Raw genomic sequence first — 576,716 nt, forward strand, 5'->3', positions numbered from 1 at the left:
AAAGGTTTTGGTAATGGGTGGTTGTGACGGTAGCACAACATTGTGAATGTAATTAATGGCACTGAAATATATATTTGAATGTAGTTAAAATGGAAATTTTAGGTTATGTTTCTATTACTAGAATAAAAATGTAAAAAGACCCAAACACCATAAGAGTATATAATGCAAACAGTGAATCTTAATGTAAACTATGAACCATAGTTAATAGTACAATTATAATAATATTCTTTCATCAATTGTAACAAATACAAAGCATTAATAATGGGGTCATATGGGAATTCTGTACTTTCTGCATGATTTTTCTGTAAACCTACAATTCCTCTAATAAAAAAATTATATATAAAAAGGGAATTAGGTAAATCTGTAAGTGCTGATAAATCTCTAAAAATATTCAGTGAAAAAATTAAATTTCAACACAGCATAATACTATATTGTATGATCCCTTTTATGTATTAGGAATGTCTAGAATACCTAAGAGACTGTTAACTGTGGATTCTTTGGAGAAAGCGTAATGAGAATTGTAGGGGGATGGAGGAAGAAGAGTTTCGCTTTTTCATTCTATATCTTTGTATGTTATTTGAATTTTTACTCTGTGAATATGTTGCTTTTATTTTAAATAAATGATTATTTAAGACAAAGAAAGCAGAAAAAAACAGCAACTGTCATCACCAAGGAAGAGGGAAAGTACCATTGCAGTGCTTCAGGAGACATCTGAAATCTTATCCCTGTCCAGCCTGGCATCGGTGTGCAAAGGTCCACCCAGGGGGTTGACACCGGGAATCTCCGTTCGGAGATGCCCTCCGTGACAAATGACGGGAAAATCTGGGTACTAAGGGGGTCCATCCTGGAAGAAGCAGGGCCATGCCAAGAGCAGGCACTCAAAGAAGGGTCTAACAAATCTGGAGTGGGCAAGGGCTAGGAAGGTTGCCAATGACATTCGTTCAGTATATCTTTATTACAACACCACTGTGTGAAAGGCTCTGTGCTGCATGTGGGAAATACAGTGATAAACTCTCCAAGAGCCTTCCTTTCTGAAACTTGTGCTCCAGGAGGTCCCAGCCCAGAGAGCTGCAGGTTCCAGTCCTCCCGGAGAACTGTAGCGCTAAGCAGGAGCCGGGTCTGATGCAGACACTGGTCACGTGTCCTGGGGGGTGCCGGCAGTTTTAAGGGCCCACAGGGAGACACACAGGACTCTCTCCAGGTACAAGGTCTGAGGCAGGAGATGCGTTCCAGCACCTCCCTGGTGGCGGGGATGGAGCCTCGGCAAACAGTCAAATTGGTTTTCATTGATTCAGAGAGGAAATGGAGTGTAGCCTGCAGAGAGGCTGAAAGGCAAACGATCCGACAGGGTTGGGGGCAGCCGGTGTGGACTCAGAGTCCCGACCCGCGGTGCTGCCCAGCCGGCTCGCCACGTGGTCAGCAATCAGTGGAAAGAGCCACAGGCACAGCCAGTCCCTTTGCGCCGGCTTCTCCGCTGATTCGCACAACCCCCACCCCCGGTCCCTCACAGGGGCCGTCCCTTAGATGTGATGACTGAATTCTGCCGCTTCTGGTTTGACCCCTGGCTTCCTGTTAGGTTTAAACTCGTACTGAAACTTCAGGCTTTCGGCCATTTGGGGTCACATTCCCACCCTGAATATGCTTGGCTCCAGGCCTTCTTGTCCTTACCTGGCCCGTATCCCTCGTCAAAGCCACATCAGCAACCTTTAAGAGAGACCTGATCATTTTGCCATGAACCCTCAGCTCCAGGGGCAAGCCTGTTGCTATGGCAACGTGGATGATCTAGCAGCCACACGCCTGTCACTCTGCTGCGGGACTACCAGGGCTCAGCGAGGGGAGCAGCAGCTTCCTTTGGGAGATAACAGCCCTTGTGGGCTAATTATCAGAGGAGAGGGCAAAATACCTCCTTCACCCTTTCCTGGCAGGTCCTGTGGCCCACAGTCTCTTCCTCTCCCTGGGGAAGGGAGATTTGGAGGGAACCCCGAGAAATTGCCATGTTTCATTATGCAGCTTTGAACCTGCATGTTAATACCCTAGAGAGGCGAAAGGGATGACATTTCTCTTTTTTTCTCTAAATGAGGATGTGGAAAGATGATGGTCCCATTTGTGCAACCTGGTAGTCCCTCTGGGAAGATGATGCAGGTTTCTTCCCTCAAAGAGAGCTGGAAACCCAATCCATTATGCCTCTCATTTCTGTTTGCATAGTCCAGGTCCAAAGCATAATCACTAAACCCCACATACACCCAAAAGGCCACTTGCTCCTCTTCAGAACTATCATTTTCATGAGCTTTGAACATCCTTCTTTCCCAACCTTCCACCCCTCCTCTCCTTCTCATTCTCTTCCACTCTGACCTCTTAAATCGTTGCTCTGTAACTGGCAAGTTTCTTCTCTAGGGTTCTCTGATCTCCTACTTCCTGCTTTGCTGAAGTTCCCTAAAGGCACTAGTTCTTTAGCTCTCTCATGTGGTAGCTATTTATCTTCTTTTATCCCTTGTATTCAAAGTCAGCAAGGAAAGTTTATGTCTCTTTTGGAACATATTTAATTACAAACATATAGAAAAGTCAACTAATACTGGCTTGGTTAAGTAGGATTCATCTTTCCTCATTTTATTCAAAATCTGGACAATGATGGCTATTGGTATTGATTCAGTTACTAGTCAAATTCAGGACTCACATCCCTGTGATTATCTTTGTCTTTACCTCATATTTACAACCTCTTTGACACAATGTGGCTGCTGCAGTCAACCATCATGTCTGAATTCCAGGTAGGAAGAAGAGAGATGCTAAGGGGTGATGCCAACACTAGGAAAGCAAAATATTCTCAGAATCCCTAGAGAATTTTAGCTTATATATTATTGACTGGAAGTGTGTCACAGAATCATCAGACACAAAAGAATCCAGGAAGATGAGTATACTTAGCCAGCATGCTATACTTCAGAACAAAATCAGGATCTTGTTAGTAAGGAAGAAAAGGGGTAAAATATCAGTCAGAGAACAGGCAAAGTCTGCCAGAAAATTCTTGCTCTTCCACCATTATACCTTCACTTTTGTTGAAACCCTCCTCTTTTGTACTCAAGCCCTTTAGCTATTGTGCTCCACCCCCCATTGTTGCTGTCATCTCCTGGGGACCCTATTGTTCATTATGTTGGCAATTGGCCTCAAGCCATTGTTTGCCCCTACAGCCAAGGCTTGCGTCAGTTTTGGTTACTGCAACAGCACAGCAACTCAGGTGCTTGCCTTCCTTCCATCGTCAGTGATTTCTACTCCACTTCAGCTACCAACTCCTGTAGAAATTCTCTGAACATTGTCACCACCTAAAATGCAACTCCTCCAAAATTACTAATTCAAGCACTACTCTGCTTGACCACAACCTTCTCCTTTTCCGTGTTTCTAATTCAACCACCTCTTCTCATTGGCATTGTTTGTCCTCCACTAAATCTCAATCCATCAACCCCCTCTTTCTTTACTTATATCCAGCATGGATTTCATGGACTGCTTTTCCATATTCCCTTCTAGTGCCTGCATTTCTCTTCTCCCAGTTTGATTCTCCCAGACTCCTTTGTCCCTCAATTGCTTCTCTTTGTCTAAGTGCTATACCTGGATGAACCCAGCTATTTCTCTGTGCCTGCATCCAAGCAGCTGAGTATTACCCAATGGGGCAGAATGATTCCACTGTAAGTTCAAGGTCATTAAACTCAAACAAGCCCTTGTGCTGTGCAAAAAACTTTCTAAAGTTCTCTAATCTCTCATTTTCCCATTTTCCACAGCGACTGTCTCAATCCTTTTCTCCTTTCCTCAAGCTTCCAACCTACCCTTTTTTTCCTGTCTGAGCAAATGATCGCCTTCCACTACATATATTAGAGAGAAAATAGGAGCTCATATAGGATTCTCAACCTGAACCTGCGTTACAGTTTCTCTCCAATTCTAATAGCAGAGCAGTCCCACCTCCCATCCAAGGGGAATCCCCTCCTACTTTCCAGGAATATTAAATTATCTATTATTTCTTCTCTGCCTCTTGCATATTCCTTCTTTTTCTCTCACCTGAATCCTTGCCCATTTTATTTACATATCCTCCCTTCTCTCATCTTCATCCACTTCCAGCTACTACCTGATCTCTCTTCTCACCTTCACATGTCAATTTCTATAGAGAACTGTATAAAATTGCCATCTGCATTTTTTTATCTCCCAACCTCCACCCACAGCATTCTGGCTTGCAGTCAACCATAACATATCAGCTACTGCTGGACTTGTGAATCACTCTCATGCTATAACCTTCAACACTTTTTAGTATTAATCTTACTTGACCATTTCCTACTTTTTGAAAGTCTTCCCCTGATTTAATTCCGTTTTCTTCTGCCTTTGCTTTTATGTCTCTGACTCTTCCTTCTCGATCGTCTGTGCAAACCCATCCATTTCTACTTGGTCAGTTAATTATTTCTCTCTAAATGTACATGAAACTCAAGTTTATATTTTTTAGTCCAGACTTTTCTGAGTTCCTGGCCTAAGTCTCTTTCTGTTGATTTATTTCCCTCTCTCCTTTGTCGTTTGCACTCACCGTCTGCTTGTCTTCTTTTTTAGGACGCACCAGGAACCAAGCCTGGGACCATCCATGTGGGAAGAAAGCACCCAATTGCTTGAGCTACCTCCACTCCCTGCTTGTTGTGTCTTTCATTGTGTTTCCTCATTGCGTCTCCTCATTGCATCATCTCCTTGCATCAGCTTGCTGTCTTGCTCATCTTCTTTAGGAGACACCAAGAACCAAACCTGGGACTTCCCATGTGGTAGCCCAACTCCTTGAACCACATCCCACATATTTTCCCACATATTTTCTGGTATAGCTAAAAGTCACCTGTATTCATTCTTAATTGCTGTGATAAGTTATCCCCAAACTTGGCCCTTAAAACTACAAATATTCTTCTCATAGTTTCTGTGGATGGTGAATACAGGTCTGGGTTGCTGGATTCACTGGCCCAGAGTCTCTCATGAGGCTGCAGTCCAGGTGCTGGCCAGGACTGCATTTACCTCAAGGTTCAGGAGGGGAGGATCTGCTTCAAAGCCCCCTCCTGTAGCTCTTGGCCTCAGGTTCTTGCTGACTGTTGCTCAGAGACATCAATTCTTTGCCCCGTGGGCTTCTCACAACATGGCAGCTGGCTTCCCCCAGAGTGAGGGTCTGAGAGAGTGAGAGAGCAAGAAAGAGAGAAGTCATGATATCTTTGTAACCCAATCTCCAAGGTGACAGCCCATCACTTTGCCTTATTCTGTGAATTAGAAGCAAAACACTTGGCCCAGCCGTACATGAGGGAAAGGGATTGCATGGGGGTGTGCATACCCAGAAGCAGGGATCATTGGGAGTTATTTTAAAGGCCACCTACCCTATCACCTCCCATTTATCATGTCCAAAATTAAACCCTGCTCTACTCACCCCACTGGCCCCAGAACCAGAACCATGGCTCTTCTCCAGATAGCTCCACCTCAGTGACTGACACCCCTGTTAATCCTGTTGGGCAACCCAGAAGCCTAGGAGTCATTCTGGCACCTCTACATTTCACCCCCCAGGTCCAATCATCACTAAAGTCTGTTGCCTTATCTCTCACATATCACTCGAATCTGTTCAGTTATATCTTTATCACTACCACTCTCACCCTGATAGAAACAACCACCATTTCCTGCTTGGACTTGCCATTATCTACCGCCTGGTCCTCCTCTATCCACCCTGACCATGTTCCCTCCAATCTATGCTCTACACTGCAGACAAAGTAACCTCTTCATCATGTATTTTGGATTGTGACATCCTCTGCTTGAAACTATGAAATAGCTTCCCTTTTCCTATTGGATCAATGCAAAACTTGTTAATAACCCACGGCATTCTACACATCTGACCCTTACTTGCTCCCTAGCCTCATCCCATGCTGGGCTTCCTTTCACTCTCTTTTCTCCAGGCACCATGGCCTGTTAACAGGCACTTCAGTCCTGTTAGCCACAGAATCTTTATTTATGCAGTTCCTGTTTAGAATATTTTTCCCTCCGCCATTGTACCTCATTGATTCCTATTCATTTTTTAGATCTCAGGTGAGCATTGCTTTAGTGGGAAATCTCCAAATAAGAACCTGGTAAACTCATGTCCTTCTCCTTTGTCACAATTGTAATTTTACATTCATTTGTGTAACTATTTGATTATATTTCCTAATATTCTGCAAGTGCTAGCAACTCAGGGTCAGATCATTATTGTATCCCTAGCATTTAATGTACTGGTGCATATTAGGTGCTCAAAAACATTGGTTAAACAAATGAATGGAGTTTCTTGACCACAACTCTGCCCAAATGCATGCAGCCAAGGTCTACTGGGTTAGCTGGTAGAGGTCATTGGCCAAAATGGGATCAGACTCCCCTGCTTACCCAGGAGTTCACGATACACCCAAGGCTCCAGAGCCAATCCAGGAAGGCCTCACTACAGATTTAAGGGATGAACTGACCCTGGCCACTGGTCCTAGTGGCCAAGTTTACTAAAGTGACTTTCTATCCAGTTGGAGTCAAAGCATCGCAAGCTACCAGGCCACATCTTCTCACTTTCTGGATCTGGCTGTGTGTGGATTCTCCTGAATGGGCTACTGGGGTTTCTTGGGGAGGGGGACATCTGCTCCCTGCTTTCATTATTAGAAGGGAGCAATAATGGTTCCACTGTGGCCCATCTGAATTTCCTTATTCCATTATTTCATTCCCTGGAAATACCACAGCCTGCCAGCAATGCAGAAGGCTAGCTTTGCCCATCAGTCCTCTCCCAAGTTCCTTGTAAAAGAGAAGAGTGGGGAATCAGACTCTGCCAGGACTATGATGGTTTCCGTGTACTACAGATGTGTGCATGTATCTGACTCCTGCTCCTTCACACCTACTGATTTGCCCTGGAGTGAGTCAGAACTTCCCAATTCTCCATCTTTGGGGCACCTGCAGTCTCATTCAAGTACCAGAGGAAGTGGAGTTGGAAATGACCTCTCAGCCAGACTGGTTTAAGCAGCTCCACTTTTGACAAATGCCCGTGCAAGTGTTCTGGCCATTCACAAATGGAATCCTGTGCAACTTTAAGGAAGAAGAGGTAAAAGCATCCCTGGGTGATGTCCCAACTGACTTCCCAAGCTCAGCCGAGACCAGCCCCTATCCCTTCAGCACATAATGAAAAACCTTGATGGCCATTCTGAGGAATTTAGACTTTACATGTAAAGCAGCAGAGATTTAGCAAAGGGTCATGTGGTATAAAAGGAGGCTTTTTTGATATTTTAATCTGATAGTCTTGTGCAGCAGACTTTAATAAGAGAAGTGACTCTGGCAGGGAAACCAGTTGGGGTATAAGGATAATCCAGAGGAAGAACTGTTGAGTGCATGGACTGAAGGTGTGTACCTGAGGCATTATTGAGGACTGAATCAATCCAAGAGATTTGGGCAAGAAAGAATGACTAGGACTCTAGTTAAAAATGATTCTACGTAGAAAGGTTGGGAGAAATGTCCTTGTTGCTCATGTTTATTACAACCACTTCCCCTTCACCTGGGCTGACAGCACCCCAGTTCCTCCAGGCTCCCTTGCTGGTTTGACTCACTCTCTATCTTGATCTGCAACACTCTGAGACATAGTTATATATTCACTTTGCAGCTCTAAGTACTACAACTGTGGCAAAAAGAAGCTTCCCCTTCTCTCTTGATCCTTGGAACCTCAGCCACCAGGTCCAGTTCTGCTAATAGGAAACAGGGACTACTTGCAGATGAATAGTGAAGACATGAAGTTTGATTTGGGGCATCTTGAGTTTGAAGAGGCAGAGGGAGTCCTCTTGAGCAGCAGGAACTGGAGGCTGTGGAACCTGTGAGCAACCTAGACTAGAACAGAAGCTGAGAGTTGAGACTGGCAGAATGTGTCAGTTAGCCAAAGGCGTGCTGATGCAAAGTTCCAGGAATCTGTTGGCTTTTATAAAGGGTATTTATTTGTGGTAAAAGCTTATAGTTACAAGGCCGAAGGAGTCCAACTTAAGGTACCATAAAACATACTTTGGGGAAGTGGATGTGGCTCAACTGATGGAGCATCTGCCTACCACAGGGGAGGTCCAGGGTTCAAACCCAGGGCCTCCTGACCCATGTGGCGAGCTGGCCCATGCGCAGTGCTGCTGCGTGCAAGGAGTGCCATGCCATGCAGGGGTGTCCCCCACTTAGCGAAGCCCCATATGCAAGCAGTGTACCCTGCAAGGAGAACCGCCCCACACAAAAAAAGCACAGCCTGCTCAGGAGTGGCACTGCACACACAGAGAGCTGATGCAGCAAGATGACACAACAAAAAAGAGACACAGATTCCCATGCTGCCAAGAATGCAAGCAGACACGGAGGAACATGCAGTGAATGGACATAAGAGAGCAGACAACGGGGGAGAGAAATAAAAAAAATAAATCTTTAAAAAAACATACTTTTTCACCAAAGTCTATTTCCACATGCTAAAGCAAGGTGGTAGACGATCTCTGTTTGGTCTTTCCTTCTTCCTCTAAAGGCTCCGGGGGCCCAACTTCCTCCGGTCTCAACTGTAGGCTGGTGAAGGGCTCATCTCTCTTTCCTGGGCTTTAGCTGTTTGAGCCTTCTCCTTTCTGTCACATGATAGGACTGAAATGACCAAGTTCTCTTCTCTTCCGTGTGTGTCTTCTTCTGAGTCTTCTTTAGCGTGTGCCTGTTTATATCAGCCCAACAAGGGGGCAGGACTTAACCTGAATTATACCTTACTGGTTGAATCAAAGCCCTAATCTTAACATAATTTAATCAAAGACATCTCAGCTGAATCCAATGCAATCAAAGGGCATCAGGGCCAGAGGAACAGACCAGTTTACAAACTTAATCCTTCCCTTTTTTGGAGTTCATAAATAATCTCAAACTGCCACACAGAGCACGAGTGGGCAGAGAAGGAGAAGAGCTGAGGACCAAGTTCAAGTACAATGAGAATAAGCAGAAAGGATTCTTGAACCACTACTTTTATCAAATCATGTGTAATCAATTCTATATTAGTCAAGCCCAGGTTATCCTGTTTGAAGACTTTTGGAATTCTGCTTATTTTTTCTTCCATCTTCTTACTGACCATTTTAACGGATTAACAGGGACTCGGTCAGAGGGTAAGCAGGAGAAATGAAGGAAGATGAAAATCAAATTGGTAAACTTTACTATTTGTTAACTGTCCTGGGGAAAAAAAACAGTGATGAGAATGTTGGACAATGGCTTAATGATACTTATAAAAAATAGTACTATATAAAGGATCCATGCAATTGATTCGTGTACTCCTATTCTCCAAATGCTGACAGCATAGAGTTGGCAGCAATTATTTGTTATTGCTTAGAATTTAAATTTTCCTTTTATCCAACATTATTTACCTTTCATATGCCCAACAGGTGGGAGAAAAAGAGTTTATGCTTATATTAAATTTGATCCTGTTACACTGAGTTCATCATTTCAGTCTGTCAAGATATTTTGTGTAATATCTAGATTCTGCCATCTAATATATTTTCTGTGCTTTCTTACTCTGAGTGACCATGGTGAGTATATAAGAAAGTAAAAGGAGGATGTACCTGGAATTGGGGGGGAAGAAAAGATCTTGACAGCCAAAGTATTTCGTAATTAATAAGATTATAACATTAACTTTCGTCAGATGTAATCCATTCCAAGTGATGAGCTATAACTTCCTTGCTAGTGAAGACTGGATCCTGGAGTAGAAAACACAAGAAAACTGTAACCTAATCAATTGTAGTATAACTGAAAATTAATCTTCCCTCTCTTTCTCCTCTTTTTCTTAACAGGAAAATCTGAAGCCTGGCCTCCATGCTACAGGCATCTCACTCTCATTTGCTGTAGGGGCCAGGCAGGTGAGCCCCCCTCTGGAGGAGCTGACCGGGTGGGGCTCTGACAGCTCACCACACTGGAAGGGGCAGGTGCTCCTCCGTTGCAATGCACCTGTCTTATTAGGGAATGTGGACTCAGGCTGGGCAGTTTCTTTTTTTTTTTCTAGAGAGTTCCAGGAATGACTGTACAAGTCCAAAACAAAACAAAATGAAACAAAACAAAAGCATTTTTGTAGACCACCAGTTTGGGACCTCTGGCATGAGGTAAATAATAAAGGAATTGGACAGCAGTAGCTTGTCCATGTATCCATCAATGGAAACAATGGACCAAGGTGTGGCACCGGTCCCATTCCTGTCACGAGGGAGGTGAGTTCTACTGTGGGGGAAGCCTGAGTGAAAATTCCCAGAGATTATCCAATTCCTTTTTCTTTAATTTTATGCTCACCATGCAAACTGCTGCTTACTAATTTGACATAACAAACTTTAAAACTAGCAAGGGAGTGATCTGAATAACAGTATATACCTTTCTAAGTCCCTGGGAAGATGTATTCCTGTGTATCAGTAAATCAGCATTCTGATTGTCTCCAAACTCTTGGGTTTGTTTAGCATTTGTCTGCCTTGTAGAGCTTGAATAGGATAAGATTCTGGAGCTTAAAAGTTGAGTATGTGACCCTTATCTACAGTGACTTTACTTGTGTGGCCCTTGTAAATGTGACAGACACCGTTTTGCTGGTGAATGAGATTAGAGCTTGTCTTGTCATTGGTTCAGCTTAATAATTCAAAATCCTATTCTCTGATCCTTTGATTTCAAGTCCCCAGCCTTTTCTTTCTGTGTCTTTTCTCCCCTGATGCCCCCATCTATCTAGGAACTAAGTGCCTTTGGGTACTCTCTGTCTTTCCAGAGCTGTCTTTAGTTTTTGTGTGCATTTTTGTTTTCTCTTTCTCTTGTTTTATTTCTTTCATTATTTTTTATTCTTTTATATGGAAACCCACCTGCTTCCTTTGAGCTGTGCTGACAAATATGGTAGCCACTGGCCACCTGTGACTACTGAACACTTGAAATGTGGCTAGTCTGAATTGAGGTGTGCTGTAATGATAACGCCCACACCAGATTTCAAAGACTTAGTATTTAAAAAGTATGTAAAATATTGAAATAATAATATTTTGGTCATATTCGGTTAAATACATGTATTATTAAAATTAATTTTGCTTCTTCCTCCCTCCCTCCCTTCCTTTTTTCCAGCAAGCCATATAGCCTATGGGCTAGGAGGTGACCATCCCTTCCCAAGAATAAACAAAGTGGAGTAGATAAGGGCTTTTACTGGCTGTAGGCCCAGGCACCACCAACCAATACTTCCACTCTTCCAAGACCTCCTAGCCCACTTCCCCCTGGCCATTTGGCCCCAGGCTGTACTTGGTTTCCCTGCCTACTGATATGCTGTATAAATTCATAGTCACCACCCTCCAGGGGCGGTTGAAGGCTATTCTCCCTCTGTTGGGAGAGCTTCCCCATAAACTTTCTGCCTCCACTCATCAGTCTCTCCATCCCACATTTTCTCTAACACTTTCTCTCTTTTTTTTTTTAGGTACTGGGGATTGAACACCGGGACCTCATACATGGGAAGGAGACACTCAACCACTGAGCTGCACCACTCCCTATTTATTTCTTTTGACTCTTTAAATGTGACTAAAAGAAAATTTAAAATTATGTATTTGACTAGTCATATAATTCTACTGGATAGTGCTGCTTTAAAGTATTAATGTTAGTACTGTATTCTTTACATCTCCATAAGTTTAGCATAAAGACTATATTGAAACCCAATTTGAAAAAATTAAATGAAAAAAGAGAAAACAAACAAAAAAACCCCAATTTGGATGGAAAGTCCTGAAATTAATCCTCCATTTCTCTTTTCTATGTATTGACTCACCTTCCCATCTCATTTTCAATTCTCCTTTTCTTTAATTGGCCAAAGGAAGAGGGGAAATTTTCTTTTTTTGATCCAAAAATAGGCACAAGACAAATATGTTTAAATGTAATGGGGACTTAAGAAAAACAGAAAGCTAGCAAGATTGCCTGTAGGCAATCTGTTACCAGAACAGACACCTGGACAAGCCCCAATCCCGTGGGGAAAACCAGCCAACTTTAATTGCTTCACCTATACGCAGTACTTTGAGAATTGTTTCTTTCCACTTGAGCAGAAGTATGTCACTATGTTGGGAGTTCTGCTTCTCTCAAACCAAACCTGTCTCCTGAGGCTCACCTTTAACACAGGTACCACGCTGACAACAATGATGTACAAAGGTTGAGTTAGAGGGATGATTTCAAGCTGACTTCACCATTTGCTAACTCAATGGCCTTGGGCCAGTTGCCTCACCTCTTGGGTTTCATTTGCTAATCTATAAAATGGGGATAACAGAACAATAGTTCCTGGAAGAACTCCACCCTGCCTCTCAGGTAGTAGCCATTCTCCACTCTCATTTTTAAAATTGGTTTAGCAAATCTGACTGTGTCTCTGCCTTTTGCCAAAGGCACTTGTCCATGAATGCAAGCCTTGTGAGAGGAGAGACCTGGGAGCTTGACATTTGTCCTCTGCATTCATTTGTGTGACCTGAAGGGACTGATCTCTGATCCAGGCTGGAGGACTTTCAAAGGAACCCTGGTTTGCAGGGTGCTTTCATGGTGGGCAAGGAGAGATGGCTGGTCAGGAAATGTCTGCACTAGAATATGTGCAGGCAGAGGATAACTGAGTTTCCTGCAGAGCAAAGGCAGGGAGAGAAAGCCACCCACGAGCAGTTTTAAGGGAACTTTGCCCAAGATCACAAAAGGGGTCCCTACTGTGAGGAACTCCTTGCAGAACTCTGAACACCAGAGCCTTTAAGAGGGAGACATAGCAGTTTCGAGGAGTCCTTGGATATGACCCAAGAAAAGGAGTCAGCTTTTAACCCCTTTTCCTGTCAACCCACAAAAGCAGGCCTGGGGAACCAGTTCCATACTTAGAGGATAAAACCTCATATATATTTCAATCCTTTCCCTCACCAGCCATACTAAACGTCCTTAGTTCCCAGAGCTCAACTCTTCTTGCTAGGCTACGAACCAGCCTGGGACCTGTCTGGGGAGTCTCTGACCTTCCCTGAGTAATTCCTTTGCCATGCAATCTGTCCCCAGGACTGGTGGTTCATTAGCTGGGTAGAGGTAAGATACCCTTTATAGGAAGAGTTGCCAATGGGACTTTCCTATTCAAGAAGAACTTGTGTCTGTTTGCTGTATTAACCACACCATGATAGAAAATTCAAGTGTACCATGAAACACGGTGGCCTCCAGGTAAAGGCCACCCTTCTAAGTTGGCCTCAGTCAGCTTCAAAACTAATTTTGGAATGGAAGGAGGAGAGAGGAGCAAGAGGGCAAGGTGGGGACACGGGAACAAGACTATTCTGTGTGACATCTTTAAATGCTTGGCAATAAATGATGAGGTGTTAAGGGTACAGGATGAAAGTTGTGAAGGGCATGAAAAGAACCAAAGGCTCCCTCGGGCTTAGGAAGTTTGGGCTGGGCTTCATATGGGAGTGAAGGCTCCGAACATTGTCAGAAGTAGGAGGTGGGCACCTAAAGAGGTAAGGCCTGTGATTTCCATATTTGGAAATAGAAGTGAGTGCTAACTGGGGCAAGGGTGAGGGAGAAAGAGTTAGTTGGGTAGGTAGCGGTAGATTGTAAAGAACTCGGATGCCAGGGTGAGGGAGCCAAATGCCTGTGGGAAGTCCATGTAGTGAAAGAATGATTTTGGGGGAAATTTCTCAAATTAATTAAAGTGTGTTCTGAGGACCCCACAACTTCCTACTTGTCTCTATTCTGGTAACAAGAACCACTGTTAGCAGATCTGAGGCCCATACACAATCAATTCTTTGAGAGAATTCAGATGTTTTCGGGGCAATGAGGGATAGGTTGAGCAACAAGGTATCTTCAAAAAATAGCCATCGGCGGTGGACTTGGCCCAGTGGTTAGGGCGTCCGTCTACCACATGCGAGGTCCGCGGTTCAAACCCCGGGCTTCCTTGACCCGTGTGGAGCTGGCCCATGCGCAGTGCTGATGCACACAAGGAGTGCCCTGCCATGCAGGGGTGTCCTGGCGAAGGGGAGCCCCATGAGCAAGGAGTGCGCCCTGTAAGGAGAGCCGCCCAGCGCGAAAGAAAGTGCAGCCTGCCCAGGAATGGTGCTGCACACACGGAGAGCTGACACAGCAAGATGACACAACAAAAAGAAACACAGATTCCCATGCGGACAAAGAAGACGCAGCAAATAGACACAGAGAACAGACAACCGTGGTGGTGGTGGTGGGGGCGGAGGGGAGAGAAATAAATAAATAAATAAATCTTTAAAAAAAATAGCCGTCATTTAATCTTGCAGAACTGTTAAAAAGGTTGTTTGTAAATCTTTGGAAATAAATAGAAATGGTTAAATCATATCATGGTGTTGTGACTAGCAGTATGGTTATGGCAGTGGTTGAAAAGGAAAGTTTAAGGTATATTACTAGAAGGAAAGCTGAAAACCTTAACATGGGACTGTATGACTGTTTTTACAAAATTAAATACAAATATACTAGAGAGAAGGAAACAGAATAGCAGCTATGTATGGCAGGGGAAACAGAAAGATTGAGAGGAGATGAGTTTTGTTTTTTTTAAACTTTAGAATAATGAAAAGTGCTCTGGGAGTGATTGGGGTGACAAATGCACAAACACGTGATTCCACCAAATCCACTGATTGTACTCTTTGGATGGATTTATGCTTTATCAATATGTATCAATAAAACTGAAAAAAAAATAGCCCTCATGATTACCATTACATATATGACATAATAACAGCATGGACACAGACTCTGTCATACGGCATCTTAGGATTCATGCCTCTGAATGAGTTACAATCACAACTGATAGGGTGACAAAGCAGATATTGGGATATAATATGTTCTTACCCACAAATCCCTCTACAAGTAAAGAGTGTCAAGACTTGGTAGGACTGGGACCTTTTCCTCCCAAGTTCTGGTGAACATGGAACCACTCTGAAGGGGATTGCCAATAAATAGCTTGATCTACCCACCCATTCCCTTGGCAGAAATCCACTTTCCCTATTCTGTTTTAATGCCTTGTGTGACAGGGAGTTATGCAGAACACTGTTTTAGTGCAAACACCTTTTCCCCAGCTTATGGCTCACAGACGAAGAGCATATATAATGTTGCAAGGGTGGCAGAGCTTCAAGAGTTGTAGAAGGTTAAAGGGAGAAGGTGGTAGTGCTTTAAGGTAGAAGGGGATTTTGAACGCAGGTATTTCAGTTACTAATATGTTTTATCCTATCGTAATGCACTACTTTCGACCTCTCTTTTTTTGAAATGAGGTTATGTAAAATATTAAGCACAGGTTTTATGCACTTAAAGAAAAGTAAAAGGGCAAGATTGTATAGAGAGACTTAAGACAAAGAAGGGGAGGGCCCTGGGGAAATGAGCTGTAACCAAGATTTAGGTTCCCAAACGGCAGATTTGAATGGGGCTAGTGACACAAAGAGCAAGTGACGAGTTTGGGAAACCTCTCAGGGATGTAGGGGAAAGTCATTCACAGGTGGGCTTGTCAGTGTGCTGGGGGGTTGGGGAGACAGGGTGGGAAACCTTTGATAACCGTTGCAGCTGGATAATGAGGACCTGTGGGTTCATGAAACTATTCCTTCAACTTCTTGGTATGTTTGATAATTTTCCTAATAAAGTTACATAATACAACTGTCCTTTCTCTCAACCAAGAGAGCTAGAGTCAGAGATGCCTATGTGCTAAGGGCCACCAACCATGAAGGCACACCCAAGGTATTAGAGGAAGAGAAGCCTCTGGGGCAGGGTGGTCAGGAAATGCCTCTTGGTGGGAGGTAATTCTGTTATCCAAAAGTCTTTGTCAGTTGAGTTGGGAAGCCCCAAACTTGGCTTTGGCCTCAGGCATGGGTTGGATGTGTAAGGCTCCAGGGCAGGAGTGAGGAACTAGCTGCTACAGCATTGCCATCTCCTTATCTACTTCCTTCCCTTCCCCTTGGTTTGAAGTCAGTAGAGGAAAGTAGATAATTCAGTCTAACCGACACTTTCTGAGCACCTACTATGTGTCGGGTGCTGCACAAATCAGTTAAGATTTTGCCTGGACCGTTTATTTGTACAGAGGAGTGAAATCGGAATCCGAGAAAGTACTCAAGTTTTGGGGAACGCGACACAGTCCTGCAACGGTGCGTCAGGAAATTCCGCGGAGAATAAATAGATAAGGAACTTGGGAGCCGGCAAAGGTAAATTCGAATCCCGACTAGCTTCGTAGCTTTGAGCAAGTTACTATCTCCTCGAGCTGGCTCAATCGCTCCATCTATAAAACGGGTACAGTAAAGCCTGGTAAGTTGGGAAGTTCAGAGATCTAGAGGGTCAAGATCCCGGCACCAAGCGAGGGCTCCGTACATGGCAGCCATCATTTTTTCTCGGCCAAGTGCGGGTGCATCCTCCGGGGCACGCCTCCCGCGGGCTCCCCGGGGACAGGCCGGGCCCGCCCCCGCGGCTCCGGCCTCTCGAAGCGCGCGGCAGGTGGCCCAGCATCCTGGCGCCCCCGCCCCAAAGCCAGCGGGGAGCGCGGGTGGGCTGGACGCCCGAGGTCTGTGCCCTGGAGGCTCCGCCGCCTCTCCGGCTACGCGCCCGGCGCAGGTGAGGTTTCCGGCGGCCGCGCCACGGAGACGGCGACCTTTAGTAGAGAGGGCCAAGCAGAAAGCGCAGCCTGCGGCCGGGAGTCGGTACCGGGGCCCCCCTCTCCTTGGCCCAGCTCCACCCCGGGGCCATCCCGGGCGCCCGGGCCCGCGGGCGGCGCGCTCTGCGGCTGCGAAAACCCGGAGAGGCGGATCCGCGCGCGCTCCCCGCGCCGGCAGCCAACTCCTCCGCGGTCCGGCAGCCGAGCTGGGCATGCTCAGTGCGGCCGCCGCGCCGCCGTCCGCCAACTAGGAAGCTCGCGCTCCCGGGCTGTGGGGGCGAGAACGCCGGCGGCCGGGAGCCGGCGTCGTCCGCCGCCCCCCGCCAGCGGCAAACTTCGCCGCGTCCCCAGCGCTCGCCTGGGCTAGACCGATACCTAAACCAATAACAGGAACCCCAAATCCCTAATCCCAACCCGAACCATGGAGGCTGCGGCCGCCGGGGTGCCCCCGCCGCCGGCCCCTGCCCGCTAGCCAGTGACCAACAGGTAAACTGTTGGGGGGTGGGGGGCAGGAGGGCCGCGGCCGGGGGGCGGGCGGCGGGCTGGAGGAGCCCGAGCAGCCCGCAGGCCGTCTCTCCCGGGCTGCGCTCGCAGCCATTCCTGCCAACGCGCCCCTAGAGGAGCAGCAAAGGGTTAAGGCGGCCCCGCGCCACCGAGAGCGCGGCCCCCTCCGGCCGCCGCGGCCGCGGAGACCACCAGCAGCGCGCCTCGGCGCCTGCCCGGAGCCGCCGAGGGGACCTGAGTGGCGGATGCGCCACGCAAGCCCGGAGGGAGTCTAGGAGGCGCCGGCCGCTTCTCGGCCGCCGGCATCCCTACCTCCTCACCCGCTCCCGGCCTCTCTCCGCACCCGCCAGGTCCGCGCCCAGGTGGCGGGGTCTGCGGGGCGCGCGGCGGGGGGGGAAGGGTCCTCGCGGAGGCCGAGGGGCGGGGGCGGGCCGCTCGCCGCCGCCTCCCGGGGGAGAGGACCACCCTCGCTCCGGGCGAGCACTTGAGCCTCCCGCCTGGTCGCCCAGAAAAGTTTTTTTTCCTTCCCCTTGCCCCTCCCCCACCCCCACCCCGCGCCCAGCTGGCGTGGGTTTGGGTCCATTGGTGAAAAAAGTCACACGTTCCCATCAGCTGCTCCTCCCCCTGGGGACGGCGGGGACGGGAGGGGGCGAGAGGCGGGCGCCTGCGGAGGACCCAGGCAGACCTGCCAGGAGCGCCGCCGCCTCCGCCCGAGCGGTGCGACCCGGGGCTCGAGCGCAGCCAGGTGCCCGCCGGAGGCTGCCCCCATCAGTGCGTGTCTGCGTGTCGGGCAGCGGCAGCATCCAACCTGCTTTATTCCTGCCTGCAGCGCCACAGCGAGCGAACGAGCGAGGAGGGGGAAGAGAGGGAGTCTGTCTGCAAAGTGCTGCTCCCTGGTGCTCAGAGGCGGCTGCTCCAGCTCCAACTCTCATTCATTTCGCCGGTTAACATGAGAGATCATGGCCGCCTTCGGGCTTCTCAGCTATGAGCAGAGACCGCTGAAACGCCCCCGGCTCGGGCCGCCAGACGTCTACCCCCAGGACCCCAAGCAGAAGGAGGTGAGGACGCTGGCGGCCTCCCCGGCACCCGGGGCCGCGCTCCGCAGCGCTGACACGGGGCCAAGTTGGCCCCGCGGGCATCACCAGCGCTGCGGGGGAGGGGTCGCGGAGGGGAGCTGGAGGCGGGGGCCGGGCTGGGGGCGCTGGGGTCCCCCGGCGGCGGAGACCCCGCGGCTGTCAGACCTTGCGCTCCGCTGGGGCGCTCGCTCTCGGGGTGTCGGGTCGCTTCCCGGTTATCGGGCCTTGCCCAGCGCCGTGGGGCGCTTCGCCGGGGTTTTCCTTGCTGAAACCCTCCTCCTCGCTCTCCCCGGCTTCTCCCGGCTTTATTGCCCCCCCGCCGCTTCAGTAAATCCTCGTAAACTTTTTGAAAAATGTTGGAATGCAGTGCATCCGACACCGAGGTCTTGCGTTTTGCGCCAGTTGAGAGGGAAGTGGAGGGGGCGGGGGGGCACCCTTTCCTGTCTCAAATTTTCCTGATTGGAATAGAAGTCGTTTTTATCGAGGCGATAAATAATTTAGCCTTCTGAATGTACTTCTGTACCCCCCATCCCCTTTGAAAATCAATGTTAAGGAGAAACACCGATTTTCGTCCCTAGAGGCGATTGGTTTAATTGCTGGAGGCTGTTTTGTATATGTAAAAGCAGAAGGGGTTACCTTGGAAGGGAATACGTCCCAGGATTGCCTATTTCTTTGAATGAAATTAATTGGAGAACCTTGACTCTTGCACTGAGCTTGGATGGCTAGGGTAACCATGGCATTTCGTAGCCATGTATGTGTTTGTCAGGAGTTAACAAGTAATTATGTAACAACTCTCCAGTTATAATGATTATCCTTGGCTACACAATTTGCCGAGGGACTTGCCTTTTTTTTTTTTTTTTAATGATCACCTGCTACCCAGCTGCACTCTCAGAGTTTGCTGGCTGCAGCCCACCTATTCTCTGTTTTATTCATCCGAATAGAAGCTGACCACATTTCAGAACTTATCTTTTTGGAACTCTAAAAACCTCTATTAAAAGTTGACAGGCCCACTGTATCACTGAAAGGGCTTTGCAAATAATGCCAGAGGTCCTTAAAGACTTCCTTTTGATAAATCTATTTTGATATTAGAGGAAGAATGCTTGTTTTGGTTAAACTTTTATTAATAATGTGTCTGCAAAATAAGGAGAGAGAACTCCTTTTAGAGGTTTAGCACATTAAATATGTTTGAGCATCAGGAGAAGAATGCAGAGTGAAGCTGGAAAGGTCTTACAGGTGTTCCCAGCGGAGGCTTAACATGGGGACAGGTGAGTTTGAGGTTCTGCGCATTTCTCCCCCACACATTTCTCTTCCGCTACCAGGACCAAAATAATGTTGATTTTTAAGGACCAAGAGTCAAGAGTAAAGAAGAGTTCCCAAGAGTACTCTATTATCAAAGAGTAATAACTTAAGAATCCTTGTCAGGAACTTCTTAGAGGTTTGGTGGGAATGGGAGTATTTGTTGCCTGATCTTTATCATCTTGTAATTAATGTCTTGCCACATCTTTCCGGAGGTCATCATCACTTGTCATCTCCCCAGTTGTGGGATGGGGGCCTGGGATGCCTGCATAGCACTTCATTATTCAGTGTGACAGTCATTCAGATTTGGGGCCTTGCGATTCTTAATTTTGAATTTCAGGGTCTTATGACATTTAATAGCTTTTTAAAACCGGAAATGACCTTAGAGGCTACTTTCTAAAACTTCCTTTTTTTTTAAAAAAGTATATTTTTTAAAGATTTATTTTTTATTTATTTCTCTCCCCTTCCCCGCCCCCCCCCCCCCAGTTGTCTGCTTTCTGTGTTCATTCGTTCTGTGTTCTTCGGTGTCCGCTTGTATTCTTGTCAGCAGTGTGGGGAATCCGTGTCTCTCTCGTTGCGTTATCTTGCTGTGTCAGCTCTCCGTGTGTGCGGCGCCACTCCTGGGCAGGCTGTGCTTTTTTCACGCTGGGTGGCTCTGCTTATGTGGTGTACTCTTTGTGTTTGGGGCCTCCCCTACACGGGGGACATCCCTGCATGGCAGGGCACTCCTTGCGCGCATTAGCGCTATGCTTGGGCCAGCTACATGGCACGGGAGCCCTGGGCCTCCCATGTGGTAGTAGGAAGATGCTCTGTTGAGCCAAATCCGCTTCCCTGAAAACTTCCTTTTTGACAAAGGGAAACTGAGACTGGCCCAGGAAAGCTTAGATGATGTAATCAAGGTGTATGATGGATAAGCAGAAGAGTTGGGCCACTGAGCCAGTATTTATGTCAAAAGCCAGTGCTTCACTGAGGATGGTTTAGGCTAAATTATGTTGATCTGATGTTGCTTCCTTTTCGCTAAGGTAACCAATGCTTTATCTCTTTAGAGCAGAGACAGAGTTGTATGTGGCTGTAGCCTAATTTGGGTACGCTATGGAACAGGTGCTTGGCTGTTCTTGGTGGTAGTTTAATGAACATAGTGTTTCCCAAGCCTTAGTTATTTATGTTCCCTCTCAAGATTTCTATTTAATTGCTATACCATCTATTTTCTTTTCTTTAAATTAACTTTTAAAAAACTTTATCTTCCCTTGGCCAGGGATATACAGGAAATCGTTAAGTTAATGCTAAATGTATGTGTGTGGGTATAAAACATAATTTATGTCAAATTAGGTAAACTATATATTTCATTTTATTTATGTATTTTACATTATATACATATATACACAGACATTTATATGATTACATGTATTAAAATGAGACCACAACTATTAACACTTTAAAAAGTTCATTGGTCCATCAGAGAGGTCTCCCACGCTGTGGGAAATGCTGATTTAATGGAGTAAGTATGGGCTCCCAACTCGGATTTGGATTGTGGTTCATCTTCTTGGCAATTGTGTGGTATTGAATAAGTTGCTTAACTTCTTGGAGTCTTCTCTCTAGTAAACTAGCATATTTATGCTTTTAAGAAAAAATAGTTCTAAATGCATTACAATTTGTGTGAGAAAACCACTTCTCCTGGTAGAAGCTGTTCTTTTCTCTAGATGTAATTTTTATTGTTGTTGTTAACCAGTGATGATAATGTTCTAGAAAGTAGTTCCCAGGGGATCTGGTGGAACCCTTGTGTGAGAATCCTGGTAGAGAAGTATGGCCGTGGGGGAAACTGGGAACTTTTTCTTGCTTGATCTATTGATTCCCTTTGTTGAGTCCCCACAGGACTTTATCATACATTATGTTCTAATCATTTGCCCTCCAGGAACAGAGACCATCCTCAAGCCCTCAAAATGGGGAGTTATCCTTGACCCCTCTCTCGTATACCCTGTAATTCATTCAGTAGCAAATCTTGTCTGGTCAAATTCCATAATTTATTTCCAGTTCATCTGCTGCTCCCCACCTTCACCATTGCTCGTGGTTTCTTTTATGCTTCCTTGCTTTGACCTTGATCTTCCTCAGGGCTCTTATACATGCTCGTCTGACTGCTTGGACACTTGTCTGCATGCCCACTCTCACCCGGACATTCCACCTTACTGTTCTCACCTTAGCGTATGTTTAGTAGAGGGTAGGGTCTAGGGCCAGTTTGCACTGTTTTAAATGTTCCTTATTCTCCTTGTTTCTCAATTTCTTCTGTTATAGAGTAGGATGATAACTTTACCTACTCCATGGGGTCTTGGGAGATTGCACGGCAAATGCATGTAAAGCACTGTATAATAAGCATGGATTCAAAATGTAAACATTTGCTGGTATGAGTTACTATCAGGCCTGGCTGTTCTCCACTATTCATTTCGCAGCCCAATGACCTACTCAGAGAGGCCGTTCAGCTGTAAGTATGTAACTTATAATTATATATTTATTTGCATGTGGCTGGCTCTCCCACTAATGGGTCAGCTTGATGACGGCAGGGATGAGGTCTGTTTTAGGCATTGCTGAAGTACCTGGCACCTGGTTCCTGGAATGCTGAGGGCACAAGTATTTTTTAGAATGTGTGAATGAAAATGGAAATGAATGAATAAAATATACAGGAACTCCAATGCTGGGGAAAGTCTAGGTTAAGGCAGATAGGATCCCCGACACAGTCCTGTTTCCCATCGTTTAATTCTTAGCTCAGAGACTCCCTTGCAGGGAAGTCTTTGCTTGGAACCCATCTTCCCTCATCCATGCTAGTTCATTACCCTATGTCCCTTAAGTTTTGTAGAGATTGTGACCATCAGAAATTTGATTTTGTGGATGTTTATTCTCTTCTGCATGGCCTTCCATAGGAGAATGTAAGCTGCAGGCTTTGTGAGAGCAGGGCTTGTCCTTCGGGTTCATAGCTGTGAACTGCCTTGTGCCTGTATTAGAGTGGGTGGTCAATGAAGAATTCTTGAAGAACTAATAAAATGCAAAAAAAACCTCTTGACGGCAGTTTATTGATAACATTTAACTGTCCCCTTGCCTATTTTATTTTGGTAACTTCTGTTTTCTGGTTAGCATTTACAACTTTGAAAACACTGTTAAGTGCTTGCTTTAGAGGCTACTCAGGAGGTGGTGTTGGGGAGGTGAGAATTTGTTTGTTTGTAAGCCACTAGAGAAAAGATGTTGGTAACATTGCCTGGGAAGAGAGCACAGGCTGACCAGTTGCCCTGGGATCAGAAGTCTGAGATGGCTCAGAAACATCTGATTCCAGAAAGTCCTCCCCTGCGGTTAACTAGCCAGCCCACCACCCTGCATGCCTGTCCCTAATTCCCAGACTCTTAGGGATGAGTGAGTGGGGGAAGCAGTGAGTCAGAGGTTCTCTTCTGTCCTGCTGCTCACAGAAGTGCTGCTGGCCAGACTTTGTGGCCTGGGAGAAGAAACACAAATGGTTGTCATTTTTCAGGTTCTGCCAACACTTGCCGCAAAATCTTCAAAGATGCTTGTTAAAAATGCAGATACTGTGCCCTGCCTTCATCCCAGACTCAATGAGTCAGAATTTCTGAGGAAAAGGCTCAGGGATTTGCTTCCTAGGTGATTCCTGAACACGCTAAGTTTGAGAACCACTGCTTTAGTTTGGCTCCTGTGGAGAATGTTATAAGCTGGACTTCCTTTACTCTTTCCTGTTCCCTTCTATGTGAAGTATTAGACTTCTTTGGACAGACGTACTATTTGAAAAATTAGAACCTCTTGGAATTGGAAATAGTACCCCCCAGAAGTTTTATTTTTTATTTTTTTATTTTTAAAACCATGGCATTTATTGCACAGCTAATCAGGGAAATCCTTAAGATGAACTGGATGCTGCAACAGCTGCCCTCTTGGGTTGAGGTGTAGTTCCTTCACGGAAGTCGTGCCTGCATCTGCGGTATACAATCGTTAGGTGCCTCATTCGACCTGTACCAGTGGTATTTCATCTCTTAGCCTTGGCACTCCAGTTATACTTTCTCTGGCGCTTGGCAGGGTAGCCACATTTGCCACAGGTCGACTTCTGAAGGTTGTAGGCCTTAGAGCCGCGGCGGCCATGCCAGGTGTGCGTCTTATTGCGTCACTTTCCAAACGATGACGTTCCCTTCGTCATCTTGTTTTCCCCCCAAGAAGTTTAAGAAGTGTCTGGTACCTTTGTGTCTGGAGAGAGTGGGGGTGGAAAACAGCAATGGATGGAGTGTCTTTAATTTTTCTTTCCTTTCTCTTCTCTCCAAGCAATGAATTGTGTTTTTATAATACCGAAAGCCTCTTATTAGTTTAATTATTGAGTAACTGTCACATAATATCTGGGTCTTTGCTACAGTGGCTAAAATAAATAGAGCAAATGTGACAGAGCTTTGCTGCTTTTCACCATGAAGTTCTTTCTGTTCTAGTGACTATGGTTCTCAGCATAGACTTGTTTTCTGTCAGCTGTACATAGTTTATAGCAGAATAGAGCACCATGCCTTGGTCTTGAAATAGCCCCAGCTCCTGCCTCTATAGACTTGGTTCAAGCTGGGCTGCAGCTCTTGGTTTGTCCCAAGAGGCCATTCTTTGAACTTGTTTTGGATTGCAGGGTTTTATGTTAAAAAAAGCTGTTAATTTTGGGTGTAATGTGTCAGATATTTCACTCAGGTCTGCAGCTAAGGAGATAAACCGCAACCTCTTAGGAAGTTGCAGGACCATGAGGTGAGGTCTTGGATAAGCACCCAGTAGGAATGAATGAGGCTGAATGAAAGAGCGCTAGGATTTTAGTTGAACCAGTTAGCAATGCTCCTGTGGATGTGTGCACATGTGTGCGTGCCCATGTGTGTGAAAACAAACTGGATTAAAGGGAACAAGGAAACCCCAAGAACTGTGAAATATCTCTTTTGAAGCTCTCTTTTAAAGAGTTCCTGAACCATGGTGGTGTTTTTGTTATTTGTTTATTTACCACCCGTCCCAGCGGTTTGTGCTTGCTGTCTGCTCTCTGTGTTGTCTACTCTCTGTCTGCTTATCATTTTTAGGAGGCACCAGGAACTGAACCTGGGACCTCTCGTGTGAGAGGGAGTCACCCAGTCTCTTGAGCCATATCCATTCCCTGTTTGTTGTGCTATCTTGCCATGCCAGCCTGCTGTCTTGTTCATCTTCTTTAGGAGGCACCGGCAACCGAACCTGGAACCTCCCATGTGGGAGGCAGGTGCCCAACTGCTGGAGCCACTTCTGCTCCCCTGAACTATAGTTTTGAGACTTCTTGATAGGTTAAGCAGGAATTAGAGAAGATGACGGATCCACAAGTGGAGTGAACATGTTTAAGGTTAAAACTTCAAGTGCGTGAGCACCGTTGGAAAAAAGCTGGTTGTCTTAGCCTGGAGAAAAGCTGATCTCAGGGTCTGAGTGGGGAAAGCTATGCAGAGGGAAGAAATACAAAGAAAATGTAAAGAGGGGGCATCTCCCTCCTACACATTCTTCCCTGCAAAGGGAAAATCGAAACAAGTGGACTTTAAATTGTCTTCAGATAATTTCTTAAGCTGGATGATGGTGAGGAGGGAGTTCATTGTGCTATTCTATTTTTCAGTCTTGAAAAATTTACATAATAAAAAATGTCATTAACTTACAAAGTAGTATCATTTCCACTTGTAAAACCTGTATGTCTTTATAATCTGGAAGGATTAGCACTCACACACAAACCATTATTATCTCAGGATAGTGGGAGTAGTGGTGATTTTTAGTTTCTTCTTAGTGCTAATCTATATTCTAAACTGTAACAGTAAATGAACACTACTTTCATCATTGAAGGAAAAAACTTAAAGAACAATTCCTAGCTAGTTTTGCTTGGCTATTCAGAAATGGTCTAAACCAAGCTAGAGCTCATTTAGCTGATGGTTAGGCAAGTGTGGGTCGGGTGTGTAGCTACAGGCACTTAGGCACCGGCAGTGGGTTTGAGGTTAGGACTGTTAGGTGAGCGTTTAGCTGTGGAACAAAGAAATAGGGAAATACCACAAATCACGGCCTTTTAAACATGTTTTAATTTTGGAAAGCTGGTTATACACTTACTAGCATATCACTGGGTATAGTTGTGTGTGGCAGACAGTTTGTTGGCTATGTAATCATTCTTTTTTTTTTTTTTTTTAAAAGATATATTTATTTTATCTTTCCCTACCCTGTCCTTGTTTGCATGTACTGTATCTGTTCTTCTTCTTTGTTTCTTTAGGAGGCACCGGGAACCGAACCCGGGACCTCTGATGTGGGAGGGAGGGGTCTAATTGCTTAAGCCACCTCTGCTCCTCTTTTGTCAGGCCTCTCGCTATGTTTTTCCTTTTGTCTTTTTGTGTCATCTTGTTGTGTCAGCGCACCACACCTGTCTGTTGCACCAGCTCACCATCCTGCCCATCCTCTTTTAGGTGAGATAGGGAACCTCTGCTCCCCGTTTTGTTGTGTCTCTCATTTTGTTTTTCTTCTCGTGTCTCTTGTTGTGTCAGCTCATTGTTCCTGCCCGTCGCACCAGCTTGCTGTCTTCTTTAGGAGGCATCGGGAAGTGAACCATGGACCTCGCGTGTGGTAGGCGGGAGCCCAATTGCTTGAGCCGCATCCACTTCCTGTCACCATCATTCTTATTTCTTCTTTTTCTTATCTGCTTTTGACTTGAAAAAAAAAAAAAGTGCCAGATCCTCTCTTTCTTGGCTTCCCTTGTAACTTGGAGTGAGCATATGACTTAGTTCTGGCCAGAGAGTTAATGATTTAATGAAAATCTACTACAGGACTTCAGGGGAAGAAGTTTTTTTTCTCTGACGAAAGTACAGGCACAAGAGGCGAGTGTCCTGTCTTAATGCCCTGACTGATTCTTCGTTTCCTGTCTTTGGAAGGGTAATAAGAAGATACAATAGTTGGACCTGGGCAGCTATCATGTGACCATGAGGCAAAAAGCCTGTGGATGAAAAGCCAACCCAAGAGGAGTTGAGGGGCTTTATGGAATTGTTAAACCACTGAACTGCTCTTGGGAACAATTCAGTTTCTCTGAACTTCTTGTTAAATAAACAGTAGATATCCACATGATTTAAGTCACTGTTGGGCCAGTTTTCAATTTCTTATAGCAGAAAACATTCTAATCTTGTCATAGTAGTTTCTGTTTATATTTGGCACCCTCAGATAATCACAGCAAGAGTGCCCTTTTCCCCTTCCCTGAGAATACATTTTCCCAGAACTTTTCTGCTTTCTAGCTTAATGAAGAGTAGAACGCAAGAGACAGAGAATACCTACAACTTGTCCATTAGGCAGTAAATTCTGACAGGTGCTTATCAGGCACTGAGGGGAAACTGAAAAGTATACTTCTTACTTTTGTTCCATTTTTGATGGAAAGAGTTTTTGTGGGAAGGGAGGGAGAACCCTGTTCTGTTTTGCCTCGAAAGGGAGATTCTGTAGGTTTATTCTATTTTTTTTGGGTAAAATCACACACTTTTAGAGCTAGAAGGGAACTTAAAGATGGGTTGTTCTAGCTTTCTTATTAATTCAAGGGGAAATTGAGGCCCAGAGAGGTTCAAGTACTGGCTGAGGCAGATCTGGATCAAGCACTTTGTGCCCTGATTTGCTCTTGCAGCTTCACTTGGCCACCCTTCTGTAAACAGCCTCCCCTCCTGTAAACACTCTCATGTTGCCCTGGCAATGAGAATTACTCTGCATTTTAGGATGTCAAGAGTCTCTGTGTGAGCTTGGGACTGTTTCGATCACCACTTGATTCTTTCAGAGCGCGCCAGCGTCTTGAGGGGAGTCTCTGGGCAAAGGGAAGACTACTCTGGAAGCGCATGTCCTCCCCTGTGTGTGTGTGTGTTTTTGGTGAGAGGTTCTCAGCCCTACACCTGGCCTCTGGGATAGCACTGGCATTGGTATTTGTGGGTTTTGTGTGCCCGGGATCGTGCCTACCTAGTTTTGTTTTCTCGATTGAGATACTTCCTTGTTTACGGATTGCTGTCTTGAGAGAGACACAAACACAGGAGCTGTACCCATTGCCCAGTTCTAGGGAGCAACACGTACATGGCATTCTATAAAAATGGAACCTCCTTAGTTATTTGATGCTGTGGCCCCATAAGGAGGAGAAAAATTTAGTTTCTGGGTTTTCTTTTTCCATGTTTTGAGGGCAGCATTATACAATACGAACAAATTTGCCAAACAAATTCAGTCATTCGACAGCTCTTGGGCACGTTGCAGGCTCTTGGCCAGCTGTGGCTTCATGAAGCAGACCCAAGAATTTTATTTTCTGTGGCATCCCCGGGTCTGAGCACGGTGGCTGACTCACACCCAATACACAAAACTAAATGTAAGAACGAACAAATGCTGAGAGTGTTAGATCGTGTCCTGGGGCTCTGACGCCTTCAGTCTGGAGCAGTGGTTCTAACTTGGGGTAGTTCTCCCTATGCCCCCAGGGACTTTGGCAATGGGGAGGCATTTTTGGTAGCCACAGCTAGGAGGGGTGGGTGCTGCTGTTGGCCTCTAGTGGGTTGAGGCCAGGGCATAGGACCACCACGGCCAAGAATTGTCTAGAGCCAGATGTTAATATCTCTGAGCTTGAGAAAGCCCCATCTAGAGGGAGTCACAGACCTTAAATGAGGACTTATAATTCTTCTAAAGGAATGTACAAAGTGCTGTGGAAACAAGAGGGAGTGGCTTTTTTTTGGGACCAGACCTAATAGAAGAGAATTTTAGAGTTTGGGACTTACGAGAGGTATAGGAATGGATGGGGCTGAGGGTGTGGAAGGAAATTACATTTCAGGGAGGGGGAGCAGAATGTGTGAAGGGCCACAGGTGAGACCGAATGAAGGGCTGCCCTGCTCTGTGAGGTGTGGTGTGGGGAGGAGCTAGGGTGGAATGTAAAGAAAGTAGGTGTCAAGGTGTTGGGGGCATTTGTTTACTGTGTTGATCCTTACGATGGAGGCAATGAACCATTCAAGTGTTTTAAGTGAGAGAATGAGATTTAGGATGACCAGGGAGTGCAGTGCAAGAGGGTTACTCAGAGACACCAAGACTGGCCACCCTGTTGGAAGCTCATTAACGTTTCAGGCCAGGGGAGAGGGATATCTTATTTTCCTGTAGCCCATAAGCAGGGTGGCTTAAAACAATAGACGTTTGTTCTCTTACAGCTCTAGGGGCTCAAACTCTCTGGAGGACCTGCAGGACCTGGGGGTAAAATTCTGGTACCTCTGGGTGTCCCTGGCTTCCTTGGCTCTTGGCCTCGACCTTCCAGCTTCAGCCCTGTCTTCACATTGACTTCTCCTTAGTAGGGCACTTGCCATTGGGTTTGGGCCCACCAGGATAATCTACAATGATCTCATCTCAAGAGTCTTAACTTAATTACCACAAGGACCTTTTTCTCCAATGAAACATTTGCAGGTCTCAGGGGTTTGGTATGGACATCTTCTGGGGGCTGTGATTTCAGCCTTCTACAGGGGTGGGTGGAGTTGGGAAGAAGGAGGAGGAGGGAAGGATGGAAGAGAGGTATTTGGATGGCAGAAGGGACAAAGTGGATGTGTGAGGGAAGAAACTGATGAATACAAGATTACACGCTTGTTTCTAGCTGAGGCCGGTGGTTCCCAAGCTTTTTGGTTTCAGTATCCCTGTACGGTTTTGACAATACTAAGGATCCTAAAGCAGTTTTGTTTAAGTGGGCTGTATCTCTCAGTATTTGCTGTGTTAAAAAGTTAAAACTGGGAAATTTTAGAAATATGTATTAAGTAAAAAAAAATTACTCATTTATGTTAATTTTTTATGAAAAAAATTTCACAAAAAATATTAGTGAGGAGTGGCATTGTTTTGTAGATTTATAAATCTCTTGAATGACTGAATTCTTTTTTTTTCTAGGAGGTACCAGGGATTGAACCCGGGACCTTGTACACAGGAAGCAGATGCTCAACCACTGAGCTACTCCTGCTCCCCATGTCTGAATTCTTATATCTACTTAATTTTTTTTTTTTTTCCTTTTTTTTTTTAAACAGGATCTGTCTTACACTTTTGGAGACTAGAAGTCTAAAGTATCGGCAGGCTGTTCTTTTTCCCAAGTCGTGGTGTTCTGCCAGTGGCTTGCTGGCAGCCTCCTCCACATGCCAGATTGTTGCCTTTTTGCCTCCTCCTTTGGCTTCTATGACCGTGTCCACATTTCCTTTGCTTATAATGACTTCAGTCATATTGGTCACAGCCCACCCTGATTCGGTTTGGCCTCGTCTTAATATGCTCTTCAAAGATCCCATTTACAAATGAGTTCACACTTGTAGGAACGGGGTGAGGGCTTGAAAATTTTTTTCAGAATGTTTGTGGGGGGCATGATCCAATCCACAAGAGCGGCCAAACAACCCTGTTATGTCTGAGTATTCAATTCCCAAAGAACAAGGCCAGCCATTAGAGGAGCTCGTTTAAAAGGAGCTTCGTGGCCTCATCTGCACAGTCTAATTCAAAGGGAAGGAGAATGGGTCTGTGGGGTGTCCAGAAGCCTGCATGTTTAAAAAAGCAGCCCTTGCGGCTATTGGTTTTGGTGTATTTGGTCCAAATTCTGGGTCTAGAATGCAGGTTAGCAAATGGCCTTGGTCCCTCTACTTTTTAATCCTCCCGGATTATGTGGAACTGTGGGAATCTTCTGGGACTATTTTGGGTTAAATAGGATCTGGCTGAGCTTGCACACAGGGGAGGGATGGAAACAGGCTAACGTGTTTGGAGATGAGAAAGAGTCCAATGACCTCACTTGTGCCAAATACATTTGCATTTCCTCCTTATTGATTTCCTTTGACCTCAGTGTTACTTTCTTGTTTAAAATTTTAATTATTCATTTTTTTATTAGAGAAGTTGTGGGTTTATAGAACAATCATGCATAAAATACAGGATTCCCATATACTACTCAATCATCAACACCTTGCCTTGGTTTTGCACATTTGTTACAATTGATGAATGCACATTTTTACAATTGTACTATTAATTATAGTCCATGGTTTAACTTAGGGTTCACTGCTTGTGTTGTGCAGTACCATATACAACCTAAATTTTTCCCTTTTAACAATGTTCAAATATATAATGTAGTGCTGTTAATTATTTTCACGGTGTTGCACTACCATCACCTCTATCATTCCCAAAACATTTCCATCATCCCAAATAGGAACGCTGTACACTTTAAGACTTAACATCCCATTCCCTATCACTACCCTGTCCACTAGTCACCTATATTTTAGATTCTGACTTTGAGTTGGCTTGCTTGTTTGGATTGTTTCAAAACAGTGAGATTATGCAACATTTGTCCTTTTGTTTCTGGCTTATTTCACTCAACATGATGTCTTCAAGGTTCATCCATATTCTCACATTCCTTTCTATGACTGAACAATATTCTGTTGCATGTATATACCACATTTTGTTTATCCATTCATCAATTGCTGAACACTTGGGGTTGCTTCCATCTTTCGGTAAACGTGGTTAATGCTGCTATGAACATCAGTGTGCAGGTATCTGCTTGAGTCCTGCTTTCAGTTCTTTTGGGTATATACCTAGTAGTTGGATCGCTGGGTCATATGGTAGCTCTATATCCAGCTTTCTGAGGAAGTGCCAAACTCTCTCCCACACTATTTTACATTGTCACCAACAATGACTGAATGTTCCTGTTCCTCTGCATTCTCTCTAACACTTGTTCTCCCTTTTTTCTTTAAATAGCAGGCATTCTTTTTTTGGTTAAGGATTTATTTATTATCCACCCCCGCCCCCCCATGTCTGCTCTCCTAGTCCACTCGCTGTGTGTTCTTCTGTGTCTGGTTGCACCCTTGGCGGCGCGGGAAATTGTCTCTTTTTTGTTGTGTCATCTTGCTGCGTCAGCTCTCCATGTGTGTGGCTCCACTCCTGGGCAGGCTGAGCTTTTTTCATGCAGGGTGGCTCTCCTTGCAGGGCTCATGGAGGTGCCCCCATGTGGCACAGCACTCTGTGCGTGGCAGCTCTAGCAGACATTCTAATGGGTGTGAAATGGTACCTAATTGTAGTTCTGATTTTCATTTCCCTGATCACTAATGATGTTGAGCATCTTTTTATGTGCTTTTGGGCCATTTGCATATCTTCTTTGGAGGAATGTCTGTTCATACCTTTTGCCCATTTAAAATTTTGTCTTTTTGTTGCTAAGTTAAGAATTTCTTTATATATTCTGTAAATTAAACCCTTGTCGGATATGTGGCTTTCAAATATTTTCTCCCATTGTGTAGGTTATCGTTTTTACTTTCATGATAAAGTTCTTTGAGGCACAGAAGTTTTTACTTTTGATGAGGTTCCGTTTATCTATTTTTTCTTTTTGTTGCTTGTGCTTTGGGTGTAAATTCTAAAAAACTAATACATAACACAAGATCCTGAAGATGCCACCCTATGTTTCTTCTAGGGGTTTTATAGTTCTAGACTTTCGTATTTTAGGTCTTTGATTCATTTTGAGTTGATTTTTATGTATAGTGTGAGGTGGGGGGGTCCTCCTTTTTTTTTTTTTTTCCAAACAGAGATACAGTTTTGCCAGTACCATTTGTTGAAGAGATTATTTTTTCCCAATTGAGTGATCTTTGCCTCTTTGTCAAAAGTAAGTTGGCCATAAACTTGATGGTTGATTTCTGAGCTCTCAGTTTGATTCCATTGGTCTGTATGTCTATTCTTGTGCCAGTACCATATTATTTTTTTTTAAGATTTATTTTATTTATTTCTTCCCACCTCCTCATTGTTTATACTTGCTATATCTGTTCATCTTCTTTTGTTTCTTTAGGAAGCACCAGAAACTGAACCCAGGGCCACCAATGTGGGAGGGAGATGCCTGATTGCTTAAGTCACCTCTGTTCCCTGCTTTGTTGTGTGTCTCATTATTTAATTCCTGCGTCTCTTGTTGCATCTGATTGTGTCAGCTCACTGTCTTGCCCCTCTTCTCTAGGAGACACTGGGAACTTCTGCTCCCTGCTTTTGTTCTGTCTCTCATTATGTTTTTCTTGTGTCAGCTTGCCACGCTTACCCGTTGCTCCAGCTAGCTCGCTGTCTTCTTTAGGAGGCACCTGGAACCGAACCACTGACCTCCCATGTGGTAGGCAGGAGCCTACTTGCTTGAGCCACATCTGATTCACCATGCTGTTTTGATTACTGTGGCTTTATAATAAGCTTTAGGATTGAGAAGCTTGAATCCTCCAACTTGTTTCTACTTTTTCAAGGTGGCTTTGGATATTTGGGTATTCTAATCCTTCCATATAAATTTCATGATTGGCATTTCCATTTCTGCAAAGAAGGTTTTTAGGATTTTCATTGGGATTGTGTTGAATCTGTAAATCTCTTTGGGCAGAATTGACATCTTAACAATGTTTAGTCTTCTAATCCATGAATGTCTTGCATATATTTAGGCCTTTGATTTCTTTTAACAATTTGTTTTGCATTTTTCTGCATATGAATCCTTTACATATTGGCTAGATTTATTCCTAAATATTTGATTCTTTTAGTTACTATTGTAAATGGAATTTTTTTCTTGATTTTTTTTCTTCCAGTTGTTTATTACTAGTTTGTAGAAACACTTGATTTTTGGGTGTTGCTCTTATACTCCACTGTGCTTAATTCATTTATTAGCTCTAGGAGCTTTGTCATGGAGTATTCAGGATTTTTTTGTGTATAGGATCATGTCACTTACACTCATATATACTCTTTTTTTTTTTTTTAAGGATTTATTTTTTATTTTTATCTATTTCTCTCCTCTTCCCCCCCCCCCCAGTTGTCTGCTCTCTGTGTTCATTCACTGTGTGTTCTTCTGTGTCTGCTTGTATTCTTGTCAGCAGCACCCGGAATCTGTGTCTTTTTGTCATGTCATTTTGCTGTGTCAGCTCTCCATTGTGTGGCGCTATTCTTGGGCAGGCTGGACTTTCTTTTGTGCTGGGTGGCTCTCCTTATGGGGCGCACTCCTTGCGCGTGGGGCTCCTCTATGTGGGGGACCCCTGCGTGGCAGGGCACTCCTTGCATGCATAAGCACTGCGCGTGGGCCAGCTCACCACACGGGTCAGGAGACCCAGGGTTTGAACATTGGACCTCCCATGTGGTAGGCAGACGCTCTATCAGTTGAGCCAAGTCCACTTCTCCATGTATACTTCTGTATTGAATCTCTTGTGATATGTTGTTTTGGTTGAAGAGTATGAAGAAAATATGACCCCTACAATAATTGATAGTTCTTGGGAACCCTCAGGGGTCTTAGACTTGGCTTATACAGTTGGGTAGGTAGATGTGGTGATTCCATAATTAACCTGCCAGAGGGATCAAAATTTTTTGTTTACTTTTTTTTTTGCAAGGGTGGAAAAGGTAGAGAAGGGGAAGGGGATGATGAGTTCATAAGTTCATATCTGATTTTTTTTTTAAGATTTATTCCACCCTCCCCCCCATCTGTTCTCTGTCTTTCACTGTGTGTTCTTCTGTGTGTACTTGTCTTCTCTTTAGGCAGCACTGGGAACCAATCCTGGGATCTTCTGGAGGGGGAGAAAGCTGCTCAATCTCTTATGCCACCTCAGCTCCCTGGTCTGCTGTGTCTCTTGTCTCTTCTCTATGTCTTTTTGTTGCATCATCTTGTTGTGCCAGCTCTCCTCTTGGGCCAGCTCTCTGCTCTGGCAAGCTCGCCACACACCAGCTTATCTTCACCAGGAGACCCCAGGAATCTAACCTGGGGAGCCCCATTGCTTGAGACACATTGGCTTCCCTAATTATTTTCAGTTTGATCCTGTGGGGGAAACCAGGTTGAAATATGTACTATTTCTATGTGGAAGCTAGAAATCTGTTTGGGTATGATGGTCTTCATAGTTATTGACTCATGGCTGTGATTACCCATGAGAGTGTGCAAAGAGTAGGAGGCTGACCCTAAGAATGGAATTTTCCAAGGCTGGACATCCTGGACAGCCAGGAACTCTGTTGACAAGTCAAGAACTCTGAGGAGGGTGTGGGTGATCAGCAGCCCAAAGCGAGAGTTAGCATCAGGGGACACTCCAGCTACATTGACCTCTTACGTTCTCCAAATCTGCTGAGTGATTTCTCACCTCAGGGCCTTTGCACATGTGATTCTTGCTGCCTGGTTGCCTTATTCTCTATCACTGCAAAATGATTGTTCTAAAGTATTCAGCCCAGTTTATGTTTGATTTTTTAAAGAATTATCGGCTCTTTTCCCATTCCACTTCCTATCCTCAAGTAATGTAAGTTCCATGAGGCAGATCATGCATCTTTCATCCCTCGCTGAAAATCAGAGGCAAGCAGATTGCTGAACTTGGTTGGAGTTCAGTAAGTGTTTGTTGACTGGATCTGATAACTGGGCAGTCACTATTAGCAAATGTTCACCGCACGGTACTGTCAAGAAGTGTAAGACTTGGCTCCTACCCTCGAGGAACTTGGGGTGGAGGGATGATTTTCCTGTGTACCAGGGCAGGAAAGTCATTAAAAGGTTTAGTGGGGTGGTTGGAACAGATGTTGGAGGGGTTAGTCCTGTTCAGGGACTAGATGTCTTCAGAATGGTGGGTGTTTCTTAGGTGGCATGGGGGCATGAGGAGAGCCTTCTGGAAGGGGAGGGTCTCAGCAAATCACAGGAGTGGGGAGAGGAACATGATTTTAGAGGAATTGCAAATAATTTAATAAAGCACGTGTGTTTTGAACTATAAGTTGGAGAGACTTGAACTTGCTTATAGTTTTGGGGGACAGTTGAGGGAGTAAGAGATGATCTGCTGAAGCAAGGCTGAATTTGCCTTGGGGCCGGGGGTTGATAGTTTTGACTGTGCTGTAGCTCACCTCTCTGAGAAAGGAGGGGAAGCAGAACTTACACGGAGCTCCCCCTTACCTTGAATTTTCTACAGGCATTTCCAGAGACAGTTGGAATGTGCATAGTTTTTCCTCTGCAAAAATACACTCTCTTTCAACCCACATCCAATGTGCCGCAGCCCAGCCCAGCCCAGCCACCTTGTTTGTTTCATTTTGATTTGGTAGAATTTGCTGCTTTCCTTTGCCAGCCATTTCATTCATGGATTAATCTAACTCAGTTGTGGCGATTAGGACTCTAACACATTGGCAGAAGTGAAGAACTAATAAAATGTATTTTGTCTGAAGTGTCTCTGGAATTTCTTGTGAGAATGCTAGTTTAGTTAAAGGTATGGAGGCTCTTTCAAACCTGTGTGCAAGACAATAATAAATAATTTGTCTTTCTAGTGAGTTCTGTGAAGAGGGTTAATATTGGCGTTGCTTAGGTTTTTCTTTTTTCTTTTTCTTTTTCTTTTTTTAGCTTTACATAGTGCTGTGTTAGATGTTTTGGAAAATATTTTTAGAATTAGAGCTGTTTTTATTCTTTACTTGGTTTTGATTAAATGTCATTTCTCTCTTGAAAAAAAAGATTATGAATTGGAGACACTGTATTTCTACTATTTACATGAAATCTGTTTTTAGGTCATTAATTAATCAAAATGTTTTTGAAGTTATATTTTAATTTACTTAGTACTTGATATGTGCCTCCACACTGTGCTAAGTGATATGGGAGTATAGAAAAAATAGAAATGTGCTATCTGTCCCCTCTGGAACAGTGCTTCTCAAAATATCTGTGGTAAAGTACCCGTTCTTTTTAAAGTTAATTTTCAATCTGTTGCAGACTGATATAAATATATGATTAAAATGAATTACCAGAAAATAAAATGCTGCTTGAATATAATATCAAATTGCTATGAAAGTTTGCAAATGCTTACTCCCTGCTTTTTTGGTATGTTTCTCATGGACCAGCAGTGCTCTATGGGCCAAATTTGGGAAGTGTTACTCTAGAAGGTAACATTTAGTTCACTGACCCATGTAAAACAAAATGACATGTTAGTTTTATTTATTGATTTTAAAATTTAGGAAGAACATAACATTGAGTAAATTATATAAAGTGTTACATTATAATAGCCTGTATTTGAGGTTTTGCATGTGGTGGTTATTCTAAGTGCTTTACATGTTGAATTTTATGCCAGCTTCGTGACACCGGAGGTGGGTACTATTATAACCTGCATTTTACAGATGAGGAAACTGAGGTACAAGAGTTCGGTAACTAGGCTAAGGCCATTCGGCCATTCAGCTGTGTAACGATGGAGCTGGACTTCTGAGACCGTGCTGTAATCATTCTGCTCTATATATAGTTAGGCTAAAAATGCTGTGTGAGTTCAGAAAGAGAGGGTTGGGTTACTTGGAGATTTCCCTGGAGGACGTGGGGTCTGAGATGAAGGATCTGAGGGAGTAGGGACATGCTGCCCATTCTCACAAGAAAAGGGGGAGGGGTGGCTTGAGCATCCTGCAGGGGGCGGGGAACTGCAATCCACAGAGGAGAAATGGCAGTGTGTATCCTCTGGAGCCCTGGCAGTTTGGGGCGTGAGGAGGGGGTGATGAGCATGATGCTGCTGTCAGATTTGTCTCACTTGCTCATGCCTAATAAATCCAGTGGGGGAGAGAGTGAAGTGAGGGAGACTGCAAGGGAGGTGGCTGGAGTAACTAAAGCATAAACTGAAAAGCGCTCAACTCATGAGGGCTTTAAATAGGGCTGGGGAAGAATTGGCAGTGGGTGACACATTGGTCCAAGACAGTGGAGAGAAGAGGATTGTGAAACATGGTTAGTTCTTGGCCCGTTGTTCATACTGGATGGTAGGTACTCTTGCTGGAGGACCTCAACGTGACTGTGCTTTAGTGATGTGACAGGTATTTAGAATTATTTAGAATTCCTTGACTGCTGAATTGGAATGAATATTCAGGCTACCGTTCATCCCCTCCTTTTACTTTTAAAAAAAATCCAGGGCCTCCCCCAGATTGAGAGAAACTGGGGCACTTCCAGTTTTAATTGAACAAAGTTCTAGACAGGGTTAAAAAAACCGGCATATTTAAAATGCTTAGATTTGACAAATTAATTACTTTAACACATGTGCACACGCATACACATGTAAAATAATGCAATATAATTCTACCTTTAGCATCCTAAATCAAGAACAGTCATATATGATTTGATGCAAACGTCAATAGCATACATATGCAATGTTCCTATATCCCTACTTCTCCCCACCTTTTTGTTGTACTTGTTACAACTTATATCTTTTTACATGATATAACTCAAAACCATAACCATAGCCTTATCATTACTTTTTAAGAAAAGATTTATTTATTTATTTCTTCCTACCCCCTCCTCGTTGTTTTGCTTTCTGTGTCCATTCGTTGTGTGCTCATCTTCTTTTTAGGAGGCACCAGGATCTGAACCTGGGACCTTCTGTGTGGTAGGTGGGTGCCCAGTTGCTTGAGCCACATCTGCTTTCCTGTAATTACTTCTTTTTTTCTTACATTTGGTTTATTTTCCCCCCAACCTACCCTATTATTATTTTTATTTTTTTATCGTTTATATATGGACATACGTAAACAGTAAATGTATAGTAAAAATTGTGAACTTACAAAGCAAACATGCATAGCATCGTGTGGGGGTCCCATACATCAACCTGCCACAAACACCTTGCATTGTTGGGAGACATTTGTTACAAGTGATGAAAGAATATTGTCAAAATCTTACTACTAACTATAGTCCTTACCTTACGTTTGGCATATTTTCCCTCCAACACACCCTATTATATTATTTTTAAAATATTTTTATGACAGAAGTTGTAAACTATAAAACAATCACGCACATGTGCAGAACTCCATACCACACTCCTCCTCCTACACACCACACCATGGTGGAACATTTGCGACAGATTATGAGATAATATCAGACTATTACCAGTTCCGTAGTGTACATTGGGCACACTTTTTTCCATACTCCTTCGGTGTCAACGCAGTACGTCTTTGGCACAGATGAAAGAATATTATGTTACTGTAAGCCACAGTCCATAGCTCACTCCAGTTGTATTTTCCACATTCCTGCCACCCTGCGATAGTGATGTACATCTGTACTAGGTCACAAAGGACACTCTTGCATCTGTACCTTCAACTACAATTCTCAGCCACCTCTGGGTTTACTGTGTTATTCAGTCCCTAGATTATTCTCTAGCTTTCTTTCAGTTGGCATTTATATCCCTAGACTACCCTTTTCAGCCACATTCTGATTTATAAACCAGCTGTTACTCACCATAATGTGTTACCATCAACTCTGTACATTTCCAAACTTTTATAATAAAGTTAATTAAAACTTCTACATATATTAAACATCAGTAGTTCATTTCAGTCCTCCTCTTATCTCCTTTAAGAATGCAGCACCTACCACCAGGACTTGGAGATATTTTCCTACATTTTTTTCCTAGAAACTTTATGGTTCTTTTATATTTAGGTTTTTGATCCATTTTGAGTTAATTTTTATGTAAAATGTGAGAAAGGGGTCCACTTTCCTTCTTTTGGCTGTGGATATCCAGTTCTCTCAGCACCATTTGTTGAATGGATTATTCTGCCCAAGGTATGTGGGTTTGACAGGCTTGTCAAAAATCACTTGACCATAGACATAAGGGTGTGTTTCTAAACTATCAATTCAGTTCCCCTGATCTATATGTCTGTCTTTATGCCAGTACCATGCTGTTCTTACTGCTGTGTCTAGGTAATATGACAAAGTCCAGAAATGTGTCTTCCAAATTTGCTTTTCCTTTTTTTAAAAGATTTATTTATTTATTTATTTCTCTCCTCTCCCCCCCACCCCAGTTGTCTATTCTCTGTGTCTATTTGCTGCGTCATCATTGTCCGCTTCTGTTGTTGTCAGCGGCATGGGAATCTGTGTTTCTTTTTGTTGCGTCATCTTGTTGTGTCAGCTCTCTGTGTGTGCGACGCCATTCCTAGGCAGGCTGCACTTTCTTTGGCGCTGGGCGGCTCTCCTTACGGGGCGCACTCCTTGCGTGTGGGGCTCCCCTACGTGGGGGACACCCCTTCGTGGCAGCGGACTCCTTGCGCGCATCAGCACTGCACATGGACCAGCTCCACACGGGTCAAGGAGGGTTTGAACCACAGACCTCCTATGTGGCAGACAGACGCCCTAACCACTGGGCCAAGTCCGCCGCCCTGCTTTTCCTTTTTAAGATGTTTCTGGCTATTTGGGACCCCTTAGCCTTCTATATAAATTTGATAATGTTTTCCATTTATTTAAAAAATGCTGGTGGAATTTTTACTGTGATTGCATTGAATCTGTATATCAATTAGCATAGAATTGACATTTTAATGATATTTATCCTTACAATCTGTGAGCATGGAATGTTCTTCCAATTATTTAGGTCTTTTTTGATTTAACAATGCATTGTAGTTTTTTGCATACAAGTGCTTTACATCGTTGGTTAAATTTATTCCTAAATATTTTATTCTTTTAGTCACTATTGTAAATGGATTTTTTTTTCCCCCAGGCTTCCTCCTCAGGTTGCACATTATTAGTATCTTTTAAAGTCTATTTCATCTGATAAAAGTATAGCTACTCCATTTTTTTTGGTTTGTTTTGGTTACTGTAGTGTGTGGAATATCTTCTTTCAGCCTTTCACTTTCAGTCTATTGGTATCCTTGGGTCTAAGATGAGTCTCTTGCAGACAGCATATGGGGGCTCACATTTTCTTATTCATTCTGCCAATCTTTGTCTTTTGATTTTGGGAAGTTTAAACCATTAACATTAAGGGTGGAAGTGGACTTGGCCCAATGGATAGGACATCCGCTTACTACATGGGAGGTCCAAGGTTCAAACCCTGGGCCTCTTTGGCGGGTGTGGAGCTGGCCCATGCGCAGTGCTGATGTGCGTGAGGAGTGCCGTGCCATGCAGGGGTGTCCTCCGCGTAGGGGAGCCCCACGTCCAAGGAGTATGCCCCATAAGGAGAGCCACCCAGTGCAAAAGAAAGTGCAGCCTGCCCAGGAATGGCGTTGCACACACAAGAGAGCTGGTGCAGCAAGATGATGCAGCGAAAAGAAACACAGATTCTTGGTGTTAAGGATAGAAGTGGTCACAGAAGAACACAGTGAATGAACACAGAGAGCAGACAACTGGGGAGCAGGGGAAGGGGAGAAAAATGAATAAAAAAAAAATAAATCTTTAAAAAAAAACAACAAAACAAAACAGTAAGGGTAATTACTGTTATTACTGTTATTACTTTTAGTATTGGCAGATCTTTCACCTGTTTTGACCTTTGGGTTTTATCTGTCATATTTTGTTTACACCACTCTTCTGACAGTTTTAGTTACTTTTACTGATAAAATCTTCATTTCTAGACTCCTTTCCAAGCTTCTCTCTTCTGTCTTTTCAGACTATAGCACACCCTTTAATATTTCCTGCCAAGCTGGTCTCTTGGTTACAAACTCTCAGTTTCTGTTTATCTATGAATATTCCGAACTTGCCATCAGTTTTTTTGAAAGACATTCTTGCTGATTATATGATTCTTGGCTGGAAGTTTTTCTCTTGCAATTTTTTCCCCTTCCCCTCCCCCTGCTGTTTTTTGCCATCTGTGTCCATTCGCTGTGTGATGTTCTGTATCTTTCTCTCTTTTTCTTTCCTTCTCATTTTTCTCCTCTAGGATTCACCAGGATTAGATCCTGGGGACCTCTGGTGTGTAGAGAGGTCCCCTGTCCCTTGTGCCACCTCAGTGCCTGGTTTCTGTTGCACCTTGCCTTGACTCTCCCCTTCATCTCTCTTTTGTTGCATCATCATCTTGCTGCGTGACTCACTTGTGCGGGCACTGGCTCACCACTTGGGTGCTCGTGCGGGCAATGGCTTGCCACATGGGCATGCCATTTTTTTTTTTTTAAACCAGGAGGCCCCAGGGATTGAACCCATATCCCTTGAGCCACATCCACTTCCCTTACAGTATATTAAATATATGCTGTCTTTTTGCTTCCTTGGTTTCTGATGAGAAATCTGTACTCAGTCTTACTAGGTATCCCTTAAATATGTTATGCATTGCTTTTCTCTTGCTGCTGTCACAATTCTCTCTTTGTTTTTGGCATTTGACCTTCTGATTAGTATGTATCTTGGAATTGGTCTGTTCAGATTTATTTGGATTGGGAGTATGTTGTGCTTCTTGGACATGCATATTCTCTACCATTATTTCTTCAAGTATTCCTTCTGCCCCTTTTCCCTTCTCTTCTCCTTCTGGGAACCCATGACACATATGTTTGCATGTCTCTTGCTGCTGTTTAGTTCCCTGAGACCCTGTTCAACTTTACTTTTCCATTCTTTCCTTCGTCTGTTCTTTTGTATGTTTGCTTTTGGAGGCCATGTTTTCAAGCTCACCAATCCTTTCTTTTGCTTCCTCAGATCTGCTTTTGTATAATTCCAATGTATTTTTGTTTTTTTTTAAATTTATATCTCCCCTCTCCCTCCATTGCCTGCTCTTTGTGTCCATTCGCTGTATGTTCCTCTGTATCTGCTTGTATTCTCATTAGGCGGGTCTGGGAACCAATTCTGGGACCTTCCGGAGTGGGAGAAAGGTGATCGTTCTCTTGCGTTGCCTCAACTCCCTGATCTGCTGCATCTCTTATTCTCTCTCCTCTGTGTCTCTTTTTGTTGCATTATTGTGCTGCGCCAGCTCTCCTGCATGGGGCAGTACTCTGCGTAGGCCAGTTCTTTGTGTGGGCCAGCTTGCCAAACAGGCCGGCATGCCTTCACCAGGAGACCCTGGGTATTGAACCTGGACCTCCTGTATTGTAGATGGGAACCCAATTGTTTGAGCCACATCCGTTTCTTCCAGTGTATTTTTAATTTCATTTATTGTGCCTTTCACTCCCGTAAGACCTGCTATTTTTCTATCTGTGCTTTCAAATTTTTCTTTGTGCTCATCCACTGTCTTCTTAATATCTCTTTAGCCATCTCATTGAATTTATTAAGGAGATTTGTTTGAACATCTATGATTTGTTGTCTCAACTTCTTTATATATTCTGGAGGCTTATCTTGTTTCTTTAACTGGGCCAGTCTCTCTCTCTCGGTGTGAATTGTAATTTTTTGTTGATGTCTTGGCATCTGGCTTACTGGATGTATTCATTCTGGGTGTAGTTTTTCTCTTTAGTTTAGCACTTTCTTGCCCTTTCTCCCTTGCTGGTTGTATAGTAGGAGCCAAGAATGTAGTTGGTGCTGTAAGCTGTGGAGGCTCAAGTGACCCATATTTCCCAAGGGACTGATGAAGCTTCTCCCACCTTTCTCTTTTGCTAGGGCTAGGGACAGAGCCACAGCCCTGTGTAATAACCCAAGTTGTGCAGGTCTAGACTAGTTGCCCAGAGAGACTGATGAAGTTTCACGCCCCTTCTTCTGCCTGGGGCTTGGATGGAGCTCCAGGTGTGGGCAGCAGTATATGCCGTGCAGGTCCAGAATGACCACAGTTGCCCCAGTAGACTTCCAGCTCTTCAGTCTGTGCCGGCTGAATGTACCTGTAGTTACCTGGACACGCTGGTGTAGGGTCCGCTAGCTTCCTTCGTGCTAGAGGTAGGGCTGAAGCCTAGGCTGGGGCTGCAGTCCGATCTGGGTGAAAGCAGCTGGTCCCTACCATCATTATGATTTTCATTCAGCTTGACTTACCCTCATGCTGGGGGCAGGGTCAAAATGGCAGCCACCGGCCTCTTTCTGACTTGGACAATTCCAAACTTTAGATGGTTCTGAGGGTTATTTACTAATCGATAGCTGAAGTCGGTGGCTTTCTCTTCCTACCCTGTCTTTGGAAAATGGAGCTTTCGACTCCAGCCACAGAATAGCTCCTGAGGTGGCTTGGGCCGCCAGAGTAGGATAATCACCAGCCTCTGTGGCGTGACCTATATTTTCTGGGAGAGGCTGGTGCAAGAGCCTCAGTTTCCTCCCTGCTGAAGGCAGGGCTGGGGCTTAGGTTAGAGCTGCAATCCAGTGTGGTTGGAAAGAAGCCTGTCTCTACCGGGAACGTGCTTTTCAGTTCACCCCGCTTACCCATGTGCCAGGCGTGGAGTTAAGATGGCAGCTGCCGGCCTCTTTCTGACTTGGGCAGGTTCAAACTTTAGCTGTTCTTAGAATTTATACTTTAGCCCACCCAATTTACTAATCAGTAGTTGTAGTTGGTGCCCAACTGTCTCTTCCTCCCCTGTTTTTTGGGAAATGGAGCTTCCAATTCCAGCCTCAGAATAGCTCTTGGGGGATGGGCACTGGCCTCCATGGCTTGCAGTGCTCTATGCACAAATTTTCTCTGCATGTGGACAGTCTCCTCCTTCCCTTCTTTTAAGGATTTTGCAGGATGCTCTTCTAGTGTCCTGGAGCCCCCAAACAGGTGCTTTAGATAGGTCTGGGTGATTACTAACTCCCCTGTGGCAGGAGGTGACTCTAGGAGTTACCATTACTTTTTTCTTTTTTCATTTTTAAAAAATTTATTGAAATATATCATCCACACAAAAATATACGTAAACAGTAAATGTACAGTAGCAGTTGTGAACTTACAAAACAAACATATATAACATCATACAGGACTCTCTTAATTCACCCTACCACCTTACACTGTTGTTAAATTTTTTTTTTTTTTTTAAAGATTTATTTATTTATTTGATTCCCCCCCTCCCCTGGTTGTCTGTTCTTGGTGTCTATTTGCTGCGTCTTGTTTCTTTGTCCGCTTCTGTTGTCGTCAGCGGCACGGGAAGTGTGGGCGGCGCCATTCCTGGGCAGGCTGCTCTTTCTTTTCACGCTGGGCAGCTTTCCTCACGGGCGCACTCCTTGCGCGTGGGGCTCCCGCACGCGGGGTACACCCCTGCGTGGCACGGCACTCCTTGCGTGCATCAGCACTGCGCATGGCCAGCTCCACACGGATCAAGGAGGCCCGGGGTTTGAACCGCGGACCTCCCATATGGTAGACGGATGCCCTAACCACTAGGCCAAAGTCCGTTTCCCGTGTTGTTAATTTTTTTAACTAATGATTAAAGAGCATTGTCAAAATATTACTACCAACCAAAGTATTTTCCCCCAACCCTCCCTAGTATTATTATCTTTATGTCATTTATATATGAACATAGATAAACAATTAAGTGTATAGTAAAAGTAGTGATCTTACAAAGCAAACATACATGACATCATATAGGGGTCCCATACATCAACCCTCCACCAACGCCTTGCATTGTAGTGAGATGTTTGTTACAAATTATGAAAGAATATTGTCAAAATCTTACTACCAATTATAGTCCTTATCTTACATTTGGTGTGTTTTTCCCCCAACACACCTTATTATTTTTTAAATATATTTTTTATTACAGAAGTTGTAAACTTTAAAACAATCAAACTCATTTAACAGAAAATAAAGGAAAAAAAAGAAAAAAATAAAAAAAAACAAAACAATCATGCTCATATGCAGAATTCCCAAGCAACACCCCTCTATCAACATACCATATTGTGGTGGAACTTTTGTTACAGATAAGATAAAATTATCTGATTGTTTCCATGCCCATAGTATACATTTGGCTCACATTTTCCATACTGCCCCATTAACAACACAGTAGTCTTTAGCATAGAGGCAAGAATATTATCTTATTACTGCTAATCACAGTCCGTAGGTCATTCCAGTTGTATTTTTCCCATGCCTTCCCAACACCCTGCAGGAGTGATATACATTTGCTCTCGCTTACAAAGGACACTCTTGCATCTATACCATCAACCAAAATTCTCATCCACCTCTTGGTTTACTGTGCTATTCAGTTCCTAGATTATTCTCTAGTATTCTGGCAATTGGCATTTACATCCCTAGGCTACCATTTTCAGCCACATCCCTATTTATAAACTAGCTATTACTATTTTTACCATCCATTCTATACATTTCTACACTGTTACAGTAAAGCTAAGTAAAACTTCTAAATACATTAAACATCTAGTCCATCTCAATCCTTCTCTTATTTCCATTAAGAATCCACCACCTACCACCAGGTCTTGAAGATATTTTCCTACAGTTTCTTCTAGAAGTTTCATGGTTCTTTTATTTTTAGGTTTTTGGTCCATTTTGAGTTAATTTTTGGATAAGATGTGAGATAGAGGTCCTTTATCCCTCCTTTGGCTATAGATGTACAGTTCTTTCAGCACCATTTTACTGTTGGACTGTTCTGCCCGAGCTGTGTGGGTTTGACAGGCTGGTCAAAAATCACTTGACCATACATGTGAGGGTCTCTTTCTGAGCCATCAGTTTGGTTCCATTGGTCTATGTATCTGTCTTTATGCCAGTAAATGCTGTTTTTACCACTATAGCTTGGTAGTATGATTTAAAGTCTGGAGATGAGGGTTCACTTTTCCTTTTATGATGCTTCTGACTATTCAGGACCCTTTACCCTTCCAAATAAATTTACTAATTGTGTTTTCAATTTTTTTCTTTTTTTAATGCTGCTAGAATTTTTGTAAGAGTTGCATTGAATCTGTATATCGATTTGAAGTAGAATTGACATCTTAATGATATTTAGTCTTCCAATCCATGAGCATAGAATGTTCTTCCAGGTATTTAGGACTTTTTTGATTTCTTTTAACATTGGGTTGCAGTTTTTGAAATACAAATGCTTTACATCGTCGGTTAAGTTTATTCCCGACTACTTGAGTTTTATCTGTCATGTTTTATTTTCACCACTTTCTTGACACTTTTAGTTACTTTTATTGACCTTCATTTCTAGACTCCCTTCCAGGCCTCTCTCTCCTCTTTTCTTTTCAGGCTCTAGAACACCCTTTCGTATTTACTGAAAATCTGGTCTCTTGCTTAGAAATTCTCTTAGTTTCTGTTTATCTGTGAATATTCTAATCTTACCCTCATTTTTGAAAGCCAATCTTGCTGGATATAAAATCTTGGCTGAAAGTTTTTCTCTCGTATCTTAAATATATCAGGCCACTCTTCTTGCTTCCATGGTTTCTGGAGAAACCAGCACTTAATCTTATTTGGTATCCCTTATATATTATGCAGTGCTTTTCTTTTGCTGTTTTCAGAATTCTTTTTGTCTTTGGCGTTTGACATTCTGATGAGTATATGTCTCAGAGTTACTCTATTTGGATTTTTCTGGATGGGAGTATGTTGTTCTTCTTGGACATGGATATTTATGCCCTTCAATAGGGTTGGGAGATTTTCTACCATTATTTCTTTAAATATTCCTTCTGTCCCTTTTCCCTTCTGTTCTCTTTCTGGGATACCCATGACGTGTATGTTTGCACATCTCTGGCTGTCGTTTAGTTCCCTGAGACCTTGTTTAATTTTTTCCATTCTTCATTTGTTCTTTTGTATGTTCACTTTCAGAGGCCATTTTTTCAAGCTCAGCAATCCTTTCTTCTGCCTCTTCAAATCTGCTATTATATGATTCCAATGTTTTTAAAAAATTTCATTTATTGTACCTTTCATTCCCATAAGATCTCTTTTTCTATGCATGCTTTCGAATTTTTTCTTTGTGCTCATCCAGTGTCATTTTAATATCCTTAATCTCTTTAGCCATCTGATTGAATTTATTAAGGAGATTTGTTTGAACATCTGTGATTAGTTGTCTCAACTCCTTTATGTCATCTGGAGGCTTATCTTGTTCCTTTAACTGGTCCATATCTTCCTGTTTCTTGGTGTGGATTGTAATTTTTGGTTGGTGTCTTGGCATCTGGATTACTAGAGTATTTATTTTGGGTGCAGTTTTTCTGTTTAGGGCTTCCTGCCCTTTCTCCCTAGCTGATTGTACAGTAGGAGCCAATGATGTAATTGGTGCTATAATCTGTGGAGGCTCAAGCTGCCCTCATTGCCCCAGGGATGGATGAAGCTTCTCCCAACTTTTTCCTTTCCCAGAGGTAGGGACAGAGTCACGGTTGTGTGGAAAAATCCAAGTTGTGCTTGCCTAGACTGTAGTTGCCCAGAGAGACTGATGAAGCTTCACGCCCCTTACACCCCTTCCTGGGGCATGGATGGAGCTGCAGGTGTAACCAGCAATCTATTCAGTGCAGGTCCAAGATGACCGCAGTTGCCCCAGTAGACTTTTAATTATTCAGTTTGTGCCAGCCAAAGGTACCCTCAGTTACGTGGGTAGACTGGTGCTGAGCTAGCCAGCCTCCTCTCTGCCAGAGGTGGGACTGAAACCTAGGCTAGGGCTGCAGGCTGATCTGGGTGAAAGAAACGGGTTCCCACCATCTCTGTGATATTTGGTCAGCCCGGCTTCCCCTCAGGCTGGGGGTGGGGTCATAGTGGCAGCCATAGGCCTTTTTCCGACTTGGACAAATTCACACCCCAGTTGTTCCTAGGGTTATTCCTTTGCTATCCAAGTTTACCAATTAGTAGCTGAAATTGTCTCCTCCTCCCCTGTTTTTGGGAAATGGAGCTTCCAATTCTGGTCACAGAACAGTTTCTGGGGTGGCTTGCACCACCAGAGTGGGGCAATCATCGGCCTCCATGGCTTGGCCGGCAATTTCCAGAGAGGCCGGTGCAGGTCCCTGCAGCTTCCTCCATGTCAGAGGTGGCACTGGGCCCTGGGCTAGAGCTGCCATCTGACCTGGATGGGAAGAAGCCGGTCCCCACCAGCACTGGGATTTTCAGTCCGCCCCGCCTCCCCTGTGCCAGGTGCGGAGTTAAGATGGCGGCCCCCAGCCTCTTTCTGACTTGAACAGGCTCAAACTTTAGCTGTTCTCAGAATTATACTTTAACCTGCTGAATTTACTCATCAGTACCTGAAGTTGGTACCCAACCATTTCCTTCTCCATTTTGGGAAGTGGAGCTTTCAATTCTAGCCGCGGAACAGATCCTGAGGCAGCTTGTGCTCCAGTGGAGGATGGGCACCGGCCTCCAGGGCGTGGAGCACTCTACTCACTAGTCTTCTCTGTAGGTGGGCAGCCTCCTCCTTCCACTCCTTCAAGAATGTTGCAGGATGCCCTTCTGGCCTCCTGAAGCCCCTAAACAGGTGCTTCAGCTAGCTCCAGAGAGCTCTGGGTGTTTACTAACTGCCCTGTAGCAGGAGCTGACTCTAGGAGCTCCTTACTCTGTTGCGGTCTTGCTGTAATCCTTACCATTACCTTTTTTTTTTTTTTTTTTAAGATTTTTAATTATTTATTCCCCCTCCCCCAGTTGTCTACTCTCTGTGTCCATTCGCCGTGTGTTCTTCTGTGACCACTTCTATCCTTATCAGTGGCACTGGGAAGCTGTGTTTCTTTTTATTGCATCATCTTGTGTCAGCTCTCCGTGTGTGTGGTGCCATTCTTGGACAGGTTGCACTTTCTTTCGCACTGTGCGGCTCTCCTTATGGGGCGCACTTCTTGCATGGGCGGGGGGGCACCCCTGCATGGCATGGCACTCCTTGTGCTCATAAGCACTGCGCGTGGGCCAGCTCATCACGGGTTAGGAGGCCTGGGGTTTGAACCGCAGACCTCCCATGTGGTAGGCAGACGCCCTATCCATTGGGCCAAGTCCACTTCCCATCATTATTTTTTAATGTGCTTGCTTTTTAGAACCTGTAAGAAGTAAAAAGTGGAATTATGTACTAAAAAATACAATACTTACAGCAGTTATAATTTCCGATATGATTACCTTTATTTGAGGTCTTTATTCCTCTTTGATCATCTGTCTGCTGTCTTTTCCTTCCTGTCTGAAGGACTAACTCCCTTGTTTTTAGGGCAAGTCTAGTAGTTACGAACTCCCTTAGCTTTTATCTGGAAATGTCTTAATGTCCCTTATTTTTGAAAGATAGTCTCACAGAATATAAAATTCTTGGCTATCATTTGTTTTTCTTTCAGCCCTTTAAATATTTTTCTTAATTCCTTATCACCAAGAAGAAATTGGCACTTTAATCTTATTGAAATTAAATAACACGTTGGTTTCCTCTTGCAGTTTTCAGAATTCTCTCCTTGTCCTTGACATTCAACAGTTTGACTTTGTATGTCTGTGCATGACTCTCTTCATGTTTGTTTTGTTTGGTGTTTGTTGGACTTCTTGAATGTACATATTCATGTCTTCCATTAAATTTGTAAAGTTTTATGACATTTTCAAAAATTTTCTTTCTTTCCCTTTCTCTGTTCTCCTTTCAGGATCCCATAATGAATATATTGATATGCTTGATGTATCTCCCACAGGTCTCTTAGGCTCTGTTTGCATTTTTAAATTCTATTTTTCTTTCTAGTCCTCAGCTTGAATCATTTCTATTGTCTTTTCTGAATCATTTCACTAATTCTTCTGCCAGCTCTAATCTGCTGTTAAAATCCACTAGGGAATTTTTGATTTCAGTTACTATGATTTTTTTTTTAACTCCAATATTTGTTTGGTACATTTAAAAAATTTCTCTTAATTGAGATTCTCAAGTTGTTTATTATTTTATTGATATCTTTCAGTTCTTTCTCCATGTTCTTTTTTATTTCCTTGAGTATATTTGATATAGCCTGTGCATTAAATCAAAATTATTTCCAAGAGTACCTAGTCTCCAAGATGGCCAAATAAGTAATATAGGCCCTACAGTCTTTGAATGTTCAGAAGGGATGTGAGACTGAGTGTGTATTCAGGGCTGCCTCCAGACGATGTGGAAGATATGCTAATCCAAACTGGCTTGGATGTGGAGAATATGTAACTCACCTGGAGGAAATAACCTATCTGATACTAAGATCAAACACTGAAGAACCTAACCAAAGGTCTGTTTACCATCATTGTTAGTCTTCCTAATCCTATATCCTCTGTATAAAAGGGTCTGGAAAAGGCTGTTCGGGGCTCGGTTTTCATTAGGACAACAGTCCGCCGAGCCTGACCGGGTCGAAATAAACCAACTTCCTTCTCGGTATTCTCGTGTCCTGGCCTTCGATACCGTGCACACCCGATTTCTCTACTACATATTGAGGATCATTTTTTTGAAGTCTTTGTCCAATATGTCCAGAGTCTGGTTTTCTTTGTTTATGGTTTCTAGATTTCATCTTCTTTCTTTTGATGGGCTCTCATTTCCTGTTTCTTGGTCTTGTGATCTTTTGTTATATACTGTGTACATTAATATTTTAAAATGTTAAATCTGCAATTTAGCACCTGAGCTGTCTGTTCCTTAAGATTATATCCATCTAATGATATGAGAGAGATTGCCTTGAGTGCCAGGAGCTAACAAAAACCAACCAGTGCAAAAAACACCTTTCCCAATCTGCGTATTGGCTCTAAGGCCTGACTGCTGCTCTCCTTCAGAGTTTAGCCCTCCCATCAAGGTCAGCCTGAGGTGAAAAGGAAGTGCAAAGTCCCCTCAGTCTTTTCTGGACTTGTCTCTTATCCTGGGCTTGTGTTTGCTTCTGGCATTAGGAATTACCATACTTAACAAAAGTTGGAATGCTACTCCGTATGAAATAGACTTTCTCCCCTCCTGGGTGCTCTATTGTGTAACTCAATGCCGATAACTCTTTGCCCCAGGCTGCTTGACTTGTTTTTTACACTGCTTTAGCTGTCTGCAAGCTGTTTATGCCTACAGTGCACCTCCTGGGAGGAGGGTGAGCTGGGCAGGAGTTTTCCTGGTTCAGTCCTTTAGCCTACCACCCCATAGACTGGCACCAACATGCAGGTGCCCCGGGTCTGCACATAGGAGATAGTCTGCTCCTAGAACAGGGCCAGGAACTACCACTAGGAGTGCAGGCTGGCTCTACACTGTGACAGGGAGGGGTGCTGGAGGGGCTACGAAGAGCCCCATGAACTTTTACTGTTTTTAAAGCTGCGTTTTCTTAGCACATGTGTAGTTACTGCAACTCTGTAACTGTCTTCCAAAGTTATGAGAAAGATGGCTTTGTCCATTTTTGCTAGTTGTTAAAAGAGTCTGTGGGGGAACAGCACCCTGGAGTGCCTTATGCCCCTGTCTTGGTTCACCAGTCCATCCTGTCACCTTTAACTGGCATTAATTGCTTCACTTGAAGGTCTTTCAGTACCAGTCATATTTTGGTTGTCATATAGAAAGAGCTGGTATAGCTGTGGTTTGTACCACATGCCCCATATTTTCAATCTTAATCCCTTTTATAATAATTGCCCTGCTGTGGGTGATTTGCTAGAATTGCCTGGAAAGTTTGCTAAAGTTGGTTGAAGGGGTAGAAAGGAGCAAGCCTTCCGAAAATAAAAGAGTGGAGACTGAGAGGTGTTATTAACAGAAGTTAACTGTTCAGACAACATTTTATGAGGCTGACAGGGTTGGGGATGGGGAATTTGTTTCCTTGTCTTAAAATGGTAGGTTTTTTTTTTGCCTGTTTTGGAGCAACTGACCTATAACAAATGAACAAAAACACCACCACCAACAACAAAAAGAGAAGCTCCAAATCTCTTTTCCACTTTTCCAAGCAGAAAGGATGTTCTGCAGCTTTACTGCATTCACGCACTTCATCCCTTTCAGTGAACAAGTTTTCATTTTTTATGTATTTGCAGTACGATACACAGATTTGGTGGAAATTCATTCTTCAGGCTCTTACATGAGGTTCCAAACATTCGATCAGCAGTTTAAGGATGGAGATTGAAGGCAAAATGAAAGGAAGCATGTTATGGGATAAGTGTGAGTCAGGTAAACGGGATAGTTAACTCCAGAGGACAGAGGCCATGGCTTGTGCTTGTTTTCTCTGCCCTCTGGTCACCTAGCACAGTGGGAGGCATATTAAGTACTGACTACATGAAAAATAAGATTTCTAGGAAGAGTTTATATTAAATAGGATTGCAGTGCAAGATTTACATGGGACTATGACCTACATAGCAGTGGAGGTGGCTAAGAGAAAACTGTGTTTGGAGGCTACTTTAAATATGATTTTGGACAGGATAAACTAAGTCCTGGATACCCCATGTCCCTTTTCTTACTTTATGATTATGCAAATCTGAAAGTTTAAGCACTTTTCTCTGGCAGTTTTCCTAAAATTTTTCTGAGTGCCACATCCAGGTGTTTGATATCAGAGAGTGGTATGCATTTAAATGTGATTTGAATATGAATTAATGGGATACAATTATTTAGGTAAGAGTGGAATAAATGCTAAGTATATTTAGACATAATTTGAATCAAAGGCTTTCCTACTTTAAAGTGGGAGAGGAGGAATGGCTTGTCTCACTAGGGCACTTACAGCTAGGATGAGGAAGGTCGTCATTGGAAATTGGTACCTGGGAGGACAGGGTTTGTTTAACATGGCTTCTGTGGTGGACATTTCCATGAGATTCATTGAGTGGTCATGAGTATCCAGTCATGTGCAAGGTGCTTGCCTGTGTGCTGGCTAGACAGAAGATCAGAGTTTATAATCGTGATGATTATCCCAACTTTCCCTCCCCCCCACCCTGGTTGTCTGTTCTCTTTGTCTGTTTGCTGCATCTTCTTTGTCCGCTTCTGTTGTTGTCAGCGGCATGGGAATCTGTGTTTTGTTTTGTTGTGTCATCTTGTTGTGTCAGCTCTCTGTGTGTGAGGCACCATTCCTGGGCAGGATGCATTTTCTTTCATGCTGGATGGCTGTCCTTTTGGGGCGCACTCCTTGCGTGTGGGACTCCCCTACACGGGGGACACCCCTGCGTGGCATGGCACTCCTTGCGTGCATCAGCACTGTGCATGTACCAGCTGCACATGGGTCAAGGAGGCCTGGGGTTTGAACTGTGGACCTCCCATGTGGTAGACGGTTGCCCTAACCACTGTGCCAAGTTCTCGCCCCAACTTTTAATTATTATTTAAAATGTACTAGTTATGCTGAGTGCCTCACATGCAATTCTCACTTATTCTCTTTTGTTTTTTATTTTATCTTAATTTTCAGTTATTCTTTACAAATAAGTGAGATACTGCGGGGTTATCTCTAATTCACAGAAAAGGAAAGTGGCAAGGTTCTAAAACTTGCTTCAAGCAAGGAAGCCAAGATTCCAGTTTAGGTTTGTTGGAAGTACAAACCTCAGAGATCTCATGGTCGTGGAGAACGCATTGGACCTATTGGCCTGATTCTTACATGGCCACTGACCCATCCCTTTCACTTCTCCCACCTCTCAGCCTCAGTTTCCCATCCTGTAAAGTGGGGATCCAGCCTGCCTAAGTCACTTGGCTCTTAAGAGGCTCACGGGAAGATGGGTGTGGCCAGGGAGGGTTATTATTATTACTATGATTCCCCCCCCCCCTTCTAGGTACAGGTGTAATGATAGTTGTTGCTATTTTGTGCTGAGCTCATATCCTTTTGGTTTCATCTCAGGCCTCCAGTTAGTGATCGACGACCAGCAGGTGTGGTTTGGATAGGGGTGAATATTAATAGCAGTGTACATGTCGGTAGCTGTAAAGAGCTGGGTTTCAGATGTGGCTTTGATGCAAATGTGAGCCTGGTGGTGGAGATGTCTGGGGGAGAAAGGGGAAGACTGCTTTTCTGGGGGGTCCTGCTCCCCTGAGTCAGTCTGGCCCCCTCCCTGGCCCCGTCAGGAAGCTGGTATCAGTGCTTCCTCTTGTAAGTATTTTGGCAGCAATTTTTTTTTTTTTTTTTTTTTTTAACTTCTCAAACAGCTGTGAAGTAACATGTCAAGTCGAGGTAATCCAAATAGAAATCAGTCCTGTTGCTGGTATGGAAGTAGGGGAGGGGTGCCCGTGTCTGCAGAGCCCAGTGAGGCTGCGTTTTCTCAGCTGTTGTAGACCGGGCAGTGAGGTTCCTGTTGCTACTGCCACATGGCTTGGATCCTCATTTTGGGGGGCACTCTTGCTGTGAGGGACAGAACAGATCCCTTAAAGACTCCATCCCCAGGTCCCCCTCTGCATGTCCCGGGCTGGCCAGGTACTGGACATTGCCTGCTGGGTTCTGGGCCAGGAGGTCATGCCTTTCTGTTTCCTCAGGGACCTCAGGCTGTCCACCATCTCCCTGTTGTCCTGTATCTTCAGCTACTTCCTCCACTGGATTGTTTCTGGTGCCATGAATAAGCGTGTAAGGATGGCACATCTTGGATCTCCCTCCATCCTGTGACCGCGTCACCCACTTCCCACTCCCCCTTCCCTCCTCTTTCTTCAAACTTTTCCAGAAGCATCCTGTGCACTCACTGTCTCCCTTACCTCACACTGCCTCCTCTGCTCATCCCAGCCTGGCTTCTGCCCTTGCCATTCCACTGAGACACATCTCACTAAGGCCCCGTTACCAGCAGCACTCGATCCTCTTGCTCCTGCCTTTCATGAAATAATTTCTTTCTCAGCTTCTGAGGTATAGCACTCCCGGTTTCTTTCCCTCCGTGGCCTGTCTCTGTTGTCTTCGTAGGCTTTTCCTCCTCTACCTGGTCATTAAATCCATGTTGGATTTTCCCTGGAGTGTGTCCCAGGCCCATGTGTCTTCTCACTTTATCTTCTCTGTAGGTGATCTCAGCCACCCTTGGTGGCTTCAAATACTACCTATATGCAGATGACTCACAACCTTTCATCTTCAGCCTCTTCTCTGCACTCTAGAACTGAATATCCAAGTGCCTGTGAGAAACTTTTCGCATTGTTTGTCTGACACCTCAAGCTTAAGATCTTTAAAATTGAATTTGTGACCTGTCCCCTTCCCCCACCTTCCAAAAAAAGAAAAAATCCAGCACTGCTGTTCCCTGTCTCAGGAGATATTGCCATCTCAGAAGCTACGGGGGCCTCCTTGACAGCTTCATGTCATCATTCCATCCAACACATCACCGTAAGTCCTGCTGAATTTCCCTCCTAAATATAAATAACTTTTGAATCTCCTCTTCCCTCCGTCTCTAGCCACCTTGGTCCAAGATACCACCATCTGACACCTGGACCCTTATGAGAACCTGCCAACTGGTCCCGGTTCCCTTCCATTTAGTCGGACTCCAACCAGCTGTCCATACTGCAGCCCTATTCAAGTAGGATGATGTCACCCCTTCCTGCTGCCCTTAAAACCCTTTAGTGGTCTTACGATAAAGACAGAAGCCTTTTGTTTGGTCCACAAGACCCTGCAGTCTGTCCCCTCACCCGTGTTCAGTCTCTTCTCATCTGTCCCTCCTCCTGTTCCAGCTATGGTGGCCGTTTTTGCTTCATTTTCATAACTATGCAGACTTTATATTAATACATGCTTTTCCTGTCTCTCCTCTTGTTAGGCCTATAGAGGTTGATGATTGTTATACTTTCCTCGTAAACCAACCCTTTTATCATTGAGAAATGTCCTTCTTTATCTCTGATGATGTACTTTTTCTGGAAGTTGACTTGATCCAATATTAAAATAGCTACTCCTACACACTTTTGATGATTGGTTGTATGCCATATATCTTTTCCCATCACTTTCAACTTTTCTGAGTCTTTGTATTTAAAGTGGAGCATATGTTTGAGTTTTGCTTTTTAATCCATTCTGACAATCCCTGTCTTTTAATTGGAGTATTTAGCCCATCAACATTTGATTAACATTTTATGTAATTTTTGATATGGTTGTGTTTAAGTTTATCAGTTTACATTTGTTTTCTCTGTGCTTCTTTTCTGTTTTCCTTTGGATTACAAGACTTTTTTTTCTTTACAATTTTAATTTTAATTTTACCTATTGGGATTTTAGTACCTTTTTGCATTATTTTAATGGTTGCTGTAGAAGTTTCAATATACATCCTTAATTCTTCACAGTTTCCTTAGAGTTATTATTGTACCATTTGTATTAGTCTGCCAAAGGGGTGCTGATGCAAAATACCAGAAATTGGTTGGTTTTTATAAAGGGTATTTGGGGTAGGAGCTTACAGATACCAGGCCATAAAGCATAAGTTACTTCCCTCACCAAAGTCTATTAGGAGCAAGATGGCTGCTGACTTCTGCGAGGGTTCAGGCTTCCTGAGTTCCTACGTTCCTGGGGCTTGCTTTTCTCTGGGTTCAAGGTTCCTTTTTTCCTGGGGCTGGCTTCTCTTTTCTCTGTGTGCTGACTTCTCAGGGCTCCAGCTTAAACCTTCAGCATCAAACTCCAACATCCGAAAAATCCTCACCTCTGTTCTTTGCCATGCCTTTTATCTGTGAGTCCCCACCCTAATCATAACTCAGTCATGCCAGGTACAGATGAGATTACAAGCATAATCCAGTATTTCTTTTTGGAATTCATCACTTATATCAAATGGCTACATTTCTCTTAAAATGTCAGAAACTTGACTTAAGGATCCTCCTCTTAACTTTAACTCCTACTTCTCAGTCAGAGCTCAGCTCCGTGGACACTCCTTTAGGGACTTTTTGCCTGACCTCTCAGGCTAGGTTAAGCCCAAATTATGTATGCTTAAAGTAGGAGGCTCTTCTCTTTGGGGGCATTTTTCATAATTGCAGTTTGCTCACTACAGATTCCTAGCACTTAGCACGGTGTTCTGTGCTTAGTTATTTGTTGAATGAATGAATGTAGGGTGGCCTGAGTGTGGCTTGAAAAGACTTCATGATAATGCTCTTCAGGTGTTGAGAATGGCATAATGGAAGGCTGAGAGGTTGAAAAGATAATGTGTTTGAGATGGCATTTAATAGTCATGTAGAAATGACAATATGAAAATAAAAGATAGCTGTAAAAATGGTAGCTCTCTTTATAGGGCAGTTTACATGGGCCAAGCACTGTGCTAAACTCTGCACATTCTCTCTCATGTAGCCTCAGCCCACTGACTTACTCTTGTCTCATTTCAAATGAAGTGATTTAGGTACAGAGCAGGCAGTTAACCTTGGCTGCAGAGCTGGTGAGAGCTTTGCATTCAAACTCGGATCCATATGATTCTAGTACTTAGAATGGGAACAAGGCTGGAAAACAGAGCTTGACTGTCCAAGGCTTTGAATGCCAGTCCAGAGCAACTGTATTTTGACTAGGGGTCAGAGTGGGTGGAAAGAAGACTAGAGGTGTTTTTGGGGTATCTGTACAGTGCTGTACAACATGCTTCCATTCTTTACCTCTTCCTGGGAAAAAAAAAAGTGGTAAGCCTTCTGAGGTTTTGAATAGGGGGGGAGTACAGACAAAAGCCTTGTTTCTGGAAGATTTCGTCTGCGACCAGTGAGCAGGCTGGATTGGAGGCAGAAGTCTGGACAGAGGAAGGGACGTGTGGGGGGAAGTGGTCAGGGCCCTCTGTGACAGTTGCTGCAGTTTTGAGGGTGGCTGTGGTATTATAAAGGAAGGGATAAATGTGAGATGTGTTTTGAGGGAAGTATGGATAGAACTGGTTAATGAAGAGGTATGAGGAGTGAAAGATTATTCCTTTACAATATGGGTCATTTTTATCTGCTAACTGGAAGCACTGCCTAATGACCATTAAATACATCCATGATGGGGTTTATTATAGCCCATTTTCTCAAACTGGGGTCTACAGACATCATCTGGGATCTGAGAGACTGCTTTTGGGGGAAATGATAGACAAGGATAGGAAAAAATAGTTCTGTGATTGGTATTTTTCAGTTTTGTTTGTTAGAATTGGGTAAGACCCTAGCTAACACAGCCTGCCTGACTAGTGCATAGAAGAAATATTTTTCTACCTCTGTGGTAGTATCATCCCTGGTGGACATTTCTGTCCAATTTATTGAACTGCCATTGGGTTAGTCTGTTAGATGGGAGTGACTGAGAAAATTGGGAGTTTCTACACATAGCCTTTGTATTAGATGTTGAGGCTGTAGGCTCTTACAATTACCTGGAGGGAGGCAGTTAAGTGTGTGTATGTACCTATGTGTGTGCTGTCATGTGGTTATTATCTGCTTTTGAGATGGTCATAGAAAATTGTGCTAAACTGTTTTTTTTTGTGTGTGTGTGAGGGAGAAAGGGCTTAAGCACTTTCCAAACTAGGACCAAAATGTTTTCACTTTCCCGATGAAACATTTTATTGGAATTAGAAGATTGCTTTGAAAGCGATCCAAAAAATAAGGTCATTCCCTGAGGTTCGAGGTAAATGCATGAGATTTATGAACGCATTTTGGAGTTTACCCAAAGTATAAAAGGTCTGATTTTTGTATCAGTATGGAATATGAAAATGCAGAGTTAACCTTCCATATTAACTTGAACCATTTTCCAGGCTTTTGCTTCTGTTTGTCTCTTAGAATTGTTTCTAAGACGTGTTATTTTATGACAAGAAGTGTGAGTCCTCCTTTTCCCTTCATGTTCAGGGAACTTTGGGACCAGTTCTGTTGTAAACCTGTTGAAGTCCATGTGCAGCTGCCTGCCTCAGGCCCCAGGGTGAGGACAGAGCATGTGATTCATATTCCCGGCTGGTATTGTCTTTTTGGATGAGTATGTATTATGTCTCGCACATGAACGTACCACTGTTCTGCCTTGGGTTCTGTTAATGATGAACAAATACATCTAAGGCTATCACTGAATTCATTGTCATCCCCCTGCCAAGCCCCTAGAGTTAAAAAATACTTTATAGTGAGAGCTTTTTTGACCTTTAAAAAGGAGTCCCTTTTACTGGGAAAAGTTGAAAACTGCAGAGCCAAGGCCTGGGAATGAGACCCTGTGATGGTTTGGGTGTGCCCTCAAGTTTTTGGGGTCTTCATTGTCTCAGCTTTGCAGAGTAGCGGTAGTGAGGAGCGACTGATGGTTCTCTCAGAAGAATTGTTGACTAGGTATTCTGGACAAGTTTAATCTCTGTGGAGGAAAGGCATTATAAGAATTTTGGTGGTTGTCACCCTCTTTTATTTTGAAAAAGCTTTTAAAAAGTTTCAAGGCTAGCAAAGGGAAGCTCTTTGTGTCCCTTATAAATTCTGGCTTGGGGAGTTTAGAGGCATGCTGTTCCAAAATCTGGACTCTCTCCTTTCTGTTTTTGTCTGATTAGACTTGGCAAAGGTCTTTAGAGCACGGTGTGATAAAAGTTTGTTATTTGAGTTCATGAAACACATATTACCTCCTGTTCTGAATCTCTTCAAGCTGCCTAATGCCGTTAGGTATCCATGTTCCAGCTCAGTTTCCCACGCTGGGGTCTTTAGAATCCTCATGTTGGAGAGAATGCTTTTCCTTTAAAAGGGTCTGTGGCACATTGCTGGAGTTTGATGAACCCTGTCTAAGCAACAGTAATAATACTCTCTGGAATTGGGTTCTTATTCTTAACTCATTGTATGAATTCTTGCCATTTAACTTTCACCCTTTGCAGAAACTTTCAGGAAATAAACCATCAGGGTGCATCGTTTGGTTGTAGTGCTTTGGGTTTTTAATTTGGTTGAGTTAGTTCCTCTAGGAAGCGGCTCTAAAGTTTCGTACCAGCAAATTTAAAATAGAGTGACTTCCAAGGTTCTGTTTTGACTGTTTGCTTCCTGATGTAATTATTGTTTTATTCATTGAGGGTCTATGGGAAATTAGAGTGAAAGGGAAACTTTATATACTAGTTTCCTTCCTGGATCCGTGTGTGTGTGTGTGTGTGTGTGTGTGTATGGTTTTGTATTTGTAGTTTATAGCGTTTATAGTGGGGGGAGAGGGTGTAGCAGAGAATTACCACACTTTCCTTCATGGGACCTCCTGCTTCTGAGCTAAGATGGGACATTCCAGCTTAGCGGGTCAGCACTGAGGATGGACATGGAAGCTCTGGTTCTCTACAAAGCCAGAAACCCTAAATCTTTATGCCAGTGGTTTTCAAACTGTGATCCCAGGATCACTATTAACTGGGAATTTATTAGAAATTCAGAATCTTGGGCACCACCCCAGACCTACTGAATTAGATACTCTGGGATTGGGGCCACAAGCTGTGCTTTAACAAGCCCTCCAGGGGTTCCCGATGCTTGCAAAAGTTTGAGAACTGCTGCCTAAGTTCAGGGCCCTTTTAATTTCTGAAGCAGAGCTTTTTATGTCTCTTTGAGTGCTGCCCAAGCTTCAAGTTATCACTGTCCTGAACTGGAAATAGGACATGAATAATATTATAACAGTGATATTAATTGCCAGTCATTTTCATATGATGTGATGGTGAGGACCATGGACTTTTCAGAATCTGGGTTTGTGTTCTTTACCACCATGTGACCTTGGGCAAGTTAATTAACCTCCCTTGATTTTCAAAGTGTAAATGGAGATTTTGTAAAAATGATTAGCATTCCTGTATTTTGGAGTGGAGACAAAGAAACAGCTTCAGAGGTTGGCTAGAGTTGCCCTTAAATGGAGCTGGAGTTCAGATTCATCCTGATTGCAGACTCTGGGCTCTTAGCCACTGAGCTCCTCTGTCTCCTCTGTACATTTCTATTTCCATCCTTGCACATATGTCAGCTCCATGTCCACTTGTAACCACGTAGGACCGCCTGCATTAAGTTGGATTCGAAACATCCTCACCACGGGGCAGGACTCTGACTTGTGCCTCACAGTGTGAAGCTCAGTGTTTTTTAAACCTGGGGCCTTCAAAGCCCCTTTGAGAATCAGGGCTCTCAAAGGTAAAAGCTGTCACTCTAGGTCTGTGGTTCTCAGTAGGAGTGCTGCGATCTTTGGAGGCAGTCGTTTGTTGTCCAGACGATCGGGATGCCGTCACCATTTAGTGGGTGAATTCAGGTGTGCTAGATCTCTTCCAGGTGCAGACTGACAGTTGGCCTCAGTGAAGAATTGTCCTGTGTCCCACTGGATTTTTCAGTGTGCCGCTGAAACTTCAGCATTTATTTTTTTCCCCTCTAGCTCTTGTGAATGTGTTTTATATATGTGCTGAAATAAAATTTTATGGGTGATTTTAATATACATTGCATATACACTGGGTTTCTGAGGAATATAACTGTTGAGTCTTAATATATTGGGAGATTTTATTTTGCTAGTTTGAAACTTTACCAACAGATTTTTACCATTTCAGAAAATGCATGTCATGCTGTTCCTGATATTTGAAATGGCAGTACAACACACCTGTATTAGTGTCATTTTGTAGTTACTGTCCTATGGTGATTCTAAGAAAAGGAACAAACATTTTATAACTTCTTTATGTCTCCTAAGGGTCCATTTCTTGAAGTTTAATGTGCCCATGAGAATCATCTTGGGCTTAGTTAAAATTCACTTTTTGATTGAAGGAGGAGGGGCTGAGATACTGAATTTCTAACATGCTTCCAGGTGATGCCAATCCCAGTGGTCCCTGGACCATACTTTTAAGTAGCAAGGGTCTAATATAGTATGCTTGAATATTTAATTTTTTTTTAAAATTTTGAAGTATGTTCAAACTTAGGACAGTTGCAAAAATAATACAGACCCCATACAGAGAACGCAACATAACTCTGTCCCTACCCCCCATATAACCAGATCCACCAATTTTAACTTTCTGCCACATCTGCCATATCATTCTGTCTACCTATCTGTCTACTTATGAATCCATTTTCTGAACACTTGAGTGTAGGTCATATGCCTCATGCTCCTTAAACACTTAATACTGACATGTACATTTCCTAAGAACAAGGATATTCTCTTACTTAACCACCTTTAAGTGCAATTATCAAGTTTCAAGCAATTTAACATTGATACAAAGTTTAAAATCTGTATCCCTATTTTTTCTTATGTTCTAATAATGTCACCCTGAGCCTTTTTTCCTCCCTTGCTTTATTCCATCCCGGATGATGTGTTGCATTTAATTTTCATTGTCACTTCAGTTGCTTTTTTTTTTTTTTAATTGTGAAAACATATATATAGTATATACTTTGCCCATCTCGATTACTTCCAGGCAGGCATACCATTCAATTAGATTAATCATACTTACAGTATTGCAGATTGTTCACCACCTTCTGTTACTAAAACTTGGGGAAACAGCTGGACTCATTTTCCATTAACTCCCCATTCCCCTTGCTCCGTGTTTCCAGCAGCCTGTACTCAAATTTCTGTCTCAGTGTACTTGCATATTCTCTGAAGTTTTCTTTGTAGTTATTGCCGGCTTAAGTTTAGCGTCCTAATCCATAACAACCTCCTTTTCTTTATACTAACTTAACTTCAACAGTGCAGTGTTCCTATACCCCTCTGTACCCCCCGCTTTTATGTAGTTTTTTTTGTCATAAATTACATGTCTTTACATTATGAGACCCAAACTGCTGATGCATCATTACATTTTATCCATTTGCCATTTAGATCCTGTAGGCAGTAAAAAATGGAGTTACAAACCAAAAATCCAGTGGTACTGGGATTTATATTTACCTGCTGTTACCCTCACTGATGATCTTTATTTCTTCATGAGACTCTTACCTCCTATTGTCCTTTCTTTCAACATGCAGAACCCTCTTTAACATCTGTTATAGAACCAGACTAGTGGTGGTGGACTGCTTCCGCTCTTGTTTATCTGGGAATGCTTTAATTTTCCTTCATTTTTGAAAGACAGTTTTGCTGGATAGAGAATTCTTGGGTGGCATTTTTTTTTTCTTTCAGTTCTTTAAATATGACATCCCATTCCCTTCTTGCTTTGATGGCTTCTTTTTTAAAAACTTTATTCTGCTCCCTGCCCTGCCCGCTGCCTGCGCGCATTCTCTGCTCTCTGTCCATTTGATATTTGTTCTTTTTTTTTTTTTTTAAAGATATATTTATTTATTTCTCTCTTCCCACCCCACCCCGGTTGTCTGTTCTCTGTGTCTATTTGCTGCATCTTCTTTGTCCACGTCTGTTGTTGTCAGTGGCATGGGAATCTGTGTTTTGTTTTGCTGAGTCATCATGTTGTGTCAGCTCTCCATGTGGGCGGCGCCATTCCTGGGCAGGCTGCACTTTCTTTCGTGCTGGGAGGCTCTCCTTATGGGGCGCACTCCTTGCGCGTGGGGCTCCCCTACTCGGGGGACACCCCTGTGTGGCACGGCATTCCTTGCGCGCATCAGCACTGTGCATGGGCCAGCTGCACACGGGTCAAGGAGGCCCGGGATTTGAACCGCAGACCTCCCATGTGGTAGACGGATGCCCTAACCACTGGGCCAAGTCCGCCGCCCTGCTATGTGTTCTTCTGTGTCTCCTTGTCTTCTCTTTAGGAGGCACCTGGAACCGATCCTGGCACCTCCGATATGGGAGAGAGGCACTCAGTCACTTGAGCCACCTCAGCTCCCTGGTCTGCTGCGTTTCTCATTGTCTCTCCTCTTTTGTTGCATCATCTTGCTGTGTCAGCTCTCTGTGGCACAGGTCATCAGCTCTCCACGGCGCGGGCTAGCTTGCCTTCACCAGGAGGCCCCAGGAATTGAACCCAGGGCTTCCCCTGTGGTAGACAGGAACCCAGTCACTTGAGCCCCATCCGCTTCCCTCGGTGGCTTCTGATGGCACTTACTCTTACTGAGGCTCCCTTGTACATGACATGTTGCTTTCTATTTTGTGGCTTTCAGAATTCTTTCCATATTTGGAATTAGACAATTTCCAATTATGCCATGTTGCGGGTCTGTTTGGGTTTATCCTGTTTGGGGTTTGTTGAGTGTTTTGGATGTGTATATTCATGTCTCTTGTTAATTTTGGGAAGTTTTCTGCCATTATTTCCTTATATATTCTTTCTGCCCCTTTCTTTTCCCTATGGGATTCTCACAGTGAGTAATTGGTAGTCTTGATTGTGTTCCACAGGTTTCTCAGGCTCTGTTCACTTTTCATTCTTTATTCTGTGCCTATGACTCAATGATTTCAATAGTCTCATCTTCAAGTTTACTGATTCTTTCTTCTGCTACTTCTAATCTGCTTTTAATCTCTTTAGGGAATTAAAAATTTCTGTTACTGTTGCCTTCAGCTCTGCTTCCTTTCATAATTTCCGTCTCTTTATTGATATTCTATTTGTGTTAATCTGTCATTTTCCTGATTTTTTTGTCCATGTTTTCCTTTAGTTCTTTGAGCATGTTTAGTACCAATTTTTTTTTTTTTAAAGGAAGTACCGGGGGTTGAACCTGGGAAGCAGGCATTCAACTCTGAGCTACATCCACTCCTAGTACCATTTTTTAAAAGTCTTTGTCTGGTATCTCCCAGGTCAGGTCATCCTTGTTGATGGTTTCTAATACTTTAATTTTCTCCTATACTTGGGCCATTGCTTTCTGTTGCACTTTCTGTTTTGTAATATTTGTTGAAACATGGATATTTTGATACTTTAATGTTATTGCTGAAATATAGACTCTAGCATCTGTTCCTTACCCTTTTATCAAGCTAGTGTTATGATAGAGTTTCCTTGAATGCCAAGAGCTAACAAAACACAAGAAGATAAAAAAACAGGCAACTTTTCCAGTCTTTGTGTGGTAATAGTTCCAGGCCAAAACCATAGGAATTCACTAGGAATTCCCCATTTACAAAGGTTCCCGCTTCCCCAGGAAGCAGTTTTCTCAGAATCCTAGGCAGTGCGCTGTATCTTCTACAGCCAGCAGTCCCTCATCCCAGTCTCAGGACTTGACTGCCTCCTGTAGCATTCTGTAGGACAGCTCTCCAAGCTGCTTTCTGCAAATTCTGGGGCAGTGACTCCCTCAGGCCACTCATTGGACAGGTTGATCCAGACAGTCCTGCTCCCAGAATGTACACTGGGACCACTCTGTGTCTCTGGAACCAGGATCAGGAAACTGCACTGGGAACAAGGGCAGGCGGAGGGGCCATCCAGGGCACCATAGATCCTACCACTTTTCAGAAACTTTTTTTCTCGATTTGGCACTTCCCCTCTTCTGCCATCCTTTCACTGTTTCCTGGAGCCCAAAGAAAGATGATTCTACCAGTTCCTGCTGGTTGTTGTTAAAAGCTTCTGTGGTGACAGAGCCCTGAAGTGTCTTGCTTTGCTATTGTGATCATGACTGGGCCAACCCTGAGCATTAATTTTTGAAGTAATTTGATTACAACTTACTTTCCTTTTATTATTTTTAAAATTTTAGAATGTGGGCATTGTATTGGTCTTTAGAAAAAAAATACTGGCACAGGTAAGTTACCTATGAATTTCATTTCAGACCAGGAAAAAGGGTTTTAGGAAATACTTGTTTTAAAGATGATGCATTGGTTTGGGTAAGTACTCCCACTCTGGGTGAAACTAAATGGAGCTAATCATAAATGCCGATGAAATTACAGAACCCGGAGTCCTAGAATAGTTACTTAGCGTACGCTCATGGCAATTGTTCAAAACAGGCTTTCTTTCATTATTCTTGTAGCAAATATTTATTGACTTATCTGCTGTGTACCAGTGGGTGAAACAAAGATCCCTCGTCTCGTGGACCTTACCTTCTACTGGGGGAGCCAGACACTACATATAATAAATGAAACTATTTGGTGTTTTAGGTGATGATTGTACTGTATTATTAGAGAAGGAGTACTCTTGTTGAAGGGAATGCGGTGGGCAGTTCCAAGTTTAAATAGAATTATCAGATTTCTCATTGGGAACATGAAATTTGGGAAAAGGCTTAAAGCAGTCAGGGAGTTGACGGTGGGGACACCAAAGGAAAGAACAGTCTAGGCAATGGGAACAGACAGGGCAAATGCCCTGAGGCTAGAAAACTTGGAGCCGGCCTGGCTGTGGATCCTCAAGGAGACCAGTGTGGGTGGGGTAGAGTGAGTAAGGGGACTGGTCAGGATGAGATCAGAGTGGTAATGGCCAGATCACATAGAGACTTATAGGCTGTCGTAGGGTCTTTGGTCAGCACTCTGAGTAAAATGGGGAGTTATTGCAGGTTATTTTATTATTAAATTGGGGAGTTATTGCAGGAGTGATATTATCTCACGTTAGTCTTAAAAGGCTCCCTCTGGCTCCTGTGTTGAAAATGGCCTTCAGGGGAGGGGGGTAAGGGTAGAAACCAAGAGACCAGGTAGGGCCTTTGCCTATGTATCTGAGCCTGAGATGGTGCCCAGATCTGGTGAGAGCAGTGTGGTGGGACGTGATCAGATTCTGGATGTATTTTCTTCAAACTTAGAATGCACGATTAAAAAAGAATGATCAGAGCTCAATACTCCCAGCAATACCTATGTGAATTCTACTTTGAGGGAATTCTGACATGTAGTGGGTAAACATGTAACCATGGTTATGTTTTCTTTTTCTTCTGGGAATTCTGTGTTTGTGTGCGTGACGGACATGTCTCACCGGGCCGATGGTTAGCAGTCAAATACAGCTTAGCCACTAACAGAGTTGGTGTTTGTTTGAGAATAGAAAGCAAAGGAACCCTAAATGAAACGAACTGCTCCTAAAAACCTCACACATTTCCTCTTGATTAAACCAGAATGTATTTTTAGTAAAAACATACACTGTTACTCAATTAATGTTTCTTATAATACGCTGATGGTAACTCAAAGAAAGAAATTCAATTTTCTCTTCTGATTCCGTTCATGAGCCCATCCATGCCCCTACATTATTAGGCTGAGACTACAGAAATTTCATTAGTATGCTCTCTTCATTTAAGTTGCCTAAAACCTTTCTGACTTAAAATATACATTATATAGTTTTGTCCTAGATTTTCAAATAATTCAAATAATTAATTTGAAAATTGGAGAGCAGTTTGAGATGTCTTCTGATATGCATGTCATGATATCAGTGACCTTGCGAGCTTGGAGGAAGCTTGATTACTATAGAGCTAAATTTCTTAAAACAGAATCCTCTGAAAGCCCGCCAAACAGTGGCCAGCCAATGTATAAGTACAAGTACACACAATTAAGTTAAGTTACATGGCACATCTCCAGGAGACCTTGGTTCTCAGCCAGGGTGAACTTTTAAGACTTTGGACAGGTGCTTGCAAGTCATAAACTATTTTGCTCTAACACTTCCTGATGAATCATAGCAGTGATTTTGATCAATCGATATCCCTCCCGCCCGCCCCCATTTTAAACTTAAAGCAATCATTGATGAAGAAGAAGCATATGTTCTCATTCTAGTGCTTTGGCTACCATTATCCCAACTGCCACTAAACCTGTTCCTTGGCTTGGAGGAGAAGTAGTAGCGTCCTATACTCAAACCTCTTCCTCTTATTCTTTCATGTTTCTATGTTAGGATTTAGTACCATAACTCACTATAATCTGGGTAGGGCAGGTTTTTTTTTGTGTTTTAGTCATGGGCTATTTTTGGTATGTTGTGACCTTGGGGAAAAAAGTTTTCTAATATCTGTCCTGTAGATCTTTTTAAGGAGAGTAGAAATTGTAGCTACATGTTTTTAGATCAGATTTTCTTGTGGCATTTGTTCTCTGGTGGTGTGTCATCTTGAAGTTTCTCTTCCTAGTGTAGAACTTAGAAGAGAGGCTTTCAGTGCTAGCTCTATCCAGTGACTGTCCTGGCACAATTAGCCTGTTGAGCCTCACTATTCTCATCTCTAAGATAGGCATGGAGATACGTGCCCACCATCTATCTCAGAGCTGTAAAGATCAAGTGAGCCAAAATGTATGAAAGAACTTTGCAGGCTTTAAACTGTCCTTCATTTGTAGGTCAGAGTGTTTTGTGGCTTTAATGGTGAAACTTGTGCCTAGGAACTGTTCTTTTTTTTTTTTTTTTTAAGATTTATTTTATTTATTTCTCTCCCCATCTCCCCCTTGGTGGTCTGCTCTCTGTGTCCATTTGCTGTGTGTTCTGCGTCCGCTTACATTGTCAGGCAGCACCGTGAAACTGTGTCTCTTTCTCGTTGCGTCATCTCTCCATGTGTGCAGTGCCACTCCTCGGCGGGCTGCACTTTCTTTGTGTAGGGCGGCTCTCCTTGTGGGGCGCGCTCCTTGTGTGTGGGGCTTCCCTACGTGGGGGCGCCCTGCATGGCCAAGGCACTCCTTGCACATGGCAGCACTGCATGTGGGCCAGCTCACCACACGGGTCAGGAGGCCCTGGGTATCGAACCCTGGACCCTCCATATGGTAGGTGGATGCTCTATCAGTTGAGCCACATCCGCTTCCAGGAACTGTTCATTTCTGTCTTTAACTCAATATGGAGACTTGGGTAATTTGATTGACACAGTTTTCTTGAACATAATATAGGGATATTATATATTAGTGCTGGTGAGGTGGGGGGTGTCTGGAAAGGGCTCTAGAAGCCATTCTAGCTTAAAAATTCTATTATTTTATGTGTCTGTGGGGAAATTTTTTTTTCTTTTCCTAACTTAGTTGAAAATTTTCAAACTTACAGAAAGGATAAGAGTAGTATAATAGACATCCCTATACCCTACACCTAGAGTCGTCAACAGTTGTTAACATTTTACCACCTTTACTTTCTCTTTATATATACACTTTACCCCTAAATACCTCAGGAAGTAGCATTTAAGAATAAGGATGTTCTATTATATAACCAAAATGTAATTATCAATCCAAATAAAATTAATAATTTATAATGTCACCTGGTATTAATCTACATTTGTATTTCTCCAAATGTTCCTCAAATGCATTTTATTGTTACTTCCCTCCAACCCCCCAATATGGCATCCAGTGAAGTTTCTTGGATGGTATTTCATGGTTATGTTTCTGTAATATCTTTGAATCTAAGACAGTCTTGTCCTTCACCCACTTCTGCCTGCTTGACCTCTTGAAGAACCCATACCAGTTGTCTTGTAGAATGTCTTGCATCATTCTGTGTTTGTTCGTTTCTTCATGGAGTTGTTTAAACTTGTTCTTCTAGTCCCTATGTTTCCAGTAAACTAGAAGTTACCTCTACAGACCTGAATATATTGGATTTTAAATTTCCATTTCTGGTTTCTTTGACTTGGTGTGCTGTCAACAATTCTCTTCTATAGAGTATAGCAAAATTAGACATTCTCGGGCTGCAATAGGTTGGATTAGGTTGAAGCTTTTATATCTTTCTGGTTGATCAATATCTTCTCTTGAACAGGATGAACTTACTGCTGTGAATGTAAAGCAAGGCTTTAACAATCAGCCGGCCTTCACTGGAGATGAACATGGTTCAGCCAGAAATATTGTAATTAATCCATCAAAGGTAACACTAATTGTATTTTTCCTAAAGTTTCTGAAAAAGTGTGTGTATGTGACACCCTTGATAGATATTTAACATTGATAAATTAGCATTTAAATCACAGAGTATATCCACAATAACCCAGATATCCTGCAGAGCTGTCCTACCCCCAGTAGTCAATCAGGGGTCATGCATTGTATTTGGTTGACATGTCTCTTCAGTCTTTCTTAATCTAGAAGGTTATCATTTCCCTCCCCAGCCTCCAGCACTGTTTTGTTTTTGTTTTGTTTTTCTTCCCCATGACACCCATTTTAGAGTGTAGGTCAGGTATTTGTCTTACATTCTAGTCATATATTCTAAATTTGTTTCATTGTTTTCTCATGATAGGCTTCGTGTTACACATTTTTGGTAAGAAGACTACATGAGTGATATATTGTCATTCCTCTTGCATCATATCAGGAGGCATGCAAAGCCAGTTTTTCCTGTTACTGGTTATCCTAAGTTTGATCACTTGATGAAGGTGGTATCTGCCATCTCTCTGCATTGTAAAAGTAACTTTTCCTTTTAGAAATCTCTACAAGGTGATACTTTGACAGCATATGGACAGCCTATTTGCCAATAAAATGTCATGATTTTTTTGCATCAATTAATGATTCTTGCTGAATGGTTTATTTTATTGATGGTTACAAAATTGTCATCCTCATCAGTTATTAGTTGGCATTTCTTTGTAAAAGTTTTCCTGTCCACCACCATTTTTAGTATCTTTTTAAGATTCATTGTTTTCTAATCTCTTATCTTCATTTCTCTTTTTGATGCTCAGATTATCCCATATTTGACTAGTGGAGGCCCTTTAACCTGGTGTCTGGGTGCTTTTGACATGTCCGGGTTGTATCAGTATCGTCTTACTTTTTTTGGCACATTAAGATATTCCAGGTTTATCTTGTCCTTTCCATACTGCAACCTGGATCTCGATGTGAGGCATACTCACTGCTGGTGGGGTACCACTGCTTCCAGGTCTTTCAGTGGACAGATATGAGAAACATACGTAGATATTTTTATCTATATTTTAAAATTTATATTTTACCACCACTTCTAACCCAATACCACAGGGTTCTTCCTTACCTTTTCCCATTCCATCTTTGTATCTTTCCTTCTCCCAGAGTGAGAACCCTGGTTCTCAGTAATATTAACAAATTTACTCATTTGCCTTCTCTCACAATACACATTAAATGGTTTCAGAATAAGTTATACCAGTGCCACTCCAACAACAAAAGTTCTTTATAAAATTTACGATTTTCTAACATACTTTTTTCCTTAGACTAAATCCCACTAAGGATGTGTTCAGAAATTTCTTGATTGAAATATCTTTTTCCTTGTGGTTATGTTAGTATTTAAGTGTATCAGAGGATTATTTGCTTTTGTTTGTAGTGTTTTAGGGTTTGATTTTTTTCATTCTTTTTATTTTTTGAATATTAAAATATTTTTAATCATTTTCAATGAAAAACATCCTACATACAAATAAAAAGATATCAAACAGAAGAATTTCCACACTTCCTTCTCTGTGGAGATTATCATAGTTTAAATGATTGTGTATCCTCCCAGGTCTTTTTCTATGTGTGTAAATGTACACGCGGACACTTATATAACTGACACTTTGTTACACTGTCAACTGAAATATTTAAACTGAAAGAAAATGGAGTGTTTTTTTTTCCAGATTGTCCCATCTATCCAATACAGTGTTTTCAATTTAGTCTGTTTCCAATCTTTATATGCCTTTCTTTTTAAAAACATTACAACCAAAACTATGTGATTTTGTGGTTTTTTTTTTTTAACAAGGTCTCATTATTTTGTAAACACTACCCCTTGTGGCTGAAGTATTCATTTATGTCATAATTCATAGATAATATTCCATCATTTATATGCTATAATTGAAACTTCAAGTATAGAACAGTTAGTATGTTGCCATTTTCTTGTGGTTATTTGTAAAGATGTCATATTTGAACATACAGCTTTTGTTTTTTAATATCAATTCTCAGAATTATGTTAGTCAATGGTGTGAATGCTTTATATCTCTAGATACCAGTTGCCAAATTGTTTTCAGAGTTGTATCGAGTTTTATGTCAATTTAAGTAACTGAATAAATGAAAATAGCATTCATTGCAATTTTTGCTGTTACCACCCTTCCTATGAGATTTACTCAAGGATTAAAAGCCTTCTGGGGGCGGATTTGACCTTATAAATGTGGAGTGTATGAACTATGGTGTAGTTCTTAAACAATATTTCATTTTCTTTTCAAAAGAATTATTTTCAAAATAGTTTAGAACTGATGGAAACAAGTTTGAAATTAAACCTTATCTCTTGGTATACCAAGAGTGTATATGTTGTATATGGTGTATATGTTGGTATATACCTTATGGATGGTAATTTGGCAATACTTATTAAAATTGCAGAAACATACATCTTGTGATTCAACGGTTCAGATTTAGGAAATTTGTCCAAAAGTTGTAACTGCATATGTGTGAAATAACAAATGTGAAAGGCAGTTCTTTTAACATGATTTGTAAAAACAAAACATTAGAACAAACTCTAAATGCCCATTAATAAGGACCTGATGAAGTAAAATGCAGCATCCATACCGTACATTATTATGTGTTTATAAAAATGAATAAGGTCACCATCCATGTGCTGATATGAAAAGCTCTCAGACATTTGCTAAGTGTGCATAATGAGCTATATACAAGAAAACGAGAGAAATAAGATGTTTGTGTTTGCCCATGTGTAGTCATAGATATAGTGGAATGACCCACAAGGAACTAATTGGAGTGGTTACCTGGAAGTAGGCATTGAGGACTCGGGAATAAGCATTTTTACCTTTTTATATACTTTTTGATTTTGAAAAAATATGAATGTATATCTGTTACAATAAAATTTCAAGTTATGATTTTTTTTTTTTTTTTTTTTTCAATTTCTGAGCCCTAAGAGGTGATTTTCCTTTTTTGCTTTCTCAGGAATTTTGAGTTTGTTTACAGTATGCATGTGTTCATGAGATTTGTTAGCAGAAATTAAAATGTAATTGCAATGTCACCATGTTCCTTTGCTGTTATTCAGTACATACAAGAAAGTATAATTATAAAACATTTTTTTCTTTTTTAGAAAAATGTTCATACCTTTTAAAAATTATGATTAAAAAGGTCATAAAGAATTGAAATTAGATACTTTTAAAAATAAAACAACGTGTAGAGGTAGGTGTTTTGTGCCCTTGTTTCAAAGACCAACTATCAGTTGAGAAATGTAATATTAAACATTTGGCTGTCATTGACTGCTTGATTCCTAACATTCCGGTTTTGCTTAAATTTTTGCACTTTATTCCCTGTTTGTTTGGACATTCTAGAAATGTTTGCTTTAAAAAAAACACAATGAAGTTTGAAAAAAAAAATCAGACTCCTTTTCTTTTTCTAATTACTGTAATTTTGATTACCCCCTGTAAGACTAAGACTCCAAAAAAAGATTATTTTTATTTTTAATATCATACACAAATCACAAGAATCAAGGAATGCCAGTTCTCATTTTTAAAAAAGTTGTACCAGATTTTTACCCAAGTAGATAAACTTGGCTATTGCTTACAGCTGTGTTCCAGCTTCTAGGCCAGTTGCCTATTGACTTGTGAGGGTACTAAGTTGATGATTCTTCCGGTTTGACAGGGTGGGTATTTTATTTTAATCATGGTTGCCACTGTTTGCTGAGCTTGTTTGGGGGTTTTTATTAGAAATTACTTACTGCTTCAGATTATTAGAGAATTCCCAGGGGATGACATGTGATGCTTGCTTAGGATTCATTAAAATTCCAGCAGGTTTTCTATAGATTCCCTTAACTTTTAGATATCATTTTATTCTCACCCTTTCTTTCCCTTCCTTCCTGTCTTTCTCTCCCTCCCTTTACCATCTTTTACCTTGGTTGATATAAAATGTTACAGTAATTCACAGAAGCTGTCTGCCCCTTTGCTTCATTCAGAGCATGTAATACTGGCTTTCTCCCGAAATACTTGTGCTTACGAACTTGGCAAACAATCAAAAATGTCGAATATCTAATTTAATTGAACCTTTTGTAATTTTCCATTTAAATAAACTAAATTTCTCTAGACTCTATTTAAAAGCACTTAGTAAATACAGAATTTCCTTTCCAAAAATATGTGCTATTATGATGAACAAGACAAAGAACAGTTATTGTGTGATTACTACCTTTTCTGCTCTTGTATGCAACACCTCTTAGGCAAATATTCTCTCCGTATGGGTGTGCAATATGAAAAGGAGTAAGTGCAGCTGAGGATTAAAGCAGACCTCATTCTCTTGAAATTTATTCAGGATGTAATTAATATCATAATCAGAGATTTCCAAACGCTCTTCTTTTTTCCTTGAACTATTTTTTTTAAATGTTTATTTTATTTTTTTATTATCTTTTTTTTAAAGATAGGTCACACAAAATGAACTTCTTGTTAATAGTGGAACAAAGGTAATTGTGAATTTTTGCATTTGTGTTAATATAAGGAAAATCACAACTCTTGGTTTCAGGGACTTAAATTGTCCTTTATTTTGTGATGGGCTATATGATATTTTCAATTAAAATAATAAAGACAAAATGTTAATATGCATTACTAAGATATTTGTTTATGAGTCTTTAAGCGTTTTCTTTTTCTTTTCTTTTTCCTCTTGTTTCCACAGATTGGAGCTTATTTTAGTAGTATTTTAGCTGAGAAACTAAAGCTTAACACTTTCCAGGACACCGGAAAGAAGAAACCACAAGTTAATGCTAAAGATAATTATTGGCTGGTTACTGCTCGATCCCAGAGTGCAATTCATAGTTGGTTCTCTGACTTAGCAGGAAATAAACCACTTGCTATTTTGGCAAAAAAGGTATTAAGTGTTTCTTATGTTGTATTAAAATATGATCTTATAAAAGTGAACATGTTTGGGAGAATGTACAGGTATATATTTCTCTTCCCCAATCCTCTCCGAAACCCAGCGTAGATATGCTGCACCAGATGTGTGCTGCATATATGCTTGTTTTCCCCTTTATTTTGGTTGCACATGGTGGTTAAGATTAAACCTAAACAATATACACAGGAAGCAGTTTGTATGGATGTTAGGTAGACAAAATGTTTAAATCAAGAACAGGCAATGAGATTTCCTTTTTTTCCTATTATGTTATCAGTTTTCTTAGGTTAGGAAGTCTAAGATGTGTTAAAGAGATCCTTGCTTTGAGGTTATTTCCCTGTCTTTAAAAGTAACCATCTTCATGCTTCATGATAATTCTTCCTACTAAATGAGATAAAGATTGTGATTCTGTATGTGCTTGGTCTTTGAAAAGTTTTAGAACAATATGGGAAAGCTTATAGATAGATTAGAGCATTTTTGGTAGGAAGGCTGTTTAATAATCTATACCTTTAATCATTTTCCTGAAATGAGAAATAATACACAGGTTCTCAACAGTTTTATAGTCCAAACTAAATAAAATGTACTTTGAGTTTTATGTAACAAGCTGGAAACCTCCCTCTTTGGTTTTGAGCTCTGACTTCTTGCATACCTTTCAAATAATCACATAGGTCTTTTCTTCTCTCCCCTGAAGCGCCCCGTAGCTTTAGGGATGCCCATCTTCTTATTCCTTTTATTTAGTTTTCAGTAACCAGCATGGCACAGGACCAGCTTTAGGGGAAAGCTCCTTTGTATATTTGCTTGTTTTCTAAATCAGCTCTTTGAAAATTGTGCCTGTAACTTCCTTTGGCTTTATCTAGCCTTATGTCATAGCATTGTGTTATGCTGGTTAAAAACACCAGAAATCCTTAAAAAAGCACAAAAGCATAACCACCTCTTACCACTCAGTGTCACTGTCTCAGCACAGGCTGGATTGTTTAGCATTTCTTTTCCAGTGGTGAATATTTACTTTGTGGTCCCTCTGTGGTCTAGGAATTGTATCTGAAGGCCATATAAGTCAAAGGGCACACGTCAATATTTTATGGCTTTCTATTAACAGTACATCTCCTCCGTGTTCAATTCCCATGTAGCCAGCCTGATATCTTTCTCTGTTTTCCTTTTTAATAAGTCTTTAGAATGCATTTTTGGATGTTTCCTGAAAGTGAATACTGGTGAGGAATTGATGCCCTTACTTTAGGGATGTAGTGGTCTCTCTCCTTTAGGAGGGAGATGAATTGTAGTGTGGTGTATTAGCCATTGTTCTTCTTTCTTTATTAGGAGCTGCCTCTGGCCAAGTCAGGTGTTCCTCAGGTAAGCCCTGCCATTCATTCTTTGCAAAGGTAAAGTTGTTTTCTTTATACAAACATTGAAGTATTCATTTCTTGGGCATTTCAGTGTTCCTTTCCTCCACCCAGCGTATCATCCTTTTGAGATGGCAAAAGGTCTTTTCACTGTTGGGTAAAGGATTACAATCTCTGCATGTTATTTATATTAAAAAAAAATCTTTCTTTAATTTCTTGTGTTCTTCTGTGACATCTCACAGGGCAGAAAACCTTGATTTTCCAGTTAAGATCCCAGGTCATCTTCCAGCTCTGATCTAAAGTATAAAATATTTTCTGGTATGGGGTGGATTAGGTTTCTTTACCTGGTTTTCTGTTAAAATAGAGCTCCACACTGCCCCAAGTATTTAGCCACAGAGAGGTCAACAATGGCCCATCAAGAGCCTTTTAATTTAATCATGGTGATAGCTGGGATTTGGAAAAGGAGACTTCTTGTTTCTGGGGATATCCTCCTAGCTCTTGAACAGTTCACTAGTCGGACGTGTTATCTTTAGGTAACTTTGATTACAGTGGTCTATGGGATTTCCATTTGCCTCTAGCCCAGCTTAGCAAACAGAGGATGCTGGTGGTAATTTGTATCCAAGGAGGAAGGATTCAAAGCGGAAGGAGGGCAACCCTTTTGTGGATGGAAAATCAATACATGATAGTTGTCTTAATTTTCTCCTGGTACTTAGGTGCAGCTCTAGCTTGATTTAGAAACCAAACACTGCTAAGTGATTGTGTAGGTTACGTGTTGAATTCAGATGGTGTCTTCAGTGAAAATGCAGTCTATCACTGTAAGGAAGTTATACTTTGTTTAGTATAACTAATTCCTCCCGGAATTGGCCAAAATGACAGATTTAGCAAAACCATCAATATATGCCTTCTTCCTTAATTAAATAACTTCCTTCACAATATGTTGTTCTTCTGAATTCTTAAGCCCTTTATTTTAGTAACCAGTTCTCTTAGGGTCAGTGAGATAGAGGTTTGCTTTGTGCTGTTAGTGTAAGACTTGTGACTTGGTTTGTTTGCTGTTTCATCTGAACTTTTCATACTTTTTCCTCTTCTCAGTTGCTGTTCAGAAGAATTACTTTAGGCATCTATTACTGATGATTCTTTGGAGACACTAACTTTACTTTGCGTTTGCCTATTTTTTACTTCTATATCTCGTAACCTTTTAGTATATTTGTATGAGAGACAACCTGACTTTGACAGCTAAAGATTAACCCACTGATATCATACTAATTGTTCTAGTGAAAAGCAGTAGCTCAGGTCTTGTAACTAAATATTTAAACCTGTGCTTCTCCTGCTGTGGCTTAAACAATAGTCATTAAGCCCAGAGCCTTATGCTGCATGAAGGTTGTGCCTTGTAGGCGAAATTTTCATGCAAGTTTCTTGTTAAAATGTTATCACCAAGGTCTGCAGTCAGAGGAAGCCTTACAGCTTTGCCTAATGACTTTCATCTTCCTTTTAGTTATGTTTATGCAATGTAGTTGCCTCTATCCTGGGGTCTTTGCTTTAAAGTCAGCACCCAAGGCAGGAGCTGTACATGACTCGAAAGTCCTTAAATTGCTCTTAAAATACAGTATATGGATACATATCAAGGTCGAACCTAGGCAGCTTTTCCTTTGGCATTGGAACAGCTTGATGGTTCTTTGATAAGGACTAGATGAAATAGTTTGCTCTTAGAGACCTTGTTAAAAAAATGCTTACCTTTTAATTCTAGGATCATACTCTATACCAAGTGCATGGATAGTAAAATTTGCAACATGATGCAAAATTCTCTGTATAAATAAGGATATGACCAACTAAGAGAAAAATTATATTCTGTGAATCCATTGGCTGGTTTGAAGCCTAGGTTTTCAACCAAAATGTTATTTGGCCAAGCAAGTGCTTGGGGCAGAGAGACCAGGCTTCTTGATGTCAGTGGTTGTGGCCTCCCGGTCCTCGAGGCAGGGGGTCAAGCCCACAGCTTATAAGCACTTTGATTGACATGGAGAAATCCTTGAGCCTGGCTGTCAAAAAATGATAGCTTTAATTTTGATTCATTTACAACCACCCTGTGAGGTGGACCAACTTGTTATCACAGCTCAAGACCTGGGAGTGTTGCACTGATTAAACAGACTAGGGCCAGCATGGAGCACAGAGGTGCTTATCCCTGGTACAGGTGTGTCCCTATCTGTCAGTCTCACTGCTCGCGTCCTGACACAGCCCAGCCAATGCACTCTTTGTTACTGTTTCTCTCTCTCTCTCCATAAATGGAGTAGATTGCATAGGTGAACGCACTATTCCTAGGATTATTTATGAGGGGTTCTAGGAGAATGAATTAACTCTTTCAAACTATTCAGTGGTACATTGGGATACTAATTTGCTAAATAGTACCTTTGTGGTCTAGAAGAAATAATTAACTGCCTCAAGTGCCTACTTTCAATGAGTGAATTAATTACCCAGCTATTTCTAGCTCAGTGTTTATTAGGCAGATTCACTGATCCATCATTTTAGCCTCTGTTTAAATTTTGGGCTAAAGGCGCTTTTAGAAGCTTTCTGGAAATTTATTCTTGTGAAGTGCTACAGTCAGAAAGCTTTATGCAGAAAGGTGTTCCCTGATAAAATGTAGAGTGGGGATAGTTTCTCAATTGATCTTCCCCCTCTAATTTTGAGAAACTCTGGAGAACAGTCATAAAATTATTTCTCCCTACTTTGTTGATAAGATGAGTAACTTTCAGCATCTGAATTTGATAATAATTGGTTTTTATAAATAAGAAAACACAATAGATGAAGTTCCTTTACCAATGTGCTAAACATAGAAACCTTGCTTAAAATGTTCTCTCTCTCTATTTAAGTGAATGTATTATTTGAAAATCTTGTCTGTGGTATACTTTCTTATAGCAAGCAGACAATGTGTTTGCTTACATTCTCTTTCCTTTGCTTCCCCTTTCTTTAGGTTCGTCTAGTGATGAACACAGTTTATGATTGTAATGAGTATGTTATTTCTTTTTAGGTTCCCATCCTTAGTAAAAAAGAGGATGTTTTTGCATATTTAGCTAAATATTCAGTGCCAATGGTTCGAGCAACGTGGCTGATCAAGATGACTTGTGCCTATTATTCTGCTATTTCTGAAGCTAAAATTAAGAAACGTCAGGCTACTGATCCCAATTTGGGTAAGTGAGGCAGAATAATGTATTTTACATTTCATTACTAATTCTGCAAGTCATTGTTGCCTGCTTCTTCTATTCACAACCCAGCCTCGTGAGTACCGAGGAGGCCCATGGTTAGCCCAAGAGTCCCATGAGGGTGGACTGGGGAACTTACCTTTGTTTACCCAGTCCCAAGAGCCTGCCTCCTCCAGGATAGCTCCTCCATCTGGGCACTTTCCACCTCTGCAGCTGTTAAAACGCTGGCTTAAGCCACCAGCCCCTCTCGCCCGGATGGAGTGGCAGCCTCCAAACTGATCTCCCCACTTTTCCTTTGGCTCCTTACATTCTAGTTTCCACACCACAGCCTGGGTGATCTTTAAGGCTAAATCAGGTCATATCCCGATGCCGTGTCGCTCTTTATAGCTTTACAATAATTTCTTATTACACTCAGAATAAAAGTCCAGCCCCCTTACTGTGGTCACCTGGACCATCTGTGCCTCATCCCTTCTCCCGACTGTGTCCCAGCCACTCCTGCCTTTCTTCCCTCCCTCGTAATAGGTCAACTCGCCCCCTCCTCAGTGCTTCCGCACATCTCCTCTTCAGTGATGCTTTGGCTCAGATATCCTTTTCTCAGAGGCTTTTCTCCAACCACCTGGCTAAACAGCCCCGCCTCTTCCCCTCTCCTCCCAGCCACGTTCTCTTGGGTTGTTACTTTATTCACAGGCACTTTTCACCATCTGAAATTATTTTTTAACAATATGTTTGTGTCCGTTACTTTCCCGATGTCTATACATTCACCCACATATGCTAAAATACAAGGGGCTTTGCCGTATCCACTACCAAATCCCCAGTGCCCGGGATGGTGTGGCCCACGGTGGGACTTTGTTGAATGAACTGAAGGAAACTATTTTTAGTCAGTCTTCACTTCCGTTGGTGACTAGGCAGTGACTGCTTGAGATAGGTAGGGCTTAAACGTGCTTTATAAGAGAAATGAGGCTAAATTAGGATTATAAGTAAAGATGGCTGTTTAAAGGTTAGATGCAGGTAATCTCTGTGGAATGGATTTTATGAGGTAGAACCCAACTACAAAGCTCTGGGGAGCAGGGATGGAAAGTACCAGTGTCTTCTGATTCCAGGCAGTACATGGTGAGCTCGGGGGTAAAGTGGGTGGGAAGAGAGGGGGCTCCTGATGCTGATGACGGGGAGGGGGCAGGCCAGCCTAAGCATGACAGCTTAAAAAAAAGTGTTCTGAATTCTGTGGCTGCCACCTTGAATTCAACATTATCTCATGAGCCTTCAAACAAAGCCAAAATGAACTGTATTAAAAAAAAATGTTCATAAATGCCATCCCAAAACTCACTCCTCCCTCAGACTTCCTTTTCTTAATAAATGTTATATCTGTCTACCAGGTGGGTAAAGCCAGAAAACATTTTGTCATCCTGGACTTTTATCTTTCTTTCAAAAGTCCACATTCAGCCCTTCAGCGGTCCTGTCAGCGTTACGTTCAGAACATAACACAAATCTGACAGCTTCTTCCTACTTGCACTGCGGCTACGCAGCGCAGCGTGTGCTGTCGCAGTGGACCCTTTCTGATCCTGTTCACACAGGTGTGTTCCTCAGCTAACACCTGCGATCTCCACACTTTCTGACCTCAGGGCCTTGACCTGGGAAGCTGTTCCCTCTCGGCCCCCTAAGACACCCCGGGGCCTGCCCCCTCCCTCAGCTGCATTCTACCGAGACGGCACTTCTCAGAAAAGCCTTCCTGGCCACTCCAGCCAAAGTATCATTTCCCGCCGCTCTGTCTGCTTTTGCTGCTATATTTTACTTCATACTCTTCATACCACTGAATGTCATATTTTAATTTATTGATCATCTATTTCTATACACTCCCAGCTTCAATGGATGCTTTGTGAGAAACTTAGATTTGTTCATTGCTGGATCTCTGTTTAGGAAAGCACTTGGCACACTGTACGTGTTCAGTCATTTTTAAAATAAATCAGTCAGTAATTGGGCCTAAATATTTATGTGGGGTGTGTGTGTGTATGTGTGTGTGTGTGTGAGAGAGAGAGAGACATATATATATTTCCCCAATTTGTAATCCTAGAAACTTAAAAAACCATCAGTTATAGTGGGGAGACTCCTCCTCATCCATTCCTTATGTTCTCTTTGTACTTCCTTTTGCAACTTGTTCTTGTGAAACTTTTCCTTGGTGTTCACTTTAATCTGTTTTTAATTTTTTAAATTATTTATTTCTCTCCCCTTCCCCGCCCCACCCCTCCTGTTGTTCTCTGTGTCCATTTGCTGTGTGTTCTTCTGGGTCCGCTTGCATTCTTGTCAGTGGCATGGGAATCTGTGTCTCTCTTTGTTGCGTCATCTTGCTGCATCAGCTCTCTGTGTGTGCGGCACCATTCCTGGGCAGGCTGCACTTTCCTTTGCGCTGGGCGGCTCTCCTTACAGAGCGCACTCCTTGCGCGTGGGGCTCCCCTACATGGGGGACACCCCTCCGTGGCACTGCACTCCTTGTGCGCATCAGCACTGCACATGGGCCAGCTCCACATGGGTCAGGAGGCCTTGGGTTTGAACCTTGAACCTCCCATGTGGTAGGTGGATGCCTTATCCGTTGGGCCAAATCCACTTCCCTAATTTGATTTTAACTCTTACAAAAATGTCAAAAAGGATAATCAGGGAAGCAGATATGGATCAAGTAGTTGGGTGCGTACCTATCACATGGGAGGTCCCAGGTTCGGTTCCCAGTCCCTCCTAAAGAGGACAAGCAAGACAGCAAGTTGACACGACAGGCTAGTGGGGCGGGCTGATGCAACAATATGATGCAATGAGATGGCGCAACAAAGAAACACAGGGAGAAAACACAATGAGAGAGACAACAAGCAGGAAGTGGAGGTGGCTCAAGTGATTGGGTGCCTCCCTCCTACATGGGAGATCCTGGATTTGGTTCCCTGTGCCTCCTATAAAGAAACCAAACAGAATGGACAACAAGCTCGAACACTTAGGGTTTGTGTTTGTGGGGTAGAAATAAATAAATAAAATAAATCTTTAAAAAAAAAAAGGATTATCATACAGGAATGATTCTGCTAACTGAAGCTTAGAAAATGTCCAGTTTTTGGACAAATCAAAAGTCTGATAAACCCTCATCATTTGCAAAGAGTATGTACTGAGAGGTTTCAGAAATCCCAAATATAAATGTATCGTCGGGCCCATGTCTGATTTCCCCTACCAAATGGAGAGAAGTATAGCTCCCATTTCTGACTAAGAACATCATGGATGACAACTTGAATTTCAGTATTTTTACTGTTAGCTTCCTTACCGGGGTGACCAGATGGTTGTGGGGTTACTTCCCCATACCCCCAATTTTTATTTGCACAGTTGCCATGGGTGGTTGATTGGCATCAACTTCCTACATAGAAAACATGACTCTATTTTTTGGCTTAGTTTATTTAGGTGGTATTGTAGTTCATAAATCTTTATGGTTTTTCATATGTATTTAAAGCAGCAAATATTTAATCCATGAAGACCAGGTACCTAATATACTTTTCTCACGACAGGGTATATAAGTTGGGATTTAAGAAAAAATGCTTTAGGCTGAAAGTGAAAATAATTTAAAAATACAGTGAATTTTAGGAGCTTTCCCTTGCATTTTCGTCTGGCATTTTTGTATGAGCTTTGTTTGTCCCCAGCTCTGCCACTAAGTGGCTTTATGCAAAGTCCTTAGCTTCTCCCTACGCCAGTCTTCTCATCTGATCCAGTCCAGGGTCTGGGTTGCCTTTCGCGTTCATGTTTTAGTTGTCATCTTTAATCTGGAATGGTTCTTTAGCCTTTCTTTGTCTTTCTTGGCATTGATAGTTTTGAAGTGGAGAGGCCAGTTACTTTAAAGATGTCCCTTAATTTGGATTTGTCTAATTCCTATGACTAGATTAAGGTTATGTACTTTGGGTAGGAATATCATGGAAGCGATGCTGTGCATGTCTCAGAACACCATATCCTATCGTTTCCGTATTGGTGGTGATAACTTTGATCATTTGCTTAAGGTGGTACCTACCAGATTTCTCCACTGTTACTGTTTTCCTCTTTGAAATTAATATAATTTAGGGAGAGGCACTTTTGGGCTATGTCTAGTTCTCTTTATAATCCTAGGTGTTTCTTTTAAGGCATATATAGCATTACATTTAAAATGAAATGACCAAAGGTTGCATCTGATACCTCTTATTCCTTGCTTAGTCTTCAGCTCTTTCTTTAGCTTCTTTATGAAAATTATACAGTACTTTTGTAAACGTTTGGCTGTGTAGATGTAGCCATAATATGTCTAGTTTCACACCCCAAGCAAGCGATACAGCTAGGCAAGTAAACATATATGTATGGAATTGGGTTAAATCACATACACTTCAGAAGATTAGCTTGCAGTAATAGGTTCTGTATTGCTGGCTTTGCTAGTGAAAAATATCATTCAGCATGTTTGGGGCAAGATTGACTATCGTGTGTCACCCTTTTCTGGTGCTGGTTTTATGACTTCTCTTGTCTGGATGATCGTTGTTAGGATTTGTAAAGTGTTTTCAGTAGACATGGCTTTTATTCCTTTGTAATAGAAACATATGTTTTATTTTCAGTTCCCACATTCTGTGTTGGAACAGAGCTATAAAGTACTGCTATTTGATTTTATTGAGAGGAGGTTTTGTAAAAGTTAAGTGGGCTAATAACAGCAAGGAAGCAGGACCTGTTGTGTAAATTCTTTAAACATAGCAGCGCAGAGATCCTCACTATCGTTATGCAGAGAGTTACCGATCTAAAACGTAGGTGAAATGGGTTGCAGCCCTGGGGATCTTGCAGCCAGCAAAGACTTATCCAATAAAGTGTGTATCTACAAGGGAAAGGAATGGAGCCTTGGTCTGTTGATGAGCTTTCACGTATGATTTTAAGGAGGGCAATGAAATATTTTAATTGGGCAAATCCAGGCATCAAGCCAGAGATTTGAAATAGAGGTGAATTAGGGAAGCTTGAAGAAGAGATTGGAATTCTTAGTCGTTACAGGACATGGAATAAAAAATAAGGAGGTTCTAGGTGGGCCACGATGTTTAGAATAAAATAGTGTTGCAGGGTTGAGGGAAAGTACACCAGAAATAACACGTATTTGGTTTCAGATATTTTTAGAGTTGAACTAAGTTTCGTTTTTTAAGAGAACAAGCATGTTTAGCTGTCTTAAATGTTTTGAGCTCACCAGAGAAAAGCATTTTAAAGAGGCTAGCTAATACTTAAAGTAAAACTCGCAGTGAGTTATATAATGAAGGAGAAAGCCTTTGAACAGATTAGGAATTATGACTTTATAGTAAATAAGACAGAACTCTGCATACTTTTTGTAGGAATTTCCCATGTGAGGAATCTTATTGTTGCTGGACCAACTAAGTAACTCTAGTACTTACTGCCATTATCGATGTAGCCATAGCAGCGAGCATTTCTTGAGAGCTTGCATTGGAATCCCAGGCACTGCAGGAAGCAGCCTCCTGGTGTTCACTGCAGTCCTAGGTTGAAACGGCTCTTCTGATGTGCACCGTGTGAACGATCTCGGTCACTTGGAGCTTTTCAGCCTAAGGGATGCCTTATCCCCTTGCTCGTGGACCCCGGGCACTGTTTTGGCTTGCGGTGTGAAACCCATCGTCCTCTAACCAGGTCCGTTGGCTGCACTGCTGGGTCCAGGGCCTGGCTCTGTACAGGGTCACTGTGGTGTGCAGTGACTCGCCCTTTCATTGCTGCGTTCTAGGTGTGTTTCGTAGAGTTGTATCGTTTATTGTTCAGGTCCTCTGTGAGGGAAGCTTTATTCCCATTTCACAGATAAGGAAACTGAGACACATGGACACACAAAGCCCCACAGTAAAAGTGCCTGGACTATGCTCTGAAGCCTTTGTTGGACACTCACCTGGCCGGTGGGGACAGGGAGGGGAGAATGCAGCCACTGCCCTCTAGGTGTCCACACTTTGGGGTGGGCGCATGTCTCCACACAATACAAACATTTGAGAAGGAAGGAAGAGCTAATACTGAGGTGGGTAAAATGTGGAGGAAGTCCCGAGGAATCAGACACTGAGGGAACTTGGGAGTCCAGGAAGAGTCACAAAGGAAGTGACTTTTGAGTGTAGTTTTGAAGAAGAGACATTTCCCAGGAGGACAGAGTGGAGGGGAGGTGGAGTGAGGGAGGGCTTTTCAGACACAAGGATTGTGCCTGTGGGGAACGTGGCCGGAGAATTGTTTGGCTTGTTTTTGGAACTGCCACGGCTTTATTTCAGCCTGGGCATTGGTTACCAGTGGGGAAATGCTGCAGGGTATGTGAAGGCTTCTCTGCCAAAGGAGGAGGATTCTTGGGCTCCATACCACTACTAAATAAAAAGCAATTATTAGTAATTACATTCATAGTATGTAATTGATAACTATGTAAATAAGTAATATTATATTGTTGTTATTATTTTTTAACGATTTATTTTATTTTTATTTCTCTCCCCTTCCCCCCCGCCCCAGCTGTCTGTTCTCTGTGTCTATTTGCTGTGTGTTCTTCTTTGTCTGCTTCTGTTGTTGTCAGCGGCACAGGAATCTGTGTTTCCCTGTTGCATCATCTTGCTGTGTCATCTCTCCGTGTGTGCGGTGCTCTTCCTGGGCAGGCTGCACTTTCTTTCATGCTGGGCGGCTCTCCTTACGGGGTGCACTCCTTGCGCGTGGGGCTCTCCTATGCAGGGACACCCCTGCGTGGCAGGGCACTCCTTGAGCACATCAGCACTGCACGTGGGCCAGCTCCACACGGGTCAAGGAGGCCCGGGGTTTGAACCGCAGACCTCCCATATGGTAGGCGGACGCTTTATCCGCTGGGCCAAGTCCGCTTCCCTGTTATTATTTTTGTTACACTCTCCTCAGTTTATAAGCGTCGCTGGAGGGAAGGTGCTGGTAGGGTAGGGTGCAGGCTGTAGGCCTCGGTGTATGTGAGTGCCGTTAGAGAACTCAGAACTCTTGTTCCCATGGGTGCTGTGGGGAGCAGGTAGAACAAAGCAAAGTCTGGGGTGCTCAAAAAATAGGAGGAAGGGGAACCAGCTGAACAAGATGAACAGCTCTAATTCTAGTTAGAAATCATTGGGTGTTCAGTATGATCACAAGAGAGAAGATGTATCATGGGCATGAGGTGTTTTTTTGGGGGAACATACATATTAGAAGAAGCTTAAAATGCTTTGTGGTTAAACTGCTCAGGGAACTATTCTGTTTACTCCCAGTTGTTTCCTCTGTACTATCTGAGGTTTTGTGGGGTTGGGGGTTTGGGTCAGACGAGAGACTTTTTTTGGTTGACTGTACCCTTGGAACCACAATTCTTATTGCCTGCACAAATACAAAGAAGAAACAGCTACCCTTCTTCCACAGTGGATAATTAATTTGTGACATACTTACTGAGCCATTTAGACTGAAGAAATAAGCCCTGTTAAAAACATAATTGACAGTCTGGTTTCTTATCTAAGCCAACCAGCTTACAGTTTGGTCCTTGAAGACTTTGTATCCCAACTTTTTTTGATTCTAGGGATAAGTTTTTAGCTTTAGGTCAGAATTGCCTCCACATTTTGTATTTCATTTTTTGTCCTTTTTTCCATTTATTTATTAATTTTTTAAATCATCTTGTGAGGAAAGAGAAATCACACGAAATGTTACATTAACATCGTGTTTCTTTTCAAAAAATTAAAAATTTATTTCTTTTTCCAACTTATTTGCATTCGCTGTCTGCTCTCTGTGTCTCCTTGCCTCCCCCCCCCCCCTCCCCAGTTGTCTGCTCTCTGTGTCCATTTGCTGTGTGTTCTTCTGTGACCGCTTCTATCCTTAGCAGCAGCCCCGGGAATCTGTGTGTCTCTCTCTTTTTTTTTTTAAAGATTTATTTATTTATTCCCCCCCCCCCCCGCCCCCCGTTTGTCTGTTCTCTGTGTCTACTTGCTGTGTCTTGTTTCTTTGTCTGCTTCTGTTGTCGTCAGCGGCACGGGAATCTGTTTCTTTTTGTTGCGTCTCTTGTTGTGTCAGCTCTCCGTGTGTGCGACGCCATTCCTGGGCAGCCTGCACTTTCTTTCGCGCTGGGTGGCTCTCCTTATGGGGCGCACTCCTTGCACGTGGGGCTCCCCTACCAGGGGGACACTCCTGTGTGGCACGGCACTCCTTGAGCGCATCAGCACTGCGCGTGGGCCAGCTCCACACGGGTCACGGAGACCCGGGGTTTGAACCGCGGACCTCTCATTTGGTAGGCAGACACCCTATCCATTGGGCCAAGTCCGTTTCCCTCTGTGTCTCTTTTTTGTTGCATCATCTTGCTGTGTCAACTTCCATGTGTGCAGCGCCATTCTTGGGCAGGCAGCATTTTCTTTCACGCTGGGCAGCTCTCTTTATGGGGTGCATGCCTTGCATGTGGGGCACCCCTGTGCGGGGGACACCCCTGTGTGGCACGGCACTCCTTGCCCTCATCAGCACTACGCATGGGCCAGCTCCACAGGGGTCAAGGAGACCTGGCGTTTGAACTGCGGACCTCCCATGTGGTAGGTAGATGCCCTATCCATTGGGCCAAGTCCGCTTCCCTTAGGGGTCATTTTGACCCGAACCTAGGACCTCGCATGTGTGTGGGAGATGCCCAATCACTTGAGCTACACTGCCCCCTGCTTGTTGTGTCTCTTATTGCTTCTTCGTTGTGTCTCCTTGTTGTATCATCTTGTTTTGTCAGCTGGCTGTGCTGGCCAGTTTCGTCAGCTCGTTAAGTTGCTGCTCGTCTTCTTTAGGAGGCACTGGGAACTGAACCTGGGATCTCCATGTGGTAGGTGGGCACCTACCTGCTTGAGCCACATCTGCTTCCCTTGAGTGTTTCTTATATCTCACATGTCATAAAGGAAATATCTGCACTACTTACTATGAAAATAACCCTGAGGATTGGACAGAATTGCTTGTATAAGCTTAATTTAAACTCATGCTTTGCTTTGGCATCAAAATAGGTTCTCACTCATTTGGTATCTCTGGGTGACTGGTGAAAAGCATTCTCCAGTAAAAGGAATGTGTTGAGGAAGACTCTGGCGCCTGCAGCTATCCTTTTCCATCAATCTTTCCTCTAAGAGTTTTAGCATCCATTGAACCTAAATAAGTTATTTTATTGGGAATGGCAAGATGTGGTGTTTTGTTCACAAAAAAAAGGGAAGGGGGGCTTCTCCTATACCTGTGATAGATCATAGTTCCTTCTAAAAAGGAAGGGTAAGAGCTAAATTCTTTTCCTTTGCTTATCAGTTTTTAGAGTAAGGATTGTTGTAATTATACCTCAGTGGTGAAAAAATGAGATTGTCTTTTTTTTTTTAATTTATTTTTGGTAACTGTTATGAGTTCATGGATTATTATTTATTTAGTATTTTATAATCAGGTCCACTCATTGTTCTTTTTGATGTTAGAATTGTCACACTGTTGGCCAGTGGGAGACTCTTCAACTCTCTTGTATCCTTCTGATATGAAACCTTTTGTCTTAGAGCCCCTCCTTGCTTTCTGGCACAGAAAGGTATCCCAGGCTCGCCTTGTAGTTCCCTTGCCTTTGCCATTTCTCTCAGGACTCCTGGTTCTTTCTAGTGGGGAATGGTATTTAGTAATCATTGCTCCTGGAATGCCATGACTTCTAGGCCTTGGTAGTGGATATGTATGTATGTATGTATGTATGTATGTATGTATGTATATATACATACGTACATATGTATGAGTTTATATTCATGCTTCCAATTTATCATTAACATTTTTCATTTAACATTTAATGTTACATTAATAGTTTTTTAATTACTATCTTTGATTTCATGTTCTAATTTTTGTTATGTGAAAAGTTAAATTATTTCTTATCATACAAATATGTTTACTTATTTGCTTTATCTTGCTACAAACATGTAATAGTTTCAGAATTACAGTTCAATACTGCAGCTGGCATTAAAACTATGAAATTCATTTTCCGTAGGTCTTTTTAACTTTGGAATACATTTATCCTACCTAACTTAAAATAATTATTTTTTCTCTGTGGTTAGGTTTCTTGTTTGAGTTTCTTTCCCATTTTTTTTTTTCCAAATTCTACTCAATTTATTCATTTTTTTAAAAGATATTACATTAAAAAAAAAATATGAGGTCCCCATACGCCCCCACCACCCCCACCCCACCACTCCCCCACAGTAACACTCTCCCCCATCATCATGTCACACCCATTGCATCTGGTAAGAGTACATATCCGGGCATCGCTGCACCCCGTGTCCCGTGTCCCACACCATAGCCCACACTTTCCCACGTTCCATCCAGTGGGCCATGGGAGGACATACAACATCCGGCAGTTGTCCCTGGGGCACCACCCAGGACAACTCCAAGTCCTGAGAATGCCTCTACATCTCTTCTCTTCCTCCCATTCCCCGCACCCAGCAGCCACCATGGCCACTTTTTCCACATCAATGCCACATTTTCTTGATTATTAACCACAATAGTTCATGAATAGGATATCATTAAGTCCACTCTGATCCTTACTGTATTCCTCCTTCCTGTGGACCTTGACTTGGTTGAGTCCATTCCACATCTATGTCGAGAGGGGGTTTAGATTCCTCATGGTTATTGGATGCAATCCTCCTGCTTTCAGTTGTAGGCACTCTAGGCTCCATGGTGTGGTGGTTGACATTCTTCAACTCCATGTTAGCTGAGTGGGGTAAGTCCAATAAATCAGAGTGTAGGAGCTGAAGTCTGTTGAGGCTCAGGGCCTGGCTATCATATTGTCAGTCCAGAGATTCAAATCCCCTAGATATATCTTAAGCCCCAGCACCAACTACAATTCCAGTACAGTAGCATCAAAGTCTTGTGAAAAGAGATCCCGTCTGAGTCCAGCTCCATCACACAGAAACATCAGCACCAAAGAAGGGCCAACTGGCATGGCAGTGAACCCCATCTGTCATGGCCGTAGAACCTGTGGGTCTCTTTAGCCCTCAAAAGGACCAATATCTGAGGTTGTATCTATTTCTTTCCCATTTTGGGATATTTTTCCCTCTTGATTCACTTTTATGTTTTGAATATGTAAAACTGTGACAAGTTTTGCTTCTCTCTCTCTCTCTCCTTTCACACCATTTCCTTCACCTCAATCTATGTTATCATTTTTTATTGGTTTCTAATTTAGTGTTTCTTTTTTTGTGTTTATAAACATAAAAGAATACATATACCTTCTTAATTCTCCTTTCATCTGACTGCATATACATATATACTGTTTAGTAACTTGCCTTTTCCACTTAATCTGTCCTGGAGATTACTCCTTATTACATGAAGATATTCTTCATTACTTTTTATGGCCGCTTAGTTCCCCATTGTTTGAATCTATCATAGTTTATTCAGCCAGTCCCTTATGCAGACACTTGCATTGTTTCCAGTCTTTTGCTATTATTAGTACTATTACAATAAGTGACATTTTAATAAATTATGTATGTGATGTTTTGTATGGGGGGGTATATTTTCAGGGTAGATTACTGGAGTGGGGTTGCATGGCCAAAGGATACATGCTTTTTTTAAATTAAATGCCTTTTTTAAAAATTAAAATGCATTCTTTTAAATTAAAATTTTTAGATTTACAGAGAAATTGAGAAGATAGTGCAGAGAGGTCCCATATATAGCCTCCCACCTCCCACATATACTCTTTTCCCCATTGTTAAATCTTGCATTAATTTAATATTAATTTGTTACTAAAGTATGGTACATTTGTTAGAATTAATAAACTGATACTGATGCATTATTATTAACTAAAGTTGATGGTTTATTCATATTTTATTGATTTTTTAACTTAATGTCCTTTTTCTGTTTTAGGATCTTGCCCAGGATACCACATTACATGTAGCTGTCATGTCTTCTTAGGCTTCTCTTTGGCTGTGGTGTTTTCTCTGCTTGTTTTTGATGACCTTGGCAGCTTTGAGGTGTACTGGTTAGGTATATTGTCAGATGCCCATCTGTTGGAATTTGTCTGATGTTTTTTGCAGTGATATGACTGGAGTTATTGGTTGTTGAAAGGAAGCCACAATGTTAAACTACCAGGCTCATCATTATCCTGTCAAGGTGATGGATGACTGGATGTTGACCTTGATCACCTGGCTGAAGTAGTGTTTGTCACACATCTCCACAGTAAAGTTACTCTTTCCCCTTCCTTTTCACGTGCTCTACTCTTTGGAAGGAAGTCATCATGTGCAACCCACACTTGAGCAGGTGTGGGGAGTTAGGTATACTTCCATTTCCTTAAGGGTGGTATATATATATATAAATTATTTGGAATTCTTCTGTATGGGAGATTTGTTTCTTCTCATTTATTTACTTATCTTTTCATTTATTTGTATCAATATGGGTTCATGGTTATTTTATACTGTGGGCTATAATCCAATGCTACTTTATTTTATAGATTTTATGGCTCAAGTTGTTCCATCTTTGCCACTTTGCCATTGGGAGCTCTTGCAGTTGGCTTCTGACATACCCTCATCTTTCTGGTCTCTCTTTTTTTTATTGTTTTATTTTTTGTGAGCACTACCTGACTTTCTGGTACTACAGGGTTCATCTTGTGTATTTGCTGTCCCAGTCCTACAATCAGTCATTTCTCATTTCTCCAAGGAGTCCTGCTTCCCTTTTTTTTTTCTTTAAAAAAAGTATTTATTTATTTATCCCCCCCCCATCTCGGTTGTCTGTTCTCTGTGTCTATTTGCCGTGTCGTCTTTGTCCGCTTCTGTTGTCAGCGGCACGGGAATCTGTGTTTCTTTTTGTTGCGTCATCTTGTTGTGTCAGCTCTCCGTGTGTGCGACGCCATTCCTGGGCAGGCTGCACTTTCTTTCGCCCTGGGTGGCTGTCCTTACGGGGCGCACTCCTTGCGCGTGGGGCTCCCCTACGCAGGGGACACCCTTGTGTGGCAGGGCACTCCTTGTGCGCATCGGCACTGCGCATGGGCCAGCTCCACACGGGTCAAGGAGGCAAGGAACTGCAGACCTCCCATGTGGTAGACGGACACCCTAGCCTCTGGGCCAAGTCCATTTCCATTGCTTCACTTTTTTTGAAGAATGGTGTTAGAAACCAGGATCTGGGCAGTACGTGTGCTTGTGTCGTTGCTTATAGGCTCTATCAGTTGACAGAGGAAGGAAATGTGTGTGTGTGTAGTAATCTGTGTATATATACCTATCTATAGGTATTTCTTTATGTAACCATGTGTCTCTGTATTGAGCTAAACATGAATTCCTAATGATGCATTTTTAATTTTGTTTAATATTGCCAAATTTTCCTCCAGAGAATAAATGTGGACTATTCTTAACTCAAAATTTTAAGGGAAAGTTGGAATGACAGAAAGATAAAAAATATGTAAGTAAGGTCTTAGTGAAAGGTGGAAGAGTGTTCAATTTCACTTTCCATAGTAGAAAGCCAATAGGTAATGCTTAGAATTAAAGTTAAGAAGTAGGATGGTAGGCATATTATTTAGAGATAAAGAGGTAAATAAACAAAATGCAGGAAAGAGTTGAAAATAATTATATTTGGAGAATGGGAAATGAGGAGTTTGTGGACAGTGGGCTACAGTTTTTCACAATAAACCATGTGGAACGGTTTGACCCATTAAGCCATGTATGTAAGGGTAGCTTTGATATAAACAAAAAGTATATGAAGCATAATCCAGTCCAAAATTAATACTCTCTGTTTTTGTTGCTGTTTTCTTTTCTGGAAGATATCTTGCTATAAAAATATGCCTTACGAAGAAAGATTTGAAAAAAGTACAAGGAATACCATTTTGCCCCCATAGCATTACAATTTAGTTATCCTTAGATAATATTACAAAAGTTTACTTTTCACTAAACTGAGTACTTTCCTCTGGGAACCTTAACAAAAATGAAGTAGATAGTCTTTGTAAAAATTGGAAAACTTTTAATGTTTTTATAGGGGTTTAGGTGTTCAATTAATTATTGAATATATACATTTTCCTTATTTGCAGAGACTTTAAAAAATTCTAAACAAGTTTAATATGCTCCAGTGTAAACTGTCCAATTGTTGCCTTATGAAAATGTATTTCAGCTTTCCCAAAATAAAAATACTACAGCCTGTTGATGTTAGAATGCTGGTGTGTGGTTGGTTGTATGTGTTTCTGATTAATTTTTTTTGTTTGTGAAATCAAAATGTCTGCTCTTGATTGTTTTTGAATTTGTTAGAGAAATACATTGAAGGGAATTATTGTATTTCACTTGAACAAGAAGTGATTTAGTTTTAAAAAAGTTTAAGATTCTCTTCTATGCTAAGCATTATGTAGATGCTGTGAAGGATTTTTAACCAAATGAAGGCCTTTAAGGGTCTCTTTTTTTTTTGGAAACAAGATACACATGTAAAACAGAGAAATGCATGCATTATTATATAATTAATACAATTGAGTGTAATGATAGAATAATGAGTGAATGGGAAAACTTAAGGAAGGCATTCTAAAGGAGTTAAGCCTTAAATCTCGCCTTTAATATAAGTAAAAATTGGGAACTCTTGTTTTGTATCATTGAGAAGTAGTTCTTTAATTAGTTAATTGTCTTTTTCCCTGGTGTACTCTGAGCAAATGATGTCTTTTAACAAGTTAGCTAGCTAGGTTTGCAGTTCTGCTGGGTGTACTGTGTTGACTGCAGTCTTCATGACTGTCATTTCTTGTCTTGAGGGTTTGGGTGAATTATCTAGTTCTGCGTTTTCTGTTAAGACCCCTTTTTGCTCAACTTGTACTCCGATTCTAGTCAGAGAAAGATAGATAAATGTTGACCTTTGCTTGAATTCGTCATCTTCCATAATAAATGTTCATTGGATTGCTGATTAAATTATTAATATTGTAGTTCTTTATTCGTCTTGGATATTTGACAGACTAGTTTTGTGTTATTCCCATTTGGGCCAATCCTTACAAAAAAACCCCCTGAGGTAGCTGAGTATCTCCAGCTTTCAAGTTTGGATGAGAAAATCCAGAGGGTCTAAGACAGCATGACCAGAGTCCCTCAGAAAGTGGGAGAATAGGGAGTTCCATCCTGGACTTCTGTTTCTGTCCTGTTTGCTTTGTGGAACATCCAGGCTGCTCATACTAAATGAGGATCAACTGTGAGGCCACGATGGGAGGAGCGGAGTTGGAGTTGAAGAATGTGTCAGAAAGCTCAGTGTTGAATGAGTTTTTGTGTTGCATCTTGCAGTTCTATTTTATCTTAAAAGCGTACCAGGAGAACTTTAAGAAAGAAAGAAAAGCTGCTCACATGACTTAAAATATTCTTTGAATAGATAATACATCGCCACAGTCCAAAACACAAAAGGTTTAGAGTGTATAGTCAAGTCTCCTTTCTGCCACACTGTCCTCCATCCCATGCCAGAAGCAATAATTTGTTGCCATTTTCTTGTATATCTTATGAGACACATATTTATGTATGTGTATTTTCTTTTTAAGAAAAAATTGTTGCTTGTTCCACACAATGCATATAGTAGCCTTGTTCTTTTGAATCGCCGCTAAGCTACTAACCTTTTAATAACTTATTTATAAAAGCCAAATCTTTTCTTTTTGCAATTTGCACTGGAATGTTAATTCCATGATGAATAGAAAGCTTTTTTTAATTAAAAAAAAAGTGCTTTAAGTTTCAGAATCATTTTTAGACAATGTTTATAATCTTCCAAGTGAAATCCCCAGCGTAAAGGAGTTCTAAAGCCAGATTCAATCTTCTATTATTTGGGAGTCAGGTTATGTACAATATATTGATGGGATTGAAAACACATTAAAGTAAGGGTCATTAAATTATCAGTTGTGTGTCTTTGTGTGAGGAACACAGGTGAAGTAATATTTCATCAAATCAGTCTATCACACATCACTTTTAGTCTTTGGTCCCAGAGTAGTAAAACTTGGTGAGCTCCAGGGGAGAGGTTGAGATGGTGATGGGTGTGGCTGGTCCGTGTAATGTGGGAGCATTTTTGTTGTGTTTTAGAGCTTTTTGGTCTGTAGTTATTTTACACCGTTACCTGCCAATGTGATGTCTATAGTATTTGATGTCCATGTCCTAATGAAAGACTCTTTACTATTACAGCTTGTTCATAGGTACAGACTTTATAATAACTACATTTCGGACCTAAGCAGTGAAGAGCTGCTTTTACTGTTGAAATATTACTCACTCCACAACTCGTTAGGAAATTTAAATTCCAATGTAAAGTGAAAGAAGAAAATTGAGTTTATTTTTGTTCCACAAATGATTGGGTTTTTTCCCCACCTACTCCATAGCAGAAGCTTAGGAGAGTTGCAAGGGTGATGGAATGTCCACACACTAATGTAAGCAGCCCTAAGGCCTTCAGCGGGGAGCTGTCAGCACTGTTTCTTTCAACAATGCCTTTTCTCCTCCTCTCACCCAGATCCTCAGGAGATATTCCTGAGTCTTCTCTTCCCATGTAGCACATGGTGCCCCCTTGGCCTGGCTTTCACGGCACACAGAGGTGTCTTCGCTGCACAGGGAAGCAAAGCTAGTTGCCAAGTGTGTTGTCTTGCTAAAGATGTCTTGCCGTGGCCTTCCTCTCTTGGGGCTGATGGTGGTTTGGAGGTCTTTGTACCCTGGAAATACATGTTCTTAACCTTATTCCATTCCTGTGAGTGTCTTAACCTTATTCCTGGAGTTCTTTATATATGGAATGAAATTCAGGCAAATGAGAGAAAGCCACAGAGGGAGCAGCCAGAAACTGAAAGCAGTGGAACCTTGAAAGGAGGAGAGGCTGCTCTGTGCACTACCACGTGACAGAAAAGCTAAGGGTCGAGGCTTGCCGGCGGGCAGCCCCAGAATGCCAGTTTTCAGGAAGAAATCATCACCTTGGATGATGCCTTGATTTGGCCTTTTTTTTTTTTTTTTTAAACTAACCTCAAGGCTGTGAGCAAATAAATTGCCATTGTTTAAGCCAAAGCATTACATGGTATTTGCCTGAGCAGCCAAGAAAACTACAACAGGGCTGTGAAACCTGTGGCTTGGTCTCAGACATAGAAGGCTGTGGGGACATGTCTTAAGGGGTTAATTCAATGAACCAATTTAATATTGTAAAAATCACACCCCTGTTATTCTGAGATAGGAACATCTCACCATGGCCAAGATGGTTGTTCACTTAAGGTATATACAGAAATCTGAAAAGATTTGAGAAGCTACACTCTTGATACTTGCAGCCTTAATTTTAAGCAGATCACTATCTCATGCCCATGAGAAGGAGTTGAGCCTGTCGGGGCAGATGTTCAGTATGTGTGCCTGACTTAGGAGGAAACCCCCAAAGCTGAACTTGTGGAGAGAAGCTGGTGGTGTGATTGATGTGTTGAATAAGAAATTCTTGTTCTAGGGGCTAAAATTGGGTTCTGTGGTTGACACTGCCTTGGCTTGAGATGCATGTATGGGGTTGATAGTGAAAAAGGACAAGTGGAAAAAATCCCCAATGCAAGAGTTAACATATTTACATTAGAATGGAAACTAGAATTGGAGACCTGACATTGAGAGGGGAAAATTAAGAAAAGTGTCAACTGCTTTTCTGTTCAAGGAGGTATCAGATACTGCACAGCACCGTAAAGGTACAGTTAGGAGTCTGTACGCAGTTTTTGTGCACAAGTCTCTTCTGTTCATATCAGGGCCTCCCTTGTCAACCCTTCTTTCCCCTTTTGTTTCCCTGTATCTGAGGCCTCTGCCACCTGTTTCCTCGGTTGGCCACTCCAGTCTCTTTTTAGCTTGTCTTCTTGAAGCCCAAACTATCTGTCACACAGCTTCCCAATTAATTATATATTGCCTTGTAACGGCCCTTATCATTTTGGGAGTATTGTCCCTCCTTCCTCAGCTGTATTACTTGTTCCTTGGGGTGGAGTGCTCATTGCTCACAGCAGCTAGAAGAACCATCACCTCTCTCTTCAGGCTTTCTTCCCTGGACCACCCCACTCCCCTTGAACTTCATAGAGGAAGAGATGGAATCAGGCGGTGTCTCCCTCAGCTCCATGGCTCGCTTCCCACCCACAACATACACACATACAAACCTCTCAGCTGCCAGTCCTTAGCTGTCATCCTCTAGTCATGGCTAGAGGGGTCCTATTTTCATCTCAGGTTAATTCCTCTCTGTGAGAGTTTGAAGCTGGGTGGATCCCAGAAAGTCATTTCCTTAGGACTAATCCATTCCTGTGCGCCTTTGGCTAGCTTGGATTCAGTTGGGGCCTTTGATTGGGTTGCTGTAGGGAGGCATGACCCAGGATGGGTCTTGGTCCTCTTGTTGGCATCCTTTATAAACAGCGGACTGAAGGCAGAGGCACACAGGAAAGAGCTTCCGAGACTGAAGGAGAGGTCCTGGAGGTCCTGGAGGCTGTAGGCTGGAATCGGCAGAGCACAGGGACAGAGGAGGCCCTGGAGAGGCAGGGAGGGGCCTGGAGGAGAGGAGAGAGACGAGCCCTATTCCTGATCGCCCACAGCTGAGCTCAGAGAGAAAGCATCTCTAGATGATGCCATGATGTGCCTGATTGCCCACAGATGACCTTCAGTGACACAGCATTTCTCATGATGGCTAGATTTGGACATTTTCACAGCCTCAGAACTGTAAGCTTTTAACCTAATAAATCCTCCTTTTAAAAGCCAACCCATTTCTGCTATATTGCTCCTAGCAGCTTTTAGCAAACCAAGGCACTCTCCTCCTGTCCGGTCCTATAAAGCTGTGAGTTCGGTTTTCTTCTGGGTACTTAACCTGTGCTGGTCATAGTCCTAAGAATGTTACATCTCAGTTGAGTCTTAAAATCACCCTGTCAGCTAAGTATACTTATTAGCCCTATTTTGCAGAAAAGTAACCAAGGCACCAGAGGTGGGGTGACTTTCCTGAGGCCCCAGAACTGGCAGGTGGCTGAGCCAGGGTAGGCAACTGGCCATGTGACTCCAGAACTTTGCTGGTCACCACCATTAAGTGAATGAACTCATGCAGAAGGCTTAGAAGAGGGCCAGGCACTCACTGCATGAACAAGCAGTATCGTTACCCAGCAGAATAAACCCGTCTATCACTGGGAATGTCTGCAGAGTACTTGTCTTCTCATAAAGGCAAGTGTCATGGTCATAAACGGTCAAACTCTTCATATCCTGCCTTCACCCTGCCTCTTCTAAGTCTCAAACCTGTATATCCACCTGCCCCTTGACATGTTTTCCCCATGATTACCTCTGACATCTCTCAGATTCAGCATGTTAAAACTGAACTCAGAACTGGGAAGCCTGAATACCATCTGTGGGTTACGTCAACGGCAATATCCTGGTGTGATATTGTACTGTAGTATTGTAGATGTCATTCTTGGAACACACTGGGTAAAGGATACATGAGATCTCTGTGTAATTTCTTACAACTGCATGCGAGTCTATAATTATCTCCAAAATAAAAAGTTTAATTAAAACGAAAAGTTAACGAAACAGCAAGCCAACCTTGACTGAGCCCCTTCGCCGCCTCACCCTCCCCAGCTTGCCTTCTCTATTCTCTATCTCATCTCGCCTGGCACTGTGATCGACTCTGCCACCCCCCTCAGAAATCTAGAAGTCACCTTACCCTCCATCTGTCACCCCAACGTTAGGTTGGCTACTATTTTACCTCAGAAAGATGTTTCGCCTGCGTGTTCTTCGTTCCCATCTCCCCCAGCTCCCCAGTGGCCTTGGTTCCTCCTCTCAACTTCCTGAGCTTCCCTACAGCTTCCTGAGACTCTTAATTTGGGTGTTGGAGCTTATCACTCCCTTGCTTAACTTCCTTCAGTGGCTTTAAAACTTTTTTTAAATTTTTATTTATTTATTGTCTTTTCTTAAAAAAATATAAATAGATCACACAAAATGTTACGTTTAAAAACATAAGAGGTTCCCATAAACCCCCCCCCCCCCGCCATCAACAACCCCTTTTATCAATGTGAGGCACATTCAGTGCATTTGGAGAATACACCATGGAGCACTTCCCCGCTGCATGGACTGTAGTTTACATTATAGTTCACACTCGCCACTCAGTCCATCCAGTGGGTTATGGCAGCATATACAACGTCCTGCATCTGTTCCTGCAGTATTGTTAAGGACAACTCTAAGTCCCGAAAATGCCCCATATCCCACCTCTTCCTCCCTCTCCCTACCCTCAGCAACTCTGTGGCCACCGTCTCCATATCGATGATACAAGTTCTTCCATTGCTGGAGTCACAGCAGTTCTATAGTAGAATTCCAGCAAGTCCACTCCAGTCCATATTCCTCCATCTTGTGGACCCTGGGATGGCAATGCCCACTCCACCTCTAGATCAAGAGGGCCCTTTCAGTGGCTTTTAATAACTTGTGATAAAAGACGAGATGCCATAGCTTTTGGTTACCTGATTCAGAGTCATCTGCCTGCCTGTACACTAAATTCAGGTTTCTGGACTCCAGGTTAGACCTGTGAATTTGCAACATCTGGAGTCAGAGCTAAATATATATGCTTAACCAGCGCCCTCTGGTGATTGTTTTGTGCACCTGCGCTTGAGAACCTCTGGCCCTGGCGATCTTTGCTTCCCTTGTGAGTCTTGTCTTTCCCTTCTGTTTGTATTGCCTGGAACGGCACACGCCACTGTTACGGGTCAGTGTCCTCCCTCAAGAATTGGCTAAAATGCTTCCTTGCTTCCTCTCCTGTGTCTCTGACCTCACTGCCATCACCATCTGTGTCCATGTGTGTTTCCCTGACTTGGGGGTGAATTGCTTCAACTATTTTCTCATCATATTTGTAATCCCATACTCCAGTAGAGTTACTGACCTTGTACTACAGTAGGCATTTAGGTTTTTATTTTGCTTTGAGTTGTCACCTGGATCTCCAAACAACAGTGCTTAGTGTCATTACATAATAAATAAAACCGGAGAGAAATGGCCACCTAAAAATAGCATAGTAAAATTACTCATTCAGACAAAAACAGATATTTAGTATTTTCTGCCAAACGCCAAGCTCTCCAGGTAACTGTGTTAGAAAAAAACCTTTTAAAAGCATAAACATGTTTCAGCAGTGTATCATACTACTTAGCATGTCACTGTGTGCTGACAGCCTGTCCGTTCTTTTCCCCTCTTCTCTTCTCTTCTCTCTTTTTTCTCTCTGTTCCTGTTCTCCAGCCAGAGGATTGAGATAACTAAATTGATCATTCAGCAGAACACGACATTCTGGCTGTTGGTCTGACACGTTTCCCTCTCAGATTCTCATGGCACTGAGGCAGCAGTTTTCACTCAGGCTATTCTTTATCCAGGCTGCCAGTCAGCATGCTGGTTTCCCCTTTTCATTCCCCAAGTGAACAGTGGCTGAACAGGGGATTTCAAGGTGTCTGTGAATCATTTTATAGGATACAACAGATCAGTGTCTGAAAGCCTTTTATTATTGGAAATTTCAAACACACATAAACATAGAAGAGTATCATGAAGCCCTCTTTGTCTTCACCCCAACTTTATACTTGAACTCAGCCATGCTTGTTTCTATCCCATGTTCCCCTGCAATTATTTGATTTCATGGTGGATTGATTTTTGTAGTATGAAATAGCCTTTTCTTTTAACTAGTGAAATGGAGGTAATATCTTACTGGTAGCAAAGTGTTTCAAGGAAACATTAAAATATATATATATCTAACAGCTTTATTGAGATACGATTTACCTTTTTAAGTATACAATTCAGTGGTTTGAATGATATGTTCAAGGAGTGGTGAAACCATCACCACACTTTCAGAACATTTTTGTCACCCCTTTAGAAGTCACCCCCTATTCCTTCTCAATCTCTCGTCTATCCCTAAGCAACAACTAATCTACTTCCTGTCTCTGTAGATTTGCCTGTTCTGGGATTTCATGTAAATGGAATCATACAATACGTGGTCATCGGTGACTGGGTCCTTTGAGTTAGCTCATCATTGACGCAGCATGTGTCAGCACTTAATTCCTTTTTATGGCTGAATAATGTTTCATTGTATGGATAGACACATTTTATTTATCCATCAGTTCATGGACATTTAGGTCATTTCCACCTTTTGGCTATTATGAATAACATTGCCATGAGCATTTGTGTGCAAGTGTTGTGTGGACATACCAACAGTGAAATTGTTGGGTCATATGATAACTATGTTTAATATTTTGAGGAGTTACCAGACTGTTTCCCAAAGTGGCAGCACTGTTTTACATTCCCTCCAGTAATGTGTGAAAATTCCAGTTTCTCCACAGCCTTACCACAGCCTGTTGTTGTCTTTTTGATTATAGGCATCCTTGTGGGTATTAAGTGGTATTTCATTGTGGTTTTGGTTTGTACCTCACTGATGGCTACTGATGTTGACCATCTTTTCATGTGCTATTGTCTCTTCATATATCTTTTTTTGGAGACGTGTCTATTTGGATTCTTTGCCCATTTTTAATTGAGTTGTTTGACTTTTTTTTTTTTTCCCTTTTAGTCGAGATTGAACCTGGGACCTCATACATGAGAAGCAGGTGCTCAGCCACTTAGAGCTACACCTGCTCCCCTATTATTGAATTTTAATAGTTAATTAATGTTCTTGATCCAAGCCTTGTATCAGAAATATGATTTTCTCCTGTTCTGTGGGTTGTCTTTTAATTTTTTTGATACCTTTGATCAAGAAAGTATTTTAACAATGGAAGATGTGAGGGAAGTGGTGGAAAATGTTTCAATTTTTATGGAGTGTTCTGAAATGGACTGCGCATCAGCTTATGTGTATTGAATTTTCTCTTTTCCCATTCAATTTGTGCCAAAGTCAGGCTGGTTAAATCCTCTAAGTCCTGCAGTTTTGAGAAGCAGACTGTTTCTACTGTGGAGAGGCAAGAACTTTTCATTGTAGCACTGTAGCCTAAGGAGGCATTATCTATGCAAATAGGTTTCTCTATTGAGGAGTCTGTCATTTTTGAGTTAAAGTGCTGCGTCAAGTGGACCCACCTTCAAGATTCCTTTCTTAGTCTCTGTATAAGGAAAGGATGTAGCCAGGAAAATGAGCCTTCACAAAAATTACAGGTATTATGTATGCATATGTTCATATTTACATGGAAGCTTATTAAAACATTGCAAGTTTGATTTTTGCATGGGCCATTCACAGCATATTAACAGGTACTTGTAGATAAATTAGTTATACAAAAATTTAAAAAATAGTTATAATTTAGAGAGAACGTTTTAGAGAAGGAACTTGACATTTCTTTATTGCAGTGTTTGAAACCTAGGCATGCAATGACTGAGTTTCAACTATAGAAGAAAGCAGTTTGCTTGAAGATTTGAGGCAGAAATAATTGGGCAGGAACTTGATTTGGTAGTTATTTTGGGAGGAACTCATGGTGTGTTGATTTAAGAAATACTTCTACATTGACTGTGTGTAAAGCATGGTTTTATGGGAATAAAACATAAGGAGAAAATCCCTATTTCTGTCGTTGGGGGCCAGTACAGAAAGGAGAGAGAGATCCTAGGTAGTGGGGTGGTATCCAGAGACTAGAGAAGGCTACATATTAGATGTGACATTTGAATTGGGCTCAGAAAAATTTCCGTAGGTGAATACAGGTGAATGGGAAGGCCTTCTAGATAAAGAAGCAGAAGCACAAGTGTCAGAAAGAGAACAGATTGATCTAGCAGATAGGCAAGTCAGTAATGGTAGTTAGTATTTAAAATTATTTCTTTTCCTAGCTAATGAGTTTGGCTTTAATTCATTGAGGACTGCTGATCCATTGAAAGTTTTTGAACTATAAACTAATAACTGATTGAGTTCATAACTATTTATCCAGAGCCAACGTTTGTTCATTGACAGGTTCTAGCTTTTAGTTTCCTCTAAAATTTTTTCACCTTGGTAATGATTGGTGATAGCTACCACTTAATTGATCAATTTCTGTGCTCAGTGATGAATGCTTATAGTAACTCTGAGGTGTTTGCATATGTATGTTATCAATCCCTGTTTTACAGTTGAAGAAATTGAGGCTTACCAGAGGCTAAATACCTTGCACTAGGTCACACAGCTAATGAGTCATAGAGGTGTGATTTGGACACAAGGCTGACTTAATCCAAAGCCTGTTCTCCTACTCACCTTCTTCATTGAGCCTTGCTGCAATTGTTATGCCCTGTGTTTGTCCTGAGGGGGTTAGTCCTCTTCTGCTAGCTCCCAACTCTATTATTAATACTTTAGGTATTCTAGGCTTGAGAGGATCTTCCTCAAGTTCACTTGGCCCATTTCAACTCTCACCCATTACGTGTTTATTAGTTTTTTCCCCTATTTTTCTCTTTTTTTTTCCATTTAAAAAATTTATTGAAGTGTATCACTTATCATCCATAGACATACATAAATAGTAAGTGTATAGTAAAAGTTGTGAACTTCCAAAGCAAACATGCATAACATCATACAGGGCTCCCATTCATCAACCCATCACCAACACCTTACATTGTTACTTGACATTTTTTACAAATTATGAAAGAATATCGTATAATTTTACTAACTATAGTCCATATCTTACTTTTGGTGTATTTCCTCACCCCTCTCCCCCCAACCCACCCTGTTAATATTTTTTAAAATATATTTTTATTATAGAAGTTGTGAACTTATAAAACAATCATGCACATATGTAGAATTCCCATAGAACATGCCTTCACCACCACAAGACACTGTGGTGGAATATTGTTTACAGATTATGAGATAGTATCATCAGACTTATCACTAGCCATGGTCTGTAGTGTAGATTTGGCACACTTTTTCACTACTACCCCATCATCAACACAGTACATCTTTGGCATAGATGCACGAATATTACAGCATTGCTATTAACCACAGTCCATAGGTCATTCCAGTTGTAGTTTTCCCATGCTTCTCCACATTCCCACCACCCTGCACTAGTGATGTACATCTGCTGTAGCTCACAGAAGGACACTTTCACATCTCTGCCATCAGCCACTATTCTCATCCTCCTCTGAGTTCACTGTGTTATTCAGTCCCTAGATTATTCTCTAGCTTTATTTCAGTTGACATTTACATCCCTAGACTACCTTTTCCATTATAAACCAGTTGTTACTATAATGTGTTATCATCAGCTCTATACATTTCCACACTTTAAAGTTAATTAAAGGTCTACATACTTTGAGCATCAGTAGTCCTTCCCAGCCCTCCTCTTACTGCTTTTAAGAATCCACTACCTACCACCAGGTGTTGAAGATATTTTTCTACATTTTCTTCTAGAAGCTTTATGGTTCTTGCTTTTATATTTAGGCCTTTGATCCGTTTTGAATTAATTTTTGTATAAGGTGTGAGAGAGGGATCCTCTTTCTTTCTTTTGGCTATGGATATCTAGTTCTCCCAGCGCCATTTGTTGAATGGACTATTCTGGCGCAAGCTGGGTGGGTTTGACAAGCTGTCGAAAATCACTTGACCGTAGATATAAGGGTCTGTTTCTGAACCATTGCTTCGTTCCATTAGTCTCTGTGTCTGTCTTTGTGCCAGTACCATGCTGTTTTTACCACTGTAGCTAAGTAATTTCAACTCTGGAAGTGAGAGCCTTCTAACTTCACTTTTCCTTTTTAAGATGTTTCTGGCTATCTGGGATCCCTTACCTTCCAAATAAATTTGATAATTGTGTTTTTCATTTGTTTAAAAAATGCTGGTGGAAAATTTTTTTATCAGAATTTCATTGAATCTGTATATCACTTTAGGTAGAATTGGTGTCTTAATGATATTTCGTCTTCCAATCCATGAGCATTAAATGTTCTTCCAATTATTTAGGTATTTTTAATTTCTTTTGACAGTGCATTGTAGTTTTCTGAATACAAGTGCTTTACATCCTTGGTTAAATTTATTCCTAAATATTTGATTTTTTGAGTGCTATTGTAAGTGGAATTTTTTTTCCTGACTTTCTCCTCAGATTGTGCATTACCTAGTGTCTTTTTAATTTTTTTTTTTTTTTTTAGCAAATCTATTATTTATTCTTTAAATTCCTTTGGCACAAACCAATCTTCCATCACTCAATCTTCCATGATGCTCATTTATAGAATCACCCAAATTTCCTTTGATATTTGAATCTTCATGTATTACTTAGAGTTTAGAATCACATAATTTTTGCATCAGTGTCCAAATAAATACTATTATAAATTAAAGACTCCTTAAACCAACACCTAAAGCCACACTGCTACTTGTTTCTCCGACCATACTGTTTCTCTGAGGGATAAACTGATATACAAACATAAGCCAACCAGAAATCCACCTGTGATAGTTCTGCCTACCAGCGGATCTCAGGTTGGTGGCTCCTGGGCAAACTCTGATGGATGCAATGCATCCTCCAGGGTCATTGGGGAAGGGTATGGGAAGGATGCTTTCTTCTCAAGCAGGCATTTGTGGTGATCAAATCTCATGTGATTGGATACTCTAATCAAGTAAACTAGTGTCTTTTAAAGTCCCTTTCATCTGATATAAGTATAGCTGCCCTGGCATTTTTTTTTTTTTTTTTTGTTACTGCATACAGGAAATAATTTTGTCCAGCCTTTCATTTCAGTCTGTTGGTACCCATGGGTCTAAGGTGAATTTCTTGCAGACAGCGTATAGATGGCTCATATTTTCTTATCCATTCTGCCCATCTGTGTCTTTATTTTTTCTCCCCCCTCCCACATACCCTGCTGTTTTTGCTGTCTGTGTCCATATGCTGTGTGATCTTCTGTGTCTCTTTCTCTTTTGTCTTCTCTTCTCGTGTTCTCCTCTAGAATTCACCAGGATTTGATCCTGGGGACCTCCGATGTGGAGTGAGTTTCCCTATCACTTGTATACCTCATTTCCTGGTGTCTGTTGTGTTTCACCCTGACTCTCCCTTTCATCTCTCTTTTTTGTTGTTGTGTGTCATCATCTTGCGGCATGGCTCCTGCCTGGGCCCTGGCTTGCCATGCGTGCAGGTCTTTACCAGGAGGCTCCAGGGATCAAACCTGGGCCTTCCCATATGGTAGACAGAAACCCAGTTGCTTGAGCCACATCCACTTCCCCAGTCTGTGTCCATTGATTGAGAATTTAATCCATTAACATTCAGTGTTATTACTGTAAAAGCCATTCTTATTTCACCCATTTTGACCTCAGGGTTTTATCTATCATATTTTATTTTTAGTTACTTTTACTGATATAATCTGCATTTCTATACTCTCTTCCATGCCTTTCTCTCATGTCTTTTCTTTTTATACTGTAGCATACACTTTAGTATTTCCTACAAAGCTGATCTCTTTGCTATAAACTCTGTTTCTGTTTATCTGTGAATATTCTAAACTCACTCTCATTTTTGAAAGACAGTCTTGCCAGATTATAATATTCTGGGGTGGAAGCTTTTCTCTTGCAGTATCTTAAATATTAAATTGTCTCCATAGTTTTGGATGAGAAATGAGCACTTATTCTTATTGGGTATCCCTTATATGTTATGCATTGCTTTTCTCTTGCTACCCTCAGAATTCTCTCATTGTCTTTGGGATTTGACATTCTGGCTAGTATGTGTCTTGGAGTTGGTCTGTTAGGATTTATTCAGGTGGTAGAACATTGTGCTTCTTGTACACAGATATCTATGTCCTTCAATACGGTTGAGAAATTTTCTACCATTATTTCTTCAAATATTCCTTCTGCACCTTTTCCCTTCTCTTCTCCTTCTAGGAAACCCATGACATATATATTTGCATGGCTCTTGCTGTCTTGCTGACACCTGTTCAATTTTTTTCCGTTCTTTTCTTCACCTGTTCTTTGCATGTTCGTTTTTGGAGGCCATGTCTTCCAGCTCACCAGTCCTTTCTTTTGCCTCCTCAAATCTGCTGTTATGACTCCGCTGTATTTTTAATTCCACTTATTGCACCTTTCATTCCTGTAAGATCTGCTGTTTTTCTATGTATGCTTTCAAATTCTTCTTCATACTTTTCTACTGTCTTTGTAGTATCCTTAATTGTCTTTAGCCACTCATTGAATTTATTAAGGAGGTTTGTTTGAACATCTATGATTAGTTGTTGCAACTCTTTTATGTCATCTGGAGGCTTACCTTGCTCCTTTAACTGGGCCATATCTTCCTGTGTCTTGGTGTAGATTGTAATTTTTGTTGGTGTCTTGGCATCTGCCTTACTAGGTGGATTCATTCTGGGTGCAGTTTCTCTCTTTAGGGCTTTCTTCCCCTTTCTCCCTTGATGGTTGTGCAGTAGGAGCTGAGGATGTAGTTGGTGCTGTAAGCTGTGGAGACCGAATCTGCCTGTGTTGCTCCAGCATCTGATGAAGCTTTTCCCACCTTTCTCCTTTGCCAGGGGTAGGGACAGAGCCACAGCTGTGGTTAATAATCCAGGTTGTACAGGTCGAGACTGTCAGTAGTTGCCTGGAGAGACCGATGAAGCTTCACACGCCTTCCTCCCCTGACTGTGGTGGGGTTGGAGCTGCAGGTGTGGGCAGCAGTCTATGCCATGTGGGCCCAAAATGACAGCAGTTGCCCAGGTGGATTTCCCATTATTCAGCCTGTGCCATTTAAATGTACCTGTAGGTAATTGCAATCCAATCTAGATTGAAAGTACCTGGTCCCTACCAGCACTATGATTTTCAGTCCGCCCCACTTCCCCTTGTGCCAGGCACAGAGTTAACATGGTGGTGACCGGCCTCATTCTGACTTGAACTGGTTCAAAGTTTAGCTGTTCTTTTTTTTTTAAAAGATTTATTTATTTAAGTCCCCCCCTCCCCTGGTTGTCTGTTTTCTCTGTATCTATTTGCTGCATCTTGTTTCTTTGTCCGCTTCTGTTGTCGTCAGCGGCATGGGAAGTGTGGGCGGTGCCATTACTGGGCAGGCTGCACTTTCTTTCACACTGGGTGGCTCTTCGTATGGGGCACACTCCTTGCGTGTGGGGCTCCCCTACGCGAACGACACCCCTGTGTGGCGCGGCACTCCTTGCATGCATCGGCACTGCGCATGGGCCAGCTCCACACGGGTCAAGGAGGCCCGGGGTTTGAACCGTGGACCTCCCGTGTGGTAGACGGACGCCCTAACCACTGGGCCAAGTCCGTTTCCCTTAGCTGTTCTTAGGATGACACTTTAGCCTGTCAAATTTACTCATCAGTAGATGAAGTTGGTGCCCATCCGTCCCTTCCTTCCTGTGTTTGGGAAGTGGATCTTCCAATTCCAGCTGTGGAATAGCTCCCGAGGCGGCTTGTGCAATTTACCAGTGACCTCTTGTTACTGATACCACAAGAGATATCAGTGAATCCTAATAAGTTTAAGGGGTGCAGTACTTGTGGTCATTTACTAGTTCTCTTTTCAACTTTTAATGAAAATTTTGTTTATGTGCATCCTAAATTATTGTCCCAATCCACTCTTGACTGTCGCACGTCCCAGATTTCACAATCTGTCTGAACGATATGACAACTTAATGTCAGTTAAGTTCAATTAGTTAAAGCACAAAACTAAGAGAGCTGCATTTATGGATTCCCAAGAAAGGTCAGCTTGTAGAATAGTATTATATATTCAGCAGTTTTTAAAAGATAAGTCTTTGTTTACATTCAAGCACACACAAAGAAAGAAGATTAGAAAGATAACATACTAAAATATTTAATCATTAGCTCAGTGATAGGTTTACAGATGGTTTTTGCCTTCTTTTCATATCTGCATTGCAATTTTTCTCTAATGAACATGTATTCTATTTTAAAAAAATCTTAAAAAGGAAATATACTCTAGACAAAGCAGGGGAGTATGTATGTATCTGCTATTTTTAGCTCTGGAGGCATATCTGTTTCTGTGGATATTCAGAATAGCGCCATACTGAGAGGGAGTTAATAGCAAGGCTTGGCATACAAAAGCTAGGATTTGAATCCTTGTTATTTTTGTTTTTGCTTATTATAGCTAAGCTAAACTTGTCACGTCTGTATGGTTGGCATTTTGTTTTGTTGAATAAGTGACTGTCATGAGGCTATTAGGGCCATAACAAGGACACAAAAAGATGATGACATTGATGGTTTTACTCTTTTGTTTTTAAAGCCAGTGGGTTAATTTTAACGGTAATATCTGTTATCGGTGGTGCTTTCAGAAAAACTATTAAACTGGGAACAGCACGTTGACCTAGTATCTGCTCATCTGTTTGCATTGGTTTATTACTGGAGTTTAACATGTGCATTTTATTTTAAATAAGACACAATTAGAATAAGTGGTTCAGACCAAAACTTAACAGTAGTTATCTCAGGGCACTGTTGTGAAGTAATTTTAACAGAACTTAAAACGTAAAACACGTACACACACACAATTATTAACAGATGTTTAGTTTCTACTCTGTTGTCCTTATAGGTTTCATTGAAAATAAGACGTTGGGAGAATACTATTGCCAAAATAATAGGAAAACAGCATTGTGTTGTGATCTTTCAGGAGGGTGGTTTCTTCTGAAAATGCCGTTTCACTAATTCTTGGGGACATTTGGATGTGAACATGCAATTATTACATTTTTATCCACAGAATGGGCTGAAGTTGGCGTCAAGTCTCTCTAGGTTGCCCAAGGCAACTCTGATTTAATGTGTGCCCCCGTGGCAGGCATTTTTGAATAATTTTAGTGATTTTTTTTCTTTTTTTCTTTTTTTTTGATGCTGCCTTTTCTCTTGTACCTTTTTGCTCACCACCCTTTCTGACTGAGCGCTGAGGCATTGACTGTTGAGGAGAGTAGTTCAGGGACACCTGGAGGTCCAGACGGTTGCCCAGGAGGGCAGCTGTGCTCCTCTCCCTGGATGTCCCGAGGTGGTGGGTGGTGCAGGTCAGGACGCTGCTTCCACCGTCGAGCCCATGGTGAGCATCAGCCCTCGAGAGGTTCATAGGAAACAAACAAAAAAAAAACAAATCTTAATTCGGCATGTTTAAGTCCCAACTCGGAGCCTGAAGAATGTAAGAGAGCTGCACTTGGGGCCTTCGATACTTTTGTTGTAGTAGTTGTCGTTGAACCCGGAGGGGCACAAGGTGGACCTAACCCGAGAGTGGGTGTCCCTTCTGCTAGGGCCATGGGTGCACGTGGGCAGAGCTGCCTGCTCCTCCTGTCCATGCCCTCACTGGCTGCTCCAGGGCAGGCCGTGTCCCACCAGCGTGGCATGCGCACACTTTCCTAACAGTAACTGTGTGTGCAGAAGCCATTTTAATGTAATAGAGGTTTGTTTTGTAATCCTGAAGATAATCAAACGGGGAGAAAAAGTATACCCCTTGTGTCCATCAATTCAGAACATGGTGTTTTTTCCCTTTTCATTCTCTTTTCAAATGCAGAGTGGACACAGATCTCGACCAGGTATCTTCGAGAGCAGCTGGCGAAGATTTCTGACTTTTACCACATGGCCTCCAGTGCGGGCGACGGCCCTGTCCCTGTGCCTCCGGACGTGGAACAAGCGATGAAGCAGTGGGAGTACAACGAGAAGCTGGCATTTCACATGTTCCAGGTAACCTTTCCAAGACTGTGTAGAACGCTTCTAAGTAAGTAGAGTTCAGTTTTCTGGGGTTAAATTATGTATCTTTGTATGAACCAGTACATGCGAAGAAAGCAGTCTCACATTTCTCACAGTGAATTGTGTTAAAGGTAACATATTTACCGTGAGATGGAAGCTTCTTCTACATATATCACTCTACAACTTTCCGTGATGTCAGTTCTTTTAATGCCATTAATTACTTTGTAATTGCAGTACTAAATATCATCTTTTTAAAATTGTATTTTGGCAAATGATTGGGCATATTTATTCAAAAACACCTTTGTGCTAATGCCACCTCCTCAAAGTAGATCTTGCTTAGAGCTTAGTTATTTAAAAAAAATCATGATTTGGTTCAGCTGCAGTTCAAAATGCAAACTGTTCAGGGGATGGCTAGGGACATTGAGTGGATGTAAATCATTTTGACCAGAAGAGGGCGCTTGTGCTGATACTTGCTTCAGTCTTTATTCCTGGCAAGGTTTGGAAAGGGGTATAATCTAAGGTGAAGGTGTATTATTAGCATGGATTTTCAGTACCTGCTATCTTGATCAGAAAAAAAGGGGGGTGAAGTGGATGTGTTATTTCTAAATTTCCCCTTGAGAACCTTAATTATCATTTTTCAGATGGTAAGCTACTTTTTCCTAAAACCTCAAACCCTAGTGGCATTTAATAGAGCATCTTCAGTGTCTTTCCAGAGCTTCTGTGACTTACTCAGCTGAGACTTTTTTAGTCTGAATTCTTGGAAAGAATGGTTCTCATTTATTATTACTAGCATGTTTGATGTTTTTGGAAGGATTAGTATTGAAATCATTATTTCTTTTATAGAAGCAGTTAGGTCTTCTATTGATGATTCTAATTGAAAAACTGTTAACTTTTTAAAAATTCAGAGTATTTTTACCTGCAATATTCTGAAATAAGAAAGTGACCTTTCTACTTATACGTGAGAAGCCTGGGCATGGTTACATGAACAAAAGCATCTTGTGGATGGATTGTTATGTAGTCATTGGAAATCATGATGATGAAGATTGCTTAATGATGTGACTCATAACACAAAACAATATGACATCAAATACCTATTCTGTATGCCTAGAATGTCATAAAAACTGTATATTTGTAGGTATTTATATATGTATATGAAAGCAATAGACCAAAACTGTTTATAGTGCTACATCAAGATTAGTGGTCTCATCAGGAGCTGTACCGTCCTTTATGGGTCATTCTGGAAATTTTGGGGGGTGTTACTTTTTTTTTTTTTTTTAATGTCATTTTGGAATATTTATACATTACAAATTCATTTCTTCTCTATATTACACTTAGGTGATTATACTGATTTTAACATTTGTATTTCATAGGTAGGTTATAGTAAGTGAAATTCATTTTAGGATAGTGAGGGGAGCTACTGAAGAGGACATTGGAGCTAATGCCCAATTTGACCAAATTTCCTCCCATGAACTTGAGTTCATACTCCCCCCAAATCTGGCCAGGAGCTAGACTTGCCCTGGAAGTGTAGAGGCCTATGAATTTCCTTTCTTATAGGAATCAGTTTAATTTAAAAGGATAAGGATTATCAAAGCAAAAAAACACTAGTCCTTAGTTGAGTTTAGGTTTTTGACTATGCTCAGTGAGACTGCACTTTACTACAACAACAAAAGCCATAATAATAATAATAGTAATGATAATACTTAGCCATAAGAATGCTTTGTCTTGAATTTTAGTTGGTTTGTCTTTAACATTATTAGTACAATTTTTCTTTGTTCCCTTAAGGAAGGAATGCTTGAAAAACATGAATATTTGACATGGATCCTGGATGTTTTAGAAAAAATCAGACCAATGGATGATGATCTTCTTAAACTTTTGTTACCACTAATGTTGCAGGTACAGTACATGGCACTTTGAGCAAGTTGATTTTATGGGCAAGAAATGAGTTTAAGAATGATTAGGTGAGTAGAGGGGAAAAAGGAAAACTCCCTTTTTGAAATGGAAGGCAAAAATACCTTTGCTGCCACATGGGATGCAGTAGAGGTCTTAATAAATTTTCACAATCATGTATTTGCATTAGCGGTTTTGATCAGCATGTCCCTTTTTTTTTTAGCTTTTCTTTCCTTAACAAATCAGTTTTATTGATACATTTAATAAAGCATAAATCCATCCAAACTGAGCAATCGGTGGTATTCGGTGTAATCACATATTTGTGCATTTATCACTTTAGTCATTGTTAGAGCATTTTCATTATTCCAATAATAATAAACAAACATAACTCATCACCTCTCAATCTCTCTATGCTACCCCTCTGTACATAGCTCTCTCCATGTCCTTTTTAAGTAATTGTACCCATATTAATTTCTCCCCTCACTGAGCTATCCAAACAGCTCTTTTAATATTGCCTCCCTGATTCACACAGATTTCTGTGAAAACAAAACAGATCATCTCTTTTAAGTTTATAGAGGATCTTCTACATGTTTTTGACATTCTTTGAGTCAATGGGAGAAGGAAACTTCCTATTTTAGTGACTGGTTAAGATCTGTTAAAATTTAGACTCTCTAGATGAGATTTATTTTAAAGAAATTAACATTTTCTTCGAAAAGCAATACATGCATATGCTAACTCACACAAAATGAGAGGGTGTCCAGTGAGAGGTAAGTGTCCCTCTCGCCTTTGTCCCTTCCCAGAGGTGGTAGCACACTTGTGGCCTCTGTGTCCTCCCTGAGAGGGTCTCTCCCTGTGCTGTTCAGTACAGCAGCTGCTGGCCACGTGGGGCTGCAGAGCCCTGGAAGTGTGGCCAGTCCAGACTGAGGTATGCTGTAAGTGCAAAATACTCACTGGATTTCAGACTTAGTATGAAAGGATGTATAATTTCTCACCGATATTTTTATATTAGCAACATGTTGAAATGGTAATATTTTGGATATATTGGTCTAAGTTAAATGTTATTTTAATTTTGACAAGTTTCCTATTTTTTTAATAGCTACTGGAAAATTTAAAATTACATAACTGGCTCACATTGCATCTCTACAGGACATTGCTCACTATGGGGATTTCTTTTTTTAATGACTACAAAGTGCATTAAAATAGTTATTTGGGAATAGATGTGGCTCAAATGGTTGAGCACCCGCTTCCCACTTGGGAGGTCCTGGGTATGGTTCCCAGTGCCTCCTAAAAAAAGCAAAAAAGAAAACACATGCAAACAAATGAGAAAACCAACTCAGGGGAGCTAATGTGGCTCAGAGGTTGAGCCCTGGTTTCTTGCATACAAGGTCCCGGATTCAATCTCAGGCCCTGGTACCTAAAAAAAAAAAAATCGTTATTTAACTCAGTAGCGTAAGCCATGCCTGACTTACGGTGTCCTTCTCCTTCCCAGTATTCAGATGAGTTTGTTCAGTCAGCCTACCTGTCTCGTCGTCTTGCCTACTTCTGTGCCCGGCGTCTTTCCCTGCTGTTGAGTGAGAGCCCCAGTCTCCTCGCTGCCCACTCGCCCCACATGATGATAGGACCAAACAACTCGAGCATCGGGGCCCCCAGCCCTGGCACCCCCGGCCCCGGCATGAGCCCTGTGCAGCTGGCCTTCTCAGATTTCCTCTCCTGTGCCCAGCACGGTCCTCTGGTTTACGGACTTAGTTGTATGTTACAGGTAAGTTCTTGGCCCTTGTTGTTTTATATTAAAATAGAACATAGGAAACAGTGTGGCTGGGATCTTCAACTTTCATGTCACAACTCTAGACTTTACTCACTAGAGTAATTGATAGGTCGAAGTTTTAGGTTTTTATTTCCCTATGTTCATGAACCTTAGGGAAGATTTGTCCTCTGTCTAGAAGGGAGTTATTGTGACAGTCCTTTATTAGGGCCATTAGGCAGTTCAGCGATGAAAAATCCTCCAGGGAACCCACAGAATAAGTCCGTTGTATTATTGTTCTTCCAGAAAGATAGAGCTTCTCATGGCAGCATTCCTTAGGCTTCCTCATTCCATACCCTGAATTGGTTGCTTCCTTTTTTCTTTAAAAACAAAATTATTCATCAGGCTCTGCTTACTTGGCGAGCATCTTTGTGTGTGTGGTCCCTGAATGTTCCAGGACCAGAAAGTCCCAGGTCCCTGGGCATGTACTGAGGAATGAGAGAGAGCCCTGCCCTAGAGGCGCTCACAGTCTATCGTGTGGAGTTCACATTTCTTGAGTACTTAACGTGTCCCCCTAAGGGATTTGGGGCCAGGATGGCCGTGGAGACATGGTCTCCAGTCTGGTAGAGTTTATATCTTGTCAGGAAGTCGGACCCCTGAATGGCAGTGTCCATATCGTATGGTAAGGACTGATGGAGGTGGAGGGGAGCGATGATATTTGAGAGGTGGAGCTTGTAGTCTACCCTGGAATTCATATAAGGTTTTCTGGAGGATGTGGTTCTGAGCTAGGTCTTATAATAGGAGTGAAAAAAAGTTAAGTCGAAAAGGTGTTCCAGGCAGAAGAATCAGCAGGAATAGGCCCAGTAGACTGGCCATTCATCTTGTATCCATGTTGGTGTTAGTGGAACATAAAATATAAAGTCTGTTGGGAGTCAGGACGTAGCCCTGTGGCCCTTATGCTTGAGATGTCATCAGAGGGAAGGAACAGTCAGTTGTGTGGTTTAGTAGATTGTTTTGGCCAGAGAAGAGGGAAGAGTGGTGGCAGGGAATGAGGGTAGGAGAGCAAGGTAAAGGAATCAGTTTGGAAGAGTCAGTTCATTGATGGCCACTTTGAGTTTAATGTTCCCTTAGGGCCCCCAAGAAGATACATTCATGAGGTTGTCACATCTGAGTCTGAGGATTGTGTGGACTTGAAATGCTCACAGCCACGTGAATGGTTAAAACCCTGAGAAGAGGTGAGCTGGCCTGAAGAGTTTATAGTAGGAGAGGACTTGGAACCTGAGGGACACCAGTCATTAAGAGATGGGCAGAAGGAAAGTGCACAGAGGAGTCCAGGAAGGGTTGGCCAGGTTGGAGACAGAACAGGAGGAACCTGTCGTTGTGGAACCAAAGTGAGAATAAGAACACTATTGTTATGATTTTACCATCAGCATCGTGTTAGCATTTATTATTTTACAGGCACTGTTCTAAATTGTTACATATGTTAAGTATTTAATTCTTAGAGGCACCTGATGAGATAGGAACCATTGCTGTTCTTGTACCCCCAATAATGAAATGCTGCATAGCTAACGCAGCAATTAATTGGGAAAGCTGGGATTCAAACCAAGATGTTCTCAATTCGTAGTCCACACTCTTTCCACTGTGCTACATTGCTTCCCTAGGTACTTCAGAGAGTTTTAAAAAGGAGTTAGTAATGGGTCGTGCCAAATGTATTGGGGAAGTCTGTTATGAAGAAGGCTGGAATGCGTGTTGGGTTTGACCATGTGGTGGTCACTGATGAACTTTTAAAGAGCCATTTAAGCTAAGTGGTGAATAAGAAGCCAGATTCATCAAGGAGTGATGAAGAATGAGGTGGAAATAGTGCTAACTGTTCTTTCTGAGAAACAGAAGGAAGAAGAGAATAGAATGGGTAGCAGATAGAGATGGTTGCTGGGCCAATAGAGATTTTAAAAAAAAATTGAGCATATTTAGAAAGTAAGGGTAAACCAGTAGAGGGAGAGCCTGAGGAAAGGAGAAGGGAGTGTGTGATAGGTCAGTAACCCTGAGATGGGAGGGTTTGGAAATGAAAACATGGGTGCGGCGATGGGCTTTGTCATGGGCAGGTAGGCATGTGGTCCAGTGGGGACAAATGAGTTGGAGGGTTTCAGAGACTTGATGTCCTTCACGTCTGCCTTCTGGTTTCTGCAAAATTTAGTTTTTTATATTTAATGTTTCATTTTAGAAAAAAAGCAAGGCTGTGTTCATTATCTATCTCACATAGTTTGCTTTTGAGTGGCTTGATAGCATAATGGTTAAGGCATACACTTCAGAATCTTTACAGACCTGATTTTAAGCCTCTGTAACATTGAGCCTCAGTTTCTCCTTACGTAAATGGGGAATGTTGGTGATTCTTACCGTATTATCCATAGGGTTGGGGTTATGGTGACAGCTTCCAGAAAGAGTTCAACACATAGTAACAGCTTAATTAAACGTGAGCTGTCATACATTTACTCTACATTAAGGAGATAGCAGGAGAGCATAGTGGTTTCGAGCATGTGCGCTAGAATTCACCTTGGGCTGGTAAGTAATCTCCTGTATTCATATTCCTCTTTGGTAACATTAGGGAATGACAATACCCACCCCTTGGGGTTGCCATGTGGTGGAAGTAAGATGGACATATGGTGCAAGATGGTTTGAGTAAAAAAGGAAAATATCTGCAAGGGTCTAGGGCAGGGGTAGGCAAACCACATCCTGCAGGCCAACTCCAGCCCATGGGCAAGGAATGGGTTTTACATGTTTAAAGAGTTATTAAAACAAAACAAAATAAAAGAGGAATATGTGACATAGACTGTATGTAGCCCACAAACCTAAAATAGTTATCATCTGGTCCTTTACTGAAAATGTTTGCCGAACCCTGGTCCAGGGTCACTGTCCACCCATTGTTTATGAAATTGCTCACTTATGGCACCATTATTGTGAAGACTCTGAATAAAAGATATTGAGAGATTTTTTTGTTTAAATATTTCCCTTTTGGACTTTAGTGACCTTAAAAATTACATATTTTAATTGCATCTGATTTTTTAAGTTCCAAGGCTTTAAATGAAATAAGTATCATTTCAACTGATGGTTAAACTGCATTTTTGTTAAGTTTCCTTGATTTCTAGTGCTGGAATATTACCTTCTGAATTGGAATTTTCCTTAACTTCTCAATGGCTGTACTTCCTTACAAATTAATAATTCTATCAGTTTCATCTTATCATTTGGAAAATTGACAGTGGGGGCAAGATGTTCATATTTTAAAATCAGAAAACTGTAACAGAATTACAAGGTGTTATTTTTACTGTTATGTTCTATTTTACTGTTATGTTCATTTCTCTATCCTCTAAATACCTTGGTTTTCCTGCTTCATTTCCAGACTGTCACTCTCTGTTGCCCAAGTGCCTTGGTGTGGAATTATTCCACAAATGAAAATAAGAGTACGAACCCAGGCTCGCCCCTGGATCTGCTGCAGGTGGCCCCTTCCAGCCTACCCATGCCGGGTGGGAACACGGCTTTCAATCAGCAGGTAGACTTTCTATTATGGTGGTTAGATGGGTATTTTCATCCTCGAGAGGCAGCAGGGCGTAGTGGGCCAAGCTCTGGTTTTAGCATCTCAGATGCTTAGATGTCGTCCCCAGCTCTGCCCCCTAATTCTCGGGGTGACTTTGGGAAAGGATTGAGCCCTTCTGAACTGCAGAAGTTAATGAAGTTGCTCCCTTTCTTTTCATCCTCTTGCTGGGCGATACTTGCTAGGGTTTTTGCCACACAGACAGTAATTATGGTGGTGGTTCTATACATGACCATAAATCCTGTAGGAGGAGTTTGTGATACTTAGTCATTGTTACATGCTTTTATTATAAGTGCTGGGTTTTTTGCTTCAAAGACTTATGAAACTTTAACCACAAGATCATTACTAATATTTGGAATAAGATCTCGTCTTTTACTAGTTTACTTAAAGAAACATTTCTTGTTACTTTCACTCATAGGAGAATGAATGACTCAAAGTTTTTTTTAAAGAACTTTCACCTTTCTAAATTATGTCTTAAGTTTTTTTCACTTGTAAAAGTTATTTGTGAGCATTTTTATGAGCATTTATTATTATATGAAACTGGTATCGAATCACCACTTGTAAATGCTTACAAATGCCCTCGTTGGGCAATAGTCTGCATTTTCTGTAATGCAGTCAAGATTGTAGTTCACCACAGGATACTCTATTCGTGCGGAAAAACCTAACATGATTTAGACAGCCACCGTGGCTTTCCAAGCACAAGTTAATTAGAAGCAATTATCTTTCAGGTTCGGGCAAGGATTTATGAGGTAGAGCAGCAGATAAAACAAAGAGGCCGTGCAGTGGAAGTTCGATGGTCTTTTGACAAGTGCCAAGAGTCGACAGCAGGTATAGAGCACAACAGAAAAATGAGTACTTTTGAATGTTGGGACTTTATGCCATGTTCTGATTCCTGTAAATTACTCAAGATGAATAAGGAAGCTTTCAACAGAGCCACCTAGTGAATTTTGAGGACATTTTTCAGTTTATGCCCTTTAGAGCCTACCTGTCTAGAATGTCAGGGTTGGTCTCGTTAGCAATTTTTAAAATCATATATGTCAAAAAACGATAATTTAGAGAATTTCTTTTGCCCTACACAATGATACTTTTGTATTATGCTGTGCTGGCTTTGTTTGACCTCTTTAACCTCTTGCTTAATTTCTGTATCTAGGGGTGACCATTAGTCGGGTTTTGCACACATTGGAAGTCTTGGATCGTCACTGTTTTGACCGAACTGATTCTAGCAATTCGATGGAGACGCTTTATCATAAGATTTTCTGGGCAAATCAAAACAAAGACAACCAAGAGGTAGTTAATAATTGTTTTGTTTTTTCCCCCCACCTTTTATTTTCTTAGCATGTATTCTAATTTCTCATATAAAGGTGAAGTCTTACATATGAATTAGAAGATCTTAAGCAGACACCTGCACTCTGAAATCATTCTGTTGTTGGAATAAAATGACCACCCACCATTATTAAATTGAAACTCCCATTGGGCTGGTCTGTATATTGATTGGAAAGATTTTTCTTGCCCCTTTTACTATCACTCCATTATTTTAGTTTTTAGCTAAATATTCTTCATCTAGTGATTTGACTTCGTGCAATTGTTTAATTTAGGGGTTGTATATTTTTAATATTTAGCTTATCAAACTGTGATGAATGTATACCTGTGGTCACGGTCTTAGAAAACTCCTAGGAAATTTTTAATCTTATTTTTTCATAGAGATAGAACTACTAAGAATGAGCCACTTTACATATATAGCATCTTCAGTGACTTTCTCCCCCACCCCCAACCTTATTTGGGGGGAATTACAAAGTTTGTCTTCTTTCGCCATGAAAAGTCTATGATGTGTCAGGCTTGTGCTGGGCACCTGTGCTGGAGAGGTAAATTTCAAGACACAGAGTCCACTTTTGAGGAATGCCTTAGTTAACTGATTGAAATCTTTAGTTTTTAAACTGACTTTTGGGAATCCAGAGCTGGAAGTGAGATAAAACAACAAAAACAACAACCAAAAACCTTTCCTTCTACTTTCATGTGAGCCTGATATATGTTCCAGATTACTCTTCCTTTTGCAATAATTTGTGAGCCATCAACCCCACTTCTCAAGATGTTTTGAGACCACTGTTGCCAACTGGATGTTGAATTAGGTACTGATTGAGTGTAACTTCTAACTCATTGGGGATCTCAGAAATGCTTCAGGAGATCATACAGACTATATCTTCATAATTCTCGGCTTGTTAGACAGGTTAGAGTGTTTCTCTGCCTTTTTGGGGTGGAAACCGTAAAGTTCTTCTATCTGTAACAAGAGCTCTCATCTATAAATGGCCTCAAGGGTCCTGAGATTTTTAACACATGACATGAGATAGCTGAAAGGCAGTAAGGATACTCAGAATTCAAGATGGCCTTGTGGATTGCTAATTTTCTTAGACCGTGAAAACTTAGCTGTTCCCTGGTGAGGATTTTACCGAGTCCATCAGTACCACTTCAGTTTTGCAGTTAGCCTAGCTTTTCAGTGAATAATTGACCAACTTGAGAATTAGCGTCCCACTCACCTACGGAGACTTAAGTTACCTATAAGCATGCTAAAGAGAAAACGATAAGGGTGTGATTTGTCTTATCAAGGGCAGAAATTATGTTGTGGTATTTCTGAGTAAAGTCACAGTCTCTGTGGCATTCTCTTTAAAGTGCAGATGTCTCCAGAGTGTGGGGTACTTGAGATGAACAATTGGGGTATGAGAGGAAATTAATAGAACTTATAGCTAAATGACATTTTTTAAAACTTTTACTTAGCTCGATCTAAGTTTTATAATGAAGATACTTAGGGGTCCTATAGGTAAAGAAGTTATAAATAAGTATATGCATATTGGCAGTTTTTAACTGAAAAAAATTTCTTTAAGCTGTTTGGAGAGCTCTGCTCTACGCTTCCGGTTGCGTGTGTTCCTACATCAGCGTCTGGGTCATGTGCACCACTAGAGGGCAGCACGTGCTCAGGTCTGAGGGTCCTGGCTGCCACAGAACATCTCTGCAAGTAGCATCAGTGTTGTCACATTTAGCAGTAACTGTGTTCAACTCCGGAAAGAGCTGATATGTGTGGTTGCTTTGTGGTAAACAGGCTTTTTTATGAGTAAGACAAAAACTACATTTTAAACCCATAATTCAGACTGGTTACTTTCTTTTTTTTTTTTTTCTTTTTTTAATAATTTGTCAGAAAGAATGACTGAATGGACAAACCCATTATTTAACATTAAGTTTTAAAGTTATATCTCTGGCATCTGTTTGTGTGTGTATCAAGGTATGTATGTGTATGCATACAAACGACCAAGTTTCAGCTCTACCTGGTCTTCACCAGAGATCGATGTCTTGACTTCTGGGGTCAGTGTATATGCTTCATGTATCTTCTGTAGAGGTAGATTGACTCTGATCAGCCATAGGGCAGTTTACTTGTTAAACAAGCATAGGGTACTTGTCCTATTAATTCCTAAGGAAACATGAGCACTTTGATAATTACAAAGCACAATACAACAAATAGGTTTTAAAATTGATATTGTTGTTTAAAATAGTAATCGTTATGAGTATTGTATTGGAAGTTGAACCTACTAATTCTCTGGCAAGGAATTGTGTAAAGCGGTATGGTTAGGATTCAAAAACACATTTCAACTTCTTTAAAATGTACTTCCCTGTTTTTAGTTTCAAAATTTCTGTCAGGACTTAGACAACGTGATAGATAAGAGAAAAAAAATACCAACCTCTGTAGTTGCAGTGGGTTTGAGGTTTGCTCTTGCCAGAGCTTGTGTCTAGATACGTACGTGTGGGCCCCTGGTTATACAGCTGCTTCCTCACTTCTCCTTTGGGAGACTTGAGCTTCATCCTCCTCAATTCCCTTTTCTCTAGAACTACTAAGGGGAAAAACAAATTCTCTCCACTTCCTTGTAGGGAGTGGAGTGGGGAAGGCAGCTGTTGAGATGGAAGAAGCTTGGGGTCTGAGGTCAGCATCGTGCGAGCCTCTATTTGGTGAAAGCCTGTTGAAATGCACCCGGGACGAAGCGGTGTGAGGCTGGCTTCTGCCCTGTGCTTGGATGTGGCCACGAGAGAGACCAGGAGCTGGAACTGCCCCACTTGGGAGTGTGAAGCTGTGGCAGCTTTCCCTGCTTCCACATGGAACGTGTTACTCCTTTACGTTTTCTCTCCCCCCATCCCCAGTTACCACTTCTATGTCAGGGCTTAGGTAGTATAGTAAGGGAGGTGGAACCCTTAATGTTTGTTTATTTAGATCTCTGCCACTTGGATGTGCTTGCCATGTAGCGTCAGATAGAGAGACTGACACTTAGGTCAGGGCTCAGAGACTTGGGCCCGCGGTGAGCAGGCAGGTGGAATCAGGGAGATGGGCTGCTGCGCATAAGGCAGCTGCAAGGGCGGGAGCCGTGGGGGCCAGGGAGCGGGTATACCCCGTCTGAAAGGGTGGCCTCTCTCAGATTCTGCTTGGGATTGCAGACCCACTGTTGGCTGACCGTCCAACGTTTCAAGAGAAGCTGGATGTCCAGTTTTGTATGTGTACTTTCCCATTCTTAAAACACTCCGCAGGCCAGGCAGCATGTCCCCAGCCAGTTGTGCTCAGATGCCTCCGGTGTCCGACTGCGGGTGTGTGCTTTAGGTGTGTACTCACTGATGTGCTTCAGAACCAGTTATGTTCTGGGCGATGGAGGTGGTTGGAAACCTGGCATGCGCGGGTGGGGTGGGGGGCCTCCCGATTCAAGCACTGACGGCGCCTTGCTCGGACCTGAGGGAAGGGGTTGCCTTGCTGACCTTGCCTGAGCAGCAGCCTCGGGGGAGCGTTCCCCCTTCAGCATTGCAGAGCCTTTGACCACTTCCTTCCTCTTGGCTTCTCTCCCTGTTTGTGTTGGGTGTTAGAGGAAAACAGCTGCATCTTTGGGTGCCTTGGGGACATGGGTCAGAAGGAAAAGCCTAAAGGTGGCAAGAGGAGCTGCCTTTTTACTTCTCTCTCTGGTGCCCCAGGAAGCAAACTTTCTCTTGAGTTATGAGAAGGCCAAACCAGCTGCTCTGGACAGCACTTTAAGAACAGCATCAGTGTTGTATTTCTTCTCTCCATACTACTGAAATGAAAACCTCGTGCACGGAAAACCTGAAATCCTACATGCACGTTGTTTGTATTAGTTTTATGCTTAAACTGTTCATGAAGAGGTCTATGAAGAGCTGTGACAGGATCTTACTGAGTTTCTGAATGGCAGGGGTTCTAAGTCCAGATAATGTCCTTCACTCACCTTTGGTAGGGTCTGCCAAGCCAAAGCAGGCCTAAGAGTTCTGTGGTCTCAAAGACACCCAGAGTCGGCGTCTGCCCTTGCTGTGCTTGTTCCCTGTTGGTCTTCCCACGAGCCTGTGGCTCCAGGAGGTCACAGTCTGGGTTTCTTCTGCTCGCCAGCATCTCACCAGCCCTTAGGACCATACCTGGGGCTTCACAGGTGTTCAGTAGATGTTTATCGAGCTTAGTATTTTTTTGGGGGGGCGCGGTAATTGTCATAAGCTGCTGCCAGGGTGAGGTGGCTGCAGTACCGTGTTCTGGGGGAGATGATCGTGCTCTTTTAAATGCTTCGATCTTTTTGCTTGACATAAGGGAAAAGTTTCTTTTTAAAACCAAGACTCCAGGGTGGTCAGGCAAGGCAGGAAGAGGCACATGGATGGCTTCCTGTTGAGATGGAGGCGTGCTGCATTTTCATAGTTTGGATGACTGGCTCCGCCAGAAGCAGGTTGTGCTTCAGAAGTTACGTTTTCCTACCGGATGATCAAAGGAAGCCTTACTAATCTTGTACACGTGTCATTTTCTTCTTTGTCAAAAGAAATATCTGTTAGTGAAAGGTCAGTTGTATTAACATAATTGAGAAGTTGTGTGTCTAGCTAAGGCTTTAGACTTTGCTTCCGAGAAGGGCCAGTTAATCTGTTTAGAGGGGGCTGGGTCTCTTGTTTTGTTTTTGAGCCTGTGTACAAGTCTTTTTTTCTTTTTCAACATTTTTTTTTAGTACTACTTAAGCACCAGGCCCTATTTTAAGTGTGCCATCTCAATTAATTTTTCCCTGGCCTGTGAAACACATGTGTTTTCATTCCCTACTTTACAGATAAGAAAACTGGGGTTTAGAAGATAATTGTCCAAGCTCATACCCAGCTTGTTGATGCGGGAACAGGAATTGGAATCCCTAGTGGTTCAACAAAGACACCGTAGTACCTGATGTCCTCTGTTCCTTGTGCTGCATCTTTCTTTCTTTCTTTTTTTTTAAATTTCAGGTAATAATATAGTTGAACAAACATATGTCATAAAATTTTGGAGAAAGAAGGGAAAGACCTTTGTGATTGCCCAGAACAATTTTCATATCTTAATATTGGCACATTGATTTGCAGGAATAAACTAATTTACTTAAAAAAATTGTTTGACAGTTTTTGCTAAACAGTTTCTAGATTAGAAAGTTCTGGTCCTCTAGTTGTGCAGTCTGTAGTGTACATAGCTTTAGACCTGGATTTGAATTTTGGCCTGGCTGCCAAGAGCTGATTACTTAACTGTCAGCGTCAGTCTCCCTGCCTGTACAATGACCTTACTCATCCATTCCATCTCGTATGATGGCAGATGGTCAGCACTTAGTAAAGGCCAGTCACGATAGCTCCCGGCTGGGCATCTTTGGTTGTCAAGCAAGTAGAACAAGGCACCATGTTTTAGAAATTTGTTTCCCTTCCTGTCAGCTGTATGTTTCCTTCATTCTTCATAAAAACAAGCAGTTAAAGTACATTGTTTCATACAGTACTCCCTCTTGGTAATTACCTGGTGCTTTGATTATTTTATTTGTGATAGAAATGTACTTTTCAAGGATGTTTGGACAGATTTACTGTGTAATTCTTCCAACATGTGGCTGTTATGTAATTAAGTATTTCTCAAAACTCCTCTCTATTTTCTCCATTTGTATTATTACTCAAATGTTGATGATTGAAGGGATTACATATTCCTTTTTGGGGGGGCACAGTGCAAATTAATGACATTTAGTTGATTTGGATACTCAAAATTGTGTAATATTTTCTTATTTGCCCCTCTCTTCCTAATGGTTGTACTGTCTTTAAACAAACAAAAGAAGGAAGTTCTTTTTGCTTCCGTGTTATGTTTTGTTTCTTAGATGTCACAGGACCTCAAGATAAGCCACATGAATTCTGAGGATGCGAGACTAGGAAAACATGCTCTCTTCCCCATCAAAAATCAGCCATCTCAAATATCTTTGGAAAATGTACAGATGAAAGCATTCATACACATAAATATTATTAAACATGACTACTGTTTGTATTTAAAAAATCGTGCAAGTTTGTGGTTGTCTTAGGCCTATTACCATGTATGGTCATCCTGACTGTTAGAAATATTACTTGTGAGGGTGTGCAGCAGGCTTGTGTTTTTAATTTGTGACTCTTGTACCTCATCCAGATCTGCGTAATGCACCTCAGCTAGCAAAGCATATGACTTGCACGGAAGTCACTAGTTAACATATTATTGCTGTAATTTGAGTAATATTTTTATCCATTTTATTTCACATTGAGTAAGACTGGTTGATTTCACTTATGAGTATGTCCTTCTAGCCTGAGATTAAGGGTTCTATTAAAGCTCTTTATTTGGTATCTGATCTCAATTCAAGTCCTTTTAGCCTTTGTTTACAGTAGTGAGTCTATATTCATCACAGATAGTATATTAAATAGTATATTAAGAAATTTCCCATTTTGCAATGGCATAGAATCTCACCAAGTATGTTTTAATTTCTAAAGGAAGTCTGCTTTTCAAATATAGTTGCTAGTTGTTATCTCCCCCTCTTTATTAAAGAATGGAAGACTTCGTTAGCATCTACAGACTATTAGGTCTCTTCCAAATGATGCTAATTGTTAAGGCCAGCATCCTTGACTCGTTGTCAGGAATGGGATTGCCTTTCATTTTACACACTTACCCAACTGTTGTGTTATCAGATATTTTTTTCTGTATTCTGAAATACTGCATGTTTGTGGAAGGGGAGGCAAGATATAAACTGCCGCCCTCCACCTTGTACTTTTATTTACTTTTCTTTGACTTCACGTAACATAGTATATTACTTTTACTCTTTGATTAAAGAAATCTATTGAGCCTACTATGAAAATAAGATCATGGACAAGACAAATCTCTGCTCTTTGTGAACATCTAGTCTAGCAAGTGCCAGAGGTAGAATAAAGTCTTTGGTAAATTGCTTCTTGTGTTTACATTTTTTTGGGTCAGTTAGGTTAAAAATCTGGTTTGTCCCTGCAAGGGTAGATGTTGGGACTAGAACTGTAGCTGGATGAAGTGGGTCTGAGCAGCAGGCTTCTTGGGTTTAATTTGAGCTCCTCAGGAGATTGCCGTGGATCTATGATGCTCCTTGTGCTTCACGTGATTTTGATTCTTCTGTGACACGAGCAGCCATGTGGTGCAGCAGGAAGCCTGGGCTTTGGAGTTAGGACTCCCAGTCTGCCAGTTTTTATCTCTGTACTCTTGACCGTCTTAGTCTCTATGAACCTCAGTTTTCTTATCTGTAAAATGGGAATAGTGATGACTATTTCAAAAATTGTTGTTGAGATGAGAGAGGATGTGTGTAAAAACCCAGTGCCTACTCATTGAAGAAATAAATAAGTGAATCAATGAGAGTGTGTCATATTATTCTTCAGTTGGGTACTAGTAAATGTTTTATTTCAAGTTTTCAAGTTTTGTGTCCAGATTTCAAGTTTTGTGATGCAGCCTTCATTTATTTGCCATTCAACCACCTGTCCTTGGCTCCTGCAGTTTCTTAAACAACCACAGTGTTTTCCACCTTCTATGTCATTGCTTAAAACTACTTTGTATTAGCTTCCTATTGATGCTCTAACAAATTACCAGAAATTTAGTGGCTTAAAACACACATGCGCACACACACATTTATTCTCTTAAGAGACTTTGAGGTTAGAAGTCTGAAATGGTTCTTAATGGGCTAAAATCAAGGTGTCAGTTTGGTTGTGTTCCTTCTTTGTATTTTAGCAGAGAATCTGTTTCCTTACCTTTTCCAGCTTCTAGAGGCCTCCTGCTATTTTGTGAAATGTAATTAATTTTTCATTATTTTCATTGAAAGCCACCTTCTCAAAGGTAACATCTCATAATTCTCTTCGGTCTTCTCTTTCTGCTCCTGTTCAATGCTCTTGCCTTTCTGAGATAATTTAATGTCCTTTTTAATATTTCACAATTATTTAAAATACACATAAAACATAAAATTTGCCATTTTCACCATTTTAAGTGTACAATTTAGTGGAATTAATTATATTGTGGTGCTGTAGTACCATTGCCACCTTCCACTGCTAAAACTTTTTCTTCATCCACAACAGAAATTCTGTACCCATAAAGTGATAACTCCCTTTCTCTCCTCTTTCCAGCCCTTGGCAGCCTTTAATCTACTTTCTGTCTTTATGGATTGTTTATTCTAGGTATTTAATAGAAATGAAACCATAAAATAATTGTACTTTTGTGTCTGGCTTATTTCACCTAGAAAACCTTGTTTTCAAAGTTCATTCCTGTGGTAGTATGTATCAGATAGGTTCATCTCTTGAACTACTAACCTACCTCAAATTTTTGCTATGAAGATAAGTGGTATTAAAATAATATTTATTAGCATAAAGAAATGCCCTCTAAAAGTGAACAGAAGAAAGAACAGATGAAGAAAGGAATGGAAAAAATTGAACAAGGTCTCAGGGAACTAAATGACAACAAGAGACATGCAAACATATGTGTCATGGGTGTCCCAGAAGAAGAAGAGAAGAGAAAAGGGGCAGAAGGAATATTTGAAGAAATAATGGTAGAAAATTTCCAAACCCTATTGAAGGACATAGATTTCTGTGCCCTAGAAGCGCAGCATACTCCCATCTGAATAAATCCAAATAGACCAACTCTGAGACACATACTATTCAGAATGTCAAATGCCAAAGACCGAGAATTCTGAGAGCAGCAAGAGACAAACAATGCATTACCCTATAAGGGATACCCAATAAGATTAAGTGCCGATTTCTCATCAGAAACCGTGAAGGCAAGAAGATAGTGAGTGGTATGACATATTTAAGATACTGCAAGAGAAAAACTGCCAGCCAAAAATCTTATATCCAGCAAGATTGGCTTTCAAAAATAAGGACAAATTTAGAATATTCACAGATAAACAGAAACTGAGAGAGATTGTAAACGAGACCAGCTTTGCAGGAAATACTAAAGGGTGAGCTACATTCTGAAAAGAAAGGACAGGAGAGAGAGGCATGGAAGAGAGTCTAGAAATAAAGGTTTTATCAGTAAAAGTAACTAAAAGTCTCAAAAGAATGGTGAAAATAAAATATGACAGATAAAACCCAGAGGTCAAAATGGGTGAAATAAGAACTGCCATTACAGTCATAACATTTAATGTTAATGGATTAAATTCCCCAATCAAAAGACACGATTGGCAGAATGAATAAGAAAATATGAACCCCCTGTATGCTGTCTGCAAGAGACTCACCTTAGACCCAAGAATACAAGTAGATTGAAAGTGAAAGGGTGGAAAAAGATATTCCACATGCATGAAGTAACAGCAACAACAAAAAAGCTGGAGTAGCTATACTTTTATCAGATTAAATAGACCTTAAAAGAGACTAGTAATGTGCAATCTGAAGAGGAAGTCAGGAAAAAAAATTCCATTTACAATAGTGACTAAAAGAATCAAATATTTTAGGAATAAACTTAACCAAGGATGTGTAAAGCACTTGTATTCGCGGAACTACAGTGCATTGGCAAAAGAAATAAAAAGAGACCTAAATAATTGGAAGGACATTACATGATCATGGGTTGGAAGGCTAAATATCATTAAAATGTCAATTGTACCCAAAATGATATACAGATTCAATGCAATCACAGTAAAAATTACCCCAGCATTTTAAAAATAAATGGAAAACACAATTATGAAATTTATTTGGAAGGGTAAGTGGTTGCAAGGAGCCAGAGCATCTTAAAAAGGAAAAGCGAAGTTGAAGTACTCTCACTTCTTGACTTTAAATCATATTACCCAGCTACAGTGGTAAAAACAGCATGGTACTGGCATAAAGACAGATGCATAGACCATTGGAACTGAATTGATGGATCAGAAACATCTGTAGTCAAGTGATTTTTAACAAGGCTGTCAAACCCACCCAGCTTGGGCATAACAGTCCATTCAACAAATGGTGTTGGGAGAACTGGATATCCATAGCCAAAAGAAAGAGGATGTGTATCTCACACCTTATACAAAAAGTAACTCAAAATGGATCAAAAACCTAAATATAAAAGCAAGAACCATAAAGCTTCTAGAAGAAAATGTAGGAAAACATCTTCAAGACCTTTTGGTAGGTGGTGTCTTCTTAAAGTAGGTAAGAAGAGGACTCATATGGACTACTGATACTTAATGTATGTAGAAGTTTTGATTAACTTTATTGTAAAATTGGTGAAATGTATAGAGTTGATGGTAACACATTATAGTGAGTAGCAGCTGGTTTATAAACGGGAATGTGGCTGGAATGGGTCAGCTAGGGATGTAAATGTCAGTTGAAAAAAAGCTAGAGAATAAGGACTGAATAACACAGTATACTCAGAGCAGTTGGGAATTGTCATTGATGGTACAAATGTAAGTGTGTCCTTTGTGAGCTAGAGCAGATGTACATCACTAAGCAGGGTGGTGGGAATGTGGAGAAGCATGGGAAAAATACAATTGGAGTGAGCTGTGGACTGTGGTTAACAGCAATATAGTAATATTCATGCATCTATGCCAAAGATGTACTGTTGATAATGGGGGAGTATGGAAAAAGTCTGCCATGTGTATGCTATGGACCATGGATAGTGATAATAGTCTGATGATATTATCTTATGATCTGTAACAAATGTTCCACCATGGTGTGGTATATTGATAGAGGGGTCTTGTATGGGAATTCTGCACATGTGCATGACTGTTTGTAAGTTCACAGATTCAGGAATAAAAATATATTTTGAAAAACATAGAGTGAGTTGGTAGAAAATACATGAAATGTAAGATATAGTTAGTAGTAAGATTTTGGTGATATTCTTTCATAATTTGTACCAAATGTCTCTCAACAATGCAAGGTGTTGGTTGTGGGCTGATGTATGGGACCAAAGTATGATGTTATGCATGTTTGACTTGTAAGTTCACAACTTTTACTATACACTTAATGTTTATGTATGTTCATGTATATGTGATATACTTCAATAAATTTAAAAAAATGAAAAAATTATTGATTTTCACTTAAAAATTGGTTATTTTAAAGGAATTTAATATTTTAGAAATTTGTTTTCTGGATGAGAATGTATTTCAACTTTGGTATTTGAAATCGTGATGTTCTGTTGGTAATTATTTGAATTAAGTTGTTGGTAGTATATGGCACACAAATGAAAACCATCCTCATCACTTCTAAACATTGATTGCAGAGCGGTGTTAGTGCGGTGTGGGGAGTTGGAGGCATCCATACGTAGAGGAGTGTGTGCCGTGTATGTCTACATAGGTGTTAACATGTCTGCTAGGATACACTCCGAAACTGATGGGGTCTTGGCCCCTATAGGTTATAGTCAAATAAGCTGATATCTTCCTTGTTTTTGGTAATCATTAAACTGTAAGCTGGGACACTCATCTGTTACGAGAAACACAAGGTATGGATGACTAGACCTCTTCTCCTCCCTACTAAAATGCGTCTTGCTTTATATTTAGTTGTCTTTCTGCTTTTCCTTCTAGCAGGTGTACTCTTTTAGAACAGGAGTCAAATCTTCTGGATTTTTTGTTTCCTCATAGTCTAGCATATCGTGGGTACTTAGTAAGTGCTTTTGGGGTGAATCTACTGCTTCCTAGGATTTCCTTAATAGCCCATTACCCCAAATCAGTGGTCATATCAGGATGTGTTGAAAGAAGCCTTTTCCCGCACATGTTCTTTTCTGTGTATCTTTAGGTAAAGCAGGGTCTATTACTAAGGTCGGGTAAGTGAAATCATTGAAAAAAACAAAGGTACCTTTTCATATTAGTTGAGTTTTTATTTTTTATTTATCCATGCCCTACCCCCACCCCCCACACCATTGGCCAGTGAATGGTTCTCTTGTCTGACTGCTCATTTCTTTAGTTGCCTTGTCCAGGAGGCACCAGGAACCGAACCTGGGACCTCCCATGTGGGAGGGGAGTGCCCAACAGCTGGAGCCACATCTGCTCCCCGTGGACTGCTGTGTCTGCTGACTTGTGGCATCTGCTCATTTAAGCATCTGCTTGTTGCAGCAGGTGTGGCATCTAGTTTGTTGTGGCGATTGTGCCGTCTGCTTGTCTTTTTTATGAGGCACTGGGACCCAAACCTGGGAGCTCCATGTGGTAGGTGGGTGCCCCACTTGTTGAACCACAACCGCTTCCCTAATTGAGGTTTTAGTGAATCTGTTTTAGGAAATTAGTCAAGTGCTAGAGCTCTGCAGCACATAATTTGGAACTCCAGTGGGTAGCTTATAAATTTAATTCCCTTCAGTGTACAACAGATACAAACATAGAGTAGATTTAGTTTGATTTCACTACATTGTTTTAACATAACATGTAAACAACTACCCTAGTCTCTCTCTTTAAAAGATCAGCTAATTTATCCAGTAAATTGTTTTCTTCAATTTGCAAGTCATTATTTTTATAATTAGTTAGAAAAATGTTCCTTACTAATTTATTTGAAGTTGTTTGTTCACTTTTTAAAGTTTTTTTTTTTTTAAACTTTTTTTCTCCAGAGACTTTTGAGTTTGCTGGCAGTCTTTTTCTGACTCATTTGGGGTTTTGTAAAAACTTAGGCTATAGGTCATTTTCTGAGTCAGTATCCAAGGATATTGTACCATTGATGATTTAAAAACAGGTATTGTTTCTTTAGAATAAAAGAAGTATTTGTTGATTCAAAACTTGGAATATATATATAAAGGCATAAATAAAATAAGTCACATCTCTCAAGCATATTTTTAAAATATGGAGGTGAAAGACTTTTTTTAAAAACAGAAATTGAAAGAGTTTGTAATTTCAACCCATCCTTAGTTCTTTCATATAAATCATTGTCATTTCTAATAATCATTTTTCAGCAGATCCCAAAAGAATAATTTTGCTAATTTAATACAGCATTATGGTATCAACATAACGTAAAGAATGACATGTAAAAATGAAAGAAAAATCTTTTTTTTTTAATGAGGTAAGTTAAAGTTGCTTTGAATGACAAGACACCTGAAGGAGTGAGAATTAGGTGAGAAAATGTCTTTTGGAATGTTTTCATTGCACAGCCAGAAATCTAATCCGAAGCTCAGAGAAAGCTGATTTAAAATGAATGTGAATGGCTTTAGAGTTCTAACAGTCCTCCCATGTTTTATTTATTTATTTTTTAAGGAGGTATTAGGGATTGAACTGGGACCTCATATATGGGAAACATGCTCAACCACTGAGCTATACCCATTCCCCCATATTTTACTTTTTAAATGTGGTAGGTCTATTTCAGGATTTATGCCATATGATTAACCAGTATTTGCTCTAAATTAGAATTTATTTTTTTTAATACAAAAGATCTCTTCAGGGAAACGGACTTTGGCCCAGTGGTTAGGGCGACCGTCTACCACATGGGAGGTCCGCGGTTCAAACCCCGGGCCTCCTTGACCCGTGTGGAGCTGGCCCATGCGCAGTGGTAATGCGTGCAAAGGAGTGCCGTGCCACACAGGGGTGTCCCCCGCGTAAGGGAGCCCCACGCGCAAGGAGTGCACCTGTAAGGAGAGTCGCCCAGTGCGAAAGAAAGTGCAGCCTGCCCAGGAATGGTGCCACCCACACTTCCCGTGCCACTGACGACAACAGAAGCGGACAAAGAAACAAGATGCAACAAAAAGACACAGAAAACAGACAACCGGGGGAGGGGAATTAAATAAATAAAAATAAATCTTTAAAAAAAAAAAAAAGGTCTTTTCATAGAATTACCATGGATACGTGAGCCTGTTGATTGGTTTTATTCATGGTAATTCCACTTGTTCCATGTGATGATAGAGTGTGTACTGGACATATGTTTTTCTAATTGCTAGGATGACATCAGTGAGAAAGCCAGTCTCCTGCTTCCATGGAACTTACCGTCTAGTGAGGGAGTATATATATGATAAAATCATAGACCAAAAAAAAATATTTCAGGTAGTATCATTAGCTGTGAGCCAGTTAGAGAGCATGGTGTTGGCCAGGCGGGGAGACCTCCTGGTCAGCATGAGTCCCTGAGCCCTGAGTGAGAGAAGGGGACGGGGTCTGTGAAAGGCTGGCGTGAGAGCCTGTCAGGAAGGAGCAGTCAGCACTGAGCCTGGACACGGGGTGGGCTCGGACTGTTGGAGGGCGTCCAGCAGTCCAACCTGGATGGGTTGAGGAGCATGACTCTCAGCTTTATGGCCAGAATGGTAATGTACACAGGAGGAGGGAAGGGTCTGAGGGAGACCATGAATGTGATTTGGGGTCGATTGGTTTGAAGTGTGTGTGGGACAGTAGGCGATGTCCAGGAGGCAGATGACAATGTGGGTCTGTGCTTAGGGGTGACCGCAGCCGGGGATTTAGCCTCTTTGTCATCACAGCTGGGATGAGATCTACTTGCAGTTTTCCGTAAGGGTGAAGTGAGGCCGTCTCTGCAAAGAGGGCCGAATGCAGTAAGTGGCCCGTGGTAGTTACATAAATGAAGGTTAAAATATTTAGCACAAGACTGCAGGATATCATTTGATTTCCACTATTATTTAGTTTTGCTTTTTCCTTCCTTCATATTCATTTCTGTTTATCAGAAATCTCTCTCTTTGCCTCAAGAGTAATGATTATTAGTTCCCCCCCCCCCCCCCCCGCAAAATAGAAATAGCCTTTTTCTAAAATGGTTATAATAAAAAGGAAAAAAAAATTTAAAGCTCTAGATATTCTGATGCTTGTTTTCTGGCTTTCATTTGAATATTTAATTTAATATGGCTGGTACCCGTTTCTCTTGGTCATTAGGTTGCTCCCAATGATGAAGCTGTGGTGACCTTGTTGTGTGAATGGGCTGTGAGCTGTAAGCGGTCAGGCAAGCACAGAGCAATGGCTGTGGCAAAACTCTTGGAGAAGAGGCAAGCAGAAATCGAGGCAGAGGTGGGTTCAGTTTTTCTCTTTATGTTGTTGAGTGTCCTAATTTAAAAATATTGTTTTGGGAGGATACTTTTTTTTATCCTCATTATGCTGTTTTTCTACCCTCAAGGAATAAAAAGGGAAAAGGAGTAAATTCACATAAAGACTCCGTGGAGGTGGGATCCCTCCAGTCGTGAGGCAGCCAGTCATTCATATGCTGGATCAATTTGAAATGTGTCTCTTAAAATAAAACTTAAACGTCTAACTTGAAACCAGTCTGTCTCTTTGAAGTCCAAATGCATACACACACAAGACACACACATGCATGTAATACACACTGACTTTTATGACTTGTAAAGCCGCATAATATTTTACTGGATTTGGAAACACTTTTTTGAGCAAGTTATGACGATGGGATTAAAGAGACCGACTTTGTATTGGTTTTTGAGATTGTTCCCTGGTCCCAGAAAGAGCAATTACAGCTTCGGAATTAAATATTAAGGAACACACAGAGCTGCCTACTTGAACGTTAGCTTTTATTGAAGGGGCGTTTTCTGGGTGAGCATGGTGGATCCAGCAGGGGAGGTTAGTGGGAATGAACGATTGGACCAGGCGCCGTCATGCTACCTGGACAGCTGCAAGGGCCTCCCACCTGGTCTGTCTGTGTCCTTTCTTGTTGCTCCACCCTTTACAATCACAGTATGCCCTATTAAAACTCTCGATGGTCCCTTGCCACGGCCTCCAGAACCTACCTTTCTCTCATCTGGTTCCTTTCTCCCTGGTCCCCACTCCAGCGGGCTCGATCCTCCTGTCCTTCCACGGCACACTCGTTTATGTTGGAGCCTGTGCTTCAGATCTTTCCATGACCTTCCTATATTAGAAAGTGTCACCTGCTCAGCAAGTCCTTCCGTCTTCACCATCTGAGGCTAAAGGCCCCCGCTCTGGGCTTTCTCACTGCTCTGTTGTACTTTCCTCATTGTAGCTCCGGTTTACCTGGTTTACTTGGTCATCTTTTAAGGGCCATCTTCGCCCTTCTCTTAGTAGAACATGAGCTACTTGACGCAGCACCGCACTTGTCTCGTTGGGCCCAGAATAGTACTCCGCACGTAGCAGATGCTCGGGAAAGGTTTGCTGCACGCCTGGGTGGACACTGAGCTGGCCGGCTGTTATTGCTTATTGCCTTCCTAGGAAGCTGTAAAAAAGCGACATATTAAGAACAATTTCACAGACATCTCACCTCAGGTTGAGAGAGCCATGTTTACTAAATGCAAATGATCACTTGTGAGATTAGGCCTTGACGATATTGATGCTAAGGTGTAAACCAGATGGCCCAATGGTCCATTGCACAATGAGCAAAGTAGGAAAAGGGTTTCATCACTTTTTTCTACATATTATGAATAGAATATTCTCTGGTGAATTGCAATAATTAAACTTCAGTAACTGACACTGAATTTCTCAAATTTCATTGCTTCATTGCTCCTTCTGGGTTGTTGATTTTTTTTTAGTCTGTGTTCCCTCTTTGCATTCCAGAATAAACACAAACATAATCACTTTCAGAAGTGATTCACACATATATTACTTTGTGATTTTAATAAGTTGTAAATGTATTCACATCCAAAAATGCCTCCTTAGAGATGTTTAAGATAATTAAGTTTTATTTAAGCATCATCATTGTCAAAATTTGGCTCTTAGGAACAGAGAATATAGTGAAGAAATAATATTGTAATGTAATTAATACCTTAGTGTTAAATAATATAATGAAAATGGGAAAGGTCAAAGGGATTCAAAAAAGAATGGAAAATGAGGTTCTGATTGCTTCTAAAAACGATTTCTTTTCTGGTCTTCTAGTAAGTTTGTCTTTAAGAATGTGGAAATTAAATAGCTTCTTTAGATAGTATTTCATGAATTGTAGAGATTCCTAGAAGTTCTAAGATATTTTATTGGTAAAATTTGATAATAGGTGAAAGAGTCTTATTAGAGGAATTAGGTTAGCTTTCTTATTCCATACTGTATTTCTCCAAATTTACATACAAATACACCCATTATAAAAAAAAAAATAACATCCAAACACAAAAGAATGAAATTCAGTAACACAAGCCCAACTGTATCTCAGGGGGAATAAAGTTAAGTATGTGTTATTTAAAAACTGAGACAACCTCAGATTATTTTTAGAAATTTTACATAGGGATGAAGAATAGATTATTGCACTGTTATACATTCTGTGGACACTCATGTTGTACTATGCAGGGTGTAAAATTCATGTGAACAATGTTTTCAGGGGTGGTTTTTGAAATCATGAATTGTTCTGGTACTACTTTCTCCCAACTTTTAGAAATCATACCCACTTATGATATATTGCCCTCAAATAAGTAAAGACATCTCAGTTAATTTACATATTGTATCTGAAAACGTAAATATTAACAAAAAACTAACAAATTCATGACCCATTGTGAAAATCTTTGTCCTCTATAATTAACTGTGCTTGTTTATTTTTAAATTATAGAGATGTGGCGAGTCAGAGGTCTTAGATGAGAAAGAGTCCATTTCTTCAGCATCTCTTGCTGGATCTAGTTTGCCTGTTTTCCAGAATGTTCTACTAAGGTTTTTAGATACACAGGCCCCCTCATTGTGTAAGTAAAGCTCTTTACTTCAGAATTCTAAATAAGGAATTGACAGTTTTTTGTTTGTTTCTTTCTCTTTTTTACCTTACAGGTTTCTAAAGTTTTAGCCAGCAGAATTTTGTAGCATGTTTCAATGGGAACTTTTAGGAAACTTTAAAGTCAGGGGACATCCTCAAGCTTCAAAAGACTTAAGAATTCAAAAGTTTTAATGATTTGAAAAGTAACAGTCATCTTACTACCTTTTATTATGGTTTATTATTTTTCTCTTTCTAGAATCTTTCTTACCAAAATAGAAGAGATACGGGCCTGTGAGGTTTCACTGTATATTGTGATATGGGATCGTTTCTGAGCTGCTTTTAATATTTCTGATTTTCTAATTTGTCCTCTTGAAAATAAAAAAAAAGGCAAAGAAAGCTACTTTACAACCAGGACTTTGATACAAAGAAATAATTTGTAAAGATGGTTGGCTGCTTGGCAGCAGTCTCTTGGATGGTCATTTCATATCTAGTTGCGTTTCTGCCCTTTATTTTATTCTTTGGCAGGGAGTTGTTTGTGTGGGAAATAAGCACCCAGTCGGTTCATATGAAGGATGGAGACTTAAAAAAATCCTTTGTGTGCACTAAATAGTCTTGATATACTGAGGCTTCCATATAACCAAATACAGCAGGAGGGTCTGAGGATAGAGATTAAACAGCAGAAAAATGAATGGGAAAGCATGCAAAATTGATGAAATGGGGAGAAAAAGAGTGAAAGAGGGAAAAAAGGCATTTGCGGAGAAGATGTACAACAGCAAGAAAGAGTACTGCTTGTGAGTCCTCTGTGGAGGGGCCACGGCTTCGTTTAGGGTTGAGAGAGGCCTGCTGGAGAGGCGCCCTGAGACGGGGCATCTTTCTTTAGTTACTCATTGGCTTTTCTGGGCTAGCAGGAGAGCAAGAGCCAGAGCCAAGCTGATAGTTGGAATAAAGAGGGAGCAGTAATACATAGCAAAGGAAGCAGAAAAATGAAAGTTTCAGATATAGAAGAAAATATATTTTCAGGTATAGAAAATATCTAGCTTATTTTACTTCCCTGAAAGTGTATGCATTTGCCCTTTGCTTCCTTTTCCCATCCCTCTTCCTGTTTTCTCTTTGTGAAAAACTTTCTCCTGGTACTCGTTTGCTTGTTCTTCTCTATCCTTTTTAACTGCTATCACAGAAAGCTATTGTTTCTCCCTGTGGAGGCAGCTTGTCAATGAGTTTGGTAGTGGGCAACATTTATGTTTTAGGTTTAGGGAACTGAGCTTAACCTTCCTGAGATAGATGTGTTTGTCTCCCATTGGATTGAACTTTGCAGGTTTAGTCTTAAATTTTTAAAATCTTATCTCAAAGGTACAGATATGAAGCTTTCAATGTGGTTACAATATTAAAAGTCATAATGTACGTTAAAAAGACTGGTTATAAGTTAAAAAAAAAAAAAGACAGCATAGCTCCATCTGTGTGTCCTTTTTATTCGGTTTACCTTTTTTTATATCAGTGGATCCCGCTCACACCTTTTGAATTGTGTTTCTTTTGTGAAGTCACCTTGGAATAAGCATACACACATAACTCTACAAATAAACAGATTCTTTAAAGGTCTAAAAAGGAGTCCTGAGCTGTTTTAAGAGTGAAACCAGAGGAATGCATTCTACCCCTGTTTATTTGTTTATTTAATTATACCTGGATTTTATATGTTTACATTGTAATATATTTATCAGGGACTGCTACATTAAACTTGAAATCGTTCTTAGCACACTGGATACTATTTTTCATTTATAGTGAAACAGTCAGAATCTCATGTCAATTCTGCACAAAATGCTAGTGCCTTATAGTGCATCTTCCAATAAGTCTTAGATTATAAAAAAAAAATTTGATCATGAAAAGTGTGAAAATGTTAAGCCTTAGTAACTGATTGTTTTTCCACTGTGCCAAGGGAATGGAATTCATGCCTGAATTTGTTTCCTGACAGCGGATCCAAATAGTGAGTGTGAGAAGGTGGAGTTTGTGAACCTGGTCCTGCTGTTCTGCGAGTTCATCCGCCACGACGTCTTCTCCCACGACGCGTACATGTGCACCCTCATCTCTCGAGGGGACTTGTCAGTCACTGCCTCCACCCGGCCACGCTCCCCAGCAGGAGAAAATGCCGACGAACATTATTCCAAGGATCACGATGTGAAAATGGAGGTAAGTTCCTGAGGTGCTGCTCAGCCCTCCAAGAAACCAATCTGCTGTGGAACGGACAGACTTTTAGAACCGATAATTTGGGGGTGCAGAGATGATTGCTTTTGAGTTTTATTCTCTTGCCACGAATCCTATTTACCTCTACTCATTCATGAGGCATATTTGGACTTTGTATGTCTCTCAGAACTTTATTTTGGTTACTGTAAAACTGTAAATGAGAAGATTTGATAGGCCATAATTTTTTCGTTTGATTGGAATGATACACTTCCAGTGTTAGGTGTTTCAGATATTCATTCCTTCCTTTATGTGCTTCAAAATGAAACATATTTTGGTCCTGAAGTCCCAGCTGAGTTTTCATTCTCAGGAAAATCTTTTTCCATGGTGATTACTTTTTCCCAATTCATTACTTTCTCTAACTCATTACTTATATCACTTTTTTATACAGAAAGGGAAACTCTGTTTTAGTCATACACACATTATTTTCTTTTCAGTTAATTAAAATGTAATCTCTATTTCTCAAATGTTGTAGAATTGTTCTTTTCAACAAATTCTTTTAGTCTATGAGAGCGACTACAATTTCCCATCAAATTCTGATATTTTGGACATTGTTCCAATTATTTGCTGAAGTTTTCTAGGCAAAAAAAGGTGAAAGTGGCGATGAGAAATAGTAGAAAACAGTGAGAGATTGTGACAATTCCTTAAAAAAAAAAAAGAAAGCCTCATTGGTTCTATGAGTGATTAAGTGTATACCATTGTGATACATATTTTTTAAAGTGGCTATTATTTAAATTTTAAAAATTACTTTAGAATTAACATGTATTCATAGTTTTAAAAACTCTTAAGCTTTGTTGTCTAAATGGTGTAGGAGTCTAAAAATTATGAATGTTTTGTTTCTTAATTTGTCCACAATAGAAATTTCAGAATAAAACTCTAGTTACTTCATCTGCTTACTTTTTTTTTTTTTCTGTGCTTCTGCCTTTTTCTTTTTCTATTCTCGGATATTAAAATATCTTAGATTTTTGATATAATCTTAGAATTTTAAAATTAAGAATAATACATTGGTGAGCATGTTACTGGGAAAAGTTCAAAGAAAGAAATTATTAACATTTTGTTTTTAATCAAGAAAAATTTGTGTGTTCTTCCCTTAAAATGCTATGGAAATTAAAATATTCTCCTCATGAGTAAAAAAGAAGGTAATTTTGCAATGTAATACATGTCTCAATTTTTTTCCCCTCTTCTTCTAGGGGGACAAAAGATAACAGGGAAAAAATAAATAGGATGGTTAATAAACTCATTGTCATATTTTAGTTTCTTAATGAACTACAAAATTTACAACATGACTTTCTTTCTCTGGCAATTATCAGGAACAGAGTATTATGGCGCATATGGGCATTGACTCAGGAACTGCTAACATTTTTGATGAAGTAGACAAGAGTGACTTTAAAACTGACTTTGGTTCGGAATTTCCAGTAGGTTCAACCTTCAAATCCTTATTGGCTATTAACCCCCCGACTTGTCCCCATCCTTCCGTTTCTTGCCTTGCATTACTGGAATAACTTGTGTTCTTCTGTTATAGATATTATCTATCACATTCAGTCCTCACGCAGTTATCATTGCATGCCTTTGTCTCACTTCACTTCATCCTCAGATTTGGCTGCACTGCCTCTATTGTAAATTATAACCCTCCTGTTCTCCTAGTTGAGTGTCCATGACTGTTTTGTTCATTTTGAGATCACCATCTTTTAGGAATATATGAGTGTAGTTTCATCATGACAGTCTGTGTGTGTTTGCTATATATGTTTTCACCTTCTAAATAATTCCTTTCCTGGCCCTGGCTCATTATCTACTCTATCTCAGTGTAATTATAATGTGTTCTTCCTTACAAATCTCAATGCATAACTTTTTCTAAAAAAACACATTGCTTAGGATATGCACTAAAACTTTTATGCCTACTATTCATTAGTTTTATTATTTCTGTGTTGTAGTTAATATAACCCTATGAGGAAAACACTTTCTTATAAGTCTGGTTTTACCTCTAAACCTCAAGGTTGTGTAGCTATGCATGCTTCTTACATGTGTGTGGTTGCCATTTGGTCATCTTCAAAATGGGACTGATGTTGATGTATTTCTTCTGATCTGAATAGGAATTCTGTGGAAATTAACAAAATTTCTTTATATTTTTGCTCTGTAGTTAAATAAGGAAAAGGTGTTGCATGAGGGTCTTGAGGGTCTTGTGCTTGGAAATTATGATATGTATCACTGTGGTCTGGTTTGCTGTCTTTCATTTACAATCTCCAACATTTGTTTTACATGACTTAGATTTTTTCTCCCATGCCTGGAGAGTCCTGTGAGAATGCCAACCCTTCCTTGGGCAGAAGAATGTCAGTTAATGGTGAGAAGTTGGTGAAGAGGGAAAAACCGAGGGAGTTAATTTTTCCATCTAATTATGACCTTCTCCGTCACCTGCAGTATGCAACCCATTTTCCTATACCTCTGGTAAGTCATTTTTTCCAATTAATTGACACACTATTTTCTTATGGCATCATTAATAGTTGAATATTATATTATTCAACTACTTGCCTGATTACATATAATAGCAGGTGAAATGTTGCATTTGCTGCTCCTTTTGTTATAATCTTGGTCATATATATTTATATAGTCCAAATGGAGATAGGGAAGTGACTTTGTGGTGCCATTTTAGTGGCTTGCTAGATTAAACAGAATTTCCTCTTAATTAATTTCCATTTATCAAGAGCACTTGAGTCATGGCAAATGATGTTTTTTTTTTCCTTTGCGGGCTTGAACCCGGGACCTCATATGGGAAACGGCACTCACCACTGAACCACATAGGCTTCCCTGAGTTGGCTTTATCATTTGTTTTGCTTATTATTTGTTTATATATTTTCAGGAGGCATCAGGAACTGAACCTGGGACCTCCCATATGGGAGGCAGGCACTTTACTGCTTGAGCCACATCTGTTCCCCCAAATGATGTTTAAATGTCAGTTTTCCTATTTCACTTTTTTTTCTGTTTCTTTTTCATGGACAAATACCACATTTATTTCACAAATCCTGGGGAGATGGATGTGTGGGGGGGTGAAGGTAGGGGGTGGGGCACAGGTGCGTAGCTGCATAGCTGCATACACAGTCCTCAGCCTCCTCCCCACACCAAGGTGAAATTCAGCCAGGCAGTGCCTCCACACTGACAGGTAGTAGGAGGTGAGCACAGGGAGGTCTCTGAAAGGCCCCTGAAAGGCTAAGGGGCAGAGCTCCAACTGTCCCAGGAGAACCACAAAAAAGAGTGTGGTGTGGCCCACCCATACAGGTCATCTGGTCACCCGTTCTCACTGTGGAGACCCGGAGCATTGTGACGATGAGCCCCAAAAGGCAAATGGCACTGCCAAAGATCTCCACAATGAGAATCTTCACGAAGGGTCTGGGGTTCTCAGCGTTGGCCAGCACGCCCCCCCCCCTGCCCATGGTGCCACCACAGATGCCTCAGTGGAGGTTAGACAGGCCCATGTGAGGCCAGCCCCAAACATGGAGCAGCTTGCATGGTAGTTTTTTAAAAAATTAATTAATTAATTAATTTTAAAAATTCATTTTTAAAAATATTACATTAAAAAAATATGAGGTCCCCATGTATCCCCCAACCCCCTGACCCCACTACTCCCCCCATAGCAACACTCTCCTCCGTCATCATGACACATTCTTTGCATTTGGTGAATACATCTCTTGCATGGTAGTTTTGATGGCCGATGGCCTGGGGGTCAGTGGCACTGAAAGGCGCAGCCCTGCTGCTCGTGACAGTTGCCACGATGATGCCTCACAGAAGATGATGCTGATTCTTGGTTTGGTGCTGCAGGCCACCACACCTCCCCCAGTGATGGGAGAGCCAGGAAGATAGATGCTCCAGGCTGCCCCAGCCACAGAAAGGGCGGCATCTGGGCCAGTGCCCGGGTTTGACCACATGTAGGGAGGGGTGCTCGCTCAGGAACCTTGGCACACCAAGTGGAAGCCCACATCCTAGAAGGGGTAGCGTGCCACGAAGACCCAGAGCAGACAGTGCGAACCACGGTGGTATCAATCATAACGGTGGGGGTCGGGTGGGTGGCGCCAGCGCTAAAACCACGTTCTTGCATCCACTGTCTGCCCGGACTCCTGCTTCAATATGAAAGTCATTTACTGAATGGCTTTTATGTGCTCTGTATTGTGGTAGGTACTTTTGGTATTGTACAGATGAATAAGAAATGTCAGCAGGCAGGAAAGATGAGTAAGATAGGAAGAAGACAGATGTCTATAAAATGACATACAATACATGCATTGATTGAGTAAAAAGTCCAGTGCCCCCTGGAATGTAAACTGTTTGACATTCCTGGGTCCCTTGTGCTTGGCTCACTACCTGTCACATACAGGCATTCAAAAGAATGAATATTGGAGGGAGAAAGGACATCTGGCTCCAAAATTGGATTCAGGCTTCATGAAAGAGGTGGTATACAAGATGAGACAGACTTAAATTTGGCCTTTTGAGTTGAGCTGGATGGCATGGGGGAGGTGGTTGGCAGGAAGTTTAGTGTTTGAGTAATAAAGGGTGGTGTGTGAGCTTCTAATGGAAACGATTGGTTTTCTGAGATTGAGAATGAAAACTGTGTCAAAATTCCAAAACATTTTCTTTCTTGGGTTTAGTATTTTTTCCTTGGAATTTTATTTAAAGTGTCATGTCAGTGAGTCATTTTTTTTTTCATTGAGTGTTACTTTTATGTATCAAAATGTAATTGTGAGGTATATTGTGTTATTTCCTGGATGTCTTTGAGGAGTTTTGATCTGCAAACTAAATATTTGCTAAAATTTTTTTTTAATTTCAGGAAACCATCCAAAATAACTTTCAAAATCACTGCACCCATATTTTTTTATTATTATTACAATAACCCATTTTTATTATGTTTTCTGTGTTTAAGGCTGTCTCACAACTCGCCAGAATCTTTCTAGTTGATCAGTGGTTGAAGAAATCAGCAATTTTCAATGGTTATCTGTAGGTGTCATTTGTTTGCAATATATCTCACAGTTTCTTTAGGGACTATGTCTTGAATAATTTGTATGTAAATTATCATGATGTCTGGAATTTGTTTTAAAATAGCATCAAAAAAGGGTAGGGGCATTAAAGTCTGGATTTTACTTCATGGTAGTGTTAATTTCTTAGTTTTGACAAATATGTTACAGTTATATAAGACATTGACATTAGAGAAAATTGGATGAAGGGTAAATGGGAACTCTCTATATTGTATTTGCAACTTTTCTGTAACTGTGAGATTATGCCAAAATAAGATTTATTAAATAAAGGAAGGAAAAGGGGAAAATGAAGCAAATATGACAAAATGTTGAAAAATTGTTGAGACGGGTTACAGGGCATGTGCCCATCTCATGGATAAGGAGAGCTCGTCCAGGACACTACCCAGGTGTGAACTTCTTTATTCTGTTGTTCACATGATTCTGGGCTGCAGAGTAATTCCCAGCATTTAGCATTCTGTCTAGTTAGAGGGAAGTGCTTGAAATGATTTCTGAGGACCAAGTCTCAAGTCGAATTATGACATCCCACCATAAGCCAATGATGAAAGAACTGCTTGACAATTGATGTTGTAGGATGCAGTTTTTAAACAGTCCTCTACCACCGCTTCTCCATCTCCTTAATAGTGAGTATAATTCAGAAAAAAAGCAGTAAGGGGGGATGAATGAGTGTACTAGTGTAACATTGACATCCAGAACACTGTAGAAACCCTGGCTGTCTTCCTTAGTACAAAGGGAGATTATGATTAATGAATTATGCATGTGAGGAAAATATAGAATATGTTCAAAAACAAATTTTTTTCCCTGTCTCTACGACACAGTCTTAGTGGAGGCCAAGAAGGGGAGGTTAAAGAGGGTTTCACGAAAAGATTCAGAAAAATGAACTAGTTTCATGTGTACTGTTACATGAATAATGTCTTGATCTGCCCATCAGTAAATCACGTTCCTTACGGCCACCAGACACAGGTTCTAATGTTTATAGGCAGCCTACCAGCCTCTTAGGTAAGCCATTTATACTCCGTTTCAGATTTGTGATGTAGTATTAAGTGCTGATTGGGGCGGTGGGAGGGTGGAAGGGAAGGGTGGTACCATTATTACTGGCTAGCTAGAATTTTTCCAGTACTGCCATGTTATAAGTTTTGTTATAGACAATGTTTTTAATTTTCTCATTACTTTCCTTCAGACTTAGAGAATGTATTTGTGAAATTGTAGACAAGAGTCTAAAAACATGTTTGGAATCAAACTTGTTTTCTTAGCGTCCAGGATCACCATTACCTAATCATTGCACTAAATGCAAATGTATTACAATTTGTTTTAATATGAGCTTTGACTTATGAAATTTAAAATAAACACAAAGCGTCATGTATGCTCACCTAAACATTTCCTGATCTTCTTAAGAACTATTTTAAAAATACCATCTGGGGACTCCTTGCTGCATCACTGGCAGCAGAGAGAATTTGGTCGAAGGATTGTGAACCAAAAGCTGGAGTCAAGCATACTTTAAGCTGCTCGTCCCATATGGGGGTCAGGCTCTTTTTGGGATCTGATCATCCTGGCTATGTGGAATTGGCGTGTCTATTTTATGACTCTTGACTTGTACTATTTTTCCTACCTATGACTTGAGTTTCTAGTTCCAAAACAATAGTTTCAGTAGTGATTTCTAAACTCCCCCTGAAAATGTTATAGGATTTATGTGTTTCATATTACTACAAATCAAACAAACCACCAGGCTTGGCATTACAGACAGTGGAAAACCTTTATTTATAACCAACAGGTAAAAAAAGTATATATAGTATGTTAAAAACCACCTGTGCCTTTCCAAGACTTTTCAAAAATGTTATTAGTTACTTTGACAGAAAGAAATTAGTCGTTAAAAAAGTACTGAGCAGAAAGGTTACCATCTTTGGGGTAAAGTGATGGATTTAAAATGGGGCATACGTTGTTCATGTTAAAACCTGTTTTTTTTGTTTGTTTTTTAATGAGTGAAAGGTTTTAAAAATTGCGTTGCTGCAGGGCTTTCCAACAACTTACATAGTGGTTACTTTGCATATTTTTATCAAAAAACCACTTCCAGGCATGTAAGTGAAGAAAGACCTCGTGAATAGCTCTGACGCTATGTCATAGACCTCATTTGGATTTCAAGGATTGTGCAGGGCTTTTCATTTTTCAATGAAAAGTCTTTTTTACAAATATTTGGGTTAGTCTTTTGTACAAATATTTGGTTTAAAGAGCATCAACAACCACAAGAGCACAAACTTGCTTTGCGATTAGAAGTGGTTTCTAAACAAACCAGGCGGTATTTGCTAGTTGTGTGTATTTCTACTTTCTGAGGCTCTTTTTTCTCTCTTTCCCAGTTGTTTTGTACTTACTGTCCAGTAAGGCAGGAAGTGATTACATGTGAAAAATTCCCTATTTTAGGCATCATTTTCACATTCTGATGTTTCCTTTTGAGCCTTGCTCTCCTTACGTGATGCAAAAGTTGCAGTGATCTTTAAGCGGAATGCCTTTGAGAGTTGATAGTATAGGATGGGATCAAAACACAGGTTTGACACAGCCAGGAGCAGTGTGGCTTCCTTGGCTTTGAAGAGGGAAATCCTGGTTGTGCAGTTGGATATGACTTCTGTCTGGCTGAGTGTGTATGGAATTCGAACAATGTGGTAAGGGACAAAACATACAATGTAGCCCGCAGTCACTAAAAGTATGTTGGTGAGAGATCTTTTCACATGTGGGTAATTTTCATTATCTTTGTTTCTGTAGAGTTGTCTAATTACAAGGCAGTTGGATATTAAAATGATGGCTGAGAAATTAAAAAATATAGCTACAGATATGAAATTTGTCAACAGATGCCAATTTCTTCCAAACTCCTCCTTGAATTCCATACAGCCCACATTCGGCTTTTCCTTGATGTCCTTGATGGGAATCAGCATGTTTGGTACCATTATAAGAAGGATCATTAGCCACACGACAATTGATATCATTTTGGCAAATCCAGGTTCTTGTATTCGATAAATCTTGCAGCTGTGTATCAGCTGAAGACAGCGATCAATACTGACAAATGCTAAGAAGATAATTGATAAGTACATGTTAATATAGATAAGGCAGGCTGTTACTTGGCAGTGGAATATCTTCAGCTTCCAGGGTGCCACTCCCAAGTCGACAACAATTTTTACTGGTAATGCCAGAGTTAACAGGAAATCTGCTGTAAGCAAATTTATTAAGTATATGCTTACACACCTGTGATTTGTATTTTTCTGTAGGAAAGCCCAGGCTGCAAAACAACTTCCAATAATTCCAACAAGGAAAACTAAATAAAAAAAATACGTGAAAGGTTCCAGATCTCTGTACACTGGGCAGAAGAAAGAACTGTTTGTCATCTTGAGGGAGAGTAAAGATGACTCTGTTAATACAAAAAATTCAAAGAATCTGTGAAAAAGAGAACGGGGTAAGGGAAAGATTAGTAATTAAAATGAGAAGATACTTTCTTTAAAAACATTTGCACTCACAGTACCAAGGTCTCTTTTTCCAAGTCTTTGAAGTTCAAGAATTTTTACTGGTAAACTTAATAGACCACATGAACTAATGGGGATAGTCTAGGTTCTGAGGAAGATTGGGTTTTCCATTATCTGATTTTGTGACTTTCAGGAAATCCCATGTAGGCTTGTTTCTAGAAGGGGTATTTTTGAAAACACGCTTTTCATTCTCATAGCTCTTTTGATACCTCTTGGGTTGGAAGTTAGTTTGTAGAGGCGATAAGTGAGCTGAAATTCTGAGAAATGGAGAGAGGAAACAAGGCTAAAATGGTTGGGTTGTGGCTGAGCCTGAAGAACTTTGAATGAGGCTTTTGGGCTTTCTTTTTTCATAGATTCATAGAGCTCAGCTCCTAATGGTGGAAGGATTTAGGCTGAGCTAGGATCCTAAAGGGTGACAGAAAATTGTATTAACATTAAAAAAAAAGTTAGAAATTAAGACCTTTGTTGCTTAACTTATTAGAATATTTTCATGAAAAAATTTCATTTCCTTATTCTTCTTAACAGAAAGAATTGAAGGATTAGAGTCTAGTTTGGAACTGATGATTTTCATGGTTCTAGTTTCATAATAGTATAAACCTATGTTGTCCAATGGTGGTAGCCTGTGGTCAGATGTGGCTATTGAGCACTTGAAATGCAGCCAGTCTTAATTAAGATGTGCTCTAACTGCAAAATGCACACTGGATTTTGAAGATTTAATGTAAAATATTATAAAAAATAGTGTGAAAGTACTGTTTTCTACAAATATTTTATAAATTTTTGTACTGAATACAGGTTTAAATGATATCAATGGTATATTAGTTTAAATATATTATTACAATGGACTTCACCTGTTTTTTACTTTTTTAAATGCAGTGACTTAAAAATGTTAAATTAGCTTTGTGGCTCACATTATATTTCTATTGAAGAGAGCTGCTATAGATGTTTCCATGTCCCTGTTTTTTGAGCTGTTTGGCCAAAAAATATACTTTAAAGTAGGAAATGGACTTATGTTCACTGGTTGTAAAATCCTCAAGTAGAAGTTTATTATATTAGTTATACTAGTTAGATCAAAGCATCTGGCTTGAATGCTGAGTGCTTGCATCCTGCCCTCCCTCCCTCTCTCCTTTCACTCTCTCTCCATCCCTCCCTCCCTGCCTTCTTTCTCTTCACTCCTTTCCTCTCTCCCTCTCTGTTTCTAGGTTTTGAGGCAGTAAAAAGCCTGGAAGTGATTGACATTCATAATGACAAAATCTTCTCCTGTCTCCAAATCTAGAAAATTGGGTAGTTTATTAGCTCAAGTTAAGCTATTTGGGCTTTCTTTGACCCAGTCCTCTGAGACTCATACCCTCAGGGTTACAGTTTCTTGTTTCTGGTGCTGCCTCTAGATATACACCCTTCTGCGTATTAAATGTCTTTTTTTGGTCTTAAAAAACCAGAAGGTTATTTTTGTATTTTAGAAGAAAAAAATTGATAAAGAACTCTTAAAAAAAAACAGCAAGTAAGTAGAGTGGCTGACTTGGAAGACCTCATTGGCCTGTTCTCTGAATCCTCTTCTTTTCTTTTTTAAACTTCTGAAGTTTCTAAATTTTAATTCTCCCATTTGTTATCCATATTGGGATTTATTGGGATAAAACAGTATATGCACATACATTAATGAACAGGCAGGTATGATAAAACTTAAAGTGTCACTTGAAGGATACATGCCTTTCTGCTTCCCCTACCTGTGCTAGGACTGAATAATGTTACTCTACTAAAAATAATGCAAATACTCAGACACCTGCTTTGTGCCTGGTATTGTCCCAAGTACTTTGCTTGTATTTATTTAGCCTTTCATCATTCCTGAGAGGTAGATGTTATCACCCCAGTTTTACAGATGAGAAAACTGAGACATAGCAAGGCTAAATAACACCCAAGGTTGTATATCTTGTACGTTATAGAGCCAGGATTCTAACCCACATAGTGTGATCTCAGAAGCCACATACAAAACCACTCCAAAAAGCTATCTCTTATATCAATAACAGTAGTGATGATGATAATGATAGTGATTATTATTATTATTCTTAGAGCAGCCAGCCTTTACTTACTATGTGGCAGGAAATATCTTTAAAGCAATTTTCATGTAAAAGAGCTGAATAAGAAAATTCCTTCTTAAATTTTTCCTCAATTTGAATAAAAGATGTATAGGTTTCATGTATTTTGGTGTTTCTTTCAACCAGATATTTATAATCCAAGTAGAGGTCCTATCATATAAATCTAAGTCTACTGTATTTTAAGGTTTCCATGACCTAGGCCCTCCCTGCCATCCTCAGTGTTTCTTAATTCCATCTCTCTGGATTGTTGGGACCTCTCTACTATTCTGGGAACAGTTCCATCCTGTCTTTGTCTTTGTACGTGTTGCTTTTTTCCTTCAGAATTTATTTGTTTATCCTCCCTCCCCTGCCCTCCCCCTGTTGTCTGCTCTCTCTGTCCATTCCCTGTGTTCTTCTGTGTCTGCTTGTATTTTCATTAGGTGGCTCTGGGAACTGATCCTCGGACTTTCTGGAGTGGGGGAGAGGCGATCTTTCTCTTGCGCCACCTCAGCTCCCTGATCTGTTGTGTCTCATTGTCTCTCCTCTGTGTGTCTCTTTGTTGCATCATCTTGCTGTGCCAGGTCTCTGTGTGGTCCAGCACTCTTGCGTGGATCAGCTTGCCTTCACCAGGAAGCCCTGGGCATCGAACCGTGGACCTCCTATATGGCAAATGGGAGCCCAACTGCTTGAGCCACATCCATTTCCCTGTACTTGTTGCTTTTGATAGTATTTTAGGATCATAGAACTTTAAGGATGGAGTGAACCTTTATTGAAGGAACCTAGTCCTTTTCTTAATTTAGTTGAGGAGGCTGAGGTTTGCTATTTGTGTGTTGCCCTATATTAGGGCAGGACTGGTTGCTGATCTTGTTGATCATTTTATTTTCTAGGCTGTCTGCTTTTACCCTTCCTTGCTTGAATCCTGCCCATTCTAAAGAGCTAAAGGAAGTTTTTCATGTCTGAGGTCTATTCCAGGCTTCCTTGACTTCTTTGTGACCCTGGTTTTTTATAGCAACCGTTCATTTGTACCTTGGAATTTTATTCCTTGTGTGAAAAATTAGTTTTTTTGGTTGTACAATAATCTCATCTCCCACCTTCACTCTTTGTTCCTTTTCAAAGTGGTGGGCTTTTGGCCTGTGCTCTTTTATTTCCCTAACATAATGTATTTATTTATGTGCTTCTATTGCTAATGCAATTATATTTTAAAGTCCATTGTATGAATGAATGTGTGATAAAGAGGAGGATTAGCTAATTATTTGTTTTGAGCAATTAATATTCTCCGTAACTTAACTGAACATATATACCACACATGGGTAAACATTAAAAAATACTTACAGTGTGATAGTATTCATTTATAATGCTTGAGAATCATGCAGTGCCTCACAGTTACTTTCATTAATCTGTCTAGATTGCTTTGAAATACAAAGCTGTTTATTTAAACTTCCTGCCTATATCAGTTAGATAAGTTGTATTATAATATCCCATCCTCTCCATCATGGATTTGAGAACTAAGTGCTTGATAAATATTTTATCAGCCAATTATTAGGCAGTGGCAACTTGAAGTCCCCAGAGGGAGGTACCTCAGCAGAATCAAGAAAAGATTTTAAGTGTCTCCTTAGTTTGGATACTGTACCCATTGTTTAGGAAGTAAATTCAGTAGGTTTTCTCATGGAAGTCACAGTGAAATTTTCTTGAAATCACCTATCGTAATGTAGAGAAAAGTCATTTTAAGCCTTGTGGTATCCTGTTATGAAGACTTAAGACATGGCCTTTATCCATCCAGTTATGAATTTGAGTTACTGAGTAGAGCTATATATGCCTATACTTATATAAGATAACCAGTCTTGTGTGAATTAAACTTTTTGAGAGGATTGGTTGCAGTCATCAGAGAGTTCACAGTTAGGATCTGTGTAGATTTTAATAATTGGTGCCCAATCACACAGAAACCTTGCTACATGTTTGCATTTTCTACTTAACATGGTTTAAATACTGAACATTTCTATTGAAAGGCTTTAAATATATTAAGAATTTAAAAAGACATACCTGGCTGTGTATTCTCTGAACCTCAGCAGGCCTAGCTCCAAGTTGTCAGAGAGGCATGAGCTGTTGGGTCCATTACAGCAGTAGCGGCAGCTCCATTGCAGGGCCACTGGCTATGCTCAAAATTTCCTTTCCTTTTTGTGTGGTTTTTAAATGCTGCGTATTGACGTAGATGAAACTGTGGTTTGCAAATAGTGTAACTGCATGAAAGTCTCCTAAAGATGTTCTGTTAAGTTTCAGGTATACTTTCATAAGCAATTCAGATTTGTCAATATTTATTAGAGGAAAGCTTTTCATTCATCCATTGTGATAGCTAGATTTTTTCTTTTTTATCTTTTTGAGTACTCAAGATGTGCTCTCTGTCATATGATTTCCTATGTTTGTTCCTTAAAAGGGGTAATGAGTTAAAGATAAAAGGTGTTTAAGTAAATAGTTCCTTAGGATACATATAGACAGCAGCTCTTTAAAGTTATAACTAAAAAATAAACTGTTGAGTTTTGTATGATTGCTGAGATATCTATTGACAAACAGGCAAAAATGACGTGATTTAACTGATAAAAGTATATGTTTTATCTTTGCCCTTTCATTCATTGTAGAAAAATCTGGAAATAGAAATAGAAGAGGAATGTTTATTGTGCAAAGAGCTATTACTGTTGAGAGTTTTTTTATATATATTGTTGAATGGTATTTTGTGTATATGCGCATGCACTTAAAAATGTTGTTATACATACTAAACTGTTGTACGCACTATTTCATTTTTTCATTCAATAATTCATTTCTCTTTCCAAGTTATGGCAGTAGACCTACAATAAATATTTAATTTGAACCAAACAGCTTAATGAATTCAGATGGGTGTGTTAGCAATTAGTAGACTGTATGTAAAGGAACCCTGCAGTGTGCATTTAAATTGTTTTATATGTTCATTCTGCTGTCTGCCAGCAGATGTTTACTGAGTATCTGAAAGAAGCGTACTGTGGGGGGTGGGGGGTGGAGCAAAAAGCCATTGCCTCTTTTTTTTTTTTTTTTTTTAAATTTATTTCTTTCCCCTTCCGCCCCGCCGCAGTTGTCTGTTCTCTGTGTCCATTCACTGTGTGTTTTTCTGTGTCTGCTTCTATTCTTGTCAGCAGCACTGGGAATCTGTGCCTCTTTTTGTTGGATCATCTTGCTGCGTCCTCTTTCCATGTGTGTAGTGCCACTGCTGGGCACATCTGGGCAGGCTGCACTTCTTTTGCACTGGGTAGCTCTCGTCACGGGGCACGCTCCTTGCACGTGAGGCTCCCCTAGGCGGGGGACACCCCTGCGTGGCACGGCACTCCTTGCGTGCATCAGCACTGCGCATGGGCCAGCTCCACACGGATCAAGGAGACGCTGGGTTTGAACCGTGGACCTACCATGTGGTAGGCGGACACTCTAACCGTTGAGCCAAGTCCCCTTCCCTCACTGCCTCTTAAGGAGCAATTTCATCCATATCAACTTTTTTTTTTTTTTTACTTTTTAAGGTTATCTTTCTTTTATAAGGCTATCTTGTATAAAAGAGAATATGAGCTCATGTTCCAAGTGTATTCTTAGGAATTCTAAATTTGCTGGTCCAAATTTGATTTGTAAGTGCAAAGAAGTTGCGTGGTTAAATTCAGGTCTCATTTCTTTTGAAGCTCCATTGGCTTTGGAAAGGTACTTTGTTTGGTTTCACTGCTTTTTTTTTTTTCCCCTGAATAAATATTGGGTTAGTTTTCTAGATAAGAAAAAAGTCAGAAGAAACCTCTTTAGAAACTAAAAAGAATCGCATTTGGCATCTCAGAAGACTAAATGAGAAATGTCTAGCTAAAAGAAATTTGGGGAAACTTAAAAAAAAAAAAGTAAGTAGGGAAGTGGACTTGGCCCAGTGTTCAAACCCTGGGCTTCCTTGACCCATGTGGAGCTGACCCATGTGCAGTGCTGATGAGCGCAAGGAGTGCGGTGCCACGCAAGGGTGTTCCCCTGCGTAGGGGAGTCCCACGTGCAGGGAGGGCGCCCTGTAAGGAGAGCTGCCCAGGAATGGTGCCGCACACACGGAGAGCTGACACAACAAGATGATGCAACAAAAAGAAACACAGATTCCGGTGCTGCTGATAAGGATAGAAGCGGTCACAGAAGAGCACACAGCAAATGGACACAGAGAGAAGACAAGGGGGGGAGGGGGAAGGGGAGAGAAATAGAAAATAAATCTTAAAAAAAAAAAAAAGTGTACTTATGATGATGATAGTCATCTGTTTCACAATTCTAGTTTTCTCCAGTACCTATAACTATTTTTTTTTTGCACTTGACCTTTTTAAAAAAAGCAACCACATATATTTACTTATAAATTAGAGGAGAAAACTCAAATCTCTCTCAAATTTTGCATTTTGATTTTTGGTTCCTTGTAATTTTGCTAGGGAATGATCCATGCTTTAAGGTGTATATATCATTGTTGGTCAGGTCACATTGATTACAGAAAGTAAAATAAGTAATAAGTTATGGATCAAGATTTACACAGGATGACTGCGAGTACAGAGGCTGAAATGGAGAGAATTTAGAGAAAGTTCACTGCTGCACACAGGAGGTGAATGTAAAATGCAGTATGAAGAAAATCTGCAGTAAAAGGCTTTTGATAAAGTACTTTTTTTTTTTAAGGTAAACATATTCATATGTTTACTTTGCTGATTGACTTTGGGGTTACAGACAAACTGTCCTTAAAATTCTAAGGCCACAGTTTTTCTGTTTGGATTACCAAACCTGAAAGAGCTGAAGTGTTGTAGTTTCAGTTCTCTTTTTTCTCTTTGGAATAGACAGAACTAATCTTTTTAATAGTGAAACTAAACCATCTTTTTCTTCTTATTGAGAATGAGCCTCAGGCAACCGGGCGTTATATGGAACTTTATAGTGGAGGTACAACTTTGTCCTCCTGTGCCTGGTCTGGTCTTCTTTTTTTCCTTTTCTCCTTTTTCTCATCTCTTTTTTCTCCTCCCCTCCCCACCCCTTCCCTCCTCCTATCTTTTCCTTCTCTCCTCTTCTTCTTTTTATTTTCTGAGTTTCAATTGAATTTCCACAAGCCTCTCCTTTCTAATGTTTCATTAAAGAAAAATGTTTTTCCAAGTATAACCAGGAAACTGCACATCATCACTAACCAGTATTTCAGAAATCCAAGTGAGAAGAAGTAAGGTGAAATTATTTTTCCCTTACCTTGGACATGGCAGTACTTTATATTTAAAAAATGATGTAGTAGTTACTCTCATGGATATTGTGAATGTATAAAATAAAAATTAAAGCTAAATTGTCCTATAGTTTGAATAGAAGATTTTTTTTTGTAGCCAACTCTCCTATCTATACAAATCATGCCATCGGTTTTTTTAAAACACAAGTACCAAACAGTGTTTCAGTAGAAGTATCATTGTTTAACATTCTTCAGATTTGCCTTTTAAACATAGCACTGAAGCCCTTCACAATGAATGAGGAAGGGGAGAGTAAAAGTTGGGCTAGGTAGTCATTGCCAGAATCCATAAGGTGTAGGGGATTCTTCCCTTTACTGATGGGGAAACTGAGGCACAGAGTAATTAAAGCCTTGCCCAAGGCTGCACAGACCCTAGTGTCCTAGCACTTTATATGCTTCTTAAAGAAACAGTGTGACATTGCTATAGTGATAAGAAAGGAGATCTCCAGGCCAGTCCACGCCCCATCCCACTTAGTGTTTGCAACCATCTGAATTTAAGTGGCATTGGACAGGTTATGTACCTGTGTACTCCTGTGTACTCCTCTTCTAGGAGTTTGCAGCCTTTTGAATATGAACTCTGGATGCTATCTTCTCAGAATAGTTGGCATCTTGAAGACACAGTCTCTGTTCAGGTGGGCAGTTGCCTTGGATAATGAATGCCAGTTGAATTTGACACTGTTCCACCAGCCTGCGTGGCTCTGGGTCAGCCTTCTCTTTGGAACTATTGTGCTTTAGGTTCCTGCCTTGAATTTTTTTTAGTATACAGTTCCCTTTCTGGATTAGCCTGAAGACTTCTTGACTGAGATTGGTAGCTTCAAATCTGAGAGTGACTGATGTGATTAGGCAGAGTAGTTTTAAAGTGAGGTTCAGACATACAGCTTCTAGGCGGTTGCTGTTTCTTCCTTAAACTCTTACCAGTTTTTCTTTCTTTTTCTTTTTAAAAAAATAGTAAAGAAATTGGAAGTATCTTGAAGGGTCTTAAAAGGTGAACTGTTGTAAGAGTGGTTGATTGCAGTCTTCTGTCACCCCTCTTGCTAATCCTTTAGGTTTTCTACCTTCTTTTGACCACCCATTTTTAGTGGGTCATTTTGCGTGTTAGTTGAGAGATGTGACTATACTATTTGATCCATCATTGTACAGTAATTTTGAGAGAAAATCGCTGAAATAAAACCTTACAGTCTAGTTTCTTTTTAGTCACTGAAGTTCCTGGCTTTTTTTTTTTTTTTTTTTCTTTGTGTTTTTTACTTCAGTGGTTTTGGTCCTTTTCTTATGAGTGACACATTTTCAAAGCTCAGAACACATTTTGTTTTATTTTTTTATTTTTTTAAATTAAAGTTAATAGATCACAAGGAATGATACATTAAAAAACATAAAACATAAGAGGTTCCCATATAACCCACTCCCCACTCCCCACCACATCATTTTTGTAAATTGTATTTTTTTTTAAGATACATACATCACAAAAAAGAAGTTACTCTAAAAAATATAAGAGGTTCTTGTATAACCCTCCCCCCCACTCCTCCCACACCATCCTCCCCTCATCATTGTGGCACACTCATCGTACTCGGTGAACACATTTTGGGGCACTGCTGCACACTCTTCCCCCAGTACATTCAGTGGGTTATGGTAGAATGTATAAAGTCCAGCATCTGACCCTGCAATATCCTTAAGGACAACTCAAAATCTCAAGAATGCCCCCATATCACATCTCTTCTACCCTCTCCCTACCCTCAGCATTTACTGTGCCCGCTTTCTCTACCTTGATGCTAAAATTTCTTCTATTACTCATCAAAATAGTTTCATAGTAGAATATCAGTAAGTCCACTCTAGTCCATATTTTATTTCTCCATTCTGTGGACCCTGGGATGGTGATGTCTTCTCCACTTCTAGATCAAGATGGGGCTTAGATTCCACACGGATGATGGATGCAGTTCCTCTTGATTCCCTGGTTTGGTGGTTGACCATCTTCACCTTCCCTTTAGCTGACCTGGGTAAGTCCAATGAACCAGAGAGTAGGAGTCGCTACTCTGCTGAGGCTCAGGGTACAGCTAGCACATGGGCAGTCCAGAGATTCAAGTGTCCTGAGTATGGACCATCCCTACTGCCAACCACAGGTTCAGTAAAAGTGACAGAAGAGACGTGTAGAAAAGTCACATCTAAGTCCAGCTCCATCACACTCAGGAGCACAAATTCCAAAGTAGGGCCCTCTGACATGGCACAGAGCTCCAAATCCATCTGCCATGACTATATACCCTGTGGATCTCCATAGCCTCCAGGAGAACCAGTACCTAGGGTTGTACCGACTTTGGCATTTTCTGGGGTGCTGCTGAGGTGTGCGTAAGCGTGACCCCTCTGACCTCCAGACTCTTTTTGGAAGACTCTTAGCCATATCATCTCATTTGTCAGAGCACATTTTACGTACTCTGTTGTTACTTTCAAGGGCATGGTTCTTTGGAGAAATTTCTGCTTTCCTTTGCTATGTGAATCTTTTTTTGGATCAAGTATTTATTTAAGAAAAGTAGCAACAGCAAATATTTATTGATTGCAGGCTGCCTCCTTGGCTCCCATTCTAGAGAATATTCTTGCTACTTTTCGTTACAAGTATATATTTAGAAATTGCAATGATAAGGTTTACTACCTACCATTAGAATCTGTGAGAATCAGGGAAGTGCCTGCCATCCTCCTGACTAAGGTCAGCCAAGGGTTCTTTGAAGAAGTGAGCAGAAATGGGCTTTGCTTGAGGGAGAACACAAATGCTTGGGGCATGTGAGTTGTGTTTGGCGACTGTCAGTTTGGGGGCTTGGGGTATTTACACAGGATCTGTGTGAGGAAAAGGCTGGGACCAAATCTTGGATGGTCTCAAAGACATTAATCAATAAGCATTAATTATAAGACATTAATAAAAAAGCATTAATAAATAAGGTTATGCAGGGAGAGAAGGTGTAATAAACCCCACAGTATTGTTGTGCCTTGGGTTAGGGGAGAATGTGGAAGGTGTAAAACCAGTTAGGGCATGATTGTTTTAGGTTTGAGGTAATAGGATCTGAAATCAAACAGGAAGAGTTGGGTGGTTGGGGTTGGAAGCCATTGCAAAGGTGAAATCACTATGCTGGATATGGGGCTAGTGGGAGAGCACACGAAGGTTTAATCCTGGGAGAATGATTGCGAGGAGGGAAGCAGATTTAGCAGGTAGAAAGGTGGATTTGGTATATTGACTTACCTCATTATTTGATGTGCCGCAGATTGCTTTTTATTTTATTCCTTTGCCTTTAGATAGTAATTACTCCTTGGTGCTTTATCAATCACAATAATCAGAATATCTGAATGAAGCTTTGTAAACTGTTAAGGAACTATTATTTTGAATAGCATTGATGGAGATGCTAGTTTCTAGTTTTAAAATCCCTGCACTTTTTTTATTATTAACTGCTTTCATAATATTAACTAGATAAGAAAATACACTTAGCCATGCCATTGCAAGTTTTTATAATGGCATGTTTTCTTTAGGTAAATTTGATATGGAGTTGAAATTGGTTTTTACTTCACAAACAAAATGAGGATTAAATTCACATTTCAGCCTAAGATATCAGAGAGAACCTGTATTCCTTCAGAAAACTAATTGCTTAAAATAGAACATAAATAATTAGCAGCTTGAAAAAAGCTGCAATAGAAAAGGGAATACAAACAAGTTATTTTAAGTAATGTGCAGCACTGTGTGTAGCCTGTGAGAGCCATGTCCTCTTGGTGCCCTTCTATGTCAGCAACTGTAAGGATTGAAAAATAAGCCCATAGAACTTTGTCATGCACTTAGGAGGGCTTTTAGCAGTTCATCAAAGGATGTGGGATTTGGGAGAGAAAGGGGAAGTGAAACAGCAATGGGCTTCCGCTGATATACCTGAGACCATGTGGGTTAGGGCTGGTGGTGATAATAGAATGAGATTACCTCCTGACCCCACGTCCTGCTTTGCACGTGCCTAAGCACTTAAGATAACATGTGGGGGATGGCTTGGGGTGGGAGAGCTCTTACTATGACCCTGATCATGAAGGAGCCATAGAATTATACAGTGAGGGATCTCAACGAGTAATATAGTTTTCATATTGTATTATTGAGGCAGGCCTATTTTAAACCCCCCTTCCTGCTTATACTCAATTTCTTTTGGTGGTGGGGTATATATAAATGGAAGTACTTCTATTCCCTTCAAACCCAGAGACCACTTTCAGGAGCTAATTATTTTGTGGAATAATTTATTTCTTTTCTATAGTTAGTTTACCAGTAAGGTTTATTATAATATTATGTTTACTATAGAGTAAATACAACAGTTAGTGGTTTTTTAAAAAAGCAGTGCTGTGAAACGGTAAAACTACTTTGAAAAGTGGCATAGGGAAAAGTAAAGCTATATTTTTACTAAAACGGTTCTTTTTGGGGGATGTCCTGTTGTGAAATGGTAATCCACAGGCCATTTTTACCTTATAGAGAATAGTGACCAAAAGGAAGAAGTGGTTTTTCTGTTGAAGACCAGTTCTCCCACCCCAAACACACAGTCGCTTACAGTGCTGCCTACTGAAAGGACACCCCATGTTTTGTTTTGTTTTGTTTTTCCTCACATCATGTTTGAAATTTATAAAATGCTACCTTCTCGATATTACAAATATTTTCTGTAATAGATAAGTAGACTTTTTTTTTTTCTATTCAGAGACATTTAAAGGATATATAAGGGTGAGGACAAAATACAAAACTGATACTTTACCAACATCATCAAATAAAAGCAAAGTTTCATGTAAAGGTGTTTTCTAGCATCTCTGGATTACTCTTTTAGGTGAAGTTTCCGTAATCTTTTTTTCTGGCTCCTGCTTGTCTCAAATGTTCCTTTTATTAAAATGTTCTTAAGTACTTTTGTTTAGGTAATTGAATCAGCTGTATCAAAACTGAACTCAGTTCAGTTAAAGGAAACAAGGATTCCTAGTAAAGGGGATTTTCAGTCATAATTCAGAGTCACTTTGAATATCCGTCTTAGATTTCTGCATTCCGGACTTTGCAAAGCATTTGCTGGCATGTTGCATTCTCTCCATAGACTTATTTTCTTTGGCCTATGCATTGCTGGCCCAGCAAGTAAAAAAAAAAAGTGATTTTGTAACTCTTGGAAAAAAAAAAAAACAGTTGGCCAGAGTTAAGGGAGCCTGGCTTCTCAGTAGGGCACAAGCTCTCAGCTCACTATTATCCTCAGCTTTCCTTATTTTCTCTTTTCTTATGAAATGATGCTTACATTGCCATCACAGGCACCCTGAGCCACTGAGGGTTGGTACTATAGCTTTAACAATAGAAGGACCTGGGAAGTGTTGCCTGTAGCCACATGCACTAGTCCTGTGGATCTCAGAAGTTTCTGAGCTGCTCCATTGTTGCCATTGCTCTACCATCTTATTTTTAGCTGTTGCTCTGGACCTGACATGGTTCAAGTAGATAGTAACTGTTAATCAACTAGTGCTTCACCATATCCATATCTGTATTGCATGTTTCCTGAAAAATCTTGCTTTCAAATTACTAATCTGCTTTATTGGTGCTGTTCAGCTTCTCTCTCTCTCTTTTTTTTTTTAACTTCCGTTTTCTCCCCTGTCCCATTAGGAGGCATTTAAAACCCCAGAATGTACTAATTTGGCCAATGGGAATTGTGAGGAATAAACACAGCCTTTTTTTTTTTTCAAATATATTTAGCCAAATAAATAAAGCATGCTTGGTTTACCAAGCAAGCTTGTCATAGCTTGCTTGTTCATTTTGTTCTTTTTGAGAGAGTATTTGACTCAGAGTTGTGAGCAGGGTGGAAGGTGGGCACAGAGTGTGAGAAACTTCCCGGCTCATCCTCACTGTAGAGAGTATCTTCTGAGTTTTGCCTAAAACGTAATGAGTTCCAAGAGCATATGAAAGATGTATTTTGAAATGTCAGTGGTAAATAGAATTTTTGAATTCTGTTTCGTCATCTTCCTTTTATTAGCACATGTAATTAAGTATATCAAAGAAACTACTTAAGTCTTGACTATGAGGAAATCTGGTAATTTGAAAACAATTTTATTATTACATCTATATTTAGGCATGAAATATATACAAACATTACTTACAAAATGGGAAGAACAGTTGAAAGATGGGTTGAGTGTCTTCTGGTCAGTTAATAGCAGAGAAAGAACTTGGTTTTGATAACTCACAAGCCAACAAGTTATATATCTTCACATATTAAATGTATCTGTTTTCTAGAAAAAATATTTATAAATTTTCATTTTATGTTGTAATTTCTCACTTGTTATTTTAAATTTTAGACTTTCATTTTATCAAGTCTAATTGCTTTCTAAGAGAACAGCTTTTCTTTTCCTCCCTAGAGGATAATTTATGTTCTTAATCGAGGGTGTGTGCATTTCTGTTTACCACTCTGTTTTTTTTCCACACCGTATAGTGGGGAAAAGTGCTGGCAACACATACCAATAACTAGCTTCCTTCAGTAGAGTCGACTTAAAACTGGTCTAACAACAGAACCCCATGCTCTTTCAATGGCTTAGCAAGTCTTTTTATAAAACACATTTAACATTTGTCGTATATCATCCTCAAAATTCTATCTGAAAAAAATTACATTGTTTTTGCAATGTGCATAACTGGTATTTGCATTCCTTTGAAATGCGGTGATAGAAGTTAGTAGGGTTTATCTTAAGTGATTATTGGGTATCTGCATATCCTGCTCCTTCAAATTAGAGAAAACTTGACTTTTTCACTTCGAAGAGGCTTCTGACCCTTTATCAAACTGTGCCTGCATTTTAGTTGGTCTTTAACAACCCTCCTTAAAAAATTCACATAACTTACTAATTTAATTCTTGTTTTTATAGAAAAACTATGCCTCTTGGAATTGTCTTTGCTTCCTATTTTCTTTCATTACTATTTAAAATTCTACATTAACTGACTGGTGATTATAAATTTAAGCCATCTATTTTGATGGAATAGGATTGAATAATGTATGTATTCTTTAAATTATTAACAGGAAGAAAATGCATAAAGAGAAATCCACTGATGGATATTTTTTTCTTTGGTATTATAAAAATGCTTGGAGACTTACATTTAATTTTTATTATTTTACTAAGTTGGATAGTAATGCTTAGAAATTTCACTTACTATCATTGGTGTGTTTCTTATTCATTCTTCTTTTCTTGTAATTGACAATTACAATATGCATATGTGGACCTTCTTTGAAAGAGAGTGGGAATTTATAAAGTATCTGTACTTTCATGCATTGTATTTACCCTTTTGGTTTTGGAGGTTTCTGGGTCATTCTCAGCTTTTAATGGAATGTGAAGTTTCTTACATAGGATTTCTCTAAATGGCTGACATAGAAAGAAATAAATAATGGGGTCCAGGCATACATTTGCAGCAGACAGTAGCAGAGTGAATTCTTTCACATAAAGCAAGATTTCTTTTGACTGGCAGGTGTAATGAGCTTCTGTTTGACTCTTTGTGTAGGGGATTCTGGCAATGTGGTAGGGCACAAAACAGACAACAAAGACAAACACAATGCTGAATATGTTGCGGCTAGATTTCTTCTTGACTGAAATAGAAATCCTTCTGGACTTAAGGTGGGATTTAAAGATTTTCCTTGTGATGGCAGTGTAGAAAATGATTAACAAAAGAAACACCATCCAGAAAATACCCACAAAGATATAGTTTGATGCTTTGTGCCACTTCTTTCCCAGTTCGTTTTTAAGCTCCATGCATTTTATTTGTGCCACGTCCTTAACGCTTTGGTTGGTCAGAATAATGTTTGGAACAGCGAGAAGGAGCATCAGCAGCCACACTGCCACCGACAGGATTTTGCTGTAACTCACTGAATGGATGAAAGAAGTCAAAAGAGACTTTACGATTTTGTAATATCTGTCAAAGCTGATGAGCCCAAAGAACACGATGCTGACGTACATGTTGACGTAGAAGAGCACTGCGGAAACCCTGCACACAAACACGTTCAGCTGCCAGGGGCCCAGGCCAGAGTCGCTGAGAATCTTGAAGGGGAAGGTCAGGCTCATCAGAAAGTCGGCAACCACAATGTTTTTGAGATAGACAATGAAGCTCTTGGAGCTGGGCACGTAAAAGAATATCCATCCTGACACGCCGTTGAACAGGATTCCTGCTATGAAGACCACGAGGTATAGCACCGGAATGATTTGCTGCATGATGAGTGGGTTTCTGGAGCAGTCCTTCCCCGGGGGGTGTGTGGCGGTTGCATTGATCATTTCGTAACTTCTGAAGGCAAAGGCCTAGAAAGAGATGCGGACTAGTCACTCAAAGGCCACGGAACAGCTTCCAAGGCATCGCTGAGTACTGAAACCAAGGGCAGTCACACCCACCACGGTCTTGAAACTAAGTTACTGCTCTATAATTTAGGCGGCTGTTTTTGTTTTTGTTTTCCCTAATTTTTGGAATGAGAAGGGAAGAGCAGGACAGAGAGATGACAGGGAACAAAACTGGAGAAGGAGGGCAATCTGAGTAATATGGGGATCAAACACATTTCCTTAAAATGATACAGTTCCCTGAAATATTCACTTAAATATATAGTCTCAAAATGTTGCAGCAGTTGTGAAACCAGTGAATTATCGGCTTCATTTCATTCAGAACTCTTTAATATGTTTCCCCTGAGTTCTGTGATCCCTCCCCCTCTTCCTGCAGATGATCGATTTTTCTGGATCCATAAAAATGAGTTCAAATGTTTGCATATATATTTTTTTAGAAACTATTCTATGGATTAACCCAGCTCTCTAAAACATTTATTGTAGTAGCACAAACAACTCGAACTTTCTTTCCATTTTAACCTCTCTCAAGAATACACTTCAGTGGTGTTAATTACATTCACCATGTTATCCAGCCATCACCATCATCCTTTCCCAAAACTTTTCCATCACAGACCTTATTTTTAAAAAAATTCTAACCCACATTTCTGTTGGAGTTAAGACAATGTCTTGCAAGCATACACATCCAAATATTAACTGGTATTTTTTTGGTATGAGTTTATGGGTGAATTTATTGAAATCGTGGTTTTCTGTAATTTTTTTTTCAATTGGAAAACTGGTTTTCATTATTTTTAAAGATTAGACAACAAACACAAACAAGTAATGAAAGTACCTTAAAATAACCTAGAGAAATGCCCTTGAAAGTGCATTCTAGATCTGTACTGGTCAAACTGGCAGTCAATAGTTCTGTGTGGCTTTTGTGCACTTGAATTCTGCACAGTCCAAATTGAGATATGTCATAAGTGTAAAATACCTGGATTTTACATGTTTAGTATGAAAACAAGATTGTAAAAATATCTCATTAATATGTTTGATATAATATTTTACAAATAATTCTATAAGGAATTATTGATCTTAATTTCATTTAATTTTACTCTTTTTAAAAATGGCCACTAAAAGTTTTAAATTACCTATGTGACACATATTTTTATTGGCCAACACTACTAGATATTACCCATATGTTAGGGAGTCTTGTATCCTCTTCACTGATGTCAGAAGTATTGAGTCGGGAGAGGGAAGATAAGAATTTCTTTAAAAAGTTACTTGATAAACCAAAACAAGTGTTCATTGCCTATCATGTATGTGAGTAATATCTATATGCTGCCTTAAACCCTTCAGTGGTCTGCCTTTGCCCATCGGATAAAGTCCTAACTCTTTAGCTTTGTGCAGAAGTCTCTCTTGGATCTAATCCCTGCTTCCTCAATATTGAATAATGAGTTCCTGCTGGCATGAACCTTTCTGCTTCCTTGGTTTCCATGATTTCTCTCACCCTGAACCTTTGCACAAACTTTCATTTGTATGGAACATTCTTTCTGGCTCTTTGTCTGGCTAGCTTCTTTTCCTCCTAGGGGCTTCAGCTTGGATGTCACTTCCTTTCAGAGGCTTCATCCTCCTGAGCCTCGGGTGGGCTGAGCTGGGAATGAGCACTCTTCCATGTGTGTGCCTGCTTCTGTGCTCTTCTCCGTCACAACACCCAGTGCTCTTGTGTTTGCTTTTTGTTTCTTCCTTTCTTCTGAGCTCCTTCAGAGGAGAGATACCATGTCCTTTTTCACTGTTGTATTCCTAGCATAATATTTTGGACATAGATGCTTAATGTATTTGTGAAATAAATGAATATGCCATTTGAGAATGCAAGACATGGATCCCTAAGTTTAAGAAATTTTCATCTAAATAGTGTTAGGGGAAAGAAAGAGACAGCTTAAGTCATTAAAAGTCAGGGAAGCAGACTTGGCCTAGTGGTTAGGGCGTCCGTCTACCACATGGGAGGTCCGCGGTTCAAACCCCGGGCCTCCTTGACCTGTGTGCAGCTGGCCCATGCGCAGTGCTGATGCCCGCAAGGAGTGCCCTGCCACGCAGGGGTGTCCCCCGTGCAGGGGAGCCCACGTGCAAGGAGTGCGCCCCGTAAGGAGAGCCGCCCAGCACCAAAGAAAGTGCAGCCTGCCCAGGAATGGTGCCGCCCACACGGAGAGCTGACACAATAAGATGATGCGACAAAAAGAGACAGATTCCCGGTGCCGCTTCTAAGGATAGAAGTGGTCACAGAAGAACACACACAGCGAATGGACACAGAGAGCAGACAACCCGGGCGGGGAGAGAAATTGAAAAAATAAAATAAAAAAAGTCGCCTAGTAAAGAAAAGCCCAGGAGCAGTTGGTTTCATGGGAATTGCAACAAACGTTCCAAAAGGAATTAACATGAGTCCTGCTCACTTGCTCAAACTCTTCCAAAGACTTTAAGAGGAGGAAACTCTTCCTTAATTTACTCTATGAGGCCCTTATTACCCTCATACCAAATCCAGATAAAGATACAGGAAAAGAAAATTAGAGACCAATATCTCTTGTGAATATAGATACAAAAACCTTCAACAAAATACTAGCAAATTGAATCCAACAGCACGACAAAAAGATTATGCACCGTGATCAAGTGTTGGAGAGGATGTAGGACACTCATTCACTGATGGTGCGAGTGTAAAATGGTGCAGCCACTGTAAAAGACAGTCTGGCCACTCCTCAGAAGTTAAGTGTGGAATTACCACATGACTTGGCAATACTCAAAAGAATTGAAAGCAGGGATGTGAACAGATATTTGCACACTGATGTTCATCGCAGCATTATTCATAGGCGCCAGAAGATAGAAGCAACCCAAGTGTCCATCAGCCTTATATACATAAAATTGAATATTAGCATTAAAAGGAAATGAAATCCTGATCTAGAAGACAACAGGGTCAATGTTGTTCATGTGAGCCAGACACAAAAGGACAAATGATGTATGATCTCACTGATGTGAAATAATTAGAATAAGTAAACTCATGGACTTAGACTCTAGAATGTAGGTTACCAGGAAACAGGATGGGGTTAGGAAATAGGTGTGTCAAGACTTAAAATGTAGAGTTTCTATTTGACACATAATGGATGGTGGTAATTATAAAAATGTGCTTTCATCAGTTGTTACAAATGCACCACACTAATGCAAAGTCCTAATAATAGGGTGGTTTATGGGAATCTCGTATTTTATGCATGATTGTTCTCTAAACCCACAACTTCTCTAATAAAAAAAAAATTAGTGTGCAGTTTGGGAATACAAAACATGAATCCCTGCTTTTCAGAAATTTACCTGTAATCCGGTATCAGGGGAAAGAAATGTGTTCCTTGTTCAGAGAATGTATTGTATTCTTCTTTGTATTTCTGGTGCCTAGTGTGGTACTATATAACTGAAAAGGACTTTGTCAGTGAGATTAAGGAAGTGCTAGAAAGTGGTATTCATAAATATGGAATATGAAATTAAGTTGCATTTTACCTTAAAAATAATCATATTCATGCAAACTTGCATTTTATCTCCCACACAAGAATTTCTTTGCTTTTGGATACTCTCCTTCATACATGTCATACGGCAAAACTAGAAATATTTCTAGTCCATCAGTTTTGCCAGCCATGTACTTCCTGTGGAAGGAAATATTATCTCCAAATTATTTCCTTCATGTACCTTATTTTTTAATTTGTGTTGGGTTTTTTTTGTTTTTTGCATTTCCTCCATGTACCTTTCATTACCACTTAACTCCTTCTCTACTCTAGACCTGGGCGAGAGGAATTGTATATTTGCATCTTTCTACATCTTCTGTGGCCTTTTGTATATGAACCTGTTCTATATCTCAGCTAGTGAGTGAGGGAAGGCTTCATTTTCTGTTTGTTTAGCTGTCCAGTGTGATGGTCTGTGTCTGTTAAATAATTTGTCTGTCTCTTGACAGTTAGATGCATTTTAGTCTCACAGAGCTTGAGAGTTTCTCACCAAGTTTAATTTGTTGTCTCCTTTTCCTCAGTGCTTGTGGTGTGGTGCTCTTGGTAGACACTCAGTATTTGCTGGATTTATTTGAGCTGACAATAAAATGAAAAAAATGTATGTTGTCAATATGTTTTGAAGAAAAAGAAGAGATAACTATGTAGTTTGTAATCTCAGAGGAAATAGTGAAGGAGTTCCCAGAAATGATTTAATATGGGCCAAATTCCTTTACTTGTAGAAACCCATATAAAGCTGTTTCTCAGAATTGTGCGACTGACTTGGTTTTAAGCTGCAGTGTGCTTGCATGCAGCCTGATGAAATGGATACAGAACTATGTTTCCAAATTCCTCAAAAGGCTGAGAATCTGATTATATGTGCCCTTTTAATGCACATCATTGCCTATCCCTCCCACTTGGAACTTGATAGAAGGGTTTGTCTCACTCAGTGGTAGCAGAATAATGGTGGTTAAAAATGTCCGTAAGTTAATTCCCAGATTCTGCAAATAGGTTATGTTACATGGCAAAGGGGATTTAAGGTTGTAGATAGAGTTATGGATGAGCTGACCTTGGGTTGTAGAGATTATCCCAGATTATCTAGATGGATCCAGTGTAGTCAGAAAGGCCTTTATAAGTAAAAGCAGGAAGCAGGAGAGTCAGAGCCTGATAAGGAGATGTGACAACAGAATCAGTGATGCAACGTGAGAATGACTCCTTCGCCCATTGCTGGCTTTGAAAATGGATGGAAGGAGGTTATGAGCCAAGGAATATGGCAGCTTTTAAAAACTTGCAAAGGCAAGAAGATGGATCCTCCTGAGCCTCCAGAAAGGAATGCAGCCCCGCACATACCTTGGTTTGAGGTCATTGAGACGGTTTTGGATTCTCACCTTCAGAAATTTAAGATGACACATTTGTGTTGTCTTAAGCCACTGAGCTTATGGTAATTTGTTTTTTGTTTTTAAATTTATTTCTCTCCCCTCCCCCTGCCCAGTTGTCTGTTCTCTGTGTCCATTTGCTGCGTGTTCTTGGTTTTGTCCGCTTCTGTTGTTGTCAGCGGCACGGGAATCTGTGTTTCTTTTTGTTGCGTCATCTTGTTGTGTCAGCTCTCTGTATGGGCGGTGCCATTCCTGGGCAGGCTGCACTTTCTTTCGTGCTGGGCGGCTCTCCTTACTGGCGCACTCCTTGCACGTGGGGTTCCCCTGCATGGGGGACACCCCTGCGTGGCATCAGCACTGTGCTTGGGCCAGCTCCACACGGGGCAAGGAGGCCCGGGATTTGAACTGCGGACCTCCATGTGGTAGGCAGACGCCCTAACCTCTGGGCCAAGTCCGCTTCCCATGGTAATTTGTTATAGCAGCAATCGAAAATTAATTCACTCAGTTAAATTTGTTTGATTGTTAGTTTGTTTCTAGAGCAGATATGCCTTCTGGAACAGAGTGAAGGCTTGCTTGGGTCTTTTGCCCACACATTTTCTTGCTGTTTTGACATTTTTGAAGCAATTGCGCATACGAGTCTCCATCTTAGGATGGAAATGTCTGAGGCATGCTGGTGGAGGAATAAGTAGAGTATCACTGCTGCCTGTACCGCTGTTAGATTTGTTACAGCAAAAGCTCACAGCAGGGCCAATTTCTTCATCGTAACAAACTCTAAATGAGTAAGGAGCTGAAGATAAATTTTAAGTAGTATAACTATTTTTGTGCTTTTAAATATTGCTTTCTTTAGTGATGGTGTTGAAGGTAAAGTCATTCTGTTCTCTGGGTTCAGTTGTCTCAGACTGTGGCTTCCTTTTCTCTGGGGCAGATGGAACCAACAAGAGATAGATGTGTGAAAAAGAAACTATCTTTCGGCAGCTAGGACAGGTGAGGACAAAAGGCAGAAATATATGTTTGATGAGAACTAGGGCAGGATCGTAGCAGAGGCGTGTATCATTTTGGCCTTGCAATATCTGCCTGCCTCTTCTCCTTGTCTCTAGTATAGAGGTGATTTAATGTCCTGAGAAAGGGACCTATCAAGATGTCAGATCAGTTCACAAATGGAGGAAAAATTGACCTACTGATGCTGATTTTATACAAAAAGTAAAAATGAATAACAGATGGTAATCCTTTACTTACCCATTGTCAGCTATATGGAAAGGAATCCTAAGACTCCAAAAGAAAACATCTCTCGGTCTGGCCCAACAACCAACTGCCACAAGAGCTGACCCACTTGATTCACTGTTTCTAATCAGCTTGTCCCCATCCATAAAAGATGAAAGACAGACAAAGCAAAACAACAACAATAAAACTGCTCTATGATCTGGATGATGATAAACTCACAAATTAAGGAAGTGCGCAGTCTGGTGAGCCAGTTTGTGGAGGTGTAGCCAGCTCTGCCCATGGTAGCTATTTCTGAGATTATGTCTGATTTCTGCAGTGGATGTGGTCATGTTAACCTTGAGGCATTAGGAATGAATTAAACAATTCTTCCTAAGTTCTTTGGCTACATTTAAGAAAGATTTTTCTTTGTGGCTAAACTTTTCGCATAAGTAATAAATAGTCTTCACTATCCCACATTTCCAGATAAATGAGGTATCATTTTACCACAAATGAGAATGACATGGCAGGAAATGTTTTAGTCTTTGTCTGCCATCACTATGGAGTCTTTGGTAATTAAAGAACATGGCAGAATGGGATTTATGAGGGTAAAAACAGTTATTAAAGTACATTTGAATTGCTTTTCCTCAAGTTTTTGCATGGCTAGGTTATCAGTATTAAAGATGCATTCTGATCTGGATAATGAGTGCACATGTCCCTTAGTGCAGCTTAAAATTTTAGAGGTATGCTGAATTAATAATGCTTTTTTAAAAATATGTTTTTTAAATTTATTTTTAAAATAATAATGCTTTTAAATGTAGAGTATTTCATCCTCAGGGCTCTCTTTTCGGGCAGAATCTATATGATAAAATGCTATATAAAGCAATGCTTACTCCATAAATATATTCATTAAGTGAAAACAAGTTTTGTAGGCTCTGACTTGATCCACTCATCTATGTGAATATACACAATGATCCATTTTTCTCTTATATATGAATCACCTTTTGCCATCCTATTGGTGTGCCATAATTCTACTTTCTCTGAAGCTGAAAAATTATTCCTTCATAATGTTTTGATGAAATTAACAAGGCTCATGGTATTTTTTTTCAATTACCTTTTAAAGTTCTTGGGTAATGTCAAGTGTCCTTTCAGTGAAGTAAGTTAGTCCAGGGAGTGCCTGTCATCCTGAAGTGGCCAAAGCATTTCTTCACTAAGGAACCTGGTTTACAGAGAAAAAAAATGAGGAATTAAGTTGACTGTGAGCACCACACTGTTATTGAGGAAGTATGTCCAGTAGCAGTGTATTTCCTTTTAAAATTCAGCTTGTATATACGTGAAATCTTTCAGCATGCGCATTTTGTTTTATTCTGCTTGGTACTGGATGTCATCGTCGATGATTATTGATTTGATTACTAACTCTTTTGGGAAACCAACTTTTTACTTGGGGGCGTTGGGCAGGAAATGTTTTAGATTATTGGTTTATTTTTTCCCTCAGGGGATATGTATCCTCAGTGAGTTCATTAAATTGCTGATTTCCGTTAATAATGATCATTTCAGACAGGAAATCAGAAGTCTAATACAGGTTTTTTTTTTTTTTTAACCTTGCACTGTTGACCTCTTGAACTAGATAATTCTTTGTTGTGGGGACTGACCTGTGCAATGTAAGTTTAGCAGATGCCAGTAGCACTGCTCTCCCAGATTGTGATAATCAAAATCGTCTCTCCAGACATCGCTAAAAGTCCCTTAGGGGGCAGCTGGTTGAAAACCACTGGTCTTGTTAAATGATGTGTGTACTTTCCAAAGATGACAGCACAAAACTGTGCTGTCTCATGGGAGGAGGACGAGTTTGGAAGGATTGGGTTCTGCCTAGGTCTTGGTCATCACCCTTCCCAATTCTTTAAACCAGTGCATCTCTAACTTTAATGTGCATACACATCACCTGGGGATCTTTTTAAAATGGAGACTCAGATTTCATAGGTCTTGGGTTGGACATGATATTTATTTTATGTTGCTGTTCCAAGGACCATTATCTGGAGCATGTTTTTGTTTTTCTTCTGGACCTGGTACACAGAAAACAGTTAATAAATAGTTTTGTTGAGGAGGGAGAAAACTTATTTTTCCTTGCTGTAGTTGGGACTTTTAGACAGGAAAAAGTTACACTTTGGGTAGCTTGAAATCTAGAGTCTTTCCCAGAGTTTATTAATTAACAGATTGTACCATAAGCATCCCATCTTTGTGATCGCTTAGGAATGTAAATAGATGTTTTATAGAAACCTACTTGAGAACATGTGATCATGAAATCTCATGTATACCCAGAGTATTCCTAAAAGGCCATGAGATTCTACTTAGAAAGAAAACAAAGATTATTACTCTGTGGAGTAACGATCTATATGATCCAGGGAAGTACTTTCTATTCTGAAACACGTACTGGGTGGGGAATAAATATTCTGACTTGACTAGTGCTTACTTCAGGGAGAAAAGAGGAACAAGAAATAGGGGGGGATAGTTGGTCTTTCCCTGCATCTGTGATGTTTGATTTCTTACAGAAATCTTGAATCAAAAATGCCTAAATATTGCTATTTATTAGCACTGTGTGATTGGTATATTGGAGCTACCAAAAATAGTTTCTGTACTTTTTTTTTTTTTGGTATGTTTGAAATTTTTTATAATTAGAAATAAAATGTTTTCAGAATGCAATGTTTTCAGATCACCCTTTTATCAGCACCCACCACTGTTGAGCGCTTTTGTTCCTCTTCTTTGTTCAATTTTTCTAAAGCGACAATCCTGATATTTCCTCCTCCCTCCTTCCTGTCCAAACATTCAAAGCTTTAATCCAAGGCGCCCCAAACCTTTTAGTAGGAGATAAGTATTTGTTTTCTGAATGATTCTTAACAGAAAACACATTAGATGTGTTTAATCATTGGGAACTTCTTGAAATGTGACTAAAGCCACTTTCTTTTTTTTTTTTTTTTTTAAAGATTTATTTATTTATTTAATTTCCCCCCCTCCCCTGGTTGTCTGTTCTTGGTGTCTATTTGCTGCGTCTTGTTTCTTTGTCCGCTTCTGTTGTTGTCAGCGGCACGGGAAGTGTGGGCGGTGCCATTCCTGGGCAGGCTGCACTTTCTTTTCACGCTGGGCGGCTCTCCTCACGGGCGCACTCCTTGCACGTGGGGCTCCCCCACGCGGGGGACACCCTTGCGTGGCACGGCTCTCCTTGTGCGCATCAGCACTGCGCATGGCCAGCTCCACACGGGTCAAGGAGGCCCGGGGTTTGAACCGCGGACCTCCCATATGGTAGACGGACGCCCAGCCACTGGGCCAAAGTCTGTTTCCCCCTGTAGCCTTTTAATCTATCTATCTGTCTGTTTGTCTGTCTGTCTATCTTCAGGAGGTATGGAGATCGAACTCAGGACCTCATACATGGGAAGCAGGAGCTCAACCACTTGAGCTATATCTGTTCCCCCGTAGTCTTTATTTTATACTACTTTATACATGTTTAAAAATATTTTATACTTAGTAATAGTATTTAATTTTAAGTCTGTCATCACCTCCTGGTCTTTCTTCATTCATGCTTTGCTGGGTTTTTTTTTTTTTTTTAAAGATAACTATTTTTTTTTTGTCTTTATTTTTTTTAATGTTACATTAAAAAAATATGAGGTCCCCATATATCCCCCATCCCCCTCACCCCACTCCTCCCATAACAACAACCTCCTCCATCATCATGGGACATTCATTGCACTCTGAGCGCTGCTGCACCACATGGTCAGTGGTCCACATCCTAGCCCACACTCTCCCCCATCCACCCAGTGGGCCATGGGAGGGCATACAATGTCCAGTAACTGTCCCTGCAGTACCACCCAGGACAACTCCAACCCACGAAAATGCCCCCACATCACATCTCTTCTTCCTGCTCCCTACCCTCAGCAACTACCGTGGCCACTTTCTCTACATCAATGCTACATTTATTTCCATTACTAATCACAATATAGTTACAAAATAGAATATCAGTAAGTCCACTCTAATCCATATTCTATCCCTCCATTCTGTGGGCGTTGAGATGGTTATGTTCACTCCACCTCTATATTGAGAGGAGGCTTAGATTCCATACCTTGGAGGATGGATGCAATTTTCCTGCTTGCAGTTGTAAGCACTCTTGGCTCCCTGGTGTGGTGATTGACCTTCACCTCCCTGTTACCTTGCTGAGGTAAGTCCAATAAACCAGAGGATAGGAGTTGCAAGTCTGTTGAGACTCAGGGCCTGGCTATCACATGGACAGTCCAGAGATTCAGGTCCCCTGAGCATACACCAAACCCCAGCTTGGCTGGGTGTTTTATAGCTTCTTGCACTCTGACTTTTGGCCCTGTTTCTCTCCCCCAACATTGTGACTCCTTGGTCGTGGGTGAGCAGTGCTTTCTGCTTTTAGGCCACAGACCTGTCTGGGATGTCATAATTATTAGCGTGCCAGTTGATCTTGCGGACTTTATTTTTCTTTCCCTGTAACTTCCCAACCTTTTGCTCTGCAGAAACCCTTCTACTTGGCTCGCGGTCAGATTCTCACAGTGGCTCTACCCCAATCCTGTTCTCTTCCTTTGATGACATGTCTGACCTTTGTCCCCTCTAGGCTTAGCCAGTGGGAGTTTCACTTTCTCCTTCCCACAGAAGAATGAGGCTCCCTTTCTTTCTTAATCGCCCTGGACATTTAATGTTGAACACTCACCACACATCTCAAATAGTTAGTGACCTGATTTCTAAGTTATTGTCCTATTCTCAGTTGTCGTATTCCTGACATTTGCTGAAATCTTCTGCTCCTAGGTGCTTTGTGGCCCTAGACTTCTTGTTCATTGGTTCACTAAATCCATCAGAACATGCTTGTCGGGGCTTGTGGAGACATATCAGCCACAGGGAGGTCTCAGGAGGTGCCCAGGCTAGGGAGGCTGAACAGAGGTGCCCTCAGCATGTGGCTGTTAAGAGTGGGGGGGGCTCAGGGACTGAGTGAGCACGTAACCAGCTTCAGGAAGGGAGGTATCAGGGCAGCCTTCCTGGAACACTGACAGTGAAGACTGGCAATGAGTCATCTTTAGCCAGGCAAAAAGGGGCGGGGAGGAGTTTGTGGTAGAGAAAATTACCGGGCACAGGACCCAAGGTGCACGAGAGGCCAGTGTTCTCGGCCAACGGAATCACCTTGCTGACGAGTTGCTGTTACCATTTTACAAGTGAGGAAACTTGCTTAAAATGGATGAGTAACTCAATAATACGTGGCCAAACTGGTATTCAGCCTTCGTCTGCTCTACTTAAGCCAGTGTTTCCCTCCTTCTGAGTGATTGTGGTGTAGTGTCATGGTTTGTGTGAGTGTTGTGAGTGTGAGCGTGAACATGTGCACATGCCCTTCAGCATTTTGCAGTAACCTCATCTTTAGGAATCACGAGTGTGTGTCCTATTTTTTTTAATCTAGATTTTACGGTTCTGCAAGGTATGGATATCTTCACCTCCTCCTGGGTATCTTTCAGGCACCACAGCAGAGCAAACCTCCTTTTTATTTGCCAGATCCTGAAAGTGTTTACAATGAATGCATCCTTCATGTCTTTGATTTTGACTCAGCTTTCTACCTCCTGTGCTGATATCCAAGAAGAGAATTGGACTGTATGTAACAGTGACTAAAACAAATAGCATTTCATCTGTCACTGGGGGGACCGCTGTGGTTGGGGGAAATCCACATCTGCTGCGTGTCGTTTGCATGCCACACACAGGATCCTTGGGGGCCTGAGGGGTCCTCTGCTTGCTGCTGCTTCTCACACTCCACCCGGTTTTCTCTGGCAGTGGACCTGAGCTCTTGGTTAGGCTCGGGCTTCCCTTTTGTTTCTCCTAATTACCAGCCCATTGAACAAGACTTACTGGCACACATGTTTTAATTCAGTGTATAACTGAATGACTGCCACGGTCACATGCTTTACAGAGGAGCTGTGCTAATTTTCACATTAGAAATACCTGCGTGTTTTCCACAGGCTGAATTGTTGATCCTTAAGACCTTCCTCTTTCATCAAAGCATGTATACAGTGTCTTGACTGCTGAGCCTTTTGCTCCTGGGCCTTTCTAGTCACAGACTTTAAAACTCGCCAGGATCAAATCTGTTAGTATCTGCTACAAGCAGAGCCAGCTCATGATTACGTGTGTTCATGGTAGGTGAGTAAGTATGGATACCTGACCAAGTCTAGTCTTTAATTTCGGCCACTTGCCTCGCAGAGCTTTTAGCAGAAGTGGTAGCAAAGTGCAAGCCCAGAACTCAGGTCTGCCTTCACTGTCTTGTGATTATGCAGGTGGGTCGTGGGAGCTGCTGGAGGAGGGAGTGGTGAGACACAGGTACCGTGTGGATCTCACCTGGGAGGTTTGGCAATCTGAATGCCAAGCATTTGGGGCCATGAAAAGTGACCACCCATCACTGACTTCCGGATAGTCAGGATAATTTGTGGCAATTGTTCACCATAAATTTTGGGATAGTCCAGGATTTCTCAATCTGAGCACTGTTGGCATTCTTGGAGGGGGTCCTGCATATAGTTGTGGGTTCATCTTCTGCATTGTGGGATGTTTAGCAGTACCCCTGGCCTCTATCCACTAGGTGTCAGCAGCACCCACTAATTTGTGGCAACCAAACATATTTTCACTTGTTTTCAAATGTTCTCAAGTTGAAAACCACTGGAATTGCCCCTTAATGGTAGGTATATTTGATATCATTTTGATATACATGAAGGGAATTTAGTCAGCCGTCTTGTTGGTACCAAACGGTGACTGTATGTTGAATAGGTTGTCAGCAGTGAGTCATCCATAAGCTAAGGGCTAGGAATGTGAAGTGGGTATTACTGCTCTGGTGGAGTAGTGGGCAGCAAATACAGCCTAATAAGTGAAACCACAGTTTGGACTGTGGTTGGAAATTGGCTCAACTTCTTAATAGCTCTGACTTTGGGATAGTTACCGAGTACTTCTGTACATTAGTTTTTACATCGCTAGCATGGGGGCTTAGTCATAGTCCCTCAGAGGGTTCCTTGTAAGGTCCAAATAAGAGTGAACTAAAAGCAGCTCATCCATGTCTTGCGAGCATCATCTCCTGGGAGTGTGTGAATCACAAACGTTGTCATGGCCCTGGAACAGTCCTTTAAACTTCATGTTCCTGGTCTGTAAAATGAAGCGTAGCACCTACTTCCTGGGGCTGCTGTAAGGATGGGATCAATCTGGTTTAGAAGCGGGCCTGGCACTTGGTTAGGGTAGTACTAGTGTTGGCTGCGATGACAACGACGTCTTGCTCCTGTGAGGTGCACAGAGTTCTGAAAGCCCGTGTCATGTTTCCTGCAAGTAGGAGCCTTGTACAGAAATGTTCTGTCTGGTGAGAGTGGGGTACATTGCAGGTACTGGCAACTGGACAGTTTGATTAGAAAGAATGGAGAATGTGATTAAAATTAAGGAAGAAGAAATCATTTGCAGCAGACAGTTAAAGTATGTTAAATGTAGAATGATGATAACCTGGGAATGCAGAATATCACCTGATTTACTGGGGAAAAATGTGATCAGCTATTATACTTCCTTTTTCAGGATCAACATGGTTTCTTTTTGTAATACTGTCATATTATTACATTTTCTGTGTGTTTTTGCAATTTAGTAATTTTAGGAGAAAGGGTCTAGCTTGAATCTTAGGCAAATAATTAGGTAATGGGAACTGGAAAAATGACTGCAAGCATTTAAAAAAATTATGATCCATAACTACACTTTTCAGTTACTTTTAAATGTTTTCAGTTCTGTCTTTTCCTTCTGTAATCTCTGTAGTTATAACTATTTCCAAATTATTTTGAGATTTTATTACTTTTTTTCATTAAGAATTCAGAAATCTTTGAATACTTTTGCTTAACTAAAGAAAGGTTTTAGAGAGCTGAAAGATGAAGCATAAAGTCTTAATCTGCTTTTCATTTCTATTTAATAATTCTTTTTTAAACATTGCTTACTTGCAATTGTAGGTGTTGGATTTAATATGTTCCCTGAAAATTTCATTATAAGATTTTAAATGGCATGTAAGTGTGGGAGTTTTGGTTTGAGGAGACTGGCTTTTTTAAAAACGTCATTTTTTTTTTCCAAATTTGCTATATAAATTTCTGATTTTGTGAAAATTATAAAAAATCAGACTTTCTTCCTCCATTTGGGGCTTTACTCATGAATTTAATTTATGATCGTAAGATTTGATGTTTCTTTAATATAAACATTTGCCCTGAGCTGTGTTTTTATTATTACAAATTCTTCATATATTTTTTTTTTAACATTTGAAATTTTGACGACTTCTCAAAGGGCTTGGTTTCAACTGAATCTATAGCTTTAAAGGAAAAGTTAAGAAATTAATAGATCTGTCCTTTGATATACTTCTGTTTTGGTGAAAGTGTTCAAAAGTGATGAAGGGAAAGTTAACGATGTACTCATGGTTTTTAGCTGAAAGGTATCAGCAGGTTCTTGAGGGTGAATAGATTTTAAAAGAAGGGGGGAGGTAAATTAATCTTAAATGAAGTAAAAGAGGAAGAGAAATTTGGGAGCTGCATTACTCTGACTCCAAACATGTCAACTCTTCCATAATCGTTTTTCTTCCGCTATTAAGGATCTGTAGGAAAGATTAATATGGGGGGGGGGGGATCAATAGTGGGTAACAAAATTCTTTGATAAGAAGTTTTTTTTTTTTAGTAATAAATTTTTATTTCCCCTTCCTCCAGTGTCGAAGGCAAAAATTCCTACCTTGCTAAAATCTCTCAAGTATGGTAATAACAACAAAATTGGAAGTAATCCAGTGCACTTAGTGGTTTTTAATAACCACCATCAAAGGATAGTATTTGCTAAGTGTTGTTTTTTTTTTTAATACTTCTTTTAAGTAAACCATTTGAACAGTCAGGATTTTTATTGTGGAATGGGATTATTTATGGAAGATATTTGGAAATAATCCATAAATTTCCCACTAGGATCCTGTGAAAGGGGATGTTTCCACTGTATATTTTAAAATAAGCCTATTTTTATATGCTTTGAAGTAATTTTTAGCTAGCATACCCCTTGGAAGCTGTTCAGTGTTTGGTGAGCACTTCCTGCCCTGCACTCCGGGTGGTCTGGAGCAGGGTGAGCACCCTGGAGTGAGCAGGTGGCGTGGAGTGAGCAGGTGGTGTGTCTAGGGAGGAACTCCTCAGCCTGAAGCTCCCCCACCAGCAGCTGACCTTACCTGTTGAGCACTAGAAAGTATTCCCGTGGCTTTTAAACATAAAAACATTTGTCTGTTCAGGGTTTAATTAATTATATACAATTCCCATGGTACTAATCGATATGTCCAATTCGTCTCTGAAAAGTCACACGCCTGGCATAAATAACTTGACAGCATCCTGCCTTAAGGACAGGGGAGATTTTCTTTTCTTTTTTCCTTTTTTAAAAAAGATAATCCCTTTCAAAGGGAAAATTCCCTAAGTCCGAACTCAAGGTGAGTTCTTTAAAATATTTGCCATGATTTCCAAAGGCACAGGAGGCATTAAGTACAAAACGTTATATATAGTTCTTCAAACATCTGTATTTCCCTTACGTTGGCCCTTGGATTTTTGTTCTTGCTGTTTTTATGGCAAGAGCAGGGAGGTACTTTTTTCTCTTTATCTAAACTGAACTTCTGATTTATAGCTCCTAACTCAGAGACTAAGATATGATGCATGTTTACAACCAAGGAGTTGTAGCTTGTTTTTGGCAAAATCTGACTTGAAGCCAGATTTGATGCTTATATTCTTTTTCCATTTTTGAGTTTTTCTTCTCTTAAGGGGCTGTAACTATTTCATTTTTTTTTTTTTTAAACCCAGACAACTCTGGATTTAAACTAGACAAAAGATGACTATGTTAATGCTAATGCCTTCTTTTAAACCTTGACATATTCTTAAAAACTTATTTTTTTGGTCTGGGAAAAATTGGTGAGGTTTCGTGGCAGATTTTCCAAGCCTTTTTTCTTCCCTTGGGCCAATCCAGAATAGGAAGCACTGGGCACTTTGTGGATTCTGACCGCTTCATGAGCGGTGCTTTAATTTTCGTGTTTGTTGTCCCTTCTGCCCACCCAGAGGTCCTTCTGAGAAGAGAGTGACTTCAGGGGCCCAGACCTTTCCCCTGTTAGCTTTTTTCTTCCTCTGAGTGGCTCCCATAAATGGACAGAGTGATGCTGTCTCGAGGGCCTTTGGCTATGTGCCTGTTACTGTCTGCATCTACTACCTGGTGCCTGTATGTGCAGGACTCAGTGGGAACAGCTGGCCGTGCAAGGGGGGACTTAGGTAAAATAGGGAGATGCCCCTGGACTCCCAGCCTAATGGCAGCACTTCCCCTGGGCCAGGCTTCCACAAAGTTTCCCCTCCCTCTCATCTTCATGCTTATTTTAGATGGAGATTTTCTTCTGCACGAGGCACAGTAGATACTTTGGGGAGTACCCCGGGTGGTGGTGGTGGGCTGGTTTGCTGCTGACGGGCCCTCAGTTCTAGTCACAGGTGCACAGCCGCAGGGAATGTGTGTGAAGTACAAAGCGGTCATGATTGCGTTCAGCACCCGGTGCAAACACGACTCTTTCATGAGAACGGCAAAAATTCTGAGTAACCCCGGCCTTCAGAGTTTTGGGAACCAGTCCCTCTCTCTGGAATTAGGTTTCAGCCTGGATTCCTGACTCCTGTCCAGCCTGTCCTTCTGCAGTATTGTTTCGAAATATGTGGCCCTCTTCCCCAGGGCCAGGCAAGGAAATGAATCTCTGACCTCTTTTTGCCTCACTGGGATGATGTTTGCATTTCTCAATTAGGCAAGCAGATCTTCAGATTATGATGTTTAGAGAGTGAATGGGTATCCTTTTGCTGTGGGGATGGGAAGAGATTTCCATTTCTGAGAAAGTAAAGGCTTTACTTAGCTATCAAACACCTGTGTGTTCAAAATTAAGTCTCATATGGCCAAATGAAAAGAATATAAATAACTAGGATCCTTAGAATAGAAATATGGTGTAGAACTGATTCCCATATCCATAATCTAAATTTTTGTGTTCTTCCTACCTCATGGATGCATCAGTGACTTTTGATTTTAGTAAAATATATCATGACAATAAGTCACAAATTGGGCAATTCTTAAATGCATTTTTGTATTTTAGTACATAGCATCAACTATATCCATTTAAAAAAGAGGAGGATTTAAATGTGAAAGATGCATTTTTATGCAGCTTAAAGATGGTTCCTGGTGTATATGAAATCAAAGATCTTTACTTTTAATAAGTTGTAGGCAAACAGGTTGGGATCCATTGCTGATCGTATGTATCCTTTTTAGACTATTCCATTTGGGATTATTTTAGCTTTCTACTGGATTACAGTAGGAATCAGTCAAGTATACTATAAGAAAATAGTCTTATATCTTGCCAAACTCCATGGGAACTCTTATATTGTCTCAAATATAACATATGTATGTAATATATTCTAATAGTGAGCACTTCCTCCATTTGTACCACGCACTGCAGTTTCATTCACATGACTTTCTTGGGCCAGTCTTACCCTACGCATTTAATGCAACCTTCACCTACTTCCTTCTGATCTTTCTTCATAAATTATTGCTTTTCCCTTTTGTGTTTTCAGTATTCCCCAGTCTAGAGTTTACCTCCCTTCAAGTCGTAAACCTGCTCAAGTCCTTAAAAACTAAAGTAATGCCTAAAAGCAGTGGCACTCAGTTAGCTATAAACTTGCTCAAGCTTTTCATCCTTAAACAACAAAAGTAAGAGTTTTCTGTAGATGGAGAAGTAGTGATACCTGAGTATCAGTGAGCTCATCTTTTTTCTAAGTATCACAGACCGCTAAAAGGAATCAGGCCTCTTTGGAGAGATGACTGATTTCAAATCAGGCACAGTGTTAAAGTGTAAAGTGAGTTGAGACATCTTGTGGTCAGAAAGCAAGGAAGTGCTCAGTCTAGAGTGGAAATGGAAAAAAGAAAAAAAAAAAGGACATGGGAATTAGCTTGAAGGCACTCCTAAATTTGACATAATTTGAGCATTGAAAGAATAACAGAGATAAAAATACTTTGAAAAACAAACCCACTTTAGGAGTTTGTAGTGATATTAAAAAGGAAGATAAAAAAGCTAGGATGAAGATGGGAAAGCTCTTCTTTACATAAAAATTCCAGCTAATAATTGTGGAAGGAATGGTAGAAATACCATGTTACCATTTTCAAATCTCAGTGTAATAGTTGATTCAGGCGACAGTCTTTAATGGCTGGTAAAAGATTGTAAGAGAACAGGATATTCCAAGTCAGAAAGCATTCTCTCAGATTACTTTGAAGAAGAAAGAAAAAATTGTACTTTTACATCAGGGATATCTGGCGGTCACCGAAAGAACAGTTACCAGACATCTGACATCAGACATGTCTCCTGATATGTGCCTCCTGATATGATGTAATCATAAGTACACAACACACCTATGCAATATCTTTTAAGAAATATATTAACCATGGGCAAACAATTGGACAAATTCAGAATGTGGAGTATTCTATACAACAGCCAGCCTAGACTCTTAAAAAAGTCTATGCATGAAAAACAAAAACAAACAAACAGAAATGATGGGGTGAGGGTCCTAGATTTAAGGAGGCCAAAGAGAAATAATGAGTGAACTGTGATTGGTGGTTGGGGAGAGTGGGGATGGGGTAGAGCTGTAGAAGTTCTTTGGGGATGATGGTGTAAATTGAACACAGACCCTATATTAGATATTACTGAGCTAATGTAAATTTTCTTTGGTATGATATGGTTAAGCAGGAGAATATTCTTATTCTTTGGAGACGCATATGGAAGTATTTAGGAGGTAAAGGGTTATGCAGTTACTTTCAAAATAGTTCAGTAAAAGAAAACATGTGTGTGTATATAAATATACTTCTGTATATATACATGGACATTTTTTGCAGATATAGTATATACACAATATATAAAATAATGCATGCAGTGTAGTTATATTCATTATTATGTGTGTTTGTTAATTTGGAGGGAAGGGCCCTCAACTAACACTTTGATATATGGTACCTACTAACATTCTCCTGGACTTCTTTGCTGCCTTCTTTACCTTTCCTTCTTAGTCACCTTTGGGGACTCCTCTGTCTGTCCTTAAATTTGGTGTTTCTTTTTCTATTCTTGGTCATCTTCTCCTCCTACCTCCTCTTCTAAACCAAAGTAATCTTTGTGTAAAACATTGTTTACAACCATCATCAAAGAAAAAAATATTTCTTTCATATCTCAGGTATTCCTTTGGCACCAATTATTGGATAGTGTGCCTGGTGTAGGGGACAAAACAGTGGCAAACACCAACATCCTCCCTGAGCTCATGGAACTCAGAGCCTGGTGGTTCTGGCACGTGGGCAGCCTCGGCTCCTTCCCTTTCTGCTGTGCACCTCTGGTTTCTGCACTCTGGTCACTGGCAGCCCCAGATGACCAGGGGCCAGGCTGCGGCATCTCCGCAGGGAAGTGCCCACCCCGGCCTCTGCCCACCTTGAGCTACCGCTGTGTCTCCTCACCTCTTGTCACTCTCATCCCATTTGTACCCCAAACTACCAGCCATTGGGAACTCTACCTTTCACCAGATACAGACAATACTCTTGCTTTAAAATTTTTTTTCCTTTCTAATGTAATACTTTATATTTGAAAAGAATTTATGTAACACAAGCGAGCAAAAGCGGGACAAAGAGAGCATAGCACTGGCCTCGCCCCCATCTCCCTCTGCCTTCCCGCCCCGGCCATTTCTCCTTCCTCTTTCTGGAGGTAACTTTGCCCTCAATTATGTGATTTTCATTTCCTGCCTTTCAAAACAAATTATTTTAGTCCATATGTGTCTTTGTAACAATTGTTCATGCTGTACGAAGTCTTCCCGGACTCCGCCTGCCCCCCAGCATTAGGCTTCTAAAGTTCATCACTTTGGAAAAGAAATCAGTTATTTGGTGAAGGTGAACATTGACTCAATGTACAGTTGAGCATTTTCATAGGTATATATCCTAGAAAACTCTTGCAGATTCATACCAGGAAGCAAGTTCGAGAATGCTCATAGAAATACAAATAGTAAAAATGTGGAACTAGCTCAGAAGATTGTTGACAAGAGAAAGGGTGCAAAAACCACTTTTATCCAGTGAACTTTCATGCATCATGAAAACTGAATGAATTACAGCTGTCCTGCCAGCAGTCCTGGCAAGACAGAAGTAATCTCATTTTACAGCCGAGGAAACTGAGTTCTAGAAAGCTTCAATAAATTGTCCAAGGTGCTGCAACTTGTACCTTGTACAGCTGTGGTGTGAATCCACCTCAGTGTGATTCTAAAGCTTGAGCCACCAGAGAATATTGTTTTCTGTTGAAAATGTCTGATTTTACTCTTTTGTCATCTTCACTGAATGGAGAGACGGAGAGTTTTCTATTTCTACTTCGCAAATGTTCATAGTAGGTGGTATAAAATTTTTTGAAGAATGACCTGAAAAAACCCTTATTTTACCAAAATTGAAAGCTGATGAAGGGGTATTAGTGACTTGAGCAGGTTTCCAGAGATAACCAGAGCACCAGTAATTGGGACCCAGCTCTTCCAAAGCCTCAAAGACTGTAGCATAAACCTCTCTGCTTCACCCTTGCTTTCATGCCTCCCATTCAGTATGACGCTGGGAGAAGACTGGCAGAAGTGATGTCAACGTGCCTTGGCACATGCTCCCAAGTTCCTCAGCCAGGCACCACCGTCGCAGTCCCAGTGGGCAGCAGAGACCTCCCCTCGCCTCTGTGGCCCTTACACCTATGCTATCAATCTATCCAACCTGTAGCACCAAAAGTGCCAGCAGCAAACTTCTTTCTATCTCTTCAATGTCTCTACCATAATTCACTTGTGTAAAATGTACAGGTGCGTTAGTGCGTATGGGGTGGGGGTATGGAGTGTGGAGATGGGAAGAAGGCAGGGGAACAGATGTTTGGTGTCTTTGGCAAGTAAACCGGATATTCACGGTAGATGAAGATTGCTGAGCCCCTTAGGTATGGTGGTCCAGAGCAACAAAAGTTGAAATAAAAAGCAAAAGCTTACTTGCCTACCCTTGAATTTTTCTCTGTCTTCTAGTTCTCTGCAGAGTTCTGAGCAGATATTTTTCCTTTCTTTTTTTTGTTTCAATAAATTATGGAAGGTTTCTGATCCTTTTGTAAACTGAGAAGGGCCTTTGGCATATCCTGCAAGGATTACCAACTGAGTTTTGTCAGGCACTGCATAGGAGTAGCAGGAATACCCAGGGGAATTTGCTTTCCTGCTGTCACCACAGGTGGTGGTGAAGTTGGATTCTATTGAGATCTAAAACTCACCAGAGATACTTGGAGCTCTGGCCTCTGCCTGTGATCCCCTCTCCCTGGCATCTTTGTGTTAAAATGTCACCCTCTCAGGGACATTTGCTTCTAAATGTTCACACCATCCAATCCAGACACATCCCTAACCCGCACCTTCTTGCCACTTAACCATGATTTATTTTCTTTGTATCTTTTTTTTATTATTAAAAACTATGTTTTCAACATGTTTACTCTCCTCCCATGCCTACATAGACCCCCTCTTAAATGGGAACAGGGCTATTTGACTTGACTGCTAAATTTTCAGGAACTAGAATAATACCTGGAATATAGTGGAAGCTCAATAAATACTTATTGAATTTGGGAATGAATTTATCTGTACAATTTGGTCAAGGTAAGAATTTGATCTTGTTAACTATCAAATGATGAGTGTCTTCAGGACCTCTAGAGTCTTAAAATTTATTCTCCTATTCTGAATTGTCACTTTCTTTTTGTGCCGTAGGTTAAAATATATAGTTATATATTTTAATCTTTGCATAAAATTGTTTTATAGCCCTTGATTCATGACACACACTTATCACGGGTTCATGCAAGGTTGACTTTTAAAAAGTGTAGTTATTTTTAATAATGTTATCTCCTTAAACTCAGTAAACTAAAATTCTCCAGCCTTAACCAATAAGCTGTATCTAAATGGTCTATCTCCCCACTCCCATGCCATCTCCCTGGCTACCTTCACTTGATGTAACCTGAATCTCATTGGTTTCATCCTCTTGTTTTCCTGTTTATGTAGTTTTGTTACTTTGATATATATTCCTAAAAATGTGTATATATATGTATGTATGAAATTTTTACTTTAACTGTATGTAATCTTATACTAATCATACACTATCATACTAATATATATACATATACACACTTTACTGCTTCTATATTTGTGTGTGTATATATATATCATACACATAGGTGTTGCTAAGATCATCCATGTTATTGAGAGTTGCTGTAATTCATTTGTTTTGATTGCTGCATAACATCCCATTATGTGACATACACGCTGTGTTTGGGATTTTTCCAGATTTTTGCCCCTGTGAACCATGCTGAAATGTATAGTTGTGTCTCATTATTTGCAGATTCCAAATTTGCCTACTGCTAAAATCTATTTGTAACCCCAAAATAAGAACTCACAGTACTTTTGTATTCATTTGGAGTCATGTGCTGTGGTGGAAACTGAGTCACTCAATATACATGTTTACAGATTAGGTTGAACAAAGCAACACTGCCTTTTTTCCCAGCTCTCATACTATAAACAAGTCTCCTTTTTTGCAGTTTTGTACTTTTTGTATTGTTGTTAAATGGACCCCAGGTGTAGTACTGAAGTGCTCTCTAGTGTTCATTAGTGCAAGAAGGTTGTGATGTGCCTTTTGGAGAAAATACATGTGTTAGATAAGCTTCATTTAGACATGAGCTACAGTGCTGTTGGCTACGAGTTCAGTGTTAATTAACAATATGTAGTAATAAGGTGTCTTTAAACAGAACTACATATAAAACAGGGTTATCTCTTTATTAGTTGATGAAAATATGGTAACCAGAGGCTTTCAGGAAACCAACCCTGTGTTTTTCCTAGGGACAGTGGTTCAATATTTGCTAATTGATGGTGACTTTATAGAACATAACTACTACCATGAATAACAAGAATCAGCTGCATATCCTCATCGTATCTTGATAAACATGTGAAAGAGTTTCTCTTGGGTATTAAAATGCTAGTTAAATTTCTGAATCATAGGGTATATGAATGTTAATCTAAGGAGTATTGTCAAATATTTTCCAAAGAGTTTACACCGGTTTATACTCATACTAATAATATGTAATGATCCTATGGATACAGATCCTCCTCTACACCATTGTATCTTATCAGATTTTTAAAGGTTTTATTGTGAAACCTTATTACATTATGGTCTTGGCTTGCATTTTCATAATCATTAATAATGTGGGTATAGCAATTTGATATTTATGAATTCCTCAAAAAAGATATTATGTTTGTAAACTGGTCTTTTACTCTGGGTATGGCACCTTTTGATTGTATTAAATTCAAAGATTTTAAGTTTACTTAAGTCAATTTAGGGCCTTCATTCAACCAGGTCAGTAGGGCGAGGCTCAGGGTGGAGTCCCCGCTCCCTTAGGGGGTTATATAAATGGATGCTCAATCAAGAAGACACACAGAAAGATATATGAGAAAAGAGAAAGAGCTCCATAGATGCCAGAGGAGAGAACTTTGTCATGACACAGAAGAGGAGAGAACTAGGTCATTTCAGTCCTGCCATGTGACAGACAGGATTACGCGGCTCTGAAAACCGACCCTGGGACCTTCCAGAGTGGGAGGGAGGCTATCATTCTCTTACGCCACCTCAGCTCCCTATTCTCCTATGTCTCTTATTTTCTCTCCTCTGTGTCTCTTGTTGCGTCAGCTTGCTGTGCCAGCTCAGCGTCAGCTGGCACTCCCGCATGGGCCAACTCACGACTCGGGCCAGCTTGCCTTCACCAGGAAGTCCTGAGCATCAAACCCTGGACCCCCTGTATGGTAGACAGGAGCCCAACTGCTTGAGCCACATCTGTTTCCCGGAAGTACTTTTTATGGTACCTTGAGTTGGACTCTTTAGGGCCTTGTAACTATAAGCTTCTACCTCAAATACCCTTTATAAAAGCCAACATGTTTCTGGTACTATGCATCAGCACCCCCATGGCTGACCAATAGAGTGGGCACCTTTTCATATGGTTAATGGATATTTCTGTGCAACATCTAGTCATGTGTTTTGCCCATTTTAATTGTATTGTTTGTGCTTTTACTGATTTGTAGGAATTTTTCAAATATTGTTGATACCGATTTTGTTGGAAGTATGAGTTGTAAAAAGTGTCTCCTTGATTGCAACTTTTTTCACTTTTGAAGGTGTCTTTTGAAAATTAATTTAAAAAATTTTAATAACATATCTTCATTTTATTTAATCAGAATTTTAAAAAAGGTTTTACATCTTAAAGTTTCCCTATTTATTACAAAGTCTAAATCAATGATTCTGAAAATGTGGTCTGCCGGGCCTTGGGGATTCCTGAGACTTTCGGGGTGTCCATTAGGTCAAACCCATTTTCATAGTAATACTAAGATGTTATTTGCCTTTTTCACTGTGTTGTCATTTACACTGATGGAACAAAAGCCATGTTGGGTAAAACAAATTGCTGATGCCTAAGCACAGATCAAGGCAGTGCACCGAACCATCCTATAGTTGATATATACTTTACTGCCATGCAATCATAGATTGCCAGGCACTCTTCAGTTTCAGTTAAGAATAAGTTATTCTTAAGTAAATAATAAGATTATTAATTTTATTGACTCTTGACCCTTAAGTATGTGTGTTTTTTAATATTTCTGTGATGAAATAAGAATTATGCATAAAACATTTAATCTGCATATGATCGTTGTCTAGAGGAAAAACTGAACTGTGTGCTTTTTTCATGGAACTCTCTTTTTACTAAAAGAATGACATGCCAACTCTGTTGTTCAGACACAGGTGTTTGAGAATTCCTCAATAATGAATGAACTGTGCTTTCATTTCAAGGAAAACATCAGAGTATTTATTGATTATAATAATAAAATTCAAGCATTAAAAAGAAAATTATAGTTTTGGAAAACTTATATCTGCCACTGTGAGCATGACAGCTTCCCAATACTTAGACTGAGGTCAGTGGCAATGCTAATAAACATGATTTTTTGATACTGTATAAGGAAAATGTCTATACTATGAAATTCTACAGAACACATGTTCCTATATCTCTCTGCCCCCATTTATGTAGTTCTTGCCACAGATTACATATTTATATTTTATGAATCCAAAACCACTGATTTATCAATAGATTTTATGCATTTTCCTTTTAGATCCCATAAAAGGGAAAAAAAGGAGTTGCAAACCAAAAATAGAATAGTACTAACATGTATATATACCATTTTATTACCCTCACCAGAAGTCTTTATTTCTTCCTGTGGCTTTAGCTGGTTGTCTGGTGTCCTTTGCTTCAACTTGCAGAACTCCCCTTTCTTTAGGTTCTTGTACGCCTCATCTAGTGGTGACAAGTCTCAGTGTCTTAACCGCTCCCTCATTTTGAAAGATAATTTTCCTAATATAGAATTCTTGATAGTTTTTCACTTTCAGTACTTTAAATATGTCATCCCACTGCCTTCCTGAGACTCTCTTGTGCATGACATGTTCCTTGTCTCTTGAAGCTTTCGGGATTCTTTCTCTTTGGTGTTTGACAATTGGACTGTAATGTGTCATGGCAGGGTCTATTTGCATTTACCTGGTTTGGAGTTGGTTGAAGATCTTGGATGTGCTTATTCATGTCTTTGTTAAACTTCAGAAGTTTTTTGCATTATTTCCTTGGATATTCTCTCTGCCCCTTTTTCTCTTCTTCTCCTTCAGGGACTCCTTGAATGTATATATATAGGTATACTTGATAGTGTCCTACCGATTCTCATGCTCTGTTACTTCATTTTTTCTTCCCTCTGCTCCTCAGATGATTTCAATTGTCTTATCTTCATGTTCTTTGATTCTTTCTTCTGCCATCTCCAATCTGCTGTTAAACCCCTCAGAATTTTTAATTTCTGTTGCTGGTGGTCTCCAGCTCCGTTTGGTACCTTTTCATAATTTATCTCTCTCTATTGTTACTCTCTTTCTCTTTGTGTTCATTTGTTATTTTCTTCATTTCCGTAAGTTGTTCATGTTTTCTTTTAGCTCGTTGAACATAATCAGTACTTTTTTTTAAGTCTTTAATATGTCCTAGGTCTGGCCCTTGTTTGTAGTTTTCAAAGTTTTCATCCTTGCCTTTACTTGGGTCATTGTTTCCTGTTTCTTTGTATGTTTTGGACCCTTTGTTGAAACCTGGATGTTTTAATATTATAATGTGTTATCTTTGAAATTTAGACTCTATTCCTTAAGCTTGTACCCAGCTAAGGTTATAACAAAGCTTTTTTTTTTTTTTGAATGGGAGGAGTAAGAAAAAAGGGGGCAAGAAAATATCTTTCCCAGTCCCTGAAGATTAAAATTGTATGAGTACTATCCTTCAGGGCTTATCTATACATTGAGTTTAGAAAACAGCTCCAGGCCAAAGTGTAGGGTCCGCTCTGATCGGCTTTCTTCCTGCTTCTCATCTTGGGTGTGCTCCAGTGTCCCTAGGAATTCCCCTATTTACATGGTTCCAAATGTCCTGACTTCCCTAGGAAACAGTTTCCTCACCATCATACTGTACTGTACATCTACAGCCAGCAATCCATTGCCCCAGGCAGCACGACAGTTCTGCAGGAGAGCTCTGTGAGCCTCCTCCTACATGCAAGGCAATTCTGGGACAGCATGTCCTTCAGACTATCACTAGACACCTATACTTCCAGTATGAGGGTTGCTCTGGTCTTTCTAGGACTGGAACCAGGGCCACATGCTAGGAGCAAAGGCTAGTTTTGCACCGAGCCAATTGGAGTGGAGGGAGGGCCAGCCAGGTATCATGAGAGCCTACTGCTTTCAAGTAGCCTTTTTTCTTGCTTATGTTACTGCAGTCCTTTAACTGTTTTCTTGAACTTTGAAAAAGATGTTCATAAATTCTGTGAGGGAACAGGACCCTGTAGAGTCTTCTGTGATTTCTTTTTTGGCCCCCTAGGTCTCAGATTCTAACCCAAGCTATTCCCTGTGGGATTTTACTCTTAACCACTACTACCTCTAACTTAATATGTTTTTAGCAGGGATGAGAAGGGAATCTTGGTTTTACTGCAGAGCTGCTGTGTGCCAGGTACTGTGTGTGTGCATGTGTTGGTATCTCAATGGTTCTTTGGTGTAATAGCTTTATCATGTTCTCTCCCCTTCACCATCCCCCCCCTCCCCCGATGATGAAACAGAGGAGAAGAGTTAAAACAACAACAGATGTAGCTCAAGGTCAGAGCAGATTCAGATTTAGCTGTTTATTTGCAAAAGCCTCAGATTTTTTTCCATCATGCGAGTTTGCCTTTGAAAATGAGTCCCAATAATATTGACTATTTTATACAGTGTGATTATTGCCACTGTTGTGAAAACAGCTAGTTAGGGGAAAGACCAGTCTGACACTCTCATGCACATAAACTATTTATGTTTAAATTCTTATTTTTAATAGATACTTTAACCTCCTTAGTCAGACAAGGATGGGTAGGTGAAAGGCCATAGGTTTGAAGGTAGACAACTTTTCCTTTAAGTTCCATCTTTGCAGTGTTTTGCCCTGTACCATCCTGCTCAAGTTACTGAGCCACTTTGGAGCCTAGTTTCCAAATGGGTAAAACAGAGACAGTAATAGAAGACCCTTCCCTATGTAACCTGGTAGTTGGAACTATCCAGTGAGATGACAGTATTTGTGCAAGGGTTTTAAAAGAGGACTATACCTATGGGGTACAATGCTTGAAATTGTTAAATAGAAGTCCTAGGTTTGCTGTAATATAAAAATTGTGTAAAATATCGTCAGTTTCTCCTTATACCTTGACTTCTGGGACTGCCTATTTACTTACTTACTTATTTATTTATTTAGCGGTCCTGGGCATTGAACCCAGGACCTCGTACATGGGAAGCAGACACTCAGCCGCTTGAGCTATATCTGCTCTCCTGGGACTGCCTGTTGAGACTTCAGCTTTCTTCTTTTTCTTAGCTTGTGGCATATGAAATTGCTGATATATAACCATCTTTCACAAACTACAAAAATAGCAATCGCAAGTGGTTAATGCTATTTTTATATTTGAAAGTATGAACAGTAAAAGATATGTCTTTTAAGATATATGTGCATATGTTATTAGTACCAACAACAGGTATATGGCAAAGAGCATGTAAGCTTAGTTCTTGTTTTCAAAACAAGCTTTTACTCTGAATTTTCTTTCTCGGGTGATGTTGGGTCTGTGTGTTGATCCCTAGAAGCCTGGCCTTTGCTTTGTGTTGAGGAAACACTAAAGGCGGTGAAGCATCTTCTCCTGTAATGGGTGTGACTGGTGTGGAGTGTCAGCTAGAACGGAAAGGGGAGTTGCCAATGCTAGTCTATTTATTTTAATTATGTTAAGTGGGATAAATATTCATATATATATAATTTTTTCCCCTGCAAGTGTGCCTCTTTAAATGCAGAAAAGTGGCCAGAAAGTTGGTAGGTATAAAAATGAATTAGAGAGAAGGTCTTAGAGTTATATTTCTCTCTTTATAGAAAGATTTGTTGAGAAGAGTCAGTCTTTTTTTTTAAAAAAAAAAGTAAATTTCATGTCTTAAAATGTTGGGGGGACCCTGTAGTTGATAAATCATTCTCTTAATCTCTGCCTGTCTTAAGTTGCACTGGTCTTAAAATTTCTCCAGTAAATGGAGATGTTTAAAAAAAAAATTTCCCCTACAGGGTAATATAACAAGCAGATTCTAAGCATGAATTAAATTTTAAAATGATCTGTTACTATAGATTTTATGGATTTTGCTGTGCAATTTCGAGAAAAAGAGAAGAGTAGGTTTAAAAAGTTATGTTTTTTGTTCTGCCATCCACAAATTAAAGCTAAAACACTATGAATGCTTGATACTTAAATTAAAAAAAAAATCTCTGAGGAAGAAATCAGAAGTTAAGAATCAAGGAAATGAAAATCAAAACCTAAGACATTAATAAAAGTAAAACAACAACTAGGAGACTTTCTAAGTTTGAAAATAAATTTTGACTCATTGTCAAATCTATACCAGTAGCCAAGGCATTTAGGGTTTCAGAGAAGACTTTAAGGGTTTTTTTGTATAACACAATTTACTATTGGTTTTACTTTTTTGTGGGGTTGTGGACTTTTATGCTTTTAAACCTAAACCTTCTGTTTTCTTTCTTTCCTTCAGAGTTTTAGGATCTTGATTGGACTACCTTTGCTTTAAGGATTACAACATAACCTAGCTGTTTTGGTTCATTTTACTGAATCAAATACTGATTTTAACTCACTGTCTGCAAACACACAATACTATTTCACATTTTACAAGCAATAAATTTACCAGTTTTAAAAAATTATTGTTTCCTAAAGCTGATTTTGATGCCCAAGCTGCAAGGGAGAAAAACCATACTTCATGAAATTAAGAGAACTTTTATAGTGAAAAGTTGACTGGACCTTGCTTATTCTTTGAACTTGTAAAAGTCAAATATTACTTGTAAATCTGTCACTTGTCACTCCATCCATTAAAAAAAAAATTTTAGGCGGTTGAGAGCCCCCAAAACCATATTACATTGGAATCACAAACATTGCTTAAATATTCTCTGCACTGGACAGAGTTTTCTTACTTACCAATTTTCCAGTCTCTTATGGTGTCTGTAGGTAAGACTGGACCAGCAACTGAGTAGAACATCTGATGTGGAAGGCAGTACACTTCACTTTCTTCCTGGGCTGCGTGTTGGCCAGTGGGAACTGCTGCATTAGCTTGCAAACCAAAACATTTAAAGTGCTCTATGAAATGTTGACATCTCGCCAAATGCCTGAGTGTTAAGTACTACAGATGTCCAGTACTTTTAGGAGCCCGGGTCTAATGTGTGCTTATATAAGTTGGATCTGATTTGTATTCAGGGTTACAAATTATCAAAGCTTGACCAAACAGTAAATAGTATAAAACTGGAAAGGGAGCGAGAGAACAAGCTAGACTGCCAGCTACCGGGAGGAGAGATCTTTCCCATGCCTAGCAATGACCTTTCCCTGTGAAGCTGTTGTAATAATAGCTTCTGTATTTATTAGGAAGTGTTCTCAAATTGTAATTCACATGGCTTTAGGTAACTCCTTGAAACTGTTGGAAAACGCATGATAAATATTTGAGAGTAAAACAGACCTGGCATTTCTCAAAGTCAGCACCAGGGGAGGAAGTAGAAAGGCTCTGCAAGTCAGTGTTAACCTAGGAATCTTGACCAGTGAAGGGTAAAATAACCATTAGATGAAGTGATATTAAAAGAACCCTGGGCCGTCTCCTTTGGAGACTTATTTTTGAAGAATTGTAATCTACGGTATAAAAATATACTTTCCTTCATGACTATTCAGTTTGATTTGCAGGAATAGGTTTGTTCATTTGTTATTCTCATTAGCTGCTAGAATTTGCTCAGATGGAGAGAAAATGTTTAGACTTGGCTCAAAACCAGTAATTAGGGCTGTGTGGAGCAAATTTGGCTCAGTTTTATTGGACTAAAATGATTTGTAATTTTAAGGATGCCTAAGGAAAAAATAATTTTAAGGAATTTGTCCATTTATAATGGTATTCCTTGTTGTGAGCTGGAGGGAGAAATGAAGATGTCTGGAAATAAATTCCCTAAGTCTTATGAGCACTAAAACTGTTGAGGAATTAGCAGGAAGAAGTATTGGTGGAATACTAGCACTTGGAGATACCTGGGGGCTTGACAGGAATCTTGTATAGTGGGATAAATGGCAGTGTTTGCCACACAAGATAGGCCAGCTTAAACATGGAGGGGATATTTCTCTAATCTAGTTGATTTAAGAGACACAGTCCATTTTACTGTATTTAAGTTGGCCATATCTATAGTTTTGCATTGTGCCTAGAAGCACTGAGCTGACCTTACCAAGAAACATCTCCCCCCTTTCTCTCCAAATTGAAGTGGGCCCCAGCAGCATGAGATGTGCATTTTCTGTGTGGCTTAGACCATGTCCCGTTCCCCCTGTTCTTCCATTTTTGGCATTTGTCAAGTTCTTTTTTCAGGTTCTCCTCCATTTCCATCTGTGGAACTCATGTGCATCACTTAAAACCCAGCTCAGACTCCCTTTTATGGAACCCTTCCATATATATCCTCTTGCTCAGTATTAGTTGTTCACCCCTATTTGATCCCTCTGGTGCTTGCTCTGAATTCTCATCAGGCCACTCCTCAGACGTTGCCCTGTGTCACAGGTGGTAATGGCTGCCTCTCCTGGTTTGGGGAAAAGACAGGTCTTTGACTAATGTCTTCCCAGGCTGTTATTCATGCAGTTACTTGGCCTGTCTGTGGGCTCAATATATGATCTACGGCCTCTGTTACCTCACATTGCCAGGCTGCCCAGACTGGCTTCCTGCTTGGCACATGACACCTCTGCTCAGCAATCCATGGGCACTCCTCCCCCAAGATTTTTACTCTGTGCTAAAGGAAGATCTTTTCAGACACAGCACGTGATTTATTTAATCAATGAGAATCACCATTGTTTTTCCTTCTTTCTTCGCTTCTGAGTCCAAGAAATTTAGATGCTAACATATCTTTTAATTTTGATTCATTTTTTTTGTGTGTGAAATAAGTCAGACACAAAAGAATAATTATTGTATGATCCAACGTATATGAAATAATTAGAATATGCAAATTCATAGAGTCAGAATCTAAAATATGGGCTCTCAGGGGCCCAGTGGGTATAGGGCTTGGGATGTTGAAGCTTAATAGGCACAGAGTTCTGTTTGGGGTGATGGAAAAGTTTTGCTAAGTGGATGGTGATAATGGTAGCTCACCACTGAATTGTATATGTGAATGTGGTTAAAATGGGATATTTTAGGTTGTACATGTTATCAGAATTAAAAATTACAAAAAACCTATAGAACTATACAACACAAACAGTGAACCCTAATGCAAACTATTGACTGTAGTAAGTAGTTTAATAATAATAGTAGTGTTTAATCAATTGTAAGAAAAGTACCACACTAATGTAAAGTATGTGTGAAGAGGGTGGGAAGGGTACATGGGAAATCTTTCTGCCTGATTTTTCTGTAAAACTACCACCTCTTTAATATTATATGAAAAAAAAAAAGGCCATGCATTTATATAGTTTAAGAAATCAAATAATTTTACCAAATTCACAGTGAAAAATCTCAGTCCATACCGTCCCTATTCCTGTGCCCAGTAGCCACCACTTTCACTTTTTATCTATTATTTTTAGATATCTACTACCATATTTCTAAATAACCAATAGTACTTTGTATAGACAATGAAGATTTAGCTCCCTTCCCTATACACTTCTCTTCACCTGAGGATCCAAGATAATTAAGTCCACAATTTTTGGCTAAATCAGATCCCCTACCCACATAATTAGAACTATTAAAATATTATTTATAGCTGAGGCTATCACTTGCTTTTAAAGGGACTGCAGTTGCCCAGCTTCCTCATGTAACCATGGAAAAACCTTGCTTAACTGGTCTAACACGGGCCAGCTTCCCTTTGGGTCTAGGTTGCCTGTTTTTCCCTATTTAAAATTAGTTAAGATATTTAATCATGCTATATAAATGTTAGCTGCTGTCACTTCAGTATTATAACCTGAGCCAAACATCCTCCTCATTTAGTCCAATTCTTAATGGTGTGTGTATGAATGAGCTTAAAAGTACCTTTGCCATCAACTGCAGTTAGAGAAATAGGTAATGTTTATGTATAAGATACAGCTCTTGCTGGGTAGATTCTTCCTAGCATTCTAACTCCCTGGGCAGCGGAGATTTATATTGATGAATCATTGTTATTCCTATTTTCAGATATGTTATACTGGAGAGACGTAGTAGCTTAGATTTTAGGCAGCTTGCAATTACTGCTATCTTAGAAAAAGTCACATACAAGATATAGACGTACACTTCCAAAGTTGTTTTTCATTTTTGTCTTCCTCATTGATTTTTGTCTATTATTAGACAGAAGTCACACATTCTATTTTACTTGGTAAGCCAGACCCTTTATTTTATTTAAAAATTTATATAATCAATTAGAAGATTGAAGCTTCTGATAATAAGTAGGCAGACTAGGGATTAGCTTGCGGAATTGATTAGGCTATGGGGAGACCAGCTTCATGTAACAGTAAGTCATCCAAGAAAAAGCTTGTTAGCCAAGTAACCGAGGGCTTGCAGGTGGAAGACAATCACTTCCATTTGTTTGGAAAAATACTATTTTGGGGATTCATACTAATTGGCACTGCTCATGTGTGACACACGTGTGATTTGAATGTCTAAACTTAACTTTTGCCACAGTGCATAAGAGAGCGGGCCTAGGTAATGAACATCCAGTAGACCAGAGAGAAAGTCTGCAGTAGTTAAGAAGTGCTCGGCAGAAAGGCCGTGCGCACTGCGGGCTGCCGTGTCCTTTGTCTTCCTCTGGCCTCCTGGTCCTTCCTAGAGCTGGCCCCTGCGATGACATCTTTGGCCATCCTTAGCTTTTTGTCCATGACAGATAAAGAAGAAGCGACAGCAAACTAGTCTACTCCAGCTCTAGACAAAGTCAGGGTTAGATTAATCTGCAATTCTTTGTGGTTAATGCTATAGAACTTAGTATTTTGGCTGTGAAAGTCTGCTCTTCCTCCTACCAGCCTTGTTACCTTGGGCTAGTTGTGAAATCTCTCTAAATATCTGTTTCTCCATCTATAAAAAGGGTCTAATATCACCTACCTCTTTAAGGTTTTGCAACAATTAAATGAAATAATGTGTACTTTCTTATCGTAGTGCCCTGCTATAGTAGGTGGTCAGGAAATGGTAGGGACTGTTAATAATATTATTGTAGGCTAATTATTGCCTTAAAACTTGCTCGACATTGTATTGTTAAATATATAGTAGATAGAAATAGAGTGCTAAGCTTTCCAGTTTTAATAGATGTTGAATTCTAGAGAAAAATTCAAATCTGAGTAAGCTTTTACCTCACTAATTATGAGTAAGAGAAGGTGCTTTCAAATGATATAGCCATATATATAACCCTGGGAGAGTATCTCCAAATTACAAACCTAAGGGTAGGAAATAAGTGCTCATGTGCATTTGCCTGGTGAGTTCAAATATTTTAAGATTAGGGCACATGTGATGGAGTGTGTCTCAAAAATTTTCTTTTTTTGTTCAAGCATGTCTGAGGTAATATGATACATTCTCATCAGTGGTTGACTTTTTGACCTCTTTGGATGCCAAGGTGAGGAAGTGATGGAGACAGGCCCAGTATGAGATGAGATGGTTGTCCCCTTTCCCACCTCCTGTACCCCCTCCACACTCCACAGGGCGGGTGAACACCATGCTCCCTCTTCACTTTTGCTAACCCAAGAAGTTTCTTATGGTTCCATTATTTTTCTTAATTAGACAAAATGAATGGCCCTAAAGTACCTTTTGATTGCCAGAAAACACATCAGACTGTCTGTCTACAGGAAATAGTAACGCTTATTATGCTAACAGCATTATTTAACAATGTGGAGATGAGTGCCTCTTGCGTTTTGAGGTGTAGGCGACACTAGATAATAGTTAAAGCAGGAAACATTTATTTTCCTTTGGGGATGAGAATAAAGCTTACATGAGCAGAGCATTTTGTAAATATTTTGTTAGTTCAGCTGACTGGTTATTAATCCATTCTGGGTTTTGTTTTGTTTGTTTTTTTTGGTGGGAAATGACAGGGTTTTTTTTTTTTCAATGTGCAACAGGAAAAAAATAATGTTTGAATTTGCTAAATAATCTCTTGACATTTAACAAGTCAAATAGCACTTATCAAGTCCACGTATGAATTTGTGTGTGGTTTGCTGGCAGTTGGGATGCTTAACCCTGTATTGGAGGCACTTAGCTTGAAAACCCAAAATGAGAAAGCAGCACATGACATACCTGCTTCCGAAACAGAATCAGTGGTGGTGGTTTCAAAAAGGAAAGGCTCGAGAGATTGTAGACATTTCAGGTCTAATAGTTTCCTCATAACTATTGGGAATGGTTTTTAAGTGGCTTGTCTGGAACGCCTCTCTCCATTGTCTCTCTGGAGCTCATCTTCTTCCCTTTAACTACAATTAATCCTCCTCCTACTCTACGCCAGTTGAGTGTTGCAGTTAGTCTAAATATTTACAGGATCTTGCCACTGCACATTTATATTTCTGGCATTTGAAACATCTGTTGACCTCCAGTGCTGGGGATGTGTGAGGTAGTTACGTCTGAGTGGTTAAGAGCGTGGTGTCCAGAATGGATTGCCTTGTTTGGAAAACTGGCTCAGCCACTTATTAGCTGTGTGTCCTTGGTCACATTACTTAATGTCTCTGTGCCTCTGTTCTCATCCATGGGATGATGTATGTAATTGGGATAACATCTACTCTAAATGTTGAGGACTAAATGAGTACCTGCCACAAAGAAGAACAAAATAAATACTTCATACCATTATTATTATTTTCCATATGGAGAACTGAAAAAAACTTGAAGAAGATTTATATCCTGGGAGATTCTTGCTGTCTTTCAAAGGCAATGATTGCTTGGAGAAAAACATGATTTTGAAATGGATCTTGAAAATAGAATTAAAGATCTATATTTCATAGCAGATTTTCTCCAGACTGTGTTTTTCTTAGTATTTTCTAGACCGTCTAATTTGTTTGAAATCCACACAAATTTTTATATTCCCAGTTTCTCACATCCTCCCCATATTACAGTATGTGACTGTTAATTAATATTTGCTGCTTCCTTCCTTAACCTTTCTTCTCTAGCTCAGGAATTAGGGCTTTTATAGAGACAATATAAACAACCTGTTTTGGCCTCAAGTACAATTTATTTGGCATGAAGCTCTGTTTATTTTTAAGTTTCTTAATTTGTGAAAGACTTAATGTCCGTAACATTTCAACTTGTACATCTTTGCAGTGCTCAGACATATTTGTAGGCCAACTTTTGGAATTCATTGTCATTTAGAAGCACAAAGCAATTCTGACATCATTGCAGGCTACCTTGAGATGGATCAGAAAGATCTGGAAGCTAGATGGGAGCTAGCTCAGGGACCTAATCAGATACGCCAGACCCTCACAATCGTTAATTCTAATAAAAATTTACCAGTTCTCCTTACATTCTTTAATTCCATTTCTTGGCTTGCTGACATCTGAGTTTTTAAAATATTTCAGTATGGGCACTGTGTATAAATCAGGTGAAGAAAATGTTTCATTTCCTTTTAGGGTGAAAAAAGGTTGATTCCTGAAATGTGAGCTGAGACTGGCCTGGGCTTAAACGCCAAGGCACCCTTTGTACTGGGAGCATTCTTACCTTCTAAGGTGCTTTTCAAGGGACTGCTAAATCTCTAGAACTGTGGTGCATCCAGAGGAACTCAGGGATTTTCTCTGTTTTCCTTTGTTTACTTCAAATATAGCCTCCTTTTGGAGCAGGTCTCTGCCTACTACGCAGTAGTGAAGGCGTAGACAAGAGAATTTGGTGGCAGGGATCTGTACTGTTCTCACATTCCCAAGCTTTGCCTTTCTACCTATGAAATGGTGCTGATAACGGGTAGATTCCTGACAGTGTGACTGTGGGAATTGTGTGAGATTGTGCCAGTTGGCTAGTAAATTTTGGTATCATTTTATTTTCTGAAAATTAAGGTGATTTAATTGCACTCATGTTTCCTGCATTTTGAGCCATGGTCTGTTTTCCTTTGGGTCTTTTATTTTGAGGAGAAACCTTCTTTTTGAGATGCATAGCCCCAGCAAATACTTATCAAGAGGTCTCCTTTACCAAGGGGTTAACCCAAAGAGATGTGAAAAGGAAGACTTTATATTTTATTATTCAGACTTGGGACACTTTTGAGAGTGAAAATGGGGCACTATTAACGATTACACTGAGACAGCCGGAGTGAACTGGGGCTGACCTGGGAAAACTGGGACCTGTTGTCATGCTGAGTGAGGGTAAAATACAGGTAGGCTCTGGCCAGTAAGGATGGAATTTGCTAATACCCAAAACCTCTCGAAAGTCCAGTACTTCGGTAGAACCTTTAAATGAGGTTTAAGAAAGACAAGGTTCTACCTTGTCCTCCGTTTGTTAGTATATACTGCTGGGATGTATGATTGAACATCTGTTTATTGAGCATCTACTATGCATAAATACTCCCTGTGTGTCCTACCCCCTACCCCATCAAACACTTAAAAATAGCTCATTGCATTTCCAAACAAAAGTTTGGCTTATGGTTCCTGCTCTAGTGTGTTCTTTTCCTGCTCTGTTTATTCTGTTTTAATTCTGATTCCTGCATGACGTCTTTTGACTGTTAGTTCCTTGTGTTCCCTCCCTTCTGTAATCCCCACATTTTAAATTCTAAATTATTTGTAACCAAATCCCTTTTTTTTGGGTACTTGTGACAAGTAGTATTACTTCATGGGATTTTTAAGCACTCTAAATGGGGAGATTGGATCATTTTCTGTTTTTCTTTTTGTAACCACAGCTGCCAGCTCAGTAGTGGAAATACAGTAGGCCTTCACTATATTAGCGGATGGGACTGGGAGGTAACTGCTGGGGATGGGTGAAAAGAGAATGAGGATATTTCAATTGTGAAAAGAATGAGGGCTAGTCAAATTCGTGAATGTGGTGTTTGAAAGTGGAGAAAGGAGCCACAATGTCAAAGTATCTACCTAATGAAATTGTATGACTTCTGTTAAGAGTGGTTATTACCAGATAAATTAATATGACTCACTTATGGTCACCTCTCATTTCCTTCTTAATCTAGCTCTAGTAACAGCTTTTTTTTCTTTTAAAGGTTTTATTTTATTTTTATTTATTTCTCTTCCCTTCCCCCCACCCTACCCCGGTTGTCTGTTCTCTGTGTCTCTCTGCTGCGTCGTCTTTGTCCACTTGTGTTATTGTCAGCGACATGGGAATCTGTGTTTCTTTTTGTTGCGTCATCTTGCTGTGTTAGCTCTCCATGTGGGTGGCGCCATTCCTGGGCAGGCTGCACTTTTCTTTTGCGCTGGGCAGCTCTCCTTACGGGGCGCACTCCTTGCCCGTGGGGCTCCCCTACGCAGGGGACACCCCTGCGTGGCACGGCACTCCTTGCGCGCATCAGCACTGCGCATGGGCCAGCTGCACACGGGTCAAGGAGGCCCGGGGTTTGAACCGCGGACCTCCCATGTGGTAGACGGACGCCCTATCCACTGGGCCAAGTCTTCCGTCCCCAGTAACAGCTTTTTAAAATCAGTTTTTTTAAAAGGAGGTATCAGGGATTGAACCCAGGACCTTGTACATGGGAAGTGAGTGTTCAACCACTGAGCTGTAACTGCTCCCCAAAAAGAGAGCTGTTATAGCTGTTATAGTGCCCAACCACTTGAGCTACATCTGCCCCCCTAAAACCGGTTTTTAGTAACAATTTTTATAACTACAATTCAAGGTGAAATTCTCTTTTTTCTGTGACGATCAAATTCTTGGAGTGTGTAGGCCTTAGGAAATAGTCTTCAAAGAAGAATAATCTCCAGATTGTAAATGACCGTGATAATTTTTCTTATTCAGAATACCTTTTTTCCTGCTTTAGTTGTACTCACACTAAATTTATTTACTCAAAGGTACGGCAACTCCAACAAAGTCAGTGGTGATTCTTTTTCATCCTGAAGGTGTCACATCTATTATGTTGGCTTTCCAGTTTCCGTCTAGCCTGAGTTCTTGAAGCTGTGGATGTAACTGGCCCCTACCCATCTATGTGTTGCAGGGCAATCATGACCTGATCATCTCTACATGGTCAGTAACTGAAAGACTTTGTCTTTGATTAATTTGGGAGCCAGTATGTTGATCTTTAGAACAATGTTTCATTAATGCTTTCAATTTTGAAACAAGAAGGGGGTAGAATTTCTCAGACTGCATTGTATTCTTCCCAACCTCATTTGAGAGAGATTAGAGAGGTGCCTGGCATGTATGAATGTTGGAGAGGTGAGAAAAATAAAGCAAGAGGTATACTGATAGCTAGCCACCACTTGATAGCAATAGAAAAACTGGCTTCTAATCTAATCCACTTGAATGTAATGAATTTGAAAAATATTTGCTGAATTGAATTAAACTGATATTCAAGTATAGCCGTTGTGGAGGGGATGAAGAGGATGGTGACAAAGGAGCCAAATTAAATAGCCACCACTGGTTTCCTAAGAAGGTAATTCACCGGCATGTAATCGAGTAGTGGCAATTAGTTTTTTTTTACATTACTTCAGTTAGTTTTTTACATTAATTCAGTTGGGGAGACTGGTTGTTTAGCTTCAGAATGGAGCTAAAATGACCACATAGTTCCAGTGGGGTTCCTGGACCTGGAGCAGCAGCCTCAGCATCATCTGAAAACTTGCTAGAAATGCAAATTCTCAGAACTCACCTGGACCCCATCCCTGAAATGGAAGCTGGGAATGCGTCCCAGGTGTATGTGTTTCCACAAGTGTACTGACTTTTGACAACCACTGCTTTGAATCATTAATTTTTAACAGCCCTGAGTTGTGAATATCTTTGAGAATTTGAAGAAATCCAGAAAGCTAGAAAAATGTACAAAAACATTTTATGCATCAGCGGGTATTTTGGGAACCCTACATGAAGTACCCCAGTGTAAACTAAGCATTTTAATTTTTAGAACACGTTCCTATTAGGATGATGAGCTTCTAAGTCATACCAACCATTGTTTGGAGAATTTGATTATTATTAATTTCTGGTAGCATGAGAAGTCCTTGACTGTGGTTTGCCCCCAGCTCTTTTGGGGGAGAGCGTGCTCTCTCGACAGTGGCACTGGGCCCTGTGGCGAAAGTGGACCTGGTCCCGTGGGGTGGCCCTGCCATCGCAGTGGCTGACGTGGGCATGTCCACAGCCACAGCCTTGAGGTAACAGATGCCCCTGGAGGTCCCCCTGCCAGCCAGGGCGAAGGGGGTTTGGTAAAGAACTTAACAAGTGTTTTTTTTTTCATTTACTAAGACAATGCATGGGCAATGTAGACAAATTAGAAAATACAGAAAAGTGAATAAAAAGAGAAAGATTACTGGCATCTCTATCCATGGGTAGCCAAGTTATTTTGTTCTAGGTATTAAAACAAGAGGCCAGCACTAGGTGGCTTTGACAGGAGAGAACAGTTTATCCTTCCTAGTTATGAATTAAGGATAATAATAATAATTAGAAGACCTGTCATTTGCTGAGTATTTATACTATGGAAGATTCTAAATGCCTTATTTATATTAGCTGAAAACCCTTTTAACGCTTGTATGAGGTAAATATCTTCATGTCCCCCCAGTTTAACAGTCGGGGTGAGGACAAGCATCTTGCCCAAGGTTACTCATCTGGTACGGATTTGAGGTGAGAGAGGGAGATGCCGCATCTTTATGTCTTGAGCAGGTCCCCTTTCCTCCTCTTCTCTGATGATAGGAAAACACGGTTGTGAGCACTCTTGGCAGGTGGTGGAGAGGAGGCCCAGGTGTGGACGCGTTAGGATTGAGGGATGAGCATTAGGACGTGAAGTGGCTAGGGAGAGGCTTGAAGAACTCAGAGTAAGTACTCCATGTACTAGCCCCACGCTTTGGAGGACAGCTCAGCACCCCTTTGTCATTTGGCCGGTCACCAGCTTCTCTTTGAAATAGCTCCCATTCCTTTTTCAACATCATGCGATGCTGCAAAGAGAATGCCTGCTGACTGGAGTCTTCCCAGCCTGCCTCAGAATTATGGGCATATGTTTCATTTTAAACTGGATAACATTACATTCTCTGGGCTAAATGTTTGTAAACTTGCCTGAACGAGGAGGGAATGTACAAATGTGAACTTCACAATTTAATGACAGTAGTGAGGGCTGACAGACTTATTATGGGTCACTGAGCATTTAAATAACATTTGTTTGTAAAGTTGCCTTATAGTTTGATCTTGAGTGTAATGCCAGCTTGAGTCATATCAACTGTTGCAGAATGCCATGGGCTTTGCATGTTTTATCATTATAATTTTCCTTAAAATTGTTTCCCGAAACACTAGAAATTTTGAGTTTTTCTTTAATGTTATAATTTAATTTATAGTTTAATGAAAGGTAGGATCTAAGAACAAATTGGTTTAATATACTCAGTCAATAGGGATTCATCCCCAAAAGATAAACATAACATAAGAGGTTAAGAATGTGAGCTCCAGAGTAGGAATCCTGGATTCAAATCCTGAGTCACTCATTTATTACCTGTATGACTTTGGGTAAAATACTTAACTCATCTGATAGATGGCAATACACTGTGGGAATTGTAAGAATTCAATGAGTTAAGACCTATAAAATACTAGTGCAGTGACTAAAGTGTGGCAAGCCCTTATTAAGTGTTAGTAGTTATTAAATAATAGAAAGGCAGATCACAGGGGACATGAGAGACCGCTGCAGAAACCCGAATGAAAGAAGAAATGCAAAGGGAGAGAAGAGCACAGGCAGAAGTTCCAAGATGGGAATGAGTTGGACATGTTTGAGGAGTTGGAGCAAAAAGCTCAATGCAGTTGCAACAAAAGGGAGAGGTAGAGAAGTCAGGGACTGAATGCATAGGGGCCAGGTGGGTGACATGGGGCAGTGCAGACCATGCCAAAATAGGGATTTTATTTTAAGCCCTGGACCCCTCATTGGGTGGGTTTAAGCAACAGAGTGGCAAGGTGAGATGTGTGTTTTTCATGGTTCCTCTCGCAGCCAGTGGGAGAAGAGACCCTATATAGTAGGGAGTAGAAGGGACTGGGATAAGTTTTTAAATACATATAACAACCTGCAATTTGAGGAGGAGCAATTTCAAAAGGGGAAAAGCATTTCATCCAATATAAATGGAAAAATTCTCCATACTGGGATACCAGTACCATAACGATATGCACTTCTACACAATTACAAACCAAGTAATGAGTTTAGGTTTGAATTTCTGGGAGATAAAAGGCCTTTAGAAGTTTCCAATAAAAGCTCTTAGGCAGTTTCCTCTTGCTTATCTGACAAAAATACATTCCTATTGCCCTCATGAGAAGAGTTCACTTCTTCAATTTATAGGATGGCATGTCCATGAATTACTTAATTTTATGCTAAGTGAGCACAGACTCTTCCTGAGGCCTCACCAAACAGGTGCTTACAAAATAAGAGGAAGAGTTAAAGCAGTGCTGCTGAAGACCTTCTACCGAAGACCAGCCTCAAAATGCAGCCTTCAAAGTGTTGAGAGGAATATGGGGGTGGGGGTGGGGGGGTAGGGGAGAGACACAGGACTGAGGATATTAGAATATAGAGATATTTGTAATGGTTGAAAATAAAATGAAAAATAAGACATTTGCTCCAACTTCTCAAACATGTCCAACTCATTACCATCTAGATACTTTGCCTGTTCTTTTCCCCCTTTGTCTTCCTACTTTCATTTAGGTTTCTATTCTGGTCTCTTACTTCTTTTGTTGTCTTTACTGATTGTCTATCTGAGGGACACTCCTCTTTATGGCTGACCACTGGCCTGCTCAATTGTTCTTCAGTACAAAAGTACTTGTTATATTGTGTTAGCCATTTGTTGGTTGCATGTCTTTCCCCAAGAATATATGTATGAAGTCAGCCAGGCACTTTGTCTTGTTCACCACTGTGTCCCCAGCCCCTAGGACAGTACATGGGATACTCCATAAATGCTTGTTGAAGTAATGCAGGAAACCAGGAATAGGGGTGGGGGTTGGGGTAGGTGCTTGTAGAATAAAATGTATAATGCTGTATTTTGAGACTTAAATCTGACTGTTGATCACAGAAAATAAGGGTAGTTCTTTCATCAGAGAAGTTGTCAGCCTTTCAATTTATTATTTTTTTATTTTTCCCAGCACAGGCATAAAAGGTTCTGAAAATTTTTCAAAAAGCAGGAAGTACTGTGGATGTATTTTTCTCCTTTGAGCATCACATTCTGCTTTTTTGTTTTACTCTTGTATTTATATATCATGAAAGCAGTTTTGAGTGTTAATTCTCATCTTCCCAAATGCCGCCTTCTCCCATCCCCACTACCCCACCTGGCCACCAAAATCAGTGACACTTATTTTATAGTATATTCAGATGTCCCACCCTGGGGAGGAGGAAGTATACAACTGGCTTATCTCAAGAATATCCCTCTCAATAAAGAGGGGTCTTAGCCGTGGTTTCTGACTTTCTTGCCTGGCTTCCCGACTGCCTCAGAAGCCCCCCAGGGGAGTGTTCCTAGGGGGCTAATGGAGTCCCCCTGTTGAAGCTTCAGCAAGAGCATTTCTGTTACTTGTTCATCTTATCTATTGGGCATCCCAGTAAGGTTTTATTTGAATGAAAGTTTCTTCTGACAAAAAAAAAAAAAAAAAAATTGAAACATGCTTGAGTTAGAAGGGTCTCTGCCCTTTCTTAGGGCAGAGGAATGCTGAGAGAGGCTCTGGAATAGAGCCTTGTGGCTTCAAGACTTTAAGGTACCAGGCAAAGGGCAGTCTGTTCTGGGTGAGTTTAACTAGTTCTGATCCAAAGAGACCTTTGGTTATTCTCTGTGTCTTGATTTATTCATTTATGGGAGGGAGTTCCTGAGCCACTGGTTTAGGTTCTGCTTGGTTTTTGGGCTGTCTTACTTTTTCCCTCTTTCATTTTCTCTTTCTCCTTAGTACTTATGTTTTGTAACACAACATTGTTATGGAAACTTTATGCTAATGAATGCTCCCGTACTGTAAGTATGGGGAAGGATCATCTGATTTCTATTAAAAAAATTGAAGTCCTTTCATGGCTTCCATTTCCAATGTATTCAAAATCCTCTATTCAAATGAGAACATCAACTTATCAAAGTCAAAATGGGAACAAATTTGTGAAATATTTAAATCCTTTCACTGTATGTATTTGGAAACCCTAAACATAAGACACTTTTCAGGATCAACATTGCAGTGCCACCCAGATGGAAGACAGTTTGCTATTGAGTGATTGAATTTAACGTGTACACACAGGTTGCCTAGACATTATTAAAATGATATTTGCACAAAAGCACTTGTTACATAATACTGTAATCCTCTTGTTGTATTTCTGACTTCCACTTTAGTGTTCGCTTGGTGGAGGGTGTGCGTACTGTATGTTATTTCTTCATATATTCTTTAGGAATGTGAAAAATTTAAGTAAATGAATAACTGAATGAGTAAGTGATAAGTAAAACAGTGGAATGGAACTCCTGCCAGAGAAGAAAGGCTTTGGGACTTGGTGGCATGGTACAGGGAAAAATAAAGTACACATGGCAAATGAATAAGAAGAAAGTTGAGGCTAGAACAAACAAAAAAAATAATGCAGTAGACACTGTATGAAGGAAAAACTACCTGCCCTAGCAAGGAAGTGGTATGTTTTCATGCCTAGCATGCCATAGGATTCCATAACTCAACTGAAGTCAATCCAGTCTCTCGTGGTATAATTTAAAAATGATTCAGGTCATATTTGGATTTATTTCATTAGCGCTGGCAAATTACATCTATTCTGTAAAGTACAAGAGACCTTTTCTTACTTTGGTATTGTCTGAGCAGCTCATTCCTGAGTACATTTCTTGCTTGCCAAAGTTTCTTACATTCTTTAAATGAAAAGTTTATTTTGATTGTTATTGGAACTGTTAATACTTCATGGAATATGTGGCTCAAGGGTAATATTCTTTACTGAGTGCTTTTTGTTCTTTTTGACCTTAGACTGTGGGATGGATTATACATTTAGAAAGACATAAAAATAATGGAGTGCTGTTAAGGAACCAGTGATAATTGAAATAACTTGATGAGAAAAAGAGTTTCAGTGTATAACTTAAACTAATTCAAGTAGCTAGACACAAAACCTCTTTTTCTCTTTAAAACAAAGCTGTACCAGGTTTACATGACAATTTCCTTTCTTTTACCCTACATTCTAAGCAACTATTGTTGATTATCTCTAACTAATGTTAGCTTGTGAATTCTGAGATAATCCTTAAAAACCGGAGAGTACAAGTAAACTACAAATGCATGTTTCCTGGTTTAGATGTAAAGTTTTCCTATGACAGTTCCCCAGTTATAGTGTAGAAAGGTCAGTACAAAGGCTATGTAGTAAGAAGTGAACCTTGCTAAACACTGTCTTTGGCTCAATAATACCAAGGAAACAGCTGTCATAATATAGTTCTTAAGAATAGTTTCTTCATTTATTAGCATGAAGATTGTGTTTATCCAACTACATTGCTAAGTGCTTACAAAATGCTCTCTTATCCTAGTTAATTTATTAATTTTTCCAAACCCCAATAAAGTGGGAAAGAATAGTTTTACTCTTCTCAATCCTGTGCTTTCTTAGTCAAATATGAAGGAAATAGCTTGAAAATACTTTGATGCATTCATTGGCAGTTAGTCTTTATCTGAAAAGAAGGAATGATTCTCTTTATGTTTTGAGTCGACATATTTAAGAAGAAGTATTGTTAAAACATTTTAAAGTAATCTAAATCACATAAAATAATGCCAATGTTTTAGGCAGCAGAAAATATGTCACTTAAGAGTAATATTTTTAACATTTATTGTTTATTTTAAAGTCAGTTTCCATAGAGCTGCTGTGAGTCACTGACTGTTTTATGGGGCCTAATTCATTAAAGAGAATTCAGAGTCTACACCAATGACATGATCATTGTCTTAATGTATATTCAAGATTAAGAAAACATTGTGTGCAAATTACTCTCCTTTTTCTGTACAGAAGTAGAAACTAGTTTATCCTGCCCTAGTTAAAGGTTTATTCCTAGGTTGGGGCTATTACATCAGTTCTCCATGGATGCTTCTAGGTTTTTCCATTGGGTCTGATTCCAGACTTCATTCCTATTAATAGATTTTCTATACAGGATGTTACTGAGGCTGAACACACCCTTCCACAGGCTTTAAAAACACAACATTTCTCCTAACTTGCTGGGAATTCATAAATGAGTCAACAGTGTTTATAGAGCACTTGTTCCCTGCAGAGAGAGATTTCCAGATGAAACGGAGGACTCAAAGTAATTCAAGGTGAAGCATACACCTAAATTTAAAACTATACCACCAAGCTTCTAGAGGAAAACATAGAATATCTTCCCAACTTTGGGTAGGTACAGATTTCTTGGGACCAAAACACTAGCTATAAAAAATATATATATAGCATATTGGACTTTATAAAATTTAAAACTTCTGTTTTTCATTCGACGCCTTAAAAAAAATGAAAGCCACAGATTAGGAGAAAATATTCCTAATATATTTATATCACCGTTGAAGGACTCAGACTATTTAAAGAACTCTTGTAACTCAATAAAAAGACAGACAACTGAATTTAAAAAATGCCCAAAGACTTGAACAAACAATTCATAAAACCAAATGTTGGACCAAAGAGCACATGAAAAGTTGCCCAGCATCATTAGTAAACAGAGAAATGGAAATTAAAATGACAGTGAGATACGACCTAATACCCACTGGAATAACTTTAAAAAAGTAAAGACTGACAATACCAAGAGTTGAAGCATTGCTGGTTGGAATATAAAATAGGAAATCTACTTTGGATAACAGTTTGGTTACTTACAAATTAAGCATTATACCTGCCTTACGACCTAGCAATTTCACTTTTTACGTGCTTACCCAAGAGAAAATAAAACATGTTCATGAAAAGACTTGTACTGGAATGTTCAGGAAAACTTTTTACATAATAGCCTCAAATTGGAAACAAACCAGATGTTCATCAACAAATTAAAATGGGTAAAGAGATTTTATGCTTGAAGTATAGAATACTACTGAGTGATTAAGTAGAATGAACTGCTGATACATGCAAAAATATGTATATATTTCAAAACATGTTGAACAAAAGCAGGGCACAAAAGAATATATACTTTGTAATTCCATTTAAATGCAGTTCTAGAACAGGTAAAACTAAGGTCTAGTTATAAAAATTAGGAATGTGGATGCCTGTGACTAGACAGGGTCTCATAGGAATTGTTGGTATGATGGCACTATTATTTCTCCTAATCGGAGTGGTGATCACATGGTATCAAAACTCATTGAATTTTACCTTTAAAATCTGTTTATTTTACTGTATGTAAATTCTACGACCACTTAAAATAAGAAAAAAATTTCAGAGCGCATAAAACATGCCTTGAAGCAGTAAGGATATTGAGTAGAAATGAAGCAGATTGAAATTTATGTGTAAATAATGTAGGCTGTTTGAAACATGGTAGAGATAACAGGGATTATGCACCTTAGGAGCTCTCAGCAAAAGGCAGGTTAAACCAGAAAGGCTCTCTGGGCAAAGGATAGTTCTGTGATGGTTTGAAAAAGGAAATAAAGATGGGCAGAGATAGATTGGGAATTGGAGGCAAGTGTTCCAAATAAGGGTAAGGTCTCAGATCAAGGGGTCAGGGTAAGAATTAGATAAGACATGTTTTGGGATCAATAGATGTATCAGTTGAAGATGTTTCCCTACTCAGTATATCATCCTCCCCCCCCCCCCATTGATATATAATTTTCTTTCAAGACTCACCTTAATTCTGCTTCCTCCATTCTTGATGCTCTACCACGTAGTGTTCCTTCCTTTTTCTGAGTTCTGTTTTAATTCCACAGTGTAGCACATGATTTTTCTCAGATGACATCCTGCGAGTCTAACGTGTATCTTCTCAGAAAGCGCTTCCTGAGAGAAGGTAGTTTGTCCTGCACTGCATCATGTGAAATGCAGGGTGCACAGTCAACTGCTGGCTCGTAGTTTAGGTGGAGGTTTGATAAATGGGTAGGAAGGGTATCTGTTGGAATGTGGGTTTGCTACATTAAGTATGTGCTGTACGATTTTACTTTTATGGGTGTTAATAGTTATAATTTTTTGACTGTCAGCTGTGTACCAAGCATTATAACCTTTACAGTAATTCTTCTAGGAAGGTATTTTTACAGATGAGTAAATTGAAAAGTTGAGTGACAAGGAAATTGAATATGGATCTCTTTGGCTTGCACTTTTCTTATACTCATCATACCATCACATTGTGTTAATGAAAAAAGAAGATGCTGATGGAAGTGACAGCAATAAATATTGATTGGGCTCTTCTGACCTGCCAGTCACTGCTCTGAGCACTATGCATAGTAACTCACTTAATCTTCATGACTCAGTATAGAAAGGAGGCATAAAATTGTTAAGTGCTTTTATCAAGGCCATATCATAGTAAGTGTGGGGTCAAGATTTGAAACAAGTCATATTGCTTTGCTTTCTAAACATAAAGACAGGTTAACTTCCTTGGTAGGGTAGAAATGGATTTGGATAAAAGCTAAATGATGCAGAATGTTCTTTCTAAGACATGTTTACTTTGTTCTTAAAGTTAAAATCCTGCTTCTCTCCATCCCTTGATAAAATATTTGTGGAGAAAATACACTATCATTTACTTGGTAGACTATGAAAGAATTCATTCTTCTGAGAGACTTTTAGTCTGGGTCTGGGTTACTTTATTCATATTGCTTCTCCAGTATTTAAAAACTCTTAACACTACTTGAAATAAGTGGAGAAACTGAAAATTACCGTCACCATGTTAAAGTTGTGGTTTATAAAGGAAAAATCAATACAGAACTCCAACCAGCAGACCCATACTCAGAAAAATGCCTAGCCTCCACACCAAAAAATTAGGCAATAAGTGTGAGTGTGCATTATGTAGTTTAAGTTAAAAAAGATAACTTAAGGGAGATACTTATCCTTTTCTAAAAATGATTCCAAATTATCCTATTTTTGTGTTTAAACAGCTACCTGCCTCAGTGGCAATTGTTATAAGGAAAGCTAATATATTCAAATTCTATATAGGCTCAGCTGTAAGGGAGACAGCCAACCTTAGGTCTTAGGTTTCCTTTTCATCTTAAACTGAATTCTTTCTCTTCCTTTTTTCACTTCTATAAAGGTACTACTTACAAAGACATTTATAGTAAGGAAAGAGGCAGTACGGGTGTTAGATCCTTGTCCTGAAAGCACAGATGCACAGTTGCATGGGCTAGAAGAGAGAGGGGAAGTATCAAACTAAGGACCAACTCCTAGGACATTTAATTGAATTTTATGTTGTTTATTTACCATATTCTATTTTTGCCGTCAGTGCATGAAGGACTGTCAGTGCCTAACAGAGTTAGCTTAGGAATTTGGATTGCCAGTAATTGTTGGCTAACTTCAGAGGGAAATTAGGATTCCCTCTGAATCTCTATAAGGAACATAAAAATGTAATGTAATAAATTATAATATGTCCGAAGAGTGTTGTCATACTGAATAGGTGTCATTTCCTTGGGGACTGGGGTAAGAGTGAAGATTAAAGATTTTTGTCTATGTGCTTACTAGAATAAGGTTTGTGAGGTATGGGGGCCACGTTGCTTGCACAGTATCCTTAGCACCTAGAATTGTGGCTGTCATGTGGTAAGGAGACAGTGTTTGTTGAATGAATGAATGAGTGAATAAAAGAAAGGAAGAAAGAAAGACATATCCTAGTTTAAGAAGGAGATTTCATTTATCTTTTGTAGCAGGATGGAAATGTTCCTTAGTTGAAGCTCCCTGTGAGCTCATCTACAACTTTGATCTCAGGGCTGTACTCACCAGGAAGGTACCATAAGGAACAGATGAGTCCTGCTTTCCAGCCAGATATTTCTACCAGTGTAAAAGAAACCTTGACACCTTTCAACTCTGTTAGGTGAGACTTGAGGGCTGAGTTATGTGATGAGAACGTCTGTGTGTGATCCTCTAATATTGAGGATCAGGTTCTTTACCCAAGTGACCACACCACACCAAAGTATACTTTGGGCCAAATCTCAGCAGCCAAATAGGTGATCTTTTCCTCTTTTATTTTTGTTATCTTGACTTCAGTAGCAGATGTTATATAATTGGGTAGAAGCCACCACCCCTGTCTGGCTGCTTTCCTTATCTGAAAAGATGAAGGGGTCAGAGCAGATAATATCTAAGGCCTTTGATGATTCTAAAAAATAACAGATGGGAGACTCCAGTGAAGAATAAAAAGCCGACAATTTAATTTAGACTGAAGGAAGACAGAGATTTCAAAGGAATCTAAAATTGATCAGAACTCTAAAAGCATATGACCAATATTTCACTTTGACTTTAAAAGAACAGTGAATTGAGAAGCTTTGTGGCAAACTTGTTTTTTCTGTGAATTAATATATCAAGTTATTTCTATAAAAATGAGATTAATAAATTGTGGGGTCTGTAATTTTCTAGGGTGCTTGTCAGAAAAAAAAAATCCCAATAAAGAGGAGCCAGAGGATTTAGTAAGGAAGATTTAAAAGATCTAGACAGATTAGATTCCTCCTGCCATTTTATAAAGATTCTTTGTTGGTACTTTTTCATAAAGAGAAACTACCTGGTTAGTTTTTCTCCTAGCCATGCTACATACAATTTTTATGAGGTAATGTACCCCCCCCCCCCCCAAGAGCTATTTGTTTAGTATCACAATGTACAGGAAACTAATGTATGATCCCAAACAGTAAATATAGTAGGTTATGACTAATGAAACCACTTTCATAGCATCCAGTCTGTACTATATGAGTAACTGTAGAATTTACTTTCCAAACTAGGGCACTTTTGTGGTAGAAAGGGTGCACTATTTACAATTATGCCCAGACACTAAGGGAAAACTTGGTCTGTCAGTGGAGGTAGTGGATCTTAAAATCGAGTGTGCATTAGAATCACCTGGGAGGCTTTTAAAACACACCCTGCTGGACTCCACCCCCAGGGTTTTCGGTTCACCAGGTGTGGGGTCAAGAATTTTCAGGTCTGTTACACTGCGAGGTTGTGGTGATATTGATGGAGCTGTCCAGGGGACCACACTTGGAGAACCGTTGCTCTCCCTGAACTTGCTTGGCACTTTTGTACTGACCACGTCGTTTTCAATTACCAGGCACTCTCCTTGTTGGCTGTCCTCTTTTGCTAGACAGCATCTGAAGGTGAGGGTGCCCATGAAAAAGATGGCAGATAATCTTGAGGGGGCTTCAGCCTGTGTGTCTCCTTGGACTGGCCTCTTCTCAGTATTCCAGGCAGCTCAGCTGTTACCAACATCATTTACAAAGGAAATGTTGGAACTGAGTGGAATAAATCTGTTGATTTTTGGTTTGACAGAGTAGAGCTATGTTTAGGGAAGCTTAGTACCTGAAATGCACTCTAGACATTTTATAGAGTGAACACTGTTTTTGGGCAACAATATTCCTCTGTTCAGCAGTTGCTTAGGTGTAAAGGGGAAAAAAAATCTTGTTAAGTAGCATCTTAGGTCTAAAGTAGGGGGGTTCTTAACCAGGGGTCCAAGATTTCAGGGCGGTCTATGAGCTTGAATTGAAAATTAAAAAAAAAAAACCTGTTATTCTTGTGGATGTGTGTTGGTATGGTTGTAATGTATTTATTAATACACAGCATAGTGTAATAATGTGGACCTCATATGATTTTTATTTTGACTTAGTATGTTCTGAGAGCAGTGAATAACCGCCTGCAAAATGTTTGCTAAGGATGGCATTGATGGCTGTGGGAAAACTAGAATTTCTAAAAGTTTGCTGAAAATGACTGTTTGAACACATGTTGAACCATGTTAGGTTATCAGGCATTGAAATTATGGGACAGTCATAAAACATGATTTTGAATATTCCTAAAATTTAAAGACATGCCGATGTTGAATGTCATAAACTATCTGTCACTGCATTCTGAGAAGGGGTCCGTAGTTTTCCCTGACTGGCACAGGAGTCCATGGAACAAAAAAGTTTAAGAACCCTTGATCTAAAAGGAAAAAATAGCCTTTTCTCCCCTCTTTCCTCCCCTCCTCATTTATTTGAGGTAAAGAATAATAAATGGTACTTAACCGTGGGGTGATATATAGTGCTTTTGTCTTTTAAGCATTTATCTAGTATTTTATCTACTAATTGTAGACATTTTTCTTGGTAAGGCAAATGCCAATGAGATATTAAACTATAGATCAGTCGTTCTCAAAGTGTTGACTTAAGATCAGTGGTATCAGCATCATCTGGTGATTTATAGAAATGTAAATTCTTAAGCCCTCTCCCATACATACTAAATTATAAACTCTGGGTATAGGATCCAGTCACATGTTTTAACAAGCCCTCCTGGTGATTCTGATAGGGGCTAAAGTTTGAGAAGCATTGTTGTAGGTAGTTTTATGTGATTTATTTTGCCTGTCTATCTACTACCTGTACTGATCTACAAGAGGTATTGGAATATCTGAATTATGTTTCCAGTGGTCTGATGTATAATTACATCTGCAACTGTCTTGATGAAATTAGTCTTTTATAGTTACAGTAAAAACAATGACAATTTGTCAGTACACACACTTTTTATATTACTCTATTAAAGACTTAAAATATTACCTCATTTAATCTTTTTTTTTTTAAGATTTATTTATTTATTTCTCTCCCCTTCCCTTCCCCCCAGTTGTCTGTTCTCTTTGTCTATTTGCTGCATCTTCTTTGTCTGCTTCTGCTGTTGTCAGCAGCACGGGAATCTGTGTTTCTTTTGGTTGCGTCATTTCTGCTGCGTCAGCTCTCCGTGTGTGCGGCGCCATTCCTGGGCAGGCTGCACTTTCTTTCGCACTGGGCGGCTCTCCTTACAGGGTGCACTCCTTACGGGGCGCACTCCTTGCCCGTGGGGCTCCCCTACGCGGGGGATACCCCTGCGTGGCGCGGCACTCCTTGTGCGCATCAGCACTGCGCATGGCCAGCTCCACACGGGTCAAGGAGGCCTAGGGTTTGAACCTTGGACCTCTCCCATGTGGTAGACGGATGCCCTAGCCACTGGGCCAAGTCCACCGCCTCCTCATTTAATCTTAACAGTAGCCTTGCACTGATATCACTATTTTACAGATAAGGGTAGGAAGGGAGAGGGCTGAGAGAGCTTGTCAGACTGGCCTCTTAGATGGGTACTTACCCAGAATCTTGCTTCCTAGTACAACCATTAGCAGTTTTAAAGTATTTCTGCCTCCCCCCTCCCCCCCCCCCAATTCTCCTGACTTTATGATACTTTCTTTTTCTAGTGCTGTCCCTCTCTCCACAGTTTTTCCTGTTTTATTAAAGAAGTCCAGGATAACTATAATTTTGTGTTTTTACTATAATTTCCCCCAAATATTTGTGCACAATAGGTGTTCCATACCATATTTAAACATTTTATGGAGAGCAGTAAAAGTGCTATCCTGAGAGTATATAATTGAGGCTAAAATTTGGAGAATGTTGAAGGATATTGCTCATCGGTGGGACTGGGATGAAGGGGAGAAAGTGAGACGGTCAGGCTGAGCTGGTTGAGCTGTGTCTGCTGCAGGAGGTGGGGCAGTGTGGCGAATGGAGTGCCCTCGTGCTCCTTGCCCCTGGTGGATTCAGGCTCCCAGTATGCTCAGCGGAATGGCCTTGGTCAGCAGAGAAAAGTGCTCTGTACCTGCCTTTCTCAATTGTGCAACGGGCCCTGTAACACCTCAGTGAATGATGTTCTTTTCTCACACTCCAACCACTTCCCCTTACTGGGTCTTCATGTTTTGAGTAGCTTGGTATCACCTCATCTCATCCTTACGATAACAGACATGCCCATATATAGTTGTACATCTTTTTGTGTCTGCATATACTTATCTGTATGCATATAAAATGTATTTATAAATTTCACCCAAGCTTAAAATTTAATGTGTGCATAAATCATAAATATATATTTTTGATATTTTATAATGAGTAGTATATTTTTATGTTCTCATTAATTTTTTAAAAATTTTAATTTTTAAAAAAGATATTTAGATTACATAAATGTTACATAAAAATATAGGGGATCATTAATTTTTAAAACTTAGCAATGATATCTACTTATATAAACAGTTTACCAAGTCTAAATGCTTAAAAAGATGAATAAGCAAACTACAATGTATTTTTTTATGAATATGGTCTTTGATTCATTTTCTCCATAGGATTAGTTGTCCTTGCTTTAAAAAAAGAATTCCTAGAGTAGATGGATTGCAAGAAATCAGTTGAATATGTTGACAGTGTGAGTCTGTGCTAGTTCCTCGTTGTTTAATTTAAATTTATAACATTTAAATATTTTGAATAATTGAGCTGATTAGTCATAGACCTTAAATGAGTAGCAGAGAAGCTCAACTTTTTGCTACGTACAGGATGGATGTTTTTGTGACTTATAAGTCTTTTTAATGGCAAGTATTTTATTAGGTTTTTGTAGGGTTAACTCCCAGCAATTATGAAGCTGTAGCTGTTACCTATGTAAAGTATGTGTACAAATGGATAACCACATAAATATGAACACATAGTTGCAAACAAAAACATATATTCAGACTGACTTATTAGCAATATTGCAATTGATTTTGTAATTTTGGAAAGCAATTTTGATACACATTTACAAACTTCTGAAATGTTTGTCCTAAGATGAATACCTTTTAAACAATTTATCATCTTTTCATCACAGATTAATTTTGGCAGCCGCAATTGAAAATCCTAAATAATTGTCATTGAGAAAATTTTAGATTTAGATCCCAAAATCAGCAGTGGCAAATCTCTTAGCATGCCAGCCAGTAGTAGTTTCCAAACAAAAAATAGCTTAACTGAGAAAACATGAATAGGGACAGCACAGTGATACCCAGCAGTGTTGCTGCCCAGTTCAGAAATTTCACCTTCTGCCTTTATGCACCATTTACATACACTCAGATTATTTCATGGAAAAGCTGTTTTCTTACCTGCCTCTCTCCCTTCATCTGCGATTCAAACAGTACTCATTTCAGAATGTGTCTCAGCATTGGCTCCAAGATAAAATCCTTATACACAGAGTCCTTGCTTGTTTTCAAGAATGGGTGACAATGAGGAACTTGACAGAAAGCACGAGATGTGGTTTGACTCCTTTAGAGTGTTAGTGTGCTGAACTGAACTTATTGAAGGTTGGGAAATGGAAACAAGGAGGAAAAGAGATGTTTTGATCTGTGTGGGTGTTAGGCTTGCCTCATCACTAGTTCCTTTCCTTCAGTGATCCAAAACAGCTTGGCTTTTTTCCCCTTTTTAAATATTTTCTTCCAGTTATTTATTTATTTTATTTATTTGAGACCTTGTGGATTTACAGAATAATCATGCATAAAATACAGGATTCCCATAATTGTACTGTTAATTAAAGACCATAGATTAATTTAGGGTTCACTGTGTAGTGTAGTTCCATGGACTTTTAAAGAAATTTTTATTCTGGTACTATATGTGCTATCTAATATTTCCTCTTTTAATCATAGTCAACTATATTTCAGTGCAGTTAATTGTATCCACATCTGTTACCTAAACACCACCATCTGTTACCTAAACTTTTCCATCATTCCAAATAGAAACCCTGTACATTTTAAGCCTTAACTTCCCATTTCCTATCCCCACTCCAACCCCTGGTAAGCAGTAATCCAGATTCTGACTCTGTGATTTTGCTTATTCTAATTGTTTCTGATCAGTGAAATCATATAATATTTGTCCTTTTATGTCTGGCTTATTTCATTCAACATGTCTTCCAGGTTCATCCATGTTGTTGCTTGTATCAGGACTTCATTCCTATTTACAGCTAAATAATATTACATTGTATATATGTATATACACACCAATATTTATTTACCTATTCCTTGGTTGATGGAAACTCAGGTTTCTTCCATCTTTTGGCAATTATGAATAATGCCACAGTGCACATCGGTATAAAATATACGTCTGAGTCCCTGCTTTCTGTTCTTTTGTATATATAAATACAGGTAATGGAATTGTTGGGTCATATATGGAAGTTCTATACTTAGCCTTCTGAGAAATTGCCAAACTGTCTTCCAAAGCATCTACACCATTTTACATTGCTGCCAGCAATGAATGAGTATACCTGTTTCTTTGCATTCTTTTCATTTTCCAATTTTTAAATAGCAGCTATTCTGATAGGTTTTAGGTGGAATCTACTTGTGATTTTCGTTTGCATTTCCCTAATGGCTAAAGATGTTGAGCATCTTTTCCTATGCTTTCTAGCCATTTGAATATCTTCTATAGAGAGATGTCTGTTCCAGTGTGCCCATTTTTAAATTGGTTCTTTTGTTGTTAACTTGAAGGATTTCTTTATATATGTTGGATATTATCCTTTATTGGATATGTGGTATATTCTCCCATTGTATAGCTTGTCATTTTACTTTCATGATAAAATCTTTTGAGGAGCAAAGTTTTTTTATTTTAATGAGGTTCCATTTATTTTTTCTTTTGTTGCTTATGCTTTTATGTGTAAAGTCTGAGAAAACATTGCTGTGTGTTACAGGGGCATCCTAAAGGTGCTTTCCTGCATTTTCATCTAGGAGTTTGATAGTTCTCTCATACTTAGTTCTTTCATCCATTTTGAGTTGACTGTATATGGAGTGAGGTAAGGGGGAAATGAAATGAAAATCCCTTTTTCCCAACACCATTTGTTGAACAGACTATTCTTTCCCATTTGACTAGTCTTTGCCATCTTGTCAAAAATCATTTGGCCGTAGGGAGTGGATGTAGCTCAAATGGTTGAGCTTCCCATGTATGAGGTCCGGGGTTTGAAACCTGGTACCTCCAACAAACAAATTAAAAACAACAACAACAACTTTCATTGGGGTGTGACTGTAGCTCAGTGGTGTAGCATCTGATTTCCATTTTTGAGGTCTTGGGTTCAATCCCCAGTACCTCCTAAAAAAAAAAGTCAGTTGGCCATAAATGTGGGGGTTGATTTCTGAGCTCTCAGTTCTATTCCATTCATCTATTTGTCTGTCCTTGTGCCAGTACCATGCTGGGTTTTTAAAATCAATTTTATTGATATGTATTATTAAAGCATACAATCCATCCAAAGTGTACAATCAGTGGTATTTGGCATAATCACATAGTTGTTCACCACATTCACCACTTCAGTCATTATTGGAGCATTTTCATTGTTTCAGTAATAATACGAAGAAACAAAAAGACAACAAAAAGATTCATCACCTCTTAATCTTTCTGTGTTTCCCCTGCTGTACATAGCTGCTATTCTGGCTATTCTTGCATTTAAAAGAAAAGTTGTTTAGTAGTTTTATTGAGATATATTCACATATCATACCATCTATCCAAAGTATAATAGATGGTATAAGTATAATCAGTGACTTTTAGTATAATCACAGTATTGTGCATTCATCACCACAAAAAATTTTAGAGCAATTTCATTACTCCAAAAAGAAGACTCTACCTCCATCCCCCTTAGCAGTTACCTCTCAGTCCCTCTGTCCTTTCCCAGCCCTACATTACCATTATTCTAATTTCATCTTTATAAATTGATTTATATTTACGTATTATATAAATGGAATCACTCAATATGTAGTACTTTTCCTGTGGTTTCTTTCACTTAGCATTTTTTTTTTTTGGTCTGATATTAAGGTCTTGTGACATTAACATACATTTTGTTCAGTTTAAAAAAAAACAATCTTATATATGCAGTATTACCCCCATATTCATATTTCACATGCAGTTTTACTATGCTATACAGTCCCATTTTATATTTTTTAGCTTTCCTTTTAGTAATTTACATGACCTTAGACTTTTACCACTGTCATACCCATATAATAGCACTGCTGTTTACCAAATTTATGTTGTGCTTTCATCTTTTCATTTCCAAAGATTAATACACATCCTTTTTTACCAATTCTATACCCTCAGCTTTCCATTCTCTAACTTATTCTATTTTCCGGTGACCTATATTGAAGTTATTAACTCCATAAGATTACACAATATATATAGTTTATAATGGCGCAGTCATACCTTATTTGCCCTTTTGTGTCTGGCTTGCTTCACTCCTCATAATGTTCTCCAGGTTCATCCATGTTGTCTTATGCTTTACGACTTCATTTCTTTTTACAGCTGCTTAAAATTCCATCATGCGTATACACCACGGGTTGTTTATCCATTCATTGGTTGTTGGGCATCTGGGTTGTTTCCGTCTTTTGACAATCGTGGATAATGTGTTACAAACATTGGTGTGTAGATGTCTGTTCATGTCACCGCTCTCCACTCTTCTGGATATATCCACAGTAGTGGTATTGCCAAGTCACATGGCAAATCTATATTCAGCCTCTTTAGGGATGGTCAAGCAAAGCAGTCCTCTACAGTGGCTGTACCATTCTACATTCCTACCAACAGGGAATTTCACTATGTCTCCACATCTTTCCAACACTTTTAGTATGCTATCTTTTTAATAGTGGTTATCCTAATAGGTGTGAAATGATATCTAATCATAGCTTTTTTGCATTTAAAGTTTGTTTTGTCCATATTAGTAAGCTACCCCTGCTCGTTTTTGTTTACTGTTTATGTGGAGTATTATTTTCCAACTTTTCATTGTCAACTGGTTTATATCCGTGGGCAAAGGTGAGTCTCTTATAGGCAACGTATGGATGGCTCATGCTTTTTAAATTTATCAGCCTATGTCTTTTGATTAGGGTGTTTAATCCATTCACATTCAGTGATATTACTGTAAATGCATTATTTACCTCCACGTTTCATTCTTTGGTTTTCATATGTCACATCTTATTTTTATCTTTTTACTTTTTTCGTTATCATTTCTGCTATTCTTGACTTCTACACTCTCCTCCAAGCCTACTTCACCTGTCTTTTTCTTTTGAGCTTTAAGGCTCCCTTTAATATTAATTTCCTGCAATGGCAGTTTCTTTTAAGGTACCCTCTTAGTTTCTGTTTGTTTGTGAATATTTTCATATTTGAAGGACAGTTTTGCTGGATAAAGAATTCTTGGCTGAAAATTTTTACTTCAGTGTCCTAATTGTATTATACCACTGTCTTCTTGACCTCCACGGTTTTTGATGAGAAATCCCTGCTAAGTGTTACTGGGCTCTCTTGTATGTGATGGTCTGCTTTTCCCTTGCTGCTCTCAGGATTTTCTTTTTTTCTTTAATGTTTGACATCCTGAGTAGCATGTATTTTGGAATATGTCTATTTGGATTTATTTTGATTAAAGTATGCTTCTTGGGCATATAAGTTCATGTCCTTCATGAGTGTTGGCAAATTTTCAGCCATTATTTCCTCAGATACTCTTTTTGCCCCTTTCCCTTCTCATCTCCCTCTGGAACTCCCATGACATGGATGTTGTTACACTTTGTGTTATCATTTTCCTCTCTGAGCCCCTGCTCAGTTTTTTCCCATTCTTTTCTCTCTCTGTTCGTTCCTTTCTTCAGTTTCAGCTGCTCTATTTCCTGTTTATGCTTTCTTTTGTCATTATGCCTGTAATGTGTTTTTGATCTTACCTATTGTGTCTTTAATTCCCATGAATTCTGTCAATTTTCTATTCAGGTTTTCAAATTCTTCTTTGTGCTCACTCAGTTTCTTCTTGATGTCCTTTATTTCTTTAGTCATATTGTATTTTAAGTTATGAATTTGATTTTGGACATCTGTCTGTTTGACTCTCGATTAATTGTCTCAAATCCTGTGTCTTATCTGGGTTTTGATATATTCCTTTGCTTGGGCTATTTCTTCCATTTTTCTTAGTATAGCTTGTAAATTTTTGCTGATGCCTGGCATCTAATTATGATGGTGAGTTTATTCTGTTGCTCATTTCCTCACTCTTGTAGGAATTTAGTGGTAGGAGCCTCTGCTATTGCTGATCTTTGATTCTTGGTTCAACCTGATTTAGGTCTTTGGCTTTGTCCTTGGTAGTTGCTCAGATCTGGGCTTTGGACCCAGTAATGGGTTACAGACCCACTTCTAAGGACCTGGGGAGGGAGGCTGTAAAGGCTGGAAAAAACCCCTCCTACTTATTTACTTCTACTCCCCTCACAGTACACTTCCTTGGTTAGCCAGCAGATGGTGCTCTTTGACTTGCCTCTCAGTTCAAAGCCTGGTTAGATTGTGTTTGCTGCTGTGTGGACTAGATCAATGTGAGAGGTTCCTGCCTGGAGGCTAAGAGCCTCACAAATCAAGCTTTCTCCAATACAGTTCTCTAAAGTCCCCTCTTTTCCCAGGTAGGAGATAATTCCACTTCCCTCTACATCCTCAACCTCAGTAAGGAGGGTGTTTGAGAGGGTTGGATCTCTTTAGTCCTGTGCTGGTTCCCAGGGCAAAGAATTGTGCAGCCCTTACTGGCCTGTAAGGGCTGGTGGGACACAACAGACCAAATTTGTGGGTCAAAAACTGCATCAGCTTTAGGTTGTGTCTGTAACTGTGTCTGTATCTCTCTCTCCCTCTCCCCCTTCCCACTCCCTTTCTCCTCCCCTCCCCCTCCCCCTTCTCCCTCCTTCCCCCTCCCCTCCCCCTCCCCCTTCTCCCTCCTTCCCCCTCCCCTCCCCCTCCCCCCTTCTCCCCCCTTCTCCCTCCTTCCCCCTCCCCTCCCCCTCCCCCTTTACCCCCCCTTCCCCTCTCCCCTTCTCCTTTCCTGGGGAGATAGATCCCTGGTGACCCCTTGTCTGTAGCTTCAGGCCTGAGGCAGAATTCAAAGCTTTCTGCTTGTAGGGTGGGGGAGGGTTGCTGTCAGTTGCAGTCTATTCAAGGTTGTTTTTTTTTTTTTAGGTACTGGATATTGAATCCAGAACCTTTTCCATTGGAAGCAGGCACTTATCTACTGAGCTACATCTGCTCCCCAATAAGAGTTGGTTTCTTTGTTGTTTTGTTTTGTTTTTAGGGGGTACTGGGGTTTGAACCTGGAACCTTGTACGTGGGAAGCAGGCGCTCAACCATTTGAGCTATATTCCCTCTCCTACACAAGGTTTCCCCCCCACCCCAAAGAAAAAACCAAAACAAAACAAATCAATTTAATTTATTAAAATAAAATAAACCTACTCAAGGTATTAATGTTGAGGTTTCTTTACTATTCCTCTCTCTCTCCTTGGTGGTGTCCAGCCTTCCACTGGTATCCTATACTCTAGAACTTTTTGTTTTTTAACTAGGCCATTTCTGCCTATCCTTTAGCTATTTTTCTGTGGCTTTGTAATAAGCTTTAGGATTAGAAAGTATCCATCCTCCAATTTGATTCTTCTTTTTCAAGGTGGCTTTAGCTATTTGGGGCCCCTTACCCTTCCATATATATTTTAGTTATTGGCTTTTCCGTTTCTGCAAAGAAAGTTGTTGGGATTGGGATTGGGATTGCATTGGGTCTCTAAATTGCTCTGGGTAGTATCAGCATCTTAATGGTACCCAGTCTTCTAATCCATGAAATCTTTTGGCTTATTTAGGTTGTCTTTAATTTCTTTTAGCAGTTTTTTATAGTTTTCTGTGCACAGTCCTTTATATCCTTGGTAGATTTATTCCTAGATATTTGATTCTTGTGTTTTCACTGCAGAGTTTAATCTATTTACATTTAAAGTCGCTCCTGATAATACAGGACTTTCTTCAACCATTTTGCTATTTAGCCTTTGTAAGTCTTTACAGCTTTTTTTCCCATGCTTCCATTAAAGGCTATTTTTGTATTTATTTGCTTTCTTGTGTTGAACAATAAGAGTGCCTTTTCATTCCTATCTGGGTATATTTTCCATCTGTTTTCCTTGTTGTTAGCATAGTGCTAAAATTTAACATCCTAAGTATGTGAGAATTATATTACTATGATACCAACTTAAGTTAAATAGCATGAACATAAACTTCTCCTAAACCCCTCTGTTTAGTTTTTCCTATGCCCCTCTGCTGAAAGGTGCTGGTAACAATATACCAGAAGTGGATTGGCTTTTATAATGGGAATTCAGTAAAAGCTTATAGTTCGGAGACTTTGAACATGTCCAAATCAAGGCGTCGTCGTTGACGCTGTTTCCCTGAAGTTCACCTGCTGGTATCCTGAGTTCCTTCCATGTGGCAAAGCACACGGAGGCAACTGCTTCTCCTCCAGGTCTCGTCTCTTCAGATCCTGGTCCTCTGTCTGTGGTTTTCTGTCTCTCGGCTTCCTCTCTGAGCTACTGGGTTCCTTCTCTCTGTCTCTGTGGGTTTTTCTCTGTGTGTCTTTCTGCTTTCAGTCCTCTGTTTATAAACGTCTCCAGCAAGAGGACCCAGATTTACCCTCTCCTGCACCTCATTGAAGAAATACAGTCAGAGGTTCCCAAACCCACAGGAATGGATTAGATCTAACAACGTGTTCTTCTCTGGGATCCACGAAAACTTCAAACTCTCTCCCCCACCATTTTTTTGTGTTTACTTCCTACCGTTTATACCTTTATAAATAGTATGGCCAAAAGCCTAGGTTTATCATTACTTTGTATGCATTTGCAAATTGTACCTGAAGAAAGTAAGAATAAGAGTTACATATCAAACAGTACAATATAATAATACTGGCATTTATAATTATCCCAGTGATTATTTTTATCACGAGTCTTTTTTTTTTTTTTTTTTTTAAATGCTGCTTTGGACCATTGTCTAGTGTCTTTTTGTTTTCATTCTGAAGACCTCCCTTTAGCATTGCTTATAGGACAGGTCTAGTGGTGATGTAGTTCCTTAGCTTTTGTCTGTCTGAGAATGTCTTAATCTTTCCCTCAGATTTGAAAGAGAGTCTCGGGTAGAATATTCTTGGCTGGCACTTGTTTTCCTTCAACACTATAAGTATTTCAACCTACTGCTTTCTTGCCTCCATGTTTCTGATGAGAAATCATTACTCAATTTTATTGGGATTCCCTTGTATGTAACACGTTACTTTTCTCTTGTTGGCTTCAGAACTCTATCCTTTTACATTTGATAATGTAATCAATATTTTCTTCATGTTTATCCTGTTTGGTGTTTTCTGACCTCCTTGGATGTGTGTATTCACATCTTCTAAGTTTGGGAAGTTTTCTATCATTATTTCTTTGACTATTTCTTCCGCCCTTTCTCACTTCTCCTTTTTGGACTTCTTTAAGCATATATTGTTGGTCCTAATGGTGTCCCATAGCTGTATTTGGCTATTTTCACTTTTATTATTTCTTTTGTCTTTCTCCTCGGTCTGACTCATTTCAGACGTGTCTTTTCTTGAAGTTTGCTGAATCTTTCTTCTGCTAGTTCCATTCTGCTGTTGAGACCTCCTGGGCATCCCCCCCGCCCCTCCCCCCCCCAAACAGTTTAATCTCAACTATATCAAGATCCAGTTTTAAATACAATATCTGAAATAGTCATATTTAACAATGCATCATGCATATACAAATACATGTAGTAATGGATTATTTGGTGTAGTTTCTAGAATTTTTACTTAAGTATAATGTTAAAACTTCTTATGTCCTATGTTTATATTTTACACTTTAGCTACATTTTTTGCTATTTCTAAATGGAATTCTTTTTTTTATTTATTTTTTAAAGTTTAAAGTTTTTTTTAACTTTTTAAAGATATATCATACAAAATGTTACATTAAAAAATATAAGAGGATCCCATATATCCCCACTCCCCATCCCCACTCCTCCCACATCACCAAACGCCCTCATCAGTGGGGCACATTCTCTGCATTTGGTGAATATGCTTTGGAGCACTGCCATACAGCATGGATTATAGTTTGCATTGTAGTTTATACTCTCTCCCAGTCCATTCAGTGGGTTATGTCAGGATATATAATGCCCTGCATCTGTCCCTGCAGTATCATTCAGGACAACTCAAGTCCTGATAATGCCCCATATCACACCTCTTCTTCCCTCTGCCTGCCCTCAGCAACTCCCATGGCCACAGTCTCCACATCAGTGATACAGTTTCTTCCATTGCTAGAGTCAAAATAATTCTATAGTAGAATACCAGTAAGTCCACTCTAATCTGTAGTATATTCCTCCATCATGAGGACCCTGGGGTGGCTATGTCCATTCCATCTCTAAATCGAGAGGGGGCTTAGATCCCACATGGCTGATGGATAGACTTCTCCTGCTTGCAGTTGTAGACTCTCTTGGTTCCCTGGTGTGGTGGTTGATCATCCTCACCTCCCTGTTAGCTGACGTTGGTAAGTCTAATGAACCGGAGAGCAGGTGTTATTTTTACAACTCTGCTGAGGCTCAGAGCCCAGCTGGCACATGGACAGTCGAGAGATTCAAGTCTGAGCATACACCAACCCCAGTGCCAACCACAGGTTCATAAAAGTGACAGAAGAGGCATGTGTAGAGAGGTCACATCTGAGTCCAACTCTATCACAGGAGCACAAATTCCAAAGTAGGGCCCACTGGCAAGGCACTGAACTCCGTAGTCATCTGTCATGACTGTAGGACCTGGGTGTCTCTGTAGCCCTCAGTAGTACCACTACCTGGGGTTGCATCTACTTTGGCTGTCTCTGAGATCCTGCTGAGATGTATGTAAACGTGACCCCTCTGATGATCTCCCAACTTACTTTGAAGTCTCTTAGCTATATAAACTCATTTGTTTTTACCATCCCCCCCTTAAAAAAAAAAAGATTTATTTATTTATTTCTCCCACCTCCCTCTGTTGTCTGCTCTCTGTGTCTGTTTGCTATGTGTTCTTCTGTACCTGCTTATATTCTCATTAGGCGGCTCCGGGAACCAATCCTGGGACCTTAAAGAGTGGGAGAGAGGCGACCATTCTCTTGCACCACCTCGTCTCCCTGGTTTGCTGCATCTCTTATTGTTGCGTCATCTTGCTGCGCCAGCACTCCTGCATAGGGTAGTACTCCTGCTTGCACCAGCACTCTCTGCAGCCTAGCACTCTGCATGGGCCAGCTTGCCTTTGACCAGGAGGCCCTGGGTATCTAACGTCTTGGGCCTCCTGTGTGGTAGACCAGAGCCCAATTGCTTGAACCATATTCACTTTCCCCATTTCCCCCTTTTATTCATTTTCTTTTTCTAGTTGCATCACCAGCTGTTGCTTGGTAGTAATTCTCCTGGGCATTTTTAATTTGAGTTATTTTTGTCATCAACTCCAGTAGTTTCATTTTATTCCTTTTTATGTTTTCTGTCTTTTTACTTAGGGTTTTAGTCTGTTAGACTGCTGAAAGCAGTGTACCAGAAATGGGTTGGCTTTTACAATGGGGATTTATTGGCTTGCAAGCTTACAGTTCCAAGGCTGAGAAAAATATCCAAATCAGGGCATCATCAGGTGATGCTTTCTTCCAAAAGACCAGCTACAGGTGATCTTGGAATCTTCTGTCACATGGCAGTGCACATGGTGGCACTTGTTTGACTCTTTTCTCTCTGGGTTTCGTTGCTTCAGGTTTTTCTGGCTTTCTCTCTTTGTTCATCTGAATTTCATTCTTTTATGAAGGGCTCATGGGGGTCCAGTGGGTCCTGGGACCTGGCTCCCCCTCCCTAAGGGAAACTAAACCCTCAGCATGTAGTCGCTTGCATGCCCCAGGACAGAAATTAAATTAACAGACTCCCCCACAGAGAAACAATGTTCAGATGGTATCGTAGACCAAAATTTTCTCTAGCTGTACACTTCCTTCCTACAATAACATCACCAGACCCCATTTATGTAACTCTGTTATGAAATGTCTTTGTTCTGAGAACCTTCATATTACCACTCATTTTCCTGCCTCTTTGTGGAGTGCTATCTTCATCCTCTGGACCACTGCCACCAGATAAGTAAGTCCCTGTCCATTAGTCCCAATAAATAAAGCTCATGTCTCACACTGTACCACATGTGGTCTTTGGTCTTGCAGCTGCCTGACCCATGCCTGCAGGAGCTGGGTTGGAACAGGACTCGAGTAGGAGGACTAAGACCCACCCTGGGCCATGCCTTATTGGAGTAACCTAATCAAAAGTTTCCACCTACAATAGGTTCTCACCCATAGGAATGGACCCTAGCATAGAAAAGCATGTTCTTAAAGTGGGTCTGGTGGCAGTGGTCCAGAGGTATGGGCACTGGTAGCTGCCAGGCAGAGAGAGCCCTTTACAGTTCTTTACTATAATTTATCAGCCTCTTCCTCCCACTCTCCCATGGATGCTGTACAGTGTTCTGGTCTCTATAGAGTTTCAAAATGGATGTTTCAGACAGTTCCTGCCTGTTTAATGATTGTTTGGGGGGAAGGACTGATTCCTGGAGCTCCCCATGCCTCCATTTTACTCAGAAGTCTCCTTTCTATCATTCCCCCCTCTCCTGCCTCATATCATCTGGCAAATGAATGGCCAGTCAACAGCCTAAGTACATTTTCCTTTTTCAGACTCTGCCATTGCCAAATTCAACATGTTGTAATTGGTGGAGAACTGATAGGTAATATATTGTCCTATCTAAAATCTGTTAAGAGGAAAGCTGTTAACAGCCACACAGAGCAGCTTGTCCAGAGATTGGTGGAAACTGCGGCTACCTGGAAATGAGAAATTATCATGTGTGTAAAGAAGCATTTTGACACTAATGACCACATTTGTTAGATAAGACGTGTTGCTTTTCTTGCTCCTCCCTCCACACTTTAATCTTTTCATATTGTGTATGTTACAAATAGACCATGAGTAGGAATTCAAAATTATCACGTGTTAATACTTTAAGTTTGTGCTGCTTATTTTACTGTTTTGATAGTGAGAGGGCTCCTTCACATTTTTAGTTCTTTCAAGTTCTGTAATAGTGTTTTGCGGTGTCCCAGTGTCCTTCCCATGGAATATTAGTGCCGTTACAGTTAGCCTATTCATAATTTCGCTAAGAAGCCCTCGTTAGAGTCTGTGAATCAGAACCAGATAAAACAGAAAGAAAGCCATGCTCTGGCAAGCTCTAAGGTTCCCAGTAGCTCAGCATGTGAGGCAAATTTGTGATGCTTCAAGAAGGGTTTATGGTGCTGATGTACTGAGCTATGTAGTAGTCACATTTCAAGTTTGTTTATTCAGTTGGATCCATTGCCAAATTATGGGCTAGCAGCTTAATTTATAATTAAAAATACAGCTTAGATACTTGTAGTTAAAATCTATAGCACTTCTTGTGTGCTTTTGTTGGTCAGGTATTGTTTTAGGTGCTTTAAGTACTGTATTTGACAGATGACAAAACTAAGGAGGAAAGAGAATAAATAGTCTACACCGACTCATGTTGTTAGTAACTGGCAGAGCTGGGATTTTGAACCTATGACATCTGTAGCTGTGTAATAACCACTCTACATTCATTCATTCAACAAATATTTACTGAGAGCCTACTATGTAATATGTTCCAGACACTGGAGATAGAGAAGTGACTAAAGCAGACTCAAATCTTTCCCTCAATAAGTGTATTTTCTTATTTTGTTTCTCACCTACACACTTCACAGTCACTATTGATCTTGATAGCTTCTTAAGTTGAGCACTGAGTGCCTTTGCTCTCTGGCTGCCAGGTGGAATATAGAAAGCCTCCTGGTGATAGAGCTGTTGTCATTCAGTGAAAGAAGTTTAACAGTTCACTCTGAGAGAGCAACCTTTCCATTCCACTGCAGTCCAAAAGGGGCTCACTGCCTAGCGTTTGTAATATGAGGGACATTGACTAATAACACAGATCATAGCCTCTATTCTAGTTATAGAATGGACACAGTCATGCTTCTCAAAGGTTTATTTTGATATACCCTAGATTAAAAGCTGGCATTAAATCTTAGCTGAGGAAACTTGTCTCCATTGAGTAGGCCACGTGTTTCAGACGCGTACCAAGTTTCCTCAGTCTAGTTTAAAATAGGCTCCGAGCACAGAACACCTGCTTAACTTGTCTTTCTTACTTCCCCTCCTAAACCCTGGCAGTTAAACGATGTCTTTCACAAGCGAGGTGGGAAACCTAAATATCCTGGCGCACTCTCTCTGCCCTGCCTTTGAGATCCTGGGTTGTGATGGCTTCCCTCCAGAGTGCCTGTCCTGACGGCCATCCCTGGCCTTCTCCTCTACACCCAAACCCTGGGTATCACCTGGGTAACCTGATGCTCTCTCCTTGCTCTTCTCCTCACTATGGCAGCTAGTCAAGGACTCTCTACACCACCTCCTTTGGGTCCTCACTATTCCACTCATTTTGATTGTGCTGCTTGTGTGCTCCAGGCTCAAGAAAACTTGTTTGGTCTCTCCTATTCCTTTATGTTCCACGCTGTTCCGTCTGTAAGTTACAGATGGCTTCTGTCATTTCTTTCCAGAGCTCTTACCCTTTATACCTTTGTGGGCACTTCTTATGTGCCAGGCACTGGAAATACAAACATGGATAAGATGAGGGCCCTTTCTTAAGGGACATACAACTTACAGGGAGAGACAGATGCAAACAGATGCAAAAGACAATGGACATGTGTTGGGTGATGAAAAATTTTAGTAATGGAAGGTGGTAAGGAAAGCACAACATTGTAAAAGTAATGTAAAAGTAATTAATGCCACTGAGCTGTATACTCCAAAAGAGTTAAAATTGTAAATTTTATGATACTACAATTAAAAAAAAAAAGCTATCAGGTTGTGTAGTTAATTAAAAAAAAAAAAAGCAATGGAGAGGTACTCAGGCAAGTCCTTTAAAAACCACATCCTCCTCATAGGCTACTCACGCTTTCTAATATTTGCCTGCCAGGCATGCCTTTCTTCGCCCTGGATGTTGGCTTGTTTTTCTTTCTCTTTCAAATAATGTTTCCTTCTTCTTGCCCATTTCCTGAGCTGATTTGCCTAAAGAGAGATGATTCCTCTGTATCAGTGGCTTTTAAGATTTTAGCATCATCAGCACTTGTTAGAAATCAATGAAAATAATAGAAAACTCTACATACAAATGTACAATTTATTGGGGTTCATGGACCCCCACCTCTATACAAGACCTCCAGTAGTTCAGGTACTTTCCCAAATTTAGAACTCCTGCTTTAGGTCCTCATGTTCCAGTTCAAAATCGCAGCACTACTTTCCTGGGAACATTGTTGGGTATAGAATACAGTGTACTTCTATTATGTAATAGAAGTACATTAATTCATCATTGTTTTGCATGGTCTGTAGGACCTTTTCCCATTCTCTACAGCAGTGCTGACTGTCTTGGTAAGCAGCCTGGGAATGAGATTGTTTTAATTATTCAGGTGTCTTATCTAAATAGTTTCATATGAAATAAAACTTTTACCGAGTGTTTTCAGAAAAGGAGTGTAGATCTGTGATTACCCCAAAGCTAAACTTCAGCTTACTCCACCTCTGTTGACTTGCACATTGTCTAGGACTTTACAGTCTCAGCATGGCAACCTTTGAGAATTTGAGGGCTGGGGGTTCTCGTGCCCATCTGGTAGACTCTGAACTACTGTATTTCTGCTTCATCATTAAGTATGTTTAAGGTATTGCCTTTCCTTTCTTTTATCTGACAGAAAGCCTGAGGTTATTCGGATTGATTTTTTGTTGTTGTTGTTATTCCTTGCAAGGTATGATTCTTGGAGAAAGCACATATTTATTCAGTTTTTCTCTGCTGGGTTGTGGAAAAGGAGTTTTCTTATTAGATTGGGGTGGGGGTGGGGGTTGGGGAAAGAAATGTTCCCCTTGACCCTGGGGAGTCATCCAGCAGTGCCTAGGGCTGTGGCTTCATGGTGCCCACGGGGCCTTTTGAGCACAGAGATGGTTTAGGGATGCTCCCCACTTAGTCCTGCCAAGGGGACCCACTCCCTAGACTGCCTCAGGTCCTCCATCGTCCCCACTGCTGCTTTCCTGGTGGAAGTATCACCACCAGCTTATACACAGGCCTGAGAGCTTGACAAGACCTGGCTGGAAAGCAGATGAAAGAGCAGGCCTTCAGAGCCAGGACACATTGTGGGGTCCTCCACGTACAAACACTTTGATGATTAAATGGACAATTTGGCATTATGTCTCTAAGCTGTAGTTCTCCAAATATCCCTGATGTATAGCAGGAGACACTGCACATGCCGACAAGCTCAGAAACACCCGTTAACTGTCTCTGCTCTCCTGAGAGGTAGTCCTGTGCTTGCCGACTCCTTCTGGACGCGGGGAAATGGAACTGCTTGCTTTCCTCTTTGCAGCAAGGAGTTGCAAAGTCCAAGATCATAGGGATTCCCCTGCAGGTGTCACCTGGTGGCAGGTGATCCAAATAAGTGAGGTATAGGTCTAAGGCACTTGGCATTAAGGAAATTGTGGAGAAATGGAGACCTCATACCCCTGTCCAGAGGGGAAACTGCTTCTCAGCTAGAGCTTGCCAGAGTCCAGTGTTGATTTGTCTTTTGAGGAGCCAGTGGAAACAGAATACTGGGTGCTGATTGCAAACCAGGTGCTACGCTAAACATTTTGCATGTTTTAAGCAATTGATTCCTCACAGCAGCCTTATGAAGTAGATAGGTTCTGCTACTGTCCCCTTCCCTCACCTTTTTTTTTTAGTTCTTAGTAGGTGAGGAAACTGAGTCACTAAGATGTTAACTAAGGTGTCCCTTAGCTACTAGAGCTGGGATTCGAAGCTTGGCAGGGCAGCTCCTGTTGGCCTGTGCTTTTGAACTACTAATCCTTACTTTTATGGCTTTCTTCCTGATTTTACACACTGACATCTAAATCAAATACTTGATGAATCTGTGTAGGCATAACACCCTGTGGGCCAAAACAAAACCATCTGTGGACTGTACTTGCCTTGTGACAGCCAGTTGGTGGCTGCCATTTATAGTTTCATTTGCAGGTAACAGGGCAAGGATGGGTTAGGCAGGGGACTTCCAGGGTGCTCAAAAGAAAAACTCATCTATGTCTCAAAACACAGACATATATACTCATACACACTTAGACTGGACTCTTACCTTAGGTTAGATCCTTCCACAGGCAGTCCACAGAGCAGCACGTTGAGGGGTATTCCTGTTTTTACAGATGAGACAATGGAGCCTCGAAATAGTTAACTAAGTCACCCAGCCTGCTGGGGAGACAGGACTGGACTTTGGACCCTAGTCTTCAGATTCAGAGTCCAGAGTTCCTTTCTGTGTTGTCTCCTATTCTCTGTCTTACAATTGTGAGTGCTGATTGATGAATTCATCAAGCAACTAAGAGTTAGGTACACCAGGACAGTCCTTTTTGGAATCACAGGAAAAATGTATTTTCTCAACAGGACCTTCTGATTGTTAAATTTTAGTGTGAAAGGAGGACTGTAAAGAGACAAAGTGATACAAGGCCTATGAATTAGTTCAGGTTAAATCATTTATGTCAGCAAAGGCAGGTGACAGAGTCAGTAGTTATGTTTGCAATGGGTAAAAAGAATACACAAGTATCAGAGATGAAAAGCTTTGTAAATTGTCTGTTTAACCTATATTACCGAGATTGTGTATCTCAAAATAGATTAAAAATTTTTTTATTATGTTAAATAAGTCTTAGATGACATAAGTGTTCCATAGAAAATGTAGGGGTTCTCATATACCCCACCCCTTCCCCCTACCACACTTTCCCCCATTAACATTTTTCATTAGTGTGGCACATTTGTTACAATTGATGAGCATATGTTGAAGCATTGCTCCTAACCATGGTCTATAGTTTGTTATGGTTTATGCTTTGCACCATACAATTTTATAGGTTTTGACAAAATGTATAATGGCCTGTACCTGTCATTGCAGTGTAATGCAGGATAATTCCAATGCCCCCAAAATCCCTATTAACACCTATTCTTCCCTTCCTCCTCTGAGAATCTCAAGACAGATTGTTTCTGAACATTGGACCTTGCTGACAGGTGGGGAAATGTTTCTCTTTCCATGACTCCAGACAACCCTGCCCTGCTCTTCTGGGCTTCTGAAGCTGTTCTCTCTATCCCTTTTAAGACTCTGGATCATATATTTGACTTGCCGTTATAACCTCCTTGGGAGCTTTTAAAATGCAAATTTCCAGACCCAGTTCCAAATGAACTGAATCAGAATACTTGTTACTTTGGCCCAGAAAACCTATATTTTCAAAAGTGTCCAGATAGATCAGAAATGTAGCCAGGTATGCGCATCCCTGCCTCCCTAATCTTACAGCACTTGACGGAATAGTCTTCTGCGCAGAACCCAACCTCTTAACTGTTCTTTTATCAGTTCACTGCAACTGCCTAGACCACTATCACTTACTACTACACTTTTCACTTTGGACTCCGCTCACACATGTGCGTGGAAAGCAGAAATTTTGATGGGCAGGATACTAGTAGGGTGATGCTAAAGAGAAGAAAGATTTCATAGAAACACTAAGAAAGAGGGTAAGACTAGAGTAGCCACTGAGTAGCAGAGACCCAAGGAGGAAGGGGAAATATCCAGAAGGGCTTATGCCACAAAAAAACGTTATGTCTGCCCTCCTGGGGCCTTTTTCTTTTCTATTTCAACTAGTCTTCCCTCATCAGATTTTTGCCCCCTGGATGTCAATGAATGATAGAGATCTGTTCTTATATGGTCTTCTGTTACTCTTCTCAGGTGGAAACTGTTTGGAGAGGTGTGCTCCTTTATTTGCATACTTCACTCTGTCATTCAGGTATTGAAAAATGGGCCGCCCCTGTCACAGAGTGTGGAGGTTATGGAAACATGCTTATTTGTAAATAAGACATATTTCAATGTAGGGTTTAAAATTGGCCCACTGTATTTTGTTTGTCGTAGTGTTTATCCTGAGCATTTTGTAGGTGGGCTTAAATGGGAAGAATTAGCTTGTACATACTTTACGCTATTAGAGTAGAAAATAAGCATCTTTTTAATGTTGGAAAAACTTTCAAACAATTTGATATTATATATTGGTGGTGTTTTAATTAGAGATTTTATTAAGATGTTTATCAACACAAATGGCTTTTATTCAACACTAGATACCTAGAGATACAACACAATAAATAATAATAATAAAATAATGGAGGGCAAGTTCCCTGCTATTAGGAGTCTTACTGTCAAAAAAAGAAGGAGAGGGAAAAAAAAGAAAGCTAAAATAGTCAATTGTTTGTTTTCCTTTTATCTATGATGTTTTGATTTCTGCTAAATAGTTCCATGTTCCTTCAACTTCTTCCCATTTCCTTTTGTGGAATCTTGAGATTGAAGTACCGTGAGACTGATTAATCTATTTCTCATACTCCCCACCCCTCCCGCGAATATGACCACCAGCCCCAGTCCATCCTGTACACCCCCAAATACCCTTACGCATTTCCTTTATCCAATGCCATTTACAGGCAGGACCCTGCCTTGTAGTAATGACTGGTTATATATAAACATCCCTTGTGTATTCATACTACAAATAGAGTTTAACACACATAATCCCAAAATAATGTCTGTTATTGTTTCCAGTCAGTTTCCATCCAGTCTTGCATCAACTGCCTGTAAAAGCTGGACTCTCTTACTTCTTGATTCCTTAAATGTCCTAGTTTGTTTCTTACCCCAAAACTCAGTAATGTGTATTTGTAGCATTACTTATTTGAAGTTTGTTTCTTTTTAAGGTATGTGAGCTCAAAAACAATGTATCACAGGTTTTTCCAAATTGCTTCATTGGACAATTATTAAGACATACTCATGCAATTTGATTTTTTCCAACTTGATGTCTTGGAGCATTCATTTTTGCATATATAGATAAACTTTATTCTTTTCATGGTTTAGTTGTAGTCCATACTTTATTTAATCAGTTCCTATTGATGGACATTTAGTTAGATATGAACCTTTTCAATAAATTATTTTACAGTACCAACTGAGTTCCATCATAAAAAAAAATGAGTCAAAAACAAGACTTACCACTCAAGTGATTTATAATCTTGTGTGTATGTGTGTGTGTGTTTGTGAGTGAGAGAGTTGTGGCTCCAGACAGGCAACTGAGGATTAAAAGAAGGGCATGAGTGAAGGTGTGATTGTAGGAACGTGGAGCAGAGTTGGGGCGTGGCATAATTAGGAGGAGCCCAGATGCCATGCTGAGGAGTACTTTGAAGTTTTTGAACATTGTAGTAAAGTAATTGAAGATGTGTTTTTAAGAAGGGCAATCCGGCATGAAAACACTGCATGTAGAAATGCTGCTTTGTGTTTCCCTATTAGAAACATTAAATCCTACCAGACTTGGTACACTAATTTGGAGTAGTGGAAGAGGAGTTTAAGAAATACGTGCTTAAAATATAATTAGTCACTGCATTGTAAAATAATGCTTTTTAAACAAATACCTTTTGCAATGAATAAAGGCATTGGAATTCATTGGCAACTGTGTACTTGCCTTTATCTGGGAATTATAATGGAGAAACATCTCCATCTTCTGGTAGATTGAAATAAGTAGCAGTTTATAAAATGAAATGTCATATACATTTACTTATTTTCTAGACAGTTTACAAAATCACACTTTGGCACAGGCACTAACAGAGTCATGAGTTGACTATCAAATCCCCATTAGTTGAAGGGCTCAAGCAGATTTGCCCTGCTGGTAGAAGATTAAGTATAATGCTAAGAATCGGAAGGAATGATGTTAGCAAGGAATGAAAATTTAGAACTTTTAATTGGTACAGACAAGAATTTCAGTGTATATGTTCTGCATATGGCTTTTTTGGAAAGATGCTGAGGAAGCAGAAGAGGGCATTTTCTTTTACACCTCTGTATCTCAGAAAGGTGTCATTTCTTACTATCTTCTTTCTACTCCCATCTGCTCAAAACTTGCCTCAACTGTCACTTCCTCTGCAAGTGTCCCTGAGACCTCAGTGCATTGAGCACTACTCTTCTGATGCAGCCTGTGGGCTTTCATAACACATCTTGCTAAAATATGCCGTGACGGTCCTTGTTGAAGTGTTTTGATTTGGCATCTCCGGTATCCACTATGTAGTAGTCACTCAGAAGTGTTTGTTAAGTGAATGCATGTTACCAAAATGTGGATGGAGGCAAGGACTATCCCCTGACCCTGTGCTCTGCTCCTGTAGGTAAAGATAAACGAGATGATAGAATTCATCTGAAAACTACAAATATTTTAAACAATATTATCCCGGGGGCCTTAGTCCCCTAGTCACTAGTATATATAAACTTTTGAGCCCCCTTTTAAGGTGTCTGAGCTGCTGTCCTGTTTAATGATTCAACTTAGGACAGATAACTCAGGATGATATGCTGCCTTATCAGACAGTTTATTAATGTTCTAACTGCTCAGCCTTTTAGTAAATTAAGACAAGTTGGGAAAATGAGGTTTGAAGTCAGGGAGAGAGGCATGAGCTGGAATGAGACCGGACATTGTAAATCCTCACAGGGCCCACTGGATGGAATGGAGGAGAGTATGGGCCATGATGTGAACCATTCATTGTCTATGAGGTGCAGAGGTGCCCAAAGATGTACTTACCAAATCCAATGGATGTGTCATGATGATGGGAACGAGTGTTGTTGGGGGGGGGGAGAGGAGGGGTGGGGGGGTGGGGTTGAATGGGACCTCACATATATATTTTTAATGTAATATTATTACAAAGTCAATAAAAAATAAAAAAAATTAAAAAAAGATAATAATAATCAGGTTAGTTAGGGGGAAAATACTTTGTTTAGTAGTAATATTTTAAGAATGCTCTTTAATCAGTTAAAAAGGTTTAAAAGCAGTGCAAGTTATTGGTGGTAGGGTGAGATGTTATATATGTTTGTTTGATGTTATGTATATATTTTTTGTAAGTTCACAACTATTATACACTTGTTTATGTATGTTTATGTATGAGTGACATATTTCAATAAATTAAAAAAAGATGTATTCTTAAAAAAAAAAAAAAAAAAAAAAGAATGTAGGGAAATGCTTCCTTTGTCTTACATAAACTTTCCCAGGGTTGTTTCAATAAATAGATGCTGCTTTTGTTCATGCCGCGGTGATATGTGGGAGGAGCACGGGCTCAGCAAGTTTAGGGGAGGGTTCTGTGGTATTGAGACTTCAGGGACCCCAGCTGAGGGTTGACTGAAGCCCCTGAACCTGCTGTGGGTGAGCACACCCTGGGTTTTCTTTTCTTTTCTTTTTTTTTTTTTTTTTTTCCTACCCAGCGAGGAAGCCACACATGAAGTCATGTAGAATCAACCTTCTTCCCTATCGAGCAAACGGACATTAGCCAAGAAGCACACTTGCTTGTGCTCTGCCGGATCTTGTGAGGGTTGTGTGGTTATCCTTGGTGGTCTGATTGAGAAATTCTTTGTGGTTTTGGGCCATGGGAGCTGTGTGGAACTGCATGTCTCCTTAGTTTAATAATTTGAGTACAGCAGTGATTTTTATACTGCATTCTGTGGACCAGTTAGCATAACAAGGACAAAGACTCAATGAGCCCAACCTTCTGTATTTAGTCCTTGAATGGACCTTGCAACTGTGCTGATTGCTCCTGTCTGACGGTTAGTAAACATGAGGTAGGTTGAAGGAGATGTGTGGTAAGCTGAACCAGTAGGACTAATTCAGAACCATGCGTTAGCTTGAGCGGCCTTGGGGCATCATCAGCCCTCTTCACAAGCATCACCGACTTTTCTTGTAGGTAGAGGTTGCCTTACCTCACTGTGGTAGCTGATGTCGGTGCCCTCACATGGCCTCGCCTCCTGACTGGCACTTTGTTTCTTGTTTTAAAGATAGATTTATTTATTTATTTATCTATCTATCCATCCATCCATCCATCCATCCATTCCCCCCCCCGAGTTGTGTGCTTTCTGTGTCCATTCGCAGTGTGTTCTATGAGCGCTTCTATATCAGCGGCACGGGAATCTGTGTTTCTTTTTGTTACGTCATCTGGTTGTGTCAGCTCTCCGTGTGTGCGGCACCATTCCTGGGCAGGCTGCACTTTCTTTGGCGCTGGGCAGCTCTCCTTACGGAACACACTCCTTGCGCGTGGGGTTCCCCTACGCGGGGGACACCCCTGCGTGGCACGGCACTCCTTGCGCCCATCAGCACTGCGCATGGGCCAGCTCCACACTGGTCAAGGAGGCCCGGGGTTTGAACCATGGACCTCCCATATGGTAGGCGGACGCCCTATCCATTGGGCTAAGTTCGCTTCCCGTGGTACTTTTTTTTGGGTCTCTATCGAGGCTTGTGCCGTGGAAGGACAAACACAGCCTCTGCTTCTAAAGATTTCTTGAAATCATACCAAGTATAAGTTTTGTATCTAGTAGTTAAGAGTGCTAAAAAAATTATTTATGGTTTTGCTTTGTAGGAGAGAATTTAAATTAGAATTTAGATGATGTATTCTTTCAGGAAGCAATAGCAAACAAAAATATTCAATTTGGATAGGGTTCTTTCTTGTGTCATTAAGCAAAACTGCTAGCAATAAACTCTAACCCAGATATCATTTATCCATGCTCCCAGGAAGCTGCCATTAGAGAAGTTTGTTCAATAGCTGGTAATCCAGCATCCAGGAGTTCATTTTGTATTAGCTGGACAGAAGAAGCTTCACAGGGGGGGCTTCTCATTGAGGAGATGGGTGGATTAATTGAGTTATTTTTCCTTGGCCTCGCTTGCTGTACTAAGTAATACAATCCTAACGTAGACATGTATTTGCAAATGTTTTGTGACCCTGGAAACCCTATGCCCTCTTTTGCCCAAACAGCCCCAGTTTATACCTGTTGTTCCATCTTCATAAGTGATACGTTCACTCTCAAAAGTGGCCTGGTTTTAAATGGGAAAGGTTATGTTACGTATGTTAGAAAAATAAAAAATTAAAAAAAAACTAGAAGTCTGGTTTTGACATAATTTATATAGTCTTTCTAATTCTAAGGTAATAAATTGATTAAATATGTATGACTGGCTTATTTAATGTAATATCCTCATAATACTGAGTATTGTGTTTATTAAATTACTGAGGCTGTTTTTAAGAGAGCTTCTCAATTTCAACTCCCGCTTTATTTGAAATATTGGTATTGATTATTTGTATTAACAATTTTTGGTAACAAATTAGCAAGACTTGTGAAAGTAAGACGTGGGGAGTACATTCCTTTCAGGATTGATTCACGGTTAAAACTCAAGCTTCTGGCAGTGGATTACCTGGGGATGGATCCTACCCACAGCATTTATTAATATGACCTTGGGAAAGTTACTTATCTTTTATGTGCCTCAGTTTCTGCATCTCTACGGTAGGATTACGTTAGTAATTCTTCCTCGGTTTGTTGTGGCGATTATAGGAATTTATTAAGGTCAGGCTCTATGAACAGTGCCGGGTACCTAGGGAGTGCCCAGTAAATGTTAGCTCTTTTAATTTTGTTAGAAAATAACCATTCTGTGTTAAAAGTATCAGAAAAAGAGTATGTGAGGAAGTGGGAAGGAACAAGAAAATTAAGGCCTTGAGTAGTAGCACAGTCAGTTAAAAACGATGCCAGTTTGTTTACTTTTGTCGCCCAACATGGCACAGTATATGGCAACATCCAGGGCTTCTCCGGAATGTTTGTTCATCCTTGGGACCAGACAGCCCTCCACAGTTCCAGAGCTAAGTCAGGTGTAAGCCCAGACGGCAGAGGTGGCTTGCCCACCATTTCTGAGAGTGCGTTGGCAGGTTTTATCGTAGGGTTGTTAATGAGGATGAGAGAAAGAAAGGCGCATAGAATGGCTTGAATTTGCAGGTCAAGAGCCTTGAGCCTGGGTCAATGGCTCCTTGAATGAGATGGGAAGAGAAAGTGATGCAGTACAGAAAATAGCATGTACGTGAGGTCACTTCCAGGGTTTATCACCTCCGCTATCATTTTAGTACCTGCTGTATTCTCCTTGCTTTTGGGCCTCAGTTTCCTCATCTCTAAAATGGGAATAATAATAGGACACCCATTTCAAAGGGTTGTGATAGAGACTAAAGATTTTATGTATATAACGTTCTTGGAACAGTGACTAGTAAGCACTACGTAAGATTTATCATTTTTATAATAATTTTAACCTATGACTTTAGGGGTATATGTAGGTTATATATATATATATATATATATATATTTGTCTTTCAAATAGTATTGTAGAAACTTCCTGAAGGTGAACCCACTGAAATAATTGAGGACAGTGGTCCTGAGGAGCAGGGTCATGGTATCCCAGAGAAAGAGTCCCTGGCAACAAACTTCACATTAAAGGGCGCCTTGGAGAACAGAGGTTAAAGTGTTAGTAGCAGATACAAACTTAGGAATATGACAGTTTCTATAAGGCATAGAAGAGATGTTCACTGTGCATCATAAGAAGGCAAAGAGTATTCAAACTGCTGTTAAGTGTTTTTGTTTTTTTTTTAAACAAAGATCAAGAACACTTAAATTCTCAATATTTCTAACATTTTAAATTTATTACTTTTCATTTTCCTATTTATGATCAACAGAAATATTTTAACTGACAAATTTGTAAAGGTCATGGAACAATCATAATTTTCCCCATTGATTATTAAGAGTGCTTTGCATAGTTTCAGCTTGTGTAGTCATTTTTGTGGCCTCACACTACATGCAAAGCAAGGCCTGCGTGTATAATTGTCTGTGTAAGTAGACCATAGCATCTATGACTTTTATGTCTGTGTATTAAACAGATGTGTTGAAATATATCCTAAAAAGAGGACATTGGGTGTGATGGGGTTGGAAAAACCCTGATCTGGATGATTCCAAATTAATATAGTATAAATTTATTCTTCCAATTTATCTTAATGATGAACTTTCTTTGGCTGCATAAAAGAACATATAAGAATTTGAAAACATATGGTATGGTTCAGGCTTTTTGAAGGACACAGATAATTTATTGCTGGAAATTTATAGATGTTTTTCAATGTTATTAAAGGTATTTTGGTTTAGGTTAGTAATAACCATATTAAGCATTTAATAGGATTTTTAAAGACTATTTCAAAACTGTCATAGGTTAAGGAGTTGCGTTACATTTTTTATATAAATCTATTAGCAGTAGCTATATACATGTGTTTTTCTGTGTACATCTGTATGTTAACTTGTCCCAGGTACTGTTGAAAAGTCTTATCGCATTGAATCCCAGGCTCATACTTTGGGGCTCTGGGAAATTTGGTGAATATTCCAGGCTCTTGTTTATAAATAAGCAAGGCTAATTTAATCAGAGATATGGCTGATTCTGAGAGTTGCTATGGAGATGTCACAGACTGCAACCATTAGATACTCTCAGGCATAATTCAGAGAGAAATTGGCCACTTTACTTTTATTAAGCATGTATGCTTCCGAACTATTTGATAGGAAGAATCTACAGTTTATTCTATTTCTTGAGTTTCCAAGCAAGAGATAAAGGGTACTCTATTGCAACATTGTACTGTTTTATCTTAGCTCTTTGTGATTTAAAGGAAAAACTTAGTATTCAAAACCAAAGTTGACATTTGAATTCTATCAGTTTCTTTGTATGTTAAGTGAAAATTATTTAACACTGGCAGTCTTATTCCTTCATCATCAACTCTAATGCTTTTTATTATTGTTATTACTTTTTAAAAATTTGTCTCCCCTTTCCTCGCCCCCAGTTGTCTGCTGTCTGTGTTCATTCACTGTGTGTTCTTCAGTGACCACTTCTATTCTAATCAGAGCATTGGGAATCTGTGTTTCTTCGTGTTGCATCATCTTGTGCCATTCCTGGGCAGGCTGCACTTTCTTTCGCGTTGGGTGGCTCTCCTTACAGGGTGTACTCCTTGCGCGTGGGGCTCCCCTACGCGGGGCACACCCCTGCGTGGCAGGGCACACCCCTGCGTAGCACGGCACTCTTTGCGCTCATCAGCACTGCGCGTGGGCCAGCTCCACATGGGTCAAGGAGGCCCAAGGTTTGAACCTTGGACCTCCCATGTGGTAGGCGGATGCCCTGTCCATTGGGTCAAGGCCGCTTCCCCTTTAATGCTTTTTGTGTACTTTAAAACCATATATTAATTATATTTGACTTTTATGTTTTCTTTATGTTAATTAGGAAAGAGTGGTCAGTTTTCATAGCATTTTCCCCATGAGCTCCATGTTTTTATTATTACATCCTTTTAGTGTTTGTTCCTTTTGTGTCTGTGAGATAGCTTCTTGTAGATCTTAACTGTTCTTTCCAAACATTTTCATCTTATCAAGTTCTAGGGAGCTTCAGGTCCTTTTTTGTTGTTGTTGTTGTTGTTTGCTTGATTGTTTTAGATACATCAGCATTGATGATGACTAAAGGAAGGCTGTAGCAAAGGGCTAGGCCACATTACTGTGTGGTCAATTATTTCTCCAGTTAATTCTTATTCAGACCTTGAGCAAAATAACCCAATGCTGCAAATAGGACACAGCTATTTTATTCAGCTGTGTTACGTATTCTTACCGCTAGGTGGTGTGAAGGGCTAGTCTATGTGCTAAATTTTCTACTTACCAGATGCTTGTACTATTTTGAAATTGGAAAATGTTTGATAGTAAGAAATATTTACTTGCAGAAGTCACTAAGGGATACCCAAAGGTTATTCTTAATATTATGTTGAGCACAATGTTTTTTTTTACATGGTGTGTGTCTGGTTAAGTATTTATTGCCTTGTAATTGACTACTTACAATGTTTAGTCTGAGGAAAATCTCTATTTACAAGGTTTTTGTGCTTCCAAAGATTTACTTTTTACTATATTACATTTCCCCGTGGTGATCATAAAATTTCCCTGTGCTGAGGTTGTCCTCGCTTATGTGCATGTGCAAATACACAGGCACTCCCCCATAACACTCACACATTATTTTGACTTAAGTCTTTAATCTGAATCTATGAATTTTCCTAGTTATCACTCCCTTGAAGCTTTGAGAAACAAAATATTGGCGTAATGTTTGGAAATGGTAATAAAGTATCACCTAGGAAATAGTATAATGAGTCAAACAGTCTACTGAAAGATTTTCTATAAGTTCAGTTTTTTTAAAATAAAAGTTTTGTGAGAAAGAGAAAAAATTTCCTGTTGAAAATCTGTGTTTCCCATCTATATAAAAGGAAGAAGCGCTGTGCTGTTTCTGACTGAGAGGATCTGAAATAGTAAATATAATCTAAAAGTCGTATTAAGAAATTTTACATTTCATATTTTAGATTGTTTTTTAATTATAAATTAATTAAATAACAACATAACCAAATAGAATGATTATTTTCTTTGGTATTAATGAATTGAGTATTATGTATTACTTCTGACATTAACACAGCGTTTTATATTATTTCTCTTGCTATTTTATTCATGTACATGGTTCATTGTTGGTTATCCTGGAAAAATAATTTGTGTGACCACAGTATGGGCATTTGTGTAAAATATGAGAAGTGTGATATTGATGGCTTTTGTAACGTGACTTTTTCTTTTTTTTAAGTTAGTAGTGTTCTCACTTTGTATTTTAAATGCGGTATTTTAAAAATATTTTGGGGAAATTAAACCACCATCATGTTAAATGTACCCAACAGCTCTATAGAAAATCCAATTTTAGAAATGTGAAAATGAGATTAAATTATTTTACAGTCCTCTTAGAATTGAGGCCTGAGTTGGAGGATTAAATGAAATAGGTTGCAGGGAAGTGCTTGATAAACTCCAGAGTTCTGAGTGGAGCCAGGTCATGCCCTTAAGGGGGATAGGTTCTTAGTCTTTGGGTTCTAAGTGGGCCAGACATTTGACAGCAGATATATACAGTGTAATTGGTATTAGCAATTTTGAGGTTTTTGACAGAGAGCTGTGGAGTGGTAGAGAATCAGGGCATGGAGAGGATTGGATATTATACTGATGGTGTTTTGCCTGCTGCAGTATTGCTCCTCCTTTTCCTGTGGGGTCCTTGTAACTCTCCCTGGGCCTAATAGGGAAGGTGGAGAAAGGAATTAGCTTTTCAAACTCCCTTTTCACATTAGCTTGTCTAAAACATGGCTGTATCAGTCTAACAGGTGGCTATGAAAATTACCTGGTAAAGGGTATATAAATGCATGTCTGGGGTGTCCCTTAAGTTTATGGACTTGGAATTTCGATGGAGAGGCAGTTATTTTCATAGAGATCCTCAGGCAGTTCTTTTAACCTCTTTGCCACCAACCCCTCCGTCAGGCCTGACTCATCAGGCACTTTGTGGACCCTGAACACGTCCCCGTACCTCACAACTGTGCGTGTCGTTGGGTTCAGTTATTCTTGCCGCCTCATTCTTGCTCACTTCATTTTTAAAATTTTTTGCCAACCATTTACATGAGTTTCAATGAACTATTGTACTATTTTCTGTGTGTGTGTGTGTGTGTGTGTGTGTGTGTGTGGTGGTCTCTAGTAGTCAACTAGAATATCATTTTCTGGTCAGCAAATACACCTCCACTCTCCCCTCTTCTAATGCTCCCCCAGCTCTTAGTAAAGTATTAGGCGCAGATCAGACACTTTATCAGTGCTTGCTCACTTGATGCCTTTGCAAAAGAGTGAAGATTTGAGGGTTTATGTATAAGAAGGAGAAAATGAGCGTCAAATGAGCTGTTCTGAAACCAGCCTTTTGATTCTGTTCTTATTCCCTCAAACTTTGAGTTCCCTTCTCTGCACAGTGCCTTGATATTTTTCTCAAATTCATGTCATACCCAAACTTTAGACCATTTTAGTTCATTTTATATCCATCTTTTGATGGGCTCAAGCAAGGTTAATCAAAAGAAACATTTATTTACACTTTGTACATATTCACTTCAAAAAACAAGAGAAAGCCTCATGGCCTTTAACCACTATACATCTGTGTAATCATAATATATGCGGACTTCCGATCTTCTGACACTTTGCAGTGATCTAATGCTTTCACTCCTGGTTCTGATATTTGATTTCTTGAATAGCCTTCTAGAAAATGACCTACACATAAAAAAGTAAATGATTGGATCCAGACACACATTGCACGCAGACAAGAAAAGTGTCATTTCCTTGCAGTAATATAAGATTTTGTGTGCAGATTCATCTAAAAGCCTGTCTAAGTGACTAAAAGTAAAAGGAATTCTGCACAGATGATATGGTAGGAAGCATGTAAAAAACACAGCCACGACAACCCTAATGCTCTGATTATGTTTTCGTTTTCGGCTTGACTGACTGATGAATTGCCTGCTGGATTTGTGGATGTACCTGGATATGGCTATGTAACATCCAATTAGTATCACCAGCACAGCCACAAACAAACAGCTGTTGACATAAACAACTGCCTTATGCCATTTGACACCCAAGGGACTTTTAAGATTCATGCAGTCATGAATGTTTTCCTTAGTTGCCTGACCATTTGTTAAGATAATGTTTGGTAAGGACAAAATAGCCATGATCACCCAAACACAAAGAGACAAAACTTTGGTGAAGGTTATGCTGTACATGCGAGAGTCCCCAAATGGCTTTACCACCTTCAAATAGCGATCGATGCTTATCAGCCCAAGAAACACGATGGAAGTGTACATGTTTGCATAAAATAAAACTGAAGTATATCTACAGAGAATAAAATTGAAGTACCAAGGTCCAAATCCTGCATCATGAACTATTCGAAATGGAAATGTCAGTGTCATTATGAGGTCAGCAACCACTATGTTTTTGAGATAAAATATGAAGCTGGTTTTATTCCTAATATGGAAGAAGATCCACACTGCTAGACCATTCAGCAAGATGCTTGCCACAAATATAACGAGGTAAAGTATGGGCAGCACAATAGTGTCAAATTCATTGTGATCAGTGGTGTTCTTTCCAGAGCCTTCGCTTGTGTTACTCGGAGTGTGACTTCCGTGGTTAGGCAGCTCATCATCTGTAGGAGAAGTGGGAAGACATCACATCAGTGCTTACCATGCATGCCCCACAGACCGTTCAGTTCTCTTACAGCCTAACCATTGCTCTTTTGGGCTAGTCTGAAAATGCCATCAGATACTTAAAGACTCAAGTTCGTTCATTGTTAATGTTTTGAGTGGCCAAGGAATTGGTGGCCTTCCTCACCCCCGTCTGCCCTGATGTCCCTTGACCTTAACTTATGTCTTTGACTAATGGACTATTTTTTTATGTTGAGTAAAAAGTCATATTTCTGATACTCTCTACCAACCTTTTGAAAATGAAAATAAAAACGCCACTGTAAATTATCCTGATCTTCTAATTAGGTATTTGATATCCTTAGCAAATAGAATTAACAAAATCTGCGGGCAGAAAATAGACATTGCTTGTAACAAAGTAAAATTATAGGTGTGTGGTTATTATTTCAGTGTACTCTTTGGGATACTTTTGAGATTTTTGTTTTCGCCCTTTTCCCTCTCAGTTTTAGGCTCTTGAATCATCAAAAGTTGATAAGGAATGAAACAAATGGATCATATGAATTTTTCACCCATGCATTTGTTATAGTTCCTAAGAGTCTTTTAGGGATTTTGCTAGGAATAGATACAGAACATCTTAGCATTTTTTAAATAAAAAAAAAAAAACAAACTACAACCTCTCTAATTAAAAAAAAAAAGAATAAGAAAAAAAGTCTGTCTTCTAAAGAAACAGATAAAAAAGGTCTTAAGTAGAAGCAAATGTGACTTGCTGTATCTTAGGTTTGTTTTCACCTTTGTAGAATTTAAGTTGTAGGTAGGTATGAAAGTTATTGATTATTATAAATATTTACATACCATAGAGTGAGTTTTTCATCAAAATGTGTTTGTATAGTTAAGTGTCTATAAATACAGACTTTCTGCTTAGTCCAATGAAAAATGTTAATTATATTTTATTGTTATTAATACGTTTATTAGCAGAGGCATATTAAAATAATTGTAGACTCGTTCATTCTTGTTATTTGCAATCCTGGATTATACCTATTGCTTATATGAATTTTCAAAACTTTAGGGGTTTGTGTTTGATTTTTTTAGGTCCATGTAATAAAGACCTATATCATATCTGTCAGTTAATGAAATGTGTTATAAGTATTTGATTTATGTGGCAGCTATGAAAATGGGCCTCTCAGATCTCCTCTGCGGGAAGCAGAGTTGATGGACTGCCTCAGATGCAGTATTCTTACTCCACCACCATTGTCTTGTTGGTGCTGTACTTCCCCTAGATAGCGCCTGGGTAATAACTAAGCACTACAGAGATACTAAGCCAGGCCTGTTCAGTGAGGAATTGTGGGAAGACAATGGAGTAGGAAGCTCCCTTCCAGTATTGGATAGAACATCTGGAAAGGAGATCAGTAAGGGGATAGAAGACTTGAAAGCCAAACTCCCAACAAAGAAAAACCCAAGACCAGATTGCTTCACAGGGGTAATTTTACCAAACATTACAAGAAGAATTAACAGTATTCCTTCCTAAACTCTTCCAAAAAATCCAAGAGGACCAAACATTTTGCATCTTACTCTGTAAGGTCAACATCACCCTAATACCAAAACCAAATAATGATAACAGGGAAATAAATTACAGACCAATATTCCTTATAAATATTAATACAAAGATCCTCTATAATATACTAATAAACAGTATCTAACAGCACATTAATTATATACCATGATCAGTTGAGATGTATTGTAGATATGAAAGTAGGGAGGGTTTCAACTTTAAGAAAATCCATTCATATAATATACCACATTAGCAAAATGAAGGAAAATACCCCACGTGACCATGTAAATTCATTGCAAAAAGGAAATTGACAAATCCAACACCTCTTCATGATAAACACTTAGAAAACTAGGAATAGAAGCAAACTTCCTCAACATGATGGTGAAGGGCATCTATGAAAAGCCCCAGTCTAGCATCATTCTCACTGCTCTCAGTATTATCCTGGAAGTTTTAGCCAGAGCAATTACACAAGAGAAATAAATTGCATCAAAATTGAAAAGGAAGAGGTGGCGGACTTGACCCAGTGGTTAGGGCATCTGTCTACCACATGGGAGGTCTGCGGTTCAAACCCCGGGCCTCCTTGACCTGAGTGGAACTGGCCCACGCACAGTGCTGATGCGCACAAGGAGTGCCCTGCCACACAGGGGTGTCCCTTGTGTAGGGGAGCCCCACGCGCAAGGAGTGCGCCCCGTAAGGAGAGCCCCCCAGCGTGAAAGAAAGTGCAGCCTGCCCAGTAACGGCATCACACACACAGGAGAGATGAAGCAGCAAATGACGCAACAAAAAGAAACACAGATTCCCGTGCCGCTGACAACAACAGAAGCGGACAAAGAAGACGCAGCAAATAGACAGAGAACAGACAACAAGGGGGAGGGGAGTGGGAAGGGAAGAGAAATAAATAAATAAATAAATCTTTTAAAAAAATTGAAAAGGAAGAAGTAAAACTTTTCCTATTTGCAGACAACAATCCTTTATACAGAAAATTCTAGAAAAAAAAAGTACAGCACAACAGAGTTCCTAGGGCTAATAAATGAATTCAGCAAAGAGGTGGGGTACATTATCATTATCAGCAGTGATTCTATACTTTAGTAATGAATAACTGGAGGAAGAAATCAAGAATGGTAATTCACAACAGCAACTAAAGGATGAAATATCTGGGAATAAAAATCTAAGTAAGGAGGTAAAGGATTTTGTACAGAGAAAACTACAAAACATTACTCAGAGAAATAAAGGAAGACCTGAATTAAGGGTAGGGCATTCCATGTTCATGGATTATAACACTAAATTTTATTACAATGTCAGTTCTACCCAAAGTGATTTGCAGATTCAACACAATCCCAATCACAATTCCAAGAGCCGCCTTTGTAGAAATGGAAAAGCCAATCATCAAATTTTTATGGAAGGGTGAGGGGCCCAAAATAGTTAAAGCCATCTTCAAATGAACAACAGCATTGGGGCACTCACTTCCTAATCTTAAAACTTATTACAAAGCAGCAGTATGGGACTGGCACAAGGAGAGACATATAGGCCAAAGGAATCAAAATTAGTTGAGAAATCAACCCTCACATTATGGCCAGTTGACTTTTGGTAAGGGGGTAAAGACTCCTCAGTGGAAAAAGAAAAGTCTCTTCATCAAAAGGTACTGTGAAAACTGGTTCTCTGTTTGCAAAAGAATGAAGGTTGATCCCTACCTCACAAAATATACAAAAATCAACTCGAATTGGATGAGAGATGTAAATATACAAGCCACAACTATGAAACTCTTAGAAGAAAACATTGAGAAGCATCTTCAGGACCCTGTGTTAGGCAGTGGTTTCTTAGACTTTACATCCAAAGCACAAGCAACAAAAGAATGCATGGATAACGAGGCCCTCATTAAAATTAAAAACTTGTATTCATCAAATGTCCTTATCAGGAAAATTAAACAGCTTACATAGTGTGAAAAAATATTTGGAAATCATATATCCAAAGAGGGCTTACTATCCAGAATATAAAAGAAAATCCTGTAACTCAGCAACCAAAAACAATCCACTTAAAAAATTGGCAAAGAGTTGAATAAACATTTCTCCAGAAATTTACACAAATGGCCAAAGACACCTGAAAAAATGTTCAGCATCATTAGCCATTAGGGAATACAAATCAGAACTCTCCGAGTTACTTTTTCACACCCATAAGAATGTTTAGCATTGCAAAATACTAAACTTAGTAAATTGAAAAATGGTTTATATTGAAAAAATGAAAAAAATTATAGGCTTTGGAGAAGATGAGGAGAAATAGGAACATTCTTTTATTGCTGGTGGGAATGTAAAATGGTGTAGCCACTGTGGTAGTCAGTTTGGAAGATCCAGTACAGTTGGGCAGTTTCTCAGAAAGTGGCAACCCCACTTCTAGTTATATATACCCAAAAGAATTTAAAGCAGGGAATCAAACATATTTACACATTGATAATGGAATTTATTCAAAATTGCCAAAATATGGGTGTACCCCAAGTGTCCATTAACTGATGAGTGAATAAACAAAGTATGGTATATACACACAATGGAATATTATTCATCTCTAAAAGTGAATGAGGCCCCGATACATGCAGCACCATGGATGACCTTTGAAGACACCATGTTAAAATATGCCAGACACAAAAGGCTAAATATTATGTAGTCTCACTGGTATGAAGTAAGTAGCAGAAGTATACTCATAGATTCAGAATCTAGAATGTATGTTATCAGGGAATGGGTAGGGATAAGAAATAGGGCGTTAAGGCTTAAAATATCCCGAGTTCCTATTTGGAACAATGGAGATGCTTTGGTAATGGGTGGATGGTGGTGGTGGTAGCACGACATTGTGATCCTAATTAACCACCCTGAATCATGTATGAGAATGTGGTTTAAATGGGGAAATTTTAGGTTCCATATGTTACCAGAATACAAATTTTTAAAAAACCCGCGGAGTTGTACAACACAAATAGTGAACCCCAAATTAAAACATGGGCTATAGTCAATAGTATAAAAATGTGTTTTTGTCAGTTGTAACAAATGCACCAAACTGATGCAAGGTGTTAATAATAGGGTGGTATATGGGAACCTTATATTTTATATATGACTTTTTTGTAAACTCATAACTTAAAAAAAAAATAGACAGGTCTGTGCATATGAGAGGAGGGACTCCTCTGATGGATGAGTTTGAATGGAAGACTCCTCATCAGTCTGGCCAAACTGCACTTCAGCCTGACTTTACCCTGCCTTCATCCTGTCTCTCTCTTCTCTACACAGAGAGAAGCTGCCTTGTGATTTCAAGGCTGGCTCTCCCCATTTTCTCTCAAAGGCATTTTCCCCAGTAAATCTCTTGGCCATTCAGTTGCGTTTTGTCACTTGTTTTTCAGAGGATATGCACTAACAAATTACATTTGTGCTCTTTTGATGTAAGGTGACAAGGAAGGTCAGGCCTGAATTTTTACTTCTCACTAATTAGTAATATTTAGTATAATTACAATTATGCTTTGCAGTGATTTTGTTTGAGAGGTAATAGCATGAATTTACTCATCATTTCCCTACATGACCGGCATTGGTTTTCTTCTTTGAAGAAGTGAAACAAGGAAGATAGTTTTGATGATTATAATCCAAAAACAGGTTTTTAAATTGCTGCTTGAAATTTAAGTGTAGGCTTTTCCTAAGTAACCTTGACCTCTTTCTAATTCTTTGCTTTCACTCCCTACTATGGGTGTTTTTAAAAACTGGTTTTCCTGGCTTAAATATCCTTACACAGGCTAGTAATTTATACCTGACCTAGCCTGCTTTGAGACCCATAGTATGATTAAGCTTTACAAGTTTAAAATGCCTGATTCAGCTGCCATCTATATATTACTTCTGTCAGTTTCAAATATTGCCTTGAAACCGTATTATTCAAGCCAATTTTAATTTAATGAAGTGTTGCGGTCTTAGCTGCTTCTACACCAGAAAATCTACATCAGTATCAATTCCATTTAACTGGGTTACGGGTCGAGTTAATTTACACAATTAAACTATTAGCAGTCACTTTCATGTAACCCAGAATAGAACCCTAAGGGTACTAGAGAGAGGACAAGAGAGTTTTCACCAGGATAAAGGGTCAGCTAAGGAGTGCAGTCCCCTTGAAAAGGGGCAGCAGCTACATCATCTTCTGGAAGGATGGCTGTGCCCTGTTATAATTATGAATTGGCTTTATAATCCATTGTAAATGCAGATAGACCAGTTCCCTATCTGCGTACTTACTAAGCATGGATTATCACAATCTTTGTGTTGCCTTGTTGATCTCCTGACAGAAAGCTCTGAATTTCCATTGTTGAATATAAGAACCCGTTTCCAGGGTTTGCTTAAGGATTGTATCTGTCCAATACATCATTATACTATTTTAAGGTATTAATTATATGAACAAGCACTCTTATTAAAGGACTATTTACTGAATGATTATGGTTATTATTTAAAGATAGAGTCTTAAGTCAGAATGTCCAAAAGTCATTATATATTACTCTGTATCTTGTAAATAAAAACTATTAAGTAAGAGTGGCCTCATTCCACAGTGGTTATTGAACTGTTTTGTGGCTTGGAGACAGTCTTTTGTTCGACTTGTTGATTGTGTCACTTCACAGTATTTGCTTCCTTAGTTTTTACATATGGGGTTAATATTTGAGAAAACAATTTCTTTATTCAGTGGGATAGGCCTGGGTCTCATTATTACTTCATTTAGATTCCACATTTACAATGCAGCTTAAACAAATTTGTGGTTAAAACCTATTATGGATTATTTTGTGAACTAATATGGTATGGATTGTTCTGGAAAGGTCAAAAGTTAATATAGACAGTTGTTGTTTAGTTTTGTTTAGAATTAAACTTATTCTCTTCTTTTAGCCCCCTCCCCTCCATTTTTTCTTCTCATCTCTGTCATTCCCCCAAGGGTTTCCAAAGCTTCTAGGTATGTTCAGAAACACTCCCCCCCCCCCCCAGACCATCAAAAAAGATCCCCTATATATTTTTAATGTAACATTACGTGTGATCTACGTATCTCTTAAAAATAAATAAAAAATATATTAAAAAAAAAAAAAAAAAGAATGCCTTTCTTTACCCAGGCAATTTTTTCATGTTGTTCTTCACTGCCATAAAGAACTCGGCCAAATTAGGGAACATTTTCAATGACAGTATCTTGGTGATTCAGCTAAGAAAAATTAGAAGCTGTTTTTGCATGGTAAAGGCTATTTTTTCACATATTCCTTGTTTACTAGAATGGTATTCCCAGTATCATTTAGCTCAGTGCTTTATATGAAATGATAATTGAGAGTAAAAAACCCTTTATTTTCTTCCACCCCACCCATTCCTTTTAAATTCATTTGACAGATGCAATGACTTAAGAACTCTTGCCCTAAAATATTTTGTCTTCTAACCTGAAGGTGAATTTGTTTGTGTCTGTAGAATGAATGGGCTTTGTAGCCAGATATAAGCACTAATCACATGTGGCTTTTAAAATTAATAAAGTTAAAAACAATAAAAAATTTATTTTCCTTAGTTACAGTAGGCACACTTATGTTGCTCAGTACCTACATGTGGCTGCTATATGTCGTTCAGAGCATCATAGAGCATTTTCATCATGGCAGAAAGTCCTACTGCATAGCCCTGGTTTAGCTACTTACAGGCTTTGTAAAATGGAATAACTAAGAGCCATTTTGCTGTCTCCTGACAAATGCTCTGTAAATATTATTTTTCAGCACAGTATCTGGCACTTAGTAGGTTCTCGTTTTATACCAGAAGACATTATTAAAATCTGTCATTATTAATAGCAACCACATTGTGCGTGGTAGAAAGAATGGTAAAGAACCTTGGCATTTTTACCTTCAGTAATTTTGCTACATTATTGCTTGTTGGGATGTGTCACTTTTTATCACAAAATGTGAAAGTATCAACAACATGTCACACTGCTCTACTTTCCAGGTGGGAATGAAATACTAAATTATGCAAATTACAGGGTGTCACTACCATTGCACAGCTGCCCTCATATGATTATTTTCTAAATAGTTACCCAAGGGAACAGGTAGATTAGACACTGTAGTTTGCATGTAACAACCATCCTCAAGTGTTATCAATTTAATCTTAATCATTTTAGGGATGGTCTCTAGATGAAACAAAGTTTAACAGTAAGTGACAGCAAGTTAAATTTTCTGTGATGCCATCCTCTGTGTTTGCCATTTTATACTTAATGAAAGGCAAGGCTAAATGCTGGTTTATTTTGTTAGTTTGTTCTTTGATTATTAAGCCTTCCAGATTGCTACATAGTGTAGTTAATAGTAAATATTTGTTTAAGTACTATTTTCTTTGCATCTTTACCTGTAGTTTTACCTGGTAATTTTGCAAGCGTCAAGTTGAGCCCCATTCTTTTGTTGAGATGTTCTGTAAGCAAAAATGCGTGTCAGGAAACACTAGGAGATGATTGAGGCTTGGGTTCAGCATATGTTATTCCTTGCTTGATTTCTGGGAAAAGGAAAGAAACGGAAACGAATTTGAATATTGAAGATTTAGATCTTTTCTGTAGAAGGAATTTCTATACCTCTAGGATTCAGGAAATGCATGCTCTTTGGCTAAGAACTCATGCCACACCAGAGTTGTCCATTCTTGTGTCCTGTTCAGCCTGTCTTGAAGTGTGGACTATTACTGAGGACTATATGCTCTGTCTTGATGGCACTGTGTGACCTTAAGTTCTCCGTGACTCAATGTCCTCATCTCTAAACTGGAAGCAATACTAATAATCCCACAGGATTGTAGTAAGGATTACATAAGACAATAACACAAGACACATAACAGAACTTGATGCCAAGAATGCACTCAGTAAATGTTAGCTTATGTCTTCCCATTCCTACTCCTGATTCCTTTTTTTTTTTTTTTTTTTAATCTGAGGACGTGTAGTTGAATACTTACATGATAGGACTTATTTATACCTGGAGATTGTAAAAAAAATTTTTAATGTCTAGTATTGATATATTTAAAAGTGCTTTATAAATTCAAATACTATTACTCTCCTTACTCGCATCTCTGGAGTTCTGGCTCTCCACTAACCAGCGGTGGGACCTGTATTAAGTCACTTGACCTTTCTGGATTTGTACCTGAGGTCCTGTAATCTCTTATCAGGACTCAACTTTACATGAGTTTATGTATTTTCTCAAACATAGATTCCCACTTAGGAATTTAATTATTGTTTGAATGGTAAGTTCCTGTATTTCTTTGTGAGGACTCTGTTCCAACCTGAAAGTCTGACCAAGAAAGGAGAGTCAAACTGGATTTGAGTAATTGGTGTGTGATTTTGGCTAAATATCTTAACCTTTCTGGGCTTCAGTTTCCTTAAAACATTTTTATAAATATTAACTGAGATAGTACACATACATGTTGTCAAATACCAAAAATTATTATTCCCCATATCCCTCTCCTCAGCAGCTCTGTCTTTCTGTTTTCTTGCCTTCCTCAGGTATTGAATGAAGAGCGAAGTCCTGTGAACAATTTTTGGAAAGCAGGCCACTAAAGTAAAAAAAATGTGCTTATGGAACAATTTACTTTAGGGGAAGTTACGCTGTTTGTCATGAAATGAAACCATGTGGGACTTTCATGTCCCCTCACTGATGCTGCTCTTGTACCATACAGTTGCTGATAGACCCCAAGTAACCTTGTCTCTCCAAGTAGCGAGCAAACTTCTGCCTGGCATAAGCAGTTACTTTTGTTCCTGTCCATTTGCAAACTCAGCAGGGCAAGAGCACATTCGTGGGAAAACTGTATGGAGGAATATTGTGGCAAGTAGAAAAGCACTTATTATTTCTTTTCCTCTTACTGTGTTTTCCTCTTGCAGTACCTAGTATCACATGCAATTAAGGTACTGTAAATGGTAGTGGATAGAAAAATTGTTTTTCAAGTTTTCAGTGCTTCTGCCCTTCCCTGCCCAATGTTAGAACATTTGAGTATTTAGACACCCTATCTGTGCTTCACCTTGAGGTCTCTGCAGTATGGCACACACCATAGGCCCTCTAAAGATACCTATTGCTTAATTTGGCAGGGACTCTTAGACACCTTCCTTTTTGGGTGCAGTGTTTTCAAAGTAAGGCTAGGAGGCAAAAACCTCATTTTCTTTTTATTTATTAAAGTTCATTGGGGAGAATGATTGGAGCAATTAAGTTTAAACCCATAATAATGATCCTTTGATTTTAGTAAACCTTTTTTCTTGAATTTAGCCTCTCATGGGAGTATTTCAAGTAGTTCACTCAGCAGATATATTTTTAGTTTTATGTTTCTGTGTTCTCAAATTGTGAGTTTTCCTTTTCAGGACTTTACTTGTACTTTACTAGTTAATTAGAATTCTCATAGGGTCACTGAAGCAGTGTCAAGGAGGTGAGCAACAAGCAGTAGTGAAGAGAGATAGCAGACTGTTGACAGATAAGAGGGACACAGAAAGACACTAGGAAAGAATATTTGCTTATTACGTATTTGATAAAGGACTTTCAGAATATACAAAAATCTCTTCCAACTTCATAAGAAGAAGAAAACAACTCAATTAAAAAAATGGTCAAAAGATTTTCACCTAGGAGCACATGAAAAGATGCTCAACTTCATTAGTCATTAGTGAAATTAAAATTAGCACTAAAATGAGATATGATTTCACAATACTGGAATGGCTGTAAGTAAAAAAGTTGATAATAACAAGTGTTGAAAAGGATGTGAAGAAAGAGGAACCCTCATGCATTGTGAGTGGAAATGTAAAATGATATAGTCACTTTGGGAACAGAATGGCAGTTTCTTAAAAAGTTATTTATAGGGAACAGATGGGGCTCAAGCAGTTGGGTGCCTGCCTCCCATATGGGAGGTCCTGTATTCGGTTCCCAGTGCCTTCTAAAGAAAATGAGCAGACAACCAGTGGACACAAGGAGCAGACAACGAGTACAAACAGCAGAAACAATGAGCAGACAGACAAGGGGTTCATCTTGGGGGGAGGCACAACTCATCATCTGTTAACACCATCACTTCATTAAGAGAAAGAAAAAGTTATACATAAATTTACCACATAATCCAGCAACTTTTAAGTCCTATGTATCTTCTCAAGAGAAATGAAAACACCTGTCCAGCATTATTCATCATTGGTGAAAGGGAATCAACACAAATGTCCATCAACTGGTGAATGGATAAACAAAATGTGTTATATCCATAAAATGGAGTACTATTAAACAATAAAGTAAATGAAGTACTGAATCATGATAAGTCTTAGTTTACCGATGGCTGCCAGCTCAAAGTAACAGAAATGGGTTGGTTTTTATAGTGGGAATTGTATTTGTGGTAAAAGCTTACAATTCTAATGCATGAAATGTCCAAATAAAGGTACCATCAGAGAAGCTTTCTCACCAAAGTCAGCCACTGGTAATCTCGGTTTCATGCCCACGTGGCCTTGATCTGCTCCATGGGCCCAGAAGGGATCTCTTTAGGGAGTCTTGCTTAAGTGATCTTCGAGTCTCCTTTCTCACATGGCCTGATCAAAAATGGCGGAGCTCCCTTTTCCTGTGTGTCTCTCTTTATATCAGACTGACCAAGTGGACAGAGACTCAACCTGAGTCATGCCTCACTGACGTAGTCCGATCAAAAGGGTCTCACACCCACAGAAATGGGCTAGTTTCAAACCGTATTCTTTGTCTTTTTGGGATTCTAAAAGAATTTCAAACTTTGATACTCTTGAATTCTTGGGACAGAATTCCCCTCTGGCTGTATATCTGTGAAACTTAGAAAACAAGTTATCTGCTTCCAATATACAAAGGAGGGACAGTTACAGAATAAATGTTTCCATTACTATAAGGAGAAAATGGAAGGAAAACAGGAGTCACACTTCCCAAACAGTTCTGAAACTCTGCAGGGGATACTCCATTTGATTTCAAAGTCTGAGAGTCATCTCTAGAATGAAGTTGTCTTCTCCTTTGGGCCTCATGGGGGTCTACCCCTTCCAAGGGTTTGCCTTGTGGTCATCATCTTGGCTTCACCCTCATCAAGCATCTGGGTGGTCACCGAGCACTGGATTTCACCCTCCAGGAGCATTGGGTTGATAGCCACCCTTTCCGTGATCTTGGAGATACCGTCTTAAACCCCTTGGAACATGGGTTGGTGACTAAACTCTCTCTGATCTCTGGGGAATATGCTCTACAATCTGTGCAGCCTGGCATAGCCAAACTCTCCCTGAACAATGGCCTGGGAGATCCACCCTCTTCAAATGCCAGGGCAGATTCACCCTTTCTGCACACATGGGCAGCATCCCTCTCCTGGCCCAAGAAGATATTCCGAGGTCAGACCTCACCCTCCATGGTTTTTCTCTTGAAACCATTTTTCCTTCAATCTCTCACCTTCCTGTCCCTTTTATTCCAGGCTGGCAGTGGTTTTGTTCATACAGATCTCTCAAATCACTTGTCAGTTTTTCAAGCAGTTCATAGGCATCCAAGCCATCAAGACAGTAAGGATTTCTTCCCAAGTCCTTCCTGGATTGCTGTATTCCAGTCCTGAGTTGCGCTGAAATGACTGCCTGTGTCTAAGTTCAGTTTAGTCCTCACATGGAGCACTGTCCACTGAGGTGCTTTCCAGAAGCTTGGAATTTTCCAAATCATCAGTCTCTAATTACTTTGTGTTCAGCAGTTTAGTTCTCAGCTTGTCTTTTCCTCTTGCATTTTGCTATAAGCTGCAAGGAGAAGCTAGGTTGCGTTTTCCACATTTGGAAGTCTCCTCTGCCAAATTTCCAAGCTTGTCATTTTCAAATCTGCCTTCCATCTAACATCAGGAGTCACTTTTGCCAAGTTTTCTGCAACTTTAAAACCCGAATCAGCTTTCCTCCAGTTTCCAAGAATAGTTCATCATTTCCTTCTAAGGCCCCGTTGGAAATATCATTAGGGTCCATATTCCTACCAGCAATCTCTTCAAAGCAATCTAGGCCTTTTCTATCAAGCACTTCACAATTCCTAAAAAAAAAACCACCCCTTACTCATTTATAAAACCAGCTCACCATTTTTGGTAATTGCAAACAGTATGACTCCACAGTCTCGGTACCAGTTTCTGTCTTAGTTTGCCAAAGCTCTGCCCTGGCAGAAATGGGTTGCTTTTTATAATGGAAATTTTAATTGAGGTGAAAACTTAGAGTTCTGAGGCTGTGAAATGTCCAGATCAAGGCACCATCAGAGATGCTTTCTCACCAAATTCAGCTACTGGTAATCTGGGCGTCCTCAGCCTTGAACTGCTCCGTGGGTCCAGTATCTTGGGGGCTTCCAGCTTAAGCGATCCTCAAGTCCTCTCTCACATGGCAGGATCAAAATTGGCTGAGTTCCCTTTTCTGTGTGTGTCTCTCTTGGCGTCTCCTTTTATATCAGACCCTGCAAGAGGCTGGAGACTTTACCTTTTTGAAATTCCAAACGAATTTCAAACAGTCATATGGTACAATATGGATGAACCTCAAAAATGCTTGCTAAGTGAAAGAAGTCAGACACAAAAGACAATGTGTTATATGATTCTAAGTAGATGGACTATCCAGAAAAGGCAAATCTGTAGAGGCAGAAAGTAGATTACTATGTGATGGGGCTGGGGGCAGAAGTGGTGATGAAGGGTTTTGCTGGGGTCACAGAAACTGGTTTATGGTTTTGGTTGTATTGCTATAAATAGTAAAACATCACTGAATTGTACATTTAAAATGGATGAAAATTATGGTATATAAATAAATTATATCTTAGTTAAAAAAATAGAGTTTGCAGACAGGGAAAAAAAGAACAGACTGGTAAATCAGTATGCAATAACTGATGAATTTTGAGGACCAAGGAAAAAAATTACATAAAAAGCATATTTCCATGGAGAGTGGGTGTAGCTTAGTTGGTTGAGTGCCTCCTTCCCATGTATGGAGGTCCCAGGTTCAATACCCAGTACCTCCCAAAAAATAAAAATAAAAAAAAAAACATACATTCCCTATCTTTCCCACACCCCCCCCCCCCCCCCCGCCAAAGTTCCACCTCTTGAAATGGATGAGGGACTCTTGTCTATGCAATTCATTTGGGTCTTTTCTTTTAGAATTGGACCCAGAGTCTAGAGATGCTGAATGTGGCTAGTGATTTGTACCTTTTGCTAGGCCCATATTCCCATTTTCTTAATGTCTGTTGAAATTATATGGAAGAATTGAAATTTTAATTAGTTCAGATATGTTATTTGGATTTTTCTGGAATTACATTTGTCATCCAGATTCAGGAAATGAGGTGGGTTATTCTCCTCTACTGGCATCTGAGAATTCTCTTCTGCCTTCTCCATCTCCTTGTCTACCTTCTCCAGATGAAGTCCTTCCGCAAATTTAGATCACAGTCCACATTCTTCTACTTCCATTTTTCAGGAGAGCTTACATTCACTTGGCTGCTTAGCCATCAACTTTGTGTGATGCCCCCCTAATCTCTCTTTCCCTTGCCCTAAACTTCAGTCCATTGTTTACTTTGAAGCGGCCTATATTTCTGCGTTTCACAAACTTGGCATTTCTAAGCTTTAACCCATTTTTCTTTTTTCTAAAGAAATCACTTTTCGTTTTATCACTATTTATTTCTTGACCAGTAGAGTTTATAAATCCTTAGTACTCTCTTTTATACATCTCTTTCTTGCTCCTCATATCTGTTAAGCTGTACATGGTCCTGCCATTTCTTCTGTTACAGTACCTTCCTCTCCTTCTGCTCCCGCTTCCCCTCCCCACCCCCACCCCCACCCCCACCCCCATCCCCACCCTTGTCTTCTGGATTAAGGCCCTCCTACTCTCACCTTTGCTACACTGTGCTGACCTCCTCTTTAGTCTTTCTCTTTCTAGATTCTTCCATCTCAAATCTCTCCTGCTTGTTGCCAGATTCCTCTTCCTAATTAACTGATTGAGTCCTGTCTTTTACTTTCTAACTCCAAGTTATAGTATGGTAGGGCAGTTCTTGAGTTGTATATTACTAATTGAAGGTCATGGAGTGAGGAAGCCAAAATACGCTGGGTTCTGATGATTAAAAGTTGATAATAAACTTTGGGGAAGTCTGTTGTCCGACAATCTTTTGAGTCACAGGGACTATGATACCTATTATATATAGCATCATTATGAGGTTAAATTATAATACGCATTTGTAAATTAAATCCTTTATAAATGTTAGGTTTTGGGAAATAGATTACACAAAATGTTACATAAAAACAAAACAAAACAGGGGAACCTTAAAGATATTTAATGAGCGTCTAGGCATGTCCCGGGCCTTGGGGATATAAGACGAGAGGGGCAAGTTCCTGCCCTCAAGGAGTGTGTGGTCTAGTTGAAGATCTAGAATTAGACAGTGCAATACAGAATGGAAATTCAGAGGAGTACCTTGAGAAGTGAGGTCCCGGGAGATTCCATGGCAGAGTGATACCTGGGTTGTGGCAGGTTTGATAAAAGTCTGATGGAAAGGAGCATGTGGAAATGTTGAGTGTGACCAGAGATAAGGTTCAGAAATCTATGGGGGAGATAAGACTGAGGGGAGATTTTTTTAAGCTTAGTTAATGCCTGACATTTAAAAATTATATATCACAGCTTAAATAAAAAAGCCAAGGTTTGCCCTTACCCCTAAAAATGTATGGCAGTCATGTGTTGACATGAGAAGAGCAAGGACTTGGCTCTCTAGCTGACCTGGGTTCTGACTCTAGCTCTGTCTCTTTATTTCCCAGTGTATAAAATGGGTAAGATAATACTTCCACTATGAGATTTCTGTGAAGATAAAATAAGATGGTATTTACAAAGTACCTGATGCAGTTACCCAGGGAAGAACTTAAGTCATAGATGTTCCTATTGTATGTTATGGATGCACGTAGAATTTAGTGATTGATAGGCTGGACATGGGGTGAAGGAAATCCTTGCCCCTTTGTTTATGCTGAGACTGTTGCATGGTTTGTGGCCTCATCCACATTCTAAAGAGCCACTGGACTGAAGTTTTTGCTTAAAGAGCTTGACCTTCTTTAGGTTGTCTGAGCCTCATCTGCGTCCTGTCTGTCTTCACAGTCTGCACGTAAGCTTAAGCCCCCCCCCGTGTGGCTTACTACAGCTCTGCCTCCAGCCTCTGCATGTCTCAGCACCTGCAGGGCTGTTGCAATGAGGATTGCTTCAGTGCTAGTAGAGGGCCGGGTTCCAACACCTTGTTCATGGTTGGGAATCCTGTCCTGCCACCTCCAGCTCCCGCAGCTGAGGCTGATGAAACCACTCAAGAATGTGATGTCTGTGGTAGGCCCAAGTCTCACAGCCATTCCTGAGGTTAGATAGTATTGCTGCTTAGAGACCTTATGTTTTTCTTCAGTCACCCATTGATACCATCTTTTGGCTGTTTTATTAACTATGTTTCTCTGTGGTTGGTTGCAATGTGTTCTCCGTTTCATTTGTCTTAGACCCTGAAAATGGGTACTTGATTCCTCGTGCAATCCTCAGAGCGACCTATGGCCTAGGTGTTTTATTCTCTTTCTCCTCTCCTTGGTCCCCACCCCCCAGGTGAGGAAGATCCCAAGTTCAGACAGTGTAATTAACTTACTTTGACTCACAGGGCCAGTAATGTGTAGAGTCAGGATCCAAGTAATTTCTGGTTGAAACAAAGACTGTAGTTCTTTCTGTTGCACTGGTATGGAGTAAAAATGAAGGGAGGGAGTGTGTGTGCGTGCGTACGTGCTTGCCAACAATGCTATAAGATCATAGATTTGCTGAAGGCCTCTGGAAAGAAGCAAGTTACCTCACTGGTTACAGGTTACCTCCTTTTGTAATGGAATTAGGTCAACATATTCATAGGGCATTTCATTGTTGCATCCTTAAAGTCAGTCTCCTAAAGATGTAGGAATTCAGTATACAATCAGGTTTTTCAGGTGTGACTCTAAAGTACTCTGATTTCAAAGTTATGCTTGATGTCTATAGCCTGCTATTGAGCATATTTTGGTTCACACTTAGATGTACATTTTTTCAGCTGACCGCTGGTGTAAACTGAATTGTATTCTACCCGATGACAAGGATGTGCCCATTGCTTCTTTCTTACCTTATCCCTTTGTACAGGTGAGGGAACTCAGAGGGATTCAACAACTTGCCCCTCATCACGCAGATAACCATTGCAAAGCCAGGAAATGATGAGCTTAAGCTTTCATGACCTTAGAGCAGGCTGCTTCTCTGCTGGAAGCTTTGCTTGGTTTGTGGAAAGGCAGACGTAACCTGGCTGGCGAAAAGCATCCTAGACCTAGACAGGTATTGGGTTTTGGGGCCAGTTTTTGACTTTGTGATCCCAGGCGAAGCATTTTACCTCTCAGAGCTTCAGCTCCCTTGTCTCTATGGTAGGAAGAGTAATAAATACATGGTCTAGCTCCCGAGGTGACCCTGTGACAGTTGGGTGAGATAACATATCTAAGTCAATTTTATACTTTTAAGTACTATGGTAATAAAAGGGTGTAATTCATAGCAAATACTGTCACCTTAATTATAAAAGTCTCTTTACTAATATAAGTCAAATTTATAGTTTACTGAGTTGAAATGTGCATTTTTATTTTTCTTGTAACAGTTCTCAGAATTCAAAACCCTGAGTAAAGTCTTTAGTTACTTGATGACAATTTGTGAGCCTGTTAAGAAAAGAGGAATGCGTTTCTCAAGATAATGTAGCTGTTCTTCCTTGTTTGGACTGGAGTCATCCCATGGCTTCACCATTACTTAAGTGGTATAGTTATGGTAGTGGCTATGATTATCTTTGCCATTCTATATAAGCTAATGGTATGGTTTTCTGGGCTGAGGATGTGGTCGTAGGTATTCTCCAGGCCACTCCCAGTGAAATGGGTGCTAGGTTAGCCACTCTAGTTCTTCTAATCACGGTGTAACCAAACCTTATTGCCATTTAAATTAATGGAATAGGGAAGCGGACTTGGCCCAGTGGTTAGGGCGTCCGTCTACCACATGGGAGGTCCGCGGTTCAAACCCCGGGCCTCCTTGACCCATGCGGAGCTGGCCCATGCACAGTGCTGATGCGCACAAGGAGTGCTGTGTCATGCGGGGGTGTCCCCCACGTAGGGGAGCCCCAGGTGCAAGGAGTGTGCCCCGTAAGGAAAGCCGCCCAGCATGAAAGAAAGTGCAGCCTGCCCAGGAATGGCGCTGCACACACGGAGAGCTGACACAGCAAGATGATGCAACAAAAAGAAACACAGATTCCCGTGTCGCTGACAACAACAGAAGCGGACAAAGAAGAACACGCAGCAAATAGGCACAGAGAACAGACAACCGGGGTGGGGTGGGGAGGGAAGGGGAGAGAAATAAATAACAATAAAATCTTAAAAAATAAATTAATTAATAATGGAATAAACACTGGTGCCTAAGAGGACAGATTTCCTTCACATTCATTCCTTGCCTTCATTGATATTTTTAAAATTCCCTAGTGAGATCTTGTGCACCTGTGTTTAGTTTACTGTATTTTTCAGTATCAGACCCTCATTGTTTCTCATTTTATCCCTTATAAAAAAGTGAGAAATCTGTACCCCACCTGCTTACATATGCAGAAAATGCCTCTTACATCACATATAATGTATTTCATATAAACTATGTATATATTGTTCACTTCTCAAACCAATGAAAATACATGGATCCAAATAATTCTTTCTGGGTTGATTTGTATGGATGTTACCTTCCTCAACTAGGAGAAGTACTGACCTTTATGTTTGTGTTATAGCTTTTCTCTCTCCTGTCATGTTTCCTCACTTAATGTCTTCCTCTTTTATAGCCCTTACTGGCTTCCTGCCTTTTTGAGGGCAGAACTCAAGCCCTTCTGCAGGTGACTGGCCATTATGAACTGGCGTTTTCTACCTGCCCAACCTTGCACCACTTCCCTCCTGGCTAGCTTCACTCTATTAATGGGGAGTGAGACTTCGTCTCCCAAACTCACACATGAGGCCTTTCCTATCCACCTTGCTTTTGTCCTAAAAATCCCTTTTCTTCCTTGTCTACTAGGCAAGTCCTTCAACCAACCTTTATACCTAACTCAGCTGCTCCCTCTTCTCAGACTTCCATGTTTCCCCATACCATATGCGTGTTCCTCAGTCACCCCTTTACCGCTCTGCCTCAGCTGTTTTCTGCATTTTCCTTGCTTGCCTTACTGTTTTTGGAGAGCCCCTGCCTCTTTCTCTTTCCAGAGTCTAGCACAGTGCCTGCTGGCAGAGACAGTGCCTGCTGGGACATCAAGCAGATATCTTAGGCTATCATGGAACCCACCTCCCCCTATGACCTAGTCTTAATTCTGTGGCATTTGCTAGGTTTCCCCTGAATACCCTCTTCTGCCTTCCAAAATAAAATAGTACAGCCCAGGAAAGATTGGAATAAGAGTGGGAGTTGGAAATTGACCTTGTGTTGGGAATGGTCAGAGACCAGGAGGAAGGCTGATGGAACTCTGGACTGATGTTTCTGAAAAGGCCACTGTGGAGTGAGGGGTCAAAGTGGGGGTTGCAAATTCAGTTGCAAACAGCAGCCCCATAGGTAATGTAAAAGGGGAGAGTGAGCCAAGTCTAAGAAAAAATAGCCCATCTGCCAGCACATTCATAAAAGACAGCCAGCAGTGTTAGTGCCAGGGTGGATAATCAGGAGTGGTGGGAGCTGTGGTAAAATGAGCAATGTTGCCCCATTTAGAGGAGTAGCTAATACCAGACTGTGCAGCTTTAGGAGCCCACTGCTAATAGATCATCTGATTTACCAAGGAAAATGGATTTTTATATTAAATTGCATTGATATTAATTTTTGTCTTAATTTTGTTAAAATGGTTTGCAGACCAAATAAGACTAGCCTATGGTTTACAATCGTGATTCCTAATTTCAGGCATCTCCTCTGTGTTTTTGCTGATTACATGATGAGACAGAGCCATGTCCCTTGGTGCCTTCTCCAACCCTTACCTTCATTTTTATTAATTTCCCATAACTTGATGATATTTTCCTTTTTACCTGAAAATGATGAGCTCTTAAAGGAAACTTGGAGACAGATTATAGAATTCTTAGAATTTAATGACATCTAAGAAAGTTTCTTAGAGCCTCCATGGTGTTGATGTATTAAGTTGAAACATGAAAATGCCATTTTTATAGGCCAAAATGGCATTTTCATATTATCTAACATAAGATCTCTAGCACTTGGGAAATTCACATAAATTAGAATAATGTGTATTGTGATTTAGGGGGCAGAGAGTTTTCCTAGAGTAAATATGGAGAAACAGCAGTAAGATGAAAATAATTTAAATGAACCAAGTACCTGGCCCCATTGCATTGTTCCATCCTACCCTCACAGAATGACTTTGGATGGGTTGAGCTTTGAGTTGGTACCTCCGGGCATTTAACTGTTCTCCCCATGCCTACTTTGAGGGTGTTCAGTACAACTTGGGTTTTCTGCGTGAGCACTCATGGGAGAAACTTCTCTATGGCTATATCTTGAGAATAGTATTCCTCTAGAGCTGCTACTACTTTACTGACATTGTCATTAAATGTTCTTCTTTTCCTGTTTGAATTGACTGTCCCCCATTAAGGTGAAGTTTGTAGACCAGCAATATCAGCTGTACAAGAATTAATGTGTTCAATGAACTGATTTCTCACATGGCTTTTAGTTTCCCCCCATTCTTTTCCACAGGCCTCATTTTTCTTACAATTCATGTGAACTTATTTCATATTAGGCATTCTGTAAACTACCTCATTTTTTGGGGGGGAGAGCAGGAATGACAAGGCAAGGTCTAAATAAATAAAATGGCTATTTAAGTATATTATACGGAGATAGTGTTTGCCTGTTAGTTGGGCCATAATTCATGGAAGTGGAGAGTCAGCAAGGAAAGTGCATCATCTCCCGGTAAGGGCTTGGGTAAGGGAAGAAATTTAAGACAAGTGTTAGGCTTTATCACCCTGGTTGATAGACACCTATGTTGCTTAGAGGGTCTTCCAGGTTGTGAAGGGATGGGAGATCATCAGAGCAGGTATTGGATCACTGTGGCTCTTTTATGTCAGGTACCTGCAACCTGGAGTGCCCAAACTGATTTCTGTGTTGACCAATAGTTCAGAGCCTGTCTGACTTGCAATTTCAGACAAACTTAAAGGGTGATAAACAGGAACCATAGCTTAGTCCAACATGACTTTGTATAGGATTGGGCACATACCGTATACTCAGTATTTCTGGCTATTAGGATGAAAAATAGAGATAATACTCGTACTGGTGGCTCTAGACACTAAGTAGATACATTCTTCATTTTATATATACATATATATATATTTTTTGTTAAATTAATGTTTATTGTTGTATATTTTAGATAAAGGGAATGTTAGTGTTTGACAGGTATTAAACTTTTATTCAGTAGTGACCATAATGGCATTGCTTATACATTAATATAATAGATGCTTTTCTGGTGGCATTCATTGTTCTTTTATTTATTTACTTTTCTCTGTGCAGTGTGGGTAATACATAGACAATTTTGACATGGTCTGCAGCATTATCTTAAAGTTTTCAACATCTGGATCTTTAACATGCATGTTTGAAACACAAAAAATAATTGTGGCTGTGATTATTTAAGCATTGCATATTGCTATGTCCTTGGTAGTCACAGTCTACCCAGTCATGGTATGAAGGATTATCCTTTTTATAAACACATTGAGTGAACAATTAATTTCATAGTTTTTCCAATTCGTTTCTTAAGCAGTGTGCTTAAATCTTGAGGATCCCATTGATATTATTTTCTTTTTAGGAGGTACTGGGGATCAAACCCAGGACTTCATTCTTGGGAAGCAGGCACTCAACCATTAAGCTACATCTGCTCCCTTTTTAAATTTTATTTATAATCTTTGAATCTGGAAGGAATGAAGAAGAACAAGTTTTGAATCCCAGAAGGTGGCAAGCCAAGCCCTTCAGTGCCTGCAGCCTAGAGGCAACAAGTGGTGGGAGGTCAATTCTGCCACTTTTTTGGGGGGTATGGAGGGGGATCTATTCTATCACTGCTCAGACTAAGTGCAGCATAGCTGGAATACTCTATTATGTATAAAAAGCCCAAGTGTTTTTCTGTCATCACTCTTCCCTCTTTAACTAGATCATATACTCCTTTAGTGCAGAGCCCTGAGATTACTTGGTTTCTGGTGCCCTCTACTCTACTAGCCTCCACTTTGGAGGCAAACAGAACCTCGGTACATTTAGCAAAGGCTACCCTCCAGCCCCATGGGCTTGAAAAGCAGGGTTTCACTCTGCTCTGTTTCCTCTACAGAGCTGCTCTGATGGCTGAAAGCTGGTAATATTTTCAACTTGCGAGCCTGTTGAGGTCACGGGCAAACCCTGATTTCTCAGCAGCCAGAAATTCTGATGTTAGGTATAACAACAACAACAACAACACTCATATAAGAGCAAGGATTCAGTAAATATGGTTAAGAGTAATTATGTGCCTAGGTCTCTTCTAAGTCATTTAGATATACCTTAATTTATTAGAGAGGGATTGGATTTAAACTGCAGATCTGCTCTGTAATTGGAAAGTTTAACTCTTCTGTGCCTCAGTTTCCTTTTCTGTAAAACAATCCTCATTGGATTGTCATGAGGACTGAATGAGGATAATACCTGCCTACATCTTGTAATGGAACTTGGTATTTAGTAGGGGCACAGTATTTAGATGCTTCTGTTACAAGTTATTCCTCAGAACGGACTTCAGTGAGAGTAAGAATTAATATCCTCAGTTTTTAAAAGAAGAAACTGAGACACAGGATTTTTTGGCAGATAACGTCCTGGGGTGCGAGAGCTTGCCTACGCTAACATGGCCATGGCACAGCCAGCATTTGAGCCCAGGTCTGTCTGAGTGCAGCATTCTTACCTACTGCTTCCACACATCATCATCATAATCTGATAGTTTCTCTAGGAAAACTAGGATGTAAAGTAGCTCCAGCTTGTTAGTAGCGCCCAATGTATCCAAAACAACCATTTATCTACTACAATCAAGTAGTAAGGTGATTTATCATAAATCTATGTAATTTTAGTTATTAACTCATGAAAAAGAGCTAACTAACAGTCGGGAAAAAAAAATCCAAATAAAACACCAGTAATACACAAACTAAAGTTTAGTTTTCTTATTGTTGTTGAAAATATAGTTGATTATGTTTTTGCAAGTGGTAGAGCTTTGCTATTGTATACTACTCTAAGCCTCAAAATGTCCAGCCATAAAATGGGAGTAATTATAGTATATACCTTAAGATTGTATGAGTTTTTTTTTTTTTCTTTAAGTAACATGTTAAAGTATGTAGTAGTCTTGGGCACACATTAAGCTTACAAATATGTTTATTATTGACTTAAAATTAGAAGGAAAATTTGTGCTCTACGAGTTTTCTAATATATTAGTAAAAGTCATTTAAGGGAATAAACCTTTCCCTCCAAAATAACAGTGATAATTAGGAAATGCCTTGTAAGAGAAATTATGCACTCATTGATACGAGTGACTCAGTGTAGTGTCTTAAATGAAGTTGAACTTAATCAATGCTCTTTACCAACTACACTTTAGAGTAAAATTTCTCATATTTGGTTAGTAACAATGTTAATGAAACAAAATATGCCAATTAGATATGAGCTGGAAAACAGATTTTCTACTATGCCTATATTTAAGGAAGTAGAATATTTGGAAATAGTTGCCCGGTCAGGTCGAAGGATAGCTTTTACCACGGGCCTGAAGCAGAAGGTTTGACTTTCCTCTCTGGTTTGCCTTGATATTTTACGGGTGGCTAATCTCATCTAGTATTAATATCCACATTACGTTTGCCTTTCTGCTTCATATTGTCACAGCTGTAAGAATAGCTGCTGTCCCTTATATTGTATTTATGTATAATTTTCCTCCCAAAGAAGTGGGAGCAGACAAGTGTTCATCTCCATCTTAGAGCAGAACCTAAGGCCTAGAGAAGTAGACATTTGGATAATGCCATGCAGCGGCCAGGGGCAGAACTGGGGAGGACTGCCTGCCTCATCCTGGGCTCTCCCCAGTTTCCCCCCAAGGATTCCCATGTGCTTGACCCAAGCCTCGGTTTCTTTGATACCCAACCTCACACCTCAGCACGTTGCCCAGATTATGGGTCTTGAGATGTGAGGGGGCTCTACTGACCAGCTAATCTTATTCCCTCCTTTTACTTGGGATGGAGGGAAGCAGCTCCTGGAGAAGTAAGGGGCTTGCCCAGGTCACACCGATAACCTCTGGCACAATCGGTTGCCAAATCCAGATGTTGTACTGGGAGTTCTTTCTGGGGCTTTCGCCGAAACCAAGCTACCGTGTCATGCCTATGCACAAAACATCTGCCTGGGGGATGGTGGGATGATCCCAGGGAGAGGAGTTTACCTAGATTTCACCTCTCTTCTTCTCTGCTTTCACAACCACACCCTTTGCTGGGCTTTGAGGCATATCCATGGGTTTTTCCAGGGTTTTCTCCCTTTCAGTTGAGAAGCATTTAGAGGGCTAATGGCTATTCTGGTCTCCTCTGTCTTAAATTTCCATACCATTTACTCATAATACAGAGTTTATGCATGACATACTTTTTGTAGTTAAAGGAAGTGAAACCCTATGGTATCAAGAAAGGAAGAAGAGTGCGCAGATCCCCAAGGGCACAAAATATAAACCTAAATAAAAACATTCATTCCGATTTAGACTTCCTTCTCCTACCCACATCCCTGAATGCAGGAAACCCTCTCAGCATGCTGTCTCTGGCTAGGAAAGTTCCCCCTCTGTCTCTTCGTGAAATAGTCATGGTTTTTATTTTTACCAAACTTTTTCTTTTTTCCTTTCAGTGTGGTATTTAATCTTCAAACTGCTTTTCTAGCCTCTTTTCCTTAACCTGCGAATACCTAAAACACTTTTCAACATAGGTGTTGACAAAATCGTCTTAGGATGGGATTTTGTTGAAAAATATTAAAGGAACCCATCTCCTTGATCTTAACCTCATGGGGCAAAGAAGGAAAGAGGGTTAACTTTGAATAGGGAGAAATAATTATGAGGTACATATTAACAGGGTGGTCTCTCCTTCCTTCTCCAATATAAGGTAATATAGACCCAAATTTTGCAGTTTATGTTGTTAATAAATTGCAATCTCCGATCAGACATACGAAGAGCACTCTTGTTGAAAATGTTAATGTACCTAACATGAAAGCAGATTTAATTTGAGAATGATATGATGTTCTGTAATAGATAAATCTAAGTAAAAAAAGCACCCTGTCTTAAGCCTCATCTATATTTTAAAATGCTTATTATTAGAGTCAAATCTCCTTGCTTACTTATTGTTTTCCTCACTGAAATGAAAACTTCCCTAACAGTCTGAATGCGAGGCAAAACCAAGCTTTTACCAAGTTGTTTGTCAGTAGTAGTACGGTAATTTTCTCAGCGACTCTCTCCTGACATGTTTTAACATGATTTCTTAAGGAATCAGAGTGAGGATTGCCCTGTTCTTTTGTAGTACAATGAAACGGATTGAGATTCTTTTATCAAAACGAGGCATTTGAGACAAAGTAATCATTTTCTCGTTTTTTGTAAAAAGTGTGAATGAAAGATTATGAAACAAATTTGTTTTGGGTCTTGGGAAACACATAGGACTTTGGAATTTACTCATCTGATAAAGTAAATATAATTTTTAGAAAATCACTTAATAGAAGTGATTACCAAACCAATATTTCCACTTTTGAAGGTGCAGTCATAAACAGTTTATGTTTTCTGCCTGCCTGAGTTGGAAATGGTCAAGTTCTATGACGGACATATGGTCCCTGTTTTGCAAAGTTGTGCCTCCCAAAGAAAATTTATGTATATTTATTCAGCTACATTCTTATTTTCCATACCTCATATTTAAGGGAAAGTATAATTACAGTACTATGAACTTCAGCTTTTAAGAAAATTAAAAAAGAAAAAAACTTTCTGTTTACCTTTCATTGCGATGGCTGGCTGTCCATTCACCTAATCCGAGTGTCTTCAGGTTGAAATAGGCTTCTCAATCCCAACTAAGATCAAGCTTTGAATATGGGAATCCCTTATATTTTTTATGTAACATTTATGTAATCTAAAACTACTTTAAAAATTAAGAAAAAGAAAAAAAAGGAAAAAAAAAAAAGAATAAGCCTTGAGACTAAAGTGGGCAGAGAACTGGGTTTTCTGGTAAAGCTTTAAAAATAAGCATTTTCTCCCCTACCAGAGAAGGTAGGTTTCCCCCTCTCCTTGGAGATTGTCCTATGGCCACCCTTTCAAATTCTCTTGCCCGGGAACACTGGCGCAACTTGCTTTCTTGCTAATGTAAATGACTCACACCTAAGAGTAGGTGAGATTTGTAGACTGGGAAAGAGTATTTCCTGAACCTGCAGGATCAGACGGTGATTCACCTGCAGGGACCACAGAAAAAGTGGAGATGAAGCCTCAAGTTGGGTCCTACTGAATCAGATTCAAATGTTAGCTTAGGTTTTTGTTTTTTTTTTTTTTTTAGAAGGGGAGGGGAGCTTCCTATTGTTTATTAGAAAATACATATTTGTAACCTTCCTGTTAATTAAATTCTGAATTATAGAGAATCAGAATATATTTTATGGAATATAAAATTTTTAAAAATATTCCATATATTATTTGAAGACTTAATTAAAATATGTTAATACTAATAACTGATGACTTTGGAGACTTGTAGTCTTAAGAATCTGATGAGAGAAGCAGATGTGGCTCAACTGATAAGAGCTTTTGCCTACCATATGGGAGGACCTGGGTTTGCTCCCTGGGGCCTCCTGGTGAAAAAGAAGAGAGCGCATGCCCATGCAAGTGAGTCACGCAGCAAGATGATGATGCATCAGTAGACAAGGGGACAGTCAAGGTGAAGCGCAGCAGAAACCAGGAACTGAGGTGGCACAATTGACAGGGAACCTCTCTCCCTGTCAGAGGTCTCCAAGATTGAATCCAGGTGAATCCTAGAGGACAGAAAATGAGAAGAGAAGAAAACACAGCAAAAACAGCAGGGTGGGAGGAGGGGAAGGTGGGAAAATAAATAAATCTTAAAAAAAAAAAAAAAGTGATGACATCTCAACCAATTTTTTACATACAAAATATATAAATATGTAAATTATTGGAAATAAAATTATTTAGGAGGTAGTTTCACTGAATCCCTTGAAATCCATTGTTCAACACAACACAAGGGGACTTGTTTTATTATTTTAAAAACTCATCCCACAATGACATTTATATAATCAAATCACTTTTTCTTAGTTGTAAATAATTTTAGAACTTCTTATAAAAATATCTGGAAGAAATGGATATTTTCTTGAGTGTACCATTCAAACAAGTGAACTAAAAAAATAAAATTTCACCAAATGGAATTGAAATTTGTAAATATCATGAATGAAAATAATAATCAAATGTGGAAACTTTTTTTAATTTGGTACATCAATAATAAGTACTACTTAGTGTCTGCTAATGCCTTAAGGCAGTGATACGTGTTTACCAGTTTTTTTGTCCATTTGTACAGAAAAATGAATGTGTGTTAAACTTAAATACCAATAATTGGATAACAATGATATTTCTTTTGCTTTGTCCTGAACATTAAAAAAGATTAAATGATAATTTTAATGCTTTTCCATTCTAAATAGGTAGATTAAGTATTTTATATGCCTGAGTAGCTAACCCTAGTAAAGATCTCTGAACGTATGCTAGCCAACTTAACAATGACTCAGCCTTATAAGCATTTTCCTTATTTGTGAACAGTCCTTTGTGTCATAGGTTTGACTCTTCCTTATGCCATTTTGTACTTGTTCCACATGGATTTCCCTTTCAGCATTTGAGGCCGGTTCCTTTCATTTTCAAGGGGAGAGTTATGCCATGTAGCCCTTAGTTTGAGAGACTTGTATTTCTTGGAATGAGCATTGTGTGGTTTTGTCATGTGAAACATAAGTAAGAAATGATGTACTGGTCACAATGAGAAAACTTACTGCCAGGACAGTTAACTTCCAAGTTTTTTTAAAAGCATCAATCAAGGGGACAGCATGTGTGATAATCTCCTTAAAAGCATGTTGAGCTGAGCAAAGACCTTCCCTGGAAGTTCTATCATCCCAAATTTCCACCGTTGTATATTAAATCACCACATATTAGAAACTTATTTCAATAGATATTTCATAAGCGTCTGTTAAAAGAAAAAAAGGCAGTTTTCTTACCTACCTTACATTTTAAAAAAAAGATTTATTTATTTATTTATTTCTCTCACCTTCTCCCCCCTGCCCTAGTTGTCTGTTTTGTCCCCGTCTGTTGTTGTCAGAGGCATGGGCATCTGTGTTTCTTTTTGTTGCGTCATCTTGTTGTGCCAGCTCTCCTTGTGTGGGGCACCATTCCTGGGCAGGCTGAACTTTCTTTTGTGCTGGGCGGCTCTCCTTACGGGGCGCACTTCTTGCGCGTGGGACTCCCTTGCGTGGCAGGGCACTCCTTGTGCGCATCAGCACTGCGCGTGGGCCACCTCCACACAGGCCAGGAGGCCCGGGGTTTGAACCGCGGACCTACCATGTGGTAGACGGACGCCCCAACCACTGGGCCAAGTCCACTTCCCTACCTTACATTTTAATACAACCTATAACCTTGTTTTCACTTTAAAGTAAATGCCTATCCTTTGAAGAGTGGTGTTGATAATGATTTTTATATACTTTTCTAGCTTGAATTTGAAAGGCAGATAATTAGATTCAGAATTATATTACCTGGTTTCGAGAACCTTTTAGAAAATCTGAAAAAGCCCTGTGCACGGCGGGCCCTTCTAAGTTTGAAGAAGGATCAGTGAGTTTTTCCTATTTAAGCCTAATTGCATTGTAGCCCTGATTCTCTGTGGGTTGGTTATTTGTAAAGATCTGAAGGAAAAGGGAGGAGCTGGTGTCCCATCTTTGCCCCCCTGTTCGCCTCCCACGGGGATGGCGGAGGGATTGAATAGGCTTTTCCCTTCCTTGATAAGTTGGTAAACAGTGTCTGGGGACAGTAGCATAACCGTCAGCTTGGTCTGTTTTAAGTGCTCCTTTGGCTGGTAATGCAAATTAAATCTAGCAATGAAAAAGTTAACACGAGGCAACCTTTGTGCATTAGTCTTAAAGCGTGTTATGCCATTCTCAAGTCAGAGCTTGTTAAAGCTGGTATTACCTAACATTCAAAAAGGGAAGTAGTACATGCTTAGTCATGAAGAAAGTGTAAGGCTTTGATGAAAAGAGCAGCAAAAACCAACCTGTAACTTTATTATTGTTCAAATCATCGAAAGGTAAACCTGCATAATTTTTTTCCTGCTGATTTTTATAGCAAGGCTCACATTTCATAAAAACCCAGGAGATTTTATAACAATGATTACATTGCTGCTTCATTGGATGATCCTCTTAAATGCTGGGAAGCTCCTTTTAATAATATCATTTAGCCATTACAAAACCCAAATTTATTTTAAATGCAGGACAGCATCTTGGGATATGTATTTATGGTCAAAAAAAATTTTTTTTTCACATTTCTTTAAAATTGTATGACACTTTTCCTTCTTAATTTACTTGGAAAGATTTTTGAATCTACACAAAAGTAAAAAGAATAGTTCACTAGATTTATATTAGCATCTTTCACATACACTTTCTATTTCTATATGCAGAGGGGCTGACTCGCATGCAAATACATATATGTATATTTTTGACCTGTTTGAAATTGCAGACATTGTGACAGATACCTCAACCATAACTGCTTCAACATATATTTCCTAAGAACCAATAGTATTGTTCAGTATAATTACAATACTACTATCACTCGAGAGTAATGTTGAAACAATATTTTAAAATATTCAATACATATTAAAATTTTGCCAGTTTCCTAAACACATTCCTTATAAGTCTTCCGATGCAGAATTCAGGCAGTGATCACACATTGTGTTTAGTTTTGTTGTCTTCTTAGGGCGAGGGCTCTCTGCAGCATGTGGGCAAGCTTTCCTTTCACAAGGAGGCCCTGGCACGCAAACCAGGGCCTCCCATATGGTAGGCAGCAGCCCAACTGATTAAGCCACAGCTCCTTCTCAATCCCTTTGCTTTTTAATTTAATTTTTGTTTCATCTCCTGGATGGACTTTGGGAGATTGATTCAAATCTGTATTTGCTAGGTCCATGCTGTGGGATATGTAACAAGGGAATGCTCTTTTAAAGTTTCCAAGTCAGTTTGATGGATTAGCCTGAAGTTTACTATGTGGATTGGAATTTTGAACTCAAGTAGGAATGGGTAATCTTGTTTTTTGGACATAGGCCTAGTACATAATCACAATTGCAAATTAAGGAGATCCAAACTAACTTTTCTTTTGTGATGTTGCACAATTCACTAAACTTGTCTTGACTTAAGTCAAGTGAGGGTTCTCATTTAATGACATAAATTTGTATGAGAATTTCCATAACATTGTTGATTTTTCAAAATATTGTCTTAAAGATGCAGACGAACTCAAGGAGAGAATGTATTTCAAACACCTCCCAAGGAATGAAAATTAGGTAAAGTTAAGTATCTCAGTCCTGGATAGAATACTTTACCAAGGCTGATCTTGTTCTCCTAGTAATTTCTCCCTTATACATAACTTTTTCCTCTTTCCGTCCTTCTTTGTTTAATTTCTCTTCACCAGCTTGGACCTGGTTACAGTGTCTCCTTCTCCAGTGTTGGTGGTCATAGCGTTTGTGTTGTAATCTCATAATTCTCTCTCATAATAACCTCAGATGTATCCATTTCTTTTAAAAGGAAAGTATACATTTAACAATGTAGTCCTTTCCTGTACATGAACTCATCATCACAGAGATAAGGAGGGACCTAACTGAAGCAGAGCTCAAGGTGATCTGTTGTGAATGCCATTTTTTTTGCTCATGTAGCCAGAACAAAAAAACAAACTTAGTAGCAAAACCTTCACACTTCTCTCTGTGCACAAAAACCGTTCTAATTGTGGCCCACATCCAGAGGCTGAGAAGAAGTGCTGAGTATAATGATTACAAACCCTGCAATATTCTTTTGGTGAGGGTGGTGTCTTTGGTGCCCTGTGCTTGAATAACAAGTCATTTCAAATAGCAGATTAAACACAGGATCTTTTAAGTCTGCTTTATCTAGAGCACTTGCCTTTTTCTGGTGTAAGAGCTTCACTTGTAGTGGTTGAGTCAAGAGGAGGGATTGTTTGGAGATTGAGTATGGAGATATGCCTACATCTGAACATTCCCCCCATCCTGCTTCTCTCCTGTGCTGGGCAACTAAATGCCTTCTGTTGCCTCGAAATCTTGCATGTGAGAGCCCATAGGGAGACCTTGACAAGAGCCCAGTCCCTGGGATCAGACAGACACTGATTGGGATTACTGTGTCTCCGTCTAGGAGCCTTTTTATTTTATAACATACTCAGTAATATATCTGAGCCTCAGTTTCTTCTGAAAAAATGAGCATGGGTGTGCCTTCCTTAACAAGGTTTTCAAGCTTAAATGAGATACCACATACAGGGCATATTGCGACTTCAGTGTTTGGAACTTGCTGGAACTTAGTTAGGAGCTGTTTTTGTAAGATGGCAGAGGGAGAATGAGCAGTGAATGAGTGGGGATGTCTATGAATGGTGAAGTTGGGATGATTAATAATTGAAATACTCCTGAACTCAGAAGTCAAGGTATATCTATAATATTTTGTTTACCCTCCAAAAGCTCCCAGTTTTCTTTTATTTAAATATTTATTTGTTTCTCCCCCCTCCTTCCAATGTCTGCTCTTTGTTTACTTTCAGTGTGTGTTCTTATGTGTCTGCTTGTGTTCTCACCAGGAGGCTCCAGGAACCGATCCTGGGACCTTCCAGAGTGGAAGAGAGGTGATTATTCTCTTCTGCCATCTCAGCTCCCTTGTCTGCTGCGTCTCTTATTGTCTCTCCTCTGTGTCTCTCTTTGTTGTGTCATCTTGCTGTGCCCACTCTCCATGTGGGCCTACATTCCTGTGTGGGGCAGCACTCCTGTGCGGGCCAGCTCGCCTTCACCAGGAGGTCCTGGGTTTTGAACCCTGGACCTCCTATATTGTAGTCGGGAGCCCAATTGCTTGAGCCACATCTGCTTCCCCGCCCCCCCCCCTCCCCAATTTTCTTTTAATGATGAAGCTATGATCGCTTGAAGTGCTTTTTACATTTTCCCATGTCAGTTGTTTTCCCTAAAAGGCTTTCTTGAAAAGGAGATTATAACTAAATTATTCCAGACTCTGAAATTGTGAAAGCAGCGGCCAGTAGATGTGGGTGGGAGGAATGGAGGTAGTCTCAGCAGGGTCCCCATTCTCTGATTAATGCTTCATTCACTCGTAGCTGTTTGGGCATTTTCAGTTTTAGGAAATTCAATTGCTCATTTAAATAAAGTAAAAAGAATAAAAAATAAGGTAGCATGGTGTATATATATATATGATGTAAATTTAATATAGAGAGCTAATACATTTCTTAAAGCTATAAAGGTGCATCAGGGAAGTGGATGTGGCTCAACTGATAAGAGTGTCCACCTACCACATAGGAGGTCCAGGGTTCAAACCCAGGGCCTCCTGACCCATGTGGTGAGCTGGCCCACGCGCAGTGCTGATGGGCGCAAGGAGTGCACCAGGTAAGGAGAACCACCCCAAGCAAAAAAAAGTGCAGCCTGCCCAGGAATGGCGCCGCACACATGGAGAGCTGACACGGCAAAATGACACAACAAAAAGAGACACAGATTCTGGATGTTGCTGATAAGAATGAAGGCGGGCATAGAAGAACACACAGCGAGTGGACACAGAGTAGACAAGTGTGGGGGAGAGAATAAATGAAAAATTAAAATCTTCCCCCCAAAAAATGCATTAGAAAAAATTGCCTGTGATTGATTACTACTGGGAAGGTCATGTATAAGCATCTCATGTTTAAACTGAAGTACATAAACAAAGTAGGAATTCTATTCCTGTATCCCAGGATGTTCGAAGGGCAAAAATTCACATGCTGAGTGAGGTATGGAATTAAAAAAAAAAAACTGATTTACCTACTTATTCTGGTTTAGATTCAGTTTCTCTTTCTTTTTTATATTCTTCTTTTTTCCCCCTTTTATTATTATTCCCCATCTGATCAGCTTATTTACTTATCTATTTATTTATTTTTATTTATTTCTCTCCCCTTTAATTCCGCCCCCCCCCCCAGTTGTCTGTTCTCTGTGTCCATTTGCTTCATGTTGTCAGTGGCATGGTAATCTGTGTTTCTTTTTGTTGTGTCATCTTGCTGCATCAGCTCTCCGTGTGTGCGGCGCCATTCTTGGGCAGGCTGCACTTTCTTTCATGCTGGGCTGCTCTCCTTGCACATAGGGCTCCCCTACACGGGGGCACCCCTGAATGGCAGAGCACTCCTTGCGCGCATCAGCACTGCGCATGGGCCAGCTCCACACGGGTCAAGGAGGCCCAGGGTTTGAACCGCGGATCTCCCATGTGGTAGATGGACGCCCTAACCACTGGGCCAAGTCCGCTTCCCTGATCAACTTACATTCCTACCATTTTCTCTCTCTTCTCTTCTCCCCTTTTCTCCTTTTTCTTTTCTCTCTCTTCCCGATTTCTCCCTGTCTTGTCCCCATCCATCCTTTTTTTCCCCCTATAAATAATGTATGCTAGAAAGGGGATCAGGGATATCACAAACCCAGGTAACATGGACGAATGAAATGTTGGCACACTAGTTTTTTGAGGAGGCTGGGCCCTGGTGCCGTGTGTGGTTACACCCAACGCTTTGATATTGCACCTCTGCTCTCTTTGGTAGGTCACACGGCACCCTTGCACCCTGCATTGCCGAGCACAGGAAGGAGCTGCTTATTTTACCTGTCCTTAGAAACCTTGCAAAAAGCCCGGTTGGTGTAACAGCTGTTACTTCTACTTTTTCACTTCCCATTCACAAACTATGGCTCTCCTCCTTAAAATTAGCTTTGACCTCCCTAATTATAGATTCATCACTGCCTTTGGCCTGTCCAGAGTGTCTGATTCTGTTGATTACCATTTCCTCCTTGAATCTCTCTTTTCCTTGGTTTTCAGTACACTGGACTTCTCATTTCTACGTTTATTTTGTTAGTTCCCCCTAAATCCAGGCATCTTCCCAGTTCTTTTTCAGTTTTCAGTCTGCTCTATCCATGAGACTTGTGCAACATGACCTTTGTGATTATCTCATTCCTTATTTTCTTCATGTCTCAGAAAAGATTATTGCTTAGGCCTCATACCTAGCCTAAGCAAGACAGGGGTCTTTAGAGTTCTGGATTCATACTACCTTCCCCTGGCTAGACTCTTTGACCAAGCTCTCTCAAGGATACCTTGAATTCACCATGCCCAAAATCTCCTTCTTGGCCTTCTTCCTTGATCTCCAAGTCATCTCCAGAACAATGACTCTCATCTGGGAAGAAGGGAAGTTGTGGGGTTATGGGCCCCATTGAGAATATGGTTTGCATATTAATCACATATATTTGATATATAATCCCCCCACTCTTCAGTGCTCTTGGACTGTCAACTAACCTACCCCTGAGAAGGTCTTTAAGGTCCCTGACAGATTTTCTCTCCTTTGCTTCTGCCTGCCTAGACAGAAGACTTCTTTAATGGATCTCTGAAGACTTCTTTAATGGATCTCAGTGGCTGTCCCTGCAATCCAGAATCATCCCAATACTGGCAAATGCATTTTCTTAATGCGCAGTCTAGAACATTCAGTTCTTCACACCAGAAGCCTTCGCTGGCTCACTGGTGAATCCAGTTCTCCACCAGAGGATCCCGTCCTCAATTCCCAGGCCCCTCTTCTGTGTTCCCAAGCCACAGCCTCAGGTCCCCCCTACCCCCTCATGCTCTAGCTGCACCACAGTGCTCATCCTTGTCTGAGCTTCCTCACAACTGCTTATTGCACTGCAGTTTTCCTCTACAAATGGTCTTTTTCCATCAAGGCCCAGTTCAAATTTCACATTCCTGTGAATCATTTGATATTGACTGCCTCTGCCTTTGTGCTTCTGTGGTGCATTGTTTGTGGTTTTCATGCAGCTTGCCATGTTTGGGCTCATTTTTATGGTCTGTATCTTTTACCAGTGTGTACCTTCCAGGGTCCCAGGACCCTGCACCCAAGCAGACATTGAAAGAATGAAGGATGAAATGAACAAATGGCTCTCTCTTTGAGATATTACTCCTCTCAAAAGCTTTGTTGTGCTGTAGAGACCTACGGAGTACTCTTAGCGTGCCTCAATTAAACCATTCATACCCATGAAGTTATCGAAGCTCGTTTACGTGGAGACCATTCCTTCTCCCTCCAGGAGCCACCTCTGTACCATTCTCATTGCGGGGGCTTGATGCCAGCCGTTGAGCAATTCTGGAATTCTGCTTAGCCTGAATGACAGGAAGGCCATATAGCAGGGTGTTGGAGGTGCTTGTCTGAGGGCCGCCAGCCTGGGTTCCAGTCCCAACTCTGTCCTTGTTTGCTGGTTGGGTGATGTGCACCAGCGACAAGGTATCATTCTCTTTATACCTTATTTTTCCACATGTTTTCCAACTAGGAGCCTAGTAATATCTGTATGATAGGGTCATAGCGAGAATTAGAAAGAAGACAATCCTTGTAAAGTATGTTACACGTCACACACAGCAGGTATTCCGTCAGTGAGTACAAGCTGCTGGTTTAAGCTGCTGTGAGGCTCTTGCAATTCCAGGTCAGGGCTGTTAGCACCTGAACTGGTTACAGCCCACACGTGAGTCTTTTGTTTGTACAGGGTCAGAGAATGTGGGGGTGTCTTTGGAAGTTTTCAAAATATCCAGAAATGTTGGAGACTGGATTTATGAATTCTCTTGAGAACATTAGAAGATCTAAAGTGTAAATAGAGTGCTTAAGAATCTAGGATCATAATTAGACCCTGAGTTAAGTCCCACGTCTCCTACTTGGAATCTGTGTGACCGAGTACAATTACTTAACCTCTGTTTCTCAACTCCTTTATCTCTAAAATGGAAATAATAATAGCACATTATAGGTTTCCTGGGATTATTAAGTGAGATGATATACTTAAAGCTTTTTGTATACTTGCCTGGTACAAAATAAATAGTAAGTTATAGGTGGTGTTTTTGTTGTTGCTGGTTTTATTACTGCAGTTACTGCTAGCCAGCAACCCTTGGCCCAAATTCCCTTCCATGGCAACATTTAGCAGTGAATAGTGTGAGCTTTAAGCAGGGCATGAGCTGTCCAGGTGGCCTTCGTGCCTGCCACACTCACTGCTTTTCTTCTGAACAATTTTCGTCTTCTCCTGGCATTTGGTTTGTATGCCCTGCTCTGTGTCCCTGGACAGTTCCCGTGTCCTGGAGGGCTGTGCTGTGAATCCGCCTTTGTGGCGGTGTGAGTGAAGCTCAGGGAACAGTGGTGCAGCGGTACAGTGGTCCTTAATGTGTAGGCTAGAGCTGTAGCCTCACCGTCACCTGGCAGCTTGTGGAAATGCAGATTCATAGGTCCCAGCCTAGACCTACTGAACCAGAAATTCTGGGAGCGGGCACAGCAGCCTGTGTTTTAAGAAGCCCTCGAGTGATCGTGATGCCCACTACTAATGTAGGAGAATGATTGACTTAACACATGTGCTATGTATCCGTATTACCTACAATATTGTTTTCTTGTGAAATTTAAAATGTTGAGTTGTTTCTAAGCACTTCAGGTATCTGCTATCTTCTAATCAGTGCATTTTAGAGATTAGAAACTGCTTGATTTGGGCTTTCCTGCTCTGTAGGTTTCGTTCTGTTAAGAACCATGTGGATTTTAATTTGACAGCTTGATGGAGGAATACAGCTCACCTGGACAGACTTTTTTTTAGAAAAAACACTTTAGAAAGTTATAGAGGGACGGCTTTTTAGATGGATATGGAATCTCTAAAGTAATGGAATTAGTAAGATTTAATTAATAATTCTTCTATAGATTCTGATTTAATCAGCTTCCTAACATCTTGAGTTGGGCATTCACATTATTTCAATAACTCTTCCATCTCTATAGTACTTTTTCTTGGTTTCTCAAGAAATCTGTGTGTGTATAGCTGCTGCACTCCCTCCCCCCCCCCCCCCCCCCCACACCACCACTATATTCAGAAGACCTTATTCTGTTATTCAGTAAAAATAATTGGATTTTTAGCTCTTGACAAAAAGCCCCAAATTGTGTTCCAAGCTCATATGCTCTTATCAAAGGTGCTATTTTTTCTTCTTCTTCTTCTTCTTCTTTTTTTTTTTTTTACCCTCTTGGGTGTATAATTTATGTCCATGGAATAGCATCCTGCTCCATAAGCTTATTCTAGAGTTTAGTGTTTGTGATTGCTAATTTACAAAGTTCTCAAATGGTAGCTTTTCATTTTGTGACTGTGACTTTAAGAATCTCTAATATGCCTCTTTTCCAAGTACTTGGTTAGATTATTTCATTCTACAGATCAATCACTCTACTACTGATGGCAATATTATCCTAGAAAAAAGTTTTCATGTTTATGGAAGATAGATTTGCTATTGAAATTTTAACTTGACATTTTCTTTTTTAAAATCTTCCGCATTAGCAACACCCATTCAGTTTGTTTAAAGTGTCATTAGAGATAAAATACATAGGTACACCACCAAGTATAGGTCCCTTATTTTAACAAGGATGGCGTAAATTTAATTACTTACAATATTACAGTGTTGTTGAAAGAGTATTACAGTCTACTCATGATTGTGTAATGCCCTCAGTAAAAGTAGTATGGATTTAATGCCCTTCTAATAGTTACCATGATTTAATTTTTTAATTTGAGGGAATGAAAGTCAGCTATCAGAAGTATTTTCTAAAGGAGAGTTTCTAAAGGAGAGTTGCATATCTTTAATATGCGACAGTTACACATTTTACATAAATGAAATGGAAAGTGCATAACTAAAACATTTTGTCAGTAACTATAAATAATGTTGATGGACATTATCCCCTAAGCTACACATGTCCTATTTAGTAATCCTGCTTCCTTCATGATTATTCACTAATAACGCTGAGGGACCCTCCCCTCCTTTCCCAGGACCCCTCATATGCATAGGACAGCAACTGAAAAGAACTTGAGCTTTCATTTAAGAAATTTATATCACCATTTGGTAATAAAAACATTAATGAGAATTGTTTTTCCCACTTGCTTCTCGAGTACATAAACAGAAAACCAGTTCAGTTTATTTCATCAACCATTTATTGATTGTGTAATGAGAGACAGCCTCTACCTTCAAAAGTGTGCATAGGTTATTAAAAGAGTAGATACATGTGTGAGCAAGTGATTTCAAAGCAGTGTGATAAGTACATAATTGAGGCAATAATAGACACATGAGGGTGTGATTGGATTTGAAGTGATGGTGGGAGGTTACCTGGTGAGACTCCATGGACTAGGTGAAGGCAACTTAAGGTCTCACAGGATCATAAGAGTTTTCCAAGGTGAGAGGGAAATTTACATGGACAGTGGCTCAGGGGCAAAAGGAGCTTGGTATGTCTGGCAGGTACAAATTTATGCAGGGGGTTGGATGGTGGGTGGATAGTCAGTTAGAAGATGAACCCAGAAAAGTAGGTAAGTTCAGGGCTCTCAAGACTTTTGACGTCATGGAAAGAGGCCTGATCTTCATTCACCATGCTCTGGTAGTGTTGGAGCTAGTGGCAGATTTCCAGAGCATAATCAAGCCTTTATGCATTTTCTCCAGATGATATAGATCAGCATGCAGAATCAGAGAGAATCTTATTTTTCTTTCGTTGAATCGTAAAGGGAACCATTAAAAACAGTGGTGGTAGTTAAGTACCAATAGGACACCATCCTTTGAAACAACCTCCAAAATGGATATTACTGATTGTGGGTCAGCAATTCCATCTCTGTGCATACAAAAAATGGCATAATAATGACACATTCTATTTAAAACATTTAGAATCTGTAGTCTGTAGGAATATTGTGAAAGAAACTAAGCAAGCATGGCATATTTTCTGTCTCTAAGAAACCTGTCTTTGGGGAATGTTGTTAAAAAAAACTGCTAAGAGCTTGAAGACATAGCCAATGAGTGGAAGGAATAATTTTCAACCAGGATGAGAGACAGGGGAATGAGCTGGGGAATGTTCTGGATAAACTTCTGGAAAGGGGCAGGTGTAGGCCAGGAAGATTTTGCTGAGTACATGGCATATCCCACCACCATTGTTGGCAGAGAGAGAATACTGAAGAGTGAGAACGCACCATTCCTGGGTCCTTAAATTGTGCACACTCTAGCATGTAAACAAATTTCTATACTATAATATTTCATGTACTTAAATAATGGTGCCTGTGTCTTCTATAGCATATTTTGATAATTTGGGGCAAGGCTCTTTATAATTACATCTCCTTCATCCAGGATTTCAGAGACCTTTCTCACCTCCTTTGGATGCCCAGTCTCTTCATACATAGTATACTTTCACCCTTTACCTTCATCTTCCACCAAAAGACTTGGGAGGGTTCTTGTTTTAGTTGTTATTTGTTTTAAATCAGCAAGTGTCTCGACATTTGTGGGATACAAAAGCAATAGTGTCATTCAGATTATGTGTGTATAAGAATGTGCAAAGGTATTTTGGGATCTGCATTTAGTCATAATAAAACGTTTTCCAAATTAGGAGTGTTCTTGAAACAATGACCTCTAGTGGCTGTTTACTTTCCACTGCATTCTCTTGATGATAATCATTCTAATGATGAAAAGGTCTATGTGGAATTAAGATCTTTATAATCCTTTCTGTACGGGAGTATAATAAAACATAAGAAAGCGTATTTCTTTTATTGCTTAAGTTTTATTTCCAAATAAATTATCTTTTTGAAGTCTCCTCAGTAAATAAAGCTAAAATTGTCAGCTTAGGGTTATATTGTCTGTCTGACTACTATGATTTTCTTGGCTTGATGCTGTAGTCTTTTTCCCTCTCATACAAGGTAATCTTTCTGTGAATTTTTTACATAAGAATATGTATATTAAAGGATCCATACAAATGTTAGTTGCTGCCAAAAAGAGCGTTGTTTCCTTAGCAATAAACAGTTGATTTTGTAACTTACAGTCGGTCTTATTGTTGGTTTGACTCTGAGTATATGGGATTCTGGCAAAATGAAATGGGGCAAAGCAAATAAAGAAGACAGCTATGACAACAAATACTTTACCTTCCAGCTTTTTGTTGCTTCTGCTGTCCTTACTTTTGGATTTTCTAAAAGAATTGTATACTTTTTTTGCAATTACCGTGTAAAACAGAAGCATCAGAACGAAAACAATCCAGAAAATAAACTGGGATATATAATTCACCGCTTGATGCCATTTCAGCCCCAGAGGGCTCTTCAAGGAGGCACACTTTTTCACAGAGGATGGGGTTGCTTCCTTGTTACTCAAGATCATATTTGGCAAGGACATGAGGAACAAAAGGAGCCAGATGAGGGCTGAGACTGTTTTTGCAAAAGCAGGTTTTTGCACAAAAAACTTTCCAAAAGGTCTGATGATCTTGAGGAATCTGTCAAAGGCTATGAGGCCCAGCAGTACGATGCCCACATACATGGTCTCATAAAAGATGACGGCAGAGAAACGGCACACGAAGCCGCGGAGTTGCCAGGGCCCGAGGTGCGAGTCCGAGAGGATTTTGAATGGAAGCGTCAGCGTCATTATCAGGTCCGCCACCAAAGTGGTTTTGAGGTAGACGATGAAGGTGGAGGAACTGGGGATGTGAGTGAACACCCACAGGGCCAAGGTGTTCAGCAGGAAGCCGGCAAAGAAAACTCCCGTGTAGAGCACTGGAAACACCAGCTGTGCTACCCGCGTGTCTCTGGGGCAGCGCTCAGACCTGTTGAAAGCCGCCTCTGCCGTGGCGTTCATGGTTTCCAGTGTCAGCTGCTAGAGACAGAACACATACACAAACGAAGTAAAACCAGAAGCGCTTCATCATTTGTCAATGCTGTTTTTAAAACAGACTAGGTTTGTAGCATATTAACACTATGGCACATGTTTCTGGAAGGAATTTTTAAAGCATGTAATACAGTTTGGGTACTTTTAACTGTACCATTACTTGTTAAGTACAATAAACAGATCCTTATGAAATCCAAATAATGGGTTCTACCCCATTGACAAGTGCTACTTTTTGACATGACAGTAAAACAGAACCCCATTAAAGAGGTAATCATTCATGTCAGATTGCTGTACATTACCTTAATCATTGTACTCATAACAGAAGGTTAACTTTTAAAAACTTTTTATCATATTACCATATAGACATTAAAATTTCCCACTTTAACCACTTTCGAGTATACAATTCACTAGTGTGAATTACATTCAAAATATTGTGCTACTATCACCACCAGCCATTGTCAACACTTTTCCCTCATCCCAAAGAGAAACTGTACAAAGTTCCTATTTCCCATCCCAACCTCTGCCCTTGGTAGCTTGTACTCTACTTTCTGTCTCTATGAATTTGTATAGTCTAGTTGTTTTATATAACTGAGATCACACAATATCTGTCCTAAAGTATTAATTTTAAGGCACATTTTTATTAAGCATATTCCATCTTTGATAAGCAAACCTACTTGTAATAAAAATTTGAAATTCACCTTTATTTGGAAGTATAGTCAGCTCAGTCTCTTCTGATTGTGGTAGTCATTAGTTCAGCCCAAGAAGAGCCTGTGAAACAAATGTGGTTGTTCTGCTTTCTTATACCAAATTTCCTTCCTCATTTTCACAAGTCTAATGTCCATTAGACACTCTTCATATTAAAAACTTTGGGGATTTACTAATAGGGAAGCTCTTAAGTACTTTTAATCTAGTATGACTTGAATCCATGAGTTTATTTGAAATTCTCTTTATCATGTCTTCTCACAACTTGTCTGAAGTTTACTTTATCCACATATTCAACCAACATGGAGTGCCTCTTGTATACAGTAATAGGAGATAGAATGCAATGATATGGAGCCCCAAATTAGACTCTAGTAGAAGAATGACTTGCCTTTGAATCACACAGAATCATCTTCTGCAGACTTGTAGACTAATTTTCTTAGGGATTTGTGTGCAGGGGCATGGTCTGTTTTATTTCTTTAGACATTTGTCTTAATCTCTTGATCCTTGGATTTCTGAGATAAAATTACACATTGTCTTAGAGATAGGGACTATTAGACTGAGTTAGAATCCCAGAGCCATTTATTGGGTACTAGATTATAGGCATATGATTCAATGAATCTATGCCTCGGTTTCCTTATCTGTTTAAAGGGTTTAATAATAGTATTTGCTTCATAATGGCATTGAGACGATGCTGGTTATTATATAGGAAGCACTCAAAAATGTTAGCTTCTTACTGCTATGGTGAGTGAATTGTTGTGGTGAGTGAATTAAATGGAGATATACTATTTCACTTTGTAGAAAATCACCTTTGGAAATCTTTTCTGAGTATGTTGTATATAAAGTGCAGAAGTTTTCAGGGATTACATCTCTCATTCTTGGGCCAAAGATCTGTGTCATTTTTTCTGTAGATCCTTTCAAGTTTGGAAATGTATAATTGCTTCTTTTAGATAAGAGAAACTTGTTGTCTGTAGCCAAAAGCTTTCCTTGCCAGACAGGTAAAGGAAGAAGAGGAAATTAGGAGATCTTATGGTGTATGTGTGTGCTTCTCCATGGTGAGTTTCACTTCATATTCTTACCCTTAGGTTTTGCCACAGAGTTGGACCAGATTGTGGAGTTGGGTCAATTGAGAGCTGATAAAAACAATATGTAGGAAGAATTTTTTGGATTGCTTTGGCTCTGGATTCTGAGAATAAAAATAACATATTCCCCTGGATGTTTTAAACTATGAAGCAGTACAATGTCTGATTAATACACAATGGTGCTACAGTCTAAGAAATGTGTTTGACTCAAATTCATCTGAGAAATATAGGTTCTAGATTTCATTAATGTAATGGAATATAAGTGAAACATCAATCTCAGCAGAGTGGGAAAAAAACAAGCAACTTTTTTTTTTTTTAAGTAAAGGGGCTTGTCATTTTGTCTTTCTTAGATGATTCATTGTAAGCCTCCCTTATGGCTTCAAATCAGTTATCTAGATGAAGGTACAGAATAGTTTATCTTCAAACAGGGGAAATGCCGTACAAGATAATTTCACAATTTGAAAACTGGAAATCACATTTCACTCAAATTTCAAAATGCTTCAGTGTGGGAAACTAAAAAAAAAGGAACTGATTTATGCTGCCCATTTCTAGAGTTAATGAAAGGTTAATCTTTTAAATGTGGTAGGTTTCAAAATGTTTTTAGTAAATATGCAAAAGATCATTCAGTCTTTTATGTTTGCTTATAACATATTAGCCGACTTTCCCGCAGTTTCTGGAAGTGCCAGTGTTCTTAGGGGAGGCCTTTTGCCCTTGAGTGCACATCTCAGAGGCTTCCCAGCAGAGCCCTTATGAGCACTGTGTCTGGAGTTGAAGTCCCCATGTTCACTTCCTTATTCCAGCACTTAGATATCATCTACCCTGGGGCAAGTTACTTAAGCTCTCTGTGACTCTTCTTTACAATGAAGCTAAACCATGGTATCTGTTTTATAGGATTAAGAATATAAAATGAGTGAACATTCACCAAGTGCTTAGTACAGTGACTGGAACATGGTAGGTGCCATGTAAGTTTCTTGTTAAATAAAATCCAAACCAAACTAGAATACCACTTAGAACTATTGCCCTAACTCATGGAAGATGAGAGGGAATCAAAGAAGATACAGTGAATGGTTATAGGTGATAGGAGCCTGCCAAATTCAAATAAACCGAGCATTTAAAATCCTGTTGAGCTTAAAGGGAATATAATCAAGAGCAGTAAAATCCCACTAGCTGTCTTGTTCTAAGTGATTATCTTAACCTTACTGTACTTGCAACAGCCCTCAGAGATAGCTATGGCCTGTTGCACAGATGAGGACATTGAAGCATAGAGTTGAAGCAGTTTGCCCATAGTCGTGCAACTCAAACTGCTTGTAAACCCACACAGTCTGATTCCAAAGCCCATGCTTGGAACCCACCTCACTCTTCTGTCTGCCTGAAGCCATGTGTAGGATGAACATGATACTGTTTACCAGATTCTGGAGTTCTTGAGCCGGGAGTTACTGAGTGATGCATGAAAAAGAACAGTCACCCTAACATTTAATGGACTTGTGAAGTTTTTTGTCTCAAAGTGAGATGTGAGTCTGAAAATGTAAGTTTTTTTCAAAGAAGTTTATAATCAAAGGTTCCATCATTGTAGGAAACTTGACTAGGGGTGGAGGAGTCATTCATACATAATCCTTTGAGGATTATATTTGTAAATCATTATCAGACATCATTTTAGATATTTTAAAAAATGACACCCATTTTACTTTTCTAGACTACTCAAGCAAATACCATTAGATGGGTTGGGTTAAACAATGGGAATTTATTAGCATATGGTTTTGAGGCCAAAAGAAAGTCTAAATCAAGGCATCATCAAAGTGATGCTTTCTTTCTGAAAGTGTTCTAGGGCTGGCTGCCGGCAATCCTTGGTTCTTCTGGCACATGGCAAGGCACATGGTGGCCATTTCTGGCCTCTCCCTTCTCTTCCAGATTCCACTGGTTTGCAGCTTCTGGCTACTCCCTTGTGGCTTTCGCCTCTGTCTGTCTGCATTTCTGCTCTGCTTGTAAAGGACTCCAGTAATAGGATTAAGACCCATCGTGATTGAGGTGGGCCACACCTTCTTACATGAAGTAACCTCATCAAAAAGTCCTGCTTACACTGGGTTCACGCCCATAGGAATGGATTAAATTTAAGAACATATTTTTCTGGGGTGCATACAAGTTCACATGACCACAAAGCCTGTTGAGCAAATATCATTTTGGGTATGGTTAGTTAGGATCCTGACCAAGTACAATTATACTCTGTATAAAGATTTTCCTTTAAGTTATGGGTATATAAGCAATCCATAGAATTCAGCATTTGAATATTTTCTTCTCAAGATTATCACAAAATAATTAAGTCCAAGATTGTCTTTCCTTTGTCTTGTTAACGTCTTTTCAGAGCTAATGTTTAATTAGCAGTTCCTCAGCTTGTATATTTTCAGTAAGATAATGCATTGTAATATGGTCCCAAACTCATCAGAGAAGCAGTAAAAATCCAAAGTGCTTTCCATAGGAAATATAAGTGGATTTTAGATAATCTACAGTATTGTAGATAATAAGCAGATTATTGCTGCTACTCTTTCCATTTCTGTTCTCTTTTGGATCAAAATGAACAGTTCCTATTTATATGACTAACTAATACCATATAAAGTCCAAAAAACATGAAGTATTTGCTTTCAGTTAGGATGAAAGTCAAAATGATAACTATATATTAAATATATTGAATATGGTTTCAGTGGGATTAGAGTGCAGGTTATAAATCAGACCTCTGTTCTCATCAGGATATGCTCTTGATGTGACGTACCACCTTCAGAAGAGACTTTGCAATATAGCATGAAATAAAACAGTGTTGGTAGCTATTTCATTTTTGTTTTAAAGTGGGTTTTGATGTTTGATGTAAGAATATATGGGGAGCTGACTCACAGTAGCTAATATTTTTGAACAAAGAAATTCCAACAAGTGTGATTTATAATTTAATGTAAAATTTTCATGTTATACACACTCACAATACAAACAGGTCATTCTAAATAATTTAATCACTTTCTTTTTAATAGTTATGCTGTGCTACTGCATAATCAAATTTAATATGTTTTTCTCACTAAGGGAAATGTCCATTAGATCTAGTAGAAGGTATCTTATGGATGCTAATAATGGTAAATATCAGTAATGACATTTTGTTCATTAAAGTTTCACAATATTAGTAAAGGCAATTTCTCTAATGTTAGGAAATATTCATAAGTTTTGGTATTAGAATGGCATAAATACTTATTTTTAATGACTTCTTTTGCTATTTCTTTATTGCAAAGATAATCTTTAACTCTGTCTTCTTAAAGAACAGTTTAAAAAAATTCATTACAATCAACTCCCATGTCAGTTTAAATCCCAAAAGTATTTGTTAATTAAAAATTAATAGTTACTGTTCTTTGACCGTATGTCCCACTTACCTATATTTTTTAGGAAGTATCACAGTAGGCCAGCATTTTGTTAAGGGGCTAATATTAGGATGTCCATATAGCTTATATATTACTATTAGTCAGAAGATTATATCAGATTGATCATTTTTCCTTAGTTGATTCATAAAAAAGGACACGGTCAATAATGCATTTAATGAATTATAGTAGATACTATTACATAGTTACTTTCACAAAACACCGCAAATCATTAATTCTCTGTGGTTTTGTCATTCAGTAGGGAGATTGGATGCCATTTGTTTGTTTGCTACACAGCTGCATGCTAGGTTATTTTCCTGTGCTTTAAGATAACTTTCAATAATGGAAAAGTAAGTGAAATTTACTTTTAGAGTCTTCTATTGTCTGTTTCAAGAGTCTTTGTTATTAAGTAAGCTGCTACTTTAGTCAGTGCTAATATTTTTATATAGTGCTTTCCTTTAAGTTTGTTCTAAACACTAGTAGATTGATGTACTTCCTCAGTTTATTTCTTTACATTGGAGTCTCTTCATCTGGATCACCACCATTCAGGCCTCTTTTCTTATTTTCTTGGGATGGGGATGTTGCTGAATTGGGACATTTCAACCTACTCATCAAGGAATTTCTGAAGGACTTGCAAAGGAAAAAATAGATGAACGGATCCAGGCATGCGTTTAAGGAAGTTAACCACAGCGTGCTTTCTTTCACATAGAACAGAGTATTTTCAGCCGAACAGTCAAAGACATCCCGAGTTTGGCTCAAGGTGTAGGGAATTCGAGCAAAATGGAAAGGCACAAAGCAAATGAAAAATACAGCAATGATAATGAAAACTTTGATGCTCACCCTTTTCCTGGGCACTTTGCCTGGCCCCCTTGTTCTTACGTATGACCTGTACAGTTCTTTGGTTATAAGTGTATAGCATACAACGATAATCAAAAAGTTAATCCAGAAAATGACTTGGCAGATATAATTGACTATTTCGTGCCAGACTAAGCCAAACTCTGATTTGAGGAAAGAGCATTTCTCTACGTTCTTGTCTGTCGGCCTCCTGTTGGTCAGAATCATGTTAGGCAGGGAGAGGAAGAACATGAAAACCCAGATGACAACAGAGAGAATCTTCGCCCCCCAGAGATTGTTGGGGTGGAATGATTTAAATGGCCTGGTGGTCTTCTGGTAGCGGTCAATTGTTATCAGTCCTAGGAAGGAAATACTGATGTACATTGTGAAATAGAATGTGACGGAGGTGACTTGGCACACAAAGGCTCTCAGCGGTCCTGTTCCCAGTTTGGCATCACTGAGGATTTTGAATGGGAATGTCAGAATCATGAGAAGATCAGAAATGACTGTGTTCTTAAGAAAAATAATAAAGTTGGATTTACTGCGGATTTGAAAGAAAATCCTCATGGCCAGGCAGTTCGTGATGAGTCCAACAAAGAAAAGGACGGTGTACAGCAGAGGGAAGAGGACCTGGGTGATTTTGTAATTTCTGGTGCACAGGCTGCCGTTCCCAGCCGCGGCGGTGAGGTTTTTGATGACTTGCATTTCTTTGCTACCTGGAGAAGAGAGGATGGCATGGTTATTGTCAATCTGAGCTAGTAGATTTTACTGTTATCTCTGAATGTAGCTTTCTTAGACAGTCTTCTCTAAAAATGGCAGTTTCAGACTGTCTTGTGGCAGTTAGTAGGAGCACAAAAATTTGAACTCAAAATATTTCACCTTGGCAAGCATTCCATCTCTAGCAAAATAGTCTGAATTACATTATGCAAAGGTATGGTTGCTTTGTAATTATTTGTGGAGGATGTCTCGCACCACATTTTTTATCCTAAGCATAAGTCCACTTAAGTTTATATGTAGTAGCTAAGAAGAAATATTTGGGCTGTGCTTTTTATTCTTCTCTCACTTTATTTCTGTGCCTCTTAATTTTTTTTTTTTAAATTCATGTTCATGTTTCCTACACCCCCATTCTTGATGTGTTTTTATTCTCTTACCATCATAGGTTCCAAGGAGAAATAACTGATCACTTCCTGTTAGAATTTTAAAGCACAAGGTGGAAAGAAATTGGTGTAAAGTCAATCTTGGCAAATGTATTGTTAAATAAATAAAGTCCTTAATCAGAAAAACACTTTACTTCATACTTGGAAGATGGCCTGCCTCTTTTTTGCTCAGTCATCATTCCAAAATCAGCCTCACAGATTTTTTATTTCCAAAAATTTTTAAACCCCGTATATCTCATTCCCAAATCTGTTCCGTATACTTGAAACTTATATAAAATTTTTTAAAATTATCACTGAGTAGAATTTTAAAACAATGAAATCTAAGGAAGTAGCCTGCATGTATGATCATCATTTGGTATTCCTCTAAACAGCTAGAGCCAACTTTCTAGGTTTATGTAGCATTTTATGGTAACTAAAATGAAAATAACAAAACTATTCATGTCCTTGTCTGGTTTTGTAGGTGATTACCGTAACAGATAGCTATAAAGAAAACTAAAAATTGACCTGACTGTATTACCTGACATCTAAGTCTTGAAATTTCAAATGAAATTTATCTTACTGTTTCATTAAAGACCGATGAAATTGATTCTACATAAAATTTTATTCCTCAGTGTCAGATGCAGTAATGTTGAAAGTACAAATATCTCAATTAAAAAAAGAATTCCATGTAGGAGATTTAAATTTGACAAGTAAAGGTAGCACTTAATACCCCGAATGTCAATGGAATTCATTTTTCTATCCTTTAGTAAATGTAATTAAGAAAAGCATGGCTTTAATTTTCAATAACTCCCCACATGTGTTACCATTTTTTAAAATTAAAAAATGGTATTTTTTATTTTATTCATACATTTTATTGATTTTTATCCTTCTTTGCCCCTGCTATTTGCTTCTAGTTGTGCATTTTCAGATAGATTTGGAAATTCTCCTTTGGGAATGCTCATTTTGAGTAGACACTTATTTACCAAGTATTCTTGTCACTAAGAATTTCAGCCCTCCTTAACTGTATTTAAATCATATTTTATACTTGCGTTAATATCACAGTTTGCATTTTGCGTCCATGCTGTGTATGAATCTCTAAATATAAAGCTTAATTGTTGTCTCTAACATCATTAATGTAGCTTACATTTCATTTTTATTCAGAGTACATGTTTGCATTCTAGTTTAAGAAAAATATCAGAAAAAACTGCTCACATCCTAGTGTAAATACATATTAATATATTCATCAAAAAAAAATACTTCTAAATACGAAGTTACCTGGTTAATTGTTGATTCTGAAGATTTGAATGTATCCAGTAAGCGGTAGTTAATGCAACCTGCAGGGTGGCATCTGGTGTTTTCCTTTCAATTTCTTAGTTTAGTTGTCAAAACTCTTTTAAGATAGAGGATTTTCTGAGCTTCCATCAGTAAAGTCTTGAATGTTCTAGAGCGAAAGAGAGGAAGAGGCCTTCATAATTAGAGATTACCTTCAAACACTGAGGGCTCAATGCTCTGCAGACAGTTTGAATTTCTGTCTGTCTCCTTTTAGGACTTCTGCTTTTATTTCCTGGTAAATGTGGGGGGCCAGGGTGGGTGAGAAGTCATCTTTTAAAGGCCATTTAAAATAATGAAGCTTTTTACTGAAACCTGCCATAAAGTTGATGCTTCATAACTTTGCATTCTCTTTGTTAGCTTCCATGGAAATGATAAGTCCAAGTTGAGATGAAAGTGTTGAGATCTGCCTCCAGGACAAGGTTGCAGGCTTGCTTTCTCAGATGATTTACCTGAAAACATGTTGTACTCAACATTGGGTGATATATGACCTTTTAACAAGTAATTAAGTTAACTAGAAATGTGTGCCTGTTAGGGATGCTAAGTTTTTTTGTTTTTTTCCTGGTTAATAATGTCATTATTATAAATCTGTGTTTTATCAACTCCTTTGTAGGCGAACAGTTTCCGCTTGTTATAAACTATCAGGTTCCAAAATTAAATTAGTAAAGAAACACAGTTGTATCCATTTGCCAGGGTTATTATATAAACTTGTCTTCAGTGCTTCTCTTGAATATGATTTGAATATAAACTAACTTTTTTTGGTTGTTGTTTATTTTTATCTAGCTTTGCCTATGGAGGAAAATATGTCCTTAAAGTAAGGCATCCTTGTATTGTTACTATGTCCAGTTTCTTAACTCTTAGAACAGAAGGGCAACGGAGACGGTAGGGTAAAATTGGAGGGTAAAGTTTTTTACCTTTATATCAGTATTGGCTGCATGCATGTACACACACACACATAAACATGCATGTTTTTAAACTGTAGTGCTCCCCTGTTACTAGTAGATCCACTTGGGTAGGTTCCTTTCCTATGAACATATATTTTGGTTATTTGTTCCAAGTTTTGAGTGTCTGCCTGTCTTTGTATATGTTAAGTATTTTCAACCATTGTTCTCAAAGTGCAGAGCAGTAGATCAGCCTCACAGGAAGCTTTTTTGAAATACACATTCTGGGTCCTAGACCAATCCCACTTATTCTGAAACTCTGGGAGTGGAGTCTGGCAATCAGTGTTTTCATGAACCTGCCAGATAATTCTCATGCATACTAAAGTTTGAGAACCACTGATTTCAGTTAACATGAGAATTTTCATGGCATTAAGAATTTGAAGTCAAGCTATAAATTTAGATCTATTAAACTGGTTTTCAGTTAAATAATAACCCCCATGTGTTGGTTGTCTAGAGGTGTCAGTTTGATATCACAACACCCTTGGAAAGTAGGTGTTCTTAAATTACTTTCCAATTTGACTACTGCAGTCAACAAATCTTACCTTTCTGATTTATTGGTTTGCTGGGATAAAATTACATTTTTTGAAAGTGCTTTTATGTTCTTTCTTTTTTAATTTTTTTAACGGTACATAGATCACAAAAAATATAAGAGGTTCTCACATACCGTACCCCGTAGCCCCCCACTCTTCCCACATCAACAACCTCTTTCATCATTGTGGCACATTTATTGCATTTGGTGGATACATTTTGGAGCATGGCTGCACTGCATCAATTATATTTACATTCTCCCCCAGTACATTCAGTAGGTTTTGGTAGGGTATATAATTTCCAGCATATGTTCTTTCAAAGAATACTTATAGCTAACATTTCATTTCTCGTACCGTCATGTATTAACTCATTTTATGATCTCAACTACTTTCTGAAGTACATACTGGTATTGTCCCCATTCTTTGGATGAGGAAAACTGTGGAGAGCAGTGAAGTAGTTTTCCAAGGACACCCTGTTAATAGGAGATCCATTCCAGCCCATGCTGCCTGACCCCAGAACCTGCAGTTGCAGCCCTTTGTACCTGGAGATCCCCTCATCCTCAGTTGTTTCTGCACCCCACCGCCCGCATCCCCCGCCACATTGGGGTGGTGGGGAAAGTGTGGCTGGCTGCTTTCCGTGGTTGCCCAGGAGTAAGAGGTGGATGCCATTAGTGGAATGGCTTAATTTCTTTCAATGAAATAGTCGTACTTGCCTCTATACCAAATTGCATATGCTAAAGTATATTTATGAAGTATTTCTAATTTCTTCAGAAGAAAGAAGGGTTTTGAAAGAAAATTGTGATTACTTTTTAACAACTCAGTATGCCATATTCAAGGAAAACTAATCCAAGGTACTTAAGACTGAGTAATTTATTGAGAATTTATTTTTCCAAATTCCTCATGGAGCATAAATGTGTTTGGGGAATAAAAGAATGGCATGACTTCCCGATGTAAATTAACTTACTTTTTGCCCTCATTTTCACTCACAGCCACACCTGTGTGTGGACCTTCTCTGACAACATTTTCTCATTGGAGGAATGGCTGGCTGTTACCCATTTATACAACTTGACCCTGGAAAGGGACAAAAATCTTTGAGAAGTGTCTCCCATTAAAAAATTATATCAAAATACAAATAGAGGTAGAGCAGGCTGTGCACTTTAGTTTTTCATTAGTTGTGATTAGTAAATCACAGCAACAAATGTAGTTTGTAATTGTAAAATTACAATTGGCAACAGAACTAGTTTTGGTTGATTTGGCTATTTTCTGTTTGAGATGGTTTAGAAAGAGGAACCAATATACCCCAGAATTTTTACTTGCAGGTGGTTTAATTGGCTTATTAATTTTACCAAGTCTACTAAAAGTCTGCTCATCTGAGAATATTTGCTTCAGCTACTACTCTGGATCCATAGGTTTATTCCCTGAAATGGTAAGACCCTGTGGTCCTTGTGGAACTGCCTTTGGGCAGAAGAAAGGAGATAAAATGAAGAGTTTTGATTAGCTCTAAGATTGTTTTAGTTCTAAACTTTGTTGATACTAAGTGTAGTTATTGTTACTTTAATGAAAGGTTTGATTAAGCATGTGTATGCTAAGGCCGTGCTTAATAATTATTCCATCAAGCGGGGTTTTACTGGTTAGAGGATAGAAATTGAGGCTAGATGTGTGCTTTCAAAGTAAGGAGTCTTTAAGACTATATCATTGGGTTATTTAGCAGAAATGAACTCTCTTGGGAAATCAAATTACTTGTCATTCCTGTTTTGAGTGTTTTTGCTTGAAAACAGAGTACTAGTATATAGTTAAAACCCTTGGCATCCATTTCCCTTGGATACATTGTGTTTTTTTGATAAAGGTATCATTTCAGCCCTGCTATAGAATGGAACAGCGGTTCTTAACCTTTTTCGTTCCGTGGACCCTTTTGCCAGTCAGGTGAAACCCACAGACCCCTTACTAAGTCCACAGTATGCTGTGTATTATTTGATATATCACACCTCACTAACATGTCCCCACAAGAATAATGTTTATTTGAATTTCAGTTCAAACTCATGGGCCCCTTGAAAAGAACCCCTGGACTAGACTGTATTGTAGGACTAAGATTTCCTATACAACTCTAATTAAAGGAGTCTCTTATTTTATTGATTTAAAGCTAAAGTATTCCAATTCAGGTATGGTTACTAGTGAGAAATTCTGTTTTCTCTTTCCTTTCATATAGTCTTATCCCTTCCTTCACACAAACACATGCATACCAGTTCTTTCACCCCAGCCCTGGAGTATTACTGATGTTTAACATTTATTTGATGTTAATTTATTATAAACAGAATCAAGTGATATATTGAGGCCCAGCTGAAAGAAATAATATGTGAATGCATATTTTAAGAGTTATTCATTATAATAGTTTAAAATAAGTATTTTATATAGATTCATTGTTTTAAAAGCAGATTTTTGCTACTTTTCCTGGAGATGAAATAGGATGCTGTGTGCAATTTATTTCATGAAGTATACAGTGTTTGCATATAAACGATTGAACATACAAAATTAAAAGGTGTTGGAGACATTTGAATTGCTGTAATTTTATCAGAAGAATAATTACATTACTTCATCTATTGTTTTTAATTAGTGTTTGGAAGAAAAAGAAGCACATTCAGAGTAGGATTCTTTTACCCTTTAAGAGGAACAGTAGTTTATTTTAAATTATATCATTTTTGCATTATTGCAGAAATATCAGAAAATATGAATAGATTAAAAGAAAAACACACAGCTCTCTAATGTCCCCACCATTATCGCATCTTTGTGAGCATGCACACATTATGGCAATATTTCTGATTACTTTCTTAAGATATTAAAGTTGCTTAGTGCAGAACTTAATTCAGTTAACTTCATTTCTCCTTTCTAAGGATATTTGAGTTGAGACAATATTTTAATAATTGTAGCACAAGCCTGCCTGAGTTTGTGGTGTGCATTCTCTTTATTCCTTGATTAATCAAATCTTTGTGGTAGATAATATCTGGGGGAAAAGGTAGTTCATCTGGAGAAGAGTTTCAGAACTTTGATTACTGGGGAGGTAACTAGAGCAACTAACGCGGAGCAGTGAGCTAGCATAAAAGTTATCACTAGGCTTGTACAGACTCTCCGGTTGATTTTTTTTTTTTTCTTCTCCTACTCAACAAATGTGTCCTTCAGGTAATAAACAATAGAGAAATTCCTTGGCACTGATCACAGATCATTAATATTACTTACAACCATTCATCTTGAGGATGGTTTAATACCTTCTTGAAAGAGTAGAAATCACTGGTACAGTTGGAAATATTTAGTACATTTTCTTAGATGGAATCTCTTTTACTACCAATTGCTATTTGAAGACTTGAACATTTTTTACATGTACCAGAAATTGATACAAACAAGTCTTTTAGGCCACTGAAAATCAGTAACTTTTTAAATGTTTCTGCCTTCTTTTCTTTAAAGACTAGTGTAGTGAGAACTATCATAATTCCCTTAAAAATAATAACTAAGAAACACTGTCTCGGGAAATGAACTTGGCCCAGTGGTTAGGGCATCTGTCTACCACCTGGGAGGTCCGTGGTTCAAACCCCGGGCCTCCTTGACCCGTGTGGAGCTGGCCCATGTGCAGTGCTGATGTGCACAAGGAGTGCCCTGCCAGGCAGGGGTGTCCCCCATGTAGGGGAACTACATGCGCAAGGAGTGCGCCCCGTAAGGAGAGCCGCCCATTGCGAAAGAAAGTGCAGCCTGCCCAGGAATGGCGCCACACACACGGAGAGCTAACACAAGAAGAAGAAGCAACAAAAAGAAACACAGATTCCCGGTGCCGCTGTTAAGGATAGAAGCTGTCACAGAAGAGCACATAGCTACTGGATACACAGAGCAGACATTGGGGGGGGAGGGGAGAATTAAATACATAAATAAATCTTAAAAAACAAAACAACACTGTCTCCACACGTCACTAGTGATTCTTTCTCAGCTAACTGTAGATTGTGTTTGTTGATTCTTATTAATTCCATCCCCTTTCTCTTAACTCATGACTTTGCTGTTGGCCCAACTTCCTGAGCATGTTAGGGGCCAAGCTTCTTCAAGTTGATTGCTTCTTCACTTGTAATTTTTTTCTGTAATTTAACCAATTTTTTTTTTTTTAATTCCCCTCCCCCGGTTGTCTGTTTTCTGTGTCTTGTTTCTTTGTCCGCTTCTGTTGTCAGCGGCAGGGGAAGTGTGGGCGGCGCCATTCCTCAGCAGGCTGCACTTTCTTTGGCGCTGGGCGGCTCTCCTTAGGGGCGCACTCCTTGCGCGTGGGGCTCCCCTTCGCAGGGGACACCTCTGTGTGGCAGGGCACTCCTTGTGCGCATCAGCACTGTGCACGGACCAGCTCCACACGGGTCAAGGAGGCCCGGGGTTTGAACCGCGGGCCTCCCATGTGGTAGACGGACACCCTAACCACTGGGCCAAAGTCCGTTTCCCGTAACCAATTTTCTTTTCCCCTATGGTTAAGTAGAAAGCTGTCCCTTTCTTCCTTTCCAAATTAATTCAGACAGGATTCCTTCCCCTCCTGTCTCCCTCATTTCAGCCTTAAAACAAGAATTAGACCTCAGCAATCCTGATAAAGCCTTCTCTCTCAAGACATTACCGTTTTCCTGCCTCGAGGACTAGTGAACGTGGGCTGCTTTCTCGCCTTTGCTGTTCTACCATTTGCTCTGTACCCCCTTGTTTCCTGCCTTCTGCCCCTGCCACTTAAAAGAAACTTTTCTTTTGAGGTTCACTGTAGTTTTTAAATTCACAAGTGAGAGGGCAACTTCATCCAGCGTTACTTCTCAACCCACATCTGGCACTGTTGGGCCCCACTGTTAAATGTCCCTTGATCTGACTTGAGAGGCACTCCATTGTCAGATCATCTTACTAATTATGGGCATTGCATATGCACCACTTGACTATTTGCTTATTCCCTTCACATACCAGCTCTCCTTGATCTCCTTCCCTAAAGAGAACACAGGGGTTTGTGCCCCTCCCAGGTCATGACATATTGCTCTCTGCATCAGTCCTCACTTCACACTGCCTACTAGACATGTGCAGTTCATTTCCACCTACCCCTCAGATTGCTCACATCCGAGAATGAATTCTTCAGCTTCCTGCCCACATAATGTGTTCTTTTTTATTTCTTTCTTTGCAACAGATATTCTCTAATGAGGCCAACTTGAAGTCCAATGAGAAGCACATCCGCTCAGCTGTCCAATCATTTCCCAACTTCCTTCAGAGACCTCTTGATTTTGCTTCTTATTTTTCACTTCCACTGCTCAGACCTAGTTTAGAAACTGCAAAATTTTTTAAAAAAATTTTTCTCCACTGCTTCTCTGCTCTCCCCTTCAGTTATTCCATCACTTAAATATCAGATTAAACTTCCTACAAAATTGTTTCTTAAAAACAAATCAATTTTATTGGTACATATTAATAAAGCATATGGTTTATCCCAAGTGTGCAATCAATAGTATTTGGTATAATCATATGTTGTGCATTTATCACTTCAATCATTAAAGCATTTCCATTATTTCAATAATAATAATAAAAAAACTGGTAAACAAACAAAATTCCTCACCTCTCAATCTCTCTGCTTCCCCTGCTGTACATAGCTGCTATTTCTGGCTATTCTTGCCCAATTATTTATTTGTTTATTAAGGAAACACTGGTTTTTTGTTCTTCATCCCTGCCCCATTATTTTAGCCAAGTGTTTATTACTTAACTTATTCATTTAGCATTTAGTGTATTCAACAAACACACAATGCCTGCTTGGTGCCGATTAAGGAGAACATAGACACCAATGAATCAAACAGTTTCCTCCCTCACAAAATTTACAGTCCAGTGGAAAAGATAGATATTAAACAGATAGTAGAAAGTAAGTGGACTACATCGTGATCAATGCTCCAGAGGCTCTTTTCCCATCCTGTTTCTTTTCTGGTGAAGACTTTGACCAAACTGGGGTGACAGCAAACGAAGAAGGTGCCAGGGTCTTGGAGAAAGGCTGAGTGATATGGTGCATGGTGGTCATGGTTGGGGCACATGCAAGAAAGATGTGGAAATCTAGAAATGTGAACTGAAGGTAGTGAGCATTGTGTATGGTGTGCTGTTAAACAGGTCATATACTTCATCTTAGTCTCACAGAACCCTTACAAGGAAGGTGGTGGTATCCCAATTTTCAGAGGAGAATCTGAGAGGCAAAGTATCCGGGATCCTTGAGTTGACGACTGACAGGCCCATGAGTGGACTGTTATGGTACATTTCCTCCCATCTGTGGGGCTGCAGTTGTCCCGTAAGCCTTGGTGAGTGCAGGGATCTTTCCAGGATGCCTTCTGTCACCATCCTGTTTTAACTTCTAGTTCTGTGACACTGAATCTGAGCACCATGAGGACAAGGGAAATTCCTCCTTGTATTTTTCTCAGGATTCCTAGCACATTGTCTTGCCCTGTGTAGATACTTGAGAAACAATTGTTGACTAGCATTGATAACATCTTTCTGTCATCCTCACAAAGAAGTGTTCATTAGAAACATTTATATATGCCTTACTGAAAACAATCACTGGATGCGTGATCAGCACTTGATTGAATTTTGTAGTTTTCTTAGTGTTTTTCTGTTCCCTTTATTGGATTTATACATACACATCCTAGCAGACCATGAGAGAAATGTATTAGTAATTCTGTGTAACAACAACAAAAATTAGAGATTGTCCAGTACCTCAAGTCATTCAGATGTGCAGTCGGATGTAGGAATCACTGGCTTTTGAAACATAACCCTTTGATTGAGTCTGTCTTGTCAGAACTTGTGGGGAAGGAGATTTGGGTATGAAGGCTGTTAAGTAAAGAATAGCTTCTGGTGGAAACATGCTCCTGAACGTTTTTGTTTTGTTTTGTTTTGTTTTAATTTTTAGGATGCAAATTTGAACATCTCTGAAATGTTAAAAAATTTTTATTTGTGGACTAGGTTGCATGTTAGGTTGGCAGACTATACAAAGGTATATTTCTGGTTGAGTATAATTAAGGAAGCAGTGCAATGGGAAGTGGTATCCAGAAAGCAAGTAAGTATGGGAGAGACAGACAGACCAACCAACAAAAAGAGGAAAGTGGCAGGACCTGAGAAAGGAAACAGGCTCTTATTTCATGAGCTTAGAAACAAAATGCAACTTTGAGAAGATCACACATGGGGAGTACTGCCAATCAAGCATCAAAATTCTCCAAGTCTGAAGGGTTTTGCCCTTTGTGCAGCCACTACTAATCATTAACACAATAGTTTTTTCCCTGGAAGGAATTCTTTTCCCATGTAAGCTCCTTAGCATAAGTTGTTGTTAGGGTAGTAACTGTCTAGCATGGGAGAAGATGTCCAAAGAATATGCAAAGGTGGTGTACTGAAGGATAGAGCTAGAAAATTACTAAGATGGAAGACTAGCATTTGAGAGAGAAATTTAGATACAAAATTTCAAAGCAAGGCTTAAAAAAGTTAATGCATACTGGACTAACTAAGTCTGGCTAAGCAAAATGAGTTCAGCAGTTTGTACATGTATTTTTTTATGCTCTGACTAAATAATTTCTTTTCCCATATTGGAGAAAATGGTGCTTGGATTCACTGTGTCTGTGGGACGAAGTAGGGGGGTGTAGAAGGAAGAGTGGTGATATCGGACTATGTTTGAGTTTCTCTTGAACTCACCCCTAATGATTCCTGCACTCTATTGTTTTGTCATTTTTAAAGAAATACAATTGTATTTCACACAGTCATGTTGGAAGCGAATGGAGTATATCTTAAAAAACTTAATTGAGGCTTCTAGTAAGAATTTGTGTTTTAAATATAAAACATCTAATATTGCTGCATATATAAAATGAAGCGTATTAAGACATAACAGTTACCTTAAGGGAGAAGTATGACTAGATAGTATGTTACTTGATACCATGTTAAGTTAAAAAAAAAAATTAAAAGATTTTCCAATAACCAAAACTTACTCAGTAGAGTACGCCCGTATCAAATGCTTCTATTAAGACTGCAGGTCAGCTGACGCTTTTACTTTAGCGAGTTCCAAACTGGAAAAACAAGGGTGTTGCCAATGAAGGTTGAGGTGAATTGAAAGGTAGGCAGAATGCTGCCACTGCAAGCCAGCATGGAGATGCCGTGGTCAGTGCATTTTGTGGAAGTGAAATGCAACTCCACCCCTGCCAACAAGGGTTTCAAAGTGCATTTTCTGTTTTCCAGGATGAATCTTCAAGTCATGAATGTAACCAGCGCACAATCCTTCTATATGGAGTTGGCAAAGAGCGTGATGAAGCGAGGCATCAGCTGAAGAAAATTACCAAAGATATCCTGAAAATTCTAAATAAGAAGAGCACCACAGAGACAGGGGGTAAAGATCCTTACTGCATTTGCTCCCATTTTGTTGTTGTTTGTCTTCCCTCTTGGAGCATAGTCTTTATCAAAGTGGCACATGCCACTGTTTCCAAGTGTTTCCTGTCCTGAATGACTGTGACACTGAAAAATGAATAAGCACTTAGGTGGCCATTGCAATTTTAAAGCCTTATTTCCATTTATAGTAATCTTTATATTAAAATAGCATATTCTACAGATTTATGTAGGTAATTTTTATTCCCTACTCTTGTTTTATACTACCCAAATTTTCTACTGTATTAATAAAGTATTAAAGAATGAGTTGGAAAGCCCTTAGTCTGAAAGAGGTCTGTTTCTCTCTGTCTTTATATAATTTTTCAAGCTTATAGATTGCTTTAGCTCTAGGGCACCCACATTTGCATGTTAATTGAAAATTATGACAGTGTAATTGCTGATCTTTTCTTACATTATTCAGAAGAATAACTAATAGATGATGGTGGTTACCTATATCATTAAATTTTTTTCAAATTATCTCAAGGAAAAAACAACAACTGGGTCTTTACTCTATTATGTCTTCTTTGTTTGGAATACTCCTCAATGCTTGTTACATAGTTTTGACAGTGAAGAGGTATGCCTTTATATTATGTTACCACATTGCAGAATTGAAAAGTTGTAATTATCTACTTCACATTTGCCTATTTACTCTTTTCAAGGTTTGTTTATTCCATTAGGCAATCAAGTGATTTAAAATATGATAGCATTATACTACCACCACTCACCACCACCACTTGCATTTATTTCTCTAGTATTCAAATAATATAAAGGAGAAAAAGTTTGGATATACCCTATGCAAACAACATTCTCCCTACACATGATATAAACCATCTCCAGGAAACCTACTGCTTTTCAATATAAAATAAATGATTTTATGAGCCTCTCCACAGGGGATCCAGTCCAGACTATAACAGGGTGAATTATTAGTGCTTATCTACACTAGCTCATTCCTAGACAAAAAAGTACATATATAAATATTGCACACAGCTTCTCTTTTCTCTCAAGAATTAAGAGTGCACATGTAGACGGTTTAGAAGGCAGCAGGGTTTTCAGCCTGAATATGGTATTCTCGGTGTCTGATGCCTGAGGTGCTAAGACCTTAGCACACAATGGGAAAGCTACCTTCGTATGATTTACTCCTTCCCATTGCCAGTTTAGGACTTTGTAACTAATTGACTGCGTTAAGGAGCAACCCAGCATTGTAGAAAGAGAAACGAAACCCTCTTATTGTTGGCCCGTCATCATTGAGCTTGAAAAAGAAAGTGCTTTTGTCTAAGAAAACTGTTGATCTGTTGTTTTGATGTTTTTCCTCTCTCAGAGAAAAGAGGAAATGGGTTGAATTTAGAAAGGCAGTCAAGTCCTACAACCAGCCTGCAAAGAATATTTGAAACTACTTTTTGTACATTTATAAATGGGATGGATTCTATCTCCTTTGTCCTTTCAGTAATATATATTTTGTCTAGATTACTGTTAGAAAGTCTTTCCAGATCCTGTGGCTTTCCTGACTTTGGAGTGCTGAGGTGGGTGGAAGGGGAGGGGAAGCATTGTGGTATCCTTTTCTGTTGTCTGCTTCCTTCCTTTACGTAGTTTTTAAGGCTAGACTGGAGCCCATCCAGTCTTTTTAACAGTCCCCTAAATAGGCAATTCTCACGTAGGAACTCTTGAAGGGAATATCATTGTCACTCCCTGCTGCTCTTTGAGATATCAGCAATTAGAAGTACCACTGCAGAGTGGTATCTTTAGAGGGTTTTTCTTGTTTCTCTCATTTTAGGTAAAATATCTTAACCAACAAGATGCGTTTGGGATGTACTAAGTTGTATTTTGGTGGATATTCTAAATTCAAACTAGTACTTAAAACTTAGTGTGGAAACAACAACAACAAACTTAGTATGTTCACCAGAAGTTAATTTACTTTTTTTCTGATTTGTGGAAATTTACCCACTTTTTAAAGGAAAGATAGTGTCTGGTAAGGCAGTAAAACAGTACATGTGTTAGTAATATAGTTGGTTTCTGGTAACAAAAATATGATTTTGGGGAACCCATAAGATGTGTTCTCACATCAGCGTTGCCAGTTCTTGCCTAGGGAGATTTATTATCTAAAATGTAAATTCCAGTTGGTTGAAAATATTAAAACTTCCCTTTTTATTTGTATTAAGTAGTTCTCTTTTCTGATTGTTAACAGTGTTTCTTTTGAAAGCATTAATGAAGTTTAATATAATAATCTCTAAAAGGCCAAAGTCAGTGTGATTATAAAAGAAAACCAAAATAAAGCAACAAAAGAGAAATAATATATATTATAAAGGCAAATTTACATAAAAAGATGAGGAAAATCTGTATGATGATATTGTTCTTGTATATATCATTAAAATAATTCCATTGAGAACCACCACTACTCTCTTGTATTTTTCTTTGACTTTGATTATAAACTGCCAAAGATTGATTGCTAACATTTTTTCGAATAATAATCTTATATGAGGTTTCAAGAAGTTAGCATTGATTAGATAAATAGAGCCTGCCAGTCCCCTTTCCAAGGACATCAGAGATGTGCTTAGGCATTCTCATGCTGGAACTACTTCCTCGACTCTGTTGTTTTGCTTATGTGTTTTAGTCCTGGGATGGACAGTGAATGATAACATTGACTTCAATTTTAAAGCATGTTGTCCACAGGTTATTTGCTTTGAGCTCTTCAGCCTCAAGTCAATGATGTTAGTACATGAAAAATTTAAAAACTTGGATATTTTAAAATACTCATGACATGTCAGCAGCTCTAGTGAAGGTAAAATTCCATCCTTAATCTGGACCTTTGAAAATTGATGTGTATAAAGATGTAGGTTTAATGACCTGTTAGTTTTTATTCTTTGCATTATTTGGTGTTATTTGACAAAAGTGGCACAGTACTGTAACTGATGTTATGCAAATACCTCTTATTCTGATACTCCTTTTGCTCTGATATCAAGGCTATCATTATTATATTTTTAAGGACAGTAAGGCACACAGCTTGTTTTTATAGCTTTTTCCCAAATTAGAAGACAAGGTGAATGATAGAACTCCTGTCTTCGGTGGTCTTTAACTCTTTAGTATCACAATGTTGGAAATGACCTTAGAGATCAGATAATCCAACCTTTCATTTTTGTTTTCAGATTTTCCTTTTTGTAAATAAAAGTTAAAATATTCAAAAACAGGAACTAATCTAGTTTTGGATCTTATTCTTAGAGCTGTTAGGAATAAGATAGTCTCTCTGGGATAACCAGTGTTTATTATATTTTTTAATTGGAATTTTCTCCAAACTTCTTTATGCCAATTTGATAAAAGTAGGACTTTCCATTAATATGGAGTGATTTAATTTCTTGATATTGCCAAAAAAGTTAGCTAGGAATGGTGTAACTCTCTTCCTTTCTCCCTCTCATTTTCCCTTCTTCTCTCCCTCCCTCTCATTCTTCCTCTCACTGCCTTTCTTCCCTCTTTCTTCTTTACCTTGCTCACTGGCTCTCTGCACCCTTCTCTCCCTGTATCCCTCCCTCCTCCTTTTCCTATTAGATTGTTTGTGGAACTCATCAAAATTGAGTCTCTCAAGTAGATGCCAATGAAGTTTCCCATGATATTGAAGTGTAACTGGGTGATTTCACCCCCCTTCAGTGTTCATGTCATGGTATTTTAAAAAGTCAGTTAGAAATGTTCATAAAAACAGTTCTCATAAGAGCTCAAATCAAGAAACTACTCACTTGAATGAATAAATAAATGGTGGTATATCCACACAATTGGAATACTGTACATATAAATGAGAATGAACAAATTAAAATTACTTTTAACAGTATGGCTCTATAGATCGATCTCACAAGCATAATGTGTGAAAGAAGGTAGACATGAAATATCCATAGGGTAAGATTCCGTTTATGTTGTATTCCAAAATGGGCAAAAGTAATCCAGGCTGTTAGAAGTCAGGATTTTGGTCTCCTAAAGAAAGAGAAAGGACTGGAGGGGCCCCAAAGGGTTTTCTGGGGTCTGTTACGTTGTTCCTTGATGGGAGTCCCACTACATGAGTGTGTACATTTTGTAGAAATTCATGGAGTTTGTTGAATTTTACGTATGTATATTGTATTTCAATAAGTAGTCTTCATTAAAAAGTCAAAAGCTTCTCTTAAATGGAAAACTGTATACCTACTTTTTGTTTATTTAGTTGGGGATGAAGGACAAAAAACCAGGAAGAACAAACAAGAAGCTTTTCCAACACTGGAGACTGTGTTCACAAAACTTCAACTCCTTTCATATTTTGATCAGCATCAAGTGACATCTCAGGTTGTTATTTAATGCTGTTTTTGTTTGTTTGTTTTAATGCATCTGGCATATTTATAGTTGCTTAAAAATCTTTTATGTGACAGATGTTTTCAGCTTGGTTTTATAAATATATTTTATAAATGTTTTTAGAAGTATTTCAAATTATTGAGTTCATTTTAAGTGTCATGGTGCTTTCCTTAGAAGGATTAATTTTCATCATGGGAATATTTTTACCATGTGATAATCAACATATAAAATAATTCCTAATGTAATACCCATATTCCTGCATTTATGTCTTCCATTGCTTTTGATGTGGGAGAATTCTTTTGATTATTGAAATAATATGTAATTGAGAATAAACAAAATCTGTTTTGCTTTGCAAACCCATTGAAATTCAAATAGATATTGTCTCAAAACTAAATATCATTTATAGTTCTACTTCTAGATTAGCCCAGGCCTAGATCCCAAATAATAGTTATAGAAGGGCAATTACTGGATTTGTACATGGTTTTGGCTTCAATAAAAATGTTTCTTCTAAGCTGAATCTCATATAAATTCAAATGTCTTAAAGTGAAAATAATTTATCTGAATCAAAAAGTATTTGGAATATTGGTCTTCATAATTTTCACTTTTGTTTGTACAGATTTCTAACAATGTGCTAGAGCAAATCACAAGTTTTGCATCAGGAACATCGTATCACCTCCCTTTGGCTCACCATATTCAGCTCATCTTTGATCTCATGGAGCCAGCATTGAACATCAATGGACTAATTGACTTTGCAATACAGGTGTCAAAGAGATTATCCTTTTCTCATTTGTGGGAAAGCAAACCTACCAGGCATCATCCACTTTGAAATGCTAGGAGAGCCAGACTTTATGTAATAACGTTATCTTAAGGACCCAGTACATTTCCAAATCATTGAGGCCTGCTGAATCGATAGTCTTCAATTAACATTTTTAATTGCAACCATGTTTATAATTTTAAAAATAATTTTAATTACTGCTAAAATACATAATGGCATAAAAACAAAAGTTTTTAGAAATATTTTGCCTTTCGTTTTGCTCAGGAAAAAATAGTTTCTTTGTTTTGTATAATAATGTATATTTTAGGTTAAAAGCAAGAAGTCCTTCAACTTGTCTTATATTTCTCATACATAGACTTGAGCTCACGTATTGTCTACTATTATTAGTAAATGAAAATAGCAAGCGATTTCCATTGATTATTCTGTTGTAGAGGTTAGCTGTTTTAATAATAAGCAAATGATAAATGACTTTCAGTTTAATAAAAAGAAAGATAAAGGGGAGAAAATATGGGGCTAGGGTTTTCTGAAAATATCCAGCCCAAGACTGTGGCCAAACATAAAGTTTCAATAACTATTTTGGTTTTGAGTACTTCCTGATTTAATGCACCTTGATGTCTAGCCGGAAGAAGAACTCTGCAAATTGGTAAAGGATTAAAAATGAAAAAGTTTAATTAGCTAGGTTGTGTTTTCTGAGACTGTAGTTGTCTATGTATAAGGTTCAGGGGCAAGATAAAGGGGGGTGGTTAAACAGTATTAGAATGACTTAGTATATTCATGGTTTGTAAAAATAAGTATTTTATTCCTATTTATTTTGGCACCTACTTTTCTATTCAATCTTTTCTCCTGTTGCAGCTACTAAATGAACTGAGTGTTGTGGAAGCCGAGCTGCTCCTGAAATCCTCTAGCCTGGCTGGAAGTTATACAACGGGCCTGTGCGTCTGCATCGTGGCAGTTCTAAGGCGGTACCACACTTGCCTGATCCTGAATCCCGATCAGACAGCCCAGGTGTTTGAAGGGTTGGTATATAAAATGATGTTACTATTTTTCAAATCCTAGAATCGATAATTTGTCATGAAATATTATGGTGGTTTTAAGAGATAAATGCTAACATACTGTTTGTTTCAGTATAACAATATACCACAGAGAGTACTTTTGCTACAAAACTTCAAGAAGAGATGTAAGCATGGAAAATTATGTTCTCTTTAAACAAATTGTGATTCCCTACTTTTTCTCTCCTCCTTTCATTCTTTTTCCCCCCTCCCTCTTAATTGTGTGACACTTTTGTTGTAATTGTCCATCCCCCTGGATTTTAAGGACCAGAATATTTGTTTATTATACTTTATTTTTTATGCTACCTCACATCTTGACCTATTATGAAAAGTGAATAGATGACAACTCCTTTCTTTATTCATGTGATTTCAGTTGTCGTTATTTACATTTGGGGAATCTGACACCAAAATAAATTTCACAAACATTGTCATCTTAGAAAATTGGTTCCTTTTTTTTTTTTCCCAGGAGGCATTGGGGATTGAACCCAGGACCTCATACATGGGAAGCATGCATTCAACCATTGAGCTACATCCATTCGCCACTGATTAGTTCTTGAATTTTGTTTCTTTAATTAAAGCAAGTTTTTTTGGCAAGGGTTGTTCTGGAACAAATGACTAAGTTTTTTTTTAAAGATTTCTTTCTTTCTTTCTTTCTCCCTCCCCCCTTGTTTTTTTTTTTCCACTTTCTTTGTCTGCTCGTCTTCCTTATTTCTTTAGGAGGCTCTGGGAGCCGAACCCCGGACCTCTTATTTGGGAGGGAGGTGCCTAATTGCTTGAACCACCTCCACTCTCTTCTTTGTTCTGTCTCTCATTAGGTTTTTACTCCCGTGTCTCTTGTTGCGTCATCTTGTTGTCTTCTTTAGCAGGCAGCGGAAACATCTGCTCCTTGCTTTGTTGTGTCTCTCATTATGTTTTTTTCTTGTTTCTCTCTTTCTTTTTTTAAAGATTAATTTTTTTATTTATTTCTCTCATTTATTTATTTTTTATTTATCCCTTTCCCCCAGTTGTTTGCTCTCTTTGTCCATTCACTGTGTGTTCTTCTGTGACCACTTCTATCCTTAATCAGCGGCACCAGGAATCTGTGTTTCTTTTGGTTGTGTCATCTTGTTGTGTCAGCTCTCCGTGTTTGTGGCACCATTCTTGGGCAGGCTGCACTTTCTTCTGCGCTGGGCGGCTCTCCTTCCGGGGCGCACTCCTTGTGCGTGGGGCTCCCCTACGTGGGGGACACCCCTGCATGGCATGGCATTCCTTGTGCACATCAACACTGCGCATGGGCCATCTCCAGGCGGGTCAAGGAGGCCCGGGGTTTGAACCGTGGACTTCCATGTGGCAGGCGGACACCCTATCCATTGGGCCAAGTCCGCTTCCCTTCTTGTTTCTCTTGTTGTGTCAGCTTGCTGCGCCTGCCCATCGGGCCAGCTCGCCATCTTTTTTAAGGAGGCACTGGGATCCAAACCAGCGACTTTCCATGTTGCAGGTAGGAGCCCAGTTGTCTGAGCCACATCCGCTTCCTCCTCATTTCTTTTCGTACATCTCTCTTTAGAAAGTAAGATTGACTATTTTTCACTTTCTTCCATTTTTCCTCCTTTGGTCAAAAGAAAAATGAGGATCTTTAGTGCCACAGTGTATTCTTTTGTAATCTGGCCCATGTATTCAATTTATACTCTAGTCTAGAGTGGTATCAATTTAACAGCAGCCTTTCTGGGGCAAAAGAAATACCACATTAAATGCATACACAGAGTATGAAGTGAAATCTAAAACATTCCAGTAACTGTAAAATGTGAGAAAATATGTACCTTAGAGTCAAGAAGCATGGAATTAAGGAAATGTTGTTCAGTAGCCCTTAACTGTTTTGTAAGGCTTGAGTTTTTAATTTCATTTTACAGGTTAAGAAACTGAACGTCAGACTTTTAAAATGAAGTGTTTAGTAAAATGATACACCGAAGGTTACATAGCTAATAAATCTCTCAAAGTAAAATAAATATTTCTAACTGCGAGTTCATTCATGCCTTCTAAATGGTATATGGCAGCCTATTTATTGGCCGTGAATTGTGATGATTTTTTGTTAAGTTTTTATGTTGTGCGTTTTAAAGTTGATTTCAGCATCACTTTGGCATTCAACATTTTTTGTTCTGTTAAATGTTAATTAAAATCATATTTGACATGAATTTTGTTATATTTTTACTTTATCATATGTAGTAGGAATAGGTGTTCTCCCCAGAACTCTTGTTTCATTTTTGTATAAATTTATTTGAATGAGTATACTGTATCACAACATAAAATGTTTATCTTACCTCTGGTAGGTCAAGGGTATTGGCGAAATACTGCTATGCTATGCCTACCTAGCAAACTTTCAATAAATGTTCATTTACTTGAATCACAAAATAATTCTTTGTGAATTATATCAGTAACTTTTTTGTTTATATGACTAAGAACAGATTGAATAATCTTTCCTTCTTAATTGTGTGACTCTCTTGTTACAATCAACAACTTTTATATGCTGCTAGGTGGTCCCCTCAGTTGTCAGTTCACCGTGTTTAGGGTGCTACATTGCCATTTCTTCAATTGTCTCCTGACTTCCACCTATCGTATTTGTGCCGTTTAGTGTCCTTTATGACCTTGATATCCTCAATTTTCATCATCATTCCCTGGGATTAATGGAGAGAGCTCTGGTCTTGGAGCCTGGAGACCTAAGCTCTTGTCTTGGTTCTTCTGTGATCTAGCTCTTCACCTCTGGGCAAATCATTTCACCTTTCTGACCCTGAGACCCCCCTTTCTAAAATGAGGAAGATGAATCAGATGATTTCTAGAGCACTTTTCAGTTTTAATAATCAGTCATCTATACCACTACTATATGGGTAGTAATAGAATACAATTAATAGCTTACAAGATGGTGGTGGAACCAGACTCCCAGGGTGGGTAGATGGGCCATTGTATTTACTTTCCTCTGTGTTGACCTCCAAAGAGGCCATCGTTGTGATTGAGGGAAAAGGCACAGAATTGGAGTAGTAATTCTGACCTGAAAGAGTTGCAGAGAATGTCATGAAAAAGGAGTTTACATTCTTACATAAAATAAACTAAAATTTATTTGCCCTAGTTTGAATAAACAAGGAGACTATGACCTCAAAGCCTAAAATCATCTTGTTCATGCCAGAACTAACTCATCCACTTATAAATGGATTCTCACAATTTACAGTTCTTTTTTTTTTTTTAAAGATTTATTTATTTATTTATTTAATTCCCCTCCCCTCCCCTCCCCCGGTTGTCTGTTTTCTGTGTCTTTTTGCTGCGTCTTGTTTCTTTGTCCGCTTCTGTTGTCGTCAGCGGCACGGCAAGTGTGGGCGTCGCCATTCCTCGGCAGGCTGCTCCCTCCTTCGTGCTGGGTGGCTCTCCTTATGGGTGCACTCCTTGCGCGTGGGGCTCCCCTACGCGGGGGACACCCCTGTGTAGCATGGCACTCCTTGCACGCATCAGCACTGCGCATTGGCCAGCTCCACACGGGTCAAGGAGGCCCGGGGCTTGAACTGCGGACCTCCCATGTGGTAGACGGACGCCCTAACCACTGGGCCAAAGTCCGTTTCCCAATTTACAGTTCTTAAGACTTTACAAAGTAGTGGATTTCGGAATTCTGGAAAACTAAAAAGAATTCAGAATCTTTCTACTGAAAAGCAGTTCTTTACTCCAGTGCTCTTTTTGAGTCTTAGTCACAGCAACTTAATTGATAGATTTTCATACATACCTTCTGCATGTAGGAATTTATTTTATTATTTTTAATGGTATTTCTGAAGTTTCTATATCTCTAGTATTTCAGTTTGTGGTAGAAAATGGATATTTTATTCAGTTATTCACTATTGATATAATGATTAGTTTCAATCATCTGATATCTTCTTTCTTACCCAAGTAATGCATGGACATGTTCTCTAAAAGATTCAAAAGATAACACACACATTAGCAAAATGTGTGTTTGATTCCAACATGTATTTTTCTTCTCAGGTTGTGTGGTGTGGTAAAGCATGTTGTAAACCCGTCAGAATGTTCTTCCCCTGAAAGATGCATCTTAGCCTACCTCTATGACCTCTACGTGTCATGTAGCCACCTCAGAAGTAAATTTGGAGACCTCTTCAGGTTGGTACAAGGAAATTAAAAGCATAGAAAAGGAGTATGCCTATGTTTGTTATGCCAGTCAACATCATCATCCTTTTTAATAATGAAAGCTAATCATAATTTTATATTTTGGACAGTAATTATGGTATGTACCAGATTTGTTTAATTTATGAATGCTAAAGTACATTACAATGGCAATGAAAGATAGATTACTGTGCAATATCAGTGTGAGTTCATAAGCTTTAAAAAAATCTCATATTGCAATAAGTTGTAAAATATCCAAGTTTGATTTATGTTTCTTCAACAAATAAAAGATTAGTTTTAATAGTTTTATTCTTTCTTTAAATTTTGACAATACATTTTAGGTAGATTTTACCGAATTAATGATGACTATTTTGTATATCCTTACCTTTTCCTCTTTTTTACTGTGGGAATATATATACAGTGTAAACTTTTCCATCTCAGCCACTCCCAAGCATACCAGTCACTGGGATTACTTAAATTCACTATGTTGCAGGACTCCAACCACCTTCCATTACTAAACTTATCATTCCCCTTGCTCCCCTCCCCTGACAATCTGTGCTCTAATTTTTGTCACTATGAACTTGCATATTTTTGATATTTTCTTTGTAGTTACCCTAGGGCAACCTAACAATCTCTCTCTCTCTCTTTTTTAAGATTTATTTTTTTTATTTACTCCCCACCCCCAGTTGTCTGCTCTCTGTGTCTACTCGCTGTGTGTTCCTCTGTGACCACTTCTATCAGTGGCATCAGGAATCTGTGTTTCTTTTTGTTGCGTCATCCTGTTGCGTCAGCTCTCCGTGTGTGCGGCACATTCTTGGGCAGGCTGCACTTTCTTTCGCGCTGGGCGGCTCTCCTTACAGGGCGCACTCCTTGCATTTGGGGCTCCCCTATGCGGGGGACACCCCTGCGTGGCACGACACTCCTTGCATGCATCAGCATTGGACATGGGCCAGCTCCACACACATCAAGGAGGCCCGGGGTTTGAACCATGGACCTCCCATGTGGTAGCGGACACCCTATCCATTAGGCCAAGTCCTCTTCCCCTAACAATCTCTTTTGCTTTGATATCAGCTTAATCTCAGTAGTGACATAAACTGGTGTTCTTGTGCCCCTTATATAATGCCATTACTTCTTTGTTCTTTTTGCAGATTGAATGTTTGTACATTGAGTTCAAAACCACTGATTTGTCGTTATATTTTATGCATTTGCCTTTTAGATCCTATACATAATAAAAAATGGAGTTACAAAACAAAAATACAGTAGTACCAGCATTTATATTTATGCTGTCATCACCCTTACCACAGGTTTTTTTTAAAAATTTATTTCTCTCTGCCCCCTTCCCCCCAATTGTCTGCTCTCTGTATCCATTCGCTGTGTGTTCTTTTGTGTCCGGTTGTACTCTTGTCAGTGGCACCCAGAATCCATGTCTTTTTTGGTTGCATCATCTTGCTGCATTAGCTCTCTGTGTGTGCAGCGCCATTCCTGGGCTTGCTGCACTTTTTTCACGCTGGGTGGCTCTCCTTACATTAGGGCACAGTCCTTGCATGTCGGACTCCCCTTGCGTGGCACAGCACTCCTTGCGCACATCAGCACTGTGCATGGGCCAGCTCACCACACGAGTCACGGAGGCCTGGGGTTTGAGCCTTGAACCTCCCATGTGGTAGGCGGACGCCCTATCTGTTGGGCCAAATCTGCTTCCCTTCATGTGCCTTTGATCTGTTGTTTAGGGTCCTTTCAGTTCAACCTGCAGAACCCTCTCTTGAATCTTGTCTCGGGCCAGTGTAGTGGTGAGGAACACCCTCATCTTTTGTTTATCTGGGATCGACTTAACCCCACCCTCATTTTTTGAAAGACACTTATGCTAGATACAGACTTCTTGGTTGGCCCTTTTTCCTTTCAGCACTTGTAGTATGTCAACCAACTGCCTTCTTACCTCCTGGGTTTCCAATGAGAAATTGGCACTTTATCTCATTGAGGCTTTCAGAATTCAGTTTCGGACCTCCTTGGATAGGTATTCCTGTCTTTAGTTAAATTTGGAAAGATGTCAGCAGTTATTTCTTAGAATATTCTCTCTCTCTTCTTTTGCAACTCCTACAATCAGACATTGGTATGCTTGATGGTGCCCACAGGTTCGTCTGGCTCCGTTGACTTTCTTTCATACTTCTTTCCACTTCTCAGTCTGTCTGATTTTTTAATTTATTTTTTAAAAATTTTTGTAGTTTTATTTTATTATTATTTATTTCTCTTCCCTTCCCCCCTGTTGTCTGCTCTCTATATCCATTCGCTGTGTGTTCTTCTGCATCTGCTTGAATTATCCAGTGTCACTGGTTAACTGCGTCTCTTTTTTGTTGTCTGATCTTGCTGCATCAATTTTCTGCGTGTGCGGTGCCACTCCTGTTCAGGCTGCACTCTTTTCACGTGGGGCGGCTCTCTTTGCGGGGCGCACTTCTTGCATGTGAGGCACCCCCACGTGGGGGTGCCCCTGTGTTGCACGGCGCTCCTTGCGCGTGGCAGCACTGAGCGTGGGCCAGCTCACCACACGGGCCAGGAGGCCCTGGGGATCAAACCCTGGACCCTCCATAGGGTAGGCGGATGGACGCTCTAATAGTTGAGCTACATCTCCCCTCAGACTGTCTGATTTAAATTGTCTTATGTTTATGTTTACAGATCCTTTCTTCTGCCAGTTCCAGTGTCCGGTTGAACCCCTCCAGGGAGTTTTTAATTTCCGTTACTGTGGTCTTCAGCTCTGTTTCACTCCTTGTTATAATTTCCATCTCTCTATTGATATTCTTTTTGCATTCATCTGTCATTTTCTAGATTTCCTTTAGTCCTTTGTCCAAGATTTTCTTTAGCACTTTGTGCATATTTAGGACCATTTTTTAAAGCCTTTGTCTGGAACTTCGCAGCTCTGGCTCTTCCTCATTAGTTGTTTCTAATGCTTTAATTGTCACCTTTGCATGGATCATCACATCCTGTTTCTTTGTATGCTTTGTAATCATTTGTTAAAATCTGGAAGTTTTTATATTTTAACTTGTTACTGCGGAATACAGACTTTGTTCTTAAGCTTGTACTGAGCTAGTGTTACAGCAGAGCTCCGAGCCCAAGGGTAGGGGCCCCCCTGAACCTTTTTGTGTATGTATCTTTTCTTGCACATGTATATGGGGCTCTGGAAATTCTTACCGTGTTTCCATGAATATAAATCACAAGTTATAGGACACTGAATTTTTCAAGCTAACATCAGACAGATTGAGCCAGACCTACATATGTCCCGAGTATGTGCACAAAGGTTGCTCTGCTCCTCTTGAACCTAGAGCAGCGACACCCACTAGGAGCATGGGCTGGCTCCTCCCCAAGCCAGGCAGGGGTGGAAAGGGTCAGCCCAGGACACCACCCGATCCTACGGCTTTTAAGAGCCTTTTTCTTGATTAGGCACTCACTCAGTTACCACAGTCCTTTTACTGTGATATAAAGTATCACAGTCTGATACATTGAGAAAGATGTTTCAGTCATTTCTTTTGGTTGGTCAAAGCTTCTGTGGCAGCACAACCTTGAAGTGTCTCACTCCGCCATCTTTAAATTTAAAATCCAGTTTGAATCATCAACCTAACAGAAAGCTCAGTGAGGCAGCTTTTGTGACTTTCGCTGGATTCCAGTGTCTCCTTTGGCTTTGGTACCCCATTTTTTGAGCTACCTTTTTGAGTTTAATTTGGGTAGCTTTAATATTCTTTGTGCATTGGGAAGATACAAAATATTTTCATTTCTTAGTGACTCACAGAAGGTTTCTAGTAGCCACATTAACTCTTCTACAATGTTTCCATATTGTCTTTACTCAATAGCCACCATTTTTGTAAAATTTATGCTTTAGTAAACTGCTTTTTCCTGTGTTCATGATTTTTTAAAAATGGCCAGTTCCCTTCGTTGAGTAATTATAATTCAGTCTGCATTAAAAACTAAAGGACATCCTGCTTTGTGTTAGATTTTATTTGATTCTACTTAACATTATCAAATTGTTAATATTATCCAACTTGCTTTAATATTATCAAATTGTTCTCTTCATGAGAAAAAAAGCATAGCTGAATTAACTAGAAGAAGACATGGTAAATTCTGTAGGTAACCTAATTTCCTGTCTCAGATTTCAAGTACTGCCATTATCAGGACATGAATTTTATGGCTGTTACTAAATCTTATGGCATAAGGAATATATTAGTGCCTAGTAAGTTATGAAAATTTTATTTCTGTAGTTTTCCTTCTCACTCCCTGTATCCAGAATTCATATTGAATTACCTTTTCCAATAGTTTTAACCTAGTATATATTACTATGAATGTTAGCTCTGATTGCAATCTTGAGATAAATGAAATGGAATATTATGTTTTGTGCCCTTGTTAAAAGTGTTTATTCTTGGAGCCATGAGCCACAGGGTTCAAAAAAATTGTGCAGTCCAAGCCAGATGCTGCAGGAGCTTACTTAAGTGAAGTCTTTCTTAACTGAATGAAAAGTGGGGGCTGAATCTATCATAAAAATGAAGGATAAGCATAATTATTTAGATTTCCATAGAAAGATGTGGATAAATTATGTAGAATTAAATGAGGTATTGGATAAAAAGAAGTAAGTTTTTACTATTTGCACAAGTGAGTTACATTAAACACTCAGGAAAACAAGGATATTATATCAGTCCCGGGAACCAGCAAAGAGTGAAGTTTGTTGTTGCTTCATTTTTAGGGGGGAAGTGAAACAAATTAAGAACCATTTCTAAGTGAAATTTAATGGAAAGTTGGCTAGAAAGGGTGGGAAGAATAAGACAGGAAAAGAAATTTTTTTAAAGTACTCAGGACGATTCATCGTCCATCATTTTGAAAATTTCATGACTACACATCAAAAAGTTGTAACCTTCTATGACTACTGACAAGAAAACCTGTCTTCAAAGAAAGGGAGGAGCTTAGTATATTGTAATCATTGCCAAATAGTGGGTGACATTATTCCTCTTTCAGACCAGTGCCTCCCAATCATCATTTGGCATTAGATCTACCTGGAAGAGCGTGTCAAAAATACAGATTGAGTGTACTAGCAGCGGGGCCTGGGAATCTGTGTTTTTAACAAACACCCCAGTTGATTATGATGAGAAGGTCTTATAACATATTTTGGTAAACACTGAACTAAATAATATCTGGTTTACTAAAGTTTATGGGAATGGCAACAGCTTATAGTAAAGAGTCTATACACCTTTTCATTTTTGAGGCTATAATTCCTGACTGCTATTTTTGTAGGTGCATAAGAATAAGCTTTAAAAAAAAAAAAAATGCCATATAGCACCTTATCCACAAATAAATTTGCTCCCCAAAACATAATCTAAAAATGACTTTCTGTTGCATAAGGGAGGTTTTAGAGAAAGCAGATGTTCCTTATGGGTTTGTTGTCCTTGGCAAGCAGGCAAGAATAGTGAAATTTAAGGGGAGTTTACATGGAACATGAACTTTGAAATTAGGTAGCCATCCTTCAGCCTCATCTACAGAGTAAGACTGGAGGAAATAATTTCTAATTCCTTTATACTTGCAATAGTTTATATCTTGTTCATATGTAACTTATTGTTTCTCTTAATACTGTTGAGAAACACAAGGTAATAAATTTTAAGAATGACACAATTTTTTCACTCCCTTAGTATTTGTGTATTATCTATACCCTCTTAAAAGAATGTAAGCTTCTTGAAGGCACGGACTGTGCCTCTCTTTTTCTCAGCCTTACCACAGTGATGAAAATAGGCTTGGCACATGAACTTGCTCTGATAACATTATCTAGAGGAATAGTTTTCTAGCCTGTATAGTTAGGACTAAAATGCCAAATTATTCCTGATGTGTGGTCCAGTCCATTTTTATTAAGTAAAAACATTTTCCAACCACTGTTAAGAGAAAGTTGTTGGGCACCTTAGTAAATTCTTTGTTTTTTTTATTGCATTTAAAATATAGAAAATATTTATAAATTTATTAGGATTGATCACCAAGTATCTTATTACTGTTTTGCTCTTCCTTTGGTTCAGCAGCTAATGTTTTTCAAGCACTGTGTTCAGTGCAGATTATTAGGACATTGCAGTTAAGAACTCATAATGCTATTTTTCTCTGGGAATATATTGCAATTGCTGCCTTTTAATCTGCCCTTATATAAAATGCATGCTAGTTATTATAGTTTTATTTTTTAATCTCTCTTCTTCTTGTAATCTCAGTAGTGCCTGTTCAAAAGTAAAGCAAACCATATATAATAATGTGATGCCTGCAAATTCTAACTTGAGATGGGATCCAGACTTCATGATGGATTTTATTGAGAATCCATCAGCCCGTAGCATCAACTACTCAATGCTGGGCAAGATCCTTAGTGACAATGCTGCCAATCGATACAGCTTTGTCTGCAACACTCTCATGAATGTATGTATGGGGCATCAAGACGCAGGAAGGTAAGACTGGTTCCTTGGAATTCTTGATTAGCAAAGAGCTCTTGCCTTTAAGCTCCTTTTAAATTAAGGTCTTTAGTAGTTGTCTGTGCTGACATTTGTCTGCTTCTTTTCACGTTACCTTAGTCCTGAATTCATCTCTGCTATACCCTAAAATTTCTTTAACTTGAGTGACAATGCTTTTTGGCTTATTGCTCTGTCATGAGATGCTTTGTATGTATATGGTCTTTAAGTTATATTATCTGTTTACAAAACAGGTATAGTAAGTAAAATTGCCTGTATTTAAAAAAAAATATTTGACCTACATAAATTACATGGTGTTTTTAATTTTTTATTGCGTGTCCCTACATTGTAGGGCTATGAATCTACAGATCAGAATTGTTCAAAAACTACAAATATGCTAATTCACAGATGTACCAATTATTGTTGCTAAACAGCCTTAAACATTAGGAAAAAAGTTTGACATCATTTACTTTTCTCTTCCCCAGGTTCTACTAGGTTATTTGATAAGTGGGTATTTGCTATATTTATTATATCCTTGAATTTAAGAAAACAAATGACTTGTTTAATAACAGTGAGATACATGTTGATGAAGTATATTGCATCTGAGTCATTTCTGTTTTGTGTAAATTATTTTCTATCTTCCTTTTCTTTTCTAGGATTAATGACATAGCTAATTTTTCCTCTGAACTTACTGCCTGCTGCACTGTTCTTAGTTCAGAATGGCTGGGCGTTCTGAAGGCTCTTTGTTGTTCTTCAAATCATGTGTGGGGATTTAATGATGTACTTTGCACTGTAGATGTAAGTTTTCTATTTCACTAACAAAGTGTACTCTGCCATCACACATTCAGTTAGTGGGTAATCGTGTACATGTGTTTTTAAATTAACTCAACTTCTAAAAATGTAACATTTTTTTTTTCTCTGTCCAAAAACAGTAAGCCACAGCATAGTTGTCAAGGACTAAATAAATGGGAAAAAAACACACAAAAACAACTAAGTAAAATTAATAGCTTAATCTATAGTTTGAAATGTTTCCCTCTCTTCCTGAAATCTCAGATTAACTAGAATTTCATGCATATGGATGTCCCTTCGGAACTGTTTGTCTTGATTTTCCTATGTGCCTTGGGTTCCTCATTGCATAGGACATCCTTTAACTAAATCTGCTTATATTTTGAAGAGAACCAATTTTGTTTTTAAAGCACAGGATGTGCTCTTGATTTTGTTGAGCTGCCAGTACTGGGCCTGGATTCAGAGGTTTGTACATTCTTTCTTAGTAATTGTGTCTGAAGATAATGGAAAGGGGCCTATATATATATATATATATATATGTGTGTGTGTGTGTGTGTGTGTGTGTGTGTATTTTAATGAGTTCCTTAAATACATGCATTCTTGATGTAGATTCCTTAAACAGCTGTCTTGGTTCTTTATTTATTGCTCCCTGTTATCACTTCTTGAAGTAGTCTGTATTTTTATATAAGACAATACACTTTATGTATAGAAGAACTTTATACATTTTTAAAAATTACCTTCCAGTTGGAGGCTTGCTGCCTAGTTCTGTTATCCCAGGGGACTAGGTGGACAATCCTCTCTCCTTTCCATGTCCACCTATTAAGATTTTATATATCTTTATCTGTATAGAAAGATATATAGATATATACAGATACATGCATATAATTCATATCCATGGCCTGCTATTTTGAAACAGAAAAGATCCCAAATTTTCTCATTATTTGGCTGTTCTTTAACTTCCTGGCTGTTTGTTTACACTTCACCTCAGCCTCATTCCCTCTCCTGTGCAATTGGAATTAATAATAATATGAACCACGTAGTGTGGTGCTATTAAGTGAGGTGATTTTTGTAAATTGTTAACCACAGTGCCTGGCATATATTACTCCTCAGTGTGGAGGCTGCTCTTACAGCCATTGTTATTATCAGTTTCTTCCACAGTCTTGTGAGATCTTTAAAGGTAGAGATTTTACTTTTACTGTTACTGAATTAATTTTCCTCCTCTTCCTCTCCTCCTTCCCTCCCTCCCTTGCTTCCTTCCTTCCTTTTTTTAAATTTTAGCATTTGTATGGGAACTTTGAGAGATTTTTTTAAACTGCATTTTAATCATATGAAACAGTTACTTTTTGTTTGTTATTGAAAGGAACTCCAGAACATTAGCGGGGCAACTTTTTCAACTAGTGTAGTCCCTTTACTTCCCCTTGATTTCTAACAGTCTTTCCCTTTAATGACATAACGTTTTGCATTTGCTTAAGTTTTAATCATGCTTCGTCTTGTAGAAATTTCTAGATTCTGCTCGTTGGTTTGTTTGGTTTTCAATTAAACGTACACAGGAGATAGTATTCAGCATATTCCTACAGCATTGGGATATGGATAAATTCCCTCTTTGTTTCATAAAGTAGAACTAGGCCTACAGCTTATAATCATGAAAGGTTGTCATTTCACTCTGCTGGTTCATTCTGGAGTTTGAAATCTTACTGGTAATGCCTACATTCTCTTAGATATTGATCTTAGATGTGGCTTAGGTATTAAAACATGTCAATGTTTTTCTTGAAGGTGAGTGACCTTTCCTTCCATGATTCATTAGCTACTTTCATTGCTATTCTGATAGCACGACAGTGTTTCTCCCTGGAGGACGTCGTGCAGCATGTGGCACTTCCCTCTCTCTTAGCAGCAGGTAAGACAGCATCCCGGGTGGCTTTTGTGATTGTCTCACCTTGGCAGAGTGGTGCCCATCTAGTGAAAAACTGGGAATATAGTATTTTAGGGTGTCTGAAGTAGGAAATGGTACGACATCAAGATAAAGATGAAAGAGTTATGCTAGTTCTTTACCAAGCAATGTAGATTCATGTGGGAAAGCCTGCAAACTATTATTACCTATTTTTAAGAAGGAAGCTCTCAGGTTTATTTAGAAATGTGTAGTCAGTGCTTTACTTTTTATTGTAAAGGGCATTCATCTAAATTATTCCAGAAAGATAAGCTTAATTATAAATCTTCCAGGCTGGGTCTTGAATTTGTTAGAAAACTTGGTATTAAAATCCCTTTCTTTTCCTAGCTTGTGGAGATGCGGATGCCGAGCCGGGGGCGAGAATGACATGTCGACTCCTGCTTCATCTCTTCCGAGCTCCGCAGGCCTGCTTATTACCTCAAGCAACGGGTGAGCTGAGAACTGAAAATTCTCTGAAATTACATTTTTATTTGGAATCTTAGGCTCTAAAACGACAGAGTAAGCTACCCGTTATGTAATTTCCTTCCTGGTTTCGGTGGGCTTGCTTTGGGGGCGCAGATGGAATGAGATGATACCGTTGAAAGAGCTGTCAGCACCTTTCATTTATGCAGTGTCAAGAGTTAATAATAAAAATACCTCTGCTCTTAGCCATGCTTGTGGGCAGCGTGGTCCTCCGGCGTACCAACCATGTTGTTTATAAACATCACCATAGGAACTTAGGGCAGTGATGGCACGCTCTTTTGCGAAGGTAAAAGGAACAAGCAAGAATTAATTCTAGGGGTGTTACTGAAGTCGGTATCTAAAGATCATTTCCATATAGATATGTGTGTGTGCGGATCAGCACAAGTATAGGAAGGCCCTTTTAATCTTTAGTACATCTCTCCAAAGAGCAAAGACATCATTTTAATAACTATAAAGAAAAGATTGAGGATGGAAAACTGGCCATGTTTCTTAATGAATATTAAGCATCAGTTAGACCTAGCTAATGGCAATTAGGCACCCACAGTCTTCCAATGAAAGGCCCTGCGGACTCTAAATGGTTAAAAAGAATTGTTGATGATGGTAATGAGCCTAATAAAGGTGTGCTGTTGTTCTCATAGGCAAGCCTTTCCCTGGAATACGATCATCTTGTGATCGACACCTGTTAGCTGCTGCTCACAACAGCATTGAAGTGGGAGCTGTGTTTGCTGTCTTAAAAGCAATTATGATGCTTGGTAAGACTACCCTGGCAGTAAGCCTCTTGGTTAATCACCAGAAACTGATGCAAAGTAATTTGTATTCAGATTTAAATCTAATTACCAGAAACATGTGTGGGTTTTTTGGGTTTTTTTTTTTGTTTTTTTCTTAGGTAAGATAATTGGGTTTCCTCAAGTCCAAGTAAAATTTGACTCTCTGAGAGAATCTGTCCCAAACCTACAGGGAATACTTTTTGTGGCCTTTTAATTGCAGGATGTCTCATTCTGATGTAAAGTAGATCCTCAGAGTAGACCCACAGAGTTGTTTTGCCTTTGTTTATTGGCAGAAATCACACTGGGCGATGGACAAGAATGTCGTGGCGATCTAACCAAAGGTTTATATTTCAGCCAGATTATATTCCAGTACTAGAGCGCCAGAAACCCTGGGTTTTAATGATGTTTCTGGTTGTGACCCTAAGCAAATTTATATCCCTCCATCTTATTTTTTTCATCAATCAGTTGATAATTACAATGATGATGATGATGAAACAACATTAGCTACCACAGTAATTATTTTCATTTAACTCCTAATGTCCAAGATGACCTTTACATTCTTATTGGTGTATATTCTCCAGGAGCAGTAGTATTGCTTTTTCCACTCATTTAGAGTGTAATACCTTAAGATATTTTTATTCTATAAATCTTTTAAGGATTTGAATGATTAGGAAGTCTTGACTTTAGACTTCCTAATTCCAACTTTGGGTACACTCTTTTGGCCTTGACTAAACAAAAAGATTTCTCTTATGTTCCGTAGGAGTGCCTTTGGATTAGATTGGGAATTATTGAGTGGACGGAAATTGCTTTAGATGAGTCTTAAAGAGAATGTTTGAGGATATAGCCTAGTAGCTTCCCTTTATATTCCTGTTTGAAAAACATTATTTTGTGACAATCAGAAGGATAACAGGGTTTTCATAAAACAAATGATTAAAAGTTTACCTTTAAAAATATTCATAATTCCATATTCCTTTGGAATGCCCATAAATTTTCTAATAAAAACTGAAGGGGAGAGCTGCATGGCAGACTTCAGCCTCTCTAGGCTTACAAGTTTGTGATAATATACAGCCAATATTACATGTTCATTCCAGTAAGTAAAATTTCCCTACCTTGATATTTAAAGGGCAAGGCAGCTAGTTAATTCTACCTAATGAAAAAAAGGCTGGAACCATGAAAGAAAGAACTTGTCTTTTTACTGTGGTATTTCTAATGGTCATCAAAGAGAGTAGCAAGTAGTAGGTTTTTAATAAACTGATGCTGGAAGTATGAATCCTTGAGTGACAGATATTTTAATGGCAGAGACCAAAATGAGAGCAATCTAGATACTGGCTTTTTGATTTGCAGGACTGGTTCAGTATCAGGTAGAACTTTCTCACCTCTTTAAATATGCAAATTGTCATATTTTAATATCCATGCATAATTACCTGCTCATTTTCCTTTGATTGCCTCTCCTTGCACTTTTCAATTGGCTTCAGCTTTAGGCAGTTTCTGCAGCTTCATAAGCAGTGGAGGCTTCTTCAGAACCTAGAGGTTAAGACCAGGCCATTTGAGTATCAGCAGAGCCAGGGGGTCACTGAGGACTCTGTGTTCTATTGTCTATAAAATTGCAGATGGTTCTGGCGTAGTCTCCCATACTTTTTCCGTCATTCTAATGTCTAACCTGCATGGTGATCTCCTAGCCTGTTACTGGCAGAGGAATCTATTTGTTTCTGTTTCTGCAGGAGTTTAAATTTCCTGCCTTACCATATCCTAACCAATGATATATCAAGTCCTTTTTACCAGGGTCTCTTTGACTTAGACAGATGGGAATGATTTTAGAATTCGGGTCCTAGTTTCTGTGTTAGTTTAACTTGAGGCATGGAGATGGTTGTTTATATCACCTAAAATTGGAAGAATGCACATTAAACTTTGGCACTTTGTAAAAATGGGTCTCTCCTCCAGTTCCTGAAGAGCTCCTTTGAATTAAATAAACTCCTTTGGGTGAAGTGAAGTTTATACTATTTGTATTTGTATTTCAATGAGAAATACATGATAATATATTGATAGAGTGAAATGTATTGTTTATTCTTCTCCTCCTCTTAAGATTATATAAGTAAATATTCATCATTATTCTGATTTTTCACATATTTTCAGCAGAGTCAAAATGTTTTCTTGGTTGACCTGTGGGTTTTAAGAAGCTTTTTGCACTGACCTGGGCTTGCTTTTGCTCGGTTATTACAGGCAGTGAAGGCCTTGTCTTAACTCATTTGTAAGTTCCAGGAAATTTTGTTCGAGGCTTATGATTCTGTGAGTTTACAAGACAAAGGTTGGAAGGTTCTGTTGTCATTTGGCAATCCTATTACCAAGTTACATTGCTCTCCCACTTTTAAAATGACAGTTATTTTTATGTCATGGCAAGAGAGGATTTCTCATTTCCAGCTGTGCAAACATCCAGCTCAGTTTTTTTTGTTTGTTTTTTACCCCAGAACTGTCTTACAAGAAGAGTATTTTTCTTAGTATCATTCCACAGAGTGTGTTAGAAATTGTTCAGGTAAGGTTTTCTAATATGGGTGTTTACAGAGAGGAAAGTTAAAGACATGGGTTATTCAATGAATGCCCTACTTTACAGGGCTTCCTTAGTATGCATTGCCCTTTTCCATTCCCAGGGAAATAAATCTCTCTTGTCAAGAAGTTGATAGTAAGGTGGGCTAAGGCAAAACTTTTCTCTTGACCTATGGATAGAAAATAAGTCATTGTAAGAGAAGAAATGGAAAAGGGACATCTAGAAGGGTGAGTAACCCATTTTTTCCTTGTCTATAAGTCACATGAATTTTAATACATTCATGCTTCAAATATTGATGAAGTCAATATTCTGTGATTATTCAGTGTGATTCATAATAGCCTTTCCAAGTTTGGTGAAAAAGTATTTGATTCTGTAAACAAAATAAGAAATGAGTCGAGCTTGGTTTTTCTTCACTTCTGGTAGAAACTTCTCTGGGTTATCACATTTATTCTCTTGATCCATCCTGTCTATTGCCAAACAACTGGCTATGCAAAAATACCATTCACTTATTTTAAATCCCTGAAAACTAGCCTCATTTACTTCTCAAATATTTAGCAACATTGTGAACATCAGTGATTTTGCTTTTGTGATTCTGTTATTTAGGAGATGCTAAAATTGGCAATAACAATGTCAGCTCTTTAAAAAATGATGACTTCACCATGAGGGCTTTACGTCGTGATGGAAATGCTGATGATGTCTGGAATGCCTCACAAAATTCAAAATCCTGTGGGAAAAGCATTTCCATAGAAACTGCCAATTTAAGAGAATATGCTAGATACGTACTGAGAACTATCTGTCAACAGGTAATCCTCAGATTTAATTTGCCTTTACTTTTCAATATGAAGGAGTTCTTTTGTAGAGAGCAGCTCATGATTGTAGGAAACTTGTAAATAGGTAGCCCATTTTTTCCCCTACTAACTTGACTTTGAAATAATTTCAAATTTTCTGAAAAGTTGCAAGAACAATAAGGAGAACTGTAATATACCCCAACACAGATGTATTATTTTTTTACATTTTGCCACATTTGTTTCATAATTCTATTTTTCTTGCGAATGTAGGTACATCTTGTTACTTATTTTTTTCCCAGAACTGTTTGATAGTAGATAGCATCCATCAAGCTTCTTTACTTTTGAATCCTTCATTGTTTATTTCATAATATAGCCCAAGTACAGTTATCAAAAAATCAGGAAATTTAACGTTGGTACAGTACTTTTTTCTTATCAGTAAGCCAGGTTCCAGATTTGTCAGTTGGCCTAATAATGTTAGATTATCTTGAAGTTTCTATAGATTAATTTCAGGTCATGCATCTCTGGCCAAGATACTACAGAAGTAAGGTGTCCTCCTCAGGGATCATATCTGAAGGCACATGCTATCCATTTATCCCTCATTAAGGTGCTAATTTTGATCCAGGTATCTTCATTGTATAGTTTCAAAGTTTCCCTGTACTATATGATTACTCTTTTCCCCCTTGCAATTAATAAGTCTTTGGGGAGAAACTTTGAGACTGTGTAAATATTCTGCTGCTTATCAAACTTCCTTGCTCCCCTACCTCTCATGTAGCATTTTGGTTGTTGTCCAAACCAGTTTTTACTATGATGATTGCAAAATGGGTGTGTGTGTGTTTTCCCCACTCCTCCAATTCCTCCACAATTACCAGTTTGCATTCAATTAATGAAGATCCCATTTTGTTCTCTATTTATTATCCACAGGGATTATAATATATTGTCCTTGGTTATTTTCATGTTCAAATTGTCCTGGATTTGTCCAGTGGGAGCTCCTTCAATATAGCTCCTGTGCCATTGCTTTATTTTTAAGCACTTTCTTATCTCCGTCCCATCTTGTCCTTTCCCTATCCCCCAGGTCTGAAATCATCCATTCCTCCAAGGAATCTTGATTCCATTTAATAGGTAGTTGTATTTAGATACCAAGATGTGGGCACTAGGTCTGCTCATTTCTATGGGGTAGCATTGTTTCTAGGCCCTTTGAGCAGAGTATGGGGGAAAAAATGTCCATGTATGTAAATGTGTGCATGTGTATAATTATGAATTCATTCTGATAGTACCAATCCCAACCCAACCTCATAAACATCTTTTGCATTCCCCCATTCCATATTAGTATTGGCTTATTCCATCCACAGTCAGAACTCTGGCACCCAGCAGCATCAATTCATTTACTCATTTGTGTAACCCTACAATTCATATAAAGTAATTTCAGAATTGCTACACACATACCCCTGGTAAAAACAAACCTACTATAAGGAGTTGAAGATTGGTTAAATTTTTGGTATACCCCTTGACCCAATATTTATACTTCTGTGAAATTATCCTAAGAAAGTAGTTGTAGATGTATACAAATATTTATTTATAATAGGAACATTATTTATAATAGTACCAAAGAAATCAGAAGATTTCCTAAATGTTCAACAATGAGAGATTTGTTATATTATGTTCTTCCTACTCAGTAGACTATAATGCAATGCATTCTATTTTAAAAATGATGAATATACTATGATATAAAATCATCATCACTGTACAGTAAATTTAAAAAGCAAACTTTTTCAAAACAGTGCCAAGAGACAGGCCTCATTTTCTGGTGAAATCACATACCAATATTTTCTTTCCTTCATTTTTTTTTCTCCCTTTCCTTTGTTGCCATATATGTTTTTAAATTTTTTCTTTAAGATTTCTACTTTGTACTTTGAAATGCTATAAATTTTGCCTTTAAAACTTTTGTCAGCTGCTTTTTTAATGTAACATTTTTAAAATTGGAAAATTCCTGCCAGTTTATATTCCGTTATGAATTTAGTCCAAATTACGTACAACTATAGAAAGTCAATGCCTGTCAATCTGTCATATTATTTTTAGGAATGGGTAGGAGAACATTGCTTAAAAGAACCTGAAAGATTATGCACAGACAAAGAACTTATATTGGACCCTGTGCTTTCAAATATGCAAGCACAGAAATTATTACAGCTTATCTGTTATCCTCATGGCATTAAAGAATGTACTGAGGGGGACAACCTGCAACGACAGCACATTAAGCGCATTCTTCAGGTAAGTGGGATGTTTTAAAGATTGTGGTCCTGTGGTTGGGCACGTTCTTTGTGATTATAATAAGAAAAGCTATTATCTGTCTTTTTCTGTTAATGTTAAGGAATTCTTGACTTAAGTTAATTCTGACTTTTATCTCAAGCCCTTTCCCCCCCTTTTTCTTTTCTGTGTAATTGTCACGCTTTCTTGTTGCGTACTTAGAGACGCTGTCAGTTGTATATAAGCAAGAAATAAATATTCGTTTGTTAAAAGTCAATGCTAAAATTAAAAACATAAAAAAAAAAATAAAATGAATTGAAAAAAGAAAAAAAAAGTCAATTCTGTATTTGTATGAGAAATAAGCTCTAAGGAAGACCATCAAGAAAGCTTGTAACCACTTTGGAATGGGGTTGGTTATAGATAGATTTTGAGAAAAGAAATACCTCATTTATTGCAGTGCCTAGTGGAGTTCAAGCACCTTAATTTTTATTATTATAATTTTTTTAAATTAGAAAAGGTATAGGTTTACAGAAAACTCATGTACAAATTAATGTTCTCATATTGTTGATACTGTGCATTAGTGTGGTACTTTTGTCACAGTTCTTGAAAGTATAATAAGTATTACTGCCATCTGTAGTCCATAGTTTGCATTAGGTGTATTTTCCTCATATACCTCCCTTATTAACACCTTGAAATAGTATTGCATATTTTTTTAATTCATGAAAGGACATTATTATATTCGTACTATTACCCACAGTCCATCATCTACAACAGTGATCACTGTTTTATACAACAGGCACCTTATTTTAATGTTGCTGTTTATTTCTTTGTGTCTACACAGAATATATGCAATAGACTTGGGTGTCTTTTGACCCATAAACCTCTTTAGTGTGCGTATGATCATTCTCTTATTTCTTGAGAGAAAATACACTGCAAGAAATTATGTTTTAAGACATCTTAGGCATTCTGAAAGTTTTAATTCTCCCCATTTTCTACAGAACCTTGAGCAGTGGACACTAAGGCAGTCCTGGCTAGAACTTCAGTTAATGATTAAACAGTGCCTGAAGGACCCTGTGAGTATGGATTGAAAATGTGTATGTGTATATAATTTTATGGAAAACAAAAACATGTTGCTGTTTGAGGATGGAGTAAAACATAGGTGTGCTAGTTTTCTTAATGTCCAACTCTAGGGTTCTGGGTCTGTGGCTGAAATGAACAACTTACTGGATAATATTGCAAAGGCAACAATAGAGGTATTCCAGCAGTCTGCTGACTTGAACAACAACTCTTCCAATTCTGGAATGGGTCTCTTCAATCCAAATGGTATTGGAAGTACAGATGCAAGTAGCACCCGGCAGAATGGAATAAAGACATTTCTAAGGTATTTGTTTTTTTATAGTTTTAATGGGCTATCATTACTTTTTCGCATGTAACAGCAATTTTTGTTTCTATAATAGTTATTTTTTTACATAAAGCCACAGTGTTGTGAAGGAAATGTGGCAATGATCTTTAATACTAAGTTAAGGTATAAATTCGGGTGGATGATATCTTAACTTTCTAAATATTATGTTAAACTAGGGAGGCCCAGACTCCATGAAACCACAGATGACACTAAGATTGATTCATTTCTTTAGTGTCCCTTAGATTAGAGTATATGGTAGTATTCATTATATAGGAAACACTTTTTCTGTAGTCTTTATTAATTGCCAATTCTGCACAAACTATATCATAGTAATTTGGCTTCAAAATTAGAAGCAGGAAGCACATGAAGTCTTAAAGTGACACTTTAATCATGAAAGGTAGATTGACTTACGTTTCCTCAGTTTGTTTTAAAATCTAACTAGTGAATTGTAAAACTTTGGAAACTACTAGTATGCTTAAATATAATAAAAATATTTCCTTTTGTAAGCCATGTGTTAGAAAAGCATACTCTGTGTTGAACAAAAGGCTGTTACAAATCAGAGAGCCAAAATCATGGGAAAACGTTTTTATAGGCTAAAAAGAAACATTGTATAGTTATAGTAGCCTCCCAGGAAACCCCCTTTTATTGCTTTCCATAAGCTTGGGTAAATATGTATGCAATTTTCTGGCAATTGTCAAGGAAATGTAGTTGAGAAGTAAAAGAAATTTACAGTAGTCTTGTGACTTCTTCATAAAAGGTTTTAGTTTGGAGTTTCTGTTGTAACTGGGACAAAAGAGAGAAAGGATGCTCATTTGCGTTTAACATCTGTTTCTAATTTTAGCTCCTCTGAACGTCGGGGTGTGTGGCTGGTGGCTCCCCTAATCGCTAGGCTTCCAACTTCTGTGCAAGGAAGAGTGTTGAAAGCTGCTGGGGAAGAGCTGGAAAAGGGACAGCACTTAGGTTCTTCTTCAAAAAAGGAAAGAGACAGACAAAAACAGAAAAGGTATGGCTGGAAGGTGTGTCTCTTTATGTGGGAGTATAAAGAAGAGTTGAGAATATCTAGCATCCTGCAAACATACAGAGTCATTGCCCCCAGAAGCCCCTGAAGTTTAATTTTTAAATGGCATTGGAAGCATCCTATGTTAGGCAAGGCTCTTTCCTGAAAGGTTCCAGGTTATAATATTTTATACAGTTTTTCTCAACTTTGCCTGTGTATTCAAATCACTGCTGAATCTGTTAAAAATGACTATTGAACCTCACTTCAAACTTACTGAATAAGATCTGGCTAGCCACCTGGTCCCTGAATTTTATTTTTAATTATTTGTGTTTTTATTATTTAGCTACTTTGTGTTTAAAATACATAGAATTATTTATAATTTTGTCATGCTGGATCCTGAAATAGTTAATGACAGTTTTCATATTTAGGGCTCTTGTTTTAGACTAAATTGTAAAACTTCTTAGCCAACAAATTTAGTCTTTTTTTTTTTTTTTTACCATTTTGTATTGACGAAGAGCCTTCAAGTAATTATATTTGAAATCTGACCATGTGAATGAGAAAGAAGAAAACCTCACACTAAAGCCAAAACACAATGAATTTTGCAACCCTGAAGAAAAAGAGAAGACAATCATTTCTTCCATCTTTTAAAAATCCTGAACACATTTAGGTTTCTTGTGCCCTAATTAATATTTTTAGCTGTCGTTTATTGAGCTCATATGAAATGCCAAACCTGATAAAAAACATTTTACATGCATGAACTTCTTACATTCTCATAGCAAAAATTATCCTTTCCATAGATGAGGAAACCAAGGCACTAAAAGGTTAAGTAAGTTGCTCATGGACATAATCTTTACAAGCTAAGAAGTTATAAAGTTGGAATTCAAACCCAGGTGTCTGGTTTCTGAGCCTGGGCTCTTAACTACAGTAAATTTTGGTAAAAGACCAAGCGTTGTATGTATTTTAGTTTGCATGTGACTGTTTCACCATCTTTGGCAGAATTAATTACCTAGCCAGAGACTCAATTTTACTTTTCAAAGTTTATTTGCTAAAAGGTGATTGAACTTACATTGTCTTATATCCCTCAGGGAGGATAGCTAATATTACAGAGCGTGTGAAGGTAGTTCTTCCAGAGTCAGTGGGATGAAACTGAATGAATACCTTGGCCTCAGTCTCATTTTAAGAAGTTTTTCTTTCCACTGTAGCATTTTGTTTGCCAACATGATCTGTCAGTTCTCTGACAATTGAAGAAATAGTGTCAAAATGCCAATTTAAAATAGAGTTCTTATCAAATGCCTTGGAAGCCGTGTGCAGGTTGGGCTGTGGGATCCGTAGGGCTGCATGTGGAGGTCGTCAGCAAGTGCCCTGCTAGTGGAGTCTCCAGCCTGGCATTCCTAGACCTTAGCTCTTGGAATACCCCGCTGTTTGATCCTGATTAATGTGCTGGGAAACAAAGCAAAAGGAGCCAAAAAAAAAAAAAGGCACAACATACACATAGGCCTATTTCCTGGGCTCCAAATTAAGAGTTTTGTGAGAGAGAAATTATTCATTCTTACATTTTATTCTGTGTATAAATTAATTTTCCTTGTGTTATGTATTTTTAAATTCTGCTTATTGGTATAAAATGCAAATTCCTCATCTCTTTCCAAACTCCCTCTCCCCAACTCCACCCCCCACCCCCCACCCCCCCTTGCCACACACACAATCTCTCACATGCAGTATCAATTTATGCTGGTTTGGGAATGCCCGTTAGGGAATACAGAGCATATGAAGTTGTTTGGAAGCATGATAGAGACTTCTAATCATAGTAGTAGAAATATATATTTGACTTTTTCTGAAGAGTAAAATAAGTTAGAACCAATAACCTGAGGGAGGTGTGGGGAGTAGTGTTGCAGTAGGAAGTAATCCATCCTATCTAAACTAAATATATTATTACTTCCTTTGTAGTATGTCTCTTTTGAGTCAACAACCGTTCCTCTCACTGGTACTTACTTGCCTTAAGGGACAAGATGAACAACGGGAAGGCCTGCTAACCTCTCTTCAGAATCAAGTTAATCAGGTAAAGAGTAGCATAATATTAAGCCAGGCAGGTTCCTTTCTAATGGTATTAATTTGTTTTCCTTTCTCATATTGAGATTAAACTAATAAGGGCACAGCATGCTTTCATTAGATACTGGGAGAGACAACCCAGGCCCTATTCTTTTACCTGGCATTCAGGTCAACACAAGATTCATAATTTTACCATGTTAATTATGCATGCAATGAATGTCTATAGACGTAAACAAAAATTTCTGTATTACATGAAACTGTGAAAGAGCTGCTTCTCCCCCCGATTTCTTCTTGGGAGAGGACCTGGAGAAATCTGTGTTGCAGTGTGGGTGGCCGCTAGACAGAGGATGCTCTGTGCAGCTCCTCCATTTGGTCTGGGCTTGAGCTCTGTAGGTCAGAAGTTCAATTTTATTTGCCTCATAGCCAGATAGATGCCAGCCCAAATACACATGATACTCATTTATAAAACAGAAGGTGTATTAGTTCATTTACAAAGAATTTAGACTTTGCCTTTTCACCAACCAGAGTTCGCTTGGCCACTGTTTGGGACGCTTGGCATTCTATGTACTGCAAGGGAACTGAGTGACTACATTAGAAACTAGAAAGCATGGAATTAGGCAAAGTAGATAGAGTGGTCATGGGGGTTGTTTTATCCTGCTGTAGAGCCTAATGGATTCCTCCTTGTGGCACTGTTTTTATAGAACCTGACATCATGCCTTTCCCTTGAATTGTACTGGATGTGCATGGATAAGGACATTTAATCCTTTCTGGGCCCTTTATTACCTCCCACGTTTTGGATATGCTCCAAATCTAATGCTCCAAATATTTCTTCTTATTCCTAGAATAAAACTTCAAAGTCTGGGCTTACTGGGCTGTGCATGATCCGGGTTTTGTTCCCTCTTATACCTCATTTCCTATCAGTCATCACTTTGCGTTCTCTGTTCTTGGAATTTGAACTTGGGAAGAAAGCCTTTACATCTTTTACCTGGGGGTCTTTCCTTTAGAGATTAGCATGGCATGCGCCCTCGGGTCGCTGCTCAGTTGTCACCTCCTCAAGGAGGCTGTCCCTCTTGAATGGGACCACTGCCATTCTCTATTCCTTGCTCTGTTCCTACCATTTATCACACTTGACTTATTTTTCCTGTTGTTTGTTCTACCACTAGAATAGAATGTAAGCTCCATTAAAGCTTATGTGTTCTATTAGCTGCCTTGCGCCCTTCTTTCAGACTTGAGAGAGGTCTGTAATTTGGATGAGATTTGGGAAGTACTCTAACCATACAGTATACGTATAGGCCATCTGTTGGATTGGGTTACTTCTGCATATGACTCATTTCGGCTCTTTTAAGCTGATTCTCATTAGCAACCACATTTCAAAACATCAAAGTTTTTTTATTCATGTCATCAGATTCTGGGGTGTTGCCCATTTTTTATTTACTTTTCCACAAACACCCCAGCATGAGTCTGAGTCAGTGAGGAAGGATCACTCTCTATAAATTGATATGCCACTTGGCTGATGTCCAAGGTGCCATATTTTTCAAAATAGTACACACTCCCTTTATCAGGGAAGACAAGTCTACAAAATAGCAATTCTCTTCAATAAAAGATAAAAAATAATACATTTTCTTGGGCTTAAAACATGTTCCTGAAAATAAAATACAGGAGAGATTGACACAGTAGTTCTCTCTGTTCAATACCTATGTTCATAAGACCAGTAGACGAATATATTTTTAAAATAAATATTTATTTTAATTAATGTTTAACTTAATGGCACTCAAGACATTTTCCCAGACTTAATAATGGGGTACATAATTAGATGGGAAGTTTTTCTCCCATTTAGAAATTCGGATGAGCAAAGAAATGTCCAGACTTCTGTCTGCATGGAAGAACACGGGAAAAACAAAAATTTTTGAAGGGCGTCTTAATATACTTTATTTTAGTTTTGGTTGTTAATTTATTAAAGCAAAGAGATTGCTTTTGGTTGTCAGTAAAAAATTCACTTTAACCTCAAATAAGAGAAAATTCCAATTTCAACAGGGAAAATCGTGTCTTCTATTTATAATCTTAGATTTTAAGTAACTGGAGAGAAGAACGATACCAAGATGATATAAAAGCACGGCAGATGATGCACGAGGCATTGCAACTCCGCCTAAATTTGGTAAGAGGCATTTCTAGGGTATTCCCTCCTTTACACTTACCTAAATGTGAAAATAACTCCAGCATCCCATTCCCACCGTGTGCAAAGTGAGGCCTTGCACTGTTGGCTCTTTATAGCTACTTCTCTGTTTCTCAGGCATTCTGTTTCCTTCCTGTCTCATCTGACTTCCTAGACAGAGGTATTTTAGGCATCGATCTGCCCTTTTCCTGCCCTTCCCCTCCCTCCATCTCAGAGAATCCTTCCCTTCCGTTTGTGCTAAGCATAGGTCTGAGAGGACTCCCATTTTGAGATATTTATTAGCTTTTCTTATGTATTTAAAAATCGTAAAAATGCCCTTTAAATAAAAACTGTCAAACTTTCTATCATATTGATCTTTTACAAACATATTCCACAGTGTGATTTAACAGAAATTTAAAATGTCTCACCCATTTTACATTCCTTTTAAGTTTTCTTTTCTCATTAGACAAGCCCAAAATTAATTCTGATTCTGAAGGATGGCTTGCCTGAACCCTTGGCTCATTTTTTTTTAACCTGATTCCCACATATTAACTGGTAGGTCTGTGTGGGTCAAGGCTACTGTACCTCATTCCTTCTGCATTACTGGATATTTCCAAATACTTATATAGGTTTAAGTTCAATAATAATTAAATTGGAGCTGTAGTTAGTTGGTTTATATCAGTTTGACCTGTTCAGGTTTAATTTGACTAAATTCTCATCATAAAACTAGACATCCTGAAAGATTACAAATAAGAGAAAAGCTACCACTGATACATAATTCATATTGATAATGTGCCCATGCGTTGGCATCAAGCTCTTAGCCCTTTTGAAGTCACCGAATTGAACTTCTGGTCACGTGGTCCTCAATTGAAAAACATACCAGAGACCGACTCCTAGAAAACCCTCAGGTAAACCCATACACACACACACACACCTTTTTGTGGGATAGGGTGAGGGGAGGATCAATTTCCTATGCCACAAAGAGTGAAATGACAGATATTTAGCTAGAAGAGAGAGAAGACAGGATAAACTAATTTTAAAAATTAATCAAAATTTGGCTACCTTAGATGGCACTGCATAAGTTAGCATAATCTTCTCTTGAGTGTGCTGCAGACTTTTTAAATTGTCTTTTACATGCTAGGTAGGAGGAATGTTTGACACGGTGCAGAGGAGTACTCAGTGGACAGCAGACTGGGCCCTCCTTCTCCTGCAGATAATTACTTCAGGAACTGTTGACATGCACACTAACAAGTATGTTGTTATCACTTCACATTTCTTTTGCTGCATGTGTGCCTGGTATAAACTGACTACAAACCATGCCACATCTTATATTCTTAGGTACCATTCAAAATTCTGTGCCCTCAGTTAATTGTGTCTTGGTTTTGCTTCAAGATGAAAATAATCATTTTCTCTCACCTCTTAGTGAATTATTCACAACAGTTCTTGACATGCTGGGCGTTTTAATCAATGGAACATTAGCTTCTGACCTATCAAATGCATCCCCCGGGGGATCCGAAGAGAATAAACGAGCATATATGAATTTAGTAAAGAAACTGAAAGTAAGTTTGTGATCTGCTTATCTTATTACCTCAGACTATTTATGAATTATTTATTGCATTTTTATTTTAACTTACTACACATTAAATTTTAAACATGTATTTTTTTAACAAGCAAGTTTATATTAATTTAAATGATTATTTTGCTCTTTGTGTCACCTCAACTTACTAGTACCCAAAGTTGCAAACATATAACCTTGAAGATTTATCTTTAAAAAATATTTATAAAAACATACTTATATTCTCAGAACATGTTTAAATTTTTAAGGAACTTTAGAAGTCTGTGATCAAATAGAAAAATAAAATGCCAACATTAGAATTAGGATAAATCTATAGTTGGAGTGATATGTGTAGTTGAAAAAAATAGCCATTTTCATTGATATTTCTAAATCCATTCATTTGATTAACCACTAATACAACCTTCAAAATAAACTCTTAACAAATGATATTAAAGAGAATCAACTATATATGAAGACCTTAGGAATAAAATAATTGCTAATTACCTTGTGGTCTGATCTTGGATGCAAGGAAGTGTTCTGTGCTGCAGTTCCTGTGTTCTGTTTGCAAATACTACCCTAAATTTTTTTCATTTCAGCCCTCTGAAGTTTGTTGTGTAACAAGTGTGTCTTTATATATATTCTGTTTCCCACTTAAATAGAAGAAATGAAACATACTTACCCCTGTAATTTAGAGCTGCACAAAGATCATGTTCAAGAGTAAAGAACATAGCTGTAGAAAGGGAAATGTTTCATAGGGGCACTTCCTTCTTGTTAACGTTTGCCTTCATTGTAATTTCTAACCCACTTCTCTCTCTTTCATTTTATAGAAAGAACTAGGAGACAAGCGGTCAGAAAGTATTGACAAAGTTCGACAATTGCTACCTTTGCCAAAACAGACCTGCGATGTGATCACTTGTGAACCTATGGGTTCCTTGATTGACACAAAAGGAAACAAAATTGCTGGATTTGACTCTATAGATAAAAAACAGGCAAGAGTAAATGTTTTTTTCTCATATATTTAAATTTTTGAAAAATATTTTTCTCGTCTCCCTATATAGAACATCTCAATTTTGTAGTATCTTGATTTTTTAAAAAAGCTTATTCTTGTCATTCCAATGCAGTAGTTATTGCTGTTATATAAATAGTTCAGATCTGTGAAGATCTTATTTTAAAATTTTTAGCTAAATTTATAAAACTCACCAAGGGAAAACTAAGTAAACTAAATAAAAGCTTAGTGTAAAAACAAACAAAAATAGAGAGCAAAGTCCAGTTCTGATTTTATTTCATAATTAGAAGAAGAGTATGTTTAGATAAGAACTTTGTTCATGACAAAATTTCTCGTTATGAAGCTATACAGAGTAAAAAAAGAAATATTTTAAATGTGATGGTACTTCATATTCTAATCCAACAATATTTAATGAACACTTGTTTTATATAAGTTGTTAAACAAGGTTTTCTAAAATTGAGAAGAGCTGTTGGTTTTTCTTTCAATGAATGTTGAGCAGCCTTGGACATTCCCAGTCACAGAGATGAAAGCCAGAGCTCCTACCCACAAGGGGAAATAGAAAAAACAAGTACAGTGTGGTAAGATTTGTGTGCTACCACATAGAGATAGTGTTTTAGAACACTGAGGCAGAGCCAGCAAACTCAGACAAGGTGAAGTAGTAATGGTATCACCAGAAAAACTGACATTTGCACCATTTTAAAGGAGATAAGTTGGCCAGGTGAAGGGAAAACATAAAGATGTGAAAGAGTACAACTCTTGGGGGATATCCAGTGCTGCACATATTTGAAACAGCTTGAGTATTTCATACCAGTGGGGTTGTGAAGTTGTGTTTCCAGTGCCAGTGAATTCTCCAGGGGGAAACATCTAGAAGTCATTTGGCTATGTGGTCTTGGGACCCAGGACAGAGCTCTAATCTCAAGACAGATATTAGAAAACAGTTTGTGGATGGTATTTGATCCTTGGTTTTAGAGGAAGCCACAATGGAATATTATGTATAGATAAAAACTGAGTAATTACTTTGGTGACCTTTTTAAGGAAAAAAATTTCAAATTGGTATTCCAAGGAAAGTACCATGAGATATCACCAATTAATATTAAAAATCGGAATGTGTTGTTTTCAGAAATAATGTTTCCTCCTCTAGATTCATTAGAAATAAGCTTGAATTGAAAGACTTTCTGTGTACCTGTTGCTCTGTTGTACCTCTGTACGTGAACTCTGTAATATTACTTCACTATCCAGACACTGGCTTATTAAGTACATAGAAGTTCCCCATACTGAATCAAGTATGTACAGGTTTGGATTGACGTTAACATGAGCTTAATTAGGGCCAAATGTAAACTAGACTTTGAAGTATTTGTGTTGTCTTAAAAATAATGAACAGAAACCAGTGATTTATAACTGATGATAATTTAAAATAGGAAGATCTACTTTGCCGTAACACTAAAAGAAAAATGTCATGTATAGTAAAATAGTCTGGACTGTCTGGTGTTACAGCTTGAACTTAGCATGGTGTGGTATAAAGAGCCATACATCTGAACTTACTGTTCTACAGCCAACCAGCTGTGTCACTCCTCATAAGATATCCTCTCTGCTATATGCTAGGTTTCTCTAAGGTCCATGCCAGCCAAAATGTTTTCTGATTCCATGCCCTAAGCAAATCTGGCCTCTGAAGCAGGCAAAGATATAAATGTGTTGTCATGGAATATTATTCTACCACAGGGTCTCCAGGTCTCCACGAAGCAGAAAGTATCCCCATGGGATTTGTTCGAGGGCCAGAAGAACCCAGCGCCTCTCTCCTGGGCCTGGTTTGGGACTGTCCGAATGGACAGAAAGGTGATCAAGTATGAAGAGCAGCATCATCTCCTTTTGTATCACACGCACCCCATGCCCAAGCCCCGAAGTTACTACCTCGAGCCACTGCCCCTGCCTCCCGAGGAGGAAGAGGAAGAGCCCACGTCTCCCATATCTCAGGAACCAGAAAGGAAATCAGCCGAACTCTCGGATCAGGGAAAAACCACAATGGATGAAGAGAAGAAAACAAAGGGAAGGAAGCGGAAGACCAAGTCCAGCTCAAGAGTTGATGTAAGTGAGGAAGTGTAGAGAACTTTGGCTCATTAGCATCTGGTTTAAGGTTTATTTGTGGCCAAATTAAATCCCTAGGAATATAACTAAGAGCAGTATTAGCTTGTAATAACAGCTGTCCTATCAAGGTCCTGTTATAATTAACGTATGTCACACAGTGACGTGTCACAGAAGACCAGAATATAGCGTTTGGTTTATCCTCCTCTATTTTTAGTAACTGTTTAACTTTGGGCTTCAGTAGTGAATAATATTTAGATAATATTTCAATGCCTCATAATTACTCAGTGTTGAAAGTTGAATTTTTTAAAGCTAAAAAATTTTCGTTCTCTTACATATTTTATTATTAGGCATGTCTAAAATAGTTATGTGTTTTGGGGAGTTAATTTCAACAGTGAATTCTTATCAAAAAACTATTTGCTCCTCCCTAGAGGTCTGTCTAACACATCCAATAGGATATTGCTGAGAATTCACATACACCATTCAGTCTTACTTCCCTATATATTTCTTTTTTTTTAAAGATTTATTTTATTCATTTATTTATTTTTAATCCCCCGCCCCCCCCCCCCCCCCCAGTTGTCTGTTCTCTGTGTCTATTTGCTGCATCTTGTTTCTTTGTCCGCTTCTGTTGTCTGTCAGCGGGAAGTGTGGGCCGTGCCATTCCTGGGCAGGCTGCACTTTCTTTCACGCTGGGTGGCTCTCCTTACGGGTGCACTCCTTGCGCGCATCAGCACTGCGCATGGGCCAGCTCCATACGGGTCAAGGAGGCCCGGGGTTTGAACCGTGGACCTCCCATGTGGTAGACGATCCTTCAACATGTTTTCAGACGTTATAAAAGTTTTTATAAAAGAAACCTAATACAAAACGGATTTCCTTCTTGCTTCTTTATAAGCATTCCTTATCTAAAGCAACATTTTTTCCAAAACAACAGAAATCTATGAGGTGGAAAGTTAGGGAAAGAAGTTTTAGAACTTGAGAATTAACCTTTAAAGTATCTTGCCACTTAAAAATTCACCTTGAAAATACTTGAGAATTTGTGACATTTCTATAAAATCCGAGGGTATTATTGCAAAGTAGAAGAAATAGTCACAACTTCATGTGTAGAGATTTCTGACTAATTATTGTTATAGTTCACTCATCTCAAAACCAAAACGTATCTTTTCCTAGATGGGATCTAGATGACTAATAGTCTAGAAATGACTGCCATCACAGTTGGATGCCCTTTGAAATGAACCTCAGTGCCCCTTCCTCATTCAGTCTCCCTGCCATATTCCTTTGCCCTCAAGGGATGCTCATTAAGGTCCTGATGGCATTCCCTGCATTGTTGTTGTCCTTCCACTTCATATGGATGGGAGTTTGTTTTCTTCAAATGCAAAGTCCATGAAGCCCATCTTATCCCCCAAGTGTCGCTTCTTTCCCTAATACTCCTGAAACTGCCCTTCCTTTTGTGATATATTTTTTGGTAAAATTACATGGAACTGATTTTTTTTTTTTCCCCTTGTCTTCTAGGAGTAGCTTATAGAAAGGGGGACAGTGGGCGAATTGAGACATTCAGATGTGATCCACAGAAACTGCAGCTGTTGCAGGAAAGGAGTGGGGTAGCCCTGAGGGGAGGGAGGAGCATTGACTCATGTAATTTACTTCTTCAGGATGTTTATCTTAGAAGTAACATCAACTAGGACCTGGTTTCAAAGTAGCTTGGGCCTTTCTGGCCTAATTCTTATCTGGCCCCAAGGTATCCAGAAGCCTTTCCAAGGCCAAATGATCAGGACATGTGGGCACTTAGCAACTGAAGATGCTGTATTCAGCTCCGGGTGATAGTCAATATTGATTTTCTAAATACACTTTAATATTTTTCAAAGAGAGTTCAGAAGAAAACCCTTTCTCTCTCCCCCATACCCTTCCTAATCTAAGTACAATTTTAAGTCAAGAAAATGTTTTACCTCATACAGATATTTTGCCGAGAGTGTATTTCCACTCTGGCCTTCCATCTTTCTCTCTGTAAAAGCAGCTTTCTACATTGGCATAGAAACTACCTCAAATAATGTAATATGAAGAATTTGCATTAATTATTTGTGTGTTATATGAAATTAAGTAACTTTATTTTTTAACTTTATATTGAAGGAGTATCCACAGAGCAACATATACCGAATGCCTCCTAATTACTCACCCATTTCCTCCCAAATGATGCATCATCCTCAGTCTACCTTGTGGGGTTACAACCTCATTGGCCAGCCCCAACAGCCTGGCTTTTTCCTTCAGAACCAATCTCTTAATCCAGGTATGTGTAGAGAAATTACTGTCAGATCACTCCAATATGAGAAATAACTTAAGTTCTGTTTGCTTTTGACCTGAAACCATCACAAAATTTGGGAATTTTAGGACCTTAATACTCAATTGAGATTTTCATAGTTCTCTTCACTCAAAATTTTCTTTTTTTTCCCCCTAAAATAAGGTTCAAGTTGGAGTTTATGCACTAATTTGGAATTTTCATCCAGTGTTGGAAGGAAATCAGCAACTGCTCAAAATCTAAGCTTTGAGATTAAAAAATAAAGATTTTATGTTGTTAAATTTGTGCACATTTTTATCAGATATAATTCTTACCAGCATTTTAAAGGATCAGAAAATATTGTACAGTGCCATTGTTTTCTTTTAGTTTGAATTTTAAATTGTTGATAACATCATGCATTTAAGGAATTGGGTTTAGCAAGTAGAGTAGATCTCTACAATGAAAATTACTATGTCCATAGTAAATTTGCATGATTTTAGTATTACTTTGGTTTAAGCCCAAGTAGATTTTATTTCCTAAATGAGGATGTTTCTAAATAAAAACTTCTCCTAATTAGAAATGGATTAATTTTTTTATAGATGAAAGTTTGCCTGTTTTAGCAAAATGAAGATTTGTGTTGTATTAGGTGTACATTGTAACAATTTCTTTGTTACTGTAATCTGTTATACTGTGATTTTTATTGTAACTTGAGTATGATATTTTGAAGCTCAGGGATCAAAATGTTTGATTCTTGAATTGTAACAGAGGAGAATACTTATTCTTTCCTCTATACTGGCTGTGAAGAGAGAGCTGTTCTGGAAATTAGGGTATCTAGTTTCAAATCCAGCTCTGCCACTCCATTGCTGTATAATATTGTCCAAGCCTTAATTTCTCTGTGCCTTTGTTTGATTGTCTGTAAAATAGACATACTAATATCAACTCTCATAGGGTGGATCATGTATTCATTCATTCAACAAAATATATTGATATTCACAATGTGCCTGGCTATGTTTTGGGTGCTCCAATATTATAGTGAACAGAGTGGGCAAACATCTCTGTTCTCTTTTAAAAGGTGAAATAAAATTCATATTATACACGTACACATATATGTATGTATATCTATATATATATATCACCTAAAGTAAATAAATTTAGCACTTAGAAAATAGCCGGGTGCAGTGTACATATTCAGTGAATGATAATCACATTATTTCCACGTCACTTCTTGTGTATCCACTGGTCCCCAAGCCTCTTCCTCAAGTACCTGCGAGGCTCACTGCATGATCTCCTTTGGGATTTAGTCATATAGCATTTTCTCAAGGAGGCCTCCACTGACAACCTTTTTTAAAATGTAAAGTACACCCCTTCCCTGCACTCTCTAGTCCCCTCCTTTCGTTTCTCTACAGCATTCAGCACTTGCTTACAAATCATGCCTTTTACCTACTGCTTTGTTGTCTGCACCATAATGTATGCTCTGCAAGGGCAGATTTTTTTTCTGTTCACTTCATTGTCCCTAGAACTTAAAGCAGGGTCTGACTTGTGGTAGGCTGTTAAAAAAACATGTTGTTGATTGAATGATTGATGAATGTAGACTCCAAAGAGCAAACTAGACTTAATAATGAATGTGGAAAATCATACTAAATTTTTAACGTCAAATTTGAAGCTCCATGTGTATTTGGCCTTAGTTTTACTCTTCATAGCTATTCGGATGAAACATGACTATCTATAAGCTGAAGACTAACTACTATGTAAAAAAACATACCTTTCCCCCTAGAATACTATAAAAGATGTTTATAAGTCAAGGAGCCTTTAGGTATTAGGTAGATCTTAGTTATGACATATGAGAAAATATTTTAGAGAAAATTATTTTTGAAGATTTTATATGACTGTGATTTAATGGATTTTCATAAAACATAGTCCTCTGAAGTTGCAGAAGAGTTTGTATATTTTGAATCCAGTCATATTTAGTTAAAATACAAAACAATGACACCCCACACATATTTTTACCAATCGCTTTCACACACAAACACACAAGCACACACATACCAATATGGTAAAGTTATAAGGCATTGTTGCATAGGAATGATAAACAGCAAGTACAGAAGTGCCTTTGATGGAAGGAAGGGAAAGCAATTAGGTATACAGAGGGTTTCATTTGTGTTTATATTTTATTTCTTTATTTGACTCAAAGGTGCAAGGTTATAATAAAAGTTAGGAAAATTAAAAGAAAATACACCATAGTCTAATCTCTAGAAAGAGCTTTCCATTCTATAAAATGAGCTAAGTTTTTATATGATAGTATAGTTCCAGTTCTTGCTTCAGCATATTACCATGCCATGTATTATTCAAATTGATTTTCCATTTTTTCCAATTTTGTGTCAAGTGCTGCTGAATGGCTTCTCAAATCACATTGGTGGTTGTGTTCTTGAAGTCTTTCAAAGATTGTGGGATTTTTGAGTGAACAGCTGTAAATTGATTTTTTCCATCCTATAATCTGCTTTTAAAAAAAGATAAAATGTCTTTTGTGAGATACTTTTAAAGGGGCTTTATCATTTGTATACTTTAGAAAATATAGAGTGTTTGTGGTGAATAAAAGGATGGCAACTGGTTTGAAGTCAGGAGATGTTGAAAAAAAGGTTTGCAGCTCTTAGAGGCATTTAACAAAAAAATTATATATATATACTTACACATACACATATATTAAGAATTTTCTTTGATTTCTTAAGTGTCAGTGTAATTATCAACATGTTTGCTTTTTTGACCTTCAAAAATGATGTTTTTGTCTTTAGAATCATGGTATTTGAAGTTTCAGAGTCCTTCAGGTTTTTAAAGAATTATTTTATTCCTCTCTACTACAAAAGAGGCATTTTCATTTTGCCATGGCAAAGGAGCTAAAATAACATGAGCTTTCACTTTGTTTAAAATTATGAAATGATTTCTGTGACTGGATTAGGATACTTTGCAAAGGGTACTCCAAAGATAATACGTTTTATACAATATGTTTCTGAGGACCTTGAATAATATACAACCCAGCTAATTCCAGCATTACGCTGACAACTCTGTTTCAGACTTCTCAGTTTACCAACTGAAATGGTGCCTCCATGAATTTATATTGAAATATTATAATTCACTCCTATCTCATCTTCCAAATTGTTGGAGACTTGCAGTAACTAATAAGGTGTAGCTCAGTTTCCCCTGATATGCACTGGGGGAAGGCTAACCCATCCCCCATAACCCTACGAGCCTAAGGGCACGGCACTTCCCCACAGGTTAAACAAAGAAAGAGAAGGGAATAAAGGGATATGAAAACCTTCCCTACCCCATATAAGAGGGAGATAAAATCCCTACAGATCAAAGAAACATATGCTCCTGCAGTATTCTAAGAAAGCGTAACTCCCTAACCCACTATTCTCTAGTCATTATCAGGAAAAACTTCCACCTCTAGGGCTTGCTTTTGGCCCCTGCACCTCACTGGGACCCTCAACCCCCTCCCACCAACTATCATTTCCCCGCCTAGGAAAGTTCTGTATAAATTCACATCCCCCCTTCCAGGAGGGGGCTGAAGTCTTTTCTTCAGACCCCCTCTGTTGAAAGAGCTTCCCAATACATTCTCTCTCTGCCTGTGGTCATTATCAGTCTCGGTGTCCCAGTAAATGCCGTTTTTCTCCAACACAAATCTCTTGGAAATTATGCAGCTCTTTACAGAGCTTTAATACTTTCAGGGTGTGGGGTAGTGCATTGTTTCATATTTTGGTCGTAAAGTATGACTTCAGAATGTGAGGTTTTTGCAGTTTGAGTAAAAGGAAGACTTGTTGCAATAACACACTCAGAAAGCCCTTCCTTCTGGTCACTTCTGCAGGTGGCTCCCGATTGGATCCTGCAGGTTCCTTTGTCCCAACTAATACCAAACAAGCTCTTTCCAACATGCTGCAGCGGCGCTCAGGCGCCTTGATACAGCCACCCTCCCTCCACGCAATCACCTCGCAGCAGCAGCTGATACAGATGAAGCTTCTGCAGCAGCAGCAGCAACAGCGGCTTCTCAGGCAAGCCCAGACTCGACCTTTCCAACAGGTTTGTCTGGACAGCAATGGAGTCATCTGTGTCTTATACTCCTCTAGCTAGGGAAGAGTTTGGGAAGAGTATGTAGCCTGTTCTTGCCATGTGCACATCCATGTGTACCCGTGTGAGTGCGGGCATATCTTTCTTATACAGCTTTAGAGATACTTTTTCTCTATGTTTTACTGATGTCACTGATCAGATAAGAACTCTAAAGGTCTTAGGTTTATTAAAAGTGTGTCTCAAAACAAAAAGAAGAGATAATGAGCTTTTAATCAATTAGAAGAAGCAAGCCTTTCATCCTCAAGGTGTCTTTCTCCGAGTACACATTCCCCATTATATTTACCACTGTATACGGTATGCCTTTTTATGCTGTTTCATGTATTATTTTTCAATTTATTGCTTTGAGGTTGTGTCTCTGAAGCCCGTGATGTTTCTTAGATTTTCTCCTATAGTGCCAAGAGCAGACTATACTTAGTGTTTACTTAATAAGGTTTAGGAAATGAATAAATTACAAATAACAGTCAATATATTAGTGCATTCAATTTAATTCTTGACTTACATTGTTTTTAGTGTTATGCTTCATATCCTAGTTTATCCAACTTTTTAAAAAAATGGCAGTGGCTATACTTATAATAACCATGGAAGTCACACAGAACTTAGTATGGATTCCTGAAACCCATATATCTATAGATACATATTAAAAAATAAATAAAAAGAAGGAAATGAGATTGTGACTTCTTTTTTTCTAGTTCCTTTATACTTTTTTGTATTTTCTAATTTTCCAAAAAGGGAATGTCTACCTTAATGATAATAATAGCTAACACTAATAGAGCACTTACTATATGCCAAAACATTTCTAAGAACTTTAAATGTATTATTTATCTTCAATCTTAACAATAATCCTATGTGTTAGGTAACTGTTATCTTCCTCAAATGGAAGTAGCCAATCTAGAAGTGTATCCTGCTGTAAGAAGAACCAAAAGCTTTCAAAATAGCAAAAGATTCTAATGCTTATTAAAATATCCTTTGTATTTTGGATAACTTTCTAGATTTATCTCCATTGTATAATTTAACCTCCTCCACCTTCCCCCAGTATTCACTAGTGGCTATTGGGGAAACGTGGAGGAGGTTAATCATGAATTCTTGAAAATGGTTCCTTTTTAACCGAGTTTATAAGTACAGAATCGAGGAAACTGGTTTAACTGCATGAGAATGCAAACTGCAGTCACTACATGCTTGTCTCTCTGACTTCTAGCAATTACTCTAACTCCCTGGGTGTTGGGTAAGTTGGGCTTAAGCTGCTGCTTATATATAAATAATGAAAATTTTATTCAAATATCCAAAATAATTGATTTTTCATATTTATGTTTTCAGTATTCAAAAATTGATTTTGCTTAGACAATATTGTTTGGAATCTCAATGGGATTTTACCTGTTCTTAGGGATGGGGAAAAATGAAGACTTGAGCCATTTTTTTCATATCCTTGTTGAGAGAAATAAAAATGAAAATTTATAAAAAGTTGAGAAACTAATCCAAGAAAATGAATACAGCTCCCTTTTAAATTACTTAAGCCTAAGTAAAACTTGCCTTCCAATAAGTTATTTTTATATCTACTTTTTTAAATCATTAGATATAATTTGCCTTATTAATAACTCACTATCAAACTTACTGCTATATTCAATTTTTGAATTACTTTTAAATCATTCCTAGAATTGGGGAAAAGCCCACTGGGCCATTGTTTCAGTTTCTTTACAGCTAAAGCAAATAAAAACCTTTGCAATGGGTTGTCCTAAACAATGGGGAGTTATCGGCTGACGATTTTTTTTTTTTTTTTTTTTAAAAGATTTATTTTTATTTATTTATTTCCCCTCCCCTCCCCCGGTTGTCTGTTTTCTGTGTCTTTTTGCTGCGTCTTGTTTCTTGTTTCTTTGTCCGCTTCTGTTGTCGGCAGCGGCACGGGAAGTGTGGGCGGCGCCATTCCTGGGCAGGCTGCTCCCTCCTTCGCGCTGGGCGGCTCTCCGACGATTTTGAGGCTAGAGAAATCCAAAGTCAAGGTGTGGTCAAGGTTGGCTGCTGGTGCTCCTTGGTGCTCGGCTTTTCTGTCACTGGGCATTGGGTATGGCAGCCTCTCCTGCCTTCTCGGTTCCTCTGACTTCCAGCTTCTGGCTGCTTCCTGTCACTTTCTCTCCCTCAGTAGCCTTGCCTAGAAGGCCTTCAGCAGCAGTAGGGGTACGACCCATCCTGATCCATTTGGGCCACACCCTAACTAAAATAACCTTATCAAAGTCTTATTACAAGGGGTTCTCCTCCACAGGAATGGCTTAAGTTTAAGAACATGTTTTTCTGGGGTACATACCTCTAAGCCAAACAGACATTTACAGATAAAGCATACGTTTCCTCCAAAGGTCCCCTTCCTGACATAAGCCATCATAGCAATTTCCTCTAAAGCAAAATTGGTTTTAAAAAGAAATTTAATAAAATAATCTACCTGTAGTCAGTTTCGTATTTGGAGAAGGCGGACTTATGATCTAAAATGTACTTGGAAGGCACATTACTCCTTTATCTTCCTTAAATCACTCAAAATACCTCTTTTCACTGTTTATAGTTGTTCTGTTTTGACTAATAGTAATTAACTGTAGTTCATTTTTTTTCTTAATGATTATTTTGTGCCACCTGTCAGGATGTTGGATTAATTTTTAAAAATCACTTGCCTTTTAACATCAGAAATGCCTTCAAATCATAGAAACTCATATCTGTAACAATGATTGCACAAGTCACCTTCCTCCTCCTCCTGTATTCTTATTTAACAGTTGAAACTTGCTTTGGAGTTTTCTGAAGGACTTTCACAAGCAGTTAATGTCTTTTTCACTCTATCATTCACAGATTGGGTAATTGAGGAAAATAGTAATCTTGTAAGAATCTTTCTTGCAACCACAGGGTATACTGATCCTACTTAGAAAACTGAAACTGGTATGTCAAGTATTCAATACAGTACCTGCACCTGAGAGGTTTTGAGGAAATGATAGCTCCTCTCCTTTCTCCTGATAGATCATGTGTGCGCTCTCAGTATACCTGGGATCTAACTAAATATGGTATTGTGGCAGAAAGAAATTCTTCTTGAGATAATCCTTAAAAATCTAGGATAAGTACATAATTATATGGAATATAAAGTGATATTGATAAATTGTTTTAATATAGGATGCTAAAGGAAATTAATTGTTTTCCTAATAAGTCCTGCCATATCCTTCATGATCAGAGACAACATAAAAGTTTTGATTCTCATTCTGGCAGAAATATTTTCTTAGATTAAATACTTCCATGTGATGTGCTTCTCTCTAGCTATGGAAGAACTTGTAATTTTTTAGCTTTATGGCTTTTTATTGAGAAAATTAAATAGATATCATTTTTCTCCTTATCCTGGCAATTTTCTTATTCTAGAAGTCCATTTTCTTAGATGTTACAGATGTGTTGGAGAAATTGCGTTCATATTAACCTTCAGAACTCATCTTGGGATTGCAGTAGATACTTATAAAGCCTGATTAGTTTCTCCAGGTCTTGAATGTGACTGCTTCCTAGGCTAGTTGTCCAATAACCTACTCTTTGTCCCCTTCTCTTGTAAGGTTGGGCTTTGACTCCTAATATTCTTGCCATCCTTTCTTCTACTAAGCACACAGTAGAAGTTTATGAAATATTTATCAAGTGAATGAATGCGTCATTTCAGCAGCTTATTTCCTGAAACCTAGAGCTCCCCCCCCCCCACCATTAATTCTTAATACTTATTAGCTACCTTGTTTCTATCCACAGCTTTTCTCATAGCCATCCCACTGAGTGCTTCCAGAAACTGACACTTGGCAGTGACCTCTGCTATGGTTGTTTTGAAAACCTAGGTAGAGCAGGGAAACATAAATTCTCAGAGTTTACAGGAGTCCCCTTAGCTTCTTCCCACATTGGCATGGGTAGAGACCATTAAACCTTAGGTGGTCCATGATGCAAACTAGAATACATTTATAAAGTAACCCTCTAGTTCCACTGCAGAGACTGAATGTCAGCGTCATCCAGTCACGGACCTTCTGTTATGGACCATTTTATATTTCCTTAGGAGTGTGTTGAGTGTGTTGTAGTGTTTAGAAAACAGGTGCTGAATAGCATAGGTATTGTTATGTATTTTGAAGCAAATTATTTGATGTAATGATTGTTATTATAATTGAGTGTATTTTCTTACAACTTTAGTGTATACAGACATACATAGAGAAAGATGTTCTGGCAAGGAAACTTGTTTTCATTCTTTTTAGTTGCCATCCTCACCTAGGAAAGTCAGAATGATTAATTTCCAGTCTTCATCCAGATGTCCCTCATTTAGAAGGGTCCCAGTGTAGTGGTAACCTTACCTCTCACAGCCTCACCTTGAAATGGAGTTAATATAATACTAACTTTAGAGTGTCATTGTGAAATTAATGATTTACTACATGTAAGAGCCCTTAGGAATGGCTGGCCCATAGTAAGTGCTCAATAAATGTTAGCTGCCACACTTACCATTGCTTTTTTATTAGAATTAATTTTATGGTTTTATTATTTCAAAGGAAACCCCTGCCCCAGGAAAGTGGTGTTTATTTTCTTAAATATGATATGGATTATATAATATTGGTTAAAATAATGCAAAATGCTGCTTCAATTGTTTTCCTGTCTCCTAGTTCTTATACTCAATCATTTTTATCTGACAAAAGGAACTACCTTGCTTCTTCTTCCTTCTTTGTCATAATCAATGTTTGACAGTTTAAGAATGCAAAGAAAGATAAATAGACAAATATATGACTTGCTTTAAGTTGATTGTGACAAATCTGAAAATAAAAAAATCAATTGGTTATAGGCTACAGATAATGACTCATGAATTTACATGGGAGTAAAGAGGAAGATTTCTGACAGAGAATAAAATGGTGTACCCAGTTATGGCAGAAAGTAACCTGTAAGGAACTTAGGTTATTAACCACAGAGCAGAGCCCAACATTATGTATGCAAATAAAGGAATTAGATAATGTAATGAAGGAAGGATGACTAACTTAGAAACTCCCAGAGTTGTTAGATCCTTGGCAAAAGTGAATCTGTGACTTCACGAACCCTGCCCTTTGGGACTGATGAAACCCAGTTAAATTGAGCATCCAGTCTTTGCTTGATGATTGATTTCTAAGACTTCCACCTTGGGGATATGGTATCATCTTGGATTAGCTGTTTCCTTCCTTTCTCTCCCTCCCACTTGCTCTGTAATTGTGTATTTCACATGTCCCGTCTAGAACAGAATGTAATATAACAAACACTAACGTACTTACTAAATAGTGATATTCTGCTATATTTGCTCTAGATAATTTTTTATAAATAAAATGTTGTAGGTAAGATGAGACTCCTTCTATATCCTGTCATTCCCTTCCCATCTTTGAAAGGGATAATCACTGTCTTGAATTTAAAGGTCTTTCAATCTTTGGAATATTTTTGTACTTTTACTACATGTTTTTGCACCATTGACATATACATTAAATAGTAGTATTTTACAGATTTGGAACTTTATAAAAATTGTATCACATGCCACATATCCTTTTGCAACTTAATTTTTATTTCTCTCTGATAATAGATTAAATCCATTTTGGTACATTTTGTTTTAGTCATTCTGTTTTTCCTGTTGGTTGTTATTCCATTATGAATATTATCATGTTCTTTATACATTGTTTTCTGATGGCCATTCGATATATTCCCAATTTGTTTTAATTGTCACCAGTGCTAAAGTAAACATTCTTGTACATTTCTTCCACACACGTGGGAGAATTTCTAGGGTATGTACCTGGAAGTGGAGATGCTGATTCGATATCCAAAGTGGTGGTGATTACATCAGTAGTAAATGAATGTTTTCCTTTCTCTGCATCCTCACCATCCCTTGATATTGTCAGACCTTATTTTTTCTATCAGAACAGGTGAAATGGTATTGTATCGTGACACTTTTAAAAGGCATCTTTCTATAAATTTGCTAGCTATCCAAGTTTTCCCTTCTATAAATTTCCTGATCATATAATTTGAGTGTATTTCAAAATAATTTTTTTCTTATTTGTTAATGGTAGGTAAATAGTCTTTTTGAAACATCTTGATTTCTGACAATTATTGTTAATGTATTTATTCAGAAAGTGTAAATTACGTACATAATTAAAACATCATTTTTTATATCTCCAATGACAAAAGTGATCTTAGAAGGAGAAAACCGCTAAACTAGAAAATGTATCCCAAACCCTATCATTTTGTTCCTTGGGAAGATGGTGTTTTGCTTATTCTTAATGGATTTACTCTCTGGTATTACTGTGTATTTCAATGATGAAGAAGCTGCTGATTTCATTTCCTGAAATTATAATTAGGCAACAGTAATGAGCTAGAAGATAGTTTAACAGTTTGGTTTTTATGAGAGGACTGGGGTGAAGGATTGAAGAAATGGACCACTAATATGAGGGCAATGGTTGTAAAGAAGGATGTACAAATGCAGTAAATTATGTAGCTATACCTAAAATGGTAAGAATAGGTATTATATTCTTGGGAAATGCCTCCTGAAATTTCTAGTTCTTAATATAGTATATATTAAGTAATATACTATATTATATACTATATAATAATATAGTATATAGTATAATAAGTAATATATTAAGGTTGCGAATCCTTTGTTTCATCATTTATATCCAAAACTTAATGTGCTGAAGTTTTTCAACACCTCAAACAGTATATGTCACTTGGATCTGCTTAATAAAAATGATTAGACAAGGGAATCGTTTACCTGAGAAATAGCACATTTTCCCAGGCATTCAGTTGCATTTTTCTAAAACAGGTTGCCTGATGACATGTAAACATACATTTCACTATAAATAAGTATTTGTTGTCTATTGTGGTTGAGTCAATGTGTGCTTGCCCTGATGCCCAATTTTAACATGCTTATATTGGGGTTGGAGCTAATTATAGTATTCAAAAGTATATGGCCTACTGACTTGTTCGTTAATGTCTTGTCTGTTTAAATATGACCTGAGCTCTCCCACTGGCTCTTAGCTGGATTGAACCCTGGTTATCTGCAGCTCACTCTGGGACAGTGACATCCCTGAGATGGAGAAGAGTATCTGTGTCTGAATATACTCCCTATTTCTTTCATGTCACCATATAACCGGGTGGTGGGATTTCATTATTTGAACATTACCATGTTGTTTATCAGTGTCCCAGCCTGTAGTGAGGTCTTTTGGCATGTGGATTAATAAAATCTCTGTAGGGTCTGGGTTTTCAAGTTTTGACTCCCTGAAATATTGTGTAAAAATGAAATATTTCATGTATATTTTGGCTGCCCTCACCAGTAGGCTAAAACGTCTTATCTGTATTGTCTGCCGTTTTCTTGCTGTCCCCTCTCTGTAGGACTTCTGTAACTCTGCTGTCTCCCTTCTAGAAGACTTTGACAACATAATGGTAACACCCCTGCTGTCATTCCTTTCCTTTTCTTTTTTATTTTTTTTTTAAGTAAACTGTTATAGCATTATCCTTTGAACATCAGAACGAGAAGTGGGTTATTCTTCTATAGCTGGTATAATTATATTCTTCATTTCACTCTTACTTACTTGGTTTGTGTTTGAAATCGTAACACAGATTCATGAATGCATTGACCATGTTCTACTTAATGGAATTTATTTCTGGAAAATGTTCTCTTTGATTGCCTCATGTTTCTCATCATATGTATGTTTGGTTTAGAAACTAGTAGGTGTTCATGGCCTGGGCTTGGAAGTATAGACCAGTTTGTGCATCCTTCATCTCAGTCCCAGTTTAACCATCTATTCCTAAGCTCTTGCTTTTCTCTGTGGTAACTTACTTCATTAGTGAAGGAATTGCATGGCATGCTAATTCATAGGCAAAATGCAAGATAATGAAAACTGTGGTTATGAAACATACCCTTCTCATCACATCCCACTCACTGGCTATTTCCAAATTCTCAACAAAACGCATCATCTCTTCTTGCTGGTATGGGGTGGGGGGAGATGTTTTTGAGCAGAGGTCTTGTGCATGCATGTCATAAGACTTCACCTCTACTGCTTTGCCTGGGCTAGCTAAGAATGCATGTTTTGCATTAAATTACTTATAGGTTTCTGTATCAGGTAGCCAACCCACAACATAAACCCAAGAAGCATTAGAATAAAAAGAGCACACATCTCAGATGTGAATGTAAGTCAACTTGTTTCACTGCCAGTTAAATGGGTAACATTTTCTGTATATTGGGAAAATTGTCTTTGACTGCATATTCAAACTTTGGAAGTATTTAGGTTATTAAATGTTTGTTACATATAGGCAATTTCTCCCAACAGTTGTATCAGTAAAGGACAATTTGAAAACTTTTCTGATAAGATTCAATTTTTCTACAAATGTTTCTTGATACTTTATGCTATACAGAGAGTAGGTGAGGTTTTTATTTATTTAAAAGCTTGAATTGGACTTTATTCAATTTAAAAATATTTTGGAGACTGCATATGTTTGCTGTAGGGTCAGATGATAATGAAATTCAGATAGAAAATAATTTACATTAATCATTGATTTTAGTTTATTTAAAGTATTGTTAACTGGCAAAAATATTTTTGTCAACTATTTAAAAGAAGATTCTGTAAGTGTTCAAGTTAATGGAAATGTGTATACATCTTGCTGTCATTTTTACCATTCTTATTTTTATTTAATATTCTCCAATATTATTAGGATTTTAATGAATGTTTGTATTCAACCAGTTGGTTTATTCATCATTTATGAGCATGTTAATAGATTACATTATAAAGATAGCTTATAATTACATGAATTATGTTTTAGAATGAATCAGTGTTTTCCAGCAGTTAAAGGTACTGTTAATTGATTTCCAAGCAAGCTCTATTTCAAGTGAAAACTTTCTCAAAGTATAAAGCATAACTGGTCAACAGGACTGCTTATAATTATAGAATTTTCCCTGTGTCTACTGTCATTAATTAAGCCAGTATAACATAATTAGACCATAACTTCTGGCTGACAGTGTGTGTTGTATAGCCTTGGGCACTATTACCCAATGACTTCAAACTTGTAGCATTCAATTAAAACTCTTTCTACTAGGTGACTCATGAGACAATACCCACTAGTTTTCATTGTGTCCATTTATATTAGTTTTCTTAAATTTGTATTTTCAGAAACAGAGTCACTTTTACATTGTACATATGTTACTAGCATAAAATAAAATAAAAAAATCTGACTTTGGTTTTTCAGATACAACTTGTTTCTCTACTTTTGACCCCAAACACTATTGAAAAAATAAGCATTTGAAAAAATAATCACCAGTAAATTCAGTGGGTAGAAAACTGAGTCTGAAATACTGATTTTGATTGTAATGCTTACTATGTTTTAATTGTAGATATAATCAAGCTTTTTTTAAAAAGAGAAGTTCACATTTGCCCAGTTGGCTTAGGGAGTGATTGATAATGTAGCAGAGTAAGACCCAGATAAATGAAAATTATGTTTGAGGAGTCATTTAATTTTAAAACTTAGATGCGTTATTTTCAAATTTTGCAAAAGGCTGTTGAGTCAACATCTCTCTGATCCCGGATACTTCCCAGTCTAGTTAAAAATAAAGCAGTAAGAGGAAGAATTCTTTGAAAGGCTGGAAAAATGAGTTAATTACTGAACAGCAAAATTTCTGTAGAAATTTTTGGAAGGTGGAAATTTTAGAAAATAGTGGAGTTCTATTTATTTTATAGCCAAGCCCAAAAGAAGTACATAAAATGAACTAAAGAGAATGTGTGTATGGATTTATTGCTAGAGTTTAGTGATAACACCACCTCGGGTAACAGTGAAGGGATGGATTTTTTAATCAGAAGTTCTCAGCTAACTGTAGCTCCGTCCCTTAGCATGTAAAGGGTAGGAATCTGAATCATAGATGCTCAACAGGGGCATGAACATCGTATTAATTCTACCAGTGTTGTGTTCAGAGTCATATGGTACCTGGCTAGGCATAAATATTCCATCAAAAAACCAATCTCTTGGACTATCCTTTCCATACATAAAAATAGGATATTAATTTTGTCTGTGATTGTTTCAGTTTTCAGTTCTACAGAATAAATTGAGGAGAAATTATTTTTTCAGTGCAGGCAGAAAGCAGAAATCATTAGAATGATAGATTCTAGAAATTAATTTTAAAATAGAGTTTTCTGAGCAAAAGATGTGCTGAAGAGTATGTGGCAATTGGAAAACACTTGGTGAAATAATTTCTGCTGAAAAATCCCCGTTTACCTCTGAATATCTTGGTAAATGGATAAATAAAATTACATTTTATTTTTTATCAATATATACTTATTGAACTTTTACTTTGTGCCAGATACTGTGCTAGAAACTGATTAAAAATAAATAAAGCTTACAAATTTCCAGAAATAGCATGACTGAGGTGACCCTATGTCCCAATTTCCCAGGCATGGTTCTAGTTTCCTCCTGTTGTCCTGACCTTGCTATTAATGGTGTTTTCCTTGTTTCTGACGAAAATACCTGTTTGCATGATACGTTATATAGTCCCCACCGACATTAAAAGCACATTAATTCTCAGTCTTAATTTTTTCACCTATTCTAACATTATGGTCCTTGCTTAGCATTTGTAATATCTTTGGAGTTACTATAAAAAACTCTTCTTAGTCATTCTTTCCTCAGCAAGTTGAACTATGTCTACATATTGAAATGTGATTTTGGTGTTATTCTAGGGAAAAAATCCACGTTGAGGCTATTTCGCTCTGGCAGGCGAGACTAGGGTGTTTTCCATTTAGGGGCAGTTTATGATGATAAAGCTCTGCAGAGAACTCGGGGAGTTTGTGATTTCCCCAGGGATGTTGTTGCATATCTGTATTATTACCTATTGGTCTTAAGTAGTGAGTCAGAAAAAATTGGGGAAGAGGGGCATAATATGTATATTTAGACATAACTGACAAAGAACGCATGCATTTTAGATCATCAAAACTCTATTTGGCGGAGAGCAGGTGTAGCTCAAGTGGTTGAGTACCTGCTTCCTATGTATGAGGTCTGGAGTTCGATCCCTGGTACCTCCTAAAAAACAAACAAACAAACAAAAAAGCCAGCTCTCATTGGGGAGTAGAAGTGGCTCAATGGTTGAGCCTGTTTCCCATGTACAAGTCTTGTGTTCAATCCCTAGCAGCTTGTTAAAAAACAAAAGACAAAGTGTATTTGGAAAAATTTTATCCCTCCTTCCCTGCTTCTTCTAAAGTTACAGTGCTTTTCCTTGAATGTTAATTTTGTGATTTTTATATAGAAAAATAGTTCTAAATTTGTATTTCTTAAGTCTTCATGATCTCAACTGACACTTTTCAGTAGAAGTGTGTCTCCCAGTAACTGAGGTATTTTCTGCAGGCAGATATCACATAGAGATCACATCTTGTTTCTCTCAGAGTAAAAATGGGGCATGGGTATTGTAGACTACCTATGGCTCTCAAGATTCTGACTCACATATAAATTGTTCATGTTTCTTCCATTGTGCAAAATGATTATATATATTTGGTCCCACAAAGAAACACGAGACAATGCAGGGACCTCGTACACTTCTAATAGCAGGGAGGTCCGTTTCAAGGAGTGAGGTTTAAAGAGCTGGTTTATTTAAGGATGCCTGGACTCAGTGTTTGGAGGACCAAGGGCCATTTGGATACTTTTAATTTTAGGCTCCAGATGGCTGTACCACCATGATATGGTTCTCATAGAGGGAATGTGGGCTATTTTTCTTTGACACAATCAAACTGCGATGTAGTTAGACTTCACAGATTAGTTGGCTAAAGGCTGACAGTGTCTGTAAGTGTACTGTATTTTGGTAAGTTAGATTCTTATTGAAACTCTTATGTACAGATACCACTATCTCATTAACAGGTTATAATAGAGGTTCTCCTTTTGGTTTCCTATTGGAGTAATTTTTAAAGACTAAATGTCCCTGAAGAAAAAACACCAAAGGAGTATTTAAGTATTTCATCTTTACTATCCCCTATGTGGAGGCATTTTGTTGTACTGTAAAAAGCCCATGCTTTGAAGTCTAACTCAGCAGGCAGAGTTCAGTTTGTGACTCGGCCAAGTCTAGCTGGGTGATTTTGGTAAGTTCTTAAACCCTCTGAGTCTGGCTTTTCATTTGAAGCATATAGGGATGATGCTTCCTCCTGGATAGATTTCTTAAATAAATGGAAATAAGAACAGAAAGCCCAGTTTTAGTTATTGTTGGTGCTCTCCCTCTTATGCTAGATATTTATCGCTTCTTGTTATTCCACTTTCTAAACCGTTAAAAATGGTTTCATATAACCATAATTACCACTACTTTATGAGGATATATATTATAAAACGAAAGTAAAATAATCCCCATTCTTTATCGTTAATAAGTTCTGAAAATAAAACAAAACACAAAAAAACACCCTATGGCGAAGCTGTGTCTCTTCCTCTGATGATTACTGCAAGCTTCCTTGAAATAATTTCTGCTACCCAAACATAAAACACAAAGCACATTTACAACTACTCTTGGTGAATGTCCAAAGCATATATTAAAGTCCAAAGCATATATTAAATTAGCACTGATGAAAAGATGTTAGTGGGTTTTATTTTATATTATAGTTGGTTGTAATTGTATTTTTAATAAACTTATTAATATCCACTATTTTCTAATTGATCAGAGTTATAAAAGGTACCAAATTCAACCCTTGAATACATGGCTAAATAGGTAATTTTTAGGTCATTTTGAGAAACTTCATTAAAAAGTCCTAAAATTTTTTTATACCATTTGAATATATCACATGTTCTCTTCACTTTTTGGGCATGGGATGGTGTAGCCCTGTAGTTTCAGATTTTACACTTAGAGATTCATGCCTTTCACTGGAGAGGGCCATTTAACTATGGAGTGTACAGGGAACCATCTCAGAGCTTCTCTGCTGAGCAAACTGTTAACTGCTTTGGCTACTCTCATGTCTTTGTTATCCTTGGGCACATCTATAGTCTTCTTAGGAAGAAACAATAGTGTAGCAATCTATTTACACATGGGAAATTGATGAATAGTAGTTAATTGATGAATACTAGTTAATGTAGTTTGAGAGTCTGCAAATTTTGTATTTATGTAATGAGACTTGGCATCATGGGTTGTGGAATGTATTGTCCAGAAGCTTAAACAAAAGCCTTACTCTTATGATTAAGTGTTTGCCTTGGCTTTGTTTTCCAGGGTCAGCCAGGGGACCAGGCTGCTCTCTTTGCTGCACAAGCGCGGCCCTCCCCCCAGCTCCCTCAGTATCCAGGGCTGCAGCAAGTACAGGTACCACATTCGCTTCATAGATGCTGCCATTATTTGATGTGAAAAACCAAGTAAATAGGATATGGGAATGGTTATTTCTTCTGCTTATAGATTATAATTCACATTCAGAGAAGTATTACCAGTGAATTTTGGGCACATCTTGGGACTGATTAAAGAGCATAAACAATTTCAGAAAATTCTTGAATTAAAACATAAATAAATGGAAACACCTATGTTAATGGTGATGGTTGATATTGAAATGCTTAACAATGCTAGGGTACTTAGTTTATGTTCATAACGTATAATGATGCCATTCCTCTTGAAGTTATGTTCAAAGATGACCTTGAAAAGAAATGATGGTAGAATAAAACTATGGACATTGGAGTCAAACTTTGGCTCAAGTCCTGGCAACTTGCTACCTGTGTTACCTTGTGCAAGTTACTAAATTCCTCTGAGCTTTGGTTTTCTTATCTGTAGAGAGTTGAAGGTGTGAGAAATTAAGACAGTCTATGTTAGGAACTAGCACACTGCTAGATACACACAGTAGATCCTCACTGAGTAATAGATTTGCCTTATGTAATGTGAACATTGAGCTATATTTCTAATAGTTTGGTTATTTCTGCACCCATATGTTCTTACCCTATACTTCTCGTAAGCAGGAGCCTAAGGGTGTTTGTAACATTGCTAATTCAGTCTAGTAATTCAAACTTTATCCACTGCTGAAAAGAAAACTAAGATAGGCTCACACAGGCATCAAGCCCTGTAGCCTAGATGTATTAATGATGTCTTCTGTAACATCATTATGTATTACTCTAACTCTGTCTTCCAAGTTAGAGCCATTTGATCTTAAAATATGGTACTTTGGGGATTGGAAGAGCATTTACTCTACTTTAATCAGCACCTATTCTATAAATTATAGGTACTGATCTAGCAAAACCTCAAGTTTTTCATTTACACTAGGTGTCAGGATTTAGAGAAATAAGCACTCATATAGAAAAACTTAAGCATTCAGATTATTGATAGAGTAGTGAAATAGGTTATAATCCAACCAGCACCAGAAGTATTGAACAGTCACCAGTTTTATACATACTCCCTATTTAAGATGTTAATAGTGTTTAGTAACTGGTTAGTTACTATAGACACGACACATTCATTATATCCGAGGTCACATAAGCTTCATTGTTTTTATTTACATTGGGCATGGGTAGTTTTCCTGACTTATGTTAAAAATTAGATAAATGATGCTTTGCATGTGTTGTATGTTGGTGTTCGCAAAAGGCATGATGCTTACCTGATTATTTCTATGCAGATACCTGCCCTTCCTTCCATTGAATATAAGCAACTCATCTTAAAAGCCAGTTTAACCAAATAAGGGATTTCATTTTTTTAAAATAGAAATTTCTGGTGATTGAAATTTCTGGTGAATCACTATGCAACCAGTTCATTCTATAGCTTTCTGATTAGCCTTCTGGCTTTTCGACTCTTGTTACTGTCCAGCCACTCAAACCATCCAGAGTATACCTCCTCATATTTGGGAACCATGAGATTATTTGGAAACAGTGAATTTCAAGAGATCCTCGTGGGTTTGTTTTGCCCCGTACATCTTAATGGTAGCAAAGTTGGGCTGGTAAACCCAAACATTAACTTCTTCCCCTGTGTCGCCTGCAGACCATGCCGCAGGGTTATACGATGTACGGAACACAGATGCCTTTGCAGCAGACCCCACAGCAGCAGGCTGGCAGCATGGTCCTGTCTCCCAGCTATAACTCAAGAACCTATCCGGCTACACATTCCAATCCCACACTAATGGAAAGACTCAGGCAGATGCAGCAGCCGCCAAGTGGCTACGTTCAGCAGCAGGCCTCACCATACCTGCAGCCCCTGACTGGCTCTCAGAGGTGATACATGGAGAAATAATGATTGCACTAGTAACTGCTCACATTCTTGCATGTGTTCTTCTAGGACATGGTATTTTATAGTTGCTTATGTGAGCTTTTAAATTTGCATATAATTTACATTTTGCCATCTCATTTGGAGTGGCAACAAGATAGCGTTTCACAATGAGTAATGACCCATCTTGTTAATTTTATTTAAGGCCCCTGTAGCGTTGATGCACACCTTTTAGGGTATGGATGTAATGTTTTCAGAAGATATCAACTTTGTTGGCTCCTGTGTTCTTTTTATTCTCTTCTTTTAAACAGGTGTTTTGGCTAAGAATATGTAAGACATAAAATTGTTGATTATTGTTAGCAATGCCTTACTTAGAATACATCAGTTGGGACCTTAAAGTTATGGTTGCTGTTTAAATTGCAATATTAATTGTGCATGGTGCCCACAGTAGTTTCATTTATACCTTTTTCCACATCAGAGGTCCTGTGCTTAGAAGGGATGCGGCTTGCTTTAGTATCATGACGTCACTGTCTTCAAATGCTTACTAATTTTTCATCAAGGACCCCTGCACTGGGCCCTGCATATTATGTCCTGGTGGTTCTGGTGGCCAGTGGAATGACTACCTTATTGGACAGCACAAATGTAGAATACTTCACTCATTGAACAAAGCTCCATTGGACAGCCCTGGTCCAGAAGAGTTAAATTTTCATGTAAAATGTTGCATTGTGTTAGATAGGAGCCTAGCTCCATAGCTGCATCCCAGTATACTGAAATCTCAGGAATCACCATTTAAAAAGTTGGTAAGAGTGATGGTAGCACATTTGGGAAAATAAACTCATTTGGAAAGCATGTATTATGTTTATTATTTTTATAATAATGTGGCTTAAGAATTTGAACCCAGAACCCAAAGGTCTGGGTTCAGATCCCACCTGTGCCATTATCTACATGTGTAACTTGGGATAAATGACTTTTCTAGCTCTCTCATTCTCATTTTTAATGTGGGGAGAACAAAACTGCTAACTTCAAAGAGCCGTTGGGAATAAATAAGATCACATATTATTTCAGATCTTTAGCACAGTGCTACCCTAGAGTAAATATTCAAGCCATGTCACTTATTAAAAATATTACTGGATTTTTAAAAAGTACTTTGTACAGACAGCCAGCAAGATGGTGACAGAGTAAGGGGCTTCTAGAGTCAGCTCCTGCTACAGGGCAGTTAGCAAACACCCAGAGCTCTCTGGAGCTAGCTGAAGCACCTGTTTGGGGGTTCCAGGAGGCCAGAAGAGCATCCTGTAACATCCTTGAAGGAATGGAAGGAGAAGACCGTCCATCTGCAGAGAAGATTTGTAAGTAGAACATGTCATGCAACGGAGGCCAGTGCCTGTCCTCTACTAGAGGCACAAGCTGCCTTGCAAGCTATTCTGCAGCTAGAATTGGAAGCTCCATTTCCTAAAAATGGGGTGGAAGAGACGGTTGGGCACAATTTCAGCTACTGATGAGTAAATTTGGCTGGCTAAAGTATAATCCTAAGAACAGCTTAAATTTGAACCTGTCCAAGTCAGAAAGAGGCCTGTAGCCGCCATCTTAACTCCATGCCTGGCACGAGGGGAGGCAGGGGCGCTGAAAATCACTGTGCTGGTGGAGACTGGATTCTCTCCATCCAGGTCAGATTGCAGCTCTAGCCTAAGCCCCAGCCCCTCCTCCGGCAGCGAGGAAGCTGAGGGGACCTGCACCAGCCTCTCTGGGAAATTACTGGCCAAGCTGTAAAGACCGGTAATTGTCCCACTTTGGCAGCACAAGCCACCTTAGGAGTTATTCTGTGACTGGAATTGGAAGCTCCATTTCCCAAAAATGGGGGAGGAAGAGAAGGTTGGCCACTGATTTCAGCTACTGATTAGTAAATTCAGCTGGCTAAAATGAAACCCTCAGAACAGCTAAAGTTTGAATCTGTCCAAGTCAGAAAGAGGCCAGTAGCCACCATTTTGACTTTGCCCCTAGCATGAGGGGAAGTCGAGCTGACTGAAAATCGCAATGACAGTAAGAACCAGTTTCTTTCACCCAGATCAGCCTGCGGCCCTAGCCTAGGCTTCAGCCCCATCTTTGGCAGGCAGGAGGCTGGCTGGCCCTGAAACAGCTATCCAGGTAACTGCAGGTACATTTGGCTGCACACATGGAATAAACGAAGTCTACTGGGGCAACTGTGGTAATCTTGGACCCATATTACATAGATTGCTTCCCATACCTGCAGCTCCATCCATGTCCCAGGCAGGGGAAGAAGGGGAGTAAAGCTTCATTGGTCTCTCTGGGCAACTACAGTCTACGCCTGCATCACTTGGATTATGCCTCACAGCTGTGACTCTGTCCCTACTCTTGGCAAAGGAGAAAGCTTAGAGAAGCTTCATTCGTCCCTGGGGGCAATGAGGGCAGCTTGAGGCTCCATAGCTTATAGCATCAACTACATCCTTGGCTTGTACTGTACAACCAGAAAGGGCAGGAAACCCTAAACTGAAGAGAAAAACCGCATCCAGAATAAATATTCTAGTAAATCAGATGCCAAGACACCAACAAAAAATTAAATCCACACCAAGAAACAGGAAGATGTGGCCCAGTTAAAGGAACAAAATAAGCCTCCAGATAGCATAAAGGAATTGAGACAACTCATCATAGATGTTCAAACAAATCTCAATAAATTTAATGAGATGTCTGAAGACATTAAGGATATTAAGAAGACATTGGGGGAAATGGATGTGGCTCAACCAATAGGGCTCCCATCTACCATATAGGAGGTCTAGGGTTTGATGCCCAGGGCCTCCTGGTGAAGTCAAGCTGGTCCACGTGGAGTCCCAGCCCACGTGGATATTCAGCCCTGTGCAGAAGTGCTGCCCAGCGTGGGAATGCTGCCCCGCATGGGAAACTTGCCCATGCAGGAGTTCCAGCCTATGCGGAGAGCTGGTGCAGCAAGATGATGCAACAAGAGACAGAGAAGAGAAAATAAGAAGACATAGCAGAACAGAGATCTGATGTGGCGCAAGAGAGTAATTGCCTCTCTCCCACTCCGGAAGGTCCCAGGATCAGTTCGCAGAGCCACCTAATGAGAATACAAGCAGACATAGAAGAACACGCAGCAGGTGGACACAGAGAACAGACAATGATGGGGGAGAAATAAGATTATATGCTCATTTCTCACCAGAAACCATGGAGGCAAGAAGACAGTGTTATAGTATATTTAAGATACTACAAGAAAAAAACTTCAGCCAAGAATCTTCTATCCGGCAAGATTGTGTTTCAAAAATGAGGGCGAGTTAAGAATACTCACAGGTAAACAGAAACAGAGAATTTCTAACCAAGAGACCAGATTTTTAGGAAATACTGAAAGCAAGGCCTGGAAGAGAGTCTAGAAATGAAGATTATATCTATAAATGTAACAAAGTATCTAAAGAGTGGTAAAAATAAAATATAACACATAAAACTCAAATAGTAATAAACTTAACCAACAATGTGAAGCACTTATAGGCAGAAAACTGCAACTCAGTGTTCAAAGAAATAAAAAATGTCCTAAGTAAGTGGAAGAGCAGTCTATGCTCACAGATTGGAAGACTATATCATTAAGATGTCTATTCTACTCATTTTGATATACAGATTCAATGCAATCCTGATAAAAATTCCACCAGCATTTTTTTTTAATTGAAAACATAATTATCCAATTTATTTGGAAGGGTAAAGGGTCTTGAACGCCAGAAACATCTTAAAAAGGAAATGAGATCTTTGATCTCCAGACTTTAAATTATATTATCTACCTATAGTGGTAAAAACAGTGTGGTACTGGCATAAAGACAGACACATAGACCATTGGAACCAAATTGATGGTTCAGAAAACAGACCCTTAAATCTATGGTCAAGTGATTTTTTTTTTTTTTTAAAGATTTATTTATTTATTTAATTCCCCTCCTTCTCCGGTTGTCTGTTCTCTGTGTCTTTTTCCTGCGTCTTGTTTCTTTGTCCGCTTCTGTTGTCGTCAGTGGCACGGAAAGTGTGGGCGGCGCCATTCCTGGGCAGGCTGCATCTTCCTTCGCACTGGACGGCTCTCCTTACGGGGCGCACTCCTTGCGTGTGGGGCTCCCCTACTTGGGGGACACCCCTGCGTGGCAGGGTACTCCGTGCGCGCATCAGCACTGTGCATGGGCCAGCTCCACACGGGTCAAGGAGGCCTGGGGTTTGAACCACGGACCTCCCATGTGGTAGACGGATGCCCTAACCGCTAGGCCAAGTCCGTTTCCTGGTCAAGTGATTTTTGACTAGCATCTCAAACCCACACACTTGGGGAGAACCGTCCATTCAACAAATGGTACTGAAAGAACTGGACATCCATAGCCAAAGAAAGGAAAGAGGACCCCTCTTTCACACCTTACCCAAAAATTAACACAAAATGGATTAAAAAACCTAAAAATAAAAGAAGACCCATAAAATTTCTGGAAGAAATTGTAGGAAAATATCTTCAATATCTGGTGGTAGGTGGTGGATTCTTAAAGGAGATATGAGGAAGACTGAGATGCACTACAGATGTTTGACATATGTAGCAGTTTTAATTAGCTTTACTGTAAAAGTGTGGAAATACGTAGAATGGATGGTAACACATTGTGAGTAACAGCTACTTTGTAAGTGTGTATGTGTCTGAAAATGGTAGTCTAGGTATGTAAATGCCAATTGACACAATGCTAGAGAATAATCCAGGCACTGAATAGCACAGTAAATAAACCAAGAGGTGTTTGAGAATTGTGGTTGATGGTACAGATGCAAGAGTGTCCTTTGTTAGGTAGCGCAAATGTACATCACTATTGCAGAATGGTGGGAATGTGGAGAAGCCTGGGAAAAATACAACTGGAGTGATCTATGGACTGTGGTAAGCAATAATAATATTTTCTTGCATCTGTGCCAAATATGTACTGTGTTGATAATGGGGCAGTATGGGAAAATGTGTGTCAAATGTACACTATGGATGTGATAACAGTCAGATGATGATATCTTATCTGCAACAAATGTTCCACAGTTTGGTGTGTTGATAGAGGGGTCTTGTTGGGAGTTTTGTACATGTGCATGATTGTTTTATAAGTTTACAACTTCTGTCATAAAAACATATTTAAAAAATAATAATATGGTGAGTTGGGGGAAAATACATTAAATGTAATAGGATAAGGACTATAGTAAGATTTTGACAATATTCTTTCATAATTTGTAACAAATGTCTCACAACAGTGCAAGGTATTGGTGGACGGTTGATGTATGGGATCCTTGTATGATGTTATGCATGTTTGCTTTGTAAGTTCACAACTTTTCTTATACACTGTTTATGTATGTTTGTATAGAAATGATATAAAGGTAGTAATAATAATATGGTGAGTTGGGGGAAAACTACTTTGGTTAGTAGTACTATTTTGGCAATGCTCTTTAATCATTAGTTAAACATGTTTAACAACAATGCAAGGCATTGGTGGTAGGGTGAGGTACGAGAGTCCTGTATGATGTTATATATGTTTGTTTTGTAAGTTCACAAGTGTTAATACACATTTGTTGTTTATGTATGTTTATGTATGAGTGATATACTTCAATAAATTTTAAAAAAATAAGTAAATTAAAAAGTATACATGATTGTCCTTTTACTTAGGTAGTAAGCATGCTTGCCTGTACGTCCTCTTCTTTTTCAAGCAGTCCCATCTACCTTGGGAATCTAGATTACTTTAACCACTGGCCTTTATTGCTTGGATTGCACAGGTGGTTATTGACCACTGCGTGTTTATTTGTGAACGTGTGTAATGTGCTTTGGCACTGACTATGATTACATAACAGTAGGTTTGGCCATAAAAACAAGTTTCATTATTCTTTTGCCAGACTAAATCATCAGTCACTACAGCAGAGTCCTCTGGTGGGTGGAGGGATTGATGCTGTGCTGACTTCTGCACATCCGAACCTTCCTTCAGTGGCCCTGCCACAGGACCCGATGAGGCCTAGACAGCCGCAAGTTCGACAGCAGCAGAGACTCCTCCAGGTATGTGGCAGCGAGATAAGAGTAATGCATAATGGGCCTGCAGCGGTCACTGCCCCTCTTCAGATAGCACAAATATTATAGCAGTCATAAGAAATAGAAGGTACTTCAGACTTTAATTGCCAAGTTCCAAGGAGGCCTGTGTATTGACACTAGTTGCTAAGCCAGTGCAATTTAATTTTGGCTTCTCAAGATTCTTCACCTTTCTGTGCATCTGCCAGGCAATGGGCTGGAGCATACAGGGGGCAGAGTATCTTTCCTTTTAACAAAGATTCAGGAGGGCAGATGGTGCCTTCACTTTCAGTAGTATAAAACTCAGCTTACCAGCCACTCTTTAGCTAGGGGACTTGCAATTGAATGCAAAATTTCATATCTATGCTTTAGAAGACAAACGGACAAAATTAAGCTGTGTCCAGAGCTTTTATCAGATTCTTAGGAGTCTATAATCCAAAGAAAAGTTTCTGTAACACTTTTGGTTCCATTAGGCTTTGAAATTTGAGAAACATTGGTAAGAGATTAATATTTCAAAGGGATATGTCATTGCAACTCTGTTAGAATCCAGAGAATTATTATTCACTTATTATATATATATATATATATATATATATATAGAGAGAGAGAGAGAGAGAGAGAGAGAGAGAGAGAGTCTTCTCGTAAAAGGTTCCTCTCTTTGAAAAATTCTGGCTTCTAACATCCCTATTTAGGAAATCTAGGCCATTATGTTTAATTTTCCATTAGTCTTTATTTTTAATAAGCTTGTCCTGTGTTATTGGATTTCAGATTTCCTGATGAGGTTTTACAGTGAGCTCTAATCTTATCAGCAATCTAACTTGAGATGCACTCTTATTTTTATATACCACTAAGGAAAGAAAAACCTGCCAAAAAATGGGGAGTCTAATAAAAGGCCCCTGCATTAAGCTGAGGTACTAAAGGGCTATGTGCTCAGTTTGAGGCCATTGAGAAATAAACCTGACATGCAGAAAAGGACAGCAAAAAAAAAAGTGAATGTCGCAAGCTTGATGCTGAATGGTGGGAACTAAAAATATCTCCCCTCAGATTTTGAAGTGCAGCCTCATTTAGTTGGAGGTCTGATTCAGTGTGATTCAAAAAATTCCATTTGATAGTGCTCTAAATTGACAAGGAGAATAACACAAATCCTCTGTAGAAATGGGCTTCACAATTATAGGATGTCATTAATCATAAAATGTCATAGTTGCATCCCAATTTTTGACTGTAAAAATGTGAAACATGTTGCATCAAAAAATTGATAAAATATAGTAATTGGTTTGGGCCAAGTGTGGCTTATATGTATGTGGCCTATCCCATTCATTGTATATCTCCAAAATCCTCACTTTTGTCATCAGTAAACAAGGAAATAAATCTAGTACCCACCTCTTAAATGTGTAGTGAGAACTAAATAAAGTGAAATAAAGAACTACTTTGGTAATGTTACTATTAATAATTTTAAATTTTTACTGTTAATATTCATAGTGATTTTTCCTTAAATCGTAATAATTTTTTCCAAGTTCTAAGGCTATGCCTCAGAACCCTTAAGGATTGATATTTATGTTTCCCTGTATTTTAACATTTCTCATTTCCAAATCACTGAGGAAAGTCTTACATTATTTGTTTACTTATCACTTCCTGTCTGACGCTGGTGTTTTTCAAGGCAGCAAGTTTGAAAAACTTTCCCTTATTAAATAATATGTGCTTGTTTTCCCAATTAGCAGAATATGTCCTTCTGCTAATTTTCTTTATCACCGACACATTCCCTGGAAATAATTAAAGAAAAGTTATTGGCTTCTGACTTTGGGTTGATTTTTCTTAGAAAACGTCAGAGAAAGCCAGATGGAGAGTTGACTTCATATTGCAATCATGTGCTTCTGGCCCGACTTACTCATTTCAAGAGTGACTCCACTCAGGCCTTTTCTAGGATTCCATATCCAAGAGCATCGTCACTTAGTCAGAAATGCCAACTGGCAATAGCTCTTTGATAAATGAATTGAGGGTAGTGTGCAAGCCAAGTTGGAAAATGCAAAGGATGAAAAAAGATCTGGGCTGTCACTGTCAGGATACTGTCAAAGGATAGTGAAGTGCTTGGGTGGAGGAAACTTGAAAGGTCATTGAAGCAAAGCCCATATTAAGATTTTCCTCTCCTCTTTGTCCCAACTGGTGAGGGTCTCTGTTCTGTGACTTGAAAGTGTTTTCCAAGAGCTATGCATCTGAGCCAGAATTGTCACTTACACAGTTTCTGATTTTATGCTGGAAATTTATGCCAGAGCTTCTCATAAGGGCCAGTCCACATCTTCTCCTTAAAAAAAAGAAAAAAAAAAGGCAAAAAAAAACCCCCAACCTAGTCTGATTTTCTGGAGTTCTTTAGATGTCATAGGGGATGAAAGGTAAATGCTGACCAGACCTTGTCTAACCTGGTGTTAAGATAGGTCAAAGCTTATGGAAAAGCAAATGACATGAAAGGAGCTAAACCAGTAAGTGATGAAGATATTCCTGGACAGTATGAAAACATGACCAGGGTAGTATAGAATAAGCGTCATGACTGTAGGTAGAATAGGTGCTTGGAGTTGGAGAGGTCAGGGAAGGCTTCACAGACTTTGGTCAGACCTTTGAAGAGTGAAGAATATTTGACAGGGCAAAGATGATGTGGGCAGGTATAAATGTTTGCTGTGACAAAACAACTATATAAAAGCTGTGTGTGTTTGGGGGTGTGACTTGTAAATATTAACCCTAACTTGAAGAGTCTAATCCTTTTCTTTCTTTGCAGATGCAGCAGCCCCAGCAGCCCCCACAGCCCCAGCAGCCCCAGCAGCCCCCGCAGCCCCAGAGCCAGACTCTTGGTCTCCAGGCTATGCAGCCCCAGCAGCCTTTGGTGAGCCTGGTATTTTAGAACCATGTATGGGTTTCCTCTTTAAAGGCTGGTTACATTTGAATGTCCATAATATTGCGAAGAATTGAAATTGCCTAAATATATCTTAGCGGTTTTTCCCTAGAATTTTATCAGAGTAGGGTTTTGTCATTGTTGTAGTTGGTAGCTCTAGTTTCATTTGAAGGTATAAATATGGGATTCAGTAGGTTGCACCATTTTCTCCCCTCAAACTTTTCAGACTACTCCATTAACTAAAACATTCACATTTAGACATTGTTTTTTTCTAAGTAATGATAAAATGCTAATTTATTGTGTATGTTTTAAAGGATTATCTTTATTATGATCATTAGCTACAGTAATTTTCATGTGATTCATGATCCTATGATTCTCTTCTCTAGCTTTGTAAATCAAGTTTGGAAATGTCCTATGCATAGCATCAATCAAAGTTTTCTAAATCTCAGTATTTTATAATAGCCTTCATTTTGGCAAGTACTAGTTTTCTTTAAATTGGGTCTTTTTCTGTTTATTTAAATATACTTTAAAAGGAAACGTTTTACCACCACCATCAATGTTACCATCACTTGCCATATAGGAAATACCTGTGAAAGTAAGTATTTACTTAGAAGGAAAAAGAATCAAGAAGAGAATCTCCATGTAGCTGAGTGAATGACTTGGGAGTTGAGTGAGAGAGAACCATCTGAGATCATCTGGCTTTACCCTATGTGTCTCGCACTTTGGGAAACCTTGGTGTAAACTGTTTTTGCACACGGTGGTTTCACAGATTGTAGAAAAGGAACAAAATAACCTGGGCAATAACACGTTAGGAAAGACCTTAGTAGAATATAGCATCTCTAGTATATCTTAAAAATCTCTGCCAATTCAATCTCCATTTTTAGGAAATTTTCTTTATCATGGATCTAGTATTTCTTTTTCTTTATTTGTTTTTTTTTTTTGTGTCTGTGATATTCATTGCAGACCACCTAAAAATCCTTTTGAAAGTAGAGGCAATATATAAACATTTACATACGGCCTACTTCTTTATTGTCAGAAATGTATTAGAAGGAATTGGCTGAGCATTACTTATAAATGTTACAGAAGGGAGACCTTTGGATGGATTGCTGCTAGCTGACCCAAAGTATCTCCCAAAAAGATGATGCGACTTTTTATTTTGAAATAATTTCAAACTAGCAAAAAAATTGCAAGAATAGTATAAAAACTTGCCATAAACTCCTCACGCAGATTAAGTTATTAACATTTTGCCACAATTATTTTGTCATTCTCTCTATATAAATATTTTTTCTCGTCTATATAGTTGAGTAAATTACGGTCACATGCCCTTTACCCCCAAATACTTCAGTATGTATTTCTTAAGAACAAGGATATTGTCTTATAAAACCTTGGTAAAATTATTAAAATCAGGAAATTAAACATTGATCCAGTATTATAATCTGTAAAATTTGCATGCTGTGCCAACTGTCCCAATAATGCCCTTTATTGCATTTTCCCCCTGGTCCAATATTGCACATTACATTTCGTTTTCATGTCTTTTTATTTACCTTTAATCTTGTACAGTTCCACAGCCTTCTTTCATCTTCATGTTGTTGACATTTTTAAGGTTTATAAGCTGCTTATTTTGTGGAAGGTTCTTCAGTGGATTTATCTGATGATTCCTTGTGATTAGTTTCAAGTTATTGTACTTTTCACAGGATATCATAGAGGTAATGTGTCCTCAATGTATCACATTGAGACATACATGATACTGGTAAATCCCATTATTGGTGATATATTTTAATCTCTTTGTTTAGGTTGTGTCTGATTTTGCCTCTGTAAAGTTACTATTTTTTCTTTTGTAATTAGTAAATAATTTATGGGGATACATCTAACTGTCCTGTAATTCATCAAATCCTCATCCACTAGTTTTAGCATTTATTAAATTATTCTTGCCTGAATCTATCATTTTTACTATGGAAGTGATAAATGATGATTTTCAAACTCCATTATTTTGCCTACATTTGACAGTTGGTATTCTGCTGTGAGGAAGAGCACCCGGCCCAATTGTCTGCTTAAATATTAACTGTAGCATATGATTTTTTTTTTCAACCTTATTTTTAAAGAAGTTTTAGATTATAGAAAAGTTACATCAAAAATATACAGGATTCCTATGTACTCTACCCCCCTCCCTCTGTCACATTTTCCCATATTAATAACATCTTTCATTAGTGTGGTATACTTGTTACTATTGATGAAGAAATATTGAAACATTGCTATTAACCATGGTCTATAGTTTGCATTATGATTTATTTACACTTTGCACTGTACAATTTTATAGGTTTGACAAAATATATAATGGCCTGTATTTGTCATTGCAGTATCATGCAGAACACTTGGAACATCCCCAGAATGCCCCAAGTTATGCTTATTTTTCCCTCTCCCTCCACTCTGGTGACCACTATCTTTATATCGGTGTTACAAGTTCTTCCCCTTCTAGAATAATAATAACTCTACTTAGGGTCCCCAGTTGTATTCCCCCCTTATGTTAGTTCATTCCTCAGTCTTGAGGATTTTGGGCATGGTGATGCCCACTCTGCTTCTGATTGAGAGGGGCTTAAGACCCCATGGGTCAGGGCAGGTGGGTGGAATTGTCTTGCTTGAGTTATAGATACTCTGTTTTGGGGGATGGGTGTTGTCTATCATCATCATTTTGTTGGGCAAGTCCAATAAACTGGAGAGTAGGTATTGGCTACAATTCTTTTGAGATGCAGGGTTCAACAGGCTTATGAACAAACTGAAGTTATACGTCTCTGGATATATATTTAATGGATATAGTGCTAATTATAGGTTCAAATAAAAGGGGCAGAAGAACCATGTGTAAGGAAACTATAAATAAGTCTAACTCTGATACATTGGGAAGACTAGGTTATTATATATGCCAAGACAAGGTCCACTGATGGGGTACCAGTTTCTTGGGGTTGTCTGCCCTGCCTATAGTGTCCAGGTGTCTCTAGAGCTGTCAGGAGCATTGCTGCTTGAGGCACTGTTTGTTGTGGCAGGCAGTGAGATCCTTCTGAGAACTGCATAAGCATAAAGTCTGGAATGTCCTCCCAATTCACTTTGAATCTCTTAGCTGTAAAAACTCTTTTGTATTTAATATTTCCCCCTTTGGGTCAAACTCTTTTTCCAAATGTGTCAGTAGATAGCACTTGGTATTAACCCCTCAGTGCCAGGGAGGCCCATCCCCGGGAGTCATGTTCCACACCTGGGTAATGGGGGGGCAGAAGGCAATGAGCCTATTGACTGAATTTGGCTTAGAGAAAGGCCATGTTTGAGTAACAGGGAGGTTTCAGGAGGTAATGCTTAGGCAATATATATTACTAGGCTAAGTTTCAAATTTATAAGAATAAGGTTCATTAATATTGTAGGCTTGGCATATTGGTCTGTTTTCCTTTTCTTAGGCTCTGCCTGTGTAGTCTAGAAATTCTTGCCACTCTTATTTGAGAATGTAGCAGGACATGGGAGTTTAATATTTTTTTGTTTATTTTGTGGATCTCTACCCACTGAGATAACATCCTATCACAAGATGAACACATTCATATTCCTTAGAAGCATGCCCTACATGTACCCCACCACATGCCCCCACCACCAACATCCTACACCAATGACTCTCCCTTGCCATATTTCCCAAAACAACATTCCCACAATTGTGGTTTCAACCACAGTGCTACAGATCCCCAGAGTTCACCTGTTCCTTCCTCCCCTCCTCTTTTCTCCACTCAGATCTATAGATAGTCCAATACCACCTCCAACCCTGCTCATTCTCACATTCGAGCACCATCAACCCCACTCACATCCCTGCCCCACCATCACCGTCTATAGCCAAAGCACCCCCTTCCACCATATCATAGATTTTGCCCACATTGAGCACTGGCTTACCACTCTCTACTTCCTTTCTGTCTCCTGGTAACCTCTATTCCAGACTATCTCTGTGAGTGTGATCAATATGCTTAGGTCTTATCAGTGAGGTCATACCATGTTTGTCCTTTAGTAAATGGCTTACTTCACTCAGCATAAGGTCTTTAAGGATTCATCCATGTTGTTACATTAGCATTTGATTTTAAAATGTACAACTGCTGTGAAGAGCTGAAATTCTTCCTCCAACTTTACCCACTATACTGTTGTTATTTATGGCATCAACATAATTAAATCTGACTATCTAAAAATTCACTTCCACTAGATTTATTATTAATAAGACAGTAAAAAAGTTTAAAATAGTTATTCTTTATTTCTCTCTCTTTATTGCCAATCAGTCATCGTCATACCAATTATTTCTTTGAAACATTTCTCAGATTTGCCCTATTATCTGTGGAAGCACATAGTAGGGCCACTTGTCAGAGTCTAAGATACAGAGAAGACTTTCCAGAAGAAGTGACTGTTTTGAACGTGGAGATTCTCTGTATACCATGTGACTTCAACATGATAAGACTTGAATTCTATCAGAAACGCTTAGAAACAGGGCCAGTGATTCAGAGGGTAGCACATTTCGATTCCCACATTCCTCCCTATACCATTTCTTTTTTCTTTTCTTTCTTATAAAGAAAAACCTTCCTGTGGTATTTTGACAGAATGCCAGGAAATAAACACTGAAGTTCCTGCAAATTATGGACATTGAGTGTTTGGAATATTTTTTGTTAAATGGCAAATCTTTAGCCTTTTTTCTTTATAATTTAAAATGATGACTTCTCATGCTTTGAAGCTCACATTAGCAGCAGAGGATTATGTAAAGAATTGGGGAAAATAACTAGCATAATTATAACTTCTCCGAGATTTAATGAAAATTCATAAATGAACACTTGAGTGGTAATTATAAGGAACCAAATAATTGGAGAACTATGGATACTTTGGCCAGCCACTGACAGTAAGAGAATGGTTAAATAATACCTACTTTTACAAGAAAACACAAACTTTAAATGTAATGTTAAGGTATTGCATATTTTTACCTGTTTTATAACTTTTGATTCAGATATGTAAATAAATACCTTGTATATAAAATGCATACATATATGTAGCTTAAATAGAAGAGTAATCTATATATTTAATTGTCAATATACATATGTATAGCTGCCATTCATAAGATTGTATGAATTTTACATTTCAAAAATTATGACTTCCGTTTATGTTACATGTTCTTATAAAATAGTTAAATATATATTTTTAAAAACTTTACAATAAGCAACATTTACAAGATCTTCCCTATTAGTCTTTCCCCTTGGCTTTTCACCTACTTGTTATTAACAATCTTTAGTTGGATTATAATATAATGTATTGGAAATATATAAAATAAACCTTAAAAGTGTAAAAACAGGTTAATTATTAGCAAGTCATGCTACATAAGCACAGATGAATATCGATGGTCAGAAGCAAATACCAAGTGCTTGATATTGCAATAGTTATTTTGGGTAGGGTGAAAAATAATCCTTTCATTCCATCACAGGTCTGCACTGGAAACTGTCTTTAAACAATTTGAAGCAGTGATCAGCTCATGTAGAACTGAGAGGAGACTGACTCCATGCTTAACTAGAATTAAGGCATACCTAATGTAAAGAAAGTTAGTCAAAATATGACACATGATTTTTATCTATTGTGTTTACAAGAAAATATTTCCAGAGAAACAAAAGCATTTATTCACAGCAACTTCAATGGATAGTAAAATCCACAGGAGGTTTTTTATGGCCATTTTTTTCCCATAAAGCTCGATTCTTCCTAAAATCTACATTGAGAAGCCAAATGACTTACTTTTGATATTTAGAGCACCATATTGTAATATTGTAATCTTGGCAGAAATGTCTCCTACAAAGGCGAAAGCATTGTGTATGTCAGAAGTCTTAGGATGGGCTAGGAAAATCTAAAGGTTTTAGAAAATTTAAAATGTTTAGACTCAGAATTCTCAGATATCAGAGTTAGAAATTACAGAGATGGTCAGTGATGTTGGATTTTCATATCATTGTAATTAGTTCAGCTCTTTTATTTAGCATTCTTGGGTATGTATACTTTTATTAACATAGTCCACATATTTGTAATTTTTAACAGCTATGAAGTTAGTTCATTATATTGTTTTGCCATCATTTGCTTAAACACACCACCTGCTATTGACCATTTAGGTTGTTTCCAACTTTAAAAATATTGCAGGCAGGGATATTTTGGTGTAAATTCTATTCCTCTTTTTGGTCTTCTCACTTAAAAGAAAAAAGAAGTATAGAAACAGTATTCCCTCCAATTGTATATCTTTTGAAGAGCAACAGTTCTTCAAAAAATTTTATATTCCTTTTTTATCTTTTGGGTTTTGTTCCTTTACTTTATTTATTAGCTCCAATAAGGTTTATTATATGTATTATATATGTCTATTTATATTTATTTTAGACATCTCCAACAAATCTGACTTTTGTTACTGACCATTGTTCTCCTTTCAGTTTCTTTCTTTGCTGGAGAAGAGTGGGAGTGGTAAGCTGTCTATTAAAGAGCAGGCAGCTCTGACTCATTTGGACTTTTCTTGCGGTATCAGGGGAGAAGCGGCCACGGTCACACAGCCCAGCCGTCCCTGTGCTTTGTCTTACCACTCTCTGGTGACATGCACAATTCAACAATTGCTTGTTCAGTATGTAAGCAGAGACCTGCACCCTGCGAGATGCTCTGAAGCATGCCAGTGAAATAGCAATAGTGGGTTCCTACTCCTGGATGACTTAATTGTCATAAGAAACAGTTGAACGGCAGCACTGCACATGGCAGGTTGTGCGTGGTTCCTGGATTTTGATAGGAAGAGAGGTCAAGAAGGATAAGAGAGATTTGGGAAGGCTTGGTGAATGAGGTCGAATGTGGTGGACCTTGGGGCACAGCAGGATTCGATTTGCTGCTTTTTTGGCTTCTGGTCTATTCCAGGTGACTGTCAGCAGCGACAGACAGAACAATGATTGTAAAGCCCATGTTGCCATTTTAAGTGTATCAAGGGGTCAGCACAAATGTAGAATAGAAGTTAATGCTTATTCAAACCACTGCATCATCAGAAAACAGAACTTTTCTGTAAAAAGAGCAGTAAAGTGAAAGTAGAAAAAGTCCTTCCTTACTAGTTAAATCTGGTTTCTGCTTAGTATCGATTCCTGTGTTGCCCTCGGCTGGCTCAAGTCACTTGTCTTCTGTGAGGAAGAACATTTGGAAGTAAAGACTGGATGCCCGTGCTGAGAAAATATATTTGGCATCTCTAGTTTTTAAACTTAATTTTTAGTCTTGAAAAATATTGTTTAAAGCTTATGAGTTGTTATGGTTAAATATGTAAAACAGACCATGGTCTTTTACGTCCAACTTTTAAGAAAATGTCACACCATCCTGCTGTTTCATTTCTTTTCATCTTAAACTCAAGCTGTGGGGTCACCTGGAAAATATCCTAACGGAGAGCTTCAAAAAGTTCGCTTTTTAATTTAGCTGATACTTGCATCAGTTTCATATTACACTGAATAATTTAATTTGCCTTTTAAAAATATTGCATATGGCACCAATATTAAGCAATTGCTTTAACTTTTAGTCAAAGATCACGTGGAATTTTATAGTTTTCCTAGAGGAATTCATATATCCCACTCAGAGAAATTGAGAAAATATTCAGTATGCTTCTGGAATTCAGAAGCGGAAGAAATTAGATCCAGAGACCTTTATTGAATTGCCTTCCTTTGCATGAATTTGGAGTTAGGATTTTTTTTTCTCTTTTGAGAAGGAAAATTAGAATTAATATTTACAGGAGGTTAAGGGAGATGTTCTAGCGATATTTCTCATAATATAGCCAATACATTTGCTGTTTTTTAAAAATAAAACATTGTGTGCAGATCAGTTTAAAAAACTGACTGTGAAAGCTCCTAGTTAACATGAAAGTAAAAGCACAATAAATACTCTGAAATGTATCATCTATTCTGTGATTCTGTTCTACTAGTGCTCTTCTGAACGTGCTACCCTCTGTAGGTATGAGTGCAGCTGAGTATGTAATTTTTTTCGGATACTCAGCAGGGGGGCCCATATATTATTGCTTGAGATTGTGCAGATTAAGGTTTGTGTTTTAGTCATCGGACGAACCCGCTACTGTCTATGGAATCTGACAGTTGACAACGCAGTTCTAAGATACAGACTACCTCTATGCTTTTGTTCTTTTTTTCTCACAGGAATAGCTAGAACTGGAGCAGGGACTGTCCTTGAGGGCAGGGAATTTTTTTTTTTTTAACTCAGTTTGGTTTCCCTGAAATTTAGAAAAGTTCTAGACTTTCATAAATGTTTGTTGAATGATTCATTTGTTAAATATTATAGCAATGGCAAAATATAAAGTTCATACATTATCCATAAGAAAAGGAAAAAATTCTGAAGGTGAGATGTTAAACCCTATGTGAGTTAGCTTGAAGGTCTTGGTGCTGATTTAGTCAGTGTTCTGCTGAAAGAGCAAGTCAACCCAGATACTTTGCTTTTCTGAGACAAAAGGTGATTCTACATCATTTATATAAATAGAACTCACTAGTTAGTAATATATTTTTTTGTCCCTGTGATGATGGTGAAAAATTAAATGTTCACAAAGAAATGTATGCTGTCAAAATAGGGATTTAGGAATCAGTCAAAATACTTTTCTTTTTTTTAAGGTTTTTATTTTTAATTTATCCCCCCCATCTCCCTTTTGCGGCTTGCTTTCAATCTGTTCTCTGTGTCCATTCTCTGCATGTTCTTCTGTGTCTGCTTGTTTCCCTTTGTTGCGTCATCTTGCTGCACCAGCTCTTCGCGGGCATGGGCTATCAGTTCTCCACAGGTGCAGGCCAGCTTGCCTTCACAAGGAAGCCCTGGGACATGAACCCAGAGCCTCCTATATAGTAGACCAGAGCCCAGCTGATTGAGCCACAGCCGCTTCCCCAAAATATATATATGTTTTTTAAGTTTAGCAGATAATGGTGCTTACTGACAATTTTACTTAACTGACATTTACTGAGCTCCATGCTCTATGTTTGCAACAAGATAATGGCACAGCTGCAGATCAAGAAAACCCGAAATCCTGGAGTTAGAGAAACGGTGTCATGCGTATGTTTGGTAATAGAGGCATCTCCACAGGATTAAACATGCCAAAAAAATGATTAGCCTTCTATTTATTTTATTAAAGCATTGTAGGCTTATAGAAACATCATTCAGGAAGTACAGAGTTCCCATATACCTCTCTCTCTCAGATTTCCTTATTATTAACACAGTTTTCCCTATTATTAACATTTGGCATTAGTGTGGTGCCTTTGTTACAATGCATGAATCAATGAACTATAATAATGCTAGTAACTTTAGCATGCTATTTACATTGTGTTGTGCAGTTATATTGATTGGGGGAGGGTGATAACTTATATATAACTTAAAATTTCTCTTTTTTTCCCCTTTTCAAATATGCAATTCAGTGGTGTTAATTACATAATCAAAGTTGTACCTCCATCCCCATCGTCCATTGCCAAAACTTTTTCATCACCCCTGTGACAATTTGAAGCTTGCTGTGGATCCCAGAAAAGATCATGTTCTTGAAGCTAATCCATTCCTGTGGGTATGGAGCCCTTTGATTGGATTGGATTCAGCTGGGGGGCCTTTATTGGGTTACTTCAGGGAGGCATGACCTGATGTGGATCTTGGTCCTCTTGCTGGAATCCTTTATAAACAGAAGACTGAAATAGACACAGAGACAAAGCAGCAGAGATGGAGAGAAGGAAGCCAGGAGCTCAGTGAAAGGAAGCCACAGATGGAGCAGCCAGATCCTGAAGCAGTGAGCCCCAAAAGAGAAGCAGATGCCTCCATGTGCCTTGCCATCTGAGAGAGGAGTTCAGGATCGCCAGCAGCCAAACTTCGGTGAGACAGCATCTCTGATGATGCCTTAATTTGGGAATTTTCTCAGCCTCAGGACTATAAGCTTTTAACCTAAAAATTTCCCGTTATAAAAGTCAACCCATTTCTGATATATTGCTCCCAGCAGTTTCTAGCAAACTAAAACAGTCTTAAACAGAAGCTCCCTACCAATTAAACATTACTTCCCATTCCCTTTCCCCACTTGGCACCTGATAACTTATATTTAGTCTCTGACTTCATGAATATGCATATTATTCTTATTTCATATAAGAGAGATCATCCTGTATTTGTCTCTTTGTGCCTGGCTTATTTCATTCAACATGAAATCTTCAAGGTTCTTCCATGTCATAGCATGCATCAGAATTTCTTTCCTTTTTATAGCTGAATAATATTCCATTGTGTGTATACACCACATTTTGTTTATACATTCACTGGTTGGTGAACACTTCGGTTGCTCCTACCTTTTGGTAATTGTGAGTAATGCTGCTATGAACATCGGTGTGCACATGTCTGTTTGGTTCCCTGCTTTCAATTCTTGTGGGGAGTTACCTAGAAGTGGGTTTGCTGGGCGTTCTGGCTTGCTAAAGGCTGCTGGGAGCAATATACTGGAAATGGGCCAGCTTTTAGAATGGGGATTTATTAATTAAAAGCATATAGTTCTGAGGCGGTGAGAGTGTCCAAATCGGGGCATCATCAGGAGATGCTCTTTCCCCAAGCTGCAGCTGTGGGTGATCAGGAACATGGCAGTATCTGTGGGAATTCCCCCCACTGGAAAGTCCCTCACCGGTCTCTTCCCTCTCCTCTGAGCCTCGTTGCTTACAGCTTCTGGCTGCCAAAGTGGCTTCCTCTCAGCTTCTGTGTTCATTGATATCAGCTTCTGGGCTCCTCTCTGTCTCTGCGGCTTTTTCTTGTATCTGTGGCTTTTTATTCCTTCATTTATGAAGGACTCCAGCAAGACTGTTAAGGACCCCATGATCACACACACTAAGCAGAGGCCCTTAACTGCAGTGACTTAATCAAAATATCCCACGCACCATAGGTTTGCATGAACAGAATGGAACAGCTTTAAGAACAGGATTTTCTGGGGTCCACAAACAACTCAAACTGCTACACTAGGTCATATGATAATTCTATACCTAACTCTCTGAGGAATTGCCACAAGTTCCACAGTGGCTGTCCTGAGTTACCTTCCCACCAACAATGTATATGTTCCTATTTCTGTACATCCTCTACAGTACTCCATATATTCCACTTTTTTAACCCATTCTCGTGGGTGTGAAATAACATCTCATTGTGGCTTTGATTTTTATTCACCTAATGGCTAATGATGTTGAGCATCTTTTTGGTCGTCTGTATATCTTGTTTGAAGATCTATTCATCAAGTCTTTTGCCCGTTTTTAAAAATTGGGTTATATGTCTCTCTGTAGTTGAGTTGTAGAAGTTCTTTATAAATTCTGGATATTAAACCTTTATCAGACACATGGTTTCCAAGTATTTTCTCCCATTTCGTAAGTTGTCTTTTTTTTTTTCTTTCATGTTGAAGTCCTCTGGTGCTCAAGTTTTTGATTTTGATGACGTTCCACTTATCTACTTTTCTTTTGTTTCTTTTTTTCTTTTGTACTTTTGGTGTAAGGTCTGAGAAACCACCACCTAACACAGGTCCTAAAGATGTTTCCCTATGTATTCTTTAAGGAGTTTTATAGTTTTAGTTCTTAAATTTAGGTATTTGATCCATTCTGAATAATTCTTGTATATGGTGTGAGGTAGGGAGCCACCTGTAATCCTTTCCATATGGCTAAATGGTTAATTCTTTAAATGCCTGCGGAAGTAGGTGATTACTTGAGCCCATCCATGAAGAATGGGTAGATTTTTACAGGAGTATGGGTTGGGATGAGTGAGAAGATGTGTATTCTAGGAAGAGGGAATGACATCTGCAAAGACACAGATGTGAGAGAAACCATGCTCATCCCTTGTATGAATATATTCCTGAAGAATCTTCATTTATCACATTCAGCATTCAACATACACAGATTGTGGCTTTTTGGTCCTCTGTTAAACCTCAGTGTACCTATTTATTGCCCAGTTTTGGTAAATTAAGATCAGATTCCCATTACAGTGACGATTCCCAAGTCTAGCCAAGCATAAGAACCACATGGGAGAGCCATTTACAAATGGCTCATTTTCTCCCAGAACTTCTAATTCAGGAAGTCTGGGGAGCAGTGCTAAGAGGGTGATTCTTTAAATTCCCTTGATAGCATTATGCTCCTTCAGCCTTGTACAGGGTCCATAGTTTTATGCTCCCTCAGCTATGTACAAGGTCCACTTCTTTATAGTTGTTCAGTGACTTGATTTGAAATGCCCAGCAGTGAGGTTTATATGGGGAAGTCTGTTGTCCTCCCTCTTCCGGTGTTGGTTCGTGCTCAAGGAAATTGCATGTGGGGTCTCTTACCTGTTTGTGTTCGTATACATGTGAAAGCAAGTTAAAATAAGCATCAGGGTGACCTTCAGAGGAAACAGATGCCATAAAACACAGCAACTGAGAAGACCGTAGAACAGTCAGACTGGTTCTACTACTTCCTTCTGGTCAGCCTAACAAAACTGTTCTCAAACATCTTGGGCTCAGAACCACTTCACTTTAAAAAATTATGTACTATATTAGAAATCAAAACAGAAATATTAAAATATTTAGTAATGTATTTTAACATGAACTCGTTACATTTCCATAAATTACATGTTTTTTATGAAAATAGCTTTTTTTTTTCAAAGTAAAAAACTAGTGAGAAGAATGACATCATTTTGCAATTTTTGCAAATTTCTTTAATGTCCAAATTCATGGAAGAGGTTCAGATTGTTGTAACATCACATGTCATGTAGTCTCAGGAAAACTGCTCTTAAATGCAAGAATGAGCGTGACAAAAGCAAATAATGTCTTGGAATTATCATGAAAATAGTTTTGGCCTTGCAGGCACACAGAAAGTCTCAGGGGCCCCCTGGAGGTATGTAGATGATACTTTGAGAACTTCTGAATATGTACTGCCTCTTAGGGCCACCTAGCAGACCACCCCCTCCACCCCCACTTCCCAACACACATATATATACACACGGGAATTTCCCAGGTGCCTAGTTACTTCCTGGGCTACTCAGAATCTTAGTACACTGCATTCTTTGAATTATTCTTTGAAGGAGCCTAAATGACTATAAAGAAGGCATCTATGTATTTGTTAAATGAACAAATCTTATATACTTATGAAATGTGTATCCCAATATGCTAGTTAACCAGCTAATGATTTAAGATTAGACATCTTTGCAGCCAACCACTAATATTTTCAATTAAAGTTTGGATAGTGGTTAAGGTCATGGACTCTGGATCCAGAATACTTACTTGAATCCCAGCCCCAGTACTTAGTAGGGGTTGTGGACAGGTCACTTAACCCCTCTAAGCCTCAGTTTCCTCATCTGTAAAATGAGAATAATAGCAGTAAAAGTTCACAGTCCCTTATATTTGTTTCCAAAATTAAAAACCCTCTGAAAATGGAAATTCCATAACTGCTGAGCACCTACTGTATGCCTGCTCTGCTGGGCACGAGGTATTCAGCGCTAGATAAGCCTAAATCTTCGTCCTTAAGTTGCTTATGGTCTAGAGGGAAAGAAATAGTTGAGCCAGGTGCCATGTTCAGTTTTAAAGGAATCAAATCAGTGATGCCTTATAATTGGGAATGCCAGATAAATTATAGGACTACTAGTTGAATTAGAATTTCAGACAAACAACTAGTAATTTTTTTAGTATTAGTATGTCTCAAATATTGCATGGGACATTTTTATAGTAAGTACAATATTTGTCACCTTTAATGTTTGGAATAGTCATTTACAAAAAAAAATGTTGTTTATCTGAAATTACAATTTATCTGAGCATTTTGTATTTTCATTTGTTAAGTCTGGAAGCCTACCTATGTTCCTGGGCTATTTTAGGCAATATTGACAAGCCCTGAAGAAATAGGTAATGCACTCCTACTGGGTAATTGAGGAATCTAGTCAAGAGACTATTTACAAAAGTGTGGCTAGGGCTAAGAGAAACTGGCTAGGGATGATGAAGCACCCAGGGCTGGCAACAGTTACCACCCCTAGGCCCAGTGGGGCAAGAAGTGGGAGAGAAATGAATGGAGAAGTTGCCTGAGAGGAGCTCAGGTCTCCCCAAAGGGGGATGTGGTCAACCAGGAGAGCCTCATTATAGGGGAGACTTAGCAAAAACAAAACAAAGTAAAGCGTTCCACTTCTCTTTACCATCTCATTCTGCTCCTCTCCTCCCCCTGGTAGGAGTCGGAAAGCAAGTACACCGGCCGGTTGTGCCTTCTGAACAGGCCAGCCTCGCATGCACAAAGCAGAGTAGAGGGGGGGCCTGTAAAGGCAAATAGGAAATAGTGCAGTTCTGATGTTTTTATGGCCAAGATAGTCTTATATCAGAACACTCCCTTTGTTGCAGCAATAAGGCTGGTAGAAGCGGGGTGGGGTGGGGAAGGAGATGGGAAGAAAGAAAAATGGAAGAGTGACAGTTTGAAATGAGAAAGTTAAGGAAAAAAAGTCAATCAGTACTGCAGACGATTCTAATCAAAAATAATTTTGCTTCTGCCAAATAGTGATATATATTTTTTCTCTTTAATGACCAACACTATTCTTCAAATGGCTATAACTAGAGCCCCCACTTTGTGCCTCGGTCCGGTCCTGCTTCTGCCTACCGACCCTGCACTTGCACAGCCCTGAGAACGAGTACCTTCGTCGAGTTGGCACCCTGGGTGCCTCACGTGCCTCGGCCCTGACTTGGTCCTTGTAGGATTTGCTCTGGTGGGATTAGCCGACCTCCTAATGGATAGGCAGCCGGATCCCCCGAGAGGGAGGGCATGGTCCCACATGAGTCCTAGCTCTAGGGTGCTTCTCTGCCTCACCAGCTTTACTTTCCCCCTTCATGCAAGCCCAGGCCTGTAGTGCCTGAACAAATCTTCCAAGCAGAGAACTTTCATTTTGCCAATGAGAGTTATTTATAATATCGTGACATTAATGAGCGAATGGGTAAAGCCAGAGATAACCACTGGGAAACCTCTGGAGTGTGAACTCCTTAAGGCTCCTCACAGAAATGCTTGCCACCTAAGTGTGAATGAAAAGTCTTGCGCACACCCTGATCATCGCACCTTCACATTTAAAGGTACATTACGTTAAAAGTATTCAAAAGGGCAGTGGGTAGAGCTCCGTGGTTGAGTGCCTGCTTCGTATGTACAAGGTCCCGGGTTCAATCCCCGGTACCTCCTTAAAAAACAAAAAAAGTGCATTACAGACTCATTGACCCCAGGGTTTAGACTTTGTTCTTGTCTGTGATTGGCATGTGGGCTGATTTCCATCCTTTCTCCCGTTGCAATTGCAGTTTCCCAGGCAAGGCTTGCAGCAGACCCAGCAGCAGCAGCAGACAGCCGCCTTGGTGCGGCAGCTCCAGAAACAGCTTTCTAGTAAGTACTCCTGTCTGCCATGGAGCAGACGGCTACCAGGAAATTAAAAGCAAAGAGACAATCAAGCAAAACACAAGCAGTGGCTCCTGAAAAACTGTACCATGTTTCTTAGTACCTTTTTAATCTTCAGTTTGTTCCAGGGTGTTTTGCTTTTGTTTTTGTGTTGCTTTTAGTTTGAATGCTTCCTTTCCTGGAAGAGCCACAATTTTTTTTTTTCTTGAAGTCTGGAAATGTTTTTTTTTTCCTTTAGGGACCCCTTGTGGAATTGCAGGTATCCTTTTCATAAACAGGGGGCAGCCCAAACGTCTATAAATATAGAGAGGCCAGCACTAAGACTGTCACTGCTCTTGACACTGCCCCACCCTTCCCTACCAGAGAATATTTTGGAGAAATCAAACCCTGTAACAACACAGGCAACATGGCAGGGCAGTGTTTTCTCACCGCTAATTGTGCTTCCTATGCAGGTGTGCTGCCCTCTGGAACCCTCTCAGGTTGGCCTGCCTCTCTAGAGCAGCTACCTGCAGCCCATTTCATCCTCTGTCATCTCAATGCCAGTAGTGAATCAAATAGCCACAGGACCGGAAATTCCTGTCGAAATGGGAGGGAGCCCCCTGTGAAGCAAAGAATATTAGCCTGCAAGTTAAGAGAGCAAAGTTCTTTTTTTTTTTTTTTAAGAGAGCAAAGTTCTGATGCAGATCCACCATCATCGAGTTTTTCCATCTCTGCAGTGAGGTGTGAGGTGGGCAAATTCTCTGGGTCTTAGATTATGTGCTTCTGAGGTACAGAGTAAAGATCAGCTAGTGATGCAGTTAGTGGTACGGATCTGGTAATCTGCTGATGTTGTAAGGAAAAGGGTCAGCTTGGTTTTAGTCTTGATTTGCTGTGTGGGTGCTGTCACTGTTGGTGCCCTGGCAAAGTGAACGCACCTCTTATACCGTGATGTCTCCACAACTATAGACCCCAAGGTCGTTTTTCTTTCCCTTTCTTTCAAGTATTTAGCTCTTCCAGCCTCATCTAATTGCAGTTTTAAATCATGTAAATCAATCATCTTTCCCAAGTACTGTTTAAGAGGTATAGTCTATTTAGCACATTTGTATAATTTAAATTTTATTTCATTAATTCCAGAGTTCATATTCTTGCATGGCTAAAGAGGGCATATAATTTTGAGGCAGAGGTAGCAGGTTATATTTTGAAATTTTTCCTAATATTTAGAAATATTTACCTATGATTTCAATTTGGAGAACATATCTCTACTCGTTTCCTGTCTACCTTTTATAGAGCACTTACTTAGATTCAGGCACGGTGACTTCATATGCATCAATTCTCTTAATTCTTAAACCATCCTAAGAGGTTAGGTATTACTGCTGTTTCCATTTTATGGATGAGGAGGCAACTGAAGAACAGGGCTGACAGTAAGAGGCAAAGCTGAGATATGAACTCAGACCATCTCCTTGAGAGCCTACCTCTAAAACACAATATATACTCTGCTGCCTGATAATAGTAGTTATTCCAACTTCCTTTCCTGAGTAGTGACTACCAAGTTGAGCTCCTCACTATACAACTGCAGAGGACTCCCTTTACATCGTATTCCAGGCAAATATAATGGTTTTGAGAAGTCCTGCTGGAGCTGTGCAAGTGGTAACTCTTAGTCTAAGCCTGTGTAGTTTTTTTCGTTGTGTGTTGGTTTGTTTTTTATTTATTCTGTGTGTGTGTGCACGCACAGGAATGTGGGCATATTTGCATACACACACTTGATTCAGTGCACATATAGACACACAGCATCTGCCTTCACACACCCACACCCTTTTGCAGAACAGACCCAAGGTGGGTAATAGAAAAACATTCTATATTTCTCTCTCAACTGTGATCATTTTTGTGTTAAAGCACAATTGCTGCCTTGCTTTTATAAATGTTTTGAAAGCTCTCAGTGTCTTATGAAACTTCTAGTTCTTTTGTGTGTTAGTAGTGAGTTCTTAGTCCCTATGTGGAAACTTCGGATGAGCAGCCTAACCCAGTCCCCAGGCCCTGTGCTGGCAGAGTGTGAGTGTGATGTGGAGCAGGCCCCCGTGGTGTGAATTCAGTGGCCGTGATTGGCGCCCGTCCCTTGCGTCTCCCAGTATTCCTAGCCAGTCAGTGTGTTCCCCTGTTCCACAGGCTGGGGCTGAAAGCAGTGAAAAGAGGGTATCACGATAGTACCTATGGGCATAATTTTAAATCTGTAATTTCATTTGAATTTATTTTTTCTCTTTAGGTAACCAGCCACAACAAGGAGTAACTCCCTATGGGCATCCTTCACACTTCTGAATCTGGAAGAGGGAAGACAAGAAGTTTTATGTTTGCACTGAAAAACAGAAAATCAGATTTAATGCATTAGTCATCCTTAGAAATGTCCGTTTGCGCTTTCATTTCGTTGAAGTTTTCCTATATTTTATGTTACATTTCATATGAAGGTGTTTTAACAAAAAAGCAAAGGGGAAGCTGTGGTTTGGATTTGTTGCACATACCTTTAAAGTAGGTTTAATAATGTGGCATCAACTGCATTCCTACTACAGGAAGAGTTTGGTAGCAGACTTTTTGAAATTGGTGCTTTTTTGAATTTCATATTTACAGAAAGAATGAATTATGGTGGATTTAAAATATTTGTGTATTAATTAATGATGATGATTGTTGGTTTTTTTTCCCCAAACTGTGCCGGACCAAACTACTGATTTGAAAGGCATGTCAGATGTTGACTGTGGGACTTTGGCAAAGTTGACCCATTTATTCTATACTCGCCTTTGATGATGATATGGACATTAATTTGCATCACCTTAATTTGAAATGTTTGTAATTTCATAAGCACATTATATACTTTCTTATTTAAGTAGGATTTTGTTGGCTTTCATTGTGGTCAAAAGGTGCTGAAACAGATTCTTGCTTAGTGCTTTTAAACTCCCCAGGGTTTCTGTGGGAGCCACTCTCAGATGTGTAGAAGCCCGTTAGAAGTAACCGTACTCTAGTGTGCTTTCAGAGGCAAAATATTTGACCAGAGTCTTTGTGAAGGTACAAAATATAAATTTTAAAATCCTGAACGAATCACAGTGGAATTGTCCCAACCATTTATTGCTAGGTTTGGCAAAAAGTTGACTCCAGTTTTGGTTCTCCTGAACCTTTTGCCAACTTGAGAGAAAAAAAGTCTCACAGCTGGCTTGAGATTCCACAGCACTCAAACTTGACATGGTTTTCAGAGAATCTGGCCTCCAAAGTCCAGAAGGCTCTGGTTTTCATATAAGGTGTATTTGCTGTTTATTTTGTATGGTAAGTATTTGCTATTTTGAATTTAATTATTAAATGTCGGTGTCAGTCTTGGTTGTGTATTGCATATACTGTATTTATAAATTGGTGCAAAAAGCACAAGTAAATTATAATCAAATTTATTATAAAGAAATAGTAACTATTTTAACTTTGTTCAAGTATGTGGTAATTTGCTCCTATTAGAGTAAAAATAAGTAAATTATTATCAGTTTGTGTAACTTAAGAGTATTCCATATAATATTTTTTTAGATTTAGATGCATAAAATTTTGAATGTGAAAATTGCAGGGCATTTAAAAACATGTGGGGGATATTTTCCCATGTTCTGTATTAATTCATTTTCTTTTGCCATATAGTTTTCCATATAATCTAGTCAAGCATACTGTGAATAGATTTGTCTATAATGAGCAAACTATGTAAAATTACTTTTTAAAATGTAGCTAGTACAACTTTAGTAGACAATTTCTTTTTTTGCAAATCATTATATAAATTTATATCTTCCTAGGTGAGTTACTCATTGCAAATTTTGACTCATGCAAATGACCTCAAATACACGTCAGCTTACTTTGCTGTGGCAACATCCACGTGAACTGCTTTGTACACTGTGAAAATCTTTCACTCCAGCCTGCTCATTTTGTGTTTACTCTGGGCTGGAAAAGACTTTGCCAAAACATTAAAGACCGTTCTTTTCACTAAATTAACATATGCTATCTGCTTTCAGAAGATGAATCTTTACATTTCAGCTAGTTTTGTATAACAGATTTCTCTCTCTCTCTCATCATACTTAGAGTTCATGAAGTTATTTTGTTTTCAAAGTCATATATCCATATAATGACTGCATTGGCAAAACAACTGAAATGTGAATGTTGTGCCTAGTGAGTCATGTCCTGTTTTTGTTTTTTCCCCTTTTCCAAGAATTACTGGTATTTAAAATGCCATTTTTCAGTTGGAACCATATATTTTTGTAGCTCAATATTGCAAACAGCAGTAATACTGTTTCAAGAATGAGTGTTATAATAGCATAGCATTTGTATGCACTTTATATTTTGCAGAAGTTAATTTATTAATCATTTTGCACATGAAGTTATGGGGTATGCTTTTTTTAAAAAAAAATTCATGTCCACTTTTTTAAGTGAGGAAGCTAATTCATGGTAAGACCCTATAATTCCAAGATCCTGTGGAATGCCAAGGAAAACCTAGAGCTGGTTTTCCCCTGTGCATTATCAAGAAAGCAACTGGAATTTTACTTTAGTCTTATATTTCCCCCCATTTAATCTTCTATTCTGAGAGATTTCTTTTTTCCTTTTCTAGAAAATTCATTAGATTGCATTAAAATGATCACAAGGGAAAGCCCTCTCCTATGGCAGAACCTGATTATTCGCTTGGTAAGACAGAGGAAATTATTTTAGGATAAGATGAAGATCCCAGCTTCCTTTAGAGCTAGGATCTGAGAGTCTAATGGAGTTGAGCGTATTTATCACAATTCCTGGATGTAGGAAGCCCTTCTTCATCATGCCTTTAGGCTCTTTCCTGATAGAGTTGCATTTGTCATTTTATTTACTCCTCTAGGCCAGGAAGTAGAGGCAAATTCACTGTTAGAATACATATCCTTTGACCTCTGGCAGCCCCTCTGGTGCCAACATCAGAGATTAGTAGCAATCAGGTCTCTTAGGTAGGGCTAGCTGAAAATTGGTATGATGAAAACACAGGGGAGGAAGCTTTCCCCATGTCTCAAATAATTGGCAGGGGCTAACTTAGCTTTCAGTCTTGTGTACTGAACTAGACCTGTGGCATTTCCTTTTTTTCCCCACTTGCTAAGGTTCCCATAAATCTTAAATAATGGGCACATATTTGAATATGGAAAATCCTAGCCTCCAGAATTTAAAAGATGAATCATATAATGTCCCCCAAATTAATTCAGGTTGAATTAAGTATGTAATATAAATTGAGTGAATTACAAAAAGCAACATTTTATGTAGGGTTGATCAGATTTTAATGACAGTGAAACCTCATTCTATGTGATTGATCTAAGCCCTGCCACACATTTTTTCTCTCACAAAGAACTATCAGCTAATAATTTCAAGTGTTGGTAAAGCAATGGTTTCTCCTCAGAAAATTTTCCATATAAACAGCTCCAAACAAAGGGTGCCTGAACTAGATTTTAAAGTTGAAGAAGTTTCATTGTATTTTAAAAACCTTTTTAATGGGTGTATTTGGGCAAAGATATAATCAACCCCATTTTCACATTTTATGATGTGGTACCATCGAGTTGCATTTTTACATGTGAAAAGGTTAGATTGCATTTATTTTTAAATGCAGTTAAAACTTTTGTATTCCCCATCAGTGAAAATTCAGTGTAAACAAATGGTGAATCATAACACAATTCAGTGCTTATTTTCTGCAGGTTTTAACAAAATGTTTATAAACCAACTATAAAATATTTATACATTAAGACCATAAAACCACAAATCTAATTTTTCCATTGTCTCTGTTGGGTGCCATGCTTGTAACATTGATAGAAGATGGACACTAGGTAGTTAAAGAAAACACCCATTCTTTACTAAAGAATTCAGGTACATTAGCCACTTATTATTTTATGGTGGATAGTTTTCTCCTACTGTTCATTGTTCTCTGTTGGCAAAATAAAAGTGCCTTAAGTTAAAAGTTTGTTTTGTGATCCATAAAAAGAAATCAGTATCAGTTCATATAGAATTTGTTTAAAGTCCTTTTTTGCATGTCCATTGTAAATTTAATATTGTAAATGTATTCAAATTCATTTACATGCCTATGGCTGCCTTTGATTAAACTTCTTCCAAAAAATAAACTCTGTCCAGATGTTGACTTGGTTCAAACAGTTTTTATTTCATGTCAGATTACTTGAATATAAGTTGCTGCATAATCACTACCCAGTGAATTCCTTGCTGTGCATTTGTATATCCCAGAATCTGAGGTCTGAGGATTCTGAATGACTAGGGTACCTTGTGGGTGAAGAAGCTCACTTCCATGTGTCCTCCCTTTACTTCCTGTTGAAAGCAGGGAGTGGTCAGGCATCTCCCATGTGATTTCTGGCTTGGGGACTCCCAGGGCCATACAGTGTAGCTGAACAGCTGCTCCTGTCCTTGTGAAGATGCTCCTGGGCAGGCGGTTTGTAATTCGGGGAGCATAGGCTACAATCATTACTGGGACAGTAATCTGTGCATGACCAACGCTGTTTTGAGCCTTACAAATATAATTTCCTCTGTCATAAGCAGTTGCTTCTTTAATGACTAAGGTGCCATTTTCATGCAATATGTACTTTCCATTGATCTGAGGCCCATCTATTATATAACCACTTGGTACAGTCCATCTGATACTTGGTTTAGGGCTTCCATCAGATACACAATGCAATGATAGAGATTCTCCACTGATACTCTTTACTACCCCTAGGGCATACGTTAGAATAACTGGCTTCTGGCCCATTTCCAATATGATTAATTTCTCAATATAGCCAACTTTATTTCTTGCTGCACAGCGGTATTTTCCTGCATCACCCCGTGTTGTTTTATAAATGATAAAAGAACCATTGCTTGCTATCAGATACTGAGAATTTTGTGGTCCATTGGAAAATCGTGTGCCATTTGGTAAAATCCAGATTATTTCAGGTGGTGGATTTCCATCAACAGAGCAATTCAGTGCTATGGGCTTTCCAAGTTGGGCAACTGTTTTTTCATTAAATGGGTTTCTGAATGTCGGTCTTCGCAGCATTTCCAGTACCTCTAACTGTACCACCAACACACTCTCTCCTCCTTCATTGCGAGCCACACAGATAAAATCGGCTGTATCTGAAAACCTCACATTCCTAATTTCCAAGGTTCCATTTTTATGGACTGTGATTCTGCTTCCATAGTATGGAGCTGTGAGAAAAATATTGTCTGGCATGATCCACATGACTTGAGGAGTTGGAATACCTTCAGCTCTACAATCAAAGTGTTTCTTGGAGTGCCTCACAGCCGTGGCTTTGAAGACAGTTTTGTTTGTATACAGACCGTTTATCAGTGGAGGTTTGGCAACAACATCTAGTTTGTACTTTTTGGTGTCATCCCCACTGGGATTTTGGGCTACACACACATACTCTCCAGAGTCTAGCAGTTTCACTTTGTTGATGGACAAAGACCCATTGGCATGAAATGTGAACCTGTCATTGGAAAATGAAATCATATCGTTGGAAGGCAGCAACCAAAATATTTCTGGTTTGGGTTCCCCAGTGACTTCACAGTCAAAGAGGACTGTGTCTCCAGCCTTGATTTTCCTGTAGGTCTTGTAACCCTGCCTTATCCGTGGGGAAGCTGTTACGACTGTTAGATGGACCTTCATTTCATCCTTCCCTAGGGTGTTCTGGGCATGGCAAGTATAATCTCCTTCCTCTGCTATTCCAGCTTTGTTGAAATATAAGGTTCCATTGTCAAAAAGTGTGTACCTTTGGGTCCTACGGCCGCTGTCATCTGCTTGCATTGCATTGTTTATCACCGTTCCATCAGGCAAACTCCAAGATATCTCAGGCACTGGGGAGCCAGAAGCTTTGCAATCAACTTGAAACTCTTTTCCAAAGAGGACTTGCTTTTTAAAATTTTGCTTGTGGTCAATTTTGGCAGGTTTCAGTCTTAGGCTGACATGCATCAGTATCAGATCATCCCCCATTTTGTTTCTTGCCACACACAAGTAGTCACCACCATCCTTTTCTGTTACTGAGCCAATGAACAGGGATCCGTTTGGGTAGACATGGATTCGGCTGCCCATTCTAAGGAGAGAAAAGACTTAGGTGAGTGTACAGCTGTTAATAGGGGGGAAAGTTGTCATTTATATGCGATTAGTGTTTTGGATATTTCTTAAATGGTTGCAATGAATATTAACACTAGCTTTTTTACTGTCTTCTAAACCATTTGCTGAAGAACAATGAGATTAACTGCATTGGTTTAATTTAGTGCCTCAACTAGTAGTTCTCCAAAGAACTTCACATTAGGCTCTTTTATATCCTGTTTTTTTAAAAACCATTTTAATTGTGAAGGAAATGCTAGGAATATTAGATTCCTAGACACCATTACTTCCTTGACCATTCTACATATCAAAGAAACTAATAGGTTCACAATAATGAGCATTTTGTAATATGGGAAAAGGAAAAAAGAACTTTCAAGTACAGCACTGACGTTTACTAATTTACTTGGTCAGAAAGAAATGCCAGATTATACTTTACAAAGAAGATTAACAACGGGTGGAGGACTGTGGGAAGACAGCAGAGTAGGAACCTCCAGCAATCAGTCCCAACACCAGAATTATTTCAAAATAATTTCAAAAAAAAGTCCAATAGAACATTGTCCAGGGAAGAGCAGGAGGAAGACGCTAGTAAACTACAGTAAATTGCTCTCTTCATCAGGGGATAGGCCCATCCTTTGCTCACAGCAGGAAGCATTGCAATCCCACCCCTGATATAGCTTGCTAGTGCCAGAGGACACAAAAAAATCCACTTTCCCGAGGTCTGGGGTGGGCATGGACCAACCATTGACTGTCTTTTGATTAGCAACTTAAGATACTGGGGGCCCAGCTCTGAGGTTGGCCATTGTTCCAACCCACCCTGGATGAAGGTGGCAGAGGAGAATAAAAGATGCTACATTTCCTCAAAGCTGCAGGGGGGAGTTGAAGGGCTGCCTTTGCTGGGCAGATCAAGAAAGCACAGCTGTGGAGAGCTGTGGAAGAAGCTCCTGGTGCGCTTCCCAGCCCTTGCTTAGCCCCTTTCCGGGGCAATTAGCTAGGTCTGCTCTTCCTTTGTGGGTTCCTGGCTTTGTTCCTGCTGGGAAAAAATGACTTAGGAGGCTCCTCCCTGGTGTTCAGTCCCCCATCCTCCCAGAATTTGCCCTCCAGGCAAAAGCAGCTGAGACAAGGAAAGAAACAACTAAAGCAGATGGCCTGGGACAAGGTTTACTTGTTTTTAATCCAGCAGTGGAACACCTCAGAGAGGGAGAAGGTCTGTCTCCTAGAAAGTAGAGGGGGCATTCAGACGCCTATAAATGGGAATACTTAAGGCCACTAGCAAGCACAAGCCCAGGACAAGACACAAGCCCAGAAAAAACAGGGAGGATGCTGCACTTTGCAATTGCCTTGGGAAGACCTTCCTCCTAGGAAAACTGACACTCCAAATCTGTCATAACATCAGCTGATTACAAAGTCAAGAACCAGGTATTTTGAGGAATAAATCCCAGAGTTAACATTTAAAACTATTAAAATGTGCATTGTGCAACAAAAGATTACAGACAAAGAAACAGGAAATAACGGCTCATCCAGAGGAAGAGGATACAAATCTATAAAACACCAACAGAGAAGACCAGAATGTGGCTACAACAGACTAATCGTTTAAAAAAATGAACTTCAGTATGCTCAAGGAGATGAAGGAAAATACAGACAAAACTAAAGGATACCAGGGAAGCAACAAATGGACAATATGAGAATCTCAATAAAGATAGGAATTTTAAAAAGGAACCAAACAGAACTACTGAAGTTGAAGACCACAATAACTGAAATGAAAAATTCCCAGGAGGATTTCAACAGCAGATTGGAACTGACAGATGAAAGAATTAGCAAACTCAAAGACAAGACAATTAAAATCAGTCAGATTGAGGAGCAGAAAGAAAAATAATTATAAAATGTGAAAATAACCTAAGAGACCTCCAGGACTCCAACAAGTGCATCAATATACACATCATGGAAGTCTCGGAAGGAGAACAGAGAGAAAGGTAAAGGAGTATTTTAAAAAGCAATGACAGAAAACACTCCAAATTTAGCAAGAGACATGAATATGCACATCCAAGAAGCCCAGAAAACACCAAGCAAGACAAACTTTAAGAAAAATACTGATTAAACTGTCAAATGCAAAAGGCAAGAAGATAGTTCTAAAAGTTGCAAGAGAAAAGCAATGTTATGTACAACAGAGTCCCAATTAGATTGAACACCGTTTCTCACCAGAAACCACAAAGGCAAGAAAGCAGTGGGTTGAAATACTTAAAAGGCTGAAAGAACAATGACCAGCCAAGAATTTTATATCCCAAAGACTTCTTTAAAAATGAGGGAGAGAATAAGACATTCTCAGATATTTAAAAACTGAAGGAATTCATCACCTCTAGACCTGCCCTACAAAGAAGCCGAAAGAAGTGCTTCAGACTGAAAGGAAAGGACACTAGGCAGTGATTCAAGGCAACATAAAGAAATAAAGAACTATGGTAAAGTTAACCATTTGGGAAATTATAAATGCCAGTACTAATGTATTAATTTTGGTATGTAACTCCACTTCGTACTTCCTACAGGTGCTCAATGCAAATGCATAAGAAGTAATAAATCTATGATTTTTGACAATGTACAAAGCTATAATTGGTAACAAGTACAAAAAAAAAAAAAAGGTTGGGGAACAAGGAGTATAGAAAAGTGTGTGTTTGCTAATGAAGTCAAGTTGGTATCAAATCAAATATGATTGTTATATATTGTGGATGTTAAATTTTAATCCCATTGTAACCATAAGGAAATTTACATAAAATATATCCAGATAGAAATGAGAACACTCAATATGGTATAACAAAAATCAAGTAAATATAGAAGTAGGCATTAAAGGAAGAATTAAAGCACAAAAAAGGTATAAGACTTAAAAAGAATAGCAAAATGGCAGGAGATAGTCCTGCATTACCAGTAGTGACTTTAAATGTAAATGGAATAAACTCTCCATTCAAAAGGCAGAGATTGACAAAATGGATTTTTAAAAAAACATGACCCAACTGATGATGTCCCTTAGAGACTCACTTTAAATTCAAAGACCTAAGTAGGTTGAAAGTGAAAGGATGGGGGGGAGGGGAATATACCATGAAATTAGTAACCAGAAGAGAGCTGGGGTAGCTACATTAATATCAGATAAAATAGACTCTAAGTCAAAAACAGTTATGAAAGACAAAGGCAATCATTATATACTGATAAAGGGGTCAATTCAACAAGAAGATGTGACAATTACACACGTACCTAACAGCAGAGCCCCAAAATACATGAAGTAAATATTGACAGATTTGAAGGGAGAAATTGATGGTTTTACACTAATTGTAGGAGACTTTAATACACCACTTTCAGTAAGTGGATAGAACATAATAGACAAAAGATCAATAAAGGAATATAAGACTTGAATGATACTCTAAACCAAATAGACCTAACAGACATTCATAGAATGCTTTCTTCAACAACAAATAGAATACACTTTCTTCTCAAGTGCACATGGAATCATTCTCAAGATCATTTCTTAGGTCACAAGACATGTCTCTCTAAATTTTAAAAATATTGAAATCATACAGTATTTTGTCTCTGACCACATGGAATGAAGCTAAAAATACAGTAACAGAGGAAGAAATGGAAAATTCACATATATGTGGAAATTCAACAATGTTCTCAAACAACCGATGGATTAAAGAGGAATTCATAAGGGAAATTAGGAAATATTTTTAGGCAAATGAAAATGAACATACAACTTACCATTACTTATGGGATACAGTGCTGAGAGGAGAATTTACAGCTCTAAATGTTCACATTATCAAAGAAGAAAGATTTCAAATTAGAGACCTAACATCAAAACTAGAAGAACCAGAAAAAGAAGAGTAAACTAAACCCAAACCAACAGAATGAAGGAAATATAGATTAGAATTCAAGATAAATGAAGTAGAGAAAAAAAAAAGAGAATCAAGAAAGTGAAAGATAATTCCTTGATAAGGTCAGTAATATTGACAAACCTTTAGCTAGAATGATGTAGAAAAAAGGAGGGAGGACACAAATAACTAAAAATGAAAAGGGGGACATTACTATCAATCCCACTGAAATAAAAACGACTATGAGTGGGTACCATGAACATACTAACAAATTTGATAACTTAGAGGAAATGGACAAATCCCTAGAAACAAACTACCTACACGGAGTGAAGAAGAAATAGAAGACATCAACAAACCAATAATAAGTAAAAAGATTGAATCAGTCATCAAAAACCTCCCAACAAAGAAAAGCCCAGGACCTGCTGGCATAAAGGAATTTTATCAAGAATTCCAAGAATTAACATCAATTCTGCTAAAACTCTCTTCCACAAACTTGAAGAGGGAACACTCCCTAATTCATTCTATAAGGCCAACATCACCCTCATACTAAAACCAAACAAGGATACCATAGGAAGACAAAATTAGGGACCAATATCTCTCATGAATATAGATGCAAAAATCCTCAGATACTAGCAAATCCAACAGCACATTAAAAGCATAATACACCATGATCAAGAGGGATTTATCCCAGGTACACAAGGGTGGTTTAACTTCAGAAAATCAATTAATGTAATATACCATATGAAGAGAATGAAGGGTGTAAACCACGATTATCTCAATGGACACAGAAGAAGCATTTGATAAAATCAAGCACTGCTTTTTTTGAAATAAATTTTAATTACAATATTGTGAAGTTACAAAACAATCATGCACATGTGTAGAATTCCTATACAACAGCCCTTCACCAACACACCACACTGTTGTGGAAAATTTGTTACAGATTATGAGATAATATCATCAGACTATTACCACTAACTATGGTTCATAATGTACATTTGGCATATTTTTCCATGCCCCTCTATTAACACAGTATGTCGTTGGCATTGATGCAAGAATATTACAGTATGCTCTTACTATATAGTCCATAGTTTACATTATTGTATTTTTCCCATCTTCTCCACATTTCCCCCACCCTGCAATAATGACCTACGTCTATTCTAGTTCACAGATGGACATTCTTGCATTTGTACTATTAACCACAATCTTATCCACCTCTGGGTCACTGTGTTATTTAGTTTCTAGGTTATTCTCTAGCTTTCTTTCAATTGACGTTTACATTCCTAGACTACCCTTTTCTGCCACAATCCCATTTATAAATCAGCTGCTACTCATTATGTGTTACTATCAATTGTATCTATTTCTACACATTTACAGTCAAGTTAATTAAAACTTCTGCATACATTAAGCATTAGTACTCTTGCACAGCCCTTTTATTTCCTAATAACCTATACTCTGAGTTCACACTCCATACATTTATTTTTCATATTTAGTTTGTATTAATGAGACCATGCAATATATATCCTTCTGTGTCTGGCTTATGTCACTTAGCATAATGTCTTCAAGATTCATCCATGTTATCTTATGTGTCCCAATTTCATTTCTTCTTACTGTAGCACAGTATTCCATCATATGTACATACAACATTTTGCTTATCCATATATTGGTTGGTGGACTTGTGTTGTTTCTGTCTTTTAGCAATAGTGAATAACGCCACTATGAACATTGGTGTGCAGATGTCTGTTTGTGTTATAGTTTTCAGTCCTTCTGGATATATTCCTAGTTGAGGAACTGCTGGATCATATGGCAGTTCTATATTTAGCTTCCTGAGGAACCACCAAACTGTCTGCACCATTTTACAATCCCACCTACAGTGAAGGAGTGTTCCTATTTCTTCATATCATCTCCAGCACTTATTGTTTTGTTTTATTTAGTAATGGCCATCCTACATGGTGTGAGATGACATCATATTGACCTTTTGATTTGCATTTCCCTAATAGCTAGTGATATTTAACATTTTTTCTTGTGCTTTTTAACCATTTATATATCCTCATTGGGGAAATTTCTAAGTCTTTTGACCATTTTTTAATTGGATTGCTTGCTCATTTATTGTTGAGTTGTATGATCTTTTTATATAGAATGGAAATCAAACCCTTATTGGATATGTGGTTTTCAAATATTTTCTCCCATTGAGTGGGCTGCCTTTTCACCTTCTTGATGAAGTCCCTTGAATCACAAACATGTTTACATTTGAGGAGGTCCCGTTTATCCATGTTTCCTTTCATTGCTCGTGCTTTTGCTGTAAGTTTTATGAACCCACCACGTACCACCAGGTGTTGAAGACATTTTCCTACATTTTCTTCTAGGACTTTTATGGCTCTGGCTTTTACATTTAGATCTTTGATCCATTTTGAGTTAATTTTTGTAGAAGGTGTGAGATAGGGGTGCTCTTTCTTTAGGCTATGGATATCCAGTTCTCCCATTTGTTGAACAGACTTCTTATTCAGCTGGATGGGTTTGACAGGCTTGTAAAAAATCACTTGACCATAGATGTAAGGGTCTGCTTCTGAATCATCAATTCAGTTTTATTGGTCTATGTGCCAAACTTTATGCCAGTACCATGCTGTTTTTATTAATACCACTGTAGCTAGGTAATATCATTTCAAGTCAGAAAGTGAAAGTCCTCCAAATTTTCTTTTCTTTTTTAAGGTGTTTCTGGGTATTCAGGGCCCCTTACCCTTCCAAATAAATTGATAATTGTGTTTTCCATTTGTTTAAAAAGTGCTAGTGGAATTTTATCGGGATTTCATTGAATATATCAATTTGGGTAGGACTGACATCTTAATGATATTTAGTCTTCCAATCCATGAGCACAAAATGTTCTTCCAATTATTTAGGTCTTTTTTATTTCTTTTGGCAATGCATTGTAGTTTTCAGAATACAATTGCTTTACATCTTGGTTAAGTTTATTCCTAAATATTTGATTCTTTTAGTCGCTACTGTAAATGGAATTTTTTTCCCTGACTTCCTCTTCAGAGTGCACATTATTAATGTATTGAAACATCACTGAGTTTTGTGTATTGATCTTGTATTCTGATACTCTAATGAAATCATTTATTAGTTCTAACAGCTTTGTTGTAGATTTTTTGGGACTTTCAATATATAGGAGCATATCATCTATGAATAGCAAAAGTTTTACTTCTTCCTTTCTGATTTGGATGCATTTTATGTCTTTTTCTTGCTGATTGTGCAAGCTAGAATCTCTACTACTATATTGAACACCAGTGGTAACATTGGACATTCTTGTCTTGTCCCTAATCTCAACAGGGATGCTTGCAGTCTTTCACCACTGAGTACAATGTTAGCTGTGGGTTTTTCATATATTGCCTTTATCATGTTGAGAAAGTTTCCTTCAGTTCCTCTCCTTTGTAGTATTTTTACAAGAAAGGATACTATATTTTGTTCAATGGCTTTTCTATGTCAATTAAAAGGATATGATTTTTCTTCTTTGATTGTGGTGTGTTAAGCTGATTGATTTTCTTGTGTTGAACCACCCTTGCATGCATGGTATAAAACCCACTTGATTATGATGAATAATCCTTTTAATATGTTGTTGGATTCAATTAGCAAGTATGTTGTTGAAGATTTTTGCATCCACATTCAGTATGGAATTGGGTCTGTAATTTTTCTTTTTCATAATATTTGGTATTAGGGTGAAATTAGCTTCATAGAATGAGAGTGGTAGCATTCCTTCTTGTTCAGTTTTTTGGAAGAGCTTGAGTTGTTGTGGAAGCAGAGAGATTTAATGATCGCATGTTGAAGGGCAGGATTCAGGAATATTCTTGAGAAGGAAAAATTTATTAATGACCGGCTGGGCCCGGGGACTCCTGTCCAAAAACCCAAACCTCAAACTGAATTTCTGGGTCCCTTTTATACAGAGGATGTAGATAAGGGGGAGCCAAACTATGCTTTTATGAAAAAAGGACTTTTCTTTGTTAGTTTCTTAGAGTTTTAAGTGTTTGTCTGAGTACCAGACAGGTTTTGAATTAACATATCTCTCACATTCCAGGTAAACTTGAATTAACATATCACCCACCCTCCAGGTAAGCTTGAATTAACATATTACCCACATTCCATCTGGATGTAACTTTGAATACAGTCTACATCCTTTCTGAAAATTAAAGCCTATAGGGTCTATAGTACTTAATTGGCTTTTTAGTAACTAGGCACACTTGGATACAGAATTAGATAATCTTGAATTCATGCACAGGCTACATTAGAGTAAGATTGAAATTAAATCTTCTTTGAATGCCTGGTAGAAGTCAACTGTGAGACCATCTGATCCTGGGCTTTTCATTTTGGGGAGTTAATGACTGCTTTAATCTCTTTACTTGTGATTGGATTGCTGAGGTCTTCTAGATCTTCTAAGGTCAGTGTAGGTTGTTTGTACATTCCTAGGAATTTTTCCATTTTTTCTACATTTCTAGTTTGTTGGCATACAGTTGTTCATAATATCCTCTTATGATCTCTCTTATTTCTGTGGGGTCAGTAGTAATGTCCCTATTTTCATTTTTATTTCATTTATTTGCATCTTCTCTTTTTCTTTGTCAATCTAGCTAAGGCTTTGTGAATTTTGTTAATCTCAAAAAAGCAGCTTTCATTTTGTTAATTCTATTTGCTTTTTGGTTCTCAGTTTCATTTATTTCTGCTCTGATCTTTGTTATTTCATTCCCTTTACTTGCTTTGGGAATAGTGTGCTGTTCTTTTTATAATTCCTCCAGCTGTGTAGTTTGGTTACTGATTTTAGCTTCCTTCTTTTTTAATGTAAGCATTGAGAGCTACAAATTTCCCTCTCAGCACTGCCTTCATTTCATCCCATAGGTTCTGATATGTTGTTTTCATTTTCATTCATCTCAAGGTATTTATTGATTTTTCTCACAATTTCTTTTTTGATTATTTAAGAGTGTGTTGTTTAATCTCCATATATTTGTGAATTTTCCTTTTTTGACCTCTTGTTAATTTCCAACTTTATTCCACTATGATCAGAGAAAATGCTTTATATAATTTTGATCTTGTTGAATTTATTGGGATCTGCTTTGTGACCCAACATATGGTCTATCTTTAGAAGGATCCATGAGCACTTGATAAGAATGTATATTCTCCTATTTTTGGGTGCAATGTTCTGTAAATATCTATTAGGTTTAGTGCATTTATCATGCTATTTAAGCTCTCTATTCCTTTATTTACCCTCTGCCCAGATGTTCTATCCAATGGTGAGAGAAATGTATTGAAATCTCCAACTACTATTGTAGAGACATCTATTTCTCCCTTCAGTTTTGCCAGTGTTTGCCTCATGTATCTAGGCGCATCCTGGGTAGTTGTGTATACATTTATGATTGTTATTTTTCTGGGTGAATTGGCCTCTTTATTGAAATATAATGACCTCCATTGTCTCTAATAAGAGTTTTGCTTTTAAAGTCTATTTCATCTGACGTAAGTATAGCTACTCCAGGTTTTTGGTTTTTCTTTTTTTTTTTTTTGTTACTGCCTGTGTGGAATATCTTTTTCCAGCCTTTCACTTTCAGTCTATTGGTGTCCTTGATCTAAGGTGAGTGCTTTGTAGACAACATATAGATGGCTCATATTTTCTTATCCGTTCCACCTGTATGTGTCTTTTTTTTTTTCTAGATTTATTTATTTTTATTGACTTTGTAATAATATTACATTAAAAATATATATGTGAGGTCCCATTCAGCCCCACCCCCTACCCCCCCTCTCCCCCCCCCAACAACACTCGTTCCCATCATCATGACACATCCATTGGATTTGGTAAGTACATCTCCGGGTACCTCTGCACCTCATAGTCAATGGTCCACATCATGGCCCATACTCTCCTCCATTCCATCCAGTGGGCCCTGTGAGGATTTACAATGTCCGGTGATTACCTCTGAAGCACCATCCAGGGCAGCTCCATGTCCCAAAGACGCCTCCACCTCTCATCTCTTCCTGCCTTTCCCCATACCCATCATCCACCATGTCCACTTTTCCCAATCCAATGCCACCTCTTCTATGTGGACATTGGATTGGTTGTGTCCATTGCACCTCTATGTCAAGAGGAGGCTCAGATTCCACCTGGATGCTGGATGCAATCCTCCCATTTTCAGTTGTAATCACTCTAGGCTCCATGGTGTGGTGGTTGTCCTTCTTCAACTCCATCTTAGCTGAGTGTGGTAAGTCCAATAGATCAGATTGTAGGTGCTGGAGTCTGTTGAGGCTCAGGACCTGGCTATCACATTGTCAGTCCAGAGATTCAAATCCCCTAAATATATCTTAAACCCCAACATTAACTGCACCTCCAGCACATTAGCATGAAAGTCTTATGAAGGGAGATCCCATCTGAGTCCAGATTCATCACACATAAACACCATTTCCAAAGAGGGGCCATCTGCCCTGGTAGTTAACCCCATCGGCCATGACCATAACTCCCATGGGTCTCTTTAGCCCTCAAAGGAACCAATATCTGGGGGTTGTATCTGCTTTATCTATTTCTCTGACTCTGCTCAGTTGTGCATGAGGGCAATCCTTCTGCCAGCCTCCAGACTCTTTTTTAGAAACTCGTAGCCATATAAACTCATTTCTCCTTTCCATTTCCCCCTTACTTTAGGTCAAACAGCATTTTAAAGTCATGTTATTTTATGTAGACATGTATGTGTCTTTTGATTAGAGAGTTTACTACATTAACATCCAATGTTATTACTGTAAAGGCAGTTCTTATTTCACCCATTTTGACTTTTGGGTTTTATCTATCATATTTTATTTTCACCACTCTTCAGAGACTTTGTTTCTTTTGCTGATATAATCTTCATTTCTAGACTCTCTTCCAAGCCTCTCTCTCCTGTATTTTCTTTTCAGGTTGTAGCATCTCCTTTAGTATTTCCTGCAAAGCTTACAAACTTTGGTTATAAACTCAGTTTCTGTTTTGTTGTGGGAAACTGGCTTACCTGTTCCTTATTGTAAATGTTACACCAACATTAGTTTTGCTTGAGGCAATCCCTCTTCCCTTCATGCCCCTGTTGGGTGCCAGTTGCTGCAATCAGCTCACAATAGGTTGACTCAAAATGAAGACAACGCAGAACTTTATGAAATAAGGGGACAGAGAGAGAGACACAAGAGAGGAGATCAAGATGGAACCAGGAGACTCACAGCTTCTGGAACTGAGAGTCTTGACCCTAGTTTCCACCTCATATTTATTGGAAACTCCCGTGCAGCTATTTGCTATTAGAACTGCAACATCATCTAAAATAATAGGAACAACTGCAACATCTAACAACTGCAACATCTACAATAGACCAGGTATAACATTTATAATAAGGAACAGGTAAGCCAGTTTCCCACCACACTGTTTATCTATGAGTATTCTTAACTTGCCCTCATTTTTGAAAGACAATCTTGCCAAATATAAGATTCTTGGCTGGTAGTTTTCTCTTGTAGTATCTTAAATATATCATACACTGCCTTCTTGCTTCCATGGTTTCTGATGAAAAATCAGCCCTCAATCTTATTGGGTATCCCTTGTATGTTATACATTGATTTTCTCTTGCTGCTCTCAGAATTCTCTCTTTGTCTTTGGCATTTGACATTCTGATTAGTATGTGGCTTGGATTTGGTCTATTTGGATTTATTTGGTAGCATGTTGTGCTTCTTGGACAAGGTTATCCATGTCCTCAGTAGGGGTAGGAAATTTTCTACCATTATTTCTTCAAATATTCTTTCTGCTCCCTTTCCTTTCTCTTCTCCTTCTGGGACACCCATGACACATATGTTTGCATGTCTCTTGCTGTCATTTAATTCTGAGACCCTGTTCAATTTTTTCCATTTTCATCTGTTCTATTATATGTCCACTTTTGGAGGCCATGTCTTCCAGTTCACTGATCCTTTCTTCTGACTCCTCAAATCTGTTATATGTGTCCAGTGTATTTTTAAGTTCACTTATTGCACACTTCGTTTCCATAAAATCTGCTATTTTTCTATGTATGTTTCAAATTCTTTGTGCTCACTGAATGTCTTCTTGATATCCTTAATCTCTTTAGTCATCTCATTGATTTATTAAGGAGATTTGTTTGATTCTCCATGATTAATTGGCTCAACTCCTTTATGTCATCTGGAGGCTTATCTTATTCCTTTGACTGGGCCTTATTTTCCCATTTCTTGGTATGGATTTTAGTTTTTTATTAGTATCTTGGCATCTAGCTTACTAGATGTATTTATTCTGGGTGCAGTTTCTCTCTTCAGTTTAGGGTTTTCTTCCCCTTTCTTCCTTGGCTGTTGGTGTAGTAGGAGCTGAGGATGTAGTTGATACTGTACACTGTGGAGACTGAAGCTGCCTAAGTTGCCCAATGAAGATTCTCCCACCTTTGTCCTCTGCCAGGGGTAGGGACAGAGCCATAGCCATGTGTAATAACCCAAGTCATGCTGGTCAAGACCATCTGTAGTTGCCTGGAGAGACTAATGGAGCTTCACACCCCTTCCTCCTCTGTCTGGGGCTGGGATAGAACTGTAAGTGTGGGCAACAATCTATACCATGTGGGTCCAAAATGGCCACAGTTTGCCAGGTAGACTGATGTAGTACCAGCCCCCATCCTCCCTTGGTGTGGAAAGGTATGGACCCTTGGATTGCCACATGGATTGTCTAATCCATGTGGGGTGAATGTGCCTTTCATTGTTCTGAGAGGCTGAGGGAGTACTGTCCTTTCTGGGCTTTAGTGTGATGTCCAACAGTTCAGTCCCTGTAGGCCCAAGCACCTGCCATTACCTGGAGAGGCTGAGGAAACATCAGTTCCCTCCTGTCCTATTAGGATAGTGGGGTGGATCCACAGGTGCCCAACAGTCCATTCTGTGCAGGCTGAAAGTACCTGCCATTGCCCAGAAAGGCTGAAAAGCTCTCCTCCTATCCTGGTTGGGGGCAGGGATGGAGCTACAGTTGTCTTGACTATTCAGTCTGTGTGAGCCCAAAGCACCTGCAGTTACCTGGAGAGGTCTGTGCAGGTCTGCCAGCTTCTTCCCTGCCTGAGGTGGGGCTGAAGCCTAGGTTAAGGCTGCAGTCTGATCTGATTGGAAAGAAGCCAGTACCTATTGTCACTGTTTCAATCAGCCCTGCTTCCCCTCATGCCAAGGACAGAGTTAAAATGGTGGCTACTTTCCAACTTGGATAGGTTCAAACTTTAGTTGTGTTTAGGATTATATTTTAGCTAGCCAAATTTACTAATCAGTAGCTGAAATTAGCAGCTAAACATCTCTTCCTTTCCCATTTTTTGGAAATGGATCTTCTAACTCCAGCCATAGAATAGCTTTTTTTTTTAAAAAAAAAGATTTACTTATTTATTTCTCTCCGCGCCCCCCCCCCCCGGTTATCTGTTCTCTGTCTCTATTTGTTGCATCTTGTTTCTTTGTCCACTTCTGTTGCTGTCAGCGGTGCAGGAATCTGTGTCTCTTTTTGTTGCGTCATCTTGTTGTGTCGGCTCTCTGTGTGGGTGGCGCCATTCTTAGGCAGGCTGCACTTTCTTTCGCACTGGGCAGCTCTCCTTACGGGGTGCACCCCTTGCACGTGGAGCTCCCCTACACGGGGGACACCCCTGCGTGGCAGGGCATTCCCTGCACGCATCAGCTCTGCACATGGGCCAGCTCCACATGGGTCAAGGAGGCCCGGGGTTTGAACCGCAGACCTCCCATGTGGTAGACGGACGCCCTAACCACTGGGCCAAGTCTGCTTCCCCAGAATAGCTTCTGACGTGGCTTCGGCCACCAGTGGAGGATGAATACTGACCTCTGTGGCATGGAATGCTCTACTCATGCTACTTCACTGCAGATGAGATTTCTCCTCCTTCCATTTTTTCAAGGATGTTGCAGGATGCTCTTCTGGTCTCCTGGGACCCCCAAACAGGTGCCCTAGATAGCTCTGGGTGATTGCTAACTGCTCTGTGGAATGAGCTGTCTCTTGGAGCTCCTTATTCTGCCTCCATCATGCCCATCTCCCTAGCACTGCTTCTTGATAAAAACACTTAGAAAACTTGAAATAGAAAGAAAATTCTTTAACATGATAAATGGCATATATGAAAAACCCATAACTAATTAACATCATACTCAATGGTGAAAGACTGAAAGCTTTCTCTTTAAGATCAGGAACAAGACAAGGATACCTACTGTAATCATTGTTATTCAATATTCCAGAACAATTAGGCAAGAAAAAGAAATAGGCATCGAAATTGGAAAGGAAGAAGTAAAAGTAAAACTTTTCCTCTTGGCAGATGGCATGATCCTACATACAGAAATTTCTGAAAAATTCACAATATCCTGGAACTAATAAATGAATTCAGAAAAGTGGCAGGGTGCATGGCTAACACCCAAAAATCAGTGTTATTTCTTTGCACTACTAGTGAATATTAGAAGAAGTGAAGAAAATAATTCCATTTACAATAGCAACTTAAAGAACCAAATATCTAGGAATAACTAACCAAGAATGTAAAGGATATACACAGAAACCTATAAAACATTGCTAAAAGATATCAAAAAAGATTTAAATTAATGAAGGACATTCTGTGTTCATAGATTAGAAGACTACATAGTGTGAAGATGTCAGTTCTACCCAAAGTGATTTACAGATTCAGTGCAACCCCAATCAAAATTCCAACAACCTTCTTTGAAGAAATAGAAAAGCCAATCATCACATTTACTTGGAAGGGCCCCAAATAGCCAAAGCCATCTTGAAAAAGAAGAAAGACTTTGGAGGAACCATATTTCCCAATCTCAAAACATATTAAAAAGTCACACTGGAAAACGGACTTTGGCCCAGTGGTTAGGGCGTCCGTCTACCACATGGGAGGCCCGCGGTTCAAGCCCCGGGCCTCCTTGACCCGTGTGAAGCTGGCCCATGCGCAGTGCTGATGCGCGCAAGGAGTGCCGCGCCACGCAGGGTGTCCCCCGCGTAGGGGAGCCCCACGCGCAAGGAGTGCACCCATAAGGAGAGCCGCCCAGCGCGAAGGAGGGAGCAGCCTGCCCAGGAATGGCGCCGCCCACACTTCCCGTGCCGCTGCCGACAACAGAAGCGGACAAAGAAACAAGAAACAAGACGCAGCAAAAAGACACAGAAAACAGACAACCAGGGGAGGGGAGGGGAAATAAATAAATAAAAATAAATCTTTAAAAAAAAAAAAAAGTTACAGTAATCAAAACAGTATGGTACTGGCATAAGGCAGACATACTGACCAATGGAATCAAATTGAGAACTCAGAAACCAACCCTCACATTTATGGTCAATTAATTTTTCGCAAGGGGGAAAAGACCACTCAATTGTGAAAGAATAGCTTCTCAACAAATGGTGCTGGATATACTGCATCTCTTTTTTGCAAAAGAATGGAGGTGGATCCCTACCTCATGCCATATACAAAAAAATAAATTCAAAATGGATCAAAAACCTAAATACAATAGCCAGGACTATCAAACTTCTAGAAGAAAACATAGGGAATCATCTTCAGGACCTGGTGGTAGGCAATGAATTTCTAGAATTTACACCCAAAGCACAAGCAACAAAAAAATATATAGAGAAATGGACCTCATCAAAATTAAGAACTTTTGTGCCTCAAAGGACTTTATCATGAAAGTAAAAAGACAATGTAAAGGAGAAAATATTTGGAAAACATGTATCTGATAAGGGTTTAATATCGAGAATATATAAAGAAACCCTTTAACTCAACTAATAGAGAAGACTTGAATAGACATTTCTCCAAAGAGGAGGTACAACTGACCCAAAAGAACATGTAAATATGCATATCATTGGACATCAGGGAAGCAGAAAAAACCACAATGAGGTACCATTCATAACCAATAGAATGGCTATTACCAAAAAATGGAAAATTATAAGTCTTTGAGAAAAAGTGGAGAAATAGGAACACTCGTTCATGGCTGGTGGAAATGTAAAATGGTGCAGCTGTCGTGGAAGACAGTTTGGTAGTTCCTCAGAAAGTTAAGTATAGAATTACCATATGATCTGGCAAACCCACCAGTAGGTATATACTCAAATGAATTGAAAACAGGGACTCAAACAGATATTTGCTGATGTTCACAGCAGTCATGTTCATAATTGCCAAAAAAGGGAAGCAACTCAAATGTCCATCAACCAATGGATAAACAAAATATGGTAAATACATAAATGGAATATTATTCAACCAAAAAAGGAATGAAGTTCTGATACATGCAACAACATGAATATCTTGAAGACATCATGTTGAATGAAATAAGCCAAACACAAAAGGACAAATAAGGTATGGTCTCACTGAGATGAAATAATTAGAATAAACAAACTAACAGAGTCAGAATCTTGAATATAGGTTACCAGGGGATGAAGTGCAGATAGGAAATAGGGAGTTAAGGCTTAAAATGTACAGATTTTCTATTTGGAATAATGGAAATATTTTGGTAATGGATGGTGGTGGTGGTAGCACAACATAGTGAATATCATTAACAGCACTGGAATATATATCTGAATGTAGCTAAAAGGAGAAATGTTAAGTTTTATATATGGTACTAGAACAAAAATTGGAAAAAAATCCCTGGATGTGCACAACACAAATAGTGAACCCTAGGTTAAACTATGGACTCTAGTTAATAGTACAATTATAAAAATGTGCTTTCATTAATTGTAACAAATGTTCCACACCAATGCAAGGTGCTAATAATAGGGTGGTAAGTAGGAATCCTGTATTCTATGCATGATTATTCTGTAAACCCACAACTTTTCTAATTGAAAAAAAGTGAAAAAAAAAGCAAGAAAACAATTATTGAAGTATTCTTTAGAAAATAAGTTCTACTTTGTTAAAATGGGAGAGGGTACCAATAGAAGACAGATTAGAAGCTTGATGCAGCATTTGCCCTTTACCTGCCACTGTAAAATCACCCTGTGTGGTCTCTGTATTAGGTTGAACTAAATGTGGAAAAACACTTTCTCCAGACACAGCCTGCCCTTACCGTATTTAACCACCAGATGGCAGACTTTATTGGTGAGCTGGAATTACTGAAAAGAAAGACCAGTGGAAATCAGAGTGCTAAAAATAAGATCAAATATACTCAGAGGTAAGAATCTATGTGTGTGTGCGCTTATAATTTTTTGGCTATAAAAAATTTTAAGTAAGGAGGGGATACTGGAGAGAAAAGCGTGGATGATCTTTCACAGTGCAACTGCTAAGTTAACTAGCCTCAAGTCAAATTTTATTCTCCAGCAAACATATAAGAAGTATGGAGATGGAGGTTATTTGTTATGCATCTCACTTGACTAAAATTAAGAAAAGTCTTTTGGGCTCAGATGACAAACAGCCTTTAAGAAAAGTGAAAGCATTTCATATATTCGAGCAGTGTGTATGTGTGTGTTGGGGCAGGGGGGGGGGGGGCGGTTAGACTTGGAACAGCATAGCTGTGATGAAAGTTTTCTCATTTTTAGAATCTAAAATAAATGCAAACTTCTAAAACTAAGAAGAGGGAACAGTAAGGACCTTTTTGTCTTTCAGTTGAAATAGTGAAAGCAGATAAAAAATATTCTTGCCTTTTTGAGTAGGTTAGTAGCAAAATAACAGAAGAGTTCAGCTAGCACTGAACTGAACCAATGATAGATTCCTATCATTATCAACTAAGGAATAGAATACCTGTGCCTCCAGGGGGCTCACCATAGCATCTGTGATTGTATACTCTCTGCTGCCTCTTCCACAACACAAACAATCGTTCTATGTATCATATGTATTTTTCCAAAACAAAATATGAAAATGGCTTCTAATTTCTTTACTGTTTAACCCTGAAGGATTTTGCTAGAATACCTGGTCAAGATTTATTCTGACATACGAACAGGTTTTAGAACATTTTCCAGACTTCATTTGGATTAACTTTTTAAGACATTCCCTTATATTTTTTCCTAACTCCTAATCAAAGATACACATTTTCTAAAATAAACTTACTGCCCAGTGAATGTACTGGACCTTGTCTTCACAACCTAATTTCTGAACTTATCCATTCCTCCCATCACAAGGGTGATACCGTCAATACTTTTTGCCTGGTTTCTGTATGGCTAGTGAAATTTGTATTCAGAATTACACAGAATATTGAGCAGTTTCTGGGTAACTGAGAATCATGCCTATGAGCTATGGGACTTATTTTCAAAGTATTAATTTCAGAAAATATAACTGGCATTCAACATTAGTAACATGCATACAGTTCTTGAAGGCAAAAAAGCGAGGTATGCTGATATTGTGAAATTAAACACAATAACTGACAAATAAAGCATTGCAAACTCTGGATGCCCTAAGAGGGCATATGTATTGTGGATAACAAACATAAACATGTGATTTCTGAAGTTCACATTTCAAAACTATGCATTTAAAAAATTTTAAATCTAAAAATAATTTCAATTCAATGAGTCATTTTGATGATGAGAAATTTGAAAATTAGCATTTACTTTTGAATTAAAGATTGAAAGTTGACTTCATTAACTACATTTAATAATTCATTTTTCTGGCACTAGAAAATAGTCTTCAACTTTTAGTGTGAGTATAAATTCATATTTATTATGTATCATTTTTATTGCTTGGATATTTTCAATTAATAAATAAAATGGAAACACTGGTCCCCTGTTTTTCTGGCATATCATGGAAGATCACTGCATAAAGTCACGCAAACAACCAAAAATTAATAATATAATCTATAATTATTGCTTTTAAAAGTTAGGATTAAATCTATGCAGAAACCCAGCCATAAAATGAATATTCATAATCCCATAACAGGGCGTATGAGATAGACTCTGTGTGTGTGTATGGCTGACATCAGGATGTTGATGATGCACACATGTAGCCTGTGAGAGTCTTAATGTGACTTTTATAAAGGGCTTTGTATACTTTAGGAAAAAAGAAGTTATGCCTTGATTGTACTAGAGTTTAAATGTTTAATAGGAGACTCTGGAGAATGAAGTAATGAAGTGTGTCTACCCAGAGTCCTGATTGCATCATAAAAATACCCTAACCTTTATTTTTGGATAGCGACAGTATAAATATATCTACACAGTTACCATTTTAAAACTGTCATAAGGATGAAGGCAAATGAGATTTTTATCCTACTTTTAACTACTCAAACTCAATAAGAAGTTGGCCCTTAGAGCTAAGTATTTAAATAACTTGGTTTTCATATTCCAGATGATTTCAGAAGGATTGCGTCTCTAGAGAGAGTTGACTTTTGGTGCAGGCAGAGTCAATGGGCCCTCTGAAACTGTTGCTAGCCTCTCCATATTGCTTTTTCCATTTCAGAATTTGTACAACTAAATAGATAAAGCAGATAATTCCAACACAAAGGTAAGGGTTTACCTGTGCCACTGGTCGATGACAGCCTTGGATGGTAACCTCCAGATTATTTTGGGTTTGGGTTCCCCAGTGGCTGAGCAGTTCAGTAGTAATTTGTCTCCAAAATTCACCTCGGACCATTTTTGGGATGCAAATTCTATCCTGGGAACGGTCTCTTGCTCTACCATAAGCATTACTACTCTTCTCTCTGAGCCGGTGGAACTGGTAGCAAGGCATTCATAAGTGCCCCTGTCTGAAGACGCCATGTTTCTTATATAAAGAGTCCCATTTGAAAATAAGAACAACTTGGAATTGATGAACTGTAATGGTTTCACTTCACTGCCATCAGGAAGGACCCAGTGAACACTGGGCTGGGGAGTTCCTTTTGCAGTACAAGGCAGTTTCAAACTTCCACCCCAAGTCCCTACAATGACTTGCCTCTTTTGCTCTAGAATAACAGGCGGAGCTGCGATGACTTGTATTTTAACCAGCAGAGAATCCTGGCCAGTCGGGTTGCTGGCCATGCATTTGTAAAAGCCTCGGTCATAAATGCTGAGATTGTGGATGACCAATGTTCCGTCAGATTTCACCAGAGCCTGCCTATTTCCCTCAGATGAATCGGAGACCACTGTTTGGTTTGCGAGAATCCAGGAAATCGTAGGGCTGGGCCTACCTTCAGCTCTGCATTTCAACTCCACCGTGCTTCCAGAATGAACTGTGAGCTCTTTACGTCTCTCCAGGATTCTGGGGGGATAAGAAACCACGGACAAAATGACATGAAGGTGGTCTGTGCCCAATGGATTGGATGCTGAGCACAGGTACTGTCCACGGTCCTGAATATCCACCATCTGGATGAACAGGGTGCCATTGGAGAGCACGTGGAACCTGCTATTCTCTTTCCTTTTAGACAAATCAAGTCCTGATAAGAAGAAAGAAATTTATAGCCATAGGTCAAAGTTTACAAAAAAATACATAAATTGTTCAAGTGGATAAAGAGGAAAGCTGCCATGTGATAGGCTACTGAGGAAAAATATACTTAAAATTAGGACACCTCATCCTCTGATTACTAAAACTATTCTTGGAAGTACTTACTCATGTACTTTTAATTTAAAAGTTAGAGGGTCAACACAATCATCATTTTCTTCTTTTCAAATCATATTTGTGTCTGCTTTTGGAATATTTCAAAAAATGTTCTTACTTAATATACAATTTAAAACCTGGTGAGCAAAAACAAAATGCAAATATCAAATGAGGATGACAACAGTGTCTCTATCTTGAAGAAACTTAAAACTGGTTTTGACTCTTTTGTTGTGTAATCCTGAAACATTACACAATCTGTTCCTTATTTTTGGCTAAAGAAGACTAAGTGAAAAGAAACTTTTAAATACCTGATGAGACCCTGGTCCAATGGATGGTGGGCAGAGGGTTTCCCACGGCCTCACAGGGAAGAAAGGCATCTGAATTAGCCAGAACAGTGACACTTGCAGCTTTTCTTCCCACTATTCTGGGCTTTTCAAATATATTCCAAGACAAAGAGTCAAAAGGAAGGAGTTTAGAAGTGGGTTTTTTTTGAACTGAGGTCTTATCAAAGTCACTCTTCTTTGTATTCCTCTGTTTATCCCATTTTAAAGCATGAGTGGTGTCCTCTGGCAAATCTGGAGTAGGCAAAATACTCACTGTTTTTTTGCCTTTTATAACAATTTCTGGGTATGATTTGTGCCAAAATTGGTTTTCTGGCCAGGGAGAGGGATTCAATTTAGAACTCTGGGGCTTAACTGTTAGTGCTGGCATAGGAATAGAAGGTAACACATCAGAATAGATGAAATGAGTGGTTCCAATGGTGAACTTGGCCTTTGAGTGAGCTGTGGGAGGTGCTGTAAACTCTGCTAATTGGTGTGGATTAGCATTGTGCCTCGAAGACTCCTGCACTTCGACTCTTGTATTTGTCATCGTTCTGAAAACGGGAGTTGCCACGTTGTCAGTAACTGCACTTTGACTAAAGAGAGGGGAACTGGGAATCGGTAGTTGAGTGGCACCACTGCTCAGGAATGGTGGCACAGTTGAATGTCTAATGATTGTTTGCCTAGTGGTGGAAGTCTTGTGTGGTTTGCTGGACAAAGTTATTTCAGGAGTTGTGTTCTTCAAAGTCTGAGTACTCTCTTGAAGTGTTTCTTCAATTATATCCGTCACATTAAGAGTTTGTGAATGGAGACCAATTGTGCTTGAAATTCTTCTTGTGTTTTCTAGGGAAGAATGAGTGAAAGCAAAGACATTGTGTTTGAATGAAGTATTGACTGATGTTATCACAGGAGCTGTTGGAGTAGTGGATGTAGTAAAGCCCAAACTCTGACTTGGAGTGATACTTGGGTGACTCCTGCTCTTCTGGGATTCCTTTTGTCTTTGCATTTTGTGTGTTCCAGGTATTGCTGCTTGGAGTTTATTGATAATTATAGATGCAGAAGCAGTAGGAGGTGCTGTCAATATGGCTGTTTGCATTGATTGGAAGCTCATTGTACTTGATTCTTTGCTTGTGACACTAGCATGTGTAGCATAAAGGCTTGAGGTCAGCTCTTTTATCACTGGGAGACTTCTAGGATTGTGCCTTTCAGTAGCAGTGTGTTGAGTTGTTGCCAATGTTACAGATGGAATTTGCATCACTCTTGCCGAGAGTGTTGTGGAATGGAAAGGGGAAATTTTACCCATGGGTAAAGTGGGAGATATTTTAGAAAGCACAGTGGATGTGCTTTTTTGTGAAACAGATTTATGCAGATTCTTTATTCTTTCTTTAAGGAAATGGCTATTTACAAAGATCTGATGCCAGGGAATTTTTCTTCTTGAAAATCTTGTCATGGCTATGGTACTAGGTGTAGATGGCTTGGTAATGGAACCTGAGAGTGGTGATGTCATCATTACATCTCTTTTAGTTTCAGTGGTGCTAGACACATCCGTTAAATGAGATTTTTCCACATATATGGATGTTGGGGCATGAGACATGACTGTCCCAGCTGAAGTCGCTAGGGTACTTTCAGCACTTACGTATTTTATTGTAGGTGTTGTTTTCTCAAGACCTACATTTGGTTTGTTCTCAAATAGTAATAATGGATTCTGGAGTACAGTTGTAGACTCTTCTGACATAATTCTGGAAATGTCAGCTTTAGGGAGGATTGCAGAGGAAGAACTTGGAAAAGACAATGTTCCTATAGAAGCGGCAAGCAACCCTCTGGGAGAACAGGATGGGCACATCACATTGAGTTCTGTGGCAGAAAATGTAGTAGTGCTTTCTGCAGATGAATCTCTGAATCTTGGTCTCACAAAGCCATATCTATGCCGTCGGAGGATTGGAGTTCTATATGGACCAATAATGCGCCCCCTGCTCCAAATTTTCCTCCTTCTCTCAAAGCGTCTGGAGAGTGGGATGTTAGCTGTATTATTTCTAGGAACATGTAACTGAGAATGAGCAGTAGTGTGTGGAACTGAAGAAAGCTTGGACTTGCTAAACTTTTGAGTAGCGTGAGAATAAAAGTGATTGCTTCTAGTTTCACTCACTGCTGGTACAGATGTATGATTCATAGTATTTACTGACCCTAAGAATCTATCAGCTTTGTTGTTAGTGCTAAGCATTTTGATATTGCTATCTTTGATCATGGGCCTCAATGTTATTGGGAGAGCACGTTGGAAATGCTCTTTTCTCCCTATCTGGTCAGCATTCTGAAGTTCGGTTGCTCCAGATTGTAGAGGGAAGACAGTAGATGAAATTTGATTGTTTGTGCCTTGCATGTTGCTTGATGTGGTTGGATTTATATTCATTGGCATGTCTGTAGTTTTAAAAGAAGTTGATAAATTGAAATCTATATATTTTTCAGGTGGTTCTATTTGTGGACTCACAACTGGGAAGACTTCAGTGCCAGAAGTTAAAGTTGTCACAGGACTATTAGATACTGTTCTGGAACCAGCAGTCACTGTCACTCCTGGAACATTCAGCATGGCCAGGATGTTAAATTCCTCATGTGAAAGGTGCATACCTGAAGATTCTTCTTCTTCACCAGGTAGTTTTGGGAGTTGGGTGACTGGTAGAGTTGGTCTTACAATGGCATTTCCTTGTTTCTTTGGTGCAGCATTCTTTTTAGCTTTCTCCAAAAGTGCTGCCCAGTGCTGTGGGTCAATTTTCCGTGCTGAGGGAGGGAACTGCCTCCTACGCTCCCTAAAATATCTGTTTGTTGTGTCTCCGTGGTGTCGGTGCATGAACTCCCTATTCTTGTGCTTTTTACTTGTGCTTGAAACTTCTTTTCCTACCTTACCCACCTTCAGAGCAGATGTAGGGAGTTGCACAGCTTGTGGTTCCTTAGGGTGAGCAAAGGGATTGGGTTCATCAAGTCCAGAGCCATATGTTTCTCCATCATGCTCCACTGGACTTTGGCCTTGTACTTTAACTGAAACTTGGAAAATTAAAATATCGACCCCTGATGGGTTGGCTGCTATACAACGATAATGACCCTGGTCTTTTGGGGAGACCTGTAATAATTTTAAGGTGCCATTGCTAAGAATTTGCTTGTCTCTTGAGGACTGATAGAGCACAGTATTTCCTGGAAGGATCCAGCTAACAGAGGCATCGGGAACACCATCAGAGTAGCATGGAAGGTCCAGTGTTTCACCAATGAAAACTGTGTGAGGAGCCCCATTTTCATTATAGGTGTCTACATAGGGCTCTACCACAGTAATCCTATAGGTGAGAATGTCTGCATCATCGTAATTGGTGCTTATGCAGTGGTACATGCCCGTGTCAAAACTATCAGCCATCTGGAGCTCCAGTTTTCCACTTTTGTCTATTAGAATTCGTCCATCTTCACTAACATAAGGGGCTTGCACTTTCCTCCCATCAGCTAGAAGCCACTCTAGATGAGGGGTGGGGTCTCCTTGGCCTGGGCAGTCCAACACAATTGTCCCACCAACCAAAACAGTGCATTCCAACTTAGTATTGTTATCCCTTGTAATCATGGACCACTTGTATTTCATTGGCCTCATCTCTGTCCTTGATAAAGTGACTCGAGCATCACTTGAGTACTGGATCTGCAATGTCCTGAGTGTGGTGGCAGTTCTATTCAGCTGCAAGGAAATCTGGTCCTGCATTAACCAGGAAGGATCTGCTCTGAGATCAGCCTGTACCTTGGTAAAAATGTCTTCAGGTTCAGGAGCTACCTGTTTATATTTGTAACAAAATTGTGATGTTTCATTGAGCAAGTGGCTCCTTTGTAGGAACAGAGGAGAATCACTGTACAAAGCCAGAATTTGCCACACTGGCTGAATGTGACTGTCATCTATATTACACACCAGAAATGTGGAAAATGATGTATTTAGCATGATGTAGTCATTTTTTTCAGTGAATGCAATGAATGATGTCCTTGAGGGCCTCTGTATATTGCAGACCATGTTAGCTTTGTTTCCAGACTGATCTGTCAAATTCAAAGTGAGGGAACCAAAGGGTGCCATAAAATCTTGGGGAGAGATTGAGGCAGAATCACTGTCTTCCAGAACAGTCAGGCTCTTCACTTTCAGGGATGGGTCAATGGTTGGCTTGGTGCACAGGAAAGCTGCAGCTGGCACCATGGCTAAAGGCTTGCCTTTGGATGTCCTTGGGTTCATGCAAAGTGGACACTGCTGAGGCATGGAGGAACTTCTGTCTTTTTTACATTTTATTACCTCTGGGGAGAAATCACAATTGAATTATTACTGGTTGTGACTTCTATAGGGTTTGGAACATTTTGAAGAAATAGCTTTTGCTAGAATTTGAAGCAACAATTTGGAAATCTTAGTGTTCAATAGAAACTGTTTTACATTTTTTGTCTTTGAACTGATTTCTAAAAAATATACTATCTATATAACTTGCACAATGTAATCTCCCCAGGAACAAGGATTTTTTTCTGTCTTTTTCACTGCTCTATTTCCCATGCCCAGAAGGTGCTTAATATATATTTGGTACTCGGTAAATATTAGTTGAATGAGTTGTCCCTCCATGCTGCTCTCTGCCACGCCCTTTCCCACCATCGCCTAACTACAGGCCCATCCTTTAGGACCCAGCTTACACAGCACCTCCTCAGGGTGGGCTCCCAGCTTCATGGTCTCCTGATACCTCTCACTTCTCCTATCCTAACCCGCATCACTCATTACTGGAATTATTTGTCTTGTCTGTCCTCCCACAAGAATTTCAGCTCCATAAAGAACAGGAACCACACCTGCTTGTTCATCTGTATGTCCCCAGCCCTGGTCAAGGGGCACTCAGGACTGGTCTGCAGGAGGGAGGCGGTGGGAAGGAGGGAGGGAAGAAAGAGGCAGAGGGGGACAGTAGAAGGAAGCATTCCAATGGGAAGGACTAGAGTGTTTGGAGGCCTAGAGTTGAACAGAAAATATATTTTCATGAAATAGCCTAAACTGGACTTAAGAAATATCACTTGCACAAAAGAGACAACCAAGATTTGACGTGTTAGGAGAGAGGAGTAGCTCAACTTCATTTCTCAAAACCTTGTCCATGTCTTCCAGCCTAGGTCAAATGTCACCACTTTTGTGAAGCCTTCCCTGATTCCAACAGCAGAACAATTGCTCTGACCATTATGTTCCCAGAGGACTTTCTTCATACCATTGAAAGACTGCTTTCTAAATTTTCTCTGTATACGTCTGAGAATTCTTCTAAGGTAGGGACTTTGATGTCCCTGTATGACTTGTACAATTCAAAATACATAACAGGTGTCAATGACTGAATTAATGAGATTTACAAATTAAATATTTGTTGAGAGAGGTTAGATATAAACTAACAAAGTCTATGTTTGAAGGGTAATATAACGGTTTAACAGTGGGTAAGCATATGGTCTATGGGCAGTCTGCCAGACTTCACATTTCTCCTCCATCGCCTAGTAGCTATGTCATCTTGGGCAAGTTACTTAACCTATCTGAATATCAGTTCTCACCTGTGAAACGCGGCAACAATATTACTACAATATTACTGGCATCATGGGATTATTTCTGAGGATTAAATTAGAACCTATAAAATATTTTGGAGAGTACCTGATTAAGACCAAATTTTTCCACATTTAAACATAGAAGTCAGGATGGACTTTATAACTGGAAAAGTTTTACAGTAGCAGTCTTGATGTAGCTATCACGGCTTGTACATGCATCTATGTTGCCAGAGCTATTTATATTGTTTTCTCTTCAATAGAGTTACAAGCATTGTTGGTACTAGAAATACTGTTTGCCACTGAAAATGTCTTTATTAAGATTACACTAGGATTCAGTATTAAAAGACGTTATTAGGTATGTATAAACAGTAGGGAAACAAAGCAACAGGATATCCATTTAATATTCTGAAATAAATATCTGTCAGAGAAATGGCAACAATTGCATATTTTATAGCAAAACATCACCAAGAGCTTCATTCGATCTCAGAATGCGAGATACCACAAGTAGCTGAAGCTGTTATATTTCATTACAGAGAATGTGGAAAAGGACTGCCTGTCAGGCACCAAGCCAGGCAACTGAAGGCTTGAGACGCTGTCACCTCCCTCCAAACAGATGAAAAAATTTCAAAGCATAAGAGGCTGATGTGACTGATTTGTGTGTCTTATAAAATTATCATTGAGGCATTTCAGTCAAAAAGGAGAACTCCTGATTGCTTAGATATGACCGAAATATCTTAGCCCTAATGGATTTGTCTATTTAACCATATATATATAAATTATATATATATTTAACCACACAGACACACATATAATTTGGAGCCATTATTAAGACATAGGTGTCTAATCTAATTGTTAAAAGCTTGGTTTAACAAATAATTGAATACCTAGGTTCAGGCATATTCTAAGGCCTACGGGTAGAAAAATAGACATAGAAAAGCCAAAAGATAAGTAATACTAATAAATATAATAAAATGTTGCCCACTCAAGAATGGAAGTTGGCAAACTACAGAAGGGATGAAATTACTAATTCCCATGGGGTTAGGGCAGGTGGCAGGGAGCCAGCCTTCTAGAAGGGGGCAGTGCTGCACAGCTTGCTGGCTGGGAGCTCATCAGAAGAGGACAGGAAGTGCCGCAGGCAGGGGAAGGGGCAGGTTTGAGATGGTGAAACAGGTCGACGAGCCGGTGTGGAGTGTCAGGAAGTCAAAGTTATTAGAGCAAAAATGGCCTGTGTGCCCCGGATGGGAGAGAGGCTGAGGTTGGAGAGGATGGGCTGAGGCTGAGGAGAGACAAGGACAGACCAAGGGACCTGGCATGCATGACTAGGAACTTGGGCTTTATTCCTGAAGGCCAGCGCTCAGCAAGCATTTTACATAATAGGCCAGAGAGTAAAAATTTTAAACTTTCAGACCATAAGGTCTCAGAATCGACTACTAACTCTGCCGTTGTAGCACAACAGGAGATATAGACAATACAGAAAGAAATGGGTCTGGCTGTGTTGCAAAAATAAAAATGAAAAAACCTTTCCCAAACCAGGCAGAGAGCTGGATGTGGCCTGTGAGCCATCGTTAGTTGGCTCCTAGACTCTGATAAGCTTCCTAAATCCTTTTGTACATAAAACAACTGCATGGCATATTTCACTCGATGAAATGTTAGCTGCTGGCAATATATATTAGCAGGCTAATATGGTCAGAAAATGTAATCAGCATAGTGGTAACTAGGTCCCGCACCTTGCAGGTCCCTTCTCTCTCTGGGTATGCACATCTCCCTTCAGATGGATTCTCTTAGGTCTTCTCCCACTGCTCTATTTCTCAAATAAGCTGCCTTTATTTGCACATCACCCTCTCCCTTCTTATCCCCTATAATCCAGGCACTGTGAAAATCCTTCCTCATTTGCCTTTCGCTCGCTTTGGCATTTGCACGTATTGAGAACCCCCATTCCCCTCTACTGCCTTTTAGTTCAGGTGTGGCCACCTCACAGCTCTGTCTGTCCTCGCCCCAGACAAGCACCACCACGAGTACTTCCTGGTTGGGCTCCCATTTCTCCCCACTCCAGTCTGCCCTGTCCACGGCTCCCAGACTGGCCATCCCGAAAAGGCGTCTCATGGTGAAACTCTATGTTCAAAATCTTTCACTGTAAAAATGCCCTTTCAACCAGTTTAGCCAGGCACTCAGTGCGCCCCACCGGTGGGTTCCGAACCCCTTGCCCATCTACCGTGGTGCTACACCTGAAAAACCGGGCTGTTTATTGTCCTCTCCTTGCACTTTCCTACACCTGCTGCTTTCTTACCACTACCATATGTACAAAGCAGTTTCTCTATCCCAACTATGTCTAGAAATTGGTTTGGGCTTCTCAGTTTCTGCTTCACTACGTACTAGCTGTGTGATCTGGAATGGTGATGAAAATAGGGATGATACCTCTCATTTATTGTGTGCTTACTTTGCATCACACGTTGTGCTGAGCACTTTGTATTATCTTAATTATCCTTTCCAATTATTATCATTTCCATGTTATAGGTAAGAAAACTGAACCATAAAGAATCTTAAACAACCAGCCAGAGGTACCCAACTTTTCTAAACCTGTTTCTTCCCCTGTAAATTGGGGATCATTGAGAAGATTAAATAAAAGCATCTAGCACAGCGCTGAGCCAAACTTAGTACATGTCACCTCCCTGCTCTCTCTCATTCCTTTCTCCTTTTCTTTTCTATGCATCTCTTATGCTCCAGCTCAGTTCTCCTTTTCAATCAAGTCAGAAACAATATATATTGACTCTGGAGCTCCTATAGAACTTATTTTGATGTTTTTTCATTCATAGCCTTATATTTGCCTAAAAGACTCTCTACTCCTTGAAAGCAAAGGCACTATTGCCCCAAGTTTCTGACATTTTGCTTTGTACCTTACAATGTTCAGTGAGTATTTTTGACTACTATTTGACTGACTGACAGGCCCCCACACATACATCTATATCATCTATACCTATTTAGTTATATCTGTATGTTTTGCAGCAGCAACTTCAAACCTTTCTTGCTTATCTCAACCTTCTGAACTTGACCCCTTCCTAGTACTCTCCTCAGACATCTTCTCTACCTTCATAGAGATTTTAAAAAGCCATCTGATGAGAGCTCCCTGGGTCTCCCTCCACCAGATCTAGGAACTCACCTGCCTCTGTGTTGCCCATTATTCCTCCCTTTCCCCTTCCACTCTCAAAGGAAAATCCTTCCAACTAGGGCTGGATCTCTTATCCTTCAACCTTCTCAGGGGACTTGCTCAACTGATTTTCCCCTCCTCCTGCCGTATTTCAAATTCTCCTCTTAACCATCTCTTCTCACCTTGAACATGCTCAAATTCCCCTCATGCTCCAAGAGTTCTGTGTAAGTCCATATGTCCATCTGGCTGCCACCCTGTCTCCCTCACTGCAAGCCAAAGCTCTTCAAAGAGTCAACTGCAGGTCCTGCCTCGCACTCAGTCATTATCTTAAGAACTTAACTGAAATTGTTATGTAAGTGAAATGTAATCAGGTGTTTGCCCATTTCTCTCACAAGACTGTAAGCGCCACAAATGCAGGGACCTTAGGGTCCCCAACTTTGATGGAACTCTTGGTATTCCCAGCACCTGGCACAGGGCCTAGGATAGAACAACTAGAAAATATGTATTGATTAAAATGACTCAAAAGAGGATGAGAAGAGGGGAAGTTTTTATGGTTCATATTAAGTAGTGAAGAATAATACACACTTGAGTTTTTATGGTTCATGTTAAGTAGTGAAGAATAACATACACTTACATTTCTTATTTCCCAATTTTGCCAAAAGCCAGGATAGTTGATCCAACAACAATGAAGTTACATCATTAGTAAATTAAGAGAATTTATTATCACTGAAACACTGAATTATTGATTTTCCCTCCAGCTAAAGTACCCTGGCCTCTCCTTTTACTGATAAAACACCTCCTCGCAGGTTTCCTCTACTTAATTAGGACAAGGAATTAAACAGGATAGGTACCTGGCTTCTTCTGTATCCACTCAGCCAGCCATGTTAAATGGCAATCACAGGTCCAGGGGTTCCCATGAAGATAAAGGCTCTCCAAGTCAGGCATATAGGAGACTATCTCTTGAGGAAGGGAGGTCAGGAAGTTATCAGACAAGTACAGAAACTTAATGAACGATGTTTTAAATATCTGGAGGTAGCGCAAAGAGACAAATGTATCTGGATGGAGCTTAGTGAGCTGATTTCCTTCCAAGTGTACCAGTCGGAGAAAGGTGAGTCCACTGAAAACCTCTGGGTTTATAAACTCAATATTGTTGTGGTCCATATGCAACCGTGTCAAGCTCCTGAGGCCATAAAATGTATCCTTCTGAAGTTTTCGGACTTTGTTGTAGCTCATTTTTAAGACCTAAGAATGCAAAGAGGAACACATTTGTTTTGTTAAGAGAACTGTCACAAAAGGGAAAAGTATATCAATAACAAAACATATATGTTGTGATTAAACCCATGCAGTGAGGGTACCCTGTTTGGATCCTAATTCAAACAAATCAGTTGCAAATTCAGTGTGAAAATATTAGGGAAATTACAGCACTCATGAACATTTGATGATATTAAGGAATTATCACATTTTAAAGATATAATAATGGTAATGTGGTTGTTTTAAAAAGATTAACTTTGAAGTATATATTAAAGTACTTAGAGTTGAAACATGATATCTTGGATTTCTTTCACAACAATCCAGTGGAGTAGAAAAGTAGTGGGTAGGGGTACAGATGAAACAAGTTATGTCGTGTGTTGATAACTATTGAAATTGCATGATGATACATTGGGGTTCATTATTCTTCTCTCTACTTTTGTATATGGTTGAAAATTCCCCTAATAAAAGTTTAAGGCATCTTGATATTTCAAGTGATTTTAAAATTTCTTGAGACTGAATGTTTATAAATTATATATTTTTAACATTCATAACAACCTTATTGAGATATAATTTATATGCCATAAAATTCACCTTTTTAAAGTATATAGTTCAGTAGGTTTTAGTATATTCACAGAGTTGTGTAACCATCATCACTATCTAACTTTAGAAAACATTGTTCCAAAATAAAAACTGACAACCATTAGCAGTTATCCACCTCTCCCCCCCGCCCCCACCCCCAGTTCTATTCAGCCACTATTCTACTTTCTGTTTCTAAGGATTTGCACACTCTGGACACTTCACGTAGATGGAGTAATAGTACATGGCCTTGTGTCTGCCTTCTTTCATTCAGCATGCTTTTCAAAAGCCATCCATGCTGGAGCATTTATTGGTACTTGTGGCAGTTTGAGATTATTTTAAGAATCTCAAAAAGAGAAAGCTTATGCTTTTAAACTAATCTATTCCTATGAGTTTGATATGCTTTGATTGCATTAAATTCGGTTGAGGGTCCTTTGATAAGATCTCTTTAGGGCTTTCATTGGATTAGGTCAGTGGGGCATGATTCATGGTCAATCTTTCCCCTCTTGCTGGTTCTGATAAAAACGAAGACACAGAGAGTGACACAGACACAGGAAGCCACCATTTTGTACCCTGTCACCTGAGAGAGGACTAGAGGATCGCTTAAGCATGAAGCCCAAGAGGGGAGAAGCCCCTGAGAAGCTCAAAGAACTGAGGCCCAGGTACAGAAGAGCCATATGCCCAAGAAGAGGTGCAGCTGAACTCAAGAAGAACGCAGAGCAGCTGAGACAAACAGAAGATGCTGGGAAAGACACAAGCCCTTTGCCGGGTTGCCCTCAGCTGAGCTCAACCTCAACAGAGACTGTCAAACATCTTGCTTTGACACATAGCAGCTGACTTTGGCAAGAAAGCACCTTCTTATGGTGTCTCGATTTGGACTTTTCACAACTTTGGAACTCAAGCTTTTATCCAATTAAATCCGCTTTATAAAAACCAATCCATTTCTGATACTTTGCATTGGCAGCCCTTTGGCAAAGTAAAACAGTACCTCATTCCTTTTTATTGACAAATATTCATTTTGTTTATCCATCAGTTGGTGGACATTTTGGTTGTTTTCAATTCTAGGCTATTACAACTAATATACTTCTAATTGATTATAAATGGAAATTAAAATAAATGAGTATCTAAAATAGTGGTTGGGTATTCTCCAATTCCCTCTCCAGCAACTAACTAAACATACCCTTTCACCAAAGAAAAGAAAAAGTAGTGCTAGTTTAAAAAATGATTTCTCATCATAGTTTCCTGATTTGGCTTAAGCTGTCAGCTCTATTGTCAACGCTTTTCTGGAATGCCAAGTTCCATAATAATTAAGTAAAGAAAAATTATAATTAAGTAAATAATTAAATAATTAAGTAAAGAAAAATTGGCATCCTAGAAGAGCTTTGCCCCAAATATTATGTGCGAGTCTAGTCTCAAACTCAGTGGTCTCCATATCTCCTGACCAAGAGAATAAATGTGTGGAGAATTCCATTAAGGAAATAAGATCCATCTACTCTTCCAAAGGCAAATATTCCAGAGTCCATCAAGCCAGATCAAAAGATCTTACACTTAGGCTGAATTCTATTGCTCCCCGCCCCATGTACCTCCTATCCACCGTTCTGGTATGAGGTCAAAATGTTCTTGAACACTGGCACTGTATCTTTTTAAAGGGTATTATTGATTTAATTTATCACAGTTTCTATTTTACATGGAGTGTTGGGAGACATTTCTTTCTGACTGAAAATCAGATATGGATGTGTTTTTCCTGAAAATTCATTTAATAGATTCTTAAATTGTATAGCTGCTATTTCCCCCTTGGAGTTAGCTTCTAGAAAACTTAAAGCCTAACCAGGCGGTGGACTTGGCCCAGTGGTTAGGGTGTCCGTCTACCACATGGGAGGTCCGCGCTTCAAACACCAGGCCTCCTTGACCCGTGTGCAGCTGGCCCATGCGCAGGGCTGATGCGCGCAAGGAGTACCCTGCCATGCAGGGGTGTCCCCCGTGTAGGGGAGCCCCACGTGCAAGGAGTGTGCCCCACGCGCAAGGAGTGCCGCCCAGCGCGAAAGAAAGTTCAGCTTGCCCAGGAATGGTGCCGCACACACGGAGAGCTGACACAAGGTGACGCAACAAAAAGAAACACAGATTCCCGTGCTGCAGACAAAGAAGATGCAGCAAATAGACACAGAGAACAGACAACGGGGGGGAGGGGAAGAAGGGGAATAAATAAATAAATCTTTTAAAAAGAAAGCCTAACCAAAGCCAACATAAATGTCTCTACATATGCATTTTTTGTAAGCCTCTTATTTTTATCCCTACATGTATGTATTTTTACCTTTTAATTTCTCAGCTTCCTATCTGAGAATTCTTGCAATATTTGATGCATTCTTGTAATTCTCCATAACCTTTAAAAATTTTTTTTTTGACCAAGACAGGGAATAAATGAGCAAAAAAATTGAAAATAAGAATAGCATATTAAATTATAGAAAGTTAGCTTCTGTCTAAATAGCAATTTTAAGGAACCACATACAATTCCCAGATGACCATGATCTGAAGAAGCCTTTCGGTATTAGAATTTAAAGGATTAGTAATCCTTGAGTACTGAATTTTCTATTAGCCTGAAGTATAAGAAAATTTCCCTCAGGATTTTCTTATTCTTCTAATTTCCACATAAAGCTGCATTAAAAAATAGCTCTTTGATGTCTTCCCCTGATGTCTACCTCTAGTTTGCAGGATGTTTATTTTTGGATTCTATAAGCATGGGAGGCTTTTGGAGGTACATCTCAAAGGTCCCACCTCACCTCTTTAAACTACCACCCACCCACCTCCAGTCCTGGTCTCACCTGCAAGGCTCTCAAATCTGAGAAAGTCTTATCAGGGATTGTGTGAATGCCATTGCTGTGCAGCATTAGTAACTCCAACTTCTTCAGGCCAGAGAAATCTGTTTCTGTTAGTCTAGCCAAGCTGTTGTACCTGAAATAAAAATTTCATTGTAGGCATAAGTTTAGCCTGTCATTGAAAGTTTAAATGACAAAGCAAATGTACACATACACACACAATGCCTCTCTTGTTTTACTGCTGCTCCAAGGAGATAATCCATCTCTCTTTGCCTGGACTATTATTGAAATGCATCAGATGCCACAGAAGGTCCTTTCTCTACCCAATCCTTGCAGCCTCAGTTACAATCACCCCACCCACATTTCCAGAATGTGTCACATTCCTTCTCATTGTCAACCCTCTCGCATGCCTTAATTTCCTAGGGCTGCCATAACAAACTACCAAACACTTGGTGGCTAAAAACAGCAGAAATGTATTCTTTCACAGATATAAAGGAAAGAAGTCTAAAATCAAGGAGTTGGGAAGGCCAGCCTGTCTCTGAAATCTATCGGGAAGAATCCTCCTTGCCTCCTCTAGCTTCAGGTGCTTGCTGGCAATCGTTGGCTTGCAGGCGCATCACCCTGATCACTGCCTTTGTCTCCACTTGGATTTTTCTTGCCTCCAATTTCACATGGCATTCTCCTCTCTGTGTGTGTCTATGTGCCCAAATTTCTGCTTATAAGAGCACCAGTCTTACAAGGACTTATAAGGACTGACCAAACCTAATTCTATTTAGCCTCCTTTAACAAATCAGTTTTATTGATACCTATTGAGAAAGCATAAATCCATCCAAAGTGTACAATCCGTGGTATCTAGTACAATCACATAGTTGTGCATTCATCATTTCCATCATTTTCAGAACACTTTCATTATTCCAATAATAAAAAAACACCAAAAAATCACCTCTCAATCTCTCTGTGCTTCCCCATAGCCATACATGGCTGCTATTCTATTTCCTTCTTTCTAGTATATTTGTATTTGTATTTGTAAAAACAGTCATATATGAAATATCACCAATATTTGTATTTTACATGAGGTTTTACTACATTATACAGTCCCCCATGATACATTTTTTGGCTTTCCTTCTAGTAACATATATGACCTTAGATCTTACCTTTTCAACCACAGTCATACCCAAATAATAGCTCTGCTAGTGTTTTCCCCATTTCTATTCATTTCCAAAGATTTACAAACAAACTTTTTACCAATTCTGCACAAATTAACTCCCTGCTTTCCATTCTCTAACCTCCTCCTATTTTCTGGTAACCTATATTCTAACTCCATGAGTTTACACAATATATTTAGTTCATAATAGCATAATCATACACTATCCTTTTGTGTCTGACTTGCTTCACTCAAAGTAATGTCCTCCAGGTTTATCTATGTTGTCATACGCTCTACAATTTCATTTCTTCTTACAGCTGCATAATATTCCATCCTGTGTACACACTACAGTTTATCCACTCATCTTTTGGTAATCATGAATAATGCCACTATGAACATTAGTGTGTGGATATCTGTTCGTATCTTTGCTCTCAGTTCTTCTGGGTATATACTTAGTGATGGTATTGCTGGGTCACATGGCAAGTCTATATTCAGATTCCTTAGAAACTGCCAAACAGTCCTGCACAGTGGCTGTACCAGTCTACATTCTCACCCACAGTGAATAAGCATTCCCATTTCTCCACATCATCTCCAACACTTAGTTTTACTACTTTTTAACAGGGGCCATTCTGAGAGGTGTGAAATGATATATCTCATTGTGGTTTTGATTTGCATTTCCCTAATCATTAGGATGCTGAACATTTTTCCTTTTTTTTTTTTGCCATTTGTGTTTCTTTGGACAACTGTTTTTTCAAGTCTTTTGTCCATTTTTTAACTCTCTTTATTGCTGAGTTGTAACATCTCTTTATATATCCTGGATATTAAACCCTTATTGGATATGTGATTTCCAAATATTTTCTCCCTTTGACTCAGCTGCCCTTTTTTTTTTTAAAGATTTATTTATTTTTCTCCCCCTCCCCCCCACCCCGGTTGTTTTTTCTCTGTGTCTATTTGCTGCATCTTTGTCTGCTTCTGTTGTTGTCAGCGGCACAGGAATCTGTTTCTTTTTGCCGCATCATCTTGCTGTGTGTGCGGCACCATTCCTGGGCAGGCTGCACTTTCTTTCGCGCTAGGCGGCTCTCCTTAAGGGGCGCACTCTTTGCACATGGGGCTCCTCTATGCAGGGGACACCCCTGCGTGGCAGGGCACTCCTTGCGCGCATCAGCACTACGCATGGGCCAGCTCTACATGGATCAAGGAGGTCCCGGGTTTGAACCGCGGACGCCCTATCCATTGGGCCAAGTCCACTGCCCTCAGCTGCCTTTTCACCCTTTTGACAAATTCCTTTGAGGTGCAAAAATAGTCACCTGTTAACTAATCACATCTTCAAAGACCCTGTTTCCAAATACAGGCACAGTCATGTGCCCAGAGGACTTGCATATATCTTTTAGGAGGACACAATTCAACCCATAACATTGTATAAACTTTTCCTTGAGGTTGGAATGACCTTGACTGCCATGCCTTTCTATCTGTGAACACTATTGAGACCCAGCTTTCTGCCCCTTCCCTCTCCCAGGTGGAATTCATCATTAGAAAGTAGTGGTTAAGAAACCTAGCTCTGAAGCCAATGACTTGATTATGGTGATAGCTCAGGGACCTAGTAGTTGAGTGACTCTGGCTAAAATCAGTCACCTTTCTTCCCTTAATTTCCTAATCTATAAAATGCACATAAAAACAGAACCAATCCCAAAGGCATTGTGAGGATTAAACAGACGGCATACATGTAGAGCACTTAGCCCAATGCCAGCGCATAGTAAGCATACAATGGTAAGTATTACTATTAGTGGTAGTTACCAAGGCATTAAATACATTCTATTGCAGTTCTTATTAAATTATATTGATTTTACATCTGTCTTCTCTCTTTAACTACAGCTTCTAGAAGTTAATATGCATCGTCTTCATCATTGCATCCCTAGTGCCAGTTGGTTTGGCACATAATAGGTGCCCAATAATTGTCAAAAAATGATGCCAAGTCTGACTACCTGTGCATTGACACACACACACTTTTTTTTTCATGAGCCTTTAAAATACAGTTGCTTTTCGTAGACACCATAGAAGACAAGAAATTAACTTTTAAAATTAGGTATACTTTTGAAAAAGTTTTAAATGTTGTACTGAAAGATGTCAAAGACCTTTAAAAAGGATCTAGCAGACTTTTCATACATCCCTTTTATACACAGGAGAACACTTCCAGTTGAACTGTCATCTCTCACTGATATATTTTAACTCATGATTGTTAACTGGAGCTATCTTATTTTCCAGCAAAAAAATATGACCAGAACGAAGTTTTTCTAAAACCATGGGCCTTACAATCTACCGAGAGTGCCTTTAGTTTCTAGAGGAACTTTTTCCCAGTAAAAGTTTATCAGGAAAATTTTTCTTGCTGACCCCAACAAACTCAAGAGTCACATAAGCTCATTTCAAAAGAGAAATATTATTAAAAATAACTGTGGGGAAGTGGATGTGGCTCAAGCAATTGGGCTCCTGTCTACCATATAGAAGGTCCAGGGTTCAATACCCAGGGCCTCCTGGTGAAGGCAAACTAGCCCATGCAGTGACCTGGCCCATGTGGCAAGCTGGCCCATGCGGAGTGCCGCCCCAGTCAGGAGTGCTGACGCAACAAAAAGAGACTCAGAGGAGAGACAAGAAGAGACACAGCAGACCAGGGAGCTGAGGCGGCCCAAGGGAATGATCACCTCTCCCACTCCAGAAGTTCCCAGGATCAGTTCTCAGAGCTGCCTAATGAGAATACAGGCAAACACAAAAGAACACACAGCGAATGGACAGAGAATAGACAATGGAGGGAGGGGGGAGAAAAAAAAAAATCTTAAAAAAAAAAAAAGAAAGTAATTGTGGCTAATTTCCCAAAGCCATAGTGCTTTGGGGACTGAGTCACCATTGCAATCAATTCCTCTTTGAGAAGAGGACAAGACAAGGGCCCCACGCACCCTAAATTCATGCGCTCCACATTGGGCGGGATCCTGTCTGGGATGGCGGTCAGGTACCGAAATGTGCAGTGCACCTCTGTGGGCGTGTAGCAGGTGCAGCGGCGAGGGCAGGCCGTGGTGCTGGGGGTGGCCGCCAGGCAGAAGGCAGTGAAGGAAACCAGCAAGCAGGACGTTCCTCTGCCTTTGGCCTTCATCCTGAAACAACATCACACCTTGGAGTCATAAATGTGGCACAAGCATTGACCTAGTGTCACCACCCACAACAAATCTGGAGGTCCGGGGAATGTGCTGCAAGGGCCGTTCAATATTTGTGGTAAAAGTTGCTCTTTACAAAACAATAGTGAGCCTGGTTTCATAATGAGCTTTGTGATCTAGTGGTATATTTATTGTGAAAATGCCTTCACAGTATCTCACTTCTTAATGAAAGACTGCAATCCCTACTACTTCAAGATTCACTAGAAAGGGAAAGTGGAGACTATAATAAAAATATTGTGACAACTGAAATGCATAATAGTTTCACATTCCTATGTTAGTTCTTTTAGACTTTCAAAAAGCTGATTGTAAAAGTTGTGCGTGCACAACAGAAAATTTGAGAACTGCAAATAAGTAGAAAAAAAGAAAATTACTCAAAATCCCATCACGGATATATAACCATTAGCATTTTTGCTGCATTCCTTCTAGTCTATTTGTGTGTGAGTGTTTGTGTGTGTGTGTGTGTGAAGGTTCATAATTTTATAACAAGTTTTCATCATTTAATGTATAATATCTCTTTCATTTTGTTAAACATGCTTCAAAAACATTTTTAAGGGCTGTAATAATCCACTGTAATGGTGAATAAATCTCTTTCTAACATGTCTTCAAATCTGTGCCGAAAAAGCCACATTGGACACTTCACTGCCAAATAATGACCACAAGCCCCAGGAACTGATTGACAGAGGGTGTGAGCCATGGTCCTGGCTGCAGGGGCCACAGTGTCCCATCACAGGCATTGTGCTCTCTGCTCAGTGTGTCCCTCTCCTGCTTTCCTCCCTCCCTTCTCCTCCACCTCCTCACGTCTGCCACAAGGGCAAGGGAGCATAACCAAGGGAGAAATGTGCTCTGTTTTGTCAGAAAAATGCTATCTGCTACCCACATGTGAGGCAAGCAAGCCCAGGCATTCAGACTGAATTCTCTTGAAATTCAGGCTAGGGTTGCAATGAAATCCTTACCCAGCTTTCCTAAGAAAAGTGACCTTTATAATTTATGAATCTTAATGTTTGCCAGAATAGAATCATTCTGGATTCTATCAGCAACTGTCCTTTAGCATAGATGCTGGATTTCATGCATCTTTATACAGCTATAAAACTAGTGCAATTATTATCAGAAAACTTAGTCCAGATTAAAATTCAATACAGATTTAGTCATACAGCTAATTTTGTCATTGTAATCACCCAGTTCGAAAATTTTAAATAAGCTCTGTATGATTAGAAACAGCATTTCCAACCTTGCTATCATTAGATAAGCAAAGAATGGAACTGCAGAATGGGTGCACTACTACTCTTCAGCTGCAAAGCAGAATTCAGTGTATGCCCACATGAAAGTTATTTGAAAAAGAATCAAAAGTATAAAAGGACATATGGATAGCATATTCACACTGTTGATAAACACGGAAAATGTATATACTGAAACAGATAGGAATCGACAATACCTGAGCTCTTCTCTGGTTCTGAATCCTCTCGTAGCAAAGGCCGAAAGACAAAATCTTCCAGAGAAAGAAAAAGCGCATCCACACCTGAGTGAGGAAAACTTTGCTCTCAAAGAGAGCAAGTCTATTTGGCTTGCGGCTCAGGACTTGGAGAGACCTGGAGGCTACCAAAAGTCTCCCTTTATCATCATTGTTTTTATTGTTGCCGTTACAAAAGGCAAAGTGGAGGCTTTCTAATTTCTTTTCTCCTCACTCCACAGTGTGCTTTAGTTCCTAAAGTTGTCATTTAAAGAAACCTATTGATATCCCTTCATTTTAACCCCCGGCTCCCAGAAGTCTCTCCTCAAACTGTCGTTTTTAGAAAATTCTCTGTCCCGGGTGCCCACAATAAGATCCCGCATCTAGTTATCCCCTTTACCTCTGAGTAGTCTCCTGCCTGGCATCAGTCACCGGGGAAGGGTTTCCCCGGCTCGCCCTCCAAGCCCCGGCCCTCTCTCCGCCGCGCGCCCTCCCCCTGCTCGCCTCGGCGGCGGCTCCCGCGGCGGGACCCGCTCCCTGCCCGCGCCGAGCCCCGCGCGCCGGGGCCGGTTCCCGCCCCTCCCCGGGAAGGGCGCGGTGGAGCCGCTCACCTTCCCGGCCGGTGGCCCGCGGGCTCTCCCCGCCCGCCGCGCTCTGCGCTCAGCTCAGCGGAGGTCGCGGGCGCTGTCCCGAGGCAGAACCGAGCGACTGGGGCGGGGCGGGGGTGACGTTGATTTCTGGGTCTGGGGGTCTCCGCCCGGGCCCTGCTGCGCACAGATGGTAAACGGCCACCCAGCTCCTTTTCCTTTTTGAGATCGCGCGGGACCGTCCTTCACGGTCATCTCCTCGCCTTCTAATTCCCTGGGACTTCGCCAGGCCATCCCAGCTGGGTGGGCGGGGCAGTTCCAGGGGCTGCAGGAACCTCGTGGGCTCCACCCCTTGGCAGGTGGGCCTTTGGTTGAAGGGTTTGTTTTCACATCTTCATCGTCACCTGGGGCTCCCCTGAGGCTCCCCTGAGTTTTGTGGCTGCCAAAGTTCTGCTTTAAGGCTGAGGGTGATGATGAGTTGGGAAACCAGCAGCTTGAATTTCCTGCTTGACCCAACTGGAGAACCTATCTTTTGAAAGGGATTATGAGAGGACCGGATTTAAATGCTCTTGTTTCTGCTGGGATTGAGTTCTCTTTCATCTTCAGTTCCACTTTGGAGACAGAGCTGGCTCCAGAAGCGCCCCTGGCAACTCCGACCATCCGTAACGGATCCTGCAGTTCTAGGTGGGATTCCCAATACTTTGTCTCGTAAACGGTTAAATAATACAACTGAAATGACCTTGTTTCACACCCTCTAGGTATCCTTAACGTATTGAAGATTTTGAAGACAACTGGGGTGAGCAGTCTAGGGAAGCGGTTCTTAAATTGGACCTGTGGCTTTAAAATAAGTCTCACCTGGGAACTTGTTTGAAATGCACATTCTTGGGCTCCACCCTGATGCTTTGAATCGGAAACTGTAGGGGTAGGACCTGGGGATCTGTGTTTTAACAAGCCTTCCGGGTGATTTTGAGGCAGCTTAAGTTTGAGAACTGCTGCTGTAGAGAAATAACTTCTTTTACAAAATATAGCTTATATTTATTGAGGGCTTACTGTATGACAAATACTATTAGAAGCACTTTAACTCATTTAAACCTCACAGGGCCACCAATAAAACCTGAAGGAATGGTATTCCTATCATTCCTATTTACAAGTGAGGCACAGAAAGTAACTCACCCCAGCTTGTGAAGTTAATAAGTAGAGAAGCCAGAGTTAATTCAAACCCAGGCAGTCTGGCTCTATAGCCTGAACATTTAACCACAAAAGCGGGGCCGGCTTCACTTAGCCAAACATTGGAAATGTCCCATACCTAATGCCTAATCGCACAAGTGATTTACCGTTAGTAATAAGTAAGTGGGTTACCAAAGTAGAATTATAGAATCAGAGACTTAAGAGTTACAAGTAATTCTGAAGCATGATGATATGAACATGATCTTTATTCCTGCAGAGCTGACATAGTTTTTTTAAGTTAAAAATTAACATTTGGTGTTCAAACATGGATACGTGGTTTGGAAATAGGGCGTATTTGTGGGTTCTTAGGATCCACAGTTTGTCTTTCACCCTAACTTTCTTGGCGATCAACCTCACAGCTATGTATACTTTAGTCAGTTTCCAACCAAGATCTGGATTTCCAAACCCCAAACCAGAATGAACCACAGAAAGATGATGCTGTTGTGTTATGCTCCTGTATTTCCAGGATGGTTACTAGAGGTCACATCCTTGCTATCTCTGAAAGAAAACTTGTGTTAGGAATTTTTGCTTATTTTAACAATTCTTATGAGAGGAATATCTACAACTGCTTTGTTGTATCAGGATTTGTCATCTATTTTCTACTTTTGATATAATCTGCCATATTTATTAAAACCTTGGCAGGTATGTTGGGTGACTTCTAGTTCAACTTTTCCTTTTTAAAAATAATGTCAAAAATTGCTTTTATATTTAGAATATTTATGTGACAAATATGTTTGTTATATGTTACATGTTGCTTAATTCTCACAATTATTCTTTGAGGTAAGTAACTAAAATCATACCCATATTTTGAATGAGGTTGTTGAAGATAAAAGATGTTAAATGACTCAGAGCCAAAATACAAAACTAATTAATTTTAAAACTGAAATCTGTGCTCTTAAATCTAACATATCCTGCCTTGTTCCTGCTTCTGTTTACATTTACACTGTTGTAAAATTTAGAGTCTACAGCATATCAAAGTTAATAGTTTCACTGTTCTTTTTTTAAAACCACGCTTGACAGTGCAATTTGTTTCTATAGATTCTTATGGTTTACAAATCACTGTGCTGTAATAATGTGGTCTCATCTAATGTTAAGTATTTCATATTCAATGATGATAACTTTTTTTATAGAGGAGGAGGCTTAGGGTAAGTGTGTGATTAGCTGAAGTCTCACAGCTGGGCATAGGAATTCAGTGTTAATCGGAACTCCTAAACCAGGGGTTCTTAATCTTTTTTGTTCCATGGACCCCTTACTAAGTCCACACTATACTGTGGATTATTTAATAAATATGTCACACCCACACCAACACGTCCCCACAAGAATAAGGTTTCATTGCTTTAAATTCAAGCTCATTGACTGCTTGTTAAGGACCCCTGTGACATAAAATCATGAACTATTGTCATTCACCTACATTTTCAGGATGATTCGCCTTTTAATCACAGCCCACTATAGTTTACCTAATATTTTTCTTTAAATCAATCTTCTCTTTTTCCTGTCTTTCTCTAAACAATAACATTGGTAAATTCACGGGTTTGATATGCTAGTTTTATTTTTTTCTAGTGAACAAGACAATATATCTTCTTCACCCTATAAATGACCCTTGAGAATTTTCATCTCCTCTCATCTCTGTGCAGTTGCCATTATTGTTAGCCTTTCTGGTATTTACCTGGCTTCTTCCTCCTCATCTTTCCCATGTCAGCTATGCCACCCACTACTCCACCCCCAAATCAAAGAATTTATTACCAACCAACCAACTCCAAGCATTTACAAATCATGACAACCCAGGGATTTAAAAGCTTACTCACATGTGTGTCAACAGATAAACAGATGCTAAAGCTATAACATTTCTTTTAAAAACTAGGCACAATCACTAGTAGCTCCCAGCCCCATAACTTGTATATTAATCATTTAACCAAACAAATCATTTACTTATCGATTCCAACAGCAGTGAAGTAGACCTACCTAAAATCTTGGCCACTTCTTTTATGAAGTTGCAACCTAGTGGTTACACCACTAGGGGCAGGTGCCATTAAAAGGAATAAAACAGAGAAAGCAGGCAGAGAGAAATCAGTATATGCCAGCCCTACGTCAATATATTTAAATCAAGCAAAGTCAAACTGCAGGCTCAAAGGCACTTAATCAATTAACAGTATTTTGGGCCCCTAACCCTTTGGTGCATTTACAACACCATGTATGGGTCCAATTTTGGAAGATGTGGGATGGTTTACAGCCAATAAGTCAATGGACTCCAGGTTATAGAAAATAGAAAAACTGCTTGAAAGGCAATAGTTCAGCCTCAAGATGAAGAATAAAAGTAGTGACTGTGATAATAAAGATATTAGACATGAGAGGCATTTAGAAACTAGCATTGTTAAGAATGTATGTGGGGAATAAAAGAAACAGAAATGATGCAAGAATCTCACATTTTTGGTTGATGACTTCCAAGGATCCTGGGAAAGCCAGGGCTTGAGCGGATAAAAGTGAGAACCCCAATGAGATGCAGACCTGAGGGTAGACCAAGGCAGACAGCGCAATAACGACCAGTAAGCCATAGAGGCTACCAAGAGTGTAGAATCATCATCACCTCCCTGCTAGCTGACCTGGGCAAGTTCCACGATTTAGAGGTGGAGTGGACAGGGCCATCCCAGAGTGCTCGGGGTGAAGGGGTAAAATATGGATTAGAATGGACTTACTGGTATTCTACTATAGAACTACTATGACTCTAGCAATGGACGAAATTGTGTCATTGAGGTGGAGCTGCGGAGTTGCTGAAGGCATGGTTTGGGAAAAGGAGGTGGTATGTTGGGGCATTTTTGGGACTTGGCGTTGTCCTGAATGATATTGCAGGGACAGATGTAGGACATTACATATCCTGCCATAACCCACTGGATGGACTGGGATAGAATGTAGATTACAACATTAACTATGATCCATGCTGTGTAGCAATGCTCCAAAACGTTCTCAACAAATGCTGTGAATGTACTACGCTGATGTGGGGGATTGTGGGTGTGGGAGGAGTGGGGGGGTGTGGGGAGTGGGGTGTATGGAACCCTCTTATATTTTTTATTGTAACATTTTGTGTTATTTATGTATCTTTTTAAAAAGATTAAAAAATTTTTAAAAATGAAAAAAAATACAATCTAAAAAAAAAGAGTGTAGAAACAGATGTCAGAGAGTAGCCTGCTGGCTTTTTTTTTTAAAATGAACCATATGTATATGAGCAGACAAAAAGATTATTATAATTATATAAATGAAATATATCCAATCAAAAGGTTTTATTATAAAGCAATCAGAGAGCATACAGGCTTGGTAAAATGCTTGAGTGAAGAATCTTGGAAAATAAGGAGATACTGGAATAACTTAAGTTGGAAATAAAGTACTGCAAAATGACATATACGATGAATTAGACACAGCATCAAACACACTGAAATTATGTTCAAAATGAAATAATTTTTGCATGCTAAACAATAGAACATCGACACAAACAAAAGCAAATAGCTAGGATTCATTGAAAATTCCACAACACAGAACTATAGAAAATGACTGTAGTACGAAAGGACACTTAGAAAAGATGATGTTTAAAAATTAGAGACAGATCCATCAAAATGAAACTGTACACATGTTGCAGGATGTTTTGCTTAAAATTAGTCTGGGTGATTGGGTTTCTTTTCCTTCTCTTTTATCTCTTCTTCGCTCTTCTTTTCCTCATCTGCCTCTGTGCCTTCTTCTTTTGCTACCTTGCTGGAGGCTGCAGGACCAAGTCATGTTGCAATCGCTGCCATTTCTGCCAACATGGATTTCTTTTCAAGTAGCAGTGAGGCAGGTTAGGGAAACGAGGAAGGCAGCCAGTTAGAACAAAGCTGTCACCATCACAGCTGAAACCCAGCAAAGAACAGGGCTATGAGATCCTGCCTGGAACTCACTTGACAGGAGGCAGCTTTTCTAAAACAAAACCTAACCATTACAGCTATGGCCCACTGGGTGGACTGTGGGAGAGTGTGGGCTGTGGTGTGGACCGTTGACCATGGGGTGCAGCGGTGCCCAGAGATGTGTTCACCAAGTGCAATGAATGTCTCATGATGATGGAGGAGGTTGTTGTTGTGGGGGGAGGGGTGGGGTGTGGGGTGGGTGTGTGTGTGTGGGGATCTCATATTTTTTTAATGTAACATTAACAAAACAAAGACAAAAAAAAAATTTGACATGACCTAAAAATAAAAAAGCCTGCTAGGAGGTGGTAAGGAGGTGGCATTTGACCCTGCTGGCTTTAATATGGTACTCCGGCCACTGTAAATGCTACATGACGATTTTGTAACAGGAACTGTATCAAAGGCCGTTAGTGGTGGAGATTTGCCAAATTTACCATGATTTTTCAAGCATGGGTAGGAAGCATGCTTAAGAGATCAAGGAACTCCTCCAATTTCTTTGAGATGATGTCTCAGAAGCTGACCAAAGGTGAATGTCCTTTGTGTGTGAAGTAGTGGTAGGATTTCATGAGCATTTTATAAGAGCAAGCAGACTGTGGACTGTAGCTCTAAGCACTTGGGGAGGACCTGACTACTCTATAGCCATCCTAACTAACTGATTTTAGAAAAGGGTCAAATTCAAGGTGGTTTCTGAGGTCAGCTGCCGGGGAAGGAGTCCCAAACCATAATTATGGGTGGAACATGCACAGTGTCTGGCTAGGCCATGGGCCACAGAATAAAGCTTTCCACACCACTGGGCTCTTCTGTGGTATTGAGTTTTTAGAGAAAGGTACTTTTGTTATACGCATGTGGTATGAATTATAGATTGATTGAAGTCTAGAGAATCATATGCTTGTCAGGTAATGTCTTAAAAAATGACTTTTAAAGTCAGTGTCTACAACGCTGATTTTCTTATCTCTCCCCTCTATATTCCTCTCTTATTATGTCAGTTTGTGTCTTTGGCCTAATATTATATTTTCTTAGAATGCTACCCATTCTTCACTAATACCAAAAGGCTGTGATTCTCCAAAGCTAATCTATGTGACGAGAGGGAAAGGTAATAATTCCCCTATATTTCATGAATGTTTTATATACTTCATAATTGGATTCAGAGTTTTTAAGAAGGGAAGCTATATTTTCAAGTTTGTCACAGAATTAATTACAGATAGAATAAGTGAAGGAGTATTTTTAGGGGCGGGGTGTGTTGAATTTTTGGTGTTTGTTTTCACATACATAATAGTTCACAAAAATATAGAAGTTATTTTTAATTCATCATTGTCATTTTAAGTCATTAGTTGTAAAATATTTGAGATATTCTTCTCCTGGAATAGGCTACAGACACACATTAGGAAACTATGAGAGATCAAGGCTTTTGAGAGTTCGAGGATTTTCTTTCACTTTAAGTGAAAGTTATTTTCTGGAAGGATCATAACTATTTGGGAATTTCTTTGTGTAGTACTGCATGAGACTCTTGCAAGAATAACAGGGGTATGCTCCAGCATTGTCAAGGTTTCCATGTAGTACTTAATAAGGATGCCTAACTAGAAAGTAATACCCTGCAGTCTACCCTTTTCCTTCTTTTTGGAATTCTATATTTGGGAAAGATAGAATTTATTCCTGACTGTCATGAATAGACAATCAAATTCCAGTGCTCTATAAAAACAAATCCTTTTACATTCTAAACATATAGCAAAACTTAAAAGATAAAGGCATGGCCAAGAGGCATCCTAAAGAACTTAGAAAGAATGTACTATGGAAAGAAGGGTTTAAGTATGGAATGCAGTTATGGGTAGCTTTGGATGAAATAGAAAAAAAACTTTTAATATTGAGTTAAATAGATGTATGCTCAGGAAATAATAACCTAAACCAAAAATATCAAGAGTAAGAATCATCAAATATTTAAGACGTATTTTAATTCCTTAAAATCTTCCAACACCTGAGCTCTCAGGCATATACTATTTGATATTTGATTTGCCTTGATTTTGGATAAACCTAATTTAAATTACAAAAGTCATGCCCGAAAATGTATAGAAGCTAGATTAAAGAAATGCTAGTTACTTAAGTTGAAAGAGGTCACATTGATCAATTTTTCCTTCCTATGCACATGGATTAAAAACAATACTAGGAGAAAAGCAGCATGTTTGTCATAAGCTGGAATAGATTCACCCAATAAGGAAAATGGTTGGAACTTGAGTGACTCCTAAATATATTTAAAATGCCTTTTAATTCTGGTTAATGTGAAAAGAATTTTTTTTAAAGATTTATTTATTTATTTCTCTCCCCTGCCCCTGCCCCGGTTGTCTGTTCTCTGTGTCTATTTGCTGCGCCTTCTCCGCTTCTTTTTTGTTGTCAGCGGCACGGGAATCTGTGTTTCTTTTTGTTGCATCATCTTGTTGTGTCAGCTTTCCTTGTGTGCAGCACCACTCCTGGGTAGGTTGAACTCTCTTTCATGCTGGGCGGCTCTCCTTACGGGGCGCACTCCTTGAGTGTGGGGCTCCCCTACGCAGGGACACCACTGCGTGGCAGGGCACTCCTTGCACGTATCAGCACTGTGCATGGGCCAGCTCCACACAGGTCAGGGAGGCCAGGGGTTTGAACTGCGGACCTTCCATGTGGTAGACGGACGCCCTAACCACTGGGCCAAGTCCGCTTCCCCCGTGAAAAGAATTTTTAATGTCTTTTATTTATTTATTTATTTATTTAATTCATTTTTTAAAATATTACATTCAAAAAATATGAGGTCCCCATGCACCTCCCACCGCCCCCACCCCACCACTCCCCCCACAGCAACACTCTCCCCCATCATCATGACACGTCCATTGCATTTGGTGAATACATCTCTGAGCATCACTGTACCTCATGGTCAATGGTCCACATCATAGCCCACACTCTCCCACGTTCCATCCAGTGGGCCATGGGAGGATCTACAATGTCCAGTAATTGTCCCTGCAGCACCACCCAGGACAACTCCAAGTCCTGAAAATGCCTCCACGTCTCATCTCTTCCTCCCATTCCCTGCACCCAGCAGCCACCATGGCCACTTTTTCTACACCAATGCCACACTATTACTAACCACAATAGATCATGAATAGTATATCAGTAAGTCCACTCTAATCCTTACTCTATTCCTCCATCCTGTGGACCTTAGATTGGTTGTGTCCATTCCGCATCTATGTTAAGAGGGGGCTTAGATTCCACATGGATGCTGGATGCAATCCTCCTCCTTTCAGTTGCAGGCACTCTTGGCTCCATGGTGTGGTGGTTGACATTCTTCAACTCCATGTTAGCTAAGTGGGGTAAGTCCAATAAACCAGAGTGTAGAAACTGAAGTCTGTTGAGGCTCAGGGCCTGGCTATCATATGGTCAGTCCAGAGATTCAGATCCCCTAGATATATCTTAAACCCCAATACCAACTACAATTCTGGTAAAGTAATGGGAAAGACTTGTGAAAAGAGATCACATCTGAGTCCAGCTCCATCATGCAGAAACACCAACTCCAAAGAAGGGCCAACTGACATGGCAGTGAACTCCATCTGCCATGACCGTAAAACCTGTGGGTCTCTGTAGCTCTCAGAAGAACCAATACCTGGGGTTGTATCTACTTTATCTGTCTCTGAGACTCTGCTCAGGTGTGCATAAGGGCAACCCCTCTGATAACTTCCAGGCTCTTTTTTAGAGACTCATGGCCATATAAACTCCTTTGTCCTTTCCATTTCCCCCTTGATTTAGGTCAAAAAGCATTTTTAACTCCTGTTATTATATGTAGACAGGGATATTCTGCTGGTCTGAGTTGAACCTTTTATTCAAGGTCATTTTCTAGTTACATCATCAACTGGTACTTGGTAGTGATCCCTAGGTGCCAGGGAGGCTCATCCCTGGGAGTCATGTCCCACACTGGGGGGAAGGCAATGCATTTACATGCTGAGTTTGGCTTCGAGATTGGCCACATTTGAGCAACACGGAGGCTCTCAGAAGGGAACTCTTAGGTACACTGCTGCTCTAGGCCTTGTTCTTATTTCAGGTGCACAGGCTCACAAGCATAGTCATTAGTATCAGGGGCTCACTGTTGGACCCTCATTCCTTCCAGGTCCTTGCCGTTGCACCCGGGGGACTGCTGCTCCCCTAGGGACCGCAACAGAGCCCCCTGGGCCAGGAACCCAGCACCCCCTCAGCTGTTGTTTTTAATTGTTTCCACTATGAATATATCCAAACAATTCCATGCACCCCAGACACATGCCCTGTAGAACTCCTTGTCAACCATATGTCCCTGTCAATAACATCCCACACCGGTATTCCTCCGCTGCCATTGCTGAACCACTCTGTGATCCAAAACTTCCTGAAAAGTGAAGCCCAATATAATGCCAGGTTCCCTTAATAGTAAAATGGAATATAGCAATGAGTTTAAAGGTTAGATATATAATGTCTTTTAATTCAGTTCATTTTCTACTCTTTTATATACTCAATCCATATTTATTGACTATAGAGGAAATATAACTCTGAGTCAAAATCAGCATTGACTATTCAATACTTAAAACTAAATTCTCCACTTAACAGATAACCATACAGTATATGTAACTCCTGACTAACCTCATGGGCATATTGTACACAGACCACTCCACCAGCCAGCACAGTGGTTAGAAAGGAAAGATATTCTGTCATCCAGTGAAATAAAAACATGGAACAGAGCTTTCCTTGTTGAGTTTTACTGGAAGAGAGAACTCCAAAAATGTAGCTCATAAATATGATGCTTTCTAACAACACCAGGGAAAGTGGAAAACACACCTATGGAGTGATTTCAAAGTATGGAAACAGACCTGTTTGTGTATGAATTCCCAATGTATTTTATATCCCCTTCTTCAATACGGTCATCAGTGCCATTCTAGTCCTCTACCAGGTGTTTTAGTTTCCCAGGCTGCTTAAGCAAATACAATGAAATGGGTTAGCTTAAACAATGGGAATTTAGGCACTCAAGGTCTGAAGCTGGGAAAAAGTCAGAATCCAGGTGTTGTCCAGGTAATGCTTTCTCCCTGGAGACTGTGGTGTTTTGGGGCTGGCTGCCCCTGCTGCTTGTCACATTCTAGGGCACTTGGCGGCATCTCCTGGTTTCTCCCTTCTCTTTTAGGTCTGTAGATTTCAACTTCTGGCTGCTGCTTCTGTGGCTTTCTCTCTCTTTATCTGAATTCCATTCTTTGATAAAGGATTCCAGTAATAGGATTAAGACAATCCTGATTGAATTGTGCGACACCTTAATAGAAATAGCCTCATCAAGAGGTCCTACTTAAATGGGTTCACACTCACAGGAATGGATTAAGCTGAAGAACATGTTTTTCTGAGGTACATGAAGCTCTCAAACTACAGATATGTTAAGTCTGAGAGATTTGTAAAACATTTGATAGGAATGTCAAATGAGCAGTTGAATATGTGAGGAAACAAATAGGGTAAGGATTTAAATTTATGAATTGTCTGCATAATAACAGAGCCATCTCTTAGGGAAGGTATAAGTAGAAGAGGGACTATCACATGTGATAGACCTTGAATAACTTGAATGTTTAGAGTTTCAAGAAATATTGATTTATTATATAATATGCTATTGACTTTTGCATTTTGATCTTATATTCTGCTACATTGCCTAGCTATCTAATTGATTCCAATAGATTTTTGTTTTATTTTTCTAAGTAGATACTTATATTGTCTTAAAAAGCAACAATTTATTTTAGAATAATTTTGGAATTTATTCTGGACACTTTAATTATGTCATGAGATTCTGTGTCCTATCAAATTCCTCAGGAGAATGTTGGTTGTTTTGATTAATAGGCAATCTACCCAGTTAGGTTCATACTGTAGGTAGGTTCTTCTTTGCATTCTGTGGGTACTGGTTTCCATGTCAATTCAGTCTAAAAACACTTTGTTATAATGTTTAGGTTTTCCATTTAGGGATTGTGGAGCAAGTTATTATGTGGTGTGTCATGGGAACACAGGCTCAGGCAGGACAAAGACTTCCAGCCAGTGTCACTTTATTATTTACACAGAACAAAACGTCCAAAGGAGAAGGGAAAGAGGTCAAATTCCCTGGGAAGGCCAACCTCTCACGTTAGAGTCAGTAGATGGTGGCTCCACATGCCTGTCACAAATAAGGGATACTTGTTTGCTGCCCAAGTGTAGGACTTTATACACACAAGGAGGAGGGGGCCCTGCCAATGAGCAAAAAGCATTCATCAGGCAATCCCTGTGGCCCAGCAAGCAGCTGGGACTGGTTGAGATCTAACATTTCCCTTTGGCTGCCTATGGTCTCTTGGAAAATGGAAACATATCAGATACCTGCACACAAATAAGCAGAAATGGAAACATGAAATACCTGCATACAAACGCACAAGAGGGCAAAAGTAGGGGGTAGATGAGGACTAGAATTTGGCCACTGTGTGTGTCCATAACTTCAGCAGTCCACCCCTTGTCTTCTCAACCAGGCCTAGCCTGTACCTATCCACATTAGCTTTCACAACATACGCCCACCTCCCACTTTGGACATGAAGGTAAAGATGGGTTCCCCCAAGCCATTAGCCCTCAGTAATGTTGACAGTAAATGTTTGAGAACCCAAGCAGCTGCAGCACATTAGGAAATTGAGGGCTTTGCTGATTCTCATGCATACTCATTTCAAGTAGGGTGATCAGGTCTGTCTGGAATAATGACTGTATCCATGTTCTCTAACCCCCAGGAGTCAGCTGAAGAGGTCCATACAGAATCTCTTTGTACACTTCGCAACCAGTGGGCTTGCTGTTGGATTTTGTCACTTCTTCTTCCACCTACCCTGAAGTATTAACCCATGTACAGTAGGAGGTGTTAGCAGTAGAAGTCTTTAGATAATTATGTGTTCATTGATGCTTATTCCCAACCAAGGCAATAATTACCTGCCTAAAGAGGCCAATTCCAAATCATGGACCTCTGCCTGCCCTGGGGCTAACTACATTTTGCTTGGGATAATAGATCAAGACCTAGGCTATTTCAGGAAAGTTCTTTTCCAAAACCCCAGAGGTCTGCGAATTCCTATTGTTCCCTCCTTCTGCCAGAGGGACCAGTTTGTGTGGGTCCAGGTGGCCAAAACCTGGAGCTTGAGTGGAGATGTAGGCTTTAAAGGAGCTAGAGGCAGGGAGACTGACAGAGCTGCTTTAACTTCTTGAAGGGGGTTTGTTTCTCCTCCATTCCCCAGTGGAAAGCACCTGCTTTTTGTGTCACTTGGTATAGGGTGCCAGGAGGATACAGAGATGAGGACTATGCTGGCACCAATATGCAAATAGTCCAATCAACTGCTGGGCCCTCCTTTTTCGAGGCTGATGAGTTTAGGGACAGTAATTTGTCCAATACTGGGTCAGGGACCTGGCGTTGGGTTCCAGCCCATGTGCTGCCTAAGAAGGTGACGTACTGAGCTAGGATTTGAATCTTATTGGAATGTAAGGCCCAGCTAGATTGCTGAAGCCCAGGTAGCAAAGCCTTCAATCTCTGTGTGGTTTGCTCCTCCATCTGGCCCATCAACATGTTATCAATATCATGGAACACTTGGAGTCCTTTGGGTAGAGGTAGCTTACTCAAATCCTGTGCCCCACCCATGGGGGGCAGCTAGTGGGAAAGTTTAAATGCCACTGTATTAGTACAGTGAAGATATACTGTAGGCCTTGTCACATGAAAATGAACTGATCCTAGTTCTCCTCTGGAGTGGGTGGAGAAAAAGTTCACCAGGTCAATGACCGCATACTAAACTCTGATGGCTTCAGTGAGAATCATGCCTGGGATTGTGGGCATCCCAAGGGGCACTTCTGCATTCAAGCACCCAAAACCTAGGGTCAGCTGCCATGCTGGCCCCTTGCTTTTTTCACTGGCCATACTGTGCTCTTACAGGCAAAGATGGTGGAATGAGGATACTCACAGATAGAAGGTCTTTGTTTTAGTTTGCTAATAGCTGCTAAAGCAATATACCAGAAATGTGTGGCTTTTATATTGGGAATTTATTAGGTTAAATGCTTACAGTTTTGAGGCTGTGAAAATGACCAAATCAAGGCATTGTCAAGAGAAGCTGTGTCACCAAGTTGCAGGTGTGGGTGATCAGGCATGTGGCGGTGCCATCTGAGAGACTTTCTCTCTAAGCTCAGCTGTGAGCAATCAAGCACACGGCAGCGGACAATGCTGGTCTGCTCCCCTTTCCCCTCTTCTCTGGGCCTCTCTTAAGCTTCTAGCTATTATGTGGGCCTGGTCTCTTGGGATTTCTTCCCATGCCTCTCTGCTCCACTCATTCCAGCCTCTGGCTCCAGCCTCCAGGACTTTCCTGTCTCTTCGGCTTTTTTTCTGAGTGTTTCTATTTCCATTTCTCTGTTTATAAAGGGATCCAGTAAGTGGACCAAGACCCACCCTGCACCATGCCTCACTGAAGCAATCCAATCCAAGTCCTCCCAACCAAACCCAAATCAATCCGAGGGTCCCACACCCACAGAAATGGCTTTTCTTCAAGGACATGATCTTTTCTGGAATCCATAAAAACCTTCAAACTGTCACAGTCCTTTAAGAGTTCAGTAATGTCCTTTTCCCTATCAGGGAGGTGGTACCGTTGCTATTGGACAACCTGGTGAGGCTGTGGGAGCACTGGGAGTATGCAGTTCATGACTTGCCACAATGGCAAGAATTTGTTGGATGGGGGAATGTATCCCTGCAAACATTGCTGGGATGTGCAGTGGTGCAGGATATCAGATACTATATTGCATTTCTCCAGGGCATCCAATTGCCCAGAGGAACCAATCCACATGGTAGGAGTAACCTCTGGTCCTCATATCTGTGAGGAATGCCCGAAACCGCCCAACACAACTCATTACCCCCTACCTCTGCAACTCCTGGAATGATAGTAACTTGAACACCTATATCCAAAAGCACCATAAAGCTTTGTTCACTGCCGCCAAATTGTACCCGCACTGGGGTATATGGCCTTTGGTCCCCTGTGGGGTGATTGGAACCTTGGCCCGACTCCAGGCCATTTTCAATGGTCAAGTCAGTCAGGGCTGAAGGGAGAGGCGGGCAATCTTCAGGATCCTCCTCCTGCTCTTCTATTGCCTGTACCTGGGGATTATGGGAGGGGGCAGACAGGGGCAGATTGTCCCTTTCAAACCCGTGGTTTTCCCTCTAATTTATATTTTCCCTGAAGTTCTTCATTGTTAATCATATCTGGTGTCCTTCAGGACTCTTTGCTCTAGCACTCACAAGAACATAGTGAATGGGGACCCTGAGAGGATGGGGTAGTCACTGACCCATGTTGAGAGTCTCAGAATTTGCAGGGTTGAATAGGCAGATTGCCTATTGCCTGCTTGTTTGCTCCTCAGATAGTTGCTGTAGAGTTCATCACCCTAATACAGGAGCTCTTTCTCAAGCAGGGAGGGTCCGATAAACCTACTCAATCTCATCTTGCTGAGGAAGCCCTGGGATAAGGAGAACTAGCTTGTCACCACTTTCAGGGGTCCCCTTCTAATCCTCACATTAACCTCAAAACCAGTCTGAGTATGGAAATGCCGGTTCCAGAATGAGAACGGAGAAGAGTCTATGAGCCAGGGGAGTGGACACGGGCAGTAGGAGTCCCAACCTTTTGACCTCAGCGTGGAACCAGCTAACCAACACCTGGAATTCATGGGGGGGGATTCTCAAAAGCCCATTTATCATTGACCTTCCCAAAGAACAGAGGCGACACACCATAGGTCCCCCAGTGGCAGGTTGGTACTTCTGCCTGGGCTGAGAGGGCAGGAGGCGGCCACATCTATATTTCAGCTTCTTCAAAGTTCCTTACAAAGTTACATTCCTTAGAAAGAGGTCTAGAGTTCTATGATCTCAATAGTATGCGTTTTGTTGACATAAATACTAGTTTTACTTTCTTCTAGGAAATAAAGAAAAAGAGGGAGAAATTATTTTCAATATCTTTTGAATTTAACTGGAATTTTCTATCAAGTTAGGGAGAAAGGGAAAAGGTGGCAAAAATCCTAGGCATAGTATGAAGGAGAATAGCCTGAAAATTCTATTAAAACACTAGTTGCTTTATATAATCATAAAGGCAGTCTTAATTCAAGTAACCAAAACATTTAGTTTGGTGATGATTTTTCTATTTGTTTATGGAAAATTGGGGGTAATTTTTATGAGCAAATACGTATATATAATTGTTATAATTATCTTTATTTTGGTTTAGTATTTATCAATCATACCTTAACTATATCTGCATTTTATTGTACTTATTTACAGGATAGTCACCCTTTAACATTGAAAATACTGAAAACTTTACTTTTTGTCCATTGGTTCTGCAAAAGTTCACTTACAGGGGAATGGATGTAGCTCAAGTGGTTGAGTGCCTACTTTCCATATATGAGGTCCTGGGTTCAATCCCGATACCGCCTAAAAAATAAAAAGTTCCCTTATGTTACAACTCTCTTGCTCTTCAGTGGTAATGAAATCCATTATAACTCTATAAAATACATATGCCAGGATTTGCTGGCAAAACAACATAATCAGCATGGCTTTGTCTACCAATTGTATTTTTCTCTGAGGCAGTGCCATTAAATCACAACCACATCTTAGTGTAAAATATTCCACATGTTTTTCAATAGTCTTCTGGGAAGGGCCTAGGACCATTTGTAATTCAATATTGGGATTTTTGAGGGGGATAGAAAGAACTGGCTTGAGAGCACAGTCAGTGTATGCATGGTGGGAAGGGACATTCTCCTGGTCTGACCACATTAGAGGAAAACACTGATGCCAACCCATCTGCTTGGAAAACGGAACTGACATTCATACTTTCCAGCACAATCTAAGACTTGTATAAATGTTATAACCTTATTTCTTTTGAGAAAAACGTATTGTCTGGGCATAACAGATTTAGTATGTGCCGCTCCAAAATTGCTACCTTTGCAATTTAGAAATTATGACTGAAAATGAAAACTCTCTGTGCTCAGTGAAGTGCCAAATCCTAACTTTATTTTTGTGTAACACAGAAGCCCAGTTGCAATATGAAAATTGTGCATTCCCACACATTGTGTAAAAACTAAACAGGGACCTTTGGAACCAATCTGTAAAGGCTGGCAATCTGATTTACCATGAATACCAATGAATATTCACGGCTTATTTAATAAAACACATTAAGCATAGAAATGATGGTATTTGGGTAGTAACACTAATTCTGCATTATCCATGGCAATATTAGGGGTGAAGTGTAGAAATTACTGAGATGGATAAATAATATCCAAATCTAATTTTTCACATTTGACCTACCATAGAACTAATAACAAGGAGGACAAATGACTAATTTGATATTCACCTTTTAAATTCTCCTTGTCTACCCATAGCTAGAAATACACCCAAGGAGTGAAATGGCCAAAAGGAATTTAGCCAGAAGGGGAGAAGGGAAGCATGAGCCAAGAACTATGGGAAGCTCACAAATTGGATACTAAACCACCAAATAATGCATTTTTCTAGGAACTGATGAACTATATTTAGACATAAGATTATAAATATATAGATTATAAATATAATTCTCTTCTGACAAATATTTTCTCTTTCCTTTTTCCACTGTATGTTAGAAGAGCACACCTATACATATAGAGACGATCAAATTCTTCCCTCTAAGAGATTCTCCATGGAAGATAATGTTCAGTAGCCAAAAAGAATCTGAGTCAGGACTCTGGAGACCTAAGGCTTTTCCTAGCTGGATCATTTGAAGAGTCAATAGCATTCCAAAGATGTTGATTAATTTACTTGGTTAAAATCACTCATAAGCAACATAAAATTGTTCATGCTCTCTAGTAATTAGGAAAATATATATTAGAGTAACAATTAGATACCATTTTCCATGCATTAGGTTGGCAAAGTTAATGTCTGCAAATTACTAAGTTTTGTCAAACATGTGAAGAAAAGGGAAATGAAAACAAGTATATACAGCTTTTTGGTAAAATTTTAAGTCAAAGATGCCCACATTTCATAATCTTCTAATTTTACTCATAAATGTTTATCTTAAAGGAACTTGTCCATATACATCCAGGCAGAAAAGAGACTAGGTTTTCACTATAGCTCTATTTCTAACAGGAAATATTCAGAACCCACACATATGTCCATCAAAAGGAAAATGGGTTCAGAAATTGTCTATTTATCCAATGGACGACCTTACAGCAGTTGAAAATAAACTAGATTTATGTATATTAACATCAGGAAGTCTCAAAATATAAGCATGATCAATTATAGGGATAATATTTGTAAATGTTTTGAAGGACACCAAACAATATGTCTTATTTATGGTGATATAAATATACATGTAGAATATCAATATGGGCAGGAAAGATACATGCCACTTTGAGCTATTTTTGCTAACCATGGTATAGCAGTTTGATATAGTTATGCATTCCAAAATTAGATATTGTATTATGTTTATAATCTGTTCTGTACCTGGGCATGATTAAGTTATGATTAGGGCTTTGATTTGGCCATATCATTAGGGTGTTGATAAAAAGGCATGGCAAAGGACGGAGTTGAGGGTTTTTGATGCTGCGGTTTTTGATGTTGGAGTTTGATGCTGAAGCCTTAAGTTGGAGCCCCAGGAAGTAAGCTCACAGAGGAAAGAGAAGCAAGACCCTGGAAGGGAGGAACACAGGAAGCCTGAACCCTCGCAGCTGTCGGCAGCCATCTTGCTCCAACACATGAAAATAGACTTTGGTGAGGGAAGTAACTTATGCTTTATGGCCTGGTAACTGTAAGCTTCTACCCCAAATAAATACCCTTTATAAAAACCAACCAATTTCTAGTATTTTGCATCAACACCCCTTTGGCTTACTAATACATATGGGGAAAGAAGTGATTTTCCTGAACTTCAAAACCTGGCTTTAAGGGGCTTACAGTTTCTGTTTTCGCTCTGAGTGGCAACCTAGCCACCACGTAAAGAAGTTGAAGATATTCTGCAGGAGAGAGAGGCTGCATAGGAATGAGAGATCATATGGGAATGAAAGAAAGGCCACATGGAGAAGAACCAAGGTACCCTAGCTGGCAACCAGTACCAAGGTTGCAGTGTGTGAATGAGGCCATCTTCTACCCTCTAGCCCTAGTTGAGCTCCTTAGCAGATTTGGTAAAAAGAGAGCAGCTCCATAATTCTGGTCATTCTCCAGCCATTCACACTATCCTAGCTGGGGCCCCAGACATTGCAGAGGAGACAGTAGTTATCCTCAGTGAGTTCTGCTTAAATTTCTGACTCACAAAATTGTGAGTAAATAAAATGGCTGTTGCTTTAGCCAGGTTTGGGGTTGGCTTGTTACATGGCAATAGATAACGGATGTATCCAACTTCTTAATCCCAACACTAAAACACCATAATCTCATTTTGGAAGTCAATTAAACATTCTAATAAACCTAGAAAAGGAAAATAAAGCCAGCAGAGAGGTTCTACACTGAAGAGGCAAGGCATTTCAGTCAGAGCAGGATACCAGGTGACTGAAAAGATATTGCAGCTGTAAAACTGAGAAGGCTAAATAGAATAATACCTTTGGTTTATGGGGATGCAATTTAGATAACAACCAAAGCAATCAACAAATAAACAAACAAAAACAGCATGGATTTTAAATCTAAGTTTAAAAAATATGCAAGATAGTCTATCCCAGACTTCAGGTTATTTTTAAATATTCCAGTCTCATGAAATATCATTTAAAAAGTCATGAAATGCCATGAGAAAGATAATGTCAAGTATTTTTCAATTAAGAAAAAAATCATTGCCACCCGCTGAAGATACATAATCCCACTTCCTCATCTACCACACTGGGCTGAGTAAGATCACCAATGTTTCATCTTCTAGTTAAAATCTTAAAGTTCTTTGTGTTGAGCATTGGGGGATTAATACCATAACTGCTTACATCTACAGTTCTACTGGCCACTCTTCACCTATGATTAATTTTCAGTCTGATGCATATTTCAGTGTGTACATGATGCCATAATAGGAAGGAACTTAAGAAATACTTTGAATACGGACCTTCTAGAAGCCATCTTGACCCCTAAATAAGAGACAGATTACTTTTCTGTCATGGCTGCATGCTTCCAGTAATGTAGGTATCACTTGAAGCCCACACAGCTGTTGTCAGCAGTTCTGAATTCAAGTACTATTAGCTTCACCGTATTTAGAAATACTAGGATATATTTGACAGACAACACTGTACGAGTAAGCAGCCAAATTCGAAATTCAAATACATTATAGTTTTTGGTGGAAAATCAGCTAAAAGCAGATGGCCGTTTCAGAGGCAGAATTAGGAGGGTGATTTTAATTGGGAAAAAAGAGGTCAAACCATTTATAACCATTGCCTTTGTGTACTTCAGAAAGTCTATTTAGAACTGAATAATAAATATACTAATTATTTCAATTCCAACAGTTCAGTTTTGTTCAGCAGAGGCTAATATTGGTTCAGGAATGAGCTGCTAAAATGGACGTTTTAGCTCACATTGCATTTATTTTCACTAGGATTTTATTTGGAGAGATTGTAACCTAAAACATTAACTTTTTAAAATTCCCTAATATGCAAAAGGAATTCATAGAATGTATTTACATTTAAAGTGGTAGCAAGTGAGTGCATTTTAGTTTTGTGCACAATTTCCTGCACATCTGCAGATAATTAAACGTTTTTTTTTTTTCAAATAAGAGAAAGCATACGATTCCATTGGCAATGCATTTCATTTGAACTATTAATCTTGTGAGAATCTGGCAACAAAAACATTATACTCCAAATAATTCCTTTATCTTATTTGACTTAAAATGCTTGCCAGTGGTCACAGGGGATCTTTTGCTAAAAGGTAATGCTGACAGGAAACTTAGTGAAAGCATACATTTAGAATATTTGATTTAGTGATGTCAGTTTGGCATTGGCAGGGAAATTTGTGCATTTTTTTTCCTGCAATAGAAAACATGTGTTATTACACAGTAAATATTTTCAAGGATCCAAGAAACCGGTTTTGCTTCCTTCCACTCTGTTGTGAGTAGATAGCAGTTGAGGATCACAGTAGAATTTCTGCCTAAAGAGCAGTACCCTGAGTTCTTTGAGGTCAGCAAGTATGCCTTCAACAACTGTGGAACTCTCTAGGAACCAGGGTGCTGGGTTTCCAGTGGATGCCTAATTAGAATTATTTTTAAAGTTTTTGGTCCCTTAAGAGCTATTCCTGTGAGAACCAAAGAACACAAGATAGGCCTTATGGCTCGCTGATGGGTGTCCACTGCTGTGTTACATATAATAGCAAATTACAGTGAATTCATAATTTAGTATAGTGAGTATTTTGGTGTCTTTTGATTTGTGTTGAACTATAGTTTAACTCTTTTTAGTTTGAATGAGAGAAATTTGTAGTGCAAATAAGATGTGGTGGTAGAATCACATTATCTTTTCGAAAGTAACCATTTAAAATTTTAGCACAATTATTTAATCAATGCTGATATTAATTACCAGTGAATTCTATTTATTCATTGTAGCAGACCCAATCAGTTGTTTACTTAGGAATTGTATCTTGATGGTTGGAATTACTCTACTGAAAGGTAACATAACTGCATTAAAATAAAATTGTCAACATCTCCTTCCTAATTTAGAAAATAGATCTCTCTTTCAGTCTGTAAGGCTATAAATTACCATCAGATTATAATAAAATCATTAGATTTTAATTTCCTTTAGAAAAAAAACCTGGATTTTTGTATGTGTGTGTGTTCCAAGCACTAAGCACAGTCTCGGACACCTGATATGTACATATAAATGTTTGAGGGAAGAATAAATGTATTTTCCTGTTATTATTTTGACTCCTGAAAAAATTTTTTGCTTCCAAATATTACATGGAGATGATATATTAATTTTGTTGGGGGGCAATCCACCCCAGAAATAAGAAAGCTTAGATATATCTGATCACTTAATTGTTTTGATTACTGTAGGGTTCAACAAAAGAGTGAGTAATAATAACTATCAGGCTATTAAAAACAACACAGTATCCAGCTCTTTAAATCCATTGCTTAGATAGTTCCCACAAGCTCATAAAGGCAAAATTATTATCCCATTTACAAATGAGGAAATGAAGACTCAAAAAGCCTAAGCCACTCATACAAGGTCAAAGGTTAATAAGAATAAAAATCAGCATTGGAATTCAAGCCTAGATCTGGTTTATTACACTGCCTTCTTAAAAACCCATGAGTACTATTTGTGGACACTTGCTATTGCTATAAATTTGGGTCAGACTATCAAAGAGAATGCTTCTCTTATCAGGGTTCTCTGGAGAAAAAGAACCAAAAGAATGTTTATATTTATACATAATTTGTATATTATTTTAAGGAATTGGCTCATGAAATTGTAGGGCTGGAAAGTTCAAAATTTCTAAGGGGTAGTTGATATTATAGCCTTGAGGCAGAATTTCTTCTCTCTGGAGACTTCTGTTCTTTGCTCCTAAAGTTTCCAGCTGATTGGACGAGGTCCACCCAATTACAGAGGATACTCCCCTTTATATAAAGTCAATTCATTGTGGATGCTAATCCCATCTACAAAATACTGCCACAGCAACATCTAGGCCATTGTTTGCCCAAATAACTGGATATTATAAGCTAGCCAAATTAACACATAAAATTAACTGTCGCAATGATTTAGCTTCCTAGAAAGTGCCAAGTACTGAATTCAGCATGGTGCAAACATCCTTACCTTCCAAGAGCTCATAGTTCAGAGTAGTAGACAAACAAACACTCAAACATGCTGAATGTTTTTACTGAGAAACAGATGGGACAGAAACCCAGAGGATAGAGCAACTGATAATGTCTGAAAAAAGCAAGGAGAACAGAATAGGGGAGGTGACACTTGGATGGGATCTTGAAGGGTGATTATGACTTTTCCAGGTGGAAAAGTTAAGTAAGGGCAGACAGAAAAAGACAATGGCAAAGCAGATGTGAAAGATCATGGCTGGCTAAAAAAATGTCTAGAAATTCAGCTAGTTAGAGCCTTAGGGACAAGGGGAATGGGATTCTATCAGCTTACAATAAACTGTGCAGTGATAATAAATAACTCGAGCTTACTGGCTGCAACAACAAAGACTAATTTTTCACTCACATTACTTGCCCATTTTGTGTTGTCTGCAGGTATACACCATGTCATCTTCACTCTGGTATTCTATGTAGCTATGGAGTAGCTATGGAGCTACTCTTGTCTGGGTGTTGTCAGTCTCATGGCGTGGATTTAGAGAGCTCATAGCAGATCTTGAATCGCCTCTTACAGGTTCCTGTTCGTGTCATTTCTGTTCATCTATCACTGGTCAAGACAAGTCATAAGGCCAAGCCTGATTTCAAGAAAGCATAGATATAAATCCTCCTATAGAGAGGGGCACTTCAAGAAAGGGCCATGGATATTTTGAACAAGAATACAACCTATCACAGGAGTTAGAAGAGCAGATTTGATTGCAAGCCTGTAGCTAGTAGCAAAACAAAAAGATTCCTGTCCAGAAATGCAAGGGCTGCTTACACCCATGGAGGTGACCCAGGAAGCAGTTTGAGGTCAAGTTTATTTTTGCGTTTGCTTTTGTCTTCCTTTTAGCTTTGCCTGAAGCTCATTTATGAACTGGGACAAGTTATTTGCCACTACAGTGTTTACCAAATAGCTTCTGTTAGCCACGTTTTTAATTTTTAAATTTTTATTTTTTACATCTGTGAAATACCTACCTTCTAGAATTGTAGTAAGGATTAGAGATAATGACAATAATGCTCTTAGTATAATGCTTGGTATGCTGAAGGCATTTAAAAATGCTCCCAATATTATCATTCAAGAAACTATACTCAAATCCATCAGAAAATGAATTCCTCCTATGAATTAAAGGAGTGCTACTCAAACTTGAGATCTAAGAATGTCATGGCACTATGTCTGCAAACCCCTCAGTTCAAAAAATGCTGAGTTGCTCTCATATCAAACAAGCAAACTGAGCTGTCTCAGAGATCTAGAGACTGGAAGACAGGCTTAAAGGAATTTGGGGGGGAAAGGAAGGTTGCAAGCTGATGCCTACATGGGTGAAGTCTATGATAAGTTGGAGTAGTTACAGTTACAAATGTCAACTGAGAGAATGCTGAGTTCCTACCCAGGGGAGCTCTGTCACATTCCCCAGTGGAACAACAATAATCCCCCAAGTGCAACAGCAAAGACCAACAAGGAAGGATGGTCCAATAATGAGCCCTTGATACTGATGACTGTGCTTATGAGCCTGTGTGCCTGAAATATAAACTAGGCCTAGAGCTGCAGAGTGCCTAAGAGTTATCTCCTGAGAGCCTCCATGTTGTTCAAATGTGGCCACTCTCTAAGCCAAACTCAGCATGTAAATGCATTACCTTCCCCTCAAAATGGGACAAGACTCCCAGGGATGAGCCTCCCTGGTGCTGAGGAATTACTACCAATCACTAACTAGTGATGCAACTAGAAAGAGACCTTGAACAAAAGGGTCAACTCCAACCAGCAGAATATCTCAGCCTACATTGTGGATCAAGTGTTAAAAACTGCTTTTGACCTTGAAAAAAAGGGGGAAATGGCAAAGACAAATGAGTTTATATGGCTAAGAGTCTTCAAAAAAGAGTCAGGAGGTCATCAGAGGGGTCACACTTATGTACACTTCAGCAGGACCCCAGAGAGAACCAAAGTAGATACAACCCTAGGTGCCGGTTCTCCTGAAGACTACAGAGATCTACAGGGTATACGGTCATGACAGATGAATTTGGAGTTCTGTGCCATGTCAGAGGGCCCTACTTTGGAATTTGTGCTCCTGAGTGTGACAGAGCTGGACTCAGATGTGACCTTCCTACACATGCCTCTTCTGTCACTTTTACTGAACCTGTCATTGGTGCTAGGGATGGTACGTACTCAGAGGACTTGAATCTCTGGACTGCCCATGTGCCAGCTGGGACTTGAGCCTTAGCAGAGTTGTGACTCCTACTCTCTGGTTCATTGGACTTACCCAGGTCTGCTAACAGGGAGGTGAATATGGTCAAACATCACACCAGGGAATCAAGAGTGCCAACAACTGCAAGCGGAGGAATTGCATCCATCATCCATGTGGAATCTACCCCTTTTGATCTAGAGGTGGAGCGGACATCACCACCCCAGGGTCCACAGAATGGAGGAATAAAATATGGATTAGAGTGGACTTACTGATATTCTACTATGAAACTATTGTGACTAGTAATAAAAGAAATTGTAGCATTGAGGTGGAGAAAGTGGCCACAGTAATTACTGAGGGCAGGGAGAGGGAAGAAGAGATGTGATGTGGGGGCATTTTTGGGACTTTGAGTTTTCCTAAATGATATTGCAGTGTCAGATGTTGGACTTTATATATCCTGCCATAACCCACTGAATGTACTAGGGGAGAGTGTGAACTACAGGGTAAACTATTATCTATGTGGTGCAGCAGTGCTCCAAAATGTGTACACCCAGTGCAATGAATGTGCCATAATGATGGAGGAGGTTGTTGGTGTGGGAGGAGTGGGGGGGGGGGGGTGAGAGGTATATGGGAACCTCTTATATTTTTTATTGTAACATTTTTTTGTGATGTATATATCTTTAAAAATATACAATTTACAAAAATGATGGGTGGGGGTGGGGAGTGGGGTATATGGGACCCTCTTATGTCTTTTATGTTTTTAAATGTTTTTTAATGTAACATTCTTTGTGATCTATTAACTTTAATAAAAAAGTGTAAAAAAATAAAGTCATATAGCAAAAAGAAAAAAAAGAAGAAAAAGAAATGCTGAGTTGGTAGTTTGGCCAAAGTGTGTAGAAGGTGGACAAATAGATGTGGGGGGAGGAAGGAAGGGGTAGATGATGGATGGACAGATAGATGAGATGGCTGGATGAAATTTTAGAAATCCTAGATAACAGGTCTTTATGAACTGGCAAAAGATAAGACAAACCAACCAACATGAACCAAATAATAATTATTGGATCTTTGTCTCAGAAATGGTTAACTAAACCCTTATAGGAATGCTGAATATTTGTGCATGTGAAAAATCTGAAAAGTACAGATTCACAAATATATTTCCTTGATCTTTTCAGAAATATTGTTTAGAAAATATATACTTTATTGAGCAAAAAACCCAGGCAAATGTCTCTCTTCTGCTCTTGCCAGTAAAGTTATACAATGAAGTAATAACAACAGCTCAGCATTTATTTAATCTACATGTTTCTCTTTAGTTCTTCTCTCACTTAAATCAAGGAGTCCCAGATTGGATTCATCTCTCTCTAAAGGCCTAAAACTGTGAAGATAGTGGGAACTTACTAGTTTGTACCCTCTGTATATGCAGCCACATGACTGAATATGATTGTTTGATTTGTCTAAGTGATCATATTAAGCTTTTGACTCTCTATAGCCATGCCTCCAGGCAGCCCAAAATTCAGTAAGTTTACTGAATTTTTCCTGAAGTTTTTTTTCTGAAGAATTTTTACTGAAGTTTTTCTTATTTCAAAGAGTCAAGCAACAAGTTTTTTTCTTTTGTTGTGTGTATATATAGATTTGATGATTTTGTCAGAAGTTTTCTATGCAACAACAAAAGCATTTTCAAGAGGAAAAAAATGATAAAACCTTCTGTGTACTAAAAACTTTAATCTTGTGGGAGTTTAGAGGAAGAAGTGGATTCTGGTGTAAGGGAAGGTGGTCAGGAGAAGCACTTATATAGTGATACTTGGATTTTAGTCACTCTTGACTGCTGCAATCAGCTCACAATAGGTTGGCTTGAAGGGAGAGCAATGCAGAACTTTACAAAATAAAGTCTGGAGAGAGACACACACAAGAGAGGAGATAAAGATGGGACCAAGGGATTCACAGCTTCTGGAACTGAGAGCCTCAACCCTACTTTCCACCTCATATTTATTAGGAAACTACCAAGCAGCTGTTTGTTATTAGAACTGCAACATCTAACTGCAGCATCGACAATTGAACAGGTGTAACATTTGCAATAAGGAACAGGTAAGCAAGTTTCCAACATTCCCCCTTTTTGTTTTTGCGAAGTCTACACAAATGATGTTTCACTGATTAACAAAGCTTCCTGCATATTTTCACTTTTAGGTTTGAACAACACTCATTAATTTTTTTTCCTCAATATATTCAGTCCAGGACTGTTCAAACTTAAGAGATACATTTATACGTTTACTTCAAGATACATTTATATATCACTTACAGTTCATCAAATCACCTAAGTATACAATATGTTTCATTATTAAAGTTCTGATTAGTATTCAAGCATTTTATACATAATCCATAACTGCAACAACAAACAATTAGACTTCCAAGTAGCAGACATTTAATGAATAGACTTTCATTTCTCATGGGCTTAAAATTCCCAACCAAAAAGGCTATATAGGCCAGTACTTGATACTAGTGCTGGCTACATCAATTCACAGGCTAAGTCATTATAAACTTCATTAATATGAAAAAACATTGTGTTTATCAATGATAGCGGAGAGTACAGTATTATCTTACCCAACCAAACAACATTTAATAATTTGATAGAGTAGCAGGGACCTTACAGCTTGTCCTAATTTTTTGCCTATTCCAGGCCCTTCAGATACCATTGTCTCTGATGTTTCTTAGTAGGGTCACTGCCACAGGTTTCTTCTATGCAGACAGATTCATTGCCATCAGGCCAGGACAGAAAACCTTGAAAAATCGCAAAAGTCCACTGCTGACCTTTTCACACAGTTGTACTTTTTGTATTCATTCAGGCTTGTTTTACTTTTACAAAACACATTATCTTACTGAATATTATCACAATACTTTTACAACTTACTATATGTATACTAGTTCTGTCCTGCATATTTTGACAAAATATACCTTATATAACATTTCAGTTAGCATTCCCACAAACTTTTTACCTTTTCAATATTCACTTAACTTTACATCTTTCTTTCTTCCTCCCTTTTTCTTTTCTTTTTTCCTTCCTTCTCTTTTTCCTTTCTTTTCTCTTTCTTTTCCTTCCTTCTCTTTCTTTCTGTTTTCTTTTTCTTTTTCCTTTTTCTCTATTTTTGCTTTTTTTCTTTTTCCTTTTTCTCTATTTTTGCTTTTCTTTCTTTTTCCTTTCTATTTTTTCCTTTTTCTTTTTTTCCTTTCTTTTTCTCTCTCTTTTTCTTTTTTCATTTCTTTTTCTATCTATTTCTTTTTCTTTTTTCCTTCCTTTCTCTTTCTTTCTCTTTCTTTCCAGGCACTCACCCTGCTCTGGGCACCCGCCCTGCTCTGGGCACCTGAAACACATACTGAAACAATTACAACACACATACTGATATTGAACAGACAAACACAAAAGCAGTTCCAAATCTATTAATCTAGAATTTCTTCATTGCTTTCTTTTATAATTCAACATTTCTTTTCCTGTTTTCCTCCTCTCAGTTTCCTTCTTAATCTCTTTCTCTTCCCAAGTCATACTTGCTTTATGATGCCATGCTTGAACAAGTTCTGTAGTTTAGATACTTTGATGTAAAGCCATTCTAGTCTTCATAATAAGACCCAGATGTGCAGTTTCCAGCATCTGTCTCTCCATCTGCATGACCGGAGGTTCTGGGTTCCACAGGAACTTTCATCGTCTCTCAGCATTCATGGTATGGCTTTGTCTGATGAGTTGATACCCACACAGGATGTTCTCCATCTCCTGGGGAAATAAATACAAGCAAAACCTTGGGGACTTCGAAGGCTTTCCAAACCATTTGGGGCTCTGTGCCATTACACCAGCTTTCACTCAAGGCTCTCCTTCTTCCCTTCAGGTCCTTGTTCAGGCACCAGTTGCTGCAAACCCTTTTTCCCTTCATGCCCCATGTTGGGTGCTACTTGCTGCAATCAGCTCACAATAGTTTGGCTCGAAGGGAAAGCAATGCATAACTTTACAAAATAAAGTCCAGAGAGAAAGACACAAGAGAGGAGATAAAGATGGGACCAGGGGACTCACAGCTTCTGGAACTGAGAGCCTCGGCCCTAGTTTCTACCTTGTATTTACTGGAAACTACCAAGCAGCTGTTTGCTATTAGAACTGCACCATCATCTATAATAGGGAACAACTGCAACATCTAACAACTGCAACAGCCACAATTGAACAGGTGTAACATTTACAATAAGGAAAAGGTAAGCCAGTTTCCAACACTTGACCTGTTCACAGGACTCTCAGCTCCACTTACAAGCAAACGGAAACCATCACTGCAGACTGTGCTGCTGCCTGTTTTCAGCCGAATCTCAGTGAAGAAAAACTCAGAGTATTGGGTATTTCAACCTATTTTTAGGTACTGTTCCAATTCTATATTTTAATTGAAACAGTAAGAAGTTACTATATATTATCATTACTTTTCCTATTGATTCTAAAATATTTTGAAATTTGAAATAAGACTTCTGGTTTCCAGTAATTGCAGGCTTGGTTTTTTGGACCAACTTTCTAACTGAAAAGCACTAAAAAGGTCAAATAAATTATTACACAAAAGAATGGAAAACAGACACTCAAACAGGTATTTACACACCAATGTTCACAGCTGCATTATTCACAATGGAAGCAACTCAAGTGTCCATCAACTGACAAATGGGTAAATGAAATGTGGTATATGCACACAGTGGAATATTATTCAGGTGTAAAAGGAATGACGTGATACATGTGACATCATGGATGAATCCTGAAGATATCATGCTGAGTAAAATAAACCAGACACAAGAGGACAAATATTGTATGATCTCATTGATATGAAATAATGAAAATAAACACAGAGTCAAAAAAATCTAAAACATAGGTTACCAGGTGTGGCAGTTTGAGATTATTTATGAACCCCAGGAAGAGAAAGTCAATGTTTGTAAACGAATCTATTCCTCTAGCTGTGATATGCTTTAATTGTATTAAATTCAGTGAAGGACCTCTGATTTAGTTTTCTTGATAAAAGGGATTCTGATTGTGTTAGGACTATAAGGCATAATTCAAGTTGAGTTCCTCTGATGGGCTGATATACAAGGATACTCACTCACAAGACATGGAAAGTGTGGAGAACTTTGTTATTTTGATCATGCCACATGACAGAAAGGAGAAGGCTCAAACAGCTAAGGCCCTGGGGAGAGGTGAGCCTTTTGCCTGATAGCTTATAGCTGACCTTGGGAAGAGAGCTGAGGCTGATACAGAAAATCCAGAAAGAAATGAGCCCTCTGCCAGAAGAGAGAAAAAGCATAAGAGACAGCCCTATGCCAGCCTGCAGCTGAGAGAACAGAGACACTGGGCAGAGAGCAGTGACCATCTTGCTTGCACTTGGCAACTGACATTGGTGAGAAAGCAACCTTGAGTTGGACTCTTTAGGGCCTTGTAACTGTAAGCTTTTACCCCACATAAATACCCATTTAAAAGCCAACAGATTTCTGGTACTTTGCATCAGCACCCTTTTAGCAGACTAATACACCGGGGATGGGGAGATATAGGGATTAGGGACTCAAAAATACTATTAAAATAATTTTTCTTATAAATTATGAAGAGCTGACAATAAGTAAGGAAAGACTGGCTAAAAAATGAAAGGAAAATAGGGACTCAGAGAAGTAAGACAACCTGGAAGCTGCTTTTCTCTTGAGGGCTTTTGCAACCTTAGTACACTTGAACTTTCATTTTGAAAGTCTTTTCAGTGACAGGGACAGAAATTAAAGGCCCATTTCTACTTGAAGTGGTTGTCTAATAGCAGACTTTCTTCAAAATAATTTGGTGCTCCAGCATCACTCTTAGAAAGAGTAAAACAGACATAAACTATTCCTCATAAGCTCTTGCAGCCTGAGTTTATATCACAAAGGAATTCATATTCTTGAATTTAAATTTAAGGGGCCCAGGCAGGTAGAACAGAAGCACAGGTAAGTCCTTTCTGGAGGAAAGTACCTTTATCTTAGGCTCCCAAATAGTTCTAAAACTAAATTTGCATGTACAGTGAGCACTGTACTGTCAAAGATAATCAGGCTCACTAGGAAACAGCACACCAAGAGTGAGAACCAACAGAAGCAGACCCATAAGATCTTCAGGTGTTAAAAATATCAGTCACATGCATCCAGTATCCATGTGGAATCTGAGCCTCCTCTTGACATAGAGGTGCAATGGACACAACCAATCCAAGGTCCACAGAGAAAAGGTGGCATGGGAGTGGGAAAAGTGGACATGGTGGCTGATGGGTACGGGGAAAGGCAGGAAGAGATGAGAGGTGGAGGTGCCTTTGGGACTTGGAGTTGCCCTGGATGGTGCTTCAGGGGCAATCACCGGACATTGTAAATCCTCCCAGGGCCCACTGGATGGAATGGGGGAGAGTATGGGCCATGATGTGCACCATTGACCATGAGGTGCAGAGATGCCCAGAGATGTACTTACCAAATGCAATGGATGTGTCGTGATGATGGGAGTGAATGTTGCTGGGGGGGAGTGGTGGGGTGGGGGTGGTGGGGTTGAATGGGACCTCATATTTTTTTTAATGTAATATTTTTACAAAATAAATAAAAAATTATCAGTCACAGATCATAAATCACTACAATTATCATCTATATTGTAATAAAAGGCAAATTTGAAAAATTTTCAGGAACCCAAAACTATAAAAACTGACAGATTTTAAAATGATCCAAACAGAACTTCTAGGAATGAAAAAGTGAATAAAAATTAAGAATTCAATGTAAAGATTTAACTGATTAGCCATAAAGAATTAGTACACTGAGTGCTATATTAGAAAAAAAAAATTATACAGAATATAGCATAAAGAGATAAAAAGGTGGGAAAAAAAAAAGTCAAAAAAGAAGCCATGGCATAGTTTTGGGACTGAGAAGTTGTAACATGTTTAATCAGAGACCCAGAGGTTCCAGAAAGACATTCAGGCAGAGGTAATATTTGAAGAAATAGTGTCTGAGCACATTCAGAATTTATATTAAAAAAAAAACCAAAACATATTTTCTGCTTAATGTCACTAATCTCTTCATGAAAGCAGATATTCTGTTTGAAAATGCTAACTGGAAACCTATTTCCCAGGAGTTTAAAAAAGAATTACAGTGTGTTATATGTCAACCCCAAATATCCAACCAATTTACCAAACATAACAAAACATATTAAAGCACACATATGTAAGTAACTACTATTATATAGGAATAAAATGTTTAAACATCATTTCCTGATCACTATGCAATTAGCAAGATTGTCACCAAGTATTACATTGAATGGAGAAACACATTACATATTCCTTTTGTTGACACTCAGGGAGAAGATTTAAAAATATTAATATGATTATTATTTTCTCCTGATTGCATTTTGGGATGTCACACAAAAGTTTATCTGTATACTATTGAAGTTAAGTTGGTATTTTTACAAATTGTATGTTATAGACTTAGGTTGTACAATACAAACCTCAGAGTAACAAAAAAGAAAGTATTAAAAATATACAGAAATATAAATGAGAATGGGATCAATCAGATACATCACAAAGAGCAATTTTATAGAAAAGGAGGTTGCAATAAAGGAAAAGAGACAAAAAAGATAGAAGACATGTAAAAACCAAAGGACAAAATGGCTGAAGTAAGTACTGCCTTTACAATAATAACACTGAATGTTAATGGATTAAACTCCCCAATCAAATGACACAGACTGGCAGAATGGGTTTAAAATAAACATGATCCAACTATATGTTGTTTACAAGAGAACTCACCTTAGACACAAAGACACAAATAAGTTGAAAGTAAAAAGAGGGAAAAAACAATCCATGCAAATAGGAACCAAAAAAGAGTTGGGTAGCTATGCCAATATCAGGCAAAAGAGACTTTAAGTCAAAAGCAGTTACAAGAGAAAAAGGAAGACACTATATATTAATAAAGGGGTACATCCACCAAGGAGAAATAACAATCTGAAATATTTATGTACTACAGTGCTCCAAAATACATGAACCAAACTCTGGCAAAACTGAATAGACACCTCTACAAAAATAGCCGAAACTTTAATATATGACTTTCAACAATAGATAGAACATTTAGACAGATCAATAAGGAGACAGAGAACTTGAATAATATGGTAAATGAACTAGGCCTAACAAACATATACAGAATAATGCATCCCAAAATGGCAAGATACACATTCTTCTCAAGGGCATATGGATCATAATCCAGGATAGACTACACATTGGGTCACAAAACAAGTCTAAATAAGTTTTATGAGATTGAAATTATACAAAGCATCTTCTCTGACCACAGTGGATTGAAATTAGAAATCAATAATGACAGAGAAGTGGAAAATCTACAAATAAATGGAAGTTAAATAACACAATCAGTGGATCAAAGAAGAAATCACAAGGGAAATCAGTAAATATCATAAGATGAATGAAAATGATAACACAACATACCAAAACTTATGGGATGCAGTGAAGGCAGTGTTCAGTTGTAAATTTACAGTCTTAATGCTTACATTGAAGAAGAAGAAAGAGCTAAAACCATAGACCTAATTGCACACTTGGAGTAGTTCAAAAAAGAACAGTGAACTAAACCCAAAACAAGCAGACAGAAAGAAATGGCAAATATTAGAGCATAAATAAATGAAATAGAGACTTAAAAAACAATAAAGAGCATTAACAAAGCAAAGTTGGCTCTTTGAAAAGATCAATAAAATTGACAAACCTTTAGCAGACTGACAAAGAGAGAAGATGTAAATAATGGGAAAAAAAACCCAACAAATATCTCGAAACAGAGAAAAAACCTACACTGTAGAAGAGATTGACTATTTCAACAGGGTCAATTACAAGTAAAGAGATTGAATCAGTCATCAAAAACTTCCCAACAAAGAAAAGCCCAGGACTAGAAGGGTTCACAGGGGAATTGTAAATTCTACCAACCATTCCAAGAAGAATTAGTACCAATCCTAGTCAAACTCTTCCAAAAAATTGAAAAGGAGGAAACATTACCTAACTCATTTATGAAGCCAACATCACCCTAATACCAAAGCCAAATAAAGAGACTACAAAAGAAGAAAATTGCAGACCAACTTCTCTCATGAATATAGATGCAAAAACCCTCAATAAAATACTTGCAAATTGAATACCATGGCACATTAAAATAATTAATACCATCATCAAATGGGACCTATCCTAGGTATGCAAGGGTGGCTTAATAGAAGAAAATAAGTTAATGTAATACACCACGTTAACAGAACAAATGGATAAAATCACATGACCATATCAAATGACCCAGACAAGGCATTTGAAAATCCAGCCCTTGTCTTGATAAAAACATTTAAAACACAAGGAATAGAAAGAAACTTTCTCAACAGGATAAAGGGCAAATATGAAAAGCCCACTGATAACATAAACTCAATAGTGAAAGATTGAAAGCTTTCCCTGTAAGATCTGGAACAAGACAAGGATGCCCACTGTCATCATTGTTATTCAACATTGTACTGTGAGTTCTAGCCAGAGCAATTGGGCAACAAAAAGAAATAAAATGCATTCAAATTGAAAAAAAAGAAATAAAATTGTCACTATTTGCACACAATATGGTCTTACATATAGAAAGTCTCCAAAAATCAACACCAAAGTTACTAGAGGTAATATACAAATTCAGCATATTAGTGGGGATACAAGACCAACAAGCAAAATCAGTAGTGTTTCTATACTCTAGTAATGAGCCATATGAGGTGGAAATCAAGGAAAAAATTCCATTTTAAATAGCAACTAAGAGAACAAAATATCTAGAAATAAATTTAACCAAAGATATAAAGGATTTATACTTGGAAAACTACAAAACTTTTCTAAAAGAAAAATCAAAGAAGATCTAAATTAATTGAAGGAAATTTCCTGTTCATGAATTGGAAGACTAAATATTACTAAGATTTAAATTCTACTCAAAATGATTTACAGATTCAACACAATCCCAATCAAAATTCCAACAGCCTTCTTTGCAGAAATGGAAAAGCCAATTATCAAATTTATTTGGACGGGCAAGGGGCACCAATTAGCTGAAATCATCTTGAAAAAGTTGGAGTACTTACACTTCTGTCTTGAAAACTTATTACAAAACTACAGTGGTCAATACAGCATGGTACTGTCACAAAGATAGATAGATATATAGACCAATGGAATTGAACTGAGAGTTCAGAAATAGGTCCTCACATCTATGGCTGATTGATTTTTGACAAGGCTGCCAGGTACACTCAATTAGGAAAAAATAGTCTCTTCAACAAATGCTGGGAGAACTGCAAAAGAAAGAAGGAGCAAAAGAAAGAAGCAAAAGAAAGAAGGAGGACCCCTATATCATACCATATACAAAAATCAACTAAAATGAATCAAAGGTCTCAATATAAGAACAAGTACTATAAAACTAGAAGAAAATGTAGGGAAACATCTTCAGGACTACGTGTTGGGCAATGTTCCTTAGACTTTACACCCAAAGCCCAAACAACATAAGAAATAATAAATAAATGGGACCTCATCAAAAATAAAAACTTTTGTGCATCAAAGGACTTTAATATGAAAGTGAAAAGGTAACCTATACAATGGGAGAAATTATTTGGAAACTAGATAGCCAATAAGGGTTTGATGTCCAGAATATATAAAGAAATCCTTCAGCTCAACAATTAGAATGGAAACAACACATTTGAAAAATGGGCAAAAGACTTCAGTAGATTTTTTTCCAAAGAAGACAGACAAATGGCCAAAAATCTTATGAAAAGATACTCAACGTCATTAGCCATCAGAGAAATGGAAATCAAAACCACAATGAGATAACATTTAACAACCATGGGAAGGCCACCATTGAAAAAAAAAAACAAAACAAAACCAAAATTGCTAGTGTTGGAGAGGACGTGGAGAAATAGAGACACTGATTCTTTGTTGGTGAGGATGTAAAATGGTGCAGCTGCTGTGGAAGACAGCTTGGTAATTCCTCAGAAAGTTAACAATAGAATTACCATATAACCCAGCAATCCCACTTCTAAGTATATACCAAAAAAAAAAAAAATTTTTTTTTTGAAAGCATGATCTGGAACAGCTATTTGCATACCAAAAAATGTTCACAGCAGCATTCTTCACAGTTAAAAGATGGAAGCTACCCAACAGTACATCAACTGATGAATGGAGAAACAAAATGTGTTATATATGCACAATGGAATATTATTCAGCTATAAAAAGGAATTAAGTTCTGATACAAGCAAATGAATGAAATCTGAAGTCATTTCACATTGACTGAAATAAGCTAGACACAAAAGGAAAATATTGTTTGATTTCACTGATGAAATAACTAGAATAAGCAAACTTCATAGAGTAAAAATCTAGAATATAGCTGTATTAGTCAGGGTTTCCTAGGGAAACAGAATCAACAAGAAATACCTGTCAATAGTATGTGATTTTATGAGTCTCTCACATGACCATGGGGATGCACAAGTCCAGGATCTGCAGGCAGGCTGCAACCAGGGGCTCCAAAGAAAGTCCTTGACAAATTCTGGAAAATGTTGGCTGTCCAAAGATGAGCTGGGAAATTCTTACTCAATACAGGACTCACTTCCCCTTTTAAGGCATTCAACTGATTGGATAAAGCATCATTCATTACTGGTGGTAATCTCCCTGATTGATGTAATTGTAATCAATTATCTGTGTTTTACCAGTGCAGTAAAGTCAAGGTGACTAAAGTTCATAAATGCCCTTGTATTACAGTTAGCCCAGTGATTGCTTGACCAAACAACTGGGCACAATTACCTGGCTGAGCTGAGATATTAGCCTAACCATCACAATCCATGCCTTGTCAACTTGGCAACCATACAGAGTACCTTAAACCATACTTAATCTCTCAGAAAAAACAATAACAAACATACATATATATATATTTCCACCTAATGATGTTCAACTCTCCTGCATACAACTGGAAATGCATTAATTCCATACAGAATGAGCTGCAAGTTCTTGGGTAATATTCATTCTTAAACTTGACATCTTCAAATATTATGACATGAAACTGATACAACTTCCTATATGATAAGGGAAAAGTTTGGGGAAAAAGAAAAAGAAATTCATTTTGTGTACATATACAGTCATCATCATAATGAAACAAGGAAGAAAGATTCTTGACCATTACAGTTCTCTTTTCTGTAACTGGTCACATGGTTGAAGTTCATATTTATCACTACCTTCTTCCACTACCCATTCCATGTTTCCATTATCCTCAGCAAGCACTTTAGCTGGCCATGGTTCTTTGCCTGGTGGAGTGACCCAAACTTTCATTCCTGAAGATTCTGGGCCATTATTAGTCCTGTTTGAATTGGGTTATTGCAATTTCCCATTGACTTTAATCATAGGACATGGCAGTACTAGGAGATGCCCTAGAGGATCTCCTCTATTCCAGGCAAACTCTTCTTTACCCCCATTAAGTAGATGCAGTCTTATTTCCCCTTGATAGTCAGGATCAATCACCCCAGCCAGTACAGTAATACCCTTCTTTGACTGTTGATTCAGAGGTAAGAGGAGCCCAAAGTGGCCAGGTGGCAGTTTTAATGTCCAGCTCAATGAATCTTTGTTGTGTTCCCTGGTGACAGCACTCCTCTTTTTGGGACTAAAACCTGTAGACAAGCAGAGTTTGTGGTTACAGGGACAGGAAGCAAAAATTTTCCAGTGTGTCACTAGGGGTAATAGTGAGTGGTGCCACTCCCATTTCCACACCTTGATTCCTGGATCCACGGATCCTGGTTATGGGAGAAACAGCACCATAGAGTGGATACTGGTTTAGAACATACACAGCCTCCTGGAGAACATTGCCCCAGCCCTGCGAGGTATTGCCACCTAGTTGGCACTGTAATTGAGTCTTCAAAAGGCCATTCCACCATTCTATCAATCCAGCTGCTTCAGGGTGATGGGAAACATGGTAAGACCAGTGAATTCCATGGGCATATGCCCATTCCTGCACATCATTTGCTGTGAAATGGGTTCCTTGATCAGAAGCAATGCTGTGTGGAATGCCATGGCAGTAGATAAGACATTTGGCAAGTCCATGGATGGTAGTTTTGGAAGAAGCATTACATGCAGGAAATTCAAACCCATGTCCAGAGTATGTGTCTATTCCCATTAAAACAAATTGCTGCCTCTTCCATGGTGGAAGTGGTCCAATGTAGTCAACCTGCTACCAGGTAGCAGGCTGGTCACCTTGAGGAATGGTGCCATATTGGGGGCTGAGTGTGGGTCTCTGCTTCTGGCAGATTGGACACTCAGCAGTGGCTGTAGCCAAGTCAGCCTTGGTAAGGGGAAGTCTGTGTTGCTAAGCCCATGCAACCCATCCCTACCTCCATGGCTGCTTTGTTCATGTGCCCATTGGGCAATGACAGGAGTAGCTGGGAAAAGAGGCTGAGCATTAGCCATAGAGCAGGTCATCTTATCCACTTGATTATTAAAGTCTTCCTCTGCTGAAGTCACCCTCTGGTAAGCATTCACATGGGACACAAACATTTTCATGTTTTTTGTCCACTCAAAAAGATCTATCCACATACCTCTTCCCCAGACCTCTTTGTCACCAATTCTCCAATCATGTTCCTTCCAATTCCCTGACCATCCAGCCAAACCATTGGCAACAGCCCATGAATCAGTGTACAGATGCACTTCTGGCCATTTCTTCTTCCAAGCAAAATGAACAACCAGGTGCACGGCTTGAAGTTCTGCCCACTGGAAGGATTTGCCCTCACCACTGTCCTTCAGGGATGTCCCAGAAAGGGACTGCTGTGCTGCAGCTGTTCACTTTCAGGTGGTACTTGCCTATTGTGCAGAGACATCTGTAAACCAGGCCCGAATTTTCTCTTCCTAAGTCAACTGATTATAAGGGACTCCCCAAGAGGCCAAAGCCATGGCTGGGAAAGAGAAGGTAACATGGCAGGGGTGGTGGCCATGGGCATTTGGGCTACTTCCTCATGCAACTTAATTGTGCCTTCAGCACTCACTCAAGCCCTATCGTGTATATACCACTTCCACTTTAATATAGAGTGCTGCTGTGCAACCCAAATTTATGGTTTGGTAGGTCAGACAATACCCAGCTCATGATAGGCAACTCAGGTCTCATGGTAACTCAATACCCCATGGTTAACCATTCAGTCTCCACTAAGGCCCAGTAGCAGACCAAAAGCTATTTTTCAAAAGGGAAGTAGTTATCTGCAGAGGGTGGCAAGGCTTTGCTCCAAAATCCTAAGGGTCTGCATTGTGATTTCCCTACAGGGGTCTACCAAAGCCTCCAGACAGCATCTCTATTTGCCACTGAAACTTCCAGCACCATTAGATCTGCTGGACCCTATGGCCCAAGTGGTAGTGCAGCTTGCACAGCAGCCTGGACCTGACGCAGAGCCTCTCCTTGCTCCTGTCTGCAATCAAAACTAGCAGCTTTTCTGGTCACCTCGTAAATGGGCAGAGCAGCACACCCAAATGAGGAATGTGTTGTCTCCAAAATCCAAAGAGACCAACTAAGTGTGCTTCTTTTTGGTCATAGGAGGGGTAGATGCAACAGCTTATCCTTCACTTTAGAAGGGATATCTTGACATGCCCCACACCACTGGACACCTAGAAATTTCACTGAGGTGGAAGGTCCTTGTATTTTAGTTATTTTATTTCCCATCCTCTTTCATGTAAATGCCTTACTAAGAAGTCTAGAGTCTCTTCTACTTCTTGCTCATTAGGTCCTAGCAACATGATATCATTTATATAATGGACCAGTGTGATGTCTTGTGGGAGGGAGAGATGATCAAGATCCCTGCAGACAATATTATGACATAGGGCTGGAGAGTTGATATACCCCTGAGGCAGGACAGTGAAGGTATACTGCTGGTTTTGGCAGCTGAAAGCAAACTGTTTCTGGGGGTCATTACTAATAACAATTGAGAAAAAAACATTTGCCAAATCAACCACTGCATACCAGGTACCAAGGGACATGTTGATTTGCTCTAGCAATGATACCACCTCTGGAAGAGCAGCAGCAATTGGAGTCACCACCTGATTAAGGTTATGATAATATATTGTCATCCTCCAAGATCCATCTGTTTTCCATACAGGCCAAATAGGAGGGTTGAATGGGAATGTGGTGGGAATCACCACCCCTGCATCCTTCAAATCCTTGATGGTGGCACTAATTTCTGCAATCCCTTCAGGAATTAGGTATTAATTTTGCTTTATTATTTTGCTAGGCAGGGGCAGTTCTAGTGGCTTCCACTTTCCAACCATAATATCCCTCACTCCAGAAGTCAGGGATCCAATGTGGGGATTATGCCAGTTTCTGTATGTCGACTCTAATTATGCATTCTGGAATTGGGGAAATAACCAAAGAATGGGTACAGGGACACACTGGACCAACTGTGAGATGGACCTGAGCTAAAATTCCATTAATCACCTAGCCTCCATAAGCCCCTACTCTGACTGATGGACCACAGTGATGTTTTGGGTCTCCTAGTATTAATGTCACTTCTGTAGCAGTGTCTAACAATCCCTGAAATGTCTGATCATTTCTTTTTCCCCTGAGCACAGTTACTCTGGTAAAAGGCCATAGGTCTCCTTGGGGAAAGGTGGGAGGAAGATTAAGAATATAAATTTTGGGCAGTTTAACAGGATCCATCCCCAAGGAGACCCTGGCCTTCTCATTCAAGGGGCTCTGGGTCTGTAAACTGTCTCAAGTCTGGGAATTGATTAATGGGACTGTGATTCTCTGCATCTGTAATTTGAGTTGGGGTTTTGTTCACTTGACCTAGAACTCTTCTGTTTATACAGATCTAGAAGAAATTTAGTAGACTGCCCATTTATTTCACTGCTAGGTACCCCATATGTATTAGCCAACACCATAACTCTACGTGACTCAGACTATTTTGAGTGCTTTTTTGAATCTGCCTTTCATTGTGGTAGCCACACCCACCTTGACTTTGGCGATTCACTGCCAATACTTGACTTTTACCAGACCAACATTCAATCATTCCTATAATGTTTAAGGATTCTAATTCCAAAGCAGCCCTCCCTACAGTAATATCTGGACTACAGAGAAAAGCAACCTCAGAGCTCTTCAGGGAAGATGGAGTTAGTCTTTACAAAGTTATTCCTCACAGTCCTGGTTAAAGGTGTGTCCTCTGGTCATTACTGGAATGGGTGGGCAGCTCTCAAATGATAAATCCATTCTAGCATCCCAATTTCCCTAAGCCTTTGAATTCCCTCTTCTACTGTATACCAGGGCCAATCAGGCATCTCAACCTCAGACATGCTAGGCCATCTTTTGTCCATGTTTCAGTCAGCCACCTGAACAAACTGTTAGAGCCCTTTTTAATCCCTTGAGCTACAACGTTGAATCCAGAATTTCTGCTTAGTGGGCCCATTTCAATAAATTCAGCCTGATCCAGCTTTATATTCCTTCCACCATTATCACACAGCCTTAGTATCCATTCCCACACATATTCTCCCATTTTTTGTCTATAAAAGTTGGAAAACTCAGGCAGTTCTTTCTGATTATACCTTACTTTCTCATGGGTCACACTTTGTATTTCACCTTTGGGGGCTTGTGACTTTAGTCTAGTAATAGGTCTTGAAGATAAGAGAGGTGGTGGGGGTGGGTAAGGAGAAGGATTAGAAATGTCTTGCAAGCTACTGACCTCAGGGCATTCCCTTGTATTTTCTTCTGGTGAGATAGGATTAATCTCTTCAGGCAGGGTTTGGAAGGCAGTTGCTTCAGGGCAGACTGGAGGCTTGGCAGTGCTTACTGGGGTTTGCTGGTACATGCCTCAGGGGTGGGAGGAGGTCCAGTCTTCCTGGGGCATGCTGGAGGCTGGGCAGGGCAGGCTTCAGTCTGGCTAGTACCCACCTCAGGGCTGCAAGTTGTTTTAGACTCCCTGGGGCAGGCTGGAGACTGGATGATACAAGGTTGACAAGGTGTGGTCTGGACAGTGTAGGCCACCACAGGCTTATCTTGTAAAGTCTCAGCAGAATTCAGGGTTCCATTGTCTCCACCATATTATCATCATCCCATATGTCTCCATCCCAATTCTCAGGATTCCACTCTTTTCCAACCAATGCCTTCACTTTAACTGCAGAAACCCTGGGGGGTTGAGATTTTACTTTCTTTTGTAACTCTGCTACTTGTACAATGAGAGTCTAAGTTTGGTTTTCAGATATCTCAAGCCTGTGGCTACAGGAGACAAGATTTTCTTTCAGAGCACACAGAAATTTTTCCATCATTTATGCAGCATTTACATTTCATATTTGAAGCCTTTAACTCATCTTTCTTTTGTAATAGTATCCAGAGTACCTAGGAAGAGCCAGCCAACATCATTATATCTTTTGCTTTCAGAAAACTGTTAAGGTATTGAAAACATCTTGCCTGTAAGAAAGAAATCTTCTTCTGGAAGAAAATAAGTCTCACCCAATTATGGAGAAGAAAATAATTTATTCTCAATCTTGCTAGAAGATTTTCATGACCAGAAAATGTGGGTGGTGCCCCAAACAAAGAAATTTATACCCCAAAGCCTAGCACACAAGCCCTTCCTTTGTTTCTCCATAGATTGGATACTTCAGAGGTTATAGCCTATCCAAGAAGTCTAACTTTCCCATGCAAATTTTCCAGTTTTTGCTTAACTGCTTCCCCATCACACTCCAACCATTTTAGCTTTTACCTGCTCCTTTTGCCAAATAAGGAATGGAATTTAGTGCTGAACTAGCATTGACTTAACTTTTCCTTGTGCATCCTTTTTACTGGCTATAGGACAGGCTTAAGCTGGTTTCCTTTGTTCCTGCTTAACCCTGAAGTGGGGGATTGAGGCAGTAGGCTGACAAGTTACACTGATTAATATTTTCTTCCTTTATGTGAAAACTAAACTAATCTTCATTTCGTACTGCTGAGACCAGCTCAGCAATAGGTCTGCATGAAGGGAAGGTGACACAGAACTGAAAAAATAAAAGGACATAAAGAAAGATACAAGAGAGGAAACAAAGATGGGACCAGGAGACTTGACAGATTTTGAAGCTGAAAGGCTCAACCCTAGTTTCTCCATTGTATTTATTTGAAAGCTTAATGAGCAGCTGTGGGCTACAGGAAGCAACTTGCAATATCTACAATAAGGTAATGTACAATAACAGGAAGTAACTTGCAACATCTACAATAAGGTACAGGAACATCTTGAACAATAACAAGAAGTAACTTGCAACATCTACAATAAGGTACAGGAACATCTTGTACAATAACAAGAAACAACTAATAGGTAAGCCAGTTTCCCACAACATCTTATATCACCCAGATCCTTACTTCTTATAAGCGAGGAAGAAGGGGAATCTAGTGATGATATTTTGCATATCTCTATTGCCAACTCGTGCCATGGACTGTTAGCAGCCTCTTTGTTACTGGAAAGGGAGTTGTCAATACCCTTGAGTCCAATTAGAGTAGAGAGCCAATTGCAAAACTCCCAGAACCACCTCAGATACCCCATGTTTAAGACTGTTCCTGAAGAACCACTCCCGGTACCAACCTGTATTAGTCAGGGTTCTCTAGGGAAACAGAATCAACAAGATATATCTGTCAGTAGTATGTGATTTTATAAGAGTCTCTGACATGACCATGGAGATGCACAAGTCCAGGTTCCTCAGGCAGGTTGCAACCAGGGCCTCCTGTGAAAGTCCAGTTTAAGGTTCTTGACCAGTTCTGGGAGATGAGCTGGGAAATTTTCACTAAATGCTAGAATCACTTCCCCTTTTAAGGCATTCAACTGATTAGATAAAGGATCACCCATTGCTGATGGCAATCTCCCTGATTGATGTAATTGTAATCAGCTATCTATGATTTACCATTGCTGTAAAGTCAATGGTGACTAAAGTCCATAAATGCCCTTGTATTACAGTTAGCTCAGTGCTTTCTTGACCAAACTACTGGGCACAATTACTTGGCCGAGTTGACACATTAACCTGACCATCACAGTAGGTTACCAGGGGTGAGGGGGGCTGTAGGGCATGAGAAGCTAATGCTTAAACTGTACAGAGTTTCTATTTGGGTTGTTTGTGAAGTTTTGGTAATCAGTGGTGAGGATGGAAGCACAATATTGTGAGTGTAATTAACAGCACTAAATTATATATTTGAATAGGGTTAAAAGGAGAAATTTTAGGTTGTATATATGTTCTTAGAACAAAACAAAAAACAAACACAAAGCACTGTAGAACACAGTTTCCTCTATTTTAAATGATTGACAATACTTAATTGTATAGTTATAGAAATGTTCTTTTATAAATTTATTTTAAAAATGTGCCACACTAGAGCAAAGTGTTAATAATAGGGTGAAATATGGGAACTCTGTTTTATGCGTGATCTTTCTGTAAACCCACAAATTCTCTAATTATAAAGACAAAACCCTGAAGTTTGTCTGCCATGACTTATTCTTGATGAAGCCCTTCTAACTCTAGTCATCTCTGCTTACTTTTCTAAGTACTCATAATCTGTTTTTAAAAATAATCTCTTCCATGGTTTTTGTCAAGCACTCTGATCTGTAATTCAATAAATCTACCTTTTTCCCCTTCTGAAAATTAGAGCAACATTTTCCACTCTTCAGTCTCCTGGCATTCCTCCTGTTTTCCATGGTTTCTCAATTATTATCCACAGTGGTTCCATAATTGTAGCCATACTTTCTCTCTGTTCTTTGGGATGTAGTTTAGCTATGCCAAATGATTTGAAATTGTCAGAGCAGCGGCAATCTCAACCATGATCTTTTCTGCTTCCTGGGTTTCAGATGACGCCAGCGAATATTTACTCTCCCCTTTTTTCTGGGCCCCATGACTTGGCTGTGGTAAAAGCTCATGAGATACTTGGTAGTTGCCAAAGTTCACATCTAGTTACAGGTCTTCTAAAGATCCTCTTCAGAAGTCAAAGGCTCATTCAAAGGCATGGGCTGATAAATGTATAATATTTTATATTCTTAGGAGTTTCTCACAGTTGTGATGTTTCACTTCTGGCATGACCAGAAGCACAAAAGTCCATGGAAGTCCATATTTACATGTAAATATCTCACCCCACCATTAAGTAATATCAGCAGGAACATAAGATTACAGCATAACTGGAATGAGAACTCTAAATCTTTGGATTGTACCTTGGAATATAAAAGTGAGAAAAGAGTATTTATTTCCAATATTTAAATAAACTGAACCACAAGACTTTGATGATTTTTCCCCTTTAATGTTGGTGAAAATGAATTTCCATAAAGAAATCTAATTAGAAATGTCCAGGGTACAAGTGCTGCTTTAAGAACCTTACTCTCTTACTCCCCAAATCCATAAACCTAATACAGTGTTTGGCACACAACAGCCACATAAAAATGTTTGTTGAATTGAATTTATATGCCAAAAAAAGAATGTGAGTTAAGTCTTGGACATTGAAAACATTTATGATTGTTTCAGCAGGCAGTAAAGGTTCAGGGAAAAAGAAATGGACTTAGAATGAAACACATATTGTGGGAACTCTAAGTCCAGAAAATGAAAACTCATTTCAGTAGCAATAATACTTTAGTTTTTATTGGAGTTTGAAGGAGCCCAGTAAATTAACATACTCTTTTCTGTACATGCTTTTAAATATATTGGGATAGAGAAACAAACATTTCAGGAAGAAAGAGATTGAAATATCAATTTCACCATTGTTGGAAAGGGGCTTAGACATTGGCAAGTGTGGTCCTGCTGATACTGGTCCCTAGTTTTAGGGACTCAACCATCAAGTCTCCAAATTCTAGGTAGTAGTCAGAGCACACGTATATATATATGTCTTTTTTTTTAAAGATTTATTTTTTAAATTTTATTTCTCTCCCCTTCCCCCCCCTCCCCAGTTGTCTGCTCTCTGTGTCCATTTGCTTCATGTGCTTCTGTGTCCACTAGCACTCTTGTCAGCAGCAACAGGAATCTGTGTCTCTTGTTGCGTCAGCTCTCCATGTGTGGGGCACCACTCCTGGCAAGGCTGAACTTTCTTTTGCACTGGGAGGCTCTCCTTACGGGGTGCACTCCTTGCCCGTGGGGTTCCCCTACTTGGGGGACACCCCTGCGTGACACGGCACTCCTTGTGTGCATCAGCACTGCTCATGAGCCAGCTCCATAAGGGTCAAGGATGCCCTGGGTTTGAACCATGGACCTCCTATGTGGTAAGGGGAATGCTCTATCTGTTGAGCCAAGTCTGCTTCTTGTTTTTTTTTTTTAAGATACAAAAATCACACTAAGTGTTACATTAAAAAATATAAGAAGTTCCCACATACCCCCCCACACCCCCACTCCTCTCATATCAACAACATCTTTCATCACTCTGGCACATTCATTGCACTTGGTGAATACATTTTGGAGCACTGCTGCACGGCATGGAGTATAGTTTACATTGTAGTTTACACTCTCCCCCAGTACATTCAGTGGGTTTACAGTGATGAAAGGCAAAATGTCAAAGGTAGGGCACATATTATCCCTATTTTATAGTCACAGAATTGAGCTGCCATAATGATGTCTCAAGTCCCTTGAAGTGCACTAAGTCAAAACGAACCTGTAATCAGCACTCTTCTCAAACTGATTATTCCCCCAGTAGCCATATAACGAGGAGTGAGCATTCATACATTCATGATTCTCAGGTAGGAATTCTTTTATTGTTATTTCAACAACCCCCCTCTCTCTCTCACCCCCTTTTTCTCTCTTCCTTCCCTCCCTCCCTCCCTCCCTCCCTTCCTTCCTTCCTTCCTTTCTTTCCCCCAGCTCCAGTGACCTAAATGAGAAGTGTCTTGTCTCCTTAGCTGAATGTCAATGGTGCCATTTTGGAGGGGGGTGGGGGAAGAGGAGAGAGTTAAAAAAAATAAGTGCACAAATCATGAGCATAGCACCCAATATATTTTTTAAATAAAGAAATCCATATCAACCAAGTGGCATAATGTTAAATTTTATAAATGTGTAAAGAAGCATAGAAAAATGTTTATACTTGTGTATGTACAGCTCAATAACTTGTCACAAATTGAACGCATAGATAAAAAAATGAACATTGCCAGTACTCCAGAAACCTTCCTCATGTTCTCTTCTGGTCACTTCCACCCAAGAGTAACTTTCTTTTAATTTCTAAGAAAATATATTAATTTTCCTGGTTTTGTATTTTATATGAATAGGATCATATAATATATGTTCTTGTGTCTGGCTTCTTCTGCTTACATTATTTTTGTGAGATTTATACAAAAAATTTTGTTTATTTGTAGATCATGTACTCTCATTACTGCGTAGTACACTACTGTATGAATATACCACAGTTCAGTTATTCATTCTACTTTTGATGATATTTAATTTACAATTTGGGGCTACTATGAATTGTTTTATGTGAATTATTCTATGTGAATATTCTTGTTCATATCTTTAGACACACACATTTGTTTTTAGTTGGGCCTTTGTCAACAGTGGTTTTGCAAGTCAGAGAGTGTGCATATGTTTGGCTTTTGTAGATACTAGCAAATAATGTTCCACAGGGGTTTTACTACTTTATCCTCCCACCAGTAGTGTATAAGAATTCCAGTTGCTTCATGTCCTAATCAGCTGCAGTAGACAAAATAATGAATCCCAAAGATGGCCATGTCTTAATTCCTGGAACCTATGGATATGACACCTTATAAGCCCAATGGAACTTTTCACGTATGATTAATGAAGGACCTTGAGATGAGGTGATTATCTTTCATTCTCCAAGATGGCTCAATTTAATCATACAGGTCCTTAAAATCAGTATACCTTTTCTGGCTGAGTTCAGATGTGACCTGAACTGTAACAGCTAGAGAGATTCAGTGTTGCTGGCTTTGAAGATGGAGGAGAGGGCCATGAACCAAGGAATATGTTTGACTTCTAGAATTTCAAAAAGACAAAGAAACAGATTCTTCTCTAAAGCTGCCAGAAAGGAGCAAAGCCCTGCTGACATCTTAATTTCAGCCCAGCAGGACCCTTTACTTTCTAGTCTACAGAACTGTAAAGTAACAGAATTGTGTTGTTTTAAGCCAAATTTTGTGATAATTGTGTACAGCAGCAATAGAAAATTATTACACCAGCACTTGGTATTTTCAGATTTTTTCATTTCAGCCCTTTTGGTGGGTATGCAGATTTTCTTTATTGCAATTTTAATTTGTATCTTCCTGGTGACTAATGAAGTTAAGTATCTTCTTGTGTTTATTGACCATTTGATTTTTTGATGACCAGTCAAACTGTTCCCCACAATGGCTGGACCATACTACATTCCCACCAACAGTAGATGAGGGTTCCCATTCCTCCACATCCTCTCCAACACTTGTGGTCCTCTGCTTTTTAATGGCTGTCAGTCTAATGGGTGTAAGATGGTATCTCATTGTAGTTTTGATTTGCATTTCCCTAATAACTAATGATGCTGAGCATCTTTTCATGTGATTTTTAGCCATTTGTATTTCTTCTTTGGAGAAACATCTGTTCAAATCACTTGCCCATTTTTTAAATGGGTTACTTGTCTCTTTATTTTAGAGATATAGGATTTCTTTATATATGCTGGATATTAGGCTTCTATCAGATATATGGTTACCAAATATTTTCTTCCATTGGATAGGCTGTCTTTTTACTTCCTTTAAAACTCATTTGAGGTGCAAAAGGTTTTACTTTTGAGGAGGTTCCATTTATCTATTTTTTCTTTTGCTGTTTGTGCTTTTAGTGTGAAGTTCATGAAGCCATTTCCTATTACAAGTTCCTGTAGATGCTTCTTTACATTATTTTCCAAGGTCTTTATGGTCTTGGTTCTTATATTTAGATCTTTTATCCACCTTGACTTGATTTTTGTATAAGGTATGAGATAGTAATCCTCTTTCCTTCTTTTGCATATGAATATCCAGTTCTCCAAGCACCATTTGTTGAAGAGGCCATTCCCTCCCAGTCGTGTGGGCTTGGTGGCTTGTTGAATATTAGTTGACTGTATATGTGAGGATCTATATCACAACTCTTAATTCAGTTCCATTGGTCAGTATATCTATTCTTGTGCCAATACCATGCAGTGGTAGCTTTGCAGTATGTTTTAAAGTCAGGTAGTGTGATTTCCCCAATTTCATTTTTCTTTTTCAATATGTCTTTGATATTTGAGGCCTCTTGCCCTTCCAAATAAATTTCATAGTTAGTTCTTCCAACTCAGTAAAAAATGCTGTGTTGATTTTTATTGGGATTGCATTAAATCTGTAGATTAGTTTGGTTAATGTAGACATCTTAATGATATTTAATCTTCCTATCCATGAACAGGGAATATTTTTCCATTTATTTAAGTCTTCTTTGATTTCCTTTACCAGTGTTATGTAGTTTTCTGTGTATAAGTCAATTTCATCTTTAGTTAAATTTATTCCTAGGTATTTTAAATTTTTATTACTACTGTAAATGGTATTTTCTTGAGTTCCTCCTCATATAGCTCATTATTGGTGTACAGAAATGCTACTGATTTTTGTGCATTGATCTTATCACCTGTGACTTTACTGAACTCATTTATAAGTTCTAGAAGCTTTGTTGTAGACTTCTCAGGGTTTTCTATGTACAGGATTATAAAATCTGCAAATAGTGAAATTTTGTCTTCTTCCTTTCCAATTTGGATACCTTTTATATCTTTTTCTTGCCTCAGTGCTCAAGCAAGTACTTTTAACACAATGTTAAATAGGAGCAGTGATAGTGGGCATCCTTGTCTTGTTCCCGATCTTAGAGGGAAAGCTTGAAGGATTTCACCATTGTATATGATATTAGCTGTGGGTTTTTCATATAAACTTTTTATCATGATCAGAAAGTTTCCCTCTATTCCTATCTTTTGAAGTTTTCTTTCATCAAGAAAGGGTGCTGTATTTTTTTGAATGCTTTTTCTGCATCTATAGAGATGATCTTGTAATTTTTTTCTTTCAATCTGTTTTTGTGGTGTGTTACATTGATTGATTTTCTTATGTTAAACCATCCTTGCATATCAGGGATGAAACCAACTTGGTCATGGTGTATAATTCATTTGATGTGTTGTTGAATATGATTAGCAAGTATATTGTTGAGGCTTTTAGCATCTAGGTTCATTAGAGAGATTGGTCTGAAATTTTCCTTTCTCGTGGTGTCTTTGGCTTTGGTATTAGGGTAATGTTGGTATCATAGAATGAGTTAGGCAATATTCCTTCTACTTTTAATTTTTGGAAGAGTTTAGCAGGATTAGATTAGTTCTTTCCAGAATGTTTGGTAGAATTCAGTTGTGAAGCCATCTGGTCCTAGTCTCTTCTTAGTTGGGAATTTTTAAATGATTGATTCTACCTCTTTACTTGTGCTTCATCTGTTGAGTTCATCAAGTTTTTCTTCTGTCAATGTAGGCAGATTGTGTATTTCTAGGAATTTGTCCATTTCCTCTAAATTGTCCTTGTTGGCATATATTTTTTCAAAGTATTCTCTTATGATACTCTTTATTTCTGTGGCATCAGTGGTGATATCCTCTTCTTCATTTCTTGTGTATTTGCATCTTCTCTCTTCTTTTCTTTGTTACTCTAGCTAAGGGTTTGTCAATTTTGTTTACCTTCTCAAAGAACCAGTTTTTGGTTTTGTTTACTTTTTCTAGTGCTTACTTATTTTCTATTTCATTTAGTTCTGCTCTAATCTTTGTTATTTCCTTCTTTCTACTTCCTTTGGGGTTAGCTTGTAGTTCTTTTCTAATTCCTCCAGGTGTGTGGTTAGGTTTTTGATTTTAGCTCTTTCTTCATTTTTGATATATGAATTGATGGCCATGAATTTCCCTCTCATTACAGCTTTTGCTTCATCCCATTGATTTTGATATGTTGTGTTGTCATTTTCATTCATTTCAAGGTAGTTACTGATTTCTTTTGAAATTTCCTCCTTGACCCACTGTTTGTCTAAGAGTGTGTTGTTTAACTTTCATATCTTTGAGCCTAATCTGATTCTCTGGTCCTTACAGACTTCCAGCTTAATTCCATTGTGGTCAGAGAAATTACTTTGCATAATTTTAATCATTCTGAATTCATTGAGAATTTTTCTGTGGCCTAGTATGTGGTCTATCTTGGAGAATGATCCATGTGCACTTGAGAAGAATGTATATCCCTTTTTACTTGTGTGTAGTGCTCTGTATATATCTATTAGGTCCAGATCCTCTAATGTATTATTCAAAGTCTTTATTTCTTTATTGATTCTCTGTTGAGATGTCCTGTCTATGGTGATAATGATGTATTAAAGTCCCCCACTATAATTGTAGAGGCATCTGTTTCTCCACTTAGTTTTTTCGGTGTTTGCCTCATGTATTTTGAGGCACCCTGGTTAGGTGCATAAATGTTTATGATTGTTCTTTCTTCTTGAAAGATATCTCTTTTACTAATATATAGTGTCCATCTTTGTCTCTTACAATAATTTTGCATTTAAAGTCTGTTTTGTCTGATATTAGTATAGCTACTCCCGCCCTTTTTTGGTTATTGTTTGGTTGTAAGATTGTTTTCCAGTTATTCACTTTCAGCCTCTTTGAATCCCTGGGTCTAAGGTGGGTTTCTTGTAGAAACAGGATATAGGTGGGTCATATTTCCTTATCCATTCTGTCTATCTGCCTCTTGACTGTTGAGTTTAATCCATTAACATTCAGTGTTATTACTCTGAAGGAATTACTTACATTAACCATATTTTCTTTGAGTTTATGTATGTCATATGTTGTTTTTATTTCTCTTTTTGTCTTTTCAGTTGTTCTTACACTGTCTTTGAACTCTCTCCTGGTTTTTCCTTTCAACCTGCAGAACTCCCTTTAGTAGTTCTTGAAGGGCAGGTTTATTATTGGCATACTCTCTTAGTTTCTGTTTTTCTGTAAATATTTTGAACTCTCCATCATTTTTGAATGCATCTTTGCTGGATAGAGAATTCTTGATGGGAATTTTTTTCTGTTAGTACCTTAACTATGCCATACTACTGCCTTCTTGCCTCCACGGTTTCAGATGAGAAATCAGCACTTAATCTTATTGAACTGCTCTTGTATGTGATGTTCTCTTTTCTCTTGCTGCCTTCAGTATTTTCTCTGTGTCTTGAACATTGGATAGTTTGACAAGTATATGTCTTGGAGTAGGCCTGTTGGGGTTTATACTGTTTGTGGTGTGCTGAACTTCCTGGACATGTACATCCATCTCCCACAATAGGATTGAGAAGTTTTCAAACATTATTTCCTCCAGCCCTCCTTCTGTCCCCTTTCTCTTCACTTCTCACTCTGAGATGCCTGTAATGCGTATGTTTGTGTTTTTTGTTGTCATTCAAATCCCTAAGTCCCACCTGATTTTTTCTATCTTTTTATCTATCTGTTCTACTATCTGTTTGATTTCAGATGTATTGTCTTTCGCATCACTAATTCTTTCCTCTGCCTGTTCAAATCTGCTGTTACGTGCTTCCAGTGTACTTTTTAAAAGTAAATATTTTTATTTACTTTTAAATAAATAAATATTTTTATTTATTTCTCTCCCTGTCCCCCCTGCCCCAGTTGTCTGTTCTCTGTGTCCATTCACTGTGTGTTCTTTTGTGTCCACTTGTACTCTTGTCATGGCACTGGGAATCTGTGTCTCTTTTTGTTGCATCATCTTGCTGCATCAACTCTCCGTGTGTGCAGTATCACTCCTGGGCAGGCTGCACTTTTTTTGCATGGGGTGGCTCTCTTTATGGGGTGCACTTCTTGCACATGGGGTGACCCTATACAGGGGACACCCCTGCATGGCATGACCCTATACAGGGGACACCCCTGCATGGCATGGCACTCCTTGCATGCATCAGCACTGTGTATGGGCCAATCTATCACATAGGTCAGGAGGCCCTGGGTTTGAATCCTGGACCTCCTATGTGGTAGGCAGATGCTCTATCCATTGAGCTAAATCTGCTTCCCTAGTGTACTTTTTGATTTATTGCATTTTGCCATTCATCATCATCATATCCATTATCTTTTTATATATGTTTTCAGTTTCTTCAGCATGTTCTCCCAGTGTCTTCTTAATATCCTTAATCTCTTCCTTCACTTCATTAAGTTGGTCCATGATATTTGTTTGGACAGCTTTTAATTAGTTGTTTTATGTTCTTCATCTCTTCTTGGTTTTCAGTTTGTTCATTGGACTGGGCCATTTCTTCCTGTTTCTTGGAATGTTTGTAATTTTTTGTTGCTGTCTAGTCATCTTTTCATCTTGAGGGGTTTATTCAGTTGATTAGCTTCTTTCTCTATTCTAGAGTTTTATTTAGTTGCCATTTTACTCTTTTAATGATATCTTTTGATTTCAATAGTTTTTTTTCCCCTTTGGTAATATTAACTTTATTTTTAGAGAAGTTTTAGGTTTACAGAAAAATTACACCAAAATATAGGGAATTCTCATCTAACCCCACCACATATGCACACACACATAGTTTATTCTATTATTAACTTCTTACATTAGTGTGGGATAATTGTTACAATTGATAAACCAATATTGAAACATTGCAACTTACCAAAGTCTATAGTTTATGCTATGGTTTGTACTTTGTGCTGTGCAGTTTTATAGGCTTGATACATGTACAATGTCCTGTATCTATCATTGCATATCAGAACAATTTAGCTGCCCTAAAATGCCCTGTGTTCCATCTATTCATCCCTCCCCCCTCCCCTATGAACCCCTGACAACCAGTATCTTTATATCAATGTTACAACTTCTTCCATTAACATCAGATCATAACTACAATAACAATAAATCTACTTTGGTCTGTTGTTGTACTCCCTGCTTATGTTTGTTCTTTCCTCAGTCTTTAGGGATTTGGGATGATATCCACTCTGTCTGCTTCAGCCTGAGAGGGGACTTGGATATTATGGAGCAGGTGGAAGGAATTGGTTTGCTTATAGTTGTAGATACTACTTGTTTTGTGGGGTGGGACTTATCCATCATCTTTTTGTCTGTTGTCCAGGGCAAGCCTGAAGAACTGGAGAGTAGGACTTGGCCACAACTCTGCTGGGATTCAGGGCTCAACTGGCATATGAACAATATGAAGGTTTAAGTTTCTAAGAAATATGTTTAATGGGTATATTGAGAATTATAGGTTCAACTAAAAGAAGTAGAAGAATCATGAGTAATGAGGTTTATAAAGGAGAATAACTATGTTTTATTGGGAAAATGGCTTTTCATGTATTCCCAGATAGAGCCTGCCAAGGGCGTGTTGATTGCATTGGACATGAGGCTTGCCTATGATGTCTGGATGTCCCTAAGACCCTCAGGAGCACTTTTGTTTGAGGCTTTGTTTACCATGGCAGTTTGTGAAATCTGGCTAAGAACTGGATAAGTGCAACCTCTGGAGTGACCTCCCAACTCACTTTGAAATCTATTAGCCATAAAAACTCCATTTTAATTAATAATTCCCCCTTTTTGTCAGGGTCTTTCTTTAAATGCATCACTGATTAATGCTTGGTAAAAATCTCTTGGTGCCAGGGAAGTTAATCCTTGGGAGTTATGGCCCATGTCCCATGAGTTTATTTGCAGTGTTTGGCTTAGAAAGAGGCCACACTTGAGTAATAAGGAAATTTTTAAGAGGAAAATCTTAGATATTAATTGGCTTAGTTTATCACAGGAAAAAGGCTTGTAGGTTGAAGCATTAAGATCAAGGGCTTAGCTTATTAGCCCTTTTATTTTTATAGGGTAATGCTTACCTGTTTTAGAGATTTTGACCATCTTATTTGAGAAAGCAGCAGGACTTCTTCAGAAGGGGAAGTTTAGTATTTTTTAATCTACTGTGATGGTCTCTATCTGCATGCATCAGTACTTCATTCCTCCTTACAGCTAAATTATATTCCATCATTTGTATATACCATATTTTGTATATACATTCATCAGTTGATGGATACATGGGTTGCTTCCATCTTTCGGCAATTGTCAATAATGCTGCTATAAACATTGGTGTGAATAATTTTCTTGTCCCTGCTTTTGGTTTTTCTGGGTATATATCTAGTAGTGGGTTATCAGATCATATGGCAATTCTATACTTGGTTTCCTGAGGAACTGACAAACTGTCTTCCACAGCAACTGCACCATTTTACATTCCTACCAGCAGTGAAGGAGTGTTCCTATTTCTCCACATTCTGTCCAACACTTGTAGTTTTCTGGGTCTTTTTAAAAAAAATAGTGGTCAGTCTAGGAGGTGTGAAATGATATATCATTGTGGTTTTAATTTGCATTTCCTTAATAGCTAGTGTTGTTGAGCATCATCTCAGATGCTTTTTAGCCATTTGTATTTCCTCTTTGGATAAAATTCCTATTCAAGTCTTTTTCCAATTTTAATTTTAATTGGGTTGTCTTTTTATTTTTGAGTTGTAGGATTTCTTTATATATGTTGGGTCTTAGACTCTTACCACATGTTTTTTCAAAATATTTTCTCCCAATGAATAGGCAGCCTTTTCACTTTCTTGACAAACTCTTTTGAAGTACAAAAATTTTTAATTTTGAGGTGGTCCCATTTATCCAATTTTTCTTTCATTGCTCATGCTTTGGATGTAAAGATTATGAAACCGTTGCTTACCACAAGATCTTGAAGATGCTTCCCTGTATTTTCTTCTAGTAGTTTTGGTTGTGACTCTTATATTTAAGTCTTTGATCATTTTTGAATTGATTTTTTATATGGTGTGAGATAGGAGTTCTCTTTCATTCTTTTGGGTAAGAATATCCAGTTCTCCCAATGCCATTTACCGAAGAGACTATTCTGTCCTAGGGGAGTGGGCTTGGTAGCTTCATCAAATATCAATAGGCCATGGACATGAGGTCTATTTCTGAACTCTCAATTCAATTCCATTGGTCACTATGTCTATCCTTGTGCCAAAAACATGTTGTTTTGACCACTGCAGCTTTGTAATATGCTAAGGTGTGTAAGGTAATGTGAGTCCTCCAACTTCTTTCTTTTTCAAGACATTTTTGGCAGTTTGGGGCCCCTTACCCTTCCAAATAAATTTGATAATGGGCTTTCCCATTTTTGAAAAAAAAAAAGATGCTGGAAGTTTTATTAGGATTGCGTTGAATCTGTAAATCATTTTTTAAAAAGATTTATTTTGTATTTATTTCTCTCCCCTTCCCTGCCCCCGCCCCAGTTTTCTGCTCTCTGTGTCCATTTGCGGTGTGTTCTTCTGTGCCCACTTGTATTCTTGTCAGTGGCACCTAGAATCTGTGTCTTGTTTTGTTGTGTCATTTTGCTGCATCAGCTCTCCGTGAGTGTGGCACCATTCCTGAGCAGGCTGCACTTTTCTTGTGCTGGGCAGCTCTCCTTATGGGGCACACTCCTTGTGTGTGGGGCTCCTCTACAGAGGAGACACCCCTGTGTGGCACAGCACTTCTTGCACACATCAGCACTGCACATGGGCCAGCTCATCACACAGGTCAGGAGGCCCTGGGTTTGAACCTTGGACCTCCCATGTAGTAGGTGGGCACCCTATCTGTTGGGCCAAATCTGCTTCCCTGTAAATCATTTTGGATAGAGTTGACATCTTAATAGTATTTATTTTTCCAACCCATGAACACAGAACATCTTTCCATTTATTTAGGTCTTTGATTTCCTTAGCAATTTTTAATACTTTTCTGAATACAGGTCCTTTACATCCTTGGTTAAATTTATTCCTAGATATTTGAATCTTTTAGTTGCTATTGTGAATAGAATGTTTTTCTTAATTTCCTCCTAAGATTGCTCAGTTCTAGGATATAGAAACACTAATAATTTTTGCATGTTTCTCTTATATTCCACCACTTGTTTGAACTCTTATATTAGCTATAGTAGTTTTGTTGTTGATTTTTCAGGTCTTTTTATAGGATCATGTCATCTGCCAATAGTAAAAGTTTTGCATGTTCTTTTCCAATTTGGATGCCTTTTATTTCTTTTTCTTAGCTAAGTGCTTGAGCAAGTACTTCTAACACAATGTTGAATAAGAGTGGTGATAGTGGGCATTCTTGTCTTTTTCTGGATCTTTGAGGGAAAGCTTTCAGTAATTCATCATTGAGTATGATGTTAGCTGTGGGTTTTTCATATACGCCCTTTATCATGTTGAGGAGTTTTCCATCTATTCCTTTCTTTCAAAGTGTTTTTATCAAGAAATGATGCTGGATTTTGTTGAATACCTTTTCTGCATCAACAGAGATTATTATATCATTCTTTCCCTTCAATTTGTTAATGTGGTGTATTACATTAATTTTTTAGTATACCTGCAATCAATCCCACTTGATCATTGTGCATAATTCATTTGAGGTGTTGTTGGATTCAATTTTCAAGTAGTTTACTGTGGATTTTTAAAATTCTAAATTCATTAGAGAGATTGGTCTGTAATTTTATCTTCCAGCATCTTTGTCTGGCTTTGGTAATGTGTTGATGTTGGCTTCATAGAATTAGGTAATATTTCCTCCTTTTAATACTTTGGAGGAGTTTGATCAGGATTCGTGTTAGTTCTTTTGGAATGATTGGTAGAATTCTCTTGTGAATTCAATCTCTTTACTTGTGATTGGTCTGTTGAGATCTTCTATTTCTTCAGTGTTCAGTGTACATTGTTCATGTGTTTCTAAGAATTTGTCCATTTCATCTAAGTAGTCTAATTTTTTGGCATACATATGTTCATAGTTTCCTCTTATGATCCTTTTTATCTCTGTGAACTCAGTGGTGAAGTCCCCTCTTTCATTTCATTTACTTGCATTTTCTCTCTTTTCTTTATCAGTCTATCTAAGGGTTTGTCAACTTTATTAATCTCAAAAAAACTGATTTTGATTTTTATTAATTCTATTTTTTTCTCAGTTTCACTTATTTCTGCTCTATTCTTTGTTATTTCTTTCTGTTTGCTTTGCGATTAGTTTGCTTTTCTTTTTCTTGTTCCTTCAGGTATGCAGTTAGGTCTTTGATTTTAGCTTTTTCTTTTTTTTTTAAATGTAGGCATTTATTTACTCTTTTTTTTACTCTCTTTTTTTTGTCTTTATTTCTTAATATTACATTAAAAAAAATTAGGTCCCCATATACCCCACCCCCCTCACCTCACTCCTCCCCCCATAACAACAATCTCCTCCATCATCATAAGGTAGGCATTTAGGGTTATAAATTTCCCTTTCATCACTGCCTTTGGTCTATCCCATAAGTTTTGGTATGTTGTATATTTGTTTTCATTTGTCTTAAGATATTTACTGGTTTCTCTTGCAATTTTTCCTTTTACCTACTGATTGTTTAAGAGTGTGTTATTTAACTTCCATGTATTTGTGAATTTCTGGTTTTCCTCTATTATTAATTTCCAGATTCATGATTCATTCCATTGTGGTCAGAGAAAGAGTTTGGTCTAATTTCAGTTTTCCTAAATTCATTGAGGATTGTTCTATGACCTAAAATGTAGTCTATCCTGGAGAATGATCCACGAGCATTTGAGTAGAATGTATATCCTACTCTTTTGGGGTGTAATGTTCAGTATATGTCAGTTAGATCTAGTTCATTTATCATATTTTTCAAGATTGATTTCATTATTGATCTTCTGTCTAGATGTTCTGTCTATTGCTAAAAGTGGTGTATCAAATTCCCTCATTACTATTGTAGAGGTGTCTATTTCTCTCCTCAGTTTTGCCAGTGTTTGCCTAATGTATTTTGGGGCAGCCTGGTTAAATATTTATGATTATTCTTTCTTCTTGGTATATTGTTCCTTTTATTAATATATAGTGTCCTTATTTGTCTATTATAACAGTTTTGCATTTAAAGTTTATTTTGTCCAATATTAGTATAGCTACACCAACTCTTTTTTGTTACTGTTTGCATGTAATATCTTTTTCTGACATTTTATTTTCAAACTAATTGTGTCCTTGGATCTAAGGTGAGTCTCTTGTAGACAGCCTATAACTGGATTTTTAAAAAAATTCATTCTGCCAATCTGTGTGTTTCGATTAGCGAGTTTAATCCATTAACACTCAATGTTACTGCTGTAAAAACAGTACTTACATCAACCATTTTATCGATAGGCTTTTAAAAAAATGTCATATCTTATTTTTGTCTCTCTTTTTTCCCATTTAGTTACCCTTCCTAATAATCTTCATTTTTACACTCTCCTCCAAACCTCTCTCTCCCATCTTTTCCTTTTGGCCTGCAGAACTCCCTTTAATATTTCTTGTAGGCTCTTGTTACTCGATGAATTCTCTCAGTTGGCTTATCCGTGAATATTTTAATCTTTCCTTCATTTTTGAAGGACAATTTATTAGATACAGAATTTTTGGCTGACAGTTTTTTCTTTCAGTTCCTTAAATATGTCATATTATTGCCTTCTCACCTCCTTCATTTTCGATGAGAAATCAGCATTTAATCTTATTGTACATCATTTGTATATGTTGGATCACTTTTCTATTGCTGCTTTCAGGACTCTCTTTTTATCTTTGCCAGTTGACAATCTGATTAGTAAATTCTCAGAGTATTTCCGTTAGGATTTATTCTGTTTGGAATATGCTGCACTTCTTGGACATGTATATCCATGTCCCTCATAAAAGTTGGAAAAATTTCAGCCATTATTATCTCAAACACTCCTTCCACCCCTTTTTCCTTCACTTCTTCTATAACACCCATGACACTTACGTTTGTGCACCTCATATTGTCATTCAATTCCCTGAGACCCTGCTCAATTTTTCCATGTTTTTCTCTATCTGTTCTAGCTTTGCAATTTACAATGTCCTGTCTTCTAATTTGCTGATCCTTTCTTCTGACTCTTCAAGTCTTCTGTTGGATGACTAGTGTATTTTTAATCTCTTTTCCTATGACTTTCAATACCATGAAGTTCTGTTATTTTGTGTATGGTTTAAAATTCTTCTTTATGCTCTCCCAGTGTCTTAACAAATCAATCTATTGATACATGCTAATAAAGCATAAATCCACCCAAAGTGTATGATCAAGGGTATATGGTATAATCACATAGTTGTGCATTCAGTACTTGATCATTATTAAAGCATTTCATTATTCTGATAATAATAATAAATGAAACAGACAAAAACTAACAAAAAACACCCATCAACTCTCAATTTCTTTATGCTTCCCCTGCTGTACATAGTTGAAATTCTGTTCCTGTCTCTCTAGTTTGTTTGCATTTATATTTTGTAAAAACAGCCTTAAATATGGAATATCACCCATATTCATATTTCACATGAGGTTTCACTATATAATGCAGACCCATGTTACATTTTTGAGCTTTCCTTCTAGTAATATACATTTCCTTAGACTTACTCTTTCAACTACTGTTATACCCATATAATAGCACTGTTAGTTATAAATAGTATGGTGTGGTTTCAGCATCTTGAGGACGTTTTATTATATTTTCTTCTGGGAGTTTTTTATGGTTGTCACTTTTATATTTAAGTCCTTGATTCATTTAGGATTAATTTTTGTATAAGGGGTTCTCTCTTTTTTCTTTTGGGTGTGGATATTCAGTTCTCCTAGCACCATTTGTTGAACAGACTGTTCAACAATTTCTTAATGTGGTTTATTACATTAATTGATTTTCTTGTGTTGAATCATCCTTGCATTCCTGGGATAAAACTCACTTAATCATTGCGTATAATTCTTTTAGCTTGTTTTTGGATTCTTTTCGCAAGTTTGTTTGTTGTTGTTTTTTGAGGATTTTTGCATCTTTATTCACTAGAGATATTGGTCTGTAATTTAAAAAAAAATCTTTATCTGGTTTTGGTATTAGGGTGATGTTCACTTCATAGAATGAGTTTGGTAGCATTCTTTCCTATTCAGTTTTTTGGAAAAGCATGATTGGTGTAAGATCATCTTTGAATGATTGGTAGAATTCACCTGTGAAGCCATCTGGTCCTGGGCTTTTCATCTTTAGGAGTTTTAAAAATGACTGATTTAATCTCTTGTGATTTGTTTGTTGAGGTCTTCTATTTCTTTAGGGTCAGTGTAGGTTGTTTGTGTGTTTCTAATAATTTGTTCATCTTGTCTACATTGTCTAGTTGTTTTTGTGTGTGTGCATTGTTGTTCTTAATATCCTTTGTTTTTTCCTTCATGTCTTTGAATTGTACAATCTTCTTAATATTCTTTATTTTTTTCTTCATTTCCTTGAATTGATTTAGAAGGTTTGTTTGGATATCTTTGATTAGTTGTTCCAAATCTATGTCCTCCGAGTTTTTAATTTGTTCCTTTGACTGGGCATATCTTCCTGTTTCTTAGTATGGTTTGTAAGTTTTTGCTGATGTCTAGGAATCTGTTTATCTAAATGAATTTACTCTGATAGTCAGGTTCTCTCTCTTGCCTTGGGTTTTATTGTTGATTGGCCTTGTGTTAAGGCTATTCTTTGACACTTGGTTCAACTTATTCTAAATATTTAGAATTGTCTATGTTTGACTGACCAACCTGGGTCTGGGAACTATGAAGAGGGTACAGACCACTTCCAAAGGGTACTTGGGAGAGGGTCAGGAAAGACTGTAGACGGTTGTGTGGGTATTTTTTTTTTCCATATTCGCTCCCTGAACATGTGCTTTCATGCCCAGCAGATGGTGCTCTTCAGCCAGCTCTTCACTATATCCTTAGCAAGGGGAGTTTTTTTTTTTTTTTTAATTATTTTTAAAAAATTTCTCTATGCACAGGCTCCACCCTTATCTGAGGCGAGGTTGAAATCAATGGCCAGAAGGAATCCTGACCTGTCCAGCCAAACTCTCTGGAGCCTCACTTGGCCCTCATCCCTGTTCTCTGTCCAGGTAGTCACAGCCTGTGCAGAAGCTGCCTATTTTGAGGGTGCAGGATGTGCACCGGCCACTGCCATGGAGCAATTGACTCACAGTTCTTCTGTGTTGGCCTCGGTCTCCCTCTCCTGCTTATTCCTGGATGTTGTACCATGATTCCCTGGCCTCCAGATTCTGAACACCACCACTTCGCTCTCCCCTTCACCCCCGGTTGCCTGTACACAGCGAGTCCTTCCTCCAGAGCAGCCCATGCAGCTTTGCTTCCCGGACCCTGGGCCTTGCAAAGCCTCCCTTCAAGTCAGTATTTTTATCTCTCAAAATCGGACCAGATTCTAAGAGACTGGTTTTCCAGCTGGCCTGCATATAAAGGCCTAGCTGTCAGCATTATGGGAGTCATGTGGAAAAAGGTTGAGTGTCTTTTCTTCATGGTACACTTACTTTCAAGTCTGCATGCTTTCTACAAGCCAGAAAGCCTCTAGCATACCCTCTCTAGACAATAAACCTCTGGTTGCTGGGGAAGGGGACAGTTATTTAGCTGCAATGGATTGGAGGAGGTGACCTGGTATCTAAATTAAAGACACTTTCAACCAATCTTTCAGTTTTCGTCCTTCCTTCCTTCTCTCATTCAGAGGTGCCTCGTGCCCTCACTTCCTGAGCTTTTAAGGGTTTGCAGAATAAATTCAAGTATTTCCTAACTTTATCTAACTTAAGATTTAGCTTTTATTAATTAGCATCACTTTTGCTAAGTCAGTTATCACTTATCTCTTCTACAGCTTCCAACATTTTGTGACTGCCATTTTCTTTTCTTTTTGCCTTGGTGATATGCCTTTTTAGAAATCTTTTTACTGTGATTTTAATGAAAGCCAGGGAGGCAGAGAAAATAATTGTATGGACTCAATTTACCACTTTTACATGCTAAATTAAAATGTGTACATCAAAAGGATCTCTGTAATAAAATTTATAATTTATTAGCCAATTTGGATGTATTTCTTTGAATTCCTTTTCTTACACGATTATGGCAGTTTTTATGGGATAGTTTCCTAATTTAATTCTAAGAAACATATTCAAATTAGTAACAGCTTCCAAAGGAAAAAGTTTTGCCATCAATATATACATGTTGACTGTAATGAGGCCCTGATTTAAGAAAAATTAAAATGTCAAATACTGGAAATTTTTAAACTGAGAAACTGGTCATTAAATATAAAAAATAAAATTAAATAACTTTTAGTAGAAAAGGAAAGGGAAAAATGACTTTTAGTCTTGATTAACAGTTTGCCCTATATTTATAGTTTACTAGTAGTAGGAGAAAAAAATCATAGAATTGTACAAAACTTTAAAATTTGCCTCAGTTAAAAGAAAATCTTGTTCCACTTTTATTTCTTCATTAACAACTCATAAGAAGTGAGTTTGTTATGTTTCATCTTGAATTTTATCCAGTCAAACATTTGGACTTCATTTGCATTTGTTATCAAGGAGTTGAAAACAATGAAATGTTGTGAAAGCTTCTTGATTGCCTTTTATATCTTTCATTAAGAATTTATTTTTGAGTGTTACTGTACATGTGCCAGTATAAAGAAATAAAATTCCAAGAGCTTTGCAAACAGACAAGAAAAAGGGCATGTGAGGTTTCTACAAGTAACATCTTGATACAGTGAGGGAAATCGTCCAACTTGGCAGAATGAATGAGGGATTTAATTTCATAAATGACCATTTAAATGTCCTTTTTAGGGTGATTTGGGAATGGAGATTGGTCATTTAGCTGTCAACTAAATCTTTTTCCAGATACATTAAGAGGATTGATTTTTTAAATGTTGGTCTTTCTCCGCCCCTCCCTCAGCTGATCTGACCATCTCTGGGGTTACGTGACCTGTACCAAATAAGACTGTGTCTTGTGTAACACTGAGTGGATCAGATGCAGCCTCTTAGTTCTATAATTTCTTCCTTTCTGGCACCCATTTTCTGACCTGTTCCCATCGTCCTTGGTTCCTGACCTCTTGCCAGGTTTCCTGAGTATGATTTCATAGTCACCCCTTAAATCTGAGGACTCATGTTGCTCCCCTGATGCTGAAACTTGGCTCTGCTCCTTGGCCTCCATCTGCTCTCACCCTGTAGCATGGACTTGCGTGGGTCTCTCTGGCTATCAACCCAGCATTATTCAGCCTGGCCCTGAAACCCCATCTGACGATTGCCCAAGTTGCCTTCATGTCTACCAGGTTTAATCTGGCACTGCCAACTGAATTTAGACCACAAGGCGATGAAGAGCAGTTTCTTGGTTTGTAAGGTAATTTGTTGGACAGTGGATGCAGTCTATTTTGTTCCCTTAAGCACAGATATCAACTCTCTTTTATGTGTAATTATGATCCTGCAATCAGCACTGTGGTTGCTGATGTATGCTTTATTTTGGGAATGGATCATTTTAATTTGAGAAAAACATTAATCAGATATCAAACAGAGTAAATAATGTTAAACCTTAAATATTTAAGGTACTAAAATGTCTTAGAACAGGGGGAATCACACACACACAACATACATGCACGTAGTTAAAGGAAGTTAGACAATAGAAACAGAAAACAAACTCCAGGGTTTGCCTACGCTTATTTTTGCAATTCTACTGATTTCCTTAAAATTTGCTTTTTAGGTGGAAACTGAAGGCATATTTGTTGACGAAATTTTCATTTTTCACAGAAAAGTTTTTTTTTCTTAAAGTAATCTAAGGAATTCTAATTTCTAAATTTAAATATTAATTGAGGATCTTTCTTATAATTTAAGGAGTTTTAAGTTATAAAATATAGAACTGTATTCAAACATAATTACATAGAAAAATTTAGAATATTGGCCTTAGCTGTGAGTCAAGCAAATTGTGATATTTTGGACAAGTCAATAATTCAAATCTATAATGTCAAGAGGAGATGGTTGAATTGTATTCTTTCTCTATTTTATGCATCATCCACGTCTATGAATCTAACTGATGACTCTTACATCCTTATCTCCAGTTCCTGCCCCAGACCTAATTTTGAGGGTTCATAATCTCATCATAACAAAAAAATTGAAGAAAAAAGTACAAAGTTATGATTTTATATAACTGAAAATATTAGGAATGTATCATTATAATATAAATACACCATGACAATGACACAATGTTTAAATCTATGATGTTTTTAGAGCTGAAAAGTAGCAACATTTAAAAAATTACTGCAACTATAAGTGACAAAGACAAATAAGCAAGTTGATTTTTTATATTTTATTCCATTAAGTTTGTCTTGCTCTTATTTCAGCAAAATCTTTACTGTGATTGTAATAAAAATTTTCACATAATTTACATTCTAATGAAACTAATGCCTGGCAACAAACTTTCTTGAGCTGTTAGTTGATATTAATTTAAAATTAGATAAACATTACTCTGCTGAGGCAGCAGTTACCAGAATTGTCAATAAAAATTTTTATAGAAATAATAGATTCAAAAATGAACTCATAATTTTTCATGTTATGCGCAAAAATTGTAATGGGCATAATTATGACAAATTACTATCACAGATATTTAAAATGAGTTTAAATTTTCAAACCATGTACTGTAGAATGGAGAAGGAATGTTTCTGGAGTTTCAGACAAATTTTTAATTTTTAGCTTTTTATTGAACAATTTTTTAAACAAGTATATTAGCACCATTTTTAAAAAAAGATTTATTTATTTTATTTCTCTCCCCTCCCCCCCACCCTGGTTGTCTGTTCTCTGTGTCTATTTGCTGCATCTTCTTCTTTGTCCACTTCTGTTGTTGTCAGTGGCACGGGCATCTGTGTCTCTTTTTGTTGCGTCATCTTGTTGTGTCAGCTCTCCCCGTGTGAGGCACCATTCCTGGGCAGGCTGCACTTTCTTTCATGCTGGGCAGCTCTCCTTATGGGGCACACTCCTTGCGCATGGGGCTCCCCTATGTGGGGGACACCCCTGCGTGGCACGGCACCCCTTGAGTGCATCACCATTGCACATGGGCCAGCTCCACATGGGTCAAGGAGGCCCGGGGTTTGAACCGCGGACCTCCCATGTGGTAGGCGGACGCCCTAACCACTGGGCCAAGTCTGCTTCCCTAGCACCATTTTTATTAGGTGACAAGGATGTTCAGCCTATGCATAGATTTGTGAAAAATAGTAAATTGTTGCTATTTTAAGCCACTAAGTTTAGTATGGTTTGTTATATAGTACTATTATGGCAATAGATAATGATACAGAACTGGGTATCTTAAAGGATGCTGTCATAACAAAAATCTAAAATATTTTACATTTTGAATAATCTTAGATCCTTTTAGTGGTTATTGACTATCTTTTTTTTTAAAGATTTATTTTATTTATTTCTCTCTCCTTCCCCCCACCCCCTGTTGTCTGCTCTCGGTGTCCATTTGCTGTGTGTTTTTCTGTGTTCTCTTGTGATCTTGTCAGTGGCACTGGGAATCTGTGCCTTTTTTTGTTGCATCATCTTGCTGCTTCAGCTCTCCTTGTTTGTGGTGCCATTCCTGGGTGGGCTGCATTTTTTCACAGGAGAGCTTTCATTGTGGGGCAGACTCCTTGCATGTGGGGCACTCCTATTGGGGGGGGGGGGATGGACCACTGTGTGGCACGGTACTTGCATGCAGCAGCTCTGCACATGGGCCAGCTCACCACATAGGCCAGGAGGCCCCTGGTATCAAACCCTGGGCCTCCTATATAGTAGGCAGATGCTTTATCAGTTGAGCCACGTCTGTTTCCCTGGTATTGACTTACGATTCAAGTGTCAGGTATAGGTTTTAAAAGTGGCAGGGATACAGTCTTGAAGCCAAACTCAGCATGTAAATGTGTTGCCTTCCCCCCAGCATGGGACATGACTCTCGGGGATGAGCCTTTCTGGTGCCAAGGGATCACTACCAAGTACCAGCTGATGGATGTAACTAGAAAATGACCTTGAATAAAAGGGTCAACTCGGACCAACAGAATATCTCAGTCTACATATAATACCAGGAGTTAACAATGCTTTTTGACCTGAAGAAAAGGGGGAAATGGAAAGGACAAATGAGTTTATAAGGCTATGAGTCTCCAAAAAGAGCTGGGAGGTTTTCTGAGGGGTTGCCCTTTTGCACACCTGAGCAGAGTCCCAGAGACAGAAAAAGTAGATACAACCCAGGTATTGGTTCTTCTGAGGGCTACAGAGACCCACAGGTTCTATGGTCATGGCAGATGGAGTTCAGTGCCATCTCAGTTGGCCCTACTTTGGAGTTTGTGTTTCTGTTGATGGAGCTGGACTTAGATGTGATCTTTGTCCACAAGTCACTCCTTTTACTTTTAGTGGAACTGTAGTTGGTGCTGAGGTTTAATGTATACCCAGGGGACCTGAATCTCTGGACGGACCATGTGATAGCCAGGCCCTGAGCCGCAACAGACTTGCAGCTCCTACACTCTGGTTTATTGGACTTACCCTACTCATCTAACATGGAGGTGAAGAAGGTCAACCACCACACCAGGGAGCCAAGATTGCCTGCAACTGAAAGCAGGAGAACTGCATCCAGCATGCATCTGGAATCTAAGCCCCCTCTTGATATAGATGTGGAGTGGACACATTCTAAGGTCCACAGGATAGAGGAATAGAGTATGGATTAGAGTGGACTTAGTGATATTCTATTCATGAACTATTGTGATTAGTAATCAAAGAAAATGTGGCATTGGTGTGGAGAAAGTGGCCATGGTGGCTGCTGGGGGTAGGGAGTGGGAGGAAGAGATGAGATGTGGGGGCGTTTTCGGGATTTGGGGTTTCCTGGGTTGTGCTGCAGGGACAGTTACTGGACATTGTATGTCCTCCCATGACCCACTGGGTGGAATGTGGGAGAGTGTGGGCTATGATGTGGACCATTGACCACGAGGTGCAGCGGTGCTCAGAGATGTATTCACCAAGTGCAATGAATGTCTCATGATGATGGAGGAGACTGTTGTTATGGGGGGAGGAGTGGGGTGAGGGGGGTGGGGGGTATATGGGGACCTCATATTTTTTGAATGTAATATTAAAAAAATAAAGACAAAAAAAAAGTGGCAGGGATACTATTACAAAATCTGAAAAAAGAGACATGGAAAACGCTATAGCAGACTGCCAAAAATTGTGTCCCAAGTTAAATAGTGGCAAAACAATTTGTAAAATTATCATCTGTGATAACTGGGAATATAGAATATAGTTCTTAATACCTGGATTTGATCAAGGAGATTTACACAGAGGGTGTTAAAATAATTAGTATATCTTACTAACTGTATATGGTAAAATGCTATATGAAAGAGATGAGATGAGGGGGGAAACTGGACAGTTTATAAGCAGAATTTGGAGGAAATGTCCTGGGACCAAGATTCGCTGGGTTGGATACTAAAGCCCTTTCTCATCTCTAGCTCCCTGTGTCAGTAAAAAAAATTCAAAGTAATATAGGTATTAAGGAAATTATCAAATCAAGGATGTGGTTGAAAGACCCCTTATTAAGATCTCTGAAAAGGCTTCCAGGAACCATAAAAGCATTGTCTCACAGCAGTCTGACCCAACAAAGGTAGCATTTATTAAATTTAGAGAGAAAGAGATCTATTTCAAAAGAATGTGGGTATGAATTTTGTCAATTGAGGTATACTCTAATCAATTAATAGGAAACTTAGAAAAAAAGGTAGGGGAGTTATAGAGGTAAAAGTGCCACTAGCCCAGACTAAAAGGATATGAAACTATTTGAAATGTAAAAAGGCCTTTGTAGTAATGACTTTCTATGAGCAGAAAGCAGGCACAAAAAGTTGATTAGGGAACTTAGTTTCCTTCATCCTCCTTAGTTTGTGCTCTTGAATGTGATGGAGTTGGACTCAGATGTGACCTGTCTATACATGCCTCTTCTGTCGCTTTTACTGAACCTGTGGTTGGCACTGGGGTTGGTGTATACTCAGGAGACTTGAATCTCTGGACTGGCTATGTGCCAGCTGGGCCCTGAGCCTCAGCAGAGTTGTAGCGCCTACTGTCTGGATTGTTGGACTTGACCAGGTCGGATAACAGGGAGGTGAGCATGGTCAACCACCACACGTAGGAGCCGAAGGAGTCTACAGCTGTGAGAGGGAGAGTCTCATCCATTGGCCATGTGGGATCTGGGCCATCTCTCGATTTGGAGGTGGAGTGGACATTGCCATCCCAAGGTCTGCAGGATGGAGGACTAGGGTGTGGATTGGAGTGGACTTACTGGTATTCTACTGTCGAACTGTTGTGACTCTAGCAATGGAGGAGATTGTGTCACTGATGTGGAGACAGTGGCCATGGAAATTGCTGGGGGCAGGGAGAGGGAAAGGAGATGTGATATGGGGCATTTTCAGGACTTATAGTTGTCCTGAATGGTATTTCAGGGTCAGATGCAAGACGTTCTATATCCTGCCATAACCCACTGAATGGACTGGGGGAGAGCGTAAACTACAATGTAGACTGTGGTCCATGTGGTGTACCAGTGCTCCACAGTGTGTTTCTTGGATACAATGAATGTACCACACTGGTGAGGGAGGTCGTTGGTGTGGGAGGAGTGGGGGGTGGGGGTGGAGAGTAGGATATATGGGACCCTCTTATATTTTTTAATGTAACATTTTGTGTGATCTATGTATCTTTAAAAAAAGACAATGAAATTTTTGATATTAAAAAAATGATCAAGAAGAATGAGGGGGAAAGAATAAAGTCCAGAGGGTAGAGCCTGTAGCGGTAGAGAACAGTGGCCTGGGAAGGCACTCCCAGGGATATTCCAGAGCCTCCTTAGGGAACAGTCCCCACCCCCCGAGGAGAATGGTCTGGCAACATTGCCCAACTGTATCTCAGAGCTTCTAAGAATGAGAAACTGCCATGTGTCTCACTTTCTTTCTCTTTCTAATGATAGGTCTATTGTGATTATATTATCCCTGCCTTACCAATGTGCATGAGTTAAGTGAAGAACAAATAACTTATCTTTTTAGTTCATGAGTCTCTCAACACAGATAATGAGACCCTAAAGTCTGAAGCTGATACCTTGATTAGATGAGACTTTGCCCTGGGATGGGGTGTATTTGCATGTGGAAAGGGATATGAAAAGTTCCAGTCAGGGGGCAGATTGTGGTAGATTGCATTAATGACCCCTGCCTTTTTTTTTTCAGGAGGAGACACCAGGAACTGAACCCAGGAACTCCCATGTGGGAGGTGGGTGCTCAACTGCTTGAGACACATCTGCCCCTTCCCCATTTTTTAATGCCTTTTTGTATCTGAGCCCTTTGGTAGGGTCTTCTTGTACCAACTCTGAGCTTAGTTTTCCTTTGGTTAATGGGACAGAGCAAACTTGATTCAAGAAGAGGCTTGAAAAAATACTTGTATTTCCACTTTCTCTTTTTTTGATTACCCCAAGAACAAACCCAGGCTAGGCTGCTGGAGACTGAGAGATGATGTGGAGCAGGTTATACTACCTCGGCATCCTAAATAGTCCTCAGCCAACCCTGAGCTGACTGTAGATAGCTGAGCAATACCAGCTGTCAACCCAGTCTGGCCCAGATTATCAGAACTGCCAAGCTGATGCATAAACTCATGATAAAAATTTAAGAAGGAAAAAAAAATACTTGAGAAGTTTTGGGATTGTTTGTTTTGAAGCATTACTGTGGTAAATAGATAACTGACATAAAAGAAAAGAAGCCAAAGAGTTTGATGTGGGGAAAAAGCAGATGTGCTTGAAGTAATGAGATGAAGGAGCTTGGATAGTAAAAAACTATAATCAGAGAATAGCATCTTTGAATTTACAGTTTCATGTGTGAAACAAGTTCTAGGAAATTGTCATGGAAGGCTTGAGGAAAACAAGAAAAAGAGATTATGGTGCACAGTAGATTTTCCACTTAGATATTAAAGTCATACAAAAAATAGGGAGAAAATAATGAGCAAGAAGAGTTGGTAAATAGCAATAGAATTGGTGAAATTCTGTAGGAGAGAAAGGCAGTATTAAGGAGAAAGACTCCTGGGATTTGTTTCAAAGAAGCAAGATTTTAGTAGACTAGTACTGTGGGAGAAGAGGGATTCTGACACATGCTCCTCCCTCTAGAATGTGTGATGAAGAAAATGCAGAGCATTCTTTTGAGAGAGTGATAAGGGAAATGATACAAAGAAAAGCTGAATTTTAGGTTAATGATGTGGGGTGTTAGTTTACTTAAGTAAAGCTGTGTAGAGAAGGTGATGTAAGTTCCATTTTTCATGGAATAGTCATGGATTATGCTTAATGCCTTGGGGTCCTGTCTAGTCTATCATGTGTCCTTTCTAAAATAACCCAGTTGGGAAAAAATATATATTTATAAGGCCATCCTCAGAAAGGGCTCTTGGAAAGGCTATTAGAGGGAAATGAAGAGTGAGAATTTGAGTGTGCAGAGAAAACATACATTCTTTCAATGTGTGAACGAATCTGTCTTATAAAGTGATGGGATGAGGGGGGTCTTTTAGGGATCCATTTAGCTATTGGAGTGTAGCTGTTATAAAAAAGATTTCCATGGGCTTTGCTCCACACTTTGCATTTACTCAAATTTAATATATTCAAAGAAGGCACTGGAGAGGGGTGGGGCTCTTCAATATTTTTTATAACCTTGTCTTGCAATATCTTTACGATCACAGGAAATATCCAGGCTTGATGTAAATAAATTGGCTGAAAGACCATAAATATAGATCATGCCCACCCAAAAGACTGCCAAGCACACACCCTTGCTGTAGGATTGGAGCTTACTAACTGTCGTCAAATTACCTAGGAACTATTCCCCATGGATATTTCTCTTACTGCTGGATGCAGAAGTTGGTTTAGGCAGGTCATGCACCGGAATCCCAGAGCTTGCCAGTGAAAATGTTTGGCATACTATGGCAGAACATAGGAGATTTGTCATCTCTGCTGAAGTCTCCTGATTTATGGCACATGTGAGTCATTCATGAGCAAGAATGAAGTTACCAGGAGGTTTGAAGAATTCCAGTGGATAGATTCTATTTTTCATGTATATTCTTTATGGACAGTCACATGTTATCCACGTCCTAAATTATAGGAATGTAATGCTGAAGTCAAGGTTGGTTGAGCATCATTTAAAAGAAATGAGACATGGCTTAGGGTTCAGTTATAGGACCCAACCAATGGGAATAAATAGTTTCCATTGCACTGAAGGGAATAAGTCAAGGAGATTTAGACAATTCAGCTCCTATGTTCCATGAGGCTAATTATAGTCACAAAACAGAAGAAGCCTTATCTAACAGGCTAGAAGAATGATTGAAGAAAGAAAAAAAAAACAAAGAACAAAAAATGACTGGGTCAAAATATTTTGCTAACATATGTGAAAGCATAAGCCTGTGCCTGAAGGCAGAACATTTTCTAGTATATGGTAGCTGCCAATTCAAAACAGCAGTGTCCCTTTATAGTGTGCCATGATGTGGGAATCCACCAAATATAAGTTTTGACCACTGGAGTTTAGAATAATAATTCAATAAAGCCCAGATTATACAAATGTTGTAAAACCAAGAGTAAATACTAAAAAGGAATTGGTATGCTAGGAAACAACTATTGGAAGAATAATTGTCACATGAAGGTATGAAAAATAAGGAGTTTGAAAAACTAAGACTCTAAAAGAAAAGTATAGCGGTTGTAGAGATAACATTGTGCATTTGGGAAAATTCTTTCATTTTACTGCAGAAAGGTGTTAAACATTCTTAAGAAGATTAAACTAATCATTAATTAGTGTGAAATAAAGGCATACTCTGATATATAATATGGTGGTTATAGATGGGAGGGTTGGAGAGGGGTGTGTGCATGCGTGCGTGCGTGTGTGTGAGTGTGTGTGACCCCAACCTATTCTGAAAAAAGATTCAGATTACTTTGGGTAGTTTGATGAATGGCTGTCAACAAAAGAGTTTCTATTGGAGGAAAAGACTTTATATGAGTGCTTGGGAGGTGGAACAATTGCATAGAGGGGAAGACAATCTGGTATGTGTGTAAGATATTGGATGCCCCAGATGGTCCTCTAAGTCGTGGAGAAGAGAGCTCCAGGTAAATGTTGTCAGATTGGTATTATGAGGCAATGGTGTGGTGTTCAGATGAACAAGTCCAACACAGAACTGAAGAGAATTTTGTGGGAATGCTGTATAAACCAGGCACTCTGACAATATTCCAGGGCACCAAGAAGGCTTCTTGGACTCTTGTAGGTTTTGCTTATTTCATAAAACTGGGATGTGCATAGCAGTAAGACAGAAACAGCCACCACTACTGCCCCAGCCCACCCAGGTGCTTCTCAGGCAGTCTAAACAATGACTGTGGGCCAAAGGAGGTAGAGGAGGACATATATGAATGGATCGGAAGTACTTCCCAGGAACTCAAGTCTTTCTGAGCTGGGGGCAGATGTCCAATTGGGGACAGGGGATGTTCCATAAGATATATGTCTTTTGCATGATGGGCTAGAGTCAATGAAATGTAAGTTTTTTTTTTTGGTTGGTGTTACTTTGATCCTATTTGTAACATAAGCTGGTAATGTCTAGGGATATTCAAGTTATAGACCTGTAATAAATTATGGATTGCTTTGCCCCATTCCCTGAAGTACCTTAAGTAAAAGATATGTGTATTTCTTTATAGTGATACCCTCTCTTGGAATTTTAGCCCCTGTAGAATGTTATGTAAGCTGTAAGATGTGTGATCAAAATAACTAGAGAGAAAAAAACACATATGGAGTGCTTTTCTTAACTATGTTGGTTTCTTGGTCCAGCAGTTTAAAATTAGATGGGCTCTGAACCTTGGTTGATTTGTTGGAGAGTGTTGTTTAGGATTAACAAAACTAGCTATAGTAGTTGTTCCAAGAAAAAAAAAAGGATGGAATCCTTGTTTTCTTTATAAATTGAGCCAAAATATTTCAGCCTGAGATATCCTGAGGATGTACATTCTTTTATAAAGTCTGGTTATCATTTTTGGGGAATTTTGTTTCCTATCAAACACAATAGTGCGATTTTGTCAAAAACAGCCAGACAAGACAGACTGGAATCAGAATAATAAGCAGTTTCCCAAAGAGAGTTTTGACATCCTCTTATGAGAGTTAAGGGTTTGAGATAAACATTTTCTTTAAAAAGACAAAACTTAAGATTGTTTCCTACTAAAATAAAGCAAAAAAAAAATATTGTCTGAGACACATAGATTAAAGTAGACACATAGACTAAGTAGAACTTAGCAGACTTTCTAAGGCAAAAACATGCTGGTTCTCCTTTTTTAACTCTTCTTTTGAAGAGTCCGAGAGTCCCTGGAAAACCAAGTACTCTCCTCACCTTCACCAGTCTCATCTCTATGAAGTGTTTATTTAGCAGTGCTCATAGTTACAAAAAGTTGTTTCCATTAGTAAAGAATAACTTTATTATTTATGAATATCCATGTAATGGAATGCTGTGGTAGTCTGAGACTGTATGTACTCCAGAAAACCATGTTCTTAAAGATGGTCCATTCCTATGGGTGTGAACCCATTGTGGAGTGGGGTATTTTGGTTAGGCTACTTCAGTAAGGAATGGCCCAGGGTTTGTCTGAATCCTCCTACTAGTATCTTTTTATAAAAGGGGTGAATTCAGAAAGAGAGAAAGAGAGAGACAGAAGAAAAAATCCACAGGAACTGAGAGAAGCCACAGAAGCCAGAAGCTGAAAGCGACGAAACCTTAAAGAAAAGGGAAAGATGAGGGGACACTGCTATGTGCCTTGCCCTGTGACAAAGGAGTCCAGGATTGTTGGCAGCCAGTCTTCAGGGAGAAAGTGTTGCTTGATGGTACCTTGACTTGGACATTTTCATGGCCCCAGAACTCTAAGCTTGTAAGGCAATCAATCCCCATTGGTTTATTGCATTTCAGCAGCCTAGCAGACTAAAACAAATACTATGCAGCCATTAAAAAGAATGACGCAGATGGACATGTACTGATAATGGAATGTGCTCCAAGATATCATGCTTATCAAAAAAACAAGGAGCAAATAATGCATAAAACTGTATCCTAGATGTCTTGGGTTCCCAGGCACTGAGTTGTTTCTTTTTAGGTACAGGAAGCATGGGCCACACAAGCTCAACTTGCTAGGTAAGGGGGCCCCATGACTGTTACCAAGTCTGTTTGTCAGGGTTTAGTCATGAGCTCACAAACTACTTCAAATATTTCAAGCAGAAAGCAATTTAATAAAGGGATTTAGGAAACTACTGGAAAGTGAAGGAAGCTGCTACTGATGTCAAAGGGACCTCACAGCCCCCTAACTGGAGAGTAAAATGGAATGTGGAGTCTCAAATGGCTGTGGCAGGTCACTGCTGTTAGTCTTCCACCAGCACTTTGGAGCAAGAGTATAATTTGGCTCCTTTCCACTTTTTGAATGTCATTCAAGTGTCTCTCATCTGTTACCTGAACTAGAGCTCTGATGGGAAGTTAATAGGAGAAATGTAGTTGCCAGGTTTCCAGCCTTGTGAAACAGGAAGGGAGTGTGAAAGGGGGCAGAAGTCACGCTGAGTGCAAAAAGATAACTTGTCATACTATTTTTATCAGGATATTAGTAATGCCTTGTTACCCAGAGACAAATGCTTTCTCCAAAGGCTTAAAGATTAAAATGCATACTCCAATCATCCATTTGGATATTTTAAACTTCCAAACAATTTTTGCTTTTGTGAATTTTGAGCAGCAAACCCAACACCAGTAAAATTATTACACTTGACCTACTCAAGTCATGCCTTCAATTCACCTATTCTCCTCTCACTTCCCTGTGGATTTTCTGAAGAATCTGTATATAAGAGGAGCCATAATAATGGCAAATGTCGTTCCACCAAAGACTAGCTAGGACAGTGTCTAATACCCCAGTGTAGAGCTGTGTAGTAAAACATACTAAACATACGGAGGACTCTACCACTCCTTCCTGCGTGCTATAGCTGTCCTGCTATCAGTCTGTTTTCAACCTCGAAAAGAAAACTGTAGTGTAGCTAGTTGAAGAAGAGAACAAGGAGATCTGTACATATCATTATATAAACATCTTTTTCCTTTTTACTGATACATAGTATTTTTTCACATGGTTGTGCCCTAGTTTGATCAGATTAAACAAATATTCAGTTGTTTCCACCTTTTTTTAATTGAGAAATGTCATAATGAAGAGCCTTAAGCAAAATCATTTGTAGTTTTCTAGGGTCCTTTTTGGGACAGATTTATAGAAATGGAATTGTTGGGTGCAAAGGTAAACACAAATGCAGTTGTGCTAATTAACAGCAATATTCCCACCAGCAATATATGGTCAGTTTTTTAGATTTTTGCCAATTCAGTAGATGAGAAATTAGAACTTTTTCTAATTATGAATGATGTTGTACATCTTTTCAGATTTCAAAGGGCCATTTTCATTTCATTGTACTTGTGGTTTGCCTAATTTTCTATCAGATTATGATATTTTTCTCCTTAATTTTTGAAAAATCTCTCTATTAGAGGTATTAATCCTTTACCTGTGATCTAAGCTGTAAATATATTGACTCAGCTGGTGTATGGTAAGATTTTTGGTCATACAGAACTCTTATTCTATTTAGTTGATTTTTTTCAGTATCATTTTTTCTTCTGGATTTTTGAATCATAGTTAGGAACATTTCCCCCACTCCCAGATTATAAAAGCATTCACCCATATTTTCTTCTAGTAGGTGTACAGTTTCATTTTACTTTTAGATTTTGGATCCATTTGGACTTTACCTTGTCATATAGTGTGAATTACAGGTACAATTTCGTTTTTTTCTACAGCTGTCCTAGTTGTCCCAAAATAATTTTTAAAAAATATTTTTCTCTACTTATTGAGATACCACCTATATCATTAACTAAATTTGGTTAAGAACTTGGGTTTATTTCTGTACTATTTATTTTTTATACTATTTTTCTGTTTCCAGACTCATTAATTTCTCTTTTATATTAATTCCTCACTACTGCTTTTCAGTTTATTTTTCCCTAGCTTTTTCAGGATTTTTAAATTAAAAAAATTTTTTTAAAGAAGCTTTAGATTACATAAATGTTACATTGAAAATGTGGGGGATTCCCATATATCTCACCTGCTCCTGCTCCCATACTTTTTTCTACTAATGTCTTTCATTAGCATGGTACATTTGTTACAACTGATGAACAAATATTGAGGTATTGCTATTAATCATGGTCTATACTTTACATTATTGTTTACACTTTATACAGTACAATTTTATAGATTTTGACCGAATGTATAATGACCTGTATCCATCATTGCAATATCATGCAGAACAATTCCAATGTCCCCAAAATGTCCCATAGTACACATATTCTTCCCTCTTCCTCCCCTCAGAAACTTTGGTGACCACTGCCTTTATATCAATGTTGCAAGTTCTTCCATTACTAGAATAATAATGTCTACTTTAGTCCACAGTTGCATTCCCCTCTTATGTTTGTTCATTCCTCAATCTTGAGGATTTTGGAATGTTGGACGCCCACTCTGCTTCCAATTGAGAGGAGGTCAGTAGGATTTTAATTCACTTAATTTCATTTTTTATTTACATAGGTACTTAATGCTGTGAATTTTCATGTGATCACTGATTTATATGTATCCTATAGATTCTAATATACTGTTATTTATATTTTCTAAAAATTCTGCAGCTTTAAATTTCTGGCCTTCCCCCTTTACCTGAGTGTTATTTAAATAAGGAATTTGCAGATGAAGAATTATTGTATTAAATTATGGTTAAATAATTCTGTTTGTATTTTTTCTGGTCATCTGTGTTGCCCTGTTGCCCCAAAACACTCCAAAACAATGGCTCAAACCAGTGACAATTTTCTATTTTGCTCATGACTCAGAGCATTGACTGAGCTCAGCTATGGAGTTCTAACTTGTTATCTTGCTAGCAGATGGTAGCTGGGGCTGCAGATCTTCCATCTGTGCTGTGAAAACTCAATGAGCTGGGGCTGGAACAGTTTGGTCTCCTCAGGCATGTGTGTGTGTGTGTGTGTGTGTGTGTGTGTGTGTGTATTCTCTCTACATCATAGTCTCAGGGTAGCTGGACATTTAACATGATGGCCAGCCAGAGCAAGCATCCAAATTGAAACTGGCAGAGCAAGCATCCCAAGGGAAACTAATCTTTTCCAGTCACTCAAGCAGCCTCCTTCCTCCACATTCTTCATTAAGATAGTCATAAAGGCCTGCCCTAGTTCAAAGGGAGGAAACATATAGTCTCTCTCTTAATGTGAGAAATTTCAAAGAATTTGTGATTTTTTTTTCAAGACATGATAGAATTATATCTATGAAGAAAAATTATTGAAGTTTTCTTTGTGGAATAATATAGTCAATTTTCATGAATATTCCATGTTCATTTGAAAAGAAGACATGTTCTCTTTTATTGTGATACAGAATTTAGTATGTGTCTATAAGATCTACTTTATTGATTGTTATTTAGATCTTTGACACCTTTCCTAAGTTTCCCATTTGATTTTTCTAGCTTCCAGATGGGTATATAGTCTACTATTAGTATGTATTTGTCTATTCTTTCATCTCCTCTAGTTTCTGCTTTATAAAGTAGCTGCTATAGTCTCTTATGCATAAATATATAGATAACATACTTTCATTACCAATATTAGACTTGAGATTTATTTGGTCTAATCTCATGTTTTCTTTAAGAAGGGGTACCTAAATTATGCCTTGTCTGAAATCAAGGTTCAACCCTTACTGATTTATTATATGCATTTATACTTGTATCTTTTAATCTTTAGTCTTTCTGAATCTCTTTGGATATTTGGATAGGGTTGTATTTTCTTTTATTAGCCAATGTGAAAATTTTGGATATGAAATCCTACTTACATTTAATCAAACAACCATTATCTTTAATCTGTTGGTTATGTTATATTCATTTTGCATATATGTTTTACATATAGGTGTGCATCTACCTACATAAGCAATATCACAAGGTATAATTGCTCTTTTTTTGTCATCATTTCTTTTCGTATTTAGGAAGGCTTGTATTTCCAGTAGTTACCTTTATTATTTTTAATCCTAACATCAATTTTTATGAAAGAAAATCTGCCCAAGAAAGCATAGTGGTAGAACCAGGATTTGGAACTGCATCTCAGGTCCTGCAGTGTTCAAGATGTCAGAGCACATATAAGGCATATAAATGTGTTTAAATGTTCATGGGGCATTGATATGGTGGGTGGAGATTCACACAATAATTGAAGGAATATCAAATTCCCATCCTGGGGAGATCTTCCACATTCTCTAATGGATCAGCAAGAATCTCCTCAGTACAGGGGCAATGACTAGTGGAGGAGGATGGTTCATTTACTGGCCCTTGATATTGATGACTGTGCATATGAACTTTTACTCTTGAAATTGAAACTTATCCTAGTATTATAGGGTGCCTAAGAGTTGCCTCCTGGGAGCCTTCTTATTGCTCAAATGTGGCCTCTTTCTAAGCTGAACTCAGCATATAAATACATTACCTTCCCCCAAGCATGGGACATGATTCCTGGGGATAAGCCTTCCTGGCATCAAGGAATTACTACCACACACCAATTAGCGATGCAACTGGAAAAAGATCTTGACCAAAATATGCAAAGACAAATGAATTTATATGGATAAGAGACTTCAAAGTGAGTCAGGAGGTCAGTCCAGAGATTATGCTTATGCACATCTTAGCAGGATCTCATTGACTACCAAAGTAGATACTACCACAAATAGCCCACTCCTGAGGGCTCTGGAGACATCCACACACTACAGTCATGGCATGTAGCTCCAGAGTTTGAAATTTATGCTCCCCAGGGTGACATAGTTGGACTCAGCAGTGGTTTCCCTACAAATGGCTCTTCTGTCTTTCTACTTGAATCTATAAATAGTACTAGAGTTGGTAGGTATATGTCTAAGAGACTTAAATCTTTGGCTGTCCATGTGCCAGTTGGGCCCTCAATCTCAATAGAGTTGCAACACCTACTCTCCAGTTCATTGGTCTGACCCAGGACAACTAACATGGAGGTGATCATAGACAACTACCATTCCAAGGAACTGAGAGAGTCTACAACTGCAAGCAAAAGAGTTCAATCCGTTGGCCGTTTGGGATCACAGTCCCTTCTCAATTAGAGGTGGAGTAGACATCACCATCTCAGAAACTTCAGGACTGAGAAATGAACTATGGACTAGAGTGGATATACTGGTTTTCTACTATAGACTTATTATGATTCTAGCAATGGAAGAAATTATATCATTGATGTGGTGGCAATGGCCACTGCAGGTTCTGAGGGCAGGGAGAAGGGAAAAACAAGCATAATATGGGGGCATTTTCAAGACTTGGGTATTATCCTAAATGACACTGCAACAACAGATACAAGCTATTATAAATCTTAACATAACCTACAGAATTGAGTGGAAGAGAGTGTAAACTACAATGTAAATTTTAATACATGCTTAGTGGTAATATTCCAAAATGTGTTCATCAGTTGCAATGAACGTACCTCATTAATGAAGGATGTTAATGTGGGAAAATGTGAGAGGTATGGGGTGGGGCATACAGGAATCCCCTATATTTTTTATGTGACATTTGTATAATCCAAGTATCTTTGAAAAAATAAAAAAGTAAAAAAAAGAAGTCAGTGGTTTAATACTCAGTAGGCTTACATACTTAATCTTCTCTTTAGGAGCTAAAATTTTCCATTTTTCCATAGTTTCAGAATGTGTAATTTTCTGAATTGTCCACAAATTTTAGATATGTTCCCCATGGAGATATGTAACTATGTCCTAGTTGTAGAATCTGCACTATATACTGTTGGCCAACATTCTGTTGATTAAAATACAAAAATGCAACTTCCCCTCCAAAAACAAACCACAGTACATATACTAAGAATTTACTGAGGGGATTCTGCTTAGAATTCTGAGCACTGGGAAATTGATCACTCCCAATCTAACAAGAATAAGACAAATAACCAAGGAAATCATAATTTTAAAAAAGTTGTCCAAAAATTGAGATCATGGACAATCAGTATAAAAACTAAGGACAGACAGAAGACTCCAAGAAAAGATGGGGAAGTGAGCTTATCTTGGGTAGAGAATGGGAGGAAGATGGGACCACCAAACAAGGGGGTAAGAAGAAATTAGCTATAATTTTTAACGAATTGCTGAAGACTCACTATAGGCTAGTATAAGAGTAGGGAAAGGGGGTTGGCAAACTTATTCTTAAAAGACCAGACCACAACTACTTCAGGCTTTGTGGGCTATAATGTCTCTGATGCAACTAAGCTTTGCCATTATAGTGTGAAAGCAAATATATAAAATATGTAAAGGAATGGGAATAGTTCCAACAAAACTTTATTTATGATAACAGGTGACTGGCCCATAGGCTGTAGGTTGTAAATGCTAATGTAGAATTCCTTGGAACTTCAGAGACGAAGGAAGTTTATAACCACTTGCAGGATCTTTTCCACGGATCTGATAGGGTGCTCACAAGAAAGATTGGGGCAAGTTAGTAAACCAGGAAGAGCCTCCTTTGTGATATAGGCCATAGGCAGAGGAACAGCAGAACAAAAGACAGGAAGACCTGCCAAGATCCTTCTTACCTGTGGAACAAAAACATTAAACCACTGGAGGGAGAACAGCAAACACTACCTCTCTCAGACATAGGTAAAGAACCATTGTAGATAGGGGAAAAGAACAGAAAAAAAATCATTCTACCACTGAAGGAAGGACAAAAAACTTGTCCTGTGCCCACACCATTAAAAACTACTACTCTTGGGCCCAGGCCATTTGAGTTCAACTGCTGCTCACTGAGGGGCAGGATCACTGAGAAAGCTCTTCCTATGACACAGAGACACAAGTCCTGCCTAAGACTGAGGGTGAGGGAATACAGCAGAGAATGTTCCTATCCTGCCCTCAATCAACAAACTAGAAAACACTGAATAACAAGTAACAGCAGAATATCCCTGTGTGAAGGGCAAGACGATGAAGAGAGGCTCTCTCTGAGGAGCTGGCTAACAGTGAAAGACTAAATCTGAGAGTGGAACAGAAACATTAAAAAAATTCCCCCAGCAATCAAATTCCTACCCTAAGCACAAGGTAATTGTAGAAGAATTTGAAGGTGCTGGTGTACTAACCATAGCAATAATTTAACTGAAACCCTACTCAACTCCTGACTGGATTGACTAAACTCTGAACACTAAATGTATAGCCAAAGAAGAGGTGTGTTCAATTCCAGATAAAGTACTGTTTGCATCAGTCTTTATTCTTCAACACATGATATCTAGCTTACAACTAAAAATTATAAGACACATGAAAAACAACACAAAACAACTCTCTGTAAAAAGGCAACCTAATCAACTAGACTCCAATATGACCCAGCTATTGGAGCTATTAAGGAAAAAAAAAAAGAAACTGATAAACATATTAAAGGATCTAGTTTAAAATATGGATGGTATAAAAGAAGAACTGGGAATACCATAAGAAAGTGTGAAATGGAAATGGTAGAAATAAAAAATATATAGTAACAAAGACAAAGACCAATGAAAAGAAATTACCCAAACTAAACCAAAAGAGAAAAAAGGCATAAGATAAAGGAAAGAGGATCCAAGAAATGTGAAGCAATATCAAATGACCTAACATATGAGCAATTGGAATCCCAGAATAATAAAAGAGAGAGAATGAGGCAGAATATTTCAAAAGACAATAGCCAAGCATTTCCCAAAAATAACTAAAGGCATGAAAACACATATCCAAGAAGCTTAGAGAACACTCAGTAGGATAAATTGCATAAACAAACAAACAAATAAATAAATAGGTGTTAAGTAGAAAGAAGGAAATAGAGCCTAAAAGACAGGAATCACCTAGACATATCATATTTAAGTTGCTGGAAATCAAAGATAAATAAAAATCAAAGATAACTTCAAGGCATGCAGAGTAAAAAAAATATTTTACAAAGGAGCAAAGATAATAATTACATCAGATTTCTAATTAGAATCTGTCCATGCCAGAAGTCAATGGAATGGCATCTCTAAAGTGTTGAAAGGAAAAAAACCATCAATTCAGAATTCAGTGCCCAGTTAAAATATCACTGAAAAATAAAGGAGAAATAAAGGCTTTTTCAGATAAGCAAAAACAAAAAGAATTCACTATCAGCAAAGTTGCACTATAAGAAGTGTTAAAGAAAGTTCATCAGGAAGAAAACGATACCAGATAGAAACTTGGATCTATATAAAGAAATGAAAAGTGCTGGTAAAATTCAATTTTTTTTCTTTTCTTTTTTTTAATCCAATATAAAAAATTGTTCAGAACAAAAATATTAGCAATGCATTGGGTATATACAATGCATAAATATTTATTGTGCCCATTTTAACATTTGATTATTTTCAAACATTGTTAAGATTTGTATGACACGAGATCATTATTCAGAATGTCTTTTATCTACCCACCAACCATCCAACAAACCAATCAATAAACACATTTCTGGCATTTTTAACATTAAAAAAAATCTTCTAAAAGGGAACTTAGTATGTGAATATTAATGGAAAATTTTCTATTGTGGTTCAACCTCAAAGAATGAATTATTACTTTTCTGACATCTTTTTATCTTAGAAAAAAAGTGTAATTGCCCAAATTTGATTTAAGAAAAGCATTCCAATTGTTGACAACCAGACTTTTTTCCCCAATAGTGCCTTCTAAATGTAGCATTTCCATTGTTTATCTTTTCCCACACCATCCAAATTACAATTCAGTTCTTTAAAAAATCAGATTTATAAACAAACAAAAAATTCAAGGCCTTTACTTAATCAGAAAAAAACCCACTGTATAATCTTCATTGTTTTGGACTGAAACAGATTTTAAAGAACAAACTTGATTGATATTTTATCATGCACATTTTTGGATCTTCTTTGGTGAGTATAAATTGGCTGTTATATTTCTAGGTTAAACGAAAATTTAACTCAGCTTTCATATGTTTCTGTGTTAGACAGTGGATGAAAGTGGTCTACCACAAAAATTTTTTGCTGCTTAGTAAACATAAATTTGATACAACCAGAAATGAGGTAAGGTGATAGATCAGAAACTCCATTCAACTCAGACCCCAGATACTTCAGCAGAAACCAACAGTTCTCATTAAAAAAAAAAAAAAATTTTAAGTCTTGCTTTCTAATTCAACCCACAACTCTCTCTAGACATCATATAACCTAGAATGATCTCTCTCACAATAGAAAAAGAGGGGGGGGGGGAGGAATAAGATTTAAAAAAATCTCTTCTTTCTTTTTGTGCTCACTATCACTAATAAATAATCTCTAGAGGACTGTTGTTCTATTATGGGTTTTTTGTTGTTGTTGTTTTTTGTTTTGGTACCTATGACAAGAATAGATTTCTGAAGGAGTGCTAGGATTCTCATTAAAGTAATCACTTAGCTCACCTCATTCACACCACAAAACATTTCTGATGCTTCCACTTAATAATAGTTCTAAACTTTTCCCCTTTTCTTTCCACTACTAGAAGGATCTGAAGACCAGGTCCATAGTGTAATAAATAATAAAAGTTAATAAAAAGAGTTATATAAAATCATTTTTACTAATTTATAGCTTCTTACAAGTCTGTACATTTCAGTTGTTATTAAATAGTGGTTATTTGTTTTGATCAATCTGAAATACTAGCCTTAAATTGTATCTCTAAATGTACATGGGACAAATGACTCAATAGATTATCTTTTAAAAACTGAATCTGCCTTCCAAAAGAGAAGGCATTTCATTGACTTCTGAATAGATCCCAATATCTAACAGATATTTAGAAACAAAAATTAATCATAGCATTTTATTAAAATATTATATACATGTGTGTATATATGTTGTGAGACTGATCCATGTTGTTGTGTGTAGCATTAGCTTGTTCATTTCATTGCAGCATAATATGAATACAATACCATATGTTCATCCATTCCACTATTGGTGAATATTTAGGTTGTTTTCAGTTTGGAGTTATAAATAAAGCTACTATGAATATTCTTGCATATGTATTTTGGTGCATATATGAATCCATTTCTGTTAGGTATAAACCTAGGAGTGGGATTGTTAAATTTAGCTAGTATTGTTCAATTTAAAAGATTTTGGCAAAGAGTTTACAAAATCAGTTACACTTTCTTGAAAATTGTTGTATAGTCTCACCAAATTGTATGAGAATTCAAGTTTCATAGCATCTTCACAACGTGGTATTTTCTATCTTTTTAACTCCTGCAATTCTGGTGGGTATGTGTAGTGGTATTAATTTATGGGTTTGATTTCCATTTCCATGATAAATAATGAAGTTGAGAACATTTTCAAACACTTACTGACCTTTTGGGTAGCCAATCCATGAACATGGTAGATCCCTCCATTTCTTTGTTATCTTTATTTTCTTTCTACAACATTTCTAATATTTCTGTGCAGGTCCTGTGAATGTTTCTTACACTTAATTTAATAAAACATGACACGTAGTTGATGATTTTGATAATAGGGAAAAAGGCATTTTAAAAAATGGTTTATTTTCTAATTGCTTAATTTTTCTGTTTATTTTAAATTAAATTTTTGGATTGTTTATATAAATGCAATTGATTTTTATATTTTTACATTGTATCCAGTAACTTATTATAGCCACTCATTCTAATAACTTGACTAAACATGATATCATCTGCAAATAATGAGTTTGATTTCTCATTTTTAATCTTTACCTTTTATCAATCTATGTATTTATTCATTTGGCCTTAATAGGACCTCTAGTGCAATACTAAAAATAAATGGTAATAGTGGGCATCCTTTTCTAATTCTCAAAGTCAGGGGAGAAGTTTTTAATATTTAACATTTAAGTATGATGTTATATACGCTTTTTAAAGAAGATTTTATTTATTTAACCCCCTTCCCCACCCCCCTCCCCATGTCCTGATGTTTTTGCTGTCTGTATCCATTTGCTGTGTGATCTTCTGTATCTATTTCTCTTTTTGGTCTTCTTTTCTCATTTTTTCTCCTCAAGGATTCACCAGGATTCAATCCTAGGGACTTCTGATGTGGAAAGAGATTCCCTGTTAGCTCTGCCACCTCATTTCCTGGTTTCTGCTGCACTTCATCTTGACTCTCCCCTTCATCTCTCTTTTGTTGCATCATCATCTTGCTGCATGACTCACTTGCACAAGCACTGACTCTGTGTGGGCACTCTCACCATGTGGCTACTCAGCTTGCCATGTGGGCACTGGCCGACCACTCAGGCATGCTTTCTCTTCTCCTTTTTCCCTGGGAGGCCTCAGGGATTGAACCCAGGTCCTCCCATATGATAGGTGGAGACCCCTATCCCTTGAGCCACATCCACTTCCCTATATATATTTTTTGTAAATATTCTTTATCAATTTAAGGAAATTCCTTTATTAATTTGCTTTTTTAAGGGTAAAGAATTTTATTATAGATAATCTCTTTTATTCTTTGGGGAACTTTTCTTTTGTTGAATAGTCTTAAATTTATCAAATATTTTTCTGCACCTATAGAGATCTATTGTAATGTTCCCTGTTTCATTCCTGATAAGTTATTTGTGTCTTCTGATTTTTATTTTTAAGTCTTGCTATGGTGTTATCAGTTCATTAGTCTTTTCAAATAATCAACTTTTTGATTTATTGATTTCACAATTACATATATGCTATTTCTTTATGCCCTTTTATCTTTTTATTTATTTTTCCTTTATCTTTATTTTTCTTAGATTTTTCATAGTGTATTTTTCTATCTTTTACCTAGAAAACTTTTAGCCATTTTGCTTTTCTAAATATGTGGATTTAGGTTATAAATTTCCCTCTAAGCACAATGATAGTGAAATTCTATGTCTTTAAATGTTACATTTTAATTAGAACTCAATTCAAAGTAACTTTAATATTCGTTTTATTTAATCTTTGACCCACTGTTTAAAAGTATGCTGATTAATCTCTAAACATTTGATTTTCTAAAACTTAGCTTATTGTTATTGATTTCTAGCTATACTCAACCATGATCAAAGAAAATATATGAATTGTTAGAATTGTTTTAAATTTAATAAGTCTGACTTTTGGGCCCAACATATGGCCTATTTTTGTAAATGATCTGTGTATATTTGTGGAAATATATACTTTGTCATTCTTTGGTGATATATATATATATAAACAAAAATATATATATGGTTAAGGATCTTATGTTTTTGTTTTATTAATTGTGTTCCTCGGCTCTATAGGCTTTCTAGTTTTCAGGGTGCTTGTTTTATCAGTTATGGAAAAAGATGTTAATTTTCCCACTTTGTGGATTTGTCTATTCCTCCTTTTAAATATGTCAACTGTTGCTTCGTATATTGTGAAACATATTTTTACAAATTTAGAATTTTTATATCTTCCAGGTGGATGGAGACTTTTATTAATGTGAAATATTCCTTTTCATCTCTAGTTAGTATTTCTTGCCTTAAAGTAGACTTAACATGACATTATTATAGCAAAATTAGCTTTCTTTTGACACATGTTTGAATAGTAAACCTTTTTGTGTCCTTTTATATATACGTGATTCTCATAAGCAGCTTAGAGTTGAGGTTTTTTTAGAACGTATTTTTATACATTATGACAATCTTTATATTTTAATTAGAACATTTAGACAATTTACATATTAATGTAGTTACTGATATATTTGGGTTTACATTTACTCTCTTACTAATATTTGTGTTTTATTTGACTCACTCAATTTGCTTTTTTCTCTCCTTTCTTACTTTCTTTTGGATCAATCAAGTGTCTTAGATCAGATTCTCTAGAAGGTGAGTCTGAGATAGGAATTAGAATATATGTGATTTATTGAGGCAGTGCTTCCAGAAGAAAGAGAGTGAAGGAAGCAGGATAAGGTAGAGGAGGAGCTGAGCCAAGTGTGGTCAGTTGGAGACTTGCTTCAGTCAGACTCCAGGGGAGCTCTGGGGCATGAATTGTATCACAGAGTTGGTCCCACCATTTGGTGGTGGTGCTAGATTTTTATGACCCGTATACATTGGTCATTGTTTTGGGCCTGCCTGATGGTGATTGAGAGAAGCATAAACTCCAGGGACAATGGGTTCCTCTTGGGCTAAGGGCTATTCTCCAAGTTAGGAAAGCTGTAAGCTATTAGCAGTTAACATTCAGAGGAGCAAGAGTACAGGTGCTGGTCAGCTAAAGAGGAACCATCCGTTTTTATGATATCTAGTAATTTTATTTGCCTCTAATAGTATTTTCTATTTAAAAGAAAATAACATTTGTAATTAATATATTCTGTTATATATTTTTTTAAATTTAGTATTTTTAGCAGTTACTGTAAAGATTGCAAGCTGCTTCCTTGGCTTATTAGAGTCTAAAAGTTTTCTGTCCAACATAGTAGTTGTAGCCACTAGCCTCATGTAGCTATTGAACACTTGGAATGTGGCTGATATGAATTGAGATGTGTTGTAAGTATAAAATACACATTGAATTCTGAAGATATAGAACAAGAAATGTAAAGTCTCATTTATAATTTTTATATTGATATATTGGTTACACATTGAAATGATCATATTTTAGGTTAAATAAAATAAATTATTAAAATAGATTTCACCTACTTCTTATACTATTTTTTTTTCTTTAGGCAGTACTGGGGATTGAACCTGGGACCTTGTACATGGGAAGCAGGTGTTCAACCACTAAGCTATACTTTTTTAACACGACTAGTAGAATATTTAAAATTACCTAGGTGGCTTATATTTCTATGGGATAGCATTGATATAATGCAAATTGGTACTTTTACCACTTTCCAGACAATGTTACAACCTTAGAATTACTTTTACTATCTCCCATATTTTGTGTTATTGTTGACATCCATTTTTAATTGTACATACATTTTAAACCCCAAAGCTAACTGTCACTGTTTTTGGTCTTCATTCCTTTCTGCATTTCCTTACCCCATATGGGATTATTTTTCTTCTGTCTGAAGAACACTCTTTATTATTCACTTTAGTCTGAGAGACTGAGCCTGGGAGTGTCTCTCAGTTTCATCCTCAGTGTTTGTCCTGAGGAAAGAGAAACCAATTGTAGACAGCTGGGACAGTGAGAGAAACAATTTACGTTGAAATGGTCTGAGGCAAAGGACTGGCTGCATTAAGTCATTCAAAAGAGAAGGAGTTTTGTTCCAAAAGGGTAGAGAGGTCATTCACTCAAATTTCCATGTCCTGTACACAGGGAATTCCTGGAGCCCTTAGGAAGCACAGCCCAGGCGAAGAAGCAGGCTCCTCTGCTCCAATTCCATGTAGGCTCAGATAAGACGAAGAGGATCCTGCACTAATTACCATTTGCCTCTGGCTGATCTGCTTGGTAGGAGGGCTAAACTCTGAAGGAAAGCACAAGACAAAGGAGAGTCAATTTTTGAAGAGAGTGACAAGTGTTTTTTGCCTTGTTTGTTTTGATTATTTCCTGGCATTCAAGAAAATCTCTGTCATATCACCAGCTGGATATATTCTTATGGGACAGTCCAGAGGCTAAATCCCAAAGTTAACAATTAGAAATATTAAAATGCACAGTGTGCAACAAAAGATTACAAGATAAACAAACAGGAAATGATGGACTATTCAAGGGAATGAGATAAAAATCCAGAAACCATCTGATGAGAACCAGATGTTGGAATTAATGGACAAAGACTTTAAAATAATGATCCTCAATATGGTCAAGGAGATAAAGGGAAAAAGGAAGCAAGAACTAAAGAACTAAAGAATATGATGAAAACAATGAATGAACTATATGGGAATCTTTCCACAAAAATGCTGAGATTGAAGAACACTGAAATGAAAAATTCCCTGTAACATTTCAACAACTGATTGCAGATGGCAGAACAGAATCAGTGAGCTTGAAGACAAGAAAGCTGAAATAATTCAAACTGAGGAATAGAAAGATAAAAGAATTAAAGGAATGAACACAGCCTAAGAGATTTCTGGGGCACCATCAAGCATATGAATATACACATTATGGGAGTCCCAAAAGAAGAAAGAGAGAAAGGGCAGAAGGAATCTCCAAAGAAATAATGGCAGAACACTTCCCAAATTTAATGAAAGACAAATATGCACAGTCAAGAAGCCCAATGAACTCCAAACAGGATAACTTTAAAGACAACTACAGCCAGACACGCACTAATCAAATTGTCCATTCCCAAGGAAAAGGAGAGACTTTCAAAAGCTGCAAGAGAAAAGTAGCAAGTTTTATTCAAGGGAATTCCAATAAGATCAAGTGTCAGTTTCTCAGCAGAAGCCATGGAGGCATGCAGCCAGCAGAATGAAATAAAGTACTGAAAGAAAGGTATTGTCAACCAAGAATTATATCTTGCAAGACTTCCTTTCAAAAATGAAAGAGATTAAGATATTCCCAGATAAACAAAAGTTGAAGGAATTTTTCACTACTATACCTGTTCCAAAGCCATACTAAAGGAAGTTCTTCAGGCTAAAGGAAAGGAAATGAAAGGAAATGCATCAAAGCAGCATGAAGAGATAAAGACCACAGCATAAAGAGATAAAAAACATAGCAAAGGTAACCATATGGATAATTATACATGCCAGTACTATTGTATTGCATTGTTTGTTTTATAACTCCACTTCTTGCTTCATACAAATGCAAATACAAATGCATAAAAACTATGATAAGTTGATGTTTCTGGACATACAGTGTCAAAGATATAATTGGTAGCAAATAAAAAGGTGGGAAGGTAGAAGGATATAGGAATAGTGTATGTTATTTAAGATAACTTGGTATCAAATATTGTTATAGATTTAGGATGTTAAATTTTAACCCATGTAACCACAAAGAAAATACATGAAAATATATTAAAGAAAGAAATGAAAAGGGTCTCAAAATGGTACAAATAAATATGAAAGTAGGCATTAAAGAAGAATTGAGGATTAAAAAATTATAAGACTTATGCACAAAAATAGCAAAATGGCAAAGGAAAGTCCTGTATTATCAGTTGTTACTTTAAATATAAGTGGATTAAACTACTCAGGTAAAAGGCAGAGATTGGCAGAAGGGATAAAAAAGCATGACCCGGGGAAGATGGTGCCAGAGTAGCTAGGCAGGGCTCAACTCTTTCACAAAAACAACAGAGAAAGTTCAAAAAGTTATCTGAGGGAGCTGTTTTGGGTTTCTGCAGACTAGGAGAGTACTACACATCATCCAGGAGTAATAGAGACAGAGAGACAAAGAGGCCAAAGGAAAGCCATGAGTCACTCATTCATGTGGCTGTAAAAGACACATGTACCCCACCCTCAAGGCAAATATCCTAGGTAAAATCCCTTGCTCACTGCAGCCAACTGAGTGAGGAAAGAACATTCTCCTCCCTGGCAAGAAACGGGGTCTGGCAGAGAGTGAAGAATGTTTTCTCTTCAATGAGGTTGGCCAGCTTAGCCCCCTTTGACTCTCAAAAAAGACCCCAGCCAGCACTGAAGTAGCCCTAGGGAAAGGGAAGTGGGGGATCTGATCAGGTAGGCTGTCACACCCAACCACCTTGGATGAAGAATTAGTTTAGTCAGGGGTTAGGCTCCTAACAGCAAAGGAGCAAACTAAGTCAGGAGACATAGCCTGCAAACAGAAGCCCAACTTGCCTAAGGAAAAAGAGGGCAGAGAGAGCAGATAAACTTTCAGAAGCCTACTAACCTGCAGAGTAGGTGCAGCTTAGTGGAGAAATGTTTGCCTTACATATACTAGGTCACTGGTTTGATTCCCAGTACCTCCTAAGAGAAGGAACCCAGAGAATGAACCAGTGGGTTGTCAGGAACCTAGCCAGCACCTTATGAGAGGGAACTTATAGACAAATTTCTTGTTGTTGTTTTAGGTTTTCCAATGTCATTTTATATTTTATATTTTTTAAAAATTAAATATTCACTAAAACTGGGTACCTTACCTGTGGAGGGCAGGCTGCAGGGTAATTAATTGATGAGCACTGGCGGCCTGAAACGGTTCTTAGGGGCCTAAGAGAGAAGCCTATTTCCCAGGAAAATAGTTTTTTTTTGGTTCGTTTATTGTTTTTTTGTCTTTCTTTGTTTCCTTTTCTTCTTTTCCTATTTTTTCTCTTAGTTTCTTTATTTATTTCATTTTCCCCTTTTCCACTGCTTTTCTTTCATTCCACCTTATCTTTTTTCATTTCTTTTTTTCTCCTTCTCTCCTCATCCTTCAGGTCTTTCATTTTATTCTATTTTTTTTCTCATTTCAGTTTCACCTTTTGTATTCTTATTCCTTTTTATGATTTTTTCACTCTTGTTACTTATTTATTTTCCTGACTCTCTTATGGTTCCTTTTCAATATTTTCATTATTACTATTATTCTTTTATTCTTTTCTTTTTCCTTTTCTATGGTCTTAATATTTTTTTCAAGGGGACACAGAATACTACACAGGATATAGAGTAAGTGGAACCAAGTATAAAGAAGAACCTTAACACAAAACAAAATAAAGCAGAGTAGAAAGAGAAGCTAACCATCTGAATAAGCCCATAAAGATAAACAGATGCCTAAGATACCAACAGAAAATTATAAGCCATACTACGAAAGAGGAAGACATGGCCCAGCCTAATGAACAAACTGAAAAACAGGAGGAGATGCAGAATGTGGAACAACTAATCAAGGATGTCCAAACAGATATCATGAATCAACTTAATAAAGTGAAGGAAGAGATAAAGGATATTAAGAAGACACTTGGGGAACATAATGAGGAAATCATAAACATGTAAAAAGATAATGGATCTGATGGTGATGAATTATAAAATGCAATTACTGAAAAATACACTGGAAGCATCTAACAACAGATTGGAACAGGCAGAGGAAGGCATTAGTGACATCAAAGATAGTACAACTGAAGTTGGACAGATAATAGAACAGATAGAAAAAAGATAGAAAAAATTCAGCATGGACTCAGGGAATTGAACGACAATAAGAAACACACAAACAAGTGCATTATAGGCATCCCAGAGGGAGAAAAGAAGGGAAAGGGGACAGAGGGAGTGTTGGAGGAAATAACGGCTGAAAATTTCTCAACTCTTTTGAGGGACCTGGATGTATATGTCCAGGAAGTGTGCAAACTCCAAACAGTATAAATCCTAACAGACCTACCCCAAGACATATACTTATCATTTTGTCAAGAAGACAAAGAGAATACTGAAAGCAGCAAAAGAAATGAGATCCATCACACACAAGGGAAAAATAAAATTAAGTACTGATTTCTCATCTGGAACCATGGAGGTGAGAAGGCAGTGGTATGACATAGTTAAGGTGCTAAAAGAAAATAAAACAGACTGTCAGCCAAGAATTCTGTATCCAGCTAAGATGGCATTCAAAAATGAGGGAGAGGGAAGTGGATTTGGCCCAATTGATAGGGTGACTGCCTACCACATGGGAGGTCCAAGGTTCAAACCCAGGGTCTCTTGACCTGTGTGATGAGATGGCCCCCACACACAGTGCTGATGTGTGCATGAGTGCCATGGCATGCAGCAGTGTCCCCCACATAGGGGAACCTCACACACAAGGAGTGCACCCCGTAAGGAGAGCTGCCCAATGCAAAAAAAGTGCAGCCTGCCTAGGAATGGCACCGCACACATGGAGAGCTAATGCAGCAAGAGGATGCAACAAAAAATGAGACACAGATTCTGGGTGCTGCAGACAAGAATACAAGTGGACACAGAAGAACACACAGTGAATGGAGACAGAAAGCAGACAAATGGGGGGGTGGGGAAAGGGAGAGAAATAAATAAAAAATACATCTTCAAAAAAATAATGAGGGAGAGTTCAAAATATTCACAGATAAATGGAAATTAAGAAGGTTTGTCAACAAGAATTGAAGAAATACTCTTCAATAAATACTAGAGTTCTGCAGGTTGAAAGGAAAAAACAGGAGAGAGAAGATTGGAGGAAAGTGTAGAAAGGAATACTGTTAGTAAGAATAAATAAAAAGATATAAAGAAATAAAAACAAAATATGGCTACTGTAAGTACTGCATTGAGAGTAATAACATTGAATATTAATGGGTTAAACTCTTCAATCAAAAGACATAGATTGGCAGAATGGATAAGAAAATATGACCCATGTACAAAAAACTCACCTTAAAGCCAGGGATGCGAGGAGGTTGCAGGTGAATCAAAAAATGATGTTAAATGCAAACAATAACCAAAATAATCAAAAAAGGTGGGAATAGCTATACTAATATCAGACAAAATAGAATTTAAATGCAAAACTATTGTAATAAACAAAGAAGGAAAGTATATATTAACAAAAGAGATAATCTATGAAGAAGAAAGAGCAAACATAAACATTTATGCATCTAACTAGGGTGCTCCAAAATACAAGAAGCAAACACTGGAAAAACTAAGTGGAGAAATAGATGCTTCTATAATTACTGGGGGACTTTAATATACCATTATCACCATTAGACATAACATCTCAACACAAAGTCAATAAAGAAACAGAGACCTTGAATAATACATTAGAGAATCTAGATCTAATAGACATGTACAGAACATTATACCCAAATACAGCAGGATATACATTCTTCTTGAGTGCACATGGATCATTCTCCAAGGTAGACCACATCTTAGATCACAGAGAAGCTTTCAATGAATTCAGAAAGATTGAAATAATACAAAGTAATTTCTCTGACCACAATGGAATGAAATTAATAAGGAGCAGAGAACCAGAACAGGCACAAAGATATGGAAGTTAAACAACACACTCTTCGATGACAATCAGTGGGTCAAGAAGAAAATTGCAAAAGAAATCAGTAACTACATTGAAATGAATGAAAATGAGAACACAACATATCAAAACCTATGTGATGCAGCAAAAGCAGTGCTGAGAAGGAAATTTATAGCCATAAATGCCTATATTAAAAAAGAAAGAACTAAAATCAAAGACCTAACTGAATACCTAGATGAATTAGAAAAAGAACAACAAATTAATCTGAAAGCAAGCAGAAAGAAGGAAACAACAAAGATCAGAGCAGAGCTAAATGAAATTGAGAATAAAAAGACACTAGAAAAAGTAACAAAACCAAAAGCTGGTCACCATTGGTCCCACAGAAATAAAGAGTATCATAAGAGGATACTTTGAAAAATTGTATGCCAACAAGGTGGATAACCTAGATGAAATGAACAAATTTCTAGAAACACACAAGGAGCCTACACTGACAAAAGAAGAAACTGATGAACTCAGCAGACCAATCACAAGTAATAAGATTGAATTAATCATTAAAAACCTCCTAGGACCAGATAACTTCACAGGTGAATTCTACCAAGCATTCCAGAAAGAACTAACATGAATCCTGCTTAAACTCTTCTAAAAAACAGAAGTGGAAAACATTGCCTCATTCATTCAATGAGGCCAACACCACCCTAATACCAAAGTGACAAAGAGATGCCACAAGTAAAGAAAACTACAGATTAATCTCTGTAATGAAGCTGGATGTTAAAATCCTCAACAAAATGCTTGCTAACCATGTTCAAAAGCACATCAAACAAATTATACACCATAACCAAGTGGGTTTCTTCCCTGGTGTGGAAGGATGTTTCAACATAAGAATCATGTAATATACCACATTAATAGATCAAAGAAAAAAATCAAATGATCATCATTTTTGCAGAAAAAGTGTTTGAAAAAATACAGCATTCTTTCCTGATAAAAACACTCCAAAAGACAGAAAAAGAAGGAAACCTCCTCAAAATGATAAAGGGTATATATGAAAACTCACAGCTAACATCATATTCAATGGTGAAATGATAAAGACTTTCCTTCTAAGATCTGGAAAAAGACAAGGGTGCCCACTGTCACTGCTCTTATGTATCATTGTGTTAGAAGTACTTGTTCAAGCACTTAGGCAAGAAAAATATATAGGTGGCATCCAAATTGGAAAAGAAGAAGTAAAAATGTCACTATTCACAGATGACATGATCCTATACATAGAAAACCCTGAAATATCTACAACAAAGCTTCTAGAGCTGAAAAACAAGATAAGTGGCAGGATATAAGATCAATATGCAAAAATCAGTAGCATTTTTGTACATCAATAATGAGCATTCTGAGGAGGAAATCAAGAAAAAAATTTCCTTTACCATAGCAACTAAAAGAATCAAATGCCTAGGAAAAAACTAAAGATGTAAAGGATTTGTACACAAAACTATACAACATTATTAAGGGAAATCAAAGAAGACCTAAATAAATGTAAGAATATTCCATGTTCATGAATTGGAAGAATAAACATTATTAAGAAGTCTGTCCTCCATGTGGAGCTGGCCCATGTGCAGTGCTGATGCATGCAAGGAGTGCCATGCCATGCAGGGGTGTCCCCCACGTAGGGGAGCCCCAAGCATAAAGAGTACGCCCTGTAAGGAGAGCCGTCCAGCGCGAAATAAAGTGCAACCTGCCCAAGAATAGTGCCGCACACATGGAGAAATGACACGACAAAAAGAAACACAGATTCCCTTGCCGCTGACAACAACAGAAGCGGACAAAGAAGATGCAGCAAAATAGACAGAACAGACAACCAGGGTGGGTGGGGAAGGGGAGAGAAATAAATAAATAAATCTTTAAAAAAAAAAGATGTCTGTCCTACCCAAATTGGTTTACAGATTTAACACAATCCCAACAAAAATTACAACATCATTTTTTTTTACTAAATTGGAAAAGCTAATTGTGAAATTTATTTAGAAGGGTAAGAGGCTCTGAATAGCCAAAAACATTTTCATTGTCAAAGAAAAATAAAATTGGAGGAATCACTCTACCTGACTTTAAAGCATAGTCTAAAGCTACAGTGGTCAAAACTGCATGGTAGGGAAGCGGACTTGGTCCAGTGGTTAGGGTGTCTGTCTACCACATAGAAGGTTCAAACCCTGGGCCTTCTTGACCCGTGTGGAGCCGGCCCATACACAATGCTGATGCACGCAAGGAGTGCTGTGCCATGCAGGGGTGTCCCCCATGTAGGGGAGCCCCACGCGCAAGGAGTATGCCCCATAAGGAGAGCTGCCCAGCGTGAAAGAAAGTGCAGCCTGCCTAAGAATGGCGTCGCACTCATGGAGAGCTGATACAACAAGATGATGCAACAAAAGAAACACAGATTTCCGTGCCGATGACGACAACAGAAGTGAACAAAGAAGACGATGCAGCAAATAGACCACAGAGAACAGACAACCGGGGTGGGGAGGGAATGGGAGAGAAATAAATAAAATAAATCTTAAAACAAACAAACAAACAAAAAACTACATGATATTGGCACAAGGATAGAATACTGACCAATGGAACTGAATTAAGAATTCTCATATAGATCCTTGCACATATGGTCAACTGATATTTGACAAGGCCACTAAACCCAATCAACTGGGACAGAATGGCCTCTTCAAAAAGTAGTGCTTTGAGAACTAGATATCCATTTTCAAAAGAATGAGAGAGGATTGCCATCTCACACACTATAAAAAATCAACTCAAGATGGATTGAAAACCTGAATATAAGAGCCAAGACCATAAAGCTCCTATAAGGGGAGTGGATGTAACTCAAGTGGTTGAGCATCTGCTTCCCATGTATGATGTCCCTGGTTCAATTCCTGGTACCTCCTAAAAACAAAACAAACAAAACCAAAACAAAACAAAACAAAAAAAATGAGCAAAAGAGCCAACTTTTGTTGAGGAGTGGATGTAGCTCAGTGGGTGAACATCTGCTTCCCATGTATTATGATACACAGGGTTCAATCCCCCATACCACCAAAAAAAAAAAAAAAAAAAAAAAGCTCCTAGAAAATATGTAGGGAAACATCTATGAGATCTTGTAGCAGGAAATGGTTTCAGAACTTTACACCCAAAGCACAAGCAATGAAAGAAAAATAACAGATAAATGGGACCACCTCAAAATTTAAAAATTTTGTATTTCAAAGGAATTTGTCAAGAAAGTGAAAGGCAGCCTACTCATTGGAAGCAAATATTTGGTAACCATTTATCTGATGAAGGCCTAATATGTAGTATTTATAAAGAATTCCTATATCTTGAAAGTAAAAAGCCAAGCAACCCATTTAGAAAATGAGCAAGATACTTGAAGAGATACTTCTCCAAAAAGAAATACAAATGGCTAAAAAGCACATGAAAGATGCTCAGCATCACTAGCTATTAGGGAAATGCAAATCAAACTACAATAAGATTTCATCTTACACCTATTAGACTGGCAGCTATTAGGAAAAAGACAGAGCTAACAAGTGTTGGAGAGGATAGAGAGGAAAGGGAACACTCTTCCACTGCTGGTGGAAACATAGAATGGTGCACTCATTAAGCAGGGCATTTTGGTGCTTCCTCAGGAAGCTAACTATAGAACTGCCATATGATCCAGGAGTCCCACTTTGGTGTATATACCCAGAAGAATTGAAAGCAGGGACATGAATAGATATACGCACACCAATGTTTATAGCAGCATTATTCACTATTGTCAAAAGTTGGGAGCAACCCATGTCCATCAACAGATGAATGGATAAGAAAATTGTGGTATGTACATACAATGGAATATTATTCAGCAGTAAGAAGGAATACAGTATTAACACATGGGACAACAGGGATGGATCTTGAAGACCTGTTGAGTGAAGTAAGCCAGTCAGTGAAGGACAAATATTACATGATTTCACTGATATGAGCAGACTCAATCAAGAGATAGAAAGGAAGTAGAAAGTGGTAAGCTGATGCTCAATATGGGCAAAACTTTTGAAAAGGTGGAAGGGTGTGGTTCATCTTGTCATAGTGTCTTATCTCAGTGGATGGAGACCCAGACAATAAACAAGAAAATATTGAACTCCCATCCTGGTGAGTCCTGCTATGTTCTCAGTTAGACGGGGGGAAATCCCTCAAGGGCATAGGCAGTGCCTAATAAAAGAAAACAGAATAATATGTCAAGCCCTCAATATTATTTCATGCAACTATGAATCTTATTCTTCAAAAATTGAAACTTGTTGGTTACTATGGATTCTGAGGGAGGGGGAAGGAAGACTAGAATAAATGGAACTGAGGATATTCTTAGGGCCTTGGACTTGTTCTGCATGATCTTGCAAGGAGAGATACAGGCCATTTTAAATTTTGTCAAAACCTATAAAAGTGTGCAGTGTAAAATGTAAACCATTGACCATCGCTAGTAGCACTGCCTCCAAATTTGCACATCAATTGTAACAAATGTACCAAACTCAAGTAAGATGTTATTTATAGAGAGAGCGGGAGAAGGGAAGGGGATTGGGGATATGGGGATCCTCTGTATTTTCTATGTGACTTTTCTGTAACTTAAATCTTTGAAGATATAGCAAAAATAAATAAGACACTGGGGGAACATACGGAAGAAATTGTCACTGTACACAAGATATAGATCTTATGGTAATGAAAGGCACAATGAATAAAATTTTATTTTTCATTTTTTAATTATTTTATTTTCTTATTTTTGTTTCTGTTTTTTTTTTTGGCTTTGCTTTTGCAGAGGTTTTGGGTTGCAGAAGGGCCACAACTATGGTGGGGAGGATTACTGCTATGGGGTGTTGGTGACGGAGTGATGTGTGGGGAGGGGTACACTTGGGGCAAGCCTTTATGGCATATGAATATGTTCAAGGGGTCATGGGTTTTTGTCTCAGTTGGTGGAGACCCACATGGTAATTGAAAGAATATTCATGTCCCATCCTGGGAAGTCCTGCTGCATTCTTTAATAGAGTGGCAAGAATCCCCTGGGCACATGGGCAGTGCCTAGTGAAGGAGGACTGACCATTATGCCAGGTCCTTGATATTGATTGTTGTACTTATGAACCTTGTTCTTGTGAAATTGAAACTTATCTTAGTTTTATATAGTGCCTAAGAATTACCTCCTGAATGATTCCTTGTTTCTCAAATGTGGCATCTCTCTAAGCCAAAGTCAGTATATAAACTCATTTCCTTCCCCCAGGGTGGAACACGACTCCTGGGAATGAAATTTCCTGGCACTGAGGGATTACTTCCAAGCACCAACTAGTGATGCATTTGGACAAAGACCTTGACCAAAAGAGAAAAATATTAAATACAAATGAGTTTTTATGGCTAAGAGATTTTGAAATGGGTCAGGAGGTCATTCAAGGGGTTATACTTATGCATGTTTCAGGAGGATCTCATTGGCAGTCACAATAAACTGCCTTACACAGGCTGGCTCCTGAGGGCTCTAGAGACATTTATACACTATAGGCAGGGCAGACAATCTCAGGAATTTGGCACCCTACCAGTGGGCCTTATTTTAGAATATATCCTCTGCAATGTAACAGAGTTAGACTTAATTATATTTTCCCTACACATGGCTCTTCTGCCCCTTTTATTTTTTTATTTTTTATTTTTTTTATTTTTATTTTTATTGACTTTGTAATAATATTACATCAAAAATATATATGTGAGGTCCCATTCAACCCCGCTCCCCCACCCCCCCCTCTCCCCCCCCAACAACACTCGTTCCCATCATCATGACACATCCATTGGATTTGGTAAGTACATCTTTGGGCACCTCTGCACCTCATAGTCAATGGTCCACATCATGGCCCATACTCTCCTCCATTCCATCCAGTGGGCCCTGTGAGGATCTACAATGTCCGGTGATTGCCTCTGAAGCACCATCCAGGGCAGCTCCATGTCCCAAAGACACCTCCACCTCTCATCTCTTCCTGCCTTTCCCCATACCCATCGTCCACCATGTCCACTTTTCTCAATCCAATACCACCTCTTCTATGTGGACATTGGATTGGTTGTGTCCATTGCACCTCTATGTCAAGAGGAGGCTCAAATTCCACATGGATGCTGGATGCAATCCTCCCATTTTCAGTTGTAATCACTCTAGGCTCCATGGTGTGGTGATTGTCCTTCTTCACCTCCATCTTAGCTGAGTGTGGTAAGTCCAATAAATCAGATTGTAGGTGCTGGAGTCTGTTGAGGCTCAGGACCTGGCTATCACATTGTCAGTCCAGAGATTCAAATCCCCTAAATATATCTTAAATCCCAACGTTAACTGCACCTCCAGCACATTATTCTGCCCCTTTTATTAGCACTATAGTTATTAAATATATATCTCAGAGATTTGAATTTTTGATCTTACATATGCTGGTTGAGCCCTGAATCTCAGAGTTTTGCAACACCTACTCTCTAGTTCATTGTACTCACCAAGGACAACTAACAAAAGGATGATGATGGATAACACCCATCCCAAAAAGAGAGTATCTACAATAGAATAGAAGACAATTCTATTCATCTGCCTAAGCAGGCATCACAATCCCAAAAGTCTCAAGGTTTAGGAATGAACAAACATAAGGGGCAATGCATCTATGGACTAAAGTAGAGGTATGGGGTATAGGGAGAGTCTCCCTATATTTTTATGTAACAGTTATGTAATCTAAAGCTTCTTTCAAAATAAAAAATAATAATAATATTTACTATTAGCAACCATTTAAAGAAGAAAATCTAACCCTTATGCCCTACAATGGTCAATAATGCCCAATAACAGTAACAAAAAATACTAGAAATGCAAAAAGAGTAGAAAATTTAAACATGATATAGATTTTTTAAAAAAATCAGTTATTTGAATAGAAACCAACTTGAACAGGTTTGGAATTGGCAGAAAAGAATTATAAAACAACTACAATAAATAGATTTAATTAATTAAAAGATGGACATAATAATATTATGACAGCAAAGAAATGGACACCCTAAAAACAAAAGAAATGGAAATTCTAGAATTGCTAAAAAAGAAAAGATTGAGGCATGAACAAACATAAGGTGGGAATGCAACCATGGACTAAAATGGGCTTATTCTAGCAATGAAATACCTTGTATTATTGATATAAAGGTAGTGGTCAACAGAGGTTCTGAGGGGAAGGAGAGGGAAGAATAGGCATAGCATGGGACATATTTAGGACATTGAAATTGTCCTGCATGATATTGCAATGATGGATACCAGCCATTATACATTTTGTCAAAACCTATAAAATTGTGCAGTGCAAAGAGTAAACTATAGATCATGATTAGTAGCAATGCTCCAATATTTGTTAATCAGTCATAACAAATATGCCACTAATGAAAGATGTTGTTAATGGGGAAAAGTGTGGGAGGGGTTGGGAGTGGGATATATGGGAATCCCCCTATATTTTCAATGTAACATTTATGTAATCTGAAACTTCTCAAAAAAAAAAAAAAGCATGACCCACCCACATGTTGTTACAAGAGGCTCATCTTAAATTCAAAGACATTAGAAGGTTGAAAGTGAAAGGATGAAAAAATATATACCATGCAAATAGCAAGGAAACTTCCTCAACATGATAAATGGCATCTATGATAATTCCACAGCTAATATCATACTCAATCATACTCAAGACTGAAAGCTTTCCTATTAAGTTCAGGAACAAGAGAAGGATGCTCACTGTCACCACTGTACTTCAACATTGTACTAGAATGTCTAGCTAGTGATTTTACAAAAGAAATTAATAAAAGGGGGAAGCAGGTGTGGCTCAATCAGTTGGGCTTCTGTCTACCATATGGGAGGCTCTGGGTTCGTGTCCTGGGCCTCCTTGTGAAGGCAGACTTGCCTGCAAGCCATGGAGAGCCGCAAGCCATGGAGAGCCGCCAGCCTGCAAGCACAGTGGAGTGCCGCCCAGTCCACAAATCCTTAAAAAAAAATAAATGCAATAAGGAAAAATTTTTACTCAAACTAAATCAAAAGTTAAATAACCTAGGGAAAAACTTGTTTCTCATAGGCAATATTAGCTTAATAGGGCTAATTTCTTTAATATGTAAAGAACTCCTTTAAAGATGAAAAAGGCAAAAATGCAAAAGATGAAAGAAGACATTTTATTGAAAAAGGAAATGCAAATAGCTTTTAAACATATGGCAATATTTTAGAATGATGTAGTATAATGGAATTTGAGAGTTCTTATTATCCTATTTGTTCCCTAATATTGTGCAACTATTAACATAAGAAAAATTTCTAATTTAATAGGAAAAAGACTGATAGGAAAGACAATGAGAGAACACTTGCATAAATCAGGCTGTACCTTGAAGCTGATCATGGTTTCAGTTTACATAGAGGCATTTGGTTATTTAAAGGTAGGGATAGATAACTTAATTAAAACATCAATCTACATGGAAGGAAAAAGAGGGTCAACACACAAGTCTCACTTGATAATACTGTTTTGCAGTATTGATTTCAGTAAGAAATACAGCTGAAAAAATTTGTTTTACCAGTGTGTTAGAATAAGTAATACTCATGACTTAAGGACATTCTTTCATCAGTTCAACATACATGGAGCAACTCTATCCTAGACACTGAGGTAGTGAAAAGGTGAATGAAGCACAGATCCTGCAATCAAAAACCTCCTGATTCATATACAGGAATAGCTTTGGGTCCAAATTTTTTCCTGAGAAACAAATAGGAAATTCCCCTTTGAAGACCATACCATTTTAAGATTCCATTGGATTAACATCATCTTATCCTATAGATTGCTATGAATTAATACACAAATTTGAATTCTTGCTGAGAATGTGCCATTTTTGACTGAAGTAAGGTGATGTTTTGATTTAATTAAAAAAGAGTTAACTTTCACTACCTGCAATGCTTGAATCGATCATTTGTCTTTTGCGGCATTGAGTAAGACTTTTTATTTCCAGTTTTTATTGCTTGCATGGTATTACAGATTTGTTTTCAAACTGAAACTTTATTATTTTTCTTGGTTAATTTTTGCAAAACTCCTACAGTAACATATTAGTCAGAACACATTTCAATCTTTAAAGAAGCTAAGGTCAAAAGCCCCAGAACATGCTAAAAATGAATTACAGCCTAGTGTTAAATAGTGTAAACTAAGTTGAGACTCTAAAGCTTTAGGATTTGGGAGTTCAGCTCATCACGTATCAACTATTTTCAGTTTCAACTAGTTTCACCTATTAGAGACAGAAATGAAAGGAACTCTGTGAGCGTATAGACCTGTTCTAGGATTTTTGAACTCACTGCTGTATGTCTCCATCCTAATGGTGTTTGAATCTGATCCTAAATCTCCAGAAAACGTCCCTGGGGAATACCTGGAAGGGGACAGGGCCGTGGTCTTGGCAGGAGAGAACAGAGACCTCAAGAGGAGGCGCAGAAGTCCCAGTGAGTTACACAAACAACGCGGAAGAAAATCCTGGGGAAGAAAAGCCTTCAGCCTGCGACTCGCACAGACAAGTTATCACAGACGAGTGATCAGAAGACAGCGAGCAGCTCCCGCCCAGCAGCTCCGCTGTCAGAATGAAGCGCAACCTTGTCACACGCCAGAAAGAAAGAAAAACAGAAAGGACCGCACCGTCACTACCCGCATACTTTGGTAAACACCTCATACCAGCTCAGGGCTCAAGGGCAGTAGCCAGAAGCCAATGACCCCTAGAAATCAAACCACCCAATGAATTTTCGTTCTCTTTGTCCTAAATACTACAATCAGCATAAACCCTAACGCCCAAAGATAGCCTGTAAAACCAGAAACCCCTAGAGAGGGTGCACGAGTCTCATCCTGTGGTCCTGCCGGTACCCACGCCTTGGGTGTGTACTTATCTCTTTTCTTAGTTCCTTAATAAACTCTTTACTCCCTTGCCTCCCCATGGCATGTCCTTAAGTTCCTTTATGTGACATAACCAAGAACCTAGACTCTGGCTCCATTACAGTCTCTTCTGTGAATTTCGCCCCCTGGCTTAATCCAGGATATTTGGTGGGATGGTTTACACTTTGGCTTCTTTTTTTTCCCCTAGAGCAGTAATCCTCAATCCTTTTGGGGATTACCTGCTAGTTGTATAATCTTATGAAAGTCATGAAATGCATATAACATGCGAATTTTCTCTATAATCTCAGGAGCATCCTGGTTATGAGCTCTATTAGAAGGTTGTAGCCAAGTTTCTGATACGGCTTATACAATTTATGTCAGTAAGGACTTACTAGAAATTAAGTAAATCATCTACACATTCAGTAAATATTTGCTAAGGACATACAGGCACTGCTCTGGGTGTTAGAAGTATGCTGATGAAGACAAAGTCATTTGTTATATCCATGATAGTGGATACATTCAATGAAGATAAAGCAGGGCCAGGGGATAGAAAATAATAGGGCATACTGTAAAAAAAGCATGTGAATATAAACCAAATACAAAAGTTTCCTTAATGATTTTTAAAGTTTTAAAAATTTTATGATATTTTTTTTTATGATCTCAATACTTTTGGGAACATAAGGTGTAGGAATCACAAAATCTTTTACTAAAGCCCTTTATTTAGTAACTTAAGTAAATCTAAAAAAATGTGAATTTCTCTGGAAACTCAGAAGTAATAAAAATCATGTTTACGAGATTTTATTAAGTAAGATTTTATGAAAAATGCAATGAGCCCTGAGATAAAAGTCTTACTAACTTGTACTTTTGGCTTCTGTAGAGTCAGAGACCACTTAAAAGCTGGAAGAGTCTTAGTTTCCAGAAATAAAACCAATTGGAAAATGGTAGTTGAAACATATTGTCTTCCTACAGTTGTTCAGAGAAAGCAATGAAGTTGGGTTTTATTTAATGCAGATGTATTGTTGCTGATTTTCCATCTGAAGATGTACTTGGCTGTAACCTTACATACATGCACACATAGACATACATCATTAGTGTATTTAACCCAGATGACCACAAAGCCCCTGTGTGGACATGAAGACCTTGGTGACTTTGGAAGTGTCAGAAACACTGAAGAAATCCTTAGTCAATCCTTCCAAAGTAAAAATCTTTTGGCAGCAGCAGCAGGATTTGCATCTACATTTGTCTGCAACTTCAGGCAATGGAGTGTGCTCTCTTATTATTTCACAATGTCTGAAATATTACAAAATTTTGCACCTTTTATGTCATGCCAGTTGTAAAAAGTTTTTGAAGGGAAAACCATTGCCTGAACTTGCTGAGACCAGCTCAGCAATAGATTTGCACGAAGGGAAGGTGACGCAGAACTTAAGAAATAAAAGGACAAAAAGAAAGACACAAGAGAGAATATAAAGATGGGACCAGGGGAGTCACAGTTTCTGGAATTGAGAGGCTCAACCCTAGTTTCCACACCGTATTTATTAGAGATTACAAGGCAGTAGCTATCTATGTTTACTTTCAAGGCTGCTTGTTATTAAAGCTGCAACACCTGCAATACTAGGAAACAGGCCATTCAAAGTGCAAATGCTTCCTCACGTAAACAATTTTTGTGCTGACCAGACAGCGTTCTATCTAGTCAAGTTGGTGTTCCTAAGCCCACACTTCTTATCTGTGTTATGGAAACGTTTCAACTTCAAGCCAGGTTCCCACGTTCAAACTCAAGCAATTTTCTCACATGATCTACCAAAACTGATGCAAATGAACACTAAATGGCTCTGCATAATGATGTGAACTTCTAGTTAATAAAGTAAATGGCTGTAGGTCTGAGCCTAGTTATACTTTAATCTCAGTGCTAATATTTTATTAAATGCAAACATTTTAACTTACATCACAGTCATACTTCAAGTAAAGGAAGATAATATGGAATACGGTGCCACAAGAGAAAATATGAGCATGTGACTACAGGTGGTCAGGAAAAGCACCATGATAGAGATGGCTTTAGATTTTGCTCTTGAAGAAAGGGTAAGATTTAGATGTGTAGAAAAGAAAGTTTATCCCTTCCTGTGGGCAGAAATACAGAAGCAGGGATATGCAAGGTATATGTGTGAGACAAGGAGTAGGTCACCTTGACCAAAGTAATATTTTCAGGGAGCAAAAAAGTAGACAATAGAAATCATTTTGTAGAATGGGGTTATATTTGGATTTGAATACCAGGGTAAGGAGTTCTGATTTATATTATGGTCAATGGAGAGTTATTGAAGATTTTTGAGTAAAGTCAAGTTGTTGATAAAGTAAGACATTAGGGAGATGCGTCTGATAGCAGAATGGATTAGAGAAAAAAATGGATTTTAGAGGGCAGATATGGGCTCTAGTGGCAGAATAGAAGAGAAATGCGAAGAACCCGCCTGGAGATGTCCATCTTGCACTGTCAGTGGGAAAGCATGATGAAAACACACAGTTCTGACTAACAATCACTGAAAATTCAACTAAGGTAAAACATAGTTTGGAATAATGCATCAGGAAATGTGCAATATTTCAGTCAATTTTCATATGAAATATTTACACAGTGGAAAAAAGGACAAAATCATTAATTCTGCCATCAGGCAACCAGAGGTGAGATTTAAAAATTTCGAATGTCATAGTTTGCCTCAATACTCTTTTAAAAATAATTGAAATTTTCTTTTGTATTACTGAAAACCAGGTCATACCAGATACTAAAGAGAGTCCTTAACTGTTGTTAAAATAAAAATTAGAGTGGTGTGACTAGCCTTAGCCAATCCCTGACTGAGAAACCCAAGTAACAAAGTTGAAACTTAAGAAAAGCTGCCTTTCCTGTCAATGCCTGCAGTACTAAGAAAATGGAAACTTAACGAATCAGGAACAGGCAACCTGGGAAGGGGTTTTCCACAGGAAATAGGCCAAATATGACATTGCAGTTTATATATCCAATCAGAATATTTCCTTACTTCCATGTTTGTCTATATAAGCTTCCACCTTCTCACCCCTTCGGTGGCATTCCTTTCCATGTGTGGTCATGATGCTGCCTGATTCATGAATTGTAAACTGCTCAAATAAGCTCCTGGAGATAATATCTTCTGTAATATTTTATTTTAACACTGGTATTTGCCAATTACAATGTTTCATGCTCATAGTTGTGGAGGAGAAAGGGGGAATCACAAGCAAAAACTGCCTGTAGGATATTACCTGCACCTGGATAAGGAGAACGCAAGGACTAAGGTACTAAATTCCCATTAGAAATAAAATGTTAAATAGGTGGGAGAGATCTTACCTAGGTCTTTGGGGAAGGCTTGATGGAGAAATGGCACTTGAGCCTGACTTGAAGAATGTTTAAGATTGACTTGCAGATCTGGAGAGAGGAAGAATTTTTCTATGCATTATTCTTTTACTACTTACTGTTTCATGAAAGATGAAAAAATTCTGGAAATAAGTATAATTTTCTTTTTTGGTTTGTACAAATATGTCATTTTCCATTATTTTAAGAATACTGCAGTAAGAGCAAATGTTTTAATACATTTTTAATACAGTTTATACCCCCAAGAGGAGGAATTAAAAATATTTTATAATACAAAAGGGAAATAAGATCAGTAGTTTCATATACCTCCTAAAGTAGTAGCAAAGTATAGTGGTTAAAAACAAACTCTGGAGACAATCTGCTGGGGTTCAAATTCCAGCTCCACCCCTTACCAACTGTGTGACCTCGGGTAAATTACAGAACTTCTCTGGGTTTTGTTTTCCTTCTCTTAAAAAGGAGGCTAGAGTAGCAAATACCTTAAAAGTTGTTTTGAGATTAAATGAGATAATCATATATATATATATTTATTTATTTAGGAATCTGGGGTTTGATTTTACCCACACACAAAAGAACAAATTAGCCTGTTATGTTTCATTGATATTGGCAGAATATAGGAAACATCTGGGTCAGAGACAAAGGCTGTGGTTATTAATGGCAAGGAAGTAGCATGAGTATCAGGACTATTTTAGCTCCCTTGCTCTCCAAGCCCTGGGGGCGGGGGGTGATGCTACATACACAGTGTTTGCTGTGCAGCCAAGAAACCCTGAGCTTCGGGAATTTACATGTTTTAGAGAGGACTGTAAGCAGACTTGCTCCTTGTCTTAGTGTAACTTGCAAGTGTTACTTGCTGTAAACACAATCCTGAGAAATGACCTGGGTAAGAGCAGTTAAGGCCTTGCGTTTTTGGCAGTAATACCCTGCAAGATGTTTGAGCGCAGGAGAGACCCATGAAGGGCAGACTCTAACAAGGTAAGGCACTTAGAAACAAAGCTGGGCACAAATGAAGAGTTCTCAATAAGCATAAACTATCTTTGAGCTATATAAATGTTTAAATGCTACTGCAGTGAAAGCATAATTATGTAATAATTATACTTAAAATGTAAACTTGAATATTGCAATATTTAGCATATATTTAATAATAAAGAATTACAGAGAAATGTGTTTTATATTAACACATTTCTGAAAGATATATCTGGATTTATATGTATATTGGAACAAATTAGAAACTCTGTTCCCAAGCAGTAGCACTTCACTGCTTTGGGTCCATTAGTCAATTTGACAGAAGTTTAAACAGTCTGTCAATATTTAATTACTTAACCCAAAGCATAACATTGAGAAGATAAAAAATGGCTCTATTAATCTTATGATGGCTTCTTTTGAGGGAGGTACTGAGTGAGTTGCCATATGATGTATGGTGGAAACATGGGCTCAGGCATAAAACCGAAACTTTCAGCAAATGTCTGCTTTGTTACTTACACAGCCTTGAAGGGTCCAAAAGAGCAAGGGAAGAGATCCCATCATGGCGGGTCTCCCCAGGGTGGGTGGTGGGTGGGTAACAGCTCTGTCAGCCCCACTTAGCACCATAGAGGAGAGTCAGCTCTGTGCTGCCTTATGGTGGGGGTACTTATACAACCCCAAGGGAAGAGGGCCCTGCCAGTGAGAGTTCCTACCCTGATAAGCAGCTGCAAGTGCTTCCCGTTTCTAGATTAAGGTTCCTTGTCAGGCAGCACCATTAGACCTTACCCTGTGCTACAGAATGGAAACATATTGAAACAGCCGCACACAAAAAGGAGGGAGGGTAGTGAGGACCGGGTGATGGCCACCAGATGTGGCTGTGTACTCCCCAGAAAGTAGGGCTATTTGCCACAGTAAATCATGTCTGGGTTTTCAAGTTTGACTATAGTGTTGCCTAAGTCTTTAGGTTTACAGAATATTTCACAAATGGTTGCACAGGTATAGAAATGTAAATTCATCAGAAAACAAAAGTCAGTAAATTTTTTTTTGGACTAGAGTAGGGCAAAGATTTATTCCTACCAAATATTTGGAAAAGAAAGTCAGGGACCACGTAGGAAGGAGAAAAGACATGGGAAACAATGAATAGGAGAGAGAGATAATATTGATAAAGTGATAATTTCAGAAAGTTGGTGTTTTAGTCATTCAACACCAGAAAAATGATCTTGGGGAGTTTTTTTTTTTTTTTTTTAATTTATTGAAATATATCACTCATACATAAACATACATAAACTACAAATGTATAATAATTGTGAACTTACAAAACAAACATATATAAAATCAAACAAACATATATAAAATTGATGTGGGCTATGGGTGGGAGGCTCTTTGTCTCTTCAGAGATAACCTAAACTATCTGTGACTTGTGGGTGTGGGATGATAAAAGGCTGCAGTCCTGCCCTTGGTGAGCAGGAAACAGTTTAACAATGCAAGGTCTATAAACTTTAAGTATTCAGGGGAAATGCAAACAAAATATGCTAAAAGCTTATCAAATGCCTGAGGTCCATGCTAAAAGCTTACCTAAGATGTGGAAGATAGATATGCTAATTCAAGCCTATTGAAAACTGAAACAAAAGGACCATTTGGCCTTTCCTCTCTGTATAAAAGGGACTAAAAAATCTTGTTTGGGGCTCGGGATTAAAACAGAAAGTTCCCGAGTCCGGCTGGCCGTCAATAAACCATTTTTCCTTCTCAAAATCATTCCTGAGTCCTGGCCTCTCTATACGCAAATAATTGAGCTTCTCTCAAATTCTACAACAAAATCTCCTACCACCAATAACTTGCATTGTTTTTAAACCTTTTTAACTAATGATTAAAGAGCATTGTCATAATATTACTACTAAACTAAGTATTTTTCCCCTAACCAATTCGATTATTATCTTTATATCATTTATATATGAACATACATAAACACGTGTATAGTAAAAGTTGTGAACTTACAAAGCAAACATGCATAACATCATACAGGGGTCCCATACATCAACCATCCACCAATGCCTTGCATTGTCATGAGCTGTTTGTTACAAACTATGAAAGAACACTGTCAAAATCTTACTGCTAATCATAGTTCTTATCTTACATTTGGTGTGTTTTTCCCCCAACCCACCCTGTTATTATTTTTTAAATATATTTTTTATGACAGACGTTGTAAACTTATAAAACAATCATGCACATGTGCAGAATTCCCAAACAACCCCTCCATCAACATGCCACAATGTGGTGTGTCATTTGCTACAGATAAAACAGTATCATCTGATTATTACCATGTCCATAGAGTACATTTGGCTCACATTTTTCATTCTGCCTCAGTATCAGCACAGTACATCTTTTGCATAGATGCAAGAATGTTATATCATTACTGCTAACCACAGTCCATAGGTCACTCCAGCCTATTTTTCCTATGCTTCTCCACATTCCAAACACCCTGCAGTAGGGATATACAGTTGTTCTAGTTAACAAGGACACTCTTGCACCCATACCATCAACCACAATTCTCACCCATCTCTTGGGTCAACATGCCATCCAGTTCCTAGATTATTCTGAAGTGTTCTGTCAATTGGCATTTACATAACAAGACTACCATTTTCAGTCACATCCTTATTTATAAACTAGCTGTTACTCACTATGTGTTACCATCTACTCTATACATTTCCACAATTTTATAGTAAAGCTGATTAAAACTTCTATATACATTAAACATCAATAGTCCACTCAGTCCTTCTCTTATTCCTTTAAGAATTCACCACCTACCACCAGGTCTTGAAGATATTTTCCAATCATTTCTTCTAGAAGTTTTATGGTTCTTGATTTTATTTTTAGTTTTTTGATCCATTTTGAGTTAATATTTGGATAAGGTGTGAGATAGGGGTCTTCTTTTCTTCTTTCAGCTATTGATGTCCAATTCTTTCAGCACCTTTTGTTGAATGGATTGTTCTGCCCGAGCTGTGTGACCTTGACAGACTAGTCAAAGCTCACTTGACCATACCTGTGAGGATCTGTTTCTGAACCATAAATTTGGTTCCATTGGTCTAGTGTGTCTGTCTTTAGGCTAGTACCATGCTGTTTTTACCACTATAGGTAGGTATTATGATTTAAAGTCTGGAGATGAGGGTTCACTTTTCCTTTTTATGATATTTCTGGCTATTCAGGACTCCTTACCCTTCCAAATAAATTTAATGATCATGTTTTCAATTTTTTCTTTAATGCTGTGGAGTTTTTATTGGGATTGCATTAAATCTGTATATCAATTTGAGTAGAATTGACATCTTAATGATATTTAGTCTTCCAATCCATGAATATGGAATGTTCTTCCAGTTATTTAGGGCTTTTTTGATTCATTTTAACATTGAGTTGCAGTTTTCTGAATACAAGTGCTTTACATCATTGGTTAAATTTATTCCTGAGTATTTCAGTTTTATCTGTCATAATTTATTTTCAATACTCTTTTGATGCTTTCAGTTACTTTTATTGATAAAATCTTCATTTCTAGACTCTCTTCCAGGCCCCTCTTTCCTGTCTTTTCTTTTCAGGCTCTAGGACACCCTTTAGTATTCCCTGAAATTCTGGTCTCTTGCTTAGAAATTCTCTCAGTTTCTGTTTATCTGTGAATATCCTAATTTCACCCTCATTTTTGAAAGACAGTCTTGCTGGATATAAGATGCTTGGCTGGAAGTTTTTCTCTTGTAATATCTTAAATATATCAGCCCACTGTCTTCTTGCCTCCATGGTTTCTGGTGAGAAATCAGCACTTAATCTTATTGGATATCCCTATATGTTATGCATTGCTTTTCTCTTGCTGCTCTCAGAATTCTCTTTTTGTCTTTGGTCTTTGACATTCTGATGAGTATGTGTCTTAGAGTTGGTCTATTTGGATTTTTTTTGGATTGAAATATGTTGTGCTTCTTGGACTGGGATATCTATGTCCTTCAATAGGGTTGGGAAATTTTTGAACGTTATTTCTTTAAATACTCCTTCTGCCCCTTTTCCCTTCTCTTTCTGGGACACCCATGACACATATGTTTGCATGCCTTTTGCTGTCATTAAGACCTTGTTCAATTTTTTCCATTCTTTTTTTCATCTGTTCTTTTGTATGTTCACTTTCAGAGGCCATTTCTTCAAGCTCACCAATTCTTTCTTCTACCTCCTAAAATCTGCTATTATATGATTCCAATGTTTTTTTAAATTTCATAGATTGCAGTTTTCATTCCCATAAGATCTGCTATTTTTCTACGTATGCTTTAAAATCGTTTGTGCTCATCCAAAGTCTTCTTAATATACTTAATCTCTTTAGGCATCTCATTGAATTTATTAAGGAGATTTGTTTGATCACCTATAATTAGTTGTCTCAACTCCTTTATGTCATCTGCGGGCTTATCTTGTTCCTATAACTGGGCCATAGCTTCCTGTTTCTTGGTGTGGATTGTAATTTTTTGTTGGTGTATTTGCATCTGGCTTACTACAGTATTTTTTCTTGGTGCAGTTTTTCTGTTAGTTTAGGGCTTCCTATCATTTCTCCATTGCTGGTTATGCAGTAGGAGCCAAGCATGTAGTTGGTGCTGTAAGCTGTGGAGGCTCAAGCTGCCCTCATTGCACCAGGGACCGATGAAGCTTCTTCCAACTTTCTCCTTTGCTAAGGTTAGGGACAGAGTTACAGCTATGTGGAATAATTCATGTGCAGGCCTAGACTGTAGTTGTCCAGAGAGACTGATGAAGCGTCACATCCCTTCTCCCCTGCCTGGGGCAGGGATGGAGCTGCAGGTGTGGGCAGCAATCTATGCATTGTGGGTCCAAGATGACTGCAGTTGCCCTGGTAGATTTCTGATTTTCAGTCTATGCCAGCTAAAGTTACCTGCAGTTACCTATATAGGCTGGTGCAGGGCTCCTCAGCCTCCTCCCTGCCAGAGGCATGGCTGAAGCCTAGGTCAGCTGCAGGCTGATCTGCACAGAAGAAACTGGTTCCTGCTGACACTGAGAGTTTCAGTCAGCCTGGCTTCCCCTCAGGTTGGGGGCAAAGTCAGAATGGTGGCTACTGGCCTCTTTCTGACTTGGGCTGGTTCTCACTCCAGCTGTTCCCAGGGTTATCTTTTAGCCAGCCAAGTCTCCCAATCAGTAGCCAAAATCGGCAGCCAACCATCTCCTCCTCCCCTATTTCTGGGGAATGGAGCTTCCAATTCCAACCACAGAATAGCTCCTGTGGTGGCTCATGCCACCATAGTAGAATGATTACCGGCCTCTGCGGCTTGGCCAGTAATTTCCCAAAGAGGCTGGGGCAGGTCCCCTCAGCTTCCTCCCTGCTGGAGGTGGCACTGGGGCCTAGGCTAGAGCTGCAATATGATCTGGATGGGAAGAAGCCAGTTCCCACCAGCACTGGGATTCTCAATTCACCCCGCTTCCCCTCGTGCCAGGTGTGGAGTTAAGATGGCAGCTCCTGGCCTCTTTCTGACTTGAACTGGCTCAAACTTTAGCTGTTCTCAGGATTATACTGTAGCCCACTGAATTTCCTCATCATAGCTGAAATTGGTGCCCAACCGTCTCTTCCCCCCCCCCACCCCATTTTGGAGAAGTGGAGCTTTCAATTCCAGGAACAGAACAGCTCCCGAGACGGCTTGTGCCTCCAGTGGAAGATAAGCACCGACCTCCAGGGTGTGGAGTGCTCTACTTATGAGTCTTCTCTGCAGATGGGCAGTCTCCTCCTTCTACTCCCCCAGGACATTGCAGGATGCTCTTCTGGCCTCCTGGAGCCCCCAAACAGGTGCTTCAGCTAGCTCCACAGAGCTCTGGGTGTTTGCTTACTGCCCTGTAGCAGGAGCTGACTCTAGGAGCTCCTTATTCTGCTGCCATCTTGCTGGTTCTCTTGGGGAGTATTTGGTTTGCTTTTAAAGCAGGCATAGGGCATTTAATGCTAAGTCCCCTGAGACCAAGCTGCTATTTTAAAAAGCAGATTGGAGCCAGGAGTTCTGAGACCTAGACTTGATTTAGGTGCCAACCACTTGGTGGGCCCAGGCACAGTTGTAAAATGGCTTAATATAACCATCCAACCCTCACAGTGTTATAGTAATGATAAAATTAAAATCTCTGTTCAAGGCCTTCACAAAGGCAGGGTAGAAAATTAAGTTTGGGGAAGCGGATGTGGCTCAAGGGATAGGGCTTTCACCTACCATGTGGGAGGACCTGGGTTCGATCCCTGGGGCCTCCCAGTGAAAAAAAGAGAAAGCATGCCTGCATGGTGAGCCAGTGCCATATGGCGAGCCAGTGCCCACGCGGCAAGCTGAGTGCCCATCTGGTAAGCTGATGCCCTCATGGCGAGAGTGCCTGCGTGGTGAGACAGTGTCCGTGCAAGTGTGTCATGCAGTGAGATGATGACACAACAAAAGAGAGATGAAGGGGAGAGTCAGGGTGAAGCACAGCAGAAACCAGGAACCGAGGTGGCACAGCTAACAGGGAACCTCTTTCCACATCAGAGGTCTGCAACATCGAATCACAGTGAATCCTAGAAGAGAAAAAATGAGAAGAGAAGACAAAAAGAGAAATAGATGCAGAAGATCACACAGCGAATGGACACAGCAAAAACAGCAGGGTGGGAGGAGGGGAAGGGGGAAATAAAATAAATAAGTCATTAAATAAATAAATCATTTAAAAAAAAAGAAAAAGAAAAAAAGGAAATTAAGTTTGAACAAAGTACACCCTAACAGAAAATGAAAATTTGAAAGTAATTTAAACAATAGAAGTAGCCATCTTTCTAACAATCCTACTCCCATAGTCTCTGAAAAGGGGAAAACTGATGAAATACTAAACAGGCTTGGGGGAAACAACCGTTTAACAGGTTTATCTAATTGCCGGCACTGAGACAAACATTTTCCCTTCCATCTCCATATCTGACAAAGCCGGGGCCGGGGCATCTTTCAGCTTCTTCTACCACATCAGCATCACCCGCCCTCATGATCCCAGCTGAAGCCTTCAGTTACCCAGGCTTGGAGCTTCACAGAGGCTTTTAAAATCTCATAGCATGACTTGTTTGAATCACACTGAACAAACTGTCTTCACCCTCTGCAACTTCTTTCGCCTGAAACACCTATTCCCAGCCAGCCACCTTTCAGGATGGGCAGACTGGCTAACCCGTTCCCTGCAGCACCCTCAGAAACGAGATGCACCAGTCGCTGAAAGGAACAGCTGCCTGCCCCTCCTCGGACGTCCGCAGACTCTCCCGCCCCGCTTCACTTCATCTTAAGGTTTAATACCCTAGGGACGGTGACTTGAGATGGCTTCCTCATGTGACAAGAAAAGAAGAAATTTATATCTGCACTGCTACCAGGTGCTAACATAAAAGAAAGTCTGTCACCCTCACTCCCCACCTTCCTCATTAGTTTCCCTCCATTGTAATGAGAACATAAGCAGACGTTTTGCTTTGCTGTATCCTCTCTTCTAGAGAATGGAGGTAATTAAAAATACTCGATGTGTTTCAGAAAGCACAGTGTTTGCCTCCCTCTGTGTTTCATATGGTACACCCTCAACTACTGATTTACAGGGTGGGCCCCCAGGGTATGGAAAGCAGTATCAGGGCCTTTGAAGAGGACCATGGCAATTGCTACACAAAAATCATTCTCTAACTCTAAAAAGACAAAGAAAAAACTGATTTTCCTTCCATCCCCCCCCCTCAAAATAACCATTCAATTCTTAATTATATTTGGGTGTAAAAAAATATTACTCAACTTTGCCTGTTCAGTAGGTCAGATATACACAAATAACCTTGTGGCAGGGAATCTTCTGACATATATTAGGCTTGCTTCTCAATGAAGGCTGCTAACCTTGGCTTCAGTTAGATTTCAACCATTTTATCTCACTGAAAAACTTCAAAATCCTGAAACCTACTTATACCAGGATTATAACATAAATCACAATACTTTTTGGTTTCTAAAATTTGGCTAGTTCTTTCAAATATACTTTAAGCCTAATATAACTATTTGTGAACTGGGCCAAATAAAAAGAGAGGAATGGAGAGGGGTAAAATGGAGGAGAAGCCCTATCAAGAACTAATCTCAGGGAAGCGGACTTTGCCCACTGGTTAGGACATCCGTCTATGACATGGGACATCTACGGTTCAAATCCCGGGCTTCCTTGACCTGTGTGGAGCTGGCCCATGCGTGATGCTGATGCATGCAAGGAGTGCCGTGCCACACAGGGGTGTCCCCCATGTAGGGGAGCCCCATGCGCAAGGAGTGCACCCCGTAAGGAGAGCTGCCCAGCGCAAAAGAAAGTGCAGCCTGCCCAGGAGTGGTGCCGCACACAGGGAGAACTGACACAGCAAGATGACACCACAAAAAGAGACACAGATTCCCATGCCACTGACAACAACAGAAGCGGACAAAGAAGAACACGCAGCAAAATGGACACAGAGAACAGACAACTTTGGCGGGGGGGGGGAGGGAAGGGGAGAGAAAAAAAAAGTTTTAAATGGGTTCCCCTATGAGCCCCCATGGGACGTAATCCTGGGAGGGAGGAGGCCAGGGCATGGAACCTCTCTGTGTCCACACCATGTGCCCAAGCTTGTTAGACCTGACCCTGGTCAGGAGGGTGGGGACTCAGAGCAGGGACTCAAAGCAGGGCCCTGCCAAGACAAGATTTCCTGGGCTGAGCTCTGGGCACTGTGAAGCCACTTTTTCAAGCCTTTTAGCAGCCACTAGCTTTGCCCTTGCGCCTGGCAGCCATTGCCTTGTCCTGTCCACTCCCCTTGGTGGTAGTGGAAATGGTGGAGAACTGGGGGCTTGTGTCTCCCTGTGGGTCCAGGTCTTTGCAGAACTACCTTCCTATTGGTCACACCCTGCTACCTAGTCTGGGATAGGGTGGGAAGGCAGTGGGCAGGGCCAAGGTGGATGCTGTGGGGCAGCCCATGTTCCCTTTCCCGGGGGGGTCATTGACCAGGGCTCCTGTAGCAGTTTAATATTATTGATGAGTTCCAGAAAGAAATATTGGATTATGCTTGTAATCTGATCTGTACCTGGGAATGATTGAGTTATGATTAGGGTGTTGAGTCTCCACTCCTTGGTGGCTGGGGACTCACAGATCAAAGGCATGGCAAAGAACAGAATTGAGGGTTTCTGATGTTGGAGTTTTGACTCGGGGTTGATGCTGAAGATTTAAGCTGGAGCCCCACGAAGTCAACATGCAGAGGAAAGAGAAGCCAGTCCCAGGAAGAAAGGAACCTTGGACCCAGAGAAAAGCAGGCCCCAGGAACGTAGGAATCCAGGAAGCCTGAACCCTCGCAGATGTTGGCAGCCATCTTGCTCCAAATAGACTTTGGTGACGGAAGTAACTTAAGCTTTATGGACTGATATCTGTAAGCTCGTACCCCAAATAAACCCTTTATAAAAACCAACCAATTTCTGGTATTTTGCATCAGCACCCCTTTGGCTGACTGATACAGCTCCTTTCATAATTAACCTTGGCCCACTTTTAATCTTCCTACTTCCTACTACTGAATTTCTTATTGTGGGTTTGTAAAATGCTTTGGAATGTCTTAGAAACTGTAAAACTGAAAATGCATTTGCTAGTGAGTTTTAGCCATATCCATGGCACAAGGAAGTTAGTGCCTGTTAACTGGAACAATTGATCTCTAATCTCTTACTGGCCTTTGATGGCTGGTAAAAGTAGGAAACTCCCAGGCATAAGCTAGGATTGCTTTTTAAGACCTTTGTTAGAATACATGGAAGAAGTTTTCTTGCCCCTTTTCCAAGGAGCAATATTCGGCTTGGCAGCTTCCATCTGAAATCTATTTGGTCTGCCTCCCAAATCCAGAATAACCCCAGAAATGCCCCACAGCAAGGGTTCTGTGATTCCCAGGGTGGTGGGAACTGGGGCAGTAACTCTGAACATTCTCCAAGATGTTCCTTGGGTGCTTCAGTACAGAGGGCAGCTGAATGTCCCCTGAGACCCTGCTCAGGTGCTTCGGTTTGGACAACTCCCAATGTCTCCCACCAATTGGGCCTGGTAGCTTTGGTCTGAATTTCTGGGATTTTCAGGCATTTCCCAAGAGCCTAGGCTGGCCATAGGGACACCTGTCAGCTGGGCTCTGGATTAAATTCTCAGGACACAGAGACCAGAACATCAGTTCCAAATTATTTGGAGTGGTGAATGTTTTAGTAAGACTTGGACTCTGGGATGTCAGATCAGTTGACTAAAAAGCGCTTCTTCATTCTTCCTGAAATAATGGGCATGGTCTCTAGCTCATCAGTAGACTCCCTATAGGAGTGTCTTCTCAGCGGTCCGGTCAGGAAAATTTGCCTACTGCTGGTCTATGTGGCCACAGTATAGCTGAAAGCAGCCTCTGAATGGAACACTGCATTCCAGTTAAACCAGTGTAAGAGAGGAGAACAGATAGATCTGAGGCCCATAAACCTCATTTCATGTCTGGTCAAAGAAATGAGGAAATAAACTTCAAACTTTGAATAACTCCCCTTTAGAAGCAGCCTTCTCAGTTTAAACTCAGTTGTGCCTATATAAGGTGTGACTAGAGATCAAGATCCAGACTGATTACTAAACCTGTCCTGAAAAATAAGAAACCTCATGTGCCATCAAATAAGATCCTAGAAATGCAAAGGGTATAAAATTTTCTCTTCTGTTTTAATCAGTGCTTAACTTTGTGTTCAACTTTGAAATCTGAGCTTAACTTTGTCACTTTGCTTGTGCCTAGGAAATCAGAATTGGGGTTCACCTGTTACAAATTGGATAATGATGAATGGTAACATAAAAATGAGTCTGTAAATGTCAATGCTGTCTTGCAATTGGATTTAATGTATAAGTCACATGATGAATTGGTTCAGCTGCTTAAAAAAAGGAGAAAACAAAGTTGTTAGTAATAAAATTCTTGTGGCTTAGTTAATAAATGTACCTAATTTACCTTAAAGTAAAATCTTACTAGAAAGTGTAACTATAAGATCATTTATAAATGCCTTTATACTATAAAACTGCCGAAGGATAACTGAAATTTTAACTTGGTAAATTTAGCCTAAACCTACTATTGTAACTGTAATCTCAAACCAAATTTACCTTTGTTTATGGTCACTTCAGGCCTAGTCTCACCCCTTGTTTTTTCATATGGTTATTTCATAACAGCTTCTGCCCCTATAGCTCAGGGGAAAGCAGACTTGAGACATCCCTGTCTCCTGTCTTCCTGGTATTAATAACCCTGCTTTCTCTCATGGCTCCAAGTGTGGACTAAATTGCTGCCTGGTGGAGGTCTCGACCCTCCAGGTTGAACAGTTACTCTTCCAGCCCAGTGGCCGCCAGAGTCCTGCTATCTCCAAGGACTGGGAAGTGAAGAAGGCCTCCTTCCTTGATTGTCAGGGTTCCTAAAAGCAGCAATTCATGAGAGGCTTTAATAGCCTTAGTGAGTATACATAGAATTACTTTTTCTCATATAAGGTCTGCTAAAATCAAAATGGGAAATAAGCAAAATTCTGAAGCAAAGGAAAATTGTATCATAGCATTGGGGACGTTTTAGTTATAAGTCAATAGTTAAAGAACAAAATTCTTGTACAAAACTACATGGGCACATTAGTGGTTTGATATGATTGATGAATCCCAAAAAGAAATATTGGAGTATGTTTGTAAATTGATCTTTTCCTCTGGGCATATCAGATTATATTGGACTCAGAGGTTTGCTTGATTAAGTGATCAAGCAAAATAGGTCAGTAGGGCATTGAGTCCCCACCATTTGGTGGATGGGGATCACAGATAAAAGGCATGGCAAAGGACAGAGTTGAGGGTTTTTGATGTTGGAGCTTTGATGTTGGAGTTTGATGCTGAAGCCTTAAGCTGGAGCCCCAAGAAGTAAGCTCACAGAGGAAACAGAAGCAAGCCCCAGGAAGAGAGGAACACTGAGCCCAGGAAAAAGAAGGCTGAGGAAGGGAAGAACCCAGGAAGCCTGAATGCTCACAGATGTTGGCAGCCATCTTGCTCCAATGTGTGGAAATAAACTTTGGTGAGGGAAGTTACTTATGCTTTATGGCCTTGTATCTGTAAGCTCCTACCCCAAATAAATACCCTTCATAAAACCAACCAGTTTCTGGTATTTTTCATCAGCACCCCTTTGGCTGACTAATACAATCAGAGTGCAAATTAAAGTAATTTTAAAAAGTCCTCAAAGAAATATTTTAAATGTTATCTTACAATCAAACTTCTTCTGTAAAAGAATGAAAATTATAACAGTGAATTCTGTGTTTCTGTGTCAACTCAAATTTCAAAAAGTACAGAAAAAGTCCTTGAAAGCTATGGAAAGATCTTTAAAATAAACAGTTTTCCAGAACCTAGCAGTCAGTGTGCTTTTAAGATTATTCAGTTTTGGAATTTATTAAAGAAATTTTAGCCTCCTATAAAGGAAAGAAAAAGAAACAAACCAAGATTCCCTCAGTAACGGCAAGTGAACAGGGAAGAGCCCAGCACTGAATCCCCACCCCGCAGTGGGGCATGGGAAATGTGGTGTATGGAAGACCCACTCCCCTGTGCAGCTTGAGGGGGCCCGCCCCAAGTCCTCCTGACCAAGGCCCAGCCCATAGATACATGAGGCTGGTAGCAGTCTTCAGTGGGTCTTCCCAGAGTGGGGTTGCTTGAGAGTGCAGCCCAAAGTGGGTGGTAAACTCCATCTAAGACTAAATACCAGCATGAGAATGATAGTCAACTTTCCCTTACAGGACTTGTCCTTGCATAAACTATAACAGTTTCAATTTTATTTAGCTTGGGTGTTATCTCCCTAGGTTTAATTAATATCAAGTATATAAATGAATGTTAAAGACATTCAAATCTGCCTTCCTTTAAATGGGTAAAGTAATTCCATTGGTTGCTAATTATAATTTTTGGCTATGGTTAATTATAAGGAGTTTTCTTCTAAATGGAAGTATTTAAATGGTTAATTCCAGGAAGCCATTATAATTAGGAACCTAAATTGATACTAATGGCAAAAAAAATTTATAACTTCATAGCAGGAAAGCTTATCAGAGGCCACCTCAACCTACATATTTAAGTGGTGGTAAATAAAGATGGTCTTGATTCCATTGGGAATCTTCATTTTTCATAAAATAATGGAAAGAATATTTTTTCCTATATTGCTAAAGTAAAATACCTATTAATTGGAAGAATGGAAGTGTCTTCTTGGTAGAACTGTAGAAGTAAGAAGCAAAGTACTACTAAAAAGTTAAGTTCATTTGATATGTTACACTATGCATCAGAAGTGTTTAAAAAGGGTAGAAAAATCAAGAGATGGACTTCAGCATTGTCAAACTCTCTTGTGCATTCAAACCAGGCCTTCAGTACACTTCAGGTTGCCTCTCCGTTTGAGTTATTGGCTAGGTTGGTCACTGACCCCTAAAATAATAAATGTATATATTACATCTCTGGTTGTGCTCCTGAAGTCCATAGAGACTATGTTACAGTTTTGGACACTTGCAGCAGCCAATGTTGACTCAATATAGCCAAATATACAATGGATATCACCTTCGGATTGGCACTGTTTCATAGTGCCAAAGGGTGCCATGCACCAGGCAGTGGAATACTGGAACCTACCTTCCTAGCTTCTCTCTAGGATCAACAGTGCTATAGCATGCTGACTGTGTAAAGGTCATACCAAGTGGAGTAATAATTACCAGAGTGATGTAAGTAGAACTTAAACACAATTGGCATTATGGCCTGCTTCCATGGAGAGATAACATCTATGGTATTGCAAACCTGGAGCTTAGATCCATTTAACTGCAGCTCAAAGAGAAACTTATGCATTGGGTAGTGCATTCATTAGTTTGAAGTACTATATCTATATCTCTCCTATTCTAGATATATGCCTGATGATTATGGTGGTATCTTTTCTATTCTAGATCATATGCAGAGGGACACTGAACATGTTAAAAATCCTGGTAACTTCATTTTCTAAGTAGTTAATGAACATGCCTATAAGATAAAAAATGGCCATCTTGCCTGACAGCAGTGGGGGTGACAGCCCTTTTTAATTTAAAAATGCCACCAAATTAACTTGGGGGAAACCTCTCAGTCTTTACCCCACACCAGGTAAAAGACATGCTTAACCCAGGTCTCCCTCCTAGCCCTTATTCCAGAACCTGTCCCATTCATATCCTGGGAAGGACTGGCAGACCCACATGCCATCCTGCCAGGGCTAAGCATTTCCCACCAGAAGGAAACAGCAAATGAGGTGGCTAGGACCCACTTCAGCTTAGCCCCTTTGGGATGGTCCATGGGCAACCTTTCCTCATGCAGGACCTGGACACCAGGTTCTGATCAAAACTTGGCAAGAAAACAAGCCTCGTTCTCAATTAGAGCCAAAATGGAAGGAGACCTACTCTGTAGTTCTAATTACTCCCACAGCTATTAAGGTTAAAGGAATTGCCAGCTGGGTGCACTTACGCTGAGTAAAGCCAGCTGCCTAAGAAAGTGCCAGCTCACCAGAAGCATCTCACAGGATGTACGAGTGTCAGTCATTGGACAGCCTGAAATACCTCTTCAAGAGACAAACCTAAGTCGTGTCTGTGTCAAAGCCAGCTGTTCTCTCTAACTGTAGCCCAAATGCCTATTGATAGGGGGAGGGCAAATCAGGCAGCCCTTCAGAAACCGTGTCTGTTTTCATTTCCTGCAATTTCTTCCTATACAATAACCTAAAGGGCAATGTCTCTTTTCATCCTCTTCTTAGCTGTCTTAGGCATAACCACTACAATGGAAAACTGGGGTTGGAAATTTATACCAAGCCCCATTATCTTCTACAATGTCTCCTTAGAGCTAACTAACAGCATCAAAGAAACCCGCCACGCCTTAGAAGTTGTAAAACAGCAAACAGACTCTCTTGCACCTGTGGTGCTACAAAATCTCAGGGCACAGCACGTGCTAACTGCAGCATATGGACGAATGTGTCTCTTAAGGAAAAATGCCATCTCTATATAAATCACTCTGAGATAGTCCTAAACAGCATTCAAAACCTGCAAAATAAAGCCCACCAACTTTGGGAGGATGTTGCCTTCATAGGCACCCGGTCTTTTTTACTTTTTTGGTCCAGTATCCTTTTAGTGGGACCATATAGCCTCCAAATTCTAATTAAACTTATTTCTTCCAGAATCAACATCTTGTTAGCCAGATGGGCACTTCATCCAGCTTTATCCAGGATGCCAGATTCATCTTCCTCCAACCATGATAGAATATCAAGAGGATTTTATACCTTGTCAGGTAAGGGCTACTGCCCCTATCCAGCAGGAAGTAATTACAGAAAAATGACCATCGTCCTTCAGCACCCCTTTGAGAATAAAGGTGTAAACTCTCTGAGGGGGGAGTTGAGGCAGGCTAGATTAGGAATCAATAGACAGATCTGGAATCTGGCAGAAAACCTGCTGCCATTGAACATGTGGCCACAATGCTCCACAAGATGGCTGCTGGAAGACCCTTGAGAGAAACCCCATCAGGAACGAGATTTTCTCTGGAAGCCAGGAGAAGCCCCGGATATTCTCCAGGGGCCTTATCATTGGACCCTCCCAGGGGATTGAAGGGTGGGGTAATCAATCAAAATGGCTGGGACTCCTCCCCTGCCATTAGCAAAGAGGTCGAGTAATTAATGATTCAAATAGCAAGCACAAAGACCAAACCAGCCCCCCTGTTCTTGCCTCTGCCCTGATTAGATCAGCATCCAAGTAAAACCTGGGCATTTGTAATCTGTAATGGGAATTTTATCTGTAAATCAGCCCTCTTTATCAATTTTCAGCCCCTTCCCCTCTACCTGGGACCCTTAATCTGTTATTTTTTCCCATTTCTCTTCCCTCCCATCCTTAATAAATTACTGGCCTAACAACCTGGCTTGCTCTTGAAATTCATTTTATGCAGCTTAGCTAAGAACCTAGAGAAAATCCAGCAGCAGCAAGACTCCCTTTCAAAATGTGTTGTCTAATTTTAGGAATGGATGTAACAACTGAGTTAGACTCCTATTCCCCATCATATAAACATTTATCTGCCAAAGGGCTTATATAATCTGATATTCTGATGAGAAAGAAATTGAAATCTAGAAAAATCCAGAAAATGATATACCATATAACTGTAAGCATTGACAGGATTTCCTAAAAGTATCTCATTTCCAGAAAATCCTCTTAAAAAACAGAGCATCCTAATCTTTAACCACTTTAGCTGTATTAATAGTAATAAGACAGTGCGTTTTTGTTTTTCAGGCTGCTTTGATGAATACCTCACAGTAGCCTAGCTTAAACAATGAGAATTTTTTTTCTTGATAGTTTTTAACTCTTTGTTGAAAACAATTGTTTTTTTTAATAACTTCTTTGATGATTTTCAAGAAGGGTCACAAGGCTGACTATTCCTTTTCTGCAGTTTTGAAATCCATACAGCTGCAGCTACTACATGAATTTTTTTTCTGGTTGCTTTTTAGATTTTCTCTTTATTATCTTTTTTTAAAAAAAGACAAAAAACGCACAAAATGTTACATTAAAAAATATAAGAGGTTCCCATATACTCCACTCCCCCCCTCTCCCACATCAACAACTTCTTTCATTGGAGTGGTACATTCATTGCATTTAATGAGTATGTTTTGCAGCATTGCTACACAGCATGGATTATAGCTCATGTTGTAGTTTATACTCTCTCCCAGTCCATTCAGTGAGTTACAGTGGGATGTATAGTGTCCTGCATCTGTTCCTGCAATATCATTGAGGACAACTCCAAGTCCTGAAAATGCCCCAATATCACACCTTTTTCTCTCTTCCTGTCTTCAGCAACTCCCATGGCCACTGTCTTCACATATATATTTTAGACTTCATTTTTGAAGAAGTTTGCATTATAGAGGGGTTCAAATAATGAGAAATTTATTGGCTCACAGTTTCAGGAGCCAGAAGTACAAGTCAAGACTTTGGCTAGGAGGCTTGTGTCATTAGCGTTTTGGCTGGTTCTCAATCCTTTGATTCCTTGGCTGTTCAGACACACAGTGATGTCCTCTCCTTTCGCTTCCAGGTTCCACTGACTTTATATTTCTGACTGCTCCCCATGACTTTCTCTGAATTTCTTGGGTTTATAAAGGACTCCAGTTCCAGAGTAAGACCCACCCTCATCCAATTGGGCCATACCTTAACTATAAACCACATCTTCAAAAGGACCTATTTACAATGGGTTGGAAACAACAGGATGCAGATTAAGAACAGGTTTTTTTCCTGGGGTACAGAGCTCACACAGTGTTATTTCACTAACAACCTATATGGAGCACAGGTTAACAAATAACTAAATTAATGGACTCTCCCGTTCCTTTGTAAAATGGGGTAAGGTATTTGTGACAGTTTGAGATTGCGAATCCCAGAAAAGATTGTGCTCTTGGAGTTGGTCCATTCCTATGAGTGTGGACCCTTTGATTGGATTGAATTCAGTTGGGGGCTTTTGATTGAACTATTTCTGTGAGGCATGACCCAGGGTGGGTCTTGGCCCTCTTCCTGGAGTCCTTTATAAATGGAGGAAACCTCACAGAGACACAAAAAAACCCTGCAGAGAAGCCAGGAGAGACAAGCAGAGCCCTGCCATATGCCTGATCACCCACAGTTGAGCTTGGATGGCACTGCCATGTGCCTGATTGCCAACAGCTGCAACTTGGTGAGACAGCATCTCTTGATGATGCCTTGATGTGGACACTTCCACAGTTTCAGAATAGTAAGCTTTTAACCTAATGAATTCCCATTATAACAGATAACCCATTTCTGATATATTGCTCTGAAAGCCTTTGGCAAAATAAAACAGTGCTTTGTCGCACATTTAAGACTTGATATATTTTATATTAATTCTAAATGTTAAAAAAAGAATAAGGGGTTCAGTTTTATAAGATATGAATATTATTAAGCATTTTTTTCTGTCAATAAGGAGACCTTGACTATGTCATTTAACTCATCTGTGTTTATCTGTGTATCGTTCTGAACAACTGACTTAGCAATTGGCATTAGATGAGATAAGAGTGCCTGAAAAAGAACTTTTTAGGAGTAATGTTTCCATAACTTGGTGAGCTGTCTTTTGTCTGTTTTTTCATTTTTGAAAATTTGAAATGCGATGTTAAAAAAATTAAAAGACTTGATTAAAGCCATCTGAATGTTTAATTCATCAATGTAACCAAAGCTCAAAGCATATAAATCAGATTCCATCAGCAGTTCAGAGAATGTACTGAGGCTAAAACAGAACCAAAAACAGAACACTAAAATTAATGACCCATCTTTGCTTAAATTATTTGAAGAGTAATTTCAAACCCATTCCTTCAAAAGTTGTGGGTGACTCTTGAAGAAAGATTAGAACTAAATGTTTTTAAAAATATATTTTGGCTTTGACTTTGGCTTCTAACTCAGACTCTCTTGTCAAATTATACATTAGAACCATCCTTGTGTACTTGAAAAAGCACCAAATCTAGGGGATGCTTTTGACGGTATGCAAACAAAACAAAAACATTCTTTCTTGGCAGCTCCCTTACACTTTTTCCACCTTAATTAATAGTATTTCGGAATAAACTCATACACATGCAGACCACTGTATATATAAAAGAAAAAAAAATCTCAAAAGTATGAAGATGCCTATTAACAACCAAGCCTTTTCAGAAATCATTTCAAGTCTCCTCTTCAAGGCAGAAGAACTATCTCGTTATTTCCAGCATTCCTAGCCAGGAATCAAACTTTATTTCCCTTACCTTCTAAAGGGCTAACCCAAACTCTAAAACAAAAATGAGGGTTCACAATCCTATTGATAAAAAATCCCTGACAGGCTCTTCAGCTTACCTAAAAATTACGTATTTTTTATTTGTGCTTTTATCTCTCTCCACCAGCCCCCACCTCACCCCCCAAAAAGAAAGAAAATTCCAAAGTGCCCCTAAAGTGCTGGTGCTATTGTAAAGCCCTGTAGAATTTTGAAATGAAATGGGAACCAGTGTCCCAATCTGGGCTCACCTTCTATCTTTTCATAAGCAAGGAGTGAGGGAGGGCAAAGCTGCTGAGCAAGAGGAATCACTTTCCTCCCCTTCTAGAACCCATTACAGATGCTTGCTATTGGTCCCCTGGCCATGCTCCCACTCCACTGCAGAGTTCCTGTATCCCTGGTCTTGGAGAAGTTTTAATAATAAAAGACAATTCAAAATTAAGAGCTGTGACTAAAGAGACTGCTAATGTACTATTTGGGGGGACTTGCTTTTTAAGTTATTTCTTAAGGAGAAGTTTTTAAGAAAAAGAAGGGGAGACTACTTGCACAAACTTCGATGAAAAGGTAATATTAAGAACAAATATGAATACCGGTTAGGATTTCATCTCAGAAAAAAAGATACCAATACTTGAGAAAAGGGTTGAAGGAATGAATATGGCAGATGGGAGACACTGTTCTCCTGCAGATCCACTTTCAGGTGTATCAAGGACACTTTGTCTCTGTTTGTTCTCTGGTTTCAGTTCTTTTCTGTGGTTAAATTTAAGTGGCTCCTATGTGGTTTGTACCGCACTACATTTCAAACTGACTCATCATTATTAAAGCTATTTGGAAGGTTTTTATTGGAACTCCACATCCTGAGAAATGAGAAACCCAGATTCAGAGTGCAAGCTTTGCCGGCTGAGCTAGAGGAGACATGTCTGTGAATGATCCTGTCAGCAGAGATTGTTTTTTAAGAGAACTGTGATTGGATTTTTGAGGTTCCATTATGTAACTGAATAAAAACTCCCTTGACTATTTCCGTGTACACTCAGAAGTTATGAGAAGCACCAAACTAGGGCACTCATCATGCAAACCAAGCTTCATGATATATCTGTAGTTCAGTGGGTTTTACTCAGTGCTTATATGTTCATCCTAGTTCTCTTTAGTGCCATTCCATTTTGATTGGCAATTAGTTTGCTACTGTCACTTTTTAAAAACAATTCCTTGATGCAATAGGCAAAACAATATTGATATGTGAGAGGCCATGTCATCAAAAGGCATGTCTATGAGCCCAAATCCTTCTTATAAAGGTTATTTAGTATCAGATACTGTGGATGAGGATGTATTTTTTTTTTTTACCAGCTAAAGTATAAACAAAACAATAGACAATGACAAGCTAAGAATGTTTCCTGCATAATGAGGCTCAGACTAAATTAATTCCCAACAAAGATATGGCATCTGTTGTTAAAATTGCCTAAAATTGCGTTTCTCATGTAACTACACCCTCTCCCACACAAGCATCTTAGAAATTCTTTCTATCCCTTCAGGTACCTTGTGATGCATTCCTTCTTAAGACTACAGCTGTTTGGACTAGATTGGACAACAGACACATTTTATGGCCATCAGATTTTGTCTCACTCTTAAGGGTTGGAATTGGGTCACTGAGAAAGAGTGAATGAGATGATGGTGGGCAAATAAACTAAATGGACATGTTAGAGTCAGAGCTGGAGTAAGTGAGCCAAAGCCATGACATGCAAGCCAAAGTGGGGGTGGGAGTTGGAAACCGTGAGTGAAGTCTCAAACTGTGGAAAGGTAAGTGGTATGATAAATTATCACCAAATTGAATGGTGGAGATGTAGCCTCCAAACTCTTTCAATAGGTCTTATAGGAATCCAGGTAAGTGAAATAAGCTCTCTGGGTTTCCATTGTTTTGTTTGCTTTTTTAAGTAAAATAAATGAGTTGAACGTGGGAAACTCTATCGTTATTTTATATTGCTATTCTGTCCCCCAATAATAAGACTGTCTCTGATGTAAACTACTTAAGAAATAGTGGTCTTCCTCTTAAGAACCAGTAGCTAAATGAACTAAAGACATTCAACATTCATTTATCCATTAATTCAACAAGTATTTCTTGAGCATATACATCTCTAGGCACTATGTAGGTGTGTGGACACAATGAAGAAAACACATATTGGATTCTGCTTTCATGGACTTATTACCAAACAGAGGGCTCATTGTCCAATGCACACAGAAGTCAATACCGTAACACCAGGATTTCAAGAAAAGAGTTTTTATTGCAAGGCAGGCAAACAAGGAGATAGGAGCAAGTGCAAGTCTGTCTTCCTGAGCTAAAGAAGGGTTTTTGTTGGGGGTAGGTCTGGAAGTTTGTGTAATATGGGCAGTGTTTGCGGTGGAGTTAAGGAGGGCACACACAGTTGTCCATCACACTAACTCATACAACATGATGAGAAAATGGCATCCTTAGCATGATAAATGGGTGGGGATTTTAAAGGCAGGATGTCATTAGGTTACTTTAGATTGAAGTAGGTTACTTTAGATTAAAGTTTTTATTTTTTATTACTATTATTTTTATTCCCCCCACCCCACCCCAAGAGATGACTCCCTTGTCTGTCTGCTCATCATCTTTAGGAGGTACCAGAAACTGGTCCCTATATGGGAGGTGGGTGCCTAAGTGCTTGAGCCACCTCTGCTCCCTGCTGGTTGCGGAGTTTGCTGGTTGTGACATCTTGCTAGTTGCAGTGTCTTGCTCTTGTGGCATCTGCTTGTTGTGGTGTTTGCTCGTCTTCTTTAGCAGGCACTGGGAACAAAATTTGGGACCTCCCATGTGGGAGGTGGGTGCACAACTGCTTGAGCCACATTCACTCCCTAGATTAAAGTTTGTATACTTCTGCACATGCCCTAGTCCTTGGAACAAGGAGCCTTCAGTCAGGGCCAGTTATAGTTGGCTTTCTTAAGTACGTTAAGGGAGTGGTTTAGTGAAAGGAGAAGAATGAGACTTTTGCAAGCGGGTGAATGGTTTCATTATGAATGAGACAGATTAATCAAATATTCTCCCTTATGAAGGACAAGAACAGAGAGCTGGCACAGCACCTAAACAGGGGATCCACTTTGCTCTGGGGTGAGGTCAAAGCTGTTTCCCTGAGGTTATAAGATCTGAGCTCAGAGAGTTGATGAATAAGTAAAGATGAGGATGAATATCCTAACATACACAAGGTTCAACCTCAGCAAAAGTCATCAAATTCCTTATCAGTCTTCATCAGAAAATAGGCTCATTTGGAAAATTCTGTTGTGTGCCATTTTATTGTAAGCTGACTCACAGGAACCCACAACTGCAGGGAAGTACTCTGGCATGCTGCAGTCCTAAAAATTATACACAATACAGGCAGATCAATATAGAGGCACAAACTAAAGATGCTTTGGTGGAAAATTCTTCTGGGAACCCATGAAGAGAGCAACAGCATTAACAAAAATTTTACTTGTGCAAATGAATAATTTTTTTGTGTGACTGTGTATGTGTGAGTGTGCATGTGGATGGAGTCTTCAGCACTTTCTAAGGATTTATTCATGACCTCTTCCTCCATACCAACCCTCCATCCCTACCCTGAGCTTGGATTAAATTTTATAGCAGTACTTGGCACTTATGCTTTAACCCTTCCTGCAAGTATGGTACATGTACATGAACAAAGCCTCACAATGGAGAGCTGGACTTTGCAGCTGTTTGAGAATAAGCATTAGCCTTTACCTATAATTGTGCTTGCAAAGGTCTAGACACTCAATCAAAAGGGAGAACTCTTGATTGTTCAAACACAACTGAAAGATGGCAGTCTGAAGGATTTGCTTATTTAACCCCAAAACAAAACATGGGACATTATTAGCACCATAAATGCCAAATGACTGGGTGGTGGGCTCATTTGTATTTATCATCAAAATGGCTATATATTGATAAAAGTTACCTTTAACTTTAACAAAAATTGAGTATTCTAAGGGCTAGACATGGATAAACTAGACATAGGAATGACAACAGACAAGTAGTATTAACAAATTTAATAAAGTGCTACCCAATCAGAAGTAGAAGTGCAGGCAAACTGCATGAGTGGTGAAATGACTAATTCTGATGGGTTGAGGCAGGTGGAGGGGAACCAGGCTCCCAGAAAGAGGGAGTGCTGCGCAGAGTGTGCTGGCTGGGAGCTCATCAGACAGAAAGGTAGGGAAGTGCCCCAGGCAGAGAAGGAACAGATTTGAGACAGTAAAGCAATAAGGCAGCATGTTGTGTCTCGGGAGGTAGTTCAGAGTCAGGAAAGCAAAAATTGCCTGTGAGACTGGGATGAGAGAGGGGCTGAGGGTTGGAGAGGATGGGATGAGCCTTGAGGAGAGACAAGGACCAGACCAGGGTGATCTGGCACGCAGGACTAGGAGCTTGTGCTTTGTTCTCTCCTCTAAGTGAGGTGAAATTGTTGCAGGGGATGGACTGGCCAGATTAGAGATTAGCACTATCTCTGAGGCTGAGAGGATTTGGCTATTGAGAGTATCCTGAAGGTACAAGAAGGTAGGTTGGAAATGAGGGCAATGGTCTTGAAATCAGGGCGTGGCAAACTATAGCCCATGAGTCAAATCTGACAGATCAAACTATTTTTGTTTTACCTACAAGATAGGAACGTTTTTACTGATGAACATGTTCAATTAATTTGATGGTACAGAATACTAACTTTGAACACTAATTAGGAAAATGTTATCCCCCCCAAACAGAATTCTATTCTCCTCATTAGTAGACTTAAAAAATTTTTCTATTATTGTCATTATATTTGAATTTTGTCAATAAATAATTAGTGAAAATTTGTTTTCTCTTTTGTTATATAAGTATATAATACTGTTCTCAATTTTGCTCATTGGCCCCAAATCCTAAAATATTTATTATCTAACTCATACAGGAGAAGAGGAAATGGGTCAGAATTAGCACCATCCAGGTGAGAGCGGCTATAAGTGGATAATCATCATCAGGATATGTATTGATTGGGGAAACATTGGAGTGTAATATTTTGTTGCTATGTAGACAAAAAAATAAATTTTCTAAATTAATTATTTTCAGTCAATTGCAATATCATGAAATAGTCATAAGATAAATCATGTGTTTCTTAAAGGGCTTCTTTATGCTATTTTCATCAAATTTAAAGCTGAGGAATAAAGCTCCTTCATCTAAACTGACATTTTTACTCCTAAAAGGGAGCTATGTCCTTTAGGTCTCAAGAAACTAAAGACATAATTTTTTACTTTTATATTTTTTATTTTTAGGAGATATGGGGATTGAACCCAGGACCTTGTACATAGGAAGTAAGCACTCAAACACTGAGCTACATTCGCTTCCCAATTTTTAGTTTTTAAGTTTCGTTTTAAAAAAAAAAACCAAAACAAGCCTAAAACAAAACCAAACAAAAAACAAGTAATTGTGAAAATGGTTAAAAAAATTCCCCCAAATGTACAAAGTGAAAGTGAACTTTTAATTCACTTAAGTCTCCTAGTATGTCCAGTCCTCCTCAGTGCTAAATGATGTTGCCAGGTTCTCATACTTCGAATCCATGCATATACAACACGCACATGTTTATATAGCTTCATTTTCTTTTACACACTCAGCGATGTACTTTACATACTGTTCTGCATCTTGCTTTTGTCAGTTAATGTAACTTCTATAGTTCTGCCTTATTCTCATTAATAGCTGCATAGCCAATACATGGATGCTGCAATAAATAACTATGGATATACGTATTTAGGTATGTATTATAGGATTTCTGTAAGATAAATTTCTAGAGATGAAAATTCACTACAGGAGATACATGTACGTTTAATTTTGACATATATTGTCAAATTAACCTCCAAAAGTTGAACTAATTTGTATTGTCACCAGCAATAGATAATAATGCATCTTCTTACCTCTTTGCCAAAATAGTATTATAGGCAGCTTTTAAATCTTTGCCAGACTAATAGATGATAAAACAAGGCTTTTCTTTGTAGTCTTAACAGTACTTTTATCTCATTATCATTAAGTTGAACATCTTTTCATGTGTCCAAAGGTCATTTCCTTTTCTTTGTCTGTTCATGTTCTTGGCTCATTTTTCTGGGAGTTCATGTTCTGTTTTAAAAATAAAACAAATTATTGAAGTACTATATCAAGGAAAGAAATTTTATTCAAGCCAAACTTTATAGGTGGAAAAAACTTCTTATTGTTCCAGGCTTTCAAAGATTTCAATTACTTTACCAGAAAATACAAAATTTCCCCACTCAGTTTCCTTTTTTATCACATACCGAGAGAGATTCACGCCAGTCCATGTGATTTATGATCATCATCATTTTGTGGTCTATTCTTGCATAGAGGAATCAGTTACCGGCCCCAAATTTCAGAGGCTCAAATCCAAAGTAGAAGGAACAGTAAAGGAAAATCTGTTTTATGTAAGAGAGCTAGTCTCAAGAGGGTTGGAATAGTAATGAAAAGAGAAGACAAACATAGCCAATTTTAATTCATATTGAAAAGCTGAAAACCACAAAATTATATATTCAAAAGAAAAACGAAGTTCTGAATTAAAATACGGGTGTGTATATATATCTCTATATATGGATACGTGTACCCATAGACACACACACACTTTGAGTAAATTTCAAAGTCAAGTCTCTAACTGCCTTGAAAAAACATTGTCACCAAATAGGACCTGGTCCTTTGGCCTGAACTACATGTGCTAAAAGAAAGAGAGCCTCAAGAACAGAACTGTTTTCCTTGGGACCAGTGTTCTTTGCCTATGAATAAAACGTCATGAGATTTAAACATAGGCTAAAATCCAAAGTAAAGTTCCTCAGAAGCATAAGTCTGAGCCCAGTATCTTTAGGCTTCTTTCTGTCAATGATTTGTTGAAAAATTATAGAGATCCCCATAAGCACATCAGTAGACACAGAGCCCAGTATCAGACACCCAGGAACACGTGGGCGTTGAGCTAAATGGACTCAAATTCTATGCTTATGTGAGAAGGACCCTCAGGAGATGCTCACTCTGACGTATGTCCCCTGTGGTAGGGAGACAGTCTTCAGAAACTGTGTCTTCCTCCAGGGAAAGGCCACCAAATGTCCTCACAGGTATCTTTCTTACGGGATCTGGGATGTCAAACACATGTCATCACTTAAGGAGCACTGCTATAAATCAAGTTGAAACCTTGGCAAGAATTTCTTACTTTTGCCATTGGTATTTTAACTACCAATGAGTAAAACAGAAACAAAACTGGAAGTACCCTGGAGGCATATTTAATGTGAATTTCTCCACTAATAAAAGGCTTTGTTGTGGATTCTCTTAGATGTTTTCAGTTCAGTACAGGACTGATTATTCTTATGTTTTCCTCTAATAGAACTTTTGATTCATTATTTGCATATGCAGATTTTATTGAGTTGATAATCCCTCATGCATTTTAAAAGAAAAAAATATTTATCTTTTCAGACTTTTCTAATAGTTTATACTTTCACCCTCATGTAAAATTTAGCTTCAACCCCTCTATTTGATTTCCTCTGCTCAATCATGTGCAGAATCTAAGAAGCTGAACTTTATCTTGGCAAATTGCCATTTCAAGTGGCCCAGTGCTACATGTGTGGCCTTCTGCTTCATTTGTAGGTAACAGAGAAGGCTAATTTTTAATTTCCAAATACACAATTGGTTTTAATGGGCTTATCACATACATACTGTTGGTCTATCATATTTATACAACATTTTCTTTTTATGATCTCCTTTCTCACCTGTATCATTTCTCATCACCTCCTTTTTCCTGTTGTCATCTTCTGCTCAGCGTCCTGGCCTCTGAAACTCCTGACCCAAGGCCTGCATCTTCATGCACACCTCTTGTCCTCCCAGCACAGCGCAGGGTCCATTTTCCTGTCATTGCTCTTTTAAGTTGCCAGGAACCTTTTGGAACATTCTTGGTGCAGCATCCTAAGATAATGGAAGGGAATGACATCGTGACTATCCTGTTAAGAAGGGATTACACTAAAAGAGTTTGTCTGGAGTTCTTACTTTGATATTTTCTGGAGGGATTTAAACGGTTCTTAGAGGTTTAAGTAAATGTTAAATGAGAAATCTATAATCAGAACAAAAAACCATTTGTCATCCTCCCCTCCATTTCATTTTTCTTCATGAAATTATTTAACACTTACTTTACATTTCTAAAAAAGAAAATCTAATCTTGTCACTACCCTGCTTAAAATCCTTCTCTGTTTCCTGTTGCTCCTAGGAAAATGTTTGAATCCCTGGACGGGGCTTCCAAGGTTCTTTATGATCTTGCATTTATTTTTACCACCAGCCAATGGAGTAGTGTAGGGGCGCTGACTAAGAGTGTGCACTCTGGAGACAGAAGGCTTGCTGTGGAGCCTGGCTCGACCATGTGCCATCTGTATGACTTTGGGCAAGTTACTGAACCCCTCTATATCTCAGTTTTCTCACCTGTACTCTGGGATAATAACAGAACCGACTTCAGGGGTTGTAATTAGGATTAAATGAGATAAGATATAAAGGGAATTTAGAATATATTAAGGGCTGTTTGCTGTAATCTTACCATTATTGAATAATTTTTACTCCTTCAAGTCTCAGGTTGAAGTCACACCTTTGGGGAAGTGTGCCTGGCTCCTGAGATGATCTTTCTGTCTTTATAGTCTGAGCTGAGTTCAGGGATGCATGTGTTAGGTTGACTCTATCTCTAGTACCTATTCCAGGGCCTGGCACATGATAGGCTTTCAATAAATGCTTGTTACATGATTGGTCAATTAATCAGTAATTGTAAGCCTGTGCTATTTAAAATAATATAAAAATCCCAAAATATCTAAAATACTAGGTAAATACTCTGACATATAGTAAGTAAACTGTCTAGAAGCAAAGATCATCCTTAAGATCATTTTGCTTATAGAATGGTAACTATTTAATCAAAATTACAGATTCAGACTTTATTCCCCGAACTGCCTTGGTGGCAAGCTTCTAATGCAATGTGCTGGTGCAGAAAGCATCATGCATTTAAAAGTTAACCTAGTATTTATATCCTTTGAAAAATGGATATAAAAATAGTCTTTTAGTTTGCCTTGGCAAATATTCTATTTGGTTCATTCAATATATTCATACTCACAAATCATCTAGGAAGTACAAGAGAGTTAAAATAACAAACATCATCACATAATCTTAGACTTGAAAAATCCTCCCACATTCAGCAAGAATCCATTCTTCAACTAGTCTTGAAAGATGGCTGTTATATATACATATATTATATACATACATACATGCATATATACACACAGAAACACACACACATATTTTAACGGTCTTCAAAATGCTGCTTGCTGGGGAGTGGATGTGGCTCAAGTGGTTGAGCACTTGCTTCCCATGTATGAGGTCCTGGGTTCAATCTCTGGTACCTCCTATTAAAAAACCAACCAACCAACAAACAAAATAAAACTGCTTGCTGTCAAAGGCTTGTTTGGTGAAATTTATTTTTAGACCTTTCTGTACTAATATCTCTGAATGTTTCTTAAGGAATTTGAGAGAGAATTTTAATAAATATTGCAAAGAGTTAGCCCTATCATCAGCTGTATATGTGGCTTCTATAACAAAAAGTTCCAACACTCGACAACATCTGGGAGTTATATATAAATGTATATACATATAGTAACATTTGTTGAAATTTCCTTTTTTTAAAAAAAAATTTATTCCCCTCCCCCTTGCAGCTTATTTGCTGTCTGCTCTCTGTCCATTCGCTGCAGGCTCTTTGGTGTTTTTACTTCTCTCCCTTTTTGTTGCGTCACTTTGCTGAGTCGGTTCTCCATGGTGCTTGTGAGCGAAACTTGCCTTCACAAGGAGGCCCTGGGATGCAAACCTAGGGCCTCCCATATGGTAGAAGGGAGCCCAACTGATTGAGCCACAGCCGCTTCCCTGAAATTTCCTTTTAATTTGAAACTGAGTTATTCTTTCTATATTTCCTATTTCTCTTCATCAGGATTGGGATGGTTGTAGTCTAGGGGTATAAAAATTATGTTACCAACTATTTAAAAAATTTTGGTAAAAAAACCACAATTATACATCACTCCATATTTTGATTTGCAAAAACATTATTATATCATTTTCTTTATTTTATAATTTAAGATGAAAAAAACTAAGGTTTTTGACATATCAGGTAATTTGCTCAATACCAAAGTACTAGTAAAGGCAAAACCAAAATAAGGTTAGGTTTATTCATGACATTTTCCATGCTTGTTCCATCCCTTTACCTGTGTGAATAGATGTCTAGCTTATACTAGATTGAACTAGCAGCACTGACCTTATTAGCTTTCTGTTCTAGTTGTTTTCAAACTTTAGAATGTATCAGTACTGATTGGAGTGCTGTTTAAAACACATATTCCCTTGCCTTCCCCCCTCAGTTTTTGATTCAGTAGGTTTGGACTAGAGTCAGATTGTTTTCTACAAGTTTCCAGGTGACACTAATGCTGCTGGTCCAAAAAACCACTCTGAGAAACACTATTCCATTTGAATCAATTTCACTGGTCAATGTTTTCAGGTGAGGTTGATGAAAGAAGAAAGCTTGGGCTTGCTACTCTGCTGTATTGTTAGCTGGATTAAACATGCAAGTGGAAACGTATTCTCTGATCCAATTCAGCTTTGAGCTATTGAATTCCTTAATATCTCTTGAGAGCAATTTAAAAAATCAATGTTTCTGGAATAGAGTTTTTAATACGGAACCGGCCAGGAATCCCAATTACATAAGCTATCAATCTCACAATGTTATATGGGGAAAGAGAAACTAACTTTGAAGTGTTCTTATTATGCAAATTTGATAGTTTGTTCCAACAAATGAAGTTAAGATTATTGTTTAGTATGTATGTTACATATCCTCATTTCTGAGACTTGCTTTCTGAACTTTTCCAAATTACAATGTTACCCTTTACCCCTATTCTTACAACTGGACACTGCTCCCTGCTCATTACTGGAAGAGAATGGGTGGACATCAGACCTAAGGGACTGACAGATTCATGCTCTTAAGAACCTGAAATGGAGAAGAGGTATTTGTTATGTTCAGTTAGTGCTCAAACCTTGGGGACATTTATAGACAGGTGCAGGGGCAGTCATCTATCATCAAGTTGCCAGGTGAAGCAGAGAAAATAGCCTGGAGACAGACAGATATGCATGTGCGCCTGTGTGCACATACCGGGGCAGGGAAGGAAATGGAGGGGGAATGATTGTCTGAGTTCCTGTGCCTCTGCCATTTGCTGACTATAGTCCTAGGAAGGCTTGACTATATAACCAGAAGACAATCCTGATTCCTTCTAATGGTCTCTGTTTGAGTTTTGCTGAGTCAAAAGGATTTCCTTTTATTTTTTTAATCATTTTTTTATTATCTTTTTTTTTTTTAAAGATATAGAGCTCACATAAAATGCTACATTAAAAAATATAAGAGGTTCCCATATATGCCCTTTGCCAGACCTCCCACTCCTCTCACATCAACAACTTCTTTCATTAGTGTGGCACATTCATTGCATTTGATGAGTTATGTATTTGAGCATTGCTACACAGCATGGATTATAGTTTATGTTGTAGTTTACACTCTCTCCCAGTCCATCCAGTGGGTTATGGCAGGATATATAATGTCCTGCAATATCATTGAGGACAACTCCAAGTCCTGAAAATGCCCCAATTATCACACCTCTTTTTCCCTCTTCCTGCCTTCAGCAACTCCCATGGCCACTGTCTCCATGTGCCAGCTTGGCCCTGAGCCTCAGCAGAGTTGCAACTCCTACTCTCTGGTTTGTTGGACTTACCCAGGTCAGCTAACAGGGAGGTGAGGATGGTTAACCACCACACTGGGGAACTGAGAGAGTCTACAGCTGCAAGCATGAGAAATCCATCCATCAGCCATGTGGGATCTCAGCCCCCTCTTGATTTAGAGGTGAAGTGGACATCGCCATCCCAAGGTGCTCAGGATGGAGGAATAAAATATGGATTAGAGTGGACTTACTGGTATTCTACTATATTATTGTGACTCTAGCAATGGAAGAAATTATATCATTGAGGTGAATTTCCTTTTTTATGTATTCAAACTGTGACTAAGAGCCTTTAGGCTCTTAGAGTCTGTGATGGTTAGACTAAGGTGTCAACTCCACCGGGTAATGGTCTCCAGTTGTTAGGTTATGCAATCACTGGGTTAGCTGTACATTTTAGTAGACTTTAATCATCAGTGAGTTGATTGCATCAATGGCTGAGTCCATCTGCAATCAACTGAGAAGATTGTTTTCAGCAATGAGAGATCTTTCATCCAATCAGTTGAAGGACTTTTAAAGGAGAAGTGATTTCAGCATTCAAATGGAGAATTCCTATCTCTCCTTTAGGCAGTCAGCTTCTTCTGGGGAACTCAAGGAGGACCTACATTGGAGTTCCTGACTTGCAGCCGCCCTATGGAATTTGGACTTGTTTATCCCCACAATTTATAGAATTGTAAGACAATTCTAATAGGGTCTAATAGGGTCACAGTAACACTGTCATTCCTCAGGGACAGTTTCATAATTGACAATGAATGGAGAATCAGCAGTTCTACCACTGGCAAGAACTAGCTAAATGGACCTTAGGCTACTTCCTTCATTGCCTCAAGTTTCTCACTTATCAAGAGACAGGGTTAGATTAGACTAATTTAAAAAATCCCTTTCAGCTCTAATATTCTCAGGTAGAAAGGACAATAAAGAAAATGGAGCTTGCCCTTGCTACAGCTGAAACTTTAAAGTAGAGCCACATATAACTTTGGGGGCTATGTGTTGGGGAAAGCAGTATTCAAGCGAAGGACACTAAGGGGATGGCAAAACTAAGGAAAGGGTCAAGACTGCTTGAACAATTACTCCTAGAAATAGGGAGGAAGTTCAGGTCATTCCAGATTTATTCTTTGCACTGTGATTCTCAACATGAGCTGTGTATTAAGAGCTCCCAGAGGGAAGCGGATTTGGCCCAAAGGTTAGGGCATCCATCTACCACATGGGAGGTTCAAGGTTCAAACCCAGGGCCTCCTGACCAGTGTGATGAGCTGGCCCACACGCAGTGTTGATGTGTGCAAGGAGTGCCCTGCCATGCAGGGGTGTCCCCGCGTAGGGGTGTCCCCTGTGTAGGGGAGTCCCACCTGCAAGAAGTACGCCCCTTAAGGAGAGCCACCCAGCGTGAAAAAAGTGCAACCTGCCCAGGGTGGCACCGCACAAACGGAGAGCTGACGCAGCAAGATGATGCAA

At 39.2% G+C, this 576,716-nt stretch overlaps 7 protein-coding genes across 26 annotated transcripts; 1 reads left to right on the plus strand and 6 right to left on the minus strand.

Moving 5' to 3' along the window:
- Positions 1–16,788: 16,788 nt before the first annotated feature.
- MED12L (mediator complex subunit 12L) lies at positions 16,789–394,742 on the plus strand. 12 transcript variants are annotated; one of them, XR_009185439.2, is made up of 47 exons: positions 16,789–17,083; positions 17,931–18,159; positions 68,943–69,047; positions 73,742–73,933; positions 75,269–75,301; positions 78,311–78,470; positions 109,684–109,853; positions 111,642–111,752; positions 113,236–113,505; positions 116,882–117,031; positions 117,802–117,901; positions 118,224–118,360; positions 133,105–133,236; positions 135,716–135,842; positions 137,817–138,031; positions 139,393–139,497; positions 140,348–140,524; positions 305,131–305,278; positions 309,491–309,609; positions 310,232–310,375; positions 311,243–311,406; positions 315,433–315,564; positions 321,783–322,010; positions 322,667–322,808; positions 324,570–324,690; positions 325,069–325,170; positions 325,842–325,955; positions 329,116–329,315; positions 331,377–331,565; positions 332,540–332,614; positions 332,732–332,922; positions 333,785–333,946; positions 335,885–335,996; positions 338,052–338,141; positions 339,280–339,389; positions 339,562–339,697; positions 340,521–340,682; positions 342,419–342,781; positions 344,903–345,059; positions 348,907–349,118; positions 362,350–362,439; positions 364,087–364,316; positions 370,195–370,351; positions 373,128–373,232; positions 382,679–383,117; positions 388,528–388,609; positions 390,861–394,742. XR_009185439.2 is itself a non-coding variant. In XM_058295148.2 (46 exons), exons 2-46 carry the CDS (start codon positions 18,061–18,063, stop codon positions 390,911–390,913), a joined length of 6,573 nt encoding a protein of 2,190 aa, XP_058151131.1. In that variant the 5' UTR covers positions 16,789–17,083; positions 17,931–18,060; the 3' UTR covers positions 390,914–394,742. The 12 variants fall into 12 exon arrangements, 9 of the variants coding, with proteins under 9 accessions (XP_058151131.1, XP_058151136.1, XP_058151133.1 ...); XM_058295148.2 differs by lacking the exon at positions 382,679–383,117; XR_011648585.1 differs by lacking the exon at positions 75,269–75,301 and having other exon boundaries at positions 16,805–17,083.
- Positions 145,385–150,814, minus strand: GPR171 (G protein-coupled receptor 171). The gene is made up of 2 exons (XM_004465642.4): positions 150,710–150,814; positions 145,385–146,514 (listed from the first exon to the last, which is right to left on the minus strand). The coding sequence occupies exon 2, from the start codon at positions 146,463–146,465 to the stop codon at positions 145,506–145,508; it is 960 nt and encodes a 319-aa protein (XP_004465699.1). The 5' UTR covers positions 146,466–146,514; positions 150,710–150,814; the 3' UTR covers positions 145,385–145,505.
- Positions 161,107–169,525, minus strand: P2RY14 (purinergic receptor P2Y14). Its single transcript, XM_012527964.4, is given in 3 exon segments — positions 161,107–161,305; positions 161,307–162,209; positions 169,418–169,525. Coding segments are annotated over 2 exon segments (942 nt in total). The 5' UTR covers positions 162,186–162,209; positions 169,418–169,525; the 3' UTR covers positions 161,107–161,242.
- GPR87 (G protein-coupled receptor 87) lies at positions 245,455–254,806 on the minus strand. 3 transcript variants are annotated; one of them, XM_071214567.1, is made up of 3 exons: positions 254,682–254,806; positions 254,474–254,524; positions 245,455–246,570 (listed from the first exon to the last, which is right to left on the minus strand). In XM_071214567.1, the coding sequence occupies exons 1-3, from the start codon at positions 254,701–254,703 to the stop codon at positions 245,528–245,530; spliced, it is 1,116 nt and encodes a 371-aa protein (XP_071070668.1). In that variant the 5' UTR covers positions 254,704–254,806; the 3' UTR covers positions 245,455–245,527. The 3 variants fall into 3 exon arrangements, 2 of the variants coding, with proteins under 2 accessions (XP_071070668.1, XP_071070667.1); XM_071214566.1 differs by having other exon boundaries at positions 254,462–254,524; XR_011648587.1 differs by lacking the exon at positions 245,455–246,570 and having other exon boundaries at positions 254,502–254,605; positions 254,682–254,778.
- On the minus strand, positions 285,860–287,740 carry P2RY13 (purinergic receptor P2Y13). Of its 2 annotated transcripts, none has more exons than XM_071214568.1 (2): positions 287,666–287,740; positions 285,860–286,955 (listed from the first exon to the last, which is right to left on the minus strand). In XM_071214568.1, the coding sequence occupies exon 2, from the start codon at positions 286,935–286,937 to the stop codon at positions 285,936–285,938; it is 1,002 nt and encodes a 333-aa protein (XP_071070669.1). In that variant the 5' UTR covers positions 286,938–286,955; positions 287,666–287,740; the 3' UTR covers positions 285,860–285,935. The 2 variants fall into 2 exon arrangements, with proteins under 2 accessions (XP_071070669.1, XP_071070670.1); XM_071214569.1 differs by having other exon boundaries at positions 285,860–286,952; positions 287,666–287,730.
- On the minus strand, positions 291,669–340,465 carry P2RY12 (purinergic receptor P2Y12). Of its 6 annotated transcripts, none has more exons than XR_011648591.1 (5): positions 340,373–340,465; positions 327,395–327,494; positions 304,884–305,403; positions 295,383–295,548; positions 291,669–293,687 (listed from the first exon to the last, which is right to left on the minus strand). XR_011648591.1 is itself a non-coding variant. In XM_004465649.4 (3 exons), exon 3 carries the CDS (start codon positions 293,674–293,676, stop codon positions 292,648–292,650), a length of 1,029 nt encoding a protein of 342 aa, XP_004465706.2. In that variant the 5' UTR covers positions 293,677–293,687; positions 295,383–295,548; positions 304,884–305,383; the 3' UTR covers positions 291,669–292,647. The 6 variants fall into 6 exon arrangements, 1 of the variants encoding a protein (XP_004465706.2); XR_011648590.1 differs by lacking the exon at positions 340,373–340,465 and adding an exon at positions 340,198–340,305; XR_011648589.1 differs by lacking the exons at positions 304,884–305,403; positions 340,373–340,465 and adding an exon at positions 340,198–340,300.
- On the minus strand, positions 394,083–437,308 carry IGSF10 (immunoglobulin superfamily member 10). The gene is made up of 7 exons (XM_071214565.1): positions 437,049–437,308; positions 434,736–434,930; positions 430,650–430,779; positions 426,855–427,245; positions 417,297–421,607; positions 415,933–416,827; positions 394,083–396,678 (listed from the first exon to the last, which is right to left on the minus strand). The coding sequence occupies exons 2-7, from the start codon at positions 434,927–434,929 to the stop codon at positions 394,770–394,772; spliced, it is 7,830 nt and encodes a 2,609-aa protein (XP_071070666.1). The 5' UTR covers position 434,930; positions 437,049–437,308; the 3' UTR covers positions 394,083–394,769.
- Between the last annotated feature and the right edge of the window lie 139,408 nt (positions 437,309–576,716).

The sequence above is a fragment of the Dasypus novemcinctus genome, chromosome 4 (genome assembly GCF_030445035.2).
Source record: "Dasypus novemcinctus isolate mDasNov1 chromosome 4, mDasNov1.1.hap2, whole genome shotgun sequence".
In the NCBI taxonomy this organism is placed as follows: Eukaryota; Metazoa; Chordata; class Mammalia; order Cingulata; family Dasypodidae; genus Dasypus; species Dasypus novemcinctus.

Bases quoted from the DNA above. Each gene is read 5' to 3' on its own strand.
- IGSF10 (XM_071214565.1), bottom strand. From the start codon at position 434,929: ATGAAGGCCAAAGGCAGAGGAACGTCCTGCTTGCTGGTTTCCTTCACT. The intron at 427,246-430,649 runs GTGAGACCAGGA...TTGCATTCTTAG, and splicing joins CAGATTTGAGAGCCTTGCAG to GTCTTAAAAATGAGCTACAA. The intron at 396,679-415,932 runs GTAAACCCTTAC...TTCTCTCCTTAG, and splicing joins GTCATCGACCAGTGGCACAG to AATGGGCAGCCGAATCCATG.
- MED12L (XM_058295148.2), top strand. From the start codon at position 18,061: ATGGCCGCCTTCGGGCTTCTCAGCTATGAGCAGAGACCGCTGAAACGC. The intron at 75,302-78,310 runs GTAAGCCCTGCC...ATTTCTTTTTAG, and splicing joins CCAAGTCAGGTGTTCCTCAG to GTTCCCATCCTTAGTAAAAA. The intron at 332,615-332,731 runs GTGAGTATGGAT...GTCCAACTCTAG, and splicing joins AACAGTGCCTGAAGGACCCT to GGTTCTGGGTCTGTGGCTGA.
- GPR87 (XM_071214566.1), bottom strand. From the start codon at position 254,703: ATGCATTTCCTGAATCCTAGAG. The intron at 254,525-254,681 runs GTATAGAAATTC...TTTTGCTTACAG, and splicing joins GCATTTCCTGAATCCTAGAG to AACATCTCAACAAAAGAATG. The intron at 246,571-254,461 runs GTAAAGATGCAA...CTTCTCCTACAG, and splicing joins ATTACCAGGTAAAACTACAG to ATGATGAGCTGCCTAACCAC.
- P2RY12 (XM_004465649.4), bottom strand. From the start codon at position 293,676: ATGCAAGTCATCAAAAACCTCACCGCCGCGGCTGGGAACGGCAGCCTG.
- P2RY13 (XM_071214568.1), bottom strand. From the start codon at position 286,937: ATGAACGCCACGGCAGAGGCGGCTTTCAACAGGTCTGAGCGCTGCCCC.
- GPR171 (XM_004465642.4), bottom strand. From the start codon at position 146,465: ATGACAAACAGTTCTTTCTTCTGCCCAGTGTACAGAGATCTGGAACCT.